The sequence below is a fragment of the Bos indicus genome, chromosome 29 (genome assembly GCF_029378745.1).
Source record: "Bos indicus isolate NIAB-ARS_2022 breed Sahiwal x Tharparkar chromosome 29, NIAB-ARS_B.indTharparkar_mat_pri_1.0, whole genome shotgun sequence".
NCBI lineage: Eukaryota > Metazoa > Chordata > Mammalia > Artiodactyla > Bovidae > Bos > Bos indicus.
Window position 1 is genome coordinate 8,420,721 of NC_091788.1, and position 576,716 is coordinate 8,997,436.

General features: G+C 41.3%; 2 protein-coding genes, 3 long non-coding RNA genes and 1 pseudogene across 6 annotated transcripts; 4 read left to right on the top strand and 2 right to left on the bottom strand.

Annotated features, from left to right (window-relative positions):
• Window positions 1–133,410: 133,410 nt before the first annotated feature.
• On the bottom strand, window positions 133,411–460,431 carry TMEM135 (transmembrane protein 135). 2 transcript variants are annotated; one of them, XM_070782657.1, is made up of 15 exons: window positions 460,082–460,430; window positions 373,490–373,617; window positions 370,798–370,890; window positions 351,719–351,752; window positions 287,924–287,989; window positions 206,679–206,725; window positions 156,228–156,269; window positions 153,405–153,551; window positions 149,425–149,494; window positions 146,057–146,224; window positions 144,007–144,070; window positions 142,973–143,049; window positions 138,716–138,814; window positions 137,857–137,924; window positions 133,411–135,812 (listed from the first exon to the last, which is right to left on the bottom strand). In XM_070782657.1, exons 1-15 carry the CDS (start codon window positions 460,220–460,222, stop codon window positions 135,680–135,682), a joined length of 1,377 nt encoding a protein of 458 aa, XP_070638758.1. In that variant the 5' UTR covers window positions 460,223–460,430; the 3' UTR covers window positions 133,411–135,679. The 2 variants fall into 2 exon arrangements, with proteins under 2 accessions (XP_070638758.1, XP_070638759.1); XM_070782658.1 differs by lacking the exon at window positions 287,924–287,989 and having other exon boundaries at window positions 460,082–460,431.
• Window positions 460,432–462,087: 1,656 nt separating this feature from the next.
• LOC109554001 (cofilin-2 pseudogene) lies at window positions 462,088–463,029 on the top strand (annotated as a pseudogene).
• A 73,081-nt stretch (window positions 463,030–536,110) lies between these two features.
• On the top strand, window positions 536,111–536,560 carry LOC139180733 (uncharacterized). Its single transcript, XR_011564990.1, has 2 exons — window positions 536,111–536,258; window positions 536,467–536,560. It is a non-coding gene; the product is annotated as an uncharacterized lncRNA (long non-coding RNA).
• A 389-nt stretch (window positions 536,561–536,949) lies between these two features.
• On the top strand, window positions 536,950–546,244 carry FZD4 (frizzled class receptor 4). The gene is made up of 2 exons (XM_019954770.2): window positions 536,950–537,568; window positions 539,730–546,244. Exons 1-2 carry the CDS (start codon window positions 537,284–537,286, stop codon window positions 541,056–541,058), a joined length of 1,614 nt encoding a protein of 537 aa, XP_019810329.1. The 5' UTR covers window positions 536,950–537,283; the 3' UTR covers window positions 541,059–546,244.
• A 1,460-nt stretch (window positions 546,245–547,704) lies between these two features.
• LOC139180712 (uncharacterized) lies at window positions 547,705–550,695 on the bottom strand. The gene is made up of 2 exons (XR_011564969.1): window positions 550,579–550,695; window positions 547,705–548,613 (listed from the first exon to the last, which is right to left on the bottom strand). It is a non-coding gene; the product is annotated as an uncharacterized lncRNA (long non-coding RNA).
• Window positions 550,665–559,691, top strand: LOC109554684 (uncharacterized). Its single transcript, XR_011564968.1, has 3 exons — window positions 550,665–550,797; window positions 552,225–552,278; window positions 552,386–559,691. It is a non-coding gene; the product is annotated as an uncharacterized lncRNA (long non-coding RNA).
• Window positions 559,692–576,716: the final 17,025 nt, after the last annotated feature.

A 576,716-nucleotide genomic window follows, 5' to 3' on the forward strand; every position in this document is an offset into this window, starting at 1 on the left:
TCCACTAGCTTTGTTCATAGTGATGCTTCCTAAGGCCCAGCTGACTTCACATTCCAGGATGTCTGGCTCTAGGTGAGTGTGAGTGATCACACCGTAGTGATTATCTGGGTCATGAAGACCATGCCATTGACATGAACCAAATGTGGAAGATTTATATGTGTTGACATGGAAAGGTCTTCAAGACAAACTGGCATTTGTGGAAAGTTTGATTAGGATATAGAATAAGAGATATAGAATAACATGTGTATCTTACTGTGTACAAGTAAAGAGAGAGAGAGAGAGACCCCAAACATTTCCTGAAAGAACACACAAAAGACAATTGATAGTAGTTAAGGATCTAGATGACAGAGACCAACATCATTCTCCACTCACTGTTGGAATTCTTGTTCTTTGTTTTGTTTTATCATAATTAAGAAGTTAAGAACAGAAGAAATAAGTTATAGAATTACAATGGGAGAAGTGGCATTAGTGGTCATTAGCACAGAAAGAAGTGCCAAGTTGCTCGAGGGTACACAGCTGGTTACAGTAGAACTTCAACCTGGACCAGGTCCTTGGAATCCTAGTTTGGATCCCTAACCAAGTTTCTCTAACAACATACATAGCAGCTGGCTTCTCAAGTGCCACAAACGGTAAAGAACCTGCCTGCCAATGCACAAGATGTAAGAGATGCCTGTTCCATCCCTGAGTCAGGAAGATCCCCTGGAGGAGGGGATGGCAACCCACTCCAGTACTCTTGCCTAGAGAATCCCCATGGACAGAGGAGCCTGGGGGGCTACAGGCCAGAGGGTCGCAAAGAGTCAGGCACAGCTGAAGTGACTTAGCACACATACGTGCATACTAGGTGATATAGAAAACCCAGCTTCTTGGGACTTCCCTGGTGGTCTAGTGGCTAAGACTCCTCACTTAGTTGGATTCCAACCTGTTTACCCAGCTCCCAGATTCTTCTTATAGATACTATCAATACTTCTATTCTACTACTTAAGGCTACGAATATGCCGACAGAACTTGATGCAAAGTTTTGTTAATTGTACTGATAGGGCTTCCCTAGCGACTCAGTGGTAAAGAATCCACCTGCAAAGCAGGAGACTTGGGGTTCAATCCCTGGGTCAGGAAGATCCCCTGGAAAAAGAAATGGCAACCCACTCCAGTATTCTTGCTGGGAAATCCCATGGACAGTGAAGTCTGGCAGACTTCAGTCCGTGGGGTCACAAAAGAGTTGGACACTAAGAGACACTTAGAGACTAATTGTAACATTTGTTACGATAACTTGTCAATTAGCTATTACCAGCTAATCAGTGGTATTATTCCTTTATATATTGACATCCCACTCAAAAATCATACATTTCCTTGCCCAAGTGTAGCATCTAGCTCTTTCACTACCATGCTCTCTTTCATCTGTAACTTCTGAGCCAGAATCTTCTTTCATAGCATTGCTTGCCAACATTCAAGCCCTGGCTCTCTGCAGAAAAATAAATCCTAAGAACACTTCAGATTCCAAATCTGATTCTGACTGTCCATAGTTACTTCTCCTCTTTTAGAAGGTATTGCAAAAATCACAAAGTAAAAAGCTTAGTGCTAGAAGCTAATTACTGTACATCTGCCACTGTCTTACTATATTCAGCAACTTACAACTCAATTCATTTATAATTGGGCTCCACATAGCTCCCGGTGATAGCTATTTTAGTATCAAGACTTAAAATTCAACTCAACAGTTATGCTCATCATTAACATTATGAAAATCCCCAGCTCCAACCATACATCCTAACAAAGAGCCAGTGGGAGCTAAGGTTTCAGCTTCTCAAACCTACATTTTTCTGTTTTCCATCTTTGGGGCTAGAATCATGCTGTATATATATCTTAGGTTTATTTCCATGAAGATATTTAAAAGATAAAAATATTTCTAAATGGTTACATTTATGTTTTGCCTAGCATATATATCTCTTATCCTAAAGAGAGAGATAAATAATGAAATTCTCATGAAAGCTGCATAATTATCTAGTTTGTCTCATTGAGATGTAATTAACATACTATATACAATACATATATGTACATACCTGTGAAATCATCACCACAGTCAAAATAAGCATATTCATTACCCACAGTGAACTCAATGCACCTTTGTAATCTTACCATTACATGGTAGAATGTAATCTACCATTCTCCATTTCAGGCAATCACTGATCTGCTTTCTGTCTCTAACATTAGATCAGATTGCATTATTTAGAATTTATATAAATGAATCACACATTGTGTACTCTATTTACACTTAGCTTAATTTTGGGGGGATTCATCCATGTTGTTATGCATATAAATAGTAGTAATAACACAAATAAAGCTTCTTTGATCAGTTAAGTATAAATCTGTGTATGGATGTATGCTTTTATTTCTCTTGAGTGGAATTAGTGAATTGTGGTAGCCCTATGCACAACGTTTTGTTATACATTTTACAACATCACCAGCCACAACTGGTGAGTAGATGTATGAGTCCCAATTACCCCACACTCTTGCCAACATTTGATATGACCAGGCTTTTTAATTTTAGCCATTCTAAATGGCATGCTGGGTTAACTCACTATAGTTTTCACTTGGCTTTCCCTAAGTACCAACAACTTTGATGAGATTTTCATGTTTATTCATCATCTGTATATCTTCTTTGGTAAAGTGTCTGCTAAAAGTTTTTACCCATTTTTTTTTTGCTGTTGTTGCCTCGTTTGTTCTATCGTTATTGAGTGTTGAATGTACTTTACATATTCTGCATAAAATTTCTTTATTAGATCTATGATTTGCAAATGTCTTTCCAATCTATGGCTAGTCTTTTCATTCTCTTGACTGTGTCTTGCAAGAAAGCAAGTCTGGTTTAATCAAAAGAGAGACAAGAGAGAAGACAAGTTATCTGCATTATAGATCCCACAGCCATAGAATAATGAAGATATATTATTTCTTAAAAACACAACTTGCCAAACTAAAATAAGGAAAAATAGAAAATATTAATAACTGTATTAATACTTTTACAGTTGTACAATACTGTACAATAACTGTACGAGTACTTTTACAGTTCAGAAAATATCCTCTTCCCAACTCATTTTATAAGGTTAATGTAATCCTGATAAAACATGTTTGAGGATATTTTTTAAAAATCCCTCATTAAACCAAAATTGAAAAAGACACATATACCCCAATGTTCATTGCCACACTATTTACAATAGCTAGAACATGGAAGCAACCTAGATGTCCATTGACAGATGAATGGATAAAGAAACTGTGATACATGTATATAATGGAATTCTACTCAGCCATAGAAGGGAACACATTTGAGTCAGTTCTAATGAAGTGGATGAACCTAGAGCCTATTGTACAGAGTGAAGTTATAAAGAGAAACAAATATTGCATATTGAAGCATATATATGAAATCTAGAAAGATGATTCTGATGAATTTATTATCAGGGCAGCAATGGAGAAGCAGACATAGAGAACAGATCTATGAACACAGGGGAAGGGGAGGAGGGAGAGGATGAGATGTAGGAGAGGGTAACAGGGAAATCTACAAAATGTTTGTAAAATAGATAGCCAATGGGAATTTGCTGTATGACTCAGGGGACTCAAACAGGGGCTCTGTGACAATCTAGAAGGATGGGATGGGGAGGGAGATGGGAGGGAAGGTTGGGAGGGAGGGGACGTGGGTGTACCTACGGCTGATTCTTGTTGATGTGTGACAGAAAGCCACAAAATTCTGTAAAGCAATTATCCTTCAATTAAAAAAGAAAGTGGCAAAAATTAAAAATCCCTCATTAATATAGGCACAAAAATATTGAACAATATAATGGCAAATGAAATCTAGCAATATACAAAAAGAATAATATATCATGACCAAGTGAGACTTACCCTCCAAGTTTGGACAGAGATTACAGAAAGATGCTAAAGAAGTCAGAAATATTTAGGAAAAATTAATTTTATTCATGAATTGGAAGAGTCAGTATTATAAAGTTGCTAAGTCTGTCCAATTTCATCTAGTCCAAATTTCAGCATTCGTAAATCAATTGAGTTAAGACACCAAATAAACAGAATAAAGGAAAAAAATATGATCACAGTAATAGGTGCAGAAAAAACACTCAACATAAATCAACACTCATTCATATTAAAAAGTATCTTTCAGCAAGGAAAAGATAGAAGAATATTTTTTCAATTTGATAAAGAATATCTACAGAAATTCTTCATTAACATCACACTTAATGATGCAATGTTACATGTCATTCTACAGTTGAGAATAGGACATGTTGATACATTTTCAGCATTTCTACTGAACATTGTCCTAGAGATTCTAGCCAGTACAATAAGTCAAGATAAAAACATAAAAGGTATGAAGATTGAAAGTGAAAGTCACTCAGTTGTGCCCAATTCTTTACGACCTCATGGACTATACAGTCCATGGAATTCTCTAGGCCAGAATACTAGAGTGGGTACCCTTTCTCTTCTCCAGAGGATATTCCCAACCCAGGGATCAAACCCAGGTATCCTACATTGCAGGCTGATTCTTTGCCAGCTGAGCCACAAGGGAAGCCCAAGAATACTGGAGTGAGTAGTCTATCCCTTCTCCAAGTATAAGTAAAACTGTCTTTATAATAGACAATATGATTCCTTACAGGGGAACGCCATAGCTACCCTACCCAAAACCTACTGCTTAGCAAAGACACAAGATACAAGTTCAATATCCAAACATCAACTGCATTTATATAGCAGGAAAAAAAAAACTGAAAAATGAAAATTAAAAAACAATACCACTTATAATAGCATTAAAAAGTATAAAATACTTTGGAATATATTTGACAAAAATGTGTGAGATCTCTATACTGTGGAGTATAAAACATTACAGACATATGCTATAGAAGACAAATAAATTTTGGAAAAATTGATTTTATTCATGAATAGGAAGATTCAATATTATGTAGTTGCCAAGTCTGCCCAAATTCATCTAGTCAAAATCTCAGCAGGCATGGCAAGACTAACATTTCTAAATGTTATCTAGAAATGCAAAGGACTTTGAATAAACAAAAGAATTTTGGAAATGAATAAGGAGGGAATAATTATACAAGCTGATTTCAAGATTTACTGAAAAGCTACAGTAATCAAGTCAGTGTGGTATATGTGAAGAGCACACAGGTAGATCAAAGAAGACAGACCAAAGATAGATTCATATATACACAATTAATTTATTTTCAAAAACACTTCCAAGGTATTTCCATAAGAAAATTACATTCTTTTTAACAAATATTACTGGAAAACCTAGAAATCAACATAATACAGATTGATCTTTGACTTTTAGCTCACATAAAAGGCAAAAATTTATTCAAGATGTATCACAGATCTAAGCATAAAAGATAAAATTATAAAACTGCTAGAGAAAGATGATGGAAAACATCTCCATATCCTTAGTGTAAGGCAAGTTACCTAAGATGTACAAAGCATCAGTCATGAAAGAAAAACTTGGTAAACTGAATTTCATCCAAATTCAAAACATCTGTTCTTCAAAATACACTGTTAAGATAATGAAAGATAAGCCACAGATTGGGGGGAAAAAAACCATAATCATATATTAAACAAAAAATGGAATTCAGAATATATAAAGAACTCCTATAATTTAATATTTTGAAAGTCAGACAAATTAAAGAGTGGGCAAAAGATTCAAGCAGGTGTTTCTCAAAGATATATGACTGTCCCAGAAAGACATGAAAAGATATTTAACATCATTAATTATCAGAAAAATAAAAAGTGAAACCACAATGAGATATCACATTACAGTCACTGAACATAACGTGAAGTCGCTCAGTCGTGTCCAACTCTTTGCGACCCCATGGACTGTAGCCTACCAGGCTCCTCTGTCCATGGGATTTTCCAGGCAATTGTACTGGAGTGGGTTGCCATTTCCTTCTCCAAGGGATCTTCCCAACCCAGAGATCGAACCCGGGTCTCCCATGTTGTAGACAGACGCTTTACCATCTGAGCCACCAGGGAAGTTAATTTTTCTAGTTACAGTCACTAGAATAATTAAAAAGATCAACAGTGCAAAATATTGGTGAGGATATGGAGCCACTGTAACTCTCCTAGGCTGCTTGCTGATGGGAATGCAAAAGAGATGCAGCCCCTTTATAAAATAATTTCATTAATCATACACTTGCTATATGACCTAGCAATTGGAGTTCTAGGTATATACTCAAAAGAAATGAAAACATGTGTTCACACAAAATAACGTTCATAGAAACTTTATTCATAATAGTCCCAAACTAGAAAAAATCCAAAACATCAATAAGTAAATGAATTTTAGAAGCATGGTAAATTCATGCAATAGACTGAGTAATAAAACAAAACCAAAATAACCCCCACGGCATCATGAATGAATCTCACAAACATTATGGTGAGTGAACAAAGCTAGACAAAAAAGAGTGGCTACATGATTTCAGTTACATGAAATTCTAGAACAGGCAAAACTTAGTAGAAATGTTAGTAGAAATCAGAACCTCATTTGAGGGGAGAAAGAGTAGAGGCTGGAGTGATTGAGTGCATAGAGGACTTTCCTAGGTGATAAAAATCTTGTTTGGGGTCGTGGCTATACCAATGTATTCATTTGTGAAAACTCATTTAACTGTGTACTTAATAAAGATCTGGCACATCACCTTATGTAAATCATATCTCAGACATATTTTTAAGGGCTTTTTAGGCAGGAGGACAGCTTTTGCAAAGACTCCCAAGGGAAAAAAAAGTACTGCAAAGTGGTTTATAAATTACTTGCTGGATGTTTAATGGCCAATTTTAATCCTCTCTACCGTGTGTGTTTTAATCCTTTCTAATCTGCCCCTTTGACTTATACACTCAATAGAGGCTCTCTGCAGGCTCACCATATACCTATATGGTGTGGGATAGCATAAATGTTTAGGAGTTGGACTCTGGAACCATGAACCGTGGATTCAAATCCCAGCAACATCTCCCCTCTAGTTAATTAGCTGTGAAAGTCTGCAAATATTTGATCTCTATATATTTCTATTTTCATTTCTCTAAATTGGAGATGATGAGAGTACTTCCCTTCTAAGTTTGAAGGGATTACATGGGTTAATACATGCAAAATATTTAGTGCCCATCATATAAAAAATATTAATTAATACTGATGACAGAGGCTCTGCCTCTTTTACTCACCATCACTTCCTGATACTTAGTAGATTCGCAGTTGATATTTACTAGTTGGCAATAAAAAGAAAAGAGGTCTGATTGTTAGATCTAGAAAACAAACAAGTGGCCAAGACTCTTCCACAGCCTCTGGGCTAGAAAAGGATCTGTTTCTAGTTCTGGCATTTTGCCTGCAGATGGAAGCTCCTCAACAACACCCCTAGTAGCACATTCACTGGAATCTTGCCTTTTGTGCAGCTACAGAAGTAGAGCTAGTTCATCCTAAGGTCCATGCAGAAAATAGAGGGACAAATAAGTTTAACCTCAGCAAATTTATCATGCTCACCCAACACTGAATAATACTTGGAAATTAAAACAAGTTCCTGTGCAAACCTCATTGGCTATGACAAAATTATTTTTATTCATTTATTCAAAATAATATAGCATAAATCACACACTCACTGTGGCCTCTACCTCTTCCGGGCTTCCCTGGTGGTTCAGACAGCAAAGAATCTGCCTGCAATGCAGGAGATCAAGGTTTGGTCCCTGGGTCAGGAAGATCCCCTGGAGAAGGGAATGGCAACCCACTCCAGTATCCTTGTCTGGAGAATCCCATGGACAGAGGAGCCTGGTGGGCTACAGTCCATGGGGTCACAAAGAGTTGGACACGATTTTGCAACTAAACTACCACCAACACTACCCCTCTTCTTAGGTAACAGGGTTAATCATAAACAGTATTTTCCAAGAAAATTCTCCATGTGTATAAGTTGCCCCATGGGCTCATCATAAGTCCTCTAACCATTGTGCCAGCCTGCTTCTCAGAGCCTGATCCCAAGGGAACCAGTCTCCTGACTCAGAAACTGTCACAGTCTAAAATTCACTAACCTATTCAAACCACCTGTCTGCAGGAATGGAAAACTCAGACTCAGAGAGGGGAAGAGTCTTGTCCAAGGCCACACAGGTTATTTTCATTCAACCAACAGAGATGTCAAGTAAACATGTGTAGTGTGACAAGTACAGTGAATCCCTTAGTTATGGATGCATTCTCTTCCAAGAGTGTGTTCATAAGGGCAGTTTGTTCATAAGTCCAACAAAGTTAGCCCAGGTACCCAACTAACACAATCGGCTAACACTAACTAGTTAACTAATTGGCTAACTAACACCATATGGTATACTACTGTAGTAGGTTTGTAATGCTTTCACACAAGTAATACATAAAAAAACAAGCAATCGCAAAAAAAGTAAAGAAAACATTTTTAATCTTACCGTACTTTGAAAAGTGCAGTAGCACAGTACAACATCTGGCTTACAGGGGCTGGCATCAAGTGAACAGGCAAGAAGAGCTACCGATTGGAGGCGGTGGGAGATGGGAGAGCTGAAGGATTGTCAGCAACAGAGATGGAGGGCAAGCTGCAATTTCGCTTGTGCCTGACGTTGATGAAACCCATATTTGCATCCTTGAAAGTTCACAATTTGAAGGTCTGTATGTGGAGGACTTAGTGTATATACCTTGTTTTGGACACACTCTGGAGCTCCAGGAAAATGAGAATTGGTCAGAGTCTAAGGTGCCAGCCTTCCTTCTTGGGTCCCTTCCTCCTTTTCACAGCGACTCAAAGGAAGAGAAGCAGAAAGGGTGTCTTTGTAAGAAGACCAGGAGGAGCTTGGAGTGGATTAAACTGAAGATAATTCAGTAAACTCCCTAAGTCGTTTCTATGATGGGTTGCCTGGGATTTACTAACCTTCATGTGTCCCTGGATGGCTAATAGGATGTTCTGTCCTCCCATGGTGGGTGAGGGGCTCAGTTAATAGAATAGAATTTTATATCTAATAAATGGAATGAAACTTGCAAAACGGATGTAATGGAAGGGGATGGGCTGAGCTGGGATGGGATAGGATGGACTGGGGGAGCAGGGCAAGGGACTCCATTACCCTGGATTGAATGAAATCAGGTAGAATCCCATCCGTGGGGAGTGAGCAGGAAGCTGTATTCATCCATCCACACTCTCACTTCTCCCTTTGCGGCAAGAACCACCAGGAGGCCGGCAGACGTCTGTGGCAAGAGATGGCTTCACGCACCATGGTGACCTGTCAGCCTGAAGTAACAGCCCATGGGGTCCACTAGTCCCAACCAGAGAGCTGGACTAAGTCTCAGACGTCTAATATGTCCAAACCAACACAGACGAGGACACCAGATACAGGGAAGGAGAAACGCGCTTTGCTGGGTCTCCATGGTGGAGCCCGTGCTACACGGGCTCGTCTAGTTGGTGGTCCAGTGGTTAAGAATCCACCATCCAAGGCAGGGGATGTGGGTTCGATCCCTGGCCTGGGAACTTAGGTCCCACATGTCCCCAACACAGTATTCTTTACTTGAAGAAAACAAACCAGCCAATTCTCCACATCCTGAAAAGAGAGAGTGTGGAAGGATGGGCTTAGGATGGAGTCTGGGACCTGGTCCAATTTCTTCTGGAACTAAGCCTGAGGAGAGCACCACTGCTTGATTCTGTGCCAGGATCTCTGTAAACCTGAAACCTAAGGCTGTGGTTCATCATTATCTCAGCGAGCACCACCCTCACTTCAAAGTCTGCAGGCTCTTTTTGCTGCTCCTTTGACGACGAGCGCAGCTCCGTGCGGGGAAATCACTTCCATCTACACAGAGGCAGAAGGGCAGCCCTCCAGGGCACAGTGATTGGAGTCAAGGCAACTTCAGACAAAAGACCACTTTGCTTCTGCTGCAGTTCCTCATGTCAGAAGATTTCCGATCCTTTGTGATTCAGAGTACTCAGAGCAAAATGTGTGGCAGCACAGGCTTTCACCACCCTCCTTTCAACCTCTGTGTTCATGGGCCAGCTCACTCATGGCCTGATCTACCTGTCTTGTTTTGGGTTCTTCTCCATAAATCTCAATAAATCCTGTGCCTACCCTGTTCTCCCTAATTTTCCTAACTGCTAAGCCCCAGATCATAATATACGAGGAATACATGTTAATGTCCTTATGTCGCTTCTTCACAGAGCAAAAGAAAGTCAATCCCTGGGGTGCCATAGCATTACATGCTGGAAAGCGCTGCAATGGGAGACGATGACTCTGTTAATGGTTTGACTTTATGTTGGTGGTTTTCTGTGGGAACGAAATAGGGCAGCAAATTGGAGGACTGGGCTTCTACTCACAACTGCACATTGACAACTTAGAGGCTGGCGAAGCCACTCTCTGTAACCTGTTAGATCCTATGCCGTCATTCAGTCATTGGACAATGCTGCTGAACGACTGCCTTCGTGTATCAGGAACTGTCCTGGCCGCAGGGGAGTGAGGTGATACGGACATCCAGCACACAGAGTGGCATGTGGGAGCTATTCCTCACGTGGCAGAGCCTTTTATGACTGTTACATTCACTATTATTGTCGACTCTGCTCATGGCCTTCCCTCTCCTTAAGGCCAAGGGTTATTCTCATCTGAGGCTGACAACAGTGACCTTTTCAACACTGAACATTATGTTAGGTGGGCTTCTCAGGTGCTGCTAATGGTAAAGAACCCTCCTGACAATGCAGGAGACATGACGAGACATTGGCTCCATCCCTGGGTCTGGAAGATCCCCTGGAGGAGGGCATGGCAACCCACTCCAGTATTCTTGCCTGGAGAATCCCAGGGACAGAGGAGTCTGGTGGGCTACAGTCCACAGGGTTGTAAAGAGTTGGACACATCTGAAGTGACTTAGCATGCACACAAGCATTATGTTTGAAAAGACCCTGATGCAGGGAAAAATTGATGGTGGGAGAAGAAGGGGACAACAGAGGATGAGATGGTTGGATGACATCATTGACTCAATGGACATGAGTTTGAGTAAACTCCAGGAGTTGGTGATGGACAGGGAGGCCTGGCGTGCTGTGGTTCATGGGGTCACAAAGAGTCGGACGTGACTGAGTGACTGAACTGAACTGAACTGAAGCATTATGTTAGGTGAGATACTTCCTTCTAGACTCAGTGAATCATGGTTTTCAGATCTTCTAGAGAGTCACGGAGAAACCGTTTATTTGGAGCATGACTACAGTTCATCAGAATCAAGCTAAGGAGGTCTTTTTTACACCTATCTAGGCCTTCTAATGCTGGGCTGGAAGAGGCACAAGCTAGAATCAAGATTGCCGGGAGAAATATCAATAACCTCAAATATGCAGATGACACCACCCTTATGGCAGAAACTGAAGAGGAACTAAAAAGCCTCTTGATGAAAGTGAAAGTGGAGAGTGAAAAAGTGGGCTTAAAGCTCAACATTCAGAAAACGAAGATCATGGCATCTGGTCCCATCACTTCATGGCAAATAGATGGGAAACTGGAAACAGTGTCAGACTTTATTTTTCTGGGCTCCAAAATCACTGCAGATGGTGATTGCAGCCATGAAATTAAAAGACGCTTACTCCTTGGAAGGAAAGTTATGACCAACCTAGATAGCATATTCAAAAGCAGAGACATTACTTTGCCAACAAAGGTTTGTCTAGTCAAGGCTATGGTTTTTCCAGTGGTCATGTATGGATGTGAGAGTTGGACTGTGAAGAAAGCTGAGCGCCAAAGAATTGATGCTTTCGAACTGTGGTGTTGGAGAAGACTCTTGAGAGTCCCTTGGACTGCAAGGAGATCCAACCAGTCCATTCTAAAGGAGATCAGTCCTGGGTGTTCATTGGAAGGACTGATGCTAAAGCTGAAACTCCAGTACTTTGGCCACGTCATGTGAAGAGTTGACTCATTGGGAAAAACTCTGATGCTGGGAGGGATTGGAGGCAGGAGGAGAAGGGGACGACAGAGGATGAGATGGCTGGATGGCATCACCGACTCGATGGACATGAGTTTGAGTGAACTCTGGGAGTTGGTAATGGACAGGGAGGCCTGGCGTGCTGCGATTCATGGGGTTGCAAAGAGTTAGACACGACTGAGTGACTGAACTGAACTGAACTGAGGCCTTTCTTCCCCAGAATTTGCTAACTCCCCTCAGGTTCGTAAGTTATCTTTTCTATTGCCTCCCTGACATTTGACTCCAGTAAACTGAGAAGCAACAACATCTTGGAAAATGGAGTCTTTCTTGTCAAAGTAAATCAGGTCAAAAAAGCACAAAAAGCAAAAGAAGCCTGAAAGTAATGGGAAAGCATGAATGCCTTTTGTCATCTTTGCCAGTTATCACCAATCCAATGTTGACCTCCCACGCATTAAGCTTTTCTTCCAGATGACACAAAGACTCCACCTAGCTATTTTCAGTCTCTTTTGGCAGCTTTCATGGAGGTTTCTAGCTCCTGCTGATGCACACTAGAGCTCAAAAGTCCTATGCACCTTGGCAAAGCTACAAAGATAACTGTGCAATGTCAACAAGTCAGGCTTCAGTTGAGGCCCGGCCTGTGGTCCCACCTGCTTTCCTGCTTAATAGAGTTGGTCCTGAGCCATGGTGGGAAGTAAAACACAGCTTCAAGTGATCTACCTTCTTCTAGCAAAGTAGACCTTGTGGGTATCTTCTCAAACTTTGGGGAAATTAAAGAAAAATGGCTACAGGTCTTTTGACAATCCCGCCATCAGAGATGGGATCTGAGTCCTCTCCCATTAAATCTGGGCAAGTTTGTGACTTCAGTTCAGTTCAGTTCAGTTCAGTCATTCAGTCATGTCCGACTCTTTGCAAGTCCATGAATCGCAGCACGCCAGGCCTCCCTGTCCATCACCAACTCCCAGAGTTCACCCAAACTCATGTCCATTGAGTCGGTGATGCCATCCAGCCATCTCATCCTCTGTCGTCCCCTTCTCCTCCTGCCCCTAATCCCTCCCAGCATCAGAGTCTTCCCAATGAGTCAACTCTTCGCACGAGGTGGCCAAAGTATTTGTGACTTACTTGTAACCAATAGAATGGGACAGACAGAGGCTTGGAGACTTCTGAGGCTCGGTCAGCAGAGGTGACACTGCCTTGTTCACTGGGATGCTCACTCTTGGATCCCTGGGGTTTCACAGAAGATGTGCAATTCCCCTGAGGCTGCCATAGTGTTAGCAAGTCCAGGCCACTTGGAGGAGCCACACATGGGTTTTCTGGTCCACAGCACCAGCTGAGGTCCAAGCTGGCAGCCGTCATCAACTGGCAGATGTGGAGGTAAAGATGCCTTCCTATTAACCCAGTCCCAGACATAAACTCACCCTAGCTATTTAGGGGTGAGACAAGGCATTCCCACAGTGCCTTGTCTGGGATTTCTGACCCACGGACTCCATGGGCGTAATATTAATAAAATGGTCATTTTCAGCTACATTTGCATTAATTTGTTAGCAGCAAAAGTAACCCCTTATTTACAAAATAAAAACAGACTAACAGATTTTGCAAACAAACCTGTGATTACCAAATGCAACAACATGGTGTGGGGGATGGGAGGCGGGGTTCATGCTAAGTCGCTTCAGTCGTGTCCAACTCTTTGTGACCCCATGGACCATAGCCCGCCAGGCTCCTCTGTCCATGGGATTCACCAGGCAAGAATACTGGAGTGGGTGGCCACGTCCTGCTCCAGGGGATCTTCCCAACCCAGGAATCAAACCTGCATCTCTTATGTCTCCTGCGTTGACGTGCAAGTTCTTTACCTCTACTGCCACCTGGGAAGCCCGAATTAAGAGCTTGGGATTAACATAAACACTGTACTTTATATAAAATAGATAGCCAACAAGGACCTACTGTATAGCACAGGGAACTCTACTCAATATTCTGTAAGAAATTGTATGGGTAAGAATCTTAAAAAGAGTGCATATATGTAAAATTGAATCTCTTTACTGTACACCTGAAACTAACACAACATTGTAAATCAATTATACTCCAATATTTTTTTCATAAAGAGCACTTAGGACAAACAGTTGTAAATAGGACTTAAAGTCAAACAGGCCTGCATATATGTGAGTTCTAGCTCTACCCCACTACACAGAGTGCATGAGTGTTACCTCGCTGGACCTGTTTCTGGTCTGTAAAATACTGACAATAAAACTCCCAATAGTGTTTTTGTGAGGAATTAATGAAAGTGTATGGAAATTGTATTATTCTTCCCATGGTGTGGTACCCATTTCCCTGGGCTACCCTTCCTTCCTCTCAGAGATGACAAGCGAACCGTTCATCAGCCATTGCTGTCAAAGGTGCTAATAAAACTAATACATTATCTTTCATCTGAAACCTAATTCATTATATAAATACAAAGCAGCTGAAGGCCATGTTTGCTCGGAAGAGAACTAAAAAGAAAAAGGGTTTTCCTTTTCCTGGCTGACGGACAGGAGGGACTTTCAATCAATCCTGAGATTTGTACCATGATTCTAATTAGAAGCCCGCTGAAAGCCAGTTTCATATGGACTCTGCAGTGCTTCTCAAAGTTCTCAAAGTTCAGTGAACACGGGAATCAACTGGGGATCTAGTTAAAATGCTGATTTCAGCTCAGTGGCTCCTGTGTGGAGCCTGAGATCCTGTCTTCCTAACGACACGCCAGGTGCTGACCTACCTACAAGGCTTTGAGAGCAACGTCCTAAATGACTATCTGAAAGGCTAGTATCGATTTTTCCATACATTACTCCACCGCCCCCCCGTTCTGCAATAATTCATTCTCAACGTCGCTCCAACTAGTGTGACTTGAGGTTGCCAAATCCAGAATGTGCCTTCTTATAAGAGCAGCTCACCTGGCCTCAGGGTTTCTACGAGTCATGGCCATCTTCACCCAGCCTTTGTGAGGGTCCTGAAAGTGAAAAGTGAAAGTGAAGTCGCTCAGTCGTGTCCGACTCTTTGCGACCCCATGGACTGTACCCTACCAGGCTCCTCAGTCCATGGAATTTTCCAGGCAAGAATACTGGAGTGGGCTGCCATTTCCTTCTCCAGAGGATCTTCCCAACCCAGGGATTGAACCCAGGTCTCCTGCATTGCAGGCAGACGCTTTACCATCTGAGACACCAGGGAAGCCCTACAATGCCCAAATGTTTTCTCTCCAATTTCTCATGCAGTCCTTACAAAAAGCTGGTGATCTGGGATGATCCCACCCTTTCTTGGTTGGGAGAGAGTGAAGGAGAGACTGTGATGCAGAACTGGAGTCAAGGTATTCTAACTTCAGGTGTAGTGGGTCTCCCCCTCGGCTACGGCACCCTAGGGGAGCAACACCACAGAGGGGCAACTGTCTAACACACCACAGCTCACTCAAGTTTACCAGGCTCTGTGTTGGCCGCTCTTGGGAAGATATATGTAAGAAAATACAACAGATTTATCTCTGCTCTCTTATGTAACTTAGTGATATGGGGCAAGAAGAGAAACATGTATTGAGCATTTACTATGCCCTGAGTGTTTTGCTATGAACTTTTCCTGCATTATACATTGTAATACTCCTAAGACATCCCAAGAGAGAGGCTATTAACCTTGCTTTGGACATGAGGAATTGGAGCCTAAAAGGAGTTAAGTGAATTTGCTCAAGCTCGTGAAGGAAGAAGTGATGGAACAGGCTGCAAGGTGGGTGCGTCTGGTTGTAAAGTCACCCTTTTAGGACCTCTTATTTCCAGGTATAATGTTTTATTGAATAAGTCCTACAATCAGTGAATTTGCGCAGATTTGATGGAATAGTTGATTTATTGACAGACTAATTGACAGAGCTGGTTGGGGGGTGTCAATATATCTTTTGACCAAGTCAGCCCACAGTTTCCTATGACTTCCATGGGTCCAAATTGCTTATCATGGATGGGGCTCAGAGCTCTGGCAAGATGATCTCACTTTTGGGGGTTGGTTCCTAAATGCAGGGAGTCTGTATATTAAAACTTTCCTCAGATTTGAGTCTTGGTATATTCCAACCAGGACTAAGATTCTCAACCCAGCAAAAGGTAGGGAGAACAACTTTAGCCCAGGATTAAATAGAAAACCAGACGGGATTCATCAAAGTTAAATACAAGATGGCAGCTTGCTGTGGGACCTTCAACAGCAAGGAGCAATGGGGTAGCTAGTGGCCTTATTTATGCCAAGTTTGCCTGTGGATCTTTCCTTGGCTCACTGTCTTCAGTTTCAAGGGAGAGATTCAAGCAAGCTTAAGATGAGAAGGGTTGGTTATAAGGAATTGGGAGGGCAATGAGGAGAAACAGAGCTGAGCCACATAGGAACCGGAAAATCAGTGAGCTGCTACCCTCTTGATCCATCCAAACTGCTGCTCTCTGGAGACATGTGGCCTCTTGTACTGCTAGAAATTGATTGCATTCTTCTTTATTCGTTTTCTCCCTGGACCATCTTCTCTGCGAGGCTCTTCCTTCATGAAATCTCCTAATACCAGTTTGCATGGACCACTGCGTTGCCATGGTGCTGACTGTTTGCAACTTGACCTTTCAGCTCCCCTGCCCATGGCCATCTGACAACCTCTGGATCTCTTGGTTTAAGTTCTGAAAACAGAATCTGATATTCATTCAGGGCCAGTTGTGCCTGAAAATCGAAGTCACTTCAAACAATCATCATTCTGTTCTTTCTGGACTCAAGAGTGGCAGAAGGGTTTGGGGAAGCACTTCCAAAAAAAAGAGAATGACATTAACAGACTCCCCAAATATATTTACTACTTTCTGAGAGGAAGGGGTTAGAAACAGCCTCGATAGAATCTAGCCTAAAACTTCCAACAAGCATAAACAGAACAGAAAAATAAGGTTCTAGCGCTCCCTCAACTGTTTCTATTTTATGATTTTTTTTTCCCTCTTGTGCAAAACCACCTTTCATGTGAAATATAGGTCTCACTCACAACTCACACACCCAAGCCTGGGTTTGAATGCCAGTTGGGTGTCCCACAAGCCCCCATTCATCAGTAAAATGATGACCTCTCCCCTGACCTTCTAGAATGGTGAGGACTTGCTCTATGTGCCGGGCACTGTGCCCAGCACTGCAGACTCTGTCTGTGCCTGAAAAGCCAGTATCATGTTAGGGGAGCCAGACCAGTTCAAACAGATGTCTATTTGACCACAGAGCTTTCAAAGTATTGTCAGATGATTCCCTATTTTCGGTGGAGCAATGGGACTCCAATATTAGGATGCACAGGAATCTCCTGGGGGCTTCTTTAAATGCAGGGTCCTAGACTCACCCCAGGTATACTGAGCAGAAGTTCTGGGGTTGAAATCCAGGAATCTGTGCTCTAAACAAGCCCCCAAGAAATCTCAGAGTGCAGGGTTTGAGAACTACTGTTCTATCTCATAGGAGTTATGGTTGAGGCTCATGGATTCATGAGTCATGGATTCAAGAGGCTCCCTGCATAAAGGAGCTAGAGATGGCACCCCTGATATGACATTGAGTTGAGTGAGTCCCAAATGTGTCTGCCAGGAAGAGAACTCTAGGCAGAGGAAATGCAAAAGCCCAGAATCATGAAAATCATGGTAATCTCTGGAGAGGGGGATGGGGGAAGCAGAGAATAGATGTTCCATCTAATTGGAACATCAAAGGGTAGTAGTATATTAGACCAGAGGCAAACTAGGAAAGCCAAGTATGCAAGGCTTAAAAGTAAAAGTTTCCAGGGGTCCTTTAAAACAGTTTCTCTGTATTTTCTTTTAATACTGTAGGGGAGGAGCAATAATTTTCCCTCTACCCTTCTAGATCCTTGGCTGAAACTCCCCTATAATTAAAGGCAGATTAACAAGAGAAGAACAAAGAGACATTTAATAACATGTATAGCTCCTGTACTCATGGGAGAACCCAGTAAAACTGATTAACTCTTGAAATGGTCCAAACCACCACCTTAAGTACCATCTCCAGCTAAAGACAAGAGACAGGTTGAACGCATTCCTTCTCCACTGATACATTTCTAGAGATTCAGTCATTCTTATTTTCTGGGTACCAAGAGGAAGACACCCTTACAAATGGAGATTTCACTTGTAAATGTTTCTTGTTACTGTTGTTTAGTCACTAAGCCCTATTTGACTTTTCTGACCCCCATGGACTGTAGCCCTCCAGGCTCCTTTGCCTATGGGATTTCCCAGGCAAGATTACCAGAGTGGGTTGCCACTTCCTTCTCCAGGGCATCTTCCCAGACCAGGGATCGAACCCACATCCCCTGCACTGGCAGGCAGGTTCTTTACCACTGAGTCACCAGGGAAGCCCTTACAAAAGGGTGGCTTCTTTACTCAGAGCTTCTCCAATAGTCAGCTATTTCTCAAAAATAATCAAAGTGATTCTTATGCCAAAGAGGTACATTTTGAGGTGGCAAATTCTATCCCCCTTCCATATCATTTCTCTGAACTTTACCTTTCCTGCCATCGCCCCGGCCAATGAAAGGCCTCCAAAATCTCAGAGGAACTGCTCAAGTAACATGATGGTTGAAACAATATGGAGACAGAGGGAGCTGGTTACAGATAATCTCGCTGACAGGAGTGAGTGAAAGTTGCTCAATCGTGTCCGACTCTGTGTGACCCTGAGGACTGTAGCCCGCCAGGCTCCTCTGTCCATGGAATTCTCCAGCAAGAACACTGGGGTGGGTTGATATTCCCTTCTCCAGGGGATCTTCCTGACCCAGGGATCTACCCCGGGTCTCCCACATTGCAGGCAGATTCTTTACCACCTGAGCCACCACTGACAGGAAGGATACGTGAAATGCGTCCTGAGATCTGGCTGCTTAAGGGAAGAGGAATCCCTTCCTCAACTTCTCTGGAAAGCCTGAATAGACTGGGACAGCTTTGGCCCAAGTCATCGTTCCTAGAGGGGCCTTGTCTCCCTGACAGACAAGAGAGGCTGTGATTCTCGGACAACTTCCTCCTCACACAGGAATACCAATAACCTTGAGACAGACTTCCCTACTGCCTGCTGCCCTCTTGGAACCAGGCAATTTTTCATTTCAAAGTCTTCTAAATATCCAGTTAGGTTAAGGGCAAAAATGCATACCCAGAAATGTTCTTGCTTTCTTTTTTTTTTTTCTTTTCATGTCAATAGGGACCATTTGCTTTTAAAATAGTCACCTAAGGTACGATTGATAGGAAATCACTGCTTGTCATTTCCGGCTCCGTAGGAAACATCATTCAGTCAAACTTAACTAAGCCTTTTATTTCTCATGTTTGCTCCCCCATGAACAAGGGCCTGTCAGCCGCTGTTCTAGAAACAGCAGAGAGCTTGAGTATCCTGTGGTATTTTTCACAGAGCAATTCCCCCAGCCTAACAGATCAAATTTCCAGGTCCCTTTGTTCTTTCTTCATAAAAATATACCCCTTCCAGAGCTGCATGTCCAACCCTATTTAGGTGCCAGTTAGAACAAAGAGTAAGGACACAATTTTTGCCTTTCCTCCTCCTCATCAACTCTAGCCACCCCCTCTGCCTGGCATCTCTGCAGGAACCCTGGGCTTTCTAAGAGAATCAAATAATCCTCTGAAGTTCCAACATTTTCTTTCTCACCCTTCCAGCATATAAGATTTTCAGGATCCTGCTTTAGGGCCAGCAGAGATTTTCATGCAGAAAGTCTGAGAATGTTCCTGACCACAAGCAAGCTTGAGCCTGCCAGGGCTCACAGGAAAGACAGGGACTTTGGCATCAGAATGTCCAAGATTTGAATTCTAACTCTCCCAGATACTAGCACGACTTTCCTTATGAAGCCTCAATTTTCTCACATACAATATGGAAATGATATTAACATCTGAAATAAATAACATAATTATAACAGACACTTTTACTTTAGAGACTGGAAGAACTTAATACTCACTTTCCAAGGGTGCCTTTCAGCAAGGGATGACCAGGAAACAAAGTTCTGGGCAGGGGAATATAAGCAGAAGTCTGAGGGCAGGTTCTGGAAATGTTTCTGTTTTCCTAATAAAAGAGGATAGATGAAGCTCTTTCCCTCTTTCTTCTACTTCCTGCCTTGAACAAAGATGTGATGTCTGGAGTTTCAGGAGCCATCTTGTGACCAAGAGAATTTCAGAGTTATTAGCCCCAACAGCATCAAGATATTGAATCAATGCTGAAGCCATCAACTTCTCATGATATGTAAAATTGTGTCTCTTCAATTTAAGCCACTACATGCTGAGTTCTGTTTCTTATCATCAAATGCATTATTGATAGGAGTAAATGATGTATTGAAAGCAGTTATAATCGTCACTGTGTTGTTTTTAACTCAGCTGTGTCTGACTCTTTGTGACCCCATGGTCTGTAACTCACCAGTCTCCTCTGTCCATGGGATTCTCCAGGCAAAAATACTGGCATGGATTGCCATTTCCTTCTCCAAATAGTCACTGGTATTTGACAAATATTATTTCCATTCTCACCCACCATATGTCTTCTTTTATTGTGTTCAATTTTAGGGTAGAATTGGGGTGTGGAATATGGATCCAGAATGGCTTTTAAGACCTTGCAATCTGTTTCTTTGGAGAAGGCAATGGCACCCCATTCCAGTACTCTTGCCTGGAAAATCCCATGGACGGAGGAGCCTGGTAGGCTGCAGTCCATGGGGTTGCGAAGAGTCAGACACGACTGAGCGACTTCACTTTGACTTTTCACTTTCATGCATTGGAGAAGGAAATGGCAACCCACTCCAGTGTTCTTGCCTGGAGAATCCCATGGACGGGGGAGCCTGGTGAGCTGCCATCTATGGGGTCGCACAGAGTCGGACACGACTGAAGCGACTTAGCAACAGCAGCAGCAGCAATCTGTTTCTTCCTTCCACAGCCGCTTGCAGGCTCCTGTAAGAATCCCAGTTAATGTCAGTCGAGCCAGCTAGTTATCCCCTACATGAGTCGTGTCTGTCCTGCCCCTAGCTTTCCACTCTCCATTCCTGCCTTCCCTCATTCTCTGCCCTGTCCCTTCCTTCAGCCTGCCTGAATCTTCCCCACCCTTCAGTTCCTAGCTGCAGCCCATCATCTCCCTGAGATACCATTTCTGATATGATCGGCCACAGCAGAAAGAATAGTCATATGATACAGACACGGTTGCCCCATTTGGCCATGGTAGTGACCTGACGGGAAATCATGGCTCTCGGAAAAGAGGGATCCAGAGCCTTTATGTCAATTACAAAAGACAGAGCTCTACCGCATGGTTGCAAAGCAGCCATCAGGGCTTGACTTTGGCTCCTGTAGTTATGAAAATAAAAGAGCTGGAGTGCCGAGGTCAACCAGCGGTTGCCCTCGAGGTAGCAAGAAGAGGCATGCGGGGAGCGCAGGAGAGAAAGACAGGAGGCACAACGCAGGCAGAAGCCCGGGGGCTCCGTGACGTCCTTGGACAAAGAAAAGGGGAGCCAAGTTGCCAAGGCTTTGGAAGACTTCGTCCCCTCCTGAGACAACCCCTCAGTACAGGAGGGGTGTGGGTTACTGGGTGGTCAACCAGATAGACGGTGAAAGGGGACAAAATAGCCCATGCGGACCCTTTGGGTAGAATTCCCAGGGTGGGTCCTCACCTGCCCACAGTGCGCATGTGCTCTAACTTGTGATGCCTGCTGGTTTACACGGGAGAAAGCGGAGACTTCGGGCTTCAGTAAAAAGGCACTGAGAGTGCAAACGGCCTGCACACAGACTGAGTTCTCTGCTGGTGAGAACCTGTGTCCCGGGGACACCACGGCCACATGCAGCCAGCCTTCTAGGTCCACAGCTCTGCCTCAAGTTGCGAAGGACAGTGGAAATAACCAGAAGGTGAGCCACTCTGATACGAGGATGTCACCAAGATGGTCTGAACTCAAAGAGACTTGATTTTAGATTCTCCCTTCACTTCCGCCTTTTTGTGGTCTGGAGACATTAAGCAAATCACTTGTTTTGTTCTTATTTATCTTTTTTATATCTTTTTAAAGAAATTTGGAATATTTATTCTACCTACCTTGCAGTTCTATGAGTAAGGAATCAAAAGAGACATGCTTATTGAAGCAACATGTGTGTTTTTCAAGTGTTTGAATATCTCCATGTACTAACCACCATGGTACATACACACATACACACGCTTACAGGCACAGTACATAATATTGGTGATACAAAAAAGAGTGAACCACAATTCTATTCTAGGAGGAAACCAAAGAATCCTGAAACGCCTCTCCTCCACCAGCAGATCTTTCAAGTCTCAGCTCACATGTCACACGTCCTCTAGGCAGCCTTCCCTCCACACATATCCCAATCAAGCCAGGTCCCTAATGACACTCTCAGAGGGTGCCCTGTCATTCCCCAGGAGCATAGGCCCAGGATTCAAGTGGCAGAGGGTTCAAAGCCTGGCTTTGGGACCTTGGCCGAGTTACTTAGCATCGCCATGTATTGGCATCCTCTTGAAAAATGGGGATAATAATACCTAATTCCTAGGGTTTTATAAGCATTAAATAAGGTGGTATATGAAAGGCACTTGGAGGAGTGCCTGACAGATAGTAAGGTCTTAAGAAATATTAAGATTTTATTATTGCTTATGAGAGTTTTACTTTAATGTCCACACCTCCCTCCAGACTGCTAGCTTCAAGGAGGCAGAGGCCCTGTGGGTTTTGTTCATGCCATATCTACTGCGCCTATCACAGGACCTCAAAACTCTAGTTTTATCCTCTGCTGCTGCTGCTAAGTCACTTCAGTCATGTCCGACTCTGTGCGACCCCATAGATGGCAGCCCATCAGGCTCCCCCATCCCTGGGATTCTCCAGGCAAGAACACTGGAGTGGGTTGCCATTTCCTTCTCCAATGTATGAAAGTGAAAAGTCAAAGTGAAGTCACTCAGTCGTGTCCAACTCTTCAAGACCCCATGGACTGCAGCCTACCAGGCTCCTCCACCCATGGGATTTTCCAGGCAAGAGTACTGGAGTGGGGTGCCATTGCCTTCTCTGGTTTTTTCCTCTAGAAAAATGCAAATATAGTAACTACTTCATGGGCATGTTATAAAGATTAAAGGCAATAATCTCTCCAATCAGCAGTAAAGCAGTTAGCATATAGCTGAACACATAGATAAGTATTTGATTGATGTTATTATTATTAATAACATAAATGGAGCAAATACAGTGTTCAGAAGTAATATAGAAAGGCTAATTAATTTTCCTTGGGAATAGGAAGGGCCTCACCCATGGTAAGGATGCTAGGGTAAGGTTCTCAGGGCTGAAAGGAGTTGGCCCAGCTAACTTGGGATCACTTGTGGATAGATACAGATACTGTACCTGGTCCTGGCCCTCCTCAGAGAGGAGGACACTTCCTGGCACAGTCCAGGGCCCTTCCCAGGCACAGAAGGGGCCAGTCAACCCCGGAATGCAGCCAGAGAAGGCTTCCAGAAGGTGAGTGGAGTGGAGACAGGAGGACAGGGAGGGGTGACCAGGCTGTCAGACCAGACAAGCTGTTCAGAAGGAGCAGCAGGCAAAGGTGTGAATGCCGGGGAAGTGCAAAGCATCTCAGGACACACAGTCTTTGAGAGCACGGGGAGGATGAGACAGAGTGGAGCTGGAGGGGGGTCAGGAGCCACATAAAGAAGGGCCTTGCTTGCCATGCTGAGGAATCTGGGTCTTGTTCAGCAAGCAATGGGAGTAGCCCCACTCCCATTGGGAAAGTGGGGCTATACTATCACAGTTACATTTTACACAGTCTTTCTAGAAGGACAGTCAGATGGCACCTGGGGGATAAGTTAAGAGGCTGTTGGAAGAGTCCAGACAGGTAATGATAATGGCGTAACTTAAGGAAATAGAAGTGACAAGAGGCCTGAGTGAATTCAAAATGTAATTGGGAAGCACAATCAACAGGACTTATGGTCTAATTTAATGAGGGGGGCAAAAAACAGCAAATGAGCCAGAATCTGATTTGGGTGGTCAGAGATCTGGGTGAGCCACGCACTTGAATTTATTGGGGTATTGTTGCCTTACCATGTTGTGTTAGTTTCTGCTGTACAGCAAAGTGAGTCAGCTACATGCATATTATGTCCCTTCCCTCCTGAACCTCCCTCCCGGCCCCCAGTGCCCCTCCCTAGGTCCCCACAGAGTGCTGAGCTCAGCTCCCTGTACTACACAGCAGCTTCCCACTAGCCATCTATTTTACACATGGTGGTGTGTACGTCAGTCCTAATCTCCCAAGTCTTCCCATTCCCCTACCCTGTATCCACATATCCATTTTCTATCTTTGTCTCTATTTGTGCCCTGGAAATAGGTTCATCTGTACCATTTTTCTGGGAGAAGGCAATGGCACCCTACTCCAGTACTCTTGCCTGGAAAATCCCATGGACGGAGGAGCCTGGTAGGCTGCAGCCCATGGGGTCTCGAAGAGTTGGACACGACTGAGCGACTTCACTTTGACATTTCACTTTCATGCGTTGGAGAAGGAAATGGCAACCCACTCCAGTGTTCTTGCCTGGAGAATCCCAGGGACAAGGGAGCCTGGTGGGCTGCCGTCTATGGGGTCGCACAGAGTCGGACACGACTGAAGCGACTTAGCAGCAGCAGCAGCAGCAGTACCATTTTTCTAGATTCCATATATAGGCTCTAATTCAAAGAACAAGAGCAGCAAGCTTCTGACAGAACAGGGTCAGCACGGTTTTGTACATACTTCACCTGTGGCTTCTGCATGGCCCATGCTGACCCCATTTCTTGATGTATGGAACACTTCATTTCCTCATGCACAGACCACCCGCGAGTCTATACAGTCATCCCAAACCTCTGTCATTGAGCTCCGACCAACTCATGAATTGATCCAGCTTTCTTATTGGTTCTCTCCAGTTTCCCAAGGATTTTGTCACAAGCTGCCTACCTTCCCAAGCTTCTCCCTGGCCCACCAACCCCTCCAACAGGGTGATTCAGCCCATCAAGCAACCAAGTCTCCAGTCAGCAGCTTCATGAGTGGAGCTGGGGATCAAAGTGAAATCTGAGTGAGAAGTCTCCATCTGAGAGTAATCAGGCGGAGTTTGTACAAGGGCAGCCCTGAGAAGAGATGAGTTCACCCCAGAGACCCTGGTGGCTCAGACGGGAGTCTGCCTGCATTGAACTCACCCAGAGTAAGGAGACCTGGACACAGATAGAAGCCTGAGGAACAGAGCAATTAAGAGAAGAGCAACGCAGAGGGGGAAGAGCTGGCAAAGGGGACTGCGGAGGGGCCAGAGTGGGAGGAAAATCATGAGAGAATGAAGGTAGGAGGGAACTGGACACACCGTGCTCAGAGGCAGCGGGGCCACAGACAAACCGGGACGGAAGTCTAAAATGGGGGTTCCGGGTGCTCGGGTTGTCTCTGTGGTCTGCTGCAAGCAGTTGAAGATGAAGTGAGGAAGTGGAAAAGATATTTTGTGAAGATGATTCAAAAAAACGTGAGAGATGGGACAAGAGCTAAAGGTAGAAAAAATATATCTTGGATTTCTTTCTGGAACATTTCTACATGTGTTGGAGCAGTATGTGGTGAAGAGCATGTATTATGGACTTTCCTAGTGGCTCAGATATAAAGCATCTGCCTATGATGCAGGAAACCTGGGTTGGACTCCTGGGTTGGGAAGATCCCCTGGAGAAGGGAATGGCAACCCACTCCAGTACTTTTGCATGGAAAATCCCATGGACGGAGGAGCCTGGTAGGCTACAGTCCACAGGATCGCAAAGAGTTGGACCTGACTCAGCGACTTCACTTTCACTTTCAGCATGTATTCAAGCTCTAGAAGCAGTCCCAGTTCCACACAAAAGCTGTGTGACCTTGAGTATATTCTTTAATGTCGCAGGATTCTGTTTTACTCATCTGTAAAGGTGGAGATAATAACAATACTAATCATTGTTGCAAGTATTAATAAATAAGTTACAAGATGGCAGTGCAAAGATAGTGTCTGACAGTTGGTAAGCAATAAATATTAGCTGTTTCTGTGGTTGATATTCCAACTTGGTGATAAGAAAGAGCATTAAAAATAGACACTGAAGGTACAGGAAAGATAAGGAATTAGTTATGGAGCATGTTGGAAATCTTTTTCGACCCCATGGACTGTAGCCTGTTATGCTCCTCTGTCCAAAGGATTTCCCAGGCAAGAATACTGGAGTGGGTTGCCATTTCCTTCTCCAGGGGATCTTCCCAACTCAGGAATTGAACCTGTATCTCCTGCATTGGCAGGAGGATTCTTTGACTCTGGGCCACCTGGGAAGATCCAGGGATATTTTATTCAGTTCAGTTCAGTTAACTCACTCAGTCATGTCCAACTCTCTGCGACCCCATGGACTGCAGCACACCAGGACTCCTGTCCTTCACCAACACCTGGAGCTTGTTCCAACTCATATCCATTGAGTCAGTGATGCTATCCAACCATCTTGTCCTCTGTTGTCCCCTTCTCCTCCTGTCTTCAATCTTTCCCAGCATCAGGGTCTTTTCTAATGAGTCAGTTCTTCGCATCAAATGGCCAAAGTATTGGACTTTCAGCTTCAGCATCAGTCCTTCCAATGTATATTTCAGGACTGATTTCCTTTAGGATGGACTGGTTGGATCTCCTTGCAGTCCAAGGGACTCTCAAGAGTCTTCTCCAACACCACAGTTCAAAAGCATCAATTCTTTAGTGTTCAGGTTTCTTTATAGTGCAACTCTCATATCCATACATGACCACTGGAAAAACCATAGCCTTGACTAGACGGAACTTTGTCAGCAAAGTAATGTCTCTGCTTTTTAATATGCTGTCTAGGTTGATCATAGCTTTTCTTCCAAGAAACAAGCATCTTTTAATTTCATGGCTTCAGTCACCATGTCCAGTGATTTTGGAGCCCAAAATATAAAGTCTGTCACTGTTTCCATTGTTTCTCCATTTATTTGCCATGAGGTGATGGGATCGGATGCCATGATCTTCGTTTTTTGGATGTTGAGTTTTGAATCGACTTTTCACTCTCCTTTTGCAGTTTCATCAAGAGGCTCTATAGTTCTTCTTCACTTCTGCCCTAAGGGTGGTGTCATCTGCATATCTGAGGTTACTGACACTTCTCCAAGCAATCTTGATTCCAGCTTTAGCTTCCTCCAGCCCAGCGTTTCTCATGATGTACTCTGCATATAAGTTAAATAAGCAGGGTGACAACATACAGCCTTGACGTACTCCTTTCCCAATTTGGAACCAGTCTGCTATTCCATGTTCGGTTCTAAATGTTGCTTCTTGACCTGCATACAGATTTCTCAGGAGGCAGGTAAGGTGGTCTGGTATTCCCATCTCTTGAAGAATTTTCCACAGTTTGTTGTGATCCACACAGTCAAAGGCTTTGGTGTAGTCAATAAAGCAGAAGCAGATGTTTTTCTGGAACTCTCTTGCTTTTTCTATGATCCAATAGATGTAGGCAATTTGATCTTTGCTTCTTCTGCCTTTTCTAAGTCCAGCTTGAACATCTAGAAGTTCACTGTTCATGTACTGTTGAAGCCTGGCTTGGAGAATTTTGAGCATTATTTGCTAGCATGTGAGATGAGTGCAATTGTGTGGTAGTTTGAACATTCTTTAGCATTACCTTTCTTTGGGATGAATCCACCAGCAATGTGGGAGACCTGAGTTTGATCCCTGGATTGGAAAGATCCCCTGGAGAAAGAAAAGGCTACCCACTCCAGTATTCTTGCCTGGAGAATTCCATGGTCTGTATAGTCTATGGGGTCACAAAGAGTGGGACACGACTGAGCAACTTTCACTTTCATTTTTCTTTGGGATTGGAATGAAAACTGACCTTTTCCAGTCTTGTGGCCTGAGTTTTCCAAATTTTCTGGCATATTGAGTGCAGCACTTTCACAGCATCATCTTTTGGGATTGGAAAAAGCTCAACTGGAATTCCATCACTTCCACTAGCTTTGTTCGTGGTGATGCTTCCTAAGGTCCACTTGACTTCGCATTCCAGGATGTCTGGCTCTAGATGAGTGATCACACCATCATGGTTATCTGAGTTATGAAGATCTTTTTTCTATGGTTCTTCTGTGTATTCTTGCCACCTCTTCTTAATATCTTCTGTTAGGTCCATACCATTTCTGTCCTTTAGTGTGCCCATCTTTGCATGAAATATTCCTTTGGTATGTCTTATTTTCTTAAAAGATATCTCTAGTCTTTCCCATTCTATTGCTTTCCTCTATTTCTTTGCACTGATCACCAAAGAAGGCTTTCTTATCTCTCCTTGCTATTCTTTGGAACTCTGTATTCAAATGGGTATATCTTTCCTTTTCTCCTTTGTCTTTTGCTTCTCTTCTTTTCTTAGCTATTTGTAAGGCCTCCTCAGACAACCATTTTGCCTTTTTGCATTTCTTTTCCTTGGGGATGGTCTTGATCACTGCCTCGTGTACAATGTCAGGAACCTCCATCCATAGTTCTTCAGACACTCTGTCAGATCTAATCCCTTGAATCTATTTGTCACTTCCACCATATAATCATAATGGATTTGATTTAGGTCATACCTGAATGGTCTAGTGGTTTTCCCTACTTTCTTCCATTTAAGTCTGAATTTTGCAATAAAAAGTTCATGATCTGAGCCACAGTCAGCTCTCAGTCTTGTTTTTGCTGACTGTATAGAGCTTCTCCATCTTTGGCTGCAAGGAATACAATCAATCTGATTTCAGTGTTGACCGTCTGGTGATGTCCATGTGTAGAGTCTTCTCTTGCATTGTTGGAGGAGGGTGTTTGTTATGACCAGTGCATTCTCTTGGCAGAACTCTATTAGCCTTTGCCCTGCTTCATTCTGTACTCCAAGGCCAAATTTGCCTGTTACTCTAGGTAGCTCTTGACTTCCTACTTTTGCATTCCAGTCCCCTATAATGAAAAGAGCATCTCTTTTGGGTGTTAGTTCTAGAAGGTCTTGTACGTCTTCATAGAACCGTTCAGCTTCAGCTTCTTCAGCATTACTGGTTGGGCATAGACTTGGTTTACTATGATATTGAATGGTTTGCCTTGGAAACAAACAAAGATCATTCTGTCATTTTTTAGATTGCACCCATTTAGGACTCTTTTGTTGACTATGAGGGTTACTCCATTTCTTCCAAGGGATTCTTGCCCACAGTAGTAGATTTAATGGTCATCTGAATTAAATTCACCCATTCCAGTCCATTTTAGTTTACTGATTCCTAAAATGTCAGTGTTCATTCTTGCCATCTCCTGTTTGACCACTTCTAATTTACCTTGATTCATAGACCTAACTTCCCAGTTCCTATGCAATATTTTATTAGGCAGCACTTAATAACCAGAAAAATTGGACTTAAGCTTTCAGAGGTGTTGCAGTCTAGGCTGAAGAGAAGAGCCAAGGAATAGCCATGATGATGTGGGTGGGAGAGAAAAATAAAAGTGAAACTCCCTAGGGTCAAGAAGGCCACACCAGAGGAAGAAACCCTCACTCAGGACAGAGACCCCAGACAGACAGAGGGGAAGAAGAGAGACTTGTCAGATGTGCAAAACCCCACAAGAAAATAATTTCCTTCTCAAGTACCATAGGAACCTCTATTTTTATTTATACACGCTTATTAGGTATCAATCTAACTGTTCATACACACTGGTCCCAAGGAACATACTTGGCAAATGTTTAAATTTAGAGCATATGATGTTGCCACAGGTGATCATTCTATCAATGTGAAATGATACATTGCATCTCTTTAAATAGTTTTCTTAAATATAGATGTCCTATTACTCAACTGATTCAACCACCTCCCCCTCAACTCCCATGTATTGCCGCATACAGTCCTGTTCCTCTTGTGTTGAGAAACATTCAACAAGTTTGTGTACAGCATCTGCTATGTGACAGGTACTGGACTTAGATTTGTGTCCATGAAATAATGTCCATCTTTGGGGACTGTAATGGAGGTGTTTATCAAGCACTGACTATATGCCAGGTCTGCTACTATGCACTTCACAAGGTTTATCTCAGTCAAACAACAACCATAAGTTCTATTTCAGGCAGGAATCGATCAGAGAAACAGAACTACTATAAATTTAGAAAGGGATTTGTTGCAGGAATTTGACCTTACACAATCATGAGAGCTGGTTGCCTTCACATCTGATGCTGGAGTATGAAGCCATCAGGGGAGGCAGTCAGGAAGAGAAGATGGATATGGACTGAGGGAGAGAAATAATGAACCAAAACCCACAAGAAGGGATTGAAAAACCATGTCAGATTTTCTTTGCTTCTGATCTCATTCTGCAGGTGCCTTGTCCTGAAACTAAACGAGACACACCCGGCCTAGGAGTCAGAGAAACTGAAGGAGGATTTAGTAAAGGGAGGAGGGCATGGCAACCGACCTCCAGGTTTCTTGCCTGGAGAATCCCCAGGCACAGAGGAGCCTGGCGGGCTACAGGCCGTGGGGTCACAAAGAGTTGGACACAACTGAGCAACTAAGCACGCACACACAGAGTCACTGCAGGCCTGGTTATTACTTCCCTCCAATTAGGTGAACCAGCAGGTAAGTGACAACACGTGTGAACTGCAAAATGCCTGCTGCTCAACACACACTTGGCAAATCTCCCCCTGGAATCTCTATGGGGGCCCGCCCTAACAGGAAATGTACAGGAAAGGATTCTGGGAAATGCAGTTCAGCCCGGCCAAGTTGTCACGGTACAAAACACGAATGCTGCTAAGTCACTTCAGTCGTGTCCGACTCCATGCGACTCCATAGACGGCAGCCCATGAGGCTCCCCTGTCCCTGGGATTCTCCAGGCAAGGACACTGGAGTGGGTTGCCATTTCCTTCTCCAATGCATGAAAGTGAAGTCGCTCAGTCGTGTCTGACTCCTAGCAACCCCATGGACTGCAGCCTACTAGGCTCCTCCATCCATGGGATTTTCCAGGCAAGAGTACTGGAGTGGGGTGCCATTGCCTTCTCTGCAAATGATACTTTTCAAATAACAGCAGTGAGTAGACACCATCATCATCCAGACTTTAACAAGGCAGAAACTGAGATTCTGTTCTCAGAAACTGATTCTCTGAGCAGACAGACTTGGACTTGCTTGATGCCAAAGCCTGTGTGTGGAACCATCACGTAGACATTCTTTGCTTCTACTTTAGGAAACTTCAGAATGGTGGGCAGACAACAAAACACCATCTCTGAAGCTCCCAGTTTGGCCCACGCATGGGCAAAGGACTTGGGACCTATGAGCTCTTAGGAGGCCTACATAAGAGGTGTAAGACCTGACAAAGAATACATATTGCCTGCAAAATACAAAAAGAAAACTTAAATTCAAACAAATATGCACTTAATTGTGTATCAACACATCTTCAGCTCAGCTGCATTTTACTACCTGAAATTTTAAATAAATTTTATATCATGCAATATGTATAGGGATTAATGTGTTTGACATAATTCAAGGCTAGAGCTCTAATGCTGAGTACGTAGGGCCTACTGATATCTTCTGGGCAGGGGAAATCTGTGGGATGGAGGCAGGGAGGATGACACTGTGAAAACCTATTTTAGAGATCACATTTGGGGCAGATACTGCTGTCCTGTCTTCATCAGCAATTTAAAACCTCAGATGTGCCAAGAAAAGAAAAAACCCGAGCTGATATTCAGTCAAGTTTTACATAAAATGAAGCAAAAACGGGCAGACTTGGTCCTGGCACGGTGCCCACCTTGCTGATGCGTCGGGAGCATTTTAAACATATCACTGCAGGTGGTTGAATGCGAACAGAAACCAGAAACACACAGATTAAATTTAGCAGCAGATTGAATTGCGCTCACCAAGATGTTCGCCTCTCTGCCTGTTCCCTTCTTCCTCTCAGCTCAGGCTGCAGGATGTCTAATCACCGAAGGCAGCCTTCTAGCGAATTCAATTAGCCAGAGAGAGCCTTGCGTGGGTTAATGGATAAGAGAAATGGAAAGAGACATAACTTCTTCACAGAAACAGCCACGAGCAGCACAGGTAGGATTCAGCCCTCTGCTCGGCAAAGCACATCCTTCTCTGGATGCCAGATACCCCAACAGGTGTGGCGGCCTCGGGTCCCAGACATGCTGGGAAGGAGGACCAGCTCACTGTGAGGCAGAACCCGTCTGGTTCCTGCCTCTGCAGGACTTCCACTCCTGAAGATTGCACAAGTGTTAGTGTCCTGATCTTTATGGATATGCAGCATTAGTTCTAAATACTCCAAACACTCGAACACAGTGGCAATGGATAAACGTTGTGGATTGAGCGTTTAGTCTGTCCTCTGCCTTCACAATGTGCTCTTGACCACTACGATAAAGTGACCTCATGTCACATGGGACTGTCACCCCACTACCACTACCACCTCCTAGGTGCTCATGGCTTTCCCAACACGAGGGCACCCCACTTGAGCTTGAATTCTTGCAGATGCTCACATTCTAAGATATGATTTTACATGCACACTTGACCTGTCACAAAGCTGGGCCTATCTTATCCATCTTGAGTGAGTGAAAGTCCCTCAGTCATGTCTGACTTTTTGCAACCCCATGGACTATATAGTCCATGGAATTTTCCAGGCCAGAATACTGGAGTGGGTAGCCTTTCCTTTCTTCAGGGGATTTTTCCAACCAAGGGATCGAACCCAGGTCTCCTGCATTGCAGGTGGATTCTTTACCAGCTCAGTCACAAGGGAAGCCCAAGAATACTGGAGTGGGTAGCCTAGCCCTTCCCCAGTGGATCTTCCTGACCCAGGAATCAAACAAGGGTCTCCTGCATTGCAGATAGATTCTTTACCAACTGAGCTATCAGGGAAGCCCTCATCCATCTTACCTTGTCTAAAATAAAAGGTGTCTCTTTCTCTTGAGGCCTCAGACAGGGAATACATGTTCATCTCAAATTTAATTTAATTCAAACACATATGGAGAAATAGTATTGGTAGTGTGGTCTTTGTTGCTGCTGTCTGAGTTTGAAATCAGTCTTATCGCTTAGGGTCTCACTTGTAAGGTCTTTAGCAGCTACTTAAAATCCCTGTGACCCTCAGTGTTCTCAAATTTAAAATGGAATAGGGTTTCACATGGGGTGTTGAGATGAACAATGAATTAATTTATGTAAAATATGTTTTTACATATATTACGTATATATTACGCCTGTAATACAGTAGGATCAGTACTAGAAAGAAGTCCGGGTTTGCAATGGTCCACAACCTTCTTTCTGCCCCCTGACTCCTGAGGAAGAGGATGGATTCCTATGAGGAGCAGCGGCTCAGTGTAGGTTTGGCATGGGTGATGCTTACCGGAATAGACATTTTTACTTCGCAACCAGCCCAAACTACCTGAGCAACTCTGATGACATGATACAGACTGTAGCCCCCTGACTCTTTCAACAGAAGTTTGATAAACACAGACGTGTAAGACCCTGTTTCAGGCATTGCTCTGTATCTGTAATCTAGCCAAAAAGATAATGTTGAACAAAAAATTGCAAATGTGATGAATATCAGCAAGTAGAGACGTTGATGCCAAGAAATTTAAAACTTCCTGAAGGACGTGAGACCAAGGTTTGAGGAGGAGTTAGTTCAAAGAAGGGACTGAGAAGACGTATAAGTATGTTCATCAAAATGAAAGAAACTTCATCCAGAATTATAAGCTGTGCTATCCTTAAAATATAGATGTAAAAGCAGACACAGAATCCCTTAAGATGCAGATTGGGGATAGAATTCTAGCTCCTCCATAAGAGTTTGAAAAACTATCTCATGAATAAAACTGACACTGGAATCCTAAAGGATACAATTATAATTTGTAGCCTCTAATATGAAATAGGAAAATAGTAGATAGTTATAAGAGTACAGCTACAAACACAGTTGAGTATAACTTGAATCATTGATATAAATATAAAACATGTAAGCATATATTTTGGATCTCTTCCTCTCTGCCCCAAGAATTTCTCTTCAGGTTGCCAATGACCACTCTCATCTCACAAATTATGAAATCAAAGACCATTACATTCACTCTTGATATAATGCATCAATAAATGAATTAAATAAAGCGGCCACCTTGGTTTTCTTCCCAGGCCTCCCAAACCTTCCTGCCCTAAACAGGCCACTGCCTTTTCAGTTCCGGTCATGTCCTGGCGGTCTCTATTGTCTCCTAAGAAAAAGCCATCTGGGGAAGGGTCCCAGCCTCCCTCGTATCTGCAAGATTAATGGGCCCATCATGGCCTGGGTCACGGGCAGCCTGGGAGGAGGCTCCTTCATGGGCCCTGAGTTACTTGAAAGGGAGTGAGGAGGAGTTTAAGTAGAAGAGTCTACAAATAAATTTGAATTTGACTAAAGAGGGAACTGAATATACAAAAGAGCAAAGACACGCTGATACTGCTAAGACAGAGTGGCCGGGGACCCAGGAGAATGACAGCCCCTTCCCCTTCTTCATAGACTGGCATTTGGGAAGGTCGAGGCCATGAGTAGGTGTCAAGGCCACATGTCAAAAGAAGTGACGAAAGCAATCAAGGCAGTAAGGGTTTTAGAACCACACAGACCAGAATTTCAAACCTATCTTTACCATTTAGTAATTGTGTGTTTTTGTACAAGTAACCTCTCTGATTTTATATCTAAAAAGAAGAGAGGGATAGTATTTAACTCATAAGACCGTGGTGAAAGTCATGAACCATTTATTCAAGACAGTGGGTCTTGAATGGAAAAGCTTAATTTGGGACTTCCTGGGGATTTAGTGGCTAATCTTCTGAGTCCCCAGTGCAGGGGTTCTTGGGTTTGATCCCTGGTCAGGGAACTATATCTCACATGCCACAACTGAGATACTGTACGGCAAAAAAAAAAAAAAAAAAAAAACTTCATTCAAGCTACTTTAAGCTTCAAAAGAAGAAAGAATGTATCATCTAACTAGGAAGTCCAAGGGAAAAAGAGGCCCAGGGACTCCGTGGACTCAAATAACATGGTCAAGACTGTTGTCTCCTGTATGTTGACCCGATTCACATCTAGTGCAGCTGGTTTTGCTCCATGCAGCAGTAAGGAGTCGAGAAGGAAATGGCAACCCACTCCAGTATTCTTGCCTGGAGAATCCCTTGGACAGAGGAACCTGGTGGGCTGCAGTCCATAGGGTCGCAGGGTTGGACACGACTGAACGACTCTCACACACACACACAGAGCAGTGAGGAGAGAGGAGGAAAAATGGCTGATAATCTACCAGGAGGGACATCCAGCCTCTCTTGCCCAGGCTCTGCATATGACTCAAGAAGAGGACTTTGATGGGTCCATCTTGGATCCACACTCACCCCTGTGATAGCCACTGACGCCAGGATAGTGGAGTATGAGAATGAGTGAAACCAAGTCTCAAACACACCCTGAAGTTGGGGGCTGCATTTCCTGGATTCCAATCAGCACGTTCCAAAAAGCACTTCAACTTCTCAGTCTTTCTGCCTTTGAAAAGTACAACTGTCATCATACAGAGGTCAGAATACCATACCTCACTGGAAAACAAAATCCCCGTTGACACTTCCAACTGCTCAGTAAGTGTGAAGACACTCATCTGTCAAGAACTCCACTGTGAAATAATCACCATCCAGTAACCCCTTTTGTCTTAGGCAATTCTTTTATGCAAAATTTATTATTTTATTCATTTACTGAGCATTTACTAGGTGTCCGACCCATACTGTGTACTTCATGTGCGTTACATTGCTTCAGTTCAGTTCAGTTCAGTTGCTAAGTCGTGTCCGACTCTTTATGACCCCATGAATCGCAGCACGCCAGGCCTCCCTGTCCATCACCAACTCCAGGAGTTCACTCAGACTCACGTCCATTGAGTCAGTGATGCCATCCAGCCGTCTCATCCTCTGTCGTCCCCTTCTCCTCCTGCCCCCAATCCCTCCCAGCATCAGAATCTTTTCCAATGAATCAACTCTTTGCATGAGGTGGCCAAAGTACTGGAGTTTTAGCTTCAGCATCATTCCCTCCAAAGAAATCCCAGGGCTGATCTCCTTCAGAATGGACTGGTTGGATCTCCTTGCAGTCCAAGGGACTGTCAAGAGTCTTCTCCAACACCGCAATTCAAAAGCATCAATTCTTCGGCGCTCAGCTTTCTTCACAGTCCAACTCTCACATCCATACACGACCACAGGAAAAACCATAGCCTTGACTAGACAGACTTTTGTTGCTTAGTCTCCATAATAACCCTATGAGACACTATTATTAACCCCATTGCATGGTAGGAAAACTGAGGCTCAGGGAGGTTAAGTAACCTGCCTAATACTTCACAGCAGCAGACGTGAATACAAGTCACATCAAAGGCCAGGGTCTTACCCACTGGGCTACCATGTGGTAGAAGTTTGAACAAAACAGAGGAACATAGGAAAACAGTGACCTGTTGTCCAGGGAAGTCTTCAAGGCCAAGGAAGAATTTACCCAGCAGAGACTATGGTAAAGGACACTGCGAGCAGAGGAGAGAAAGTGTGAAAAGACCACATGTGCAGCTTATGCTGTTGTTCAGCCTTTCACATCCAAGATCAATTAATCCCAGTAACTCAAACTGCTAGAGCAGGGAGTCTGAATTAGTGAAAGATCTGAACTATGGTCATTTATTGTTGCTATTACTGTTTAGTCACTAAAGTCATGTCAGATGCTTTTGCCACCCCATGGACTGTAGCCCGCCAGGCTCCTCCGTCCATGGGATTCTCCAGGCAAGAATACAGGAGTGGGTTGCCATGCCTTCCTCCAGGGGGTCTTCCCAATCCAGAGATCAAACCCATGTCTCTTGTATTGGCAGGCAGATTCTTTACTACAGAGCCACTTGGGAAACCCATGTTCATTTATAAACAGAACTAAATGCAGTTTTATTACATTTGGTGTGCCTACCAACACAAAGTTCTTTAAAAAAAAGAAAAGAAAAAGTTGTCAAGTGGTCTGTTTAATTTTAGTACAAACTATTTTTGGCCCTATTGACATCTGTGTATGGAACCCAGCCTTTCTTGAATTGTGTAATTAGGGATTATACACACTTTCTATCTTTAAATTCTCACAACCACCTTTGCCAGCCTAAGGATTTGAACATTATTATATCTGTTTATCTGCTCCTGAAGACCTGTATAAGTAAGATAGCACTCTTTTCCATAATACAAATGAAATTTAATATTCATTGCATGAGTTTTTAAATCAGAAGTGACAATTATAGGCTTTGAAAAAACCAAAGGAAAGGTTTAAATAATAATGGGAAGTAAAAGAGGAAGAGTGAATTTCTTCTTTCCCATAATAAAATGTTTCTACCCCATCCCTCAGCAAATACTTCCTTCATCCAGCCAATGGATCAAGTACAACATCGGCCATGCTTCAGACTTGCATTCCCCGCCCTGCCCCTTCACGCAGTCCCCGGGCTCTGTGACCTCTTCAGAGTCTGGACCTGCCCTTCCACACCCCTCCCTCTGTCTCTGCCTCAGTTCAGGACTCAGCGTCTCCGTCCTCCCAGCCGCTGGCCCCGCTGCTCTCCTTCCCATCTTCTGGAGTGAGTTCCTTGATCCTCAGTTCTGTGCAGTATCTCACATAACTGGTGAGAGTGACTAGTCCAAGCAAGCCTATGCAGAGTGCTCCACTAGAGCCGCCACACAGGCTGAAAAATGAAACACCCTCTCATGTCTTCTGCCCAGTGGGGAAGGCTGTGTGCACAAGGCGAGGCTGAGGCCAGTGCTCAAAAGGAGAAATAAGCAGACGCGACATGGAGCATCCTGGCAACATCAGCACCTTGGTTCTCATCCCTCGTCTGATTCCTTACAGTTACCACTATATCTTTGTCAACTACAGAAGCTGGTAAATTACTTTTTTGCTGAAAGACAAGCAAAAACAATGCTGATTGTGTTTACGCCTGGATATTCACCAAGGCCACAATATTTTGAGCGTGAAGTTCCACCTTTTAAGTCTGGCAAGCTCAGCCTTTGTTGGCATGCCCTCTGCCTTTCATCTCAGTCTGGTCTCAGTCCTACCACAACCAAAGTTCAGAACTGCCTCCACATGGAGCTGTGTTTTGTTGCTTTTATTGCAGCTGAAATTATTGTTGTTTTTGTTGTTGTTAAAGCACTAACTTCACCAGACTCTACTCCTCTTGCCCAGTTCAGTTCAGGTGCTCAGTCGTGTCTGACTCTTTGCAACCCCATGAATCACTGCATGCCAGGCCTCCCTGTCCATCACCAACTCCCGGAGTTCACCCAGACTCACGTTCACTGAGTCAGTGATGCCATCCAGCCATCTCATCCTCTGTCGTCCCCTTCTCCTCCTGCCCCCAATCCCTCCCAGCATCAGAGTCTTTTCCAATGAGTCAACTCTTTGCATGAGGTGGCCAAAGTACTGGAGTTTCAGTTTTAGCATCATTCCTTCCGAAGAAATCCCAGGGCTGATCTCCTTCAGAATGGACTGGTTGGATCTCCTTGCAGTCCAAGGGACTCTCAAGAGTCTTCTCCAACACCACACTTCAAAAGCATCAATTCTTCGGTACTCAGCCTTCTTCACAGTCCAACTCTCACATCCATACATGACCACTGGAAAAACCATAGCCTTGACTAGACGGACCTTTGTTGGCAAAGTAATGTCTCTGCTTTTGAATATGCTATCTACGTTGGTCATCACTTTCCTTCCAAGGAGTAAGCGTCTTTTAATTTCATGGCTGCAGTCACCATCTGCAGTGATTTTGGAGCCCAAAAAAATAAAGTTTGACACTGTTTCCACTGTTTCCCCATCTATTTACCATGAAGTGATGGGACCGGATGCCATGATCTTTGTTTTCTGAATGTTGAGCTTTAAGCCAACTTTTTTCACTCTCCACTTTGACTTTCATCAAGAGGCTTTTTAGTTCCTCTTCACTTTCTGCCATAAGTGTTGTGTCATCTGCATATCTGAGGTTATTGATACTTCTCCCGGCAATCTTGATTCCAGCTTGTATTTCTTCCAGTCCAGTGTTTCTCATGATGTACTCTGCATATAAGTTAAATAAGCAGGGTGATAATATATAGCCTTGACGTACTCCTTTTCCTATTTGGAACCAGTCTGTTTTTCCATGTCCTGTTCTAACTGTTGCTTCCTAACCTGCATACAAATTTCTCAAGAAGCAGGTCAGGTGGTCTGGTATTCCCATCTCCTTCACAATTTGCCACAGTTTATTGTGATCCATACAGTCAAAGGCTATGACATAGTCAATAAAGCAGAAATAGATGTTTTTCTGGAACTCTCTTGCTTTTTCCATGATCCAGCGGATGTTGGGAATTTGATCTCTGGTTCCTCTGCCTTTTCTAAAACTAGCTTGAACATCAGGAAGTTCACGGTTCACATATTGCTGAAGTCTGGCTTGGAGAATTTTGAGCATTACTTTACTAGCATGTGAGATTAGTGCAATTGTGTGGTAGTTTGAGCATTCTTTGGCATTGCCTTTCTTTGGGATTGGAATGAAAACTGCCTTTTCCAGTCCTGTGGCCACTTCTGAGTTTTCCAGATTTGCTGGCATATTGAGTGCAGCACTTTCACAGCATCATCTTTCAGGATCTGAAATAGCTCAACTGGAATTCCATCACCTCCACTAGCTTTGTTCGTAGTGATGCTTTCTAAGGCCCACTTGACTTCACATTCCGTGATGTCTGGCTCTAGGTCAGTGATCACACCATCATGAGTATCTGGGTTGTGAAGATCTTTTTCATACAGTTCTTCTTTGTATTCTTGCCACCTCGACCCTTGCATATCACATAACCATACTTTGATTGGTATCTACTGAGCTTAGCCTTCCAAAGACACCTTCCTGACCAAGCCCTCTCCCCTATGTCCCTTTAGCCTCTGAACACGTCTCTACTACACCAAAATAGACACGGTATTTTGTAAATCTGTTTACTTTGCTCTTCTGTTCTGTGAAAACAGGGAAGGATTATTATCTTTCTTCTCCATAACTAACATAGTGTTGGTTCATAAACTGGTCCCCCAGCCTCCCCAGAGGGCACAGAGAGATGAGAGAAAGAGACAGACACACCAGGCTGGTAGCTGCTGTGCTGTGCTCAGTCATGTCCAACTCTGCAACCCCATGGACTGTAGCCCGCCAGCCTCCTCTGTCTATGGGATTTTCCAGATGAGAATACTGGAGTGGGTTGCTATTTCCTTCTTCAAAGGATCTTCCCAACCCAGAAATTGAACCTGCGTCTCCTGCATCTCCTGCTTTGGCAGGCGGATTCTTTACCACTGAGCCACCTGGGAAGCCCCCAAGATTGGTAGGTGGCCTGTTTAATAAGCTGGGGGACTTACCTACAAGCCTTGTCTTAAGCAGCTGCGAGGTGAGTAGATCTCCCAGCAGAACCTTAGAAGTGTACAGAGGGCTTTAACAAGGTTCAGTCATGTATACCATCCAGATGGCTCTCTCAAGGCTCCATCTCTGAATGGCTCTGGCTTTGAATGGTGGGTGGAATATACATTCCAAAAAAGAGTGAGGTGGGAGGGTGGTGGGATTGGGGGTGATGGGGGGTGGTGAGGAATCTCCCATTGTCCAGGGTCATCTCTCAGTTCAACCAGCAGTCACATTTTGATGACCTCCTCCAACACACAGCAGGTAGTCAGAAAAGTTTGCTGAGTGAATAAAGGAATAAATACTCTGAGATACTTCAATTTGGGCATCTTGAAAATTATATCACTCTATCTTGCTTTAAAATCCCTAAAAGCATGAGAGGCAGGAATGTACCATCCCGTGCTCTGTCACTGGAGACTGTAGTATATACATATTCAATTCATAGGTTAGATCTTCCTATGACAAGCTGATTCTCTTGAAGAGTTTAATATTTGCTTTTAATTACATCCTGCCACGCAACTAGTACTTTGTTAAACGTAAGGGAAGAATCCCCTCTGCATATCAACAGAGGTAAGTTCAATTCAATAATTCTAATTAAGCAATTTTGTGCTCTAATAGTCAAACCATTACAGGAATCATCATTTCCATAAACTTATCAACTGGAAAACACTGTTACTTGAATACCTTCTAAGGGCTTCCTGTTTGAAACTGTTTAGTTGCTAAGTCGTGTCCGACTCTTTGCAACCCTCTGGACTATAGCCTGCCAAGCTCCTCTGTCCATGGGATTCTCCAGGCAAGAACACAGGAGTGGGTTACCATGTTCTCCAGGGATCTTCCTGACCCAGGGATTGAACCCACGTCTCCTGCCTTGGCAGGTGGATTCTTTACTGCTGAGCCACCAAGGAAGCCCTTCAGTGGTCTAACCTATGTGAAAGTTCATCACCTCATGACTGGCATGAGGTTCAAACCACTGTTCAGACCACTCCTTACAGTCCTGGCATTTGGGACTTGAACAGCTGTCTGACAGTTGCACAAAGGGGACATCTGACAGTCACATTTGATTCTCCACCAACCAGATTCCACATCCGGTGGTTCTCAGCCAGGCTGTGCCTCCAAAGTGCATGCAAACAGTTTTGCAAAATGCAAATCCCAGGTCCTGCTAAATCGGAATCTCAAGGTCTGAGCTGTCAAATGCAGACAAGTATTAATGGTTCATTTGTTCCACTGATGCTGATAAGAACCCAGTACTGAGAACTTCCAAACAACCAAAAACGGAAGCACCTCTTCTGCTCAACAGATGACCAGACAGGAGGAGGCTTCATAATGACACACCCCTAGCCCACGGTCATGGAGATGCGGACAATTAGGGAAGTTAATTGGCTCGAGAGGAGGAAACTCCCCGAACAACATGCAGCTGGTGAATCAACTCATCCAGGTGCGCTAGAAAAAAGAAGGGATGCTCTTGCCTTTCTGAATGAAAGCAGTCACCTCAGCAGGGGCATGATCAAGAAGACAACTGCATTTGGTGCACACTCCCAAAAGCTGGCTCTCATCCAAGCCCCGCAGCGTCTGCTTGGAAAAGTGGCAGATGAGTATGGCAATAAGGCCGTCTGGCCCTTGCTGACTTCTACCTGGAGAGCCTTACTATGTGCTGAGTCTCTGAATCTTCTCAACAGCCCTGTCACAGAAGCATTGCTGTTCCCATTTTACAGAAGAGGAAACTGAGGCATAGAAATTTTCTATGACATCGCTAGTATGCAGCAAGGCTGGGCTCCAAACTCTGCCCTTCAGAGTTTGGGGGGTGTGAAGTCATTACTTCAATTCTCTGAGCCTTCCTTTCTTGACCTAAGATAGTGGAGATTTTACTGTTGTGAAAAGTGAGGTGAGAGATTAGGAAGAACACGCAGCCATCAGTAAATGGCAGCTAGGACTGCTGAGTAATGCTGCTGAAGAGCTCTCTGAAATCCATACAATGAGGCAACGTGACCCGAAGAGTGAGTACAAGGCACTGGCAAAGGAGCTTGAAAGCTAGATTTAACTCTGTAAGATGACGGCCTGGTTACTTACTGACAGCACACTTTGCTGTGCTCCTCTTTGTCCTTTTTCAGCTACGCTTGGACAGTGATTGAAAATGTATCCCTGAGTGGAGAAGGCCCTCAAATTAGAGAAATCAGTTATAAGGTTGGAAAGGCAGATACTGCTGTGATGGGATGATGCACACATTAAAACACACACACACACACACACACACACACACACACACACACACACAGGGTCTCCCAGCAGAAACACAATTCCAAGCATCTGTCATACTACAGCCCAAACACCTTCCAGAATCCAAGATCAGGGCGTGCCCAGGAGAACGAAGGCACCTTCGCCCAGCATTGCTGCTGTTGGTTGGTCGCTAAGTCGTGTGCCACTCTTCTGGTCCTTTGGACTACAGCCCTTCAGGCTCGTCTGTCCAGGCAAGAATACTGGAATTTCCCAGGCAAGAATACTGGAGAGGGTTGCTGTTTCCTTCTCCAGGGGATCTTCCCGGCCCAGGGATCAAACCCGGGTCTCCTGCATTGGCAGGTGGGTTCTTTACCGCTGAACCAGCGGGGAAGCCAGGATGCCTTCTGCTTAAACATCTGGGCAGCAGCCCTGGGCCTCCCTGCTTCCCTTCTCCTCCTGTTCTCTGTTTGCCCAGCTAGTCCTTCAAGCAGGCAAATAACCCATTTGGTTTACTTCACGTTACATGATTTTCCAATCTCCCCAACTTGAGTTTTGCAATTTAACCATTTCAAGCCTGCTTCTGTGTCTAAAACAGCAAGCAGCACCTGGAGGTGAGTTAGCACTGGAAGTGCAGGGTGTGTTTGTGAACCGTGAGGAGCTGAACAAATGTTGGTCCCGCCATACCTGGGTGCCCTGTGTCTTGTGGGTCTCTGCATCGCCAACGAATGCACTGCAGCTAACGTCTAACAGGTTTAAATAAACATTCATTCAGTGAGTAAATAAGAAACAATAGGGTCTATTGAAGTAAATAAAGGCCCAGCATACAGCTCAAAGGTAATCCTTGAGAAGTGCTGAAAATTATTTTACTGAGGACTTTGCTGTATGCTAATGCCTGTGCTAAGGACATCATTTATGGAGGCCCCTCGGTCATTATGGGGAAATAGAAACAAAGAGAGGTGAAGAGATTACCCCAGGCAGAGCTGAGACTAGAACCTGGACACTCCAGCTCTGGAGCCCACGCCTTAATCACTGTGCCTTGCTGCTCTCGAGCTGAGCCCACAGAAATTTCGGATTTGGAAAAGAGCATCAACATTTACAGGATCAAACACATATTTTACTGATGGTGCATATGAGGCATAGATTAATTCCAAACTACATCTACAGCCTTCAGTGGTGAAAAGCGCTTAGGCTTTTATTGTCAGACCATAGAGAGGTGGAATTCCAGCGGTCACCTGAGAGATATGTGGCCTTGAGTTTATCACTGAGCCTCTCTGAGCAACAATGTTTCAGTGGATGTTCCCTTTGGGAGCCTAGAAAAGGGGTCCATCACTGTAAGACTGTTGTCAGACTTAGAGATGCTGAACATAAACACCCAACAAGAGCATCACAAAGTGTGCGCTAAGTCAACGGCAAATTTGTTATCTGTAACGTTTTGTTTTGTACTTCTGCATCCTGGTAGCTCAGTCAGTAAAGAATCTGCCTCCAGTGCAGGAGACCCAGGTTCGATCCCTGGGTCGGGATGATCCCCTGGAGAAGGAAATGGCAAACCACTCCAGTATCCTTGCCTGGAAAATCCCATGGACAGAGGAGCCTGGTGGGGTGCAGTCCACAGGGTCACAAAGAGTCGGGCACGGCTGAGCGACTAACGCTTTTCTTTTTTCTGCCTCTATACACACTTTCCTGTTACTTCATGTGCCTGATACAATCCTACTCATCCCTTAAGACAGCAGGTCCAGCTCAGGCCCTCTGGGAATTCTTCCCTGGCCTCTCTCCAGCTATTTTTCCTTAGAGAGGTTCTCATTCCTTCCTTGAAGCCATGAAGGTATCTGGAAATAGCAGTAAGTTTCAGCGATCAGGGCCACGGCTCTGGGGCCAGGCCAGGAGACTGTAGAACAAATTCAACACTCATTGAGCTTCTGCCCCATGCCATGCACGGCTCCAGGCACTATTAACTTCTGCGTGGTCTCTGTCCTGATGCAGTTAAATGCCAATATGGAGGAGAGAGACAAAACAACTCACCCATCAGGATTCGGGGTGATAAGGATGAAATCACAGTGCAGATCAGAAAAGTCTGAGGCAGAACTCTTGGACTACACTTTGGAAGACAAGCAAGAGTTTGCCATGAAAAGAAAGGCAGGAAAGGCAGAAGGTACAGATCCATCAAAGTGGCTCCCACAAAGTGTGGGTATGGAAAACCAAGTTGCTTTATCCTAAATGATGTGGATGTCCCCGATGGAATATAAGCATCTCAGTCATGTCTGACTCTTTGCAACCCCATGGACTGCAGCCTACCAGGCCCTCTGTCCATGGGATTCTCTGGGCAAGAATACTGGAGGGGGTTGCCATTCCCTTCGCCAGGGGCTCTTCCTGACCCAGAGATGGAACTCTGGTCTTCTGCATTGCAGGCAGACCCTTTGCCATCTGAGTGAGCCACCAGGGAAACCCAGAAAGTCAGGTCCGTCAGAGTGGCTCCACAAAATATGAGTATGGAAAACCAAGCTGCTTTATCCTAAACGATGTAGATATACCCAAAGGAATATAAGCAGAAGAGTAATATGAAATTTACTTTCTAAATAACTGCCAAATCCCTCCTTCCATCATGGATCATTCTATGTCTTCCCACATATTCGTTAAGACAACATTCCTCCCAACACCCACTTTGAGATTTCTGTTACTTTCAGCCACTCTTTCAGATGTTGATCAGGACTCAGCCTTGCCTTTCAGAGCAGAGATTAATGTAGTCCAACCCCATGTCTTCAATTACATGAAGAAATGTGATAAAGTGGTGATGAAAGCTGTGAACAATTTTTTTTTTTTTCAAGAAAGAGAAATACCCAGACACTTGGCAGAACACATTTTATCATCCTGTGTTATAATCAGAAAAAGACAGCCTGTGTCCCCGCCCTCTAGGCCTTTTCCACCACTGACTCAGTGAGTAGTTTGCAGTCAATCAGGGAGATGGTGCTTGAATTCTGGATGGCATGTCTCTGTCTGTCTTCCCCACATGAACAAGAAAGACTCTTTGCATGACAGGGCCATTTATTAAGAGCAAGATTTCAGTACTCCTCTCCGCGATAAAACAGCCAGAGTCAGCTTCGGACCTCCTCTGAGATCAAGATATCTGATGTCTTCAAAGCTCAGCACAAAGATTTGTATCAACAAAGCTATTGATCTAAGTAAGAGAAGAGGAATTCTCCCAAAAGTCCCTCCACTGGATATCATCATTTTTTAACACCTGCTTTCTTCTCTGACTCCTTGATTTGGTATTTGTCTTCCTAGTTTTCAGACATTGCTATTTCTCTAGCTAACACTGAATTCATCTGCTAGAAATTAATGGTCTTTTAATCACTATGTCTTTCTTTTTTTAAGTCTTTTAAAAAAATTTTTTTTACAACATTGCTTCTGTGGTTTACGTTCCAGTTTTTTAGCTGTGACACATGTAGGATCTTGGCTCGCTGACCAGGGATCAAACCAGCACTCCCTGCATTGGAAGATGAAGTCTTAACCCCTGGGCCACCAGTGAAGTCCCTGATCTCAACGTCTTCTCCTCACCTATCTCTTTACTATTTATAAAACCCTTTGCTCTTGCATTACCTGGTCCCCAAATGGTCTCTCAGTTATTCTATTTCTTGATTTTTTTAAACTGAATTTTACAATCCTAGTAACCTTGAAAATCTCTCCTCTCTTGAAACATTTTTTAGTTCCTGATCTTGAGCCCCTAGACTATGTCCCACCCACCTATTGGTCAGCCTAGAGTATCAGCCAACTTTCACTAGGTACTGCTGTGGTAACAAACAATCCTACTATCTCAGTGACTGATGTCAAAATTAATCCGTCAGTTGCATGTCTGCTGTAAGTTGGCTGTAGTTCTATTCCGTATGTGCACCTCTTTCTCGGAGCTAGCCTGAAGGAGAAAACCTACTTGGAAGATGCCATTTTTTGTGCATGGAGGAAAGGAGCAGTGCAGTGATATTTCTTAATGATTCTGTTCATCAGAAATGACTTCTACTCACATTTCATTGGATAAAGTAAATCACAAAGTTCAGCCTAAAATCAATGGTACACAGAAGTGTAATCTTACAGGAAAGGCAGAAAATAAGTGTAAACAATCATGCAGCCTACTATACTTGGAATGCCTTGCTGAATTCATGGCTGAGGAATCCATGATGTTTCCAGAGATAATGCTGCATTTTCTTTCTTGTATCCATTCTTAACTCAGGAGCCCACTTGGTGCTGTGTCTTGCTCTCTCCCTTCCACTGTAGAATCTGGGAGTGATGATCTAAAAATGGAATTAATGATCCCCACACCTGCAAAGTTGATCATGGCCAAAAGTACATTACTTATTTTATGAAGAGTTATTGGGTTGGAAGTGCCAGATAAGGTTTCTTAAATTTTATAAATCAAAGGGATTTTTTAATAGTCTGACAGATTTTATTTTGGGCTTCAAAATCACTGTGGAGGGTGATGACAAACCTAGACAGTGTATTGAAAAGCAGAGATTTCACATTTCTGACAAAGGTCCACATAGTCAAAGATATGACTTTTCCAGTAGTAATGTGCAGATGTAAGAGTTGTACCATAAAGAAGGCTGAGCACCGAAGAATTGGTGCTTTCCAACCATAGTGCTGGAGAAGACTCTTGAGTCCTTTGGACTGCAAGGAGATCCAACCAGTCAATCCTAAAGGCAATCAGCCCTGAATGTTCTTTGGAAGGACCGGTGCTGAAGCTGAAGCTCCAATACTTTGGCCACCTAATGTGAAGAATTGACTCATTGGAAAAGACCCTGATTCAGGGAAAGATTGAGGGCAAGAGGAGAAGAGGGCAACTGAGGATGAGATGGTTGAATCACATCACTGACTCAATGGACATGAGTTTGAGCAAGCTCCAGAAGATAGTGAAGGACAGGGAAGCTTGGCATGTTGCAGTCCATGGGGTCACGAAGAGTTGGACACGACTTAGCAACTGAACAACAATTTTGTAAACTTCAAAAAGAGAAAATCCTAAGGCTCAGAGAGATATATTTATTTGCCAGTGCTCATAAGTCTAGAGAATGATAAAGCAAAGAATATAACTCAGGTTTTTTTTAAAATCAAGGCTCTTTCTACCACCCAAAGAGGTGTAGCCTGCTACAGACAAATGGCAGCAAGGGCTTTGCCTTAATCTTTCATAATATACTGCGAGGAAGATTGGAAAGTGTGGTCCAGAAGTCAGTACATTGATCTGACCTTGTACTTTTTTGAAAGAATGTACCCAAAGAGTACTTATTAATGCATCCATATCCATCTTAAAGGATATCTCTAGGAGTATACTATAGAGATACTCTCTAGGTCTTATCCTAGCCAATATTTTTATTAATTACTGTGTCAAGAACATGGAGATCATGCTGTGATAGTCATTGGCACTGTTCATTAACTATCTCTGAGCACATGATTGAATTGCAATTTCTGACCTCTGTGTGACTGATGAGGTCATGAAACTAATTCCAGCTAATGAGAAAAAGTAATGAGTATTACTTCCAGGCTGGGGCATCTCATTTCTGGCGTGAGAGCTTCAGAGCTTTTCCTTCACCTTGTTGATCAGCAATGTTTGAGGTGCAGGTGTCTCTCTGCTTGGCTCCTGGAGTGAGATGACATGGAAGAGGGTCTCCGCCAATTCATCATGGACTGTAACATAATCAGAGAATGAGCTCTGGGCTTTTATTAGCCACTGGGGATTTAGGACTCATTTATCCTTCAATATAGCTAAACATACTCTGACTGACTTTCATATTAAGAAAATCTGTTAATATAAATTAAAGTTGGGAGAGATAGCCAATATAACAATTGGCTGATTCAGGGTGGAAAATTCAGCATTGTGATAGGTTGGGATTAAGGGCTCAATACATCTGACAAGGTAGACCTGAAGAGCTCAAATATAATTCCCGGAACTTTAAGTTTCAGAAATCAAGGTTCATAAAAGGAAAGGTTTGTAACCTATAAGCTCATTAGGAATCAATATTACACTTGGCTTCCAAAAAAACCCAAACTCATTGCTAGTCTGTATGCATAAAAAATATAGTGTCTAGAGATCAAGGAAATTAATAGTCCTGCATGCCATAGAGAACACACCAAAAGCACCAGGTTCGGTGAACAAAAATGTAGTTAATGAAGAATGACTAAATGCTGAAGGGACTTGAAATTATGTCAGAAAGGAGTTGTTAAAGGATCTGAGATGTATAACCCAGAGGAGTCTTGGGAGACATGTGATCTCTTTCTTTGACTGTCTGGAGAGCAGTGATGAGTGAGGAAGTCCTGTTTTGCGTTAAAGCCCATAGCAGGGAGTAACAGGAGAAAGCTGCAAGGAAGAGGAGGCAGGTTCAGGGAGGTCTCTCCTCGTCTTCACAGAAAGTCTGTCAACAACTCCCTTGGACCTGTAGATAAGCTCGACTTTATTGTTGAGACAAGCATCCAACTGAATTTGTCTGTATGAAAACGTCTGAAAATTGTGAGATTCTTCAGGGAAAAGAGAGTATGTTATTCATCTATATTCCAGTGTTCAGGACCCACTCTGTATTTATAGGATGGAGTTGCCTCAGAAGAAATGTTCTAACAAGCAGAATCCCACAGCGGTGGGAAGGGAACAAAGGCCCGCCCTCAAGGAAATCCATCCAGCGACGTGAGGGCTACAGGAGAAGACCCTTCAGCATTTGCTTCCACTCCACTCCCACCCTTCTGCAATTCAATTCAGTTTGCCTTGGGATCCACTCATGCTCAAAGCGCACTAGCAACTCAAGTGCTCTTAGGATGTGGATCATTTGTATTGCTTTCTTCAGAAAAGAAAGAAATGGAAAAGCATGATATTCAAAATGGTAGACCATATTAGATGTCTGGTTTCTTTGACTATACTCCAGTATCTAAATTTCAATAGATGAATTTGTAAATAAATTACTGCTATACTTTCAGAAACATGTTTGATTTTCAAAGCAGTGTGTGTGTGTGTTTAACTTAAATATAAGGTCTTACAGCATTATGTAACATGTCTGGTATAGAGACCAGAGACCAGAAATATAGTCTGAAATCTCACAGGGTCACTCTACATGAGAAAATGAAAGTGTATTCACTTAGTCAAGAAATATGTATTAAGTATCTACTGGGTACCTCACACTGTACCAGGTTCTAAGCATATAAAGATTAGATAGGTCAAGTCCCACATACAAGGAATTTAGAGTTTAGGAAGGATATAGGCAATATATGAGAAAAATGTGCCCAAAAATCTGTGCAGAAAGAGGTCAATTGTAAAGCATTTAATTGCAATAAAAATATAAGAGAAAAAGTGTAAATATTCAGCAACTGTGGACTGTTGTAATAAATTTACATCCATTCAAAATAATACCACATTTTTATAATTCATTTATTAGGTGAATAGATATAAAGTAAAAGAAATTTTTTAAGTAGAAAAACTTTATTTCTTAAAACAGAGAAGTTCAGAGCAGAATCAAAAAGCAAGCACATTACAGTAGAAAAACTATTAAAAATTCCAACATATGGAGGCTGAACAACATGCTGCTGAATAACCAACAGATCACAGAAGAAATCAAAAAAGAAATCAAAATATGCATAGAAATGAATGAAAATGAAAACACAACAACCCAAAACCTGTAGGACACTGTAAAAGCAGTGCTAAGGGGAAAGTTCATAGCAAGACAGGCATACCTCAAGAAACAAGAAAAAAGTCAAATAAATAACCTAACTCTACACCTACAGCAACTAGAAAAGGAAGAAATGAAGAACCCCAGGGTTAGTAGAAGGAAAGAAATCTTAAAAATTAGGGCAGAAATAAATGCAAAAGAAACAAAAGAGACCATAGCAAAAATCAACAAAGCCAAAAGCTGGTTCTTTGAAAGGATAAATAAAATTGACAAACCATTAGCCAGACTCATCAAGAAACAAAGGGAGAAAAATCAAATCAATAAAATTAGAAATGAAAATGGAGAGATCACAACAGACAACACAGAAATACAAAGGATCATAAGAGGCTGCTGCTGCTGCTGCTAAGTCGCTTCAGTCATTTCTGACTCTGTGAAACCCCATAGATGGCAGCCCACCAGGCTCCACTGTCCCTGGGATTCTCCAGGCAAGAACACTGAAGTGGGTTGCCATTTCCTTCTCCAATGCATGAAAGTGAAAAGTGAAAGTGAAGTTGCTCAGTCATGTCCAACTCTTTAAGACCCCATGGACTGCAGCCTACCAGGCTCCTCTGTCCATGGGATTTGCCAGGCAAGAGTACTGGAGTGGGTTCATAAGAGACTACTATCAGCAATTATATGCCAATAAAATGGACAACGTGGAAGAAATGGACAAATACCTAGAAAAGTACAACCTTCCAAAACCGAACCAGGAAGAAATAGAAAATCTTAACAGACCCATCACAAGCACGGAAATTGAAACTGTAATCAGAAATCTTCCAGCAAACAAAAGCCCAGGTCCAGAAGGCTTCACAGCTGAATTCTACCAAAAATTTAGAGAAGAGCTAACACCTATCCTACTCAAACTCTTTCAGAAAATTGCAGAGGAAGGTAAACTTCCAAACTCATTCTATGAGGCCACCGTCACCCTAATACCAAAACCTGACAAAGATGCCACAAAAAAAGAAAACTATAGGCCAATATCACTGATGAACATAGATGCAAAAATCCTTGACAAAATTCTAGCAATCAGAATCCAACAGCACATTAAAAAGATCATATACCATGACCAAGTGGGCTTTATCCCAGGGATGCAAGGATTCTTCAATATCCACAAATCAATCATTGTAATACACCACATTAACAAATTGAAAAATAAAAGCCATATGATTATCTCAATAGATGCAGAGAAAGCCTTTGACAAAATTCAACATCCATTTACGATAATAACTCTCCAGAAAGCAGGAATAGAAGGAACATACCTCAACATAATAAAAGCTATATATGACAACCCCACAGCAAACATTATCCTCGATGGTGAAAAATTGAAAGCATTTCCCCTGAAGTCAGGAACAAGACAAGGGTGCCCATTCTCACCACTACTATTCAACATAGTTTTGGAAGTTTTGGCCACAGGAATCAGGGCAGAAAAAAATAAAAGGAATCCAAATTGGAAAAGAAGAAGTAAAACTCTCACTGTTTGCAGATGACATGATCCTCTATATAGAAAACCCTAAAGACTCCACCAGAAAATTACTAGAGCTGATCAATGAATATAGTAAAGTTGCAGGATATAAAATCAACACACCGAAATCCCTTGCATTCCTATACACTAATAATGAGAAAATAGAAAGAGAAATTAAGGAAACAATTCCATTCACCATTGCAATGAAAAGAATAAAATACCTAGGAATATATTTACCTAAAGAAACTACAGACCTATATATAGAAAACTATAAAACACTGGTGAAAGAAATCAAAGAGGACACTAATAGATGGAGAAATAGCATGTTCATGGATTGGAAGAATCAATATAATGAAAATGAGTATACTACCCAAAGCAATCTATAGATTCAATGCAATCCCTATCAAGCTACCAACAGTATTTTTCACAGAGCTAGAACAAATAATTTCACAATTTGTATGGAAATACATAAAACCTCAAATAGCCAAAGCAATCTTGAGAAAGAAGAATGGAACTGGAGGAATCAACCTGCCTGACTTCAGGCTCTACTACAAAGCCACAGTCATCAAGACAGTCTGGTACTGGCACAAGACAGAAATATAGATCAGTGGAACAAAATAGAAAGTCCAGAGATAAATCCACACACCTATGAACACCTTATCTTTGACAAAGGAGTCAAGAATATACAATGGATTAAAGACAATCTCTTTAACAAGTGGTGGTGGGAAAACTGGTCAACCACTTGTAAAAGAATGAAACTAGAACACTTTCTAATACCATACACAAAAATAAACTCAAAATGGATTAAAGATCTAAACGTAAGACCAGAAACTATAAAACTCCTAGAGGAGAACATAGGCAAAACACTCTCCGACATAAATCACAGCAGGATCCTCTATGACCCACCTCCCAGAATATTGGAAATAAAAGCAAAAATAAACAAATGGGACCTAATTAAACTTAAAAGCTTCTGCACAACAAAGGAAACTATAAGCAAGGTGAAAAGACAGCCTTCAGAATGGGAGAAAATAATAGCAAATCAAGCAACTGACAAATAACTAATCTCAAAAATATACAAGCAACTTCTGCAGCTCAATTCCAGAAAAATAAATGACCCAATCAAAAAATGGGCCAAAGAACTAAATAGACATTTCTCCAAAGAAGACATGCAGATGGCTAACAAACACATGAAAATATGCTCAACATCACTCATTATCAGAGAAATGTAAATCAAAACCACAATTTCACGCCAATCAGAATGGCTGTGATCCAAAAGTCAACAAGCAATAAATGCTGGAGAGAGTTTGGAGAAAAGGAAACCCTCTTACACTGTTGGTGGGAATGCAAACTAGTACAGCCACTATGGAGAACAGTGTGGAGATTCCTTAAAAAACTGGAAACAGAACCGCCTTATGACCCAGCAATCCCACTGCTGGGCATACACACCGAGGCAACCAGAATTGAAAGAGACACGTGTACCCCAGTGTTCATCACAGCACTGTTTATAATAGCCAGGACATGGAAGCAACCTAGATGTCCATCAGCAGATGAATGGATAAGAAAGCAGTGGTACATATATACAATGGAGTATTACTCAGCCATTAAAAAGAATACATTTGAATCAGTTCTAATGAGGTGGAAGAAACTACAGCCAATTATACAGAGTGAAGTACGCCAGAAAGAAAAACTCCAATACAGTATACTAACGCATATATATGGAATTTAGAAAGATGGTAATGATAACCCTGTATGTGAGACAGCAAAAGAGACACAGATGTATAGAACAGTCTTTTGGACTCTGTAGGAGAGGGAGAGGGTGGGATGATTTGGGAGAATGGCATTGAAACATGTATAATATCATATATGAAATGAATCGCCAGGCCAAGTTCAATGCATGATACTGGTTGCTTGGGGCTGGTGCACTGGGATGACGCAGAGGGATGGTATGGGGAGGGAGGAGGGAGGGGGGTTCGGGATGGGGAACACGTGTACACCCATGGCAGATTCATGTTGATGTATGGCAAAACCAATACAATATTGTAAAGTAATTAACCTCCAATTAAAATAAATAAATTTATATTTAAAAAAAAAGGCAAGCACAGAGCTCCCCTACACGCCCCTCCTCCACATGTGCGTGGGCTCTCCCACTGTCAACACCTGGAACCAGAGTGTCACGTTTGCTACAATGCATGAACCTATGCTGACATCATATTGTCACCCAGAGTCCATAGTTTACAGTAGGATTCACTCTTCATGGTGTATATCTGCGATTGAGTGTTAGTTGTTCAGTCATATCTGACTCTTTGAGACCCCACGGACTGCAGACCACCAGGCTTCTCTGTCCATAGAGTTCTCCAGGCAAGAATACTGGGGTGGGTTGCCATTCCCTTCTCCAGGGGGTCTTCCCTACCCAGGGATCAAACCCAGGTCTCCTGCACAGCAGGCAGATTCTCCACCGTCTGAGCCACCAGGGAAGCCACACGCTAGGGGATCTTGACAAATGTATGGTGACATATACCCATCATTATAGTTTCATACAGAATAGCGAAGCAAACCAAGCTTGGATTCAGTAACAACTTTATTTCCAAACTCCTATTTGGTGTTCAGTCACTTACTATAACGGACCTTACCAAGTCATCTGTAATGAGCCACCAGATTAAAACAAATAGCAGGAACAAAGTAGGCAATAGTGTGCAGACCAGCGCAGAGCTGGCCCATCTAAAAGGTGGGTGAAAGAAAATGTCCAGTTCACAGTGGAATTAAGTAGCAGCAGACTCCTAGAATCAGAAAAATATGTTTGGATCAGCTGAATTTTAGCACCTCAAATCGAGCCAGCTGGAACTCTATTTCAAATTCAAGATTTGCCTTTTAATGGGAAATCTGCAGAGAGAGAGATCAGAGGAAATAGGTTTATTTTAGCATCATGATTTCAGATTGTAGTGAAGTGACACATAGCAGAAAATAACTCAGGCATGGCAGAATAAAATCACTCTAAGAAAAAGTCCATCTGGGTTTCTGGTGTAAAATGATGGGTTGAAGCCATGTGTTGATCCTTGTTCTCTCCCTCTGCACCCTTCTAAAATGATATTATTGGAACTCAAAAAGCATAGACTGCAAGGGCAATGATTGAGAGAGAGACAGGTGTCAACAAATTTTTGGAAATGAAAAGTAAAAGAAGGCGTTGGTGGACTTTGAGAAAGTTGAATGCCAGGTTCCACAGGAAAGAACCCAGTGAGACAGGGCCCATTCGTGCAGCAAGGCTCCAGAGAGGCTTGTGCAAGGAGGTGCCAGCTCCCACCACAGGGGAGTGTGAAGCAAGGGGGTTTGGGAAAGTCTCTTTAACAAACAGATTCCCATTGTTTGAAGCCAGAAAATTCTCTCTCTCACACACTGGCAGGAAACCAGAGGATTATTATGTGAGAAACTGACATGAAGCAGTTCCTAATTTGGGATTAGCAGGAAGAAGGCTATAGTGAAAACAAAGGAATGAATTGGGATTTTACACACTGAAATATGGGATTTCCCATTCTGCTAGTACAACCTGGCTCCTGGATTGATAGTATTCAGGTGTGTTTTTTCCAGGGAAGATCCAGGTTTCTAGGAAAAATCAAATGATCCACTGGAAAGGTCTATAAACAGGTGTTTGGGAATCTCCTAATAGAAAGTCCTGGTGAAATTGGTCTGACCAAATCAGTCCGTGGTGAAATTGACAGTGAAATTGACACAGAGCTGTCAAACTCCTCCCAGAGATAGGATTTCAAACCACCTGTAAATGATGTCTCTCGTAACAGTGAATAACCTAAGAATCCCCAGACATTCATCTAAAGTCTTTATATGAAAGACAGAGACCACAATAAACATATTTTAAAGTAACTCACCTCAGTGAAAACAGAGAAAAATGCAGAGGAAAAAGTTAGAAAACTACAACTGATATCTTTACAGAGCCAGGAAAAGAAGACTAGGATGCTATTTTGTAAGATAATGTTTGTAACAGAAACTTTATAGAAAAAAGAATCTTGCAAATTAAAAGCATAATAAGAGAAATACAAATTCAATAAAATGATTGAAAGAGAAAATAAAGGAAAGCATTGGGAAAATAGGCCAAGTGATGGGATATACGGGGGGAGAGTATTATGTAAAATCAAATGGTGACCAAGTTTGATGATCCTCTGATCAGACAAACCCACTTAAGCCACATAAGGAAAACTTAATCTAGTTTATTTCATTTATATAAGTGAAACTTAAGTTAATTCTTGTAAATACTTCTAATAATCATAATCAAAACTTGTCATCTGCCTAAAATGATGTAAGATAATCATTTTAAACCAATCCCCTGCTGTCCACACTGCAATAACCAATCATCATGAAGATCAAGAGCATCTTCATTCTGGCTTTAGAAGCCATCCTGCAATGTCATGCCACTGAGACCCCTACCAGTTCCAAGCTTGAAATCTCCCAGTTCACAGTTTGTTTTTCGACCAACAAAATTTTCATATCAAGTGAGGCTTTCTAAATTTTCTTCTGGCAAAAGATGAAGCAATTAGAGGATCAGTGTAGGAGGTCCAACATGTAGAATTTCAGGAAAAGAAGACAGGGCTAGAAGGACATTATGTAAGAAGTAATATTGAAAATTTTTCCAGAACAGAAGGATCTGAGTTTCTGAATTGAGTGTTCCCACTCATTGCTTGGAAAAGTTGATGGGAAATGAGCATAAATTTCAGAACTTAGGAGACAAGACTGTAAAACCTACACAGAAAAAAAGAAAAACAGAAGTGATGTACTAAATACTAGAAATAGGTATTTTATTACTTACAACAACACTGAAAGCTAAAACTCAATCCAACAAGGTCTTCCCAATCCTGAGGTTTCTAAGCTAGTGCCCTAACCAGACATACCACCATTAAAATGTGAGTTTGGGGGAAAAGATACATTTTCCTACACGCACGTGTGCATGATCAGTCGTGTCTGACTCTCTGTGACCCCATGAACTGTCGCCCGCCAGGCTCCTCTGTCCGTGGAATTCTCCAGGTAACGATATTGGAATGGGTTGCCATTTCCGCCCCCCCAGGGGATATTCCCAAACCAGGGATCGAACCCCCATCTCCTGCATTGGCAGGGAGGTTCCTTACCACTGAGCTACCTAGGAGGCCCTTCCTACGTACAACTTTTCAAAAAAATAATCTTTCCTTAATTCCTTTTCTGGAAACTTCTAGTTGATGATCTCCATCAAAGTGAGGAAATAAATTAAGAACATAAAAAACCAAATGTCCGGGACATAAGATCCATATAATTTATAAATCAACAAGCTAAATGTTAAGAGACTTATCCAGACTCAAGACAGGATCAAAACTAAATCTTAAAAATTTAAGAAGTTCTCTCACATTTCTTTCCCACCCCATCACATTTTCAAAGGATCTTTTCTTTTTTTTTTTTTTTTTTAAGGAAAATGAATGTGTTCTTTTCCTTGTTTAGATGGAGGAGAAAACTATTGGGGTTGGAAATAAATCTCATGTAAAGAATATTTATCCATGAGTTAGTCAGTGATGAATTTGGTGTACCAGGGAATCACTCCAGTCTGGCCAGGGGAAGATAAATATTTTCATTTGACAGGAAAAAAAAAAAAAGGATGATGATGGTGGCAGATAAAGGCCCAAGAGCCTCCAGAAGATCTTGTCATTGCCTTCCGAGACATAATATCTGCAAAGATTAATGGAAATGTTTTGCACAGTGATACTTAATCTCTGAGTTTGGGGAGTTAAATTTAAATATTCAAGCAAAATTTCTCATCAAAGATGGGATCCTGGGTCACAGATCCTGGTTCACAGAGAATGTGCAGATGGGAGAAATTCGGATAGCACAGCAAGGTATTCAGACAACCACGCCTCATCTTACCTAATCACTGATTCTGGGAAGACTTTCTCTCAGGGAGGATGGGCCAGGTTAACACCCTGAATAATATTCTCACCTTACAGGACAATGCAACAACCATGGATTGGATGGCTCCAAACTGGGGCTTTGCGTTTCGAGGGAACAATATTCTCTTCTACTGGAAGAGGGATATTGTCAGGTATCGTTACAAATTTTCTCAATCATTTTCATACAAAAGAAGCATAACTCTGCTTAGGAACCATGTGTCTATCTGAAAGCCGGGGAGACTCAAAGCTCCCACCAAGTTAGCAAGCAGACAGCCCTCTTCCTGCCTCCTGCAAAGTGCCAGCAAGCCTACATGAGAGATGCTGTGCGCCCCCTGCTTTTACAGGGGAAGCACACTGTTCACAAAGCCATGCGGGCTGGCCCAAGACCATCCTCAGCGCCCGTCTCGTCCTCACTCAGCATCAGCGGGACAGTGACTGCATCAGCCGCTTCTCTTCTCTGCATTCTCCAGGCCATAGCCCAGGCTTTCCCGTCAGCCTTTTTCAGTGGAGAGAGGGGTACCTACCTCCCGAATAGTTTTCCTCCTTTTAGGTTTTCCTCTTTCTGTTTCTGTTCGCTTGTGCCTGAGTCATTCTGCTTTTTGTTTGTTTGTTGTTTGGTTTGGGGATTTTTTAATAATTTTTTTTTTCTTTTACTGAAATATAGTTGCTGTACTGAATAATTTTTCTAAAGCAGACACAACCAAGTTGCTTTTCTGCCTGAAATCCATCTAGATCCTGAAGCCAAATTAGCCTCTATACCCCAACACTGAATTAAGTCTTGGAGACAGAGTTTTGGATGAAGTAGAAAAGATTAGATTTATTGCTTTGCCAGGCAAAGGAGGCCACAGCTGTCTAAAGCCCTCAGAATTGTGTGTCCTGACCTGGAGCGGGTAGTGAGGAGTCTCATAGTAATGCCTCAGGGAGGGCGTGGTCAGCTTGTGGACTTTCTTCTGATTGGTTGGTGGTGAGGTAAGTGGGAGTCAGCATCATCAACCTTCTGGTTCCAACCAGTCTGGGGTCTACGTGCTTATGAACAGCATACTTTTAACTTCTCCCACCTGGTGAGGGTTTCAATACCTGCAAAACAGCTCCAAGATATTGTTAGGTATATCCCTTGAGGGGGAACCAGGAAGGTTCCCCAAAAATGCCTTATTGTTTCTTAACTGTTCCTCCCTTGTCTCCACATGCATGCTCAATCGCCCAATTGTGTTCAACTGTGACGCCATGGACTGTAGCCTGCCAGACTCCTCTGTCCATGGGATATTCAAGACACGAATACTGGAGTGGGGTTGCCATTTCCTTCTCCAGGGGATCATCCTGACCCAGGGATTGAACCCACATCTCCTGCAATGGCAGGTGCTTTCTTTCCCACTAAGCCACCTGGGAAGCCCTGTCTCCACGTGGCTTCCGTAGTTACTGCTCGTGGGATCAGTAGCTGCAGCTCACTGACTTAGTTGCTACACAGCATATGGGGTCTTCCAGAACCAGGGATTCAACGGGTGTCCCTTGCATTACAAGGCAAATTCTTAACCAAATGGATCACCAGGGAAGCCCCTCAAGTAATCCTGATAAGCTTCTCTGGTTCGTTTAGTCTGCCTCTTGTGGTCTTCTCTGATATGGAGAATGCTGATCTCTTCCAGTTGTTGGGTTTTAGTTCTATGTGTGCTTAGCCACTCAGTTGTGACCAACTCTCTGCAACCCCCTGGACTGTAGCCCGCCAGGCTCCTCTGTCCATGGGATTCTCCAGGCAAGAATACTGGAGTGGGTAGGCATCCCCTTCTCCAGGGGTCTTCCCGACCCAGGGATGGAACCTGAACCCGGGTCTCCTGCTTTGTAGGTGGATTCTTGACCCTCTGAGCCACCAGGAAAGCCCTATTGTTATTTGTGTCCCTTGAGGTGGAACCAGGGTCCTGCCCCAAGGCTGTACTACTGTTTCGTGAATGTTCCTCCCTTAACTCTGCATCCCTTCCCAGATTAGCTCTTTGGAAGGTCACTGAGGCTGAACAGAAAGGCTCCCCAAGCCCAGGAACCCTTCCAGGCCCTACTTGTTTTCAGTCTCTCAAGGTCCAACTCAGGAGTCCCTCTCTGTGAGCCTTCCTGGAGCTTCCCTGTCACCACTACTGATTTTCACATCGAAATCTGTCTTGAAATGTCACAGTTTGTATGTATTTTGTTTGTGTACATGTGGGCTTATTTTCCCTCACGAGATCCTTGAAGGTAGTGAATAAGTTTTCATCTCTATCTTTCCAGCATTTAGCCTGGTGTCCATTACACAGAGGCAATACGTGTTTGTTAAATTAGCCTGGTGGAACTGCTTGGCACTGAGTTGTAAAAACATTAACGGGTTTAAACTGAAAACAGATTTGCCCCACCAGGAGTGACGCTGTCATGTTTTAATCTATTGTTTAAACAAACTCAACCTTTCAAGGTCAATTCAAGCACATAGGAAGAAATTAAAAATCATAATCCTGCTATGTGGGAGTAACCATAAATTTCACTTTGGCATTTGTTCTTCCAATATTGTATATGTATCTTTCTGAACAAATATTTATAAATTACAAAATTTCTAAATTAATATATATGTAATTTTAATTCAAAATATGACACACATACAGAAGAGTGAAAAAATACGAATGTAAAATGAAAGGACTGGAAGATGAACCACCCAACTCAATAAATTAAACACTGATGACTCAGACAGTACAGAATCTGCCTGCAATGTGGGAGACCCAGGTTCGATCCCTGAGTCTGGAAGATCCGCTGGAGAAGGGAATGGATATCTACTCCAGTATTCTTGCCTGGAGAATTCCATGGACAGAGGAGCCTGTCAGGCTACAGTCAACCAGGTCACAAAGAGTCAGACATGGCTGAACAGCTAACACTTTCACTTTCACACTTTTTGATGTACATGCCTTCAGAAATGAATCAAACCCCAACATTTGCAAAATAATATCATGATTTGCATAACAATTTCTGCCAGATCATGGCATACAACACAAAGCATCAAGGCGCAAATTATTTTAACACAAGCTTCTAGATACTGTTTTATCCCCAGCTCCTGGAACTATATTTTCCAAGGTAAAAACCATAGTAATAGAAGTTCCTCATGGACTCAAGTGTTACAAAGTTAATAACACTAACCGTTGCCAACAACTCACCTAGTTTGAAAATTCTGATCAATATTTGCCCAGTTTGTTATCTTCTCTCCTAAAACGACCATAGGACTAACTCTGGTCCCTAAAACCCTGTATCAATCTTCTAATTCCCATCTATGGAGACACTAATGAGCCTCTTCTCATACCTACACCTTCCCCCCATCCCTAACAGTAACCTGATTTTCATGGTTATTGCTTCCTTTCTTTTCTCCTCTCTATATTCACACCACCTAAGTACATAACCTTAAACACAACAGTGTCTAGATCAGTCAAGAACATTGAACTTTATATAAATGGATTTATACAGCATGCACTTGTTTTGCAGAGAACTATGTTTCTAATGCCCCCAGCCATGTTGCTCTGTGTAGTTACAGCCTGTTCTTTATCATTGCTGTCTAGTACTCCACTTTACTCTCACTGGACACTTGGGTCTCTTCCAGTTTCCTCCTACATACTATTTGTTTAAACATTATTACACACATCTCTAGTGCATGGGCCCACATCTCACTGCTGGATATATACCTAGGATAGAATTGCTGAGAACTTGGAATAGAAAAACAAGGTAACTTCCACCAATAAAGATACAGTCTTATAAAGGAGACAAATATACCCTGAATACTAAATTTTACCAACTAACATATCATGGAAGTCCAAAGATGAGCAGCAAATGTTGGCCAGAATGTAGATAAGAATTCTCATCCTTTACTGGTGGGAGTATAAATCGGCACTCCACATTGGAAATATTTTGGCGTTATCTAATGATGTTAAAGATATGTGTGCCCCCATGACCCAGTAATCTAGTCTGCCTGGAATACTGCTGGACTACATTTCCCAGCCCCCTTTGAAACTGGAGAAAGAGGGCACATAATTGAGTTCTGGTTTTAGGAGTATGAGTAGGTAGTAATATGTGCCATTTCCAGTACTGGGCATAAAAACCTGACATATGAGGTTCTCTATGCTCCTTTTCCCACACTTCTGACTATGAAAACCAACCGTGGTTGAAAAGTACATAAAAGCTTAGAAAAAGACAGTGGGATTAAGCCACGAAGCTATGTCCACCGCATTCATGAACATGTAACTAAGTGGCTCAACCCATTTGCAAATTACTTTTGATCACTAGGCTGATTATCTGTCTGACATCACTGTGTTTACTATATGCATAGCTTCAAAAAGATTGCAACTCATTCAACAAATCTCAAGTGAAAAACGGTGTATCAGGCACAGGGTTTGGTGATAAGGAAACCAAGTTGAATATGACATAGGATTACCATCAAGATGCTCAGATATTAGTGGAATGGAGGACAGAGAAATAATTGACTAAATTTAATAGAGTGGGGTGCATGACCTTGGAGAAGTAGGAGGAGCTGGGAGGAAACCCAGACTCCTGCCGTCTTGGGGCTCGGCCATCTGCATGAGGAAGACAGGGGTGGCAAGAAGGGCACACGATCCGACAAGAAGTTTTAGGGAGAGTGATGGGAGAGGAGGAATGAGTAGGGTAGAAGGAAAGACTCTCTAAACTAAATCAAGAGGAAAGGTTAAGAACTGGCCTGGAAAAAAAAGGGGAGGGGGTGGAAGGGGAGGTGGAAAGAGATGAGAAGGGCATTCTGACAAAGAGAACAGAACATAGAGACCCAGAACACGAGAGATGATGGTGCAGGATGGAATCTGCAAGTACAGTAGGAGCTCTGTTACAGACCTTCGCTTAAACGGCTAGTGGGTTTGGCTGGGGCTCTCCATTTCCTGTAACATAAAATGACTAATGCCCATGCCACCCAAATGCCTATAGCCAGCGGGCTGCTCTCAGTTTATCTGCTCGCTCTGCATCCTTCAGTTGAGTTGTGTAATAATACCAAGAATCAGTTTGTCCATATCTCCATCTGTTCATCCTGGTTGTACTTATCACTGCAATTAAATCATTTCATTAAATCCTGTTTGAAAGTACAAACTTCCTGCCTGAAAAGGAAGAGAGTTGTTGTTTCTATGGAAACTAAGTTAAAGACTTCGGGAAAATCTGAAAAAGGTGGGGGAGAAACATCCATAAAAGATACAGGAAGAAGTCATTTAAAAATACAGAAGGATGATAAGCTTCTATTGATTTTTCAAGTGTCCTTAGGATCTTTGTCTACTTTAAAGGAATCGGTGCAGGAAATTGTAGGCAATGCAGTACAGCTCTGGCTTCTGCAAGAAAGATATTAATGACATGAAACTCCAAACTTGTAGGGCAGAGGTCATCATCTGCGCTTTACAGATAAGAAAAGCGAAGCTCACGCTAGATGATCTTGACAGATCTTGTTTTAGGTAAATGAGCAGAGCGTTTAAGGTGCATTGCGCCTCCTTAATGCCCTCCTTAAAGAACTTTTAAAACTGTCTACTTATTGCAATGCTTGGCACAGAATGTGATTCATAAATAATCATTATTATTATAAAAATAGCTAATGTTTCTTGAGCGCTTATCAGGTACCAAAGTGAGTGCTAAAATCTGCACTATTTTACTTAATGTTATAATAATCCGATGAGGACAGTGTTATCATAACTTCCAGTTTATAGATTAGAAAGCTCAGGCTTGGAGAGGTTCATAACCCAAGGTGATCTGTCTGCAAACCCAGGCTCCCCAGCCTCAGGTAATACCACTCCCTTCCTGACTCCTCCTGACGTCTGCCTGTGGATGCCTCTTCCAAGTTATATTGTGATTATTCTCTGCTCTTTCTTGCGTCTCCAAAACTCACTCTGTACTGGAGTGTCCTGGTGGGTTATAATTAGGCCCTGCAGCGTGCCAACTGGGACAGAGGTGGTTCTCATCCTTCCCCCTCACCTCCAGCGTCAAAGCATTAGCCATTTGCCATGCAGCCAGGGAGCCTGAGATTTGCTCTTGCTTGAGGGAGTCAGCCTGTAGGAGTCTGCCTCAAAAAGACCCTGCTCAGAGAAGATTCAGGCCACATGCTTGGCCTCGACACCCCTGGCACCTCAGCATCTAGCTGCCGGCGTCTGGGAGCTTCGTTTATCGATTGCTCAAAGCAGACAGCAAAGCCGTGCCTTAAGACTCCTGCTCACCAAGGGAGGGCACGCTCTCCCGTCTAGACAGGACAGCCAGTGTCAGCCAGGCTGTCTCCTCGCGGAGGCGCTGCACCAGCCCCATAGGCATATCAGGGAGACGGAGAGCCCTGGAGACGCGACCTCTGTCCTGTTCACCTGGGGACCCAGACCTGTCACCAGCAGGACCGAGCTCAAGGCCAGAGGTAGGAACCTGGAAAGAAAGTCAGACTATGGGATCTGGAAGGGAACTTGATCATGATCAAGTCCAAGCCTGTTGTTCACAGAGGGGCTGGCTCTCACTTCATGTTACCTGCTTAACCTGCATCCAACATTTAGGTCTCAGACTTGATGCTGTCAGCTTCCTTCAAGAAGCCTTCCCTGACTCTGCAAGTTTAGGAACGGATCTCCTGATAGCACACCCCTAGTTCCCACACTCTCCCTAACCCTGTTTCTTATTTTTGTCTGCATGCAGACCTTTCCCTAGACTTGAAGTTAGTCCTGCTCATGGGCTGAAGCCTAGCTCCTAGGACAGGGCCAGTAAACACTTGCCAAAGAATGAGGAAGCGACCTGCTCTGTTGGCCCAGAGGAGCTGGGACGTAGGACTCAGTGTGTGAAGTTGACTCACAGCGTCCAATTTCCATCCAGCCTCAAGGTTCCTGACTACTTCCTCAGCACCACGAAAATCCTTTCAGATCTCTGTCTGCCCAGAGACTCCAAGGTGTCCTACACAGACAGGCCTTTCCTGGGATGACAGTCACTTCCCTGGGTCCCTGGGTGGGCTTTCTCTAGCTGCGGTGAATGCGGTCTACTCTCCTGTTGCAGAACACAGGCTTCTCACTGCAGTGGTTTCTCTTGTTGCAGTGCGTGGGTTCAGCAGTTGCGACTCATGGGATTTAGAGGGCTGGCTCAGGAGTTGTGGTGCATAGGGTTAGTTGTCCCGAGGCATGTGGGATCTTCCCAGACCAGGGAGGGATCACACTGTTCCCTGCATTGGCAGACACTTCTTTGCTATTGAGCCACCAGGGAAGTCCCATTCAAACTTAACAGGAAACCCCAGGTGGGTCAGGAAGCTGTTCCCACCCACCTCTCATTTTACCGGAGGAGGTCAAAGGCAGAGACACATGTTGGATTGACTGTAGGTGGATAGAAAGCAGAGACAGATTTATTCAATTAAAAAAGAAGGCATACTTTGCATGGGGAAGTGTTTTTGAACATTTTGAACTTGACATTCACCAAAGCCTTTTTTCAAGGGAAATCTCACCAACAAGGATAAATGACCTTCCATATCACTGCTTTGAAAAGGCTTTTAAGGAAATGTATGATTTCAATTAAAATGAGAAAATTTGGATGAGTTGCTAAGAAACAGGACCCTTTCTGAGTCCATAAGAGATTGTGCCAATAACTTCTGGTTATAGATGGGTTTCCTTGGAAACAATTCCTGGGAATTCTCAAGTATTAAAACTGAGCAAGAATAAAGTCTTCATAATAGATGGAGATGAGGGCAGTTAAAAAAAAAAAAAATTGCTAATTGAGCAAATGCGCCAACTATAAAGGTAAGACGTGCCTGTAAAAAAGGATACTTAAAGACAATACACTCAATCTGGTCTCTGTTCTTTATTCTGCTTTATATAGATAGATAGATAGACAAAAAAGTGATCCATGTTCCTGGAAAAATAATTCTAACAGTAAGGAAGAGAGAGCTGTTCTTTTCCCCCTTTACCTTGGGACCCATCCTCAGAATTAGTCACTAGCTTCTTAGGTGTTCCTCGAGATTTCTTTGTAGACACCTACATGGATATCTATATCTTTATTTTATACAAATGAAAATTGTATATCTCTTTCACAGACTTGTGATTTTTTTTTTTTTCTACACAAGATGTCTCAGAGACATTTTCATGCCAGGACACGGAGATCTGCTTCTGTCTCCTTGACATCTGTGCTCCAGTCTGGGCAATGCTGAAATAAAATATATTTAACCCATTCTTTAACACTGAGTTACAGTGTCTCTGTTGTTTGGTTATTGCAAACAATGTATCAATAAACAGTCCTGTGTATTAATATATCTTTGCAGACATAGGAGAAGGCAATGGCACCCCACTCCAGTACTCTTGCCTGGAAAATCCCTGGAGGGAGGAGCCTGGTGGGCTGCAGTCCATGGGGTCGCTAAGAGTTGGACACGACTGAGCGACTTCACTTTCACTTCTCACTTTCATGCATTGGAGAAGGAAATGGCAACCCACTCCGATGTTCTTGCCTGGAGAATCCCAGGGACGGGGGAGCCTGGTGGGCTCCATCTATGGGGTCGCATAGAGTCAGACATGACTGAAGTGACTTAGCAGCAGCAGCAGCAGCAGCTTTCAGGAAAATTCCTTAAAATAAAATAGCTAAGTCAAATTTCATATGCTTATTTCTAATAATGTTTTAAAAATTACCCTCCAAATCTGTTGTACTAATTTATTCTCCCATCAACAGCAGAAGGATTCTAACTTCAGGCCCCACTCCTGTCTTTAAGCAACACTGGGTATCATGGAACCTAAAGGTCTATGTCAATCTGACAGGAGAAAACATTTCACCTGTTACATTTGGCATTTCCTTTATTTTGAATGATATTACATCTTTTTATATGTTTATTGTTCACTGACATTTCCCCATATATAGATTGTCTGTTTGTGGTCTTTTGCTCACTTTTCTGTTCAATTTTGTTTTTCTTATTGATGCTTAAGCATCTTCTGGGCTTCCCTGGTGGCTCAGACTGTAAAGAATCTGCCTGCAACTTGGGAGACCTAGGTTATATCCCTGGGTCGGGAAGATCCCCTGGAGGAGAACCTGGCAACCCACTCCAGTATTCTTGCCTGGAGAATCCCCAAGGACAGAGGAGCGTGCTGAGCTTAAAGTCCATGAGGTCGCAAAGAGTCAGACATGACTGAGGGAATAAGCACAAGCATCCTTTGCTTACTGAGAAAATTAGCCCTTTATGGTTTCAAATATTTGTTTGCTTTCTTTTCTTTGAACAAAAATATCAGTTCTTCCAGCCCTCAGGGGGTTATTATAAGCCTCAGTTAACATTTAATTTCCAAATACATGGGGTTTTTAAAGTAACAAAAAATTTAAGACAATATATATGAAAGTGTTTTTACTGATGCAAGGTCCTGACTAATGTATATTGGTTTTCTTGATTTGTTCTCATTAGCAGAGCAGGAGGGTCTGTTGGGAAAGGCATTCACCGAAGAACCCAGCTCAAACTGTAGCTCTGACCCCTGCTCACCAGATTCCTGCTCACCAGATTCCTGCTCACCATCACCCCTCCCAACTTCTGGCCATCAAAAACATCTCCAGACCTTGCCAACTATCTTTCAGGAACAAAAGCGCCCCCAGCTGAAAACTAATGTTCTAACCCTACTCTCACCTTCTCCCCTCAAAGCAGGTTTAATGTTCTCAGCCTTACTGGACCTAATTCTACTCAAGCGACTCTGACATTATGTGAACATTTGCTGCCAGTCTGTCTTTCCCATCAAACTGTGGAATACCCGAGAACAAACACTATGCCTTTGATCCCTTTATCCTTTGGTCTTTGATCAGTTTCTGGAACAGGGAAAATGCTCAGTGAACATCAGATAAAGATACGAAATAGAATAGCGATGCAGAAATGAAGAGTTGTTTCCTAAACCTGGTTGTACATTACAGTCACCTGATGATATTTTTAAAATACAAATTCTTAGCTATAAACCCAGATTCCTGAGTCAGTATGTTAGGGAATAAAAACCCAGGAATATTTACTGTTAAAATTCTGGGGTGATTCTAATGCAGGTGATCTACAACAAGATCTGATCTAGAAGAAAAACGGCAGTGACCAACCTTTAATATCTCTGCAGACCACCTCACAGGGCTCACCTGCATCACTGAAAAGAGGTAGAACATTCCTCCATGGAAATCCTTCTGCCTGAAATGGTAAATAATTATTTTATAAGGTAAGTAGAGAAGTTGCCAAAGAAGAACAGAGCTGATGATATCATGCTCCCTGATTTCAAACTATACTACAAGCCTGCAGCCATCAAAGGAGCATGGTGAATATGTGCATGCTAGGTTGCTTCAGTCGTGTCTGACTCCTTGCGGCCCCATGGACTGTAGCTGCCAGGCTCCTCTGTCCATGGGATTCTCCAGGCAAGAATACTAGCGTGGGTTGCCATGCCCTCCTCCAGGGGATCTTCCCTACCCAGGAGAACCCATGGGTTCTTATATCTCCTGCATTGGCAGGCAGGTTCTTTACCACTAGCACCACCTGGGAAACCCAAGAGTATGGTACTGGCACAAAAACATACATGTAAATTAATGGAACAGAGTAGAGAGCCCAGAGGAGAACCCACACTTGTACAGGCAATCTGCAACAAAGGAGGTAAGAATATACCACGGGGAAAAGACAACTTTCTCAATAAATGACATTGGAAAAACTGGACAGCTGCATGCAAAAGAATCAAGTTGGACTATGCTCTCACACCGTGCACAAAAATAAATTCAAATTTTAAAAAGACTGAAAAGTAAGACTTTTTAGGAAAAAAACACATAGACAGTATGCTCAGTCACATTGATCTTAGTAATACTCTTTTGGATGTATCGCCTCAGGCAAGAGAATGAAACCAAAATAAAACAAATGAAATTATATTAAACTAAAAAGACTTGCTTGCAGTATCTTTGTATGGTGACATATTGTAATTAGACTTATGGTGGTGGCTATCATTTTGAAATGTACAGAAATATACAATCACTATACTGTGTAATCTGAGAAGGCGATGGCACCCCACTCCAGTACTTTTGCCTGGAAAATCCCATGGACAAAGAGTCAGACACGACTGAGCGACTTCCCTTTCACTTTTCACTTTCACACATTGGAGAAGGAAATGGCAACCCACTCCGGTGTTCTTGCCTGGAGAATCCCAGGGACGGGGGAGCCTGGTGTGCTGCCGTCTATGGGGTCGCACAGAGTTGGACACGACTGAAGCGATTTAGCAGCAGCAGCATACTGTATAATAGGAACTAACACAGTGTTGTTTTAGGTCAATTATACTTTCAATACAGATCCACTTATAGAAAAAGAGATTGGATTTGTGGTTACCAGAGGTGGGGGTGGCGAGAAAGAGAGTTGGATGAAGGTGGTCAAAATGCACAAACTTCCAGTTATAAGAAAACAAGTACTGGAGACATAACATACAACATAAAGATAATTAACACTGATGTATGTTATACATGAAAATTGTTAGGAAAGAAAGTCCTAAGAGATCTCATCACAAGAAAAAAATTTTTAACTTCTATAATGTATATCTATATGAGATGAGAGATGACTAAATTTGCAGGAATCATTCCATGATATATATGTCAAATCATAATGTACACCTTTAACGTATATGGTGCTGTATGTCAATTATGCCTGGATAAAACTGAAAGAAAAAAAAATTTTTTAAGTTCCAAAGAAGCTTCCAGAAAAGGCATGGAGAGCTTCTGCATGTAGTTAGAACAAACCCTCCAGCCAGAACAGTATGCAGAATTCACAAAAACACTCCCTTCTGAGACAGAGCATCTGGTCTACCTTGATTTCCTACTCCCATGGCCCACCGATGGCCAGCAGAGCCCTGCCCCTCGACCTCCAGAGACCACAGGCGGCTCCTTCCCTGGGAAGCACACTCATTCTCAGTAGCCTTTCCTTCCAACAGAACTGGAAGAATTTTGTGGTGGAGGAGAGAGAGTCAGTTTGCTTTTAAAGAAGTGGTTAAGAGCTAGGGGGGAACAGCTGTGTCATTTGTAAAGTATTCCCCATACAAAGCAATGCTTAAAATACATTTAAGACTGATAGAGATGAGGCTGCTGAAAAATCTCTTTGTAAGGGGTCTGCGGAGGTCAGGCCTGAAAGAATGACAGAAAGTCAGGCCAGAAAGAAAGTCATCAGGAGGCAGGGCAGTGGGGCTGGAACTAGATTAGGAAGTTGACAGGATTGAAAAGAACACTGTCATTCACCCTGCCCTGGCCAGAGGTGAGGAATTGTTAACAGGGCGGAGCCCTGTCTACAGGCTGAGCCAGCAGGACGTCCTCTGTCTCTGCCACTGTGGGGACCAGTGTCTCCAGCATCTTTAATGATGCTGTTATAGTCTGAAAGCTAGGGCTCTGTCATGGCAAATCGCTTCATGGCAAATAGATGGGGAAACAGTGGAAACAATGGCAGACTTTATTCTGGGGGGCTCCAAAATCACTGTAGATGGTGACTGCAACCATGAAATTAAAAGACACTTGCTCCTTGGAAGAAAAGTTAGGACCAAACTAGACAGCATATTAAAAAGTAGAGACATTACTTTGCTAACAAAGGTCCATCTAGTCTAGGCTATGGTTTTTCCAGTAGTCATGTATGAATGTGAGAGTTGGACTATAAAGAAAGCTGAGCATCAAAGAATTGATGCTTTTGAACTGTGGTGTTGGAGAAGACTCTTGAGAGTCCCTTGGACTGCAAGGAGATCCAACCAGTCCATCCTAAAGGACATCAGTCCTGAATATTCATTGAAAGGACTGATGCTGAAGCTGAAACTCCAATACTTTGGCCACCTGATGTGAAGAACTGACTCATTTGAAAAGACCCTGATGCTGGGAAAGATTGAAGGCGGGAGAAGGGGATGACAGAGGATGAGATGGCTGGATGGCATCACCGACTCGATGGACATGAGTTTGAATTAGCTCCAGGAGTTGGTGATGGATAGGGAAGCTGGGCATGCTGCAGTCCATGGGGTCTCAAAGAGTCAGACACAACTGAGTGACTGAACTGAACTGAGGGCTCTGTCAGAATGCTCTTTAGTCTACAATGTCTATGTTAGTTTGCCGGGGCTGCTGTAACAAAGTACCCCAGACTGGGTGGCTTTGTGAGGGGAAACACTGACAGAAACTACCCTCCCTGGCCGGGCAAGCTAGTAGCCACTTGCACGAGTTATTTTAGAACAGGGGGTCCTGGTAAGGAACTCAGAACTAACAAGTGATCACCGACTTGCAGAATCTGGGAAAGGTCAAAAGGAAAGGAGAGGCCAGTCCACATGTCTAACCAACCTCCCAGAGTCCTCGCTGGAATCCATCTTGGCTGAGATATGCACACAAAGCCAGGAAGGACCTGAGTCAGAGTGATGGGCCAGAGACAAGCTGGAAACTAATCCCATCCCCCAAACCCGAGACTGCGAGCCTCGTGGCAGAGCAGTCCTCCCGGGTTCCCTCACTCCTGCTCTCCGCCCGGTGCCCCTTCCCAGTGAAGTCTCTTGCTTTGTCAGCATGTGCGTCTCCTCAGACAGTTCATTTCTGAGTGTTGGACAAGAGCCCACTCTCCGGCCCTGGAAGGGGTCCCCCTTCCTGCAGCAGCTTCAACGGCAGAAATGCCTTTGCTCACAGTCCTGGAGGCTGGACGTCTGAGATCAGGAGTCAGCAGGGTTGGCTCCTTCTGACAGCTGTGAGGAAAGGCATGACACTGGAGTTTCTCCTTGGCTGTAGAGGGGCCACCTTCCCCCTGTGGCTCCTCACATCGTTGTCCTCTGTACGGATCTGCCTCCAAGTTTCCCCTTTTTCATCAATGAGATTGGATTACGGTTCGTCCTAATGACCTCGGGCTTCCCTGGTGGCTCAGATGGTAAAGAATCCTTCTGCAATGCGGGAGACCTGGGTTCGATCCCTGGGTTGGGAAGATCCCCTGGAGAAGGTAACCACTACCCACTCCAGTATTCTTGCCTGGAGAATCCCATGGACAGAGGAGCCTGGTGGGCTACAGTCCATGGGGTCAGAAAGAGTCGGACAAGACTGAGCAACTAAGCACACAGTTAATGACCTCATTTTAATTTGATTACTTCTGAAAAGACCAGAGGATGAGATGGTTGGATGGCATCACCGACTCAATGGACATGAGTCTGAGTAAACTCTGGAAGTTGGTGATGGACAGGGAGGCCTGGCGTGCTGCAGTCCATGGGGTCCCAAAGAGTCAGACATGAATGAGGAACTGAACTAAGGCTGAGAAAAGATCCTGTGTCCAAATAAAGTCACATTGTGAGGTATTGGGAGCTAGAATTTCAATACAAGAATTTCTGGAAGTAGGGCGTAGAGTCAACCCATAACAATTGCATCTCCCTCTATCAATCTATTGTCACTTCTCACATCGTGCATGCCCCCGCCATTCTCTTCTTCCCTGTAGGCCCCTCAACTCTTTCTGTGTGACGCCCCGAGGAACCTGGGGAATCTGTCTCATTTCACCGAAATGACTTATTGTGAAAGATTATGTGCTCTTGGAGAAAACAGAGCTGGGTTTGAATCTTGGTTCTAAGCTATAAGAACCATGTGCCTAGGACAAGTTACTCAACCTCTCTGGGCCCTAGTTTCCTCGTTTCGTGGTAAAGAGGTACCTGGTGAGCCATGTCTTGAAACCATGGCCAGTTATTTCTGCATCTGGAAGCTGACAGCCAGGAGTCACCACGGAGCAGACTTTGATCTTGAGGAAACAATAACTAAAATGGCCTATTTGAGTCTGCAAATGCAAAGCAGTTAGCATCTACTTCTCTGGGAGGAGAGTATGGGACACTTAAGGCCCAAATCAGGCTTCTGACCATGCCTCAGGGTGTGTTTTTGACAGTACCTCTTAGGTCTTAGAGACCTAAGAAAAAGAAGAGCACATTTTCATAGCTCCAAGAAGGATCCTCAGCATAAATGACTAGAAACTCCACCCCTCCTTTTTAGATACAAAGCAAGACTTCTCAAACTACCAGGAGTAAATGACCTTTCTTTTTAGATTCCAATCCGTCATATGTACATGTTTTTGGAAAACACAATCAAAATGTATTGTTAAAGTGCGAAATAAAAAAGACAAAATGCAAGCCACACTTTTTTTAGTATTAGATTCGACGGACATAAAACGAACTCTGTAAAGTTGCCATACAATGTTTCTAGATGCTTTACTGTCAACTTCTAAATGTTTATTTTTCAGCTAATAATGAAAAGTTCATTGACAAGCCGAAGCCAAACACCATACTTTGACTAATACCACTATAATGTATAAAAAGGGCTTCTTCAGCCTCCATTGTGGACAACCCAAGGCAACCATCCATAGCGGGCAGGGGGTAATTACTGTTGTAATATTAAGAATGCAATATAGAGCTTCAGATGTTCAAAATAAGTTTTTCTCATCCACAGCAAGAAAATAGACTTGACAGTCAAGCTTTGTCAGGAGAAGAATGTCTGAGTCCGTGTGTATATTCTCAGTCACTTCAGTCCTGTCCAACTCTTTGTGACCTTGTGGACCGTGGCCCGCCAGGCTCCTCTGTCCACGGGATTCTCCAGGTGAGAATATTGGAGTGGGTTGCTATGCCCTCCTCCAGGGGATCCTCCTCCAGGGCATAGAACCCACGTCTCCTGTGTCTCCTACATTGTAGGTGGATCCTTTTTTGCTGAGCCACTGGGGAAGCCCCAAGAGAAGAATAGAGTAGCTTAAAATTGTCCCTTTCCACCTTTAAAATATCAAGATACAAGCATAGAATATAAGATCAGTTTTGCTTTATGCCCCGAGTGAGGAAAATGTAGTCCACCTCTCACATAGGTATGGATATTATTATTAATATTTAATATCAGAGTGTTAATAGAAATAACACCTTTCATATGTTTGATGATGAACAACTCACAAAGGATTTTCACATCTAATGCACATTTATGTCTCACTTTCCCTAAAGTCATATTTTTATTCCCATTTTACAGATAAAGAAACTGAGACAAGAACAGAATTAAGATACGATCATCTTACCCTGATATGGAGGTAAGGTGAGGTATATTCTAAAGAGTTCCAATGGGATAAGTTCTGTGTAGATTATGCCTGGGGGCAGAGTACAGGGGTCAGTGGTAGAATGGAGATCTCCTATCTCAGAGTCATTCTCGGTCATCGTCATTTCACCATCAGCATTAGCCACCATCGACTTTATCACGTACCGGGAGAGAAATGGGAGAGCAGGAAATAAGACAATGGTCTTGCCCTCAAGAATCTTACAACCTGTGTGTGATTTTAGGCAAGTAGCTGAGTGTCAGTTTTCTCAACCACAGATTGGGATAATTGTCTACCTCCAAGTATTTCTGTATATTTAATGATAAAACACACATAAAGTGCTTAACACAGCGAAAACACACATTAAGTGTCCCTTAACAACTTGGATTTAGTCTTATATCAATTAGCCAAATATACATCTCTTTGCTACACTGAATGACGAACAAATCATCTATATCCACGCCTTCATGTCTTTGGAATGCTTACGTTTTCATGTATATTAGAAAAAAATCACTAAATTAAGAGTTCTATCACCGCACGAAAGAATAACCAAATCTCCACCCAAAAGGAGGACTCTAGAGAAACAGCAAGAACACATGCCCGGAGCATCTTGGTAGCACGTCTTTCCACCGTGCACTTTTGGTAAGTTTAAATCAAGCTCCATTTTCTGCTCCATGTTTGCAGCGACAGGTTTTGCTGGAAGCAAGAGATAGCGGATCCTTACTTGTTCCCATCATGGAGCCTGGGACAGCCTGTGGGGAATGAGGGACTGACGATGATAAGAGAATCTGTGTCTCAGGGAGAAGCCAATTGAAAAGCCAAACCAGACAGACACCTTGGCTGAGATGGAAATACACGCATGCGGCAGAAAAGCAGACATTGTGGGAAACTGGAGTCAAGGGAGGAGCCACAGGGACGTTCCCGGAGCCTGGGCTCTGTGCCAGGCACCAGGAGGCCCCTGAAGACGACTCAGCAGGCCAGCTCCGCTGGCAGCAGAGAAGGACAGGCTCCCCTGGCCAGAGCCCCTCAGCCAGGAGTCCCTGTGTGAATCCCCTCCCAGCCCCTAGCCTAAGCACCTCTCACATTGTACATGGTGCTCTTCCTTCCACTGCACCACTTTCTGCAGACTGGGGCAAGATAACAAACACCCTGTAAGTGCCTGAGCCCCTCGGGTGATTCTAACACTTTCCAGGCTTCCCACCACTGCCCTTACAAAGAATCCATTGCAACGTCTTTTTAGTGTGAACCATCAAATTGGTCCTTCGAGTGAGGACACAGACAGTAGCTCTTGGCCCTAAGAAGTCAGGGGGAAGAAGGCAGGTGCTGGGTGCGAGCAGAGATGGAGAGCACGGGCTTGATCCCACCCCTCCTTCCTTTCTTCAGACAGAGAAGGTGTGAGTCCCCTTGGACACATCTTCAAGTTTCCCCCACATATTGTTTTGTTCCTAAGTTTGCCTTAGTTTCATGGTAACATAACCCCACCCTACTGAAGTCAGTTTGCCCTGCCTTCAGGAGGGGAAGGGTGATCGAGAGGAAAGATGTCTTTCTGAGTATCAGCAAAGCTGGATTCAAAGTCAGGCTCTGGGGCTAATTGGCTGTGACTTTCAGTTGGTCTTTTTTCACTCTCTGGGCTCAAGGAGGGTTGCACGGGGGACTCTATGGTCATCTAATCTGGCCCTGCCAATTGGTGTGCATGTGAGCGTAATTGTTGTAAGAACATTTAAACAAATGTTTAAGTGTACAGCACAGCATCACTGGGCTTTCCTGGTGGCTCAGTGGTTAAAAAAAAAAAAAAAAATCTGCCTGCCAGAGCAGGAGACTCGGGGTCAATCCCTGGGTTGGGAAGATCCCCTGAAGAAGGAAATGGCAACCCGTTCCAGTATTCTTGCCTGGAGAATCCCACGGACCAAGGAGCTTGGTGGGCTACAGGGCATAGAATCGCAAAAAGTTGGACACGACTGAGCGACTAAACAACAACAGCATCATTAACTTAAGGCACAATGTTTGTGGTTTTGCCAGTCAGCCCATCTATTCCACTTTAGAGACCAGAGGTCCTGCAGGAGGAGCACTTCCTACCCACCGCTCCCGGATGGAGCCCTGCCAAAATCCCAACCAGCCCGCAGACCCTCCAGTGATGAGCTGGATCGGGAGTCTGAAGCGGGGTAGTCCTTCCACCACTAGGTGTCACTGTCCTACCTTAAACACCCCTCCTGACGCAGGGAAAGACTGAAGGCGGGAGGAGACGAGGACGACAGAGCGTGAGATGGCTGGATGGCATCACCGACTCAATGGACATGAGTTTTGGTGAGCTCTGGGAGTTGGTGATGGACAGGGAGGCCTGGCGTGCTGTGGTCCATGGGGTCGCAAAGAGTCAGACACGACTGAACGACTGAACTAACTAACCAAATTCTCAGCCTGATTTACTGGAAGCTCTCCCACAGAGTTTTGTTCTTGGCACTTGGATACAGTTTGCATATATCTTTTTGGATGGTTCCTCCCAAGGACTCAGCGCCAACTATTTACAGATGTCTACACACCTTACCTCCCTCACCGCCAGGCTTTGGATCTGACCAGTGACGTGGAGTATGACGAGGGCACAGCAACCCACTGCAGTATTCTTGCCTGGAGAAACCCATGGGCAGAGGAGCCTGGCGGGCTACAGTCCACGGAGTCTCAAAGAGTCGGACATGACTAAAGTGACTTAGCACACACACAGGCATGGAGTTAGATTCAGTTCAGTTGCTTAATCATGTCCAACTCTGCGACCCCATGGACTGCAGCACGCCAGGCCTCCTGTCCATCACCAATTCCCTGAGTTTACTCAAAATCATGTCCATTGAGTCAGTGATGCCATCCAACCATCTCATCCTCTGTCGTCCCCTTCTCCTCCTGCCCTCAATCTTTCCCAGCATCAGGGTCTTTTCAAATGAGTCAGCTCTTCCCATCAGGTGGCCAAAGTATTGGAGTTTCAGCTTCAACATCAGTCCTTCCAGTGAATATTCAGGACTGATTTCCTTTAGGATGGACTAGTTGGATCTCTTTGCTGTCCTAGGAGCTCTCAAGGCATGGAGTGTGAGGGGGCATATCTCCCTAAGCTAGTAGGCCCAGCCCCGTTATTCACTCTCATTCAATCATGAATTTAATGAGCACGTGCTGTGTGCTGGGTCCTGTGCTTGGAGCTAAAGACTCAAAGAAGAAGGGCACCTCCCCCTCCAGGGTTCCCAGTAGACATTCAGTGTCACTGTAACCTGAAGCAAGGGCTTCCCCAGTGGCTCTGTGGTAAAGAATCCGCCTGCAATGCAGGAGCTACAGGAGTCACTGGTTTGATCCCTGGGTCGGAAAGATCCCCTGGAGGAGGGCATGACAACCCACTTCAGTATTCTTGCCTGGAGAATCCCCATGGACAGAGGACTCTGGCGGGCTACAGTCCATGGGGTCACAAAGAGTCAGACACAACTGAAGTGACTTAGCACGCACGTACGCAACCTGAAGAGAAAATGCAGAATTGAAGGGCCCCATGCCAGGAGCACAGAGAAGAAAAAGCCCTCAAGCTTGCCTTGCTTAGATAGGGAAGCTTCATAAGGTTTGTCACAGCATTTAGGCTGAGACTTGAATTAGCACAGGTCTTGTGGACAGACCATGCCAGACTGATGGAACAAATCAGCAAATAGGACAGTTCCCTTAAGCTAAAGGTGCTTTCCTGGTGCCTCAGTGGTAAAAGAATCTGCCCGCCCCACTATGGAGGAGGATGGGGAAGGCAGACGGCAGGGGTGTGGGACCTGAAGGCCAGCCAAGCCCATATCATTGTCTCTAATGTGGACTGGCGGGCTTCCCTGGTGGCTCAGAGGTAAGGAATCTGCCTGCCGATGCAGGAGACATGGGTTCCATCCCTGGGTCGGGAAGAGCCCCTGGAGGAGAACATGGCACCCCACTCCAGTATTCTTACCTGGAGAATCCCATGGTCAGAGGAGCCTGGCGGGCTACAGTCCATGGGGTCACAAAAGAGTCCTACAACTTAGCGACTAAGCAACAACAACAAATTAAGCTAAAGGAAAGCTTTTCTTATAAACGCTAAACCATACTGAAATCAGTTTCAACCCAATTACCTTGCATAGGAAAAACAGCAGGGTCTTGTCCTGTTTTCATTTACATACAATCCCAGTGGTCTGAATTTTGCTTGAGGGTACGGATGTGGCTTGAGGGTATGAGTTATGCCTGTGGGTTGGATTCTGAGGAGTTCTTTTTCAGAGAGGAAACCGAGGCCACCAGCAGGAGACCCTCACACGCCTCCCGGCCCTGCTCACCACTGTGATGAGTCTGCAGCCGCTCATCCTTCCTCTCTGGTACTCTGCAGGCTAGTCAGGCTCAGAGGATTGGCTGCACTTTTTTACTTCCAGTCTCTCTAGTCTTCCTTCAGGAACATCCCCTGGGGGCAGGTGGTATAAGGAGCTAATGATATTGTATAATGAAAATCTGGAAGCACGTATCTCACCCCAAGTTGAATCAAAGAGCAGTGTTTAAAGTATTAGTTTCTAAGTTGTGTCCAACCCCATGGATTGTAGCCCACCAGGCTCTTCTGTCCATGGGATTTCCCAGACAAGGATACTGGAGTGGGTTGCTATTTCCTTCTCCAAGGAATCTTCCCAACCCAGGGATTGAACCCAGGTCTCCTGCACTGCAGGCAGATTCTTTACCATCTGAGCTACTAGGAAAGTTGAATCAAAAAGCTGAGATACATATCTGTTAATCCCATACAAACTAACATACACATCACTCTATAGGCAAGCAACAGGATTTACCATATTATAGCACTGGGAATGATATTCAGTATCTTATAATAACTTACACTGGAAAAGAATCTGAAGCTATATGCCTGAAACTAACACAATATTGCATAGCTTTTTAAATTGTATAAAAAGCAGACAGCGAGGTCCTCTCTGCTAATCTCACAATCTAGACCTCTCGGCCTTTAGCAAAAGAAGTGAAAGAGCTTGATAATTCACTCACCGAGCTGGTGTTTCAGTCCCAGGACTCCCGAGTGTTTGTTTCCCCCAGAACTCATTAGAAGCTTTGACACCTGGAATGGTTCACACTAGAGGGAACGTGCAGAGTAGAATGAGCAAGAGGGGGAAGCAGAAAGGGGCGCAGGAGTGCTCCTGGCTTGGACCGGGATGCTGAGAAGGTGGGCACTGCAGAGCCTGGTTGAGAGCTTGGGAGGGCTGTCTCTCATTGCTGCAGCACCAGCTCCAGCATAAAGCTTCACAGTTAACTAACATTTCAGCATCAAGTACCCAAGGGCAGAGACTACGTGTCTCTTATCTCTACACCATTGCTTGGCGTGGAGAAAGACTGCAACGTGTGTTTGGTGAACTAATGCCTCTGCAAGCTGGGAGGGTTGGACATCCACATTAAAAGAGTTTTATGGACAGGTGACCAACTCATCCCAAGGAAAATACTGAAAGTCCCAAATCCCAGGAAATCCATCAGTCCTGGGCAAAGACCAAGTCAGCCGGTCACCCCACACTATGGCCATAATCCACTGCTAGAATGGACCAGTAGCAGCTCAGGATATAAATTCATAATATTTAATCATTCATTTGTTCAATCAACAAATGGTTCCTGAATATATAAACAAATAACTAGATACTGAAAAGTAGTAATTTACAGACATGGTGTTGCAGAAACCAGTAATCGAGCAAGTAAGCACCACACTCGGAGAGTTGAAGAACTCAGGTTTATTACACCAGCAGCCCCAGAGCAGTTAACACTCCAATTTCTGAGCCCCAAACAAAGGGGTTACAGAGTTTTTACAAACAGACTATAGTGGCCAACACTAGCTGCTAATAGGCTGGTTTAAACTAAGGGGTTTCACGTGCCCAGGAACAGCGATCAAGACAGGGAGGGGGATGGCTGACCTTTACACGGATAGGCCTGATTAAGCAGGTTTGCAGGGGCCGGGCAGTTGCAAAGAGCAGGACAAGGATGAGTGAGATAAGCTCCAGTTCTTAGTATTCCAAGTCCCCACTTTCTGAGACTACGTGACCTACATGATCCAGACTTTGCAAGGAGCAAGCTGAGTTACACAGGCAGAACGAGCAGGAGGTTATGTAAAATTTTAACTTTTCCTCTTCAGTGTGGATACATTTTCTTGCTTTGCTCAGTTCATTAATTAGAAAGGCGGAGCTAACAAAAACCAGTCTATGCTTCAACTGGCCAACCTTAGCTGAATGAATTAAACTATCCCTCTAACTTGGCAGAAGATGATAAAGGATTTTATTGAAAGGAGTAATCATGGCTTGCGTTGGAGCCCAGGACCTAGTCCTCATCCAGGCAGTGGTGCCCTGGGAAGTTGGTTTATCCATAAAATAGTGACTAATAATAGTACTGGTGTAGAGTTTTTGTGGAGAGCAGATGAAACCAAGGCTTCGTAAATGTTAGCATCTTTAGCTTCACCAGATTTTGAGTTAATCATAATGTTGGTAAGTTTATTACAAACTCCTGACTGTGGGTAAGTTCTGCTGCCAGTTTGATTACTGGAAGTCAACCTTTCCCCAAATCCTACCTCCGAAATATTTGAGGGGAATCCCAAGGGATGTCTTATATTCTTATCTCAGAATCAGTGAGCTGGGTCACCCCAAGTAGCAGCCAGCACTGCCCCAGGCTCTGATGGTCCCACCAAGGATCTGGGCCAGCTGTGAATCTGGGTGGAGTGAACCACGGCCACTCGAAGTCAGGCGGAAGGAGCTCTGTTAGTGCTTCGTGCAGACGGCAGGGAGGGTTCCCACAGTCAGAAAGCTGGAGTCCGAAATGGTATAATTACAAGGGACCCCATGCTCTCTTCCAGGGTTTATACAAGCCAACTAAGTGGCTGCAGTAAATGCTGACGTTAGCTGCCTCCATGCCTTCGTCTTTCTGGCATTTACTGGGTTCTGTTCACTGTGTCATTTCCTCTCTTAGGGTAGTTGTTCTCAAATGGGGGGCAGTTTTACACCCCATCCCCAGGGTATGTTAGGCCATGTTTAGGGATGTTTTTGCTTGTCAAACTAGGAAAGAAGGCTGCTAATGAAACCGAGTGAGTGGAGGCAAGGAATGTTGCAAAACATGCTGTCCTGCATAGAAAAAGCCTCCTCAACAAAAGTTATCCGCCTAAAATGTCAATAGTACTGATGTTGAGAAATTCTTTGGGTGATTTTTTTGCCTCAAAAAATCCTGATATTCTCCCTTCTGACTTGGCCTCCCTGGAATCTATTCTTACTTCTCACACATATTTCCTTGTGTCTAAGCTCTAAGATGGATAGGACTTAAATCTCAGTCCCAGTCCTTGGTCTTATAAATTAGCAGATAAACACAATTATGTACTGGGGCTTTCTCCTAACTATTCGACTCATAGCATACAAGCTCTAATCCCCGCCCATGTGTGTTATTATATTGAAGTTTATTGTATCAAGTCGCTGCTGATTCTTTCACTCAACAAACGTTTGATGAGCACCTACTCTGTACTAGACATTAGATATGCAATGATTCATCAACCGGACACTGCCCCCTGCCTTCATGGAGGACACGGGATGGTTGGAGGAGGAAACGGTAGACAAGGACTTCCCTGATGGTACAGTGGTGAAGAATCCGCCTGCCAGTGCAGGGGACACGGGCTTGACCCCTGGTCCATAAGGATTCCACATGCCACGGAGCCACTGAGCCTGCGTGCCTCAACTGCTGAAAGCCGTGCACCCTGCCTCCTGCACCCCACAACAAGATAAGCCCACGCACCACATCTACAGAGGAGCCCACACTCGCTGCACCTAAAGAAAGCCTGCACAGCAACGAAGACCAAGCTCAGACAAAACTAAAATAAATTAAAAAAAAAAAAAAAAGCATAGACAAATGAATTTTTTGTTGTTATTTAGTCGCTCAGTCATGTCTGACTCTTTGTGACTTCATGGACTGTAGTCTGCCAGGCTCCTCTGTCCATGGGATTCTCCAGGCAAGAATACTGGAGTGGGTTGTCATTTCCTTCTCCAAGGGATCTTCCCAATCCAAGGATCAAACCCCCATCTCCTGCATTGGCAGGTGGATTCTTTACTGCTGAGCCACCTGAGAAGCCCAGACAAATGAATATGTGATTACAAATTTTAGCACATGCCATGAAGGAAAAGCAGAGGTTCCTATGAGGACACAGGATGGGAAGGAGAGCATTTAGGTCAGCAAGGCAGAGAACCTTTCCCTGAAGAAGCAAAGTTTGGGTCTGAGGCCTGAGGGAGGCAACGAAGTAAGACCAGTGAAGAGACAGAGGAATGGAATCAGCTCAAAGGGCTCCTGAGCGGGGAAGGGGCTGAGCTATCGGGGAGCAGAACAGACACTGCGTGGCTGGGTGCGCTGTGACCTCGTCTGTACAGTTTCAAAGGTCGTTCGGCCTGCCATGTGGGCGATGGGTTGAGGGAGACCCAAGGAACTGAGAGAGCCATCGGAAGGCGAATGCCATGGTCTGGGAGGTGGAAGGGGGCAGCCTGGCCCACAGAATGACCGTGAGGACTTATCCTGGAAGTCCATATCCCAGAGTGGGCTGTGGGTGACACGGGAAACCAACTATCCCTGCATGAACAGCTCCACAGAAATCAGCCTTCCCCCTCCTGCTCCGCACATCTGCTGGGGAGGAGCCGTGCACATCACGGGCTTGTCTCTCTTCCTACATGGCACGTGGATTTTTTGCTGTTTCTCCAGTTGGTTGAAATATTGAGTGGTTTTTATTTATTTATCTGTGGCTTTGGGGACAGAGGGATGGTAGGGGGACTAATAGATGACTTGTCACAAACAAAACCCAATTTCCTATTCCATAGCCATTCATCATCCTCTCTGCCTGTTGCCATTTCTTTCTGGAGTCAGGCTGGCCAGGATCAGCCCAGAGTCGGAGGTCTGGGATCTTCTTGAAAAACCTTCCTACCGGGTCTGAGCAAGGCCTCCTGAGAGTTAGACGTCCTTAACCTCAAGTCAGGCTCCAACGCGACAACTTGTTGGGCAACAGACAAGACCAGGGAGATCCTGGCAGGCAGGTCCAGTCCAAGAGAGTGGAAGCACCAAAGCACCCGAACTCACAAGGAAACCAACTCATCCGCCTTCACGGTCACAGGGGTGACCACTGCGTCCACAGAGGGCTCCATCCAACGTGTCGGGACCAATGCCATCCGGACCGGAAGGACTCAGCAGGCCTGGGCCTGGATTCAAGGGCTGGAGAGGTTGTGCCGAAGGCAGGGATGACCTGCTTGGGACCAGCAGAGCCTCTGGGGCAGAGTAAGTACCAGGAGCCCATTAGAGGGGAAGTCCAGGTGGGAGGTTTTAGTAAACATCTGCAGGTAGTGAGACATTTAGTAAACACCTACAGGTAGTAAATGCCTACAGGTAAGTGAGGATTGAAAGATGCTAAAAACCATAGCTCCTGCCCTCAGGGAGCTGGCACTTGGTTCAGGAAGCACAAAAGTAGGTTAATAATTCTAACACGATAAGTCCTATGATGGACGTGAACACAGGGCATTCTGAGGGATGTGAGGAGACAAAAGGAAGAAGCTGCTAACTCTGCAGGGGAATCAAGGGAGACTTTCAGGAGGAGGTGATATTTCTCTGTTCCACAGACAGCCCCCTGGAACCACCCAGGGTTTAATTAACTGCACTTAGAAAAACAAACAGAAATGCCACCAGTACACTGGTAAGGGTATACCTGGTCCTTTATTCATTTTAAAAGAACAACCAAGTGCAATTAGTTTCCCTCATGGATTTTTTCCTCTATAAAATTACCCTGAAGCTTGATTTTTTTCAAATAGAAAAATTCTTCTTAAAAGTAGATTGCTTTACTTTTGGCATTTAAATCCAAGCTCCAAGAGTGTTTATGCTGTTCAGGAAACCTGCCATTCAGGTGTGCTTGAGATTTCAGGGATCAGGAACTTTATTGGGAGGAGATAACAGATAGAATATGGACCGAGCCACAGGCGCCCAGCCCTGATCTTCTCAGGAAAACGCTTTGAGGTTCAATAAATGGGGGTGAGGGGTTGCGGGTGGGGACATACTAGAGGCCTCTACTTAATACATCTGGCCCAGGCTGCAGAAGCAGGGTAAATTTCTGAAGTCCTGATTAAAGATTTCTTATTAGACGTAAGGAAATTCTGAGATCATTTTCTCTAAAACTCATTTTCAAGTACAATTTTAAGTGTCACACTTTATCCTGTCTGTCCTAGAGAGAAACCATAATGCAAGTTGACAGTGACATAAAAGAATTAAAACTCCACTCTTCCCCCTCCCTGCTCCATCACCTTCCCTCCTCCCAGTTTTTAGAAAGGGAACCAGTAGGTCAGCTTCTAGATCTTTCCTGGGCACTCACTGTGGGAGGCCTTGAGCTCTGCAAGGTCCTAGGGATGTGGGGGAGGGGTGGTGGTGGTGGGAGTTGGGGGAGAGGAGAGACCCAGATTTTTGGGGTCTTTTGCCTGGAGAAGGAAAGGGCAGCCCCCTCCAGTGTCCTTGCCTGGGAATCCCATGGACAGAAAGCTTGAAGAGCTACAGTCCATAGGGTCCCAAAGAGTACGATACGACTTCATGACTAAACAACAACAACATTTTGACATTCACAAAGTCTCTTCACTTATATCATCTCATGCAAGTCTCTCCACAAACTCCTTGAGCTGGTGGGACCAAAGCAGATCACCATTTTATTAAAGAACTGAGAGGAGATTAAAATAAATTCATAAAATACGTGAGCTAGGAAATCAACCAAAATTGCTCTGACCCTGAGATGCAATTGTAACTAAAAGCAACATTCAGATCACGAACAAGTGTCGTTAAATCTTGAAAAAGGAAGAGATCAATTCCAAACAGAGGCAATAAATAAGTTCCTGGATTGTTCGATAATCCAATTAATGAAGAGGAAAGAATCATTTAATGCATTTAAACATTTTTGCTGGTTGACACATAGAAATGACAAGCTGACCAAAGAATACTCTCATTTCACAGAGTGTTTAGTGTACGTTCTATGTAAGAAAACTTAAACACATCTTAATATTCACTTCTCCAAGGGATTTTCCTGACCCAGGATGGAAACTGGGTCTCCTGCATTGCAGGCAGATTCTTTACAGTCTCAGCCACCATGGAAGCCCACAACTTATATATACATATGTTTTTGAACTTGATAAAAGTTCTCCCAAATTGACAATTCTTAACATTTATACAATATAGGTGGAACTGTAAAACCTCTTGATACTCTTAACAATGAAATAAAAATTTTGATTAGCATGCAGGATGAAAGAGTACTGCTGCTAAGCCACTTCAGTCGTGTCCGACTCTGTGCGACCCCATAGATGGCAGCCCACCAGGCTCCCCCATCCCTGGGATTCTCCAGGCAAGAACACTGGAGTGGGTTGCCATTTCCTTCTCCAATGCATGAAAGTGAAAAGTGAAAGGGAAGTCGCTCAGTTGTGTCCGACTCTTCGTGACCCCGTGGACTGCAGCCTACCAGGCTCCTCCGTCCATGGAATTTTCCAGGCAAGAGTACTGGAGTGGGGTGCCATTGCCTTCTCCAAGGAAAGAGTACAGTATCTTTCTATTCTCTCTACAAAGATATTCCAAAACGGTTGTTGTATGGAAAGGTAATCAGACAACAATTAGCTAAAAAGGTAAGCAAAGAGAATATTATGGAAGTATGCCAAGTAGTTAAATAGTAATAAATATTAGTTTTCTAAATTATATAATGTTTATGATATTTTTAAATTCTTTAATGTATAGTTTACAGTGATTTCTTTCCTCATTGTAAGTTTTATAACGAGTTTTGTATTCACAATTTTGTGTTCTTTTGCTTAAACAGAGCCCCCAAATTATGTAAGTTTTACCCCCAAAAAACCTGGACTTTCCCCTAATTTATGCCCATTTAGCAGGTGAGGAAACAAAACTCAGGCAAAGTCTTACCCTTACCCAGGGTCACATTATCAGAAAGTGACAGAGGGAGGCCACAAAGCCGGTGCTTCTCCTTCTTTGCGACGCTGTCTCTGCCTCAGAGAACTTGAATGCACTAGATAAACCCCCACACGTTTCCTTTGCAGAAGCAGAAATAAAAGGCAAAAACATTTAGGAAACCCAGAGGACATGATCACATTTCTTAGAGAGATTCCACGTGGCTTACAGCGCACATCCCATCTTCCTTCAGGACCTGTGTCTGGACAGAGGAGTTCAATTTACAGTCAGCTCCAACATCATGATTCCAGGCTCAGAGTAACCCCAGAATCGAGATGTGGATGCGTTCTAAGTCGCTTAGTCGTGTCTGACTCTTTGGGACCCTATGGACTGTAGCCTGCCAGGCTCCTCTGTGGGAATCTCCAGGCAAGAACACTGGAGTGGGTTGCCATGCCCTCCTCCAGGGGATCTGCCCGACCCAAGGATCGAACCTGCGTCTCCTGTGTCTCCTGCGTTGGCAGGCAGGTTCTTTACCACTAGAGCCATGTGGGACGCCCGTGTGAAGTAAAGGCAGGTCACATCAAGAGCATTCTGGGAGTTCAGGCTGACTCTCGCTGAGCCCTCCTGCTTGGCGGGCACTCACTCCTGCACATGCCTTCACGCTCAGGAACAGTCCTCAGGGTAACATGCCCATTACCCCAGGGCTATAGAGAAAAAACTCAAGCTGAAAGCCCATCTCCAGTTCTCCAGGATGCTGTGGAATTCAGAAAAATAATCACCTACTTATGCCTGAAGGTGAAACCAGAAAAGCATTAGTGGAAGGCGGAGAGATGGGTTAGTCAACATTTTCCCATTCCTTCTGGTTCCCGCTTCATGTCTGAGGCAAACGCAGCAGCAGCCATGGCGTTCAGCAGGTTCCAGGAGCCAGACAGAATTACGAGAGGTCTTTACCGAGAACCATCCGACAAGCGTTGGTATTTGAGAGAGAGTTACTGTTGTTCTTTTAGTTGTTAAGTCGTGTCTGACTCCTTGGTGATCCCATGGACTTTAACCCACCAGGCTCCTCTGTCCATGGGATTTCCCAGGCAAGAATACTGGAGTGCTTTGCCATCGCCATTTCCTTCTCCAGGGGATCTTCCCGACCCAGGGATCGAACCCAAGTCTTCTGCATTGGCAGGAGGATTTTTTAATCACTGAGTCAACAGGGAAGCCCACTTGAAAGGGAGTACTAATGATTAAATTCAAATACAGAGCAAGAGACCTCAAGTAAGATCAGAAGCAAAGGGAAAATAGACTGGAAAGAAAGAATTTTCAGAAATCATGTTGTGAAACAGTCACGGCCAACAGATTTCTATTGATATTTTTCCTGCTGTCAACATGTTAAATATCATGCTTCTGTTAAATATCATGCTTCCATAGACAATGGCTTCCCAGATGGTGCTGAAGTGAAGTGGAAGTGAAATTGAAAGTCGCTCAGTTGTGTCCAGCTCTTTGCAACCTCATGCACTATACAGTCCATGGAATTCTCCAGGCCAGAATACCGGAGCGGGTTGCCATTCCCTTCTCCAGAGGATCTTCCCAACCCAGAGATCAAACCCAGGTCTCCCACACTGCAGGAGGATTCTTTACCAGCTGAGCCACCAGGGAAGCCCAAGGAATCTGCCTGTCAAAACAAAAAACTCAAGAGACAAGGGTTCAATCCCTGGATCGGAAAGATCCCCTGGAGGAGGAAATAGCAACCCACTCCAGTATTCTTGCCTAGAGAATCCCATGGACAGAGGAACTTGGCAGGCTATAGTCCATGCGGTTGCAAAGAGTCAAACACAACTGAACATCTGAGCACAGTATGCCCCATACATAATGCAAAGGAAAAAAATGCTTTGCTTTACAATAAATATTGACCACCCATGAGTCCCTCAGACTAATCACATGGGGCATCAGTTATTCATAGGTTTTTGCTGAATAGAACCCAATGAACATACACATTGGAAGGGTCACCTTAGGACAAAGTCATGGAATCCCTTATCTCCACAGAATGCCAAGGCAAGAATCATGGAAGTTGATGCTCAGTTCATAATAAAAATCAAATGTGAGTTTATGGTTGTTTTTACTTTGTTTTGTCCAGTTCTTAGCCATGTTTCTATGGTCTTATTAATAACAAAAATCCCCCTGGACAGCCTGGTTTGAACTCAACGCAAGAGTTTGGAGAGTTGAAGTCAGAGATGGTAGTTAGAGACAACTGACTGTGACTTCCAAGTGCTTTCATTGACACGTGGCCCCTGGAACTCAGACAAGCAAGGCCCACAAGGAGGCTCTGCTTTGTAGGGGAACTGGAGAGAGGCCTGGGAGACTTTCCAAGCATGGAGGAGCTTGGATAGATCCAGGGGAGTGTGAAAAGTCCAGCCCAGCTGCAGCCCAGCCTCAAGGCAGCCTGGGGTACTTGGGAGCCAAGGTCAGGGGGAGTGAAGTGAAGTGAAAGCCACTCAGTGTATCAGGGGAGGAAGAGCTTATCCCCCTTCAGAGATAAGTAGGGCCTGGGGGGCTGTTTCCTTTACTTGATGTTTTCCAAGCTTTACAAAAGAATTCAGAGAGAACTCGCCTTCTCACCCTCAGCAGCATCGTAAGGCAAAAGGCCTGCTCCTTTGCCTGATAGCCCCAAACCCTCCAGGAGCCAAGAAAAAAGTTCCAGGTGTCCTGGAAGTATCTGAGGTTGAAAAAAAAGAGAACCTATTAGAACTGTCAACTACAAATTGGCACTCACCAAGAGCATTGCCAACGACTGAACAACAAAGGCATTTGCCATCTGCCTCTGTGGAGACTGAGGGTTTCCCTTGTGGCTCAGATGGTAAAGCGTCTGCCTGCAACACAAGAGACCCGGGTTCGGTCCCTGGGTCGGGAAGATCCCCTGGAGAAGGAAATGGCAACCACTGGTACTCTTGCCTGGAGAACCCCATGGACGGAGGAGACTGTGGGTTACAGTCCGTGGTGTCTCAAAGAGTCGGACAGGACTGAGCTTTCTTTCTCACATCCATTTCTCTACAGAGACTGCTGTCCCCTGCTGCTCTAGCTGTTGACTTTCGTCAACCCCTGAGGGAGTTCAGGGTGGAGTGAGGTGCTCTGTGCTCCAGGGAGTCTGGTGGGACGGTCTTTAGATAGTTGGATGTTTTTAGGGACAGATTTTATGATCTCTCTCCTTGCATCTCCTCATAGGTAGAGAAGTAGGAAATCCCTTCATGGTGACATCAGATCCTCACGACTAACAAAAAGCCTTTTGTAAAATGGTGTTGAACTCCCCTTCACTAAACCTTATATATTGGCCTTTCCCAGCTGCCGCTTTGGAGCAGTCTCTCAGAGCTATCCGAGGTGCTGCCTCCCGGGCTGCAGTCCTCATTTGCCCCAAATAAAACTTAACTCGCAACTCACAAGTTATGCATCTTTTTTAGTCGACAGAACTGACTCAAATGCGGATTTGCCATGTGACTTAGGAAGCTCAAACCCAGTGCTCTGTGACAGCCTAGCAGGGAGGGAGGGGGTGGGAGGCAGGAGGGAGGCTCCGGAGGGAGGGACCATGTGTACCTGTGGCCGATTCATGTGGGCGTGTGACAGAAACCAACACATGCTCCCATTAAAAATAAACAAACAGAAAGAATCCAAACTCCTGGCTACATACCTACAATAATACAGCAACTTCACCCAATGCACACTCAGATTTTATGCCTTTGCCCTTCCTGTATTCCTCAGTTTGCCTCAAGAAAGCAATACAAAGTTTCAATACTTTTTTCCCAATTCATGGTAATTGTTACTGATAGAATTTCCACAAAATATAGCCATGAGGGGCTTAGAGACATAGGTTCAATCCCTGGGTCAGGAAGGTCCCTTGGAGGAAGGTATGGCAACCCACTCCAGTATTCTTGCTTGGAAAATCCCACAGAGGTGCCTGGCGGGCTACAGTCCATGGGGTCGCAAAGAGTTGGACATGACTGAGTGACGCTGGACTGGAAAAACACAAGCTGGAATCAAGACTGCCGGGAGAAATATCAATAACCTCAGATATGCAGATGACACCACCCTTATGGCAGAGGAACTAAAAAGCATCTTGATGAGAGTGAAAGTGGAGAGTGAAAAAGTGGGCTTAAAGCTCAACATTCAGAAAACGAAGATCATGGCATCTGGTCCCATCACTTCATGGGAAATAGATGGGGAAACAGTGGAAACAGTGGCTGGCTTTATTTTTCTGGGCTCCAAAATCACTGCAGATGGTGACTGCAGCCATGAAATTAAAAGACGCTTACTCCTTGGAAGGAAAGTTATGACCAACCTAGATAGCATATTCAAAAGCAGAGACATTACTTTGCCAACAAAGGTCTGTCTAGTCAAGGCTATGGTTTTTCCTGTGGTCATGTATGGATGTGAGAGTTGGACTGTGAAGAAGGCTGAGCGCTGAAGAATTGATGCTTTTGAACTGTGGTGTTGGAGAAGACTCTTGAGAGTCCCTTGGACTGCAAGGAGATCCAACCAGTACGTTCTGAAGGAGATCAGCCCTGGGATTTCTTTGGAAGGAATGATGCTAAAGCTGAAACTCCAGTACTTTGGCCACCTCATGTGAAGAGTTGACTCATTGGAAAAGACTCTGATGCTGGGAGAGATTGGGGGCAGGAGAAGGGGACGACAGAGGATGAGATGGCTGGATGGCATCACTGACTCGATGGATGTGAGTCTGAGTGAATTCTGGGAGTTGGTGATGGACAGGGAGGCCTGGAGTGCTGTGATTCATGGGGTTGCAAAGAGTCAGACACAACTGAGCGACTGATCTGATCCGATCTGATCTGAATGACTAAGCACAGCACCGTACAGCAGAGAGGCAAAGAGAAGACAGAAGGAAGAAGCCAGGACTTCCCTGGTTGTCAGGGGCTGGAATTCCAATGCTGTCAAGTTAGGGAGCCCAGGTTCAATCCCTAGTCAGGAAACTAGATCTCATAGGTCACAACGAAGACCCAATGCAGACAAATAAAATGAAAAATAAATAAATGTTAAAAAAAAATTTTTTTTAAGGCAGAAGCCATGTAGCAGCAAGACTCACGAGTAAGTAAAAGCCCTGAGTATGCTAAAAACTCTGAGCTAATAATTGTAGGAATTATTCTACATACAAGATTTTCACAGTGTTTAAGTCTTTCTAAGGGTAGGGTCAGTTTGAAGGTTTTCATATTAATTTTTTCAATCATTTAAACTCCCGTTAACCAGAAAACAATATATCAGTATTGCTTTTTAATGCTTTTTTGAATTAATTCTCATTGGAGTATAGGACTTCCCAGGTGGCGCTGGTGGTAAAGAACCCGTCTGCCAATGCAGGAGACACAAGAGATGTGGGTTCGATCCCTGCAGTTGGAAACATCTCCTGGAGAAGGGCATGGCAGCCCACTCCAGATTCTCGCCTGGAGAGTCCCATGGACAGAGGAGCCTGGTGGGTTACAGTCCATAGGGTCGCAAAAGAGTCAGACACGAGTGAAGCAACTTAGCACACAGAGTTGCTTTACAATCTTCTATTAATTTCTACTGTTCAGCAAAGCACGTAAGCTCTACACACACAAATATCCCTCTGCTTTGGATTTCCTCCTCATTTGGGTCACCACAGAGGACTGAGGAGAGTTTCCTGAGCTACACGAGGAACTGTACGGCGTCTCATCAGTTATCTATTTCATACACAGTATCAGTAGCGCTTTTATGTCAGCTCCAATCTTCCCATTCATCCCACTTTCCTCCTTCCCTCCTTGGTGTCGGTACATTTGTTCTCTGCATCTCTGTCTCTGTTTCTGTTTTGCAAAGAAGATCATCTGTACCATTTTTCTAGATTCCACACATATGCACTAATATATGACATTTTTCTTTATCTTTCTGACTCACTTCGCTCTGTATGACAGACTTTACGGCCATTCACAAATGACCCAATTTTGTTCCTTTTAATGGCTGAATATAAAAGTCCATTGTATATATGTACCACATCTTCTTTATCTATTCCTCTGTTGATGGACACTTAGAGTTTTTCTTATATCTTGAAAAAATCCAATCAATATAGAATTATTGTTAAATTAAGTGAAGCAGCCCATGTAGAACCAAGTGTCCAGTGGTTGGTTGAGGGAAAAAAAAAAAAAAAAAAGAGGATCTAGATATAGTGGTTAAAATATTGTTATGTTTCAGGATTTTAGCCCACCTCAAATTCTCTAACTTCAGCCCTAAACAATTCAGAGAAATTTGGGGTCAACTCTACGTAAATAATATAGACAAAATGGAATTCCTGTACTTCTAGGATCCATTCAGAAAAGAGAAACTTCTCAAGTACTGCCTCTTTGGCTCCTTGCCTGGGGTCATCCCATGAAGACTCGTTAAGGCCACCCTACCTGATGCATATCCTACCCCTAAACTCAGCCCCGGATATTTCCACATCACTAACTTCGTTGCTCCTTTTCCCACACTATGCACACCTGTCCATTGCCTCCTTCAGGCTGACATGACCAGCTACTCTTTCCTCCTGGACCTTGCCTCCTCTCGAGGCCAATTTCATCTCTCCACCTAGGTCAAGCTCCTCAAGATAGCCTTTCCGATACCTAAGGCATGGATAGCCCCCAGCCAGCATCATCACATCATCCAAAAGCAAAGCTGATACACTTTCAATTGCCTGCTTCCTGTCTGTCTTTCCCTCCACCATCTACTATGCAACCTAGTTAGTGTCAAGACTTTCAAGATATCCTTCTGGGGTCTCAACCCCTTTCAGCTGACACTTTGCTCCATTTTACAATCTGTCTTTTCTAGACTTTACAAAAATCAATGAGTGCAGGATAGCAAGTACAATAGTCTCGTGTGGCCTCCCTAAGATTGATGCCATATTGTTCTTGACCTAGTTACTGCATTTCACTATTACCAGAAATCAACTGATCAGGCAATTTTGAAAGTATTTTGCATCTATTTATTTCATTTTCACTAACTAGAATGACCCCATAAAACTCAATTGGTTATTTCCAAAAGTAGGCTTAATGCTTGGCAATCTTAATACTTATATAATTTCCAAGAATGCTGGATCCACATTCTCTTTGAAGTCAATAATGCAAGCCTCTAATTTTCCACCACTGCCATTCCAATTGGGCCAAAAGATTTAGAATAATTTAGTACCCAAACAGGATATATATTCAGCATGGAAAGAACAGAGAGATTATCATTAAGTCTTTGATCAAATCACATCTTCCAAGCCTCAGGTTCATCACCAGTAATCAGAGCATTTTTAAAAAACTTTTATCTATCCCCTAAAAGTCTGAGAGTCCTTTGGATTAGGGATTATATTTCATTTTTCTCTGAATCTCCAATGCAAAACACAGTTCTGTCAAATAATAACATTAGATTAATCTTGAAAAATGAATATCCACAGATCTATGAACTTGTGACTTCCACAGAAATATCCAAAACCCCTGACTGACATCATAAACAGCTCTGTATGGCAGCAACAGTCATCCATTTATGATGAAAGAGAGCTCCAGACGCATTAGAAGTCTGTCCCAAGTTATGAGATTCAGTTTTATGCCAGGATCCCAAAGGGTAATAAAGTACAATGGAAACTGTATCAGACTCTGTTTTAATTCAAGGCAGCACTTGAATCTGTGCTGTTGGGTAAACCACGGGATGTGAGCAAACCACAGATACCAAGATCAGAGAGGCCCTGAATGTGAATCAAGTTCCATCAGTCTCCCATTTAAAAGGTTTTGGTTTTAAGAAACTTTCTTGAGCAATGTTAAGCAAAAACTGAAGTTTTTTGGATGAAAAGAAATATCAAAATGAACTCACAGCCGAGAAGTACAGACAGGTTCCAAGAAGACTTGGTACCAGGAACTGGAACACACTCTCCAGATCAGGCCCCAAGCCCACCCATCTCTGAACCCCACTCTCTTTGGGGCCATCCCTTCTTCCCTCTGAATATCTCTCTACAGAGCAATTTTTCTTTTCCACTTGTAAACAGGCTAAACATGGCTCCCCAGATTCTATTTCTTCTGCTTTTCTATTACTGTGCATTTCTTCTCTGAGTAGGATAAAGGCAGATGGATTCCTGTTTCAGGCTTTGCATCAAACAGGCATTCCCACGGCGTTGGAATCAGAGGAGCCACTGGATTTACATAACTGAGCAGAGAAGAGAATAGACATGTTTTAAGTAAACTAAAATATATTCAGAGAGAGACTAAGCCTGCATGAGCTGCAAATAAATAAGGAAGAAAATAAAACGGCATTCTTTAAAATTCACATTGGGGTAAAGAAAACACAGTTGACTCATAGGTTTTAGATTTCAAAGTCTAGGGTTGGCTGATACGCCCAAGCACACTTACTTTTTTTTCCTCAAGCCAGATTGCAACAGGAAGGGGAGAATGAGGAGCAAAGAAGTACAAACGTGAGACAACCTCCTCTCTCAAGAACTTGAAACTAGGTACTAAGGACCATGAAACGGAAGCTTAAAGCAGATTGGGATATAGTTGAGGTGCGTGTATGTGAGTGTGTTGAAACATGAGAGCTCTCCGCAAGCTGAAAGATGAGAAGGAAAAGAACTCAAAAAGGGCATCCTTGAAGCAAGATGCTGGAGAAGGGAGTGCAGCCAGGAACAGGGAAGGACAGACACTTCTTCCCAAGTGACGGAGCTCCCACCAGCTTCCCAGGGCCTCTCCCAACACGGCCACAGCACAGCCTCTTATCCAGCCCCCTTCTTACTCTGATTGTGTCACGCTTGCTCACACCTTCATGGTCTTGCACGCCTCCACTTGGAGTGCTGGCTCTCCAATTGTCTCCTATTGAACTCTGACTTCCCCTCTCAGACACAACTCACAGATCACCTTCTCTGGGAAACTTTACTGATCCCTGCACTCAAGGAAAGTAAATGTTCCTCTCTGGCAATCAAAGACATAAGATACATCGGTGTTTTCATTCCTTCTAACTTCCCACCAGAATGGAAGTACCTCGAGGACTATGCCCAGTTCACACAGATTGAACATTCGAGAAAATTTGAATGAATGAATGAGGAACGGAAAATCACTGGGTGCTTTAGGAGCTTTGCGATGGAGAAAAAATTACAGCCTCTCGCAGGGCTGAGAAGGGTGGGACCGGCTGAAGCTTGAGGAGAAAATAGAACTGTCGGGACAGTCTCTGTTGGGAATTCACTTGAAAGTCAGAGATGATGGAAGAATTTGGAAGCACAGTGAGAGCCTAGCTGAAGTTCAGATGCCAGTGGCATCGACTAATAAATAAAAATCCACACAATTGAAGTTCATGACCTTCCTTTAAAGTGAAAAACAAATCTCCCACAGTCAATAGCTTTATCTGGGAAAGAAATTCAGAGTGATCAAGTCAGATTTGTGAGACCTCAGGGACAGAGCGTCTCAGACGGCTGGAGCTTTCTAAAAGGCATAAAAATACCGACATTCTGTCAAGGTCCATGATCAAAGCCTTGCCAGACTCAACTCATGAAGAAGAAAATCCACTTAATAGTATTAAGAACATCTTTGATTTTTAATCTGGTGCCATGCAAAAATTGGAAATTTGTTCACCAAGTAGAATTAAGGACCAATTAAAATGTTTTTAAAAAATTGTATATACGCACGATTTAGCAATAGTAACTAATTTGTGTGGCTCGTAAGAAATCATCAGATATAAATCTAATAGAAACTTGAGTGCACTTGCCTCATCTCATTCTCTTTTCTGGAATTCTGCAATTCCAGAACATCATGGAATGTCAGACCTCAGAGGAACCTTGCAGAACCTCTAAGCCAATAACCTCATTTTCTCAGAGGCCAGGGAAAAAAAAAAGCGACTTTTCAGGCTTCCCATCTCATTAGTGGTGGAACTGAGCTGAAAACACAACTTTTCTCATCTTTCCATCAAGTGATCTTCCGACTGCACCAGGTCATGAAAATAAAGTTAAATTATGTTCAATTAAAGAATTATTCACCATGGTTCAAAAGTTTACTGTCCAAAAGTATTAGGTTAAATAATGTTTTCATGCCAAAAATCATAACCACTCAGATTTCCAGAAAATACTGTTGCTTTCTGAAACCCTTTGTTTCCTTGGAGCTTCAGAAAATCAGGGCTCTATAATATTGAACAAATCTTATGTGCTCTAAGAGTTCTGAAAGGAAACGATTGTTACTGATATAGACCGTAGTCGGTAGAGGGTGGGAAAGCAGGGACTTGACAAAAAGCCCGGAAGAATGGATTGAACCCAGTGAGTCAGGAGAAGGAATCGCATCCCTGACCAAGATAAAAGAAAACACCACGGTGAAGGGTTCGAGGGAACCTGGTTGCCAAATTTGATTGGAATTAATTTGTTTAGAGGTCTTCCCAGGTGGCTCAGTGGTAAAGAATCCACCTGCCAATCCAGGAGACCTGCGATCAATCCCTGGGTTGTAAAGATCCCCTGGAGAAGGAAATGGCAACCCACTCCAGTATTCTTGCCCGGAAATCACATGGACAGAAGGAGCCTCATGAACTACAGTCCATGGGCTCTCAAAAGAGTCAGACACGACTGAGTGACTAAACACAACAATTTGTTTAGAACAGTGTTTCTCAGAGCATATTCCACAGAACACTGGTTCCATCACATGCTCTATAAAAAAATAATAACGAGGGGGGAATTCTATGTTCCAACATGAGTGAGAAATGCTCTTCACCCTCTGGAAAGGCCCTGTTGCACATTAGGTTATAAAAGGTGCCGTGTCTGCCTGCCATCAAGTGTCTTTATTTTGTGTGTGTGTCCAATAATTTAAACATGAAAAAGCCATTCTGAGCTCTAGGGCCGCATGGAAAGAGACCACTCATCAACTTTCTGCTCTTTGCAGACACCTGCCATCAAGGTCTCTCATGATATTTTTACATGTGTGTGCTGTGTTCTCAGTCACTCAGTCGTGTCCGACTCTTTGCGACCACATGGGCTGTAGCCCATCAGGCTTCTCTGTCCCTGGAATTTTCTGGGCAAGAATTCTGGAGTGGGTTGCCATTTCCTTCTCCAGGGGATCACATAATGTTTGTTAATATCCTATGACCTCCTAATTCTGCTGGAGACACTTGAGAAAATATAGTTTAGCAAATTGACTCTGGAATGCTGACCCTGATTGCCAACTGGAGAGCATGTTAAATGCAGCTCCCTGGACCTGAACCTGCATTTTCATCAAGCACTCTAGGGGATTCTGACACAGGTAGTCCAAGAGTCACACACTGAAGGGAATGCTGACAGTGATGGGCAAACATGGGTGATCGTGACCTTGGGGTTGAAGATGAAGACACGGCCACGCACAGTGGAGTTAAATTGAGCTAGAGCTCAGTCATCCCAGAGAACATTTCAAAATGAAGACACGGCCACGCACAATGAAGTTAAATTGAGCTAGAGCTCAGTCATCCCAGAGAATATTTCAAAATGAAGACACGGCCACCACAATGAAGTTAAATTGAGCTAGAGCTCAGTCATCCCAGAGAATGTTTCAAAATGAAGACACGGCCACGCACAATGAAGTTAAATTGAGCTAGAGCTCCATCATCTCAGAGAATATTTCAAAATGAAGACACGGCCACCACAATGAAGTTAAATTGAGCTAGAGCTCAGTCATCCCAGAGAATGTTTCAAAATGAAGACACGGCCACGCACAATGAAGTTAAAGTGAGCTAGAGCTCAGTCATCCCGGAGAATATTTCAAAATGAAGACACGCAAACCACAATGAAGTTAAATTGAGCTAGAGCTCAGTCATCCCAGAGAATATTTCAAAATGAAGACACAGCCAGGCACAATGAAGTTAAATTGAGCTAGAGCTCCGTCATCTCAGAGAATATTTCAAAATGAAGACACGGCCACGCACAATGAATTTAAATTGAGCTAGAGCTCAGTCATCCCGGAGAATATTTCAAAATGAAGACATGGCCGCGCACAATGAAGTTAAATTGAGCTAGAGCTCAGTCATCTCAGAGAATATTTCAAAGCTTCTGTAGGGGAAAAAAATCCCATCTCCCTGAAATAATCAGTGGAATATTTCCTAAGAGGAGGGACAGTCATAGCCCTACCACCCAGGATGCCCGGTGCCCAGGGGTATCTCACTGAGCATCTCTGCCACCATCACCAGAGCCTGGTGGGGTGGGCAACACGGGCTCCTCCCTTTCCTTAATTATTTTCTGAGCAAGGAGAGGCATTCATTCAGGGCTTCAGTAAATCTTTGGAAAATAAAAGAAGAAAGAGTAATATTTAACTGAATAAACTAGCTCTCAAGGGCTTCACAGGAGAAGGAAATGGCAACCCACTTCGGTATTCTTGCCTGGGGAGTCCCGTGGACAGAGGAGCCTATTGGGCTGCTGTCCATGGGGTCAAACAGAGTCAGACATGACCAAAGTGACTTAGCATGCATGCATGCATTGGAGAAGGACCTGGCAACCAACTTCAGTATTCTTGCCTGGAGTCCGTCCCAGGGACGGAGAAGCCTGGTGGGCTGCTGTCCATGGGGTCGCACAGAGTCAGACATGACCGAAGTGACTTAGCATGCATGCATGCATTGGAGAAGGAAATGGCAACCCACTCCAGTGCTCTTGCCTGGAGAATCCCAGGGACGGGGGAGCCTGGTGGGCTGCCGTCTATGGGGTCACACAGAGTCGGACATGACTGAAGCGACTTAGCATGCATGCATGCATTAGAGAAGGACCTGGCAACCAACTTCAGTATTCTTGCCTGGCGTCCATCCCAGGGACGGAGGAGCCTAGTGGGCTGCCATCCATGGGGTCGCACAGAGTTGGACACGACTGAAGCGACTTAGCAGCAGCAGCAGCAAGGGCTTCACTCAGCTCAATATCAGGCTTTCTTCTCCGGAGTTTGTAGTCTTCACCCTGTAGAAGTTTCTAGCTTGTTTCCGTGGCACAGGGGCCTTCACTCCAGAGGTGTCCTGGGTCCAGTCAGCTGTGCACATTTCTTCCCACCCCCTGGTTCACCGAGCATCTCCATTTGGTAGCTTGAAATCGGCCATGGTGGGAGCGCTTACACCATGGAGATCAGCACGAATCAGGGAATTGTTTATTATTTTTCAGAGCACATCAATGCTTCATACGCACCATCCAGAATGCATAACAGCTCCATGGATAAAAGTGAAGGCTGGTGTGCTCACACAGATCTTGTTTTGAATCCCACAACCGTCTCCCTTACTAGTTATAAAACCCTTACTGGACTTTCCTGGTGGAGCAGTGGGTAAGAAGCCACTGCCAATGCAGGGGACATGTGTTCAGTCCCTGGGCTGGGAGGATTCCACGTGCCATGGGGCAACGAAGCTCGGACTCCACAGCTACTGAGCCTGCTCTCTGGAGCCCACAAGCTGCAACGACTGAAGCCCAAGCGCCTTAGAGCCTGTGCTCTGCAACAAGAGAAGCCACCGCAGTGAGAAGCCGGACACTATGACTAGAGAGTCGCCCCCGCTCACCACAGCCAGAGAAAGGCCATGCATATCAACAAGGACCCAGTGCAGCCGGAAATAAGTAAATATTAACAAACGAATAAATGTAGAAGATGCCCTTACTCTATCAGAGACTCCATCTACCCTTCTGTAGAAATAATCACTCCTTCCATTTATAGGGCTGAGGGTTCTAGACGAAGAAACCTAGCCTGATGCCAGACACACGGGCAATACCCACGGGTTAAGTCTAGACATCGTAAGGCCTTAAATGCAGAACCAGGAGAGGCCCTGAGGAAGACAGGAGTTCTCCATCCATCCTGTCTAATGCTTTCCAAGGTTCACGTCCTGGCTGAGAACCCTGCCTCTTCTGCGGGTGCCCGCCAGTGAGCATATCTTCAGAGAGCTCTCAGGATACCTGCAGGACCTTTCTCGATAGAGTAAGTGGACTCCCATCAGGTTGCAGGCCACCTACCCCAACGGATGCACATATATTAGTGGGTGGGGTGTGTTTTATTACAGCCCCTCCACACCCATGGTGGCTCAGTGGTAAAGAATCCACCGGCAATGCAGGAGACAAGGGAGATGCATGTTCGATTCCTGGGTCAGGAAGATCCTTTGGAAGAGGGTATGGCAACCCACTCCAGTATTCTCGCCTGGAGAGTCCCATGGACAGAGGATCCTGGTGGGTTGCCGTCCATAGAGTCTCAAAGAGTCGGCCAGGACTGAGCAACTTAGCACGCACAGAGCAGCTCCAAATGCATAATTATGCCTTGCCTAGAGCTCTTGTTACTTTCTTCTCCATTCGCAGGCCTCAAGGACAGACACTGTGTCTGGGTTCCCTTTGTATAAACTGAATGCACATTTTTTTGAATGACTGAGACAGCAATGAGTGAGAAAAAAGTGTAAAATTTTTATGAATCTTAATAGAGATTTCATTTTTCCCACCTCAGTAAGAGCAGTCTGCGTGCAACCCAGCCATCCGCAAATATCTGAGGATGCTAGGAGGCCTCCAGAGCCTCATTACCAGCATTGTTTCTCCCCTCCTGCTCCTGTAGCCAGAGAAGAAGAAAACTGCACTAAAGCGCATTCACCACGGGGCAGCTCAGAGATGCTGACCGTTTAGACTGAATCCCTGAGATCCAATTGTTTTCCTGTTACTTGCCTCTCCTAAGGGCTGAGATAATTCACGGGGAAGTTTCCACAATCCGAGATGATTAAGGTTGCACTCATCTGTCACAAGTTGGCATTTCCCCTCCCTCTGTCTCATCCTGTCCCCTTGCAACAGCCTCACTGTCTCCAAGATTCTCCAAACATTTCTCTTATGTCTGCTCTATAGGAGGAAAGAGCTTCTTTTTTTTTTTTTTTAAGGACTTTAATTGAATTAGACCAGAAATCAGTATGCAACCCATAGTCCCAAATATGTTGAGCAGGAAGAGAGATCAACGTGTCACTTATTTCATTAGCTATAATTTAATTACATGCAGAAACTCTTTGCAATGGTGTGTTCCCCACAGCCCTTGATGTTCCAAGTATAAGGACAGCTTCTGGATGAGGCTATCGAGAAGAACTGCTGCAAAAAATCAGGCTTGGAAAATTCAGGTGGCTGCAGGAAATAACTTCTGAGCTAAGAACACTTAACTCCTTAACATCCTAGTGGCTCAAATGGTAAAAGATCCGTCCATAGTGGAGGAAACCTGGGCTCAATCCCTGGGTAGGGAAGCACCCCGGTGGAGGGCATGGCAACCCACTCCAGAATTCTTGCCTGGAGAATCCCACGGACAGAGGAGCCTGGTGGGCAACAGTCCATGGAGTCGCAAACAGTGGGCCATGACTGAGCGACTAACACGTTCGCTAACATTCTTTATTCAGCTGATATCTGTCAAAGGTCTGCTTCGTCCATACTACACAGTCCTGGAATCCGGAACAGAAGGCCCTGGCCCCAGGCAGCTTATGGAGCAGTGAGGGATCAACACTGAGCCACTGCTTCCGTTCGATAATTGCAACAAGCAGTGCTAAATGTTATGAAAACGAAGTGCTATGAGAGGAGCTGGGGGAATCTGCGGTAGTTAGGGGTTACGTCCTGAAGAATGGACACTGAAGCTGAGATTTAAAAGATGAGACGTGGGCCTCACATAGCATAGAGAATATTTCAGGGTAAAGGACTATGCTATGCTATGCTAAGTCACTTCAGTCATGTCCGACTCTGTGCCACCCCAGAGACGGCAGCCCACCAGGCTCCCCCGTCCCTGAGATTCTCCAGGCAAGAACACCAGAGTGGATTGGCATTTCCTTCTCCAATGCATGAAAGTGAAAAGTGAAAGTGAAGTCTCTCAGTCGTGTCGGACTCTTTGCGACCCCATGGACTGTAGCCCACCAGGCTCCTCTGTCCATGGAATTCTCCAGGCAAGAGTCCTGGAGTGGGTTGCCATTCCCTTCTCCAAGGGATCTTCCCAACCCAGCAATCAAACCCAGGTCTCCTGCATTGCAGGAGGATTCTTTACCTTCTGCAGCAGGGAAGCCCTGGGTGGTGTGCCTTTATTCCCTTATTTGGCAGTCATAAACACCCACTGTGCCAGGCACCTTGCCTCAGAACAGCAAGGCTTGGCGTCCGCCACAAGGAACTCACAATCAGCTGGAGCAAGGGCAGTAGCATCATAAGTAAGGGGGTCCAGACACCGAGCCCAGACAGCCCAGTTAGAGAGACATCTTCAAGGGGGGTCATTTGAGCGGTGTTTTGTACTGAGTAGGAGAAAGGAAAACAAAGTGGGCGCCCTGAGCTGAGCCCTGAGCAAGCATCGTCTCTGAGTTCGGAAGAAAGGCCATGCAGGTGGAGGGAAAAAACAGCCTGGGCAAAGGCAGGAGGTGAGGGATGCGATCTCAGCCCTGAACTGAACCATTAAACATGACCAATCAGAATGGAAGCGGAGTTGCCCCAGGGTTCTTCATGCCAAGGCAGTTCAGAAATGGGATGAATCTACAGAGCAGCAGAGCTAGCGAAGTCCATAGACTAACGACTCAGTCTCTCAAATGAGAGGCAACCAGGGCATCAGAGAGGGGAGGACACACACCCAGGGTCACACAGCAATGATCTCACGGCCGGGACAGAAAGCCAGGTTTTCTCTCTGCCACCCGGGCACAGATTCTTTCTTTTGCACTATAGCAAGGGTCCCTGAGCCAGATATTCATTCTGGCCAACAAACTAGGACTTCCGCTAACATGGTGTGCTAACAGTCCTGCGCCAGCAACACCCTCCAGCCCTCTTGGTTGTATCAAGGGCTGGGAGAGGGAGGGAGGAGAAGACACAAATTGAGACTCGCCAGGACACAACCGACCAGTCAAAAGAGAACAAGGGCTTGTACACTACCCGGCATTGGGAACGACCCAAACCTCCAGCACTGGGAGCATGATTAAACAATAAGGAATCTGCTCAGCTACCCGGCATTGGGAACGACCCAAACCTCCAGCACTGGGAGCATGATTAAACAATAAGGAATCTGCTCAACTGACTGTTCCTCAGCTGTTACAGTTTTACAAATGTGACAATATTAAAATACCTAAAATATAACATGCTGCTGCATCACTTCCGTCGTGTCCGAGAGGCGACCCCATAGACGGCAGTCCCTGCGATTCTCCAGGCAAGAACACTGGAGTGGGTTGCCATTTCCTTCTCCAATGCATGAAAGTGAAAAGTGAAAGTAAGAAAGATGTAAAGTAATTCTGTTGATCAATCGCTAAGTTGAGTCTGACTCTTTGCAACCCCATGGCAGCACACCAGGCTTCCCTGTCCATCACCAACTCCTGGAGCTTGCTCAAACTCATGTCCATCAAGTCAGTGATGCCATCCAACCATCTCATCCTCTGTTGTCCCCTTCTCCTCCCACCTTCAGTCTTTCCCAGCATCAGGGTCTTTTCCAATGAGTCAGTTCTTCACATCAGGTGGCCAAAGTATTGGAGCTTCAGCTTCAGCATCAGTCCTTCCAATGAATATTCAGGACTGATCTCCTTTAGGATGGACTGGTTGGATCTCCTTGCAGTCCAAGGGACTCTCAGGAGTCTTCTCTAACACCATAGTTCAAAAGCATCAGTTCTTCAGCACTCAGCCTTCTTTATAGTCCAACTCTCACATCCATACCTGACTACTGGCAAAACCATACCTTTGACTAGACGGACCTTTATAATCATATATTAACACTATCTAAAAGACAAACAAAACAAAAAAAAAACTGAAAAAGAAAATAAACTAAAAATGTTGGCAAATGATTATTTTGGTAAAAAATGATTTTGCTAAATAAGAATGAACTAAAGGTAATTTAAAAAATTTTAATTATATAGTTTTTCCAAACTGTCTTTAATCAGCATGCTATACCTTTGCATTACTAAGGTATATATAGCATATACACATAAATATCTCTTTATCAATAAGTACATGAGTGCTCAGTTGCTGAATTGTGTCTGACTCTTTTGCAACCCCATGGACTGTAGCCCACCAGGCTCCACTGTCCATGGGATTTCCCAGACAAGAACACTGGAGTGGGTTGCCATTTCCTTCTTCAGGAGATCTTCCTGCCCGGGGGACTGAACCCACATGTCCTGCACTGGCGGGTGGATTCTTCACCACTGAGCCACCTGGGAAGCCCACCGATTGATACAGACACATGTAAATCATATTTCTCACTTTACCCTCTTCCACTGGGAACACCAGGCTAGTCATGTTTAAGGTCAGTTAATAGGCAATGGGCTTGTATGCCCAGTGCAACACAGTGGAAGATAGAAAACACTTAGAAGAGCTAAGCCTGTAGTCAAAGCCTTGGAGAAAGTTGACTCATCGAAGTGCAGGCTCTGGTGCCTGGCAGGTCCTCATTAATTATTCATTGAATGAATGAATGAATAAATATGAGTCTATGAGGCTATGTATAGAGAGTCTGTGATCTGCTCAGCGGCATTCTCACCTGGTCCACTGAGCAGAAAAGCCTGGAACTGCTTTTCCTAGAATCCCTTGCAGCTCTTGGCTCTGGGTCAGTTCTGCCAAGAAGAGGCTCTCTAGGGGCCCTGGAGGACTGAGGAGGAAAAGAAATCATGATGTCCAAGGGGTAGCTGTTTGCAGGTATGTGGGCATTCAGCAGAGGCAGATGTTTCAGGGTATCACCCTGAGAATCACACTTTTTTGGTTCCACAAGCTGTTGAATGACCAGCCACAGCCCCCAGCACCCTGGGAGTTCCTCTTCTTGGAGCAGCCACTGAAGTTAGTGGGACAGCTTCCCCAAAACTTCTGCACTTCAGGATTTCCTGAAAATGGAAATCTCTGCATTTCAGGGGCCATGGAAATCTCTAGCTCCCTGTATTAAACCTCTTTCTACTTGAAATACCGAGAGTGACTTCTGCCCAAACCATGACTGATATGGGTAATACATAACGAAAGGCAAGACTGAGTGGGTCCTGGTGTTCCACGAGTTACATGAAAGCTGGCAAAGCTGAGTCATGGGATCCAGTCTAAGCTAGAAGAATGGACCAGACATGTGAACTGCATGTGTGTGATGGATGCCTCTCCTTCCTTCTTACTTCACTCAAGCACCCCTTCAATCCTTCCTTCACTCTTTCAGTTTCTTTCTCTTAAGCTTTTGCTTTTACCATCAGGAGAGGTGAGAAAAGGCTTCCCTGCTGGCTCAGTTGGTAAAGAATCCACCTGCAATGCAAGAGACCCAGGTTTGATCCTGGGGTGGGAAAGATCTCCTGGAGAAGGAAATGGCAACCCACTCCAGTAATTCTTGCCTGGAGAATCCCATGGACAGAGGAGCCTGGGAGCTACAGTCCATGGGGTCATGAAGAGTTGGACACGACTGAGCGTCTAAGCATCTACAGAGGTGAGAAAAGCCTATTATCAGCTTTTTTCCTAACAACTGCTAATAAATATTGATTTTTCCCCCAGGAGGATCTCATTTGGGCAGTTAACAGTTTGGTTTCATGGCAGTGGTAGCCAGTCCCTGGGAATAAGCCAGACGTGGTCTTTACCAAGTTCCTGAGACACCTCAAGCCCAGGCCACTCCTTTCCCGGGACTGTTTCTGGATGAACCAGTCCCTACATCCTCGGGGGACGTGGAAGAGTAGCACAAAGCCCACTCCAGAAAGCCCTGTCCAAACTAAGGACGTTTGGCCATCTCACTCATATGAATTATCCATCCACTCTGAACACATGTCAGACACTAGGGTGGGTGATGGAAACACAATGGCAGCAGGACATGGTCCCCATCTCTGAGCAGCTCAAATGGCCTAGGACAGCAACCTGTGCTAAACCGCAGTTGTGGAGGGGCATCATTTAGAGTCAAATAGTGTTCTCAACCCAGCTGCTGCTTCAAAAACAAACTGAAGGCCCAGAGACGACAGACTGAGCACTGAGTGGCGATAATGCTCCTTCTGAGCAGGGAGCATCCTGCAGACCCTCCAGGTTCTGGAGGGTCAGGTTTGGAGAAAAGCAAATGGAGTCTGCTTTTTAAAAGGTGAAAGCTGGAAATTCTCTCTGCCTCAGTAGGAAAACAAAGCCGCCGAACGTCACTGACTGGCTGGGGACATCTGCACTTAGCCCTCAGGTGCACGGAAGTGCCGACATGGCGACAGGGGTCTCGCATGGACGGGGTGTGCCCTGCGAGCATGGCTTCCAGCTCCTCGCCCCCTTGTCTAATTTGAGACGCTGGCTCCCGGTTGTCAGTTTAGCAGAAGCCAGGTCTGCGACGCTGACGGCAGGATGGATGGTGTGTCAGGGCTCATTAAGACGATGAGCATGTAATTAATCAGGATTCTGTCTACAGTGCGAGAGCGACTGCTAACAATAGGACAATGCAACAGTCGCAACTGGGAGGCCCCCCAGGAGGGTGGTGAGCTCCTAAAGTGGAAGGACAGGGGAAAGACGGTGTGCGGAGCCCGTGTAACACCTCACCAGCTGTCCATAGGAGCTTGCTTTCATTCATTTCAATTCTCACTATAACTGGTGAAGTAGATGTTACTAACTCTCGTTTTATGAAGACCCAAGGCTCAGATAAAGGAACTTGCCTGAGTTGAAGGGTTAGTAAGAGGTGGAAGTGTAATCTGAACCCAGGTCCATCTGACTCATATCTGTTCTCATCATAGCCATGACACAAACTTCAAAAACGGTGGCATTTGCCCTAAAAGGGCCTCACTGTCTTTCGGCCAATGATACAGGTTTTCGTTAATAATTGTGATGTAGGCACTTACTGCTGTGTGCCATTACTTTGTTAAAATTCAACCACTGATTCAATTCAATTCAACACACTTTTGAGCTAGACTTGGCACTATGGATGCACAATTGAAGAGGTTATTCTGGCCCTGAAGGGTCTCACATAACAGGGGGAAGACAGGCAAGAAAACCAGTAATTACTGAACTGTGTAAATACCAAGATAACTGTATGTTAGTCTCAAGGTCTCACAGAATCACCACAAGCATCTGATCCAACAGAGACACCCAGGAAGCCTTCCTAAAGGAGGTGTCAACCCAGGTATAATAGATGAGTAGGAATTGCTTAGAAAAAGAATCAGGACTAAAGCCTAGGAAATAACACACGCACAGGAAGAGGGATGTGAACGAGCCTTGAAGGATGCAGAGAAACAACAAATGATTCTCTGGCTGGAGGGAAGGGGGGCAGACCCACACAGTGTGGCCGAGGGGACCTCATGACACCCCTTCCACTCAGACCAGCCCAGAGGATGCCACCTGGGACCCAGCTGTGCCAGCCATTGTATCCCAACTGGAGGAAACTGGTCGGTAAGAGACACATGACCGAAGGTGGACAAAGAATAGTCTCTTGGAGACCTTTCTTCCAGCAAAGCTCCTACAAGCTTGACGGGTGCCTTTTCTTGTTAATACAAAAGTGGATTTTGGACCAGCTAAGGCTCAGGGGGCCCAGGGAACAATGAATAAGGGGGATCTTATCAGAAAGCAGAGAAGGAGACCTGGCAGATGAGATAACCGAGGAACGTGGCACTTTGCTATGGTTGGGAGTCTTCAGAAGTCCTGTCCCAGAGGACTGGCCGTTGTGTCAGACCAGTGACAGAGTCACATTTCCATTCTCTCCTTTTCCAACACTGTGTAGCTGTTCTCTTGCCCTTACTTGGCTGCTGCATACTGAGCGTATCGGGAGGTGCAGATCTAGAGGATTTGGCCCTGGAGTGTTTAGACCACTGGTTAGTAAGGACATCCAAACGCGAAGGTATACACTGCCCATCATTTAGAGATCCTCGCTTTCGAGTTGGTCAGGACCTTGGGGTTGTCTCCCTCAAGAAGGGAGAGTATTTTTGGTAAAAGTCAAGAGTATTTTTGGTTGCCAAATGGTGTGCTGAGACCAGATGCAAGTTACTAGCTAAGAGATTACATCTCTCAGCTTCTCTTGTACTTATGTACATGTAGCCATTTGACTAAACTTTAGCCAATAATGTATAAAGAGAAGTTGTTGCGTATGAATTGGCTTAAAGTGAAGATAGTTGCTGGTATAGGCACTAATTTTTTTTTTAACCTTCCACTATTTCTGCTGCTTCTTACCTGGAATGCAAAGATGATGGCTGGTGCTCCAGCAGCCATGTTTGATTATGAGGCAATACCAAGCTAGAAGCCACATACTAAAATGGTGAAGCAGAAAGACAGAAGGGTCCCTTTGCCTCTAAAAGACACCATAGAACTGACACACCAGTTCTTAACATTAAGTACAATAAACTTTCATCTTGTTTAAATGGCTGCATTTTTTCTCCTGGTTTTTGATTCTAGTAACTAAATATAATTGCTAACAAATAATCTATAAGTATGCAGAAATTTCCAAGCTTATTTATCTATAGTTGAGTTCTCTCCCATTAACTCCAAAGCTGGCCTTTAGCTGAATGTGCCAGCTATCACTAAATCAACATTTTCACCATCAAATTCATTGTCACTATGTCCAATCCCATCCCCCCGAGTCCGTTCTTCGACTTGGGGTGTGTGGGAATGAGTCACTGAAGAGCTGACAAGCAATGAGCACTGGACCGCAGGAAGAAGACTGTGTACCAGGACTGCTGCCTGAGTTAAGGGAGGAAGGGCTCCGAAACACACACCAGGACCCTTCCTGGGCTAAAACACCACTGGGGAGTGATCACAGGCTCAGCTTGTTCCAGACCAAGTGTCCAAGGGTAAGTCAATATGAGCAGAGAAGATAGGAATGGCCTTGCTACTACTAAGTCGCTTCAGTCATGTCCAACTCTGTGCAACCCCATAGACCGCAGCCCACCAGGCTCCCCCGTCCCTGGGATTCTCCAGGCAAGAAGACTGGAGTGTGTTGCCATTTCCTTCTCCAATGCATGAAAGTGAAAAGTGAAAGTGAAGTTGCTCAGTCGTGTCCAACCCTCAGCGACCTCATGGACTGCAGCCTTCCAGGCTCCTCCGTCAATGGGATTTTCCAGGCAAGAGTGCTGGAGTGGGGTGCCATTGCCTTCTCCGAGTGGCCTTGCAGGAGTAGGGAAAGTATGGCCCAGGTACTACTGTTGGAAATGTCTAGTAGTATTTTATAAAGAAATGCTTCCAGAAGAAACACTGGAAATGCCTCTCAATCACATCACATGGGCTACAGCCAGGAAACGGCTGTGTTCCCGGGTTTGTTGGGCCTGGAGTAAGAGTAAGGGCAAGTGAGTAGCTTGCGTGAATGTAGGCTGTAGTCTCTGTGCTCTGGATGCATGAAGTGTGTGTGGTGTATGCATAGTGCAAACGTGTATACACAGGTGTCTTCTGTGTGTTGGGGGGAGCTAGAGTTTGGAGGGAGGTTGTGAGTAGAAGAGTGAAGGAGGCTGGCATGCCTTCACTGTAAGGTAACATCCAGGCCCGTGAGAGGTCACCATTTACCTCGTACCTGCCTGTCTTCACTCTCCTGTGGGCCCCACAAGAGCTTATGTGTGTGCGTGCTAAGTCTCTTCAGTTGTGTCCGACTCTTTGCGACCCCATGGACTGTAGCCCGTGAGGCTCCTCTGTCCATGGGATTTCCCAGGCAAGAATCCTGGAGTGGGTTGACATTTCCTTCTCCAGGGGGTCTTCCCCACCCAGGGACTGAACCCACGTCTCATAGTCTCCTGCACGGGCAGGCCGGTTCTTTACCACCAGTACCACCTGGGAAGCTTATGAGGTATGCATTAACATTGCTTTTATTTTTCAAGTGAGAAGAATGAGACACAGAGAGAATGCTGGAGTGGGGTGCCGTTGCCTTCTCCGAATGGCCTTGCAGGAGTAGGGAAAGTATGGCCCAGGTACTACTGTTGGAAATGTCTAGTAGTATTTTATAAAGAAATGCTTCCAGAGGAAACATTGGAAATGCCTCTCAATCACATCACATGGGCTACAGCCGGGAATACCCCACCCCAAAACGAATTTCCTTTGGGAAGGAGTCACCCGGAGCTTTCCATGAGATTGCTGTGTGGATGCAGGAACTCGGAGGGAAACGAGACAACGCCATGTTTTTGAGATGTTAGTGCCTATTTGTCCGTCAGAGGCTCTTGCCTTATTCATTCATTTTTATTCTTTGGTTCTTCATTTGCTCAGTCTCAAACTCGAATTCAAGTTCCCCCTACACATAAGGCCCGTTCACCTGGCCAAGCATGGGAGAGAGAAGGTCGAAGGCCTGGACGTCCAGAGGTGACACCACTTGGGCAAAACAGCAGAAGCTGGAGGTGAGTGGAGGAAGGGGGATCGAGGAGGAAAGAGAGGGCGTGATTTAATCAGGCTGTGAATGCATTTCAGGCTTTCTTCCCTTTGCATACGAGTTCTAGCTGACTGAATTTCGGAACCCTGGAGTTTGTGATCAACGTGCCTTCTTAAATCAGCGCCCACAGCCCAGCATGCCCGCAGTATCCTCTGGAGCATCCAAGGCACCAGGCCTGCCCTTCTCAGCCGCCGCTGGAGCCAGCGGGATGAGCCGGCCGGGGTCTGGCCTCAGCCCCATGGGGAGAGAGGTGGGTGACTGACAAGGGACTCTCCCTGGTCTCCAAGAGAAGCTAGCAAGGGAGCGAAGCTGGGGCTTGGGGGGAGAGCGCGAGCTCCCCTGTGAGCCCGTGTCAGGCTCTGTGCAGAGGACGCTCCTGGAGGCAGAGCCGGGCCTGTGAGCTTCTGGCCCCACACCCACCACCATTCCTCGTCCTTTCTGCTTGCCAAGGGCTTTCCCATCTGTTTCGCTAGATCCTTAGGTCTTCCCTCCAAGGGCATTCTGTTCGGAGAAAAGTGAAGCTTTAGAGAGGTTTTTAGGCCTCGGTTTCAGAGGTTTCAGAGGCCTCCGGATAAGTCAGATGGAAACAAGAAATCAGATGCAGGGATGAAATCAGCCAGGGATGCAGTCATTTCTCCTTTTTCTCCGTCTGTACCGCGTGCCTTCTGAGTCCTGAGTGCACAGCGACAAACCGGGCCTGGTCCCTGCCGGCAGGTGAGCACAGCCTAGCGGGCAGAGAGGCCCGTCCACACGGTGCAACGACACTGCTGGGGGCGCTCCAGCCAGTGACCGGGGTGCAGAAGGGGGTTCCTCCACCCTGCCCCCCGGGGCACGGGAGGTCACTCAGTGCTCGACGGGTGGGCGGGGTGAGGCCTGGCACTCAGCACCCCCAGATGCTGGCCCGGGGGTTGGGGGGTGGTTCACCCTGGCCAGTCTCCCTCCCAGCCTCCTTGACTCCAGCTTCCAGGTGAGCCCTGGCCTCCATTCCTCCAGGAACCTTGATGCATAGGCTGGAACCCCACAGGCCTCTCTGCACCACTAGGCCTTGGGGGGTTGGGTCAGGCGTTAGGTGAATACTTGCTACTCTTTTAGTCTCAGCTACTGGAAGGGGCCACTTTGATTTCAGGGAGAATTTTATCCCCTTCCATCCACATCATTCGTGAGTTTTCTTTATCATTTCCTTTTTAACAAAACATGTAGGTTACTCTTCCCAGCTCAAATCTCTTCCCAACCTCAAAGGTGTTGAGAACGGTTTTTCTGGATTCTGTTGTGGTAAATGTCAGGTGAAAACGTTGTCCTCTTGAAACCTGGCCCCAGAACTCCTCATCAGGCGGGAACTACTTTCATTTGGAGAAACTATCAATACTTTGACAAGCACCTTGGGGAAGAAGGCGAGATTGACAGGAACTCAGCCACAGAGCCACTGGGTAAAGTGGGCTCTGAGAAAAAGAGCTTTGCTTTGGTCTGGAGTTGGAGGGGGATGACAAAGAGGGAAGGAGAGAAGCAGGGAGAGAATTAAGGGTAAGTTCCCTGGTTCAGACAGTAAAGAATCCGCCTGCAGTGTGGGAGACCTGGGTTCGATCCCTGGGTTGGGAAGATCCCCTGGAGGAGGGCATGGCAACCCACTCCAGTATTCTTGCCTGGAGAATTCCATGGACAGAGGAGCCTGGCGGGCTACAGTCCATGGGGTCACAAGAGTCGGACACGACTGAGTGACTAAGCACAGCACCACTAGATCAGACTAGGGAAAGTCTCTGCACTCCCAGAGCAGGGTGTCCGGGCTCGATCCCTGGTCGGGGAACCAGATCCCACATGCTGCAACTAAGACTCAGGGCAGCTGAATAATACATAAATATAAAAAAGAGTAAAGGCAGGTTGGGCTGGAAGAAGTCAGGAGAGTTTGGCAGAAGGATACAAACTTACAGCTGTAAGGTGTGAGCATCTCATGCCAGTGCTGTTCAGTCCTTAAGTGCTACGACTGACTCTGTGACCCCATGCACTGCAGCACACCAGGTTCCTCTGTCTTCCACCATCTCCCCAAGTTTGCTCAAATTCATGCCCATGGAGTAGGTGATGTATAGCATGGTAACTAAAATTGTTAACACTGTATTGTATAACTGAAACTTGCCAGGGAAATAGAACTCAAAGAACGTAAATAGGCGAATATGTGTTAATGAATTCGATGAATACAACATTTTCACAATGTAGACATTAAATCATCATGTTTTACACTTGAAATACCTTGTAACTTTGTCAATTATACCTCCATCAAGCTGGAAAAATATTCTAATTAAAAAAATTTTTTAAAGAGTAAGCCTGGGTCTAGACAGTTGCCCTGGAACAGAGTGGTAACCAGACCCTGACCCCAGAGATCAGGTCACTTCCTGCCAGGAAATTGCAAGAAAAAGGACGCCCAAGGCCCAACCTGAAAGTGTTCGCTGCTGTTGTGTAAACCCGCCCGTCTCCTCCCCGAACTTCAGCAAAGTCTCTAACGCTCACGAATACTCTGGGATTTTTAAAAAATGAAATATAGCTGTTGCACGACATTATGTCACTTTCAGGCATATTACATCGTGATCTCGCATTTGCATACATTATGAAACGATCGTCACGATAAGTCTAGTAACCATCTGTCCCCATACAGAGTTATTGCAATCTGATTGACCATATTCCTTATGCTGTACTACGTTTCTGTGGCTTATCTGTTTTATAACTGGAAGTTTGTAGCTCTTAATACACTTCTCTTATTTCACACCTCAAAGCCCCTCCCCTCTGGAAACCACTCATTTGTTCTTGATGAGCCTGTTGTCATTTTGTTTTGTTTTTTAGATTCCACTTATAAGTGAGATCATATGTTATTTATCTTTTATGCCTGACTTATTTCACTTTTAGCTTCTTTTAGTGTCTGGTGGCTCAGACGCTAAAGAACTGTGGGAGACCAAGGTTTGATCCTTGGCTCAGGAAGATTCTCTGGAGAAGGAAATGGCACCTCCACTCCAGTTTTCTTGCCTGGAGAATCCCATGGACAGAGGAGCCTGGTGGACTACAGTCCATGGATGGCAGAGTTAGACACAGCCGAGTGCCTGTCACACTCTCTCACTCTCAATTCAAGCCCATCCATGTCCTTGCAAATGGCAAGATTTCATTCTTTTTTAAGGCTGAATAATATTCCATTATATATATATATGTCTGTGTGTGTGTGCATATATAGACATATATCACATCTTACTCATCCATTCATCTCTTGTTGTTCAGTTGCTAAGTCACTTCTGACTCTTTGTGACCCCATGGACTGCAGTAGGCCAGGCTTCTCCAGCAGGACCCTTAGGTTATCTCCACATCTAGATTATCTCAAATAATGTTGCTGTGAACATAGAGGTGCATGTGTCTTTTTAAATTTGTGTTTTTTGTTTTTTTGTGTGTGTTTTTGTTTTTTTTTTTTTGGGTAAAAACTCAGCAGTGGAATTGCTGGGTCATAGGTTTTTCTGTTGTTAATTGTTCGAGGAACTGCCATACTGTTTTCCAGAGCGGCAGTACCAATTTACAATCCCGCCGATGGTGCACACGCTGCCCTTTCTCCACATGAACCTTTCTTAAGAGCCTGGAGAGGGGGCTGATTTTCTGGTCATGGAGACAGAAGGATGCAAGGAAAGATGTGCTGCCCCCACTCTCTCATTGTTGTTTAGTCCCTCAGTTGTGTCTGACCCTTTGCGACCCCATGGACTGTAGCTAGCTAGGCTCCTCTATCCGTGGGATTTCCCAGGCAAGCGTACTGGAGTGGGGAGCCATTGCCTTCTCCAGGAGATCTTCCTGACCCAAGGATTGAACCTGCGTCTCTTGCACTACAGACAGATTCTTTACCACTGTGCCACCAGGGAAACCCCCTCACTCTCTGGGAACTTGCAAAATTCTGCAAGACCACTTTGGACTTCTGCAGAAGCATTGTAGTTTGAAGAGACCCAAGCTGACATTCAAGGAAACACTAAGAAATTAATTAAACAAGTGAATGGGGTGTAGGACCAAGAAGCTAACTTGATATAAGCCTGTGCGTGAGCTGGATCAACACTCTGCTTCTCAAGGTGCTTTTTCTCAAGCTTCTCTCACACCTCCCCTGGAAGGCAGTTTAGGTGGAGAGGCTGGTGCTCCTTTTATGGGTGCAAAAGCGCTGCCCGCTTGTCAGGCCCTTTCAGTCTGGAAATCTCCCAGGGAGACAGTAACCGTCCTACAGGGCCACCAGGAGCAAGCACCAGGCAGTTTGCTGGGCCCCGGAACCTTTTAAACCTGGGAGACGCACATCAGGAGGGGGAACAGCTATGTGCAGGCGGCAGTTTGTCGGAATTCTAAAAGCTGTTTTGCTCTGCTTGGAGTTTGCAAAGAAACAATGAGTCCAGAGCTTTTGTGATTTTCCAACATGCATTTTTAAAGCTTCCCTGGTGGCTCAGTAAAAGAATCTGCCTGCAATGTAGGAGACCCGGCTTCAACCCCTGAGTAAGGAAGATCCCCTGCATAAGGGCATTGCAACCCACTCCAGTATTCTGGAGAATCCCATGGACAGAGGAGCCTGGCAGGCTACTGTACATGGGGTCACAGAGTCAGACACGACTGAGCGACTAACACACACACAGCATGCGTTTTGGTGGACAGCTCACGGGCTCAGACACCTCCAGTGAAGAGTGGGTGCTGATGCCCCCGCTCATGGGTCCAACACGGAGCTGGTATAAAGGTTGGCCTCGTCCCGTGTCTCAGGAGCCCCAGGTTCTGCTGCCGTCTCTCCTCTCTCCAGGCTGCTCACAGCCCCCAGCACAGGGCCTGGGTGGGAGCCAGTGAGCCTGAGTCGCGTTTGTGCCCAGGGCTCACCGAGAGCCCCCTGCTTGTTTTCAGAACATTCAGGATCTTGGCTGCCTCGGGGTGGCCCGACTGGTCAAGCTGTGAGCTGACAGGGCTCCTTACTTTCATGCTGCAAGTCTCGGGGTCCTCTCTCAGATGCATCGTCTCTTATCCATGAGCTCTCTGTAGTGGGTGAGAAGGTATTTTATCCTTTGGGGGGAGGAGTAATTTCCTAGCTGTGATCCATGCACTAAATGACTCCACGGACCCCAGTTTCCTCCAGGGCTTTGCTGCCTCTACCCCTGAAACCAAGGACTTGCTGGCTGGGCTCCCTCTGTGAGACACCCCCCCACACACACAGAATCGGGGGGAGGTAGGGATTAAGCACTTTGCATCCTATGTCCTACTGGCCACCCAAAACCCTCAAAAGCATCCTCTGTTCTAGAACCTTGCATAGACGTGATTGATATCACACATGAATTCACGGATATGAGGATTATAATCACTGCCCTTTTGTGCTTGAGCATCAAACGGGCAAACCAAACCCCACAATTTGCATGAGCTTGTGCTTGCTGAGAGTAAAAACTCTGGTTTCCAAATGAGATCTCACAGTGCCCGACAGCCTCTGATGGGAGTGGTCAGTCCAGACAGCATGTGCCCAGAGCTGGGGCCCCACTGACTGCTCAGAGCAAGATCTGGGTGTGCACAGAACCCAGGCCCAGGAGGGGAGGGACCCCTGCGGGGAGACGAACTTGAGACACACGGGGCTCGCTCTCCTTGGTGACTGGCAACCGAGAGAGGGATCCCTGGACCACAAACCCAGCACAGGTGGGCCTGCTGTCCCGAGGCGCCCAGTCACCTGCACCCCAGGGGGTGCCCTGTGCAGGAGGCTCACCCCAGATCCGCCCCTAGCACACTGAGACACCTGTTTCTTGCATGTCATCTGTTACTCAGGGAAAGCTGAGTTGGTCACAAACACCAGGGCCAGGCAGATGTGTGGCCAGGCAGATGTGTGGTGTTTCTGACGGTCTGGCTGGGTGAAGGCAGGCAGGATGGTGAGGCTGCCGGGCAACACATTTCCCCAGGCCTGGGCCTCGCGGACTTCACCCCAGAACGTGCCAACTCCGTGACAGGGAGCGGACAGCTCATCGTGTCCACCGGACTGAGACACGACCTCGCCTGGAGTTCCCTGCCAGCCCTCCTGAAGGTCAGATGGGCCACTGGGAGAGAGGCCTCACCCACACGAAACGCAGGGAAGGCTTTGGATGGAGGAGCGTGGAGCTCAACTAGGGTGGAGACGTGCGGAAGCGGGACGGATGTCAAATTGTGGCTCTGAGAGCGGGGGCAGGGTGCGTGGTCAATGGATCCCTCCCGCGGCTATCAGTTGCCGGAAATCAACCCTGAATATTCTCTGGAAGGATTGATGCTGAAGTTCCAATACTTTGGCCACCTGATGTGACGAGCTGATCATTGGAAAAGACCCTGATGCTGGGAAAGATTGAAGGCGGGAGGAGAAGGGGACGACAGAGAATGAGATGGTTGGATGGCATCACCGACTCGATGGACATGAGTTTGCGCAAGCTCTGGGAGGTACTGATTGACACAGAAGCCTGGTGTGCTGCAGTTCGTGGGGTCGCAAAGAGTCGGCGAGCACTCAGCAACTGACACAGCGGAGGAGAGCCCAGCCCTTGCAAAGCACTGAAACCATCACTCATGGAGCGCGAGTGCCACCTGGTGGCCAGATATGGCTTGACCAGCGTCATCAGTGACCAGAGAAGCCAAGAACCAGACTTAGAGACAGGAATCACCAAGGTCATCGCCACAGTAACTGTAACGATGGCAACACGTTAGCAACACCCCACGTCTTTCCTGCCGTCCTGAACTCCGGCCTCGCAGGGTTTTGAGGAGATCGGCTCTTATTGGACATCCATATATTCTCTTTAAAGCAGTGACAGTGTAATCTTTCGCTATTTTTTAATTCAGTTGTCTTGTTATTAAGTTGTAAAAGTTATTTATATATTTTGGATACAATTTATTAGTCAGATATTGTGAACATTTTCCTTCTGACTTATGGCTTATCTTTACTTAGTATTTTTCGAAAAGCAAATGTTTTAAATTTTAATAAAAGTCAACTTACCATTAAAAAAAAATCCAGTAGACATTGACAGGCCTAGATGTACCAGGCACTGTTTGTATGCAAGCCCTTCCCTCCTGGAGGCTAAGTTCTGGAGCACAAGAAGGGAGGGGTAGGAAGGATGGGGAGAAGGAGGCAGACACAAGATATTGTGGAATTAGAATCTCCAGGACAAGATGGCCAGGGGGTAAGGAAGAGGGAGATGTTAGAGATTTAGCCTAGGTGACAGGCAGAAGAACAAGACCCCTAGAGGCTGGCGACAGAGGAGAAGGGGCAGAAAGGGGCAAGAAATGAGTCTGCTTTTGGATCAAAATCAACATTACATTACATTACTTTACACTGGCTTCCCAGGTGGCACCAGTAGTAAAGAATCCGCTTGCCAATGCAGGAGATGCAACAGATGCTGGTTCAATCCCTGGGTCGGGAAGATCCCCTGGAGGAGGGCATGACATCCCACTCCAGTATCCTTGCCTGGGAAATTCCATGGACAGAGGAGCCTGGCGGGCTACAGACCATGGGGTCGCAAAGAATCGGACATGACTGAGCACGCACTCACAATACATTACATTATGAAGTCCCGCCTTTCCAATGCCATGAAAAGTCAGACATGAAAAGTCTCCTGCCATTCGAGGTTAAAATTGTATTGAATGTTGATTGTCAAATACAAATCTCCATACACAGATTTTCATTAAAGGCTTGCTGAACCATCCTATGGAAAACAACAATTGCGAACACTTACAGAGTGCTTTGTGAGAAAGAAGCATTGTTCCCAGTGCTTCCTCCAGTTACCTTAAAGCCTCAAAACTCCTTGTGGGCTCGCCACTGGGCTCAGGTCACACGGTCAGCAAGTGCAGGGCCTCCAGCATCTGCAGGAAGGTCACGAGGCCCCTTGGGGAAATCTGCTTTCTCCCAGGAGGCAGCTATAGACGGTGGGCACCGTGTGGCCTGTTACCACATCCAGCCACTTTCCCGCGGCACTCAACCTGCTTGAAACTTGATTAGAAGAGGTTTCAGGCCCCCCGCCCCCACCCCCCACAGTTTGGTCACCGTTTAGAGACATATCAAAGCTCTAAATCAAAAATATCAAAAAGCTAGAAAAAGCAGACAGAAATCAGAAATAAAGAGGGAGACCTCTGGTAGCATTACAGGCAGAAAAAAGAGGGGTATGGTTACCCTTCCTCTTTGGGGATGATGAAAAAAGAAAACGTGGGCTTCAGTGGTGGTGTGAAGGCAGGAGGCTTTGGCTTCCGGAGAATCCGACTCTCACACGTGCCCATGAGCGGCACTGGTTCCACCAGGCTGTGGGACCCACACACAGCTTCTCAGCTAAAAGGCAGTCAGGCGAGCAGAGAAGCCCAGCATGGAAGGTTCTGGGCCCACCTAGGTTTGCGCCATCGTCCAGGATAAATGACTCTAAAAAGAAACCTCAGTGTAAAGTTTTACCTTAGTCATGGGGAAATGTAATTTCTTATTTTTGGCAGTTCTAACTTCCCACTATTCTTTTTCCTACTGAATAAGGAAAAAGAAAAGACTGTCATATTGAAAAAGATTAATCACAATAAAAGCATGCAAAACAATACTGAAAAAAATCTCTAATTAAGTGAAAGCTTTATGATAATAGCAGTAACAATATACCCTAAAATAGCCCCTAGAAAATTGAAAACTGCAATTGATATCAGTTACTTCACCAGTATGGGGGATAAAGATGGTCACATTGCCTGTGTCTTGTCTTTTTTTTAATTTTAAAATTATTTTAATTTTTAGTTTTTTTGAATGGATACAGATGTGGTACATAGAAACAATGGAATATTACTCAGCCCTGATAAAGAACGAAATAATGCCATTTGCAACAACATGGATGGATCCAGAGATCTTCATGCTGAGTGAAGTAACTCAGAGACAAATATCATACGATATCACTTATATGTGGAATCTAAAAAATGGTACACGTGAGCTTATTTACAAAACAGAAATAGAGTCACAGATATAAAAAACAATCTTATGGTTACCAGGGGGGAAGGTGGGGAGGAGGGATAAATTGGGAGACTAAGATTGTCTATGTTTTTCAGTTGATTTCTCTTATCATCAGGAGGTCCAGTAACTCAAATGCCTGCTATGTTCCAGAAACTCTAGTACTGGAAATATATCAGTGGATGAAACAAAGATTTCCATCCTTGTGGGCCTTACTCTCTAACAGAGGAGATAGTGAAGCAATAGATTTAATAAATAAGTAAATAATTTAGCATGGTGAAGGCTGTTAATGGCAAGGATTTTTTTTTTTTTTTCCAATAGAGGGGTCTGAGATACTAAGATGGGTTAGACCTCAGGGAGAATACCACATTTAAGCAAAGCCTTGAAGGTGACTCTGGCCTTCACAAAGCCACATCAGTTGTAGGACATCTTCCAGGACAGCAGAGGCCCAGTGCCTTACCTTTACGCCATCAGAACGGTCTTCTCCCATGGCGCTTCTTAGAACAAACTTTAACTCCAAAATGCCCTGCTGAGTACATTCACACTGAAAAGTAGTAGCAATTTCTCTCACTATACATGTTAATTCTGCTCCCAGAACATACACAACTAGGGTTATGAGCCAACGAACAGCTTCCCAAGTGTTCCCGTGGTAAAGAATCCACCTGCCAGTGCAGGAGATGAGGGTTTAATCCCTGGGTCGAGAAGATCCCCCGGAGAAGGAAATGGCAACCCACACCAGTATTCTTGCCTGGGAAATCCCACGGATTTAGGAGCCTGGAGGGCTACAGTCCATGCAGTCAAAAAAGAGCTGAAAACAATGCACGATATGACAGCTTCACAGAATACAGCTGGTGGTACATCTGTGGGTCTCAGATTACTTGGCGACGTGACCATGGCGTTTATTAGATTTATCTACGTGAGGTTCCCAGGAGGCACCTGGCACTCAGAGGAGTCTTACTGCATTTTCCCTGCTATTTTTCTGTATCTTATACAACCATTCCCTTGGGTTCAGGCATACGGCCTCAAGAAATACCAACTAGTTCTAATGAAAAGCCTACATTTAGGACCACTGAGATGACCTTAGGCCTGTAGTCCCCAGTAACTGTAAGAATTACTCTTTTAAGGTTGAGAAGAATCCCTTAGCACCCAGTACTGTCTATTGACAGTGGTTGGTTTAGATGCTAAGTCATCGTGTCCAACTCTTGCGACCCCATGGACCGTAACCTGCCAGGCTCCTCTGTCCACAGGATTCTCCAGGCAAAAATCCTGAGGTGGGTTGCTGTTTCCTTCTCCAGGGGATCTTCCCGACCCAGGGATCAAAGCCAGGTCTCCTACATTGCAGGTGGTCTCTTTACTAACTGAGCCACAAGGGAAATAGGCACACAATAAATGTTTCCGTAAATAACATATGTCCTGATTCCAGTAATGGTGGAATAAACAATTCTTTCTTCCTGTTCTTTGGTTGGCATAATCTCTATTGATCTATTTTGAAGTTCAGTGATTCTTTTGCTTATTGACGAGTTTTTCCAGTGAATTTGCAATTTCAGCTATTGTTCTTTTCAATGCCGGAATTCCCATTTGGTTCTTTTCAAAAACCCTCTTTATGATATTCTCCGTTTGATGCAACATCACCGTCATACCTTCCTTTATTCCTTTTAGGCAAGTTTTCCTTTACTATGAACATATTTGTAATGGCTATTTTGAAATAGTTTCCTCCTCACTCTGATATCTGATCACTATTACTGTTTCTGTAGCCTGTTTTTACTTTTGCTTTTCCAGCACATGGGTCGAACTGATCCTTTTATTTTTTTGCATGCCTCATTCATTTGTGTGGGAAACTGGAGATTCTAGATAACATACTGTAGCCACTCTGGGTAACAGACTTCTCTGTTTCTCCAGGGCTCTTTGTTCTTATTTGCTTAATGACTGTCTGAATTATTTTAGTGAAACCTACCTATCCTCGGCAGTATTAAACCTCTGATGCTGGCTCTCAGGGAGGTGTAACGTTGCGTATGGCCCATGACTGACTGATCTCTTCCATCTTTCTTGGACTCTAGCACTGGAGCGGGGACAATGGCAAGCTTCTCCTGGAAGGACGCTTCACCTCTAGGCGTGAAGCGTTCAGTGGAGCTGGGGAGGAGCTGTAGCCTGAGCTCCTCTTGGCTTCCCTTTCACAGCACGGAACCACCAGCTCACGAGCCGGGGAAAAGGAATCAAGGCCCCAGCATCCTTAGCTACTGCATTTAAGGTAGAACCATCCTCCACGAGTGGTGGGTGGATAAAAATAGGGAACGCCCACCTCTCAGCTGTATTTGCCTGGGACTTGGCCTCAGCAAGGGACAGCTGGGGGCAGGAGGAGAACTACTGAAGTCCTGCTACTCCTGGAAGAAAGCCTCCTGGCTAGGAGTTGGGAAGACAGGGAACCCTGTGCTCCTGGCTTTAGCAGTCTGGAGTGAAATCTCCCTCTTGTTGGGCTGGGAGGGGAGACAGGGGGAGCCTTGGTTCAAACATCATAGACTTCCTTACCGAAAGAGTCACCTTCCTTACTCAAAGCAAAATTCACCTTTCTTGTTGACATTTCATAGATGTTCTTGAAGAAATGTTTCTGCATTTGCTGTTTTTCTTTAGGACCATTTCCGAAGGCTTTGAATGGTTAAACTTTTAAAAATAATTTTCATTGTTTCCCTGGAAAGCAAGTCAGTGAAGCTGCTAATACTCTCATGTCAGTATTCAATCTCCCTACTGAGTTTCAAGAGTTCTTTATACATTATTGTAGATAAAACCTGTTATCAGATATGTAATTTGTAAATACTGTCTCCCAGTTTGTGGGTTACTTATTCATTTTCTTAAAAGTGTCTTGAAAGCCAAAGTTTCATATTTTTATGAAATCCCATTTATCAAATTTTTCTTTTATGGACTGACTGTACCTTTGGTGCCTTGTCTAAGAAGTATTCGCCTGGAGTCACAAAGATTTTCTACTTTTTTCCTACAAATTCTATAGTTTTAGATTCATATTTAGGTCTACATTGCATTTTGGCTTAAAATTTTATACAGCAGACTCTCTTGAACAACACTGGCTTGAACTGCACAGGTCCACTTATACGTGGGTTTTCCTCAGTGAACGCATACTACAGTACTACGTGCTTTGTGGCTGCAGATGCCGAATCATGAATACGGAAGGCTGATAGCAAAGTAACACAGATTTTCAACAGCACAGAGGCTCAGGACACCTAACCCTTACCTTGTCAAGGGTCAACTGCACATGGTCCAATTTTTTTTTTTTTGCAAGAAGGGTCAAAGATAATTTTTGGTTTTTGTAGAGTTTTCTGTTGTGTTTGTTCATCTTTTACATATGGCTAGTCAACTGTTCCAGCACATTTGTTGAGATTATCCTTTCTTTAGTAAATTCCCATGGCATCTTTGTCATAAATCTATTAATTGATGATGATACCACCCTTATGGCAGAAAGTGAAGAACTAAGGAACCTCTTGGTGAAAGTGAAAGAGGGGAGTGAAAAAGTTGGCTTAAAGCTCAACATTCAGAAAACTAAGATCATGGCATCTGCTCCCATCACTTCATGGCAAACAGATGGGGAAACAGTGTCAGACTTTACTTTTCTGGGCTCCAAAATCACTGCGGATGGTGATTGCTGCCATGAAATTAAAAGACGCTTGCTCCTTGGAAGGAAAGTGATGACCAACCTAGACAGCATATTAAAAAGCAGAGACATTACTTTGCCAATAAAGGTCCATTTGGTCAAGGCTATGGTTTTTCCAGTGGTCATGTATGGATGTGAGAGTTGGACTATAAAGAAAGCTGAGTGCCAAAGAATTGATGCTTATGAACTGTGGTGTTGGAAAAGACTCTTGAGAGTCCCTTGGACTGCAAGGAGATCCAGCCAATCCATCCTAAAGATCAGTCCTGGGTGTTCATTGGAAGGACTGATGCTAAAGCTGAAACTCCAATATTTTGGCCACCTGATGTGGAGAGTTGACTCATTTGAAAAGACCCTGATGCTGGGAAAGATTGAAGGCAGGAGGAGAAGGGGACAACAGAGGATGAGATGGTTGGATGGCATCACGGACTCAATGGACATAGGTTTGGGTGAACTCCGGGAGTTGGTGATGGACAGGGAGGCCTGGTGTGCTGCGGTTCATGGGGTCGCAAAGAGTCAGACACAACTGAGCGACTGGACTGAATGTGCCTAGATTGATACCTGTATTATGTTTGATTGATCTAATGGTCTACCCACATATTCATAATAGAATATCTTGCTTATGGTAGCTTTATAATGTCTTAAAATTAGATGGTATAAGCCCCCTTACTTTGTTCTTTTTCAAAGTAGTTTTGGCCTTTTCATATAGATTGCATTTTTGAATTTTGGGCTTGCAAAATTCATGTATCAATTCTAATGCTTTTTTTTTGGTTGAGATTTCACAGGATTGTCTACATCAATAATCATCTTATCTGCCAATAAAGACAGTATTATTTATTGTATTACAACTTGGATGGTTTTGTCTTTTATATCTTATAGCCATGGCTAGAAACTCCTGTACAATGTTGAACAGAAATGGTAAGAGCAGACACTCATGCCTTGTTGATATCAGAGGAAAAATGGTAAGTCATTCACAATGAAGTATGAAGTTAGCTGTGGGGTTTTAATAGATGCTGTGTATTAGAAAATTCCCTTCACTCCTAGTTTGAAGAAATTCCCTCTACTCCCAGTTTGCTGAGAAGAATGGAAAAGGGATGATTAGATACTGTCAAATGCTTTTCCTTCTTCAGTTGAGGTGATCTTTTTTTTAGTGAATTAATATGATGAATTCCTTTGATGAATTTTCCATTGTTACATCAACCCTGAATTCCTGGGATAAACCCTACTTGGTCACGATGTGTCATCCCTTTTAAATGCTATGTTCACTTTGCTAATAATTGATTTAAATTTTTTTGTCTGTATGTTCAGGAGGCATGTTGGACTTTAGTTTTCTTCTCTTCTATTTTCCCTGCCTGGTTTTGGCATCGGGAAAATAACTGACCTGATACAACTAGATGTTTCCCCTTCTCAACTTTCTAAAAGTGTTCACAGAACTGGCATTCCATCTTCTTTAGATGTTTGTTGGAACTCACCAGTGAACTCAGCTGGGCCTAGAGCTTTGATTGCGGGAAGGCTTTTAACTAAAAATTCCATTTCTTTAATAAATACAGTGCTTTCAGATTATCTAGTTCTTCTTGCATGAACTTTGTTATTTATATCTTTTGAGGAATTTGTCCATTTCATCTAGACTGTCAAATTTATTGGAATAAAGTTGTTCATAGTAGTCAGTGAATATACTTTTCATTTCTGAAATATCTATAGTGACGATCTCTCTTTATTTCTGATGTCGTTGTTTATTCACTAAGTCACGTCTGACTATTTTGCGACCCTATGGACTGTATCCCGCCAGGCTCCTTGGTCCATGGGATTTCCCAGGCAAGAATACTGGAGTGGGTTGCCATTTCCTCCTCCAGGGGATCTTCCCAACCCAGGGATCCAACCCGTGTCTCCTGCGTTGCTGAGCAGGTTCTTTATAGTTCTGTGTTATTTCTTTTCAATTATTTATTGAGAGGTTTATAAATTTTACCGATTTTTCTCAAAGAACCAACTTTTGGTTTCATTTTATCTTGTACTTAAATTTTTATTTTATTGATTTCTTGATATTATCCTTAATTTTTTTCCTGCCCCTCTTTTTTTTGTGGGGGGCAACTCTATACAGCTTGCAGGATCCCCTGACCGGGGACTAAACCTGGCCCCTTGCCTTGGAAGCTCAGAGTCTCTACTTTGGGTTTAATCTGCTCTTTTTCCTGGTTTCTAAAGGTGGTAGGTGAAATCATCGATTTGAGAATTTTCTTCTATTTTAATACAGGCAATTACCATTATAAATTGTCCTCTAGGATTGGTTGCCTAATCTGTATCTAATAAATTTTGATGTTGCTTTTATTTTCATTCAAGCCAATATCTTTCTTGTCTTATTTTTTCATTAGAAGCATGTTGTTTAGTTTCCAAATATTGGGGTATTTTCCAGATAACTGTTACTGATTTCCAATTTTCTTTTTCTTTTGCCAGAGAACATGCTGTTATGGTTTGAACCTTTATTATGACTTGCTTTCCCTCCCAGAATGTGGTCTGTACTGAAAATGCTCTGAAGGCACATGAAAGTGATGTGTATAATGCTGTTGCTGGGTGGAGTGCTCCGTCAAGATGGTTGAGAGTGTTTTTCAAGTCTTCTAAGTATTACTGATTTTCTGTCTACATGTTTTAACAATTAATGGAGGTGTTGAATATCCTCAACTATTGGGCTGGCCAAAAATTTCCTTCAGGTTTTTCCATATGATGTTAAAAATCCCAAATGAAATTTTTGGCCAGCACGATACATTTGTGGGTTGTTATTTCTCCTTTTAGTTCACAGTCTTTTCCTCACATATTTAGAAGCTGTTATGAACATTTTCAGGATTGTTAATTTCCTCTTTGTGATTATAGACAACCATCTTAATCCTTAGTCTTGGTAACATTTTCAAGCTCTGAAATCTACTGTTTACTACTAGTATGGTACACCTGCTTTCTTTAAATTATTGTTAGTATATCTTTGTTTATACTTTACTTCAAGCCTAGTGTCTTTGTAGCGAAAGCGGGTTTTGATAAAATAACATATAATTGGGTCCTGTCTTCTTTTAGTCAGTATAACAATCTTTGCCTTTTTATCAGGTGTTTACAATTTACAATCAATGTGATTATTGATATGGTTAAGCTTAAATCTATTATCTTGCTATTTGTCTTATTTTTCTTTGCTCCTTCCCCCCTCCTTTTGGATTTAACTGAATAATAACTAATGATCCCATTGTATTCTGTTGTTGGCTTGTTAGCTATAACACTCTTAGGGGATGAAAGGAATTATTTTAGGGCTTATATTATATCTTTAACTTATCACAGTTTTCCTTGAAGTAATGTTATACCACTTCAGGTATGGCATGCGAATGTTACATTAGTATATTTCCATTCTCCCCTTCCTAAACTTTGTGTAATTGTTATCTTTTATTTTGAAATGTGTTATAAACTCCACAATAAAATATTCCTGTTTTCAACAATTATCTTTTTAATAGATACAATACCAAAAAGGGGAGCTTTAGTATTTAGCTACATATTTACTGTATTTTCACACAGTACTATATCTGTTTGAAAGATTTTTAAAAACATTTCTGGTAATGCAGGTCTACTGGTGCATTTATTCAGCTTTTAGATGTTTGAAAGTCTTCTTGTTTTGCCTTTGTTGTTTGAAAAGATATTTTCACTGCATATAAAATTTTAGGTTGACAGGTTTTATTGTCTTGTTCTTTTCACATATCTTTATATAAACATCTTTATATAAAAGATGTTGCTCCATTGTCTTCTGACTCCCATAGTTTTCCATGAAAAGTTTCCTATCATTTTTATCTGAGCTCCTCTGTATGTAACATGCCCTCCCTCCACCCCGGGTGTTATTATTATTATTTTTTAATCACGGGTTTAAAACCATTTGATTAAGATGTGCCTTAGTCTTCATGTTTCTTGTCCCTGGAGTTGATTGAATATCTTAAACCCGTGGATTTATAATTTTCATCAAATTTGAAAAAATGTTGGCCCTTGTCTTCAAATGATCTGAAGAAATATGAACATATAAAATAAAACCCTTTTTCTCTTTCCCTTTCCATCCCTACATCCGTCTCTTCTCCCTTAAGGACTCCAATTGTACATACACCAGGCTGCTTGAAGTTGACTCACAGCTTATTCATTAAAGCTCTGTCCACTTTTCTCCAGTCATACTTCACTCTAAACTGAGTGTCTACGTTTTCAAGTTTTCTAATCTTTCCTTTTGCTGTCTAATCTACTGTTTATCTCACCCAGATTGTGAGGCTTTGTTTTTAAACCTGATTGTGTGTTTTTATCTTTTATATGTCCTGGTCCTTTTTACATCTTCTAGGTCCTAATTAACATGGTCAATCTTGCCTCTGCTTCTGGGCCACTACCTTCTTGACACATACAGTTACAGTCTCTTTTTGCACAAATAATAATTCTATATTTTGTGTCATTTCTGGATCTCTTTTCCTCCTTCACTTATGGTTTTATTTTCTGGCTTTTTGCATCCCTGACACGTTTTTTACTGGGTGCTAGAAGTTTTGCTTCTTACCTTGTTGCATACTGGAAATATTTGCATCCCTACGCTCTTGTTCTTTGTTCGAAGAGACAGTTACGTAGAAACTGCAGCCTCTGCAGCCTTTGGTGCAGGGTGAATTCTGCTTTCCTACTGAAGGCACACTTTTCTCACTGTTCCGCCCAGGGCCCTGTGGACTGCCAAGTTTTCTTCTGTGGCAGCAGGAATCCACACTATTAACAGCTTTGTGTGGACTTCAGTGACGACTCCCTCTGCTCCTTTCAGGCGGTCCTTTTCCAGCTGCAGTAGCTTCCTCCATGCAAGCAGCAGCACTCAGCCTAAGTCTCCAGGGGACCTCGCCAGCTCGCTGTGCTCTCTTCCTGTGTAGCTCACCTCTCCCCCGTACCCTACCCTATGAGCTTCATCCGTTTGGGCCCCTCTGGACTCCCAGGTGTGTTTCCTCAGCTCAGGGAGCCCTCTGGGCTCTGCCATGCTGCTCCCTGCCAGAGCTGCAATCTTGAATCTCTCTCCAGGCATCAGCTGGGGCCATCACAGGACTCGATTCATTTCCCTTCTCTGAGGGATCCCTGCCCTGCATTGCTTGTGCTCCAATGTATGAAAACTGTTGTTTTATACACAGTAGCAGGTCTTTCAGATTTTTTGAGAGAGACTATTTCCAGTTCCTGTTCTGAAAGTAAATGTCAAAACCATTTTTGGAGGCAAGATTTTTACTGCAATGTTAATGATTCCTTTTAAGAAAGGGGAGTGGAAGATATCACTTCTTGGGAGGTTCTGTTATGTTCTGAGAAAAACAAAACAAAACTTTCAACACTGGAAGATCTGAGCTCAAATTCTAGTATTGCCACTTTGGACAAATTACCAGTTCTTTCACTGGTAAAACAGAACTAGTAATATATATTATTAGGTTGTAACGTTTGAATGAAATATAAACCATCTATTATAATACGAGGCAACTTACACGGTTTACTTTTCTTCTTTTCCTGCTTAAGAAAATGAGTATCAGAAGAAGTTATTTGTTAGGGCCCTGCCTGCACTGGTAAGAGTGATTCCAAGCTTTTTTCCTCTCAAATATCCTCTCTCATAGGGAAAAAAAAATAATCATAATACACTATTGAAAAGCCAGACACAAAGAATAAATGTGACTTTTTACCCTGTGAAATGAGTGGGAAGGAAGAGCCTCGTGTCCAGCCCTGTCTACTTCTGGTTTGGACTTGGCAGTTTTTAAAGTGGAGAACAATCCAGAATTCCAGCTCTGTCAGGAAAAAGCAAACAAATGAAACAGATGACAAATCATGTCTCTAAGACCTAAAGCCAAGCTGGCTCTGATAGCTGCTAGAAGGGTAGCAGAAGTCAATTTCCTGGAGCATTTACAGAATCATTTGTAAGGATAACATTTCCCAGACGTTTAAAGGGAAGGCTAAGGGTAGCTTTCTAGTCTGCGGACTCCGCACTGTCAGCATATATTCAATAGGCAGCTGCTGGGACTACTACCTCCCACCCTTAACGCCTCCCCGTCGTCCTCTAGAGAGCCCTGACTTAGGCAGTGAAATGGGGATAAGCCATGTCTGTCCTTTTCGAATACACACTAGAATCTAAAGAAGCAACAGGTGAGTGTAACAGCTACTAGAAAATGGAATGTGCTTTATGGGTGGTATTAGCTTCAGAAAGACAGAGATAAAAGATCAGCAAACTTTCAAGGAGGAGGTGACTGAATATTTCAGGATACATGCACATGTGGAGCAGGGGAGGAAAAGAGAGCATTCTAAATCAAGGGAGGGAGGCATGTACTGGGCAATGGCTCTGAGGTCTGACCTATACAGGACTGGAATGTGTCAATCAGAAATGCTTTTAACTGAAAAGCAACAGAGTCCTCCACTGATAGAGCCTCCAGATCTCAAGGTCTGTTTGCTCAGAATGCCCAGAGGTATGTGGTTACTGGCACTGAGTCAGGGGCTCAAGAATGTCATCTGGGAGGCAGGTTCTTTATTTCTGCTCTGACATCTTTAACATGGTGGGTTTCCATCTTTGTACTTTTCACCTCATATTTGCAAGATGGTTGCCATAGATCCAGATCCCTTTAACTAGTGTTACGAACAAGGCAAAAAAAAAAAAAAAAAAAAAAGGAGTTAAAAAGAGCTTTCCTTTATTCAGGGGAGAAAAGATTTCCAAGACTTTTCCCCAGATCTTCCATTACATCTTACTGGCCCCAACTGGGTCACCTGATCATCCTCAGAGAAAAGGTTGGAAAAATATCTGGACAAGAAGGAGTAACGCGAAAGGCCTAGAAAAATCATGATCCATCCCTGGAGCTGGGCACATTGCTGCCTTAAACAAAGTTAAGTGTTCTCAGCAAGGAAAAAGGATTAAACAACCACTGAATGAGCAATGAACAATAACTACAATCTAGTTTTGAACTTTAATTCAAATTCTAATGAAACAAGAGTTCTAAAGGAAAGCGAAGTCCCAGATGATCAATTATGCCTCTAGTTTTGTAGATTTATCTATTTTGTCCTCTCAGGTCTCAAAGGGATCTGACTGTTATTCCTAAGAACGACAGGCTTCCCCAAACTGCAGTTTCAAATCTAGATGCTATTGAGTCTCCTCCTGCGGTTCTGTAGATTTTACCTACTCTACAAATTAAATTTCAAAAAAGGAAGCTAAAAGTTTTATTCATATAAAACCTCTCTTTATACATTTGCAACTTAATGAGGACATAACCGCTGCCTTTCTTAAGCACCACGAGACCACCCAGTCATTCATGACACAGACACTGAATACTTTGATGAAGCAAATGAACTTGTTAGTCAATAGCTAGTTGGACCGCTGGCCTCCAGTTAGTTTTATATTTATACTAATGCTGCAGACCTGGTACCTACTTTGGTAATTCTGAGAAATAACCCTTTCGTCCCCCTTCATGGACAGTGTCTCTTCACTCTTCCAAGTCTGTCAGGGCACGTACCAGTCACGCGGGCCTCTGGGACCTGCCTCTAAACACTCCCACTTTGAAGACCCCCTCTGGCTCACTTCCGAGAGGAGACGGGGGAGAAGGTGCCTCTCTCCCTCACAGCCTCCACAGCACTCCTTCAGGCGCTTAGCAGTCTCACCTTCAACTTTCCCTGAAGCGAACAGGAAAATAAGGACTTTGGTTTTTTTTTTCCCCTGGAGAACTCAAACTGAAGAAATAAAACGGCAAAGCTGTGGCAGGAAAGCCCAGGCTCAGGAAGGTAAAGGAAGAAGGCGGGGGGGCGGTGGGACTTGAAGCGTGTTGGCCGTCTCTCCTCACACGGCCCTTCTGGCGCCCCATCTCCTAACTACCAACAACAGGATTACTTCACGCTTCAAGCCTTCTTAGACCTTGGGCACCAACCCCGTTTCTCTACAGCCACAGGGTCCTCTTGTGGGGCCAATGTAACCCAGAAAGAAAATTCACTGAGGGGGTTAACTGATGACTGAAAGACATTTAATAAATATTAAGGGAGGAGGCCTCAAGGATGGCCTGGGTCAAGTGAAAGGACAGAGGGAAGTGCTCCTCCTGGGTGACTTCAGCCAGTACGGGCACACGGCTCCGCCTGTGCAGGCCTGGAGCCCCCAGCCGGCCGTGGGGAGGCTGGTGTGAGAAGGCAGCCCGCTGCCTGCAGCCCCGGCTTCTCTGACAAGATCAGAAGGCTTCAGGGGTGGAGGCGGGGTGTGGGGGTGCAGGGAGGGAATACCCACAGCGAACTAAAGGCTGAACAGGCAAGGGGCAGTGCTTACGATCTAGAGAAAAAGTACTAACGATACCTCGCCTGAGACCTCTGCTGTGGACCAGGTTGGGGGGTGTGTGTGAGAGAGACAGATGACTGGGATTCTCGGGCCTGCAAAGACAAAGGTTAAAGCCCAGTGTATTATTTCACTTAGGACACGTTTGGAGGAGGTAAGGGTGGAAAGAAAACAGATAAAGTGACAGGCAAGAGGAAATGAGTTCCTGCCTCTTCTGTGCAGCCACAGCAACAGTCGGGTGCTGTTACAAGGTTGTTTAGAGGGGACGGACTGTCCTGGATTTAAAGGTCTCACATGCAGAGGTTATGTCTCTTTCCACATCTGGGCAGTTACCCTCCATTCCCTCCTGCGAACAAATGCAGAGCTATATCAGAAGTCACCATCCCAAGAAACATTTACTCCATTTTCATGATCCTTCCGGAGCCCCCCACCTGACCAGCTGTCACCCGAGGGAGCCACGGAGCATCCATATTCAGGGAGTATGGTTGTAACGTAACACCAACCGGCAGAGAAAGGCGAGAGGCACAGGGACAAGGAGTGGGGAGTGGTAACATGAAGCCAGACATAAAATTCCAAGGCTGGAAGGAGGAAGGAGACAGCTGGGACAGGGGTGTGAAGACGGGCAGACAGACTACAGCAAGGAGCGAGAAGTCCTCTGGGTATTAATTCTTCCCTCCAATTCAATGTCACTCACTTTTCTCTCAATATAAGAGGGCACCTATTCTCACTTGGCACAGCTATAAGCTCCGGGCTGTGTGCTGCCCGGCTGCAGTCTAAGGACACATTCTGCATCTCAGGCACGCTTCTGGTCCCCCTCTGCTTCCGGAAGCCACACATCAACGTCAGGTTCACTTTTTTGTAGTTACCTCTAAAAGGCAATCCACTCCAGTACTATCGCCTAGAAAATCCCATGTACAGAGGAGCCTGGTAGGCTACAGTCCATGGGGTCGCAAAGAGTCGGACACGACTGAGTGATTTCACTTTCACTACTATAGTGTTAGCTGTGAATAGTGACTGACTCTGCCACCAGAGCCCGCAAGGCTCCTCTGTCCATGGGATTCTCCAGGCCAGAATACTGGAGTGAGTAGCCTTTCCCTTCTCCAGGGGATCTTCCCAGCCCAACGATGAAGCCCACGTCTCCTGAATTGCAGGCAGATTCTTTATAACCTGAGCCACCCCGTTCATAACTACAGAGGCTTTACAAAGTCACCTGAGGCTGTAGCTTAAAACAGAAAACACAGCCTTAACTCTTAGGTCCTAGCTGGAGGGAAGTGCACGCCGCCCCAGGGCCCACAGGCACCCCCACACTTGATCTTAGAGTCACACGAGTCCCCCACACTCTTTTCCTTGCTAATTCCATGAGAAGGGAATACAGAATCAGCTAAAGCACTAATCTGCTGTTGTTTAGTCATTAAGTCGTGTCCGACTCTGTGATCCCCACAGGAGTTTAGCCCATCAGGCTCCTCTGTCCATGGGATTTTCCAGGCAAGAATACAGGAGTGGGTTGCCATTTTCTTCTCCAGTGGATCTTCCCAACCCAGGGAATCTTCCCAACCCAGGGACTGAACCTGTGTCTCTTGCCCTGGCAGGCGGGTTCTTTACCACTGAGCTACCTGAGAAGCCCCAAAGCACAAACAGGAACAGGCTATAAAGAGGAGGCACAGGGTTGTGGCAACAGTAAGAACAGTCTCCTGGGCGTACACAGTCAGGCCAGCCTCAGCCCAGGCCCACAGAAAAGGTGATTTCTTTTTGTTTTCCTTACGTCTTTTTCTTTGTCACACATCTTCAACTATCTAAACTGTCTATCTGAAAATGACTGTGGAAGAAATAAGCAGCAACAGGTTGAGGTGCTAGGGGAGATCAAGTGTATCGTGTACCTTAGCAAAGTCACAGTTCAGAAATGAGTGTTTACTTAACCAAGTAAAAACCAGTCGCAGGGATAGGCTTCCCGGGTAGTCCGGTGGTCACCAATCCGCCCTGCAGTGCGGCACGTGCAGGTTCGACCCCTCGTCAGGGAACTGAGACCCCACGGGCGGCAGAGCGGCTAAGCTGGCGCCTCAAGGACCGGGCCTGCTCTGGAGCCTGTGTTCCACACGAGAGTCTGGACACCGCAGCAACAGATCCCGCATGACACAGCCAAGACGGCCGGATCAATAAACAGTAAACCGCAGGGAGAGTCCAAGGGTTCCCAGGGCTTGGGGACTGCTGATTCAAAGGCCACGCTCCCCGCGGGCACACCTCTCTGCCTTGCCGCGGGGCTGCCTCACCCCCACTGCGAGAAGGGCTTGCCATAGCAAGTGGATGAAACTCCTTGAGGGTAGAGGTAATTGATTCTCCTTAACGAGGCACTGTCAGAGGGCTCAGAAACTCGGGGCAGGGATAAAATGCAAGCAGAAATGATTTCATCAGTGAGCTGTTAGCTAGACAAAACCCACAGGAAGATGAATACTCAGGCAAGCTCAACATGAACACACTGTGTGACGGGTGACTGATTTGGGTTTCCTCACGAAAGACAAGTCTGTTCCAGAAGAAAGTAAGTTATAAAGTCTGAGAGCAAAGAGTAAAGAAGATAAAACTCTATTAAATGAATACTCACTAAAGAACAAATGAGAGCAAAAAGTATACTAGGCATCAACTGAGAGATAACGATGCTTATAGGTTATAGGAGAAATCATAGAATTTGTTTTTAAAAAAGACAATTGAATCACGGTTTTCTTTCAGAGATGGGTAATACAATGGACTAAACTATTGGATGAAAAATGGGTAAGAATCTGACAGATTTGAGATAATCTGTTATCCTGCAACTTGTCTTTTCTTTTTACTTGGTTGGTACTAATGCTAAGATTTTATTAATTCAGGAAATAGCTAATTAATACAGGAAACACTCATAATCCTATTAAGCACCCCAATGCTCTGTTTTTCAGTCTACATAAAGATGTAGCAAATACTAAGAGGGCATATTAAGTGTTTGATGTACTCAGGTCTAGTGGAAGGAAACTTAGCACAGATAGGACTTCTTCAGCATATAAATTGGACTAAAAAACATATTGTGGAATGGAGACATCTATTTCACTTTATTTACGATGCCAAGGTGTCAATCAGTACTTGGTTAGTCAGAGGTAGAAAGACATTCATTTTGATTGTCTTCAGGAACACAAACACAGTTTCTTTGTGTCTGCTCGAACAACTATACTTTGCAGCCTGTCCCAATAAAATAAAATTGTACTTCTCTATTCACCACTGCAAACTAGTTAACTGTTCATTTCAGCTATACATTCATTATTATACTCTGCTTCATGATGGCTATTTCATTTTATATAAAATAAAAAATGACCATAGCTTGTGTTAAAAAAGATAGATCATAGAAATGTACCTTTTGACCAGTAAAATTTTACTAAACAATCTCATCATATTTCAGTAGAATTTGTCTTTCAATTTCATAGTTTTTTTTTTTTTTTTTTTTTTTACTGTGAATGAAAACAACTTATGGATTTAAAAGTTTTCTGTTTAACTGGACAGGAAAAATACTATAAACGTAATTTCTGAATAGAGAAAATAAGATGCAAGTAGCAGTGCTTTCTTCACTGCTGTAATACTTCGTTTTTAAAGGTAAACACAGTAGCAATCATCATTTTGATTCCAGGGAATGAAAACTTAAAACTGAATTTACTAATCAATGTGGAATTCTGAAGCCAAAAGGATCCTTTAACCGTACTGCCTAACAGACAAGTCATCCTAAAGTTAATCATAATGCAAAATTTTGGCCTAATTAAAATGGCTCTTTCTGATACTATGGTACCAGAGCCTGTCTTTTTTGTTGGGTTTCAATCTGCCATAACAACCAGACTAGGATTACATGCAAACAGAAGCATACAAGGCTTGATGAAATTTAATACAGAGGATTAAGCATTTAAAGTTTGGGTTATAATTCTTGTTGCAACACAAGTTCTACTGGGTAGAATTTAGAACATAATTCTATAGAACATAATTAATTTACAACAGCCTAAGACTTTTCAGCAATAAAATTACGCTTAAAAAAATATACCATTATCCCTATATGTTACATTAATTGTAGATTTCACAACCACTTCAGCCTTGTATTAACTTAGAAAAGAATACCTTGTCCCTGAAAAACTCTAAAGAGTGATGGTATTTCAATCAAAACGGTCCTGAACTAACTCACAATCAGCAGTGACTACATTTTGTCACTTCCTTGCTCTAACAGGAGTAAAAATGATGATAATGAGTTTTTAAAAACAGGCTAGGGAATCTGCATCCAATTAGTGATGACATGTATTTCTTCACAACCACTAGATTTTCAGAATGTTTTTAGTTGTCAAACAAGTGAAACAGCTGAGGGAACAAACTGCCAAACCTGCCCAAACTACTTTTGTTCCATAGAATTTGATCCCTTCTAAATCGACAATGGCATACAAACTTAGCTATGATGAATCCAGTCCTTATAAATGAAAACAAACATAATGAACCGATAGGAGGAGGTTTAAAAATAACTTCATTTGCTTTTAAATATTCAAGTGTAACGTTGCCATAAGAGACTAAAACAGACATTTCAACTGTATCAGATTTGTCAGTTTCCACCTGATTCTAACCTACCATTAACACATAAGGTTCACTGGGCTGCCAAAGAGCCCAGCTAAGCGGATCGTGGGGACATATGAAGGTATCAGTGGAAGGAAACCACAGATGCCACAGCCTTTATCCAAACAGTATGAGACCCGTCTTTGCATCCCTGAAGCAAGAATGGCCACTTTCTCCAATTAAATTGCTCTATATGAAATAAAGCAGCATTGTCTGTGAAGAGTTACTCCTTACCCATAACATTTCACTACTAATTCGAAAGTTAAAAAAAAAAAATACAGATCAAATCCATGTACCCGTGATCCTTTTGTATCTTAAAATGCAGCTATATTCTTAGTTTCCACCAAGAATTATATTGGAATGAACTAAAACATCTTTTAAAGTCATTTTAAGTATACTCTTATTTGTTACTATATTTCTACATAGATTATTTAATATTGCTTGTAGACATAATTTAATCGATAATATATCATAATTTCAACCACTACAGTGACCCAGAATGAGATTCTGGCTATAGAGGGAGCTTAATTATTAAGCAACACTTTGCTAAAAAGCTTCTGAATTTCTGATTGGTAAGAAAATCAAACAAAAAAGAGCATCCCTCATTGAAATAACACTGAAGTTCAAGCTCGGGTCCTCTTCTTTGTGTTCAGCATAATTAACTCTTCAGGACAAAATAATGAAACATTAAGTCACATTAATAAGTTACAGTAATCTTCAAGAAAACTCGATGGGCAACTCTGGCGTTACAGTTGTGTATCTTGGGTCCAACCTAGGGGTGAAGTCCGGGAAGTTTTTAGATGCGCCGGTACCAAAAACATCAAGGACTTTGCGGTTCATGACAGCAAACCTGTAAAACAAGGACACAGGAAATGAGTACCCAATGATGTCGTAAAAGAAGATGATTCGCTTCGTTTATCTTTCATGGGATGGGAAGACAGAAGAGCTGACCCGGCAAGAGACTCAGTGGCAGATTGAAAAGTCATTTTGCTACTCTTCAAGATACACTGTCTCAAGTTTTCTTTGAAAAGATGCTAGTCCCCAAACCTGAAGCCCCAGAGATTACCACCATCATTTCAAACCCTTCCAGAGCTCTTTCCTCTAGATTGTGTCAAACAGAAAAATAGGTTCATTGTGATTTTCTTGATTAATGGATGAATACAATTATAAGAAGCTACATATATAATGAATGAGCTGACATTTACAGACAAGCGAAGGTATTAAAGGTAATTCCTCCCATAACTAAAATTTTAATGTCTCACAATCAACAGAAAATACATTCAAATGTGCAAATATTTAATGAAGAGGAAACAGCTTATAGGTTTTCAAATTTCTAATACACACAACAGAGTAAAAACATGCCCTCACTTTCTCCATCACCTAAAAGATAAGAAATTTTTAAAAGACACATATTCAGCTAATGTGCAGGATGGACCTTCTGCATCTCTCTGCCTGATTATAAGCTCTTCTTCTCTGGGGAAGATACCAGGGTGAAATTAGCTTTGAGTCATTAGCCAGTGTCATTGTTCCAAGAACCCATAAATGTGACTTTTAGCTCCTTCCCAACGCTAAGTTCCCTTCCAACATAATCAATGGGTTAAACTCACTGATGTGCAAAGAAACATAAATGACAAAGAAATAAATGATCAAATGATAACAATATAGATTAATAATGTAGATTTTAATGATTTAATAATAATAATACTACACAGTGTCATGGCTAAGAGGAAGAACTCTGCAGCCAGACTGCCTGGCTCAACCCGAGCTCCATCCTTTACTAGCTTTGTGATTCTGCAAGTGCTTAAACTCTGTGTGCATCTCGATCTCCCCACAAGTAACGCCAAGATATTAACAGTACCTAGTACCTATCTCACAGAGCTATTTAAAGCATTAAACACATATGTATGTATATGTGTGTTGTGTGTGTTAATGTGTGTATCTTAAAACCACTTCTGGGACACAGCCAGAGCTATACAACTGTTTTCTACTATTACTATTAATGACAGCAAAGTCAATGGCAGATGCTATTTACTGAGTGCCTACTAAGTGCTAAGGGCTGCCACAAACATTGATTTTCCCACAACCATAACAAGTATGCATTATTGCTTCACTGTAGAGAGAAAGAAACTTGAGGCTCACGAGGGTAAACAACTTTCCCAACCAGTGACACAGCAAAGGGTACTGGTGCTGGGGTCACACCCAGGTTTGTTCAACTCCCAAACTCACAGTCTGTGTATCAGGCTACATTGCCTCTCACTAGATTATAATCAGGAAATGCAAACACCAGCACCAATACAGAACATGATAGTAAAGGCAAAGAAAAATATGCTTACAAAAATCAGGTAAAAGAATGTGATTATTTTTCATTATTTTTCCCAAATGGACATGAGTCTATTGTTTAGACAGGATTTCTAATGAATCTGTTTAGTATTTTTAAACAAAAAGAAACATCCCATGTTATTCTTATTGAATTTTAGTTCAAATTTGTTTTACACCTAGATAGCTACCTCACCAAAGAGTACTCCCTCAAGTAGACAAAAAGATTCAAAATCTTTTTTGTGGTAATTGTTTTTTTTTTTTATGATCAGTTATGGCACCCCACTCCAGTACTCTTGCCTGGAAAATCCCATGGATGGAGGAGCCTGGTAGGCTGCAGTCCATGGGATCGGGAAGAGTCGGACATGACTGAGCGACTTCACTTTATTTTTTCACTTTCATGCACTGGAGAAGGAAATGGCAACCCACTCCAGTGTTCTTGCCTGGAAAATCCCAGGGACGGGGGAGCCTGGTGGGCTGCCATCTATGGGGTCGCACAGAGTCGGACACGACTGAAGCAACTTAGCAGCAGCAGCAGCAGCAGCATAATCAGTTACAATATCTCATAGATATCTTACCTGCCCTTGGTGAGTCTTAAAAGGAACTTCCAGTAAGATGGTCGTAAGGTCTGAACTTCCATGACAGCCTAAAATTATTCGAGACTTTTTTTAGTAAACAGCAAACACTATCCGTCTTAGGCAATAGAATACTTTTATCTCTATTTTTATCGCTCATTGTGTTAAAAAAAAAAAAAAAAATACCCCGACAGCGAAAAAAAAGTGTAAGTTGACTTTCTAGAATCTTTGTAAATATGCCTTCAAACAAAAATATTGTACATGAAATAATGATTGAGTTAACAGTCATTATTATTAGGAAGCATTTACTAGATATCCATTAGATAGCTGGCACTTCACTAATTATAATGAGTTTACCAACCTGGAAGGATTATCGTGAGAAAGTGCAAATAAAAGCTATCCTCAAAACTCTGCAGAAGTCCTAAGATCATTAACATCAATAATGGTGATTATAGAACTTGAAGAGACTGAATAATGCTTTTATTAAACTAGACTCTATCCCTGTCCTCACTGCTTGAGTAATGTTGAGGAAATGCAATTATTCTTATTTATGTCCATGGGATCTGTTTTTCCAGAAGTAAAATTAAGTGAGGGCATTCTAGCCAAGATACTGGAGTGATAATTTTCCTAAAAAACTGTACTCCATTGAAACCTAAAATGGTTGTGTTCGTAAAACATGACCTGGCCCACTAAGTTAACATGTTTAGTGATTGGATACTTGTCAGCTATCTTGCTAATAAGACAAAAAAGCATACAGTGTAAAAAATGGAAATGCTTCTAGGCCTTTCTTTTCCCCTCATTGGTTTAATACACATTAGAAACAGAAATAATTCTATTTCTCATTTCAAAAAGCTATACTTACTGCCTGGAAGCAAATCGCTGTAGAGATGGAATAGATGATAGTGTCTGCATGGGGAAAATAGGGCACCTTTCCTGCTTCAATGCCTTTGAAATACATTGTCTGCAAAACAAGCATAATGGGAGATTTATAAGGAAAACAACTTTAAATAGCATTAACAACAAAGTGGAGCAAGGCGTTCCTTATCTACAACTACTTTTTCTACCTTTCAAAATCCTAACACTCCTTCCAGAGCTCAAATTACAGGTATATCTTCCCTGACAGAGTTAAGTGTCAGCTGTTTCCTTTCCCTCAGCCCCTCACCCCAGCCCCCAGATGCCAGTAATAACACGTTTCTGTGAAATTCAACAGCACCTGATTTCTACCTCTTTCATGTCATGTATTCTTCAGTGCTTTCTGTACAGCATCCAAGTCTTCCCTTCTCTGTCAGATCTATTCATTTAGTTCAGTTCAGTCACTCAGTTGTATCTGACTCTTTGTGACCCCACAGACTGCAGCACACCAGGCTTCCCTGTTCATCACCAACCCCTGGAGTTTACCCAAACTCATGCCCATTGAGTCGGTGATGCCATCCAACCATCTCATCCTCTGTCATCCCCTTCTCCTCCTGCCCTCAATCTTTCCCAGCATCAGGATCTTTTCCAATGAGTCAGTTCTTCACGTCAAGTGGCCAAAGTATTGGAGTTTCAGTTTCAACATCTGTCCTTTCAATGAATATTCAAGACTGATTTCCTTTAGGATGGACTGGCTGATCTCCTTGCAGTCCAAGGGACTCTCAAGAGTCTTCTCCAACACCACAGTTCAAAAGCATCAATTCTTCAGTCCTCAGCTTTCTTTATAGTCCAACTGTCACATCCATACATAACTACTGGAAAAACTGCAGCCTTGACTAGACAGACCTTTGTTGGTAAAGTAATGTCTCTGCTTTTTAATAAGCTGTCTAGGTTGGTCATAACTTTCCTTCCAAGGAGCAAGTGTCTTTTAATTTCATGGCTGCAATCACCATCTGCAGTGATTTTGGAGCCTAACAAAATAAAGTCTGTCACTGTTTCCCCATCTATTTGCCATGAAGTGATGGGACCAATGCCATGATCTTAGTTTTCTGAATGTTCAGTTTTAAGCCAACTTTTTCACTCTCCTCTTTCACTTTCATCAAGAAGTTCTTTAGTGCTTCTTCGCTTTCTGCCATAAGGGTGGTGTCATCTGTATATCTGAGGTTATTGATATTTCTCCCAGCAATCCTGATTCCAGCTTGTGCTTCTTCCAGCCCAGTGTTTCTCATGATGTACTCTGCATATAAGTTAAATAAGCAGGGTGACAATATACAGCCTTGATGTACTCCTTTCCCAATTTGGAACCAGTCTGCTGTTCCATGTTCAGTTCTAACTGTTGCTTCACTGACCTGCATATAGGTTTTTCAAGAGGCAGGTCAGGGGGTCTGGTATTCCCATCTCTTTCAGAATTTTCCACAGTTTGTGGTGATCCACACAGTCAAAGGCTTTGGCATAGTCAATAAAGCAGAAGTAGATGTTTTTCTGGAACTCTCTTGCTTTTTTCATAATCCAGTGGATGTTAGGAACTTGATCTCTGGTTCCTCTGCGTTTTCTAAAACCAGCTTGAACATCTGGAAGTTCACGTACTTCAAGTTCAAGTACTGTTGAAGCCTGGCTTGGATAACTTTGAGCATTACTTTACTAGCGTGTGAGATGAGTGCAATTGTGCGGTAGTTTGAGCATTCTTTGGCATTGCCTTTCTTTGGGATTGGAATGAAAACTGACCTTTTTCAGTCCTGTGGCCACTGCTGAGTCTTCCAAATTTGCTGGAAAATTGAGGGCAGCACTTTCACAGCATCATCTTTCAGGATTTGAAATAGCTCAACTGGAATTCCATCACCTCCACTAGCTTTGTTCGTGGTGATGTTTCCTAAGGCCCACTTGACTTCACATTCCAGGATGTCTGGCTCTAGGTGAGTGACCACACCATCATGATTATTTGGGTCATGAAGATCTTTTTTGTATAGTTCTTCTGTGTATTCTTGCCACCTTTTCTTAATGTCTTCTGTTTCTGTTAGGTCCATACCATTTCTGTCCTTTATTGTGCCCATCTTTGTCTAGAAAGATCTCTAGTCTTTCCCATTCTATTTTTTCCTCTATTTCTTTGCACTGATCACTGAGGAAGGCTTTCTTATCTCTCCTTGCTATTCTTTGGAACTCTGCATTCAAATGGGCATATCTTTCCTTTTCTCCTTTGCTTTTCACTTCCCTTCTTTCCACAGCTACTTGTAATGCCTCCTCAGACAGCCATTTTGCTTTTTTGCATTTCTTTTTCTTGGGGATGGTCTTGATCCCTGTCTCCTGTATAATGTCCGAAACCTCCACCCAAAGTTCATCAGGCGCTCTGTCTATCAGATCTAATCCCTTGAATCTGTCACTTCCACCATATAATCATAAGGGATTTGATTTAGGTCATACCTGAATGGTCTAGTGGTTTCCCTACTTTCTTCAATTTAAGTCTGAATTTGGCAATAAGGAGTTCATGATCTGAGCCACAGTCAGCTCCCGGTCTTGTTTTTGCTGACTGTATAGAGCTTCTCCATCTTTGGCTGCAAAGAATATAATCAATCTGATTTCGGTAATGACCATCTGGTGATGTCCATGTGTAGAGTCTTCTCTTGTGTTGTTGGAAGAGGGTGTTTGCTATGACCAGTGCGTTCTCTTGGCAAAACTCTATTAGCCTTTGCCCTGCTTCATTCTGTACTCCAAGGCCAAATTTGCCTGTTACTCCAGGGATTTCCTGACTTCTTACTTTTCCTTCATTTATGCATTCATTAAACATGTACTGGTGTAAACCTGGTTAGTGCATAACAAATACTAATGCACTCTAACAAGATATCTATACAGATTAGGTTGCAGACCATCACATGTGTATGTATGTATATTTATGTCTATCATGTATATATGTATGTGTACATATTAATATATAATATATGTTGTCTCCCCAGAGGAAAGAGCAACTACTCTGTCTAGGACAAAGGACCAAAGAGAATTTCAGAAATGACTACATTGAGTACTGCTTCTCAAACATAAGAACCACTTCTTAAAAAACAAATTTCTAGTTGTCATGGCCTGATGCTTTTATAATAAAAATGAATTATTGGAAAAAAAATTTAAACACAAAGTTGAACTAAATTTTTACTGTTATATTCAAAAAACAAATTACTCTATTGAGGTGCTATTAAAGTTTCCAAATGCTTCCTCTCAATTTCTATCCTTTCTTTGTCATGAACTGGTAATGTGCAGTTCATGGACCAATGTTAGCCTGCTGACCACACTTATAAAAGTGCGATCTTCCAAGAGGTCTCGGATCAACAACTAAGTAAGAGAGGAAAAGCAGGGCTAACGGACAGGGTGAACATGCAGGGTATTTATGAGGGATTCTCAGCACATCTATATGGCCAGAAATGGGATAATTCATGGAGATGGGTTTTCTGGATTGTGGGAATGCTAAAGTGAAACTAATAAGAAAAGGGGAAAGATGACCAAGACAGAATGGTGTTTCAACAGGTTGGAGGGGGGTTTAAGAAGATATGAGTGGTCCATGAAATAAAGAACATAAAATAATTTTTTCAAAGAAGTTACCTATGCAGGTGATTTTTACTTAATATTCATTATACAGTAATACAGCATTTTAACATAAAACTAACTCCAATTAAAACAAAGGGACTGCAAAAGATATGTGTGAGGTAATATTGAAAGTGTAAGTTCTAATTGGATAACGATAATATTGAAGAATTAGCAGACTTCTAAAATGGGTGATATGCATTTTGTTTATACCCTGATGGTACTGTTGATTTGTTTGTTTTTAAAGAGTCTTTATCCTTTAGTTTTATTTTTCAAGGACTCTTTCTCCTGAGTTGTTTATGAATGGAGTGACTTGACGTCTGGGATTTGTTTTAAAATAATTTGGTACCTGGGGATTTGGAGCAGTATAGATGAAAGGAGACTGGCCCAATGCTGTGAAGTGTTGAAGCTATATGACGGGCACATGAGGATTATCACGTTATTCTTCCTATGCTTGTGTATATTTGAAAATGACACAGAGAAAAAAAGAAGAAATAGGAAAACTGGCTTTGTAAAGATTCATAAAGATTCACTTTCATAAGGTTAGAATTTGCTTTTGAAACTGGGATATATATTGTTGCTGAAGTAGCTAAAAGGCTCTATATCATTTGGCTGTATATACATAAAAATGTTTGCTTACCTCTACCAATTTGGAAGCTAAATACATGGAAATTGTTGTGCTTTTATAAAACATCATTGATACTCCTGCCAAAAATCCTGAAACAATAATAAATAAGGCAAAATCGATCAGAACTCAAAAGTACTTCTTTGTTATTACGTCACTCAGAAACGTTAATTCACTTAAATAGGAAATAATGGATTTAGCACTGACTTTTGCTATAACAAAATCGAGGACAGTAGTACAAGCAATGATATGAAAATGGGGTGAATTCTTCTTTATCATATTTTTTTAAACTTAAAAATTGACCTTCAGAATTAGGAACCACAGTTCTGATACCATAAGAAACCTCACATTTTAAATTAAACTTTTAAAAACAGCAGTGGTCTTACCAAATATAACAATTTTTAAAGGCTACTAGTATCATTCTCATTTTAAGCAGAAATATTCTTTCATTTATTGTCCTAAGAGCTCAAACCATACTTAGTGCTGTCACCACACTTCTCTCCATTGCTTTCATTCTATAAATGGAAAAGCAAGGTGGCGGGAGGTCTGGAATACTAATAGCAGGGACATTACTAAAAATATCTGAAAAATCATCTAGTCAGCTTAAGTAATAAAATATACTGAGCTTACCAAAAATGTTTAGTTTTTATGTTTATAACATTACTTGAGTTCCTTAAAAAATTATTTAAAAACATGTCAGCTGCCAATGGTAAAATAAAAATGCTTGTAAGAAATCAATAGTCACTTATTAATATTTTATGTTCTTTTGTGACACATTCCCTAGAATTTCTGGCCTGTCGCAGGACAGAAACCCAAGTCATTATGTTGCCAACTCAAAACATCATATGGCAAGAGAGCCTTGGTATGTTCAACTTCACAAGTACAAAATATTAATGCTAGTGCCTTGATGGGAATTCTATTAGAAAAAGGAAGATACAAGGAAATCAGATGAATTTGAAAACCATTTCTGCTTCACTCCTATCATAGATTGATGTGATAATATATGTATATCATATATATTTTATAATATATATATTATACTTTTTTACCAGCTATAATGGCATGCAGTTCATCATCCAGATTTCTGACCCAGCGCAGGAAGCAACTAGTACCCTGTATCAAGAAGAAAATACAATTCCTTCAGTTGTTTCAGTTCTAAGAGAAAAACTGCATGTAACATCTGTAATGGGTGAGTCATCAGCTGGCCTTGGAGGCAAATTGGTGATCTTATTTAAATTAAATAAGGTATAAGATACCACAAAAAAAATTAGATTAAAAAAAGAAATGAAGAGCTCTGGAAATGGTAAAATGAAGGTCAACTCATTAACTTATTAATAGAAGACATGTTTTTCTTATCTTGTGCTGTGCTCAGTCGTTTCAGTCACGTCTGACTCTTTGAGACCCCATGGACTGTAGCCCTCCAGGCTACAGTGATTCTCCAGGCAAGAATACTGGAGTGGGTTGCTGTGCCCTCTTCCAGGAGATCTTCCCTACCCAGGGATCAAACTTGCATCTCTTCTGTCTCCTAGGTTGGCAGGTGGGTTTTTTGCCACTAGTGCCACATGAGAAGGCCTTTTTGACCTAGAATTGCTATAAAAATGAATCAACTCTCTAAAGCAGTGGTCAGAAAACTATGACCCACTAGCCAAATCTAGCCTGCCATCTATTTCTGTATGGCTCATAAGCTAAGAATGTTTTTGCATATCTCAAGGGATAAAAGTAAATAAAAAATATTTTGTGACGCATGAAAATTATATGAAATTCTAATACAGTGTGATTAAGTTTTATTGGAATACAGCCATGCTCATTCATTTATATATTGTCTATGACTGCTTTTGGAGAAGGCAATGGCACCCCACTCCAGTGTTCTTGCCTGGAAAATCCCACAGATGGAGGAGCCTGGAGGGCTGCAGTCCATGGGGTTGCTGAGGGTCAGACACGACTGAACAACTTCACTTTCACTTCTCACTTTCATGCATTGGAGAAAGAAGTGGTAACCCACTCCAGTGTTCTTGCCTGGAGAATCCCAGGGACGGGGGAGCCTGGTGGGCTGCTATCTATGGGGTCACACAGAGTCGGACATGACTGAAGCAACTTAGCAGCAGCATATTTACCTTTTACAGGTAATTACATAAAATGATACATAACCATCTTATACAAAATAATTCCAGAATTCAGTTTTTCACAGCAGTTTCTTTTAAACAACTGTGTCTATACTTGTGTGTGTGCACGCATATGCAGACAGCTCAACCTTAGTTAACACACTTTACCATTTTAATTTAGAATATAAATTTTAGATGTTTAATAAAATATGTCAGTAATATAATTTACATATCAGTGATTCCCAATAAACAAAAGGCCATTACTTCAAATTGCAGAGTACTTACTATGTCACAGATGATCCATGTATATATGTTTAGGTGTGTGCTTATTATATATGTGTGGGTACATTTACAGGAACATGTAGAAAGAGGTGGAAGAACATTAACTTTGTTTATTTGAGAGAGTGTAGTAGAACAAGTGATTGGGAGGGAGATGGAAAATAACTCATTATTTATATAAGTTACGCCTGAAAATTCTTACTGGTTTTATCAAGGGTTGATATCAGCTAGAAGGGTCTGAAGATGTTTAAATTAATACTTAGGTAGTAAATGTTATTAAGAAAAACACGCAGGCCAGGTGTATTAATATCACTTTTGACGTTAGAAATATTAGGAAGTTCATAATTTCTCAGTGATTACATTATTGAAAAAAAAGGAGTTTTTGAAAAGTCTTTAATATCATGAATAAATATAATATATCCAAACTTTCAAGCTTTAAAAGACAAAATGTCCCCAACTTCTATTCCCAATGTATTATGTCTATCTGGTGATATTTATGAATACTACAGAAAGAAGTGTTAAGAAAAGTGACAGATGAGTTAAGGCTGTTATCTCATTTTAACAATCAGTTCAGTTCAGTTGCTCAGTCGTGTCCGATTCTTTGCGACCCCAGGGACTGCAGCACCCCAGGCCTCCCTGTCCATCACCAACTCCCGGAGCTTACTCGAACTCGTGTCCATTGCGTTGGTGATGCTATGCTATTTGTTAAAAGCCTTACCTTGTATATGCTAACAAAAGAGCCCAGAAAAGCTCCGAGCTGGAAGTTTTCTTTATTGTAGAAGAGAGAAAGTAGCCGGGATGGCTGTGTAAACAGATGCCTAAATGCAGAGGGAATTCGGAGGCAGCACTGGATCAAGTATCCCACGCTAAACATTCTGATGAAACCCTGGAGAAAATTGGGAGCAAAGTCTGATTTATAACCAAATTCTTAAGTCTGATAGGTATAAACTTCACTGTCACAGAATCAAAATAGCACTAAAAATTTTAAGCTTATCTAGTAGCCATTTTCAAAACTAAGTCCTAAAACCTCAAACAGTTTTAAAAGAATTACCTTAAAAATAATCACGAGAGCTTGCAGTGGATATACTTTCTACGATTTACCAAGACTTAAAAAGTTTCCCAAGCACTGGCTAAGACTGTCTACGTACCAGACTTCTACTTCTTGACATTCTGTTGACAATAACTGGGATTTAAAATCCCTAAACCACAAATGAGTTTTAGAAACAAAAGCACTGAAATTCCAAAAAAAAAAAAATCCAAAAAAGCACAAAAAACGGTTAACAAAACGAAATGCTTTTGGAAATTTTAACAGAAATTTAAATGATCAAGTTTAAAGAATTTTCCAGGAAAATAATGAAATCTAGCCAGGTTTTAATTTCTGTGCTCAATGTGCCAGACTAAAGCATTTCCAGGGAATGGTACCTTTAAGGTAAACTAAACAAAATTTGAAAAAGCAAATTTGCTATAAATCCACATTTCCTGTCACCATTTCCCCATATTACCTACAACTATTTATAGTGTAAAAGGGAAGGGAGAGGATGATAATGTTGGTCAATTTCATTTCAGTACTTAGGAAAATGAAGTTTGAGGTCACTTAATACTGAGAGACTGAAAAATTTCAGTCATCTTGAAACAAAATGTTATTTTTAAAAGTATTTTAAACATGATTTGACCAATACACTATAATATGGATCTCCTATAACACTTCTCTTTCACCCCCACTGGAATGGAAAAACGTTGACATTCTTAGTGTTTGCTGCTAAGTTCCAAAGACCAGGTTTGTATTTTTTGGATAGCAGCCTTCTTTTAGAAAAATTCTGAATTACTATGAATAAACAGTCATCAATTTATCTGAAGCTACCTAATACCTGGTTAAAACATGAAAATTAAATTGTCCAATCAATTAGTACGAATTATCACACATTTGTTTAACTGAAACTGCTCAGTCCTTGGTTAATTCATGAAGTGATCACACTTATATCTTGTCATTGGTAATCTTGTAATATTAACCTGAGGGTTCAAAGATCACACTTATGTTCAATCATTTCATGCTATTTTCAAGAGATCGATTATCCCTCCATCTATTCACCCTTTCATGTATTCAGGAAAGGTTCAGTGAATGCCTCTTGTGTGCCAAAGATTACATTCGATGCTGGGGACACAGCAGCGAAGGGGACACAAAAGTCCTGCCTTCATGGAGCTTCCATGCCCATCAGAAGAAGAGAAAATATGTAAACAAACATAATTACAGAATACAAAAGGTGTTGTGAAGGAAATAATCAGGCCACTGGGTGAGATATTAAAAGAACAACCTACATTAGATTACTGGTAAGGGAAGACTACTAAGGACTGGACGTTTCAACACACACAAAAGAGAAGGAACTAGCAGGAGAAAGACATTTCAGATAGCTTGGACAAAAACGCACAGAGCCAAAAAAGAGACTGACAGGCATCAACCAAGAGTTAGTGTGAATGGAGTACAGTGACCTTGGGGGAATGTAATTCATGTGAGTATTTACTCAGGGGTCTGATTTAACAGGAGGGGCAACTGAGCCCATGGAATAATGAGGTGCACTGTCAGAATATTTAACTATACTTGTGGGATAAATTCCTCACCCACAAATCTCCAAACAATTTTACATTCACGGACATAATATTAATTACAATGTACATACATATTAGAAAGTTTATAGTACTGGTACACATTTGAAAGAATGACTACTTTTTATCATAAGTCAGTAATTCTCACTAACTTTCTCATATAATTAAAAAAAAAAATCATCTCTCCTCTCCCCAAAATTTCACATACCTCTAATTTAGTCAGAATACTTTTCTTAGTCTCCTTCCTGAAATCTGCCCCCTAGAGTAGAATTCCCCCGAGCTGGAGGGAATAATAACCCTCTCATGGAGCTGGCAGACTCTGAGGCTGCCGGCAACATTCCTTTCCTTTCTTTTTTCTTTTTATTTTTTGCCACTTTAAAAATGGGGCAGGAAATCAGATTTGGAAGGAGTGGAGCAGAAATTACTGCCCGATGGAAAAAATACTCTACCACTTTTACCCCTGCTTCCATCTTTGAGGATTTTAAAGGTAAGTGTTGGCTTGGCTGAGTGCCACCATCAACACCAAGCCACAGGCACTCACATTCACAGGCACCAATGCGATACAGTCCCTCCCGAGGGGGACCATCAGGAGGCTGTCTTTTGAGGTGCTGTACAGCTCTGCTCCTCTCATCATCCATAAGGCGGGGATTAGATGTTGTGACAAAGAACATAAATTTTGTACAGCGTCAGGATTGTGAGAGCACCGTCCAGAACTAAAGAACTTGCAGCAGATGGTACCACCTGTGCCAGACTAACCGCAGGGACAACACTTCCTTCCCAGAGTCGGTGGGGATCGGGGGGAGTGGGCTGTGGTCGGCAGGGGATGGGGGCCGGGGGTGGGGGTGGGGAGCCCTGCTCTGGTACACTCATATATTAGGGAGCGGGGAATTTATGCCAGTGGGCATAACTAACTTCTTAATGTAGAACAACTGTGGACATGCTCCAGTTACCTTCATGCCTTAAAAAATGTAACAGCTTCACAAGTCCAAAAGCAAACGCCACTGTCCCAGACTGGGTAGCCTATGTGCGTGGCTGCTGAGCCCCTAGCACACAGCACGGCCCAGGGCTTTGTTCTCAGATGTATTCTAATGAGGATACACTGCAAAGCATTTACTAGTTTTAATGACTTGATTTCTCGGTCGTTTTTGTTGTTGCTGCTTCACCTTCTTTTGGGTTGGCCAAAAGGTTCGTTCGAGTTTTCCTACAAGACGGTACAGAAAATCTGAACAAGCTTTTTGGCCAACCGAATATTTTGTTTTACATTAAATAAGCAAACCAATTTCAAAATTATTTAACAAAAGATCTGGTAAGTGAATCCTAAAAGCTAAATCATCACCTATTTTTCAGAAGTATCTTACTCGGCAAGTCAAATGCAAAGAATTATAGCAATTACTGTCAATTTTTCCATTTACTTTGAAATTATGTTTTAATAAATAAGTTCTTTCCATACACATTCCCTGTGGTTATTAGATTTTATATACTTACTTTAATGCAATAAGAGATGCAATTATCCTCATAGTGTTTGCAACATCTATGCCTTGGTCCATGCTTACATCTGAAAACAAACCAAAGGAATAAAAAAAGTTAAATTGTGTGTGTGTACATGTGTGTATGTCTGTGTGTGGATCTGCTTAAAACTCTCTAACCAAAAAAGGAAAAAACATTATCAACTCATTTCCAAATGTGTACATCTTTTGATTTCCTGGGGCATACAGAAGCAAAGATAACAGATTTTTTTTTCCTTTGCTGCTCACCATTTGACACACTGTAAAATACGCGACTGCAGTCAAAATGCTTAAATGTGCAACAGAAAGCCATGTTGGTAAATATTTGTGACTAGATATGAAAAATACGTGTATGTTATCTCTATACTCTGCCAAATCTTTTGGAAGTTTTCGATTGCTCATTGTAGCGTATAACGGTCATAAACCATCCATGAAGTCAGGACTTGAGCAAAAATCATAATGAGAATGCGCTCAGGTTACAGGAATTTATACTTAATTATATTTGAGAGAAAACATCTGTGAAAGAAACATGATACAGTATTAGAACTTAAAATTCCGTTTTTAAAATAAATATAGAAATAGATCATGTGGGAATTCAAAGTAAGTTATTTGCTATTTAATTGTAAACCAATTAGTCCTCTGGTGTTTAATAAACATTTCTGCTGGGAAGACTACTGTTCAAGACACTTATTTTAGTTACTTGGTATGTCGATTTCAGGATATTTATTCACTTGAGGCATAAAGAATAAGTAGAATACCTAATGTGGCCTTAACTTTCCCTCTCTCTCTCTTTAAACGAGTTCATGTCCCAAAATAAGCAGTCTTTATAACTCTTTCAGACCACAGTTAACTAATTATCTTCATGGTTGGAACACATTAACTCTTTCTTGTTTATAACGACAACTTGTAGAGTGATATTCTGGCTCTCTAATTCCATTTGCAAACCGACTACCAAGACCTTCTCCGAAATCCAACGCTGCTCTGCAGCTGGAGCGCACAGGCAGCCTCTCCGAGTCAAGAGCAATAGCAGCAGTCCGTTCCTTTTGTCATTAGAATGATATGACGTATCTGGTCTCGCCAAGCTGCTGAGTGATTAAAGCGAGGGGCCTGAAAAGGGGTGAATCAGAGAAGGGCTGCCTTATGTAAACCATCATTCTCCAAACTTCTAAGTTTGTGGACACGTCTAAGTGTCCTCTTCAAAGGCATCTCTCAGCATGGCCACCAGCACTACAGAGAGACTGTTCAACTCTCTTTGTTAGTGAACTAACATTCCGATAGCAACCACACTCCCATCCATTCTTTCCTAGCCTTCCATTGAAACGGCTTCCCACGTGCTGCACCACCCATCTCCTATATGATCTGCTCTGCCTCTATCTCGCACCTGCATTCACACCAGCAGACTCGCTGAGGCTGCCCTGACAAGTTCTGCCATGACTGGATCAGCTCTGATAGCCAAGGCTTCGTCCACCCACATCACACATTCTCTGCATTCCCCTGTGACTCTTGTTGATGTGCTTCCCATTAACAGGGTTCCCTATCACAATTAAGTTCACTGCCACAATTATTCAAGCCGTCTACTATCCCTTTCTTTGTTATTACCTTCTGCTGTGTATGCTAAAATGGAGACAAAGTCTTTATGTTCAATAAAAATTCTGAGTACCCCACTGTGTGCTCCTGCATGTGAAGAAAGTCTTATGTTATTCCATTTAATGCACGCAATACTCCTTAATAGAGGTTATTAGCCCCCAGCTAACTGATGAGGACTTTGGAGTACAGAGTGATTAAATCACTTGTTTAAAGTCCCAAGGCCAAGAGGGGCAAAATGAGTCAAACACAGGTCTTCAGATTTCTTAAAGGGCATCTGCGTCCTGTAACTGATCCCCTAACTTTCTATATTGCCTCCTCATTCTACACTGTCTAAAATGTCACTACAAGATTATTTTAATTGGCTGAAATTCCAATTTTAAACCATTAAATGTATTTTCTAAAATACCTTAAATATTTGAAATGTAACTGAACATATATTTGTATGAAATATACATTTCTTTGTATAATGTACAAATACTTATTTTATTTCCAAAGCTCTAAAAAGTTCCACTCTTGCAACATATCTTTTACCTAAGGTTTGTTCCTCATTATTCCTACATCTACCTGCATCTTTCAGAACTTTTCCTTTTCCTTTCCACACTTGGCACATTCGATTCAGTTCAGTCACTCAGTTGTGTCAGACTCTTTGTGACCCCAAGGGCTGCAGCATACCAGGCTTCGCTGTCCATCACCAACTCCCAGAGTTTACTCAAACTCATGTCCATTGAGTCAGTAATGCCATCCAACCACCTCATCCTCTGTCGTCCCCTTCTCCTCATGCCCTCAATCTTTCCCAGCATCAGGGTCTTTGGCAGATGAGTTAGTTCTTCACATCAGCTGGCCAAAGTATTGGAATTTCAGGTTCAGCATCAGTCCTTCCAATGAATATTCAGGACTGATCTCCTTTAGAATGGACTGGTTGGATCTCCTTGCAGTCCAAGGGACTTTCAAGAGTCTTCTGCAACTCCACAGTTCAAAAGCATCAATTCTTCAGTCCTCAGCTTTCTTTATAGTCCAACTCTCACATCCACACATGACTACTGGAAAAACCATAGCCTTGACTAGACGGACCTTTGTTGGCAAAGTATTGTCTCTGCTTTTTAATAAGCTGTCTAGGTTGGTCACAGCTTTTCTTCCAAGGAGCAAGTGTCTTTTAATTTCGTGGCTGCAGTCACCATCTGCAGTGATTTTGGAGCTCAGAAAAATAAAGTCTATCATTGTTTCCACTGTATCCCCATCTATTTGCCATGAAGAGACTGGACCGGATGCCATGATCTTAGTTTTCTGAATGTTGAGTTTTAAACCAACTGTTTCACTCTCCTCTTTCACTTTCATCAGTTCTTCTTTGCTTTCTGCCATAAGGGTGGTGTCATCTGCATATATGAGGTTATTGATATTTCTCAGAGCAATCCTGATTCCATCTTGTGTTTCATCCAGCCCAGCATTTCACATGATGTACTCTGCACATAAGTTAAATAAGCAGGGTGACAATATATAGCCTTGACGTACTCCTTTCCTGATCTGGAACCAGTCTGTTGTTCCATGTTCAGTTCTAACTGTTCCTTCTTGACCTGCATACAGATTTCTCAGGAGACGGGTCAGGTGGTCTGGTATTCCCATCTCTTGAAGAATTTTCCACAGTTTGTTGTGATCCACACAGTAAGACTTTGGCATAGTCAATAAAGCAAAAGTAGATGTTTTTCCAGAACTCTCTTGCTTTTTGATGATCCAGCGGATGTTGGCAATTTGATCTCTGGTTCCTCTGCCTTTTCTAAATAAAGATTGAACATCTGGAAGTTCACGGTTCATGTACTGTTGTAGCCTGGTTTGGAGAATTTTGAGCATTATTTTGCTATGGTGTAAGATGAGTGCAATTGTGCGGTAGTTTGAACATTCTTTGACATTGCCTTTCTTTGGGATTAGAATGAAAACTGACTTTTTCCAGTCCTGTGGCCACTGCTGAGTTTTCCAAATTTGTTGGCATACTGAGTGTAGCACTTTCACAGCATCATTTTGTAGGATTTGGAATAGCTCAACTGGAATTCCATCACCTCCACTAGCTTTGTTCATAGCAAATATTAATCTGTTTCCTAAAGTTCCCTATTCTAGCCTCCTGCAACTCTGCTTAGTTTGAAATAGGAAAGGATTTCAATTGCATGTAAATGTATTTTAAAGGCATATAATGGTCTATAGTCCTGCCAGAAATAATAAATACACTCTCTTGCCATCCTGTGCCTTTTTATAAGACTCTATGCACAGTTTCTGGTATAAAAAAAATCCATTACTTGAAAACAAAAAGAAAACTTTGGCATGGCAAAAATATCATATAAAACAGTGACAAAATGTGCTAAAATATCAAGATAAAGAACTCACACTGAATCCACAAGCTTCCTGACTAGAGCAATTATATTCATTCCTCTTGGTTTTTCCTCATGTTTCTCAGTCTTTTGTTCCACTTTTGCATAGGCTGCCTCTGGTGAATAAGAATGTGTGGGAATTTCTTCCTTCCCAACAATGAACCTAAAGAAAAGAACACAATGAAAGGCATTTTTTCACCTTAAAAAAAAGTCAATGAGAAAATAAACTGATTTTGTTTATATACAAATACACTGTGAACAGAACCTTATCATTTGAAATAATATTTTCTGCAACTTATATAAAATCTAAACATCCTTTAAAAAAATAGACTTTTGAAATCTGAATACTCAGAAACTGTTAACAGCTATTTAACAAATGCGGCATCTAAAAATCCAATTAACCAAGTGAATACAGCATGGCACTTGGATGAACCACCTTTTAACTTAGGTCACAGCCTGTTTTAAGGCATTATGCACCTTAACGTTTTTTCAAACAGAAAAGCAGATGAACTATTAACTTGGATCTACTAATTAATGACAAAAATTTTTTTTTCTCTAAAATGTATTGACAGCTAAAACTGAATGCATTTCTCATCTTTCACTCTAAGTTTATATCTAATGTCACTGTGAGTCACAAAACAGCTACAATACAGTGGATGGTCATCTATACACACACGAGAAACAAAGGGAAGTAACGAGAAACAGAAAGTGTTAAGGTTCTGTGTCTTCCCCACATTATTTCATTAGAAAATCTTAAATTTGATGTTATTCTAATCTACTTATTTCTCTTGGGAAAATCTAATATCTAGGAGAAGACATCATGTCTCATGAGAACTGGACTATTTTTCCAAAGACAGTACAAAGAAAACACTACCAACCATTAGATATCACTCATAGTATCCTTTATTGGAGTTTTCATCTCTGCTCTTTGTACCATCACCAAAAGAGTTGCTGCTCTTACAAAGAATAACTAAGCTTTCCTTAGTCAACTGTGGCTGCTGAACTTTCAGAAAACATCACAAAATACAGTTAAACAGGAGATCGGTAACACCACACTAAAATTCTGGAACATGTGGGTTATGACAAATTTAAATATTCTTAGGTTTGAGAAAATGGTTCCTATCAACAAGAGAAACCCATCTCCTTAAGACAAACTTAAAACATCTAGTTTATCAAAGGAGCATGCAATGAGACTGTTTGCCACTAGGGGGCAGCTGTGCCTCCTTTGGTAACTGCTTGGTAAAGTGTGAATGGAGAGTTTAGGATCTGTACTGCTGCTCTTTAAGAAGACAAAACTGTGCTAAAACAGATACAATGTAATCTCTCATACCTTTCATAACACTGTCGCTATTTTGGCCAGGACTGACCATTCAAAGTAGAGCTCACTTGCTTGGAGAAGTTGCCCCTGCTGCAAGCCTCCTTTCTCTGTGCTCTCACAGCTCAGGGAACCCCTTCTTTACTATTACATCCAGTGCCTGGCATAGTGCTGGGCATGTAATACTTAGTTAATACACAGTGAATGAATATAGTATGCAATCTGAGCATTTATGACTATATGACAGACACAGTACTGAGTACTCTACGAATATATCATTTAACCCTCACAGCAACACTATGAAGTAGGTACCATAATTTCCATGACTTAGTTAACATGAAAAAGGCATCCTGTTACAGCCAGAAATAACTGCGATTATTTGAACTTGCAATAATTTGACTCTAATGCCTGGATTCTTAGTCTTCAGGCTTTGTACGCTAACTATGCTTTAAACTATGAGGAATCAGGCTTAGTCTACTTTCAGAAGTCTATTTTCAGATTTCTGCATTGGCTTTTCTCTCATGGTTCTGTCCTTGACTCTTTCTATTCCCATAACTTCCACTATTATCTGACAGAACTAGCAAGAGCTAATAAGAATATGTTCCTATAATATAGAGAAAATGTTAAGTGCAAATAGTCCAAGTCAGTCCTTCATTATAAGCAGATTTGAAGAAAACACATACAAATATCAGGCACATTGTGAGTTATTGCAAGAATTCCAGAGTCTAAGGAAAGATTCAGGGATAAGGTAAAGTTTTCTCTAGGAAAACCAACTTTTGATTTTGTTACCAACTTTCAGTTTAACAAAGAATTCTATATAGCCAGTGCAACAACAATAAAAAGATATTTTCTAATAAGTTTCATGATCTTTAATGAAACATATGACACAAAGAAATTACTGCTGTGTGTTATGATTTAGTTATTGTTACCAAAGAATTTCCACAACCAAAATATTCCATTCAATATTATAATTTCCTAATGTATGTGAAAATGCTTGATGAACTATAAAATTCAGTGCTAACCAACATCTTTACAGTATCCACTATGTGTCAATTACTGTGATAAGAGATGAACTACCAGGTAAAAAGAAGAGGCCAGTGACTCTAGTGAAGCTTATAATCCAAAATGTGTTTGATAACACATGAGTCCTGCCCTAACGAAGCCCATAATCTGGTGCCACACAATTAAGGACTTAGTTTTCCAGTAATTGTTCACGTGTAGCTTTGTCTTTCCAAGCTCTTTGAACAGAGAGTTCTTGTAATCTTCTTTAACACCCTATAGTATAAGGCACACAATAGGCCCCCCAAATAGTGATTGACTGACTGATTTATTTTTAGGAGGAAAATTAATAAATTACTCTGTTAGTGAAATGACCACAAAGCCACTTTTGTAACTTTTAAAATTACCTTCAACTTAAAAGTAGAGTCATAAATAAATAATTATGTACAATGACATTACATTTAAAAAAAAAAAAGCTAACATAAATTCTCTAACCATAAAAATAATATAAAAGATGCAACTTACCTAAGTGCAGAGAATGTAAATCCTTTCAAACCATCTTTGCACCTAAAACAATAAAAATTTACAATAATAAAATGGTAACTTATTTTGAAATATAAAGCAGCAGTATTAAATAGCTATTAAAATTTTTCCTGAAAATGATTTTCTGTTAAGATGAAGTTCTTTTAGGACAGTGATCTGAGCAGTACAAATGGTCAAACAAACAACGAACAGTAAAGCAAGCCACCGAACACAAAATGATTAAAATGATAACGCCTCCCCACGTCATACTAACACAATTCAAAGCTCAATTCTCAAATTTGTAGGCTGAAGGGAGATTTAAATGCAATCTTCTATGGGATCCATGTGGACTTAAAAGGAAGGCTGCGAGTGGAGTATTTTTCATTCTACCCAATCCTGGGGGAGCAATTTGTTGTGAAGAAAAAGGCCACATACACCCACTGGGTGTGTTTTATATACAGGTCAACCAGGGTCCTGACTCCTCTTTACTTATTAATGCAGTGAATGCAGAGCAACGTACAGTTGGCAGGTACAAAAAGGTTTCACGTTTAGTTCAACAGTTTTAACTTCTGAGTAAGCCCAGTCGGAACAGATAACGCAGCATGAGGAACGCGGGTGGAGGAGAAGAGCACAGAGAGAAGACTGCAAATATCAGAGCGTTTACCACTGCTGGGCACTGTCTGAAGCCCTTTACATGTGCTGTCTCACTCAATTATATCACAATTCTATAAACAGGTGTATCTCTATGTCACAGCTGCGCAGAGGCCCCCCACATGCGGCAATCTCCCAAAGGTCACAAAATAAATAGTAGTCAGAATTCATCTGACTTAAAAGTCACGGTTTTCTCTTACACCTCTTCCTAAAACAATGTATTCCTTTTAATTGGGGAAGACCTAAGCTACATGGCAATTAAAGGTGGGGCGGGGGTGGGTGCGGGAAGGGAAGATTCTCTCATTGGCAAAAAATATTTAAACAAGGTTTTAAAATAGGGGCCTTACTATATACTGGTCTTAATGGTCTGCTCCACTGTAGGTGTCATCAAGTTACCAGAGAATCTTTGTGTTTCTGGTATTAAAATTCCTTGGAGAAACTACAGATTGGTCATATAATGATACTCTAACATAATAGAGTATCATTACTCTATTAGACACTGGGTATTTGCAGAGGAAAAGCACAGCCTTAAATCTAACTGGGCAATTCTATCTGTATGCCTTTTATATGAAAGGTCACAAAGGAAATGAACAAAAATATAAGAAATCTGTCTCGAAAGCTTTAAATATACATTTTTATTGGAGGACATTATAGAATCTCAGGGAAAAAACTTAATCCATGTGCACTGAGATGTTTTAAAGAATTAAGAATTCAATTAAGCACTATAATCCACTTTGCGGTCATGTTAACAGTAAGAATGTGACCAGAGAATTTAGCTAACATACTACATAAGCATCTACCCTGTTCAGAATGAGGGTAAAGGCAAAATAATTCATATGTTAAGCTAAAAACGTGCAGGGGAAAATTACAGCATTAAAATTCTTCCAGTTATCTGTTTTCATCTGAAGAAAGTGTTTCTCAGTAATTTAAAACCCATAATTGAGTAATTTCTAGATAGATGGGGTGGTGAGGGGGTAGGCTGGGAGTCTATTGACTGGAAAACAGAGAGCAACAGATTGATTAAAAGATTATGTACAACTGGGAACAAATTTTGGTGTTGGTATGTTATTGTTAAAGGATAGCCATTTGTCTTTGCGCAATGCTAAATAAAGGATTCTGACAACGTGGTCTAGTCAGGATTGCATTATTTGTGACCTTAAACAATAAATCTAACTGCAGACCAAACATCAAAAAGTAGCTTTCAAATATAAAAGGGCATCCACAAATGAATTTGCAATTTCATTATGATGGAAGTTTGGTTCTTTCAGCAGAACCCTGTGGGAAGCACTTCATATTGATAAAGTCTTAGCATGGATTCAAAAGGGGCTATTCTTCTTTCCATTCATGTGTATAAGGTCTCTTAATGTAATTGAGGGTCAGATGTCTATGTCAAAAGGACAAAAAAGTAATTATTCCCAGAAAAAGAATGTTTAAAACAGCAATACTGGCCTGCATTCTGACATAAAAAGTATCATCTGAGCCCTAACCTAACTATGAAACACTACAGAAATCTGTGTTAAATGTAAAAAGTATGATATAAACATAAAGATTTATACAAAAGAGATCCCATTAAAAGGCACCTCACTATGAGATGGATCTGGTTATTATAATGTAAATCAAATCACATTCTTCATTCAGATATTAAGGCTGGTTGATTTATTCCGCAAATGCTATTATGCAGTGCCTTCTATGTGCAAGCTCTGCTTTAGGTTTTAAGGATGTAACAGTGGACAATACAGGGTCTCTGCTTTCCTACCACTGACATTTTAGATGGGGGAAGAGAGAGGATTTAAAAAACTAAGTATGTCATGTGGTGATAACTACTATGGCAAAAAGCAAAGCAGGAAAAGGGGAGAAACAGTATCAGCCTGGGCCTTTTGTATTTGTTTTTAACCTTGTGGTCAGGAAGCAGGCTTCCCTGGTGGCTTAGAAGGTAAAGAATCCACCTGCAAGGCAGGAGACCTGGGTTCGATCCGTAGAAGATACCCTGGAAGAGGGAATGGCTGCCCACTCCAGTATTCTTACCGGAGAACTGTGGCCAGGAAGGGCCTCTCTGAGGAGGTGGAGTTTGGTAATTTGATCAGAAACCTTACTGAATTGAGGGAAGGGCATTTCAGTTTGAAGGACGAGGACTCTACATGGTGTGTAAGGAGAACAGCCAGGGGTTAAGCTGGAGCGAAGCAGCAGTTGGAGACGAGGTCCCGGTATCAGTGGTAGGAAATGAGGGGGCGAGTGGTCTGCAGTTCCTGCAGGGACGGCAGGTGTGGTGAGGACTCGGGCAGGTTCTCCGCAGAGGAGTGAAAAGAGCTGTCTTAAATTCTAAGATAATAGACTGGCTGCTGGTTGGAAAACAGACTACAGGAGGGCAAAGGTAGAAAAAATCACAGGGCCTAATTAGGAGGAGAACGGTGCCTGCGGCTGGACCAGGCTGCAGTGGCGGACGTGGACAGGAATGTGTCTGAATGCATTTCAAGACAGAGTGGGCAGAATTTCTAGATGGTTTAAATGAATGTGGGGTATGATAGAGAATTTACAAATTATTAAAATATTTTTGGTTTGAGCGAATGGAAGGATAAAATATCCATTAGAGAAACAGGTTTTGAAGAGAAAAATCAAAGTTCTGTTTCAGATGCATTAAGCTTGAGATGCATGTGAGCTGTAAATGGGAATGCTAGGGAAGCAAGCAGCTGGGTATGCAGATTTGAGTTCAAGGGAGAGGTCTCATCTAGGAATTAAGTGTCAATACAGAAAATAAGAAAATGAGCATTTTTTTATTCCTCCATAACTTGTATGCAGAAAAGCTCTTTCAGAAAAGAAAAACAAAAATTCATTTCGCTAATAAAACCACTCTCTAATAATACAAAGTCATTCTAAATTTTTTCATTTTTTGAGTGGGCATAAAAAGAATGCATTTAACTCACGTATACACAAATTCTCCTATTAACGTTTGTGCAAATGGCATAAATAACTGAACCTACAGTTACTAAATCTCTACAATTGCAAGGTTCTGTGCTACCTATAATATAAAACAAAGCCAGGAGACGAAGAGGGGAAAAGAATTTGCAGCATTATATCAAACAACTTAGCTGATAAACAACTAATCATAGAGGGTCAGGTTGGAATTGCATACTATATATAAGAAAGAATTAAGAAGTCTGATGTTATTGTTATTAGAATACTACTTTTGGTCAAATATTAATAGGAGGGAATCCAAAAAGACAATTTTTTTCGATTAGAGATGCAAGTGTTGGTAAAAAAAAAAAACAGCTCTGCCCAGAAAGATTCTTTATTTCATTCTTAACTTCCATGAAATTACTTCAATGAGATACTGGAAATGTCTCATGATACCTGGGATACATTTTTTTGAGATACGAAATATACTTCATTACAACATTGTACCAGCAGGGGTCACTAGTAAACCATTTTGGGAAGAATTTCTAGCTCGGATGTGATTTCACAAACATTTTCTTGCACATTTTCCTTTAAAAACAAATTCATAGGCATGCAAAATATTACTTCTGAAAAAATTTTAGTTAAACTGCATTAAGTTCCCCCAAGTAAATATCACTAACATGAGACTTTTAGTGATAGGCGATACTCATGTTCCTATTATTCCACACAGTCATAAAATCTCTAAGAACACCCTAACATTTGGCACCAACATAGAATGTAAATGTGCTGTTTTATTATGTGCTTTCTAGTAACCTGAAAACACTGAGAACTATTTTGACTCCTACAATTTTTTGTCTAGTCAGCTTTCATTTATTTGGTTACATATAATAGACATAAAAGATACACTTATATAAATCTCCTCTTAAATATTTCTAAAGCAGTGCATGATGCAATGGAACAGAAACTAGTCATAATTTACCTGTCAACCTAAATCATTGAGGGCTCCATCTCGCCACCTTCGGAAAGAGGGCTGGAAGTAAATGACTGCCATAATGGCTCCTTAAATGATTTCCAATTCGGAAGTTTTATCACTTATTACCATCTTATTTACTGCTACTATTATTATTTAAAATAATAATGATGGAAAATAAATGAATTATTCCAAATCATTTATAAATAGTGATTTTGCCGTCAAGAATTAAAAAGAAATAAAACATACGTACAAATCCCTGAATTTATTTTGAGATTACTGGCTGCTACTAATATTATTACATTTGCTTATTGCTTATAAAATTTACACACGGAACTTACTCCTGAAAAGGTTGAAAGATACCTTCTCTTTTTTTAACTGTAAGATTACAAGACAAACTACCACCATAAATATATATATGCTATACAAAGACCTGTAAGAAACACTGTTAAATAAAAGAAGTAATTCTATAATCTCAATGATAGAAGGTTACATTTTTGATATATTAAGCATCAGTGCTAAAATATTATCAATGATAAAACATAAAATGCTGTTTTTGTATACATATAGAATGTTATAGAAAGTGATCAAAAGCATCAGATCAGATCAGATCAGTCGCTCAGTCATGTCCGACTCTTTGCAACCCCATGAATCGCAGCACGCCAGGCCTCCCCTGTCCATCACCAACTCCTGGAGTTCACTGAGACTCACGTCTATCGAGTCAAAAGCATACACCCCAAACAGTTACTAGCAGGCTACCTACTGCAGTGCGTGTTTAGTCGCTCAGTTGTGTCCAACGCTTTGTGACCCCATGGACTGTAGCCTGCCAGGCTCTGCTGTCCATGGGACTTTTTTCCATGCAAGAATACTGGAGTGGGTTGCCATTTCCTTCTCCAGGGCATGGGATAAAAGACATGAAGAAAGAATATAACTCTTTACTCTCTATATTCATATATCATTTAAATTTTCTATAAGTATACATTTATATATTATTTGTATAGTTTGTTTAATTAAAAACATCAGTATCTGAACATTCAGGAACAGATTAAACACTGTAAAAGTTATTCGTCTCTATTTCACCAACACCTTGGCAGAGAAAGTGAAAGTCAGTCAACTTCACTAATTAATACTGCTATAAAAGTTTTGCTAGAAGGCAAAAAATTAATAACTAAAACAAATGATGCAGGTAGAATTTTCTGAAATGATCCCAAAGAACATGGATAACTAGGGGACTACAATGACAAAAAAGAAACACTGAGTAAGTATCATGTCAGAGTTCTTTTGTCCTTTTTTTACTCATTGAACTGGTTAGAAGGAAACTCACATATTGGTTAAACATTATAGCATCTCTTTTTATTCACTCAACAGTTACCAGGCATCTAACATACAAAAGACACTGTGCTGCAGATCATTTGAGTAATGCCAAGGTAAATTATATACTATCTCATATCATTAAAAAAGGCATCTGCAAAGTTATATGTATCTTTGTCAAATAAATGAAAATAATCTTAACTAAAAGTTCTGACACAATTTCTTGTATCAACAGTGCTAAGAGCTTGATTACTTTATTTCTACTTTATGAGTTCAGCTTCAAATTTTTTTTGTCCTGCATTTTCTCTCCTTAAATTGTTTGATTTGAGAAAAGCAGCAGGGCTCTTCTTTCACATATGATGGGATTATGTCCCAATATGCCCATCCTAAGCTGAAAGTGAAAGAGGAGAGTGAAAAAATATTCAGCATTCAGAAAACTATGATCATGGCATCTGGTCCCATCACTTCGTGGCAAATAGATGGGAAAACAATGGAAACAGTGACAGACTATTTTGGGGGCCTCCAAAATCACTGCAGATGGTGACTGCAGCCATGAAATTAAAAGACACTTGCTCCTTGGAAGAAAAGCTATGACCAACCTAGACAGCATATTAAAAAAGCAGAGACATTACTTTGCCAACAAAGGTCCGCCTAGTCAAGGCTATGGTTTTTCCAGTGGTCATGTATGGTGTGAGGGTTGGACTGTAAAGAAAGCTAAGCACAGAAGAATTGATGCTTTTGAACTGTGGTGCTGGAGAAGACTCTTAAGAGTCCCGTGGACTGCAAGGAGATCCAACCAGTCCATCCTAAAGGAGATCAGTCCTGGGTGTTCATTGGAAGGACTGATGCGAAGAACTGACTCATTGGAAAAGACCGTGATGCTGGGAAAGATTGAAAGCAGGAGGAGGAGATGACAGAGGACGGGATGGTTGGATGGCATCACCGACTCGATGGACATGAGTTTGAGTAAACTCCGGGAGTTGGTCATGGACAGGGAGGTGATGGACAGGACTGTCCGCTGCACTCCATGGGGGCGCAAAGAGTCGGACATGACTGAGCGACTGAACTGAACTGAAACTATAATTTAGGAACTGAAACTGGATCAACAACTATAGATTTTGATTGATATCTGTTTATCATAAGAATAACAGAAAAATTGAGATGGGATTAATTTAAAGATTTTATTTTAGCTTTGTTTTTAAAAAATCTTCAGTGTTCTAATTACATATGTACACTCCAACAGGTTAAATCAATCATTTCAATTTACTACTCGGAACCTTGGATGTGCAATTAAAATACACTACTTTGCTTAAATATACACAACAGGTTTTTTCCTCTTAGGTCTACTATTATTTCAAGAATAAAACAGACTCAGAGAGTTTGGTTTCAGCCAGCATATGGCACTTAATATGAGAAAACAAAATAACAGATATTACAGTCCTAGTTTAAGAAAGCTCATACACAAAAATCTTAAGTTGGAACAGCAACAGATGAAGAAATTTGTGGAAGATTATTTTGTTTGTTCGTGAACACATCATAGACCTTCCAAACAATTTTTAACTGTTTTCTTTAAAAGTGATTCTCCCCACTGCATTAAAAATATTATTTTTGATTTGGGCAAATGTTTTACAGTACATTTATTTCACATAGAATGGAACACTGGTGCTTAGCTTTGTTCTCAATAACCTCAGGAAAGCTGGTGAAGCAAGGCAGCAGTTATGGGTAATCAAGTGTGATTGTAAGTCCCCAGATGATTATTGTGTACTTTTTTCTAGTATGTCTTGAATATAAATTGGAAACATTTGGATTCAAAATTACAGTAACAACTCCAACAGAATCATATTTCTCCTTCAACTTGGAGAGGCTGGAACTGTTTTTGCTTTAAAATCTAAACTAAGGAAGGTCATGCTCCAAGCCCTCTTCAATTGCTAAGAAACCAAGAATCACCTTCAGACTGTTTCTAAAAGAAATGTTAATTAGGATGAATCTCCCTCTCAAAACGAACTAGTAATAACAATACTTGTTGCTGTTCATTTCAATCCTGTCCCACTCTGTGCGACCCCATGGACTGCAGCACACCAGGTTTCCCTGTCCTTCAGTATCTCCTGGAGTTTGCTCAAACTCATGTCCCTTGGACTGCAAGGAGATCAAACCAGTCTATCCTAAAGGAAATCAACCCTGAATATTCATCGGAAGGACTGATGCTGAAGTTGAAGCTCCAATACTCTGGCCACCTGATGGGAAGAGCTGACTCACTGAAAAAGACCCTGATGCTGGGAAAGATTGAAGGCAGGAGGAGAAGGGGACAACAGAGGATGAGATGCTTGGATGGCATCACCGACTCGATGGACATGAGTTTGAGCAAGCTCCGGGAGATGGTGAAGGACAGGGATGTCTGGCGTGCTGCAGTCCATGGGGTGACAAAAAATCAGACACGACTAAACAACAACAATACATCCACTGAGTACTGAGTCAGCAAGTCAAACTTTAAAATACATGCAAAAGAAGCAGATTTTACTTCCATTGACCTAAATTGTTTGCAGTTCCTAAGGAAATGGCACATGTTTATACTCGCCAAATTAACAATAGGCAAAAACCAAATTTAGTAGCAAAATTGTGTTTTACATAAATCCAAGAAAAACTTACCAAGTTTCTTAAAATCACAGCATTGTTATGGAAAAAAATTATTTACATTAAACAAAAATTCTAACCACAATACTGAACCAAACTATTTTTTAAAGACCTTAAGACTGCCAAGTATTTTCATTTTTTTCCCCCTCCTATAATGGTTGGGAAAAAGATTAAAACAAAGGTTTTCAATGATACAGGATCTCTGAATCAACATTAATTTACTTTCAAATGTACATTAGTATCTATGTCATTAAAATAATACAGCAACTGGATTGCATACTAAACAAAATGAGCAGCTATTTAGGCTATACTTTTTCATGAAGTTATGCTTATTTAATATCAAAGTTCACATCTAAGATGAAATATGCGTGTTTGAATAATGGAACAAAAATACTATTTTGGAAGCTTTTGGAAAACTACAGTTTTGTGATTAACTGAGGACTACAGAGTACCTAACTCTAAAAGAAAAGCCTTCATTTAAAAACTCCAGCTTACTTCATTCATCTCAAAGATGATGGACATGTGTTATGTATGACAAAAATTGGGCAAGTTAAAATACTGGAATCTTGCTAGACTATAAATGGTACTAGAAAAATGAAATACTAGAACTAAAGTAACCTAAGAGAGTTAAACTGTAAGATTAAGAAACCAAGGCCTGGGGAGATTAAATGATCTGCCCCCAGACAGATTCTGGTCTAAGACAGCATCACATACAAGGAAATCTGTTTATATCCCAATAACTCACTCTCTGGGCCTACTGGGGAGAAGAAATACCACAGGGAAGATGAGGGACCCTGGGCTGTAGGAGACAAATCACAAATCACCTGAATGGAAGGAGAGAGCAATATTCCTCCAACTAAAATCATGCAAAGACTTTATAAGGGACAGAAGAGCATGGATAGCAAGGAACCAAAATCCTCCCAGTGAAACGTGATTGGCCTGACTTTGTTCAGGACTCTTTACTGCCTTCTCTTATCTACCTCCTTCTTCACAAGAGTGATTTTTTACATAACTCTCTCCAAAACTTTGAGGACAATCGCAATCAGTATTAAATCTGCCACTGTTAGCAACTTGAATTCCAAAAGCACCTCAATTTCATACATGAGTACAAAAAACAGGCCTGGAACGAAGTTGTGTTTTCTATCATACACCAAATAAGAAATGGGACTTCTGAAAGACATTCCTGAGATTACTTCTCCTTTACCTGCCTCTCAGTAGCAAACTGTATTACAGTTACTCTCAGATACATGTCACACTCTCTCACCTCTCTCATCTTGGTTACCCTGGTCCTTCCACATGCAATCCATTCCTCAACCACCCTCCTTGTTTAAGAGGACTGCTACCAAGTCCAACAGGAATGACAGTTTTCCCCACAATTGTATATGACTCTTTCTCAAACTTCCTTTGCTTTTTGTGTATTTTTGGCAGGTTTCATTTGGCTCTCGCTAACGTGACAGCTAGTCACTCTTAAGGGAAATCCCGAATACTCATTGGAAGGACGGGTGATGAAGCTCCAGTATTTTTGTCATCTGATGTGAACAGACGACTCACTGGAAAAGTCCCTCATGCTGGGAAAGACTGAGGGCAGAAGGAGAAGACGGCGTCAGAGGATGAGATGGCTGGATGGCATCACTGATGCAATGGACATGAACTTGGGCAAACTGTGGGAGATGCTGAGGGACAGGGAGGTCTGGCGTGCTACAGTCCATGGGATCACAAAGAGTCGAACAGAACTGGGCGACTGAACAACAACAACATGATACTAATTTCCAAAGTTATCTATTCCATTTTACAAAATTTATGTTTCCATATGGCATTTTGTGTGTCCATATCTCAGAAATCAAAAGCAATTTATAGAGTTTACATCTTCAATAACGACACTGGGAAATATTTTGCATCTTGTTATTACAGCATTTGGGCTTCCTAGGTGGGTTAGTGGTAAAGAATCTGCCTGCCAATGGAGGAGCCTCAGGAGACACATGTTCAAGCCCTGGCTTGGGAAGATCCCCTGGAGAAGGGAATGGCAACCGACTCCAGTGTTCTTGCCTGGAGAATCCCACGGACAGAGGAGACTGGCAGGCTATGGTCAGTGGGGTCACAAAGAGTCGGACACCACTTAGCGACTAAACAACAACAAAACGGCAACATTTACTGTGCAATTAAGGTATCTAGAAATATAAATTAATAGACCACATAATCAGGAAAGGTTAGGTCAGTGATTCTCAAAGTGTGGACCACCTGGAACAGCATCAGCATAAGATCGTAACAACTTGTTAGAAACTGAAATGCTGGTTCCCAGCACAGGTCTCATGAATTCAGAAACTCTTAAGAGCAGGGTCCAACAACCTGTACACTCTGTATTTTAACAAAACCTCCACGTGATTCTAGCGCATGCTCAAGCTTGAGAACCGTCAGGTCAGGTTATGTTGCAATAGCAGAATTTCAACAGTTTGAACAACAAAAGGTTATTTCTTGCTCATGCTAATTATCAAACAAGAGTTGGCTAAGTCTCAACTACATGTCATCTTTATTTTGGACCTTAGGGCGATGGAGAAACATCTATTCAGATCTGCTGAATTGTCAAAGCAGAGGAAAAAAGAATATAGGACACTGTGTTCTGACTCAAAGCTTCTGCTCAAAAGTAAACATAAATCATTTCCACTCGTATTTTATTAGCCAAAGCAAATCTAAGGCCAGGCATGATGTTAACAGGTCAGTGAATATAATGCTTCCCCAGGGAGAGACAGCAAAGGGTTTTAAACAATAACACAGCCTACCATAACACACCAGGCATATTACTGTTGAAGATCAATTGTATTTGTTTACCATATTTAACGAAATTCAAGGCACAGTCCCCCTTTCCTCCCAAATCCTAGCATCACTTAGTTTTTTACATAATAACTTCAATATTTCACTTTACGTATGATAATGCTTAAAATCTGTTGCTGATTTCAGAAACAGGCTTGTCTACAACATATTAATTAGTATTTTACGTATATGCATAAACTATGTGTATATGCATTCTGAGCTCCTTTTTGTTCTAATTACTAAAGCATTCAGGAATTTCACATCGTTCAGTTATATATCCCAAGTGCCTACATCAGTGCATAGCATATCAGCCACTCAATAATTTATGTTGAAAGAAAGAAATCTGTATCTGTCTAGTATCTGAAAACACTACTTTCGAGTAATCATATTTCTAATTGGGTATCATGTTTCTTGGATTCATTTTTGAACAGCAATTCTAAGCTTTTAATAAATATTTAGTATCTAAAAATGTGTTTAAAATCAGCTACCCCATTACATATTAACAACTCCCAGTGTTCAGCCTTAATATAAAATTTTATTAGTTTTTTCACCGATAATTTGGCACAAATTGACACTTAGACATAAATGTGCATAAACAGGGGTCTAAAAAGGAGTCTCTAATCTTTTCTGAATGAGGAGCTATCTTTTAACACCCAAATGAAATATAACAGTGACTGGAATATAAGGCTATCAAGTCCAAAAGGCGGGAATGGGAATGCTGCTATAGACATGTTTATACTGAACTAGAAATTACAACTGAAAAAATGAGGTTTCCAAGGGGGTGCTAGTGGTAAAGAGTCTGCCTGCCACTACAGGAGATGCAAGAGATGTAGGTTCAATCCCTGGGCCGGGAAGATCCCCTGGAGCAGGAAATGGCAATCTGCTCCAGTATTCTTGCTTGGGAAATTCCATGGACAGAGAAGCCTGGCGGGCTACAGTCCGTGGGATGGCAAAGAGTCGGACATGACCGAGCAACAGAGCACACAAAAGAGGTGAGATGATAAAGTTCATAGGTCGGGGCATTATCCACACTCATTCACACAGTTAAATATTTCACCAATATTTACTCTGAGTCGACTATGTACCAGATAGGCTGTCAAGTGCTGGGGACAGCCAGGGTCCGTGTTCTCCAGGAGCTCACAACCCAGAGGGGCATACACATAAGTGACAAGGGCTACTGCATTGCAGGAAGCGCTTTAACATGAAGCACCCAGTGCCCAGGGAGCACAAAGGAGGGCTGCCTAAGCCCGGCTTGGCCGTGGCAGGCCACCCAGAAGAGACATTTAAGATGGCACGTGCAGGCAGAAGAGGAGGAAGAGAGCAGAGAGGGACAACCCACGTGAGACGCAGACAAGGTGTTCTGGGACTGAAGAGGCTTAACGTGAGTGGCAAATGGAGACAGCAAGCAGTACAGAAGGACTTGGCACAGGCCAAACGTGTCAGAAACGAGTCTGAGGGATTTCCCTGGTGGTCCAGAGGTTAAGACTCCAAGCTCCCAATGCAGGGCGCTTGGACCGATCCCTGGTCAGGAAACCAGATCCCACACGCTGCAACTGAGAACTCGCATGTCTCAGCTAAAGACTCCACACGCCACAACGAAGACTGAGGACCCCATGTGCCACAACCAAGACCGAGCTGCTGCAGGCAAATCAATTAATTCTAAAAATGACTTTGACAGGGACTCTGTATCAACCTAGAGGGGTGGGATGGCGAGGCAGATGGGCGGAAGGTTCAAAAGGGAGGGGACAAATGTATACCTATGGCTGATTTCATGTCGAGGTTTGACAGAAAACAACAAAATTCTGTAAAGCAATTATCCTTCAATAAAAAATAATTTAAAAAAATGAGTTTGAACTTTACCTCTAAGGCAAAAGGCCCCATGTCCCAGAAAAGTGAAAGTGACTCAGTTGTGTCTGATTCTTTGTGACCCCATGGACTATACAGTCCATGGAATTCTCCAGACCACAATACTGGAGTGGGTAGCCTTTCCCTTCTCCAGGGGATCTTCCCGACCCAGAAATCAAACCCAGGTCTCCTGCATTGCAGATGGATTCTTTACCAACTGAGCTATCACAGAAGACATGACCAGATCTGTGTTTAACAAAGATATTCCAAGTGTAGCTTTCATGACTTACTATTGAATCCCATCTCGTTGTTTATTTTTAAACTGCAATCTCACTTAATAGCATTTGTTTGAACTTTTTAAATATCAACTTAGAAACTGAATTCTGTTGAAAGCAACTGATACTAAAGCCATCTAAAAAGTTATACTGCTCTTTAGGATAATAAATTAAATTACATATCAACTTTAAGACATTTTAATACATTCTGACAGATTAACAAATTGGTTTTAAAATGACTCTTTTCAAAACTAAATGAGGCCCAAAAGTATCAAACTTTAAGATACTATAAAATTCAAGTAATTAATACCAGTTAAAAGCCAAAAAAACAAAAAACAAAAACCCCTCTATTTCTTGCTTTGCAATCAGGAATTCATCTAGACTATCTCTGCCAAAGAAAGTAACCTCATTTGCAGCATCCATAATGTAGCTCTAGATATTGCTCTGTGTACATACAATTAATAAAGTCACAGAATTTATTTACTACTGGGAACAGAGAAGGATGCTGAAAACCAAGACTGCCAATAAGGCACATCGGATTGAAGAGTTATACAGCTTTGTGTAATTAACACCCCATCCAGTTCTCTCGTTACTGTTACTGCTTTTCTTGTTACTGCACTCTTGTTACTGCTTTTCTCCCCAGTCCATTCCTAACACCAAACATTCAGACACTCCTAAGTTTTCCTGCCATGGGCTGCAGTTTATTCAAACTTCTCTTGCAGGTTACAGGAAAAACCTGTTGTTTTCGAAGTGCTCTCGGTTTTTATGAACAGGTTCCTTCACAAAGGTCCCTTCTATGAAGATGACATGAGAAATCTTAAGTTTGATGACCCTTATCAGCCTTGTAGTTCCAATTCTGTGGATCTTTTTTTGGTAGAGTTGGGCACAGGGAAGGAAGATTAGGGTACTGGTTACAGGAATAACCTGATATTTTTGAAAACTGTAGAAAAAGATGTTCAATTTTTCCTTCAAGCTTTATAAGTAAAATTCTACCAAGGTAGAAAATGAGAATAAAAAGGTTTTATCAAACTTTTGGAAAAACCAAGTTTTTTGAATATACACACAAAATGTGACAACAGATTTATATGCAAACAGTCACACTTATCTTAAAAACAAAACAAAACCCTTTCTAACCAGCCTAAACTAGGAACAGGGAGGAATTAAAGGTCATCCAAAACTATTGGGAAGGCCCATATTCTTTCAAAGGCTTCCACTATAAAATACAGTTCAGTAAACAAAAACAAAGCCATCTGGAAAGTATTTCTTAGATATCGATCCTGTGACATTGATAATTTTGAAATGCAGGAGAAAGAAAACACAGCTACTCCTACTTGGCCAATGTTCCATTTGCTTTATCAGAGCCAACAACGTTAATGACTTAGAACAGTCTTAGGGTTATCATGAATTTCGGTCTTAAGGTTATCACGAATTCCAACAGAAAAGATCAGTCATCCACAAATAGGTCAGTAGATAAATATGGCCTGATATACTGAGAGGTTAATTCCTTTCCTTCTAGTGAGTATTCTCCCATTTTAGACTCCATAATTGATTAGGCCAAAGACAGTCTGAGAATCTCATTTTTAATTCTGGCTCTTCCACTAAATAGTTATAAGATCTTAAAATGAAACTTAATGTTTCTCATCCTTTCTCTAAATATAAAACAAAAAGATAGAATTGAATGATCCTGAGGATTCCTTAAAACTTAAAAATTCTGATACAGTCTATTATCTGCAAATTTTTATGATTTGCTCCAACTTGCAACCTGCTTCTGGGTTCTCAAATTTAAATATAATTCAACCAATACTAAACTGATATGAAATGGTTTAAACATTCAGTTTGAGGGGCTACTGAAGATATCTCTTTATAGATTTTAAGTAGGAAGAATATTATAAAATTAACATTCTACCCAAAGTAAAGTACCTTCTAATATACATGGACAAACTAAATACTCAAATGTTCAAAATTATATTTTTACCTTCAGATAGCTTATCTATTTCTATGTGCGTGCCCAGTCACTCAATTGTGTCCGACTCTTTGCAACCCTATGGACAGCAGCCCACCGGGCTCTTCTTTTCCATGAGCTTTTCAGGCAAGAATACTGGAGTGGGTTCCTATTTCCTCCTCCAGGGGATCTTCCCACCCAGGAACTCAATCTGTGTCTCCTGTGAATCCTACATTGCAGGCAGATTCTTTACCAATGTGCCCCCAAGGAAGCCCACCTATTTCTATATTAGTCTAATGATTTCTATATGTGAAAATTACCTGAGATCTGTTGAACTAAGTACAGCAATTAACTGAGTTCTGTTGAAATAAGAATAGAGCATATTGCTTATAGTACCATCTGTGGGCTTCCCAAGTAGTGTCAGTGGTAAAGAACCTGCCTGCCAATGTAGGAGACATAAGAGATGCAGGTTCAATTCCCGGATTCGGAAGGACCCCCGGAGGAGGGCATGGCAACCCACTCCAGTATTCCTGCCCGGAGAAGCCCATGGACAGAGAAGCCTGGCAGGCTACAGTCCATAGGGCTGCAAAGGGCTGGACACAACTGAAGTGACTTTGTATGCACGCACCATCTATATTTGTTATAAGCTGACTTTCTGCAATATGCTCTTGCTTTACCAGTTTTGAAAGGTGGAACATACTCACGCAATACTTAATAGGAAAATATCTTTAGACTATTTAATATATCTATGTTCTAATGTCTAACAAGAAACCATCGTAAAACAATTAATGAGCCTACATTAGAAATGCTTAAAAATATATTAAAGATACTACCAAGATCACACACACACGTATTTAGGATTATAGATGCTATTTCTCAAAGATGAACAAAACTGATGTACAGGCACATCTAAGTAGCTCTAATTAAATATTAATTCTTTGCTTAAATACCATCCTAGCTAGTGTCCATTGGGTCAATTTCCCTGATGGCTCAGAAGGTGAAGGATTTGTCTGCAATGGAGAAGACTCAGGTTTGATCCCTGGGTTGGGAAGATCCCCTGGAGAAGGGCATGGCAACCCACTCTAGTATTCCTGCCTGGAGAATTCCATGGACAGAGGAGCCTGGTGGGCTATAGTCCATCGGGTCACAAAGAGTCGGACACGGCTGAGTGACTAACATTTTTATTTTTCATTAGTGAACATCCCTTGTAATTTTATATGTTCCCTTGCATATGTAAACTGAAATGCTGCTAAGTCAAAAGCAACAATATTATTTAAAATACAGAAAATAATCTTCTTTTCAGTGCCACATAATTAGGGTCCCTGTGGAGGCTGGCAGTAGGCAAAGTGGGAGGAAAACTAAAATCCAAACTGCTCACTGGGACTGGATGAAAAATGTATTTTGTCTTCCAACAAGTTTATATGTATGAGCTACATTTTAGGTTTTCAGTATTCTGCCAGACAAACTTCTAATACACAGAGTGATTTTTTGGCAACAATGCATCAAAACACTACATTTTGAGTCGGTCCAGTGCCCTTTCCTAAAACATATGGTCACTTAACAGCCAAGTCGCTGAGAGGTAGGCTTTGACCTCGTGGAGCCTGTAGCGGTTGCTAGCACTTAAATACAGGAATCTACTTTTGACTTCAAGCCATGCCTTGTTCTGCATCTCATTTTTTTTTTCCAGAAAATAGGAAGGGGATTCAAACTCCAGAGGCAAAATTCCAAGAGGTTAAAGAGGAGGGAGAGTCTAGTGAAAACACAAAAGACAATCGCACAGCAGGACAGAAGAAAATAATAGTCTTGTATTCAGTTTGAAATAAAATTACCCAATGTAATAGTAACACTTTACAGACTTTTTTTAGTAGAAAAATTGTCGGGGCCTGAACATGGAGACAAGGGCTTCTCAAATATCCATTCATTTAAATAAAACAAAAAATGAAGGAGAGGTTAAAGATGATTTGCTCTAGAAATACAACAGATGCTTCTTAGAATTCCTTAAGGGGGAAAAAAAAGATTTCTTCAGAAAGCAGTGCACTTACAAGCCATATTTTATGAATGCCTTGCCCAGCCTTCTGTAGTACGAGGACAGGGAGCTGAAAATGTATTTATTTCTCTAGAGTTTATTCACTCCTGCTACTAATTCTACACTTGAGGCAGGTCAGAGTATCTATCACAAGACAAGACATTTGGACCTTTCTGAAAAAGCAAGTCAAAAAGGTACAAGGTGGGAAGGTACTGGTGGGACCAGAGACATGTATGGAGCAGAGCATTCGGGAGCTACTATAAGTGAAGCAGTGGAGACAGGGAGGAAAGCCCTGAGGGAAATGGGCAGAGATTGTTTAGAGCTAAATCCCGCCTTATTTGATTGTTCATTTCAAATAAAGCTGGATTTAGCCCTGAAGGTTGCAGCACAAATTCACAATTAGCATTTTCACTTTGCCTACCAGGACAGGGAGTCGTTGGCAGAATAGTGGGAGCTGCGCCCTGAGGGAATGTGGGAAAGAAAATCAGACACTGAGAAGGGTTTCATTTTTAGTGTTCAGCAGCTTTCAGACTGGCAAGTTTTGCTGACATTTCTAGCTTGGGAGGGGAAGGCTTCCTGAATTACTGCCACACCCATTCCACCCACTCTAAAGACTGGTCTGGAGATCTATATTCCCCAAAACAGTACAAAATACATCTCATAAGTCTCATATCTGGTATCCTTGTTTAAAAATACTCAAGTTTCATTTACTTTTGCTAGGACACTTGAGACCAACTCTATCTACACCATTAGCATAGAAATCAAACGCCCAAAGTAAACAATAGTTACCAATGTCTGGGGGGAAACATAGATAAACAATAAGAAGGGATCTGAATAAACTAAAAGGATGTTAGCTAATATACCCGGTCCTCTCTTTCCTCCTCTGTAAGACAGGAGGGGGAATAACTTAAATAACATAAATGCATCGATCAAGAGCAACGCCTGGAACAAGACAGGTATTCAGTACAGGTGAAGCTCCTTTGTCCTTTTCCCTAGGGTTTTGTTTTAACAATTTACGGTTTTCTCCGTTTTTCCTCCCTGGTGTTCGGAACTTTTTCTGAATCTATAATCTCAGCTTTTAAAAATCGATGTGCAGATTCCAAAGGGTGATACCCATTTTATGAACAATATTATATATTTGTTCTATTTTTCTTTATAACCACAGTCTTTTAGAAGGACTAAAGACTGGTAGAACCACAAATATCAATGAACGAGGGAATGAAAAGATCTAAAATGATAATAAAAATAAACAGCAAGGAATAAAGGATCCTAGGAAAGGACAGTACCTGTCAAGTCAGTTACGGTCAAGAAGATTAAAAAGACCTCTGACTAACAACGTGAGTAGGTAATAACATCTATATGGTGTTTCATTTGATCCTCACAACATTCATTTTACAGATAAAAAGACAGGTTTAGAAAGTAATCTTGTCCAAGATTGTTCAGCTAATAAATTATTAGAGAAGGAACCAGAATGAAAATTGAAGACTTCTAAATCTAAGACTGTAAAGTCAACATAATCACAAAAGTAACTGCAGCTTACTTATAAGTGACTTTCTAAAGATTAAAATCAATAGAGTGGTAATAACGATACGTGGTACAACTTTCTTTTCTTCACTGATACTAGAATCATGAAAACCTGATAGAAATCCATAGTAAGTTAATGTCACCATACTGTAGTTCTAGGGAGATCCAGGGAGTTTATATTGATCAACTGAACCCAACAAGACTGAAATTAGTAACATATATTTTAGTCCTGGTGTATAATTTTGAAGGGAGCTTTTCTTCTAAGGATTATAGTTAAGAAGGAAGCAATCATAAGTGATATTTTTAAAATAAACTGATAGGTCATCTGATACAAGAAAAGTACTTTATAGCTGAGAATCCACTTAGAAGAAACCACATTGAGACTTTTACAGATGTTTCTTCAGGTGCATAGAATTTGAAGCTGATAAAAACTGAAGTTCTTGTTAAAAAAAGAAAATCAACATAAATCTGTAGTCTAAAAATAATGACAGCTAATACTTTTCCAGAAAATGTTATTTTTTAGAACTTCTTTTAAGTTTATGGGATTGTGAAGAAGGCTATGAAACAATTTTAATAATAAACAGAAGAGTTTGACAAGTCATATAAATCAAAACTAGATGTGAAAGTGTTTACATGTTGGTGAATAAAATAAAAAAGCAAAAATTAATGGAAAGATTTAGGATATGACCGTAAATCATAATTTACCACAAATCATATGGTAAGTGTGAATAGGCATCTATCTCCTCACATTAAGGGGTTGTAACTTCTGAATTAGAAGTTCTAAAGGAAAAGTTCTGTTATAAGCTGAGTTCTACTGATTCGGCTAATTGAAAAGTCTGAGTAATTTTTAAAACAATATAATTCTTCCTTAAAACTAGCCATTTTTTAACACCAATTTTGGAATTAATAATCTTATCAATATAAACATTTACGCATAAACAGTTATTTTCAACATACAAATCTAAGTAAATTTCTTAGAAACTTAGAAAAACAGAGAATTTAAACTGCTTAAGACTCAGATAGGCATCTTAACCAGAATTGTCTTTTCAGTCTAGATGCTATCTGAAATCTAGACGTCCAAGAGAAAAACCTCAAACAGCTGGAATCCAGCTTAGATACACAAAATAAATCACTGGTGACTGCAATCCACTCTGAACAGCTCTCATTGGGTTTCCACAAGCAACAAAACAAACAAAACAGAGAAGGCTGACACGAGTAAACTGGGTTTACTAATTGTGCAGCAGGAGAGAAAACACAAAAGCAACAAAAGGCAGATCGGAACTCTGTGAGATCCATGACCATCTATTCAATATATTTGACCCTTAAGGTCATAATTTTGTTCCTGAGATACTTGTGAAATAAAGATATAGAAAGTTTTCTCATTCTAGTTCAAAGTCTTAAATCATTCATTGAAAATTTAAGTCATTTAAAATGTGTCAGTTGAAAGAGTATGTATAATGAACAAGTCAGGTAAATATTCATATTCAGACCTTTAAAACAGAGTAGATTCTTTAAAAGAGTAGATTCTTAATCTCCCCTAAAAGTAAACAAGACTTTACTTGGCTACCCTGTATTCCAGAGCACACTGTCTTACAGGAAAGTAGAGTATTGATCATGACCCTAAGTTTCGTGTATTATTTTTGACATGTACACCATACATAAAATTCTCTACATTCATGAAAAGTTTTTATGTGTCACCGAAAACAATCATGAAATCCATGCTGTGAATGAAACACGCAGTACACTTAGAAACTGTGAGCAGTTTACTGTCATCTTCAGTGGGAAGAAACTGCCTTTCCAATGAAACGTGCTTTCTCCCAAAATGCTTTTTTTATATAATAAAACTCCCACAACCATGTGAAATAAAATATAGCACGTCTTCCATACTTTAAAAGGGGATGGACAAGAACACTTATCTCCTGTAAGAAAGGGAGAGTTAGCAAGGAGTTTCTTCCTCATCATTTAGGACTTTCTCAGTTCAATAATCATCTTTTCTTAGGTGCCTAAATAAATTAAACAAACAGGTGAGAGTTTTTTCATCCACCCCTCCCCATAAAGGAACTGGAAATTCAATTTAAAAATACTACTTTTCATTAAACTGTTAATAATACAACATATATCTTAGGTGAATGCATAATCAGACTTCACTTATCACTTCATGGAAGAGTTTCCCTGTAGTTTGGATACGGACCGTTTTTACAGTAATTATTTAATGTGTTATAATATTGTTTCTCTTTTAGGGTTTGGATTTTGGCCACAAGGCGTGCGGGATCTTTGCTTTATGACTAGGTATCGAAGCCGCACCCCTGTACTGGAAGACAAACTCTTACCCACTGGGCTGTCAGGGCAGTCCCTCCCTGTGCGTGCCAGTCACTCAGTCGTGTCCGACCCTCTGTGACCCCGTGGACTGTAGCCCATTCCCCAGGCTCCTCTGTCCATGGGGTTCTCCAGGCAATAACACTGGAGTGGGCTGCCATTCCCTTCTCCAGGGGATCTTCCTTACCCAGGGATTGAAGTCGGGTCTCCCGCATTGGCGGCAGATCCTTTACCGTCTGGGCCTGAAAACTACAGCAATTATGACTTCTGCCCTCTCCAATTTGCTTTCTTGCATTACCCTCATCACATGCCATGAGTGCCCTCAAATCCCATTCTACTGCTCCTCAACCTGTGTCTTCACCTGTGTCAGTTTTTTAAACTCTCAGTTCAAAATGTACTTAACAAATCAGTATATATAAAAAGAAATCAGTCTGAAGAGATGTGGATCCAAGGATGGTGACTGCTAGATACATACATAATACCATTCTCCCTAGAGTTATCCCTTAGGAGCAGAAACCCATTATGCAGTAAGGCATTTATCCAGAATAAAAGACCACAATTCCCAGTTTGTATGGCCACGTGACTAAACTCTGAGCAATGAAAGGAGAGCAGAAGTGTTGTGTGGGGCTTTGTCTAAAGAAAGCTGGTTTCAATGGGAGGAGTCTCTTTTTCTATTTCTGGTCATTTACTTTCCTGCTGGTCTGTAAGACAGATGCAAAGGCTGGGGTTCTCACAGCCATCTTAGTACAGGAAGAATAAAGTTTAGAGACCTCCCTGGTGGCCGAGTGATCAAGATTCAGTGCTCCCAAGCATTGAACCCAAGTTCAGTGAACCCAAGACAGGGCCTAGGTTCAACGGCGAGTTAGGGAACTAGATCCCACATGCCACAACTAAAGGAGAAAAAAAAAAAAAAGATCACGCATGCCAGCAGCCAAATAAGTATTTTTTCAAAAAAAGAAAAACGGATGAAGTTTATTCAGAAGGGTGGTGAAAGAGTGAGCAAGGACACAGTGACGGGAGTTACTGTATCAGCCCTGTACCGCCCACCTGGAGTCCTCTTTATGTAAGAAATAAATTTATCTCATGTTTAAGCCACTGTATTTTGAGTTTTTCAATCCTAAGTGCCAAAGCCAATTCTAAGTAATCCATGCAACTGAGAAAATAAGAAACGCAAGAAAGAAAAAGTTTTATTTTTATGGGGGATATTCTTCCTAAGACCACGCTAAACCAGTTTAGCATAATGGTTAGGAGCATCTGGGTCCAGGTCTAACTCTGCCACTTATACCAGCGACTTAATTAACCTTTGCTATACCTCAGCTTTGGGCTTCCCAGGTGGCTCAATGGTAAAGAATCTGCCTGCCAATGCAGGAGATGCCAGTTTGATCTCTGGGTAGGGAAGATCCCCTGAAGAAGGTCCAACATTGTAATATGGGCTCAGCTACATATATCTGTTTAATAAGAGGTAATTTACTCCACTAGGAAAGTTTGGAAACATTTCCAAGAGAGGATAATGACATCATTTGGTAAGAAAACATTTTATTTTGATTTACCACTTTATAGGTTAAATGAATCATTAAAGAGAAAGCCGTATTAGTAACTTTTCATACTACTTTAGTAGTTTATTAATGTGATCATATGATCATTAACTCAAAGCATATAAAACTTTGATGTATTTTCTTTAAGCAGCATCAGACACTTAGGGAAACTTAACTTCAATGTGTTCACTGATCAATCTACCACATTAACAAACAGAATTCTGTAGTCCTTAGACAGTAGATGTTTCGTTTGACTTATAAATTTTGCACTGTTTTCACTCATAGTACTGACTGTTTCTCTTACCCATCGTGGTACACACCTGACCTCATCCTATTGATACTGAGATTATTAAAGTCTATCCCTAACAGGTATACTCCATTCCAAACACCAACACACATACAAAAAGGATGTGGACATAATATTATGTTTCAATCAACTTGTATTATTGTTCAACCAATAAACCACCTTTACCGAGTACATATTGCCTATTTCACCTTGCCTATAATCTTAACCCCATCTGGAAAACGTGTTTTGTGTTTTTTTTGTTGTTGCCTCTTTGCATTCAGTAAAACTGCTGCTGCTAAGTCGCTTCAGTCGTGTCCAACTCTGTGCGACCCCATAGACGGCAGCCCACCAGGCTCCGCCGTCCCCAGGATTCTCCAGGCAAGAACACTGGAGTGGGTTGCCATTTCCTTCTCCAATGCATGAAAGTGAAAAGTGAAAGTGAAGCCGCTCAGTCCTGTCCGACTCTGAGTGACCCCATGGACTGCAGCCCATCAGGCTCCTCTGTCCATGGGATTTTCCAGGCAGAAATACTGGAGTGGGGTGCCATTGCCTTTAAGGCACACATGTCCTGTGCTGTCTCTGTGAGAGCTGCTTGTTCACTTACAATTTTCTTCCCTATTCACTATTCCCAGCTTTATTCCATTATCCTCAATTCATTAGTATACATCTTGATCATTTAAGACTCATGCCTTTCAGTCATACCACCCCCTGTGCCTCCTCATCACTGCTGTATTTACCAACCTCTCTGTCATTCTCCTTTATTTATCAGAGGCCTTAGACCTTAACTTCAAGTCTTTCTCTCAACTCCAAATCCTTCCATTATTCAGGATGACTTCAACATTCACATGTATGATCCATGTGAATGAATCTGCCCTTTTCAATCCAGTAAGTAACTCCAACTCACTTCCGCAATCTACTTCCAAAGTCACTACAATAATCTTGCCATCCTAACTGCTCAGGAATAATTTACTCAAGCAGTGTATCTTATTTCCACGTCTCCTTTACTCTGAATTCTCTTGATGAGTCACTCCCACCATGAAGGGGTTTTTGGTCTGCTAAGAGACTTCCAATTCATTAGTTTCGTATTTCTTCCCATTTATCAGAGCTTTCTTTCATCATGATCCTCCTTATCCAGCTTAAATTCTATGACGTTAGGAAGCACTCTACTACCCTAAGTTCCTTTTCCATCACTCCTTGCATCAACTCCGTTGGCAAAACTGCAACAACACATGCAACTAACTACTTTCTCCACAACTACAACGAAGCAAGCATGCAATGCTAGGGAAAGGTACAAAATACGGTCAGCATGCCCAAACGTATCCTGAACACAGCCCAGCAATCCTACCCTCTTATTCTAATCTACACAAAACAAATATTGCAAATCCTCTGAGTTCTATCCAAGCCTTTGGCTCCCTCTCCTTAGTTTCATCCAAGATCGTACCTTCTACTTTACTGAGAAGCATAATAGCTAACAGACATGATTTCCCAATAGGAAGCTGAGGAGCTTCAAGTCTGCCCACTTCTGCTCTGCACCATTTTCTTCTTCTTTCCTCCTATTATATATGAACATGGTGTAAGCTGTTTACAGTGAGGATATAGAGAGAGACCAGAAGAGAGCCTAAAACCAATCTTTGAAGAATTCCAAACTCTGATGGCTGAGTAAAAGAAAATGAAGCTTCAAATCAAACCACAAATTTTGTACTTAAAACAAAACAGCTACATTGTGTGTGTGTGTGTGTGTGTGTGTGTGTGTGTGTGTATTCACACATTTCAACTATATTTTGTGTGCATATATACATTCACAAATATACACATACATATATTTATACAAGAAGTTGGTTTTGAAGGCAAATATAACTCTAGGCTTTTCCAACAATATTAAACGCTAGTCCTTTGATAGATGAAACTTAGCAATGTTATTGTTACCAAGGTCAAAAGAAATCTTCTCCCCTGTGGAAATGAAATAATCTACTTAACAGAATTTTACTAGCCCAGGGTGAGGGAGAAACATGAAATTATTACCCTTTGCAGACATAAAACTTTCTCCTTGGAACAAAGATAGCTCTCGCTCATCAAGAACATATGTAGATTTAAGATCTTTTACTATAAACAGTAGGCTTCAGGCTTGGGTGGTCTGTGTTATGTCCAATAATATATGAATTGGCCTATTCTCAAAATAAATATTTCCTTTTTCTTTACTCTGAGTCATGTTAAAGATTTGATCTTTGTGTTCAAAAGCAGAAAGCTTCTCATACAAAACTTTCAGCTAAAAGTCAATATATTCAATAGACAGTTCAGGACACTACCCCTAATTAAAAATGAATATAAAAAGATCTTAAACAATTTTCTCTGTATCAAAAGAACACTCTAAGTAAACTGGGAAGATGCTTAATGAAAATAAAATCCTCTTTATGCATACAATGATACTTTTTGTATAGCGTTTTATAAAGAGCTATGACCCAGGTAATGAAATGAACATATAATACCCCATGCTCCTACTTCTCTCTGAAAAAAGTATATACATATATCACTTTCTTACACCTGAAACTAACACAACAGTGTAAATCTGTGTGAGTGTTAGTCACTCAGTTGTGTCTGACTCTTCGTGACCCCATGGACTGTAGCCCACCAGGCTCTTCTTTCCATGGGATTCTCCAGGCAAGAATACTGGAGTGGGTAGCCATTCCCTTCTCCAAGGGATCTTCCTGACCCAGGGATCAAACCTGGGTCTCCTGCATTACAAGCAGATTCTTTACCATCTGAGATTCTTCCCTGAGCCATCAGGGAAGCCCTTGTAAATCAATTATATACCAATTTTTAAAATGAAGTTAACAAAGGGGGATAGAAAGTCAATATTTTTTGCATCTTTCAGACTGCAGTCATACAGCTAAGTATTTAATGTGTTATCCTACATACATGATCTCATATCTTTATATCATCAGTAGGTATTATCCTGCCCATCTTATGGGTAAGAAAACCAAAAGGATTAAAGAAGTCGCTGAAGATTAAGCAGCCATCAGCAAATGGTGTTTGTTGTTGTTCCGTCGCTAAGTCCTGTCTGACTCTTTGTAATCACATGGACTGCACTACATTTTCCCAACTGTGGGCAAACTGTTCCCATCAATTGATCTGCTTTCTCTTCCAATGCCCCTGGCATACAAAGGAGATGCTCAGACAACCATAAGCCACAGTAGTAATTTAAGTGGCTACAATTACTTGCAGCTACAAATTACTTGGCTACAATTAGCCAAGAGAAACTCCATTTATCTTCCGTTTCTAACCTTCTTTTACCTTTCTCTCAGGGCCTGTGGTGCTCATGGTGTTAAACAGCTACTCCAGCCATTATCAAGTCTGAGGTGCTCTATACTAAATGAAACCCAGAAGTTTTACTGCCAAACAATGCCCCTTCTCCTCCCCAGTGTCACTCCATATGCACATACATTAAGAATTTAACTACTACCCAGCAATACCACTACTTGGCATATACTATAAGGGAATCATAATTGAAAAAGACACATGGACTCCAATGTTCATTGGAGCACTATTTCCAATAGCTAGGACATGGAAGCAACCTAGATGTCCACTGGCAAATAAATGAATAAGGAAGTTGTGCTACATATATGCAAGGGAATATTACTCGGCCATAAAAAGGAATGCATTTGAGTCAGTTCTAATGAGGTGGATGAACCTAGAGCCTATTATACAGAGCAAAATAAGCCAGAAAGTAAAAGACAAATGTATACTAACACATATATGTGGAATCTAGAGAGAGAGTACCAGTGACCCTACGTGTACAGCAGCAAAGGGGACACAGACATAAAGGAAAGACTTTTGGACACAGTGGGAGGAGAAGGTGGCATGATTGGAGAGAACAGCACTGAAACATGTACATACCATACGTAAAACAGACAGCAGCAATTTAACATGTGCCACAGGGAATGCAAAGCTGGCGCTCTGTGACAACCTGGAGGGGTGGGGTGGGGAGGAAGGGCGGAGCGGGGCTTAGGAGGGGGGGACACATGTATGCCTATGGCTGATTTGTGCTGATACATGGCAGAGGCCATCACAGTACTGTAATTAGCCTCCAATGAAATAAATAAATGAAAAAGATAAGAATTTAACCATTAGATCCCAACATGCCTTTTAAGCATCACATTCTCACAAAATATATTCCATTTTCAAAGGCCATGGTGTTCAAGATTAATTTTGAGGTAAAAAACTAAGATAAGCAATTTGTGTTTTCTAAAGGTCAAATCTTCATTTACAATAGGTAAAAGACTTTGTTTAATTCACATAAAAAATTGCAAACAACTTTTGAGTAGTCCTGATCATTGAGAGTATGGTTCCGTAACAGTAAGGAACAGATCTCAGCGGTGTAACACAATAAAAATTTATTTATGCCTCACACTGCAAGATCAGCAAGAGGACTATGCTCACTGTAGTCCTCAGGGAACCGGGCTGGGATGCTCCACCCTAACACATTTCCTCAATCAGTGAGACAGAAAGAGAGGCTGTGGCAACTGACACACGGCCTCAAAGCTTCTGCCCAGAACTGACATACGCCACACTCGTTCTTATTCCTTTGACCAAAGCTAGTTAAAGGTAGCTTCAAGAGTCAGAGAGGTATACCCCTAGCATGGGACCCAAGGTGGGTGTGGAATGGGGGTGGGCGGTAGCAATCTGAAAATAAATGGCACACAGCACAATGACTATCAAAATCTAACAGGTAATTTTTCACAGCTGAGACAGAATATCTTCCTTAACTGGAACAATTTCCACAAAGGACTGAGTATTTACTATGAGTCAGACACACACAGGGGTCTTACAAGCATTGTCTCCAATCCCCAACACCATCAGCAGAAGAGACATTATTGATATTGAATGAAGTAGCAGGCTCCAAGAGACTAAATCAATTGCTCAAAGTTACACAACTAGTTAAGTGGTGAAAGTGTAACGTGAACCCAGATTAGCCTAATTCTAAAGCTTGCCTCATTACTCTATAAAATTGATAACCTTATGTTCCTGGTGGAGTTTAAGGTTACACTTCTAATTCAAACTAAAACGGCAGCATGGATGATCAGAAATTACCAATACAGATATAACTAGTGGAAAAGAGATACCAATCCCAAAACGTCATTTCCAAGACATTACTGAGGGGCGGGTGGGGGGCTGGTGCACAGGGAAGAAGTCCCTGGAATACAACTGCATTAACTCATACAAATTAATATGTCTAAGAAAAATCAAAGAAGAAGGAGCCTCCTTTATCTGATATAAGTGAAAAGCAGTAATTCATATTCCCTTTAAAAGAGCTCAATTAACTGGTGAATTCTGTCATCTACATCTTGACAGTTTTGAACACAGTTTATATCCTCTTTATCAAAGAAACGAGAAGAACCAAAGACTATACACTCCAAAAACTGAAAAATTTTCATGGTTTTGGCCTGCAAGGGCAGGTTTTTTTTTTTTTTTTTAAGTATTAAGATTAACTTTAAAAAATTTTTAAAAGAAGGAACAAAAGGTAAACTGTACAACAGGTATGCACGATATCAAATTAAATTTGAGATGAATGACAGTTAATTGTTAGATAATCTTTTCCAATGAAATGAAAGAAGAAAGGTGTTATCACATGGTGGCAACCCAAGCCAGTCTGTCTTCACAAGACCATCTAGCCTGTTTGGTGTTTGAAAATACAGTATTTGATGTAACAGCACTTCAAGTCTGTCACAAACAACACAAAAACTCAACATAAACATCCGAAATCCTCAAACAAAAGCTCTGTTCCCAATGCTCTGCTGTCAACGAAAGGTACTAAGCCTCGAGTGTCAGCCCGAATCAAGCCTGAACAGAACCTATGGACTGCCAATAGGCTATTCGGTTCCTTTCCTACATCTGGAGTATTACAAAGGCCCAACAAGGAGGCAGACATGATTAACACCAGCTCCTCTAAACACAACTCAGGATGCCTCACTTAAAAAGCCTGCGGTAATACAACTGTCAAATACTTTTTTTTTCAACTGAACGTTGCTTATCATATTCTCCCCAAATCTTTCACGTTACAGAAGGCTGATGCTTCGTGGTTTTTTTTTTTTTATTTCTGTACACTACTATAATTTACCTGCAGAATATATTTTCTGCATGAGAAAATCTGGATAAATATCCCATATTTTATATATATTTAAAATAGTATTAAATTGTTTTTAAATATCATTAGAGAGGCAGAAAAACAGACTCTTGTGTGTGAGTGCATTTTGCCTTCGAAGAGTTGTGACAAATACAGGAAAACATTTTAAAGCATAAATACCTGGAGGACATCTTTGTCCTCTATTTGGATGTGAAGTTTAGCTCCATATTTGATAGGGTTGCCTAATTTTTTAAGCCTCAGTTTCCTCATTGGTAAGTCAGGGCTACAGATAAGACCTCCTCAAGCTCTTCTGAGGAAAACGATGCACATGATGCGTTTAACCCTGTGCCTGGGACACAGCAAGGTCTCAGTAAATATTAGCTGCTTCAGCTGCTACTACCTTGGTTATCCAGATCAAATTTTCATCAAATGTCTTTTTCCTTTTTTGTTCAATTGCCTATTCTCTCATTTGGTACCAAACACATATAACCTTTTATTTTTTGCTGGTATGTGTCTATAAGGAACACAAATTACCACATGCTTCCCACATATGCTATAGAACTGTCCCACAGAAATTCTTGTGCTCTGACTAATGAATGATAGTCATAAGATTGAAGTTGCAACAGTTACAATAACGAGTTAACATTTATTCTCCAATTATTATCTATCAAGTCATTCAATAATCAAAGCCTTATTATCAATCCTATCTTAACACAGAAAAGAACTGAGGCAAAGGGAAGATATATAATTTGTCTAGGTTCACACAGTAAGTGATGTCAAATCTAAAGAAACAGACTGCAATTCCTTCATTCCTAATCCCCTAAATGAGCCAGACATTTACAAAGGTCTTATAAGCTATCTGAAAGAGTTTAGAACTTTACTCTGAAGGCAAGACACTCATTGAATGGCTTTGAAGTGGAAGCATGGGACTGGAATGCTCTCTGGTTATAGCTGGGAGACGAACTGGACAAGAGAGAGTGTATTCATGTGCAGACATGCTGCGGCACCAGGGCGACAAAGGCCTGGATGATGAAGCAGAGCACCAGCAGTGCACACAGAGGGAGCAGGGATTCAAGATATACTGAGGAGGTGAAATAGATAATTCTCTGTGATTAAATATTCGTGTGATCCAAAAGGTGAAATTTGAGATGATGGCCAAATTTCTACCTGGGGCCAAATGCATTAGTGACATTTCCATTCCCAAAAACAAACACTTGAAGAAAAATACAGTTAGATGGAGCAGGGGTTTAGAAAAGGGTTGAGGCAAAGACATAAATTCAACTTTGGAAACATTTATTTTGAGGGGCAGTGAACAACCAGGGAAGCAGTTTACTATATGGACCTGAAACTCAAGAGAAATCTGAGCTACAGAGCCAGATTAGGGGGGTTATCAGTATAGAAATGGTCATCAAAGCCATAGAAATATGTACTATTACCCACAGAGTATATAAAAAGTAAGAAAAGCTGAGGTCCTGGAAAAGAACAGTGAATATATAAATGCCTCAGGGAATACACAGTTTCAAAAGAGAAGAGTGAAAAGGAGATGAAGGAGTGACTGAAGAGTAGGCAAAGTATAAAGAGAAGATGATTTCAGGGAAACCAAGGACAAAGGTGCTTTAAGAGACAAGAAGTGGACAGCAACGTCGTAAGGTGGTGACAGCTCTTACGGGATAAGAACACCAAGGTTTGGTTACAGGTGTCTTTGATGATCACAGTGAGATCTATTTCAGAGGCAAAATGCCATGGAAATGAGATTACAGTGGCACTTGATAAGACCAAACAGCAAATGCAGACAACCGATCTGAGAAATCTGGCTGGAAAGAAGAACAAAGTAGTAAGGTACTAAAGGAAAGGGTTCTTTCCCCTGCTCCTTCACATTCTTCCCTCCCTTACTTTCTTTCTAACATGTAAACACAGTTCTAAGCGTTCCAACTTCTGAGATTTTGCTGATGCTATCAACTATATTTGCATTACTGTCATCACCAACCTTTTGATCTCTTGTCTTTAAATTCTACTACTCTTTCAAGTTTTATTAATCTTCCAAGATGCTACTCATTAGGGAAACATTCGCTACATTTCCTAGTTAAAACTAATCAGTAGGCTTTGGTAATTATAAGAATCTGCTATAGTCTGGATGTTTTTATCCCCAACCCCCTGCCAACCAAATTCATATGTTAGAATCCTAACCTCCTAGGTGACGGCATTAGGAGGTGGGGCCTTTGGGAAGTGATTAGGTTGTAAGGGCAGAGCCCTCATGAATGGGATTAGTGTACTTAGGAAAGGGGCCCCAGGGAGAGAAAACTCAGCAAGAGGGCACCATCTATGCACCAGGAAGCAAGCCCTCACCAGATACCCGGTCTGCTGGTGCCGTGGTCTCGAACTTTTCAGCCTTCAGAACTCTTTGGGAAATAAATTTCTGTTGTTTACAAGTTACCTGATTTGTGAATTCTGTTAAAGTAGCTTGAACAGATTAACCCATTTACACATAAATTGCTTTAATATGGCACATGGAGTGTCCCAACATAGTGGCATGAACAAAGTGCAACGCACAGGAAGGGCACCGTGATCAGTTTCAACAGGGAAGTGGAGCCAATGTTTCCCTAATGAGCAGCGTCTTGGAAGATTAACAAAGCTTGAAAGATTAACAGAGTTTATAGCACTGCACATAGTAAATGCTGCTGCTGCTGCTAAGTCGCTTCAGTCGTGTACAACTCTGTGCGACCCCATAGATGGCAGCCCACCAGGCTCCCCCATCCCTGGGATTCTCCAGGAAAGAACACCAGAGTGGGTTGCCATTTCCTTCTCCAATGCATGAAAGTGAAAAGTGAAAGTGAAGTCGCTCAGTTGTGTCCGACTCTTGGCGACCCCATGGACTGCAGCCCACCAGGCTCCTCCGTCCGTGGGATTTTCCAGGCAAGAGTACTAGAGTGGGGTGCCATTGCGTTCTCCAGCACATAGTAAATACTCAATAATAAATATTTTCTGAATGAAAAAAAAAAATTAACCACTAACTATGCTATCACTATAGCAGATAGAAAAATGAAAGAGAAAGAGGAACATGGCAGAACTGAGAACTCGGTGCCAATCCAAACTCCCAATGCATGGCCTGTGGTGATGAGGTGAGCTGCGTGATGAAAAAGGGATTTGCCTCTCACCCCTCACTTCCTGGTGAGGCACCACAGTGTAGAACGGAGCATCCCAAAAGGTGTGCCCGCCACACACGACTGAACAGTGCGACTAGGTCCTAATCCCCTCCCAACTTGGGCCTCACATCGCGGGGATGCCAGGGCAACCTTCAAGGTGCCCCGGGCGTCAGGCTGCATTGTCTCCAGCTGTAAGCGGCCTCAGTCATTTACCCCCACAATGCTGGAAAGACACACACTACCATTTTATATGTATGGCATGATGTCACAAAGATTGGGAAGTATTGGTCAAGTCAGCTTGACCAAGAAATGAAGAGAACAGGCTCTGAGGTTACAGAGATCCCAACTCAAACCTAAGCTCTGTTTGCTTCCAGGTGTACAGTCCCTGGCAAGTCACTTAACCTCTCAAAGTCTGTTTCCTCATGTGTAAAGTGGAGGAATTATCAGTAGCTACCCTAGTAGGAGAGAATTAACCCAATTCTGTTTACAAAGCACTTAGTGCAGTGCCTAGTACATAGGAAGCACTCAGGGAATATTAGCCAGCTATTCCTATCTCTTTTTTCATCAGAGTCTCACTATTCACAGATTTCTCCAACTGCAATAAAGGGACAGACTGGCTCTGAAACAATGAGAGACACAGGCTAGTATGGTGGGGTTTATTTGTTTATATTTTTGGCCAATGCACTCAGCTTCAGCTCAGTTCAGTTCAGTCGCTCAGTCGTGTCCGACTCTTTGTGACCCCATGAACTGCAGCATGCCAGGCCTCCCTGTCCATCACCAACTCCCGGATTTACCCAAACCCATGTCCATTGAGTCAGTGATGCCATCCAGCCATCTCATCCTCTGTCGTCCCTTTCTCCTCCTGTCCTCAATCTTTCCCAGCATTAGGATCTTTTCCAGTGAGTCAGCTCTTTGCATGAGATGCCCAAAGTATTGGAGTTTCAGCTTCAACATCAGTCCTTCCAATGAACACCCAGGACTGATCTCCTTTAGGATGGACTGGTTGGATCTCCTTGCAGTCCAAGGGACTCTCAAGAGTCTTCTCCAACACCACACTTCAAAAGCATCAATTCTTCAGCGCTCAGCTTTCTTCACAGTCTAACTCTCACATCCATACATGACTACTGGAAAAACCATAGCCTTGACTAGATGGACCTTTGTTGACAAAGTAATGTCTCTGCTTTTCAATATGCTGTGTAGGTTGGTCATAACCTTCCTTCCAAGGAGTAAGCATCTTTTAATTTCATGGCTGCAATCACCATCTGCAGTGATTTTGGAGCCCAGAAAAATAAAGTCAGCCACTGTTTCCACCGTTTCCCCATCTATCTTGCCATGAAGTGATGGGACCGGATGCCATGATCTTAGTTTTCTGAATGTTGAGCTTTAAGCCAACTTTTTCACTCTCCTCTTTCACTTTCATGTATAGGACCTTAGTTCCCTGACAAGGGATGGAACCCAGGCCCCTGGCTGTGAACCTGCCAAGTTCTAATCACTAGATTGCCAGAGAATTCTCCAGTATGGTGGATTTTTTTTAAATCACAGGAGCTTGTATGCAATTCCCATGTAAAATTCTTAATATGTGACTCCTTCAAAACTGATAACATTTAGATATATATCTCTTCTTCAGAGTCATCAAAATCATCTCTCTCACTACTGTGTTATTAGCTCTTCCCGTAAAAATTGAAAACTTTTCCCAATTATGCTATATACCCAGAAATCTGACTTCCTGCACTGTATTTCCTACAGAAAAGTATTACAAATGTGTGAGAATATAGACAGGGTCAACTTAGCATACATTAGCATGTAAAAATTACTTTATGCTCCAAATAGAACTGAGCACTGAAAGCAAGTATGATGTGCCTAAAATGCGACCTGTTTCGTCCCTCTCACTTTGTAGATGATCCCTTACAGAGAAGACCCAACTGACAGGTGAAAAAAAATGGGAAGAAGACACTGGAAAGGAGAGATATGCTGAATCTAAACCAAAGGTTCAACAGCCAAGAACAGGGAATGTAGTTAGATTTGTAGGGTTAGAAATGGGGCAAGAGGTCAAGATCCAGGGCGGATCTGGACATTTTTAACCAGTAAAAACAGTTAAGTCCAAAGGAATTACGATTTGGAAAGAATTTTCAGACAAAACAGAACTTATACAAGGTACATGTAATCTGCCTGATATCTATTTAATTCATGTATGGAACAAGAAGAGATAATATTGGACTGCTGGAATGACATTAAGCAGAGCAGAATTAAAACTTGTATTCAGTAAGCTAAAAAAGAGACTTGTGCGGAGATAATGTTTTAGACACACAATAAAATTCTAGTCAATCTCTTTTATGACAACAGCTGTTCAAAACATTCCAATTTCTGCTTCATGTCAGAGTTTCGTATTTCAATTGTAGCTTACTATTGCTGCGGCAAATTTGATTTGAAAAATAAGAATGTAAAACCTACATTCTGTAAAGGGTTTCAGACTCATGAATTTCTAAGTGCTTCACAGCTTTAAAAAAAAAAAATAACCCCCTTTTAAAAATCTCTTTGGAAATCTAGTCTATTTTTTCCCCAACAAAATGAACTTCAATACTATAGAAACAAAATATTACCCTCAAAGGTAATAAACAGATTAAAATTTAAGATGTTTCTGATTTCCTACATGAAATAAATATATCTTAAGTTTAGAAGATTGAATTTAAATGACAGTTGAGTATATTCAGTGAGTTTAAGCCTGGAAATACACCACAGTGTTTAAATAATTGAAAAAAAAATCCTTTTTCTGTACAAACTGCTCTTTAAATAAAGTGTCAATACATATTTGTTTATGTTTCTTAAAGGCAGCAGTGATCGATTCACGATAAAAGATCAGAGATGATTATAAATATGTACTAACATAGAACATTTTCCTCTTAAGAAATTATTAACAGTGTAAAAGGAAGTACTAACATAAATTTAACTCCATTGTAAAATACTAGTCATACACACATTTATCACACTAAAAACGACATACTGAATATTTAATGTTAACATAGTGCAACACTAGTTATTTCCTTGACATTTTGTATCACAACAAAAAAAGCAAAAAACAAACAAAACCAAAAAGAAAAGAAACAGGATGAGAAGTGGGGAGGGAGGGGAGAAGAGAAGGCAAAAGAGAGAGGCTGAAACACAGAGACAGAAAGCACAGCCATCTGACTACAAAGTAGCTTTTATCCTCCTTTCTGGCTTTAAATCTAGTCACAGGAAAGGAATTTCAAAGATTTCTAATAGCAGCAATCAGAAATATTTATAATTTAAAATAGAAAGATGAATAGCCCCATGAGATGGAATTTCTCAACTAGTTAAAACTATTTCATACACAAACCCCAAAATATGCAATAATGACATTTCGACGGAGTTCCTATCTTCCTTAATTTCTAGGTCTTTCTGTTTAATTTCCCCCTCAAAAAGGCTTTCCATAACAGTGTAGTATTTAAGGGTACAATGGGGGAAAAAAAAAAACCCTGAATCTTTGTATTTAACAGTAGAAAAATAACTGACTCTCTGCCACGTTTCTTACATAAATTTCAAAATATTCAGCTGTTTTGAAATAATTTATGGTATTTAAAGTAAACTATGCAAAATTTTACCTCTGCCTCTTTTCCAAACGACTAAAACAAATCACAAAAGTCCTCATTTTCTCACCAGGAAAGTGATGATGGTGTGGCGCATAACCTCTAATTTGCCACTTACTCTAAAGTTCATGATCCTCTGAAATATTAAGTATTGGTATTACTCACTTGAGAGAAAAATACTTTTATGAAATTTTGCAACATATAAAATTAACTGAAAAGAACACTGAATCAGCATATATTCCATGAATTCTTGAACCTCAGTTACTTTGGGACTAGAATCAATAAGCATCAAGATACATGTAAAAGATATAAACTGGCTTCTATTGCAAAAGTATGACTCTGAAGTTTGGCTCTGCTAGGATAAATAAAAAGCCAAAGAAAAACAAATTTTTTAAATAGAAACCAAATCTTGAGGACTTCAACCCACTGAGAAATTCTCAAAGAATGGAAAAGAGGTCAGTGACGATAATAGTGCAGAGACAGAAGACGCTAGTAAGTATTTTTTAAGTGTGCTCTTTACATTGAAAATTCTCTTATGCAATCGCCACTTAAAAGATGACCTTTAATAAAGTAAACTTATCTTAGATTCTCTCTTTTCTCTGTAAAACATTGTAACGTTCACATTGACTGCTGGAAGATAAAAGACCACCACTAAATATGACCACGTATGTCAGCGCACACTAGCTGAGTTACACACATGCCAGAAACCAGCTCTGTTTATCCCCAAATGTGTTTATGTCATTTGTATTTGTTAATGTAATTACGTAACTGACCTACATATTACATAAACCGAAAAGGAAAAAAGTTCTTTTTCCATGGAAACTGAGTTTACTGTTTGGAAAGCTAATACCTTATAAGTATGATTTATACAACAAAAACAACTCAGAACTCCAGCTGGGGAACTCAAACAAAATGCCTTGGTAAATGAGCAGATAATTTGTGGGTGCAAGGTTGAAATGAGGTACTTAACGTACACGTGTATGGGTATCTTGGAGATGCTGTTAGTAGAAACAAATCTCACGGTGCTGCCATGAGGACAGCTTACCCTGAATAGCTTCTGTCCCCTCAGCCTGGACATCATTATGAATACATGCACAGCCGAATTGCCCTAACTGACCCACAGGCCTACAGTGAGACACAGGATTGACCCAGCCAACTTGCTTGTTCCATGGCACTACAATTTTACGGCTGCTGTTTACATATTAGATGACTGACACAACACTGTGCCAGGAAAAACTATTAATAGCATACAGAGCTCCTACAAATCAGCACAAAAAACTAAAAAATAAAGAATGGGAAGAGGGATGCAATCAAAACGACAAACCAATGAAGACACATTCCAGCTCACTAGTCATCAGGGAAATATACAGCAAGGCAGAAATGAGGCATTACCTTTTAGATTATTTGATTGACAAGGTAAACATTATCGACAGGAACTAAAACTGGGAATCAACAAGTACTCTTGGAGGGTAAGTAGATCCGTAGAGCCTTGTAGGGCTTACCAGGTGGTACTAGGGGTAAAGAATCTGCCTAGTAATACAGCAGACAGAAGAGATAAAGGTTCAATCCCTGGGTCAGGAAGATCCCCTGGAGGACAGCATGGCAACCCACTCCAGCATTCTTGCCTGGAGAATCCCATAGACAGAGGAGCCTGGCGGGCTACAGTCCATAAGGTTGCAAAGAGCAGGACACAACTGAAGTGACTTAGCATGCAGGCAGGCACATAGTGCCTTTTATGACGGACTATCTGGCAAGATTTGTCAAAATTAAATACATACAGCATATCTGACCCAGAGAATACATTTGTAGGTAGCTGCCCAACCTACAGAAACACTAGAACATGCATACAAAGATATTTTTAACAGAATGTTCACAGTTGCACAGTTTGTGACTGGTTGAAAAACTACAATCAGTATAAACTAATAGGACTTAAAATACTATATAAAGGTTTATAAAATTTTTTGCAGCAATTAAAAACAATGAGGTACATCCATAGACAGTGATATACAGAGAGAACCTTAAGATATACTATTAAATAGAAAAATACTGAAGGAAATACGTAATATGTGATCCTATTTTTTAAAAATAAATAGAGCCATAGATTTGTATTAAAAAAATTCTAGCAGGATATATGCCAAAATGTTAAGATGGTTTCAAATGAAATAAGAAGCAGGAAGAGGTAGTTGGATAAAGGGGGAAGAACTTTCATTTTTTACTATACACTTTGATGCTATCTGAAGTTTTTGAAAGAACTTAGTAGTGTATTACTTGCACAATTAACACATTCTTTAAAAACAGAGGAGACGTGTTAAGTTTTAGATCAGAAAAGTCTCTCATCAACTCACCTAATGAATAACAGACTCATCATTTTTACCCTACGTAGATAATTTGCAGTTAAAATTGGGATGAAAAAGTAAACTACATATTAAAGTGCTAGAAGAAGTTGATGCTGAGAAGAAAGTTAAGACAGAGAAAAGGAAACCTCATAATCTTTAGGCACCTAAAGTGATTCTATGAAGAACTGTTTTCTATTTCAACTGAGGAAAGGACTTCAGGGTAAGCCTATTCCCTTTTATTAGAGACTGTGGGATATTTGGGGGAAACGTTCTGACCCTACATGCTATGAACCACTAAAACTGGTGTATAAGAGAAGAAGAGAGGGACTTCTCTGGTGGTGTAGTGGATAAGAATCAGCCTGTCAATGCAGGGAACAGGGGTCTGATTCCAGGCCAGGAAGATTCCACATGCTCCGAAGCAATTCAGCCCGCGCACCACAGCCACTGAGCCTGAGCGCCTAGAGCTTGTGCTCAGCAACAAGAGAAGTCCCCGCAAAGAGAAGCTGCAACTGAGAGTGGCCCCTGCTCGCTGCAACTACAGAAAGCCCACACGCGCCAACAAAGACTCAGAGCAACCAGAAACATTTTTTAAATAATTTTTTTTTTAAAGGAGAGGCAGAGGGATTAAATACTCAGATTCTTTTTCAGTTACAGATTTTAAGGGAGATTTTTATCGTTTATTTCTTGATGTGACTTAACAGCGTTGCGACTCAGAATGTGACCCCAGTGCTAGCAGCCCTGGCATCACCTGGGAGCTAAGAAATGCAGGCGCTAACACCCCAGCTCAGATCTGCTGAATCATAATCTGCATTTTTAATAAGATTCCCCAAATGATCTGTATGCACAGTGAAGTTTGAGAACTCCTTTATAGCTGTTGGGGCTTCCCTGATAGCTCAGTTGGTAAAGAATCCACCCCCAGTGAAGGAGACCTGGGTTCAATCCCTGGGTTGGGACAATCCCCTGGAGAAGGGAAAGGCGACCCACTCCAGTATTCTGGCCTGGAGAATTCCATGGACTGTATAGTCCATGGAGTCGCAAAGAGTCGGACACAACTGAGCGGCTTTCACTTTCACTTACAGCCCTTACAGTTGTGACTTGTGACAGTTTACATTTACATTTGTAACAGTTCATGTCCCTTGAACTTTAACAAGTACGTGCTTCAGAATCAGTAAAAGAAATATTTGATAACAAAACCTTTCTTTCCCATCCTTATAGGTACTATTTCTGCTTTTCCAAATAATAATAAAAAAGCAACAAATTTTTGAGGCCTATATTCTTTCAAGGTGAAAGCCACATTAGTCCAGGTCCCTCTCATTCACACAATTCTTCTAATAATAAAATGTAATAGAAGGCTATAAGAGAGGTAAGCTAAAATCCCAAAGGCAGAGATAATAACTTCAATTAAGTGATCAAAAACTTGAATGATGTTTAAATTGTTGCTGCTGCTGCTAAGTCACTTCAGTCGTGTCCGACTCTGTGCAACCACATAGACAGCAGCCCACCAGGCTTCCCCATCCCTGGGACTCTCCAGGCAAGAACACTGGAGTGGGTTGCCATTTCCTTCTCCAATGCAGGAAAGTGAAAAGTGAAAGTGAAGTCGCTCAGTCGTTTCTGACTCTTCGCGACCCCATGGACTGCAGCCTACCAGGCTCCTCCGTCCATGGGATTTTCCAGGCAAGAGTACTGGAGTGGGGTGCCATTGCCTTCTCCGCTTAAATTGTTAGGTCCCAGGTAATTTCCATAGGATTGGCCAACTGTAATGAATCTCCCTACATGATTCACACCAGTAGAAACGTGATTCATACCAGGAGATAACTGCTGGTGATTTTACATGATGAGGTGAGTCTCATCTTTCTTAAGAATCCCGGAAAATATCTTATAATGACCCCCTGCAAGGAAGGCTCATCTAAAATATAAGAATTTGGAATGATCCAATCCAAAAGGCATTTTTTAACACTCAAGGAAGAAACAGAAGTCAAGATAGCAATTATGATTCTGATACTAGAGCTTGATGTTTTTGTGATAGAAGAAATCAGACAAGATAAGCTCAATTGCTCTCCATCATGTAACTCTGAATATCATTCTTCCTCTGAACATGCCTAAGGAGCTCAAAAACCATAAGAATTACATACTCCATTTCAGTGAACAAATCACTTCAGAAAGCATTTCAGGGCAGCTGGAATTCACAGGTCCTGGACGATAACAAGCAACTTACCCTCTAAGGCCTGAGGACCCAAGGCTATGTTCTTTTACTCTGCATTTTAGGACGACAGGAACACGACAAACCAGCCAGCGCTCAGTCACCAGCAAGGCCCCACCAGGACAAAGGGGCTCTGTGATTGACAAGAGGATACAAAACAGGGGGAGACCCACTTTTTCCTTCCTCTAGGGAAGACTCTGGCTGAAATTTTAGAACTTAAAAGCTTCTCCCATTTCCACTAGCTCACCTTGCAAGTAAACACCTTCCTGGTTCAGTGACTCAGTCACACATTGAAACAGAATCTGTGCTGAAAATTGATAATGGTAGAAAAATATTGTTTTACTGTGAATTTCAGCTCATGACAGCTGTGATGTCCCAGTAAGCTGTCACTGAACTAGCGTAGCATGAAAAGCAGTCTCCATACATGGATGTGTTATTTGAAGCTGTAAGGATACAGACTGGAATAAATCCAAATATTCCCAGTTTTCACTATCTGTGATTTTGTTTTAAGAAACATCTACAATAGATCATGAAAGAGGAAAAATACGATATGATATTATACAAATATTTCAATTTACTTCTACGCCCTGCTACTCATTTCAATAATTTTCTATGTCAAGAGCAGTGATTTTGAAACACCACCCCCAAAATAAACAGAAAATACAGCAAAATTCTTCTTTAAAATATCATCAATATCAATATGTAATCAAATATAATCTATGAAATATATACCCAAAATATAATCAGGTTGGGATGTGATAATTTATATTTTCAGACTGTAAATATAATTTCCATTCAAACTAAAATGGAATGTATTAGCAGTGGACTTCATAGATATTTAAAGTGCATTCTGGTGATCACTTTAAATATTCTGGTGATGTATGACGTTTTATTTTGATAAGCAGTAATGCATCAGACTTACACTTGAGAATATATTCACTAAAAGCCGAAACATTTCAGGCAAATAAATTTATTTCCATTCTCCAATTTTGTTTTCCTCCAATCAATAAGCATGTTTGTTATTATACCTCTGCATATATTTCTGAAATCAGTCTTCATTGGCAATCTTATAAGACTTTTTAAAAACTGTACTCTTCCAGTGTTCAGTTTTGTTCAGTCGCTCAGTCGTGTCCAACTCTTTGTGACCCCATGAATCACAGCACACCAGGCCTCCCTGTCCATCACCAACTCCCAGAGTTCACTCAAACTCACGTCCACCGAGTCGGTGATGCCATCCAGCCATTTCATCCTCTGTCGTCCCCTTCTCCTCCTGCCCCCAATTCCTCCCAGGATCAGGGTCTTTTCCAATGAGTCAACTCTTCGCATGAGGTGGCCAAAATATTGGATTTCAGCTTCAGCATCAGTCCCTCCAATGAACACCCAGGACTGATCCCCAGATGTTACTACCAAGTAAAAGTGCTTTGGACAGCAAGGAGATCAAACCAGTCAATCCTAAAGGAAACCCTGAATACTCATTGGAAGGACTGGCACTGAAGCTGAAGCTCCAATATTTTGGTCACCTGATGCAAACAGCCGACTCATTAGAAAAGACACTATCTGGGAAGGATTGAGGGCAGAAGGAGAAGATGGCATCAATAGATGAGATGGCTGGATGGCATCACCGATGCAGTGGAGATAAACCTGGGCAAACTCTGGGAGATGGTGAGGGACAGGGAGGCCTGGCATGCCATAGTTCATGGGGTTGCAAAGAGTTGGACACAACTGAGCGACTGAATAACAACCAAGTAGAAAAACACCCAAACTCATAAGTACCAAAGGCAAATTTCAGCCTTATTAGGACAGTGTTGTAATAATGATCTCATACATGTCTGCGGCTTCCACTGTAGCTTCCTCATTGCTACCTGTCTAATTCTAAAGGGTCTCAGAACTAAGAATATGCATATTTTAAACTGCAGTTCTGACAATTCTGGAAAGAGAGGTGGCAAGCTTTGCGGTGCACGGGTCCGTCATCCTCCATGGGAGCACTCCTCCCTAAGGTACACCTTAGAACAAGACAAGTCTCCTGATGCTCTCTCTCAGTACATGCCTATGTGCCCACAAAAGCAGTAACATCCCTGAGAGGTGACACCCGGAGGAAAGCAATGCTTTTCACACGAGAAACACCATGCCACTGTGCAACAAAGATCTATTTCCAAGTCAGATTTTTTCAAATAATAGCTTAATTGATAAAATTAGCATACAACTCACTATTCAAAGGGTATCATTCAATGAGTTATTAATATATGCACAGAATTGTGTCACCATTATCATAATTACTTTTAGAATATTTTCAGCACCATAAAAAGGAAATACCAATTAGTAGTCATTCCCCATAAGTCCCCTAGCCACAGGCAACACAAATCTACTTTCTATCTCTCTGGATTTGCCTATTCTGGACATTTCCTATTGATGGAATTATACAATATATAATCTTTATAGTTCAGAATTAAATAATAAATATAGCTAACATTTACTGAGAGTTTACAGTGTGGCAGTCATTTAATACTCCCAGTAAGCCCATGAGGTAAGCATTGTTATTATCACCACTTTAAGATGAAAAACCTGAGGCCCAGAGAGGCTGAGCAACTGATCCATGATTACAAAGAACTTAGATGGACTGGGGGTCTGAACTGACACCGTCTGGCTCCAGAGTTCATGCGTTTAACCAACACTGCTATCCTAGAGTACCCCTGCATTAGCTCAAGGAAAACTCCAGTAGAAAATACTGGAAACAAAGAGCCAGGCATGAAGACAACAGTGAATTGCAGCACTCCTTATAACTGGTAAAACAAGCAGGTAAAACTTAATCGCTTCCAATCTGAGTGCTTGTATCAGCAAAGTCCAGTCTAAGAACTTTCTATGATCAGTAAGAAATGTCATTTGTACTCATGAAAATAAAGTTGCAACAAGTTTTTGAAAGGCAACTGACCACTTCTGACCTGATTGTGTCCCATTAAGTCCTTACTGTAGTACCTACATTTTCAGTTCACACCATTTCTCCATTTGCTATTACCGCTTGCCTTCTAACAAAGTCAATAAACATTTATGTATGTTAAAATTTTTTGAGCAGTTTCTTTATCTAGGCATGGGTATCTCAGAGGCTAACAGGCAAAAAGTGAAAATAGACTTGCCACAACTTTCATCCACAGATGGAGCCCATTCACTGAAGAGGGAGAATAATTTTCTCCTCCCAAAAATAAAGTCAGATAACAGTCATAAGCTTTGCATTCTCAGAGGAAGTGATTCACAACGTTTATGAACCCATGTTTTCTATTTGCTTTGAAGAAAGCAACATTCTCCATACTGTCTCTGTTCATAAGACAGGTTTTGTATTTTTTGCTAAGCTGACTAGTTTTATTTCCCAATTAGTTAGTACCTTGTTTCACCTGAATGTATCTTTTGAGGAACACTGGTTTCACAAGTCCATGTCGACTCACTAACTAATTTATCTTTCAGGAATGACAATGAATTCAGGAAGCCATAAAAAGCACTAGATTTTTCTATTTCCTATTATTTCTATCTATCAGTCCTCTTTCACTTAAACTGTGTGAAGCCTTCAAACAGAGCTTCAGTTTCCTCCTGGTTGGTTGTTTATCATGATATCTCTCAGATAAGTCGGATTCACAATCTAGCCATGTATGTAGACATTTTGGACTGGATCCTATACCACTTCTCTTTTTTTCCCATTCCCCAATGTGCCAATCTCTCTTGCTTGGCAATCTTCTTTTATCCTCGTAAGCTTTCTCATAATCTAGTTTCTCTTGATGGGCTTCGCAGGTGCTTATGGTAAAGAATCCGCCTGCCAATGCAGGAGATATAAGAGGCGTGGGTTTGATCCCTGGGTCGGGAAGATCCCTTGGAGGAGGGCATGGCAAACCACTCCAGTATTCTTTCCTGGAGAATCCCATGGACAGAGGAGCCTGGTGGGGTTACTGTCCATGGGATCGCAAAACGTCAGACATGACTGAAGCGACTGAGCATGTACACACCATCTCTCTTACCTCAATAGATAAATAAAGAAGGAAAACAAAAGAAAAACCCTTAATCCTATAACAATTTCCCCCAGCTTTCTCCTCTCAAACTCATTCTGCTTCGACACCTCACATTTTTTACGTTTTTTTTTTTGGTTGTGCAGTGCAGCTTGTGGAATCTTAAGTTCTCTAACGAGGGATTGACCTCAGGGCCTCAGAAGTTAGAGCTTGGAGTCCTAACCACTGGACTGCCATTTTCTTTTCTTTATTTGAAAAATGTTTCCCAACTGTATTGAGAAATAATTGACAGATATCACTGTATTTAAAAGTATATAACATGGCACATTTATTTCTCAATCTATTATTTCAACTCAACTACAGAAATTTCTCAACAGGTCACCACTGAAATTTCTCAACCAGGTTGCTAGAGGAAAACGAACACATCTTTAACCTTTACCTTACTGGATATATCTACAGCATTAACAGTAAATATAGTTTCATTCCTAAAATTCTCTATTTTAATTAACTATCTTCCCTAAGTTTAAAAACAACAAACACTTCTCAACTCTATTTTTACTAAAATAACAATTACTGTGCTAGGTGCTCACATGTATTAGTCCAGCAGTCTTTCACACTGTAGCAGTTATCCATTATTGGGGCAAAACAGCTTTTAAAATAAATGAAATAAACTAGAATGGAAACTATACAAATGTTTACATGTAGTAAGGTTATATATTATTCAGGCAAATTTATGTGTGTGTATGCACAGTCCCAATTTAAAATACAGTTCTTGTTTGAGTGACATCCAAAAAAGTTGGAAAGACATTGTTTTTTATGTAATGGCCACAATCCTACCTATGAGGTCCATATAACAATTTACACTTTTTAATAATGAAAAGGTGAGGTATACAGAAATTGTATAATTTGTCCAAAGTCAAACTGCTCGTATGACAATCAAGAATAGCCTCTGTTTATCTCATGAACTCCAAATAAATGATATCTGTATTTCTCTATGTGAACGTCTTAAAAGCAACTCAATCTCAGTGTTTACAAAAGTTGTATGTAATTTCCACACATTTTCTAAAATGCTCACTTTTCAGTGTTTTGCTCTTCCTCCTGTTTTAGATAAATTTACTCTTCATCAGGTCATGACCATAACCTTCAATGATGCCCTCACCATTTCTCTGCTGAATAACTGCCTTGGTGTCTTCCCATTATCTGGTACTATGCCCCCTCAAAACCCTAATTCACTCTCACTCAGCATCAATGATGCCCTCACCATTTCTCTGCTGAATAACTGCCTTGGTGTCTTCCCATTATCTGGTACTATGCCCCCTCAAAACCCTAATTCACTCTCACTCAGCATTGCTGGAACTGATCTCCTTGAAATAAAAATCTAATTATTTAAGACAAGTTCCCCGAAACCTGAAAGAAACTCTTAAACTCCAAATGCCATATATAATTTTCTAGATTGGATTTTTGTGTCATTTTAAATAATAATTTAAAAATACAGAAACTTACTGATATTTAAAGGGTTTTTCAAAAATCAGTAAATGGCCGAAAGACCCAAATCAAAAGTTTTTACTAGTTGTTATTTCAAAGATATTAAGTTTATGTAAACAGATTCAAGGACAATCAGAAACATCTTTCACTCAAGAACTGTAGGTTGTCCAATCAATAAATAGTGTCGCTTTCTAAAAAAAAAAAAATCTACATCCATATGTTGAGACTAATGAAATATTACAGTTTATTAATGTTGGCCTTCACAGAGTAGGCCTCCACAAATTCATGGAATAGCAGTCATCAAAACTGTTCCTAAATATGTATAAAACACAACCACAATAAACTTTAATTTGCACTGGTTTTTAACTAAAAATCCAATGTTTATAGCAGATTAACATATGTCTGCTGTGAATCAGTCATATATAGTCTGTAGATTATCTGCTATGACAACAAGTCTGAGCTGTTCAATCTACATGTTTAAACAAATTGTTGGATTTGTTGCTGCCTTTGCATAGGTGGAAAGAATTTCTGACTAGGTACTCACTAAGATGGGATCAAAGTTGTCATAATACGCTTTATGATACAATTTTAAATTAAAGAAAAATGAAATTGGATTACTTCATTTTAAAAAAATATTAATGTTTTTAATACACAGATCACTATTGTTGACAATAAAACAGGTAAAATAACGTTTAAAAGTTGTGAGCAGGATTAAGCATAGTAGTTTTGTTGCACTGTCCGTCTTATTGTTGATTTTCTCCTTTGTTTCTCAAAACAAGAAAGAGCGAGTGGTTCAAAAGAAACTCTTTATTTTCTCCACACTGACTGTTGGGAAGATCATAAGCAAGCCTGAATCAATAATTATGATAAACCCTTTTACTTGAAAAAAAAAATACATTTCTTTAACCACAAATACACTCTTGGAAGTAAAGAAATACCTTAAAGAGATGCATTTGACAAAACAGTCTTTGACAAAACAGTCTATCAAGTTTTCAAGTACGACTTCTTTTTTTTTTTTTTCGAGTACGACTTGTGCTTGGTCTGAATTGATAGTGACAGACATGCTCTCAGGCAAAGTTATGACAATAACATACAAAATAATATAATGCTTAAACAAAAAAGGCACAGTCGTTATGAATAATGCCCACTGGAACCGTATAGCGAGGCTTTTTCTTTCAAAACACTCTTTAAAATATTGTACGCTGATTCATATCAACTGACAGCTGGATGGCCAACTGGCTAAGAACTGGAACAAGACTAGAACTTTCTGTTCACATAGTACCTTCCCTCCACCCACACCTGTGAAATGCTCCCAGAATTTCATTCGAATGTAAGCTTTATTTCTGGGGTACCAATTAAAAATCAAGACCACCATGTATGATGGGGTTTTTAAAGTGTCTTTAATACTAACTTCTCATTTTGGTATTAAATTCTTATTTAAATGCTTCCTTCTCTGCAATCACCCTCTGTGTTTTTTCATCCTTCTAACTTTATTGAGGCTTTCAATGGCTAAATCAAAGATCTTTCTTGGTAAAGGTCACATTGTGCTTGAAAATATATGGGTTATTTTCAAATACCTTTTGATATTGATTTCTAACATAATTTCACAGTGACAAGAGAACAGACTCTGTATGACTTCAATACCTTTAGACCATGAAATTTTTATACCTTGTTTTATGTCCCTGGATATGTTCCAGTGTCTCCTAGTTTATAGTCTATGGGAACTTGAATAGAATTTGTAGCCTACTGTTGTGTGAAAGCTGTATAAATCTTAATTATGTTTAATTGATTCAGTGTTTTTCAGGCTTACTATATCCTTCGACCTTTCTGTATATTCATTCTATTAATTTTTGAGAGTTTGATATTGAAACTCCAACTAAAAATCTTAATTTATCTACTTAAAAAAATAACTGTAATATATAGTGGAAATGTATGTAACTCTTCTGTATTTTCCAAGTTTCCTGTAAATATGATATCATACTTTTATAATTAAAAAAAGATAAAAAGAGATCATCATGTATGGGATAACGTGAAAAGACCTATACCTATAAAATAACTAAGAGCTACGCAAAAGTGATATTTTCACTACGTATTTTAATAACCATGGTTTCAATACTATGAACACTCTGTTGTTTTTTAAGTAAATTCACTTTGTAACTATCACATCCTATGTCACTTTAAGAAAACACTTATGGAACTACTTCCTAAGTTCTTTCTTTAAAAAAACATAAAATTGGCAAATTTTCTCTGTATTGAAATGGGGTCTCATTTCCCTTTTTCCCATTTATGGGTTAGGATAAAAACACAAGTTGACTCATTTCTAACACAAAATGTTTCCCTTATCCTCTTCTTAGTAAAGGTTACCATAAATGGAATCATAGGGACAATATTATTTGATATTTACTGATCTAATTTTATGCAATTAGAATTAAAGTAATTGTTAATAAATGGAATAAATAAGTCCTAAGATATCTGTATTTATAATAAAGCTGAATTTCAAAAACAAAATATTCTAATACAATTGGACTTGCTAACTACTAACTTGTTTGTACATTCCAAACACATGCTAGAGTTCAGACAAACATATAATACTGTTTTCTTTGGTTGCAGTACATTATAAATGGTTTTATTTTACCATTTACCAAATTTCTTTTGTTGAGTTATTCAAACTAACTTCTGCCAAGAACACTAGGAATTTGGTGATAGTGCTCCTTTTTGGAGAAAAACAACCCCTTTCCTCAGAAAATGGAAAATGTTTATCTTGGCACTAAAACCTTGTATTGAGCCTTCTGGAAAGTATTTTAAATTGTTGTTTTTAACCTAGACTTTGTGACTGAAACAGGAAAAGGTTCCGTAGCTCTGCACCAAAATACATATTTATAGGCTTGATTTTCCTTCTACACCAAAAATACTAGTTTGATGGCAGCAGTTTTCAAAGTACAATATCCTAGGACCCTGACTAACATTGGGCCCTATCAGTATATTCAACGCAATTTTTTTTAACCTCAAAGACTTCTGATGACTAAGAAATGTTAAATGTTGATCAAACATGCTGTCTTAAAGTGCCATATTGGGAAGGACTGTTTCACTTAACAACCTGGGTTTGGTAGGAATTCTCACAAACAAAAAAAACTTTACTTGATATTGTACTTTCCTCCTATGCATGCCAAGAAAAGATACGTTTCTAAGTTTTTATCTTTTTTTTTAACATCTCTCCCACTAGGTATCTTCAGATTAGACAGAGGATAAAGATAAACTACATGAACTTGTAACACTGTCCTAATAATGCATCTAAATACAATTAAGGTTTTAGAAACTGATAAAATGAAAGTCATTGTTCTCAACTCCCATACCACACCCCGAAATTACCAAAATATAAGAAAGCGACTATAGGAGTTGTAAAGTATATATGAAAGTATGTTAAAAATAGTCAGTCATATGATTTCACAAATGCCCCCAGGTAGCTGCAATGATTTCTCAGCCACTAATAACCGACATAAAATACCATGCACTCCATTATGAATAAGTCCTCCCCACCTTAAAAACTTCATCCATTCTTTTTCCTTCTAATAGCCTGTCCGTCCTTTACATGAAAAATTAAAGCAACATCATCATTTTATATTTGCATATAACATTTTTATAATGTCAAAGGAAGTTAAAATTATATCACCATGCTTATCAAATATTTATTAGAATGTTCTAATAGGAAATTAGTTGTTTAAACATTCTGCTATGGTTGAACTGTCTTATTTAGGTTAAACAAAAAAGATATCTATCAAATACATCTCACTAAAATCCATAACTGTCTTTGTCAATCATTGTAAATTTTAATTTTAAAAGACTTGTACTTCCTGCTGTGATTGAATTCTGCCTAGATCATGAAAAATTAAGAAAGAAGTCTATTCAAATGAGTGTAATAAGAGTGAAACAAACAGGAATTACTGGTATTACTTCAAATGAAAGAGTGGAATCTTCCTAATCAAAAATTTTACTTCCATACTGTTTATGCAACAATGACAGACACCATATTTATTGGCATTACAATTTTGAGCCATTCTAACACTCCCCCACATTCCTGAGAGTCTCAGTGTCAATGAAAAATACAACTTTGACATCACAAACTAACTTAATGTTTTACAGACGGTGATTTGTGTGATAGGTTACCTTTGCAAAAGACTGAGATCAAGCCTTACCATCACTTTTCTCTCATTTAAATTTTAAATGTTGATTGTTTTATAAAGAGAGTGCTGAGTATTTAAAATGAGGGCCAAAAAAGCAAAATTCACTTATCAAGATCTGAGGACTATTAATTTATATATTCAGCTTTCCAAGATGAACTTATAAGCATAATCTGAAAAAAATCACATCTTCCTTCCCTCTCTTTCTCTCTTCACTAAGAAGCAGTGACTTATCTCTGACCACTCCAGAAAACAAAACAAATCAAACAAAAATTCATGTCATTTGTGGGGAATAATAATTTAGAAAACATATTAGTTATACAGATGATTTTAAACTTGCCAAGGAAGAATATTTTTTCTATTAAAGTAAATAGATAGAACATACCTGAAAAAGAACATGTACATGGCAGCTGTGATGCAGAACAAAAGGACCTATAAAAAGGAGATAATACATTACTTGCAGGAGAACACTGACATCATTTGTGTGTCTTATCAAAGCAAAATACCCACTATTAAACCTTATACCTGAAACAATGGAAAGGTGTACAAAACCAGTCATATACATATCACATTCCCTACCTTTCAAAAAGTTATATCAAGGCATAAATGAGTCTGTATATTTACACATATACAAATAAATAAAACTGCATACATTATACAATATATATGTGTGTGTGTATACACATATTTAGATATATAACAATATACATACATGTGTGCATGTATATAGATTCAGTAGAGGGTAACAGGGTTCAAAAAAGAATAGCCAATTGTTAAAATTATATCTAAGAATTCCTGAAGAAGCAAGTAACCCAAGAACAAAGACAATGGCTTTTATATCGTGAAGTCAGCAGAAAAATTATAAAGCTATTTTAACTTTAATCATAAAGCTATTATTAACTATTATATCAAGATAACCAGATTTTAAAATATAAAACACAGCCCAGTTGACAACCAATTATAATCAATAAGAAAGCCCCCTAAAAATATAATCCTCCTGTATGGGATATAGACTCCCTACTAAAAAAAAAAAAATTCCTCTAAAATCAAGCAACAGAACACACAATGAATCTGGATTAAAGAAGCTCCCTTAAAACACATCTCACTAAGCACAATACACTAAGACGTATATGAAAAGAATACCAACCCAAGTCCTGACCAAAAGCTTAGTTATGCCAAGAAAGTGGATCTCCATAAAATTGTTTTAAATCAATAAAACAGATGTTATAAAATATGTTCCAATGTCAATAACAGCGTAAATTAAACACAAAAATTAGTGTTCTCACATCACAGACAAATGACAAGTGAATAATCATCAACTATTGTTAAAAACTGATCACAAGGAACCACAAAAACACTTTTACAAAATAGTGTTCAGCTATTCCCAACACAAATTGCAGTTGACCTAAGGAAAGTGTAAAAAATTTTGCTATTACAAATCAAGCTTGATAAATTTGCCACCTTGGCTTAAGATACGCATTATAAACACAAACTGAATGACTTAGAGATATAAGCCTACCAAGCCAAAAGAGGATGGGCATCATATTTCAAAGTTATAGTAATCAAAATGGTATGGTATTGGCATAAAAAAAGAAGAGAGAATGATACAGAATAAAAGGGCCCAGAAATAAACCCATGCATACATGGTCAATTGATTTATGATAAAGAAGCCAAGAATACACAATGGGGATACAACAGTCTCTTCAATAAGTGGTATTGCAAAATAGGATAGACACATGCAAAAGAATGAAGCTGGACCACTATCTAAAATCACACACAAAATTAACTGAAAATAGATTACAGATTTGAATGTAAGGCCTGAAACATAAAACTCCCAGAAGAAAACATAGTTGGCAAGCTCCTAGACATAGGTCATGGTGATTTTTAAAAATCTGACACCAAAAGCAATAAAAGCAAAAATAAAGTGAGACAGTAAACTAAAAAGTTCTGAAAAACAAAGGTTCAGTTCAGTTCAGTCGCTCAGTTGTGTCCGACTCTTTGCAACCCTGTGAACTGCAGCACGCCAGGCCTCCCTGTCCATCACCAACTCCCAGAGTTCACCCAAACTCATGTCCATCAAGTCGGTGATGCCATCCATCCATCTCATCCTCTGTCGTCCCCTTCTCCTCCTGCCCCCAATCCCTCCCAGCATCAGAGCCTTTTCCAATGAGTCAACTCTTCACATGAGGTGGCCAAAGTACTGAGCTTCAGCTTTAGCATCATTCCTTCCAGAGAACACCCAGGGCTAATCTCCTTCAGAATGGACTGGTTGGATCTCCTTGCAGTCCAAGGGACTCTCAGGAGTCTTCTCCAACACCACAGTTCAAAAGCATCAATTCTTCGGTGCTCAGCCTTCTTCACAGTCCAACTCTCACATCCATACATGACCACAGGAAAAACCACAGCCTTGACTAGACGGACCTTTGTGGGCAAAGTAATGTCTCTGCTTTTCAATATGCTATCTAGGTTGATCATAACCTTCCTTCCAAGGAGTAAGCATCTTTTAATTTCATGGCTGCAGTCACCATCTGCAGTGACTTTGGAGCCCAAAAAAATAAAATCTGCCACTGTTTCCACTGTTTCCCCATCTATTTCCCATGAAGTGATGGGACCAGATGCCCTGATCTTTGTTTTCTGAATGTTGAGCTTTAAGCCAACTTTTTCACTCTCCACTTTCACTTTCATCAAGAGGCTTTTTAGTTCCTCTTCACTTTCTGCCATAAGGGTGGTATCATCTGCATATCTGAGGTTATTGATAATTACAAATGACATAATTGATAAAGGACTAAAGTCCAAAATATAAAAAGAACTCCTACAACTCAATATCAAAAGAACAAATAATCCAATTTTTAAATAGTCAGAAGATTAAATTTTTCCAAAGAAGACAAATAAATGGCCTACAAGTATATGAAAATATGCTCAACATTAGGCAAATACAAATCAAAACCATAATACAATATCATCTAACACTTGTTAGAATGGCTATCATCAAAAAGACTAGAAATAACAAGTGTTGATGAGGAAATTAAGAAAAGGGAATCCCTGTGTACTGTTGGCAGGAAAGCAAATTGGTGCAATCACTATGGAAAACAGCATGGAGGCACTTCAAAAAAGTAAAAATAAAACTGCCATATGGTCCAGCAATTCCACATCCGAATATTTACCCAAAGAAAATGAAAACACTAACTGGAAAAGACATACGTGAAGCACTATTTACAACAGCCAAGATATGGAAACAACTGTCCATCAATAAATGAATGGATGAGTAAACCGTGGTATACACAGACACACACGCACACACACAGGTGGGGGGATACTATTCAGCCATAAAAAAGAATGAAATCTTGCCAATTGCAACAATTGGAAGGACCACGAGGGCACCGTGCGTTAAGTGAAATAAGTAGGTCAGAGAAAGACAAATTCATATGATCTCTTTCATGTGCAATGTGAAGGAGGAGGAAGAAGGGAGAAAGAAGAAAGAAGAAGGAAGAAAGGGAGTGAGAAATTTGAGCTCACAGCTACCGAGAACAGATAGGTTACAGGATGCAGGAGAGTGGTGGGAGAAATGGGGCAGCTGCATTTTTTTTTTTTTAGTTTAAATTAATTTTTTAAAAGGATGTGTGTGTTAATCACTTAGTCATGTCTGACTCTTTGTGACCCCATGTACTTCAGCCCTCCAGACCCCTCTGTCCATGGGATACTCCAGGCAAGAATACTGGAGTGGATTGCTATCTCCTTCTCCAGGGGATCCTCCTGACCCAGGGATCAAACCCAGGTCCCCTGCACTGCAGGCAGATTCTTTACCATCTGAGCCAAAGGGAAGTCCATCCTTTTAAAAGGATGGGTGTCAATTACTACAGAACACTTTTATTAATTTCTTGTAAAGTAATATATGAAATCTTTCATTATATATACTTCCCTGGTGGCTCAAATGGTAAAGCATCTGTCTACAATGAGGGAGACCTGGGTTCAAGCCCTGGGTTGGGAAGATCCCTGGAGAAGGAAATGGCAATCCACTCCAGTACTATTGCCTGGAAAATCCCATGGACAGAGGACCCTGGTAGGCTACAGTGTATGGGGTCGCAAACAGTCGGACACGACTGAGTGACTTCACTTTCACTTTCATTATAAAGTATATCAAATCTAATAAACATGCACACACTCTTCTCTCCTATCTTCTTCTTTTCCTCTCCCAATCTCTCTTGTCTTTAAAAATACCTTATCCATGATGCATAAGGTTCATGTCACTGTTTTTGAAAATCTGACAAAGCATAAAGAATAATTTTCAGTTACTGCTTAATCAATTATAAATTCCAAGTGAGTTTGTTTACTGGCAATAATTTCCTAGCCAATGATCCAGATCAAGAAACTCAATTTTTATTTCCCTTTCCTTGAATCCCCTTGGGGCAATGCCAATCTTCCCAAATGCTCAGTATTTCATTCTTTCCCTGCACAAGTCATTATCCCCCTCACAAACTTCATTCACAAACCACGCTGGAAGTCCTTCCTAAGTTCTCTATCTTCTCCAAAGAAAATTTCCAAAAGTCTCCCTCAAAATGTTTATATGCTCCATCCTCATATGCTTAGACCTATCTGTGCTCACATGAAACTAACAATTATCTTCATGAATAATACATTTGAAACTGGGAAAGAATATAATGTTTAAGAACTCAAGCTCTGGAATAAGGCAAATAAAGGTTTGAATCTAGTTCTGTGTGACTTTTGACGCTTTCTAATGAGGTGGAAGAACTTAGAGCCTATTACACAGAGTGAAGTAAGTCAGAAAGAGGAAGAGAAAGATCATATATTAATGTATATATATGGAATCTAGATGGCAAGAATACACAGAAGAACTGTACAAAAAAGATCTTCATGGCCCAGATAATCACGATGGTGTGATCACTGACCTAGAGCCAGACATCTTGGAATGTGAAGTCAAGTGGGCCTTAGAAAGCATCACTACGAACAAAGCTAGTGGAGGTGATGGAATTCCAGTTGAGCTATTCCAAATCCTGAAAGATGATGCTGTGAAAGTGCTGCACTCAATATGCCAGCAAATTTGGAAAACTCAGCAGTGGCCACAGGACTGGAAAAGGTCAGTTTTCATTCCAATCCCAGAGAAAGGCAATGCCAAAGAATGCTCAAACTACTGCACAATTGCACTCATCTCACACACTAGTAAAGTAATGCTCAAAATTCTCCAAGCCAGGCTTCAGCAATATGTGAACCGTGAACTTCCTGATGTTCAAGCTGGTTTTAGAAAAGGCAGAGGAACCAGAGGTCAAATTGCCAATATCCGCTGGATCATGGAAAAAGCAAGAGAGTTCCAGAAAAACATCTATTTCTGCTTGATTGACTATGCCAAAGCCTTTGACTGTGTGGATCACAATAAACTGGGGAAAATTCTGAAAGAGATGGGAATACCAAAACACCTGATCCGCCTCTTGAGAAATTTGTATGCAGGTCAGGAAGCAACAGTTAGAACTGGACATGGAACAACAGACTGGTTCCAAATAGGAAAAGGAGTTCGTCAAGGCTGTATATTGTCACCCTGCTTATTTAACTTCTATGCAGAGTACATCATGAGAAACGCTGGACTGGAAGAAAACAAGCTGGAATCAAGATTGCCGGGAGAAATATCACTAACCTTAGATATGCAGATGACACCACCCTTATGGCAGAAAGTGAAGAGGAACTAAAAAGCCTCTTGATGAAAGTGAAAGTGGAGAGTGAAAAAGTTGGCTTAAAGCTCAACATTCAGAAAACGAAGATCATGGCATCCAGTCCCATCACTTCATGGGAAATAGATGGGGAAACAGTGGCTGACCTTATTTTTCTAGGCTCCAAAATCACTGCAGATGGTGACTGCAGCCATGAAATTAAAAGACGCTTACTCCTTGGAAGGAAAGTTATGACCAACCTAGACAGCATATTCAAAAGCAGAGACATTACTTTGCCAACAAAGGTTCGTCTAGTCAAGGCTATGGTTTTCCCTGTGGTCATGCATGGATTTGAGAGTTGGACTGTGAAGAAGGGAGCGGTGAAGAATTGATGCTTTTGAACTGTGGTGTTGGAGAAGACTCTTGAGGGTTCCTTGAACTGCAAGGAGATCCAACCAGTCCATTCTGAAGGAGATCAGTCCTGGGATTTCTTTGGAAGGAATGATACTAAAGCTGAAACTCCAGTACTTCGGCCACCTCATGTGAAGAGTTGACTCATTGGAAAAGACTCTGATGCTGGGAGGGATTGGGGGCAGGAGAAGAAGGGGTCAACAGAGGATGAGATGGCTGGATGGCATCACGGATTCGATGGACGTGAGTCTGGGTGAGCTCCGAGAGTTGGTGATGGACAGGGAGGCCTGGCGTGCTGTGATTCATGGGATCGCAAAGAGTAGGACATGACTGAGCGACTGATCTGATCTGATGGAATCTAGAAAGATAGTACTGATGTCCTACTTGCAAGGTAGCAAAGGAGATGCAGACATGATGTGTTTTTTTATGATTTCCCCTAAAATCTTAGATCCCTTATTTGTAAAGTGAGTATATCACCTCACTTTGAATTGTTGGGAAGATTAAATGAGACAATACTTGCAGTGTCAGGGATTTAGCAGATTATTTTTATTTTGTTCTGTAATTCATGAAAGTGATGTAGATATAGAAACCTCATCCAGAGACAGAGAAACCTGGAAAGGATTTTAAAACCTTTGTTTAAAAGCAAGTAGACTGACTTTATGAAATCTTCTCAAATCACCAATATTTGAAGTTCACTTTTTTTTTTAATAGTTTTAAGACATGAAAATCTGTGCAAGCAGTAGGAAACATGTAAGGGATATTATTAAAGTACAAGTGATCAACTCATTCGAGAAATATTCACACATACCATGCGCCAGGCACTATTGTAGAACTTAAAACAGTATACAAAATGGACAAAGGCCTTGCCCTTGTGGGACTTATCTCCTGGTAAGGCTTAGAGAAGATATCAAATTAGTATGTCAGACAGTAATGAATTTTGAAGTAAAACAAAGTACAATAAGGAGATAAAGGGGTGGTTTTACACAAAGTGGTCAAGGAAGCAAAGACGTGTTAGTAGAGACTCTGAGGAGATGAGGAATAAACAAGGGGACTCTATCAAGACAACCAATGGAAAATATTTTTGAATTGTATTGGGAAAGATGGTCAGTATTATGTTAAAGATGTTAAAGAAAGGACTTCACTTTTAGCAACATACACTTTTCAAAGTTTTTTTTTTAATTAATTGTGCTAAATCTGTTAAACACTAACTTCAACAGACTGCTTTTCCAAATAAATGCAAATTGTAGTTGAATGAAGAATATAGTCTCTGTTTCGAATTATACCTGTGGCGGATTCATTTTGATATTTGGCAAAACTAATATAATTATGTAAAGTTTAAAAATAAAATAAAATTAAAAAAAATAATAATAATAATAAAAGATTTTAGAGGTAAATGGTACTTCAGGTAATGTATTTTTTTCATAGTAGGAAACACAGATCCTTAAAAACCCAGTGATACATCCATATCTACCCTGTTGGTTATATCTTGCATTTCCTCTATTAAACAAATATTGGTCAAGTGTTACTGTTTCCATTCTATACAGGAGATATTTCAAAATGATTCTAACCCTCAAACATCTTATAGAATACTGCTTCATAGTTTGTTTAATTCTGCAGCTACTTTTCACATGTGTGGCTATTTAAAAAATTTTTATAGATATATTAAGGTATAACTGACATTTAATGTGTACAAATTTGTAATTTCTGACAAAAGTACACAGCTGTAAAATCAGAATTAAGATAATGAATATATCCATCACACCCAAAATGTTTTTAATAGCATTCCTTCATTGTCTCTGCAGTAAGACTCTGTATGATGTCACCTTTCTCACTCCCAACACTGGCAGTTTGTATCTTCTTGTCTTTATTAGTCTACGAATTTATTAACTGTATTGACTTTTATCAAAAAAAGCTTTTGCAAGCTTTTGCTTTCAATTTTCTTTTTCCATTTTCTATCTTGTTTACTTAAATTTAATTTTTATTAATTCCTTTTTGTTTGGTTTGATTTTGTTTTCTTAGTTTCTTAAAGTTAGAAATTTAGGCCATTGGTTTAAGTTTTTGTTTGTTCTTTTCCTATATAGATGTACAATGATATAAATTTCCTCCTAATATCTGATGTACAACTATCCTAATTTTAATATGCTAGAGTCCATTTTTGTTCCATTCAAAATACTTTCTAATGTTTGCTTTTGCTCCCTTTTATGATCCATGGCTTAATTCAGTTCAGCTCAGCTCAGTTGCTCAGTCATGTCCAACTCTTTGCAACCCCATGGACTGCAGCACACCAGGCCTCCCTGTCCATCACCAATTCCTGGAGTTTACTCAAACTCATGTCCATGACTTCATTATAAGTATGTTGTTTGATTTCCAAATACTTGGGGATTTTCAGCTATCTTTTTGTTGTCACTGACTTATTTATTCTATTAGGATCAGAAAATACTTCATTGGACTTGATTATTCCTAGATTTATCAAAACTTATTTGATATCCCAGAATATGTTTTATATGTTTGGTAAATAACCTGTGTGCCTTTTAAAAGAATGTGAATTCAACTGTTGCCGGGCGAGAGTCAACCTGCTTAACAGTGTTGTTCCAGTCTTATAAATCTTTATTGATTTATCTGTCTACTTGTTCAACAATTATTGAGACAAAGTATCAAAATATCCTGCTGTAATTATGCAGGTGTCTCCATAATCTCTCCTCACAGTTCTATCAGTTTTTCCTCGGACTATTCTGAAGCTCATGGCATCCAGTCCCATCATTTCATGGGAAATAGATGGGGAAACAGTGGAAACAGTGTCAGACTTTATTTTTCTGGGCTCCAAAATCACTGCAGATGGTGACTGCAGCCATGAAATTAAAAGACGCTTACTCCTTGGAAGGAAAGTTATGACCAACCTAGATAGCATATTCAAAAGCAGAGACATTACTTTGCCAACAAAGGTCCGTCTAGTCAAGGCTATGGTTTTTCCTGTGGTCATGTATGGATGTGAGAGTTGGACTGTGAAGAAGGCTGAGCGCTGAAGAATTGATGCTTTTGAACTGTGGTGTTGGAGAAGACTCTTGAGGGTTCCTTGGACTGCAAGGAGATCCAACCAGTCCATTCTAAAGGAGATCAGCCCTGGGTGTTCTTTGGAAGGAATGATGCTAAAGCTGAAACTCCAGTACTTTGGCCACTTCATGCGAAGAGTTGACTCATTGGAAAAGACTCTGATGCTGGGAGGGATTGGGGGCAGGAGGAGAAGGGGACGACAGAGGATGAGATGGCTGGATGGCATCACTGACTCGATGGACGTGAGTCTGAGTGAACTCCGGGAGTTGGTGATGGACAGGGAGGCCTGGCGTGCTGCGATTCATGGGGTCGCAAAGAGTCAGACACGACTGAGCAACTGATCTGATCTGATCTGATTCTGAAGCTCTGCTCTCAGGGACAAGACATTTAGAATTATGCCTACTTTACCATGATGAAATTACCTTATCTCTGGCATTCTTTGCTTTGAAATCTATTTCATCTGACAGTAATTCCAGCTTTCTTTTGGTTACTGTTAGTTTTCCACTTTTTTAATTGATTTGGTCTTGATATTCAATGCCTAGAGGCATCATATTGCTGTTTCTTGCTTTTTTATCCTGTCTGAAACCTCCACCTGTTCATTTGGCATATTTAGATTATTTACATTTAAGACGATTATTGGTAAGTTCAGAACTAAATCTGTCCTCTTGCTATTTTTTCTAGAGTTTCTTTTTCATAATTTTATTTATTTATTTTCAGCCGTGCCAGGTCCTGGTGACTGCGGGTGCCGTTCTCCATGCGGCACACAGGGGCCACTCTCCAGCTGCCGTGTGCCGGCCTCTCTTGTGCAGCACAGGCTCTAGGCGCCCAGGCTTCAGTAGCTGCAGCTCGTGGGCCCACAGCTGCGGCTTCCAGGCTCTAGAGCACAGGCTCAGTTGCTCTGCAGGAGGTGGGATCCTCCCAGACCAGGGATTGAACCTGGGTCTCATGTCTTGGCAGTAAGATTCTTTACCAGTGAGCTAGCAGAAAAGCCCTCAATAGTTCCTTATTTGTTTCTTTTTTCTTCCTCTGCTTTTTTTGAATCAATTCAGTTTTTTTAAAAGACTCCATCTTCCCTCCACTGTTGGCTTGTTTGTTTGTTTAAAGGATTTATAGTAAACATCTTTAAATTGATACAGTCTCCATTCAAGTGATATTATAGCACTTAACATATAAAGTGGAATCCCTCAATAATATACTTCTGTTTCTCCCTGTCCCTAACACGTGTGCTATTACTGTCATCCATTATAGTTCTATATGTTTTATAGAAAATATATTTGAAATATTTTTCTTAAAAATGTATGTCTAAAAAAGTTTTGACCCTTGTTTTTAAAGTTATTTTTTCTGGGTATCAATTTCTAAGTTGATGGATCATTTTATTTCAGTAGTTGGCTCAATGAGTACTGCTTCAGTGTCTTCTTAGAATTTGATTATGAGGTGTCTTAGAGTAGTCTTTTTCATGCTTCTTTTACTAGGGCTTCATTACATTTCTTCGATCTGTGGATTTATAGTTTACATCAACTCTGAAAATTTTTAACCATAATTACATGAAATATATTTTCTCCCTCTCCCTTTCCTCTTTGGGAACTCCAATTCTTATACAGTAGGTCACCTAAAGTTGTTCCACAACTCAGTAATTTTCTCTTTATTTTGTAAAAAAAAAAACAAAAAACCTTTATTCTCCATGATTCATTATGGATCATTTCTATTCTTATGTCTTCAAGTTCATTAATATTTTCTTCTGTAATTTATAATATATTATTAAGGTCACACAGTAAATTTTACACATGTAATTATTATATCATAATTAGAAATGTGATTTGATTTTTCCCCCATTTTCCATGTCTCTAACTCCTGTGAAACTACAGAATTCACTTATAACAATGCTTTCTAATGTCATTGCCCGCCAACTAACAGCTTTTGTCAGTTTTCACTCAGTATTAATTGATTGATTATGTCCTCATTACAGGTCAACTTTTTTGTTTCTTACTGCATGCCTGGTAATGATTGGATAGCACACATTCTGAATTTTACCTTGGTGGCTGTTGGATATTTTTGTATGTCCATAAATCTTCTTGGGCTTTGTTCTTGGTCACAGTTATTTGGAAACAGTCAAATCCTTTAGTGACTTGCTTTTAAGATATTTTAGGAGGGCGTGGGGTAGTGCTCAACTTAGGACTAATTATTCCCCATGGCTGAGATAAGACCCTTATGTGTACTCTACCCAGTGCCACATGAATCTTGAGATTTTCCAGGCTGGCTGATAGGAACGGACACTATTTCTACTGCTATTTGAATGCCAAGCACTCAATTAAGCACTTCTAATCTTTTCAGGTCATTCTTTGACCTGGGTATCTTCCTCATGTACATGCCCTAATCAGTAACGAGCTGAATATCTTCCTCTCTCATCTTCAGTGGACTCCATCCAGCAGTGGATCCCATAACGGACAAGCAGTTACAGACATAGCCATAATTGCAAAAAGTTCTGTTAGACCTGCCTGGCTAATAAATGACATTTCCACTGTGCATCGTGGTAATGCTTCACTTAACATATTCTAACTTTGCCTGTAAAGTATGCATCTGCACACATCTATTTTTATACCTTACATTGTTATGTCTAAATTGACACACAAAATAATATCACAGTTTACTCATTTGTGGAAACAATACAATATTAATTATCACACAGATTGTAAGCATTGACTGAGATAACATACATAAAGCCTAATAGAATGACCAGTACATCAAAGATGCTCAAAGAATGGTAACTACTGACAAGAAATAATTTCTCTATAATTCCCTTCCATTTCACAATAATTGTACAATATATGTAAACAGGATAAGTGCTTTTGAAATTGCTATTATCACTTTGATTTATTTAATTCAAAAAAATAATTAAGGGCCTAATACAACATGCTGCTGCTGCTGCTAAGTTGCTTCAGTCATGTCCGACTCTGTGTAACCCCTGAGACGGCAGCCCACCAGGCTCCTCTGTCCCCAGGATTCTCCAGGCAAGAATACTGGAGTGGGTTGCCATTTCTTTCTCCAATGCATGAAAGTGAAAAGTGAAAGTGAAGCGCTCAGTCGTGTCCAACTCTTAGCGACCCCAGGGACTGGAGCCTATCAGGCTCCTCCGTCCATGGGATTTTCCAGGCAAGAGTATTGGAGTGGGGTGCCATTGCCTTCACAACATGAATGAACCTCAGAAAAACTATTTAAGTGAAGGAAGCCAGTTACAAAAGACCACATGTTGTATGACACCATTTATCTGAAATTTCATAATAGACAAATGTCCATACAGCAAGTAGAGTGAGGGCTGACAGGGAGTTTGCCCATGGTATACTGTTTCTTCAAGGGTCGATGAAAATATTCCAAAATTAGACCATATGGAGACGTACACAGCTCTGTAAACATACTAAAAACCCATGGAATTGACACTTTCATAGCATGTAATATATCTCAAAAACACTTAAAACTTTAAAAAAATTGATACATGTACTTGAAAGAAACAAAAACTCAAACTGAATGAAAAAAATACAATGAACAGAAAGTTCCCTTATATTCTAGAGCTCTGGTATTCTGTCTGTATAGAATTGTGTAGGTGTGTCTGTGTATGTGTGTGTACATTTGTGCAAAGATACATGCCAAATAAAGACACTCTTTTATACTTCTTAATTTTACACACATATACACAGAGGAATGCTAAGGTTTATTTAAACAGTCTGTGAATAAATAAGAGTGGAGGCAATATGTACTGAATACCAAGGTAAACATTGTAAACTTGCATGCATATCTCTGGAGGTAAATCCTTAGAACTGAATTCACTGTATCAAAGACAGGTGCATTTTTAATTCTGATATACTCTCATATCAATGGTATATCAAAGTAGCCATACCCTGACATGAACAATTTCCCTAGAGCCACAAAACTGCGTTTCATCCTCACAATGTGATGGATGAAAGAAACAATATATTATAGTTGCATTCTTCTTATGAATGAAATTGAGCCTCATGGGTTTATACATCTTTTTGTTTTTTGATCAGTTGATTTAACTACTTTTTCATACCCTTTGCCTATTTTTCGACTGTGGATCTTTTAGAAACTATTTTTTGAAACTGAATATACCTATGTGAAAGCATAGAATTAATTTCATTATTTTCTATTTGCACCAAGAATAGAGGTGGTTAAATAAAATAAAACACTGTGTATTGGAAATTTCATTATGTACTAAACCAATAGAATATTTAAGTCAAGTGCACAAATAACATGAAAGTAAAGTTCATTCAACTGAAAAATAGTTTTCTCTCGAATAACTTTTCAGGAAGTGATAGATTTACAATACATGGCTTCCTGTTAGAGAGCTTACAAAACTTGCAGGGAAAAACTGTACTATGGCTGTCTTCACTATGTCATGTAGGATTATACGAAAACTATCCCTCTCGATGCTCTAACAAAGAAACAATACCATGATATGTGAATACTTTATAAACCTAAAAATAACCAGAAATACACAAAATGTGACTATGACCTGGTAAAGAAGGCTGGTTTTACCATTTAAGCCTCAAAATGGTTAAAACACATATCCTGAAGTCATTTAAAGTCTACTAGCGACCTAAACAGATGGTGCATTTAACTACTTCCTCCCACAGAAATCTTCTGCTTTTCTTTAATATCCTCAATTAAATGTTCCTTAGCCCTGCTCATTGACTTTGCCCACTCCTGCCTGAATGTGTCCAAAGATGCTCCTTGTTGCCTGGCCTTCACTATTCGCATCAAGCCTGTTTCCTCCCCGTATTCACTGAGCCCCTTTCCTTCCATTACACAAACAAATACTGATGAAACTTCATCTCTGCTTTCTGGAAAAGAGCAATAAATTTCTCCTTGTCTCATGTGTACTTCATTCATATTTTAGCCATGCATCCACCCTCCCTCCCATTCAAGAAAAAAAAAATGATCTGCTATTTATGCGTTACTAACATTTCGTGCCTGAGCAAATCAAAAGGAGAAAGATACAGAGACGGTCTGAGAAGCTCTAGACTATCAGGAGACCTCATGATCGTCGAGAGAAACAGGACAGACAAGGAGCCACTAGTGGTCACCTTTGCCTCTATATTTACTACGGTGCTTGCTGTACTGCCAGGGCATTAGGGCAACAGAACCACACAGTATTGATTCTTGTTGTCGAAGTCAGTCTAGTGGAAATGTCAGCACATGAACAAATCAGCCCAGTACAACATGCTAAGACAGGATATTTACATTTTACCCTACAGGAGGTGCTCACCAAAACATTTAATTATATTATTATTTTAATTATTCAATATATATTTAGACAAAGCCTTTTTGGTTGTCTGTATACCTTCACGTCTCCAACACGTAAAGGTTTTAAGTTACTCAAAACACAAAGTGCCCAAAAGCAATTGTTATTCTGTGTAATTCCATTCAAGGACAGACTCTTGATATTCCATATAAGGCTTCTGATAATAAATTTAATTTCTATGTATAGTAGCCATCTTTCAAAACACTAAATACTACTCCCATTCATATACTTTGTTAAAGTGGAACTTAAGACTCTATAAGCATTTTCAATTTTCCTAAAAGCACAGACCATTACATAGTCTCTTGGGGAAGCCATTCTTATAAGATCAATGAGTTTTATCACACTTTGCAATGTACATATTTTGCTTTGAACACACAACAGATCATTATCATGGTATTAATATGCTTTTTAAAATGCATTGTCTTAAGTAGTGGGATTGTTAAATAGCTATGTATTACTTTATAATTTTTAAAAGTCCTTATATAATTTGAATCACATAATATATAGTACATCTTTATAATCTGTCCCTTTGTTTTGGAGTAGCAGTTTTGCTTGCTGATTTCTTTCTTTCTTTTTTTTTTTTTTTTTTTAAGTTTCCTTTCCTTGACAGAACAAATACAGGAAAAGTACAAAACACCTTGGGGCCTTTAGGGCCACAAATACCAGACTACTAGTAAGAAAGAAGTCTGGGGTCTCCAGATTAAGAGTATAAACTTCATCAAATCACTTCCATTCTTTAAGCCTTAATTTTTCATCTTTAAGAAACAGGGCACTCAAAGCCGGTGCACTGGGACAACCCTGAAGGACGGGATGGAAGGGAGGTGGGAGGGGGTTCAGGATGGGGGACACATGTACACCCAGGCTGATTCACGTCAATGCATGGCAAAAGTAATTAGCCTTCAATTAAAATAAATTAATTTTTTTTTAAAAGAGACATTAGATTAATCTCTTGGATCACAACTCCAAAATTCTATGATTCCACGAGTCAACTTTTTTCAGTGCACAACAAAATTATTTCAAAGCAAACTGTCACCAATATATGATGAGCCAAACCTCTGAATATATGCATATACTGAGCAAAAAAGACCATTTTCTCTGACTGAACTGAGGGTGGGAAATCACACTAGGTATGCCAGCTCTGCCCAGGCTCCTCCTTGCACTGCTCACCTTTCTTGATTTATACCTTCAAGGTCAGCAAACACAGTCTGGCAACATGTTAACCTTGACATTTTCCAGTTGTGGAAACAGTGATGTTAGATAGAGGCAAGGAAGTACGGACTGTATGATGTGCTGTCCTTTTATGGTAAATAGGTAAGCTGTATTTTGTCTTTCGTAAAAGTGAAACAATTTACAGAATCTAACTATAGAACCAACTATAGAATATTTCCATATGAAGTAACTAATACAACCTGAACATTATAATCCTTATTACAACACAATTCTAATTTGGCTGGCAAATTAAAAAAAAAAAAAGCTTTAAATTACAACTTACTATTTAAAGGATTACAGATAAAGGTTTAGACATTAAAAAAAAAAGACTTTAAAAGAAAATTGAATGGTCAAGTGAAAACCACCATGTGAATTCACTCTGTAAACAAAATACTTATTGAAAGCATATTCTCTAAATTGGTACTACAAAAATCAATTCAACATCATCATCAAACACCCACAGCACTTTGTTTATATCCCTATTATTATCATATAAAGGAAATGCAGTTACTGAGAGCAAAGGTTTTCTAATGACATATTTAAAAGCTTAAAAACTATCAAGATATTCAGCTGCTTCTTTTCTTTCCCATACCCATTTCTCTATTTTACTGTCAATTAGTTGGTTTTTAAAAGTCATTAAAACGGCAAATCAAAGCAAACAAGAAAGGAAATGTGAAAAGGAAGCATAAGAGCCAAAAAGAAACCATAAGAATGTTTACAGTTAAAGGTAAGTTATAAAAATAAATAAAAAAGAATCAGAGAACAGAGAGAGAGGAAAGTGGAAGAGTAAATCAGACAAGGAACTGCTGACTAGCAACGCCAGGCACCATGCATTTTTTAAAATATTACCTCTAATCTTAATGATAGCTCTTCAAGGTAGGTGCTTGGTTTTCTGTTGTTGTTTTTGGAGGGTAGGAATTGCAGGATGATTGCTTTACAACACTGCATTGGTTTCTGCCTTACAACATGAGTCAGCCATTAAGTCTCATACGTCCCCCTCTTCCTGAACCTCCCTCCTCATCCCCCCACTCCACCTCACCCCTCTAGGTTGTCAGAGCACCAGAGCACCAGGCTGAGCTCCAAAGTAGGTTTTTAATCATTCCCATTTTAGAGATGAGGCAACTGGACTTGGAAAGTACGCTATTCACTTAAAATCACAAAATATTTAAGTGGCTGAACTAAGACTCAGAGCTAGGACTGTCTGATTTCAGATTCAAGGCTTTTTATTATATCCGTCTGCCTCTAGAAAAACTTTATTAATGGTAATCAGGTAGCTACTCTGCTTCCAAGGTAGGGATAATCCTTATAATGCTTCCTATATGTAATATATATACACATACTTTTTAATAAGTATCTGTCCTTTAAGAAGGGCGTGGTGGTGAGGGGAAACCTTTCAGAGTTCAGCATAATAAAAATAATAGTGTAAAACTAACATCAATTACTGATGTTACTGAATGCTCCCTATATGTCACATGCTGTGACATGACATGCTGTGCTTGACATACATCACTTTATATAATCCTCAAAATAGCCTTGTAATGTAGGGGTTATTATCCCCACTTCAGATAAGAGCCTTAGAGACACAGACAACACTGGGATTAAGCCAGATTTGGCAACCAGGTGTGATTGCATGGTCATGGATTTCTCTCAAAAACTTTAAAAAGTCCCATTAGAGAATTACAGCTTTTATAAATTTCATTCAGCTTAATTATAATAAAACACTCAGCTAATATAGTCTTTGAAGCGCAAATCAAAACTACAATGAGGTATCACCTCACATAAATCATTTAAAAGTCTACAAATAACAAATGCCAGAGAAGGTGTGGAGGAAAAGGAATTCCTATGGTGTTGAGTGTTGGTGGAAATGTAAACGGGTGCAGCGACCATGGAGAATAAGCATGGGGGTTCCTTAAAGGACTGAAAACAGAGATGCCATATGATCTGGCAATCCCACTCCTGGGAATATATATCCAGAGAACACTATGATTTGAAAAATTACATGTACCCCAATGTTCACTGCAGCACTATTTACAAAAGCCAGGACATGGAAGAAAACTAAACGTCCATCAACAGAGGAATGGGTAAACATGTGGTTGACACACGCGTGCACACACATACACACACACACACACAGGAACATTACTCAGCCACTGCTGCTGCTACTAAGTCGCTTCAGTTGTGTCTGACTCTGTGCGACCCCATGGACTGCAGCCCACCAGGCTCCTCCATCCATGGGATTTTCCAGGCAAGAATACTGGAGTGGTGTGCCATTGCCTTCTCCGACTCAGCCATTAAAAAGAATGAAATAATGCCACTTGTAGCAACATGGATGGACCTAGAGACTGCCATACTGAGTGAAGTCAATAAGTAAGTTAAACAGAGAAGGAGAAATATCACGTGACACCCCTTATATGTGGAATCTAAAAAGAAATCATACAAATGAATTTACAAAACAGAAAGAGACTCACAGACTTAGAGAAGGAACTTGTGGTTGCAGCTGGGGGAAGGACGGAGGGCAGGGATAGTTAGGGACTTTGGGATGAACATATTCATACTGCTATATTTAAAATGGATAATCAACAAGGATCTACAGAAAAACTCTGCTGAATGTTACATGGCAGCCTGGATGGGTGGGAGTTGGGGCAGAATGGATACATGTATATGTATGGCAGACTCCCTTACCTGCTCACCAGAAACTATCACAACATGGTTAATCACCTATACCCCAATACAAAATAAAAAGCTCTTTTAAAGAAGATGTGGTGTGTATATACATGGCTGAGTACTACTCAGCCATAAAAAGGAAATAACACCATTTGCAGCAGCATGGATGGACCCAGAGATTAACATACTACATGAAGTCAGAAAGAGAAAGACAAATATATGATATCACTATATGTGGAATCTAAATATGATACAAATAAACCTACTTACAAAACAGAAACACATTCACATACACAGAAAACAAATTTAGGGCTATTACTGGAGAAAGGAGGTGGACTAGGGATAAATTAGGAGTTTAGGATTAGCAGATACAAACTACTATATTTAAATTACTAAAGCTAATCAATGAGTATAGTAAAGTTTCAGGATATAAAATCAACACGCAGAAATCCCTTGCATTCCTATACACTAACAATGAGAAAATAGAAAGAGAAATTAAGGAAACAATTCCATTCACCATAGCAACGAAAAGAATAAAATATTTAGGAATATATCTACCTAAAGAAACTAAAGACCTATATATAGAAAACTATAAAACACTGGTGAAAGAAATCAAAGAGGACCCTAATAGATGGAGAAATATACCATGGTCATGGATCAGAATAATCAATATAGTGAAAATGAGTATACTACCCAAAGCAATCTATAGATTCAATGCAATCCCTATCAAGCTACCAACAGTATTCTTCACAGAGCTAGAACAAATAATTTCACAATTTGTTTTGAAATACAAAAAACCACGAATAGCCAAAGCAATCTTGAGAAAGAAGAATGGAACTAGAGGAATCAACCTGCCTGACTTCAGATTCTACTACAAAGCCACAGTCATCAAGACAGTATGGTACTGGCACAAAGACAGAAATATAAATCAATGGAACAAAATAGAAAGCCCAGAGATAAACCCACACACCTATGAACACCTTATCTTTGACAAAGGAGGCAAGAATATACAATGGATTAAAGACAATCTCTTTAACAAGTGGTGCTGGGAAAACTGGTCAACCACTTGTAAAAGAATGAAATTAGAACACTTTCTAACACCATACACAAAAATAAACTCAAAATGGATTAAAGATCTCAACGTAAGACCAGAAACTATAAAACTCTTAGAGGAGAACATAGGCAAAACACTCTCCGACATACATCACAGCAGGATCCTCTATGACCCACCTCCCAGAATATTGGGAATAAAAGCAAAAATAAACAAATGGGACCTAATTAAAATTAAAAGCTTCTGCACAACAAAAGAAACTATAAGCAAGGTGAAAAGACAGTCTTCAGAATGGGAGAAAATAATAGCAAATGAAGCAACTGACAAACAACTAATCTCAAAAATATACAAGCAACTCCTGCAGCTCAATTCCAGAAAAATAAATTACCCAATCAAAAAATGGGCCAAAGAACTAAATAGACATTTCTCCAAAGAAGACATGCAGATGACTAACAAACACATGAAAAGATGCTCAACATCACTCATTATCAGAGAAATGAAAATCAAAACCACTATGTGGTACCATTTCACGCCAGTCAGAATGGCTGCAATCCAAAAGTCTACAAGCAATAAATGCTGGAGAGGGTGTGGAGAAAAGGGAACCCTCTTACACTGTTGGTGGGAATGCAAACTAGTACAGCTACTATGGAGAACAGTGTGGAGATTCCTTAAAAAACTGGAAATAGAACTGCCTTATGATCCAGCAATCCCACTGCTGGGCATACACACCGAGGAAACCAGAATTGAAAGAGACACGTGTACCCCACTGTTCATCGCAGCACTGTTTATAATAGCCAGGACATGGAAGCAACCTAGATGTCCATCAGCAGATGAATGGATAAGAAAGCTGTGGTACATATACACAACATTACTCAGCCATTAAAAATAATACATTTGAATCAGTTCTAATGAGGTGGCTGAAACTGGAGCCTATTATACAGAGTGAAGTAAGCCAGAAAGAAAAACACCAATACAGTATACTAATGCATATATATGGAATTTAGAAAGATGGTAACGATAACCCTGTATGCGAGACAGCAAAAAAGACACAGATGTATAGAACAGTCTTTTGGACTCTGTGGGAGAGGGAGAGGGTGGGATGATTTGGGAGAATGGCAATGAAACATGTATAATACCATATAAGAAACAAATCACCAGTCCAGGTTCAATGCAGGATACAGGATGCTTGGGGCTGATGCACTGGGATGACCCAGAGGGATGGTATGGGGAGGGAGGTGGAGGGGGGTTCAGGATTGGGAACACGTGTACACCCATGGCAGATTCATGTTGATGTATGGCAAAACCAATACAATATTGTAAAGTAATTAGCCTCCAATTAAAATAAATAAATAAAGGGAATGGGAACTCCCTGGCAAAAATAAATAAATAAATAAATAAAATAAAACTGAAAAACAACAAAGTCTTACTGCATGGGACAGGGAATTACATTCAATATACTGTAATAAATCATAGTGGGAAAAAAATATATATATAACATCAGTTCAGTTCAGTTGCTCAGTTGTGTCCAACTCTTTGTGACCCCATAGACTGCAGCATGCCAGGCCTCCCTGTCCATTACCAACTCCCAGAGTTTATTCAAACTCATGTCCATCGAGTCAGTGATCCATCCAACCATCTTATCCTCTGTGGTAAGATCCACTTTCTCCTCCTGCCTTCAATCTTTCCCAGTATCAGGGTCTTTTCCAAGGAGTCAGCTCTTCACATCAGGTGGCCGAAGTATTGGAGTTTCAGCTTCAACATCAGTCCTTCCAATGAATATTCAGGACTAATAACATATGTATATGTGTAACTGAATTACTTCCCTCATAGCTCAATCAGTAAAGAATCTGCAGGAAGGCAGGAGACCTGGGTTCGATTCCTGGGTTGGGAAGATCCCCAACCCATTCCAGAATTCTTGCCTGGAGAATCCTACGGCAGAGGAGCCTGGCAGGCTACAGTCCGTGGGATTGCAAGGGTCAGAGATGACTTGGCGGCTAACCCACCACCACCATACCATAAACTAACACAACAGCTATAAATCAGTAAACAATTTAAAAATTACAAAAAGATATAATCACTGTTATAGAGTGCACTACTTACATAACAAATCAGATTTAAGAAAAGCAAAAGTGACCAAAAAATTTCCATAATCCTCAAAACTTGTACAAAATATTCATTCTAGTTAAAAAAATACATTTTTCATATTTTGAAACTAAGTAACCTAATATCACAATCAAAGAAACACAGTTTTTATATTTTGAAACTAAGTAACCTAAATATCACAATCAAAAACTTAAAACCTTACATATTGACACATTAGGTGAGAAGGGAAAAAAGTTACATGAGCCAGTTTTCTAATATGTTTACCTGACCATGTAAGTGACCATTCTTCATTCTAATGCTGCCAAACATCTTACTTTTTCAATTCAGAAAACAATACAAAAAAATCTCACATGTCATTCAGCACACAGAGGATGGAGAAAGGTTTTATACGGACTCAGAACAAAGTTAAAGCTGAAAAAATATTGTGCCTTTAAGCAGGGGAAAGTAGCCGATCACCTAAGTGAAACCTCATTATTATAAGTAGACAATTTGTAGGAAGTTAGTTACTTTCATAGAAAGGGTGGTATTCCCATTAACCTCAAATAAGAACCAGGCTTAGGGTGACATTATGTTTTTCCCTGAGAGACATAACAAAAATAAATAGGGGCTCCCAGATTACTTCACAGAGGTCACAGCAGGGCCACCTACAAACAGCACAAGGCGGTGCAGCAACTCAGGATTCTGTCATTTGATGAAAGTAAGAAAGACCATTAGAGTAAGGGCTGTTGTAATCCAGCTAAGGTGGCCAGAACGACAGCACTCACTCTCTGCTTCCCCAAACCACATTGTGCTGTGGGGAAAAGGCCAACAACTGCCCTCCAGCTGAATCCTACATGTCTGTGGTGTCCACCAAGAACCAACTCAACCCCAATACACAACTTGCAACAAAACGGTCATCAGCAATACACAGAAGGATGTATATGATCTCTTCACTGTTGTTTTAAACACAGCATGTGTACTGACGCGTATTCACTCATGTATTGATGTGACGGTATGTGCCTTAGTTTTCCCAAGTGGTATGCCCTGTGCCCACACTCAAGTCATCTGCCGGTGATTTGAGCACATGCTCACTCTGGAATTCGTTTGAGAAAATCCTTCCCTGATTAGGCATGGCTTTGCTCCTATCTGCCTTGGTTCTCACTATTTCTATCCAGCTGCAGATTCCTCTCTGCATACTCAGTTCTCACCAACTACCATTTCTTCACGCACGAAATGTCCAGAACCAAACTTTCTTTCTAATGAGCATTTAAAAAGTCTTCAAGCACAATGAAAGTGGGCATTAAAAGAAAAGAAGTGGGGAGAGTGCATGAATTTTGACTCAGATGAACTGTGGAAGACTTTATAGTCATCTCCTCCAAAATTATTTCACACACAAGATTTTTCCTTTTATGCCTCCCCAGCTTATTACATCAAGGAAACAGAATAGATCAAGGCCTCTCTCTGGGTAACCTTACGAAAACTTCGGTGCTTTTTTTCCTCCCCGGTCAGCATGAAAGATACAGTATCCAGTTTATCACTAACAGACATAGTGATATTGAGACACATAATTTTTCAAAATATCACAAAAATATTTTAGCAGTCTATAGATAAGAGATGGATAAAAGAATTTAAAAAATCACTGCTGATATTTTTTAAAATCCAAAGTCAACTTTGTTGCATATCAAATGGGTCTAGGGCAGTGAGAAGAAATTTAAGTGCTTACCAAGTTTTGTTCCAACAGTAAAAATGAATTAAGAATCAAGAGATAAAAATGTAGTGCAACTGTAAAATCAAATTTATATCTAGTATTAGCTATTAGTTATGGATTCCAAAATGATTAAAGAGAAGCAATTTATAGACCAGAGGTTGCATCTATCATGGAAAACTATCTTCTGCTTTGTATTCTATCTAAATGTGGTCAAGAGTTTGCAAGAAATTTGTGTACAGACAGTTTGAAGGATGCATGTGGACCATATGACCTTAGATTCGAGCAGGCAATCTGTGTTTATCTAAAAGTCAAAACCATAATTTTAGGCACCAATATCTAGGGATGTCTGTAAAAACTCTTCATCCCTTAAAAGCACATTACATTGCTGATGGCAAAATTCTGTTTGGAGGGATGGGTGGATGGATGGATGGATGGGGGGAGAGAGAGAAACAGGCTGGTTGACAAGCACAACTCCCCTTCTGAATCCTCTAACCAAAGGATAATGTTTCGTGATTTTCTAAATAAACTCAATGTACCTGCAAATCTGAATAGAGTTTGTACTTGGAGAAACCTCCACCTTGTTTTCTTTCTCTCCATCTTATTTGCCTTTTCATGATGCTGCACCTAAGAGAACTAGGAAGTTCCAGAATGAAGGATGTGATCCTCACATGGTATTTTACTTCCTCAAGTATGTTCACAACCTGATAGTCATCTGCTTCTATAGAAATTTTCATGAAAGGAAATATAAGTTTTGTTTTTTCTTCACCTTTTTTTTTTCCTCCAGAAAATGCCATTAAAAGGCATGGGAAGAAATGAACAAAGGTTTTCTTAAACTTTCTCACAATAGTATTCTCAGTGTTCCCACAGCCTTTGTTAGTGGCCACTAGCGCAGCTGCAGAGTCTCAGCTTACTTCTCCAGTATTAAACTTTATGAATGCATCATATAGGTTCTTTTTTATTTAAAAATACCAATAACATAAATGTATACTTACTCTAGCTTATATTCCAAAGCAATACCTTAAAAATGCAGGTTATTAGACAGACAAACATATGGGACATCGATTTCATGGTACGGTATAAAAGAAGCATTCATTTTATTCATTTGTTTAAATCATAGACTTAAGTTTGTCTTTCATCTATCAGATTTTTTTCAAGTGGATATTTTTTTAGAAGTATCTTACAGTTTAGAAAGTTAGAGACTTCTCGAAACAAAATTCTATCAATCACAGCATATACAAAAACCTCCCTGGCATATTTCTAAAACACCATGTCTAAATAGCATTGTTGTCTCTGCCCATAAAGTTAGAGTGAGATGAACAAGCAGTATATCAACTTAATATCATACTGGCAAGACGGTTAGGGATGAAACAGAGTAGTATCCTCAAAAATAAGTCCTCACAACTCCCAAAGCACTTTGAAACTGATACGACTTGGCCTTCTCAGTCTTCAAAATTTAATTAGTAACAATAAACCACACTAATTGGGGGTGGAAGCTAAAAGCTCTGAAGAGCATTCCAACACGTAATTTTCTTAGTGTATTAAATACAGGGCATGGCAAAAATGAAGCATGTGTGTATGTTAGCCAAATTTTTCACATGGAAATTCTGTCTATAACAACAAACAGTCTGATTAATATTTTAATAGGAAAGGCCCCTAAGGAAAGCAGGTGGTTCCTGGTACACAGAGTCGCAGTGTCTGAATAGCTAAGCACACATTCCTTCATCTTAATCAAGCTAGCAGCAAGGCATAGACTGGCATTTGGGGAAGTGAGGTTTCATTTTTATAAAGGAACGAGGGTAAAATGACCAGTTTTTACTGAAAACTAAACAGTAAAATATTACTGTGCTTCAAAATTTTCATCAGAACTAGACCTTTACATGCAATGAGATTCACCTGAAGAAAAAGTAAATTTTGCAGTGAAATATATACTCAGTACTTCATAACATAGTATGAATGACTAGAAGAAAACTTTCCCCTTTTATCTATAATAGCAGAGTGACGTGAATTTCTTTTAACTTTTTATTTTGTATTGGGGTAAAGCTGATTATGTGAGAGTTGGACTGTGAAGAAAGCTGAGCACTGAAGAATTGATACTTTTGAACTGTGGTGTTGGAGAAGACTCTTGAGAGCCCCTTGAACTGCAAGGAGATCCAACCAGTCCATTCTGAAGGAGATCAGCCCTGGGATTTCTTTGGAAGGAATGATGCTAAAGCTGAAACTCCAGTACTTTGGCCACCTCATGTGAAGAGTTGACTCATTGGAAAAGACTCTGATGCTGGGAGGGATTGGGGGCAGGAGGAGAAGGGGACGACAAAGGATGAGATGGCTGGATGGCATCACTGACTCGATGGATGCGAGTCTGAGTGAACTCTGGGAGTTGGTGATGGACAGGGAGGCCTGGCGTGCTGCGATTCATGGGGTTGCAAAGAGTGGGACACGACTGAACGACTGAACTGAACTGAACTGAACTCAACGCTGATTATAAAGAATCTGCCTGCAATGCAGGAGACCTGAGTTCAATCCCAGGGGTCGGGAAGATCCCCTGGAGAAGGAAATGGCAACCCACTTCAGTATTCTTGCCTGGAGAATTCCATGGATGGAAACATCTGACAGGCTATAGCCCATGGGGTCGCAAAGAGTCAGACATGACTGAGTGACTCACACACATAGCCAATTAATAAACAGTGTTGTGATCATTTCAGGAGAACAGCAAAGGGACTCAGCCACACACATATATCTATTCTCCCCAATACTCCCCTCCCATCCAGGCTGCCATACAGCATTGAGCAGAATTCCATGTGCTATACAGTGAGTCCTTGTTGGTTATCCATTTTAAATGTAGCAGTGTATACATGTCCATTGCAAACTCCACCAAACTAAAATTCAGAGCATTTTTTTCAACTGATTTTCAATACAAAACTATTTCCTGATTATGTCATTTCTGAATACACAAGTGATTAAACCTTACAGTTGGTTAATGAAAGTTAAGCGATCTATCTTAATTAACTGTAACCATTCTTAGTATCCAGTACTCAAACTGCTGCCATTAATATTTTAATATACCTGAGCTGTAGCTCTAACGAGCCTCATGTCAATGCATGTATATATTTCTAATGTCTTGTTTGAATTCCTATTTAAGTAATTTTGAATAGATATTGGACAAGAATCCTACTGTCATGCTTTAATAAAGTATTCACATGTGATCAATGTGAACAACAACTTGCAAATAGCCCTGTGGGTAGACAACTGAGCATCTTGGAAGGTTCCAGTAAAATCACCATGAGTCATTGGAGGAGGAAAAAAGATTCAGGCATGATCATCAAGTAAGGAAAGACCATCAGTATCAGTGGGTGTACACATTTTTCAGATTACCGAGGTAACAGAGAGAAGACGTTGAGGAAACAGGCCCAAGTGAGCTAAGTCTGATGAGATAAAGAATTACTAGAGACGACAGGCCCAGAAAGGTGTACAGAAGCAGAACTTACAGAACCTGGGAGGAACTGCCAGTGTGATGGACATGGCAAGACACTGTTGAAAATAACTATATTAGACTTCACACATTTGCCTATATAGCCAGTATTAGCTGACGTAATCACTTCAGGCCAAGACAAGTCTGAAAGATCAAAGGGACCACCATTTAAGTCAGCCGAACCACAGTTTTTCACCCTGGGTACCACTGACAGTGGAGGTGGATAACTCTCTGTTGCTGGAGGTGGGGCTGAGGGCGGCTGTCCTGTGCGCTGCGGATGTTCACCAGCATCTGTGGCCTTTCTCACTAGATCCACAATGGCAATCCCACACGACAGAGAGGACAGCCAAAGAGGTCCTCAAATACGGCCAACTACCCTGCCCTCAGCTGAAACCACTGACCAACAGGAAACCTAAAGATGCTTCATTTGGACCACGCATGCAATCCTAAGCACTTATAAAGCCCTGAAAGTGAAAGTCGCTCAGTCATGTCTGACTCTTTGTGGCCCCATGGACTGTAACCTGCCAGGCTCCTCTGTCCTTGGAATTCTGCAGGTCAGAATACTGGAGTGGATAGCCTGAGAACTTTCTAATCTAAGCCCTTCTCTGTGACAAAAATCCCTTTCTTTAATGACTATAAAAGATCATTGTACAGTGTTTGATTAAGAAACTTCAAGAATGAGAAACTCTCAACTTTACCAGGCCACCAAATCCATTTTTCAAACAGCTCTAGTTGAATATTCTTCTTTACTATTGCAATGAAATCTGCCTTTCTCTCAATTATTCTCATAATTCCTAGTTACATAGAAAATGAATTCTTCCTCTACAAAGTCAGTCCTTCCAATATAAGATGATAATCTCTGTACCTTGATTCCTTTGTAGGTAAGAACTAAAAGGGACACATAAATAATCTCAATTGATATTTTAGGTACTCAGTGGACAAAGAGTCACCCAAGTTGTCTCACAAAGGTAGAAACTCCTAGCTCCAGACAGGTCCAGACCTGAATCACATATGCACTTGTAACAGCATTTATCAACTCATCTGTTTTTTTCAATTAAATTTTCATATCTTCAAAATTACACCTATAACTGAAGGAATAACTTTTTATTTTTCTAATTATTTCCTTTTCATTTAAATAGGCAGTCAATGTCTGATAAATATTGTTCTTAATTTAAAAAAAAGAAAAACTCTACTTCCTCACTAGTGGACTAACTAATATGCCTCTGAAAGACTTTTCATTTTGCTGTTTTACTATATTGACTGCCTTCTTAGATATGCTAACCCTTAATTTTATATAATTTTAACTTTTGTGTAATTGATGCTCTGAATTTGGAGTTGCTAAATTATACAATATGTTTTCAAAGTATTTGACAAAACAAAGCATACAGTCTCCATTTTAGAAAATATATTCTAGAAATGGCTTAAGGCAAAAATATTTTTATAAGACCTTAAGTTATTAGTGTCTTAACTGCGTAATTAACCTCATATATCCCAAAGTCAGCTAGCCAACAAGTCTAATTACCTAAAATGGTGGTTTTGTTTTTTAAGCCAAGAAACTCTTTGTCCAAACAAAATCAAACCTGCCAAAACTATAGGTAAAATAAATGAATGTAGAAATGCTCTGCTGAGGTAGTGCTCTGTCTCCCTACTACACTACCCAGTAGTTCCTAGGAAGCTGTGCCAACTGGAAATATGTGAAGAATGTGTTAGAAAACAATATCCTGTCACACGGCAAAGAGGGACAAAAAGCTCAGAGACCGAAGTGAGATGCGACAACTACCGCGCCCTTGATTTGAGGACCATCTCAGGTCCCCTCTCAAAGCAAGTCTGTTTCTCAGTCTACATATCATTCTGTTAATAGCAACATAAGCTAAGTAGTTTTCAAAAATACAATAGCAAATTCAGCATAGGAGGCAAAGGAAAAAAAGAGGGGATGCTAGAGGGAGGTATAAAAAAATAATTAAATAATAATTGAAAGCAAAAAAAAAAAATTGTATGAATGAGACATTTACAAAGTTGGTTGCAAAGATTTCTCCCACCCTTGCACACAAATCCCCAGGCTATCGACTCTGCAGTTCTGCTCAAGAGAGTCAGATAAGAGATGGAGACTAGTCCCCCCTCTATTCCTGGCTTAGTCCTATGACTTGCTCTGACCAAGGGAATGTGGCAAAAATGATACTGTATAACTCTACTCTCACTTCTTAGAACCTTGAGACCATTACTTAAAGAAGATCATTACTTAAAGAACTTCTTTAACTAATGTCTTCTTCTCTCAACTTGAGATGAGAGACCAGGAAGACAGAGAAGCAAACAACTAGCTCATCTAAGGCCATGAAGCCCCAGTCGAGGCAGCAGAAGACTGTAGTTGTATAACTGATCCCAACAGACACTAGCAGAAAAACTGTCTGGTTAAGCCCAGACTAAGTTGCCACTGCATAGATTCATAAGCAAATAAAACCGCTGCTGTTTTAAAGCTACAACATTTTGTAGTTGTTCATAACATGGCAAGAGAAAACAATGTGTTGTTCATTGCCAAGATATGTCCGATTCTGTGCAACCCCATGGAATGCAGCACGCCAGGCTTCCCTGTTCTTCACTATCTCCTGGAATTTGCTCAAACTCATGTCCATTGAGTTGGTGATGCCATCCAACAATCTTATCCTCTGTCACCTCTTCTCTTCCTGCCCTCAATTTTTCCCAACATCTGGGTCTTTTCTAATGAGCCAGCTCTTCACATCAGGTGGCCAAAGTATTGGAGCTTCAGTTTCAGCATCAGCCCTTCCAATGAATATTTAGGATTGACTTCCTTTAGGATTGACTGGTTTGATCTCCTTGCTCTCCAAGGGACTCTCAAGAGTTTTCTCCAACACCAGTTCGAAAGCATCAATTCTTCGGCACTCAGCCTTCTTTATGGTCCAACTCTCACATCCGTACATGACTACTGGAAAAACCATAGCTTTGACTAGACGGACCTTTGTCAGAGAAGTGATGTCGCTGCTTTATAAAATGCTGTCTAGGTTTGTCATAGCCTTTCTTCCAAAGAGTAAGCGTCTTTTAATTTCATGGCAACAGTCACGTCCACAGTGATTTTGGAGTCCAAGAAAATAAAATCTGTTAATGCTTCCATTTTTTCTCCATCTATTTGCCATGAAGTGATGGGATCAGATGCCATGATCTTAGTTTTCTGAATGTTGAGCTTTAAGCCAACTTTTTCACTCTCCTCTTTCACTTTCATCAAGAGGCTCTTTAGTTCTTCTTCACTTTCTGCCATAAGGGTGGTGTCATCTGCATATCTGAGGGTATTGATAGTTCTCCCAGCAATCTCAATTCCAGCTTGTGCTTCATCCAGCCCAGCGTTTCTAATGATGTATTCCGCATATAAGTTAAATAAGCAGGGTGACAACATACAGCCTGAACATCCTTCTTTCTCAATTTTGAACCAGTCCATTGTTCCACATTCCATTCTATCTGTTGCTTCTTGGCCTACATAAGGTTTCTCAGGAAGAAGGTAAGGTGGTCTGCTATTCCCATCTCATTAAGAATTTTCCACAGTTTGTTGTGATCCACATAGTCAACACTTTAGTGTAGTCAGTGAAGGAGAAGTAGATGTTTCTCTGGAATTCTCTTGCTTTTTCGATGATCCAATGGATGTTGGCAATTTGATCTCTGGTTCCTCTGCCTTTTCTAAATCCAGCTGTACATCTGGAAGTTTTCAGTTTATGTACTGCTGAAGCCTAGCTAGAAGGATTTTGAGCATGAATCACAGTCTTGTGTAACTCTAGGAAAACTATAAGCCATGTCGTGCAGGACCATCCAAGTGGACGGGTCATGGTGGAGAGTTCTGACAAAATGTGGCCCACTGGAGAAGGGAATGGTAAACGACTCCAGTATTCTTGCCTGGAGAATCCCATGAAGAGTAGGAAATGGCAAAAAGATATGACACTAGAAGATTAACCCCCAAGGTTGGTAGGTGTCAAATATGCTACTGGGGAAGAACAGAGAAATAGCTCCAGAAAGAATGAGGAGGCTGGGCCAAATAGAAAACAATCAGTAAACAAAATCAAAATTAAAGTCAACAGGAGACCATTTAGTATAGACTAAAGAGCCCTACAGCATTTGATAGGTCCTAAATATATAAATGGGCTTCCCGGGTGGTGCTAGTGGTAAAGAACCTGCCTGCCAATCCAAGAATCAGGGTTCAATCCCTGGGTTGGGAATATCCCCTGAAGAGGGGCATGGCAACCCTGAAGAATCCCATGAACAGAGGAGCCTGGCAAGCTCCAGTCCATTGGGTCACACAGAGTCAGACAGGACTGAAGCAAATTAGCAAATTGCATAACATGTATGGAAATGTATAAATGATATTATAAAAGCTTTATAGTAATAATCAAGATTGCATGGAGAAATATCACTAACCTCAGATTTGCTATGCAGATGACACCACTCTTCTGGCAGAAAGGGAAGAGGAATTAAAGAGCCTCTTGATGATGGTGAAAGAGGACAGTGAAAAAGCTGGCTCAAAACTCAAATTAAAAACATTTGCTCCTTGGAAGAAAAGCAATGACAAACCTAGACAGTGCAGAGACATTATTTTGCCTTGAAACATCTGTATAGTCAAAGCTATGGTTTTTCCAGTAGTCATGCATGGATGTGAGAGCTGGACAATAAAAAATGCTAAGCACCGAAGAATTGATGCCTTTGAACTGTGGTGTTGGAGAAGACTCTTGAGAGTCCCTTGGACTGCAAGGAGATCCAACCAGTCCATCCTAAAAGGAGATCAGTCCTGGGTGTTCACTGGAAGGACGGATGTTGAAGCTGAAACTCCAGTACTTTGGCCCATCTGATTCGAAGAGCTGACTCATTGGAAAAGACCCTGATGGTGAAAAAGATTGAAGGCAAGAGGAGAAGGGGATGACAGAGGATAAGATGGTTGGATGGCATCACCGACTCAATGGACATGAGTTTGAGTAAACTCCTAGAGATGGTGTTGGACAGAGAAGCCTGGTGTGGTACAGTCAATGGGGTCGCAGAGTCATACATGACTGAGCGACTGAACAACATTAGTTTGTATTAATAATGAATTATTTAAGTTGTTTAATACATTCTAATTACAAAAGGGACACATGTGACACATTTTAAAAACAACTGAAATTAAAATAATTTAAAGTATTTTAATGTATCTAAAACTTGGATGAAACTCAAGGTTTTTGCATTATTAAGTAACAATGGATTCTATTGGTCTTAGACATACAATAGAAATTATAATAGGTAATAGAATACACAATGGAGTATTACTCAGCCATTAAAAAGAATACATTTGAATCAGTTCTGAGGTGGATCAAACTGGAGCCTATTATACAGAGTGAAGTAAGCCAGAAAGAAAAACACCAATACAGTATACTAACGCATATATATGGAATTTAGAAAGATGGTAACAATAACCCTATATACGAGACAGCAAAAGAGACACTGATGTATAGAACAGTCTTTTGGACTCTGTGGGAGAGGGAGAGGGTGGGATGATTTGGGAGAATGGCACTGAAATACATATAATATCATATATGGAACGAGTCGCCAGTCCAGGTTCGATGCATGATACTGGATGCTTGGGGCTGGTGCACTGGGACGACCCTGAGGGATGGTATGGGGAGGGAGGGGGGAGGAGGGTTCAGGATGGGGAACGCGGGTATACCTGTGGCAGATTCATTTCAATGTTTGGCAAAACCAATACAATATTGTAAAGTTTAAAAATAAAATAAAATTAAAAAAAAAAAGAAATTATAATAGGTAATAGAATAAAACTCTTTAGCACCTATATTTCCATATATGTATTCAAACAGTATTGACTAGAAAGTCAGTTATGGATATATAAAACCTAAAACATACTTTTTAATGACCTAATAAAGATGCATATTTTGGCTACAGTCACATTTTTATCCAATACTTTATTCAAAATGTTGGCTGAAAAATATCTTATAATTAATCAGCTGTTGTAACAGCAGAAACTCTGCAGAAGTGAACCACAGCTCCACTCTTCCCTTCCCACAACATTCCAACAGTGATGTAATTTATAGGGAAATGTTTTAAATACTCAAAATAAGATCATTTAATTAAGCAAACACCATAATTACTAGCATATATATTTTTTGCCTCATAACCTGGTGCTATAGCCAAAAAAAAACATATAAAATTATTTAAGAGTCTGATCTACATAGGGAGTGTGTTTTCCTTAAAGAAAACTCTGCTTCACTTGATAATCTATAGCATAGCTTACAAAGATGTGACTTCCCAATACAGGTCTTCGATGAATAAGACCTTAGCATACCCACCACCAATTGTACTCTAAGCACAAAAAACTTGAGAAAAGGTAGGTTTTCACTGGCAAGGTCCCTAAAGAAGATCGCCTGGCAGCCTTAAAATCCCTAGCAGGACTGCATTACTTTGAGGATTCATCAGAATCTAGGACAGAGGCTCTCCACCATTTAGTGTTCTCAAGCACTTTGGAGTTAAGACTCAGAACAACACTAAAGTCCACACAGGTTATAATTCCTACACCAGTAATGTCTCACAGTTCCTGCGAAAGGATTCATTCTTAGTCTCATTTTTGGTACTTAAAACTCTTATTTTCCTAGATTCCATCACTATGGAATGTTAAGGGAAGGAAAAGACTGAAGTCATAGTTCACTTATACAGACTTTCGGCTGCAACTGAACAGCTGTAAGAATTTTTTCAATCGCTATTTAGAAAGGACAATAGATGTGTTATCAGCCAAAATATACATCTTTATTACGTCATTGAAGACTGTTCTACAAAAAAAAAAAAAAATACAGAGAAAGAACAAAGGAGGAGGGAGGAGAAACTTTTGGAGGTGATAGATATATTTCTGGCACTGACTAAGGTGATGCTATCACAGGTGTATATTTATCTTCAACAAATTGTATACCTTAAATATGTTATGCTAGCTGTATGTCAGTAACACCTCAATAAAGTGACTTTTTAAAAATGAAGTGTGTTCTATATTTTATATGTACACAATTGACCTTTCATTCAATACTGAATATTCATTCTACTCACTCATCCTACAAAAACTTATTGAACATGTGTAATAACTACCATGCTGGGGTGCAGTACAGAACAACAGACACAGTATCTACAAGTTTGGAAGCTTGAAACTGGCTCTTCTGCAGTCTGTTGAGTATAACTGAATACTCCTCTGAGTACCTTCATTGAGTCTCAAGGCAAAGTTCAAATGGTCCAGAAATCTTTCTTCGGTGCTGGCTTCTCACCACACCTTTAGGTATCCCACATCGTATCACTTTGCATGGTTCATTCAGTTCAGTGTGCTGCCATGTGCTGCCATAAAAGAATTGTATTGTTGCAGCAACAAGAGTTTGTATTTATTAAAATTTAGTAGCACACCTTCCATGGGAGCGGCTTCCCTGGTGGCTAAGTGGTAAAGAATCTGCCTGCAATACAGGAGACGCAGGTTCAATCTCTTAAGTTGGAAAGATTCCCTGGATAAGGTAATGGCAACCCACTCCAGTATTCTTGCCTGGAAAATCCCAAGGACAGAGGAGCCTGGCAGGCTATGGTCCACAGGGTCACAAAAAAGTCGGACATGACTTAGCAAATAAACAACAACAACTTCCACAGGAAACTATCAGAGAAGTGCTAGTTTGGCTCTTGGCAGGCAGAGAAATCTGACCTCTTGGCATGAAAAGAGATCCATTTACAAATACTACTGACATCAATAAAGCTATCAAGAGACTTCTCTGGTGGTACGGTAGATAAGAATCTGCCTGCCAATGAAGGAAACATGAGTTCAATCCCTGATCTGGGAAGATCCCACGTGCTGCAGAGCAACTAAGTCCCTGAGCCACAACTACTGAGCCTGCGCAGGTGCCTAGAGCCTGTGCTCCACAAGGGAAGCCACGGCAGTGAAAGCCCACGAAGCACAGCGAGAAGCAGCCCCCACTTGCTGCAGTCAGAAAAAGCCTGTGCACGGCGACAGACACAAAAATAAAACAAATAAATAATAAAGCTACCAGAGACAGCTCTAGCCAAAATGTCACTTACAAAATTTAAACTGCCAAAGGGGCTATTCACTCTGAGGCTTTTATCACTGAATGCTCTCCCTGAATGTAAGCTCCATAAGAAACCAGATTACAATCAGATGATATATCGGTGAATATAGGATCATTATAAGATGAATTAAAGTTTGAATATATACTGATGTCAAGCTCAAACAAACAAAAACACTATTTTTATGATATCAGTAGATATAGGAAGTTCATATTTTTGGACCATGGTATCTCTCTACTGTACTCGCCCTGCTGACCTTAAATTTACCACTTCTTTTTTGAATGACTAACACCCTCTGTATTTACAATGTTTTCCTTTGGAATGATTGGTATATTCAATTGTATCTCAGTCAAATTTTATTCTTACCTAGGAACAATTCTTAACCTTAAGCATAATTACATATCTCTGATTTAATCCATTTTATGACTCTTAGAACTGGGGCAAGAGGTATTCATAACTACCAACATTTACTGTCAAGAAAGAAATGCAGAAGATTTCACTTGGGTAATATAAAGAAATTAAACAAGGAAGTCTTTAGACTGAGATGGCTCTAATGCCTTGGCAGCCTATATAAGCAAAGTCAGGATAAAATTTCTGTAAATGTCTCAAGGCTCAGAAATCTAAACCTAAGAACAATCAATCACAAGTCAACTAGGCTTTCCCAAAAAAAAGGCAATATTAAGCTACAGACAATCAAATAATTTCCTTGCTCTGCTTTCACATCTGCTCTTTGAAAATCTTCCTTCCTTCCCTCCCTCCGTCCTTCCCTCCTTCCTTCCACAGAGGAAAGTTTGGCATTGCTCAATGAGAACTGATGTTTGCTCATGTAAAGCCTTGTAAAATTTAATATGCCTCATTTTATCTTTTAACAGTTCAAACCAAAAGAAGCCTAAAATTTTATTCAAAGCTAATGGCTTTTATGCAGCTTAATTATACTACCAGAAACAAAATGAAAGAGGGAACAAAAAAAGCAAGGGAAAAGACCTCGCAGATTATCTGCATAATTGAGTCAAAAAAAAGAAAAAACCAAGAGTCCAGAAGTGGGTAATGACTATGAAGCTGGAAAGAAAAGGATAATTCTGAAACATATCTGAATGACTGAGAAGAACCTAGAGAAGGCTACATAGAGGAGAAAAGAAAAAGAGACTAGGTTTGACAGAAAACAACAAAATTCTGTAAAACAATTATCCTTCAATTTAAAAATAAATAAATTTTTTAAAAAGAAAGAAAAAGAGACTAAAAACAAAAATACTTTACTTGAAGAAAGAGTATAACAAAGTGCACTTAAGACATTCACTCTGTCATCCTACCAACATATGATTAACGGGGAAATTCTGCAGGTCTTTCGTATTTTTGCATATTTTATAAGAGAAGCTCTCATCTTTTGTTCTAGACTATCTTTCAAGTATTATTTGTATACAGTGACTTTAGGAAGATACAGTGCCAGTGCTTCATGCCTTTTGCTGGAGCAAAAAGGCATGATTACAAAAAAGATTTTGGTTCCTCAGTCTCAGAGTTCTTCTCTATCATGCAATATACTATTCTACAGGTGTTATTTGGCCCTCTTTACTTCACCCTCTTCCCTGGTGGCTCAGACAGTAAAGCGTCTGCCTACAATGTGGGCAACCTGGGTTCGATCCCTGGGTCGGGAAGATCCCCTGGAGAAGGAAATGGCACCCCACTCCAGTATTCTTGCCTGGAAAATCCCATGGACAGAGGAGCCTGGTACGCTACAGTCTGTGGGGTCGCAAAGAGTCAGACTTCACTTCACTTTTCACTTCACCCTAGGAGAATTGAGACTCAAGGAACTATCACATAACAGTGATGACATTCTGTTTACTGCTGTTGCTACGGGATGCGGAGGGATGTGGGAGGGGGGTTCAGGATGGGGAGCACATGTACACCCATGGCGGATTCACGTCAATGTATGGCAAAAGCCACTACAATACTGTAAAGTAATTAGCCTCCAATTAAAATAAATTAATTAATGTTTTTAAAAAAGAAAAAAAAAGAGTCTTTTGCCTCTGACCAGAAACCTGTCTTCTGCTATCATTTATGATGCTATGGATAGCTTCATAAACAAGTTGGTCTACAAACAGATACTCAGACACTTTTTAATTCTTGACAGTATCCCATTTATCAGGAGTATGATCCTGCGGCAATTAATTAATTTCAAGCCACAGGTTACTATAAAGTAAAAATAACAATAGCATCTACTTTACCAGTTATCACGTTATATACATCACAAGTTACGATGTTATATGAGAAAATCCATATAAATAAATTTGCATAATGCTTGACAACAAATATCAATCATTATTATACACATGCTATATGTTATAAACACACATCTGTATAATATTAGTATATTTTATATACATACATGTATGGGTTTGCCACTTGCTCAACGGTTATACAGATTAAAAAAAAAAATGCAAACTACTAAAATGGAAATGATAGAAATAACCATTACAGAATTTTCTTTAAAATAAACACTAAAAACGTGTGTGCATGCATGTGTAGATATGTTTTAAAATCTACTATGGCAAAAAAAATAAATAAATAAAATAAAATCTACTATGGCTAAGAAACGGAGAAGGCAATGGCACCCCACTCCAGTACTCTTGCCTGGAAAATCCCATGGGCAGAGGAGCCTGGTAGGCTGCAGTCCATGGGGTCGCTAAGAGTCAGACACGACTGAGCAACTTCACTTTCACTTTTCACTTTCACTCATTGGAGAAGGAAATGGCAACCCACTCCAGTGTTCTTACCTGGAGAATCCCAGGGACGGGGGAGCCTGGTGGGCTGCTGTCTATGGGGTCGCACAGAGTCAGACACGACTGAAGCGATTTAGCAGCAGCAGCAGCAGCAGGATGGCTAAGAAAATATAATCATGACAAATTCTACAACAGTAGTACATATATGCTGTTGTTGTTGCTTCATTGCTGACTCTTTCGCAACCCCATGTACAACAGCCCACCAGGCTCCTCTATCGAATTTCCCAGGCAAGAACACTGGAGTGGGTTGCCATTTCCTTCTCCAGGGGATCTTTCCGACCCAGGGATTTGAATCTCCTGCCTTAGCAGGTGGGTTCTTTATCACTGAGCCACAAGGGAAGCCCAAGGCCCACAGGGCACAATGCATTTGTAAATATCTCTTCAGTGGTCATTAAAATAAAGTTCCTGGATGACTTAATATAAATTCAGTATTAATATATATTAGTAAACAAAGCTAAATTTTTCCAGTATAATATATGTAATTTTTTCTCAAGTATTAGTTTCCTGACAACATGAAAGAGAAAGGGCACATTAAACATGAACCTAAATCACTTCTTACATTTCTCAAAGAGCCTTCATAACATACAGCTGACATTAGCTGTCATCATAAAACTAACTCACCCAAGTAGCAGACGTCTTAACAATGATCTTAATTACCATGTTATATTCATTGGCTGCATTAGCAAAGATATATAATTCACCAAATTACAAAAGGATGAAAGCCAAAGAACGCTTTGTAATGAATGAAATCTTAAAGCTGGTGAAATTTCAGCTACACCAAATAAGAGAAGTTAAAACCTCAGCAAAATGGCAATATACACACTACAGATTTGTTACATTTTCTTTTCCAAAAGTAGCTTATCTTCCATACAAAAAATGTCAATGAATATGAAAAATTTAAAAAGACAGCATTTTTAATAAAAATTTATGTATCACTTAAAATGACAACATGTAAGATCTTATATATATTATATAGTCCTTCTCCAAGACAGGAAGATGCAGCAGCAGGAACAAGGTCTTCCAGGATTCACTTCTCAGATGTGAATTATTTCTTTGAAGTAAGGAATTTCTCTGTACCTTAGCTTTCTCATGTGCAAATAGGAATAATTGTATATTACTTAGCAAGAATAAAAATGAAAAATATTTAAATAATAGAATTAACACATGCAGGCTTCTTTCATTCCTAAAAGCTAAGAGAATACAGTGGAATAGTATTCAGCACTAAAAAGAAATGAGCCATCAAGCCACACACAGTAAGTCAGTGTGGAACCTTAAACGCATATTACTAAGTGAAACAAGCCAATCAGAAACAGCTACACACTGCAAGAGTCCAATCAAACGACATTCTAGAAAAGGCAAACAGGTTGTTAAAAGATCAACGGTTGCCAAAGATCTGTGGGGAGGAAGGATAGACAGGTAAGAACACAGGAGATTTTTAGGACAGTGAAACTGCTTTGTATAATACTATAATGATAGACACATGTCATTATAGATTTGTCAAAAGCTATAGAAGGAACACCACCAACTGCAAACCCTAAAGTAAACTACAGACTTTGGTTGATATTGATGTGTGAATGTAGGTTCTTCAACTGTAATGAGGAAGACCTGGGGGGGCAGGGGGGGCAGGGAGGTGGACCTCTCTACACCCTCTGCTCAACTTTGCTGTGAACCTAAAATTACCCGAAAAACCATTTAAAGTCTATTAATGTCAAAAACAAACAAATTATATAATAATTAATGCACTGTAGAGATGAATCACTATGCAACTCTGGAAACTTTGAATTCTAAGATTAACAAAAACCTGACAAGATAATTCAAATATCTAGTTAGGTTTCTTTCCAAATATTAAGATTTTGGATACATGTAGACAAAGCCTACGGAGAAGGCAATGGCACCCTACTCCAGTACACTTGCCTGGAAAATCCCATGAATGGAGGAGCCTGGTAGGCTGCAGTCCATGGGGTCGCTAGGAGTCGGACACGACTGAGCAATTTCACTTTCTCTTTTCACTTTTATGCATTGGAGAAGGAAATGGCAACCCATTCCAGTGTTCTTGCCTGGAGAATCCCAGGGACAGGGAAGCCTCGTGTGCTGCCATCTCTGGGGTCACACAGAGTCGGACACGACTGAAGTGACTTAGCATAGCATAGCATAGACAAAGCCTAAAGCCTTGTGAATGCCCATATATGTTATAAATGTTTAGATGGATTTGCTATCTCCTATTAAAAACAAAAACTATTTCATAATCTAAAAACATCATTTCACTCCTGTAAGATAATTATTAAGTCAATAATTACTAAAATTACACATTTTCATGAAGGATTTTAAACAACTATTACCAGGGGGCATGAGTGGTAAAGAACTCGCCTGCCAATGCAGGAGACCTAAGAAAGGACGCATTGATCCCTGGGTCAGGAAGATCCCATGGAGAAGGAAATGGCAACCCACTCCAGAACTATTGCCTGCAGAATCCATGGACAGAGGAGCCTGGAGGGCCACAGTCCATGGGGTCGCAAAGAGACACAACTGAAGTGACTCAGCATGTAGAGCGCAATGAGACTTAGAGAAGGAAGCAAATTATAGTATGGATTAAAGTGAAATTCCATTTAAATAAACAAACCCAAGAAAAAGATGTAAAAACTGATAATGGAAATTCTTTTTCCTGGCTTCACAAAGCCAAGTTCTGTTTTCCCCTCTTCTCATTGACTCAGGCCTGCTCTCTCAAATGCCTCAACTAGAAATCTGTAAGAAATCTCACGCCCACAAGTTCAGTGATGTCCTACGAGCTCGGTGACTATTAAACTACCACGACTGTGTGCTCAACTGAGCAAATTACAGTCCGTCCAAGTTCACAGTCAGTAGTTCCAAAGCGAATGCTTGTACATGAAACAAGAGTCCAGAGTAGAGGTCACAGCTTTCTATGTTTACAGCTTCTCCACACAATTAATCTTGCAGCTGCACTTGATTAGTTTTGACATGAATGCACTGTCTCAGAAAGGTCAATACAAGGAGGTTTCTATCCTCTTGACACTCCCTCTAACCTCCACTATTCACAAACATTAAACCACTTGTAACAGCACATTGCACAAGAACTTCCCAGTGTCTAGACTCTGAGAAAGCTCTCTGTAGGGAGTGTTGCATGCTTTAGACGGCAAAAGGTATCTGAACATGTCCTCTTCTTTATGAATAGCTTTTTGAAAAAACAAGAGTTCATTATCAAGCAACAGCCCAAATTTCCAATGACAATGTCATGCCATTTCAGCAAAAACAGAGCTGAAAAGGGTTAAGGATAATGATTGCAAACCTCAGACCTGAGGTTAAATTCCTCTCCCCCAAAATATAAATTATAATTTGGGTAACAAAGGAAAAGTGATACACGAATATGAAGTCACTCAAGTACTGAATTATGATTTAATTTCCCCAAAGTTGGTTCCTATAATATTTCACAATTTTTTCCAAATATAGTAAAGAAGAAAACATATACTTCAAGCCATATGTGTGTGTGTATATATATATGTATATATAAAAAGTATCATACTACAGAATAAGAGTTAAAATGAGGGGAAATGTTTTAAAAAATTATATACAGTATATGTGTATATACATACACACAGAGGCAATTATAGAGGGAAAACATACATCCTACAAGTATATTCTTCTCATAAAATTAAGAGATTTTAATTATATCTCTGTAAAGAGGTATAATTGCACACTGGGAGGCAGGACATATCTAATTGTAGAAAAAAGCTCATTTCTATGATTAAGGATTGATAGTTTGAAAATACTTCTATGTTAAAAAAAAAGCTAATAAAAAATTATAACTTCATTTTTACAAAGTAAATAAAAACAATTTCATGCCCAAGTCACCATGTTTGTTGCCAAATATGGCATAACTTTATGTGACCTTATAAATTTATACTGTCTTTGCTTATGACCCTTAGGTCAGTATCTATAAAAATTGCCATATGCTTCCATTCCATTGGTGTTGGCTTTTAGTGGAAACTTAATCAACTGGAAAGGAACACTACCACAGACTTGACAGATTACAGAAACTAATAATTAGCATTCTTGAACTTTCTAACTCTACTAGTAACTTATAATTGACTTTTGGGATGTGGGGTTGTAGGTAAAAATAATTACTATTATAAAATAATTCATTTAGAAAATACATATAGGTACTACTCAAAATCTAGCCAACAAAATGCTTTGGAAATGCAAAAATAATTATTACAAATCTCAAGAAAAACATTTACTCATTACTTGAAAACTTCTTGGACAATTTTAGTTCGCAATCATTAAGCATCCAATTTAAGCTAACAAGAGACATACTGACCCAAAGTAACACAGAAAACAAGTTTTAACTCAGGTTGAATTCTAGTGCCTTTCATGATTATTTTAATTCTATAGCTACAATAGCATCAGGCAAAACATTTATAAAAGCTAAAACTAGAAATTATAACTCACGGTGCCATCCTAAGAGTTCATTATTTTTCTTCTAACCTGTATTTGAAATAAGACACTCCTAATTTACTTAAAATGACCAAGAAGCTTAACTTATCAAAACCTTTCTTCCAACATATTATGTCTCCACTTAAATCTTCTATATTTCCTATCTTCGAGTACTATAAATCTATTTATAAACATGGCTGAACAGATTGAGTACACGTAACTGAAGATGAAATTTCTGAAAAAAAAAAAACACATCGTCACTATCTCCCCAAAAAGGAAGTTAAAAATCTTCATTGGAATTTTCTTCCCTAATTATGAATCCAAGGAAAACTGGAACAACAACTAATGAAAGACAAAAGTTGAGAAAGTAAAATATTCTCAAAGATGTCACTCGGTTGTTAAATAATCAGCACAACTTAAATTGAAAGCAAATCTAATGCTTATCTAGGATTTCTTATTTCCCTTCCCAATAACTTGTCTTTAACTGAAGAGCTTTCCTGTTTTCTCAGTATTGGCTATTCATTTGATTGACAGTCTTATGACTGATCCCTAGAGAGAACTGTGTTTAAAAATGAGCAATAGCAAAAATTTTACACTGATGGTAACTTCCTTGAAACAGCTGTATCTACCCAGGGTCTTTGAAATGAAAACGCTTGGACTTGGCAATAAAAAGCAGGATCTCCAGAAGTATATTTTTAAATCTACAGAAATTACTAATAATGATTTAACTTTGTATGTTCTAGGGCAATTTAAAACCTTTCCAAATTGTGATCTGAACCTTTAAATAGTGTCATCTAAAAGTCTGTTTTTAATATGAGTTGGGGAAATATCAATACTACTATATGTTAGGTCCAATACAAACTTTTGCGAACAAACCTTGGAATCTAAAAATCTTAAAAATATTTTTAAGGTAAATATTTTTTGGGTAAAAGTAGTGGTAAGAAGATGAGGAACTGTGGTCCATATGTAAAATAGCAGAGGGACCTGTGTTCTGAGTATAGATCTAAGCCATTCTTCGCTATAAACCAAAACAAACATTCACTTCATTCATTTTCTGAATGAAACACATCTTTCCCTATCGCCAGGACACAACTGTGGTCACTCTGTACTCCACAGAATATGGGTAGAAGAAAACTCAGTAACAGTAGAGAATGTTGGGATTTCCAGTGGTTAAGTCTTCGCCTTCCAATGCAGGGGCTGCAAGTTCAATCCTTGGCTGGGGCACTAAGATCCCACAGCCTTGGGGCCAAGAAAACAAAACAAAACACAGAAGCAATACTGTGACAGATTGAATAAAGACTTTAAAAATGGTCCACGTCAAAAATCCTTAAAAAAAAAAAAAAAGTAGAGAATGTTTTTCCCACTGCCAGTCACCCGTAACTCTAGAGACTCTAGGATAGCGTTAAGGCTGTTTCTGGGGAAATGTAGGCTTGAAATTCATAAATTCTGATTTTAACTAAATAAATGTTAATGACACATGAAATGTCTGAGCAAGGTTTTCAAATCAGAGCATAAAAATCTTTTTTGAAAGCTAAGATGCTCCCTTCTCTTTACCCATGGCATTTTGTATGGACTCCCCTTACAGTACCAAATATATTTAAATTATGGACCTCTTGTAGGCAAGAAAATCCCCACAGCCTAGCAAAGTAAAAAGAGACATTCAAATTATTATTGAATGAATTTATAAAACTAGCTACTCAGTCAAATGTTCTTGATTTTTAAGTATCTTTTAAAAATTCTTTCCATTAGTTTTACTTGTCCCTACCACCTAGTAAAGTACCTGAACAAGGTAGGTATTCAGTCATCCTTTATTAATTCATTAAAGAACAGAAAGAAAGGAAGAGAATGTGAGAGAGGGAAAGAAGAAAGACTAGGAGAAATACAGATAGGAAGGAAGGAAAGGAGGGAAGGAGGAATGGATGGAGCAAAGAAGGAAAAGAAGGAATAAAGGAAGGGAAGGAGTAAAAGGAAGGACCAACTAACCAAACTCAGGAGACAGGTGTTTTAAACTAGGAAAATAATCTGCTTTTTTTGTTTTTGTTTTGTTCTGTTCTGTTTTTCTTTAGAACACTATAATGCATTTCAAGTTTCCAAGGTTCCTGCTCTAGTATGCCTCCTCTCTCCTAAATAAATTTAGATTGAAAAGAGATATTAAAAAGAAGTATCATAATAAAAATATATAAGACAAAAATGCATTCTGAGATGGAATTTATGCTTCAACAGTTTTCCAAATACTATAAATAAAATGTCAACTTTCTTCTCTGATAACATACAAATTTTAAAATTACTTTATAGCTTTTTCATTCTATCAATTATAAGCATTATATTTATATGACACTCTTGATGAAAATGATTTGTAAGAAATGCTTCAAATAACTAAATATGAACATAAAATTTAAGCTTAGATTCAGGCCAACCTAAGTGACAGCTTTTGGCCAAGCCACACATAAAACCACACTGGCTACAAAAAAGCCATGAAAATAATGAAAAACTAATAATTTGAACAGAACCATGATAAAGAAATACCATGATAAAGAAATCCTTCTCATCAATTGCACAAATTCAACAAATTTCACTTGCTAATTCAGAAAGAGATCTGTTTTTAAGTCAAATTACAGGTACCATCTTCTTAATTGATTCTGACACGGGAATAAAGTGTTTATTCTTTTACATGACAACACAAAGGAATTTAGTGTACTTTTCCTTTTATACTATTTACTCAGTATAAAAGTCAGGTATGTTTTATCATTTAAGTTTAATTGGAATTTCTTGCATTAAATTAAAAGGATACATAACCATGCAACTATTGTACTTTCCTTTTTATATCAGGAACTTCTAAAAAGAGGAAAATAATCTAGCTTTCTTTGTCTGAAGATAAAAAGAGCTGAAAAGTACTTCTTTTCTTTTTCGGGGGGTACCATAAATCAGGCTCATTCTTTAACCTCAGAGAAATATAATCATGCTCCATCAATATCCCTTCAATGTTCCAAATTTGTAATTTATAAACATCAATACTTAATATTAGATAATATGTATCCCAAATATGTATCTATTCATAAAGTAATTTTAATCCCTTTTGGGGAGTAATTTTTAAAAATTTCTTAGTGTTTTTTAAAGCCCACTAAAAGTATACACTGTATTATCCCACTTTAAGGATTATGCACTAAAGTCTAAAAGTTCAGATTTCACTGAAAATTTCAGTTAATCGGCTCTGTCTTATCAGAAAGTCAGGAAATACTGAATAAGTGGTCAGACTGTGCACAATTATATGTGGAATCTACTTCCTGACAACTCTGAAAAGATCTTCCTAAAAAGATCTTTCTGAAAAGATTCTCAATTTCAGGTTTCCCTCATCAAACTCTGTGAAAATAATGGCCTCAACTGTGCACAAAAGAAAGAGAAAACACTCTAATAGTCAGGCATCTAAATCTGACATAGTCAAATTACAACTTTTTGGACAGAAAGACTACCATATTCTAAAATAATCAAACATATAGTGGATTTTAGTGACTTTATCATTCTTACTTTCTAAGCATTTGTGCCTAGCTAAGTGAACTATAGTGAAAAACTGTCTATTAAATGATAGCTAATTTGGAGAAGGCAATGGCACCCCACTCCAGTACTCTTGCCTGGAAAATCCCATGGATGGAGGAGCCTGATGGGCTGCAGTCCATGGGGTTGCCAGGAGTCAGACACGACTGAGCAAATTCACTTTCACTTTTCACTTTCATGCACTGGAGAAGGAAATGGCAAGCCACTCCAGTGTTCTTGCCTGGAGAATCCCAGGGATGGGGGAGCCTCGTGGGCTGCCGTCTATGGGGTCGCACAGAGTCGGACACGACTGAAGCGACTTAGCAGCAGCAGCAGCAATGTAACTTTAATAACTTTCATTTTAAAGTATACCAAAAGTTATAATTTATATAAATAGATATGTTATATATCTAAACCTGAATCATCCTGTTGTACACCAGAAATCAATACAACACTGTAAACCAACTAGGCTTACCTTTTTTAAAAAAGAGTAGAACTATAAAATGTAAAGTGAAGTGAAGTCGCTCAGTAGTGTACGATTCTTTGCGACCCCGTGGACTATAGCCTACCAGGCTCCTCTGTCCATGGGATTTTCCAGGCAAGAGTACTGGAGTGGGTTGCCATTGCCTTCTCCACAGGATCTTCCTGACCCAGAGATCGAACCCAGGTCTCCCGCATTGTAAGCAAGACGCTTTACCATCTGAGCCACAAGTGAAGTAAATGTAAAGGAAACTAAAATAGAAAATACATAGTTCCAAACAAGACTGGATATACTATCATAGAAAAACTTTATAAAGTCTTTGCCTATTAAAAGATTTGAGAGACTCTTTTTTTTTTAATTTGCAGAATGATATTCAGTTAGCTGAACTATAAATACTGCAGACTTTCGGACAGCAGATAGTGTTTTGTAAGTTCAACCATAGCTGCTAGCTGTCTTATGAAAGTATTTTGTTGATTTTAAGAATATGTGCAAGAAACAGTAGCTTTCCCAACATGTCACTCACTACATCTTTTTTTTTTTTTTTTTAACTTGAGCAGAGAAAACCTTGCCTCTTGTGTGAAGCAAAAAATAAACTTCCTTTTTCACTAAATCCAATGGAAGTAAAAATCATTAAATGGCTTAAAATTTGCAGTTCTTTTCAATTAGTAGGGTTGATTCAAAACAGACATTTTATAAAGATTTTAAAGAATAAGCATGAATATAATTTAAACATTACATTAAGCTTTCCTGCTGCTGCTGCTAAGTCGCTTCAGGCGTGTCCGACTCTGTGCGACACTATGGACAGCAGCCCACCAGGCTCCTCTGTCCATGGGATTCTCTAGGCAAGCTTCCCCACCAGTAAGTAAGAAGAACCAAAATAACAAGACCATGCCTAACCACAAAAACATTTTATTTTCCACAGCAGTGCTTCAAACATGCAAACTGAACAGAAATGTATTGAGTATCTACTGTATGCTAACATGATCCTATGTCCAATAAAAATTCAAAACAAGTATAATATATAATTTTCCTTATTAGTGAACACTTAAGACATGAGTGTGAACCAACTCAAAAAAATAATAGAAAACTGAGTTCTTGGGAGTTCCCTGGCAATCCAGTTGTTAAGACTCTGCACTTCCATCGCAGGGGGTGCGGGTTCAGTCCCTGGCTGGGCAACTAAGTTCCTGCGTACTTGTGCGGTGTAGCCAAAAATAATGATAAGAATAATAAACTGGGCTCTTAATTCTTTTTCTGATTGTATGATGAAGATAAAATTCACTTTTAATGTCATAACCACAAAACTAAAAGCTTAACAATTTATTCCTGGGTACTAAGTGGCAACAAAGGTCCGTCTCGTCAAGGCTATGGTTTTTCCTGTGGTCATGTATGGATGTGAGAGTTGGACTGTGAAGAAGGCTGAGTGCCGAAGAACTGATGCTTTTGAACTGTGGTGTTGGAGAAGACTCTTGAGAGTCCCCTGGACTGCAAGGAGATCCAACCAGTCCATCCCAAATGAGATCAGTCCTGAGTGTTCATTGGAGGGACTGATGTTGAAGCTGAAATTCCAATACTTTGGCCACCTGATGTGAAGAGCTGACTCATTGGAAAAGACCCTGATGCTGAGAGGGATTGGGGGCAGGAGGAGAAGGGGACAACAGAGGATGAGACGGCTGGATGGCATCACCAACTCGATGGATATGAGTTTGAGTGAACTCCGGGAGTTGGTGATGGACAGGGAGGCCTGGCGTGCTGCGATTCATGGGGTCGCAGAGAGTCAGACACGACTGAGCAACTGAACTGAACTGAAGTGGCAATTAATAGTTACTTCCACACCCTTTCCAAAATAAGGCTCATTTCCAATTCTAACTAAAACAATTTTGGTATCTAGAATTCCATTAACATTTAGCTCTATGGGAAAGTAAAATGAAAATAACCTGAAAAAAAATAGATAAATTACAAGGCAAACAGTTAAAAATTAACAGAGACTAAGTTATTTAATAATCTACATTTTTATCTCAGAAAAACTATAGGCAAAGTGATTTTATAAATTTCTCTCAAAACTTTTCAGATACCTTCCAAATGGTTCTCAAATCAAATTTCACTACTACTGCCCTAGTTTAGAATCACCTGTATATGAGCTCAACAGCAGATACCACGTTATCTTCACGGTTACATATCATCCAATCCTAACTTAAAATGGATTATAATATTAATATTTGGTGCCTTTTCCATTTCTTTTTATGAGTAAACAAAGCATGAAAACCGGACATCCAAAATATTTGTTATAAACAATATCACATAGCGTATTCACACCTAAAATCACATTCTCACCACTATTCAAAATTGATTTTATAAAGAAATAAATTGGAAAAGACAGTTTAAATGAGAATAGATCATAAAACAAATTCAAATCACTGAATCAAATAACCTGGAATATCTCTGTCATTTATAAGTAATATGATGACTAATGTCTTTACATATCACATACACTACAAAAAAATGTGTTTTTTTGAAAACTCTTATATTCACTCATATTTACCTAATTAGTAATGCCTTCAGGACAAGTTAAAAAACAAATACTTGTAAGAAAGGTATACTTCTCTTTAAAGAAATGATATATTGCTGATGGTTGCCTATATATAAAATATGTAAGTATGTAAGTTACAAAAACAAAAGATATGGTCTTCTGAGCATAAATTTGCGTTCAAAACCTATCTTAAAACATACTGGAATTGGTACCAGAGATGGTTTTAATTAAGATAGAAAGTCTGCATAGATCAAATATTACAAAAAGAATAGGAAGAATAGTTACACAGCACCCAAGAAAAAGCTCCAGGCCCAGATGGCTTCTCAGAATTCTAGTTAACTTTTAAAAATTGTAAACACCCAATGATACTTGAAGCTACTCCAAAAACACAAGGAAAATTTCCAAGTCATTTCTGTAAACTGAGTATAACACTGATTGCAAAACCTAAAAACAACTTCAAAAACAAATTACAGCACATCTCATTTATCATCACTGCTGCAAACAAATCATAAATACACTCTCAGAGCAATTTAAAAAATCATGTTCACTGTAGTGGTTTTAAAATACTTTGCACAAAGTCTGTATACTCCTCCCTTCCAAAGGTAGAGCCCAATTCCCCTCCGAAGTGTTAGCTGTACTCAGTGACTCACTTCTAACATGTAGAATGAGCCAGCAGTGATTCTACGTGGCTTACAAAATTAGGACATAAAAGTGGCTTCTTCCTTGCTTTCTCTCAGAACATTCAAGGGACAGGATATTCCTTTTTGTAAACCTTTGAAACTCCAAAAGATTTCTAAGTATTGGGATGTGATTGTCTAAGAGTCAGTTTACAGTTTTCCAATTACTATAATATCATTAAGAAAGATACTGCCACCACTTCTCTTTTAATCAGATGTTTTTTCTATTTTTCCATGGCAAATCTATAGTAATTGTCAAAGACAGTAGTGAAAGATAAATTGGAATTAGGCAGTGACAGTACTTCTCAAAGATGGTGATTGTTTATCAGGAGTTGGAAGAACTTTGAAATCTAGAGAGTATCTGTAAACAAGTAAGGAAAAGAATTTGAAGGGTCAATCAATTTTGGCCCTATCCAACAAGGATACAAAATAAAGTAAAAGAGATTTTGGTAATAACAGCTCTCTTAGGAATCAGTAGATTCCAAAGTATTAAAGCAGCAGTTCCTTGTTCCGCATGATTGAATTAAAAAGAAAATCTGGATCTGCTGCTCCATCTTTGGCCATTCAACATGACTTTTTTAAATCCTATTTTAATAGCAGTTTCAGAATTCACACTTACCAGTCCTATAAATATTTTTGTCAATAAACTTTATCAGAGGGATGCTGCCCACCAAGATACTCTTCCTACCATCTCCATCACTAACCAAACTCTTTTAACACGTAACAATGATTACTATGTGGTTGAGAACACCTGGAATTCCTCAAACGGAAGCCTGAGAAAGGTCATGAGTACAGCTGATGTATGATAGGTAATAATCCCATGCATGGGGTTGGTTAAGCCTTTAAAAAGCAGAATACCATCTAATAAGACTTGTAAAAAAAATAACATATTTGTACTTTATGCAATCATTGAAGGAATATATTACACTAGAAGAATGTAAACTTTTATGTAATTCAAAGAATGACAAAGATAGTTTCTGAGTTCTGAAAACTTATGAAGCTAATGAAATAATATACTGAAAAATTTGAAAGCAGTACAAAAAAAATCAAGGAAAAAATGACTAGCATGGAACAGAACACTTAGAGGAGAAAAGTTAAAACACAAGCAAGAAGGCATATAAAATACATGGCGTGTATAATTTTAAATATAGAGCTTGGATTTGCATCTGAATTTATTTTAAGTAGTAGTCGCTTCTATAGCAAGTTTATATTCACAATATAGTCTTTGTAGGATGCTCAGAAGGATCAGTTTGAATTCCATTGGCAAACTACAGGAAGCATCAGAAAATTAGATCAGAGGAAAATATTGCAAAAATGGGGGAATAGCAGAAGATTGCAGTTAATCAAGACTCAAAAATAGCCATAAATATATTTCATAAAAGTAATTATTTGCCTTCCGAGGCAGGCGAGAGCTGACTGTGTTTGGCAAAAAAAATACTATTAAGTAAGACTTCATTTCTTTGAATATGAAAATTTGAAACTTTTTCAATAAAGACATTCCCTTCATGAATTTACAGGATAAATCAGTGTTCAATGTCAAATAGTGGATTTTAAGTCAACCAAAATCAATAAATTCTTACCATGGAGTATCAAGATTCTGTGGAGCAAAACAGAAACAAAACATACCACCTTGCCCTGGGAGCTTCCCTAGTGGCTCAGCTGGTAAAGAATCCGCCTGCGATGCGAGAAAGCTAGGTTCAAACCCTGGGTTGGGAAGATTCCCTGGAGAAGGGAAAGGCTACCCACTCCAGTATTCTGGCCTGGAGAATTCCATACACTGTATAGTCCATGGGGTCGCAAAGAGTCTGATACAACTGAGTGACTTCTGCTTTCACTTTCACCTTGCCCTGGAGAGCTTACTATCCCCTAGTTTAAAAAAATTAAGTAAGACTAGAAACTTTAAAAAGAAAAGATAAAAAGAACTATTAAGTTTCATTAACATAATAGTTTTGGAAATGTGCTACCACATTATGTCATTTTTCATCATTCATCTTCGAAAGCCTTGAGTTTAGTATAAATTACAGAAATATAAATGTTAACAAACGTGATCTGATACTTCAGCATGAACATAACAAACTTGATTCACATTTGAGCAGTAAAAATAAATACTCAAGTTACAAAGAGAAGTTGTCAAGGATGCCAAATAACTACAGTTGTTACCCTTTCTCATTTCTTCAGCGAAATCTCTGACTATTGCCTGTATTCTTCATAGGCATGTGTGCTACTCTTTGTGACCCCATGGACTGTACCCCACCAAGCTCCCTCCGTCCATAGGATTCTCCAGGCAAGAATACTTGAGCAGGTTGCCAATGCCTCCTCCAGTGGATCTTTCCCACCCAGAGATGGAACCCACGTCTCCTGTGGCTGCTGTATTGGCAGGAAGGTTCTTTACCACTGAGGTCTGCATTCTACAAACTGTCAATAAAAGTCACATCGGAGGAATAATTCAAGAAGCCTAAGAAGCAGAATTTAAAAAGAAGGGTGAAAATAATGAGTTTTTAAAATTTTTTTAATTTTTTTAAAGGCCAACGGTTAAGTGCCAGTGTTGGCAAAGGTGTCAGACAAAGAACATTCTCGTAATGTGTGCTGGGGTACAGACTAGTCCTAACCCTTGACCCAGCAATTCTTCCTCCAGAAATCTATCAAACTTAAGAATAAACAGAAGTGCCTAAAAGTAGTATGAGTTCATGGTTGCTTGTTTTACCATTAGAGAAATAAAGTATTGAAAACAAGCCAAATGTTCAACTATAAAAGGAGTACATAAATGGTGATGAATCTGCACTACACAATAATTACACAATTGTTATTAATACAAAGAATAAGTTTGGCATATGTACCAACTGGAAGGATAGTCATGATCTATTTAGATGTGAAAAAGGTTATATTCAGAATGTATATGATCCTACTTAATTGTTCAAATACATAGGTAATGTACACAGCCTTTTCCCATGTTCATACAGATGTATGCTTATACATGTAGATGAATACAGAACAGTTAAGAAGGCTGCAACATCAGACAGTTAACAGTGGTTAATCCAGAGGGTGATAATAAAAAATGAAAATAGATTACATCTTTCCCTTTACACATTTATATACAGCTTAAAAATATCATATAAGTATACTACTTTTATAATTTTTTAAAAACCCAATGGAAACATTAATAAGTGATTTAAAAATATAGACTCCTAAGACTGTAACTCATTTTTTCAAATTTTATTTCAAATAGATTTAATTCAATTAACCCAGAAAAATTACATGATTTACATTTTTTTCATTAAAAAAAAAATCTCCTCAGTAGGAGAATGGGTTGGGGCATGAATAAAAAGATGACTGCAAACTGCATTGGCTCCCTTTCTACAAAATTCTAAAGAAACAGGGATCCTAACACTATGTGGATCACACTAAACTGTGGAAAATTCTTCAAGAGATGGGAATACCAGACCACCTGACTGAGAAATCTGTATGCAGGTCAGGAAGCAACAGTTAGAACTGGACATGGAACAACAGACTGGTTCCAAATAGGAAAAGGAGTACGTCAAGGCTGTATATTGTCACCCTGCTCATTTAACTTATACGCAGAGTACATCATGAGAAATGCTGGGATGGAGGAAGCACAAGCTGGAATTAAGATTGCCAGGAGAAATATCAATAACCTCAGATATGCAGATGACACCACCCTTATGGCAGAAAGTGAAGAAGAACTAAAAAGCCTCTTGATGAAAGTGAAAGTGGAGAGTGAAAAAGTTGGCTTAAAGCTCAATATTCAGAAAACTAATATCATGGCATCCAGTTCCATCACTTCATGGCTAATAGATGGGTCAACAGTGAAAACAGTGGCAGACTTTATTTTGGGGGGCTCCAAAATCACTGCAGATGGTGATTGCAGCCATGAAATTAACAGACACTTACTCCTTGGAAGGAAAGTTACGACCAACCTAGACAGCATATTCAATAGCAGAGATATTACTTTGCCAACAAAGGTTCATCTAGTTAAGGCTATGGTTTTTCCAGTCATCATGTATGGATGTGAGAGTTGAACTATAAAGAAAGCTGAGCACAGAAGAACTGATGCTTTTGAACTGTGGTGTTGTAGAACACTCTTCAGAGTCCTTTGGACTGCAAGGAGATCCAACCAGTCCATTCTAAAGGAGATCAGTCCTGAGTGTTCACTGGGAAGGACAGATGTTGAAGCTGAAACTCCAATATTTGGCCACCTGATGCAAAGAGCTGACTTATTTGAAAAGACCCTGATGCTGGGAAGATTGAAGGCTGGAGGAGAAGGGGATGACAGAAGATGAGATGGTTGGATGGTATCACTGATGCAATGGACATGAGTTTGAGCAGGCTTCAGGAATTGGTGATGGACAGAGAGGCCTGGCATGCTGCAGTCCATGGGGTCGCAAAGAGTCAGACATGACTGAGCGAAGGAACTGAACTGAACACCATGTACTTATCTGCTAAATTTCATCATCACAACAAAGAGGAGTCTGTGGTGATAGTCTCCTTCATTGTTCAACTCTGAACTTGTAGCTGGGAATTCTGAATAAATAACCTTCTTTAGCAAAATATCCTTTAACATAAATACAAAGTGCTCTTTCTAAACAGGTCAGATATAGATATTAACTGACTCTCAAAGTTCAACACAGCCTAAGAAGGTTTAACTTTGAAAGACTAGCAATCAACAGCCTCTAGCCAGGCATATGTAATATTCAATATTTTGTGCTAGATGAATGAATGGGAAAGGAATCTGACTTTATTTTACTACAAACAATAAGCACTTGTTGAAACAGCACGGTGACTAGGCATGTCCTTTAGTTTTACAGTTTGGATGAAAAATGCTCCAATCTTTGAAATCTAAATTTGTAAAATACCTCTCCAAAATTGTCCAAAGTCAAAGTACAACATATATAAAGCAAATCAAATGCTATTACATGCACACGCACAAGTGCACACAGAAACACACATATACACAGCATGTTTCAGGTCATCTTACTGTAGTCATGACAACCGACCATGTTCTGATTGGGCTCAAAGGCTCCATGGTGGTTAGGGTCAAAATCCAAAAAAATCCACAAAGCCCATGGGAGGGTTACACATTGAGTTCAACAGGATCTCTTAGATTTGGCAGTTCCAACCCCAAGGCAGTACTTTATGACAGATAGTAACTACTTCGCCATTTCATGTTTTCATTCCACGTGAACACATTAATCAGAGTCTGGCCACAGGTTCTCCACTGGGTCAATGTGAGGACACATGCTTTGCCTGCCTGGCCTCTCTAATGCAGTGTCTTTACCTCAGAGACTTTCTGTAAAGTACTTCTACGTAACCTCTGACATATAAATTCAAGCTAACTCTCTGTGGGAAATAAATTGTAAGAGTTTTATTCATGAATTCTTAGTTGGTTTGACTTATCTCCCTTGAGACACAAACCAACATTTTAAACATTTAAAACCTCAAAGTCAGAAAAAGTCTGAGAACCCAACAGGATAAAATATTCTCAATTAATTATATAAGCAGTTGGTTAAACTACCATATGGCTAAAAGACTCATTTAATTATAAACCATGAAAACAAAGTATTCATAATATTTGGTGGGCAAAAAAGTTTGTTCAGGTTTTTCTATAAGGATTTATGGAAAAATCCAAATGAATCTTTTGGCCAACCCAATACTAACCATACAATAATAACCGTAATTTCTAATACATCATCCTTAAACATTGGGCTTTTATCCTTGTTTCCCTCTCTTGTTTAATAAAATAATTTTCTTTTCACTCCTACACCAGTTTTAAACCTAAAAGTGATATATCAGTGAGTGAAAAATACTGAACTATAAATCAAATGACTCAAATTACTGTGAAACCAAATTATTGGTTTCACAATGTTTCACAAAGAAAACAAAACCTTAATGTCATAAATCTTTGCTTTCCTACCTACAAAATGGAAGTAATTATTTATAAATATATGTATAAAGCTAAATGAGCATTATAAGGCTAATCATTCACACTGTTATCAGAAAAATCCTTTCATAATGTAATAAATGGCACTCTAAACTTTTATTTAGCAAAGAGGATATCTGCCTACTGAATTTTCATAAAGAGAGGTAAACTAATGTGTATTATACTTTTCTCCTGGGTATTTTAAAATCTTATAAATTAAGGTTCCCTCATGAGAGTGTATAACACTTTTTATTGCTCAATATACCACATATCAATAACCTCAGATATGCAGATGACACCATTCTTATGGCAGAAAGTGAAGAAGAACTAAAAAGCCTCTTAATCAAAGTGAAAGAGAAGAGTAAAAAAGTTGGCTTAAAGCTCAACATTCAGAAAACTAAGACCATGGCATCTGGTCCCAACACTTCATAGCAAATAGATGGGTCAACAGTGGAAACAGTGGCAGACTTTACTTTTTGGGGCTCCAAAATCACTGCAGATGGTGACTGCAGCCATGAAATTAAAAGACGCTTACTCCTTGGAAGGAAAGTTATGACCAACCTAGATAGCATATTCAAAAGCAGAGACATTACTTTGTCAACAAAGGTCCGTCTAGTCAAGGCTATGGTTTTTTCAGTGGTCATGTATGGATGTGAGAGTTGGACTATAAAGAAAGCCGAGTGCCGAAGAGTTGATGGTTTTGAACTGTGGTGTTGGAGAAGACTCTTGAGAGTCTTCTTGGACTGCAAGGAGATCCAACCAGTCTATCCTAAAAGGAGATCAGTCCTGTGTGTTCATTGGAAGCACTGATGTTGAAGCTGAAACTCCAATACTTTGGCCACTTGATGTAAAGAACTGACTCATTTGAAAAGATCATGATGCTGGGAAAGATTGAGGGCAGGAGGAGAAGGGGACGACAGAGGATGAGATGGTTGGATGGCATCACCGACTCAATGGACATGGGTTTGGGTAGACTCTGGGAGTTGGTGATGGACAGGGAGGCCTGGCATGCTGCGGTTAATGGGGTCGCAAAGAGTCGGACATGACTGGGCGACTGAACTGAACTGATACCACATATACCACATTCCAGCCACTGGGCCAAAAGCAACAGCATTCAACATAGGAAACAATACATACAGAATAAAGATAAGTTCATTATAGGGAAAGCCCCTAATACAACACAAGAATATTTAAGGGAAAAAAAGAATCTAATGCTAAAAATACTTAAACTTATTACTTTTTGTATACATAAAATTTTTCATGTGTATGGTTTCTGAAATATACTTTTAAAAAATTGTAATTTTATTGTAGTTGGTTTCCAATGCTATGTTAGTCTCAGGTGTACATCAAATATATATACACATATATTAATTTTTTCCAGATTCTGTTCTCATATAGGTTATCACAGAATGCTGAGTAGAGTTCCCTGTGCTATACAGTAGGTACTTGTTGGTTATCTATCTTATATATGTGTGCTAAGTCACTTCAGTAGTGTCTGACTCTGTGCAACCCCATGGACCCTAACCCTCCAGGCTCTTCTGTCCATGGGATTCTCCAGGCAAGAATACTGGAGTGAGTTGCCATGCCCTTCTGCAGGGGATCTTCCAAATCCAGGTATTGAACCCGGATCTCCTATATCTCCTGCACTGGCAGGTGGGCTCTTTACCACCAGAGCTACCTGGGAAACCCATCTTATATATGGTACTGTGTAAATGTTCATGCCAAACTCCTGATTTATCCCTTTTCCCCCATGTTTCCTCTTTGGTAACTGTAAGTTTGCTTTTGATATCTGCAAAGTCTGTTTCTGTTTGGTAAATATGCTCATTTGTATCAGTTTTTTTTTTTTTTTTAGATTACACATGTAAATGATGTCATATGATATTTGTCTTTTTCTAATTTCACTTAGTATGACATGACTGACTGACATAGCATACACACACACATGATAACCTCTAGGTCCATATGGTGGTGACGGTGGTTTAGTCGCTAAGTCATGTCCAACTCTTTGTGACCCCATGGACGGTAGCCGCCAGGCTACCCTGTCCATGAGAGTCTCCAAACAAGAATACTGGAGTGGGTTGCCATTTCCTTCTCCAGGGAATCTTACCAACCAAGGGATCAAATCTGGGCCTCCTGCATTGCAGGCAGATACTTTACCAACTGAGATCTATACTGCTGTAAATGGCATTATTTCATTCTTTATCACTGAGTAATACTCCATTGTATATATATCCATTGTATATATATATATATACAATATACAATATACTGCAATATTCCATTGTGTGTGTGTGTGTATATATATATATATATATGTATGTATGTATGTATATACCTTCTTTATCCATTCCTCTGTCGATGGACATTTAGGTTGCTTCCATGTCTTGGCTACTGTGACTAGTGCTGCAATGAACATCAGGGTGCATGTATCATTTTCAGATTATCAGTTTTCTTTGGATACAGGCCCAAGAGTGGGACTCTTGGAGCATATGGTAGCCCTATTTTTAGATTTTTTAAGGAACCTCCATACTGATCTCCAAAGTGGTTATAGCAATTTATTAATGTATTCTCACCAAAACTGTGGAGGGATTCTCTTTTAACATCTTCTCCAGCATTTATGTTTCTAGACTTTTCATGATGGTCATTCTGACCCATGTCAGATGATACCTATTGTAGTTTTGATCTGCATTTCTCTGACCGTGACGTTGAGCATCTTTTCATGTAATTTTTAGCCATCTGTCTGTTGAAACATACTTTTAGTTTTCAGTTCAGTTCAGTTGCTCAGATGTGTCCAACTCTTTGGGACCCCATGGACTGCAGCATACCAGGCTTCTCTGTCCATCACCAATTCCTGAAGTCTGCTCAAACTCATGTCCATTGCATCGGTGATGCCATTCAACCATCTCATCCTCTGTCATCCCCTTCTCCTCCCACCTTCGGTCTCTCCCAGCATCAGGGTCCTTTCAAATGTGTCAGCTCTTCGCATCAGGTGGCCAAAGTACTGGAGTTTCAGCTTCAGCATCAGTCCTTCCACAGAACATTCGGGACTAATTTCCTTTAGGATGGACTGGTTGGATCTCCTTGCAGTCCAAAGGACTCTCAAGAATCTTCTCCAACACCACAGTTCAAAAGCATCAGTTCTTTGGTGCTCAAGCTTTTTTTATAGTCCTTCACATCCACACTTGACTACTGGAAAAACCATAGCTTTGACTAGACAGACCTTTGTTGGCAAAACAATGTCTCTGCTTTTTAATATGCTGTCTATGTTGGTCATAGCTTTTCTTCCAAGGAGCAAGCATCTTTTAATTTCATGGCTACAGTCACTGTCTGCAGTGATTCTGGAGCCCAAGAAAAGTAAGTTTGTTGTTTCCCCATCTACTTGCCATGAAGTGATGGGACTGGATGCCATGATCTTAGTTTTCTGAATGTTGAGTTTTAAGCCAACTTTTTCACTCTCCTTTTTCACTTTCATCAAGAGGCTCTTTAGTTCTTCTTCACTTTCTGCCATAAGGGTGGTATCATATGCATATCTAAGATTATTGATATTTCTCCCGGCAATCTTGATTCTAGCTTGTGTTTCATCCAGTCCAGCATTTCACATGATGTATTCTGCATATAAGTTAAATAAGCAGGGTGACAATATACTGCCTTGACATATTCCTTTCCCAATTTAGAATCAGTCTGTTGTTCCATGTCCAGTTCTAACTGTTGCTTCTTGACCTGCATACATGTTTCTCAGAAGGCAGGTCAGGTGGTCTGGTATTCCCATTTCTTGAAGAATTTTCCAGTTTGTTGTGATCCACACAGTCAAAGGCTTTGGCATAGTCAATAAAACAGAACTAGATGTTTTTCTGGAACTCTCTTGCTTTTTCAACGATCCAACGGATGTTGGCAATTTGATCTCTGGTTCCTCTGTCTTTTCTAACTTCAGCCTGAACATCTGGAATTTCATGGTTCACGTACTGTTGAAGCCTGGCTTGGAGAATTTTGAGCATTATTTTGCTAGCATGTGAGATGAGTGCAACGTGAGATGGGCACAATAAAGGACAGAAACAGTATGGACTTTTAGCATTAGAAACCCCTTTATTTGCTATGGGAACTAAACAGTAATTCTCTAAAAATCAGTCTGTATCACTGCCGTTTTTAAAGACTTAAAGTAATCAGATACTTCTACATAATTATGTCTAAAAGTCATTCTGTCAGGCAAAACTACAGATTAATTACTCACTATGCATTTTCAAAGAGCAGCAGTTAAAGGCATAGTCTATTACTACTGAAGATTAAAAACGTTGTGGAATTAAAAAATAATTAACCCAATTATGTAGGTAATTCCTGGAGAAGGAAATGGCAACCCACTCCAGGATTCTTGACTGGAAAATCCCATGGACAGAGAAGCCTGCCAAGCTACAGTCCATGGGGTCGCCAAGAGTTGGACACGACTTAGCAACTAAACCACACCACCATGGAGGTAATAACAAATATCAACTTTATCTGAAATTAAATTGCTTTTTAGAACATATATTCATGTAACCACTTTTTTCTGGCTTTATACTAATGGCTCAAGAAACTGGCATCTTTTGTTCTCAGTACTCCTAGGGCAAAAACATTAATAGCTGTCAGTCATTATCAGTCTCAGGAAAGAGCACATGCATCCGAGTTTATACTGCGTCCTGCACACCCAGCCTAGCGCTGAGCACACAGAGGGAGAAATGGAATAAGAAGCACTGGTTTTATATGCCAGGTACTTGGATCTTTAATCCCACATCTCTCTTTTCAGCAAGACACTTAACTCCTCGGCACCTCAGATACTTCTTCCACCAAGTGGGAAGATGAATAAAACCTTCTCTGTCTGCACCGAGTGTGCCTACGAGGACCAAAAGCGGTGGCAAAGTGCCGTATCCCATGCTATGAAGAGACTTGTTGACGGCAGCAGTCAGTGCTAGCACACTTACTACACTGATGCTTAATAAATGATTTCTGATTTGGGTGATATAAAGCAGCTGGCATCCCCTCCCAGGCAAGCAGGGGGCCAGGTTAACCATGGAACGGAGGGATCAAAGGCTGAGTCCTGGATGAAAGCAGCCAAGGAAGAAGAGACTGTTCAAAACACCACTGTTCTGGAGTGAAGGGTCTGCAAAGAATGACAGTCAGAAGTCAACTGGATCTAGGAAGCAGAATCCAAGGACAGTCACACCCTAGGTATTAAAGATTTATGGAGACTCAAATTCCTGCCCAACGAAAACATTTCTCGTCACTTACAATTCACAGAACCCTGATTGTGGTGGTACCCTTTAAAGCATTATAATAGGTACATGTGATTATTACAGATTATATTGAACAGCCTTCCACCTAATACTACAAGTTCAACAGGAAATAAGAAACTAAAACCTAAACAATCATACCTAATAAGAGGGGACTCTCAGTTTTAGTTTTTTCCTCTTAATTTATTGTCAGTTTGTTGTTAGTAACTCACTGAACATAAAATGGAATTATGCACCAAGTGTCATCTAAAGGAATACAAAAGAAAATCAGACACAAAAACCGTCCTTAAGGAACTTAAACACTAGCCAGAAAGGTAAGGCAAACTAACAAATGAGTTTTCAGGAAATACTCTTAGAGAGTATAAATACTGTGCTGTTACACTGCTGAAAAAGAAAATGACTTCCAGCTGGGGAAAGAAACATACTTTACAGAGGAGGTAGCAACTGAGATGGGTCTTACTTGAGGAATGAGTAGGATTTGAGTATGAAAAGTGGAAAAAACAGGAAAGGGCATAGAGTTCTTTTCAACAAATATTTACTTGCTACTGGATCTTTCATCATCTTTTGACGTGGCAGAGCTAGCTATAACTATCTGCTTTTTAGCGTTCTGTGAGGTAAGCAGACATCTTGATTCCTTTCTCGTTTGGCGGTGGTGGTGAGAGAAGGGACTGTCGTATTCTGCAAAGTCTGGGAGTTTCCCTCCCCATGGAGTTGCACAGCCCAGTAGCAGCAGAAAAGGGAAACACCTTCATACACTTTCACCGTAATTCTTTGGTCTTAAAATGGTAAATTTGCCTTATTTAAAATGTGAATTTACTACGGGGCCTTAGTAATAAGCCATGTTTAAGGAAACTATAGAAAAGACTATCCCTAGTATATAACGTGATTTTCTTCTCAAGGGTTTTTTTTCTACTTAGCATTTAGGTGAAAATATAACACAATGGTTTTTAAAAAATACTAAATAGGACTGCTAAAACAGTGTTGACAAAATCCATGCAAAATAAAGCTAAGAACAGCTCTTAAGGCAGCAGAATCAGTATTTTTTAAATGCAAGATAAACAATGCTGTAAGATAGCTGTCAGAACTAAAAGATCTAGAACTAAAATGTGATTAACTGGAAATTCTTATTTGCATTGATAGTCCTCCACTTAATCCACCTGGCTTTCTACTTCATCAAGTGCAACCCAACATCACAAGTCTGAGCGATGAACAAGAAACCGTAACTTAAACACAGATACAGAAAATGCTTTTGTTTATTTTCCTCCACCTAATTTGAATACAGAATTTTTAAAAGAGACATAGAATGCAGGTCACAAAATACACATTGTATACACCTACTCTTAAAAGGAAATACAAAACATACATATATATTTCACTTTAATATATAAATTTACCAAGTCTGCATAGGCAGAATAAAGATTTCACTTTAAAGTTTTTATTTTTGACAAATGCTTTTCAATTGCTTTTTTTTCCGGCCACACCACATGGGCTGCAGGATCTTAGGATCAAACCCTTGGCTCTTTTAGTGGAAGTTCAGAGTCTTAGCTGACTTTGAACTTTGATAAAGGACTTCTCAACTTCTTTCTTGGAATTTATTAAAGATAGTAAGATTTATTACTCCTATTTCAAACCCTCCATGTTATCAATCTTCTCTTTAACATAAAAATTGGAAACTTAGTTCAAAAGGAACTAAATACTTCAACATCATACAGACGTGAATATGGATGAATCTGGGGGACTTAGTTTCTAGTACCACAGGGGAGGAGCTTGCAAGTTGCCCCTCCAACAGAATAATTAAAAAGTTGAACAAAAGAGACGCAGATGTAAAGAACAGACTTTCGGACTCTGTGGGAGAAGGCAAGGGTGGGATGCTATGAGAGAACAGCATTGAAACACGTATATTACCATACGTAAAACAGATGACCAGTGCAAGTTCGATGCATGAAGCAGGGCACTCAAAGCCGGTGCTCTGGGACAACCTGGAAGGATAGGATGAGGAGGGAGGTGGGAGGGGGGTTCAGGATGGGGGCCACATGTACACCCATGGCTGATTCATGTCAATGTATGGCAAAAACTACCACAATATTGTAAAGTAATTAGCCTCCAATTAAACAAATTAATTAAAAATAAAAAAATTTTTTAAATTGAACAAAAAAACCAACAACTCTTGGAAACAGAGCAAACCACTCCCCGAAAGCTGGAGAAACAGACTAGCAAATACAGAGAATCACATATTACCTCTATAGAGACTCAGAGTAGAAACCATGGGAACCAGTGTGGAGTAGGAAAACCTATACTGTAACCAAATGAACCGCAAAAGGCTCAGTGTACACAAATTGGAGAGTTAAAAACTCTAGGGGTACCAGTCATAAGGGGAACTTCACACTTCTGTGAGTCTTATCTCCAGGAGCTTAAGTAGGTTCTCACAGCAAATAGAGAAAAAAAATCTCCTCCCGCTTCAAATCATGGGGAGGGGAAAAGGAACCACTTTAAAATAAGCCAGAGCACTCTGTTCTTAATAAAACCAGCCTTCAGGGAAAACTATATTAACCAGAGTCTACCCTGATGGGTGCTTCCCAGGTGGTTCAGTGGTAAAGAATCCACCTGCCAAGCAGGAGATGCAGGTTTGACCCTTGGATTGAGAAGATAGCCTGGAGAAGGAAATGGCAACCCACTCTAGTATTCTTGCCTGGGAAATCCTATGGACAGGAGTCTCGTGTGCTATAATCCATTGAGTCATAAAGAGTTGAACACAGTGATTAAACAACAACAAAACCTCATGGGTATCACGAGAGCCTAGAATAACCCAACTCCAGTCTACACGAGCCGTCCTGCCCTACCTAAGGGGGAAGTTACCAAAAAAATGAAAAACACCTGCAAAGCTTACAGTCCAGAGCACAGGCTTACTGAAGGACTATAGATTGCTTCATCCCCTACCCCCCCACCCCCCACATCTCAACATCACATTACTAAAGTCATATTTACAATGGTTCCTTTTACCTAGTACATCATGTCCAACTATCAAGAAAAAATTACAAAACATACTAAAACATAAAAATCACAGAATGAAGAGACAAAGCAAGCACCAGAACCAAACACAGCAAAGATGCTGGAATTATCAAACCAGGAATTTAAAACAACTACGATTAATATGCTAAGGTGTCTGTCTAATGGACAAAGGAGTCTACATGCAAAAACAGATGGAAATGTGAGCAGAGAGATGGAAATCCTAAGAAAGAACCAAAAAGAAATGCTAGAGATTTAAAACCCAAACAAACCTAGGTTGTAACAGGAATGAAGAATGCTTTTTTGATAGACTTATTATATAGTAGATATGATATGGCTGAGGAAAGAGTTTCTGAACTTGAGGACGTATCAGGAGAAACCTCCAAAAGCTGAAAAGGAAATAGAAGAATTAAAACAAAACAAAAACAGAACAGAATATCCAAGGGCCGTGGGCAACTACAGAAGGCATAATATCTACATAATGGGGATACCAGAAGGAGAAGGAAAAAAGGAACAGAGCAAAAATTTGCAACAATGACTGAGAACTTCCCCAAATTAATATCAGAAACCAAATAATAGATTCAGCAAGCTCAGAGAAAACTAGGCAGGATAAAGGCCCCCAGTTCAGTTCAGTTCAGTCTCTCAGTCGTGTCCAACTCTTTGCAACCCCATGAATCACAGCACGCCAGGCCTCCCTGTCCATCACCAACTCCCGGAGTTCACTCAGACTCACGTCCATCGAGTCAGTGATGCCATCCAGCCATCTCATCCTCTGTCGCCCCCTTCTCCTCCTGCCCCCAATCTCTCCCAGCATCAGAGTCTTTTCCAATGAGTCAACTCTTCGCATGAGGTGGCCAAAGTACTGGAGTTTCAGCTTCAGCATCATTCCCTCCAAAGAAATCCCAGAGCTGATCTCCTTCAGAATGGACTGGATGGATCTCCTTGCAGTCCAAGGGACTCTCAAGAGTCTTCTCCAACACCACAGTTCAAAAGCATCAATTCTTCGACGCTCAGTTTTCTTCACAGTCCAACTCTCACATCCATACATGACCACTGGAAAAACCATAGCCTTGACTAGACGAACCTTTGTTGGCAAAGTAATGTCTCTGCTTTTCAGTATACACCCCCCAAAAAAAATACACCTAGGTATATTATTTTCAAACTAGAGAAAATCAAAGATCAGGGGGGAAATTCTGAAAGAAGCCCAAGGAGAAAAATAATTAGTAGAACTAGCCTCCTTAATTATGCTCCTTAATCTTAAACAGTAACAGTACTATCTTCCAAAACACATTTTTTATTGTTTTAACCACTACTTTTTTATTTTTTAATTTGCATACAATGAAATTTACAGTTTGCAGAGTTGTGTCCCTGCCACCCAGTATCACAATACAGAATAGTTTTGACCTTCTGTAATCAGCCCCTCTTCCACCTTTAATCTCAAGCAACCACTGATCTGTTCTCCCATCCCCTAGAGTTTTGGCTTTCGCAGAATACCATATAAACGGAATCATACACTGATGATGAGGGGTTTCCTGAGATTTATGAATATGTAGATGTTTGTCTTCACCAAATTTGGAAGTTGTCAGCCATTTCCTCAAATATTTTTTCTTCACAAATCTCTTTGCCTTCTCTAGTATATATAAGACACAAATGTGAGACCTCTGCTATTGTCCTTTAGGTTTTTAAGCTCTGTTTATTTTCTTTAATCTTTCCTTATTATTTAGATTGTACAACTGAACTATCAAGTTTCTTCAACATTTCCTTCCTCTATCTTCTCCATTCTGCTATTGAAATCATCTAATGAATTCTTAGTTATTTCAACATTTAATATTATTATTTGAGCTATTTTAATTTTCTGTCCCCAAATTTCAACTTGGTTCTTTTTATAGTTTCTTTTTCTCATCTGGGAACTTCAGACTTTCCATTCATTTCAAAAGTGCTTACACACTTTTTTACACTGGGTTACACAGTGTTTTACACAGAGTTTACACAGCATTAGAATGACTGCTCTGAGAACTTTTATTGTGTTTCCAACAGCAAAGTAATTGCATAATTGGTACCTGTTGACTGCTGTTTTCCCCCACAATTGACTATGATTTCCCTAGTTTTTGGTATATCAAGCACTTCTGGACTGTATCCTAGAGACTTAATTTTGACACTCTTAGTCATGTTAAAGACTCGTGGTTCTCTGCAGAACTGATCCGTCGTTTTTGTCATTGTGGTGGGCAATAAACGCTATTAGGTTCCAACCACAAGTCCCAACCCACCGTTTGTGGGCTGTGGTTTCAATATTATTTTCAGTTTTCCAAGTCGTATTTAGTCTCTCCCCATATGTGCCACCAAAGGGCAGTGGTCTATGCTATAGTTCAGTTCTCAAAACCTTAACGCTTCCTCAAATAAGTTCCACAAATGCTTAGCTCAGGAGTGAATTTCAGACTATATACGGATTTAGATCATCTTTTTCTCTGTCTTCTGCCTTTCCATGGTTTACTCACAGTCTGTCTCTCACATCCCTTTTCTCAATCCTCTGCCTACATTAAATTTTCTGATTCCCCATTCAGTAGCATATTTGTTGCAATGACATCTGCCTCAGGGATAAAGTGGTAAGGAAAACAAAGGTAGCAAAAAAGTAACACGTATTCTCTCCACACTCTTCGGACCACAGGAGACCCTTTGCCCAGCTTCTGATTAAAGAGAAAGATGATCTTTCAGGGTTTTAAATGGCCGCACAGTGCCACGGCCACTGCTACCACCCCTGGAGGACAGCCTCACGATCGGGGCCCACCTTCTGTCCCATCAGAAGGACAAAACAAAAAGAAAGGCTGATTTTATGCAGAATTTTCTGTATGTAAGAGTCCTATTTTCCAGGTCTCTGACCATACACAGAGGAAGATGGGGTTTCTCTTAGAGCTTTTTCTGGCTGGATCCATTGTGGGGATCGAGAATAGGGGGTTCCCTAGAGTTCAAGCCAGGAGACAGAGGATGGTGGGTGAGAGCGAAAAGGAAACTCACTGCTGATCAGTCACCAGTCCCAGTTTTGACTTCCTTCCCTACACCTCCTGCGATTATTTACTCTTCAGAGGTCTCATGGTAGCTCTATGTGTTCTGTTCAGAGTTTTTAGTTGTAATCAGTGGGAGAGACAAGAATGTGTTTCCTCCTCCATCTCAGGAGAACTGGAACCACAAAATTTCCAGAAATAAATCCCTAACATTCACAGTCAATTGATCTGTGACAAAGGTGTCAAAGCAAATCAACAGGCAAAGAACAGCTATTTCAGCAAATGCTGCTGGAACAACTGGATATCCATACGCAATATAAATAGATAAAACTTCGCCTCACACTGTATACAAAAGCCAACTCAAAATGGATCACAGATCTAAACGTAAAGCCAAAAATTATAAAACTTTTAGAAGAAAACATAGGAGTCTCTCAGTTAACTTACAAAAGCTTTCTTTTGTAAGTTATGTATTTTTTAAGTGATGATACCAAAAAACCCAACAAAGTAAACCTAATCAAAATTCAGACCTTTTGAAGAGCACACTTAAACAATAGAAAGACAGACAACAGACTAGGGGAAAAAAAATTTTTTTTCAAGTCATATATTTAATACATTTGTATCTAGAATTTTTTTTTTAAATCACCTCCTACAGAGGATATGGAGAGAAGGGAATCCTCTTACACTATATTGGTGGGAATGTAAATTGGTACAGCCATTATGGAGAAGAGTACGGAGGTTCCTTTAAAAAACTAAAAGTAGAGCTACCATATGACCCCCTCAATCCCACTCCTGGGCATATATCCAGAGAAAAACATGATCCCAAAGAATCCATGTAACCCAAGGTTCACTGCAGTCCTGTTTACAATAGCCAAGACAAGGAAGCAACCTAAATGTCCATCAACAGAGGAATGAATAAAGAAGATGTGGTAAATATATACAATGGAATACTACTCAGCTATTAAAAAAGTGAAATAATACCATTTGCAGCAACATGAATGGAACTAGAGTGTTAGATGAGTCAGATAGAAAAGGAGAGAAATATCATGACATCCCTCATATGTGGATTCTAAAAAAGAAATTATATAAGTGAACTTACTTACAAAACAGAAAGAGACTTACAGACTTAGGAAATGAACTTATGGCTGCTGAGGAGAAGGGATAGTTAGGGACTTTGAGAAGGTCATGTACCTACTTCTATATTTAAGATGGATAACCAACAAGGACCTGTTGTATAGCTCATGGAACTCTGCTCAATGTCATGTGCCAGGCTGGATGGGAGAGGGGTTTGGGGAAGAATGGTTATAGGTATACGTATGACTGAGTCCCTTTGCTGTTCACCTGAAACTACCACAACATTGTTAACCAGCTATACCTCAATACAAAATAAAAAAAGTTTAAAGTTTGCAAAAAAAAAAAAAAATTAGCTCCTACAACTTGAGAAACAAAACACACAAAACTTGGCAAAAGATTTTAAAAGACATTTTATCAAAGATATACCAGTGACTAAGAAGGACATGGAGAGATTCCCAACAGTCACTGCTGTTGTTTGGTTGCTAGGTTGTGTCCTACTCTTTTACAACCCCATGGACTGTAGCCCACCAAGCCCCTCTGTCCATGAGATCCCAGGTACGAATACTGCAGTGAGTTGCCATTTTCTTCTTCAGGAGATCCTCCCAACCCAGCGACTGAACCCACATCTCCTGCATTGGCAAGTGGGTTCTTTACCACTGAGCTACCAGGGAAGGCCCATTAGTCATTAGGTAAAGGCAAATTACAGCCACAATGAGATACAGCAACATATTTCTAGAATGGCTATAATCAAAAAGACTGGTAATACCAAATGCTGGCAAAGATGTTGACAAATTGGACCTCCAGTCCATTGCCACTTGGAATGTAAAATAATATAGCCACTTTTTCTTTAAAAGTTCCTCCTATTATAATAGGAGGGAAGGGGGCAGGGCACAACTTTTTAAAGAGTGACATAGCCCAAGGACACAACACAAACCTATTAAAATCAAATGGGTCCAAGATGGCAGACAAGTCAACTTCCACTAGACCTTGATTCTCAATAAGAAAGCTAAATGACACTCTCAGAGGCACCACGACAGTTCTGAGGCACTGTCAAAAGACCAAGGAGTGGGCAGTGGCCCGATTCCTGGAAATCTCCACCCCTTTCCCAAAATAGTTGGAATAATCCTCCCAATCATTAGCATATGAGATTACCCAGCCCATAAAAACTAACCATGTCACATTTTCATGGCTACACTCTCCCTCTGCTATGGCCCACACTCTGTCTGTGGAGGGTGCTTTTCTCTGAATCTGAATAAACCCATTTCTTACCTATCACTTTGTCTCTCACTGAATTCTTTCTGCAACGAGATATCAAGATCCTGAGCTTCTTTCTTTAGGTCCTGAAACCAGGTACCATGGGTTTTGGCTTCGTTTGAGCCATAGCACATGGGTCAACTCCCTATCCAAGGTAAACGGTTTTAATATGACTGAGCAATTTCACTCAGTATCAAACCAAGAGACATTAAAACATATGTCAACACACAAGTCTTCTATGCAAATGCTCACAGAAATATTATTCATAATAGCCAAAAACTAGAAACTGTCCAGATGTTCATTAGCTGGTTAGTAGATGAACAAAATATTATCCACACAATGGAATACTACTCAGTCACGAAAAGGAAAAACTACTATGGATGAATCTCAAAAACGTGCTAAGTGAAAGAAGTCAGACACGAAAGAGTGTATATTGTGTGCGTGCATGCGTGCATGCATGCTAAGTCACTCCAGTCGTGTCTGACTCTTTGCGAAACTTGGACCATGGATAGCCCACAAGGCTGCTCTGTCCATGGGATTCTCCAGGCAAGACTCTGAAGTGGGTTGACCTGCCCTCCTCCAGGAAATCTTCCTGACCCAGGGATCGAACCTGCATCTCTTATGTCTTCTGCATTGGCAGGCAGGTTCTTTACCGCTAGTGATACCTGCTGCTACTGCTGCTGCTGCTAAGTCGCTTCAGTCGTGTCCGACTCTTAGCGACCCCATGGACTGCAGCCTACCAGGCTCCTCTGTCCATGGGATTTTCCAGGCAAGAGCACTGGAGTGGGGTGCCATTGCCTTCTCCGTAGTGATACCTAGGAAGCCCCATATATTGTATGATTCCATATATATGAAACTTTCAGAAAAAGGAAATCTATGGATTTGAGCTTTAATAAAGAATATATCTGTGCTTTGCTCCCTGTTCCTGGTACACAGCTTTAAACATCCTTGGAATTTCCTGAGTGGTATAAGTATCTGTTATGCTAATGAAGTGATTCATAGCTTTAGGATCTGGGCTGATCACCAGAAAGACCAACCACACCATTTAACACAAATCTCAAGTTCTGCCACATCCTTACTGTCTTTACATTGCAAACTCATCTATTGAGGATAAAGCCAAGAGTCAAACAAAGAAAGAAAAATAGATGTACAAACAAAATGGTAAAAATTATAATTGGACAGACATTTTTATAAAAAATTAAATTTTTTGGAAATTCAAAATGTTTAAGTTACTTGCTGCTAAACTCACCCCAACACTACACACAAAATTCATTTGGTATATGAAGTACAAAGAAACATTTTCTGTATATCTAAAGACTTGATTTTCAAAAGAGAGCCTACATTTGCTAATACTCTCAACCACATACAGCTATATAATCAAAGTAGGCAAGTTTAGGGGGAGGTAGTTTAGGGGGAGCAAGTTCAGGGGGAGGTAGTTGGAACTGGCCTTACCCATGTGGAAATAATTGCTTTCCTGGCCTACAGCTCTTCCTATTAGGATCAAAACAGACTGATGTTATCTTAAGAACCCTTCCAATTTTTGAAAAATAAAACCTAAGTGTTCCATAGTTAGCCAGATATTGTCCAGATATTGTTTGTTTTGTTTAAGGAGAAAATTATGGCACATTTATTTTTGTACTTAAATCAAAAGCAGAGTTACTATTATGAAGAAAATAAGGGCATTCTGAACGATAATTATCTCAGTATAGAAAGGCATATACAGAGTTGGTATAGACAAGGCCACCAAGCTTAAACACTGTGATCTGATATTATTAAAACCTCACCTTGGCCCATGGCCTTCTTTGTATCAGAATTTTCCAAATAAACTGTTGGTTCACCAAGAATATGAAATAATGTGACAGCATACAAATGGTGAGCCATTTAAATTCAATATAGTGACAAGGATAAACTATTAGAGCAAGAATCAAATACAAATTCTGAAGCTCAGTGTTTTACAATGCCATTCTGGCATGGATTCTAAATTTTCTAAGCACCTGCCAAAATATAACATGTTGTTTTGATTCATGGAATTGGAAAAGTGGGGGGAAAAAAATGAAGTCAGACACGTCTTTTGCCCCTGGCAGTTCAGTATCTATACCATCTAGACTGATGGCTATTAAGAAACACAACTTTGTAAAAGCAAACAATATAGCCAACCCCAGACCTCCTTGAAGTCTCTTTTAATGTTTTGCCACCTTGAAATCATGACTAATGACTCCAGTTATCTCCAACTTTCTGTCCTGTAATCAAAACTCATTTCTTCCCACCTCATCAAGAGACAGAAATGGGCCTTCTTTATATATACCTTGTTTATTATAAACACTCCCTAGGCCTTAACCTTGCTCTCTATATCCTTTTCTACATTTGTTTTCTCCTTATCAGGGTGTTATCCATTTTTCCCATATGCTTTTTTTAAGCTATACCCTACTTGCTTCTTGAAAGGAAAAAACAGCATAGTAACTTTTCTAGGCTAAACTCTAGTAGATTACAGTCACCTGTCAGCATCCACAGGGGACTGGCTCCAGAACTGCCACCGATGCCAAAATCCACAGATGCTCGGGTTCCTTACATAGAACAGCTTAGTACAGTCAGCCCTACACATACGCGGATGTGGAAACCACGAACACCGAGGTCCATCTGCATTTGCATGGTTTACCACTACGCGCAGAATGAGGAAATCCCTGCCAAAGGAAAAACAATAAACTTGAAAATATTATTTGGGGACACTCTAAAGTGGTCAGAATTTTTTTTTTCACCCTTAGTGATATGGGGATATGACAGGAAGCTAGTCAAGTTAACAAAGAGCATATTTCAATGGCAACAGATGTGTAAACTTATTTTCATATTTTCTTCCCATTAAAATACAGTACATAAATCAAAGGTGTTATAGAAGAGATAGTCCAATTTTCCTTGACAGGATTCTTCACTGCTGAGCCACCAGGGAAGCTCGCAGCTATTGGCATAGCTATGGATCCAAAATATCTGTCTCCCATTACCAACGGTTAGAGATGCCCATATACTCATGTTAATGTAGAAAATATATCATCCTACTTAACTCAATAAATAGCTATAATTTAATACAGGCTAATTCCTAATAGGCTTACTTTGTATTATTACACTAGCTGCTTTATAAATCTATTTTTCACAGAGTAAGACATGAGTGGGTGCTTTTAATCCTATTTAACAAAGACAACGGGACATTGCATGGCAAGGTCCTAAGTGACAGGTTTATGGACACAGTCATGGGGCTGTAAAGTTTCCTGAGAGCTTAAACCATATTAGTCTTATTTATAGTTAAAATCCAGCACTTTGCATAGCGCCTGGCACTCAATTAATACTTAGGGAATAAAGGGAGGGGAAGTAACACTAGATCTGGTACCAGTGCCACGTGTTACATCTACCTTTAAGATGCGCTCAGTAAGTACTGTCACCGATTAAATTTTATAAGCCACTAGGTACCGGCACTCTACTAGCTTCAGAAACTTCACTATTGGAAATACTAATACACTGCTTATTAAAGACACATATTTCCTGTGTTTCAGTTGCTGCGATCATGTCCAACTCTCTGTGACCCTATGGACTGTAGCCCACCAGGCTCCTTTGTCCATGGGATTTTCTAGGCAGGAATACTGGAGTGGGTTGCTATTTCCTTCTCCAGAGGATCTTCCTGACCCAGGAATCGAACAAACGTCTCCCGCTTAGCAGACGGATTCTTTACTGCAGAGCTACCAGGGAAGCGCATATATTTCCAGAGGTGATATTAAAAGAGAAATAGTTTAAAAATATATTTTATTAAGCAAAAAAACAGATGTAATTTTTAAAATATAAATAAAAGTTTACTTCTAGGTTTCCTTTTATAAAGAATTTGCATTCATATTAAGAAAATACTTGATTTAAGTATTATATTAAATTGTATAATTTTAACATAATTCAAGTGTTGGACATGTATCTAATATCTTAATGATCAATTAACTTTGTGACTAAGAGTGAATATAAATATGTATATTTTATAGACTCTTCAAGTACTCCTTAAGGCATGAAAAAATTTTGTTTAAAAATGTATCATTGTATTTACAAACTTTATGATTTTAGAATAATATAGCCCTAATATTTATATAGATATAAATCCACAAAGGTATTTATGATTATATTTATCTTAAACTGAGGGCTGCACTGCAGCAATTATACTAAAACTAAATATTCTATATGACTTTTTAAAAAATCACATAGAAAGGCAAAAAAAGGTTTCCATTCTAATAAAACATGCAAAATACCTAATACTACACAGTAACATAAGACAAAAGTAAATACTGTGTCAAGTCCCATATCCACCTTTCCAAAACAACAACAAACCATGCTACAGTGTTCTATTTATGTACAAAAAAATTTAAATACCCCTCAAATTTCTTTCCTAGTTCTTTAACTGTTTAGTCTAACTCAAATTTTACATTCCCTGAATTCACAGAAGCCGTAAGATGGATAAATACTTCTCTAAGACAGTAGTTAATATTAGTAGCTAAGCTTTAAAAATCAGTGTTTTAATAAATATAGGTACTAGAGCTCTAGGTTAGATCTAACTGACAAAGTCTTTGGGGATGAAGCCCATGGACCTACAGTTTCACAGAGTTCCCTGGGCAATTCTCATACATACTCAAGGCTGAGAGCCACAAAAAAGAAAGGTTATACAAAGGTGTCTGGAAGCAGAAAATGTTAAAGCTAAATAGGACCATAAGGATCATCTAATCAACTCATTTTCCAAAGTTGTGAATTTGAAGTTGTGAGAAAGTAACTAAATTGTCCAAGATCGCATAGCTAGTAATGCCAGGAGGAGAAACAGGCCTAGGGGCGAGCAGACTAGTCTTCTTCTGCCGCACAAGGCTGCCTTCTCCACTTGGGAGGAAGAAAAAGTACTAACTCTTGACTATACCACAAGCTTAATCAGTATCATCATAAGCATTCAAATAGCAAATTCTCAGGGAAATGTGACTTTTGTAAAACACTCCTTCTTAAACCTCAAATATTTCCTTTGGAAAGAATGGTGATAAAAAGATCTAAAATGAAAAGTTGTTTTAATCTATAAATGAGCTGAATAATTATAAACTGCCTGGAAAAGGCACTCAACAAATGTTTCTCTCCGTCAACAGCATGATCTCCTCCCTTCCTTTTTGATTCTACACCAAGATTATCTCTCCCTAACTCTCAACTATGTCCCTTTTTATATTGTTTCTCCTAACTGGCAACGCCTTTTGACCTCTTCTTCTTCAGCGATGCTAATAAATTTCTTCAGCACTCAATTTAAGATGTGCCTTCTAACGAATCTTCTGAACTAACTTACCCTACTCAAATTACTTGTTTCTTCCCTTATTATTTAAACTGATCATGCTTTTAAACCATATACTTGGTTATACCTCCTTTTGAAGCTCTGCAATTATAATTACTTCCCCCATTGCTTTGTACTTTTCAATCTTCTTCCATAATTAGAACTAAGTATCAATGGGTTAGAATACAAGCTCCCCAAAGACAAGGATATTGGTCTGTTTTGCTTACTGATGGAATGCAAGCACCTAAAACAATGCTACCAGTCCATCTTAAAGGAGATCAGCCCTGGGTGTTCATTGGAAGGACTGATGTTGAAGCTGAAACTCCAATACCTTGGCCACCTGATGCGAAGAGCTGACTCATCTGAAAAGACCCTGATGCTAGGAAAGATTGAGGGCGGGAGGAGAAGGGGACGACAGAGGATGAGATGGTTGGATGGCATCACCGACTCAATGGACATCGGTTTGGGTGGACTCTGGGAGTTGGTGAAGGACAGGGAGGCCTGGCGTGCTGTGGTTCATGGGGTCACAGAGTCAGACACGACTGAGCAACTGAATTGAACTGAAGACAATGCCAGGAATATTAGAAGCTGCTGAAAAAATACTTTCGAGGATTATTTCTCCTTCCATTTATCAGTCTTTCTAACACAAAGACACAGATATGAAACACTAAACTTTTTGGAAAAATGAAGACAGATATGTTTGTACTTTAGAAATTTGCAAATTTTTTTAAAGTTAATAGAGCTGTAACAGATGAAATCAATCCGCTGACTATAGGAAGTCATTAACTTCTTCATTACATAATACTCTGTGATTCAGTGGATACACAATGGCAGCTAACACAGAGAAGATAAAGGCTTTACGTCTTTAAACTCCTAGAGTTTGAAATCCTACCTTTCTATGGTGAAGAACTGCTTAACTTTTCTCTCTTTTAAAACTATGAATTAAGAATAAAGTGAAAGTCGCTCAGTTGTGTCCAAATCTTTGAGACCCCATGGACTGTACAGTCCATGGAATTCTCCAGGCCACAGTACTGGAGTGGGTAGCCTTTCCCTTCTGGAGGAGATCTTCCCAACCCAGGGATAGAATCCAGGTCTCCCGTATAACAGGCGGATTCTTGACCAGCTGAGCCACCAGGGAAGCCCAAGAATACTGGAGTGGGTAGGCTAACCCTTCTCCAGGGGATCTTCCTGACCCAGGATTGAACCAGGGTCTTTAGAACTAACACCCAAAAAAAGATGTCCTTTTCAATATAGGGGACTGGAATGCAAAAGTAGGAAGTCAAGAAACACCTGGAGTAACAGGCAAATTTGGCCTTGGAATACAGAATGAAGCAGGGCAAAGACTAATAGAGTTTTGGCAAGAAAATGCACTGGTCATAACAAACACCCTCTTCCAACAACACAAGAGAAGACTCTACATATGGACATCACCATATGGTCAACACCGAAATCAGATTCATTATACTCTTTGCAGCCAAAGATGGAGAAGTTCTATACAGTCAGCAAAAACAAGACCGGGAGCTGACTGTGGTTCAGACCATGAACTCCTTATTGCCAAATTCAGACTTAAATTGAAGAAAGTAGGGAAAACCACTAGACCATTCAGGTATGACCTAAATCAAATCCCTTATGATTATACAGTGGAAGTGAGAAATAGGTTTAAGGGCCTAGATCTGATAGACAGAGTGCCTGCTGAACAATGGAATGAGGTCCGTAACATTGTACAGGAGACAGGGATCAAGACCATCCCCATGGAAAAGAAATGCAAAAAAGCAAAATGGCTGTCTGGGGAGGACTTACAAATAGCTGTGAAAAGAAGAGAAGCGAAAAGCAAAGGAGAAAAGGAAACATACAAACATCTGAATGCAGAGTTCCAAAGAATAGCAAGAAGAGATAAGAAAGCCTTCTTCAGCGATCAATGCAAAGACATAGAGGAAAACAACAGAATGGGAAAGACTACAGACCTCTTCAAGAAAATCAGAGATACCAAGGGAACATTTCATGCAAAGATGGGCTCAATAAAGGACAGAAATGGTATGGACCTAACAGAAGCAGAAGATATTAAGAAGAGATGGCAAGAATACACAGAAGAACTGTACAAAAAAGATCTGCACGACCCAGATAATCATGATGGTGTGAGCACTCACCTAGAGCCAGACATCCTGGAATGTGAAGTCAAGTGGGCCTTAGAAAGCATCACTACGAACAAAGCTAGTGGAGGTGATGGAATTCCAGTTGAGCTATTCCAAATCCTGAAAGATGATGCTGTGAAAGTGCTGCACTCAATATGCCAGCAAATTGGAAAACTCAGCAGTGGCCACAGGACTGGAAAAGGTCAGTTTTCATTCCAATCCCAAAGAAAGGCAATGCCAAAGAATGCTCAAACTACCACACAATTGCACTCATCTCACACGCTAGTAAAGTAATGCTCAAAATTCTCCAAGCCAGGCTTCAGCAATATGTGAACTGTGAACTTCCTGATGTTCAAGCTACTTTTAGAAAAGGCAGAGGAACCAGAGATCAAATTGCCAACATCTGCTGGATCATAGAAAAAGCAAGAGAGTTCCAGAAAAACATCTATTTCTGCTTGATTGACTATGCCAAAGCCTTTGACTGTGTGGATCACAATAAACTGTGGAAAATTCTGAAAGAGATGGGAATACCAGACCACCTGACCTGCCTCTTGAGAAATCTGTATGCAGGTCAGGAAGCAACAGTTAGAACTGGACATGGAACAACAGACTGGTTCCAAATAGGAAAAGGAGTTCGTCAAGGCTGTATATTGTCACCCTGTTTATTTAACTTATATGCAGAGTACATCATGAGAAACGCTGGACTGGAAGAAACACAAGCTGGAATCAAGATTGCCGGGAGAAATATCAATAACCTCAGATATACAGATGATACCACCCTTATGGCAGGAAGTGAAGACGAACTAAAAAGCCTCTTGATGAAAGTGAAAGTGGAGAGTGAAAAAGTTGGCTTAAAGCTCAACATTCAGAAAAAGAAGATCATGGCATCCGGTCCCATCACTTCATGGGAAATAGATGGGGAAACAGTGAAAACAGTGTCAGACTTTATTTTTCTGGGCTCCAAAATCACTGCAGATGGTGACTGCAGCCATGAAATTAAAAGGCGCTTACTCCTTGGAAGGAAAGTTATGACCAACCTAGACAGCATATTCAAAAGCAGAGACATTACTGTGCCAACAAAGGCCCGTCTAGTCAAGGCTATGGTTTTTCCTGCGGTCATGTATGGATGTGAGAGTTGGACTGTGAAGAAGGCTGAGCACCGAAGAATTGATGCTTTTGAACTGTGGTGCTGAAGAAGACCCTTGCGAGTCCCTTGGACTGCAAGGAGATCCAACCAGTCCATTCTGAAGGAGATTAGCCCTGGGATTTCTTTGGAAGGAATGATGCTGAAGCTGAAACTCCAGTACTTTGGCCACCTCATGCGAAGAGTTGACTCACTGGAAAAGACCCTGATGCTGGGAGGGATTGGGGGCAGGAGGAGAAGGGGACGACAGAGGATGAGATGGCTGGATGGCATCACTGACTTGACGGACATGAGTCTGAGTGAACTCTGGGAGTTGGTGATGGACAGGGAGGCCTGGCGTGCTGCGATTCATGGGGTCGCAAAGAGTCGGACACAATTGAGCGACTGATCTGATCTGATCTGATCTCCTGAATGGCAGGCGGATGCTTTACCAGTTGAAATACCAGGTAAGCTCCTGAATAAAGAACAACCTAATGAAAAAACACTAATTTCTGAATTATTCAGGTTCAAGTTATATAACAGTATATAACTCTTGAAATATATAAATTTAAGAGAGCAATTTTATCTTTTTTTGTTTTAAACAACTTGTTTCATCCTATACATAAGGCTGAAAATACGATTATCCCTTTCTTGAAAAAGTTTTAAAACTAAAATTTTTGAGTCAAGTACATTTAAAAACTATTTTTGATTGTGATAATTTTACAAGTTAGCCTTCCAAATAAACACAGTACAAAATTCTACTCCCCCAAATTACCTGCTTTATAGCATTTTTATGCAATTTAATCAAAATACAAAAATCCGGCTAGCCCATACACAGGACTGTACAAAGAACACATCAATATGGTTAGGCATTCAGTGACAAAACAGAATTGTGAAGGGTCACTATTTTTTTCTCTTCATTTTAAGCCATATATTTCACTACACATATGAAAAGGTAAGAGTGATAATCAAATATATGGCTAATTACATAATCTCAGAGGTCTTAGCTATTGAGCTAGAGCTATTTTTCAATTGTCAAACTATAGGACAATTGAATAAATAGAAAACTCTAAGTAAGTAAATACACTGAGGGAGATTATATTATATAGTGGAATGAATGGGTTTTGGAAACACACTGGGGTTCACATCTCAGGACTCCCATCTCCCAGTTGTTTGATCATAGGCAAAATGTTTAACTTCCCTGAGACTTGGTTTATCTATAAAATGGGCATATTTCTCCCTTGCAGAGTTGTGATGAAGATTTAAAAGGATAATATGTCATTCATTTACTTAAATTCTCTAATGATTCATTATAACTTAGAGAAAAAATTACAAACCCCTTCAAAAATTACCTTCTTACTTTCAAAGAAAGGAATCATGTTTTCTGGTCTCAACATTTCTTAAAATATGCAAGTAGAAATGTTCAATAGGCAGACAAAACATAGGCTTCAAGTCAGAATTCAGGGAAGGGCAGGGCTTCTCTGGTGGATCAGTGGTAAAGAATCCACCTGCAATGTAGGAGATGTGGGTGCAATCCCTGGGTCAGCAAGATCTCCTGGAAAAGGAAATGGCAACCTATGCCAGTTTTCTTGCCTGGGAAATCCCACAGAAAGAGGAGCCCTGGTGAACTACAGTCCATAGGGTCACAGAAAGTTGGATACAACTTAGCAACTAAACCACCACCACCAAAGGGAAGGGTACACAAGAGATAAGCAAAGCTCAGTGTCATCAAGCATTCAAATCACAAATTTATTTAAAGATTACTATCTTTGTAATTTTGATACACCAGTCTTTATTCCTCCTACCTGATATCATTGTCATGAAGTTACTTATTAATCCCTACTCAACAAATATTTTCACAGTAATGAGCTAAAACAATTTTCCAACTACCCTAGAACAAGTAAGCTCCTTACTAACCTCCTCCCTTAGCATGCCATAAGTTTTCTAATAATATATACATGGTAAATGGTACCCCACTCCAGTACTCTTGCCTGGAAAATCCCATGGATGGAGGAGCCTGGTGGGCTGCAGTCCATGGAGTCACGAAGAGTCGGACACGACTGAGCGACTTCATTTTGACTTTTCACTTTTATGCATTGGAGAAAGAAATGGCAACCCACTCCAGTGTTCTTGCCTGGAGAATCCCAGGGACGGGGGAGCCTGGTGGGCTGCTGTCTATGGGGTCACACAGAGTCGGACACAACTGAAGTGACTTAGCAGCAGCAGCTTCTGCTTTAAGTAGACCAAAAACTTTTAGTTTATCTCCTACCTCCAAAGTAATTCTCTATTATTGACCAGACACTAAAATTTAGCACAGTCCCAGATGGCGCAAGTGATAAAGAACTTGCCTGCCAATGCAGGAGACATAAGAGACATTGGTTCTATCCCTGGCGGGAAGATCCCCTGGAGGAGGGCATGGCAATCCACTCCAGTATTCTTGCCTGGAGAATGCCCATGGACAGAGGAGCCTGGCAGGCTACAGTCCATAGGGTTGTAAAAAGTCAGACGCAACTCAAGTGACTAGGTTTGCATGCAAGTGGAATCTGGACTCGGACTCTAGTTACTTCCAGACTCAACCTTAACTAAACACTTCTACTCTTTTTCAGGTTTTTTCCCATGTATTGATGCCACTGTTTCCCCCACCAGAGAGTAAGCTCCCCTAGAGGCAAGAACCACATTACATCATCTATTCTCGTAGCACTTAGCCTACCATGTCCAAAAATATCTATGCCACTTGCATATACACATATTCAATAATTTCTTTGTTTTCCTTTGTCTTAATTGTTTACTTCCCAAAGTTAAATATTTAAAACTAATTTGTAGCCTATCCCAGCTACCATTTACTGAATACTCACTATGCATCACTCTGTATTTTTTTAATCTACAGAATATTATCATATTTTATCAATTCTAAAATATCATAGACTTAATTTTAGAGGTGTTAAGATGTGAAAAATAGTAAATGGTGACTATGAGGTGTCACTGATTAGAAGACATATTCCATTTTCAGAGATCTTAAAATGCAAGAAAAAATGTCCAAGAGAGGGCTTAAAAATTTTGTCCTAATTATTACCTGTTAACCAGGTATTACTCTTACAATCTTCAGTTACAATCTTCAGTAACTGGGGGAGGAATGAATCAGAAGCAAGCTGATTTAACTACTTCCTCTCCATAAAGTAAAATATATACATGTGTAATATGTGTTGATATGCTCAGAAGAATACTTATAAAACTCTCTTACATATATTTACTTTCCCAAACTTTTTATAAAGATAAAGTTCAAAAGATCACTGATAACTCCCATTAAAAGAATCATAGTAATTACTAAAACCTAAAATTTATACTGACAAATTTTAGGCAGATAAATATGCCCAACTTTATTAATGCAATATGTTTTTCTCTCAAAATGGCAACACAGACTTTAGTTTGTTGAGAATACAAAGAGATGAATTAAGTATTTTTCATAGACAAAGTATGTATTACAAATCAATACCAAAGTAATTTGCCAATATACATACAATTAAACATTTAAAGGCATATAGTTTCCAAATGACTGTACATTTTCACCTAACACACTGATATATCTACTGACTGATAAATTTTATATCACACAATAATAGTTCCAGTTAACTCCTTAGATATTTACTCACTTCCACTATTAAATGTTTAAGGTGTCAAATTACATATATTACATTAAATTACATAGAACTTAATTCCAGAATAAAAAGAAAGCACCATATTTTATCCATAAGTATTTGCTAGTAGAATACAAAAGGGAACATGGCAATGTGACATTATATTCAACCTCAACCTAAAGATATCTTAGTAAGGAAGTGAATAAAGAAAAAGCAGACAGAGTGGTAATGGAACCAGTAATAATTTGGTAATGACAATTTATTTCAGGTACTAGATTTTTTTAAGAATTGGTAGGAGCATTTAGAAAAATCTAAACTTAGACTCTTGGTTGAGCCTCAACTACAAGAAAGGACAGACTAAACTCCATTTCTCTCCCCCCCTGTACCCTCCTTCTGCGATAAATACTAACATTTCAAATTATTTTATGTTAAGAAAGAAGTATCACGATTGTAGAATATAAAACAGAAAGAAAGAAGTATGGGGCTATTTTCAATAAATATATACGCATTTGAAGAAGTTATTATTAAATGTCATTTTCTTTTAAGAGTAAAAACAATTGGTAACCAAAGATTAAAAGGTTCAGCAATTTATATTCAACTCAAGACTAGGTTCTAATATGACTTAACTGAAATCGATTTGTAGGTCAGATTCACTCAGTATTATGTACTTCAGATATTTTCAATTTGTTATATTAATTTAAAAAACACTATGAATTAAGAACTAATAAGTATATAAAAATTCTCATCTTACTTCTCCATTTCTTAATGTTGTGATGACTCCTCTTGCTACACCCATTCTAAATAGTGTTTCTGTGGCCTGTGAATTTAAAAGAAAAAAAAAGCAAAGATATATCATCTTTAATCTGTGTTCAGCTGTACATTTCAACACCAAAATGCAAAACACTCAATATTACATTTTTCAGGAACTTCTAAAGAAGCATGAATAAGGTATAATAAGCTTTATGCTGCTGCTAAGTCACTTCAGTCGTGTCCGACTCTGTGCGACCCCATAGATGGCACCCCACTAGGCTCCCCCGTCCCTGGGATTCTCCAGGCAAGAACGCTGGAGTGGGTTGCCATTTCCTTCTCCAATGCATGAAAGTGAAAAGTGAAAGTTAAGTCGCTCAGTTGTGTCCGACTCCTAGCGACCCCATGGACTGCAGCCCACCAAGCCCCTCCATCCATGGGATTTTCCAGGCAAGAGTACTGGAGTGGAGTGCCATTGCCTTCTCCAAATAAAAAAATCATTTTGAGAATATTTTAATGTTATAAAAAGCTCAAACTGCAATGTTTCAAAGGTTATTTTGATCTGCTATTATCATTTCACATCTATAGTTTCAAATTAAAACACTTAAATAACTATAAAACTTAGTTTGGTTAACAAAGATTAAATAAAAACTTAGAACTTGAATTCAATTCAGAAATTACCATTTATTCTGATTGGTATACAAACACCAGTCCAAATCACTAGATTAGTACTGAAATACTGACAGAAAACTAAGTAATTCTGTGATGTCGTGTATTAAATAGCATCTGAAAAGACAATGCTTTCTATACACTAACAATGAACACTCCTAAAAGGAAACTAAGAATTTGTTTATAACAGTATCAAAAAAATTTTTAAAGACATAGGAATAAATTTAACCAAAGAAGCAGAAGACTTATTCACTGAAAACTAAAAAACACTGCCCAGAGAGCTAAAAATATAAATAAATGGAAAGACAACCTGTGTTCATCAATTAAAAGACATAATATTGTTAAGATATCAATACTATACAAAATGACCTATAGAGTCAATGTTATTCCTATCAAAATTCCAATGATTTCTTTACATAAATACAAAAATCCATCCTAAAATTCACATGCAACCCCAAAGACCCCAACAGCCAAAATAATTTTGAAAAAGAGGAGCAAAGCTGGAGGACTCACACCTTCCGATTTCAAAACTTACTTTAAAGCTACAGTAATCATACAGATATGTATAGGCCAATGAAATAGAAGCGAGAAACTGAAAACAAACTTTATAAACAGTCTAATGATGTTCAAGAAAAGTACTGAGACCATTCAATGGAGAAAGGACAGTCTTTTTAGCAAATGGTACTGGGAGAACTGGACAAACACTACTAAATTTGTGAATTCAGCACAACATGAACATAATTTCAATCCATAACTCAGAGAGAATTAAAATAGGCCACTAATAGGGAGGAAGAAGGGTTATCCATACACACAAACAAAAAACAAGCGATAAATGAATGACTTTGCTATGAGAGATTTTTACAAACGCATACACAACTAGATGTTGAAAGATTTACAGACATTTTTATTAAAAGAAAAAATTTACCAATAGTACATTGTAATTTTTTTCCATTCTTAATCATATGTACACTAAATTACATCTTCCATCTTCCTGTTTCTTTTGAAAACCTTATTTAATCTAGTGATGTGATTAACAGGCCTCATCCAGGTCAGGTTAGTTACTGTATATATTTGAGAAGCAAAAGGAGAAAGGCAGAGGCAGCAAGCACTTGGGATAAAATACACAACTTCTCCCCTAAACCACATCAAACTTCTTTACTCTTTTGTGACTCACAAACCTGAGGCAGTTTGAAGATTTAATTATCCTTTTGCACTTTCTCCAATAGAGAAAGAACACTAAATTCAATCTTTTGTTTCCAACTAAATTGATTTATTTCCTGAGCTCTTCCCACCAACATTGTTAAGAACGTCTCATTCTGATAGCTCTCTGTCAATTCAGCTCAACTTCCTTTGATTCTATAGGAAAGCACTGGAGTGGACAACATTCTTTTGACCTCTACTAAAGAGACTGCGTTTAATTTACTTGTACCCAAACAATGACTAACAAGTGTCCGAAACAATGAGATACAGGGCTAATTCTCAGCACCTGTAAATTTACCACTAACAAATTCTTCATTGAAATTTCCCTCTCTTCGAGTTTTGATTAATACTAAAATTAATTAAAATGATTAATACTAAAAACATTCATTAAACATTTGTCAGTGGCAGAGAGAAAAAACATCTATAGGCTCTCCGTTAAAAATAGGTTTGCAAAAGAGACTGCTTTTAGGAAACGTGTTGGATAAAGCAACACAGGGACATGAAATCTAGACGGAAGAAATGCAAAGTTGAAGAATGGATCCTTGTGTTTGGGTATGTGGGTATACGTGTGTATGTGTGTGTGTGCATGTGTGTGCACGTGCACAAGCCAAAGAAAGATCCAGAAGGATCTTTTCTAATATTCTGTCATGCACATATACCATTTGCTAACAGTAAAAGGAAAAAGGGAAAAGTAAAAGTAACAATTTTTATACACTAGAAGATAAACTAGATTTAAAACAGAATTTTGGAACAGTGTAAAATATTATAGGACAAGCAATACTACACTGAATGGCTCCCAATGTGAAAATAATCAAAATTCAACAAAGACTCATGTTCTTATAGTCCAATGCATTTTAATTCATTTTATCAACACAAAGTAAGTCATCTTAACAAGAAATATATACTTAATAGGCTTCGCTTTGAAAATCATCATATTATAGAAAGACTTCAATGGTTAAATTAATGTGCAGTTTATACATATAAATACAAAAGCTGTATTTAGCATATATTTATTTCCTATATTTACTTCCTATTAGTCAAGCAACTAGAATTCTAGTTATCTTATTCCCAGTATTTACTATCTTGGTAAGCTGCAGACAGGTTGCCAAGATAGTAAATAAGACCTCTATAAAAAGGTGACAGCCAATATCAGCCTGTTTTCCTGTGTTGGTTAGTGGTTATGTTAATGTATGTGAAAAGCTCAGTAAAGAGCTACATAAAGGTAAAATAGTGAATCCAGGGTCTACTTTAGGACTTCGTGAAATGAAAAGATGTTTGATAAAACACTCATTTTTATGTATTTCCAGGGCCTTAAAAAAAAAAACATAACATAAAGATTAAGAAAGCAGGTTTTAGAAACAGGCTGTTCAGTTCAAAATCTAGCTTTGCTATTTGTAAGATGTGTGATACAAACAAGCAATTTATTTCTTTGAGTGCAACTTCATGATTAACAAAATCAGGATAACAACAGTATGGAACTCAAGGAAAATTATAAGTGTTCAATAGGTGATTTTATTACTATTAATATCCTAAAGGAAATACAAAATTCCAATTCTGCCTTAAAAAGTGGTCATAATTTACAGTTAAAAATACAACTAAAAACTACATCAGATGGGAATTAAAAATGTACTGTATAAAACAGTAAACCACAATTAGCACATTATGCCATATGGCTATTTATTTATACTAACATTCTTGACAAGACAACAGGAAATAAAGAAAACTTACATTATTTCAAAAAGATTAATTTAGCAAAAGAAATAATATGCAATAGTCATTCCCCAGCTGTTTATCCTGGCTACAGAAGAAAAAGAGATTTAAATACTGAAGCTTTTAAGCACCAGCTGCTTTCCTTCTTTATGATGATAAAAATATAAAGTGAAAAATAGGAAAACTGAGCATTAGTTATCTCAGTTCAGTTCAGTTCAGAAGCTCAGTCATGTCCAACTCTTTGCGACCCCATGGACCACAGCACCCCAGGCCTCCCTGTCTACCACCAACTCCCAGAGTCCACCCAAACTCATGTCCATTGAGTTGATGATGCCATCCAACCTCTCATCCTTTGTCGTCCCATTCTCCCCCTGCCTTCAATCTTTCCCAGCATCAGGGTCTTTTCCAATAAGTCAGTTCTTTGCATCAGGCAGCCAAAGTACTGGAGTTTCAGCTTGAGCATCAGTCCTTCCATTGAATATCCAGGACTGATTTCCTTTAGGATTGACTGGCTGGATCTCCTTGCAGTCCGATGGACTCTCAAGAGTCTTATCCAACACCACAGTTCAAAAGCATCAATTCTTCAGTGCTCAGCTTTCTCTATAGCTCAACTCTCACATCCATACATGACTACTGGAAAAACCAGAACTTTGACTAGATGGACCTTTATTGGCAAAGTAATGTCTCTGCTTTTTAATATGCTGTCTAGGCTGGTCATAACTATCCTTTCAAGGACCAAGAATCTTCTAATTTCATGGCTGCAATCACCATCTACAGTGATTTTGGAGCCCCCAAAAATAAAGTCAGCCACTAGTTCCACTGGTTGACCCATCTATTTGCCATGAAGTGATGGGACCGGGTGCCATGATCTTAGTTTTCTGAATGTTGAGCTTTAAGCCAACTTTTTCACTCTCCTCTTTCACTTTCATCAAGAAGCTCTTTAGTTCTTCTTCACTTTCTGCCGTAAGGGCAGTGTCATCTGCATATCTGAGGTTATTGATATTTCTCCTGGCAATCCTGATTCCAGCTTGTGCTTCATCCAGTCTGGCATTTCACATGATATACTCTGCATGAAAGTTCAATAAGCAGGGTGACAATACATAGCCTTGATGTACTCCTTTCCCGATTTGGAACCAGTCTGTTGTTCCATGTCCAGTTCTAACTGTTGCTTCCTGACCTGCATACAGATTCCTCAATAAGCTACAACGGAAGCCCAAGAATACTGGAGTGGGTAGTCTATCCCTTCTCCAGTGAATCTTCCCTATCAGGCATTGAACGGGGGTCTCCTGCATTGCAGGCAGATTCTTTACCAACTGAGCTATGAGGGAAGCCCTATTAGCTATCTGCTCCTAACTAAAGAATCACAGCATGACAAAAATCTAGTCATATACCTTCAAAATACACAAAGGCATTAGCTTAGCAACCAAGACCTTTATGAAGTCCCCAAACCTTTCTCATACTCTTCCCTCCAGGCAGCTGCCTACAGCCCACCGCTTTCTGGCTCACAAATTACAGTTCATAACCTCAGGGCCCTTGCACTGCAGCAGCTACAGTCCAGGGAGCAAAAGCTCTGACAGGAACTCTGTCTGTCTAGCCAGGAAATAGGGAAGAGGGGCTCGAGTCAAGCAGAGAATGTGTAGGGAATTAATTTCTAGCTTGGTGGGGCAGGGGCAGGGGTGGACAGGAGGTATCTTCTTTTTTCCTCTTGACTCTGCCCCCAAGGACAGGTCCCAATTATACGATGAAGCAGCACCAGTGCAGGTAGTTAAAGCTACAAAATCAACTCTGTTTTTCTAGGCAAGGCTTATGGAAAGGGGACACTTGTAGTCCAAAGAAGAGAGGAAGAATCCTCACTATTTTTTTTTTCCACTCTTTTTTTCTATTCATTTTCTCCCAACAGCAGACCCTGGTCAGTGAGTGCAGCTGAGACAGCAGAGCAGACAGCTAGAGCTCTGAGAGCAATCTGTCTTTCTGGCCAGAGGACCATGAAGAGGAGACCCAGTGAAGCAGAAACTAAAGAGGTAATCCCAGAAAGAAGAGCTACAAAAGGGAATCCCTTAATCAAATCTGTGTTTGAAGTAGCAAAAATACAGAGCTCACTCCCCATCAGCTGATGCATGGAACAGACCTAAGTAGCAAAGCAAAGGCTTTGAGGGGAAAACTACAATTAAAACTACCACCCAATTCTTCGCACAGCCCATGAGGGGCACAGAGCCAGGACAGCCACAAAGCAGCACAAGAACTAATATTGGAACTAACTAACAAAGCAACTAACATTGGAACTCCTGCCCACTGGAGATGAGACAGAACTTGCAGTCTAAATCTAACAGGTGACTGCTAACTACCAAAGTAAAAAATAATGATTAACAAATAAATAAAAATAAAAATGGCATTGAAACAGGTATATTATCATATGTGAAACGAAGCGTCAGTCCAGGTTCGATGTATGATACAGAGTGCTCGGGGCTGGGGCACTGGGATGATCCAGAGGGATGGGATGGGGAGGGGGACTCAGGATGGGGAACACATGTACACGCATGGCGGATTCATGTAAATGTATGGCAAAACCAATACAATATTGTAAAGTAATTAGCCTCCAATTAAAAAATAAATTTATATTAAAAAATAAAATAAAAATAAATGTTTAAAAAATTATCACTCTCTAGAGCATTTTAACACAACCCAGAATCTCACAGCATTATATTCAAAATACCCAGAAGCAATCCAAAATTACTCAACCTGCAAAATACAAAAATCTTGACCCCTTCTCAAAAACAATCAGATGCTGAAATTACCAGAAAGGACTAGGAAAGAAGCTATAATAACCGTGTTTCATGAGGTAAGGTTAAACACACTTGAAATGGATGGAAAGAGAAGTTCTCAGCAGAGAAACGGAAATTGAAAATAAATGGAATTATTGGAACTGAAAAATAAAATATCTGAAATAAATTTAGTAGATGGGAACTCAAGAGCAGAATGAAGATGAAAGAGGAAAGAATCAGTGAACTTGATGATAAACAGATAAAAATAATCCATTCTACAGAACAAAAAGAAAAGATTGAAAACAAAAACTGAGCAGAGCCCACACACTTCCAGGAGAATAACCAAAGATGTACTATTTCTGGTATCAAGACCTCAGTTCAGTTCAGTTCAGTCACTCAGTCGTGTCCAACTCTTTGCAACCCCATGGACTACAGCAGGCCAAGTTTTGCTGTCCATCACCAACTCCAGGAGTTTACTCAAACTTACGTCCATTGAGTTGGTGACGTCATCCAACTGCCTCATCCTCTGTTGTACCCTTCTCCTCTCTCCTTCAATCTTTCCCAGCATCAGGGTATTTTCGAATGAGTCAGTTCTTCGCATAACATGGCAAAGTACTGGAGTTTCAGCTTTGGCATCCATCAGTGCTTCCAATGAATATTCAAGACTGATTTCCTTTAGGATGGACTGCTTGGATCTCCTTGCAGTCCAATAGACTCTCAAGAGTCTTCTCCAACACCACAGTTCAAAAGCATCAATTCTTCAGTGCTCAGCTTTCTCTATAGCTCAACTCTCACATCCATACATGACTCCTGGTACAACCATACCTTTGACTACATGGACCTTTGTCGGCAAAGTAATGTCTCTGCTTTTTAATACGCTCTCTAGGTTGGTCATAGCTTTTCTTCCAAGGAACAAGGTCATTTAATTTCATAGCTGCAGTCACCATTTGCAGTGATTTTGGAGCCCAAAAAATAAACTCTCTCACTATTTCCATTGTTTCCCCATCTATTTGCCATGAAGTGATGGGACCAGATGCCATGATCCTAGTTTTCTGAATGTTGAGTTTTAAGCCCACTTTTTCACTCTCCTCTTTCACTTTCATCAAGAGGTTCTTCAGTTCTTCTTTACTTTCTACCATAAGGGTGGTGTCATCTGCATATCTGAGGTTATTGATATTTCTCCTGGCAATCTTGATTCCAGCTTGTGCTTCCTCCAGCCCAGCATTTCTCATGATTGTACTCTGCATGTAAGTTCAATAAGCAGGGTGACAATATACAGCCTTGACATACTCCTTTCCCAATTTGGAACCAGTCTGTTATTCCATGTCCAGTTCTAACTGTTGCTTCTTGACCTGCATACAGATTTCTCAGGGGGCAGGTCAGGTGGTCTGGTATTCCCATCTCTTTCAGAATTTTCCACACTTTGTGGTGATCCACACAGTCAAAGGCTTTAGCATAGTCAATAAAGCAGAAATAGATGTTTTTCTGGAACTCTTGCTTTTTTGATGATCCAACAGATGTTGGCGATTTGATCTCTGGTTCCTCTGCCTTTTCTAAATCCAGCTTGATCATTTGGAAGTTCACAGTTCATGTATTGTTGAAGCCTGGCTTGGAGAATTTTGAGCATTACCTTGCTAGCGTGTGTTCAGTTGTGCGGTACTTTGAACATTGTTTGGCATTGACTTTTTTGGGGATTATAATGAAAACTGACCTTTTCTAGTCCTGTGGTCACTGCTGAGTTTTCCAAATTTGCTGGCATACTGAGTGCAGTACTTTCACAGCATCATCTTTTAGGATTTGAAATAGCTCAACTGGAATTCCATCACCTCCACTAGCTTTGTTCGTAGTGATGCTTCCTAAGGCCCACTTGACTTCGCTCTAGGTGATGTCTGGCTCTAGGTCAGTGATCACACCATCATGGTTATCTGGGTCATGAAGATCTTTTTTGTACAGTTCTGTGTATTCTCACCACCTCTTCTTAATATCTTCTGTTTCTGTTAGGTACATACCATTTCTGTCCTTTGTTCTTCCCATCTTTGCATGAAATGTTCCCTTGGTATCTTTAATTTTCTTGAAGAGATCTCTAGTTTTTCCCATTCTATTGTTTTCCTCTATTTCTTTGCACTGATCACTGAGGAAGGCTTTCTTATCTCTCCTTGTTATTCTTAGGAACTCTGCATTGAAATAGGTATATCTTTCTTTTTCTCCTTTGCTTTTAGCTTCTCTTCTATTCAGAGCTGTTTGTAAGGTCCCCTCAGACAACCATTTTGCCTCTTTGCATTTCTTTTTCTTGGGGATGGTCTTGATCACTGCCTCCTGCACAATGTCACAAACCTCCCCCATAGTTCTTCAGGCACTCTGTCAGATCTAATCCCTTGAATCTATTCGTCACTTCCACTGTATAATCGTAAGGGATTTGATTTAGGTCATACCTGAATGGTCTAGTGGTTTTCCCTACTTTCTTCAATTTAAGTCTGAGTTTTGCAATAAAGGATTTCATGATCTGAGCCACAGTCAGCTCAGGTCCTGTTTTTGCTGACTGTATAGAGCTTCTCCATCTTTGGCTGCAGAGACTATAATCAGTCTGCTTTGGTATTGACCATCTGGTGATATCCATGTATAGTCTTCTCTTGAAGTGAACATCGACATTTTAGGAATCAGCGAATTAAAATGGACTGGAATGGGTGAATTTAACTCAGATGACCATTATATCTACTACTCTAGGCAAGAATCCCTTAGAAGAAATGGAGTAGTCTTCATAGTCAACAAAAGAGTCCGAAATGCAGTACTTGGATGCGATCTCAAAAACGACAGAATGATCTCTGTTCGTTTCTATGGCAAACCATTCAATATCACAGTAATCCAAGCCTATGCCCCGACCAGTAATGCTAAAGAAGCTGAAGTTGAACGGTTCTATGAAGACCAGAAGACCTTTTAGAACTAACACCCAAAAAAGATGTCCTTTTCATTATAGGGGACTGGAATGCAAAAGTAGGAAGTCAAGAGATAACTGAGTAACAGGCAAATTTGGCCTTGGAGTACAAAATGAAGCATGGCAAAAGCTAACACAGTTTTGCCAAGAGAATACACTGGTCATAGCAAATACCCTCTTCCAAAAACACAAGAGATGACTCTACACATGGACATCAGAGACCTAGAAAGAGGAAAAACAGATTGATTAAAAAAAGATAGCTAATAACTTCCAAAACTTGATAAGAGACAAACATTTACAGATTTAAAAAGCCCAATGAATCTCAAGTAAGATATGCACAAAGAAATCCATACCTGGACATATCATAAACAAAAATAATGAAATCCAAATAGAAAGAAAGGATCTTGAAAGTAGACCAAAAAAATACATATTATATAGTGGAATAATTAAAATGATTATGGTTTTGCCATCAGAAATCATAAAAGAAGAAAAAATATTTTTAAAGGTTTTGAACTATAAGCCCAGAATCCTATATCCAGCAAAAATATGGTTTTGGAATGGAGCCAAAATAAAGACATTCTCATGCAAAAGAGACTAAGAATCTGTCACCAACAGAACTGCTTTAAAGGAAATACTGAAGAAATTTCTACAGGCTGAAGAGAAATAATCCTAGAAAGAAACCCACACTGTATACTCAATTGATTTTCTACAAAAGTATCAAGGTACACAGGAACAGAGTAGTCTTTTATACCAACAAAGCTTTAACAACTGAATTTCTAAACTGAAATATATAAACATTGACCCACACCTCACTCCATGCACAAAAATGAACTTAAAAATGGAACACAGATTTAAATGCTGGCATTCAAAGCATAAAACTTCTACAAAAAAAAAAAAAACACTAGAAAGAAACACTTTATAATTTGATTTGGGCAAAGATATGATACAAGGAGGGGAGGAGAGTAAAACATTAAAGAAGAAATTCATTATGGCAGATACTGTCCAAAGATGGCCACACTAATTTATATCCTATCTCAGATGTACTTCTTTAAATGTGACACTGACTCTCCTCCATAAGTCAAAAACATTAAAGAAGAAATTCATTATGGTAGATACAGTCCAAAGATGGCCACACTAATTTATATCCTATCTCAGATGTACTTCTTTAAATGTGACACTGACTCTCCTCCACATGTTACATATTCCCTGCCCTTGGGCCTGGGACCTTTGAAACTACCTACGTAACTGTAATTTATACATAATGAGGCAGAAATGATGCTGATTTTCAGGGCTAAATCATAATTGGGCAAAATAGTTTTTCCCTGGTGTTCTCACTTTGCACAAGAGCCTTTGGAGCCCTGAGCTACAATGTAAGAAATCCAACTACCTTGAAAAGATAGTATTTACATAGTTTTTAGATAGTTCTTCACCATGCTAGAAGACCTATGTAAAAATAGAGGGAGATGCTTCAGCTATTCCAACACACAGCTATCTTTTTAAATTAATGAATCTATTTTAATTGGATGATAATTACAATATTGTGAAGGCTTCTGCCATACATCAACATGAAACAGCCACAAGAACACGTGTCCCCCCATCCTGTACGCCTCTCTCACCTCCCTCTCCACCCTATCCCTCTGGATTGTCCCAGAGTACTGGCTCTGAGTGCCCTGCTTCATGCATCGATTCTGCACTGGTCATCTATTTTGCATATGGTAATATACATGTTTCAGTGCTATTCTCTCAAATCATCCCACCCTCGTCTTCTCTCACTGAGTCCAAAAGTCTATTCTTTACATCTGTGTCTCCTTTATTGCCCTGTATATAGGACCATCATTACTGTCTTTCTAAATTCCATACATATGAGTTAATATACAGTATTTGTCTTTCTCTTTCTGACTTACTTCACTCTGTATAATAGGCTCCAGTTTCATCCACCTCATTAGTGAAGTGAAAGTCGCTCAGTTGTGTCTGACTCTTTGCAACCCCATGGGCTATAGTCCATGGAATTCTCAGGCCAGAATACTGAAGTAGGTAGCCTTTCCCTTCTCCAGGGGATCCTCCCAATCCAGGGGTCAAACCCAGGTCTCCCACATTGCAGACAGACTCTTTACCAGCTGAGCCACAAGGGAAGCCCAAGAATACTGGAGCGGGTAGCCTATCCCTTCTCCAGCAGATCTTCCCAACCCAGGAATCGAACCAGGGTCTCCTACATTGCAGGCAGATTCTTTACCAACTGAGCTATCAGAGAAGCCCTCCACCTCATTAGGACTGACTCAAATGCGTTCCCTTATAGTGGAATAATATTCCATTGTGTATATGTACCACAACTTCATTATCCATTCATCTGCCAATGGACATTAGGTTGCTTCCATGTCCTAGCTATTTTAAATAATGTTGCAATGAACATTGGGGTACATGTATCTCTTTCAATTCTGGTTTCCTCAGTGTGTATGCCCAGCAGTGGGATTGCTGGGTCATATGGCAGTTCTATTCCCAGTTTTTTAAAGAATCTCCACATTGTTCTTCATAGTGGCAGTATCAGTTTAAATTCCTACCAACAGTGTAAGAGGGTTCCCTTTTCTCCACACTCTCTCCAGCATGTATTGTTGTAGACTTTTTGATGATGGCCATTCTGACCGGCGCAACACACAGCTATTCAACTACTCCTAGCCAAGGTACATTCGTGTAAGTGAATCATCAGATGATTCCAGCCTTCAGCTTTCACGCTGGACCGGCCAACATCAAGTAAAACAGTCACGGGCTATTCTGTTTAAGCTCTTCCCAAACTGCTGCTGCTGCTAAGTCGCTTCAGTCATGTCCGACTCTGTGCGACCCCATAGATGGCAGCCCATCAGGCTCCCCTGTCCCTGGGATTCTCCAGGCAAGAACACTGGAGTGGGTTGCCATTTCCTTCTCCAAACTGCAGATTCATATAAAGTAAACACCATTATGTTTAGTGACTACATTTTCAGTGATCTGTTACACAGCATCAGATAACTATACATTGATAAAAATGTGCCTTATAAAAATTAAAGGGCTTGTGCTCATTCAAAGACTCAATTGAGAAAATGAAAAAGCAAGCCACAGATTCACAGAAACTATGTCTAAAAACACATCTGACAAGTACTTGCATTTAGAATATATAAATAATTCCTACAACTAAAAAATAAGACATATAAAAAAAATTAAAATGAACAAAATATTTCAACACGCATTTCATCCAAAGGAAAAACATATGTAGACACAGCCTATAGTATATTCATATATATGTATGCATGCATAAGCTAGCTAAGCTAAGTCACTTCAGTCATGTCCGACTCTGTGCGACCCCATAGACGGCAGCCCACCAGGCTCCCCCGTCCCTGGGATTCTCCAGGCAAGAACTCTGGAGTGCGTTGCCATTTCTTTCTCCAATGCACAAAAGTGAAATGTGAAAGTGAAGTCGCTCAGTCGTGTGCGACTCTTAGCGACCCCATGGACTGCAGCCTACCAGGCTCCTCCGTCCATGCAATTTTCCAAGCAAGAATACTGGAGTGGGGTGCCATTGCCTTCTCCAGTATGCATGCATATATGCGTGTAAATACTGTGTATGCACATATACACTCATAAACACACAACACACACATATTTGAATGGACAAAAAGTCAACAAAAAGATGTTCAATGTCATTAACCTTTCAGTTCAGCTTAGTCCCTCACTCTTTGCGACCCCATGAATCGCAGCACTCCAGGCCTCCCTGTCCATCACCAACTCCCGGAATTCACTCAAACTCACATCCATTGAGTCGGTGACGCCATCCAGCAATCTCATCCTCTGTTGTCCCCTTCTCCTCCTGCCCCCAATCCCTCCCAGCATCAGAGTCTTTTCCAATGAGTCAACTCTTCACATGAGGTGGCCAAAGTACTGGAGTTTCAGCTTTAGCATCATTCCTTCCAAAGAAATCCCAGGGCTGATCTCCTTCAGAATGGACTGGTTGGATCTCCTTGCAGTCCAAGGGACTCTCAAGAGTCTTCTCCAACACCACAGTTCAAAAGCGTCAATTCTTCGGCACTCAGCTTTCTTCACAGTCCAACTCTCACATCCATACATGGCTACTGGAAAAACCATAGCCTTGACTAGATGGACCTTTGTTAGCAAAGTAATGTCTCTGCTTTTGAATGTGCTATCTAGGTTGGTCATAACTGTCCTTCCAAGGAGTAAGTGTCTTTTAATTTCATGGCTGTAGTCACCATCTGCAGTGATTTTGGAGCCCAAAAAAATAAAGTCTGACAGTGTTTCCACTGTTTCCCCATCTATTTCCCATGAAGTGATGGGACCAGATGCCATGATCTTCGTTTTCTGAATGTTGAGCTTTAAGTCAACCTTTTCACTCTCCTCTTTCCCTAACATCAAGAGGCTTTTTAGTTCCTCTTCACTTTCTGCTATAAGGGTGGTGTCATCTGCATATCTGAGGTTATTGATATTTCTCCCGGCAATCTTGATTCCAGCTTGTGCTTCTTCCAGCCCAGTGTTTCTCATGATGTACTCTGCATACAAGTTAAATAAGCAGGGTGACAATATACAGCCTTGACATACTCCTTTTCCTATTTGGAACCAGTCTGTTGTTCCATGTCCAGTTCTAATTGTTGCTTCCTGACCTGCATTATAGGTTTCTCAAGAGGCCAGTCAGGCGGTCTGGTATTCCCATCTCTTTCAGAATTTTCCCCAGTTTATTGTGATCCACACAGTCAAAGGCTTTGGCATAGTCAATAAAGCAGAAATAGATGTTTTTCTGGAACTCTCTTGCTTTTTCCATGATCCAGTGGATGTTGGCAATTTGATCTCTGGTTCCTCTGCCTTTTCTAAAACCAGCTTGAACATCCGGAAGTTCATGGTTCTTGTATTGCTGAAGCCTGGCTTGGAGAATTTTGAGCATTACTTTACTAGCGTGTGAGATGAGTGCAATTGTGCGGTAGTTTGAGCATTCTTTGGCATTGCCTTTCTTTGGGGTTGGAATGAAAACAGACCTTTTCCAGTCTTGTGGCCACTGCTGAGTTTTCCAAATTTGCTGGCATGTTGAGTGCAGAACTTTCACAGCATCATCTTTCAGGATTTGAAATAGCTCAACTGGAATTCCATCACCTCCACTAGCTTTGTTCGTAGTGATGCTTTCTAAGGCCCACTTGACTTCACTCTAGGTGATGTCTGGCTCTAGGTGAGTGATCACACCACCGGGATTATCTGGGTCATAAAGATCTTTTTTGTACAGTTCTTCTGTGTATTCTTGCCACCTCTTCTTAATATCTTCTGCTTCTGTTAGGTCCATACCATTTCTGTCCTTTATCGATCCCATCTTTGCATGAAATGTTCCCTTGGTATCTCTAATTTTCTTGAAGAGATCTCTAGTCTTTCCCATTCTGTGGTTTTCCTCTATTTCTTTGCATTGATCGCTGAAGAAGGCTTTCTTATCTCTTCTTGCTATTCTTTGGAACTCTGCATTCAGATGTTTGTATGTTTCCTTTTCTCCTTTGCTTTTCGCTTCTCTTCTTTTCACAGCTATTTGTAAGGCCTCCTCCGACAGCCATTTTGCTTTTTTGCATTACTTTTCCATGGGAATGGTCTTGATCCCTGTCTCCTGTACAGTGTCACGAACCTCCATCCATAGTTCATCAGGCACTCTATCTATCAGATCTAGTTCCTTAAATCTATTTGTCACTTCCACTGTATAATCATAAGGGATTTGATTTAGGTCATACCTGAATGGTCTAGTGGTTTTCCCTACTTTCTTCAATTTAAGTCTGAATTTGGCAATAAGGAGTTCATGATCTAAGCCACAGTCAGCTCCTGGTCTTGTTTTTGCTGACTATATAGAGCTTCTCCATCTTTGGCTGCAAAGAATATAATCAATCTGATTTTGGTGTTGACCATCTGGTGATGTCCATGTGTAGAGTCTTCTCTTGTGTTTTTGGAAGAGAGTGTTTGCTATGACCAGTGTGTTCTCTTGCCAAAACTCTATTAGCCTTTGTCCTGCTTCATTCCGTATTCCAAGGCCAAATTTGCCTGTTACTCAGTTATCTCTTGACTTCCTACTTTTGCATTCCAGTCCCCTATATTGAAAAGGACATCTTTTTTGGGTGTTAGTTCCAAAAGGTCTTGTAGGTCTTCATAGAACCATTCAACTTCAGCTTCTTCAGCATTACTGGTTGGGGCATAGACTTGGATTACTGTGATATTGAATGGTTTGCCTTGGAAACGAACAGAGATCATTCTGTCGTTTTTGAGACCGCATCCAAGTACTGCATTTAGGACTCTTTTGTTGACCATGATGGCTACTCCATTTCTTCTGAGGGATTCCTGCCCGCAGTAGTAGATATAATGGTCATCTGAGTTAAATTCACCCATTCCAGTCCATTTTAGTTCACTGATTCCTAGAATGTTGATGTTCACTCTTGCCATCTCCTGTTTGACCACTTCAAATTTGCCTCGATTCATGGACCTAACATTCCAGGTTCCTATGCAACATTGCTCTTTACAGCATCGGACCTTGCTTCTATCACCAGTCACATCCACAACTGGGTATTGTTTTTGCTTTGGCTCTATCCCTTCATTCTTTCTGGAGTTATCGCTCCACTGATCTCCAGTTGCATATAGGGCACCTACCGACCTGGGGAGTTCCTCTTTCAGTATCCTATCATTTTGCCTTTTCATACTGCCTTTTGCCTTTTCATTAACCTTAGGGAAATGCAAATTAAAACCACAGTGAGATAATACTATACATGCACACGAATAGGTAAAAATACTAAAAAGAATGACAAGACCAAGTGACAGTTGGAATATGGAGCTACTAGAACTCTCATATGTTGCTGGTGGGAACACAAAATGGTACAGTCACTTTGGAAAACAGTTGGGCAGTTTCCTATGGAGTTACATGAGACACAGCAATTCTATCCCTAGGTATCTACCAGAGAGAAATGAAAACATATGTCCATTTGTATGAACTGTAGAAAAGCCAAAATTATAGTGACAGAGAGCAGATTAGCGATTGCTTGGAACCTGAGAAACATGGAGGGCGGGAACTGACGGCCAAGGAAGAAGAGGGACTTTGTTAGGGAAAAGACTGTTTGATTATGGCTGTAGTCACATAACTATAAACATCTGTCAAAACTCATCAAACCGTACACTTAAAACAGGTGATATTCATTAAATACAAAGCTGTTTTTAAAAAATGCACACCTGTCCCCCTCCTCAAAGCAGTTCCCAACTAACTGGTAACTTAATCACCACCAACCACTAGAAGAAAACCTGGGTACTACTCTAATGACAAATTTTATAGGAAAAATATATACATGCTTTAGATGCAGATTTCATCTTAAACCCATATAAATTGGGGGCACAGATAGAAGCTGACCAAAGCAGAAGAAAATCAGCAGTAATACTAAAGCCAACAAGAAACACAACAGATGAATAATCTAGGAAATATACAATCTGTATGTCACACTCATGGGAAGACTTAGGGACCCACTCAAAGTAAATTGTATGAAAACTCTGCATTCCATACAAAATTCTACATTATCACCATTTAGGAACCACTGCCCTACCATACATGTAACTTGATAGTTAAGGAAAATAAGTACTATATATAAAAACTAAGCAACTGACAAACAAAAATCACCAACTTTACCATCACTTGCAGGGGAGTGTTCTTGGACCTGTGTTTCCATCCACTTATTTGTCCAAGGAGAAACCTGAGTTACCCCTGAATCTTTCTTTTCTCTCAACAATTAATTTGCTATAAGTAATACTTATTACAGTATTTTATGTATAATGCTTATTAGAATATAAAACTTATTAATTACTTATTCACCTAAAATTCTCACTAGATTGTAGGTTATATTTCACTCATCACTGCACCAGTAGCACCTAACATCTGGGGGGACACTTAATAACTGCTGAATGAATGCAAGAATTAAGAGATAATGAGTCAGTAATCATTTGGACTATGACAAGTAACAACTTATTTATTGATAGTTTGGGGGTATATGTTTTACCAAGGTGTGAACAAATATATCCCAAACTGTATTATAACAATTTCAAATGCTAAAAGTATAACTCATTAGCCTTTCATGTCAATGAAATCAACTTGATCTTTTTAGACATCACAAATGACATAACAGGTTTTAATTCAATACACAGGAAACATTCATTACATATAGGAGACAACCGACCTTAGCAGTGGTTTTATGGTTATAAAGAATGTTACTTCTGTTTATAGATGAGGGTTGGTTTAAGTTATCCGGAAGTTTAAACAATAAGCAGATGGTTTGTTTCCAAATTGATAGCAGTCATCTGGCTCTAAAGAAGAGCGTACTTTTGTAAATACATATTCTTTCGTGTTCTATCCAATATGACATGATAAAACAATGTACTAAGTTATGTTCTGCTTTACCTCTCTGAACATAATAAAATTTAAGAAAAGTATGGATTTCTCCACCACATTATCTTCTTAAACTGAGAGTCAAAACAAACTAAAAAAATGGTAACACCAAACAAATGCTGAGATGTAGAGGGAGATTTCAATTGTTTCGAAACAAAGTAAGAGAGTTGAGTCACTCAGGGTTTTCTCAACATTAAATGGTGATAATATCAAATATAATAACTGAGAGTGTTTAACTTCAAATAAAAGTGAGGAATAAAGAATTACATCTAAATTTGACCTTTTGTTTTATTAGCATATAAAATATTTTAAAGTAGGCAAGACTAGTATATGTAATAATCATTAGATGATTATACAACATCCCTTCCTCTTCAGTTCCTTCCTCTATTCTAAAAAGATGCTGATTTTGTTTAGGTAATCTATCTTCTTTCACAAGGCTATTGGCTTAACTAAATCAGGAATGTCAATCTCATTCCTCTTGCCAGTGATTTTTTTAGATACATGCATATGATACCAGAGATAAGGCAATTTCATGAAAATAAAGAGGTCAGTTCATCAAGAGAACATAATAAATTTAAATATTTATGAATCTAAAAACAAATATTCAAAACATATGAGTCAAAAATTGATGTAACTATATGGACAAATAAGAAAAACCCACACTAGAGTCAGAGACTTCAATGCCCTCTACAATAACTGATGGAAAAGTATACAGAAAATCAGTAAAAATATGAGCCTGGAAGAATACTATTAATCAACGTAGCCTCACTGATGGTAGTAGATACCACACTAAACAAAAGCAGAATAAACATTCTTTTCATATCCATACAAAACATTCCCCAGGGTAGACTACAGTCTGGAAAAAAGAGAGAAGTCGCAAGTTACCATTATTAGGAATGAGATTAATATCACCACTAGTTCTTCAGAAGTTAAAAGGGTAACCAGAGAATACAGGAACAATTTTATGCCAATTAATTTGACAACTTAAATGAAATAGACAAATTGCTTAAATAGCACAAACTATCAAACCTCACAAAAGAAATTGAAATAGTAGTTACAGATCGTCCCACAAAGGAAATTCCCAGTCTATATGTCTTCACTGGTAAATGCTTACAAACATTTAAGGAAGCAATAATTCCAGTTCTACACAAACTTCCAGGAATTTGAAAAGAAGGGAATGCTTCTTAACTCACTATAAGAGGACAGTGTTACCCCAAGAGCAAAACCAGAGAAAGATATTACCAGAAAATTACAGACCAGTATCCCCCATGAACATTCCTAACAAAATTTCAGCAGACTGAATCCAACAATATATAAAAAGAATAGCACATCAGAGGGGTTTATTCCAGGATGCAAGGCTAATTTAACATTTAAATATAAAGCAATGTAATTTACTATACTAAACTAAAAAAGAAAACTACAAGATCATTTCTATAGATATGGAAAAAACATCTGACATAAACATCTATTCCTGATAATAAAAGCCAGGAATAGGAATGGACTATCTCAAATGGAAAATGGGTATCTACAAAAAATCTACAGCTAATATATTAAAGGATGAAAAGACTGAATACAATGCCCTTAAGATCGGGAACAAGGCAAGATGTCAACCTGATTTCTATTCAGTATTATAGTGGAACTGCTAGCCATTGCAATAATGCAAGGAAAAGAAATAAAACACATCCAGATTACAAAGGAAGAAGTAAAATTTTCTTTGTTTTTACAAATGACAGTCTAATAGCTATAGTACAAATAAACAGATTGTAGCCTCCTGGAAACTATGGGTTCTAATTAATAATAATGTATTAATATAGGTTCATCGAGTGTAACAAATGTGCCAGACTAATGTAAGATGTTAATAACAGGAGAAGAGAGAAGGGGAGAGTGTGGAAACTCAATTTTTCTATAAACCTAAAACTGGTCTTAAAATTAAGGCTAGTTTTAAAAAGTATATACACACAAACTAAAAAAGAAAAAAAAAAACTAAACAAAACGAAAGGTTATATACCAAGGTAAAAAATAAAAGAAAAAACTCTTTAACAAACTAAATTAGAAATAGATAGCACCTTTTTTATAAGCAAATTAAATAAAAATCAACGTATGAGTGAAGTTAGATGATAGTGTGAATTTAAACTCATTTAAAACATCTAACAGCTACTCATTCCATATTAGAATATTAAGAGTCATTAACAATGACTGTCATAGCCAGATATGCAGAACCAATCTCTATAGACCATGAAAAGGATAGTAAGGAAAGAAAGAGCAAAAACAGAAGGAAGAACTACAAATATGGAAGGCCATTCTTTTTCCATGATATCAGTATTTCAGTCATGTGATTTCCAAAATATCAACAGAACATTACTTTAAAGAGTTATATTCTAACTTCCAATCTGTTTATCCAGGTCTTCCCAGAAAAATTAGAAAAATAAACTGCATGTCCTTACCACCATCACTATCATCATTACCATGGAATTTATTGACAAGCATAAATATAAAAGGTCAATGAACCAAAAAGGATAGAGTGGAAGGATTTAAGTAGACTGAGTTCTTGATAACTCACTGAATTATCACTGAATTCTGAAACTGCTACTCTGGAGACTCTGTGTAATTTATTTTAAAAAAATAAAACGTACATTAAGTCACTGTAGTTGTTGTTCAGTCACTAAGCTGTGTCTGATTCTGTGACCCTATGAACTGCAGCATACCAAGCTTCCCTGTCCTTCATTATATCCTGGAGTTTGCTCAAACTCATGTCCAATTGGGTCAATGATGCTATCTAATCATCTCATGCACTGCCGCCCCCTTCTCTTCTTGCCTTCAGTCTTTCTGAGCATCAGGGTCTTGTCCAATGTTGGGTATTCAGCTAACTACATCCAAATAAATCTATAATCCTAGTGAAGAACTTGCCTCAGGAGTTGTTGAAATCTTTATCTCAGAGTGGAACGCTAGACTTACATATCATTCCTTAAATTCTGCATTCTAGATGTCTGGGAAATTATAAAATAGTTTCCTAAATATTTATATCTCTTAATTTGGGGTTTATTTTTATCAAAGTAAAAATGTAAAGTTTTATATTACTTGTGATAAAAAGAATAAGGAACATCTATAACAAAAAGTAAACTGTTCAGGTAATATAAACCTTGCTGTTCTGTTCATTTATAGCTGTACCACTAATAAGTTTTTTATTTTTTGCTATTTTTATTAATTTTTATTAAAGTATAGTTGCTTTACAATGTTGTGTTAGTTTCTATTGTACAGGAAAGTGAATCAGCTGTGTGTATACATATGTCCCCTTCTTTTGGGTTGCTTTCCCATTTAGGTCACCACAGAGCACGAGTAGAGTTCCTTGAACTTTACAATAAATTCTCACTTGTGCACTGTATCAACAGTGTATATATACCATTTCCAACCTCCCAATCCATCCCACTCCCCACATTTCCCCTTGGTGTCCATAGATTTGTTCTCTGCATATGTGTATCTATGTCTTTTGTAAATAAGATCATCTGATATTGATGATATATGTTTTTTTAGATTCCATATATATGCATTAATATACAATATTTATTTTTATTTTTCTGACTTACTTCACTCTGTATGATGGTCTCTAGGTCCATCCACATCTCTACAAATGACCCAGTTTTGTTCCTTTTAATGGCTGAGTATTACTCCATTGTGTATATGTACTACAGCTTCTTTAATCACTCTCCTGCTGATGGACACTTAAGTTGCTTCCATGTCCTGGCTATTATGAGTAGTGCTCCAGTGAAGACTGGGGCACATGTGTCTTTTTGAATTATGGTTTCTCTGGGTTTATGCCCCATAGCAGGACTGCTGGGTCATAAAGTAATTCTATTTTTAGTTTTTTAAGGAACCTCTATACTGTTCTCTATAGCAGCTGTATCAATTTACAGTCCCCCCAAGAGTGCAAGCAGGCTTCCTTTTCCCCCATACCCTCTCCGGCATTTATCATTTGTAGATTTTCTGATAATAGACATTCTGACTAGTGTAAGGTGATGCCTTATTTATATTAAGCTGCATGAGCTATTTATATATTTTGAAGATTAATCCTTTATCAGTTGCTTTGTTTGCAAATATTTTCTCCCATTCTGAGGGTTGTCTTTTTGTCTTGTTTATGGCTTCCTTTGCTGTGCAAAAACTTTTAAGTTTAATTAGGTCCCATTTGCTCATTTTCCTTACTCTAGGAGGTGGATCCAAAAAAAAAAAAAATCCTGCTGCAATTTATGTCAAAGAGTATTCTTCCTATGTTTTCCTCTAAGAGTTTTAGAGTATCTGGCCTTCCATTCAGTTCTTTAATCCATTTTGAGTTTATTTTTGTATATGGTGTTAGGGAGTATTCTAATTTCATTCTTTTACCTGTAGCTGTCCAGTTTTCCCATTACCACTTACTGAAGAAACTCCTTTCTCTATGGTACATCTTATCTCCTTTGTCATAGATTAGGTGACCAAAAGTGCATGGATTTTTCTCCGGGCTTTCAATCCTGTTCCACTGATCTATATTTCAGCTTTTGTGTCAGTACCATACTATATTGATTAGTGTAGCTTTGTAGTATAGTCTGAAGCCAGGAAGCCTGGTTCCTTCAGCTCCATTTTTCTTTCTCAAGATTGCTTTTGCTATTCAGGGCCTTTTGTTTTTCCATGCTTATGTGTTTTTTAAGGAAAGTAGAGGTTAAATTATAAAATCAGAAAGTGTGAAGATATGAAAACCCAAACAGCAATGAAGATACAATACTCAATGTATTGTGTCTTCACACAGCCAAATACTCAATGTAAAGCCATAACTATAAGAAGAATAAACCTAAAGCTACTTAATTTCCAAATAGGAAACTACATGGGTATATGGAAGAAGTAATTCACTGAAGCTTCTTGGAACCAACCTGAAGCTCCCATGCTGTACAGTATTCCAGTATACGAATTTGTTATAGTTATAAAACTATAAATTTGCCCATCTGTTTAACTACAGGTGGATCCCTGAGTTGAATTGTGTTTTTATAATTATGAACACACTACTCAAAATATTCTTGTTGGTTTCTCCTGTTACAGATAAGAAAAAAAATCCCCTAATATATACTTAAATAAAAGACTGATGAGTTGTAACATGTATATTCAAATTTACTGCATGCATGCTCAGTCACTTCAGTTGTATCTGACTCTCTGCGACCCTATGGACTGTAGCCTGCCAGGCTTCTCTGTCCAATCGTTTTCTAAACTGAGTGTACAAATTCGCACTTCTACTAGCAACAGATAACAGTTATTATTTCTAGTAATATTTTCCTCCAGGTTAACAAAACAAAGTTCATCAAGCATCCTGTAAGTATCTAACAAAACTTCAGAATGAAGTTATTCATTTTTTCATGTACTGACTACCTACATAATGATACTATACATGTGGTAGGAACTCAGTAATCAAAAGCATTTCATAAAGACCCCCTTACTACAAGTAACAGAAATCTACCAAAAGAAAAAAAGAAAAAGAATATTAAGCTTAAACAGCTGGAGCAGAGATCTAGTGACACAGGAGTAGAAGGTTCATAGGAAGTACACGTATAGTCATATGCACACACATAATCATATCTCTAACACGCATGCACACATGCACAATTAATACTGGGGGGAAAGTGCTACCAAAGTGTAGAGGGACTATAGTTTTGTTTCCAGCTCTAATGTTCTTAACAGGAAATTATAAAACGTTAGAAGTCAAGAGTTTTACAAAACTCATCAACTATATCTACAGCAATTTCTCTATTAACCATGTAATCAACTCAGAGAATAACTGGAACTAGAGACAATAAAGCCAACATGAGACTCTAGAACCAGCATGATCAGAGAGTCAGAGAACTTACTTATTTGCCTATTTTGATTTAAGAGATGTTGAAAGTCCCTCTCATGTCCAAAACAGATCTTCATTTCCTCTCATAGTGCCTGAAACCACATCTGCACTACTGAATTTTGTTGAACATTCAGCACTTTTCATTCATTAACAAATATTTGCATTGTGCTGCAAATATCTCTGGACTTCGGAAAGTTAGGAATAATTAGCTGACAAGGATAGGACCTAAAGAAAAACAGAAACAGGAACAGAGATGCTGAAAAAGAAGGTGGGAGACCAAACAAAAATATCTGAATACTTTCACTATTTTACTGATATCTGGGCCCAAAATTACTGCTGTCGTTGACTGGAAATTTCATCTATTGGAGACCAATGTCCTAAATTTGCATAAACTTTTGTTTGTATATGTTTATTTATTGTTATAACTTTTTAGTTTGTTCTACCAAATTATTCTCAATTCTAACTGCATTAGAGTACAAGCATACAGGCTCAATTTTACATATAACTTAAAATGAGAGAAAGAACTAGGGATAAAATCTTTCTCCAGGGGATCTTCACAACTCAGGGAACGAACCTGGGTCTCCAGCATTGCGGGCAGATTCCTTACCATCTAAGCCACCAGGGAAGCCCAATAAAAACAGAGAAGCTAATAAAAAGAAAAACAGACATTTCAGACACTAAAATGCTATGCAACAAAGCCTGGAGGACATGAGTCTTGATTAGTCCCCAGAAAAGCTTGCTTATGGAGACTGTGTGGCTGGCACCTATGGCGCAAGTAACTTGGAATGAATGGAACCCTTAGTATTTTGTAGTAATTCAACTAAAACATTTAAGAATCTGGCACTTCAACTGGTTAGTTCACACTAATTGAGCACAATGCTAAACATTATCCTTAAACACCAAACAAATACTTAACAACCTATAAACAGTAACTCAATATTGAATTCTTTCTCTTATTTAAGTCAATAGGATCCAGATTACCTCGTTTCGGTTTTAACAAAGTAAACAGTTGAGAAAAATCTAAAATTTCTAAATCAATGCTACTCTCTACAAGGCTCTGGCTGTTAATAAATATCTCATAAATGAACTTAGGTTTTTTAATCTATGTGTTTTTAAAAAGAATGTAGTAGATCCCAATTCTTAATCATTCCCCCTAAGTCCACAATTTCTCCCCATTTCCTGTACTAATTTGCTTCTGTTGCGGACTTTTATTTCTATCATAAATTACCCTAATAAGAATTCAGAATCCAAACATAAATTTTATAAACACATACAGTGTATATGCCTACTTAATAATCAAAACCAGCCTTCTTTAAGTGTTAATGTTTCCTTTCTAGTACTTCCAAATATGCATATACTTCATAGGGTCAATCTTTATTAGCAATTTTTAACACTAAAAATGGAAAACATGCCTTTTTTTAAAGTTTATATATATTTTTTTTAATTTTTATTTTTGGCTGTGCTGGGTCTTTGTTGCTGCACATGCTTTTCTCTAGTTGGGGTGAGCAGGCCCTACTCTCTAGTTGAGATACAGGAGCTTCTCACTGCAGCGGCTTCTCTGCTTGTGGAACATGGGCTCTAGAGCACAGGCTAAGTAGTTTTGCCACATGGGCTTAGCTGCTCTACGGTATGTGGGATCTTCCTAGACCAAGGGTCGAACCCATGCCTCCTGCATTGGCAGGCAGATTCTTTACCACTGAGCCAGCAGGGAAGCCCAAATATGTCTTTTTAAAAACATCAGATTCATAATAGTACAATCAATAAGTCCCTTTCTCCCTTAAGTGTTTATATACACAAACAGTGTCCTATATGAACAAAAAAATAGTACTGCTAAATTTATGTTAAGCAAGGACTAAATTTCTTTCAAAAAAAAAAAAAGGGCAGAAAATACAGTATGATAAATCTTTGCTAGAAAGTTAAATAATGTAATTGCTTTATGATTATGTAAAACCATTTTTAATACAAGGATGAGTAATTATCAACTGTTGGATAAAATACTTTAAAATATCTGATGAAAGTGAAACAAAATTAAGGAAAAATTTCTATACTACTATATATGTAAAAATATCTACTTACATACATAGCCACAATAGTCTAAACTTCTAAAGAGACAGAAAAACTAAGTTTCAAAAACCTACTAATAAAGATATGTATTATAATTATCTTTCAAAATAATTAATAAAGTTTATATTGACCCTGTGAATTAAAATTCTCTGTATGTGCGTGGGTGCTCAGTCACTCAGTTGTGTCTCTTTGCGACCCCGTGGACTCTAGTTCGCCAGGCTCCTCTGTTCACGTAACTTTCCAGGCAATACTGGAGTAGGTTGCTACTTTCTACTCCAGGGGATCTTCCCAACTCAGGGATAGAACCCACAACTCCTACATCTCCTGCTTTGGCAGAAGGATTCTTTACCACTGAGCCACCTAAATAATTTGCAGATATTATGGTCTAATTTTGAATAATTTCTAACTCTAATAAAAAATTGACTAATAAATAAAATGGTTACCTTTCATTTGGAACAGAGATTTTAATCTGTTTTGTGTCATGACCCTTAAGTTGTTTAACTTAACATTCCCCTGGGTGTTTCCAAGATTATGGATAATTAACATCAGGCTAGCACTAATTTGACCCTTGTTTCCCATGGAGAAAAGTGTATCAGGATGTAATTCAGGGAAAGTTATGTTACTAAATAGACACTTATTTTCACCAGTATAAGCAAAATTTTATTGGCACATGCCTCATACAAGATCTTAGTACAATACTGTTTCTTCATACAGTTGCTGAAAGCAACTGATACAACAGATGGGGAAGGAGGCAATGAGAGAGTAGTTATATTCCATACACTGACAACAAATTTCACTTCGGTAAAAGAATAAAACAAATTAGTATAAATTTTTGCAGTTAACCAAAATTTATCTATCTACATGACATTTTAATTTTCTAGAGCTCTTACAACAGCTTGAGAACTGCCCCTAAGGCTTCCAATACTGCTGCTCATCTTCCCTACAATTATTTATTCCCAAATGAGCTATGAGTAACTGTTTGAAAAGGCAAATCATATTCTATTGATTTGTATTATAAATTTGTATTTACATTTGGAATACAGTGTAATAAAAAGAAGAGACATCATTTAATAAAGATTTGTATAATCAAAGCTATGGTTTTCCCAATAATCATGTACGAATGTGAGAGCTGGACCATAAAGCAGGCTGAGAGCTGAAGAACTGATGCTTTCACATTGCGGTGCTGGAGAAGGAAATCAACCCTGAAATTCATTGAAAGGACTGATGCTGAAGCTGAAGTTCCAATACTCTGGGCCCCCTGACACAAAGAGCCAACTTATTGGAAAAGACCCTGATAAGAAGGCAAAAGGAGAAGGGACAGAGGATGAGATGGTTAGGTAGCATCACCAACTCAATGGACATGAATTTGAGCAAACTCCAGGAGACAGTGGAGAACAGAGGAGCCTGGTGTGCTATAGTCCATGGGGTCGTAAACAGTCAGAGAGAACCGAATGCCTGAACAACAAATACCGTTTGACTCTTTGAAAAGGCAAATCATATTCTATTGCTCTTTTGTTTAAAAGTCTCCAGTGGTTTTCATAACACATACACACTGCTGCTGCTGCTGCTGCTGCTGCTAAGTCGCTTCAGTCGTGTCCGACTCTGTGCAACCCCATAGACGGCAGCCCACCAGGCTCCCCCGTCCCTGGGATTTTGCAGGCAAGAACACTGGAGTGGGTTGCCATTTCCTTCTCCAATGCATGAAAGTGAAAAGTGAAAGGGAAGTCTCTCAGTCGTGTCTGACTCTAGCGACCCCATGGACTGCAGCCTACCAGGCTGCTCCATCCATGGGATTTTCCAGGCAAGAGTACTGGAGTGGGGTGCCATTGCCTTCTCCGACATACACACTACTATATATAAAATAAGTAAACGACAAGAACCTACTATATACACAGGGAATTATACTCAATATCTTGCATTGATAATAACCTAAAATAGAAAAGAATCTGAAAAAGCATATATATATATATACACACACACACACACACACACTTGAATATATACATATATATACAGTTGAAACTAACACAACATTGTAAATTAACTATATCAATTGAAAATGCATAAAAATGAATTTTTAAAAAAGAATTTTCAAAAATTCTCCAATGCTTTTCTATAAAATGCAAAATAAACTCTAAACTCCTTACCATGGCAACAAAATCCTAAATGTAAACTGTCTTTTGCTTATTTCATTTTATATCAACCTCATTTTATACCATTCTGTCCACCCACAACAGTCTTCTTGGCTACAAATCAAATGCACCAAGCTTACTCCCATCTAAGGATCTAATTTATTTACTGTTCACACTGCCTGAAAACACTTTCATAAGATCATCTCGAGCTCTGGCTCATTGGAATACAGCTGGGACTAAAATAACATCTCTGCTCTAGAACAGCACACCAATAATAATGCCAGAGAAATGAAAGAGAATGGGGGGAAAATGGGGTGGGGGGAACATTACTGCTACAGAATCTCAAACTAAGTGCCATAGGACAACAGAAGAGAAGGTAACCTACTCCAGAGGAAAGATTTCTAAATTCAGATTTGTCACTGTCTTAGATACATGACCAGGAAATAACAATGACACACACTAACTATTAAACGGAGAGGATTCCATTTTGATGCTCTTAAAGTGCCACACTCCATATGTCAGCAAATCTGGGAAACTAAGCAGTGGCCACAAGACTGGAAAAGGTCAGTTTTCATTCCAATCCCAAAGAAGAGCAATACCAAACAATGTTCAAACTACCATACAATTGTCCCCATTTCGCAAGCTAGCAAGATTATGCTCAAAATCCTTTAAGCTAGGCTACAGCAGCACATGAACCAAGAACTTCCTGATATACAAGCGGGTTTTGAAGAGACAGAGGAACCAGAAATCAAACTGCCGACATTCACTGGATCATGGAGAAAGCAAAGGCATTCCAGAAAAACATCTACTTCTGCTTCATTTATTATGCTAAAGCCTTTGGGTGGATCACAACAAACTGTGGAAAGTTCTTAAAGAGATGGGAGTACCTGTCTCCTGAGAAACCTGTGCACAGGACAAGAAGCAACAGGTAGAACTGGACATGGTTCCAAATGGGGAAAGGAGTACCACAAGGCTGTATGCTGTCACCCTGCTTATTTAACTTAGATGCAGAGTTTATCATGTGAAATGCCAGGCTGGATGACTCACAAGCTCCAATCAAAACTGCAGGGAGAAATACTACCCATCTCAGACATGCAGATGGTACCACTCTAACAGCCGAAAGAAAATAATAACTAAAGAACCTTTTGATGAGGGTGAAAGAGGAGAGTGAAAAAGCTGGCTTGAAACTCAGTTTTCAAAAAAGCAAGCTATGGCATCAGGTCCCAACACTTCATGGCAAACAGAAGAGGAAAAAATGGAAACAGTGACATATTTTATTTTCTTGAGTTCCAAAATCACTGGGGACAGTGAGTCAAGCCATGAAATTAAAAGATGCTTGCTCCTTAAACAGTGTATTAAAAAGCAGAGACATCACTTTGTCAACAAAGATCCACATAATCAAAGCTATGGTTTTTCCAATAATCAAGTATGAATGTGAGAGTTGGACGATAAAGAAGGCTGAGAGCTGAAGAACTGATGCTTTCGAATCATGGTGCTAGAGAAGACTCTTGAGACTCCCTTAGTCTCCAGAGAGATCAAACCCATCTTTCCTAAAGGAAACTGACCTTTAAATTCACTGGAAGGACTGATGCTGAAGCTGAAGCTCCAATACTTTGGCCCCTGACACAAAGAGCTGAATTATTGGAAAAGACCCTGATGCTGGGAAAGACTGAAGGTAAAAGGAGAAGGGGATGGCAGAGGATAAGATGGTCACTGACTCAATGGACATGAATTCGAGCAAACTCCAGGAGACAGTGGAGGACAGAGGAGCCTGGTGTGCTATCGTTTATGGAGTTGTAAAGAGTCAGACACGGCTGAGTGACTGAACAACCACAAATTCCACTTGACTGCACCACACAGAAGCCCCATTAATGTGCATGAATAATAGATGTCATTGACAAAATTTAGGATGTTATTTAATTCGTAAAAATACTTCAGAGGTTACATTTGGCCTATGCCCCCTCCTTCATTGTCCTCCAAGGCCCTGCTATGGTCATTTGATCTGGGATCAGATACACTACACCTGAAGCAGGTCAATCATATTAGGGTAAAGGCAAAGGGGAAGAAGACGAGGTAGAGATTCAGATCCGAGTCACTTTAATGATAGCATCACATTTTTTTTAAAGGTGCTACTGCTGAGTTCCCCACAGCAGCCCTGGTTCCGGTCTTTCCTGAGACTTGATTGTTTAGTATATCCTTCAATTCTGTGAGCCTTCTCAAAGTCCTTGCCTTAATCCCTGTTTTTATCTTAAGCTAACCAAATTGGTTTCTTTTATTAAAAAAACCCAAGCAACTGTGAAACACTTTGAATATACAATCATCCTAGTGAAAAGCTAAAACAGAGATTAAGGTTTATGTCTCTATTCCAAGCAGTGTGAAGTTACTACATACCTAAAAACTGTACTGACATAATAGGAAGAGCAAAACATTGGTATCACTCACTTTCAGATGCAGATTCAACTTCTAGATTCACTATCTGCTACCTATCTGATGTGAGTTTGAACACGTAATTTAACATTCTCCGGCTCCTAATCTACTGGTGACAACCCTCAGAGGGTTGTTGGAAGATCAAACAAGATAAAAGATGTCAAAACAATCAGCAAAATGTCTGCAAGATAGTAGGGGCTCAATAAATGTTAATCCTCACCTTGTTTCCCAATAAGGAAAAGATGTTTAATCAAAAATAAGTGAAAAGCCAACTCTGGCTAGAGCGAAAGTGAAAGTCACTCAGTCGTGTCCACTTCTTTGCGACACCATGGACTATCCAGTCCATGGAATTCTCCAGGCCAGAATACTGGAGTGGGTAGCCTTTCCCTTCTCCAGGGGATCTTCCCAACCCAGAGAAGGAACCCAGGTCTCCCACATTGCAGGCGGATTCTTTAACAGCTGAGCCACAAGGGAAGAGGGTTAACAAATAAAGCCATGAGTTAAATACACCCCCTCATCTGTTTTGTTTTGTATGGCCCACAAACCAAGACTGGTTTTCAAATTTTTAAATAGAGTTGTGCATTGAATATCGTGTGCCGCCTCCTCCCCTAAAATTTATATATATATATATATATATATATATATATATATATCATAACCTGTGGTATCTATGTGAATATGATCTTACCTTGAGAAAGGGTCTTTGCACATGCAGTCAACGTGAAGTCATACTGGATTAAGGTAAGCCCTAAATCACAATGACTGGTATCTATTGGCCTAAGAAGCCACGTGCTGACGGAGGCAGAGATTGGGGAAATGTGGCAAAAAAACAAGGAATGTCAAGAATTATCAGGAGCCACTTGAAACTGGAAGAGGTAAAGACAGATTCTTCCCTAGACACTTCAGGGAGCGTGGCTCTGCCAACATCTTAATTTCAGGTTTCTGGTCTCCAGAAGTGTGTGAGAACATATTTCTGTTGTCTTCAGCCACCCAGTTTGTGGTAAACTGTTATGGCAGCCCTAGAAAACTAAAATACAAAGTTTGATCATGCTATCTGTTTTGTATGGCCCACAAAACAGTTAATTCTTGTAATGTTATTTAAATTCCTATACTCAGTATATAATGACCTAATACAAATAGGTTTTGTTTTTAATCAAAACAACAGCATTTCCCAACATGTGAAACTATAAAATTCAAATTTCACTGTCCATAAATAAAGTTTTACTGCTCACAGCCACATTAATTTGTTTATATCTTTTCTATGGCTGCTTCTGTCCTACAAATGCAATGTTGAACAGTTACCATAGAGACCACATGGCCCTCAAAACTGGAAATAGTTACTATCTGGCTCCATATAGAAAGTTTGACTATCCCCAGTCTTAAGCATTAATGCTGAAGACATGAATAGGAGCTGGACAGGTTAAAAACCGGAAGGAACAAACACACACAAGACCTAGGAATTTTTATCATGGGAAAAAGGTTTAAAGTTTTAAAATAAATCAAGATTTAAGGGAAAAAAGAGTAAATAACAGAGGTGCTAGTCAAGAATAGTCTGATTCCTATCTTGTGAAGTAAGTTAGATGACAGCAATCATTATTATGGAGAAGCTGGCTACAGTGTAAGGATGTGGAACAAGACTACTAATTTGCTTTATGATGTATCATTTAAGATAGGCAGAAGACATCTACTTGAAGCCTCCTGAATACAGTATAAAGTGGCAGAGAAAAAATGGTTTAAAAAATCAGACAGAAAGACACATCCCAGTCTTCTCTTCCCAGTCTAAATGTCAATTCTGAGCAACTGAAATTGTTTATTGACTAAACATTATAAAAATCTCCCAATTGGCCACATTATAAATCTATCCCTACTATAATCCATCCTTAAGAGTACTTTCAGAATGATTGTCCTAAAATACAAAGTTTGATCATGCTATCTGTTTTGTATGGCCCACAAAACAGTCATGTCCGACTCTTTGCGACCCTATGGACGGTAGCCTACCAGGCTTCTCCATCTATGGGATTTTCCAGGCAACAGTACTGGAGTGGGTTTCCTTTTCCTTCTCCAGGGGATCCTCCCAACCCAGGGATCGAACCCAGGTCTCCAGCATTGCTGGCAGGCACTTTACCCTCTGAGCCACCAGGAAGACCAAACATTATAAAAATCTCCCAATTGGCCACATTATAAATCCATCCCTACTATAATCCATCCTTAACAGTACTTTCAGAATGATTGTCCTAAAATACAAAGTTTGATCATGCTATCTGTTTTATATAGCCCAGAAAACAGTTAATTTTTTTAATGTTATTTAATCCTATACTCAGTATATAACGCCCTTCACAGTAAGACCCAAATCCCCATCCAGTCCCATTTCATACCACTCCTTAATAATCCAGAAGCTTCTCCTATATTTAACTTTGTTATACACATCTATAACATTCTTGGTTTCCCTGTCTGTAAACCCACTATGATTTTAATTACTTGTTTATTCCTTCACACTACACTGAATTTTATGACAGAGCATGTCTATCAGGTTCACTATGATAGCTATGATATACAGAGCACTCAACACTGTACATAGATGCATAGTCAGTATGAGTTGAATAAAGAATGAATAAACTGACAAGGATGACTGACTCTGTGAGGGCTCAGGACTCCAACTTTTTTGCATATATTGTTACTGCTCTCCTGAGAATTACCTTTGCCTTGTTTACTTATCTGGGAAATTCTTTACTCATCTTTCACACGCAGCCTCCTCAGGAAACCCTTTCCTTACATTTTCCTGCCAACTGTTCTTTCCTCCACATTGCTAAAATACTATGTACCATATGATACTGTAATATATCTACTTGCTGGTGTTTATGCTTCAATAAACCTTGAGTTTCTCAAGGACAAGAACCCTGTTTAATTCAGTATTGCTTTCTCTGACACTTAATTCAATGTATGGAGCATGTGAAGAATAAAAATGTATTTGCTGAGTACACAAACTAAAATTATTTCACAAATATAACAAAGCTCTAAATCACAGAACAGTGTACATTTTAGTATTCTCATTGTAAGTTAAATTGTTTTAATAATTTATTAAATAGTGTTTTAAACAATTGTGACTACATATTCTAGTTTAAATAAAATACATAAATGAATGAAATTTCATCTTCTGTTGTAAATTATTATAGCAATAATGCTGTTGTTCAGTCGCCAAGTCGTGTCCGACTCTTTGCAACCCCATGGATTGCAGCACGCCAGGCTTCTCTGTCCTTCACCATCTCCTGGAGTTTGTCCAAGTTTATGTCCATTGCATCGGTGATGCCCTCCAACCATCTCATCCTCTGTCGCCCTCTTTTCTTTCTACCTTCAATCTTTCCCAGCATCAGGGACTTTTCTAATGAATCAGCTGTTCACATCAGGTGACCAAAGTACTGGCGCTTCAGCTTCAGCATCAGTCCTTCCAGTGAACATTCAGGGTTGATTTCTTTTCAGATTGATTGGTTTGACCCTGCTGTCCAAGGGACTCTCAAGAGTCCTCTCCTGCACCACAGTTTGAAAACATCAATTCTTTGGCACTCTGCCTTCTTTATTGTCTAGCTCTCATATCCTTACATGACCATAGCCTTGACTATATGGACCTTTGTTGGCAAAGTGATGTCTTTGCTTCTTAACACTGTCTAGGTTTATCATAGTTCTGCTGCGAAGAGCAATTGTCTTCTAATTTCATGGTTGCAGTCACCAGTCACAGTGATCTCAGAGCACATGACGAGGAAATCTGTCACTGCTTTGCACCTTTTCCCCTTCTGTCTGCCATGAAGTGATGGGACCTGGTGCCATCTTCTTAGTTTTTTAATACTGAGTTTTAAGGTGGCTTTTTCACTCTCCTCCCTCACCCTCATAATGATGTTCTTTAGTTCCTCTTCATTTTCTGCCATTAGAAACTCAAAATATTTAGAATAAAATCTAAAATTCTTTTTTTCACCAATATTTCAATTTACAGATATTAACAAAAATTAAGTCATTAAGCATTTTCAAATAATCCTTTCTCTACACATTTATATATGTACATACATATATGCTGTGTGTGAACACATGATATAAATGTTATAGATATTAATCATAAATTACATCAATCCTATTAAGATAGTTCAACTGAAATACATCCAAAATAAATATCATAATTTAATTGCAATTTCTAATATCTGGATTCAATTAAGTTCAGGAAAGTTTCAAGAAGGCCACCCAGTAATAAACACAAAATAAATTGTGTCTGCTGTCTTGTTAGTGATAATTTTTTATTGCTACCTCAGTTTCAGATGTCAGAGTAATGACTTCCATATTCTGATTAAAATGCAAATTGAAACCATATGTTAGCAAAGCATACGCTTTCAATGTCACTGTTTTCTGAACTTAAGCACAATAAAAGTATTACCCAATGAATTCTATTGATTCTAGATGTAGAAAATACAGACTTTACATTGCACACTATGTCAACACATGAAGTTATGGCACATCAATTAACAGTTATGGTCATACACACACACACACACACATATACATATATATGTATGTATATGTAATTGATGAAGGGTAAAAATTATAAAACAATATGAACCTTAAAACAGAATGAATCTTAATTGATTTGATTTTCTTCAAAAGTGAAAATCAAAAACGATTTTATAAACCTCTTTGTAATCTTCAGATTTACTAAAGTAACCACAATTACTTTAATCTACATTTTCAGAAAAAAGAAAAGGAAACAATAGACTGATATGTTTGTTTAATTTTGCTAATGAATTAAATAAATCAAATTCTACATAAGTCAATTTAACATTTAATGAATTTCTAAGACTATGCTATGAGTTTCCCAAACATCTTCTGAGATTGATTCAAAACTAACTAGCCCAGTAATTTAAATATTACAAGCTTTGCTCTTCTTCATTTTCATTTGCGACATTAAAACTGCTGTGTGCATAAGACTTTATTTTGTGTTGAAAGGAAAACTTTGAAGTGATAAAAAAAAACTTTTCTTATAAACGGAACTCCAAAAAAGGCTGAATCATGAATATTCTATTCAAGAGTGAATATTTCTGGGACTTCCCTGGAAGTTCAGTGGTTAGGACTCAAACACTTTCCCTACTGCAGCCTGGGCTGAATCCTTGGTCACGGAACTAAGATCCCACAAGGCACATAGCCACAAAAAGACTGACTATTTCTCTGTTTTTCTTTTCTTTTTGTTTCATAAGAGTGAGTATTTCTAAATTTAACATATTTCTTCCCTATATCAGCTAGATGTAAAAAATTAAAAGTCAATGCCAGCTAAGTTTACACAATTTATAGACATCAAAGGCAGTAAACTCAATGTAACTATAGTTCTGCTGTGTAAGAAAAAAGTGAAGGTGACCATAACAGTGTTCACCTAAAAGAGAGACTGGGATGAGGTAGGGTAGGGGTCAACCACAGCTCTCAAGACGAATAAAATCACTTGACTATAACTTAAAAAACTGTTCAATTTGAAATACGAATGACGTCTTCCTGTATTGCAGCCTATACTTCAGTTGCAGACTAAGGAATAATCGATGTCTCTGATCAGTCTAAAACGTGACTCTGGTGTCTCACAACAGTTCACCTTTTCCTTGCTTTCTTACACATTAGCAGAGAACCCCTGTATCTTATTTACCTGACAATTTCAGGACAAATTACTTTACGTTTTTTTCTTTTTATAATATCCATGCTATGCTATGCTAAGTCACTTCAGTCATGTCCGACTCTGTGTAACCCCATAGACAGCAGCCCACCAGGCTCCCCTGTCCCTGGGATTCTCCAGGCAACAACACTGGAGTGGGTTGCTGTTTCCTTCTCCAATACATGAAAGTGAAAAGTGAAAGTGAAGTCGCTCAGTCGTGTTCGACTCTCAGCGACCCCATGGACTGCAGCCTAACAGGCTCCTCCGTCCATGGGATTTTCCAGGCAAGAGTACTGGAGTGGGGTGCCATTGCCTTCTCCGATTATAATATCCATAGCAAAGAGAAAAAACAAGGGAGTAAAAATATTTTACACTTGCAAGTTCCTCAGATATAACAAATATTCTCACTTGTTATATCTTCCTCAGCAAGAGAGACAATTAAAAATGTCTATAATATGTTGACACTTCTAAAATGTTTTGCGCTCCCTGGAGGAAAAACAGCACAATCTACCATATAGTATTATCAATGACTATATTTCCATTTCTAATTCAAACCTACTAAAACCACATAAAAATAGACATCAACTCTTCTTTATCTAATCAATACTCTATATACCTTGAAGGAAAAAGAGGAGTGAAATGAATTATTTTTAGATACCTAAATAGTTGAATTCTGTATCAGAATGTTACAAGACCAGATAAAAGTACAAAGATTTTGTTCTAAAATTAAGGAAATCTGTGCCTCCATAGAATACAAGTTTTCAAAAAATACACCTTTCCTGGAAGCACAGATAACATTTTCCCATGCTTAGAAGACTTCACAAACATGATCAAACTCAATCACAGAAATAACAAAGACAATAATAAAAGCAAATATTATTGAGACCTTCCTACTCACTAGTAAGTCTTATATGTACTATCATATTTAATTTTCACAATATTGCTCTGTGAAGTCGGAGCTATTATGATGCCAATTATGCCAGCTGAGAAAATAAAGGCAGAAGTAAAACGGTTTGACCAAGATCATAATACAAGCAGTAAGTACACAGCCATGGCTGGGAAGTCTCTCTTAGTAACAAAATACAGTACTGAATTAATACTGAAAAGATCTCAGGATTCCCAGACTAACAACCAGGGTTCACAGAGTCAAAAGATATGAACACTAACTGGTGTGAACACTGATCCCAGGATGTAAGTCTCCAGACTCCACACCACTATTCCTTGTCCACGGCCCTGTTTTCGTCTCTCTCTTGGCCTGCACCAGGTTGCTGCCAGAGTTTCAGGGCTAGAAAGTCAACTTATCACTAACAAATACAATAAACCAGATCCTGTCACAAGTGCCGATTTTACAGAATAGAATTAAATCTTTTAAATATCTCTATTGGCATCTGGTCCCATCACTTCATGGGAAATAGATGGGGAAACAGTGGCAGACTTTACTTTTCTGGGCTCCAAAATCACTGCAGATGATGACTACAGCCATGAAATTAAAAGACGCTTACTCCTTGGAAGGAAAGTTATGACCAACCTAGATAGCATATTCAAAAGCAGAGACATTACTTTGCCAACAAAGGTTCGTCTAGTCAAGGCTATGGTTTTTCCTGTGGTCATGTATGGATGTGAGAGTTGGACTGTGAAGAAGGCTGAGCACCGAAGAATTGATGGTTTTGAACTGTGGTGTTGGAGAAGACTCTTGAGAGTCCCTTGGACTGCAAGGAGATCCAACCAGTCCATTCTGAAGGAGATCAGTCCTGGGATTTCTTTGGAAGGAATGATGCTAAAGCTGAAACTCCAGTACTTTGGCCACTTCATGCGAAGAGTTGACTCATTGGAAAAGAATCTGATGCTGGGAGGGATTGGGGGCAAGAGGAGAAGGGGAGGACAGAGGATGAGATGGCTGGATGGCATCACTGACTTGATGGACGTGAGTCTGAGTGAACTCCGGGAGTTGGTGATGGACAGGGAGGCCTGGCGTGCTGCGATTCATGGGGTCGCAAAGAGTCGGACACGACTGAGCGACTGATCTGATCTGATCTGATTAAATGTCTATTTATAATAAACATCTAACAACAACAAAATAATTGCAAAGGTGAAATAATAAATGCCAGATCTGAAAAATTTAGGTCTGTGTAGCCCAAGTACATTTTTAAGTAAATGCCTTTTTATTTTCCTTTCATTTTTCCTTTCTCTTTTATTTTTCTATTTTTCTTTAAATAAATACTTCACAAGTACAAGGTCAAGTTTTAGTATGAATAGTCCTTACCTGCAACTGTTTCAGCAAAATGAAAATAATAGAGTCCATTATTTTTCATCAAATGATATTTACAAGTTAGGCCAGGACATTTCATCCTCTACTTTGCTAATTGCTATTAGAGGTGTAAAGGGCATAACTTAAAAGCATATTCCAAATGAGCTATTTTTCTCCTACACATTAAACCCAGCTGTATCTCTTCAATTTCTTCATTGTACTGCTCACTTTACTGAACGAACCAATTACAGCATATCTTATGTCAGAATGCAAAAAATTCAAGAACTCATACATTGTAGGATACATCTAAATGTAATTTCTCAAACAATGTATTATTTCTGATAAGCAATACAACTAATTGTTAGTTTAATATCATGCTATGTTTATGAAAGTTGCTAAAAAATATCACTAAATGGTACAAGATTAACTTGTAAAAAAAGAATCATAGACCCCTTTTTATCACATGCCAGTCATATAATTTAACAAATGATACAAAATCTACATCGTTTCCTCCAAAAAAATTTTTAACATATAATGCATTATTTTTAATTAAGGTATTTAAGCCCTTAATTAGTATACTTTTACTTTTTACCTTTGTATTTTCTTTAAGGGTGACAAACATTTTAATGTTTTTGTATAGATGATTAAAAGGTGATATTTAGCTTTGTAACTAAATTTGTATCTCACAATAAGAATGAACATGATAAATGCCACACTACAAAAGTCATAGCTCTTTGCTTCTGTTTTAAAAACTACCAAATATTGATTAGATTACATTAGATCATATTTTTTAATATCAAAATACAAAAAAAATACTTAAATATCATAAAAACCCAGTAGAATACTGACAGATGACCAAGGAGCTACAAAATTTAGTAAAGCACTAAAAGAAGCTTTTTCAGAACTTAAATTGTTGGCTAACTGAATATAAATAAGTAATTTATTTTTCCTTTGACTTTAAAATACAACACACTGGAATAACTTAACTCCTAGAAATACAATTAATGCTTACCTTCCTGACCAAAGTGACATAAAATGATTTAACACAGAAGTGTATTGAGTTAATATCCCATGCTACTGTCTAAAGCTGTCACAGCAGTGCTAAATTTTTTTAAATACTGCCATTACATTCCAGACTTCCAGATTTAACCTTAATTAAAAGACCATAAATGAAAACAATCATGCTCTGTACTGCAACTGTTGCCACATTTAAGGATTATTTTTAATATTCATTAAAAAAGTCTAGATTCTAAAAAGTCATCAACCAACACCTTTCAGGTAGGATACAGTAACCTAGAAAAAGCACTAATAAACCCAGTTAAAACCTGAGGTTTCAATATTACCTTATTATATATCATCAATATGAGATTAAAAGTCACATAACCTTCCACGCTGTTCTCATAATCTATAAATGGTATAATAAAATCTATCATGCCTATTTTTAACTAGGTAGCTTTGGTATGTTAAATGCAAAAAGGTATGTGAAAAGCATTTATAAAGGTATTAGATAAACATGATACTATGGAGGTATTATTCATCAAATACAAAGCATTCTGGTTATTCCTGCAAGAAATTATAAAGACAGACATAGAAGACAAAATTCCAGACAATGAAAAGTTTGTTTTAGTGAAAAAAATAAAAAGAAATCAAAAACTGTAAACTCATATATTAAATATTTGAAAGGCAAAAAAAAGTTAAACTTCATTCATCAGATCAGATCAGATCAGTCGCTCAGTCGTGTCCGACTCTTTGCGACCCCATGAATCGCAGCACGCCAGGCCTCCCTGTCCATCACCAACTCCCGGAGTTCACTCAGACTCACGTCCATCAAGTCAGTGATGCCATCCAGCCATCTCATCCTCTGTAGTCCCCTTCTCCTCCTGCCCCCAATCCCTCCCAGCATCAGAGTCTTTTCCAATGAGTCAACTCTTTGCATCAGGTGGCCAAAGTACTGGAGTTTCAGCTTTAGCATCAGTCCTTCCAAAGAAATCCCAGGGCTGATCTCCTTCAGAATGGACTGGTTGGATCTCCTTGCAGTCCAAGGGACTCTCAGGAGTCTTCTCCAACACCACACTTCAAAAGCATCAATTCTTCGGTGCTCAGCCTTCTTCACAGTCCAACTCTCACATCCATACATGACCACAGGAAAAACCATAGCCTTGACTAGACGAACCTTTATTGGCAAACTTCATTCATAACTTCCCTTTAAATTCATGCTCTACACACACACACACACACACACGCCCTCAAAAAATAATTCTTGGCTTATCTAAGGAAAGCAGAGAGAAGGACAAAAATAAATTAAGCATTTCTTCTGTCTTCTTCCTTGCTAGGTAGGAGGGTCACTTCCCAATGCAGATCTACATATACTCTGTAGCCATGTTAAGGACAGCTGTGTTTCCAGACTTTATTAATAATGACTTGCACCGTCTGGATTTAGTAAAAGAAGACAGAACTGGAAAAGTGAATAGCTAGGTTCAAGTAAACAAGGTGACTATGGCAGGTTGGGTCCCAGAACCTATCTTCAAATCAGCTTTCACACAAAGCATTCTGGGAAACTAATCTCATATTATGAAAATGACTATACTGCTACTGCTGCTGCTTAGTCACTTCAGTGGTGTCCGAGTCTGTGTGACCCCATAGAAGGCAGCCCACCAGGCTCCCCCATCCCTGGGATTCTCCAGGCAAGAACACTGGAGTGGGTTGCCATTTCCTTCTCCAATGCATGAAAGTGAAAAGTGAACGTGAAGTTGCTCAGTCTTGTCCGACTCTCAGTGATCCCATGGACTGCAGCCTACCAGGCTCCTCCGTCCATGGGGTTTTCCAGGCAAGAGTACTGGAGTGGGGTGCGATTGCCTTCTCCAATGAAAATGACTATGTAATGTTAATAACCCAAATATTATTTCCTCTTTGGAACAATGTCTATAATTTTAAAATGTTTCTATGATTGATGTGGTGATGTCACACTCTCCCAGGCCAGACCTAAGCCATAATGGTAATTACTTACCGATTTTATCATAATATATATAGATATAGATACACTAACATCTTACACTCTCTGTGCAAACATATATTTCTATGAATTATGTATTTTTTTCTCATTTATTAGAGTAATTATCACAGTAAAGAAATGTTAGCTTTAAGGGCTTCTTATTCCTCTTGGATGACATTAATTAATCTTCATAATAATCACAAAAAAAATGTATTAATTATTCCATTTGACAGAGGAGGAAACTGAGAAAAAACTAGAAGGTGGTAAACCAGGATTCAAACTGATGAGTGCCAGCGGCGCTCAGTCCTGAGAATCGATACTATCTCTGTATCTTGCCAATAACAATCACTCCCGGGGTATGAAATCACTCCTGCTGACCGAAAACCACTGATCTAGTTTTATGAGAACTTTTTGTCAAAAGTTTATTCTGACTCTGTTAAGATGACTTTTCTAAGTATGTTGGTAAGTCCATTACATTAATTGACTTCTGAATGTTAAGCTAAATTTGAATTCCTAGGCTAAACCTCACTTGAACATGGTATTATTGGACTGATCTGCTAAACTTTTGTTAAGAATACTGTGTCTAAATTCAAGAGAATTCTGAGTCCGTCGTTTCAGTTTTCTTATAGTGTCTTTGTCTTGCTTTGGTATCAAAATTATGCTGGCCTCAGAGAATGGATCCTGAAGTGACTGCTTCTCTTCAACCTTCTGATGCAGTTTTAGTGGAATGAGTAGAACTGGTATCATGTCTTCTTTAAATATTTATTGAGGGGAGGAGCTAAAATGGCAGAGGAGTAGGACGCAGAGAACACTTTCTCCCCCACAAATTCATCAAAAGAACATATAAACGCAGAGTAAATTCCACAAAACTTCTGAATGCCGGCAGAGGACATCAGGCACCCAGAAAAGCAACCCATATCTTCGAAAGGAGGTAGGAAAAAATATATAAGACAAAAAAAGAGACAAAAGAGGGAGGGACGGAGTGCCCTCCCGGAAAGGGAGTCTTAAAAAGAGAGAAGTTTCCAAACACCAGGAAACCTTCTCGCTGCCGAATCTGTGCCGAGCACAGAGGGCAACATAACAAGGATGAAAAATAAATAAACAATTAAAACCTGCAGATTAGGAGCCCTACTGTAACTCTCCCAGCGGAGAAGCAGCGCAGATGCCTGCATCCGCCATTAGCAAGCAGGGGCTGGGCAGGGAGGAACGGCGCAGGCTGCACCCCTTAGAATAAGGATCTGGCCTGAATACCCCCAGCACTATCTGAGTGAAATAATTTGGGCTAGCAAATCAGACTGTGGGATATCTACCACGCAAAAAGCCAGCCCTAACCTAAGACACCACCAGGCCCGCGCACGGAACAACAGACTGTACAGAGATAGCTGGCTGCAGACCGTCCCCCTCTGCTGACAGGCAGCCAGAGCCAGAAAGGGGAAATCGCAGCTCCAGAGAGACATTATCTATAAAACTATAAGCAGGCTTCTTTGCTAACTAAAACTTCTTGGGGGTCTGGACGGTCAACATCCGCCTGAGAAGGTGCGCCAGTTGTACACCTAGATAACGGAGCGGAGGGGAGGCGATAAGTCGCAGCAATCACGCTTACCAAACACCTCATCACCTGAGCTGCTCGGACCTGGGAAGGGCACAAAACGCTGGCCCAACCGAGTCTGCGCCTCTGAGGACTATCCGAGTGCCTGAACCTGAGCGGCTTGGACCTGGGAGGTGCAGGAAGCCCAGGGCCGGCCACAGATGGTTCCTGGAGCAACCTACAGCCTGAGCAGTATGGGCAGGGAGGCTACACTCACTGTGTGTGGGGGCAGGCCCAGTGTGGCTGAGGCACTGCAAGCACACGCCAGTGTTATTTGTTTGCAGCGTCCCTCCCTCCCCACAGCGCGACTGAACAAGTGAGCCTAAAAAAAAAAAAAAAAAGTGTCCACCACCGTCCCCTTTGTGTCAGGGCGGAAACCAGACACTAAAGAGACCAGCAAACAGAAGAAGCTGTAACAGAGGGAACCGCCTTGGAAGCTACAGGCAATAGATTAAAACCCTGTGGTTACAACTGAATACATAGGAAGGGGCCTATAGATCTTGAGAAATATAAGTCGGACCAAGGAACGAGCCGAAAATGAACTGAACCCACAACACCCAAAACAAAACCAGAGAAAGTCCTAGATATATTTTTACTACTTTTATGATCATTCTTTTTTTTTTTTTAATTTTTAAAAAAATTTTAAGTCCTCTATTATTCCTTTAATTTTCACTTTTATAACCTAATATTACTTTGCAAAAAAAAAAAAGACCCTTTTTTTTTTAAAGCAAACTTCATATATATATTTTTTATAATTTTTGTGACCTTGCTTTTTTTTCTTCTTTTCTTTAACATTGTATTTTTGAAATTCCAAACTCTACTCTAGATTTTTAATTTTAGCTTTTCGGTATTTGTTATCAATTTTATACCTATATATATATATTTTTTTTTTTTATAATTTTTGTGACTTTTTTTTCTCTCTCTCTTTCTTTCTCTTTTTCTTTTATATAACATTGTATATCTGAAATTCCAAACTCTACTGTAGATTTTTAATTTATGCTTTTTGGTATTTGTCATCAATTTTGTACCTATATTTTCTTTATAATTTTTGCAACTTGGTTTGTTTTCATTTGCTTTTTCTCTTTCTTTTTCTTCTTCTTTTTTTTTTTTAACATTGTATTTTTGAAATTCCAGACTCTAGATTTTTAACTTTTCCTTTTTGGTATTTGTTATCAATTTTGTACCTATATTTTCTTTATAATTTTTGCGACTTTTTTTTTCTCTCTTTCTTTTCCTTCTTCTTTTTTTAACATTGTATTTTTGAAATTCCAAACTCTACTCTAGATTTTTAATTTTTGCTTTTATGTATTTGTTACCAATTTTGTACCTTTAAGAACCCAATCTTCAGTACCCATTTTTCACTAGGGAGCGAGATTACTGGCTTAACTGCTCTCTCCCTCTTTGGACTCTCCTTTTTCTCCACCAGGTCACCTGTGTCTCCTCCCTAACCCCTCTCTATTATATGCAACTCTGTGAATTTCTGTGTGTTCCAGACAGTGAAGAACACTTAGGGAACTGATTACTGGCTGGATCTGTCTCCCTCCTTTTCATTCCCCCTTTTATCCTCCTGGCCACCTCTGTCTCCTTCCTCCTTCTTCTCTTCTCTGTATAATTCGGTGAACATCCTGAATGGTCCAACTGTGGAGTGCACATAAGGAAGTGATTACTGGCTAGCCCACTCTCTCCTCTATTGATTCCACCTCATCTCATTCGGGTCAGCTCTAACTCCCTCCTCCCTCTTCTCTTCTCCATATAACACTGTGAACCTCTCTGGGTGGCCCTCACAGTGGAGAAACTTTTCATCTTTAACGTAGATGTTTTATAAATGGTGCTGTTCAGAAGGAGAAGTTTTGAAACTACTGTGAAAATAAGACCAATAACTGGAAGCGGGAGGCTTAAGTCCAAACCCTAACTCCAGGGAACTCCTGACTCCAGGTAACATAAATTCACAGAAGCTCATCAAACGCCTCCATACCTACACTGAAACCAAGCACCACACAAGGGCCAACAAGTTCCAGGGCAAGACATACCAAGAAAATTCTCCAGCAACACAGGAATACAGCCCTGCGCTCCAAGATACAGGCTGCCCAAAGTCACCCCAAAACCATAGACATCTCATAACTCATTACTGGACATTTCATTGCACTCCAGAGAGAAGAAATACAGCTCCATCCACCAGAACACCGACACAAGCTTCCCTAACAAAGAAACCTTGACAAGCCACCTGTACAAACCCACACACAGCGAGGAAACGCCATAATAAAGAGAAATCCACAAACTGCCAGAATACAGAAAGGACACCCCAAACTCAGCAATTTAAACAAGATGAAGAAACAGAGGAATACCCAGCAGGTAAAGGAACAGGATAAATGCCCACCAAACCAAACAAAAGAGGAAGAGATAGGGAATCTACCTGACAAAGAATTCCGAATAATGATAGTGAAATTGATCCAAAATCTTGAAATCAAAATGGAATCACAGATTAATAGCCTGGAGACAATGATTGAGAAGATGCAAGAAAGGTTTAACAAGGACCTAGAAGAAATAAAAAAGAGTCAATATATAATGAATAATGCAATAAATGAGATCAAAAACACTCTGGAGGCAACAAATAGTAGAATAACAGAGGCAGAAGATAGGATTAGTGAATTAGAAGATAGAATGGTAGAAATAAATGAATCAAAGAGGAAAAAAGAAAAACGAATTAAAAGAAATGAGGACAATCTCAGAGACCTCCAGGACAATATTAAACACTACAACATTCGAATCATAGGGGTCCCAGAAAAAGAAGACAAAAAGAAAGACCATGAGAAAATACTTGAGGAGATAACAGTTGAAAACTTCCCTAAAATGGGGAAGGAAATAATCACTCAAGTCCAAGAAACCCAGAGAGTCCCAAACAGGATAAATCCAAGGCAAAACACCCCAAGACACATATTAATCAAATTAACAAAGATCAAACACAAATATTAAAAGCAGCAAGGGAAAAACAACAAATAACACACAAGGGAATTCCCATAAGGATAACAGCTGATCTTTCAATAGAAACTCTCCAAGCCAGGAGGGAATGGCAAGATATACTTAAAGCGATGAAAGAAAATAACCTACAGCCCAGATTATTGTACCCAGCAAGGATCTCATTCAAATATGAAGGAGAAATCAAAAGTTTTACAGACAAGCAAAAGCTCAGAGAATTCAGCACCACCAAACCAGCTCTCCAACAAATACTAAAGGATATTCTCTAGACAGGAAACACAAAAACGGTGTATAAATTTGAACCCCAAACAATAAAGTAAATAGTAACGGGATTATACTTACCAATAATTACCTTAAACGTAAATGGGTTGAATGCCCCAACCAAAAGACAAAACCTGGCTCAATGGATACAAAAACAAGACCCCTACATATGCTGTCTACAAGAGACCCACCTCAAAACAGGGGACACATACAGACTGAAAGTGAAGGGCTGGAAAAAGATTTTCCATGCAAATAGGGACCAAAAGAAAGCAGGAATAGCAATACTCATATCAGACAAAATAGACTTTAAAACAAAGGCTGTGAAAAGAGACAAAGACGGTCACTACATAATGATCAAAGGATCAATCCAAGAAGAAGATATAACAATTATAAATATATATATGCACCCAACATGGGAGCACCGCAATATGTAAGACAAATGCTAACAAGTATGAAAGGAGAAATTAAAAATAACACAATAATAGTGGGAGACTTTAATACCCCACTCACACCTATAGATAGATCAACTAAACAGAAAATTAACAAGGAAACACAAACTTTAAACGATACAATAGACCAGTTAGACCTAATTGATATCTATAGGACATTTCACCACAAAACAATGAATTTCACCTTTTTCTCAAGTGCACATGGAACCTTCTCCAGGATAGATCACATCCTGGGCCAAAAATCTAGCCTTGGTAAATTCAAAAAAATTGAAATCATTCCAAGCATCTTTTCTGATCACAATGCTGTAAGATTAGATCCCAATAATAGGAGAAAAACTATTAAAAATTCCAATATATGGAGGCTGAAAAACACATTGCTGAATAACCAAGAAATCACAGAAGAAATCAAAAAAGAAATCAAAATTTGCATAGAAACGAATGAAAATGAAAACACAACAACCCAAAACCTGTGGGACACTTTAAAAGCAGTCCTAAGGGGAAAGTTCATAGCAATACAGGCATACTCAAGAAACAAGAAAAAGTCAAATAAATAACCTAACTCTACACCTAAAGCAACTAGAAAAGGAAGAAATGAAGAACCCCAGGGTGAGTAGAAGGAAAGAAATCTTAAAAATTAGGGCAGAAATAAATGCAAAAGAAACAAAAGAGACCATAGCAAAAATCAACAAAGCCAAAAGCTGGTTCTTTGAAAGGATAAATAAAATTGACAAACCATTAGCCAGACTCATCAAGAAACAAAGGGAGAAAAATCAAATCAATAAAATTAGAAATGAAAATGGAGAGATCACAACAGACAACACAGAAAGACAAAGGATCATAAGAGACTACTATCAACAATTATATGCCAATAAAATGGACAACGTGGAAGAAATGGACAAATTCTTAGAAAAGTACAACTTTCCAAAACTGAACCAGGAAGAAATAGAAAATCTTAAAAGACCCATCACAAGCACGGAAATTGAAACTGTAATCAAAAATCTTCCAGCAAACAAAAGCCCAGGACCAGACGGCTTCACAGCTGAATTCTACCAAAAATTTAGAGAAGAGCTAACACCTATCCTACTCAAACTCTTCCAGAAAATTGCAGAGGAAGGTAAACTTCCAAACTCATTCTATGAGGCCACCATCACCCTAATACCAAAACCTGACAAAGATGCCACAAAAAAAGAAAACTACAGGCCAATATCACTGATGAACATAGATGCAAAAATCCTTAACAAACTTCTAGCAATCAGAATCCAACAAACACATTAAAAAGATCATACACCATGACCAAGTGGGCTTTATCCCAAGGATGCAAGGATTCTTCAATATCCACAAATCAAACAATGTAATACACCACATTAAAAAATTGAAAAATAAAAACCATATGATTATCTCAATAGATGCAGAGAAAGCCTTTGACAAAATTCAACATCCATTTATGATGAAAACTCTCCAGAAAGCAGGAATAGAAGGAACATACCTCAACATAATAAAAGCTATATATGACAAACCCAGAGCAAACATTATCCTCAATGGTGAAAAATTGAAAGCATTTCCTCTAAAGTCAGGAACAAGACAAGGGTGCCCACTTTCACCACTACTATTCAACATAGTTTTGGAAGTTTTGGCCACAGCAATCAGAGCAGAAAAAGAAATAAAAGGAATCCAAATTGGAAAAGAAGAAGTAAAACTCTCACTATTTGCAGATGACATGATCCTCTACATAGAAAACCCTAAAGACTCCACCAGAAAATTACTAGAACTAATCAATGATTATAATAAAGTTGCAGGATATAAAATCAACACACAGAAATCCCTTGCATTCCTATACACTAATAATGAGAAAACAGAAAGAGAAATTAAGGAAACAATTCCATTCACCATTGCAACAAAAAGAATAAAATACTTAGGAATATATCTACCTAAAGAAACTAAAGACCTATATATAGAAAACTATAAAACACTGGTGAAAGAAATCAAAGAGGACCCTAATAGATGGAGAAATATACCATGTTCATGGATTGGAAGAATCAATATAGTGAAAATGAGTATACTACCCAAAGCAATTTATAGATTCAGTGCAATCCCTATCAAGCTACCAACGGTATTCTTCACAGAGCTAGAACAAATAATTTCACAATTTGTATGGAAATATAAAAAACCTCGAATAGCCAAAGCTATCTTGAGAAAGAAGAATGGAACTAGAGGAATCAACCTGCCTGACTTCAGGCTCTACTACAAAGCCACAGTCATCAAGACAGTATGGTACTGGCACAAAGACAGAAATATAGATCAATGGAACAAAATAGAAAGCCCAGAGATAAATCCACGCACATATGGACACCTTATCTTTGACAAAGGAGGCAAGAATATACAATGGATTAAAGACAATCTCTTTAACAAGTGGTGCTGGGAAAACTGGTCAACCACTTGTAAAAGAATGAAACTAGAACACTTTCTAACACCATACACAAAAATAAACTCAAAATGGATTAAAGATCTAAATGGAAGACCAGAAACTATAAAACTCTTAGAGGAGAACATAGGCAAAACACTCAGACATACATCACAGCAGGATCCTCTATGACCCACCTCCCAGAATATTGGAAATAAAAGCAAAAATAAACAAATGGGACCTAATTAAAATTAAAATCTTCTGCACAACAAAGGAAACTATAAGCAAGGTGAAAAGACAGCCTTCAGAATGGGAGAAAATTATAGCAAATGAAGCAACTGACAAACAACTAATCTCAAAAATATACAAGCAACTCCTACAGCTCAATTCCAGAAAAATAAACGACCCAATCAAAAAATGGGCCAAAGAACTAAATACACATTTCTCCAAAGAAGACATGCAGATGGCTAACAAACACAGGAAAAGATGCTCAACATCACTAATTATCAGAGAAATGCAAATCAAAACCACTATGAGGTACCATTTCACGCCAGTCAGAATGGCTGTGATCCAAAAGTCTACAAGTAATAAATGCTGGAGAGGATGTGGAGAAAAGGGAATCCTCTTACACTGTTGGTGGGAATGCAAACTAGTACAGCCACTATGGAGAACAGTGTGGAGATTCCTTAAAAAACTGGAAATAGAACTGCCTTATGATCCAGCAATCCCACTGCTGGGCATACACACTGAGGAAACCAGAATTGAAAGAGACACGTGTACCCCAATGTTCATCGCAGCACTGTTTATAATAGCCAGGACATGGAAGCAACCTAGATGTCCATCAGCAGATGAATGGATAAGAAAGCTGAGGTACATATACACAATGGAGTATTACTCAGCCATTAAAAAGAATACATTTGAATCCGTTCTAATGAGGTGGATGAAACTGGAGCCTATTATACAGAGTGAAGTAAGCCAGAAAGAAAAACACCAATACAGTATACTAACGCATATATATGGAATTTAGAAAGATGGTAACAATAACCCTGTATACGAGACAGCAAAAGAGACACTGATGTATAGAACAGTCTTTTGGACTCTGTGGGAGAGGGAGAGGGTGAGATGATTTGGGAGAATGGCATTGAAATACGTATAATATCATATATGAAACGAGTCGCCAGTCCAGGTTCGATGCACGATACTGGATGCTTGGGGCTGGTGCACTGGGACAACCCAGAGAGATGGTATGGGGAGGGAGGAGGGAGGAGGGTTCAGGATGGGGAACACATGTATGCCTGTGGCAGATTCATTTCGATATATGGCAGAACCAATACAATATTGTAAAGTCTAAAAATAAAATAAAATTTAAAAAATAAAAAAATAAATATTTATTGAAACTCACCAGGGAAGTTACCCAGGCATGGAATTTTCTTTGGGAAAAGGTTTTAAATTACAAATCCAATTTCTTCAATAAATAAAGGGCTGATCAGTTTATATCTTTTTTTTTTTAATATAAATTTATTTAACTGGAGGCTAATTACTTTACAATATTGTATTGGTTTTGCCATACATCAACATGAATCTGCCACGGGTGTATACATGTTCCCCATCCTGATCCCCGCTCCCACCTCCCTCCCCATACTATCCCTCTGGGTCGTCCCAGTGCACCAGTCCCGAGCATCCTGTATCCTGCATAGAACCTGTTCTTTTTGAGTGAGTTTTGGTGGTTTATATCTTTTGAGATACAAAGGAGAAAGAGGCAGCAGAGAATGAAATAGTCGGATAGCATCACTGATTCACTGGACATGAATCTGAGCAAACTCCAGGAGAGAGTGAAGGACAGAGGAGCCTGTCATGCTAGAGTCCACAGAATCCCAAAGAGCTGGACACAATTTAACAACTGGACAACAGCAACAGTCCTTAAAGAAATATAACCTTTTCACCTAAGTTGACAAATATATGGACATAAACGTATTCAATTACCAAGTTACTATACTTTAATTGGTTGGCTCAAAAGTTCGTTTGGCTTTTTCCATAAGATTCTATGGAAAAACCCAAACAAACGTTTCAGCCAACTCAGTAACAGCTATATAATCTATAACAGAATAACCTCTCTCATTCCTGATGCTGGTAATTTGTATCTTTTCTCTTTTTTTCCTCATCAATCTGGCTTAAAGGTTTGTTAATTTTATTCATTTTCTCACAGAACTAGCTAGAGTTGTGTTGACTGCTTGGTTTTGATTTTTTTTTTTCATTTATTTCCACTCCAATATTTACTATTTCTTTACTTATGCTTACTTTGGGTTTAACTGCTCTTCTTTTCCTAGCTTCCTAAGGTTGAAACTGAAATCACTGACTTAAGACCTTTTTTTTTTTTTTTCTAAACAGGCATTTCGTGTTACAAATGTCCCTCTAAGTAGGCAGTCAATATCTTACCAATTTTGATATGTTTGTTTTTTTCATTTAATTCAAAACACTTTCTACTTTACTTTTGCTATCTTGTGATATATTCAAATATTGGGGGATTTTCTAGATATCTTTTGGTTACTGGTTCTAATTTAATTTCATTGACATCAAACAATAAATTGTATGACTTGAATCATTTGAGATTCGTTTTGTAGCACAGAATATGGTAAATTTTGATGATACTTGAAAATAATTTTCACTCCATAGTGCTGTATAGAATGATCTATAAACATCGACAATGTCAGGTTAGTTAATAGGGTTACTCAAGGCTTCTGTATCCTTCATGATTTTCATTTTGCATTCTATATCAAGGATGTTATTTATTTCTCATTGCGGTTCTGTCAGTTTTTGCTTTATTTATTTTGAAGCTCTCTTATTAAATGCATAAACATTTAGGAATATTACATCCTCTTAATTCTTTATCCTTTTAGTGTTATGAAATTACTCTCTTTCTCTCTACTAATATGCTCTGCTTTGAAATCTACCATGCACGAGCACGTGCTAAGTCCCTTCAGTGTCCAATTCTTTGCAAGTCCATGGACTGCAGCCCTCCAGGTTCCTCTGTCCATGGGATTCTCCATGCGTGAATACTGGAGTGGGTTGCCATGCCCTTCTCCAGAGGATCCTCCTGACCCAGGGATCAAACTCGAGTCTCTTTCGTCTCCTGCACTGGCAAGCAGGTTCTTTACCACTAGCACCATTGTTATTACAGCCACTCTAGCTTACTTCTAATTAGAGTGAGCATAATATATCTCTTATCAAAACTTTTACTTTTAACCCATTTTAAATTTATTTTTCCCTTTACTTTTAAAGTGACTTCTTGTAGGTTACATATAGTTGAGTTGATCTGAGGTTTATAATATACATACCTTCAAGTGATTTATACAATGTCCCATATGGTATAAAAATCTGTTATTACATTTCTATTTCTTCCCTCCTGAACTCTGTATCAATGTTGTTAAACATTACTTCTATGTATAACCCTCACAAACTACACTGCTATTATTTTTGCAATCAATTACACTTTTAAAGGGGGATATATAAGAAAAGTATCTTTTATATCTACCAAGGTGTTGACAGTTACCATTTTCAGTGCTCTTCATTTCTCTGTGTAGATCTATATTTCCAACTAGTATTATTTTCCTGAAAACTTCCTGACAAACTTTAACATTTCCTCTAGTACAGGTCTGCTGGTGGTGAATTATTCCCGCTTTTCTATGTCTGAAAAAGTCTTTACTTTGTATGTCCCACCTTCAAGGAAAACTGAAGCACATATTACCTTCACAAGGCAAACAGTGTATATAAATAGGTGTATAAAGACTAATTATGATGAAATCTCACTCCTAAAGAAAAATGGCACCCTTTTTTCCTTTGGCCTAATTGATCCTATAGTAGTTCTTCAGGACACTTGGAGCAGAATACCTACTAGATTCAATGTCAACCTCCAACCCCAAAATCTCTACGATGAATTATCAAATTATTCAAATAGAAACACAGAACGAAGAAACACAAGACAAAATTATCTCCTAAAGAACCAATAAATCTATGTTCAAATGAACTACTAGAATAATGATACTTTTTCACATTTCAAGCTACTCTGTCATTTTACCAGAAAGTACTGAATCTAAAAATACACCTTCTTAGCTTTTATCCTGGAGAAGGCAATGGCAACCCACTCCAGTACTCCTGCCTGGAAAATCCCATGGGTGGAGTAGCCTGGTGGGCTGCAGTCCATGGGATCGCTAAGAGTCAGACACGACTGAGCGACTTCACTTTGACTTTTCACTTTCATGCATTGGAGAAGGAAATGGCAACCCGCTCCAGTGTTCTTGCCTGGAGAATCCCAAGGACGGGGGAGCCTGGTGGGCTGCCATCTATGGGGTCGCACAGAGTCGGACACGACTGAAGTGACTTAGCAGCAGCAGCAGCAGCAGCTTTTATCCATGCACATCCAGAGAAATTCACAAAACAGTCATGTACAAAGATGATTATCACCACATTGATCGTGACACTGAGGAGTTGGAAGTAATTTGGATGTCCATCACTAGAATGAACAAGTAAAATGCACTAGATGAACCAGATGGTGTTAATGGTGCACAATCCTGTGAATGTACTAAAAATCACTCCAAAGGGATAACTTTTATGGTATATGATTTATATCTCAATAAAGCCATTATAAGGCACATACAGGGGATCAAGGGATGAACATTCTGGCACACTAGGTGGCAGTCAGAGCAATACATGGGAAGAACATAAAGGAACACACATAGGTCTCAAAAACACGGTGTCAATAGATCTTCAAATGCAGGAATGCTATGTCACTTCAGTCGTGTCTGACTCTGCAACCCTATGGACCAGAGTCCACCAGACTCCTCTGTCCATGGGGTTCTCCAGGAAAGAATACTGCAGTGGGTTACCATGCCCTCCTCTAAAGCATCTAAAACAGCATTAAATTGCTCAATAAAAGAAAATAAGAGGGAGTCTCTAATAATTCCCCTTTTCATGCTCACAAGTCCTCCTCTGTCTGCCTTTGCGATGCCTTAAGTGGCCCATGACAATTTTTAAGAATCTATTCACCTTCGATAGCAAAGTATTTCATCTTCTACCAAATGAAGATAAGAGCACAGTTCAGTTCAGTTCAGTTCAGTTGCTCAGTCGTGTCCAACTCTTTGCGACCCCATAAATCGCAGCACGCCAGGCCTCCCTGTCCATCACCAACTCCCGGAGTTCACTCAGACTCATGTCCATCAAGTCAGTGATGCCATCCAGCCATCTCATCCTCTGTCGTCCCATTCTCCTCCTGCCCCCAATCCCTCCCAGCATCAGAGTCTTTCCCAATGAGTCAACTCTTCGCATGAGGTGGCTAAAGTACTGGAGTTTCAGCATTAAGAGCACAAGATGGCCCAAATGTTATACTGGGCACCAAAAGCACATTCCTCAATGTCATTTAAAGAATCAGAGTAAGAATACAGAGAAAAATAGCATCCCTAATTCTGGTACTCATAAGAAACCATCCAACAAAGGAATCTACTAGCTCAGGAGATCAGTTGATAACAGATCTACTTACTCTTTTGTTTACCTTCCCTTGAGAAAACAAGCTCATTTGGTTGGCTTAAACAACTTGGGTCTCAAAGTTAATGGAAAGAAAGAAGAAGAATAGGTATTATTAATATGTTCACCAACTTAGAAGATAGGGGTCATTCTCTCTCATCTTTGCCATTTTCTAGAATATTTGCTCCCAATCTCCATCCATTCAGTAACTATTCATTAAGCACATATTATATTCTAAACACTGGATACTAGGGATGTCAGTGAACAAGCAATAATTCTTGCTGTTAAGCAGCTTATATACAGTGTGGGGAAAATGAAGCAAACAAATAAGAAAATTTCTAAATTTTAAAATTTAATTTACTTATAAGAGCCATGAGAAAGAAAAGAGTACAAGTTAGAGAGGTGAGGGGAAGCTGCTTTAACTATAACAGTAAAGACTCTCTTAGGATGTAACAAGGCTGCTGCTGCTGCTGCTAAGTTGCTTCAGTCGTGTCCAACTCTGTCCGACCCCATAGACGGCAGCCCACCAGGCTCCCCTGTCCCTGGGATTCTCCAGGCAAGAACACTGGAGTGGGTTGCCATTTCCTTCTCCAATGCATAAAAGTGAAAAGTGAAAGTGAAGTTGCTCAGTCGTGTCTGACTCCTAGCAAGCCCATGGACTGCCGCTTAACGGGCTCCTCCGTCCATGGGATTTTCCAGGCAAGAGTACTGGAGCAGGTTGCCATTGCCTTCTCCAAACAATAGGTTAAGAAGCATATAAGAAGAAGGTTTCTAGCCAAGAATATTTTAGGGAAATAGATTTCCAAGACTCCACCCCTGTCCCCCAAAAGTGCTACAGCTATAAAGGACTGCTGCTGCTAAGTCGATTCAGTCGTGTCCGACTCTGTGCGATCCCATAGATGGCAGCCCACCAGGCTCCACCATCCCTGGGATTCTCCAGGCAAGAACACTGGAGCGGGTTGCCATTTCCTTCTCCAAGGCACGAAAGTGAAAAGTCAAAGTGAAGTCACTCAGTCATGTCCAACTCTTCTCGACGCCATGGACAGCAGCCTACCAGGCTCCTCCGCCCATGGGATTTTCCAGGCAGGAGTACTGGAGTAGGGTGCCATTGCCTTCTCCAATAAAGGACTAACAAGCATCAAATACTCTATAGACAAAAGCAATCCAGTGTAAAGAATAAGAAGAGCAGATCAGGTCAGAGAGATACCAGCTTTGTGAGGTGTTTGTATTGTACACGGCTGCAGTGAGAAGTGAGAAGGGAAGGTTTTTCTGAATTTTAAACAGATCAAGAAGCTCTAATTTGGACCAAGAGTATAAGATGAAGAAAAGAGTTAAAATGCCTGTTTCTGGCCTGAGCAACTAGATGGATGGTTGATGTCTTTTGATGCAAAAGGAAGGCTTAGGGGAGCAATTTGAAAGAGTATTTATAATTGCTTTTTGAATTTAATACTTTCAGTTTACTTTTTTTTCAAGTTCATCTATCAAATTTCTCCAACTAGTTTACAATCCACTTTGTATTTCTTTTGTATCCTCACGTGCCTAGCATAGCTGATACATAATAAATACCTGCTGAATCTAATTAAATTGAAGTAGCCTTACAAGAAAACATATGAGTCAACATTTTCAAACCGTATGTTTGAAAAATCAAATACAGATGTTTTAATCAAAGACACTGCATGTTTAAAATTAAAAAACAAGTGCTAGAGACAAGCCTGTAGATATATGTTTACCAGTTTAAAATGTATGCATTGTTGAATGCTTGATGGCATAAAGGAAATTGCAGAAAGAAGGTTTCAAAAGACTTACATAGAAAGATTGGTAAATGTCATAAATTATATTTAAACTAAACAGAAATGAACCACACTTGACATCACACCCTAAATAATTGTTAGCAGCAAATTATAAGTTTTGAAAAACTGGAATCCTCAGTCATCGTCACAACCAACTAAATAAAAGGAACTCATGTAAATGCTAACTTTTATGTGTTTTCTTTTAAATCAAACTGTGGCAAAGTTGAATCCTAGCAGCTGGTGTTCTTGTGGGTAATTGGTTCTGGCATATTACCTTCACAAAAACACTTCCATCATCTTATAGACATATCTTGGGCAAAAGCCAGAGAATATATTTAATTCTTTTTTGTGTATCTCCTCTACATTTTGCCCTTTAACAACTAATTCTCTATCAACTCTAAAAATCTGGGGGAAAAAACTATACAATTTTTTAAATTTTACATTTTTCTTTCCAAAATTTGCTAACATAGAACTTAAAGACTTTCACCTGGGCATTAATTAAACTGTATTAAACTGTAAGACTTCATAATTTTTAAAACTGCTAGTTAAAGTATAATTTATGACATTTATAGCTAAGGCTACAATCACATAGGTTTAATAACTGAGAATTATCCAGGCTTACTTACGGATATTATGAATAATAAGAATAGCCCAAGTGAATGAATCAGTTCAGTTCAGTCGCTCAGTCGTGTCCGACTCTTTGCGACCCCATGAATCGCAGCACACCAGGCCTCCCTGTCCATCACCAACTCCCGGAGTTCACCCAGACTCACGTCCATCAAGTCAGTGATGCCATCTAGCCATCTCATCCTCAGTCGTCCCCTTCTCCTCCTGCCCCCAATCCCTCCCAGCATCAGATTCTTTTCCAATGAGTCAACTCTTCGCATCAGGTGGCCAAAGTACTGGAGTTTCAGCTTTAGCATCATTCCTTCCAAAGAAATCCCAGGGCTGATCTCCTTCAGAATGGACTGGTTGGATCTCCTTGCAGTCCAAGGGACTCTCAAGAGTCTTCTCCAACACCACAGTTCAAAAACATCAATTCTTCGGCACTCAGCCTTCTTCACAGTCCAACTCTCACATCCATACATGACCACTGGAAAAACCATAGCCTTGACTAGACGGACCTTTGTTGGCAAAGTAATGTCTCTGCTTTTGAATATGCTATCTAGGTTGGTCATAACTTTCCTTCCAAGGAGTAAGTGTCTTTTAATTTCATGGCTACAATCACCATCTGTAGTGATCTTGGAGCCCAGAAAAATCAAGTCTGCCACTGTTTCCCCATCTATTTCCCATGAAGTGATGGGACCAGATGCCATGATCTTCGTTTTCTGAATGCTGAGCTTTAAGCCAACTTTTTCACTCTCCACTTTCACTTTCATCAAGAGGCTTTTGAGTTCCTCTTCACTTTCTGCCATAAGGGTGGTGTCATCTGCATATCTGAGTGAATGAATATCTTCTCATAAAAGCAAAAGCATCAATAGAGATGTCCCTTATTTAGAATATATAGTTCTTCACCCACTCCCTACGACACCTAACATAACGCAGTTCACAAAAACAACTAGCAAGATTTATGTTTACAACTACACAGTTTAAACACTGTACTGTTTTCTGCTTTGAGACAACTATCAATGTTAAAAAACAGAGATGAGGTTTTATATCTCTCTCTCCCCTAGTAAAGTATAAGGTCCTCAGAATCAGGAACTATACCTTGTTTATTTGGGTAACCCCAATTTTACCAATTATGTCTAACAGAGTAGAAACTCAACAAATGTTTCTTATTCTTTTTTTTTCCCCTAAATTTTGGCCTCAACTTAGCAATCCTTGGAAAGGCAAGAACTTTGTCTTATGATCACCAGAGACACGTCTCAAAGATAAAGCTACCTCCAATTTCTTGCCTTTCTTCGATATTCAGGTCCCATGCAATTCATAAAACCTTCTTGGAGACTTTCCTGGGGGTCCAGTGGCTAGGACTCCAGGCTCCCCATACAGGGTGCTCGGGTTCAATCCCTAGTTGGGGAACTAGATCTCACGTGCAGCAACAAAGACCTACTGCAGCCAAATAAATAACATGAAATGTCGCTGTTCAGTTGCTCAGTCACGTCCGACTCTTTACGACCCCATGGACTGCAGCATGCCAAGCCTCCCTGTCCTTCACCATCTCCTGGAGCTTGCTCAAATGCATGTCCATTGAGTCGGTGATGCCATCCAACCATCTTGTCCTCTGTCATTCCCTTCTCCTCCTGCCTTCAATCTTTCTAGTATGAGTGTCTTTTCTAATGAGTTGGCTCTTCACATCAGGTGGTCAAAGTATTGGAGCTTCAGTTTCAGCATCAGTCCTTCCAATGAATACTCAGGGTTGATTTCCTTTACAATTGACTGGTTGGATCTCCTTGCAGTCCAAGGGACTCTCAAGAGTCTTCTCCAACACCACAGTTCAAAAGCATCAATTCTTTGGCACTCAGCTTTCTATATGCTCCAACTCTCACATCCACACATGATACTGGAAAAATTATAGCTTTGACTAGATGGACCTTTGTAAGCAAAGTAATGTCTCTGCTTTTTAATATGCTGTCTAGGTTGGTCATAGCTTTTCTTCCAAGGAACAAATGTCTTTTAATTTTGTGGCTGCAGTCACCATCTGCAGTGATTTTGGAGCCCAAGAAAATAAAGTCTGTCACTGTTTCCATTGTTTCCCCATCTATTTGCCATGAAGTGATAGGACTGGATGTCATGATCTTAGTTTTTTTGAATGTTGAGTTTTAAGCCAGCTTTTTTCACTCTCTTCTTTCACCTTCAAGAGGTTAGTTATTATTCACTTTTTGCCATAAGGATGGTGTTGTCTGCATATTTGAGGTTATTGATATTTCTCTCAGCAATCTTGATTCCAGCTTGTGCTTCATCCTGCCTGGCATTTCACGTGGTATACTCTGCATATAAGTTAATTAAGCAGGGTGCAATATATAGCCTTGACATACTCCTTTCCCAATTTGGAACCAGTCTGTTGTTCCATGTCTGGTCCTAATTCCTTCTTGACCTGTTTACAGGTTTGTCAGAAGACAGGTAAGGTGGTCTGGTATTCCCATCTCCAAGAATTTTCCACAATATGTTGTGATCTACACAGTCAAAGGCTTTAGTATAGTCAATGAAGAAGAAGTAGATCTTTTTCTGGGATTCTCTTGCTTTTTCTATGATCCAACTGATATTGATAATTTGACCTCTGGCTCTTCTGCCTTTTCTAAATCCAGCTTGAATATCTGGGAGTTCTCAGTTCACATACTACTAAAGTCTAAGTTGGAGAATTTTGAGCATTACTTTGTTAGCATGTGAAATGAGTGCAATTGTGTGTTAGTGTGAATATTCTTTGGCATAGCCCTTCTTTGGGATTGGAATGAAAACTGACCTTTTCCAGTCCTGTAGCCACTGCTGAGTTTTCCAAATTTGCTAGCATATTGAGTACAGCATTTTCACAGCATCATCTTTTAGAGTTTGAAATAGCTCAGCTGGAATTCCATCACCTCCACTAGCTTTGTTCATAGTGATGCTTCATAAGGCCCACTTGACTTCACACTCCAAGATGTCTGGCTCTAGGTGAGTTATCACATCATCATGGCTATCTGTGGTTACCAAGACCCAGGGAATGGAGCAGGGACCTCCACAAGAGATTCAGCCAGACCTGCCTTTGAATGTATGAGTGTCTCCTGCAGAGGACAGGTCAGCAGTGACCTGCTACAGAGACAGGAGCTCTGGCTGCCTCAGACGTGGGAGGCGAGGTGTGGCATACGTCCTCTTGGCGAAGGTCACTATTAGCTCCACTATAGAGCTGCCAGGCAGACTACCCACAGACTATAAATGTTAAAAAACAATAATAAAACTTTCTCATTTCCCCAGCACAAAGCTAACTCCCTTTCCTAAAGTTCTTAAAACTGTACTGTCTAACCACGTATTTGACTATGAATAAACTATCATTTTAATTATTTTTTTACAGTAAATGTTTTATTTTGTATTGGGGTCTAGCAATTAACAAACAATGTTGTGATAGTTTCAGGTGAACAGGGAAGGGATTCAGCCACAAATATACATGTATCCATTCTCCCCCAAACTCCTCTCCCATCCAGGCTGCCACATAGCATTGGGCAGAGTTCCATGTGTTATACAGCAGGCCCTTGTTGTTTATCCATTTTAAATAGAGCAATACATTAACATTTTAAATCCAGATCTAGATAAACCTTATTGCCTCAACTAAACTACTTTGAAGAACAAAATAATGACTTATGTATTTTTTGGTATTTGTTTAGTCACTATATCGTGTCTGCCTCTTTTGCAATCCCATGGACTATAGTCCTCCAGGCTCTTCTGTTCATGGAATGTCCTAGGCAAGAATACTGGAATGGGTTGCCATTTCCTTCTCCAAAGGATCTTCCTGACCCAGGGATCAAACCTGTATCTCCTGCATTGGCAGGCAGATTCTTTACCACTGAACTACCAGGGAAGACCATAATGACTTACACTTGTGTCCAAATACACAGGACAGTGCTTTGCCCAATAAATGTTCATTGATAAAAATAAAGACAAAGATGATAAAGATAATATGAAGCCAGTTTTCCATATTTTTCTCAGATATTCATTCAGAGGCATGGCAATGCCTTTGAAATTTTCTGACCAAAATAATTAAGGAGTGGATAACTGTCGCAGCCAAAACTAACAATTATTACTAACCAAATTATAACTAACATTATTACTAACCAAATAGTAATTTACTGTCACCCAACATTTTAGTGGGTATATGTGTATATGTACAAAACCAACTGAATGTAATGAGAATATAACCAAAAATTAGGTGAAAAGGTATGATTACGCTCTCCAAAGAATGATTACTTAATACTATGAGCTACCAAAACTATATGCCATAGTAACAAAAGATGTCACAAAACAATATGCCCCCAATTTTTTATTGGGTATATAATGTATAATGTGAATATGCATCTATGTGTATTTATGTAGGGACATTGGAGGAAAGGGAAGGGGATAAAATAATAAACACTAAAATGTTAGCAATTACTACATGGTAAAACTACAGATAACTTTTACTTTCTTCTTCATGTTTTTCTCTACTTTCTAATTCAGAAACACATACCTAAATACAATAAATAACTTTCTTAAAAGCTCCCAACATTTAGAAATTTTGCCATTGGTGTTAAAATCAGCCAACAATCTCAACTCAGTCTAGTGGGCAATATAATAGAGTTCTAGAATTTAGTTATTTCTTAAGGATAAATTCAGGCTCTGAAAATATTTCTTACCTATTCCACACTAATCACCCTCTTACTTAAATAATAGTTACACAGCAATAGTATAAATAAAAGGCTCTATTTAGAGGAAGGGGAGATTAAAGAAGATGAAAATAACTAAGACTATCATTAGTATCCCAAATATTTCATGTACAAATTTCTTTGAACACAGTCAAAAATCCATGTGTGAGGCTTTGATCTCATTAAATGTTTAAATTACAGAACTTGGATGACAAAAGATAAAAGACGGATCTATATTCTGCATTTTTTGAAAAGCTTTTCTAATACTGAAATTTATTAATCTGGAAATAAAATGTACAAATCTATTTAACAGACAAATGTTACTCCCCACACACACAAAGTTTCACATTTAGAAAGAACTAGAGGTTCAAAGGTTTATTCTAGATTGCAAATGCTATCAAAACAACACAGTACAGCCACTCTGGAAAACAGTTTATCAGTTCCTTTAAAAACTAACCATTTAGGTACCATACAACCTGGCAACTGTATTTCAGGGCATTTATCCCAGAGAAATAAAAACTCCTGTTCACACAAAAAGTTGCATGTGAATATTTCTAGCATCTTTATTTGTAATAGCCAAAAACTGGAAGCAAGCCAGATGTTCTTCAATAGGTGAACAGTTAAATAAACTAGTACATCCATACTATGGTATACTTACTCGGCAATAAAAAGGAACGAACTACTGATATGCCCAACAACTTGAATCAATCTCCAGAGAATTATGGAGTGAAAACAGCTAATGACAAAAAATATGTACTATATAATTCTATTTATAAAACATTCTTGAAATGACTATAAAAACTAAAGAATTATAGAGGTAAAGAATAAATTAGTGGTTGCCAGAAGTTGGGCAATAGGAGGGAAAGGTCAGAGGTAAGTACTGGGTTGACCAAAAAGTTTGTTAAGGTTTTTCTGTAACATTTTAGGAAAAACTCAAACTTTTTAGCCAACCCAATAAATGTAGCTACAAAACGGCAACATGAAGAAAATGTTCTCTATCTTGACTATAATAAATATCAATGTAAATATCCTACTTTTGATCTACTATAGTTTTGTAAGATACTACTATTAAGGGAAACTGTGTAGAGAGTACATGAGATCTATTATTTCTTACAACTGCGTAGGAATCGATGATTATTTCAAAATAAAAAGCTTTATCTTAAAAAACCAGAGTAGTTTTAGGGCATCTTCCAACATTGATTATATCAATCAAAGTCAAATATCTTATCTCTAGGAATTTCCAGTTAAACCAGGCAACACATAAAGTTTGTGGAAATTTACTTAGAATTTAAGAAAAGTGTATAAATACATATAGTATTTGGGTATTCAAGTATGACCATGTGGTCATATAAAAAAGCTTGTGCACAACTAAAAGGAAAACAAATGGATTAAAACTCAAATCCATTCTGGGGATGCAGTTGTAATATTTTTAAGTTTTTTACAAAATAAGAAAGGAAAGCAGCACCTAGAATAGTTTAGTGCTACTATTATGGTTTCCATAGCACCCTATAATTCATTTTTCAATTCTTTTCAAACATTATTATTTCTACTGTGACTTTTCCACTAGAGAGCAAACTCCATAAATACAAGGACTGTCTTCATCTTGCCTTCTAGCACATAGCACAGTAACTTACACAGAGCAAAAATCAAATATTTTAAAACTGAAATAAGTTGCTAAATACAACCCTGAACTACAGTCTCCTCTGTTACAGAACTCAAAAATTTATCCTTAGGTAAACAAATAATTATTTATCTTTCCTTAGTTGAATTTTTCACTGTTGCCTATAATTTCTGTGAAACAAGTTTAAAAGCTTTTAACACACATATGTTTTTAAAATATGAGCTTGACAATGAAAATCATATACCCTGAGTATATATCTACAGCAAAGAGTATTAAGACAACATTAATTTCAATTCTGAAAACTTAAGAAATTTTTTAGAAGCCTAGACTATCACATTATTAAATATATTCAGTATATTCAAAAATAGAATCAATGCTATTTTGAAATCCAGGAAAACTATACATCATAAACACTTATCCTTAAATCATTTTTTCCATAAGAAGTTAGCAATAGAAGCAGAATATGAAATGAAATTAAAGATACATAGAGAGAGGATACAGATATAGATATGCACACTACCAAAGATGAAGACCTAAGTGTAAAAGAAAAAAGAATCATGAAGAACACAGGGCAGTGAATCTATTTCCTCCTGAAATAAGTACAAGTCAGTCATATAATGTAACAGGAATAAATCAGAGAGCATCAAAGCTATTTTAAACATTTAAGTCTATCCTTTAAAACAAAGACAGACAACATTATCAAAATCAAGTACGTTTCCTTTTTTTAAGGGAATTTTATTCAAAGAACAAAAGAAGGTTTAAAAAAATGCATGGAAAAACCTCAAATGCAAAAAAAAAAAAAAAAGATTTACTTACCAAGTTGGCCATATAAATTGTGAGCAGCCCTCTCCTGCAAATAATTTTAAGAAGACAGAGAGTGAGACTAAGCACAAATTTGACTTAATAATCACTTCATCATTTTTTTTAGATATCTACCAACTCATTTCTCAGGAGTGGTGGGAAAGGGGTAGATTATGCAGAACTAAGTTTTTAGTACTGTAACAGTTAATTGTATAAATCAATTCTACAAGTCATTCTGTTTGGCAGTCATTAAATATTCTGTTTAGTGCTCATTAATTAGAATTCTTTAAAATTACTATTGCCTGGGACTTCCCCTGGTAGTCTACTGGTAGAATGCACCTTCCAATACAGGCAATGTGGGTTCGATCCCTGGTCAGGGAACTAATATCCCACATGCTGCAGGGCAACTAAGCCCACGGACCATAACTACTGAGCCCATACGCCACAACTGCTAAGACCACACACCATAGCTCGAGAGCCCACACGCTGCAACAAAAGAGAAGCCTGCACGCTGCAACTAGAGAAGGCCCACATGCCACAACAAAAACCCAGCACAGCCAAAATCTTCTAAAGAATTAAAAAAATAAAGTCAAAGCTCTAACATTTCTTAAAAAAAAAAAATTACTATTGACTAGTAATTGCTAATTAGACTTATTGTAAAGATCATATATCTAACAAAATTAATACAGTGTTCAATACATGTCAATTACATCTCAATTTTTAAAATTACTGACACTTTATTATTTATTAATAGGAAGAGAGGTACAATTTGCTATTAGTCTATCTTTATGTTAGAGAATTCTAAGCTTAATGAAGAATCCTAGCAAATTCATCTTGCCAAGAAGTCAAGGCCATAACAATTCTAACTAAATGCAAATTGATTTTAAAAAATCAGATCTTCTATCATTTTACACATAATGCAACTGTTTATTAGACATTGTTACAAATCATACTAAATCACCTTGTTTTAATTTCATTGCTAAGTGAAAAGTCAGGTACTAAGTGAACTCTTTAACACCAAAGGACAAACAAAAGCTCTGTGAACACCTGCTTTACAGAAAAACTATATATTTACTAAATGCATATTCACTCTTACTTAATGAGAATTCACCTAGAAACTCAAAGATAAGGACAATGTTATGCCCTTATAATTTTAACTTATACTGCACATGAGACCATAAATGACGCACATCCCTCTAATAAAGAGGTCTTTAATATTTAAAGCGTTAAAGGGCAGGGCTCAAATAAACTCTGAAAATCATAGAAATATATCTGAGTTTCAAGAATGAACATTTTTAGTACTCAAAGAAACAATTACTTTGTAACATAAAAAGTAAGAATATCAAATCACTTTCATTTAAATATCATGCTAGATCTTGATATTAACATCATCAATCAATCTTCTTGATGTCAGATTCAGTCATACAAAACCTTGATTGTTCATCACTTAAAATGGCTTAACAGGATTTTCAATTTACTAAAGCCGTATGGAGGCAGTATGATGTAACTGAATAATGCTGAAGTGAAGTTAAGAAATCAAGGTTCCAGTTAACTTTCGCTGGTACTCTGCTGCTGCTGCTGCTAAGTCGCTTCAGTCGTGTCTGACTCTGTGCGACCCCATAGACAGCAGCCCACCAGGCTCCGCCGTCCCTGGGATTCTCCAGGTAAGAACACTGGAGTGGATTGCCATTTCCTTTTCCAATGCATGAAGTAAAAATTGAAAGGAAAGTCGCTCAGTTGTGTCCGACTCTTAGCAATCCCATGGACTGCAGCCTACCAGTCTCCTCCGTCCGTGGGATTTTCCAGGCAAGAGTACTGGAGTGGGGTGCCATTGCCTTCTCCGTGGTACTCTAGTTTTGTCATTAAAATGAGGAAATTAGTTATCTAACATATTTTTAATATAAAAACTATTTAAAGAAAAAAACTTACATTTATCACTAATATATAAAACACAACATTGGGTCCATCCTGGTTGAAAGGGAGAGGCGCCCTAGGCATACTGGGCCATGCCCCCAGCAATGTCCCTCTTCAGCAGGTCCTAATATACCTTAGCAGAACAACAGAATTCCACTGCTCCTCTAAAAATGAATTTCAAAATCAGTGGTACGATGATCTGTAAGGTCCCTTTTAAGTCTTCTTTTCTATGATTTATACATACCAATTGAAATTGTTCTTACTAATCCTTACCAATCTTTAGTTCCTATCAAATTCTAAATCAAAGATGTTTCAATAGTACTTACTTTAAATAAATCATATCAAGAAAAATCAGGGTAACATCATCATCTAAGAGTCACACATACATGGAAAAGCTAAATGCTTCTCAAGGATTTATCTGTTCTTTTCAATTCCTGGTTACGTATGAACAAAAAAATAGTATTCTTCATTACAAAACCAAAGTAAAAATATTTCTGTAATTTCAGTGGTAGTGCCCAAAAATACATTTCACTATGAAGAGAAATTAAAAGACACTTGCTCCTTGGAAGAAAAGCTATGACAAACCTAGACAATGTATTAAAAAGCAGAGACATTACTTTGCCAACAAAGGTCCATCTAGTGAAAGCTATGGTTTTTCCAGCAGTCATGTATGGATGTGAAGTTGGACCATATAGAAGGCTAAGCGCCAAAGAACTGATGCTTTTGAGCTGTGGTGGAGAAAACTCTTGACAGTCCCTTGGACTGCAAGGAGATCCAACCAGTTAACCCTAAAGGAAATCAGTCCTGAATGTTCATTGGAAGGACTGATGCTAAAGCTGAAACTCCAGTACTTTGGCCACCTGATGTGAAGAGCTGATTCATTAGAAAAGACCCTCATGCTGGGAAGGATTGAAGGCAGGAGGAGAAGGGGATGACAGAGGATGAGATGGTTGGATGGCATCACCGATGAGATGGACATGAGTTTGAGCAAGCTCCGGGAGATGGTGAAGGACCGGGAAGCCTGACGTGCTGCAGTCCACGGGGTCGCAAAGAGTCAGACACGACTGAGTGACTGAACAACACCAACAGTGCAGTGAACTAATACATGATGCTATCTTCAAAAGCATTTGTTCCACTAACTTCATTCTGTCTCTGATAATAACAGTAACCCAACTCTAGAATCATCACTAGCTTCCATCTGTAACTGTTTATCTTTACTGAGCAAAGATGATCTTGTTTAACCATTACATTTTCACAGACCTGCAATAGTACCTGGCATCTAACAGACACTAAACAAATGGTAGAATTACTAAGCAAAGTGTCACTAGGAATCCAGTCTTACAAGAAGGAATACATTATAGACATACACTGTAGAAATAATCACAAAAGATAGCCTAGACAGAGGGACGACTGACTAAAGACACTAATTTATTAGCAAGCAAAAGCATGATCCACTTGTATAAAATTTAATAATTTACACAGTATAATTAATATTTTGAAATCAGATTTTATCCTCTCAGTAGTTATACAGAGTATAAAGCAGACACTATCGTCCTCACTCTATTAAAAACCAAGAATCAGAGAAGTGGTTTATTTAAAAATATGAAGGTGGCAAAAAGCAATTTCTTCTGACTCAAGTTTCATATTCTTTCCAAGGTACTGCTTCTACAGTAGAAAATCTTTACTAAGTTATCTTTCAATTCTAAAATTCACTGATTTGTTTAATATGGTATCCTAGCAGGCTTTTGTACATCGAGGATAAACAAAGCCTTGACACAGTCTGCTGCTGCTGCTGCTGCTGCTAAGTCGCTTTAGTTGTGTCCGACTCTGTGCGACCCCACAGACGGCAGCCCACCAGGCTCCCCCGTCCCTGGGATTCTCCAGGCAAGAACACTGGAGTGGGTTGCCATTTCCTTCACCAATGCATGAAAGTGACAAGTGAAAGTGAAGTCGCTCAGTCATGTCCAACCATCAGTAAAAAGCCAAGGATGTATTGCTATTAGAGTACTTGAAACTATCATGGTCTCAAGCTTCAATGTGTTGTTATTCAGTTCCTCAGTCTTGTCCGACACTTTGCAACCCATAAACTGTAGCCAACCAGGCTCCTCTGTCCATGAGATAGATTTCCCAGGCGACGATACTGTATCGTTTGCCATTTCCTTCTCCAGGGGATCTTCCTGATCCAGGGATCCAACCTACATCTCCTGCACTGGCAGGCAGATTCTTTACCCACTGAGCCACCTGGGAAGCCCCAAGTTTCAATTTACCATTTCCAAATAATGAGGACGATCACCTCCTCCTCAGCTTTATCTGAATTCCAACCCAAAACTAACAGCCTCAAGAATGAGAAGACGGTATTTTATTTGGCAGGTTAGAATATCAGAACAGTAATTTATTTTATCACTTCTCCAGAGATGGTCACTTCGTCCAATATTACAGGAAACGGGTAAGTTGATTAAATACCATTTTATTATTTAACACTTGACTGTATCTAGCCTAAGTCTGACGACAAACAAGTACTCCCTTCCTAGTGAGTAAATTCTCTCTGGAAACCAAGTTACACATTAAAACACTGCTACAACATTGATGGGGAAGGGGGGAGATGTCAATTAGAAAAAAAGTGGGCCTAGAGGAAGGGCTGGGGCCAAGGAGGACAATAACTTTTTAAACTTCACAGGAGGCTCTGATACACAAATACTTCCATTCTTCTAATCTCATCACTAGATTAGAAGACTGGTGAAACTCAGTGAATAAGCAACCTAAAGTTAGTCAAGTATTTCTTTCAACCACAGATAAGCTCTTTTTTTGGATGGGGAAAGGAGGTGAATCTTTTAAACTTCCATTAAAAATGTAAGTGGTGTGTACATCAAGGGGTACTATCTAAAAAAGTATTAAGAACCACTGTTGTAAGAACTGTGCAATCAGAGTATCACTATTCCTTATGGGGAAATATTAAAACAATTACATTTTCTTAACATCTCAGTAGAATAAAAGGTATCCTCACATTCTACTGAAATTTCAAGGATTATCTTCTAATGACATTATTTTGTCTAATTAGATGGACAATAATGCTTTTTATTTTCTGAAAACTTTAGTGTAAATATTCGTTAAGTTAACTTTCTCAAACTTCTGAATGACACTGTATGTAACACATTTCATAACTCAGGTCACTAGGGAATACAGTAGGTATTAGGTATTAGTAGTGTAACTTCTAAATATTTATATATACATATAAAATATGTCTGTGTTCAGTGGATAAGGAGAAATTAGAGATTAAAGAAAAACAAAGTGAATGTTCCTAAACACTGTTTACCAAGATATTTTATTTAATCATTTCAGAAAGTCTTTCAAAATAAAATAGAATTTCATTTGTCAAAATATTTCAGAACAGTATAAAATACTTCTTTAAGGTACAGGAATGGGTAAGACAAACTTCTAGACTAGAGAAAGACTCCATAATTATATTCTATGGTATACAGTGGATAACAGAGAGGTAAACTTTTCAAAAGACTGGAAGGTAATCTCATTTTCTTCCTGTGAATATGACACTGAAACTTGGAAGATACCAATAATTTATAGGCCTGTTTATAGGTATTCTTTTACCCACATAATACATAGTTGATTCCTTTTGGTCACATCTGCTTAGGAGTTTCATAATGACAACAATGTAATTTAACAACTTAAACCATGAATATGCTTAGAATAAATACCCAATTTTTGATACTTTAATCCATGTCCTTGTTTGAGCACCCTGCAGTTTTAACTTATCTAAACTAATACTAAATATCAAAGCAAATCCACAACAACTCTACAAAACAAAATCCATCAGAACAACTTCTTTCTGAACCACAAACAAAGCACTTCCTAGAAAAAGAAAGAGAAGACTAGTTCTTAACAGCCCACCTAGGGATAAACTAGATGTTACCAAAGCTTCCTGCTGAGTTACTAAGATCACAGTTCTTTGTGGCACAAATTTTTTAAGCAACCCTGGAAACAACTTCAAAGCTTTTGCAGAATCCCATAGTTATGCGATTAAGATTTAAGTAAGCTGCCCTCTTACAAGGTGTTAGGAACTAGCTGGCAAAGCATGTTTAATTCTGTAGGTGGAAGGAGACAGAAAGATGGACAGATGGATGGATGGGTGGATGGATGAATAAAAGGATGCATGAGTTGGAGACAGAGAGAAAAAAGTTGTGAGGAAATAAATTTAAACCAATATAGATGAAAACATATTCATGAATATAGATAGATTTTCACTAATATATCTATACCTATATAAAACACACACACATATGTATCCATCATACATATGTGTGTGTATATAACCATGTTGTATGCTTGTACCTCATTAAATGCTTCTTTTAAAAAAGATGATTATACAATTGAGTATAAAGCGTATAACTTTAGTAAAGATTTCATTATTGAATAGAGCTTCAGAGATTTAAAAATTTAAATTATCATGATTTGCTAACTTGGAAAAAAACTGTTAATCCTCCACATTCTTTTTCTTCTATCCTTTCTAATATATTACTGATATTTACTTTTAAAAGGAAGAACTAATAACTGATCAATTAATTTAAAAATTGGTTCAAAACTAATTCCTTAAATGTTGCTATTTCTCAACCTCTAACCTCAGGCTTCCTATTCTGAGCTTTGAGACTCTAATCTCCAATAGCTTCAATAATCACCTACGGGAGGAAACCTCAAATTTTATTTATATAACTACCATGCTTTTCCTGAGTCTAGACTCACACTTCAAGCTGCCTACTGGCCACCTCCAACAACATATCATTGACTTTCTTTGGGAACTAAAGGCATAATTATAAATTCCTCTTCCTTAAATGCTACAATATTAATATGTTTCATTTGGGGATAGATGTAATAATTTTGAAATACACCTATCTTCAACCTTTGTAAATTACTTATATAAAACATAGAAAAGCAAATCTTTTAGCTTTATTTCTTTATAAGTTGTTTTATAGTGTATCTTAGTTTTAAAAAACCCTGGTAGATTACTTTCTACCAGATTCTACTCAGTAATCTGAGTAGGTTACTCAGGTATCTTGACCTTTAATGAGATCTTAAGAAAAATTTGTTGCTAAATAAAAAATGTTTTCAAAGCAAGTAAGACCACTTGTTAACTTTTGCACAATTTCAGATAAACAGAGACAAGACTTCCTTAAAGTAAGATACACTATACAACAACTTACAAAGAAACAAAGCTAAAAGATTTGCTTTTCTGTTCTATTGTTAAAGCCAAAAAAGTTTTTTAAACTTGCATTTTAAAGTCACTAGCTTCTGACCAATACTATAAAATTTAATTTTAAAAATTTTAATTAGACCCCAAACCATTTGTGCTTGATGTACATATATACACACAACGCTTAAAAAAAAAAAAAAAAAGAACTTAGAGCTATTTCCAGGTTTTTTAATTGCATCATCAAATAAAGAACAGAACTAAATCAACACGTGTCACAAAAAGTTCAACTACTAAACAATCACATCATGATAAGGATCATTTTTTCTTCAGAAACCATGGGATAATACTCATAAAGAAGTTAAAATTTGAGAGAGAGAGAGAGAAGCCGCTCAGTCATGTCTGACTCTTTGCGACCCCATGGACTGTAGGCTACCAGGCTCCTCCATCCAGGTGATTTTTCAGGCAAGAGTACTGGAGTGGGCTGCCATTTCCTTCTCCAGGGGATCTTCCCGATCCAGGGATTGAACCCAGGTCTCCCGCATCACAAGCAGATGCTTTATCATCTGAGCCACCAGAGAAGCCTCAAATTCTAATCAGGTCTCAAACAGAGTAAATCCACTCCAATTAATATTTAGAACAAGTCATAATCTAGGACAAATTTTCTATGAATCCCTAGTGTCTTATGAATAAAATACTAGTGCAATAGCTCACTTAAATAAATAAAAACAGAAAGCTTAAAAAACAGTTTACTATCAAATGTAAAAGGAGAATAGGAAATAAACTACTTCCAGGAAACCTCTTCATGCCTTAAGGAGTTATAGCTTTTAATATTAATAACACAATTTTATTTTGGTACTATCACGGTATTTAAATAAATGTTACTCTTCAAAAAAGAGTTTGACTTTTTGGAAAAATTTTAAAAGAAATAAATACATAAAAATGAAATTCTTACAAAAAAATTCTTCTTCCAGTTTCCAGTTTACATGTAAGGAACTTGGAAGTGATCAGTTCAGTTCAGTTCAGTTCAGTCGCTCAGTCGTGTCCGACTATTTGCGACCCCATGAATCGCAGCATGCCAGGCCTCCCTGTCCATCACCAACTCCTGGAGTTCACCCAGACTCACGTCCATTGACTCAGTGATGCCATCCAGCCATCTCATCCTCTGTCGTCCCCTTCTCCTCCTGCCCCAAATCGCTCCCAGCATCAGTCTTTTCCAATGAGTCAACTCTTCCCATGAGGTGGCCAAAGTACTGGAGTTTCAGCTTTTAGCATCATTCCTTCCAAAGAAATCCCAGGACTGATCTCCTTCAGAATGGACGACCTCCTTGCAGTCCAAGGGACTCTCAAGAGTCTTCTCCAACACCACAGTTCAAAAGCATCAATTCTTCGGCGCCCAGCCTTCTTCACAGTCCAACTCTCACATCCATACATGACCACAGGAAAAACCATAGCCTTGACTAGACGGACCTTTGTTGGCAAAGTAACGTCTCTGCTTTTGAATATGCTATCTAGGTTGGTCATAACTTTCCTTCCAAGGAGTAAGCGTCTTTTAATTTCATGGCTGCAGTCACCATCTGCAGTGATTTTGGAGCCCAAAAAAATAAAGTCTGACACTGTTTCCATCACTTGGTCCTAAAACCAAGTAAAAAGCTGAACAAACTGAAAAGTCAACTTCCACAAGAGAAGTAAGGTCACATTACAAACTGCTGCCCCCTAAACTGCAGAAACTGCAAGCAGATACAGAGACTAAGACCATAACAGAGCACAAACTCACAAGCTGAAACCTCTGAGGGAGTGAGTCAGGAGAGGACAATCTGCACTGTCACTGATACACAGCAGGGGGTTCAGTGTGGGAGTTAGGATAAACAGAGGGAGGCACAGTCTGGGAGTTAAAAATTCCACAGGTATTGGTCTTAAGAGGGGCCCACACTTTTGAGTCTTACCTCCAGGAGCTTGACTATCACATCTTATAGAAAAACCTGAATGAATGTTTTTGCCAATCCAATACATAAAACTTTCAATTAAAACCACAAAAGGCAGAATAAGACCGGAAGATAAAAATCAGAACAAAGAACAAAGGCAACAAAGAAAAAACAGTAACAAATATGTTGGAAATCAATCCAACTATATCATAATCACTTCACTAGCTATGTGCGTGCTCGGTCATGTCTGACTCTGCAACCCCACTGACTACAGCCTGCCTGTCTCCTCTGTCCATGGAATCTTCCAGGCAAGAACTCTGGAGTGGGTTGCCATTTCATACTCCAGGGGATATTCCTGACCTAGGGATCCAACCCACATCTCTTGGGTCTCCTGCATTGGCAGGTGGATTCTTTATCACTGCACCAATTACTCTGAATGACAGTTAAAAGACAGATTGTCAAAGCTGATCTAAAACATAACCCAATTATATGCCAAATACAAGAAACCTTTAAATATATATATACATAGAGATTAAAGTAAATAAGCATGAAGAAATGCCCCATAACATACATATATCATCAAGGAAATGCAAATTAAAACAACAATGAGATACTACCACACACATATTAGGAAGGTCAAAATTCAGATAAAACTAAGTGCTGGTGAAGACATGGAACAACAGGAATAGTAAGGATACAAAATGGCCCAGACCGTTTGGAAGACAGTAGGCAGTTTCATACAAAATTAAACAAACTCTTAGTATAAGATCCAGCAATCACAACCCTTAGCAATCATCCAAAGGAGTTGAAAATTTTTGTCTACATAAAAACCTGCACCTGACGGTTTATAGAAGCTTTATCCATGATTACCAAAACTTGGAAGCCATCAAGATGTCTGTCAGTAGGTCAATGGATAAATAAACTGGTACATCCAGACCATGTAATATTATTCAGCTCCAAAAAGAAATGACCCATCAAGCCATGAAAAGACATGGAGGAAACTTAACCGCATATCACTAAGTAAAAGATGTTAATGTGAAAAGCCAACATACTGTATGATTCCAACTACACAACATTCTAGAAAAGATAAAACTATGGACACAGTTAAAAAAAATAGTGGTTACTAGGGGTTGAGGGGAGAGAAGGATTAATAAGCAAACACAGAGAATTTTTAAGACAGTGAAATTCCTCTGCAAGATACTATAATGGTCTATATGTGTCCATATACATTTGTCCAAACCCATGAATGTACAAAACCAAGAACCCTAATGTAAATTATAGATTTGGACTGATAATGACATGTCTATCTTGGTACATCAATTGTAACAAACGTACCACTCTGTTGGGTGATATTGATAATTAGGAAGGCTATAGGGGATAGGCTACCCACTCCAGTATTCTTGGGCTTCCCTGGTGATTCAGACAATAAAGAATCCACCTGCAGTGTGAGAGACTTCGGTTCAAACCATGGGTTAGGAAGATCCCCTGGAGGAGGGCATGACAACCCACTCCAGTATTCTTGCTTGGAGAATCCCCACGGACAGAAGAGCCCGGTAGGCTACAGTCCATGGGGTCATAAAGAATCGGCCATGACTGAGCAACTAAGCACAGCACATTATATCCATGTGTAGGGATCAGGATATATGAAAAATCATTATACTTCCCCTTTAATTTTGCTTTGAACCTAAAACTCCTACCCCTAAAATATAGTCATTTTTAAAAGGGAGTGGAGGACAATCTTTTTAAAATAACACAGTGTCACCATCTACCCCCAAAAAAAAAAAAATTCAAATAATGGAAAAGAATGCAGGAAAAGGAACAGAGAAAGAAAAAAAAGAAGAAAAATAGTAATGAAACAGTGGATCTAATTTAGTCACATCATAATAAACATACCAAATGTTAATGGACTAATTAATCTAATTAAAAGACAAAAATTAGTAAAAATAGATTTAAAACACCAAGACCCAGGGAATTCCTTGGCAGTTGAGTGATAAGGATTTGGCTTTCACTGCAACGGGCCTGGGTTCAATACCAAGTCAGGGAAATGACAATCCCCCAAGTCACGTGGCTTGGCCAAAAAGTAACTTCTTAATTTTTAAATATAAAATTTTTAAAAAATAAAAATCTAAGACCCAATTACATGCTATGTTGGGGGCCGGCGTGAGGCACTCCGCCCATGGCAAAGGTCATGAGGAAGGAGGCTCGACATACGCAAAGGCGGGATCGAGCCTCAGGAGTCCCCCTGGAAATTCTCGAGCATCTACCCCCATAACCAGAGCCTGCCTACTTTACTACTTTGTGCTCTCCCCTATACCTCTGACTTTACAGGGGGCTGTCCCCCACCACCTCTTTCGGAGAAGGAGTTAACTTAGAGCTCCAGTTAATAATAATTCCTGGGCGTGATAGGAGTGTTTCAACCTACAAACTCCTCTGAAGGTTCTCTAGCCTGCCTGACAGGCTTGTCCGGCCACATGTGATTGCTCACAGCCTCCCAACCGTGAGAGGCGCGAGATGCTTTAAACCTTCTAAAAACAGGTTCCTTAGAAAAGTTAGAAAACTATTAGTATAAGTATAATGGGCTGATTAGAAATTGTATTGGTGAAGGGTTTTTCATTTGTTGAGCCAATGTTTGTTGCTAAGACTCCACATCCCCTGCCCTTACACACATTAATGAATATATAGAAGAAATAAGTATTAACCTTTGATATAAATCACATTAGACCTTAGGCTAAGTAAATTCTTTCCTTAACTAAAACCCACTACACCCTCACCCTATAGGAATGTAACTTTATTTGGGTGGCATCTGTTTTAAGAATAATCACCCCTGGAGAAGTAAGTGTCCTGGTTGACTGACCACTGTCACAAGGAGAGGGTCATAAATTGTCAGCAGGCCCCCTGGCCAGAAGATGATGTAACACCCCTAAGACCTCTGTACACATTTGTATGAAGCACCTGATTTTGACAAAAGTCAGGACTGCTGACCCCACGTGATTTTTGCATAACATCTCAGTGTATAAAAGTAGACTCTGGAAAATAAAGAATTGGGATTAGTTTCTCGAAAGACTGGTCTCCCCATGTCTCTCTCTCTCTCTCACTCTGGCTGAGTCTCCATCTGGAGCGCGGAACCCACCATGCTTACTAATTATATCTGGGCTTCTAAGATCTGACTGGGGAGGCCTCAGTGTCTCCTGTCCTTCGGGAGAACGGAAGGATGCCTGTGGCCTACGTAAGTGGTGCAAACTTCTTGTCTTGAAGTTTTATTGGTCTCCCGCGTAAACCAAGCTACTCAGCCTCTTTTCTCCACTGAATTTTCCTACTGAGCTATCCTTATTCTATTACTCTTTATATCTTTAATTAATATCTAATTGAAGCTATTGTATCCTGATCCTCGCAGATGCCGTCCCCGCTTCAAATACCCTGGATCAGCCGGGGCTGGACCCCGGCAATGCTATCCACAAAAATCACATTTCAAATATAAAACTAAGGGATTTGAAATTAACTGGAAAGAAATTCAATACAATGCAAGCACTACAACACGGCTGGAGTGGTTATAGCAATACCAAATAAAACACAATTCAGAGCAAAGGGAATTATCTAAGCTATAGAGAAACATCTTATATTGATAACAAGTTCAATTTATCATTGAAGAAATGACAACCATAAATGTGTATACACCAAACTGAAAGCATTAAAGTAAGAACCAGACAAATTCAGAACCACAGAAGGGTGATTTTAATACCTTTCTCTCAGTAAATAATAAAACTAGACAAAAAATTTAGTAACAATATAGGTTGGTAGTTTTCAACAAAGGGGGGATTTATCCCATAGGGATAATTGTACTCATCTCACATGCTAGTAACCTAATGCTCAAAATTCTCCAAGCCAGGCTTCAACAGTACGTGAATCATGAACTTCCAGATGTTCAAGCCGGATTTAGAAAATGCAGAGGAGCCAGATATCAAATTGCCAACATCGGTTGGATCAGCAAAAAACAAAAGAGTTCCAGAAAAATATCCACTTCTGCTTTATTGACTATGCCAAAGCCTTTGACTGTGTGGATCACAATCAACTGGAAAAGTCTTAAAGAAAGGAATACCAGACTACCTGACTTGCCTCTTGAGAAATCTGTATGCAAGTCAGGAAGCAACAGTTAGAACTGGACATGAAACAACAGACTGGTTCCAAATCGGGAAAGGAGTACCTCAAGGCTGTATATTGTAACCTTGCTTATTTAACTTATATACAGAGTACATCATGAGAAACACTGGGCTGGAGGAAGCACAAGCTGGAATCAAGATTGCCGGGAGAAATATCAATAACCTCAGATATGCAGATGACACCATCCTCATGGCAGAAAGTGAAGAGGAACTGAAGAGCCTCTTGATGAAAGTGAAAGAGAAGAGTGAAAAAGTTGGCTTAAAACTCAAATATTCAGAAAACTAAGATCATGGCATCCAGTCCCATCACTTCATGGCAAATAGATGGGGAAACAATGGAAACAGTGACAGACTTTATTTTCTTGGGCTTCAAAATCACTGCAGATGGTGACTGCAACCAAGAAATTAAAAGACACTTGCTCCTTGGAAGAAAAGTTATGACCAACCTAGACAGCATATTAAAAAGCAGAGACATCACTTTGCCAACAAAGGTCCGTCTAGTCAAAGGTATGGTTTTTCCAGTAGTCATGTATGGATGTGAGAGTTGGACTATAAAGAAAGCTGAGCAGTGAAGAACTGATGCTTTTGAACTGTGGTGTTGGAGAAGACTTGAGAGTCCCTTGGACTGCAAGGAGATCCAACCAGTCCATCCTGAAGGAGATCAGTCCTGAATATTCATTGGAGGGAGAGGGAGTGATGCTGAAGCTGAAACTCCAATACTTTGGCCACCTGATGTGAAGAACTGACTCATTTGAAAAGACCCTGATGCTGGGAAAGATTGAAGGCGGGAGGAAAAGGGGACGACAGAGGATGAGATGGCTAGATGGCATCACCGACTCAATGGACATGAGTTTGAATAAGCTACAGGAGTTGGTGATGGGCAGGGAGGCCTGGCGTGCTGCAGTCTGTGGGGTTGCAAAGAGTCGGACACGACTGAGTGACTGAACTGAACTGATCCCATGGGGACATGTTTCCTATGGAAACATTATTTGTTGTCCCAATTTGGTAGGGAGGGGAAGGGAGTGCCAATGGTATGTATGAATACAATACACAGAACAGTCCTCTCCCAAACAAAGAATTATCTGGCCCAAAACAAGTCAATAGTGCCAGGATTGAAAACCCATCCTAGATATGATAAACTATATCAATTTGACCTCGTTGATATTCTTAAAATGCTAGAAACAGGCTAAAATAAAGCACAAAAACCCACATGATCATATCAATGGATCCAGGAAAGACATTTGACAAAATGCTATACCCATTCATGATCAAGGCTCTCACAAAACTAGGAATACATCTGAACTTCCTAAACTTGATAAAGAGTATCTTAAAAAAAACACCCTACAGGTAACATCATACGTAAAGGTGAAAGACTGAATTCCTTCCCCTAAGATCAGGAACAAGGGAAGGATGTACCAACACAATAAAAGGAAATAAAAGATATATAGACTGGAAAGCAAAGAATAAAATTGTCCCTATTTGCAACAATATTATTTTCAATGTAAAAAATCTCAAGGAATATACAGAAAAACTTATTAGAACTAACAAGTAAATTCTACAAGAACCCAAGAATCAAGATCACATTCAAAAACTCAATACATTTCCATGTATAGCAACATGTGAAAAACGATACTAAAAATACAGTATGCCCCTACCTCACATCACAGACAAAAATTAACTTAAAATGGATCAAAGACTGAAATATGAAAATTAAAACTATAAAACTCTTAAAAGAAAACATAGAGACAATCTTTGTGACCTTAGATTTGATAATGGGCTTCTTAAATATGACACAAAAATACAAGAATAGAATAAAATATATAAATTGGACTTCCTCAAAATCTAAAACATATGTTCTTCAAATGACATGATCAAGAATATAAAAAACAAGGCACTGAATGGGAGAAAGTATTTACAAGTCCTATATCTCATAATGGCTTTTATTTAGAATAACTAAAGAATGATTACAAATTAATAATAAAAAGATAAATAACCCAATAAAAAGCAGTTAAAGGATCTAAACAGGCATTTTTCCAAAGAAGATCTACAAACAGCTAGTAGGTACATGAAAAGTTGCTCAATACCAATAGTCATCTGGGAAATGCAAACCTAAACCACACCTTAAATACTACTTCACTCTCTACGGAGAAGGCAATGGCACCCCACTCCAGTACTCTTGCCTGGAAAATCCCATGGACAGAGGAGCCTGGTAGGCTGCAGTCCATGGGTCGCAAAGAGTCAGACACAACTGAGCGACTTCACTTCCACTTTTCACTTTCATGCATTGGAGAAGGAAATGGCAACCCACTCCAGTGTTCTTGCCTGGAGAATCCCAGGGACAGAGGAGCCTGGTGGGCTGCCGTCTATGGGGTCGCACAGGGTCGAATACAACTGAAGCAATTTAGCAGCAGCAGCAGCAGCAGCAGGGAAACCATAATCAGAAAGCATATAATTACAAGTGTTAGTCACAACGTGAAGTAATTAGACTCGTTACTCTGCTGGAGAGGAGGAACAATGGTATAATAAACACTTTGGCAGTTCCTCAAATGACGAAGCGTAGTTACCATGAACTGAAGTGAAGTCGCTCAGTCGTATCTGACTCTTTGCAACCCCATGGACTGTAGCCTACAAGGCTCTTCTGTCCATGGGATTTTCCAGGCAAGAATACTGGAGTGGGTTGCCATTTCCTTCTCCACGGGATCTTCCCAACCCAGGGATCGAACCCAGTCTCCCACATTGCAGGCAGACGCTTTACCGTCTGAGCCACCAGGGAAGCCCAGTTACCATGAGCCAGCAATAACAAAGAGGCCTCTCCATTTTAAGCTCTCCACTAAATAATTCTTATATCAAAGGAGAAAAACAAACTAAAATTACAGAATTTCTAGAAAATTATGATTATGTAAATACAACATATCAGAATCTATATATAATCAAAGAGGAAAATTCATAGCCTTAAATACTTATATCAATAGAACTTAAAGAATGAAAATAAATAAAGCCCCAAACAAAAAAGATATTTATTATAAAAGGAAAGAAAATTAGCAAAAAAAAAAAGGAAGGAAAAAAAATGACAGCAAGAAATGAATTAGAAAACCAAAAAACAGAACTAATAAATGATTCATTGAAAAGCAAAATCAACAAAATTAGTAGCTAGCAATAATACAAAATAAATGAGTTGAGAAATAACAATTGAAAACAGAAAATTCAATCAAATCATATCGGACTATTTTGCATGAGCTTCATGCAAATAAATATAAAAATCTTTATAAATGGATAATTTTGGGGAAATGGAAAATTTTTAAGAGATGGATAACTTTCTGTTAGAGACAGAATTGAGTGAGTTTAAGCAGACCAGTTTCCACAGAGGAAACAACTTCTTAAGAACTACCATGCCCAAAAGAGTCACCATGGCCAGGAGGGCTCACAGAGGATCAGACTAAATCCTCAAAGGCCAGAAAATTCACTGCTACTTAAATTACACCAGAGTAAGGGGAAAAACAACAAAATTTATAAAACATTTTATTAAGTAAATGTGACAGTGACACTAAAATGGATAAAGAATACACAAACATATAACACACACAAGTAGCCATCTCACAATAATGATGTCTTAGTGATGTCATGATCAACTGAGCTTTATTCCAGCAAAGCAGAGATTATGGAATATCCGGAAATCCATTCATCTAATTCATCATCAATAACAATTCATTGGAAAGATCTGCTGATTACCACTTTAATCACATATTCAAACTTAGAACTACTCAGAAGTTTGGGCCTCCGGATGGCGTCAGTATCATCTATGAAGTAAACTCTTACGAAGAATATTTAATTCGAATCTAATCAAAGATTTCGACTGAACTTCAAGTTCACAGGAAATACCATTTAAACAATTCTGTGAGGAAAAATTTCTGACAAAATCAGAAATGATTTTACAAACAACAAGATAACTGGCTTGGTCATATCAATAAGTCACTGCCATGGAGAATAAAAGTGGGATGGATGATTAACCAAGATCAAGAGAAAATAAAGAAACAGAACACTGTCCATCAACTTTGACGAGATTTCGGTTCAAAAAAGCCAGCTATGAAGTATTTTAGGACAGTATGGACAAGACAGCAGCTGGGAATGACTGCTAATTTTCTTATGTGTGATAATAGTGCTAGAATTATGTAGGAAAGTATTCTTATTTTAGAATATTTTGAAATCATATTTCCAAAAACCAATATTTGTATTTATAAACTGATCAAGAAGTTACAATCACCAGAAAAATACTCTCATTACTTATAGGGGAGAAAATAATAAAAGTACTTAACACAACACAGTTACCATGTGTCAGACACTCTTCTAAGCACTTTTCACATAACTAACTCATTTAATTCTCCGAACAACTATATGAGTACTTAATCACTATCTCCATTTTTCAGGTAAGAAATAAGCCATAGAAGTCACCCAATAAGTGGCAGAGCTAGTCTCCCGAGTCAGATAATATAGGTCCAGTATCCACACTTATTTAGTGACTACTCTGTACTCTCCTCTTGGGTGGGGTAACCTATATTCCTGAGCAATGTTTTTGTTTAGTCTCTTAGTCGTGTCTGACTCTTTTGTGTCCCCATGGATTGTAGCCCACCAGGCTCCTCTGTCCATGGGATTTCCTAGGCAAGGTTACTGGAGTAGGTTGCCATTTTCTCCTCCAGGGCATCTTCCCAACCCAGGGATCAAACCCATGTCACAGCATCTCATGCATTGCAGGAGAATTCTTTACCACTGAGCCACCAGGGAAGCTCATGTTCCTAGCAATACTGACTTGATTTTGCTGGGATTATAAAACCCTTTGATTTTAGTAATTTTACTAATCCAAAAGCATGATCAAACAGAGAATCACAAAAAGTTAGGTATTATTACATTTACAAAAATGCATTAAAATGGCCTCAGGTAGTTTAGGGCTTCCCTGCTGGCTCAGTGGTAAAATAATCCACCTGCCAACACAGGAAACTTGGGTTCAATCTCTGGGTCAAGAAGATCCCCTGGAGAATGAAATGGCAACCCACTCCAGTATCCTTGCCTGGGAAATCCCATGGACAGAGGAGCCTGGTGGGTTACAGTTCAGAGGGTCGCAGAGAGTCAGACACGATTTAGTGACTTAAAAATAACAAGTAGTTTAGGTAAATATTTAGTTATATAACAAGATCTATCTATATTCTTACTAGAGGATCGATGATTATAACAAATATCTTCATCAGCTGAAAGATGACCCCGTCTTGATTAACACATGACACTATCTTGATTATCTGGGATAAAGGTGGAATCAAAGCAGGTCTCAGCAGTAAAAATAAATATTCTTGAGATGGCAAAAATTATTTTATGCCAAATGTCTAACTTCAACAGTTTATTTGACTGAAAAACTTACATAACATTTGTAGTATTTTGCAGAAACCGTATTATTCCACATGGAACATTTTCAAATTGATAACAAAAATCTTAAAAATAATAACTGACTTAATAGAGGTAATGAGTCTAAAGCAAATTGCAAATCTAGATGAATAAAGAAAATTATTGTTTATGTTCTTAGGTGTGATAATGGTATTGTGGTTACAGAAAAGATCTTTAGCTGGAATTTATGCATGTCATGCTTTAGTTTGGCACATTAGAGGACGCTCTAGATTTATAGTAAACAAAGACTATGGGTATTTTACTGTATAATGTCAATCTTCTTTTTCATAGGCTTAAAAACATTAATAAGTATAAAATCAAATTTTCCATCAAATATTTGCAAGATTGAGAAATATATGTGGAAATAATTCTCCTCCCTGGACCACAACAAACACTAAGCAAAAAACAAAAGCAAAACTCTAATTTGGGTGAGAATGGTTCTACTAAACACGTAGATATGCAAATTTTTACCTGCTTTTTCTCTCAACTAGAATGGCCACATAAGATGCTGGCAAAGCGGCACCAAAGCCGGGACTCCATAAGTAGAATTTTCCAAGTATCTTCCTGAAATTGAAATTTGGAAGGATTAAACAAAATTTCTTGTTGGTCACTGCAGTTATTACACACAGGAGTTCCCCTTCCCAGTTCACCCTCTGTCTAGGTGTCCCACAGCAAATCAAATTCAACAGGACCAGAGCCAAGCTCATTCTTCTTCTCCCCAGGCTCCATGAACTTGCTCTTCCTTGTCTTTTCCTAGGTTAATGACATCAACAACTACTTATTCACCTACGTGTGGCATTTGGAGACATCCTTGGCTTCTCTGTCTTCCATACATGAAATCATCCACTTAAGTATTTCCATATACAATTTATCTCTCAAATTCCTCTCCAACCTACTGCCTTTGCCTCAGTCAAGTCCCTCACCACCTCTTCTTCAGGCTACTACAACAGCAAACTAATAGGTATCTCTCCTTGCAGTCATTTAATCTGTTATATTCATTCAGACATTCCCTGGACCCAATACTGTTCACTCTGCAAAACCCTCTAGGTTCTCAGTTTCCTCATCTATCAAATGGGAATAAATATATTACCTATCTCATACATAATTGCTAAGATGGCCACATGGGATCCTTCCCAGCACCATGCATGGCACAAAGGAAACACTGAGAAAACATTAGCTATTGTTACCAGTATTACTATTATTATCACTACTACATTTTTTTCAGCTTTTATTGGTGTATAATTGATTTACCATAGCGTGTTAGTTTCATGTGTATAGCAAAGTGATTCAGTTAAATATATATTTTTTTCAGATTCTTTTTCCTTATAGGTTATTATTAACACAAAATATTGAGTAGAGTTCCCTTGCTATCACAGTAGGTCCCTTGTTGGTTACCTATCTTATATACAGTAGTGTGTATATGCTAATCCCAGAGTCCTAATTTACTCCTCACCTTTCCCCTTTCATAAATTTGTTAGTTCTATGTCTGTGGGTCTCTTTCTGTTTTGTGTATAAGTTCATTATATCTTTTTTTTTTTACTACTTCTATTTTTTAACACATGATAAATATTCAACAAATGTCTCTCTTTTGCTTCTACAACCCTGGATAAGTTTTTCTTACATCACTTACTAAAATATTTTATATCTTTTAGTTATATATGTATACAAAGCTTTTCTTTTACTAGAATACATCATTTGAAAGAAAGAATCTGCAAAGTGTCTCACTATGGTGTTTCACTACAAATAGCCATTAACTTCTTGGGTTTTCAAAGAGAAAATAAAAAGAAGTCTGGAGATACTAGGAAATTCTTTTTTCCTTTCAAAGACGATATATTCCTAAGAAGGGGAGAAACAAAAAAATAATAAGAAAGTATCTGAACAATGGTGCTCAACTGCTAAATGATGTATTATAGGAAAAAATATTTGCTATATACATACAGATAAGGATCAAGAATCACAGATAAAATTATCTTTTCAACTGAAGCTTAGCTTTAAAAAATTAGAAAATTTACAAATAACATAGGTATTTCTGCAATGGGCATCAGAAACTTTCTGCCTGAGAAAAGTGGAGGTGGTTCTCCCTCTAATAAAATCGACAAATGGCTTAATAAATTATTGAATGTAAGAATTAAAGGAAAATAACTCAGTGACTCAGGTATAGAAAGAACATAGATGTTATCTTATAATTAGTATTTAATGTTTTCACAACTTAACCAAAGGGTTCACATAACATAAATATGCTTCAAGAACAATTTATTATTATTATTAAATCTAATTATCGTACAACTCTATTTTTAGAGTTTTAACAAGTATTAGAAACTTTCCAGAGACTACATGATAAAGAGTTTCTTGCACAGATTATTCAGGTCAATTTAAAGGCATGATTTATTTACTCAATAGTATAAATTATATCAATTATTTTCTGCACAATTTAAAAGTTTATAAATGTTATTGTTCTTAAGGAAAAAGAATCTATGAAAGACACCTGGAAATTATATTTCTACCTGCAGAATTACTTTGGCAATACTAAGTGGGTAACATAATATTAATAGAATGTGAAGTATTTCAATTTGACAAATTAAATAACTAGTTTGCGTTGTTTGAAAGATAAAAAGTAAATATCTACTAAATATGTTAGGTACATCACAATACCAAAAACTGAATTCTAACTGCATATATATAGCATGAAGCATGTGAAACAGATAATGCACTGAATCAAGACCAAAAGTTTCATCAGTAGGATATGCCAGGAGTTTCACAGATAAACACAAGCATTTTACGGTCCTTTTGAAGTCCGTTCACTACATATGGACCTAAGCTATATCATGGACAGTTGCTTTGAATTTCAAATCTATAAAACTGAAAAGTTAAGAAATCCTCATTAACAACGCAGTAAATACAGTGGGCCCCAGAAAATACATGATGCATTAAAGCACTTTTGTTCCATAATCACAGCAGTGATTTGAAGTTTACATCACATGTTAGGCCAAACGGTCACAACTCCTGGTTTTACAAGCTTTCTTTGAGATAAATAAATGCCATGTCCCAGAGAGAAAAAAATAAACAAGGAGTGACCTGCACAACATTTATGTAAACATCTGTTTGTTTCTATTTCAATAAAGGAAATTTGTATTAATCTCCAGTGGTTATTATGAGTACCAACCTTAAAATGCAAAAGAAAGCCATAAACAAGGCCCCATTAGCAGTCAGAAATGAAGCAGACTGTAGGATCTCAGGGAGCAGTTTGTGTAAATAATAGTCTAATTTTCGTTTCCGGAGAATTGCTGCAATCTGAAAAGAAAAAGGGTCTTTTGTTTAATCCAACCAACTTTTCCCACTTAAGTTAGCTCTTATGTGGAAGATACTGAAATAATAGTATATATTTACAAATTAAAGTAAAAACCCAGGTATTTTATAGCTCTTTCTATGAAAATTCAATTTTCAGGACAGAAAGAAGACACTTTAGTTTATTGAAGGTATAATAGGTAAAGGGCCACAATGTGGATCAATCACATGATAAGTAACCTGCAAATTTGAGATAAATATTTATAGTGCCTTATGCTCAAATTTCTCCAAGCCAGGCTTCAGCAATACGTGAACCGTGAACTTCCTGATGTTCAAGCTGGTTTTAGAAAAGGCAGAGGAACCAGAGATCAAATTGCCAACATCCGCTGGATCATGGAAAAAGCAAGAGAGTTCCAGAAAAACATCTATTTCTGCTTTATTGACTATGCCAAAACCTTTGACTGTGTGGATCACAATAAACTGTGGAAAATTCTGAAAGAGATGGGAATACCAGACCACCTGACCTGCCTCTTGAGAAATCTGTATGCAGGTCAGGAAGCAACAGTTAGAACTGGACATGGAACAACAGACTGGTTCCAAATGGGAAAAGGAGTTCGTCAAGGCTGTATATTGTCACCCTGTTTATTTAACTTATATGCAGAGTACATCATGAGAAACGCTGGGCTGGAAGAAACACAAGCTGGAATCAAGATTGCCGGGAGAAATATCAATCACCTCAGATATGCAGATGACACCGCCCTTATGGCAGAAAGTGAAGAGGAACTAAAGAGCCTCTTGATGAAAGTGAAAGTGGAGAGTGAAAAAGTTGGCTTAACGCTCAACATTCAGAAAACGAAGATCATGGCATCCGGTCCCATCACTTCATGGGAAATAGATGGGGAAACAGTGGAAACGGTGCCAGACTTTATTCTTCTGGGCTCTAAAATCACTACAGATAGTGACTGCAGCCATGAAAAGACGCTTACTCCTTGGGAGGAAAGTTATGACCAACCTAGATAGCATATTCAAAACCAGAGACATTACTTTGCCAACAAAGGTCCATCTAGTCAAGGCTATGGTTTTTCCTGTGGCCATGTATGGATGTGAGAGTTGGACTGTGAAGAAGGCTGAGTACCAAAGAATTGATGCTTTTGAACTGTGGTGTTGGAGAAGACTCTTGAGAGTCCCTTGGACTGCAAGGAGATCCAACCAGTCCATTCTACAGGAGATCAGCCCTGGGATTTCTTTGGAAGGAATGATGCTGAAGCTGAAACTCCAGTACTTTGGCCACCTCATGCGAAGAGTTGACTCATTAGAAAAGACTCTGATGCTGGGAGGGATTGGGGGCAGGAGGAGAAGGGGACGACAGAGGATGAGATGGCTGGATGGCATCACTGACTCAATGGACATGAGTCTGAGTGAACTCCGGGAGTTGGTGATGGACAGGGAGGCCTGGCGTGCTGTGATTCATGGGGTTGCAAAGAGTCGGACACGACTGAGTGACTGAACTGAACTGAAAAAGTTTTAAACTGAAAAATAAGATATATTTTTAAATAGACAAAAAAGTGAAGTTCAATTCAAATAGAAATTGAATGCTAAACAAAACTGCATTACAGATATTATCAACCTGAATATTAGAGAATTTCAGTGACAAAAACTAGAAACTGATAAAAACCATTCATTCAGTTTCATTGAAAAGGGAATATGAGCTAGATCAGAGGCATTCTCACAGGTACCATGAAGAAATGCTGTTCTATCAAGGTGAAACAATATGATCAAAGGAACAAAAGATGACAGAATTAGGGAATGAGGGAGGGAATTTAAGAAAGGGCAAGACAGACTTGAGAAAAGGAAGACCAGAGAAGCCTGCATTCACTCCTCACCATTCTGGGCAGAACACTTACCCTGTGCTAAGGGAAATCTAACGGCCTCTTCTCAATTCTTTTCTTATTCTACCCCTTAGAAGCTTCTGATAATCTACTTCACTCAATTATACAAACTGCTATTAAGAAGTAAGCCATACACAGGAAACACAATGGTGAGTCAGATCTAATTCTTGCCTGCAAGGAACATAAAAACTTGATAGAGAAACAGACATATAAACAATTAATGACAATATGGCAGTGTGTTAAATGCTAGACTAGAAGAAGAAGAAACTGCTACAGAACTACTATTAGAACACGACAAAACGGAGATGGGAATGGGCAGACAATAATATCTGGAAGATGGATCTTGGCAAATAGGTAAAATGTTGACAGAAGAGAAGTTTCTATGGCCTCTGTGACTGCAGTCTTCTCATTCTCCCATTATATCTCTAAATGCTATTCCTTTGTTAGCATTTCTTCCTCAGATAGCTACTCCTTCTGTATATGTTCCCTCCCACAGCATCATCTATCATATCAAAGTAGAAATTCCAATATAACCCTAACATTTCCACTAAATTCTTAATTCATACTTCAAATGTCTATTGGACATGTCAATAAAGATGTACCAGAGACATCCAAAAAAAATCAGCCTGTCCAAAGCAGAACTTCTTGTGTTTCCTCAAAATGCTTTTACTTTTGAGTTTCCAACCTCAGGTAATAGTGTCACATTCACCTAATTACATAATTAAGGAACAAAATGTTGGTGTTATTTTCAATTACTCCCTAGATCCTCAACCATCTCCTCAGTTCTAATGGTCTTCTACTATCTTCAGGGGTTAGAAAGTAGTCTCTTTCATTTTAGACTTTTGGCACCCGGTCCCATCACTTCATGGGAAATAGATGAGGAAACAATGGAAACAGTAGCTGACTTTATCTTTTGGGGCTCCAAAATCACTGTAGATGGTAAGTGCTGCCATGAAACTAAAAGACGCTTACTCCTTGGAAGGAAAGTTATGACCAATCTAGATAGCATATTCAAAAGCAGAAACATTACTTGGCCAACAAAGGTCTGTTTAGTCAAGGCTATGGTTTTTCCAGTAGTCATATATGGATGTGAGAGTTGGACTATAAAGAAAGCTGAGCACCGAAGATTTGATGCTTTTGAACTGTGGTGTTGGAGAAGACTCTTGAGAGTCCATTGGACTGCAAGGAGCTCCAACCAGTCCATCCTAAAGGAGATCAGTCTTGGGTGTTCATTGGAAGGACTGATGTTGAAGCTGAAACTCCAACACTTTGGCCAGCTGATGCGCAGAACTGACTCATTCGAAAAGACCCTGATGTTGGGAAAAATTGAGGGCAGGAGGAGAAGGGGACGACAGAGGATGAGATGGTTGGATAGCATCACCGACTCAATGGGCATCAGTTTGGGTAAACTCCAGGAGTTGGCGATGGACAGGGAGGCCACTTGCTGCGGTTCGTGGGGTTGCAAAGAGCTGGACACAACTGAGCGACTGAACTGAACTGATGGGCAGAATATGGTATGCTGTTTCATACTCAAGTAGTTACAGAAAAAATTTCTTCTGTTCCTGGAAACACACATAACATCTCTTATAACACAAGTGTCCCTATAACCCGATTGTCTAGTAAACATAACTCCCAAGCAATTTACATACACATACACACACACACACACACACCTCCTAGAACTAATAAAGGAGTTGAGCAAGGGCATACGATACAAGCTAAACATACAAAACTTACTGGTATTTCTATACAAGACTAATGAATACATATGTGGACCCCCAAACTAAAAATACAACAGCATTTATAACTCCTTAGAAACTGAAACACTTAGGGGAAAATCCATAACACCTGTGTAGGACTTATATGCTGAAAGTTACCCAATGCTGATGTTAGAAATCAAGAACATATAAATAAATATTCATAGACAGAAAGACTCAATATCGAAAAACATCAGTTCTGCCCCAAAGTGATATATAGGTTTAACACAATTCCTATTACAACCTCAGAAAAAGTTTTGGAGAGGTTGAGAAGATTATTCTGAAACCTACATAGAAAAGCAAAGGAACTATAAAAGCTAAAATAGTGTTGAAAAAGAGAATGAAGTGAGAGGAATGAGTCTATGCAATTTCAAGACATATCATACAGCTACAGCAATGGTTTTGCGATACTGGCAGAGGGACTGACAAATAGATTAATGAAACAGAATAGAGAACCTAGATACAGACACACATAAATATATCCAGCTGATTTTTGACAAGGTACATATGCAATTCCACAGAAGAAAAATAGCTTTTTTAGCAAAGGGTACTGGAGTAAAAAGAGCTCCATAGGCAAAAGAAAAAAAAATTAACTTCAAAGTCTCATAGTTTATACAAAAATTCAAACTATCAGAGACATAAATGTAAAATATAAAACTACAAAACTTTTGAGAGGAAAAAAATCAGAGAAAATCTTAGAGATCTAAGTCTAGGCAAAAGCACAATCCATAAAAGGAAAAACTATAAATTACACCTCAAAATTAAAACTTTTTCTCTGTGAAAGACCTGTTAGAAGATAAAAAGCCAAGGTACAGAATGGGAGAAGATACTTGTAAACTACAGACCTAGTGAAGGACTAGTATGTAGAATATAAAAGAAAATCTCAAAATTCAACAGTAAAAAAATAAATGACCCAATTAGAAAATACAAATGATATGAACAGATATTCACCAAAGAGAATATGCAACATCAGTCATTAAGGAAAAGCAAATTAAAACCACAACAAGCTATCACTAAAGAACTGCCAGAATAATTAAGTTTAAAAATACTGAAAACACCAAATGCTGGCAAGAATGCGGAGAAATTGGATCTCTTGTGCATTGTCAGAAGGAATGTGAAATAGCAGAAGCATTCTAAACAACAGTTTGACAGTTTCTTTAGAAACTAAGCAAGCAACTATCATATGACTCAGCAACTGCAGTCTCGGATGTTTACCCTAGAAAAATGAAAATGTTCACCCCAAATTACAGCAGCTTTGTTCATAACAGTCAATAAATGGAAACAACCCGTATGTCCTTTAAGAGGTAAATGGTTTAAAAACTGAGTTGTATCCACACTATGGGTTACCATTCAGCAATAAAAAGAAATAAGTTGGTGATACATGACACAATATTGATGAATTTCCAGAGAACTGTGCTAAGTGAAAAAAGCCAATCACCAAAGCCTACATATATATAATTTCATTTATATAACATACATGAAATGACAAATTTATAGAAATGAAGAATAAATCAGTGATGACCAGGAGTTAAGAAGAGGTGGCTAAGGGGGAGGAAGTAGGTAATGCTATAAAAGGGCACCATGAGGGATCCTTGTGGTAATAGAAATGTCCTGTATATGACTATACTACTATGCTACGTTTGGTCTCCAAGTCAGTCTGACTCTTTCTGACCCCGTGAATGGTAGCCCTCCAGTCTCCTCTGTCCATGGGATTATCCCAGCAAGAATACTGGAGTGGGCTGCATTTCCTCCTCCAGGGGATCTTCCCAATCCAGGGATCAAATCTGTGTCTCCTGCACTGCAGGTAGCTTCTTTACCACTGAGCCACCAGACACTATATCAAGGCAGTTATTTAGGTTCTGTTATTTTACTATCATTTTGCAGGATGCTACCACTGGGAGAAACCAGAAAAAAGTGTACAGAGAATCTATTATTTCTTCCAACTACTTGAAAAGAAAGTTAGTTGCTCAGTTGTGTCCGACTCTTTGCAACCCCATGAACTGTAGCCCACCAGGCTCCCCCTGTACAGTCCATGGAATTTTCCAGGCCAGAATACTAGAATGGGTAGCCTTTCCCTTCTCCAGGGAATCTTCCCAACCCAGGGGTCAATCCAAGGTCTCCCACATTGCAGGTGGATTCTTTATCTGCTGAGACACAAGGAAAGCCCTCCAACAACTTAAGAATCTACCACGATCTCAAAATTAAAAGTTCAATGAAAAAGCACTCATCCACATGGCCAACGGGCATATGAAATATGCTCAGCATCACCAGTCATCAGAAAACTGTACAGTGAAATACCACTACACACACACGCACCAGAATGTCTACAACAAGGAGAAACGGCAATGCAAAGCACTGTCAGGAATGAAGTAGCTGGAACTTCACACACTGCTGACGGGAATGTAAAACTGCATACTTACTTCAGAAAACTATCATTATCTAATGAAACTAAATGTACTCTTACCCTATGATCTGGCAATTTCACCCCTAGGAATATAACCAAGAGAAATAACTGCTTATTTCCACCAAAAGTTATATTCATAACATTAAAAAAAAAAAATACCACAAAACACCTAAATGTCCATCAGCAGTAAGGTAGATAAACTGTACATATTTGCAACACTGGTAGATCAAACTAACAGTACATTGTGAGAAAAAGGAATAATCTGACACAATACCAGGGGAAATAATCTAAGACCTTATCAACACTGTGCTTTAACTCAGAGCTTTCAACCAGGATTTTCATGTGGCCAAAATACTGATCCGCACATCAGTCTGGGTAGCCAGGCCAGGACTCAGGTAACAGAGCAACGTGATAACCGTCTCAGTTTTCCCTAGTATGCCACACAATTGTTATCATTTACTAGATAGGGAAACAAGGGAAACAGTGAGAGACTTTATTTTGAGGGGCTCCAAAATCACTGCAGATGGTGACTGCAGCCAAGCAATTGGAGAACGCTTGCTCCTTGGAAGAAAAGTTATGACCAACCTAGATAGCACATTAAAAAAGCAGAGACATTACTTTGCCAATAAAGGTCTGTCTAGACAAACCTATCATTTTTCTAGTAGTCATGTATGGATGTGAGAGTTGGACTATAAATCTAAAGAAAGCTGAGCACCGAAGAATTGATGTTTTTGAACTGTGGTGTTGGAAAAGACTCTTGAGAGTCCCTTGGACTGCAAGGAGATCCAACCAGTCCATCCTAAAGGAGGTCAGTCCTGAATATTCATTGGAGGGAGTGATGCTGAAGCTAAACCTCCAATACTTCGGCCACCTGATGTGAAGAACTGACTCACTAGAAAAGACCCTGATGCCGGGAAAGATTGAAGGCAGGAAGAGAAGGGGACAACAGAGGATGAGATGGTTGGATGGCATCACTGACTCAATGAACATGAGGTTGAGTAAACTCTGGGAATTGGTGATGGACAGGGAAGCCTAGTGCGCTGCAGTCTATGGGGTCACAAAGAGTCAGACACAACTGAGCAACTGAACTGAACTGTGTATGCTACAGTATGAAAAAGTTTAGAAGCACTGATCTAAACAAATAACATAACAGTAATTGTACTAGCCATGTAGGAATTATAAGGGTACATGCACATGTGTATAAAATTATCAGACACCATCAGATACCTTTACAAACATCACATTTTATAGCAAAATAATGCTGCAGTGTTCATATACTTAGATAAAGTAATTCCACAGTAGTAAATTCCTTATCGGGACTTCCCTGGTGGCTCAGACGGTAAAGCGTCTGCCTACAATGTGGGAGACCGGGGTTCAGTGCCTGAATCAAGAAGGTCTCCTGGAGAAGGAAATGGCAACCCACTCCAGTATTCTTGCCTGGAAAATCCTACGGACGGTGGAACCTGGTAGGCTACAGTCCATGGGGTCGCAAACAGTCGGACATGACTGAGCAACTTCACTTCTTTCACTTTCAAATTCCTTACCAATTTTCCAAATATGCATACAAACACTCAGCTCAACAAAGTACATAATAACACTATGATTAAAATGTATACTTCTATTTGTTTATTTATATTGATATAAATTTTGAAGACTAATGACCAGGAAAAAAAACAATCAAAATATATACAGCAATAAGACAGACTACAAAACAATATTTTCTAATGAACATATGAACCAAATACCAGAACATTATGCATTGGGTTATCTTTGAAAGGCTATTAACAGATTATTTTCATCTTTTTGTTTTGGGTACTTTCTAGACATTCTGCAACCAACATGCTACATTTAAAAAACTGGTAGGAAGGGAACAAGTATGAGAAAGAGGGGATTATAGGAAAAGATCTGAATAGAGAATAGAAATATTCAGCATGACAGAGTATAAAATAATTAGGAGATACAATTTTTACTCTAGTTTTACAACTAACAATTTCTATGAAGGCTACTTATTTCAACGCTCTTTAGACTTCATCTTCCTCATTAATTAAATAAAGAGGCTGACTTACATGAAACAAGAGTGACATCAGTAAGATGGCAGAATAGCAGTTTCTAGCACTCATCTCCTTGCAGAATCATCAATTTGAACAAATATCCCCATGCAAAATTACCTTCATAAGAGCTAAAGATTCCAGGTGAGAAATTAAAGCACCCAGGTGATATATAGAAATAAGAAAAGATGCATTGAAGAGGGTATCAAAGACAGTATCATATTACTCACATCACCCCACCTCCAACCCCAGGCAACACAGCATGCAGAGAGCCACCCACCAAGGAGGAAGAAGAGTGAAGTGTGCACCCAACATCGCCACAAACCCCAGCTCCACACCTGCCAAGTAACATCAGGCACCAGGCCAGGCCACACAGATCAAGGACTCAGCTGTGCCTCCATCGACTCAGACTCTAGGCCCATGCCGATGCCAGGTCAAACCCCAAGAAACCAGGCTCCAGGTTTACCCCAGGAACACAGGTTTCAGGCCCCAATCTGAAGTCTCAAATACCAGGCGTGCTGAGGGAGACTCAAGTATAAGGTACATAGCAGTGAACTCAGGTTTCAAGCCCACCCCCAGACACCAGAGTAGCCTGCCGAAGACTCCAGCAGCAAACCCACTCACAGACTCCACCAAATGGCTTTCACTGCAGAAGCCAGAGACTGGAAGAGGTGCTTACATCTTCAATTGCACACATACCAAAACAAGGCTACGGTAACAATGAATGTTCAGGAAAATAAGACGTCAAAAGAGGAACAAAATAAAGCACCAGTTACTAACCCTAAAGAAATGGAGATCAATGAACTGCCAGCCAAGGAATTCAGAATAGTTGTCTTAAAGAACTGCAGTGAGCTCTAAAGGAACACAGATAGACAATTAAAACCAAAATCGGGAAAGCAATACATAACAAAAATGAGAAGTTAAATAAGAGACAGAGAGAAGGAAGGGAGGGAGGGAAGTAGGAAAGAAGGAAGGGAGGAATTCTGGAATTAAAAAACAGTGACTAGATTTGACCAAGCCACAGGAAAAGAAAACCAGTGAGCTCAAGATAGATCATTTGAAATTACACAGGCAAAAGAACAAAAAGAAAAACAATTGACAGAGAAGGAAGATAGCCTGGGAATTATGGGATGCCATCAAAAGAAATTATGTATACATTGAGGAATCCCAGAATAAGAAAGAGAAAGGGTCAGAAAGCATAGAAATAGTAGGGGAAAAAAAGAAATATTGACTGGAAACTTCCTCAATCAGAAGAGGGAAAAGGACATCCAGACTGATGAAGTCCAAAGAATCCCAAATACATTAAATACAAAGGAATCTATTTGTTATTTTTCTATTCCACTAATTTTGAGATGATGAATGTTTACTCAGTTCAGTTCAGTTCAGTCGCTCAGTCATGTTCAACTCTGCGACCCCATGAACCACAGCACGCCAGGCCTCCCTGTCCATCATCAACTGCCAGAGTTTGCTCAAACTCATGTGCATCGAGTCAGTGATGCGATCCAGCCATCTCATCCTCTGTCGTCCCCTTCTCCTCCTACCCTCGATCTTTCCCAGCATCAGGGTCTTTTCAAATGAGTCAGCTCTTCACATCAGGTGGCCAAAGTATTGGAGTTTCAGCTTCACTAATCACAGCATAATAACCATTTCATGATGCATGTAAGTCAAATCATTACACTGTGTACCTTAAACTTACACAGTGCTGTAAGTTGAGTATTTCCCAACAAAAACGAAAGAAAAAAGAGAGAAATCTTCACCTAGATACATTAAAATCAAATTCTCAAAAATCAAAGACAAAAAGAGAATTTTGAAAGAAGAGAAAAGAAAACTCATCACATACAAAGGAACCTCAAAAATATCCATGATTTCTCAGCAGAAAGAAAATATATATTCAAAGTGGTAAAAGGAAAAAAAAAAAACTGCCAAATAAGAATACTTTATCTGCAAATCTGTCCTTCAAAGTGGAAAAAGAGATAAGGACTTTCCAAAAAAATCAAAAGCTAAGTGAGTTAGTCACCACTCAGTTCAGTTCAGTTCAGTCGCTCAGTCGTGTCCAACTCTTTGCGACCCCATGAATCGCAGCACGCCAGGCCTCACTGTCCATCACCACTAGCCCTGCCTTATTAGGAATGCTAAAGGGAGTTCTTTGTGCTGAAATGAAAAGATACTGGAAATATAAAACTCACTGGTAAAAGTAAAGTGTAGTGAAGTGAAGTCGCTCAGTCGTGTCTGACTCTTTGCAACCCCATGGACTGTAGCCTACCGGCCTTCTCCATCCATGGGATTTTCCGAGCAAGAGTACCGGTGTGGGTTGCCATTTCCTTCTCCAGGGGATCTTCCCGACCCAGGGATCGAACCTGGGTTTCCCGCATTGTAGGCAGACGCTGTACTGTCTAAGCCACAAGGGAAGCCCTTGGTAAAACTAAATATATAGTCAAATATCATGGTATATCCTGTCATGGTGCTGTGTAAATCAAGTGACTCAGAATAAAAGTTGAAATATAAAGTATTAAAAATAACTATAGCTATAAAAAAATCTATTACTGGATAAACAATATAAAAAGATTGTGACATCAAAATTGTGAAGTGGGGAGTAACCAGGTAAATTTTTTATATAAGACTGAAGTTATCATCAGCGTATAATAACTATTATAAATATGTTGTTTTGTTTATCAGTATGTTTTATATAAACTTCACAGTAACCACAGAGCAAAAATCTATAATTGATACAGAAAAGAGAAGATGAAAGGAATCAAAGAATACCACCACAAAGCAGGCATCAAATCACAAGGAGAGGAAGGAAGAAAGGTACAAGTGAACTACAAAACGGTGGAAAAACAATGAAGAAAAGAGCAACAGTAAGTCTTTACACGTAAATTAACTATGCCTCCTAAAAGACACACAAGGACTGAATGAATTAAAAAAAAAAAACCAAGACACAATATACACTGCCTTCCAGAGACTCACGTTAGCGCCAAGGACACACAAAGGCCAAAAGTGAAGGAATGGAGAAAAAGATATTGATGCAAATGATAACCAAAATAGAGAAGGGGTGGCTATATTTATAGTAGACAAAATAGACTTTAAGTCAAAAATCATAAAAGAGACAGAGAAGGACACTGTATAATAAAAAGGTGTCACCTCATCAATAGGATATAAAAATTGCAAGTATATATGGGTCCAAATCAGAGCACCTACATATATAAAGGAAACATTAACAGAATTGAAGGGAGAAAAAAATAGCAACATAATAATAATAGGGGACTTCAATACTCCACTTTCAACAATGGACAGATCATCTAAAGAGTAAATCAATAAAGAATATTTGGCCTTGAACAACACTATCAATTAACTGGAACCAACAGACATATTAGAGAATATCCCAACCAACAAAACAAAACACACAATCTCTTCAAGTCATTCTCAATAACACATCATGTCTTATGGCTCAAAACAGGTCTTAAAAATTTTAAGAAGACTGACTAGAACCCAGTAACAGGAGCAAAACTGGAAAATTCATAAATATGTGGAAATGCAGAAATTAAACAGTACACTCATGAAAAAACAATAATTCAAAGAAAATAAAAAGAGAAATCAAAAACTATCTTGAGAAAAATGAAAAAGGAAACAATATATCAAAATTTGGGGGATACAGCAAAAGCAGTTCTAAGAAGGGAGTCTACAGCAATAAATGCCTTTTAGGGGAAAAAAAAATCTCAAATAAACAACCTAAGTTCATACCGCAAGAAACTAGAAGCACAACTAACTAAATCAAATGTTAGCAGAAGGAAGAAAATAATAAAAGTCAGAGCATAAATAAATGAAACAGAGACCAGAAAATAACACAAAAGATCAATGAAACAAAGAGTTGTTTTGAAAAGATAAAATTGAAAAAACTTTACCTAGCCTAACTTTTTAAACAAGATATTAATAAATAAAATTAAAAATGAAAGAAAGGACATTACAACTGACATCAGAGAAATACAAAGGATCATAGAAACTACTACTACAAAGAGACTGCTGCTGCTGCTAAATCGCTTCAGTCGTGTCCAACCCTGTGCGACCCCACAGACGGCAGCCTACCAGGCTCCCCCGTCCCTAGGACTCTCCAGGCAAGAACACTGGAGTGGGTTGCCATTTCCTTCTCCAATGCATGAAAGTGAAAAGTGAAAGTGAAGTCGCTCAGTCGTGTCCGACTCTAGCGACCCCATGGACTGCAGCCTACCAGGCTCCTCTGTCCGTGGGAGTTTCCAGGCAAGAGTACTGAAGTGGGGTGCCATTGCCTTCTCCGACAAAGAGACTACTATGAATAATTAAACAGCAAGAAACTGGATAACCCAAAAGAAATGAAACATACAACCTACCAATACTGAATCACGAAGAAACAGGAAATCTGAACAGACCAATAACTAATAAGGAGATTGAATCAATAATCAAAAACCTCACAATCCCAAAATGTAATGGCTTCATCAATTAATTCTACCACACACTAAAGGAAGCAAATCCGGCTCAAACTTTTCCAAAAACTTGAAAAGAACATAAAACTTTGAAACTCATTTTATGAGGCCAGCATTACCATCATACCAAAGCCTGATAAGGACACTAAAGGAAAGAAAACTACAGGTCAACATCCTTGATGAAGACAGATTAAAATTCTCAACAAAATACTAGCAATCCAAATTCAACAGCACATATATCATGCTCAAGAATGACTTACCTCTAGGGTGTAAGAATGGTTCAACATATACAAATCAATAGGTGATACATTAACAAAATGAAGGCTAAAAATCATGATCATCTCAGTAAATGGAGATAAAGTATTCGACAAAACTCAATATCCTTTCAAGATATAAACATCAATAAACATCATCATGATAAAAGGTAATAAATGATAAGACCACAGCTAACATCAAACTCAAAAGTGAATAAATGAAAGCTTTTCCCCTAAGACCAGAAACAACGCAAAGATGCCCACTCTCACTACTGTTATTAAACTTTATTACAGGAAGTCTTAACCAGAGTAGCAAGTCAAGAAAAAGAAATAAAAGCTATCCGTATCAGAAAAGCAGAAGTAAAACTGTCTCTGTGTGCAGAAACCTTGAATTTTCTACCAAAAAAAGAGAAAAAAAATCAAAACTAATAAATGAATTCAGTAAAGCTCTGGGATACAAAATCAACATACAAAAATCAGTTTCATTTCTAAACACTTACACCAAACAATCTGAAAAAGATACTAAGAAAACAATCTCATTTACAATTACATCATCAACAAAATACTCTGGAATAAAGTAAACCAAGGAGGTGAAAGATATATACACTGAAAACTTTAAAAGAGTAATGAAAGAAACTGAAGAAGATGCAAATAAATGGAAGTGAAGTGAAAGTCACTTAGTCATGTCCGACTCCTTGCAACCTTTTGGACTGTAGCCCGCCAGGCTTCTCTGTCCATGGGATTCCCCATGCAAGAATACTGGAGTGGGTTACAATCCCTTCTCCAGGGGATCTCTCAACCCAGGGATCGAACCTAAGTCTCCTGCATTGCAGGCAGATTCTTTACCATCTGAGCCACCAGTCTAAATAAATGGAAAGACAGTCCATATTCATGGATTGGAAGACTTAATATTGTTAAAATGTTCACACTACTCAATGCCATCTATAGATTCAATGCAATCCGTATCAAAATCCCAAAGGCATTTTTCATAGAAATGGGAAAAAAAATCCTAAAATTCATATGGAATCACATACATAAAAATCTGAATAGCCAAAGCAATCTTGAGAAAGAACAAGGCTGGACACAATGCACTTAAACTGGACTTCAAAATACACTACAAAGCCACTATAATAAAAATAGCAGAGTACTGGCATAAAAACAGACATGCAGACCAAAGAAACAGAATAGAGCCCAGAAATAAAATCTTGCACTTATGGTCAAAGGATTTTCATCAAAAGTTCCAAGAACACACAACAGGGAAAGGACAGTCTCTTCAATAAACGGTCTTGTTTATCCACATGTTGAAGAAGGAAACTGAACTCTTACCGTATTCAATATACACAAAACAATTCAGAATCATTAAATCCTTCAATGTAAGACCTGAAACTAAACTACTTGAAGAAAACAGAGATAAAAAGCTTCTTGGCATTTGTTTGAACAATACTTTTTTGGATATAATTATAAAAGCACAGCAACAAATGTATAGACAGACAGGTGAAATTACATCAAACTAAAAATCTCCTCCATAGAAACTAAAAAGTTATTAACAGAGTGAAGAAACAACCTACAAAATGGAAGAAAATATTTGCAAACCATTTGCAAAATTTCATAAGAGATTAATGTCCCAAACATAGAAGAAACTCAAACAATTCAATAGCAAGAAAACAATAACCATTTTAAAAATGAGTAAAGGGCCTGAGCACACATTTCTCAAAAGAAGACACACAAATGGCCAACAGGAGCATGAAAAGATGTACAACATGACTAATTACATCATGGAAATGCAAATCAAAACAATGAGCTATCACCATACAGCTGTTATAATAGCTATTATCAAAAAGACAAAAAGTCATGTGTTAATGAGGGTGTGGAGAAAAGGGAATCCTTGGGTGTACATACACACACACACACACACACACAATGGATTATCCAGCCTTAAAAAAGAAGGAAATCCTGTCATTTGGGACAACTTGGATAAACCTGGGGGAAATTATGCCAAGTAAAATAAACCAGGCACAGAAGGACAAATTCTACATTATCTCAGTTATATGCGGAAACTAAAAACCCACAGAAGCAGAGTAGATGATGGTTGCTAGTGGCTGAGGGGGCAGGGGACACAAAGAGATGTTGATCAAAGGATACAAAGTTACAGTTATGTAGGATGAATAAACCTAATAAAAGATCAAGCATAATGACTATTGTTAATAACACTGTACTGAATACTGAAAATATGCTAAGAAGGTAGATTTCAGGTACCACTGAAACATTCAGTTTGTTGTGACAGTCACTTCATTGCAGTAATCTGAAACTGCCCCTGCAGTATCTCTGAAGTATGCATGTGTATCAAAACACCATGTTGAAAAGTAAAAATAAAAAGTCAACACTAAAAATATGACAGATTCTTTTTTCCCACTTTTAAATTATATCTTTTTTTCTTTTTTTAATAAATCATACTTAAGGAACTTGGAGAAGGAAATGGCAACCCACTCCAGTATTCTTGCCTAAAGAATCCCCTGGAGAGAAGAGCCTGGAAGGCTACAGTCCATGGGGTCACAAGAGTCAGACACGACTTAGTGACTAAAGGAAGTAACTGGGTGTCTGTATAGAACAAAAAAGTTACCTTTTTTGTTAACTTCTCCTTCACACTGTACACAAAACTTAGTTTGAGATGGACACAGATTTACATATGCAAAGTATAAACAATAAAGCATATGGAAGAAAACATAGGTGAATATGAACATTCCAGGCTTAAGTCCAAAGACTGAGACAGCATTAAGCACAGCTCCCATGAAAGGAAAGTACGGAGATTGACTTGACTATCCCAAAGGCTACAGCCTGAAGACTGATGCAAAATTAAAATGACAGGCCCCCAATTTAGGAGTTTCCTTTTACAAAAATATCGCAATTAGACACCTATCAGGCCTATACACATTTCATCTTATTCCTTTATTCTCCCTTATCTGTTTCCCCCTGTGATTAATGCTGCACATTGACATACAAATGGTTAACTGGTATTAGGATTGCATGGCTATGGAACAGAACACAGTTAACTGGCCCTCACAAGGGACTGACCCATGATCTTAGCCTTACTGTACCAAACTTTAATTTAGTAGTCTTTGTTAGCCCGAGAGCTTGATCATTAACTCTCTCAGATGACTATTTCTAGAGTCTAATAAATCAAGTTTTGTGAAAAAGAATGCAGTAGGAGTTGATTTTATGTTTTATTTGTTGCTGTTGATGTTCAGTCGCTGTCATATTCAATTCTTTGTAACCCCATGGATTGCACCATGCTAGGCTTCCCTATCCTTCACTATCTCTCAGAGGTGGCTCATGTCCATTGAGTCAGTGACGCTATCTAACCATCTTATCCTTTGCTGCTGTCTTCTCCTGCCCTCAATCTTTCCCAGCATCAGGGTCTTTTCCAGTGAGTTGGCTCTTCGTATCAGGTGGCCAAAGTACTGGAGCTTCAGCATCAGTCCTTCCAATGAATATGCAATAAGTTGATTTCCTTAAAGATGGACTGGTTTGATTTCCTTGCTGTCTAAGGAACTCTCAAGAGCCTTCTCTAGTACCACAGTTTGAAAGCATCAATTCGTCAGCACTCAGACTTCTTTATGGTCCAACTCTCACATCTGCATATGGCTACTAGAAAAACGACAGCTTTGATCAGAAGGACATTTGTCAGCAAAATGATGTCTTTGCTTTTTAATATGCTGTCTGCATTTGTCATAGCTTTCCTTCCAAGGAACAAATCTTTTATTTAATCACCAGAAAATAATGATTTCTTTAAAGCAGAGTCTCTCAACTTCGACACTAACTACATTTTGGGTCAGATAATCCGCTGCTTCGGAGGGTTATCCAGCATATTATAGGACGTTTAGCAGCATCCCTAGCTTCTACTCTATAAATGCCAGTAGCACAGCCTGAGCTGTGACAACCAAAAATGTCTCCATGTAGTGCCAAGTGTCTCCTAGAAGGCAAAATTACCTCTCATTGAAAACAATATTTTAAAGAAAACAGCATAATATAAGGATTCAGGCACAGTTTTTTTTTTAACTTTTTATTTTATATTCGAGTATAGCTGATTAACAGTGTTGTGATGGTTTCAGGTGGACAGCAAAGGGACTCAGCCACACATACACATGTATCCATTCTCCTCTGAACTCCCCTCTCGTCCAGGCTGCTGTACTATTCAGGAGGTCCTTGTTGCTTATCCATTTTAAACACAGCCGTGTGTACATGTCGATCCCAAACTCCCTAACTATCCCTTCCCCCCATTCTTCCCACACTGGCAACCATAAGTTTGTTCTCTAGTTTGTGAGTCTTTTTCCTCTTCATAAATAAGTTCATTTGCATTATTTCTTTTTAGACTCCAAATATAAGGGATGTCGTATGCTATTTCTCCCTGTCTGACTGATTTCACTCAGCACGACAATCCCTAGGTCCATCCGTGTTGCTGCAAGTGGTGTTATTTCACTCTTTTGATGACTGAGGAATACTCTATTGTATACATGTACCACATCCTGTTTATCCCTCTGTCAATGGACATCTAGGTTGCTTCCATGTCTGACTATTGTAAACACAGCTGCAATGTACACTGGGGCACATGTATTCTTTCAGACCCTGTTTGTCTCCAGTATGTAGCAGGGTCATATGGTAGCTCTATTTTCAGTTTTTTAAGGAACCTCCATGCTGTTCTTCACAGTGGCTACACCAATTTACATTCCCACCAATAGTGCAGGAGGGTTCCCTTCAGGACCGAGGCATTTTTGACAAAGGGTCAAATATGTCAGACATCCTACACATAGTACACATAACAGGACTGTCTGAAAAAGTTAAAACTAGTCCTGAGTGTCCGATAAGACTTCTAAATATCCCATCAGTCATATAGGGGAAATACTTGATTACTGTGACCTGGTCTAAAACCTAATTTAATCTTACAAATGAACACGAACTATTTGTGTAAGATTTTAATATTTACTAAAAATTTTAAGAATAAATCTAGTATGTTAAAAAAAAAAGGGAGGGGAGAAAACGGCATAATGAATTTACATTTTTAAAATATTAACAGAATATCTACTTTAGTTAACAAACACTTGTAACACTTTCTACATCCCAGGCACTGTTCTAAACACTGTACAAATGTTAACTCAGTGCTTATTAACAATCTATGAGATGGAATGATCAGTATTCCACTTTAGACATAAGAAAACGTGGGCACAAAGAGATTATGTTGCGCAAAGTCACACAGTGAAGAAGCAGGAGGGCAGGGACTACACACAGGTAAGTGGCTCCAGAGTCACTGAGGACTCAGTGCTCTTAAGCACCACACCCGATGCTGAAGTCTGGCATTCTAAATAAGGGGAAGAATGACACATAGTGAGTGCTACCAAAAAAAAGCAAAAACCCAACAACAGCAGCGATTTGTGACTCACCAGTCCCTACAGGGTTGAGGCTGCCCATTCTGAAAGAAGAAATACTAAAATATAGTGAAAACACAACATATATATATATACATATATATACATATCCTAATAAAATAGTCATGCTGCTGCTGCTGCTGCTAAGTCGCTTCAGTCATGTCCGACTCTGTGTGACCCCATAGACAGCCCACCAGGCTCCCCCGTCCCTGGGATTCTCCAGGCAAGAACACTGGAGTGGGTTGCCATTTCCTTCTCCAATGCATGAAAGTGAAAAGTGAAAGTGAAGTTGCTCAGTCGTGTCCGACTGTTAGCGACACCATGGACTGCAGCCTGCCAGGCTCCTCCATCCATGGGATTTTCCAGGCAAGAGTACTGGAGTGGGTGCCATCGCCTTCTCCATATGCCAGTTCTATAACTAACTAAGGTAGCATGATGACTCCAGGACTAAAAATTACATTCCCAGTATACAAGAGCTAAAAACGAAAGATGAATGAAACGAAAATGAAACACTATGTTCACAAGACTAAGTCAAGGAAAATGGAAAAACCAGCCATGCGCCTATTTACTCTGCTTTCCTTCTTCCAAGATCTCAGTACATTTTAAATAAATAAAGTAATAAATATAAGTATTCAGCTGGTGGCTCAGACAGCAAAGCGTCTGTCTACAATTCGGGAGACCTGGGTTCGATCCCTAGGTTGGGAAAATCCCCTGGAGAAGGAAATGGCAATCTACTCCAGTACTATTGCCTGGAAAATCCCATGGACAGAGGAGCCTGGTAGGCTACAGTCCATGGGGTCACAAAGAGTCGGACACGACTGAGCAACTTCACTTTCTTTCAGAAGGCACTTTAAAAAGTATGTTTCCTTCACTCTACACAATGACTCCCTGCTCTAACCCCAGTTCATTTTTGTGCTGTGCAGGTCTTTTCTGGGCTTCCATGGTGGCTCAGACGGTAAAGAATCTGCCTGCGATGCAGGAGACTCAGGTTCGATCCCTGGGTTGGGAAGATCCCCTGGAGAAGGGAATGGCTACCCACTCCAGTATTCTTTCCTAGAAAATTCCAAGGACAGAGGAACCTGGCGGAGATGGTTAGATAGCATTACTGACTCAAAGGACATGAATTTGAGCAAACTCCAGGAGATAGTGAAGGACAGGGAAGCCTGGCGTTCTGCAGCCCATGGGATTGCAAAGAGTCACACATGACTTAGTGACTGAACAGCAACAACATGGTCTGTTCTATGAAGTGTTCTGAAGACATTTCTCTCTCTAGCAATTCAAGATGTTTGGAGAAAATGAACGGCAATTACAGTAATTATAGAAAAAGCTGAGTGGTCCTCATGAGACTCAAAACTAAACTACATTCGTATAGGAAAACCTGATTCAAAATAAAAACAGAACTTCAATGAATAGAACCGAAGTAGAACATTCATCTCAAGTCAGAAGACTTCCCCTATTTTTTCTCCAACAAATTTCAAAACTCTTCTAGAAGAATAAGATCTCATTTACAAAAATACTTAGCGTAATAAGGGAAGTTGAATTACTCTGTTGTCACTTAGAACTTTATGCGCATGTGCTGGTTAAATCTGCGTCAACTTGACTAGGCTGCAGGCTTGCCACATATTCTGGGTGTGACCACGAAGGTGTTTCTAAAAGAACTGAAGGTCTGGACAGGATAAAATAGCTGAGTAAGAGGGACCGCCTCTTCCCTATATGCCCTCAGGCTGGGCCATCAATCTTTCCCCACCTCACACCCAGAGATGGCCTTAAACTGGAGCTGACATTACTGGCTTTCCTGGTTATCAGGCATTAGGCAGAGGAACCAGAGACCAAATTGCCAACATCCGCTGAATCATGGAAAAAGCAAGAGAGTTTCAGAAAAACATCTATTTCTGCTTTATTGACTATGCCAAAGCCTTTGACTGTGTGGATCACAATAAACTGTGGAAAATTCTGAAAGAGATGGGAATACCAGACCACCTGACCTGCCTCTTGAGAAATCTGTATGCAGGTCAGGAAGCAACAGTTAGAACTGGACATGGAACAACAGACTGGTTCCAAATAGGAAAAGGAGTACATCAAGGCTGTATACTGTCACCCTGCTTATTTAACTTATATGAGAGTACATCATGAGAAATGCTGGGCTGGAAGAAGCACAAGCTGGAATCAAGATTCCCAGGAGAAATGTCAATAACCTCAGATATGCAGATGACACCACCCTTATGGCAGAAAGTGAAGAGGAACTCAAAAGCCTCTTGATAAAGGTGAAAGAGGAGAGTGAAAAAGTTGGCTTAAAACTCAACATCCAGAAAATGAAGATCAAGGCATCCGGTCCCATCACTTCATGGGAAATAGATGGGGAAACAGTGGAAACAGTGTCAGACTTTATTTTGGGGGCTCCAAACTCACTACAGATGGTGACTGCAGCCATGAAATTAAAAGACACTTGCTCCTTGGAAGAAAAGTTATGACCAACCTAGATAGCATATTGAAAAGCAGAGATATCACTTTGCCAACAAAGGTACATCTAGTCAAGGCTATGGTTTTTCCTGTGGTCATGTATGGATGTGAGAGTTGGACTGTGAAGAAAGCTGAGTGCCAAAGAATTAATGCTTTTGAACTGTGGTGTTGGAGAAGACTCTTGAGAGTCCCTTGGACTGCAAGGAGATCCAGCCAGTCCTTTCTGAAGGAGATCAGCCCTGGCATTTCTTTGGAAGGAATGATGCTAAAGCTGAAACTCCAGTACTTTGGCCACCTCATGCGAAGAGTTGACTCATTGGAAAAAACTCTGATGCTGGGAGGGATTGGGGGCAAGAGGAGAAGGGGACGACAGAGGATGAGATGGCTGGATGGCATCACTGACTCAATGGATGTGAGTCTGAGTGAACTCCGGGCGTTGGTGATGGACAGGGAGGCCTGGCGTGCTGCGATTCATGGGGTCGCAAAGAGTCGGACACGACTGAGCGACTGAACTGAACTGCGACTGAACAGCTTGCCAACTGTGGATCTTGGAATTCCTCAGCCTCCGTAATGGTTGGGCCAATGCCTTATAATAAGTTACTCAGTTTGTCTGTCTGTCTATACATATATATATACTGCGTGTGTGTGCGTGCACACCACACACCTCTCATACATAACACAAACACTTTCACATACTCACACATACCTCCCCTTCAGGTTCTGTGTCTCTGGAGAACTCTAACAAATACACTGAACTTATACTGCTTCCAACACTTTTATTTTTAAGGTTAAAACTATTTTGAAGCTACAAAGGCCAAATTTAAATTCTAAAACAAAAAGACAAGGAACCTAGAATCACAGACCAATATTTACATGTCTTTTTGCAGTTTCAAAGCTTTCACACATATACTATCCCATATGATTACCAAAGCATGTCGTGAGTAGTTAAGACAGAGTTATCACCTATTTATATAAGGAAACTGGGAGTCAAACTATAAGTTGCAGAGCAAAACAAAAACTCAGATCCAGTGCACTGCACCATGCTGCCTCATCACATACAGATAATCAGCTTATTAAAAACTGGAAGTTCCTGTTCGTCTCTCATGGTCAGCCAACGTGTGATCAGGCCACCCAAGATGGTCATTCTTTTGCTTTTGGTATATCCCCTAATGGCTCAGTGCCCACTTCACCTACACCCTACTCACATGCCTATACACTTGTACCACTAGTCACACAGCTAGTCTAAATATTAGAACTAGAATACCTCCACAATGATAGCTTATCAAAGGGACAGTGAGCGGGATGCCCTCTGCTAACTTCCCTGGTAACCTATGTGCCAATCAGACGCCTCTCCCCTATAACTGGTAACATCCCCGCCCCTTGGAGTGGGGGCTGCTGGCATGTCCTGCCCACCATCCGTAGCATGCGGTGGGCTGTCGCTCCAGGACCTTGCTTCAGACATATAAGATCCCCCCATCCATACCTCTGGGCTCTCCCCTTGGTCCTGAAGCTGGGCAGCTACAGGGACTGCCTGCCTGCAGGGTGCAGCCCAACAGTGAACAAGGATGCTTATGAAAAACCACAGTGTCACCAGCACCCAAGCAGCACTGTCTCCTCCAGGGACCATTCCCCCCACCCCGCCCCGCAAAAGAAGAAGAGATCAAGATGGCAAAGAAGGACATTGGAGCTCACTTTCCACCACGAACACATCAAAAGCACAGCAACATGTAGAACTCTCACTGAAAACAAACAAGACTGGCAGAAAGACTCTCCTACACAAAGACTGTAAAAATCCACACAGAGTCAGCAAAGAAGGGAGGAGAAGTGATCAAGTCAGTACCTGTAATCCGAGGATGGGACACAGAAGATGAGAGAGATATCCTGGGCTGGGAGACCCTCCCTGGGGCATGAAGGATTCAAACCACATATTTGATACCCTGGCCCTGGGGTCCAACACCAGGAAGACAAGTGCCCTTACGTGGTTTGAAAACCAGTATTACTTACAAGACAGCTCAAAAAAATTGAGACTCCACTCATGAAGAACACGTGCACATACGTGCCTACTCCTGGGAACAAGGCAGAGGAAGCAAATGGAGACTTCCCAGGGCTCTGGTCAGTTTCTCAAGAGGGCCCCACTTTGTCAGGCCACACCCATGGCCTGCTCCAACATCTCTTGCTCTAGTGCTGCTTCCCCTCTGGGATGAAGCTGCCCCTTCCAGGAGGGGGGAGAATTCACACTGAGAGGAAATGGAACCAGCTCAGACCCAACCATCAGGGTTTCTGCTCCAGCACCTTAGGACCCAACCACATCCCAAACAGGGCAATAACGACCACTGAGTAGAGGAAAAGGTCTGGCTCACACTTGGCCCTGGACCTGACCCATCAATCTCCAGCCCCGTCTCCCACCAAGGCGACAGCTGCCAGCACGCCCAGGGTGAAGACATGACCTGTGCTCACTGCAGATCAAGCTCTCCAACCAAAGCCTGGCACATGCAGACCGCATACGGATGCTCCCACATAAGGACACGCAATAATGCCATTTGCAGCAACACGAATGGACCTAGAGATTATCATATTAAGTGAAGAAAGTCAGGCAGAGAAAGACATATATGATATCATTTCTATGTTGAATCTAAAAAAAAAAAAGATGCAAATAAACTTATTTACAAAACAGAAACAGACCCACAGACTTTGAAAAGAAACTAACGGTTACCAAAGTTGAAAGACTGGGGGGAGAGATAAATCCACATATATACACTACTATGTATAACATAGATAATCAACAAAGACATACTACACAGGACAGAGAAGTCACTATTCCATAATAACCTACATAGGAAAAGAATCTGAGAAAGAATAGATACAAGTATATGTATAACTGAAGTACTTTACTAAACACCTGACACTGAAACAGTACTGTAAGTCAACTATACTCCAATATAAAATAAAAGTTAAAAAATTTTTAATTTTTTTTAAAAATTGCATTGAAAAGAACAAAATATCTAGGAATAAACTTAACCATGAAGGTCAAAGACCTATACTCTGTAAACTATAAAACACTGACAAAGGAATGATACAGAATTGGAAAGCAATCCCATGTTCAAGAATTGGAAGAATTAATATTATTAAAATGACCACACTACTCAAAGCAATCTACAGATTTAATGTAATCCCTATCAAAATATCCATGACATTTTCCACAGAACTAGAACAAATAATCCTAAAATATACAGAACCACAAAGGTCCTGAATAGCCAAAGCAATTCTGAGAAAGAACAAAGCTGCAGGGAATCATCTCCCTAACTTCAAACTGTGCACTGCAAAGCTACCATAATCAAAACAGTATGGTACTGGCACAAAACAGACACACAGCTCAACGGAACACGACAGAGAGCCCAAAAGTAAACCCACACTTCCAAGGACAATTCATCTACGACAAAAGCAGCAAGAATACGCAATGGGGAAAGGACAGTCTCTTCAGTAAACAAATGAAATTAGGATCTTTTCTCACATCACACACAAAAGTAAGCTCAAAGTGGATTAAACACCTACATGTGAGACAAGAAACCTTGAAACTCTTAGGAGAAAACATAGGCAGAACATTCTGACATAAACTGCAGCCATTTTGGGGGGGGGGGGGCACGGGTATATGTCTACTAAGGCAAAAGAAACAAAGGCAAATATAAAATACGACATAATTAAATTTAAAAGCTTTTGCACAGGAAAGGAAACCACTGACAAAACAAAAAGACAATCCACTGTGTGGGAGAAAATAGCTGCAAATAATATGACCAATAAGAGGTTACTATCCAAAAGACATCATCTTTCTCCTGAAAGATGATGCTGTGAAAGTGCTGCACTCAATATGCCAGCAAATTTGGAAAACTCAGCAGTGGCCACAGGACTGGAAAAGGTCAGTTTTCATTCCAATCCCAAAGAAAGGCAAGGCCAAAGAATGCTCAAACTACCCCACAGCTGCACTCATCTCACACGCTAGTAAAGTAATGCTCAAAATTCTCCAAGCCAGGCTTCAGCAATACGTGAACCGTGAACTTCCTGATGTTCAAGCTGGTTTTAGAAAAGGCAGAGGAACCAGAGATCAAATTGCCAACATCCGCTGAATCATGGAAAAAGCAGGAGAGTTTCAGAAAAACATCTATTTCTGCTTTATTGACTATGCCAAAGCCTTTGACTGTGTGGATCACAATAAACTGTGGAAAATTCTGAAAGAGATGGCAATACCAGACCACCTGACCTGCCTCTTGAGAAATCTGTATGCAGGTCAGGAAGCAACAGTTAGAACTGGACATGGAACAACAGACTGGTTCCAAATAGGAAAAGGAGTACATCAAGGCTGTATATTGTCACCCTGCTTATTTAACTTATATGAGAGTACATCATGAGAAATGCTGGGCTGGAAGAAGCACAAGCTGGAATCAAGATTGCCAGGAGAAATGTCAATAACCTCAGATATGCAGATGACACCACCCTTATGGCAGAAAGTGAAGAGGAACTCAAAAGCCTCTTGATAAAGGTGAAAGAGGAGAGTGAAAAAGTTGGCTTAAAACTCAACATCCAGAAAATGAAGATCAAGGCATCCGGTCCCATCACTTCATGGGAAATAGATGGGGAAACAGTGGAAACAGTGTCAGACTTTATTTTGGGGGCTCCAAACTCACTACAGATGGTGACTGCAGCCATGAAATTAAAAGACACTTGCTCCTTGGAAGAAAAGTTATGACCAACCTAGATAGCATATTGAAAAGCAGAGACATCACTTTGCCAACAAAGGTACATCTAGTCAAGGCTATGGTTTTTCCTGTGGTCATGTATGGATGTGAGAGTTGGACTGTGAAGAAAGCTGAGTGCCAAAGAATTAATGCTTTTGAACTGTGGTGTTGGAGAAGACTCTTGAGAGTCCCTTGGACTGCAAGGAGATCCAGCCAGTCCTTTCTGAAGGAGATCAGCCCTGGCATTTCTTTGGAAGGAATGATGCTAAAGCTGAAACTCCAGTACTTTGGCCACCTCATGCGAAGAGTTGACTCATTGGAAAAAACTCTGATGCTGGGAGGGATTGGGGGCAAGAGGAGAAGGGGACGACAGAGGACGAGATGGCTGGATGGCATCACTGACTCAATGGATGTGAGTCTGAGTGAACTCCGGGCGTTGGTGATGGACAGGGAGGCCTGGCGTGCTGCGATTCATGGGGTCGCAAAGAGTCGGACACGACTGAGCGACTGAACTGAACTGCGACTGAACAGCTTGCCAACTGTGGATCTTGGAATTCCTCAGCCTCCGTAATGGTTGGGCCAATGCCTTATAATAAGTTACTCAGTTTGTCTGTCTGTCTATACATATATATATATACTGCGTGTGTGTGCGTGCACACCACACACCTCTCATACATAACACAAACACTTTCACATACTCACACATACCTCCCCTTCAGGTTCTGTGTCTCTGGAGAACTCTAACAAATACACTGAACTTATACTGCTTCCAACACTTTTATTTTTAAGGTTAAAACTATTTTGAAGCTACAAAGGCCAAATTTAAATTCTAAAACAAAAAGACAAGGAACCTAGAATCACAGACCAATATTTACATGTCTTTTTGCAGTTTCAAAGCTTTCACACATATACTATCCCATATGATTACCAAAGCATGTCGTGAGTAGTTAAGACAGAGTTATCACCTATTTATATAAGGAAACTGGGAGTCAAACTATAAGTTGCAGAGCAAAACAAAAACTCAGATCCAGTGCACTGCACCATGCTGCCTCATCACATACAGATAATCAGCTTATTAAAAACTGGAAGTTCCTGTTCGTCTCTCATGGTCAGCCAACGTGTGATCAGGCCACCCAAGATGGTCATTCTTTTGCTTTTGGTATATCCCCTAATGGCTCAGTGCCCACTTCACCTACACCCTACTCACATGCCTATACACTTGTACCACTAGTCACACAGCTAGTCTAAATATTAGAACTAGAATACCTCCACAATGATAGCTTATCAAAGGGACAGTGAGCAGGATGCCCTCTGCTAACTTCCCTGGTAACCTATGTGCCAATCAGACGCCTCTCCCCTATAACTGGTAACATCCCCGCCCCTTGGAGTGGGGGCTGCTGGCATGTCCTGCCCACCATCCGTAGCATGCGGTGGGCTGTCGCTCCAGGACCTTGCTTCAGACATATAAGATCCCCCCATCCATACCTCTGGGCTCTCCCCTTGGTCCTGAAGCTGGGCAGCTACAGGGACTGCCTGCCTGCAGGGTGCAGCCCAACAGTGAACAAGGATGCTTATGAAAAACCACAGTGTCACCAGCACCCAAGCAGCACTGTCTCCTCCAGGGACCATTCCCCCCACCCCGCCCCGCAAAAGAAGAAGAGATCAAGATGGCAAAGAAGGACATTGGAGCTCACTTTCCACCACGAACACATCAAAAGCACAGCAACATGTAGAACTCTCACTGAAAACAAACAAGACTGGCAGAAAGACTCTCCTACACAAAGACTGTAAAAATCCACACAGAGTCAGCAAAGAAGGGAGGAGAAGTGATCAAGTCAGTACCTGTAATCCGAGGATGGGACACAGAAGATGAGAGAGATATCCTGGGCTGGGAGACCCTCCCTGGGGCATGAAGGATTCAAACCACATATTTGATACCCTGGCCCTGGGGTCCAACACCAGGAAGACAAGTGCCCTTACGTGGTTTGAAAACCAGTATTACTTACAAGACAGCTCAAAAAAATTGAGACTCCACTCATGAAGAACACGTGCACATACGTGCCTACTCCTGGGAACAAGGCAGAGGAAGCAAATGGAGACTTCCCAGGGCTCTGGTCAGTTTCTCAAGAGGGCCCCACTTTGTCAGGCCACACCCATGGCCTGCTCCAACATCTCTTGCTCTAGTGCTGCTTCCCCTCTGGGATGAAGCTGCCCCTTCCAGGAGGGGGGAGAATTCACACTGAGAGGAAATGGAACCAGCTCAGACCCAACCATCAGGGTTTCTGCTCCAGCACCTTAGGACCCAACCACATCCCAAACAGGGCAATAACGACCACTGAGTAGAGGAAAAGGTCTGGCTCACACTTGGCCCTGGACCTGACCCATCAATCTCCAGCCCCGTCTCCCACCAAGGCGACAGCTGCCAGCACGCCCAGGGTGAAGACATGACCTGTGCTCACTGCAGATCAAGCTCTCCAACCAAAGCCTGGCACATGCAGACCGCATACGGATGCTCCCACATAAGGACACGCAATAATGCCATTTGCAGCAACACGAATGGACCTAGAGATTATCATATTAAGTGAAGAAAGTCAGGCAGAGAAAGACATATATGATATCATTTCTATGTTGAATCTAAAAAAAAAAAAGATGCAAATAAACTTATTTACAAAACAGAAACAGACCCACAGACTTTGAAAAGAAACTAACGGTTACCAAAGTTGAAAGACTGGGGGGAGAGATAAATCCACATATATACACTACTATGTATAACATAGATAATCAACAAAGACATACTACACAGGACAGAGAAGTCACTATTCCATAATAACCTACATAGGAAAAGAATCTGAGAAAGAATAGATACAAGTATATGTATAACTGAAGTACTTTACTAAACACCTGACACTGAAACAGTACTGTAAGTCAACTATACTCCAATATAAAATAAAAGTTAAAAAATTTTTAATTTTTTTTAAAAATTGCATTGAAAAGAACAAAATATCTAGGAATAAACTTAACCATGAAGGTCAAAGACCTATACTCTGTAAACTATAAAACACTGACAAAGGAATGATACAGAATTGGAAAGCAATCCCATGTTCAAGAATTGGAAGAATTAATATTATTAAAATGACCACACTACTCAAAGCAATCTACAGATTTAATGTAATCCCTATCAAAATATCCATGACATTTTCCACAGAACTAGAACAAATAATCCTAAAATATACAGAACCACAAAGGTCCTGAATAGCCAAAGCAATTCTGAGAAAGAACAAAGCTGCAGGGAATCATCTCCTTAACTTCAAACTGTGCACTGCAAAGCTACCATAATCAAAACAGTATGGTACTGGCACAAAACAGACACACAGCTCAATGGAACACGACAGAGAGCCCAAAAGTAAACCCACACTTCCAAGGACAATTCATCTACGACAAAAGCAGCAAGAATACGCAATGGGGAAAGGACAGTCTCTTCAGTAAACAAATGAAATTAGGATCTTTTCTCACATCACACACAAAAGTAAGCTCAAAGTGGATTAAACACCTACATGTGAGACAAGAAACCTTGAAACTCTTAGGAGAAAACATAGGCAGAACATTCTGACATAAACTGCAGCCATTTTGGGGGGGGGGGGGGGGCACGGGTATATGTCTACTAAGGCAAAAGAAACAAAGGCAAATATAAAATACGACATAATTAAATTTAAAAGCTTTTGCACAGGAAAGGAAACCACTGACAAAACAAAAAGACAATCCACTGTGTGGGAGAAAATAGCTGCAAATAATATGACCAATAAGAGGTTACTATCCAAAAGACATCATCTTTCTCCTGAAAGATGATGCTGTGAAAGTGCTGCACTCAATATGCCAGCAAATTTGGAAAACTCAGCAGTGGCCACAGGACTGGAAAAGGTCAGTTTTCATTCCAATCCCAAAGAAAGGCAAGGCCAAAGAATGCTCAAACTACCCCACAGCTGCACTCATCTCACACGCTAGTAAAGTAATGCTCAAAATTCTCCAAGCCAGGCTTCAGCAATACGTGAACCGTGAACTTCCTGATGTTCAAGCTGGTTTTAGAAAAGGCAGAGGAACCAGAGATCAAATTGCCAACATCCGCTGAATCATGGAAAAAGCAGGAGAGTTTCAGAAAAACATCTATTTCTGCTTTATTGACTATGCCAAAGCCTTTGACTGTGTGGATCACAATAAACTGTGGAAAATTCTGAAAGAGATGGCAATACCAGACCACCTGACCTGTCTCTTGAGAAATCTGTATGCAGGTCAGGAAGCAACAGTTAGAACTGGACATGGAACAACAGACTGGTTCCAAATAGGAAAAGGAGTACATCAAGGCTGTATATTGTCACCCTGCTTATTTAACTTATATGAGAGTACATCATGAGAAATGCTGGGCTGGAAGAAGCACAAGCTGGAATCAAGATTGCCAGGAGAAATGTCAATAACCTCAGATATGCAGATGACACCACCCTTATGGCAGAAAGTGAAGAGGAACTCAAAAGCCTCTTGATAAAGGTGAAAGAGGAGAGTGAAAAAGTTGGCTTAAAACTCAACATCCAGAAAATGAAGATCAAGGCATCCGGTCCCATCACTTCATGGGAAATAGATGGGGAAACAGTGGAAACAGTGTCAGACTTTATTTTGGGGGCTCCAAACTCACTACAGATGGTGACTGCAGCCATGAAATTAAAAGACACTTGCTCCTTGGAAGAAAAGTTATGACCAACCTAGATAGCATATTGAAAAGCAGAGACATCACTTTGCCAACAAAGGTACATCTAGTCAAGGCTATGGTTTTTCCTGTGGTCATGTATGGATGTGAGAGTTGGACTGTGAAGAAAGCTGAGTGCCAAAGAATTAATGCTTTTGAACTGTGGTGTTGGAGAAGACTCTTGAGAGTCCCTTGGACTGCAAGGAGATCCAGCCAGTCCTTTCTGAAGGAGATCAGCCCTGGGATTTCTTTGGAAGGAATGATGCTAAAGCTGAAACTCCAGTACTTTGGCCACCTCATGCGAAGAGTTGACTCATTGGAAAAAACTCTGATGCTGGGAGGGATTGGGGGCAAGAGGAGAAGGGGACGACAGAGGACGAGATGGCTGGATGGCATCACTGACTCAATGGATGTGAGTCTGAGTGAACTCCGGGCGTTGGTGATGGACAGGGAGGCCTGGCGTGCTGCGATTCATGGGGTCGCAAAGAGTCGGACACGACTGAGCGACTGAACTGAACTGCGACTGAACAGCTTGCCAACTGTGGATCTTGGAATTCCTCAGCCTCCGTAATGGTTGGGCCAATGCCTTATAATAAGTTACTCAGTTTGTCTGTCTGTCTATACATATATATATACTGCGTGTGTGTGCGTGCACACCACACACCTCTCATACATAACACAAACACTTTCACATACTCACACATACCTCCCCTTCAGGTTCTGTGTCTCTGGAGAACTCTAACAAATACACTGAACTTATACTGCTTCCAACACTTTTATTTTTAAGGTTAAAACTATTTTGAAGCTACAAAGGCCAAATTTAAATTCTAAAACAAAAAGACAAGGAACCTAGAATCACAGACCAATATTTACATGTCTTTTTGCAGTTTCAAAGCTTTCACACATATACTATCCCATATGATTACCAAAGCATGTCGTGAGTAGTTAAGACAGAGTTATCACCTATTTATATAAGGAAACTGGGAGTCAAACTATAAGTTGCAGAGCAAAACAAAAACTCAGATCCAGTGCACTGCACCATGCTGCCTCATCACATACAGATAATCAGCTTATTAAAAACTGGAAGTTCCTGTTCGTCTCTCATGGTCAGCCAACGTGTGATCAGGCCACCCAAGATGGTCATTCTTTTGCTTTTGGTATATCCCCTAATGGCTCAGTGCCCACTTCACCTACACCCTACTCACATGCCTATACACTTGTACCACTAGTCACACAGCTAGTCTAAATATTAGAACTAGAATACCTCCACAATGATAGCTTATCAAAGGGACAGTGAGCGGGATGCCCTCTGCTAACTTCCCTGGTAACCTATGTGCCAATCAGACGCCTCTCCCCTATAACTGGTAACATCCCCGCCCCTTGGAGTGGGGGCTGCTGGCATGTCCTGCCCACCATCCGTAGCATGCGGTGGGCTGTCGCTCCAGGACCTTGCTTCAGACATATAAGATCCCCCCATCCATACCTCTGGGCTCTCCCCTTGGTCCTGAAGCTGGGCAGCTACAGGGACTGCCTGCCTGCAGGGTGCAGCCCAACAGTGAACAAGGATGCTTATGAAAAACCACAGTGTCACCAGCACCCAAGCAGCACTGTCTCCTCCAGTGACCATTCCCCCCACCCCCCCCCGCAAAAGAAGAAGAGATCAAGATGGCAAAGAAGGACATTGGAGCTCACTTTCCACCACGAACACATCAAAAGCACAGCAACATGTAGAACTCTCACTGAAAACAAACAAGACTGGCAGAAAGACTCTCCTACACAAAGACTGTAAAAATCCACACAGAGTCAGCAAAGAAGGGAGGAGAAGTGATCAAGTCAGTACCTGTAATCCGAGGATGGGACACAGAAGATGAGAGAGATATCCTGGGCTGGGAGACCCTCCCTGGGGCATGAAGGATTCAAACCACATATTTGATACCCTGGCCCTGGGGTCCAACACCAGGAAGACAAGTGCCCTTACGTGGTTTGAAAACCAGTATTACTTACAAGACAGCTCAAAAAAATTGAGACTCCACTCATGAAGAACACGTGCACATACGTGCCTACTCCTGGGAACAAGGCAGAGGAAGCAAATGGAGACTTCCCAGGGCTCTGGTCAGTTTCTCAAGAGGGCCCCACTTTGTCAGGCCACACCCATGGCCTGCTCCAACATCTCTTGCTCTAGTGCTGCTTCCCCTCTGGGATGAAGCTGCCCCTTCCAGGAGGGGGGAGAATTCACACTGAGAGGAAATGGAACCAGCTCAGACCCAACCATCAGGGTTTCTGCTCCAGCACCTTAGGACCCAACCACATCCCAAACAGGGCAATAACGACCACTGAGTAGAGGAAAAGGTCTGGCTCACACTTGGCCCTGGACCTGACCCATCAATCTCCAGCCCCGTCTCCCACCAAGGCGACAGCTGCCAGCACGCCCAGGGTGAAGACATGACCTGTGCTCACTGCAGATCAAGCTCTCCAACCAAAGCCTGGCACATGCAGACCGCATACGGATGCTCCCACATAAGGACACGCAATAATGCCATTTGCAGCAACACGAATGGACCTAGAGATTATCATATTAAGTGAAGAAAGTCAGGCAGAGAAAGACATATATGATATCATTTCTATGTTGAATCTAAAAAAAAAAAAGATGCAAATAAACTTATTTACAAAACAGAAACAGACCCACAGACTTTGAAAAGAAACTAACGGTTACCAAAGTTGAAAGACTGGGGGGAGAGATAAATCCACATATATACACTACTATGTATAACATAGATAATCAACAAAGACATACTACACAGGACAGAGAAGTCACTATTCCATAATAACCTACATAGGAAAAGAATCTGAGAAAGAATAGATACAAGTATATGTATAACTGAAGTACTTTACTAAACACCTGACACTGAAACAGTACTGTAAGTCAACTATACTCCAATATAAAATAAAAGTTAAAAAATTTTTAATTTTTTTTAAAAATTGCATTGAAAAGAACAAAATATCTAGGAATAAACTTAACCATGAAGGTCAAAGACCTATACTCTGTAAACTATAAAACACTGACAAAGGAATGATACAGAATTGGAAAGCAATCCCATGTTCAAGAATTGGAAGAATTAATATTATTAAAATGACCACACTACTCAAAGCAATCTACAGATTTAATGTAATCCCTATCAAAATATCCATGACATTTTCCACAGAACTAGAACAAATAATCCTAAAATATACAGAACCACAAAGGTCCTGAATAGCCAAAGCAATTCTGAGAAAGAACAAAGCTGCAGGGAATCATCTCCCTAACTTCAAACTGTGCACTGCAAAGCTACCATAATCAAAACAGTATGGTACTGGCACAAAACAGACACACAGCTCAACGGAACACGACAGAGAGCCCAAAAGTAAACCCACACTTCCAAGGACAATTCATCTACGACAAAAGCAGCAAGAATACGCAATGGGGAAAGGACAGTCTCTTCAGTAAACAAATGAAATTAGGATCTTTTCTCACATCACACACAAAAGTAAGCTCAAAGTGGATTAAACACCTACATGTGAGACAAGAAACCTTGAAACTCTTAGGAGAAAACATAGGCAGAACATTCTGACATAAACTGCAGCCATTTTGGGGGGGGGGGGGGGCACGGGTATATGTCTACTAAGGCAAAAGAAACAAAGGCAAATATAAAATAGGACATAATTAAATTTAAAAGCTTTTGCACAGGAAAGGAAACCACTGACAAAACAAAAAGACAATCCACTGTGTGGGAGAAAATAGCTGCAAATAATATGACCAATAAGAGGTTACTATCCAAAAGACATCATCTTTCTCCTGAAAGATGATGCTGTGAAAGTGCTGCACTCAATATGCCAGCAAATTTGGAAAACTCAGCAGTGGCCACAGGACTGGAAAAGGTCAGTTTTCATTCCAATCCCAAAGAAAGGCAAGGCCAAAGAATGCTCAAACTACCCCACAGCTGCACTCATCTCACACGCTAGTAAAGTAATGCTCAAAATTCTCCAAGCCAGGCTTCAGCAATACGTGAACCGTGAACTTCCTGATGTTCAAGCTGGTTTTAGAAAAGGCAGAGGAACCAGAGATCAAATTGCCAACATCCGCTGAATCATGGAAAAAGCAGGAGAGTTTCAGAAAAACATCTATTTCTGCTTTATTGACTATGCCAAAGCCTTTGACTGTGTGGATCACAATAAACTGTGGAAAATTCTGAAAGAGATGGCAATACCAGACCACCTGACCTGCCTCTTGAGAAATCTGTATGCAGGTCAGGAAGCAACAGTTAGAACTGGACATGGAACAACAGACTGGTTCCAAATAGGAAAAGGAGTACATCAAGGCTGTATATTGTCACCCTGCTTATTTAACTTATATGAGAGTACATCATGAGAAATGCTGGGCTGGAAGAAGCACAAGCTGGAATCAAGATTGCCAGGAGAAATGTCAATAACCTCAGATATGCAGATGACACCACCCTTATGGCAGAAAGTGAAGAGGAACTCAAAAGCCTCTTGATAAAGGTGAAAGAGGAGAGTGAAAAAGTTGGCTTAAAACTCAACATCCAGAAAACGAAGATCAAGGCATCCGGTCCCATCACTTCATGGGAAATAGATGGGGAAACAGTGGAAACAGTGTCAGACTTTATTTTGGGGGCTCCAAACTCACTACAGATGGTGACTGCAGCCATGAAATTAAAAGACACTTGCTCCTTGGAAGAAAAGTTATGACCAACCTAGATAGCATATTGAAAAGCAGAGACATCACTTTGCCAACAAAGGTACATCTAGTCAAGGCTATGGTTTTTCCTGTGGTCATGTATGGATGTGAGAGTTGGACTGTGAAGAAAGCTGAGTGCCAAAGAATTAATGCTTTTGAACTGTGGTGTTGGAGAAGACTCTTGAGAGTCCCTTGGACTGCAAGGAGATCCAGCCAGTCCTTTCTGAAGGAGATCAGCCCTGGCATTTCTTTGGAAGGAATGATGCTAAAGCTGAAACTCCAGTACTTTGGCCACCTCATGCGAAGAGTTGACTCATTGGAAAAAACTCTGATGCTGGGAGGGATTGGGGGCAAGAGGAGAAGGGGACGACAGAGGACGAGATGGCTGGATGGCATCACTGACTCAATGGATGTGAGTCTGAGTGAACTCCGGGCGTTGGTGATGGACAGGGAGGCCTGGCGTGCTGCGATTCATGGGGTCGCAAAGAGTCGGACACGACTGAGCGACTGAACTGAACTGCGACTGAACAGCTTGCCAACTGTGGATCTTGGAATTCCTCAGCCTCCGTAATGGTTGGGCCAATGCCTTATAATAAGTTACTCAGTTTGTCTGTCTGTCTATACATATATATATACTGCGTGTGTGTGCGTGCACACCACACACCTCTCATACATAACACAAACACTTTCACATACTCACACATACCTCCCCTTCAGGTTCTGTGTCTCTGGAGAACTCTAACAAATACACTGAACTTATACTGCTTCCAACACTTTTATTTTTAAGGTTAAAACTATTTTGAAGCTACAAAGGCCAAATTTAAATTCTAAAACAAAAAGACAAGGAACCTAGAATCACAGACCAATATTTACATGTCTTTTTGCAGTTTCAAAGCTTTCACACATATACTATCCCATATGATTACCAAAGCATGTCGTGAGTAGTTAAGACAGAGTTATCACCTATTTATATAAGGAAACTGGGAGTCAAACTATAAGTTGCAGAGCAAAACAAAAACTCAGATCCAGTGCACTGCACCATGCTGCCTCATCACATACAGATAATCAGCTTATTAAAAACTGGAAGTTCCTGTTCGTCTCTCATGGTCAGCCAACGTGTGATCAGGCCACCCAAGATGGTCATTCTTTTGCTTTTGGTATATCCCCTAATGGCTCAGTGCCCACTTCACCTACACCCTACTCACATGCCTATACACTTGTACCACTAGTCACACAGCTAGTCTAAATATTAGAACTAGAATACCTCCACAATGATAGCTTATCAAAGGGACAGTGAGCGGGATGCCCTCTGCTAACTTCCCTGGTAACCTATGTGCCAATCAGACGCCTCTCCCCTATAACTGGTAACATCCCCGCCCCTTGGAGTGGGGGCTGCTGGCATGTCCTGCCCACCATCCGTAGCATGCGGTGGGCTGTCGCTCCAGGACCTTGCTTCAGACATATAAGATCCCCCCATCCATACCTCTGGGCTCTCCCCTTGGTCCTGAAGCTGGGCAGCTACAGGGACTGCCTGCCTGCAGGGTGCAGCCCAACAGTGAACAAGGATGCTTATGAAAAACCACAGTGTCACCAGCACCCAAGCAGCACTGTCTCCTCCAGTGACCATTCCCCCCACCCCCCCCCCGCAAAAGAAGAAGAGATCAAGATGGCAAAGAAGGACATTGGAGCTCACTTTCCACCACGAACACATCAAAAACACAGCAACATGTAGAACTCTCACTGAAAACAAACAAGACTGGCAGAAAGACTCTCCTACACAAAGACTGTAAAAATCCACACAGAGTCAGCAAAGAAGGGAGGAGAAGTGATCAAGTCAGTACCTGTAATCCGAGGATGGGACACAGAAGATGAGAGAGATATCCTGGGCTGGGAGACCCTCCCTGGGGCATGAAGGATTCAAACCACATATTTGATACCCTGGCCCTGGGGTCCAACACCAGGAAGACAAGTGCCCTTACGTGGTTTGAAAACCAGTATTACTTACAAGACAGCTCAAAAAAATTGAGACTCCACTCATGAAGAACACGTGCACATACGTGCCTACTCCTGGGAACAAGGCAGAGGAAGCAAATGGAGACTTCCCAGGGCTCTGGTCAGTTTCTCAAGAGGGCCCCACTTTGTCAGGCCACACCCATGGCCTGCTCCAACATCTCTTGCTCTAGTGCTGCTTCCCCTCTGGGATGAAGCTGCCCCTTCCAGGAGGGGGGAGAATTCACACTGAGAGGAAATGGAACCAGCTCAGACCCAACCATCAGGGTTTCTGCTCCAGCACCTTAGGACCCAACCACATCCCAAACAGGGCAATAACGACCACTGAGTAGAGGAAAAGGTCTGGCTCACACTTGGCCCTGGACCTGACCCATCAATCTCCAGCCCCGTCTCCCACCAAGGCGACAGCTGCCAGCACGCCCAGGGTGAAGACATGACCTGTGCTCACTGCAGATCAAGCTCTCCAACCAAAGCCTGGCACATGCAGACCGCATACGGATGCTCCCACATAAGGACACGCAATAATGCCATTTGCAGCAACACGAATGGACCTAGAGATTATCATATTAAGTGAAGAAAGTCAGGCAGAGAAAGACATATATGATATCATTTCTATGTTGAATCTAAAAAAAAAAAAGATGCAAATAAACTTATTTACAAAACAGAAACAGACCCACAGACTTTGAAAAGAAACTAACGGTTACCAAAGTTGAAAGACTGGGGGGAGAGATAAATCCACATATATACACTACTATGTATGACATAGATAATCAACAAAGACATACTACACAGGACAGAGAAGTCACTATTCCATAATAACCTACATAGGAAAAGAATCTGAGAAAGAATAGATACAAGTATATGTATAACTGAAGTACTTTACTAAACACCTGACACTGAAACCGTACTGTAAGTCAACTATACTCCAATATAAAATAAAAGTTAAAAATTTTTAATTTTTTTTAAAAATTGCATTGAAAAGAACAAACTATCTAGGAATAAACTTAACCATGAAGGTCAAAGACCTATACTCTGTAAACTATAAAACACTGACAAAGGAATGATACAGAATTGGAAAGCAATCCCATGTTCAAGAATTGGAAGAATTAATATTATTAAAATGACCACACTACTCAAAGCAATCTACAGATTTAATGTAATCCCTATCAAAATATCCATGACATTTTCCACAGAACTAGAACAAATAATCCTAAAATATACAGAACCACAAAGGTCCTGAATAGCCAAAGCAATTCTGAGAAAGAACAAAGCTGCAGGGAATCATCTCCCTAACTTCAAACTGTGCACTGCAAAGCTACCATAATCAAAACAGTATGGTACTGGCACAAAACAGACACACAGCTCAACGGAACACGACAGAGAGCCCAAAAGTAAACCCACACTTCCAAGGACAATTCATCTACGACAAAAGCAGCAAGAATACGCAATGGGGAAAGGACAGTCTCTTCAGTAAACAAATGAAATTAGGATCTTTTCTCACATCACACACAAAAGTAAGCTCAAAGTGGATTAAACACCTACATGTGAGACAAGAAACCTTGAAACTCTTAGGAGAAAACATAGGCAGAACATTCTGACATAAACTGCAGCCATTTTGGGGGGGGGGGGGGGCGCGGGTATATGTCTACTAAGGCAAAAGAAACAAAGGCAAATATAAAATAGGACATAATTAAATTTAAAAGCTTTTGCACAGGAAAGGAAACCACTGACAAAACAAAAAGACAATCCACTGTGTGGGAGAAAATAGCTGCAAATAATATGACCAATAAGAGGTTACTATCCAAAAGACATCATCTTTCTCCTGAAAGATGATGCTGTGAAAGTGCTGCACTCAATATGCCAGCAAATTTGGAAAACTCAGCAGTGGCCACAGGACTGGAAAAGGTCAGTTTTCATTCCAATCCCAAAGAAAGGCAAGGCCAAAGAATGCTCAAACTACCCCACAGCTGCACTCATCTCACACGCTAGTAAAGTAATGCTCAAAATTCTCCAAGCCAGGCTTCAGCAATACGTGAACCGTGAACTTCCTGATGTTCAAGCTGGTTTTAGAAAAGGCAGAGGAACCAGAGATCAAATTGCCAACATCCGCTGAATCATGGAAAAAGCAGGAGAGTTTCAGAAAAACATCTATTTCTGCTTTATTGACTATGCCAAAGCCTTTGACTGTGTGGATCACAATAAACTGTGGAAAATTCTGAAAGAGATGGCAATACCAGACCACCTGACCTGCCTCTTGAGAAATCTGTATGCAGGTCAGGAAGCAACAGTTAGAACTGGACATGGAACAACAGACTGGTTCCAAATAGGAAAAGGAGTACATCAAGGCTGTATATTGTCACCCTGCTTATTTAACTTATATGAGAGTACATCATGAGAAATGCTGGGCTGGAAGAAGCACAAGCTGGAATCAAGATTGCCAGGAGAAATGTCAATAACCTCAGATATGCAGATGACACCACCCTTATGGCAGAAAGTGAAGAGGAACTCAAAAGCCTCTTGATAAAGGTGAAAGAGGAGAGTGAAAAAGTTGGCTTAAAACTCAACATCCAGAAAACGAAGATCAAGGCATCCGGTCCCATCACTTCATGGGAAATAGATGGGGAAACAGTGGAAACAGTGTCAGACTTTATTTTGGGGGCTCCAAACTCACTACAGATGGTGACTGCAGCCATGAAATTAAAAGACACTTGCTCCTTGGAAGAAAAGTTATGACCAACCTAGATAGCATATTGAAAAGCAGAGACATCACTTTGCCAACAAAGGTACATCTAGTCAAGGCTATGGTTTTTCCTGTGGTCATGTATGGATGTGAGAGTTGGACTGTGAAGAAAGCTGAGTGCCAAAGAATTAATGCTTTTGAACTGTGGTGTTGGAGAAGACTCTTGAGAGTCCCTTGGACTGCAAGGAGATCCAGCCAGTCCTTTCTGAAGGAGATCAGCCCTGGGATTTCTTTGGAAGGAATGATGCTAAAGCTGAAACTCCAGTACTTTGGCCACCTCATGCGAAGAGTTGACTCATTGGAAAAAACTCTGATGCTGGGAGGGATTGGGGGCAAGAGGAGAAGGGGACGACAGAGGATGAGATGGCTGGATGGCATCACTGACTCAATGGATGTGAGTCTGAGTGAACTCCGGGCGTTGGTGATGGACAGGGAGGCCTGGCGTGCTGCGATTCATGGGGTCGCAAAGAGTCGGACACGACTGAGCGACTGAACTGAACTGCGACTGAACAGCTTGCCAACTGTGGATCTTGGAATTCCTCAGCCTCCGTAATGGTTGGGCCAATGCCTTATAATAAGTTACTCAGTTTGTCTGTCTGTCTATACATATATATATACTGCGTGTGTGTGCGTGCACACCACACACCTCTCATACATAACACAAACACTTTCACATACTCACACATACCTCCCCTTCAGGTTCTGTGTCTCTGGAGAACTCTAACAAATACACTGAACTTATACTGCTTCCAACACTTTTATTTTTAAGGTTAAAACTATTTTGAAGCTACAAAGCCCAAATTTAAATTCTAAAACAAAAAGACAAGGAACCTAGAATCACAGACCAATATTTACATGTCTTTTTGCAGTTTCAAAGCTTTCACACATATACTATCCCATATGATTACCAAAGCATGTCGTGAGTAGTTAAGACAGAGTTATCACCTATTTATATAAGGAAACTGGGAGTCAAACTATAAGTTGCAGAGCAAAACAAAAACTCAGATCCAGTGCACTGCACCATGCTGCCTCATCACATACAGATAATCAGCTTATTAAAAACTGGAAGTTCCTGTTCGTCTCTCATGGTCAGCCAACGTGTGATCAGGCCACCCAAGATGGTCATTCTTTTGCTTTTGGTATATCCCCTAATGGCTCAGTGCCCACTTCACCTACACCCTACTCACATGCCTATACACTTGTACCACTAGTCACACAGCTAGTCTAAATATTAGAACTAGAATACCTCCACAATGATAGCTTATCAAAGGGACAGTGAGCGGGATGCCCTCTGCTAACTTCCCTGGTAACCTATGTGCCAATCAGACGCCTCTCCCCTATAACTGGTAACATCCCCGCCCCTTGGAGTGGGGGCTGCTGGCATGTCCTGCCCACCATCCGTAGCATGCGGTGGGCTGTCGCTCCAGGACCTTGCTTCAGACATATAAGATCCCCCCATCCATACCTCTGGGCTCTCCCCTTGGTCCTGAAGCTGGGCAGCTACAGGGACTGCCTGCCTGCAGGGTGCAGCCCAACAGTGAACAAGGATGCTTATGAAAAACCACAGTGTCACCAGCACCCAAGCAGCACTGTCTCCTCCAGTGACCATTCCCCCCACCCCCCCCCCGCAAAAGAAGAAGAGATCAAGATGGCAAAGAAGGACATTGGAGCTCACTTTCCACCACGAACACATCAAAAACACAGCAACATGTAGAACTCTCACTGAAAACAAACAAGACTGGCAGAAAGACTCTCCTACACAAAGACTGTAAAAATCCACACAGAGTCAGCAAAGAAGGGAGGAGAAGTGATCAAGTCAGTACCTGTAATCCGAGGATGGGACACAGAAGATGAGAGAGATATCCTGGGCTGGGAGACCCTCCCTGGGGCATGAAGGATTCAAACCACATATTTGATACCCTGGCCCTGGGGTCCAACACCAGGAAGACAAGTGCCCTTACGTGGTTTGAAAACCAGTATTACTTACAAGACAGCTCAAAAAAATTGAGACTCCACTCATGAAGAACACGTGCACATACGTGCCTACTCCTGGGAACAAGGCAGAGGAAGCAAATGGAGACTTCCCAGGGCTCTGGTCAGTTTCTCAAGAGGGCCCCACTTTGTCAGGCCACACCCATGGCCTGCTCCAACATCTCTTGCTCTAGTGCTGCTTCCCCTCTGGGATGAAGCTGCCCCTTCCAGGAGGGGGGAGAATTCACACTGAGAGGAAATGGAACCAGCTCAGACCCAACCATCAGGGTTTCTGCTCCAGCACCTTAGGACCCAACCACATCCCAAACAGGGCAATAACGACCACTGAGTAGAGGAAAAGGTCTGGCTCACACTTGGCCCTGGACCTGACCCATCAATCTCCAGCCCCGTCTCCCACCAAGGCGACAGCTGCCAGCACGCCCAGGGTGAAGACATGACCTGTGCTCACTGCAGATCAAGCTCTCCAACCAAAGCCTGGCACATGCAGACCGCATACGGATGCTCCCACATAAGGACACGCAATAATGCCATCTGCAGCAACACGAATGGACCTAGAGATTATCATATTAAGTGAAGAAAGTCAGGCAGAGAAAGACATATATGATATCATTTCTATGTTGAATCTAAAAAAAAAAAGATGCAAATAAACTTATTTACAAAACAGAAACAGACCCACAGACTTTGAAAAGAAACTAACGGTTACCAAAGTTGAAAGACTGGGGGGAGAGATAAATCCACATATATACACTACTATGTATAACATAGATAATCAACAAAGACATACTACACAGGACAGAGAAGTCACTATTCCATAATAACCTACATAGGAAAAGAATCTGAGAAAGAATAGATACAAGTATATGTATAACTGAAGTACTTTACTAAACACCTGACACTGAAACAGTACTGTAAGTCAACTATACTCCAATATAAAATAAAAGTTAAAAAATTTTTAATTTTTTTTAAAAATTGCATTGAAAAGAACAAAATATCTAGGAATAAACTTAACCATGAAGGTCAAAGACCTATACTCTGTAAACTATAAAACACTGACAAAGGAATGATACAGAATTGGAAAGCAATCCCATGTTCAAGAATTGGAAGAATTAATATTATTAAAATGACCACACTACTCAAAGCAATCTACAGATTTAATGTAATCCCTATCAAAATATCCATGACATTTTCCACAGAACTAGAACAAATAATCCTAAAATATACAGAACCACAAAGGTCCTGAATAGCCAAAGCAATTCTGAGAAAGAACAAAGCTGGAGGGAATCATCTCCCTAACTTCAAACTGTGCACCGCAAAGCTACCATAATCAAAACAGTATGGTACTGGCACAAAACAGACACACAGCTCAACGGAACACGACAGAGAGCCCAAAAGTAAACCCACACGTCCAAGGACAATTCATCTACGACAAAAGCAGCAAGAATACGCAATGGGGAAAGGACAGTCTCTTCAGTAAACAAATGAAATTAGGATCTTTTCTCACATCACACACAAAAGTAAGCTCAAAGTGGATTAAACACCTACATGTGAGACAAGAAACCTTGAAACTCTTAGGAGAAAACATAGGCAGAACATTCTGACATAAACTGCAGCCATTTTGGGGGGGGGGGGGGCGCGGGTATATGTCTACTAAGGCAAAAGAAACAAAGGCAAATATAAAATAGGACATAATTAAATTTAAAAGCTTTTGCACAGGAAAGGAAACCACTGACAAAACAAAAAGACAATCCACTGTGTGGGAGAAAATAGCTGCAAATAATATGACCAATAAGAGGTTACTATCCAAAAGACATCATCTTTCTCCTGAAAGATGATGCTGTGAAAGTGCTGCACTCAATATGCCAGCAAATTTGGAAAACTCAGCAGTGGCCACAGGACTGGAAAAGGTCAGTTTTCATTCCAATCCCAAAGAAAGGCAAGGCCAAAGAATGCTCAAACTACCCCACAGCTGCACTCATCTCACACGCTAGTAAAGTAATGCTCAAAATTCTCCAAGCCAGGCTTCAGCAATACGTGAACCGTGAACTTCCTGATGTTCAAGCTGGTTTTAGAAAAGGCAGAGGAACCAGAGATCAAATTGCCAACATCCGCTGAATCATGGAAAAAGCAGGAGAGTTTCAGAAAAACATCTATTTCTGCTTTATTGACTATGCCAAAGCCTTTGACTGTGTGGATCACAATAAACTGTGGAAAATTCTGAAAGAGATGGGAATACCAGACCACCTGACCTGCCTCTTGAGAAATCTGTATGCAGGTCAGGAAGCAACAGTTAGAACTGGACATGGAACAACAGACTGGTTCCAAATAGGAAAAGGAGTACATCAAGGCTGTATATTGTCACCCTGCTTATTTAACTTATATGAGAGTACATCATGAGAAATGCTGGGCTGGAAGAAGCACAAGCTGGAATCAAGATTGCCAGGAGAAATGTCAATAACCTCAGATATGCAGATGACACCACCCTTATGGCAGAAAGTGAAGAGGAACTCAAAAGCCTCTTGATAAAGGTGAAAGAGGAGAGTGAAAAAGTTGGCTTAAAACTCAACATCCAGAAAACGAAGATCAAGGCATCCGGTCCCATCACTTCATGGGAAATAGATGGGGAAACAGTGGAAACAGTGTCAGACTTTATTTTGGGGGCTCCAAACTCACTACAGATGGTGACTGCAGCCATGAAATTAAAAGACACTTGCTCCTTGGAAGAAAAGTTATGACCAACCTAGATAGCATATTGAAAAGCAGAGACATCACTTTGCCAACAAAGGTACATCTAGTCAAGGCTATGGTTTTTCCTGTGGTCATGTATGGATGTGAGAGTTGGACTGTGAAGAAAGCTGAGTGCCAAAGAATTAATGCTTTTGAACTGTGGTGTTGGAGAAGACTCTTGAGAGTCCCTTGGACTGCAAGGAGATCCAGCCAGTCCTTTCTGAAGGAGATCAGCCCTGGGATTTCTTTGGAAGGAATGATGCTAAAGCTGAAACTCCAGTACTTTGGCCACCTCATGCGAAGAGTTGACTCATTGGAAAAAACTCTGATGCTGGGAGGGATTGGGGGCAAGAGGAGAAGGGGACGACAGAGGATGAGATGGCTGGATGGCATCACTGACTCAATGGATGTGAGTCTGAGTGAACTCCGGGCGTTGGTGATGGACAGGGAGGCCTGGCGTGCTGCGATTCATGGGGTCGCAAAGAGTCGGACACGACTGAGCGACTGAACTGAACTGCGACTGAACAGCTTGCCAACTGTGGATCTTGGAATTCCTCAGCCTCCGTAATGGTTGGGCCAATGCCTTATAATAAGTTACTCAGTTTGTCTGTCTGTCTATACATATATATATACTGCGTGTGTGTGCGTGCACACCACACACCTCTCATACATAACACAAACACTTTCACATACTCACACATACCTCCCCTTCAGGTTCTGTGTCTCTGGAGAACTCTAACAAATACACTGAACTTATACTGCTTCCAACACTTTTATTTTTAAGGTTAAAACTATTTTGAAGCTACAAAGGCCAAATTTAAATTCTAAAACAAAAAGACAAGGAACCTAGAATCACAGACCAATATTTACATGTCTTTTTGCAGTTTCAAAGCTTTCACACATATACTATCCCATATGATTACCAAAGCATGTCGTGAGTAGTTAAGACAGAGTTATCACCTATTTATATAAGGAAACTGGGAGTCAAACTATAAGTTGCAGAGCAAAACAAAAACTCAGATCCAGTGCACTGCACCATGCTGCCTCATCACATACAGATAATCAGCTTATTAAAAACTGGAAGTTCCTGTTCGTCTCTCATGGTCAGCCAACGTGTGATCAGGCCACCCAAGATGGTCATTCTTTTGCTTTTGGTATATCCCCTAATGGCTCAGTGCCCACTTCACCTACACCCTACTCACATGCCTATACACTTGTACCACTAGTCACACAGCTAGTCTAAATATTAGAACTAGAATACCTCCACAATGATAGCTTATCAAAGGGACAGTGAGCGGGATGCCCTCTGCTAACTTCCCTGGTAACCTATGTGCCAATCAGACGCCTCTCCCCTATAACTGGTAACATCCCCGCCCCTTGGAGTGGGGGCTGCTGGCATGTCCTGCCCACCATCCGTAGCATGCGGTGGGCTGTCGCTCCAGGACCTTGCTTCAGACATATAAGATCCCCCCATCCATACCTCTGGGCTCTCCCCTTGGTCCTGAAGCTGGGCAGCTACAGGGACTGCCTGCCTGCAGGGTGCAGCCCAACAGTGAACAAGGATGCTTATGAAAAACCACAGTGTCACCAGCACCCAAGCAGCACTGTCTCCTCCAGTGACCATTCCCCCCACCCCCCCCCGCAAAAGAAGAAGAGATCAAGATGGCAAAGAAGGACATTGGAGCTCACTTTCCACCACGAACACATCAAAAACACAGCAACATGTAGAACTCTCACTGAAAACAAACAAGACTGGCAGAAAGACTCTCCTACACAAAGACTGTAAAAATCCACACAGAGTCAGCAAAGAAGGGAGGAGAAGTGATCAAGTCAGTACCTGTAATCCGAGGATGGGACACAGAAGATGAGAGAGATATCCTGGGCTGGGAGACCCTCCCTGGGGCATGAAGGATTCAAACCACATATTTGATACCCTGGCCCTGGGGTCCAACACCAGGAAGACAAGTGCCCTTACGTGGTTTGAAAACCAGTATTACTTACAAGACAGCTCAAAAAAATTGAGACTCCACTCATGAAGAACACGTGCACATACGTGCCTACTCCTGGGAACAAGGCAGAGGAAGCAAATGGAGACTTCCCAGGGCTCTGGTCAGTTTCTCAAGAGGGCCCCACTTTGTCAGGCCACACCCATGGCCTGCTCCAACATCTCTTGCTCTAGTGCTGCTTCCCCTCTGGGATGAAGCTGCCCCTTCCAGGAGGGGGGAGAATTCACACTGAGAGGAAATGGAACCAGCTCAGACCCAACCATCAGGGTTTCTGCTCCAGCACCTTAGGACCCAACCACATCCCAAACAGGGCAATAACGACCACTGAGTAGAGGAAAAGGTCTGGCTCACACTTGGCCCTGGACCTGACCCATCAATCTCCAGCCCCGTCTCCCACCAAGGCGACAGCTGCCAGCACGCCCAGGGTGAAGACATGACCTGTGCTCACTGCAGATCAAGCTCTCCAACCAAAGCCTGGCACATGCAGACCGCATACGGATGCTCCCACATAAGGACACGCAATAATGCCATCTGCAGCAACACGAATGGACCTAGAGATTATCATATTAAGTGAAGAAAGTCAGGCAGAGAAAGACATATATGATATCATTTCTATGTTGAATCTAAAAAAAAAAAAGATGCAAATAAACTTATTTACAAAACAGAAACAGACCCACAGACTTTGAAAAGAAACTAACGGTTACCAAAGTTGAAAGACTGGGGGGAGAGATAAATCCACATATATACACTACTATGTATAACATAGATAATCAACAAAGACATACTACACAGGACAGAGAAGTCACTATTCCATAATAACCTACATAGGAAAAGAATCTGAGAAAGAATAGATACAAGTATATGTATAACTGAAGTACTTTACTAAACACCTGACACTGAAACAGTACTGTAAGTCAACTATACTCCAATATAAAATAAAAGTTAAAAAATTTTTAATTTTTTTTAAAAATTGCATTGAAAAGAACAAAATATCTAGGAATAAACTTAACCATGAAGGTCAAAGACCTATACTCTGTAAACTATAAAACACTGACAAAGGAATGATACAGAATTGGAAAGCAATCCCATGTTCAAGAATTGGAAGAATTAATATTATTAAAATGACCACACTACTCAAAGCAATCTACAGATTTAATGTAATCCCTATCAAAATATCCATGACATTTTCCACAGAACTAGAACAAATAATCCTAAAATATACAGAACCACAAAGGTCCTGAATAGCCAAAGCAATTCTGAGAAAGAACAAAGCTGGAGGGAATCATCTCCCTAACTTCAAACTGTGCACCGCAAAGCTACCATAATCAAAACAGTATGGTACTGGCACAAAACAGACACACAGCTCAACGGAACACGACAGAGAGCCCAAAAGTAAACCCACACGTCCAAGGACAATTCATCTACGACAAAAGCAGCAAGAATACGCAATGGGGAAAGGACAGTCTCTTCAGTAAACAAATGAAATTAGGATCTTTTCTCACATCACACACAAAAGTAAGCTCAAAGTGGATTAAACACCTACATGTGAGACAAGAAACCTTGAAACTCTTAGGAGAAAACATAGGCAGAACATTCTGACATAAACTGCAGCCATTTTGGGGGGGGGGGGGGCGCGGGTATATGTCTACTAAGGCAAAAGAAACAAAGGCAAATATAAAATAGGACATAATTAAATTTAAAAGCTTTTGCACAGGAAAGGAAACCACTGACAAAACAAAAAGACAATCCACTGTGTGGGAGAAAATAGCTGCAAATAATATGACCAATAAGAGGTTACTATCCAAAAGACATCATCTTTCTCCTGAAAGATGATGCTGTGAAAGTGCTGCACTCAATATGCCAGCAAATTTGGAAAACTCAGCAGTGGCCACAGGACTGGAAAAGGTCAGTTTTCATTCCAATCCCAAAGAAAGGCAAGGCCAAAGAATGCTCAAACTACCCCACAGCTGCACTCATCTCACACGCTAGTAAAGTAATGCTCAAAATTCTCCAAGCCAGGCTTCAGCAATACGTGAACCGTGAACTTCCTGATGTTCAAGCTGGTTTTAGAAAAGGCAGAGGAACCAGAGATCAAATTGCCAACATCCGCTGAATCATGGAAAAAGCAGGAGAGTTTCAGAAAAACATCTATTTCTGCTTTATTGACTATGCCAAAGCCTTTGACTGTGTGGATCACAATAAACTGTGGAAAATTCTGAAAGAGATGGGAATACCAGACCACCTGACCTGCCTCTTGAGAAATCTGTATGCAGGTCAGGAAGCAACAGTTAGAACTGGACATGGAACAACAGACTGGTTCCAAATAGGAAAAGGAGTACATCAAGGCTGTATATTGTCACCCTGCTTATTTAACTTATATGAGAGTACATCATGAGAAATGCTGGGCTGGAAGAAGCACAAGCTGGAATCAAGATTGCCAGGAGAAATGTCAATAACCTCAGATATGCAGATGACACCACCCTTATGGCAGAAAGTGAAGAGGAACTCAAAAGCCTCTTGATAAAGGTGAAAGAGGAGAGTGAAAAAGTTGGCTTAAAACTCAACATCCAGAAAACGAAGATCAAGGCATCCGGTCCCATCACTTCATGGGAAATAGATGGGGAAACAGTGGAAACAGTGTCAGACTTTATTTTGGGGGCTCCAAACTCACTACAGATGGTGACTGCAGCCATGAAATTAAAAGACACTTGCTCCTTGGAAGAAAAGTTATGACCAACCTAGATAGCATATTGAAAAGCAGAGACATCACTTTGCCAACAAAGGTACATCTAGTCAAGGCTATGGTTTTTCCTGTGGTCATGTATGGATGTGAGAGTTGGACTGTGAAGAAAGCTGAGTGCCAAAGAATTAATGCTTTTGAACTGTGGTGTTGGAGAAGACTCTTGAGAGTCCCTTGGACTGCAAGGAGATCCAGCCAGTCCTTTCTGAAGGAGATCAGCCCTGGATTTCTTTGGAAGGAATGATGCTAAAGCTGAAACTCCAGTACTTTGGCCACCTCATGCGAAGAGTTGACTCATTGGAAAAAACTCTGATGCTGGGAGGGATTGGGGGCAAGAGGAGAAGGGGACGACAGAGGATGAGATGGCTGGATGGCATCACTGACTCAATGGATGTGAGTCTGAGTGAACTCCGGGCGTTGGTGATGGACAGGGAGGCCTGGCGTGCTGCGATTCATGGGGTCGCAAAGAGTCGGACACGACTGAGCGACTGAACTGAACTGCGACTGAACAGCTTGCCAACTGTGGATCTTGGAATTCCTCAGCCTCCGTAATGGTTGGGCCAATGCCTTATAATAAGTTACTCAGTTTGTCTGTCTGTCTATACATATATATATACTGCGTGTGTGTGCGTGCACACCACACACCTCTCATACATAACACAAACACTTTCACATACTCACACATACCTCCCCTTCAGGTTCTGTGTCTCTGGAGAACTCTAACAAATACACTGAACTTATACTGCTTCCAACACTTTTATTTTTAAGGTTAAAACTATTTTGAAGCTACAAAGGCCAAATTTAAATTCTAAAACAAAAAGACAAGGAACCTAGAATCACAGACCAATATTTACATGTCTTTTTGCAGTTTCAAAGCTTTCACACATATACTATCCCATATGATTACCAAAGCATGTCGTGAGTAGTTAAGACAGAGTTATCACCTATTTATATAAGGAAACTGGGAGTCAAACTATAAGTTGCAGAGCAAAACAAAAACTCAGATCCAGTGCACTGCACCATGCTGCCTCATCACATACAGATAATCAGCTTATTAAAAACTGGAAGTTCCTGTTCGTCTCTCATGGTCAGCCAACGTGTGATCAGGCCACCCAAGATGGTCATTCTTTTGCTTTTGGTATATCCCCTAATGGCTCAGTGCCCACTTCACCTACACCCTACTCACATGCCTATACACTTGTACCACTAGTCACACAGCTAGTCTAAATATTAGAACTAGAATACCTCCACAATGATAGCTTATCAAAGGGACAGTGAGCGGGATGCCCTCTGCTAACTTCCCTGGTAACCTATGTGCCAATCAGACGCCTCTCCCCTATAACTGGTAACATCCCCGCCCCTTGGAGTGGGGGCTGCTGGCATGTCCTGCCCACCATCCGTAGCATGCGGTGGGCTGTCGCTCCAGGACCTTGCTTCAGACATATAAGATCCCCCCATCCATACCTCTGGGCTCTCCCCTTGGTCCTGAAGCTGGGCAGCTACAGGGACTGCCTGCCTGCAGGGTGCAGCCCAACAGTGAACAAGGATGCTTATGAAAAACCACAGTGTCACCAGCACCCAAGCAGCACTGTCTCCTCCAGTGACCATTCCCCCCACCCCCCCCACAAAAGAAGAAGAGATCAAGATGGCAAAGAAGGACATTGGAGCTCACTTTCCACCACGAACACATCAAAAACACAGCAACATGTAGAACTCTCACTGAAAACAAACAAGACTGGCAGAAAGACTCTCCTACACAAAGACTGTAAAAATCCACACAGAGTCAGCAAAGAAGGGAGGAGAAGTGATCAAGTCAGTACCTGTAATCCGAGGATGGGACACAGAAGATGAGAGAGATATCCTGGGCTGGGAGACCCTCCCTGGGGCATGAAGGATTCAAACCACATATTTGATACCCTGGCCCTGGGGTCCAACACCAGGAAGACAAGTGCCCTTACGTGGTTTGAAAACCAGTATTACTTACAAGACAGCTCAAAAAAATTGAGACTCCACTCATGAAGAACACGTGCACATACGTGCCTACTCCTGGGAACAAGGCAGAGGAAGCAAATGGAGACTTCCCAGGGCTCTGGTCAGTTTCTCAAGAGGGCCCCACTTTGTCAGGCCACACCCATGGCCTGCTCCAACATCTCTTGCTCTAGTGCTGCTTCCCCTCTGGGATGAAGCTGCCCCTTCCAGGAGGGGGGAGAATTCACACTGAGAGGAAATGGAACCAGCTCAGACCCAACCATCAGGGTTTCTGCTCCAGCACCTTAGGACCCAACCACATCCCAAACAGGGCAATAACGACCACTGAGTAGAGGAAAAGGTCTGGCTCACACTTGGCCCTGGACCTGACCCATCAATCTCCAGCCCCGTCTCCCACCAAGGCGACAGCTGCCAGCACGCCCAGGGTGAAGACATGACCTGTGCTCACTGCAGATCAAGCTCTCCAACCAAAGCCTGGCACATGCAGACCGCATACGGATGCTCCCACATAAGGACACGCAATAATGCCATCTGCAGCAACACGAATGGACCTAGAGATTATCATATTAAGTGAAGAAAGTCAGGCAGAGAAAGACATATATGATATCATTTCTATGTTGAATCTAAAAAAAAAAAAGATGCAAATAAACTTATTTACAAAACAGAAACAGACCCACAGACTTTGAAAAGAAACTAACGGTTACCAAAGTTGAAAGACTGGGGGGAGAGATAAATCCACATATATACACTACTATGTATAACATAGATAATCAACAAAGACATACTACACAGGACAGAGAAGTCACTATTCCATAATAACCTACATAGGAAAAGAATCTGAGAAAGAATAGATACAAGTATATGTATAACTGAAGTACTTTACTAAACACCTGACACTGAAACAGTACTGTAAGTCAACTATACTCCAATATAAAATAAAAGTTAAAAAATTTTTAATTTTTTTTAAAAATTGCATTGAAAAGAACAAAATATCTAGGAATAAACTTAACCATGAAGGTCAAAGACCTATACTCTGTAAACTATAAAACACTGACAAAGGAATGATACAGAATTGGAAAGCAATCCCATGTTCAAGAATTGGAAGAATTAATATTATTAAAATGACCACACTACTCAAAGCAATCTACAGATTTAATGTAATCCCTATCAAAATATCCATGACATTTTCCACAGAACTAGAACAAATAATCCTAAAATATACAGAACCACAAAGGTCCTGAATAGCCAAAGCAATTCTGAGAAAGAACAAAGCTGGAGGGAATCATCTCCCTAACTTCAAACTGTGCACCGCAAAGCTACCATAATCAAAACAGTATGGTACTGGCACAAAACAGACACACAGCTCAACGGAACACGACAGAGAGCCCAAAAGTAAACCCACACGTCCAAGGACAATTCATCTACGACAAAAGCAGCAAGAATACGCAATGGGGAAAGGACAGTCTCTTCAGTAAACAAATGAAATTAGGATCTTTTCTCACATCACACACAAAAGTAAGCTCAAAGTGGATTAAACACCTACATGTGAGACAAGAAACCTTGAAACTCTTAGGAGAAAACATAGGCAGAACATTCTGACATAAACTGCAGCCATTTTGGGGGGGGGGGGGGCGCGGGTATATGTCTACTAAGGCAAAAGAAACAAAGGCAAATATAAAATAGGACATAATTAAATTTAAAAGCTTTTGCACAGGAAAGGAAACCACTGACAAAACAAAAAGACAATCCACTGTGTGGGAGAAAATAGCTGCAAATAATATGACCAATAAGAGGTTACTATCCAAAAGACATCATCTTTCTCCTGAAAGATGATGCTGTGAAAGTGCTGCACTCAATATGCCAGCAAATTTGGAAAACTCAGCAGTGGCCACAGGACTGGAAAAGGTCAGTTTTCATTCCAATCCCAAAGAAAGGCAAGGCCAAAGAATGCTCAAACTACCCCACAGCTGCACTCATCTCACACGCTAGTAAAGTAATGCTCAAAATTCTCCAAGCCAGGCTTCAGCAATACGTGAACCGTGAACTTCCTGATGTTCAAGCTGGTTTTAGAAAAGGCAGAGGAACCAGAGATCAAATTGCCAACATCCGCTGAATCATGGAAAAAGCAGGAGAGTTTCAGAAAAACATCTATTTCTGCTTTATTGACTATGCCAAAGCCTTTGACTGTGTGGATCACAATAAACTGTGGAAAATTCTGAAAGAGATGGGAATACCAGACCACCTGACCTGCCTCTTGAGAAATCTGTATGCAGGTCAGGAAGCAACAGTTAGAACTGGACATGGAACAACAGACTGGTTCCAAATAGGAAAAGGAGTACATCAAGGCTGTATATTGTCACCCTGCTTATTTAACTTATATGAGAGTACATCATGAGAAATGCTGGGCTGGAAGAAGCACAAGCTGGAATCAAGATTGCCAGGAGAAATGTCAATAACCTCAGATATGCAGATGACACCACCCTTATGGCAGAAAGTGAAGAGGAACTCAAAAGCCTCTTGATAAAGGTGAAAGAGGAGAGTGAAAAAGTTGGCTTAAAACTCAACATCCAGAAAACGAAGATCAAGGCATCCGGTCCCATCACTTCATGGGAAATAGATGGGGAAACAGTGGAAACAGTGTCAGACTTTATTTTGGGGGCTCCAAACTCACTACAGATGGTGACTGCAGCCATGAAATTAAAAGACACTTGCTCCTTGGAAGAAAAGTTATGACCAACCTAGATAGCATATTGAAAAGCAGAGACATCACTTTGCCAACAAAGGTACATCTAGTCAAGGCTATGGTTTTTCCTGTGGTCATGTATGGATGTGAGAGTTGGACTGTGAAGAAAGCTGAGTGCCAAAGAATTAATGCTTTTGAACTGTGGTGTTGGAGAAGACTCTTGAGAGTCCCTTGGACTGCAAGGAGATCCAGCCAGTCCTTTCTGAAGGAGATCAGCCCTGGGATTTCTTTGGAAGGAATGATGCTAAAGCTGAAACTCCAGTACTTTGGCCACCTCATGCGAAGAGTTGACTCATTGGAAAAAACTCTGATGCTGGGAGGGATTGGGGGCAAGAGGAGAAGGGGACGACAGAGGATGAGATGGCTGGATGGCATCACTGACTCAATGGATGTGAGTCTGAGTGAACTCCGGGCGTTGGTGATGGACAGGGAGGCCTGGCGTGCTGCGATTCATGGGGTCGCAAAGAGTCGGACACGACTGAGCGACTGAACTGAACTGCGACTGAACAGCTTGCCAACTGTGGATCTTGGAATTCCTCAGCCTCCGTAATGGTTGGGCCAATGCCTTATAATAAGTTACTCAGTTTGTCTGTCTGTCTATACATATATATATACTGCGTGTGTGTGCGTGCACACCACACACCTCTCATACATAACACAAACACTTTCACATACTCACACATACCTCCCCTTCAGGTTCTGTGTCTCTGGAGAACTCTAACAAATACACTGAACTTATACTGCTTCCAACACTTTTATTTTTAAGGTTAAAACTATTTTGAAGCTACAAAGGCCAAATTTAAATTCTAAAACAAAAAGACAAGGAACCTAGAATCACAGACCAATATTTACATGTCTTTTTGCAGTTTCAAAGCTTTCACACATATACTATCCCATATGATTACCAAAGCATGTCGTGAGTAGTTAAGACAGAGTTATCACCTATTTATATAAGGAAACTGGGAGTCAAACTATAAGTTGCAGAGCAAAACAAAAACTCAGATCCAGTGCACTGCACCATGCTGCCTCATCACATACAGATAATCAGCTTATTAAAAACTGGAAGTTCCTGTTCGTCTCTCATGGTCAGCCAACGTGTGATCAGGCCACCCAAGATGGTCATTCTTTTGCTTTTGGTATATCCCCTAATGGCTCAGTGCCCACTTCACCTACACCCTACTCACATGCCTATACACTTGTACCACTAGTCACACAGCTAGTCTAAATATTAGAACTAGAATACCTCCACAATGATAGCTTATCAAAGGGACAGTGAGCGGGATGCCCTCTGCTAACTTCCCTGGTAACCTATGTGCCAATCAGACGCCTCTCCCCTATAACTGGTAACATCCCCGCCCCTTGGAGTGGGGGCTGCTGGCATGTCCTGCCCACCATCCGTAGCATGCGGTGGGCTGTCGCTCCAGGACCTTGCTTCAGACATATAAGATCCCCCCATCCATACCTCTGGGCTCTCCCCTTGGTCCTGAAGCTGGGCAGCTACAGGGACTGCCTGCCTGCAGGGTGCAGCCCAACAGTGAACAAGGATGCTTATGAAAAACCACAGTGTCACCAGCACCCAAGCAGCACTGTCTCCTCCAGTGACCATTCCCCCCACCCCCCCCCGCAAAAGAAGAAGAGATCAAGATGGCAAAGAAGGACATTGGAGCTCACTTTCCACCACGAACACATCAAAAACACAGCAACATGTAGAACTCTCACTGAAAACAAACAAGACTGGCAGAAAGACTCTCCTACACAAAGACTGTAAAAATCCACACAGAGTCAGCAAAGAAGGGAGGAGAAGTGATCAAGTCAGTACCTGTAATCCGAGGATGGGACACAGAAGATGAGAGAGATATCCTGGGCTGGGAGACCCTCCCTGGGGCATGAAGGATTCAAACCACATATTTGATACCCTGGCCCTGGGGTCCAACACCAGGAAGACAAGTGCCCTTACGTGGTTTGAAAACCAGTATTACTTACAAGACAGCTCAAAAAAATTGAGACTCCACTCATGAAGAACACGTGCACATACGTGCCTACTCCTGGGAACAAGGCAGAGGAAGCAAATGGAGACTTCCCAGGGCTCTGGTCAGTTTCTCAAGAGGGCCCCACTTTGTCAGGCCACACCCATGGCCTGCTCCAACATCTCTTGCTCTAGTGCTGCTTCCCCTCTGGGATGAAGCTGCCCCTTCCAGGAGGGGGGAGAATTCACACTGAGAGGAAATGGAACCAGCTCAGACCCAACCATCAGGGTTTCTGCTCCAGCACCTTAGGACCCAACCACATCCCAAACAGGGCAATAACGACCACTGAGTAGAGGAAAAGGTCTGGCTCACACTTGGCCCTGGACCTGACCCATCAATCTCCAGCCCCGTCTCCCACCAAGGCGACAGCTGCCAGCACGCCCAGGGTGAAGACATGACCTGTGCTCACTGCAGATCAAGCTCTCCAACCAAAGCCTGGCACATGCAGACCGCATACGGATGCTCCCACATAAGGACACGCAATAATGCCATTTGCAGCAACACGAATGGACCTAGAGATTATCATATTAAGTGAAGAAAGTCAGGCAGAGAAAGACATATATGATATCATTTCTATGTTGAATCTAAAAAAAAAAAGATGCAAATAAACTTATTTACAAAACAGAAACAGACCCACAGACTTTGAAAAGAAACTAACGGTTACCAAAGTTGAAAGACTGGGGGGAGAGATAAATCCACATATATACACTACTATGTATAACATAGATAATCAACAAAGACATACTACACAGGACAGAGAAGTCACTATTCCATAATAACCTACATAGGAAAAGAATCTGAGAAAGAATAGATACAAGTATATGTATAACTGAAGTACTTTACTAAACACCTGACACTGAAACAGTACTGTAAGTCAACTATACTCCAATATAAAATAAAAGTTAAAAATTTTTTAATTTTTTTTAAAAATTGCATTGAAAAGAACAAAATATCTAGGAATAAACTTAACCATGAAGGTCAAAGACCTATACTCTGTAAACTATAAAACACTGACAAAGGAATGATACAGAATTGGAAAGCAATCCCATGTTCAAGAATTGGAAGAATTAATATTATTAAAATGACCACACTACTCAAAGCAATCTACAGATTTAATGTAATCCCTATCAAAATATCCATGACATTTTCCACAGAACTAGAACAAATAATCCTAAAATATACAGAACCACAAAGGTCCTGAATAGCCAAAGCAATTCTGAGAAAGAACAAAGCTGGAGGGAATCATCTCCCTAACTTCAAACTGTGCACCGCAAAGCTACCATAATCAAAACAGTATGGTACTGGCACAAAACAGACACACAGCTCAACGGAACACGACAGAGAGCCCAAAAGTAAACCCACACTTCCAAGGACAATTCATCTACGACAAAAGCAGCAAGAATACGCAATGGGGAAAGGACAGTCTCTTCAGTAAACAAATGAAATTAGGATCTTTTCTCACATCACACACAAAAGTAAGCTCAAAGTGGATTAAACACCTACATGTGAGACAAGAAACCTTGAAACTCTTAGGAGAAAACATAGGCAGAACATTCTGACATAAACTGCAGCCATTTTGGGGGGGGGGGGGCGCGGGTATATGTCTACTAAGGCAAAAGAAACAAAGGCAAATATAAAATAGGACATAATTAAATTTAAAAGCTTTTGCACAGGAAAGGAAACCACTGACAAAACAAAAAGACAATCCACTGTGTGGGAGAAAATAGCTGCAAATAATATGACCAATAAGAGGTTACTATCCAAAAGACATCATCTTTCTCCTGAAAGATGATGCTGTGAAAGTGCTGCACTCAATATGCCAGCAAATTTGGAAAACTCAGCAGTGGCCACAGGACTGGAAAAGGTCAGTTTTCATTCCAATCCCAAAGAAAGGCAAGGCCAAAGAATGCTCAAACTACCCCACAGCTGCACTCATCTCACACGCTAGTAAAGTAATGCTCAAAATTCTCCAAGCCAGGCTTCAGCAATACGTGAACCGTGAACTTCCTGATGTTCAAGCTGGTTTTAGAAAAGGCAGAGGAACCAGAGATCAAATTGCCAACATCCGCTGAATCATGGAAAAAGCAGGAGAGTTTCAGAAAAACATCTATTTCTGCTTTATTGACTATGCCAAAGCCTTTGACTGTGTGGATCACAATAAACTGTGGAAAATTCTGAAAGAGATGGCAATACCAGACCACCTGACCTGCCTCTTGAGAAATCTGTATGCAGGTCAGGAAGCAACAGTTAGAACTGGACATGGAACAACAGACTGGTTCCAAATAGGAAAAGGAGTACATCAAGGCTGTATATTGTCACCCTGCTTATTTAACTTATATGGGAGTACATCATGAGAAATGCTGGGCTGGAAGAAGCACAAGCTGGAATCAAGATTGCCAGGAGAAATGTCAATAACCTCAGATATGCAGATGACACCACCCTTATGGCAGAAAGTGAAGAGGAACTCAAAAGCCTCTTGATAAAGGTGAAAGAGGAGAGTGAAAAAGTTGGCTTAAAACTCAACATCCAGAAAACGAAGATCAAGGCATCCGGTCCCATCACTTCATGGGAAATAGATGGGGAAACAGTGGAAACAGTGTCAGACTTTATTTTGGGGGCTCCAAACTCACTACAGATGGTGACTGCAGCCATGAAATTAAAAGACACTTGCTCCTTGGAAGAAAAGTTATGACCAACCTAGATAGCATATTGAAAAGCAGAGACATCACTTTGCCAACAAAGGTACATCTAGTCAAGGCTATGGTTTTTCCTGTGGTCATGTATGGATGTGAGAGTTGGACTGTGAAGAAAGCTGAGTGCCAAAGAATTAATGCTTTTGAACTGTGGTGTTGGAGAAGACTCTTGAGAGTCCCTTGGACTGCAAGGAGATCCAGCCAGTCCTTTCTGAAGGAGATCAGCCCTGGGATTTCTTTGGAAGGAATGATGCTAAAGCTGAAACTCCAGTACTTTGGCCACCTCATGCGAAGAGTTGACTCATTGGAAAAAACTCTGATGCTGGGAGGGATTGGGGGCAAGAGGAGAAGGGGACGACAGAGGACGAGATGGCTGGATGGCATCACTGACTCAATGGATGTGAGTCTGAGTGAACTCCGGGCGTTGGTGATGGACAGGGAGGCCTGGCGTGCTGCGATTCATGGGGTCGCAAAGAGTCGGACACGACTGAGCGACTGAACTGAACTGCGACTGAACAGCTTGCCAACTGTGGATCTTGGAATTCCTCAGCCTCCGTAATGGTTGGGCCAATGCCTTATAATAAGTTACTCAGTTTGTCTGTCTGTCTATACATATATATATACTGCGTGTGTGTGCGTGCACACCACACACCTCTCATACATAACACAAACACTTTCACATACTCACACATACCTCCCCTTCAGGTTCTGTGTCTCTGGAGAACTCTAACAAATACACTGAACTTATACTGCTTCCAACACTTTTATTTTTAAGGTTAAAACTATTTTGAAGCTACAAAGGCCAAATTTAAATTCTAAAACAAAAAGACAAGGAACCTAGAATCACAGACCAATATTTACATGTCTTTTTGCAGTTTCAAAGCTTTCACACATATACTATCCCATATGATTACCAAAGCATGTCGTGAGTAGTTAAGACAGAGTTATCACCTATTTATATAAGGAAACTGGGAGTCAAACTATAAGTTGCAGAGCAAAACAAAAACTCAGATCCAGTGCACTGCACCATGCTGCCTCATCACATACAGATAATCAGCTTATTAAAAACTGGAAGTTCCTGTTCGTCTCTCATGGTCAGCCAACGTGTGATCAGGCCACCCAAGATGGTCATTCTTTTGCTTTTGGTATATCCCCTAATGGCTCAGTGCCCACTTCACCTACACCCTACTCACATGCCTATACACTTGTACCACTAGTCACACAGCTAGTCTAAATATTAGAACTAGAATACCTCCACAATGATAGCTTATCAAAGGGACAGTGAGCGGGATGCCCTCTGCTAACTTCCCTGGTAACCTATGTGCCAATCAGACGCCTCTCCCCTATAACTGGTAACATCCCCGCCCCTTGGAGTGGGGGCTGCTGGCATGTCCTGCCCACCATCCGTAGCATGCGGTGGGCTGTCGCTCCAGGACCTTGCTTCAGACATATAAGATCCCCCCATCCATACCTCTGGGCTCTCCCCTTGGTCCTGAAGCTGGGCAGCTACAGGGACTGCCTGCCTGCAGGGTGCAGCCCAACAGTGAACAAGGATGCTTATGAAAAACCACAGTGTCACCAGCACCCAAGCAGCACTGTCTCCTCCAGGGACCATTCCCCCCACCCCCCCCGCAAAAGAAGAAGAGATCAAGATGGCAAAGAAGGACATTGGAGCTCACTTTCCACCACGAACACATCAAAAACACAGCAACATGTAGAACTCTCACTGAAAACAAACAAGACTGGCAGAAAGACTCTCCTACACAAAGACTGTAAAAATCCACACAGAGTCAGCAAAGAAGGGAGGAGAAGTGATCAAGTCAGTACCTGTAATCCGAGGATGGGACACAGAAGATGAGAGAGATATCCTGGGCTGGGAGACCCTCCCTGGGGCATGAAGGATTCAAACCACATATTTGATACCCTGGCCCTGGGGTCCAACACCAGGAAGACAAGTGCCCTTACGTGGTTTGAAAACCAGTATTACTTACAAGACAGCTCAAAAAAATTGAGACTCCACTCATGAAGAACACGTGCACATACGTGCCTACTCCTGGGAACAAGGCAGAGGAAGCAAATGGAGACTTCCCAGGGCTCTGGTCAGTTTCTCAAGAGGGCCCCACTTTGTCAGGCCACACCCATGGCCTGCTCCAACATCTCTTGCTCTAGTGCTGCTTCCCCTCTGGGATGAAGCTGCCCCTTCCAGGAGGGGGGAGAATTCACACTGAGAGGAAATGGAACCAGCTCAGACCCAACCATCAGGGTTTCTGCTCCAGCACCTTAGGACCCAACCACATCCCAAACAGGGCAATAACGACCACTGAGTAGAGGAAAAGGTCTGGCTCACACTTGGCCCTGGACCTGACCCATCAATCTCCAGCCCCGTCTCCCACCAAGGCGACAGCTGCCAGCACGCCCAGGGTGAAGACATGACCTGTGCTCACTGCAGATCAAGCTCTCCAACCAAAGCCTGGCACATGCAGACCGCATACGGATGCTCCCACATAAGGACACGCAATAATGCCATTTGCAGCAACACGAATGGACCTAGAGATTATCATATTAAGTGAAGAAAGTCAGGCAGAGAAAGACATATATGATATCATTTCTATGTTGAATCTAAAAAAAAAAAAGATGCAAATAAACTTATTTACAAAACAGAAACAGACCCACAGACTTTGAAAAGAAACTAACGGTTACCAAAGTTGAAAGACTGGGGGGAGAGATAAATCCACATATATACACTACTATGTATAACATAGATAATCAACAAAGACATACTACACAGGACAGAGAAGTCACTATTCCATAATAACCTACATAGGAAAAGAATCTGAGAAAGAATAGATACAAGTATATGTATAACTGAAGTACTTTACTAAACACCTGACACTGAAACAGTACTGTAAGTCAACTATACTCCAATATAAAATAAAAGTTAAAAAATTTTTAATTTTTTTTAAAAATTGCATTGAAAAGAACAAAATATCTAGGAATAAACTTAACCATGAAGGTCAAAGACCTATACTCTGTAAACTATAAAACACTGACAAAGGAATGATACAGAATTGGAAAGCAATCCCATGTTCAAGAATTGGAAGAATTAATATTATTAAAATGACCACACTACTCAAAGCAATCTACAGATTTAATGTAATCCCTATCAAAATATCCATGACATTTTCCACAGAACTAGAACAAATAATCCTAAAATATACAGAACCACAAAGGTCCTGAATAGCCAAAGCAATTCTGAGAAAGAACAAAGCTGGAGGGAATCATCTCCCTAACTTCAAACTGTGCACTGCAAAGCTACCATAATCAAAACAGTATGGTACTGGCACAAAACAGACACACAGCTCAACGGAACACGACAGAGAGCCCAAAAGTAAACCCACACTTCCAAGGACAATTCATCTACGACAAAAGCAGCAAGAATACGCAATGGGGAAAGGACAGTCTCTTCAGTAAACAAATGAAATTAGGATCTTTTCTCACATCACACACAAAAGTAAGCTCAAAGTGGATTAAACACCTACATGTGAGACAAGAAACCTTGAAACTCTTAGGAGAAAACATAGGCAGAACATTCTGACATAAACTGCAGCCATTTTGGGGGGGGGGGGGGCGCGGGTATATGTCTACTAAGGCAAAAGAAACAAAGGCAAATATAAAATAGGACATAATTAAATTTAAAAGCTTTTGCACAGGAAAGGAAACCACTGACAAAACAAAAAGACAATCCACTGTGTGGGAGAAAATAGCTGCAAATAATATGACCAATAAGAGGTTACTATCCAAAAGACATCATCTTTCTCCTGAAAGATGATGCTGTGAAAGTGCTGCACTCAATATGCCAGCAAATTTGGAAAACTCAGCAGTGGCCACAGGACTGGAAAAGGTCAGTTTTCATTCCAATCCCAAAGAAAGGCAAGGCCAAAGAATGCTCAAACTACCCCACAGCTGCACTCATCTCACACGCTAGTAAAGTAATGCTCAAAATTCTCCAAGCCAGGCTTCAGCAATACGTGAACCGTGAACTTCCTGATGTTCAAGCTGGTTTTAGAAAAGGCAGAGGAACCAGAGATCAAATTGCCAACATCCGCTGAATCATGGAAAAAGCAGGAGAGTTTCAGAAAAACATCTATTTCTGCTTTATTGACTATGCCAAAGCCTTTGACTGTGTGGATCACAATAAACTGTGGAAAATTCTGAAAGAGATGGCAATACCAGACCACCTGATCTGCCTCTTGAGACATCTGTATGCAGGTCAGGAAGCAACAGTTAGAACTGGACATGGAACAACAGACTGGATCCAAATAGGAAAAGGAGTACGTCAAGGCTGTATATTATCACCCTGTTTATTTAACTTATACGCAGAGTACATCATGAGAAATGCTGGACTGGAAGAAACACAAGCTGGAATCAAGATTGCTGGGAGAAATATCAATAACCTCAGATATGCAGATGACACCACCCTTATGGCAGAAAGTGAAGAGGAACTCAAAAGCCTCTTGATGAAAGTGAAAGTGGAGAGTGAAAAAGTTGGCTTAAAGCTCAACATTCAGAAAACGAAGATCATGGCATCCGGTCCCATCACTTCATGGGAAATAGATGGGGAAACAGTGGAAACAGTGTCAGACTTTATTTTTCTGGGCTCCAAAATCACTACAGATAGTGATTGCAGCCATGAAATTAAAAGACGCTTACTCCTTGGAAGGAAAGTTATGACCAACCTAGATAGCATATTGAAAAACACAGACATTACTTTGCCAACAAAGGTTCGTCTAGTCAAGGCTATGGTTTTTCCAGTGGTCATGTATGGATGTGAGAGTTGGACTGTGAAGAAAGCTGAGTGCCAAAGAATTAATGCTTTTGAACTGTGGTGTTGGAGAAGACTCTTGAGAGTCCCTTGGACTGCAAGGAGATCCAGCCAGTCCTTTCTGAAGGAGATCAGCCCTGGGATTTCTTTGGAAGGAATGATGCTAAAGCTGAAACTCCAGTACTTTGGCCACCTCATGCGAAGAGTTGACTCATTGGAAAAAACTCTGATGCTGGGAGGGATTGGGGGCAAGAGGAGAAGGGGACGACAGAGGATGAGATGGCTGGATGGCATCACTGACTCAATGGATGTGAGTCTGAGTGAACTCCGGGCGTTGGTGATGGACAGGGAGGCCTGGCGTGCTGCGATTCATGGGGTCGCAAAGAGTCGGACACGACTGAGCGACTGAACTGAACTGCGACTGAACAGCTTGCCAACTGTGGATCTTGGAATTCCTCAGCCTCCGTAATGGTTGGGCCAATGCCTTATAATAAGTTACTCAGTTTGTCTGTCTGTCTATACATATATATATACTGCGTGTGTGTGCGTGCACACCACACACCTCTCATACATAACACAAACACTTTCACATACTCACACATACCTCCCCTTCAGGTTCTGTGTCTCTGGAGAACTCTAACAAATACACTGAACTTATACTGCTTCCAACACTTTTATTTTTAAGGTTAAAACTATTTTGAAGCTACAAAGGCCAAATTTAAATTCTAAAACAAAAAGACAAGGAACCTAGAATCACAGACCAATATTTACATGTCTTTTTGCAGTTTCAAAGCTTTCACACATATACTATCTCATATGATTACCAAAGCATGTCGTGAGTAGTTAAGACAGAGTTATCACCTATTTATATAAGGAAACTGGGAGTCAAACTATAAGTTGCAGAGCAAAACAAAAACTCAGATCCAGTGCACTGCACCATGCTGCCTCATCACATACAGATAATCAGCTTATTAAAAACTGGAAGTTCCTGTTCGTCTCTCATGGTCAGCCAACGTGTGATCAGGCCACCCAAGATGGTCATTCTTTTGCTTTTGGTATATCCCCTAATGGCTCAGTGCCCACTTCACCTACACCCTACTCACATGCCTATACACTTGTACCACTAGTCACACAGCTAGTCTAAATATTAGAACTAGAATACCTCCACAATGATAGCTTATCAAAGGGACAGTGAGCGGGATGCCCTCTGCTAACTTCCCTGGTAACCTATGTGCCAATCAGACGCCTCTCCCCTATAACTGGTAACATCCCCGCCCCTTGGAGTGGGGGCTGCTGGCATGTCCTGCCCACCATCCGTAGCATGCGGTGGGCTGTCGCTCCAGGACCTTGCTTCAGACATATAAGATCCCCCCATCCATACCTCTGGGCTCTCCCCTTGGTCCTGAAGCTGGGCAGCTACAGGGACTGCCTGCCTGCAGGGTGCAGCCCAACAGTGAACAAGGATGCTTATGAAAAACCACAGTGTCACCAGCACCCAAGCAGCACTGTCTCCTCCAGGGACCATTCCCCCCACCCCCCCGCAAAAGAAGAAGAGATCAAGATGGCAAAGAAGGACATTGGAGCTCACTTTCCACCACGAACACATCAAAAACACAGCAACATGTAGAACTCTCACTGAAAACAAACAAGACTGGCAGAAAGACTCTCCTACACAAAGACTGTAAAAATCCACACAGAGTCAGCAAAGAAGGGAGGAGAAGTGATCAAGTCAGTACCTGTAATCCGAGGATGGGACACAGAAGATGAGAGAGATATCCTGGGCTGGGAGACCCTCCCTGGGGCATGAAGGATTCAAACCACATATTTGATACCCTGGCCCTGGGGTCCAACACCAGGAAGACAAGTGCCCTTACGTGGTTTGAAAACCAGTATTACTTACAAGACAGCTCAAAAAAATTGAGACTCCACTCATGAAGAACACGTGCACATACGTGCCTACTCCTGGGAACAAGGCAGAGGAAGCAAATGGAGACTTCCCAGGGCTCTGGTCAGTTTCTCAAGAGGGCCCCACTTTGTCAGGCCACACCCATGGCCTGCTCCAACATCTCTTGCTCTAGTGCTGCTTCCCCTCTGGGATGAAGCTGCCCCTTCCAGGAGGGGGGAGAATTCACACTGAGAGGAAATGGAACCAGCTCAGACCCAACCATCAGGGTTTCTGCTCCAGCACCTTAGGACCCAACCACATCCCAAACAGGGCAATAACGACCACTGAGTAGAGGAAAAGGTCTGGCTCACACTTGGCCCTGGACCTGACCCATCAATCTCCAGCCCCGTCTCCCACCAAGGCGACAGCTGCCAGCACGCCCAGGGTGAAGACATGACCTGTGCTCACTGCAGATCAAGCTCTCCAACCAAAGCCTGGCACATGCAGACCGCATACGGATGCTCCCACATAAGGACACGCAATAATGCCATTTGCAGCAACACGAATGGACCTAGAGATTATCATATTAAGTGAAGAAAGTCAGGCAGAGAAAGACATATATGATATCATTTCTATGTTGAATCTAAAAAAAAAAAAGATGCAAATAAACTTATTTACAAAACAGAAACAGACCCACAGACTTTGAAAAGAAACTAACGGTTACCAAAGTTGAAAGACTGGGGGGAGAGATAAATCCACATATATACACTACTATGTATAACATAGATAATCAACAAAGACATACTACACAGGACAGAGAAGTCACTATTCCATAATAACCTACATAGGAAAAGAATCTGAGAAAGAATAGATACAAGTATATGTATAACTGAAGTACTTTACTAAACACCTGACACTGAAACAGTACTGTAAGTCAACTATACTCCAATATAAAATAAAAGTTAAAAAATTTTTAATTTTTTTTAAAAATTGCATTGAAAAGAACAAAATATCTAGGAATAAACTTAACCATGAAGGTCAAAGACCTATACTCTGTAAACTATAAAACACTGACAAAGGAATGATACAGAATTGGAAAGCAATCCCATGTTCAAGAATTGGAAGAATTAATATTATTAAAATGACCACACTACTCAAAGCAATCTACAGATTTAATGTAATCCCTATCAAAATATCCATGACATTTTCCACAGAACTAGAACAAATAATCCTAAAATATACAGAACCACAAAGGTCCTGAATAGCCAAAGCAATTCTGAGAAAGAACAAAGCTGGAGGGAATCATCTCCCTAACTTCAAACTGTGCACTGCAAAGCTACCATAATCAAAACAGTATGGTACTGGCACAAAACAGACACACAGCTCAACGGAACACGACAGAGAGCCCAAAAGTAAACCCACACTTCCAAGGACAATTCATCTACGACAAAAGCAGCAAGAATACGCAATGGGGAAAGGACAGTCTCTTCAGTAAACAAATGAAATTAGGATCTTTTCTCACATCACACACAAAAGTAAGCTCAAAGTGGATTAAACACCTACATGTGAGACAAGAAACCTTGAAACTCTTAGGAGAAAACATAGGCAGAACATTCTGACATAAACTGCAGCCATTTGGGGGGGGGGGGGGGCGCGGGTATATGTCTACTAAGGCAAAAGAAACAAAGGCAAATATAAAATAGGACATAATTAAATTTAAAAGCTTTTGCACAGGAAAGGAAACCACTGACAAAACAAAAAGACAATCCACTGTGTGGGAGAAAATAGCTGCAAATAATATGACCAATAAGAGGTTACTATCCAAAAGACATCATCTTTCTCCTGAAAGATGATGCTGTGAAAGTGCTGCACTCAATATGCCAGCAAATTTGGAAAACTCAGCAGTGGCCACAGGACTGGAAAAGGTCAGTTTTCATTCCAATCCCAAAGAAAGGCAAGGCCAAAGAATGCTCAAACTACCCCACAGCTGCACTCATCTCACACGCTAGTAAAGTAATGCTCAAAATTCTCCAAGCCAGGCTTCAGCAATACGTGAACCGTGAACTTCCTGATGTTCAAGCTGGTTTTAGAAAAGGCAGAGGAACCAGAGATCAAATTGCCAACATCCGCTGAATCATGGAAAAAGCAGGAGAGTTTCAGAAAAACATCTATTTCTGCTTTATTGACTATGCCAAAGCCTTTGACTGTGTGGATCACAATAAACTGTGGAAAATTCTGAAAGAGATGGCAATACCAGACCACCTGACCTGCCTCTTGAGAAATCTGTATGCAGGTCAGGAAGCAACAGTTAGAACTGGACATGGAACAACAGACTGGTTCCAAATAGGAAAAGGAGTACATCAAGGCTGTATATTGTCACCCTGCTTATTTAACTTATATGGGAGTACATCATGAGAAATGCTGGGCTGGAAGAAGCACAAGCTGGAATCAAGATTGCCAGGAGAAATGTCAATAACCTCAGATATGCAGATGACACCACCCTTATGGCAGAAAGTGAAGAGGAACTCAAAAGCCTCTTGATAAAGGTGAAAGAGGAGAGTGAAAAAGTTGGCTTAAAACTCAACATCCAGAAAACGAAGATCAAGGCATCCGGTCCCATCACTTCATGGGAAATAGATGGGGAAACAGTGGAAACAGTGTCAGACTTTATTTTGGGGGCTCCAAACTCACTACAGATGGTGACTGCAGCCATGAAATTAAAAGACACTTGCTCCTTGGAAGAAAAGTTATGACCAACCTAGATAGCATATTGAAAAGCAGAGACATCACTTTGCCAACAAAGGTACATCTAGTCAAGGCTATGGTTTTTCCTGTGGTCATGTATGGATGTGAGAGTTGGACTGTGAAGAAAGCTGAGTGCCAAAGAATTAATGCTTTTGAACTGTGGTGTTGGAGAAGACTCTTGAGAGTCCCTTGGACTGCAAGGAGATCCAGCCAGTCCTTTCTGAAGGAGATCAGCCCTGGCATTTCTTTGGAAGGAATGATGCTAAAGCTGAAACTCCAGTACTTTGGCCACCTCATGCGAAGAGTTGACTCATTGGAAAAAACTCTGATGCTGGGAGGGATTGGGGGCAAGAGGAGAAGGGGACGACAGAGGATGAGATGGCTGGATGGCATCACTGACTCAATGGATGTGAGTCTGAGTGAACTCCGGGCGTTGGTGATGGACAGGGAGGCCTGGCGTGCTGCGATTCATGGGGTCGCAAAGAGTCGGACACGACTGAGCGACTGAACTGAACTGCGACTGAACAGCTTGCCAACTGTGGATCTTGGAATTCCTCAGCCTCCGTAATGGTTGGGCCAATGCCTTATAATAAGTTACTCAGTTTGTCTGTCTGTCTATACATATATATATACTGCGTGTGTGTGCGTGCACACCACACACCTCTCATACATAACACAAACACTTTCACATACTCACACATACCTCCCCTTCAGGTTCTGTGTCTCTGGAGAACTCTAACAAATACACTGAACTTATACTGCTTCCAACACTTTTATTTTTAAGGTTAAAACTATTTTGAAGCTACAAAGGCCAAATTTAAATTCTAAAACAAAAAGACAAGGAACCTAGAATCACAGACCAATATTTACATGTCTTTTTGCAGTTTCAAAGCTTTCACACATATACTATCTCATATGATTACCAAAGCATGTCGTGAGTAGTTAAGACAGAGTTATCACCTATTTATATAAGGAAACTGGGAGTCAAACTATAAGTTGCAGAGCAAAACAAAAACTCAGATCCAGTGCACTGCACCATGCTGCCTCATCACATACAGATAATCAGCTTATTAAAAACTGGAAGTTCCTGTTCGTCTCTCATGGTCAGCCAACGTGTGATCAGGCCACCCAAGATGGTCATTCTTTTGCTTTTGGTATATCCCCTAATGGCTCAGTGCCCACTTCACCTACACCCTACTCACATGCCTATACACTTGTACCACTAGTCACACAGCTAGTCTAAATATTAGAACTAGAATACCTCCACAATGATAGCTTATCAAAGGGACAGTGAGCGGGATGCCCTCTGCTAACTTCCCTGGTAACCTATGTGCCAATCAGACGCCTCTCCCCTATAACTGGTAACATCCCCGCCCCTTGGAGTGGGGGCTGCTGGCATGTCCTGCCCACCATCCGTAGCATGCGGTGGGCTGTCGCTCCAGGACCTTGCTTCAGACATATAAGATCCCCCCATCCATACCTCTGGGCTCTCCCCTTGGTCCTGAAGCTGGGCAGCTACAGGGACTGCCTGCCTGCAGGGTGCAGCCCAACAGTGAACAAGGATGCTTATGAAAAACCACAGTGTCACCAGCACCCAAGCAGCACTGTCTCCTCCAGGGACCATTCCCCCCACCCCCCCGCAAAAGAAGAAGAGATCAAGATGGCAAAGAAGGACATTGGAGCTCACTTTCCACCACGAACACATCAAAAACACAGCAACATGTAGAACTCTCACTGAAAACAAACAAGACTGGCAGAAAGACTCTCCTACACAAAGACTGTAAAAATCCACACAGAGTCAGCAAAGAAGGGAGGAGAAGTGATCAAGTCAGTACCTGTAATCCGAGGATGGGACACAGAAGATGAGAGAGATATCCTGGGCTGGGAGACCCTCCCTGGGGCATGAAGGATTCAAACCACATATTTGATACCCTGGCCCTGGGGTCCAACACCAGGAAGACAAGTGCCCTTACGTGGTTTGAAAACCAGTATTACTTACAAGACAGCTCAAAAAAATTGAGACTCCACTCATGAAGAACACGTGCACATACGTGCCTACTCCTGGGAACAAGGCAGAGGAAGCAAATGGAGACTTCCCAGGGCTCTGGTCAGTTTCTCAAGAGGGCCCCACTTTGTCAGGCCACACCCATGGCCTGCTCCAACATCTCTTGCTCTAGTGCTGCTTCCCCTCTGGGATGAAGCTGCCCCTTCCAGGAGGGGGGAGAATTCACACTGAGAGGAAATGGAACCAGCTCAGACCCAACCATCAGGGTTTCTGCTCCAGCACCTTAGGACCCAACCACATCCCAAACAGGGCAATAACGACCACTGAGTAGAGGAAAAGGTCTGGCTCACACTTGGCCCTGGACCTGACCCATCAATCTCCAGCCCCGTCTCCCACCAAGGCGACAGCTGCCAGCACGCCCAGGGTGAAGACATGACCTGTGCTCACTGCAGATCAAGCTCTCCAACCAAAGCCTGGCACATGCAGACCGCATACGGATGCTCCCACATAAGGACACGCAATAATGCCATTTGCAGCAACACGAATGGACCTAGAGATTATCATATTAAGTGAAGAAAGTCAGGCAGAGAAAGACATATATGATATCATTTCTATGTTGAATCTAAAAAAAAAAAAGATGCAAATAAACTTATTTACAAAACAGAAACAGACCCACAGACTTTGAAAAGAAACTAACGGTTACCAAAGTTGAAAGACTGGGGGGAGAGATAAATCCACATATATACACTACTATGTATAACATAGATAATCAACAAAGACATACTACACAGGACAGAGAAGTCACTATTCCATAATAACCTACATAGGAAAAGAATCTGAGAAAGAATAGATACAAGTATATGTATAACTGAAGTACTTTACTAAACACCTGACACTGAAACAGTACTGTAAGTCAACTATACTCCAATATAAAATAAAAGTTAAAAAATTTTTAATTTTTTTTAAAAATTGCATTGAAAAGAACAAAATATCTAGGAATAAACTTAACCATGAAGGTCAAAGACCTATACTCTGTAAACTATAAAACACTGACAAAGGAATGATACAGAATTGGAAAGCAATCCCATGTTCAAGAATTGGAAGAATTAATATTATTAAAATGACCACACTACTCAAAGCAATCTACAGATTTAATGTAATCCCTATCAAAATATCCATGACATTTTCCACAGAACTAGAACAAATAATCCTAAAATATACAGAACCACAAAGGTCCTGAATAGCCAAAGCAATTCTGAGAAAGAACAAAGCTGGAGGGAATCATCTCCCTAACTTCAAACTGTGCACTGCAAAGCTACCATAATCAAAACAGTATGGTACTGGCACAAAACAGACACACAGCTCAACGGAACACGACAGAGAGCCCAAAAGTAAACCCACACTTCCAAGGACAATTCATCTACGACAAAAGCAGCAAGAATACGCAATGGGGAAAGGACAGTCTCTTCAGTAAACAAATGAAATTAGGATCTTTTCTCACATCACACACAAAAGTAAGCTCAAAGTGGATTAAACACCTACATGTGAGACAAGAAACCTTGAAACTCTTAGGAGAAAACATAGGCAGAACATTCTGACATAAACTGCAGCCATTTTGGGGGGGGGGGGGGGCGCGGGTATATGTCTACTAAGGCAAAAGAAACAAAGGCAAATATAAAATAGGACATAATTAAATTTAAAAGCTTTTGCACAGGAAAGGAAACCACTGACAAAACAAAAAGACAATCCACTGTGTGGGAGAAAATAGCTGCAAATAATATGACCAATAAGAGGTTACTATCCAAAAGACATCATCTTTCTCCTGAAAGATGATGCTGTGAAAGTGCTGCACTCAATATGCCAGCAAATTTGGAAAACTCAGCAGTGGCCACAGGACTGGAAAAGGTCAGTTTTCATTCCAATCCCAAAGAAAGGCAAGGCCAAAGAAGGCTCAAACTACCCCACAGCTGCACTCATCTCACACGCTAGTAAAGTAATGCTCAAAATTCTCCAAGCCAGGCTTCAGCAATACGTGAACCGTGAACTTCCTGATGTTCAAGCTGGTTTTAGAAAAGGCAGAGGAACCAGAGATCAAATTGCCAACATCTGCTGGATCATGGAAAAAGCAAGAGAGTTCCAGAAAAACATCTATTTCTGCTTTATTGACTATGCCAAAGCCTTTGACTGTGTGGATCACAATAAACTGTGGAAAATTCTGAAAGAGATTGGAATCCCAGACCACCTGATCTGCCTCTTGAGACATCTGTATGCAGGTCAGGAAGCAACAGTTAGAACTGGACATGGAACAACAGACTGGATCCAAATAGGAAAAGGAGTACGTCAAGGCTGTATATTATCACCCTGTTTATTTAACTTTTACGCAGAGTACATCATGAGAAATGCTGGACTGGAAGAAACACAAGCTGGAATCAAGATTGCTGGGAGAAATATCAATAACCTCAGATATGCAGATGACACCACCCTTATGGCAGAAAGTGAAGAGGAACTCAAAAGCCTCTTGATGAAAGTGAAAGTGGAGAGTGAAAAAGTTGGCTTAAAGCTCAACATTCAGAAAACGAAGATCATGGCATCCGGTCCCATCACTTCATGGGAAATAGATGGGGAAACAGTGGAAACAGTGTCAGACTTTATTTTTCTGGGCTCCAAAATCACTACAGATAGTGATTGCAGCCATGAAATTAAAAGACACTTACTCCTTGGAAGGAAAGTTATGACCAACCTAGATAGCATATTTAAAAGCAGAGACATTACTTTGCCAACAAAGGTTCGTCTAGTCAAGGCTATGGTTTTTCCTGTGGTCATGTATGGATGTGAGAGTTGGACTGTGAAGAAGGCTGAGCGCCGAAGAATTGATGCTTTTGAACTGTGGTGTTGGAGAAGACTCTTGAGAGTCCCTTGGATTGCAAGGAGATCCAACCAGTCCTTTCTGAAGGAGATCAGCGCTGGGATTTCTTTGGAAGGAATGATGCTGAAGCTGAAACTCCAGTACTTTGGCCACTTCATGCGAAGAGTTGACTCATTGGAAAAGACTCTGATGCTGGGAGGGATCGGGGGCAGGAGAAGAAGGGGACGACAGAGGATGAGATGGCTGGATGGCATCACTCACTCGATGGACATGAGTCTGAGTGAACTCTGGGAGTTGGTGATGGACAGGGAGGCCTGGCGTGCTGCGATTCATGGGGTCGCAAAGAGTCGGACATGACTGAGCGACTGATCTGATCTGATCTAATCTGATCCAAAAGACACAAACAGCTCATACAACTCAATATCAAAAGGACAAAAATTCCAATCAAAAAATGGACGGAAGGGACTTCCCTGGCAGTGCATTGGTTAAGACTCTGTGCCTCCACTGCAGGGAGCATGGGTTTGACCCCTGATCAGGGAACTAAGATCCTGCAAGCTGTGCAGCGCAACCAAAAAATAAAAATTGTTTTAAATATCAAAAAAAAGTGGGCCAAAGATTTACATAGACATTTTTCTGAAGAAGATATACAGATGGCCAACAGGCACATGAAAACATTCTTAACACTGCTAATCCATCGGAGAAATGCAAATCAAAACCATGAGCGTATCAGTTCACACCTGTCAGAGTGGCTTATCACCAAAAAGACAAAAACAACAAATGGTGGCGAGGATGTAGAGAAAAGGAAACCCTCACATACTGTTGGTGGGCATGTAAATTGGTACAGCCGCTGTGGAAGACAGTATAAAGGTCCCTCAAAAAACTAAAAATGGAACTACCATACGACCCAGCAATTTCACTCCTAAGTATACACCTGAAGAAAACAAAAACACTAATTCAGAAAGAGATAGGCACCACAATGTCCACAGCAACACTATTTACAATAGCCAAGATATAGAAGCCACCTGAGTGTCCATCAACACATGAACAGATAAAAGAGATGAATGGATGAAGAATATAGTCATTAAAAAAAAATGAAAATATGCCATTTGCAACAACATGGATGGTCTGGAAGGTATTGAGATTTGTGAAATAAGTCACAAAGAGAAAGACAAACCACTTATGTGGAATCTAGAAAACAAAAGTATGAGTATAACAGAAACAGACCCACAGATACAGAGAACCAAATAGTGATTACCGCTGAGGTGAAGGAAGAGGGTAGAGGCAAGAAGGAAAGGGGTAGGAGATTACTACACATAAAATATATTACATAGCACAGGGAATACAACCGATATTTTAGAGTAACTTTAAATGGAGTATAATCTATAAAAAGTTTGAATCACTATGTTGTATACCTGAAATAAATATGATATTGTAAACAAACTATACTTTATTAAATATAAAATTTTAAAATAATAATAAAATAAAAACAGAACAAAACAAAACTTTGTTACTAATATATGCCAGAGAATACAAGTAAATCTTCAAAAGTTTCCTTAGCTACTTACTATTAAACCTCCCTGTAATGAAAATCATACTATCAGGCTTCAGTGATGACCATTAAGCTTATAATCGTCTACTCTCAGTAAAAGGGCCACTTTCACATTTATAAGGAAGTTGACACAGGCTTTAAAGATAAATCTGAAAATATATAACATTGAGACAAAATATGATCAAAAACAAAACTCAGATTGAGCCCTATGTATATTATAGCCATGTTCCAAACTGAGTAAGTAATATTAATATTTTTGGTAATATAGGGATAGTCTTGAAAACACACACCTGTTACTTCAATTTATTGCTATAATTCTCCAAGGAATACTATAGTCTTAAATCAAAACAATTCTTATAACCTGCCATCTTCTGCATACTTAAATACAAATGTGGGCTCTAATATGAAAATACCTTAATGAAGAAAAATTCAAATAATACACTTCTTATTGAAGAACTAAGTTCAGATGAAAAATAGAAGGTATGTACATACATTCCAGTCTCTCCGATAAGAATACTGGATATACTGAACTGAATCCTTAAAACAGAACCATAGCAAACTAAGAGTTCAAGCCAGAGAAGTAGGGACAATTTGAGCAAGAGAAAAAATCACAGACATCAGAAGCCCATGTGGGTAAAAAATATCAAACTGCCTCATCATTTGTTGTTACATGAATTTCCTTTAACAGAAAATAAAGCTAGTCTCAAAAGGGTTAAACTGTACTTGTAGTCACACATTTGCTAAAATTCACCCACATTGAAGTCTGATAATTAACGAATACAGAATCGCTGACTATTTTTTGATGGGGAAGACCCTGACCATCAATCTAAACCAGAAAAGAAATTTAACCATAAATTTAACTACAGGGGGGAAAAAAGAGAGAGAGAGAGAGCACAGAAAAAAGAAAGCTTTAAAAAGACCTTCCCAGATCTTTATAGACAATTTTGTCTAAAACAACCTCGAAAGTGAAAGTGTTAGTCATTCAGTCATGTCCAACTCTTTGTGACCCCATGGACTGTAGCCCACCAGGCTCCTCTGTCCATAGGATTTCCCAGCAAGAATCCTGGAGTGGGTAGCCATTCCCTTCTCCAGGGGATCTTCCCGACCCAGGGATCAAACCTGGATCTCCTGCATTGCAGGCAGATTCTTTACCAACTGAGCTTCAAGGGAAGCCCAAAACAAACTTTATTTACCTTTAAATCAGTGAAGGAAAATAGAGGTTAAAACAGTTTTTCTAACATTTGTAACTGAAAATTTCTGACTATTTTAATTTAAAATATAAGTTTTATTAGAAGGGGATTCAACCCCAGAGAATCTGTTAATCCAGGTATTTGTATCGTCTGAGTTGCTTTATTATTGCCTTTGACCTAAAGTCAAAAGGAAAGAAATCAAATTCTTGCCCAGGATATCGGATTTAAGAAATCATTACATTATCTCTCTTTCTGTAAAGTAACTACTTCTTATTTCTCTGAATTTCCACATGCTAGAATTTGGGTTATGTGCCATAAATGTTAAGCCTGATACATATTCACTTAACAGATATTCATATATTCACTTTGTTACTTCATTGGGAAAGCCTTCCGAAACCCACCACACCAGGATAGGGTCTCATGTAACACTCTCCAGTAACATCCTGTACTTCTCAATAGCACTTAATACAGTTGAAATCAATTTTTGCATGTTTCTTTCAAGTTTATCTTCCCCTTAACCTAAATGTCCACATACATTTTGTTACCCCACTCCTGTATTTCTGATACATTGTAGGCAATCTGTAATAGTTGAAGAATAAAATAAGGATAGGGAAGAGAGAGAAAACAGAGTCAGGTAAATGCAGTTACACTCCGTGAGCTCCATGTGGAGCTACAAATGCACGCACTCTGAAATTCAATCTGAATTCTGTTTAAATCCCTGTCTCCTGGGCTAGAGGGTTTCTGAGATACAGATCTGACAAAGATGGGACTATGTCTACTTTATTCAACATTTAGAAATCAAAAACGATCAGAATAACAAGCTTTCTTCTGTCACTGCCAATAGACACGGAATCCTTCAAGGCAACTCCCAAACTGGACTAACCACAAAGCAAACTCCAAAGATCCAGACGCAAGAAGCCAAAGCAAGTTAGCATATGTAATGAGTCCAAAGACTAGACAAAATAGATGGTGATAAGTTAAAAACGCTATAAATTCAGCATTCATATAAAAGCAACCTGCTCAAACCTGATGACACTTGATCCAGCATTCTTCCCTCTTTTCACACTTTTTTCCACACATAAATCCATTTCATTGAATATTTTTCAATGCAGCTGAAAGCAAAATTACTTAAAATCCTCATGCATTCACAGAAATTGATTCTCTGCAAGTATAATTATGAGAGAGCTTCATATACAATTTGTAATATCAATTTACAATACCAATTTGATTCACTAATAAATCAGGCTCATTAACAAATACTTATTAACTACAGTCTTATTTTCCCAAGATAAAACAGATTTGTTAGGAGAAACACACTGACAGAACCCAAATCAGAATCGAGTCAAAATGTTTGGCCAAAGAAATCCCAGAAAAGAACCCCATCACCATAAAACCCGAGACTGCGAGCCTCGTGGCATGGCAGTCCCCCTGGGTTCCCTCACCCTCCTGCTCTCCACCCAGGCACCCCTTCCCAATAAACTCTCTTGCTTTGTCAGCATGTGTGACTCCTCAGATAATTCATTTCCAAGTGTTAGACAAGAGCCCACTCTCAGGCCCTGGAAGAGGTCCCCCTTCCTATAACAGATGCATGCACCCAAAAAAATCTTAAATCACAACAACATCTTTTTTTTTTTTTTTTTTGCCACACTGTGCAGCTTGTGGGATCTTAGTTCCCAGACCAGGGGTTGAACCCAGGCCCCTTGAGGTGGAAGCTCCAACATGTAACCAATGGACCACCAAGGAAATTCCCACTCCTGATTTGAAGAGAATTCTCTAGTGACAAGGCAAGCGGAAATAATGCTGACACTGAAAAATATTTACTAAGGATTGAATGGCTTAAAAAAAAATTTAATGAAATAAATATCCATTTTAATAAGAATCTACTGACTCAGAAACAGGAACAGGAATGGATCATAACTATTTAGATCCTATATTCCAATGTTTATATTAATTTAATTTTTATCCCTGATCTATGATAACTAAAGAGACAAGTAACAGTAAAGAACATTTGGCCAACTATATACTCAGATTGCTACAGAAAAGGGTGAGTTACAGAAGTGTTCAGTACAATAGTCTTCAACTTTCAACTAGAAGTAATATGCTGGAAGTGTATTTTGAACTCAACAGAGGTCAGCCAAAGAATAATAAAATGTCACACAGAAAACCAAACTCAACATACTCACAATCTCTTATTAATGAATAGGAAAACTCATCATCTAATTGCTCATTTGAAAGACAAAGACCAAATGACTGTTACACCTCAAAAGGGACAATAACAAATCTTGTTAAAAAATCATCATTTTCTTATGGACTGCTGCTGCTGCTGCTAAGTCACTTCAGCCATGTCTGACTCTGTGTGACCCCATAGATGGCAGCCCACCAGGCTCCCCCGTCCCTGGGATTCTCCAGGCAAGAACACTGGAGTGGGTTGCCATTTCCTTCTCCAATGCATGAAAGTGAAAAGTGAGTGAAGTCGCTAAGTCTTGTCCAACTCTTAGCAACCCCATGGACTGCAGCCTACCAGGCTCCTCCATCCATGGGATTTTCCAGGCAAGAGTACTGGAGTGGGGTGCCATTGCCTTCTCCCACTTATGTACTAGAAGGATACAATGAGCCCTTCACCTTCACCTCTAAAGTAGGCCTCAGGAAGAAAATCAAAGGGGGATTCATCCAACATATTTACAAATTCCATGGTCTCCAAATGTCAAATAATCCAAATATTCCCAGCAGTCTGTATTGCTTAATGACTTTAAATTCTCTCCCTTTTTTAAGTAAAAAAAAAAAAATCAAAAGCTTCAAAAAGTCTCATTTCTGGTCTCATTTTCTCAAGAAAATCTGCTAAAACAGTACCTTTAAAAACTCAGTGCATACTACATGCCAGAAACACTTTACATATTACGCCTCATTTAATCTTCACCAGGGCCTCCCGAGTTAAAATTTACCATTTCTCCCACAGTACAGACACAAAAACTGAGTAGAGTAGACAGGTCATTTGTCTGAGATTACCCAGGTAGTAAGAAGTGAGCAAGAATTCTAACACAGGCAATTTGATTCCAGAATCCAGAATTCCCCCTCCTAAGCCATACTGAAATATAGAAATCTGAACAGCATCTTGTAAGTGGAGGTAAGCTTGGGAAGTTATATAGAATTACTGGTTTTTTCCCATAAAATAAAACCATATGAGAACATTAAAAAAAAAAAAAAAAAAACCCTCTGGCCATATTACTTAAATTTTACAGTTCAGTTCAGTCACTCAGGAATGTGCAACTCTTTGCAACCCCATGGCCTACAGCACACCAGGCCTCCCTGTCCATCACCAACTCCCTGGAGTTCACTCAAACTCATGTCCATTGAGTCAGTGATGCCATCCAACCATCTCATCCTCTGTTGTCCCCTTCTCCTCCCACCTTCAGTCTTTCCCAGTATCAGGGTCTTTTCCAGTGAGTCAGTTCTTCACATCAGGTGGCCAAAGTAGTGGAGTTTCAGCTTCAACATCAGTCCTTCCAAATGAATATTCAGGACTGATTTCTGTTAGGATGGACTGGTTGGATCTCCTTGCAGTCCAAGGGACTCTCAAGAGTCTTCTCAACACCACAGTTCAAAAGCATCAATTCTTCGGTGCTCAGCTTTCTTTGTAGTCCAACTCTCACATCTATACATGACTATTGGAAAAACCATACCTTTGACTAGATGGACCTTTGTTGGCAAAGTAACGTCTCTGCTTTTTAACATGCTGTCTAGGTTGGTCCTAACTTTTCTTTCAAGGATCAAGTGTCTTTTAATTTCATGGCTGCAGTCACCATCTGCAGTGATTTTGAAGACCAAAAAAAATAAAGTCAGCCACTGTTTCCACTGTTTCCCCATCTATTTCCCATGAAGTGATGGGACCAATGCCATGATCTTAGTGTTCTGAATGCTGAGCTTTAAGCCAACTTTTTCACTCTTCTTTTTCACTTTCATCAAGAGGTTCTTTAGCTCTTCGCTTTCTGCCATAAGGGTGATGTCATCTACATATCTGAGGTTATTGATATTTCTCCTGGCAACCTTGATTCCAACTTGTGCTACATCCAGTCAAGCATTTCTCATGATGTACTCTACATATAAGATAAATAAACAGGGTGACATTATACAGCCTTGACGAACTCCTTTCCCAATTTGGAACCAGTCTGCTGTTCCATGTCCAGTTCTAATTGTTGCTTCCTGACCTGCATACAGATTTCTAAAGAGGCAGGTCAGGTGGTCTGGTGTTCCCATATCTTGAAGAATTTTCCCCAGTTTGTTGTGATCCATACAGTCAAAGGTTTTGGCATAGTCGATAAAGCAGAAATAGATGTTTTTCTGGAATCCTCTTGCTTTTTCTATGATCCAACGGATGTTGGCAATTTGATCTCTGCTTCCTCTGCCTCTTCCAAATCCAGCTTGAACATCTGGAAGTTCACGGTTCACAAACTGTTCAAGCCTGGCTTGGAGAATTTTGAGCATTACTTTGCTAGCGTATGAGATGAGTGCAATTGTGGGGTAGTTTGAGCATTCTTTGGCATTGCCTTTCAAGTCTTTCACAATTAACTAAAAACTGTCTATAAGTTGTTTTTTTTTTCTTTTTTTATTCCTAGAAGTCCAACTCTTGCTTAAGTATTTATTCAGTCTAAAGGTAATGAACTGACCCTTTATAATCTAACAAGTCTGTTAAGATTCAACAGAAGTAAAGATTAAGTAACCACTTTCATACTCTGAAGAAGGGTATAAACATTTGAAGGTCAATAAAGAAGCACATTTTTAAATCACTCTTTGCCAAAACTGAGAAAGGATCTTCTCTGAAATCAGTTAATGATAAATGCCAGTACCCTAATCTGGAAGTCCTGGGGAAAGACACCAGGAAAAACATAAGAAAACTGTTAGAATCACCTGAGGTAAGTTAACAAGTTTTCCTTTTAGGAAAGGCACCTAAGAATTGGAACAGCACAGAGTCCATCCTCCTAAATGAGTAACTGTGTATTTTAACTTTGCCACAAAGTACCAAGGACACTATGCTTTCATTAATTTTAGTGGTTTAATAACTGTTTCATGTGTATAGCACTGGGTACCACTTATTGTGAATGTGTGACAATAACTGAGTAAGAAATAAAGCTTTCTGAAATACATTTTTGGTACATAGATAAATTGTTAGCATATATTATAACATTTGTACTGCTGCTGGTGCTAAGTCACTTGTCCGACCCTGTGCGACCCCATAGACGGCAGCTCACCAGGCTCCCCCATCCCTGGGATTCTCCAGGCAAGAACACTGGAGTGGGTTGCCATTTTCTTCTCCAATGCATGAAAGTGAAAAGTGAAAGGGAAGTCGCTCAGTCGTGTCCAGCTCTTAGTGACCCCATGGACTGCAGCCCACCAGGCTTCTCCGTCCATGGGATTGTTCAGGCAACAGCACTGGAGTGGGGTGCCATGCTGTAGGCTCTTAAAGAAAAAATTCTATCAAGTGGATTGATAATGAGGATTGATGCTTTTTACAAATCAAGAAAACATGAAGATTCAATGTGAAAAAGCACAGATCACTATATTTAAAGTAATGCTTAAAATTCTCCAAGCCAGGCTTCAGCAATATGTGAACCGTGAACTTCCTGATGTTCAAGCTGGTTTTAGAAAAGGCAGAGTAACTAGAGATCAAATTGCCAACATCCACTGGATCATGGAAAAAGCAAGAGAGTTCCAGAAAAACATCTATTTCTGCTTTATTGACAATGCCAAAGCCTTTGACTGTGTGGATCACAATAAACTGTGGAAAATTCTGAAAGAGATGGGAATCCCAGACCACCTGACCTGCCTCTTGAGAAATCTGTATGCAGGTCAGGAAGCAACAGTTAGAACTGGACATGGAACAACAGACTGGATCCAAATAGGAAAAGGAGTATGTCAAGGCTGTATATTGTCACCGTTTATTTAACTTATATGCAGAGTACATCATGAGAAACGCTGGACTGGAAGAAACACAAGTTGGAATCAAGATTGCCAGGAGTAATATCAATAACCTCAGATATGCAGATGACACCATCCTTATGGCAGAAAGTGAAAAGGAACTCAAAAGCCTCTTGATGAAGGTGAAAGTGGAGAGTGGAAAAGTTGGCTTAAAGCTCAACATTCAGAAAACAAAGATCAAGGCATCCGGTCCCATCACTTCATGGGAGATAGATGAGGAAACAGTGGAAACAGTGTCAGACTTTATTTTTCTGGGCTCCAAAATCACTGCACATGGTGACTGCAGCCATGAAATTAAAAGACGCTTACTCCTTAGAAGGAAAGTTATGACCAACCTAGATAGTATATTGAAAAGCAGTGGCATTACTTTGCCAACAAAGGTCCGTCTAGCCAAGGCTATGGTTTTTCCTGTGGTCATGTATGGATGTGAGAGTTGGACTGTGAAGAAGGCTGAGCGCCAAAGAATTGATGCTTTTGAACTGTGGTGTTGGAGAAGACTCTTGAGAATCCCCTGGACTGCAAGGAGATCCAACAAGTCCGTCATAAAGGAGATCAGCCCTGGGATTTCTTTGGAAGGAATGATGCTAAAGCTGAAACTCCAGTACTCTGGCCACCTCATGCGAAGAGTTGACTCATTGGAAAAGACTCTGATGCTGGGAGGGATTGGGGGCAAGAGGAGAAGGGGACGACAGAGGATGAGATGGCTGGATGGCATCACTGACTCGATGGACATGAGTCTGAGTGAACTCTGGGAGTTGGTGATGGACAGGGAGGCCTGGCGTGCTGCGATTCATGGGGTCGCAAAGAGTTGGACACGACTGAGCAACTGATCTGATCTGAAGCATTAGAAAGTGAAGGTGATACTAAGACATGATGCTAGATGCCACAATGAGAAAGAAACATGAGAGCAGATGTACAGACCACGAGGAAACCTGAAAGGGACAAAAGGAATCGGTTTAGCACAACACACGTAATATCTCAAATGAAAAGCAGATTTCTATAAGCTCTAAAAGACACTTCTGATTAAAATTTTCCCCCAACCCGGCTTCCCTTAAACTTCTCTTCTATCAGTGATAATGGCGACACCATCAGTCAGACTTGAAATCCTGGAAGCATAAACAAGCCTTCACACTGCCCCAACCTTCTCAATCTCTAAGTCCTGTTCATTCATCCTATGAAATGCCTCTCCTGTGAAATGCCTCTAAAACTGCCCTTCCATTCTCTCTGCCACTACCTTAAGCCTGCCAAATACTATTTCTTCACTCCTGAATTATTCATGAGTTCATCCATTCATACTTGCACTCATTCAGACACTTACTGAAGCACCTACTGAAGTACCATGCTAGTTCTGAATACAAACCACCATTCTAATCAGAGGTGGAGACAAAGATCATAACAAATGCAGCAACCCTTGATTAGGGACCTCCTATGTGATGACTGCTATTCCTACATACTATTTTCCCATTTAAATCTTCACAACAGCCTGAAAAAGATGGGTATAATTACACCCAAAGAGACTAAGGCTCAAAGAGGTGAGATAATTTTCCTGAGGTCACACTGCTAACAAGTTACAAAGTGGGATTCCCTGAGAACAGATTTTCTATCACTTAAATGAATCCACTGCATCAACTCCTCAACAGCCTTTCCAATCCAGTGTACCCATTTCAACCAGATTCATCCTCTGAAAACACCATTCTGTACTTGTAACCCCTTTATTCAAAAAAAAAAAAAAAACCTCATGACATCCTCAGCCTGACCTTCAGTCTTTGAGTCAAAACAAAAAAACAAAAGCCTGTCTCTTCCCCCTACTAACTCTTCATCTTGGAAACTGCTTAAAGTCTCTTTCAGTTTTCCTACCTACAAAATGGGCATAAGAGAGAGTTGTGTAAGCATTAAATAAGATATGTAAAGGTCTAAGCACATGAAAGTGAAAGTGAAAGTGAAAGTTGCTTAGTTGTGCCCAACTCTTTGCGACCCCAAGGACTGTACAGTCCATGGAATTTTCCAGGCCAGAATACTGGAGTGGGTAGTCTTTCCCTTCTCCAGGGGATCTTCCCAACCCAGGGATGGAACCCAGGTCTTCCACATTGCAGGCGGATTCTTTACCAACTGAGCCACCAGGGAAGCCCAAGAATACTGGAGTGGGTAGCTGATCCCTTCTCCTGCGGATCTTCCTGACCTAGCAATTGACCCGGAGTCTCCTGCATTATAGGCAGATTCTTTACCAAATGAGATATCAGGGAAGCTAGCTACATGAGTGTTCAGTAAATAAGAGTTGTCATTACTCATCCTATGTGCAAAACTTCTGCTTCAGTCAATCAATACACCTACTACTTCTTTTACAAAACCATTTGGATTTCTGCCTCAATGCACACTTTTCTCCCTCTGCTCCATTAAGTATTCTATAAATATCTACTACATGAATCAATGTCTGTGATCCTTCTCTTCAAGGCCTAAGTCAAACGTTACTTCTTCCAAGGAGCCCTCGCTACCTGCATCTAACTTAAGTGTCACCGAGGGCATGGGGAACAAAAAAAATGCCTAATTATTCAAGACCTATTATGAACTAGAAAATGTGATAGTCTTCAGTGTATTACTTCACTTAATTCTCACAGAAGGAGTCAAAACAACTTGCACAAAGTCAAACAGTGAGTGAGTCAGTTGAGATTCAAAATCAGAAGCGGCTGATAGCCTTTACAAGCCCGTTGCTTCCCCCGCACTGCCTTGTGGCACCTGGATTACACATTTAAACAACTGCCCAACATGGACAAAGAACAAAATGCTGCTATATGGTCTAAGAGCCCCAGCCACCTATATAAATACAACAAACAAAATTGTAATGAAATAACACTTATCCATACCACCTGTGGTGCCCTCTCTCTCTTTTTTTTTTTCCTATTCTTTTCTATTTCACTTAAAATAACATACTGGTCAGTTCCCACTAATTTTACTTCACAACCACTCATGAATAGCAACCCAAACTTTGAGTTACCCAGCTATATTCCAAACACAGATACAAGATCAAATAAGATCAAGAATTTGTTTTCAAGAAGTATTTAACCTAGCTGGAGAGAGAGTAATAAAACACAAACTTCTCTTGACACTTTTGCCCCTACCCCACCTGCTGGCATAGAAGAACCTATGTTTCTGTTGCTCCCTTGAACTAGTCATCATGGAACATAACCAATAAATTATCTAGGCTGTAAATATGAAAAATATCAGGCATTCAACAAATCATTGTTGAATGAATGAGGCACAATAAAAGCGCTATGGATTTTCAGGGAGAGAAAGTACATACCCTAGACTCTCCCCATGTAACTTCATAATCCTATAAGGGAATGAAAAATCTCTGAATATACCAAAAGCTCAATCATGTTTGTAGATACCCTTTTTTTAAATAAATGAGCTATAGACTAGCGACTATTCAAGTAGAAAAGCAGAAAAACATGTATCTTTGCCAAAGAAAATCAAGGAAGATATTAATCGCTCTAATGATAAGTCTATTATCAGCCTCTGCTCCAGATCCTTACTATTCAAAGTGTGACTCTTGGTCCAGAAGCATTAATATCATCTGGGAGTTTGTCAGAAATGTAGAATTTCAGGCTCCACCAAGATCTACTGAATCAGAACCCCCATTTTAACATGCTCACCCCAGCAGACTCCTAACACGCGTTAAAGTTTTAAAAGCACCAGTGAATATGATACAAATGAAACTGGCTTCTGCAAGCTCAGAGAAAGTTACCATCTTCTCCTCGGTTATCTCTGTAATAAATAATCAGACTTCTGAAGAAGTTCTACAGCTATGGCCATGACACACCTTCAGGAATATGAGGGTATAAATCTAAATCATTACTCAATGAGAAGAACTGACCATCCACTGACTACTGACTAGAACTTTTAGGAAACATACAAAAAATATACCTCTGCCTTCCTAGGACACAGACTCTATTTGGCAATAAAGTAAGACAATAAACGTAAATAACCAAAGTGATCTTGGTTAATTAAAGATTAAAGAAATTAAAGATTAAAGAAATCTTTAATACAAAGGATGAGATTACGGGGGGGGGGGGTGGAGAGAGATGCTGGTTAGAACATTCAAGAACAAACTAACAACTCTCAGTGATACATACACATATTTTCAAATAGTCTCTATTTAAAGCTCCAAATTTAGATTGCCCTACCTGTAAAGCTGTGGAATAAAGGACCTACAAGTGGCATACAGTCAGATCTCCTAGACACTTTCACTGACTCATAGGCTGGAACCACCTTACAACACCAAGCAAAATCTCAACCTGGAGACCACTTTGTGAACTTGCAAAAACACTTTGCAAAAACCTTCAAGCCACAATCCTGTCATTCCCAAATTGACACAAGATCTAAGGTCATGGGGACCTGATGTCAAATATGCCCTAAAAAAAAAAAAAAAAAACCTGGGGGGTGGGGGTGGGGTGAGGGGAACGCCAAAACAGAGGGAATTAGATGAGGAATGATTGCAGGCCATTTCTCATCCCCTAGCTGACCTAGGAAGACCTCTCCATCACAAGGCAGGAGAGAGGAAAAGCAACGCAGGTGTGTGCATTCACAGTTTGAAGTGGCCCCCAAACTTAATCCTGAAGTTGAGAAGACATCCTCTCCTCCAACAGCAGACGTTCAGATGACAGCTCAACCTCTAACTCCCTTCCCCCTTCTTCCGTCCCAGCTGGATTTAGGGTATCAGCGCCTCGCGATCTCCCCCCTCCCCAAGCCCACCCACTCCTGCCCCCCCCCAAACACCCCTGATCGCTCCCAAGGAGAGGCTGACAAGACTGCGAGTGCCCCGAGCCCGCCTCCCAGGAGCCCACCGCGCACACCGCCCTCGGCCTGGGGGAGGGCTGACGGCGCTCACCAAGTACAGGGGTGCATAGATCTTCAGGGACTCCTCCAGGGCGCCCCTGGTGATGTGCAGGAAAGAGAGCCAGCAGGACGGCTGCCAAGTGTGGCCGATTTCGTAGCAGTTGTGAGGGATGGACTTGCTGAGCGCCGCCATGACGAGGAGCCGCGCGCGTGGGCCGGGAGGGACTGAGCCGGCGCTCGCAAGGGAGGAAGCGGGGAGGGCAGCGCGCGCCCAGCCGCGGCGGACCAGCCGGGGCCAGCCCGGGGGGAGGCGCGGAAAAGAGGGAAAAGGTAACGCGAGCGGGGTTACTCTGGGCCAAAGTCCTCGGATGTTGGGCGCTCAGCGTATGGCAGCTCGAGGGGGCGGGGCGCGCAGCCGGGGAGGCGGGGAGAGGCGGAGCGTGCGCGCCCCCGCCGGCGCCCCCCGGCCAAGAGCGCCCCAGAGTGGCGCGCGCAGCCAACGGGGGTAGAGAGAGCGCCGCTCGGCGACGCGCCGGCCGCCCGCCTCCTCACGGCCCGCGCCGCGCGCGCCCTGACAGATTCGCCCCAGTGGGCGCGTTGGGTCACTGTGTACTCCAGCCTCGGTCCTCTCAAAGCCCAGCCAAGCAGAATCGAGAGCAGTGGAAGAAATGGATGAAATGTCTTTGTTGGGAGCTGGTGGAGGAAGACGGTTGTCAGAGGCGAACCCAGACAACCATCCTCCTCAGAACGGCCAGCTCCCCTTCCCTGGAGCGCCAGGTAGTAAATAGCTGAGGCTGTCTGCTGGTTGGGACCCAGCAGCGCCCTCGATGACTCGGCTTTCTAAGCTCTGCGGTGCCTGAGAAGGCTCAACAAATTTGCTAGTTGTGCACTTTCCCTTCTTGTAAGGGAAAGGCTAGTAGGTCTTTGTCTCCAAACTCTGGGCCACTGAGCCAGCCATTGTATCTACAGCACCGTCACAGGTACGCATCCGCCAAGTATGTAACCCAGCAAGGACTCACTTGCCCCAGGCGCAGAAAGCCAGGCCAGAGCAAACACAGCAGGTGTTTGCAGCAAAGGAAGGGTTTATTGCAGGGTACAGGGAGATTGTGAAGGACAGAGAAGCCTAGCGTGCTGTAGCCCTTGGGGTCACAAAGAGTCAGAGACGACTGAACAACCACCACCACCAAGCAAGGGCGTGAGAGAGACTGACTTCTTGACAAGCCTCAGATCCGCTCCCACTTTGTCTGTGAGTTAGGGGTTTCTTAAAAAGGGAAAACAGAGACTAGGATGAATCATCTTGTGACTTTTTTTTATCGTAGTTTTGGAAATCAGGATGTCTTGGATTCTCAGGTCAGGTGGCCCATGGCTTGGGGGTCTGTGAGCTCATCTTGTTGTGGAGAAACAGGCTGAGTTTGTACATTAATGATGTTATCTGTAATAGCTAGCTGTTTTAGTATATTAGCAATGGCATCAGCAACAGCAATTTTAGTCATCTGACTAGTTGATTACTGTTCACTTAGCACAGGATTGAGGTTGTAGGAGGGTGAGAAAGGAAATTAAGTTTTAGATAGCGAGATTAATCATAAACTGGGGAAGGGAACTCGATTTTAGGGGGACTATGCTTCAAATCGTACACCTAGTCGAGGCAGCCATGGTCTTAGAACTGATGCCTGGCTAGAGGGCTGCCAACAGTTGGCATGACAAGGAACCTGTGTGGCCCATGAGACTTATAAACTCTGTAAGAGTCAGTTTCCTCACACATAACTTTCCATGTTCCCTGGATTTTCAAATTCTAAGTGTCTTAAAGCAGGAGCTTGTCATTAGACTGTTAAATACTATTACTTTTATATACAGCCCTTTAGACAAATCCCATTCGAATCTAGTCTTCATTTATTCATTCTGTAATATTTACTGAGCACATACTATTTTCAGGCAGGCTTCCCAGGTGGCTCCGTGGCAGAGAATCTGCCAGCAGGAAACGCGGATTTAATCCCTGGGTCAAGAAGATCCCCTGGAGTAGGAAATGGTAACCTGCTCCAGTATACTTGTCTAGAAAATTCCAAAGACAAAGGAGCTAGCAAGCTGCACTCCATGGGGTCACAAAGAGTGAGACACGGCTGAGCACACACACACATTATTTTCAGACACTATTCTAAGCTCGGTAGATTCGGCTGTGAACAAGAAAGATTTCCACCTACCTCTCCATCTCCTCCCAGTGCCATAGAGCTGGGGCCAGAGCTGGCATTGCAGCCCCAGGCACTATGACTTCTGGAGTTACAGTGAATGATGAAGTCACCAAAGGTTTTAATGATAAGAAAATAAATATTCTACACAAAAGAAGATGAAAGAAAGTTCTGTTTAAATGATGAGGAAAGACAAATAATTATAATAGAGGAAGCAAAACTGATCTTAACAAATGACACCAGTGATACCACGGAGGACCCCTACACATTTTGTTATGAAGTTGCTACCTCTGAAGGATTACCAGTTTGCTATGTATGATGCCATATAAACAACAAAAAAGTCTAAGAATACCTAGTATTGATCTATTGATGCCATATACACAACAAAAAAGACTGGGCTTCTAAGAGTGCACCTTTTAAAAACAAGATGATTTATGCTAGCTCTAAAGAGGCCATTAAAAAGAAATCTACATATATTAAATGTGAAGTGAAGTGAAGTGAAGTCGCTCAATCATGTCCAGCTCTTTGCGACCCCATGGACTGTAACCCACCAGGCTCCTCCATCCATGGGATTCTCCAGGCAAGAACACTGGAGTGGGTTGCCATTTCCTTCTCCAGGGGATCTTCCTGACTCAGGGATCGAACCCAGGTCTCCTGCATTGTAAGCAGAGGCTTTAACCTCTGAGCCACCAGGGAAGCCCATATTAAATATGAGTGACATGTAAATGGAAGGGATGAAATTGAGGAGCATTTGTCACTTGGAGAGAAATTGGGAAACATTATAGTTGTCTCACCTGAAGGAAAACTCATAAAATGACAGTCGAATACCATCTTGAGTGTTAAGCAGCTTCCATTTCTACAGCTCAGTCAGTTGGAATAGTGTTAGATTTTGTTTTTCTTTTTCCTCTTCCCCAATGGAGAAATTGAAGTTGGTGATGGACAGGGAAGCCTGGCGTGCTGCAGTCCATGGGGTTGCAAAAAGTCGGACATGACTGAACAACTAAACTGAACTGAACTTCCCCAGTGGGCCCTTTCAAAACAATAAATGAAGGAAATATCATTCATTTAAGCAACATATCAAAGATTGCCATTAGACTGTTTAATACCATTACTTTTATGCACAACTCAAGAAATGCCTTCCCATATATTTTAAACAAAACAACTAGTTACCTGAAAACTAAGTTATAAGAAAGCCAAACAAGATAAGATAGCTATGCTAATAATATATTGATAGTATAAACTGAGATAATAAAAGTACTCAGATTGAAAGTCCAGAGTTACAGTGGTAGAAAAGATAAACGTTGGTCTCTCTCTCAGACCAACATAGACAGTCTTAGTCTAAGATGGTGGCTCTATATCCACAGACCAACATAGACAGTCTTAGTCTAAGATGGTGGCTCTATATCCATCAGGGATCCCAAACTCCTTCTGACAGATTGTTCTGCAAACTGTTACCTGTGATTTCCATCCTAACTTGTAAGTTGGCCACTTCACCTTGAGCCATGACATCCACATGCTAGAGAGGAAGACCAGCCAAAGAGGAACAGAGGACATAACTTCCTCTTAAGTAAACTTCACAGTAGATCTATGCAAACCACTTCTCCTTACAAACATTGCGCAAAGTTTGTCTCATGGCCACACTTAGTTTCAAGAGAGACTGGGAAATATAACCTTTTTTATTGGTTGGACAAATGCCCAGCTAACATTTGGGGTTTCATTACTGAGCAAAATGAAAAGCACAGATACTGGGGGCAACCAGAAGTGTTGGCTGTAGTTCCACGCCTCTGGCTGCCCAAATATCTGGGAACATCCTTTTCCTCAGATAACAATAACCTCTCCTTCTCAAGGGGTACAACCTAAATTCCTATGCATTTACCCCATCTTATTCAACATCCGGGATCTTCTGTAGGAACAAATACACTCTCACATTCAAGTTATCTCCCTCTTTAACATAGCCAGTACACAATGATAGGATAGGAACAGGATAATCACAGTTTTGTTTTGTTTTGTTTAAATCTCTAGTTCAAAATATGAGAGGCTTATGGATTACCTTGGTGGTGCAGTGAATAAGAATCCACGTGCCAATGCAAGGGGCCCTGGGTTTGATCCCTGGTTCAGGAAGATTCCACATGCTGTAGAACAGTTAAGCCTGTGCCCCACGACTACTGAGCCTGTGTGCCGCCACTACTGAAGCCCACGCACCTAAAGCCCGTGCTCCCCAGCAAGAGAAGCCACTGCAATGAGAAGCCCACGCTTGGCAACCAAGAGTAGCCTCCGCACACCGCAACCAGAGAAAGGCTGCACAAAACAATGAAAACACAGTGCAACCGAAAAGAAACAAACAAATTAATTTTAAAAAAATTTAAGAGTATAAGAAAGACAGCATAAACTTGTCCGTGGAAATTAAAGGACTGATCACACAGACTTATCCTACTTAATTTCAATAATCCATCCCTGAAAATCTGATGGTCCTCAAGCAAAGGCTGAATGGGAAACCTATTATCAAATGGGAAAAAATAAAATACGTTATGCGTCAACCCTGAAATTCCTAACACATATTTAAAATAAAGTGAAATGCCAATTATGAGCAACAAAGTGTTGAGTTAGGATGTATAATACTTAAAGCATAGCATTTTCATCACCAAACAAGGAATACAGTCACTAATTATCAGTTGCTTCTGAATGTAATAGAACCTGTAGTTTGCATGCATAATGATAAGCATTATGTTTACAATGTGGCACAGCAAATACCGACCAAGAAATAAGGACATATTTAAAATTACAATTAAAAGCTTGCAATTTCTCTTAATGAACTGTTAAATGGAGACTTGAAGCTTAAAAGATATTTGAAAAGAGAAGAACACAGTTATTGTCACAGATGCCAAGAATGACAGTGCTAATGAGGGCTTCCCTGGTGGCTCAGATGGTAAAGAATCTGCCTGCAGTGCAGGAGACCCAGGTTCAGTCCCTGGTCGGGAAGATCTCCTGGAGGAGGGAATGGCAATCCACTCCAGTATTCTTGCCTGGAGAACCCCATGAACAGAGGGCCACAGTTCATGGGTCACAGAGAGTCGGACACAACTGAGCGGCTAACACTTTCATACTTTCACAGGGAGTTGGATGGTGAATGGGAAATTTCAGTCAAACTCTCAGATCAAAGAAATGCAAAGGGTATTCTAATAAATCTAAGGGAGAATGATCTCTGCTTTAGGATTAGAAAAAATACAAAAAGGAGTAGTTTACATTTGTAATCTTTTGTATGGATTACAGTACCTGACTACTGGAAAAACCATAGCTTTGACTATACCGACCTTTGTAAGCAAAATAATGTCTTTGTTTTTGCATATGCTATCTAGGTTTGTCATAGCTTTTCTTCCAAGGAGCAAGCATCTTTTAATTTCTTGACTGCAGTCACCATCTGCAGTTATTTTGGAGCCCAAGAAAAGAAAGTCTGTCACTGTTTCCATTGTTTCCCCATCTATTTGCCATGAAGTGATAGGACTGGATGCCGTGATCTTAGTTTTTTGAATGTCGAGTTTTAAACCAGCTTTTTCACTCTCCTCTTTCACTCTGATCAAGAGGCTCTTTAGTACCTCTTTGGTTTCTGCCATAAGGGTGGTGTCATCTGCATATCTGAGGTTATTGATATTTCTCCTAGCAATCTTGATTCCAGCTTGTGCTTCATTCTGCCCAGCATTTTGCATAGTGTACTCTGCATATAAGTTAAATAAGCAGGGTGACTGACAAGATACAGCCTTGAAGTACTCCTTTCCAATAATTTGGAACCAGTCTGTTGTTCCATGTCCAGTTCTAACTGTTGCTTCTTGACCTGCATACGGGTTTCTCAGGAGGCAGGTCAGGTGGTCTGGTATTCCCATCTCTTGAAGAATTTTCCACAGTTTGTTGTGATCCATTCAGTCAAAGGCTTTAGTGTAGTCAATGAAGCAGAGTAGATTTTTTTTTTTTAATCCTCTTGCTTTTTCTATGATCCAACGGATGTTGGCAATTTGATCTCTGGTTCCTGTGCCTTTTCTAAATCTAGCTTATACATTCAGAAGTTCACAGTTCACGTACTATTGAAGCCTAGCTTGTAGGATTTTGAGCGTTACTTTGCTAACATGTGAAATGAGAGCAATTGTGCAGTAGTTTGAACATTCTTTGGTATTGCTCTTCTTTGGGATTGGAATGAAAACTGACCTTTTCCAGTCCTGTAGCCACTGCTGAGTTTTCCAAATTTGCTGGCATATTGAGTGTAGCACTTTCACAGCATCATCAAGTTCAACACCTATCTTGAAACAGCTCAGTGGGAATTCCATTACCTCCACTAGCTTTGTTTGTAGTGATGCTTTCTAAGGCCCACTTGACTTCACACTACAGGATGCCTGGCTCTAGGTGATTGATCACACCATCATGGTTATTGGATCATTAAGATCTTTTTGTATAGTTCTTCTGTGTATTCTTACAACCTCTTCTTAATTTCTTCTGCTTCTGTTAGGTCCATACCATTTCTGTCCTTTATTGAGCCCATCTTTGCATGAAATATTCCCTTGGTGTCTCTAATTTTCTTGAGGACATCTCTAGTCCTTCCCATTGTTGTTGACCATAACGAGATTCAAACAATTGTTTGTTCTGGGATTTAGCTACATCCTGTGTCCTTCCTTAATGTGTGTGGTTAGTCACTCAGTCATGTTTGACCCTTTGTGACCCCATAGACTGCAGCCTTCCAGGCTCCTCTGTCCATGGGGATTCCCCAGGCAAGAATAATGGAGTGGGTTTTCATACCCTCCTCCAAGGAATCTTCCCAATCCAGGGATCAAACCCAGGTCTCCCGCTTTGCAGGTGGATTCTTTACCAACTGAGCCACCAGGGAAGCCCAAGAATACTGGAGTGAGTAGCCTATCCCTTCTCCAGAGGATCTTCCTGGCCCAGGATTTGAACCAGGGGTCTCCCACATTGCAGGCAGATTCTTTACCAGCTTGAGCTACCTGGGAAGCCCTGTCCTTCCTTAATAAGGTGCCTCTTTTTCTAAATTTTCACAAGTACTTTAAAAACCTATGCATGAACCAGCATTTTGCTTCTGTTTGTGAAAATTCTACTGCTTTTCTTTAAACACTGTTTTTTTTTTTTAATTTAAATTTATTTATTTTACTTAGAGGTTAATTCTTTATAATATTGTATTGGTTTTGCCATACATCAACATGAATCTGCCACGGGTGTATGCGTGTTCCCCATCCTGAACCCCTCTCCCACCACCCTTCCTGTACCATCCCTCTGGATCATCCCAGTGCACTAGCCCCAAGCATCCTGTATCCTGCATCGAACCTGGACTGGCAATTCGTTTCTTATGTGATATTATACATGTTTCAATGCCATTCTCCCAAATCATCCCACCCTCCCTCTCCCACAGAGTCCAAAAGACTGTTCTATACATCTGTGTCTCTTTTGCTGTCTCATATACAGGGTTATCATTACCATCTTTCTAAATTCCATATATATGCGTTAGTATACTGTATTGGTGTTTTTCTTTCTGGCTTACTTCACTCTGTATAATAGGCTCCAGTTTCATCCACCTCATTAGAACTGATTCAAATGTATTCTTTTTAATGGCTGAGTAATACTCCATTGTGTATATGTACCACTGCTTTCTTATCCATTCATCTGCTGATGGACATCTAGGTTGCTTCCATGTCCTGGCTATTATAAACAGCACTGCGATGAACATTGGGGTACACATGTCTCTTTCAATTCTGGTTTCCTCAGTGTTTATGCCCAGCAGTGGAATTGCTGGGTCATAAGACAGTTCTATTTCCAGTTTTTTAAGGAATCTCCACACTGTTCTCCATAGTGGCTGTACTAGTTTGCATTCCCACCAACAGTGTAAGAGGGTTCCTTTTTCTCCTCACCCTCTCCAGCATTTATTGCTTGTAGACTTTGGATCGCAGCCATTCTGTCTGGCATGAAATGACACCTCATTGTGGTTTTGATTTGCATTTCTCTGATAATGAGTGATGTTGAGCATCTATGTATTTGTTAGCCATCTGCATGTCTTCTTTGGAGAAATGTCTATTTAGTTCTTTGGCCCACTTTTTGATTGGGTCATTTATTTTTCTGGAATTGAGCTGCAGGAGTTGCTTGTATATTTTTGAGATTAGTTGTTTGTCAGTTGCTTCAACGTTTTTTGAAACTCTGGTACTTAAAAACCTACAAGTGCTTTGAAGGGTAAGGACACTGCTCTTTTACTTACGTTTTATACCACTGTATTGCTTAATGTTTTCCCACTTAGTGTACATTATACTTGCATTCCAACACTTCCTTTTCTTGATACGTTTATTTTAGGTTTATTTTAGGTCATGAGTGCTAATGGTTCTAAATCTTTAATGTCCAAAAAAGGCTTTATTTTCACTCTCCCTCAAAACCACTGATAATCTGGTTATGAATGGAGTTGTAGATTCACAATAAATTTTCCCTCAGTGTTTAAAAAAAAATTTGCATTGTTTGCTTGTATAGAATTTGCTAATCAGATACCCAGGGTTATTTGAACCCCCTTCCTTTGTAGTTCATCTTTCTACTCTGGTAGTTTTAGCATTTTCTCTTTATGACTGATATTTTACCATCAGTTTCAGTCGTGTTTCTTTATTTCATTTTTTTGCATTATTCTGCTAGAATTTCATGAACTTTCTTAATCTGAAGTGTCATGTCTTTTTGTTTCAGGTCTAGAAATTAAAGAATCACATATCCTCTGTTCCAAGGAAATCTCCTGAAAGTTCTATCAAGCCAGAGTTTTTTTAACTTGAGGTCTTTGGATAGAATTCAGGGGAGTCCATGTAATTAGATGAAAAACCTATTATGTTTTAATTTTCACTAGCCTCTAACTGAAATAAATTATTTTATTTTGAATAAAATAAAAAATAAATAAATAAAAAATAGAAATAAATTGTTCTATTTGCATATAGGCAACAAAATACATTAATGCACCAAAATGCAGTATCTGTGACATTGTCACCAACAGAAATCACAGATGTTATCATATTATGTTACAACTGAGGCAGATATCTCAAAAACAATAATAAGCTGCCTATCATGCAGAGTACATCATGAGAAATGCTGGACTGGGAGAAATACAAGTTAGAATCAAGATTGCTGGGAGAAATATCAATAACCTCAGATATGCAGATGACACCACCCTTATGGCAGAAAGTGAAGAGGAACTAAAGAGCCTCTTGATGAAAGTGAAAGTGGAGAGTGAAAAAGTTGGCTTAAAGCTCAACATTCAGAAAACGAAGATCATGGCATCCGGTCCCACCACTTCATGGGAAATAGATGGGGAAACAGTGGAAACAGTGTCAGACTTTATTTTTCTGGGCTCCAAAATCACTACAGATTGTGACTGCAGCCATGAAATTAAAAGACGCTTACTCCTTGGAAGAAAAGTTATGACCAACCTAGATAGCATATTCAAAAGCAGAGACATTACTTTGCCAACAAAAGTCCATCTAGTCAAAAGTCCATCTAGTCAAGGCTATGGTTTTTCCTGTGGTCATGTATGGATGTGAGAGTTGGACTGTGAAGAAGGCTGAGTGCCGAAGAATTGATGCTTTTGAACTGTGGTGTTGGAGAAGACTCTTGAGAGTCCCTTGGACTGCAAGGAGATCCAATCAGTCCATTCTGAAGGAGATCAGTCCTGGGATTTCTTTGGAAGGAATGATGCTGAAGCTGAAACTCCAGTACTTTGGCCACCTCATGCGAAGAGTTGACTCATTGGAAAAGACTCTGATGCTGGGAGGGATTGGGAGCAGGAGGAGAAGGGGACGACAGAGGATGAGATGGCTGGATGGCATCACCGACTCGATGGACGTGAGTCTGAGTGAACTCCTGGAGTTGGTGATGGACAGGGAGGCCTGGTGTGCTGCGATTCATGGGGTTGCAAAGAGTCGGACATGACTGAGCGACTGATCTGATCTGATCATGTCTTATTGGGCTTCCCTTGTGGCTCAGCTGGTAAAGAATCCACCTGCAATGCGAGAGACCTGGGTTCGATTTCTGGGTTGGAAAGATCCCCTGGAGAAGAGAAAGGCTCCCCACTCCAGTATTCTGGCCTGGAGAATCTGATGGACCATATAGTCCATGGGGGTCACAAAGAGTGGGACGTGACAGAGCTACTTTCCCACGTTCACATCATGTCTTATTATTGGATTTGCTAACATGTTAACACATCATGAAGTACTAATATTTTGATAACTGCATTTCAATATAGTTGATTTCTTATGTAATTTTGTATACTTTATTTTATGCATTTGAAGGCATTAATCTGGTCTGTACGTTTGTGTTCCCCTAAAATTCATATGTTGAAATTCTAATGCCCAGTGTGATAGGAGGTAGGGGGTAGGGAGGTGCTTAGGTCGTGAGGATGGAGCCTTCATAAATGGAATTTGTTGTGGTTGTTGCTTAGTTGCTCTGTTGTGTCTGAGTCTTTGTGACCCCATGGACTAGAGCCCACCAGGCCCCTCTGTCCTTGGGATTTCCCAGGCGAGAATACTGGAGTGGGTTGCTATTTCCTTTTCCAGGGGATCTTTCCAACTCAGGGATTGGACCCCCGTCTCCTGCATTGGCAGGCAGATTCTTTACCAGGAAGCCACCATAAATGGGATTAGTGCCCTTGTAATAGAAGCCCCAGGGAGCTCTCTCTCACCCCTTCCATCCTGTGAGGGATAGCAAGAGTACTGGCTGTGGACCAGGAAAATAGCCCTCAACAAGATGCGACCATGCCAACACCTCAATCTTAGGCTGCTGAGCCTCCAGATTGTGAGAAATAAATTTCTGTTGTTATAAGCTCTCCAGTCTGTGGTATTTGTTATAGCAGCCAGACAGGACTTAAGACAGAAGGGCTTCCACAGTCTTCACTAAACTGCTAAAGAGAGATCCAAGGCACAAAACATTTTCAAAACACCTGCATTTGACTGATGATAAAACCTCTGTAACCTCAAGGCCTCTTATCTTTCCTGTCAGTTTCAATTATTTTCTATCTCTTCATCACTTTGATTAGATCAGAGAGAACCGGAAGGCCCCCCCATCGGGGCAGCATGTGACAAAGAACAAGAGCTTTTGGATGGCGGAAGCCTCAGCCTACCGCTCTGGTTTCCACTTGATCATGGCTTCTGCTTCAAAGAAACTTCCTTCTGTTTCTGAGTATTCACTAACCTGTTTTTTTTTAATCAGCCTTTCAATTTTGGTGAGGGAGGGAGAAATGACAGGTATGCATTCCATCTGCATCTTAAAGTTGGGAATGAGCTCAGACGCTTAGTCATGTCCAACTCTTTGCGACTCCATGGACTGTATAGCCTGCCAGGTTCCTCTGTCCATGGAATTCCCAGGCAAGAATACCGGAGTTGGTTGCCATTTCTTCCTCCAGGGGATCTTCTCCACCCAGGGATCGAACCCCAGTCTCTTGTATCTCCTGCATTAGAGGGCCGATTCTTTACCACTAGCGCCTCCTGGGAAGCCCTAAATTTGGGAAGCATGTATTAATTTTGCATTTAGAAAATAAGAGAAAAGACACGGTGCTACATTCTTTTCCCTTCTAGTGAGCTTTTTTTTTTACAGTATATAATATTATAATATGGGAAATAGATGGGGAAACAGTGGAAACAGTGTCAGACTTTATTTTTTGGGGATTCAAAATCACTGCAGATGGTGACCGCAGTCATGAAATTAAAAGACGCTTACTCCTTGGAAGAAAAGTTATGACCAACCTAGACAGCATATTCAAAAGCAGAGACATTACTTTGCCAACAAAGGTACATCTAGTCAAGGCTATGGTTTTTCCTGTTGTCATGTGTGGATGTGAGAGTTGGACTGTGAAGAAGGCTGAGCGCCGAAGAATTGATGCTTTTGAACTGTGGTGTTGGAGAAGACTCTTGAGAATCCCTTGGACTGCAAGGAGATCCAACCAGTCCATTCTGAAGGAGATCAGCCCTGGGATTTCTTTGGAAGGAATGATGCTAAAGCTGAAACTCCAGTAGTTTGGCCACCTCATGCGAAGAGTTGACTCATTGGAAAAGACTCTGATGCTGGGAGGGATTGGGGGCAAGAGGAAAAGGGGACGCCAGAGGATGAGATGGTTGGATGGTGTCACCGACCCGATGGACGTGAGTCTGAGTGAACTCTGGGAGTTGGTGATGGACAGGGAGGCCTGGTGTGCTGCGATTCATGGGGTCGCAAAGAGTCGGACACGACTGAATGACTGAACTGAACTGAACTGAATATTGTAATAATAAGTGATATTTTACAAATGAGAAGACTTAGATCAGTACAGGATAATCATTGATTCAAAGTCAGGTAACTCAATAACAGGACTGGGTCTAAAACTCAGGTCACAGCTTCTTCTCTAGAGTCTACTCTTTTGAGCGATCTTGGGAGAGTTCTCTTTCCTTTCCAGGAGCTGATGGTGCTGATATTATAAACCACAGTCTAGAAAAATAATTGTGTTATTTATTTGTTATTGTACATGTGCTTCTCTCTGACAAGGATATTTTTAGTCAATCGGGTCAACTAATATTTTTGAACACTTGATGTCTGCCAGGTGCTGAGCTGGGTGCCAGGCATACAACAATGAATGAGATTAATCCCAACCACAAGGAATTTACTGACAGTGTCCATAAGAAGGCTAGGCATCAAATGGGCATTGAATTCCTCTCCCCTTCTTTGGTGACCTTCTTTTCATGAAAGATCAGATTCAAGTGCATCTTCTCTTTGAAGCTTTCTGGGCAGAGTTAGTTATTTTCTGTGCTTCTGTTATGCATGACTCACCACTGTGTTATCAACTGAGAACAGACTTTTATTTTAATACTTTAGTTAGCAGTGTTTCCTGCCACTCCTCTCACCCGCGCTTCCCAACTGGGTGGTAAAGAACTCAAGGGCAGGCTTTTTCATTCATCTGTTTTTTTTTTGTTTTAACTTTTGACCACACCCTTCAGCATATGGGACCATAGATCCCTGACTAGGGATCAAACCCACACCCCCTACGTTGGAAGGCAGAGTCTTAACCACGGAGCCACCAGGAAAGTCCCCCTACTCATCTTGATAGCAGCTTCAGGACCTAGCACAGTGCCTGGCACATAGGCAATAAGTATTTGAATAAATGCAACTGATCCTGAGAGAAAAGAATGGAAAGTTCCATTTCTGTACACTGTATATCCACTTGTGGTTTTGTAATTTAAAATGGCTTTCCCTATTTTAATGATTTTAACTTTATGACTGGCAAAAATCCATTTCTCTTATTTGAACTAGTGGCCGGTACAAATGGAAAGAGACGTAAGCGTTTGCCAGCTGTTATTAATTATACTTAAAGCCTATTCAAAAATATTGAGAAAATCCATCTTTTGCTCCAGTTTATCTGAGTTGACAATCTCCACAACCTAAACCCACTAAAATCCACACCTCCAAATTCATTTAATTCTGCTTGACCTATGACTACAGAAATTGAGTCCCTAAAGAGTCTCAATTTCACAATTTGGCTAACTCTAATTCTTTAACCTTTATAAAATTCTTTTTGAATGACTGTTGACAAGCCAGGTATCTAAGTTGCAAGAAAAAGAAATCAAAATTAGTTCCATATTTATGTGGGGAGGAAAAGGGCTGTGGTCCCTGGAAGGAGGAAACAGTTTCCCTTCTTAGAGCTTCACTACCTTAGAGTTAGATGCTTGGGAAAATCCATAATCTCCAGGGGTAAACAGCCACGTGATCTTTGTAACCAGAGTCCTAACATAGAATGGGCAGAGATTTTTTGAAGGCCAGGATGGGGAGAGTGGCTTGAATGTTGTAATTTCAGATCTTCAAGGAGTTTTTTCAAGGGTAGTTTTGGTTTGGGGGGAATGATCTAAATGGACAAGGTTAAATTATACTGATGGGCTTCCGAGGTGGCTCACAGGTAAACAATCTGCCTGCAGTGCAAGAGACGGTGGGTTCAATCCCTGGGTGGGGAAGATCCCGTGAAGGCAGGCATGCAAGCCACTTCAGCATTCTTGTCTGGAGAATCCCAAGGACTGAGGAGCCTGGAGAGCTACAGTCCACGGGGTCGCAAACAGTCGGACACAACTGAAGTGCCTTAGCAAGATATTCTGTACTAAACCGGACCAATTTCTAAAATGGAAATTTGACAGCTCCAACTCCAGAAACCTAAACTTTTCTGCAGCATGGTATCAAAAGTTGCCTTGATTATGGGTGGAGATATATCTCTGCAGTTGAAGATGACTTTGGAGAAATATTTCCTTTAAGGTGTGGGTGTAAACTCCCTTAGCCTGTATGGGATTGTTTATTTTCATAGAGATGGCTTGTGCTTCCTGTTTAAGGAGTTTCTCACAGGAGACCAAGGAGTGAGGAGTTTGGGATGACAGGGAAGCTACAGTTCTGGGTTTTTACTCCATGTGAAGAAAAATGCCAGGAAAGAAACGGGGACTGGTGGAAGCTTAGTACAAAAGAGGGGCCTGTGATTATCTCACATGTGGTAATACTCAAACACAGACCCGGTGAATGTCGCCCTATAGGATCTTTTGCTCTGCTGAGATGATCTCTCAGAGGCTGCAGGAGCGGACCTGACCCCGAGAGCAGGGACGGCTGGAGTTTCCTCAGAGGAAGCGGACAGGAAACGGGGGTAGGAGGGGCAGCCCTGAGGCTGGAGGGTCTGCAGGGAGAAATGCGGTCTTCTCTGAGGCCTCTGCAGATGGGGGCCTGACTTTCGGTAGAGCGGACTCGCCAGAGGTCACTCCCACAGGGAGAAGACAAGCAGCCTGTGCCAGAGAGCCCAAGCCTGGGAACTAGGCAAGAAGGCACCTCCATGGCCCCCGACAGCCTGAGCTCCGGCTCTCTGCCTCCTAGCACGTTCAGAACTCACGGCCATTTTTAAATTCATGTTTTATCCTTCCTTTCTCTCTCTCTTTTTTTTTGATATGGATCATTTTTTTTTAAGTCTTGATTGAATTTGTTTCAGTATTGCTTCTGTTTTATGTTTTGGCTTCTTGGCCAAGACGCAAGTAGGGTCTTAACTCCCTGACCAGGGATTCAACCTGTGCCCCCTGCACTGGCAAGCAGAGTGTTGACCACTGGACTGCCGAGGAAGTCCCTAGCATACCTTTCTCTTATCCTGAATCTTTTAATCAAATTTTGTTAAACGTTGTAGCCTAGTCCTTGTCATGTGATGGGAAATGAAAGGAAGAATCTGTGTCCATCCTTGGGAACATTTGGTAAAGGGAAGAAGAGACTTCCCTTGAGGCCAGCATAACTGGTGGCTTCAATCGTGGGTTTGCAGGAGGTGAGAGGCGGCAGTCAGGGAGCTGTGATGAACAGTCTGGAAACACACCACTGCCCGGGGTTTGTGGAATATGGATTTGTGGAGCACATGAACCACTGGGAAGCGCAAAGACCTAGGTGAATGATGAGACTGCCTGTCATCAGACACGAAGAACGTCTGAGCTACAGTAATTTGCACATTACAAGGTAAACCTGACCTCATTTTTAATCATAGTCTGGTGAGGTCTCAGAGGCTAGGTATATGCATCTGGCATGCACTATAAAATAAACTCTGTATCTTAGTAACCTATTTAACATAAGGTTTGCAGAATATAAAAGTGAGCCTTAAAGGAATTCGCATCCAAATCTGTTGAAATCATAATCATCATGAGGTGTTTATCCATTTATTAGTAATCATGTACTGGATTCCACCACATGCCAAACAGCGTGGTAGAAATCAATGTGGATCCGATGAAATGTAGCTGGTATAAACTGCTTCTTCACGCTCAAGGTAGAACTAGGATTACATATTCAATTCTCCTAATTAAAGAGAAAAATGGCTTGACCCCCCTCCTGTGAGTTTAGTGTGGAATCTGGTGTCACTTCCTTAGGGCCATTTTCCCTTCTTCTAGATCAGGGGTCCCCAACCCCTGGGCCTCAGACCAGCACTGGTACAAGGCCTGTTAGAAACTGGGCCATACAGCAGGAAGTAAGCAGCTGGCAAATGACTGTAGCTTCATCTGCTGCTCCCCATCATTAGCATTACTGCCTGAACCATTTGCCTTTCCCCCACTACCCCCCCTGCAAGGAAAAATTGTCTTTCATGAAATGGATCTCAAGTTTGGGGACCACTGTTCTAGATCTTCTGGGAACCCTAGAGGGTGTACACTGTTCAATTAGGAAGTTCCTCTTCAGGTTAAGAAGAGCCATGGTATCTAAGCATCCAAGCTAGCCCATGATGCCTCAAAGAATTGCTGAAAGTTGGTCCCCCATTGTAGGCCAGGCACTGTCAGAGGCTGGTCCCATTCACTGCACAGGCCAGCATGTTACCTCCATGGAAGGTGACTTCGTAAGAGACTCTATTCCCTTAGTCAACAGAGAACAGCCCTCGCTAGATCTCCCAGGCGGTGGTATTTAGTGCTCAGTCCTTTTAATCACGCATAACCATCCTCCTTCCAGCCCCAACAGCAATTACATCATCGTAGTACTCAGACCAATTCAGGAGTCAGCCCTTCACAGACTGCAAAACCACGACAATTCTAGTACTGGGATCCCACCACAGGCCAGCGAACTTTCCTTTTCAACCATAAAAAATATGAAGTGCTATTTTCATTCCTCTCCCAAACAACAGACCCTTTCTTGTCCTCAGCTAAAGTGTCTGTGTAGGTTACTCCAGGACCATCACTTTCCCGGCCACAATTTTCTATTGACGCCTGGACAACAAAAGCCCTTCCTTGGCAGTAGAATTTAGCTTGTTCTGGCCACCTCCTCTTCCTTGATGAGCAGACATTGTTCACCATTTTGATACTAAACTGACACACCTGCATGCCTTGGAGAAAAGGTTCCATGACCGCAATGATGAATTTTAATGTTTCCCAAACATCTCTGATCCTAAGAGCTACTTATATTTTTTAAGGGTGTTTTAACAACTACCTAGTCATTTAATTTTTAATTTTTTTGGCCACACCATGCAGCATGTGGGATCTTAATTGCATGATCAGGAACTGAACCTGTGCCCCCAGGAGTGGAAGTATAGAGTCTTAACCACTGGACCTCCAGGGAAGTCCCCTAGGAACTACTTAATATAAATGAAAATACCCCAGGCTTTACTTTTGTAAATTCTGATCCAGTGGGCTTCCAGTTGGACCTAAAAATCTATATGTTTTCCAAGCCCTCTTATATGACAAAGAAGCCCATGTGAGAAAGGAATACCCGAGTTAATAAGGACCCACTCATATAGTATAGACCAATAGCTTCCAATGCAGAACAATGGAATCATCTGGGAAGCTTGTGCTCCACAAGAGATCCCTGGACTCACCTGGAAAATTTTTTTCACTTTTTAGTTGGAAAAATCTCAAACTTGACTTCCCAGGTAACTCAGTGGTAAAAAATCTACCTACCAAAGTAGCAGTTGCAGGTTCAATCCCTGGGTCAGGAAGATCCCCTGGAGAAGCAAATGGTAACCCACTGAAGTACTCTTGCTTGAAAAACCCCATGGATAGACGAGCCTGGTGGGCTACAGTCCATGGGGCCGGAAGAGATGGACATGACTTAGGGAAACAATAGCAACAATCTCAAACTTACAGAAAAGTTGCAAAAAGATCACAAATAACTTCACTTTGCTGAACCATACAAGTGTTGGTTGTTGATGTGGTGCCCTAGCATTCTTAGGAGAAGGCAATGGCACCCCACCCGAGCACTCTTGCCTGGAAAATCCCATGGACGGAGGAGCCTGGTAGGCTGCAGTCCATGGAGTCCCTGAGGGTCGGACACGACTGAGCGACTTTACTTTCACTTTTCACTTTCATGCATTGGAGAAGGAAATGGCAACCCACTCCAGTGTTCTTGCCTGGAGAATCCTAGGGACAGAGGAGCCTGGTGGGCTGCCGTCTATGGGGTCACACAGAGTCGGACACGACTGAAGTGACTTAGCAGCAGCACTCTTCAATTGGAGAAGGCGATGGCATCCCACTCCAGTACTTTTGCCTGGAAAATCCCATGGACGGAGGAGCCTGGTGGACTGCAGTCCATGGGGTCACTAAGGGTTGGACACGACTGAGCGACTTCCCTTTCACTTCTCACTTTCATGCATTGGAGAAGGAAATGGCAACCCACTCCAGTGTTCTTGCCTGGAGAATCCCAGGGACAGGGGAGCCTGGTGGGCTGCCGTCTATGGGGTCGCACAGAGTCAAATATGACTGAAGCGACTTAGCAGCAGCAGCAGCAGCAGCACTGTTCAATACCTTTTTCTTTTAAAATTGTTTTCTTTTCTTTTCGGATACTTTATTCTTTCCTACAAACAAGGACATTCTACTATATAGCCAAAGAAAACCCATCAGAACAAGGAAATATAATATCATTATGTGATATATAAATGTCATCTCTACTGCTCAGACCCCATTCAGGTTTTGCCATTTGATCATAAAACATCATTTAAAGTAAAAGAGAATGGAATAATGTACTGTATTTATGCCATGTCTCTTCAGTCTCCTTATTTTGCAAACAGTTTCTCAGATGCTCCTTGATTTTTATGACCTTGACATTTTAAAATCACAGTCCTTTTATTTTGTAGAATGACCCTCAGTTTGCTTGGCTGACGTTTTCTCGTGATTAGACTCGGGTTATGTGCCTGAGAAGGGAATATCATAGAAGTGATGTCACATTCTCATCGCATCTGATCAGGTGGTGTCTGACTTTGCCATGCCCTGTTGCCGGTATGGGTACTTTAATGACGTGTTTAAGATGGTGTCGGCCAAACTGTCCGCTATGAAGTCATTCTTTCTGTCTCTGTAATTAATAAGTTTTTAATGAGAGAGACCCTCAAGATTATGTAAATATCTGGTTCCTTATCAAAATTTCCAATTCAGTCAGTTCAGTTCAGTCTCTCAGTCATGTCCGACTCTTTGCGACCCCATGAATCGCAGCATACCAGGTCTTCCTGTCCATCACCAACTCCCGGAGTTCACTCAGACTCACGTCCATCGAGTCAGTGATGCCATCCAGCCATCTCATCCTCTGCCGTCCCCTTCTCCTCCTGCCCCCAATCCCTCCCAGCATCAGAGTCTTTTCCAATGAGTCAACTCTTCGCATGAGGTAGCCAAAGTACTGGAGTTTCAGTTTTAGCATCAGTCCTTCCAAAGAAATCCCAGGGCTGATCTCCTTCAGAAAGGACTGGCTGGATCTCCTTGCAGTCCAAGGGACTCTCAAGAGTCTTCTCCAACACCACAGTTCAAAAGCATCAATTCTTCGGCGCTCAGCTTTCTTCACAGTCCAACTCTCACATCCATACATGACCACTGGAAAAACCATAGCCTTGACTAGACGAACCTTTGTTGGCAAAGTAATGTCTCTGCTTTTGAATATGCTATCTAGGTTGGTCATAACTTTTCTTCCAAAGAGTAAGCGTCTTTTAATTTCATGGCTGCAATCCCATCTGCAGTGATTTTGGAGCCCCCAAAAATAAAGTCTGACACTGTTTCCACTCTTTCCCCATCTATTTCCCATGAAGTGATGGGACCGGATGCCATGATCTTCATTTTCTGAATGTTGAACTTTAAGCCAACTTTTTCACTCTCCTCTTTCACTTTCATCAAGAGGCTCTTTAGTTCCTCTTCACTTTCTGCCATAAGGGTGGTGTCATCTGCATATCTGAGGTTATTGATATTTCTCCCAGAAATCTTGATTCCAGCTTGTACTTCTTCCAGTCCAGTGTTTCTCATGATGTACTCTGCATATAAGTTAAATAAGCAGGGTGACAATACACAGCCTTGACGTACTCCTTTTCCTATTTGGAACCAGTCTGTTGTTCCATGTCCAGTTCTAACTGTTGCTTCCTGACCTGCATATAGGTTTCTCAAGAGCCAGGTCAGGTGGTCTGGGATTCCCATCTCTTTCAGAATTTTCCACAGTTTATTGTGATCCACACAGTCAAAGGCTTTGGCATAGTCAATAAAGCAGATTATTTATGTATTAATTTATGTCAGTATGTACTCATGGATTCTGATTTTATTCAATGAGCTGTATATAACCCACTACTATCCTTACTTATTTTGATGCTCCCATTGTCCCAGGTATGTCCAGTGAGAACTCCTTCAAGCTGGCTCAGGTGCTCTTCAGTCATTATTCTTTGACTTGTTTTTTTGGCACAATATGTCCAGGGTCGCTTTTTACTTTCACCACGCCAGCACTGAAATCAGCCAATCCTGCAAAGAACTTTTAGAAATGGAGATGCTAAATCAAGATGCTCCTTGCTCCTGAGGTGTTGCTGTTTTCCAGCCCTTCAGGTAAACAGGGCTAAGGAACAGATATCTAGATAAACACACCCACTCCTGTATATTATACATGCACACCATTTAAACCTGTATTTATTTCTGTGTCTGTTTCTGTATTGAAAACTATGGGAGTTTCCAACTCTCATCCAACACCAGAAGATTCATTCTAGTTTTCTCCTGTTCCATATTTGTAACTCTGTGACAGAAAGAGACTTCCCAGTGATAAATACACTTATTTACTAATTTTTTTTCTCCTAGACCCTAATACCCATGTGGATACTCTCCCCACCCCTCTGGGCACAGACGCTCCATCCAAGCAGGAAAATGCTGCACTGAGGGCCTCTCACCTTGCTTGGACTCCTCCCAGGGACACCCTTTTGTTAGGCTCTGACACTCCCTGGCCACCTCTGCGTGATCCCCTGTTAAATGCCCTCCTCACTCTGCTGAGGCTCCAGCATCCAGCCTGGGCTTTGTCATCCCACACTGGGTCTCTTTCCCCTTACCACCACGTGGATGCCTACTTTGTTCAGAGCCAGTCAATGGCTTTGGACGGAACCATTCAGGAAGCAAAGTAATGGGAAGAGGAGGAGGGGGAGGAAGAAGAAGAAGAACCATCTGGGAGACTGGACTTGAGGATCGCTCTCGGGGGGCATTAGTGCCTGGGTTTATAAATGCACTCCCAAGAGATTCTGCTAATAGCCATATTTTGTAGAGATGTGGATGGACCTAGATAGAGCCTGTCATACAAAGTGAAGTAAATCAGAAAGAGAAAAACCAGTATCATATATTAGCGCATATATGTGGACTCTAGAAAAGTGGTACAGATGAGCCTAGTTCCAGGGCAGGAATAGAAATGCAGACGTAGAGTACGGACTGTGGACACAGGGGAGAAGGCGGGGGTGAGACAAACTAGGAGATGCGGATTGATATATACACTACCATGTGCAAGATAGATAGCTGGTGCCAACTTGCTATAAGGTGCAGGAAGCTCAGCTCGGGCTCTGTGATGACCTAGATGGCTGGGAAGGGGGTGAGGTGGCAGGGAGGTCCAAGAAGGAGGGGATATACTTATTCACATAGCTGACTGACTTTGTTTTACAGCAGAAAGTATCACAAAACTGTAAAGCAATTATACTCCAATAAAAATCAGTTTTAAAAAATAACCATGTTTGGGGTCCACCAGATTTAAAAGTCTTATATTAGGGTGGGCTGAGGAAACAAATCAATTGAACACTAAGTACTGTTCATTATTTTAAGCTCCGAGACAGATACATAGAGTCAGGAAGATCCCCTAGAGAAGGGAATGGCAACCCACTCCAGCACTCTTGCCTGGAGAATTCCATGGGTAGAGAAGCCTGGTGAGCTACGGTCCATAGGGTTGCAAAGTGTTGGGCACAACTGAACGACTGACACTTTCACTTTTCATCCCTGCTCTCTGAAACTGAAAGTGTTGGTTGCTCAGTAGTATCCAACTCTTTCACACCCCATGGACTATAGCCTGCCAGGCTCCTCTGTCCATGGAATTCTCTAAACAAGAATACTGGAGTGGGTTGCCATTCTCTTCTCCGGGGGATTTTCCAGACCCAGGGATGGAACCCAGGTCTCCTGCATTGCAGGCAGATTCTTTACTGTCTGAGCCACCAGGGAAGCCCATCTCTGCTCTGAGGAGCTATCAATTCAGAAGAGGAGACTTGTTAAAAATAGAACTAGAATACATGGAATAGCTTATGGAAACAGAGGTATGCGTAAATGCTATGGGAGCGAAGTGGAAATGACTAATTCATTCCAGGGAGTTAGGGCAAGTTAATAGTTGAGCTGAGTTTTAAAGGAGGAGAATAGGAGTTTACCAGGGGAAGAAGGGAATTGTAGCAGAAGGAACTACTTATTTAAGGTAGGTACAGATGTGAAAGCTAGGATCTTTGTTAAGTATGAGAACCTCCTATGAACACTATCATTTGGGTTGGAAGGTGAGTTAGCAGTTCAGATCAGTCAATGTGGTGTTCCATATTGGCCCACTGAAGCCAATTTGGTCAGTCTTTTGAGGGCAATGTCAAGTACACAGGGGCATAACACTATTCAGCCAATTTGTTTGCTAGAAAAATCAATACATGCTAATATTTAACATTTTGACTATTCTAGAAAATACCCAATGTAGAAAGTTAAAATCCCTATCCCCTTTTCCATCTCCCACAAATAACCACAGCAATAATTTATTATATTTTCCTTGTGATTTTTCCTATGCATATACGACCAATTATATGTGGGTGTATTTGCATTTTTCCCCCAAACTGAACTTTTGGTATGACTTTACACTTGCTATTTTTAACTTAACATTTCTTGGAAAGTTTTACATACTACTACATCAAATTCTATTTAGTTCTTTTGAAAATTTTCTACTTTAAATCATTTATTCTTTATGTTTATTCACACGTTAAATAAATAAATTAGTAATATTAAAAAAGTGATGTATGTTAATCAATAGTCTGCTACTACTCCTATCTAATTACATGGCCTTTCCCAGAGCTTAAAATATGCATACATGCTCAGTCATGTCCAATTCTTTTTGATTCCATGAACTGTAGCCCGCTAGGCTCCTCTGTTCATGAGATTCTCCAGACACGAATACTGGAGTGGGTAGCCATTTGCTCCTCCAGGGGATTTTCCCGATCCAGAGATTTAACCCACATCTCTGCATCTCCTGCATTTGCAGGTGGGGATTCTCTGCCACTGGTGCCATCTGGGAAGCCAGAGCTAAGCATTGTCATATGTTAGCCTGTGTCCTCCTACTTTTTCTTTATTTATCTACACATAAACACACATACACACACTGGATTTTCTTTTTCTTAAATGGGATCATAGACAATGTTGAGTTTCAGGTATTATCAAATTTCAAAGCTTGAAAGAACATATAAGACAGATTGCAACCCATCCATCATTCTAGGACTTTTCTTCTCAAGACCCTCCAGTCTCACTTGGAGCCACTGCAAACACATCATAGGCTCTGGGAACTGAACCACATCAAAGCAAGTGGTGCACCAATGAGGCCTCCCTGGGACAGCGGACCCTCGGCACTCCTCTCACAGCTTTAACACTGCATGAGCACGCTGAGGAGAAACAGATGGAAGGAAGAGGAAAGAAAGGGAAAGATGGACGTGTCCCTCGGGCCTTCAGGTTTAGCTGGAGTTCTCACTGGAGCACTAGACTTATTACCTCTTGTAGCCAGACGAAGAAGTCTGAAGCATGTAAGATCTTGGAAAATGTGCAGTTGAGCAAGGTCTACTCATCAGTGATTGGAAGAGAAATATGCAATAAGAGCCAACTGGGATTTAACCAACTCAAAGGCATTTTGAAAGTTTACTTCAGTGAGTTAGAATTGGAGCCTTTTGCCCCAAATTTCTCTACAAATATTCTATAGGCAATTTTTTAAGCCCCAGAGCCCTTAACTAATGTTATTTAAGGCAGTTTTATGTGTCTAATTGTACAGATTGTTTGCTAACTTTTGAACAAGAAATTATCTCCGAATACCCTTGTGTCTACTGATATTTCAAGGTAAGAGAATGCTCTGGAATGCTTCCCATTTTCCGAATGTAATATTTTCCAAAATAAATGTTGGAGTAACTGCATAGCTGATACCATGTGAACAGTTTAATTCACACAATAATATTTCTGGAGTTTATGGAAGCTTGGCCTTTTTCCAGGGAGCTTGGGAGTCCAAAAGTCAGCTGTTTCTTCTCAGTGGGAGAAAAGATGGAGGATGTGAATCGGAATTGGTAAATTGGAGAGGAGGTCACAAACTGAATGAAGTTAAGTACAAAAAAGTGCATTGCAATCTTCAGTGGGAGAAAAGCCAGTTGCACAGAAAGAAAGGACTGGTTACCATTAACAGCTTCAAAATGAGGGCTTTCGAGGAGAACTGAACGGGAAGTTAACAACCGCCCCCTTCTCTCTCTCTTCTAGAGGACGGGGATCTTGTAATGAGATCCAGATGCAACTGTGGGATATCAGGGATCCCCAGGCTTATCTGTTCAGAAGATTCCCCGAACCTTCAGAGCTTATAGCTCCCATGCCTCCTCTTCCGAGGAGTCTGCCCTGATGGCCAGATTGCATCAGCTGACATCATGCTATCAAGATGATCTGTTTCATTGTCCTTTTTCCCTTCATCTGGAAAATTCTTGAGACCAGGATGTAAAAAGCTTGCAATAATTATGTGCTTATGTTTGACTGAATGAGCCTCGCTGGCTGGAAATAAGCCCTCCCTTCTCTAAGCTTTCTTGGCGCATTGCACTTACCTCACTCCTGCAGTTTTTTTCACATTCTTCCTTATACTGTAATTTCTGTATATTTTAACTCCATTATTAGACTCAGAATTCTTCTGTAAGAGAGAGGAGATAATGCATGTAAAGTACTGGTGCCATATCAGCCAAATGAATGACAGGTATTATTATTTGCGTAATGAGTCAAGGCTATGGTTTTTCCAGTGGTCATGTGTGGATGTGAGAGTTGGACTATAAAGAAAGCTGAGCACTGAAGAATTGATGCTTTTGAACTGTGGTGTTCGAGAAGACTCTTGAGAGTCCCTTGGACTGCAAGGAGATCCAACCAGTCCATCCTAAAGGAGATCAGTCCTGGGTGTTCAGTGGAAGGACTGATGTTGAAGCTGAAACTCCAATACTTTGGCCACCTGATGTGAAGAGCTGACTCATTTGAAAAGACCCTGATGCTGGGAAAGATTGAGGGCAGGAGGAGAAGGGGACGACAGAGGATGAGATGGTTGGGTGGTGTCACCAACTCGATGGACATGGGTTTGGGTGAACTTCGGGAGTTGGTGATGGACAGGGAGGCCTGGCGTGCTGCAGTTCATGGGATTGCAAAGAGTTGGACACAACTGAGTAACTGAACTGAACTGAACTGAATAGGAAACCTAGCTGTTGTTTAGTCGCTCAGTCGTGTCTGACTCTGCGACCCCATGGCCTATAGCCCACCAGGCTCCTCTGTCCATGGGATTTCTCAGGCAAGAATACTGGAGTGGGTTGCCATGCCCTCCTCCAGAGGATCTTCCCAACCCAGGGATCGAACCTGTGTCTCCTGCATTGGCAGGCAGATTCTACCACTGAGCCACCTGGGAAGCCCCTAAAGGGATGGGGCCAGCAAAGCTTTCTGAGGACGCCATCAGGAAGCTATGACAGAATACTTGGACTTGTGTATCCAGTGAACTGAGGAGCTGAATCTTGAAGGCAAATCTTGGTGCACCATGTAGCCAGGGCAGTATCTTGAACAGCAACAGCAGTACGTCCACCATAGACAGGCCCAGTAGATGATGAAGGGGCAGTGGGGACCCAGTATGGCAGACTCGGAACAAAGAAACTTTTGAATTGATTGACACACCAGTTCTCTTTCAACCTGGCTTTTGGTAGCAGGTTATAACCCTTTAGACAGAGGAAATGTTTTGAATTCATTTTTTAAAATTCTTTTAAAAAATATTCATTTATTTAGCTATGTTGAATAATAGTATTCATTTGTTTAATTATGTCTTCGTGTGGCATGTGGGCTTGTTCATCGCAGAGCAATGACTCTTCAGCTACAGCACATGTGCTTAGTGACTCCGTGGCATGTGAGACAGTTCCCCGACCAGGGATCGAACCCTCATCCCCTGCATTGCAAGACAGATTCTTCACCCCTGGACCATCAGGGAAGTCCCTCGAATTCTTAAATAACTTCAGGCAAACGAGCTATTGGACTTTCTGCTAATGGAGATATATGGGGAGAGCAGTGAACCGAAAAAAATTAGGTGTGAGTATATTTGGATTCCAGGATGGTAAATGTGGTCAGAATGGTTTTATCTTCTTTCTTATCATCATTGGCTCAGAGCATCTGGCACATGATGGGTGATCTATGAGACCAAGGGATCTCAGGGAGTCCACTTTCTTAATACCATTGAGCATTCAAGTTTTTTCAGGGAGAACCCAGAGTCCCAGTGTGAAACAGATTCCAGGCCAACTCAAGAATGGACCCGGGTCCCCACAAGGATGCTATAACCAAAATACTTTTCTGGGCTGCCTCTCCACAGATAGGAAACAGAGAGGTAGGCCTCAAACCCTCCTTCCCTGCTGTTCTGTATATCACCTACCGCTTTTCCTAGAAAGTCCATGAAGTTGAGGCCGATGCCTTAATTCCCTTCAGGCTCACCGTCCTGTACAACATGTGCTCAGCTTGTGTTAATGACTGACTAGCTAGCTGGCTGGCTGCAAAAGTTTGACATTGAAAGAACCAGAGTAGTTATCAATTGGTTCCAGACATGAGATCAGAGTGACAATTCAAGGAAACCATTTCTTTCTGGTTTTATTTGTGTCTGTGTGATTTTTCATTATTAAAAATTAAATCTATCATTTCAAAAGAAGCATTCCATTTATAATCTTATGACTGGATAAACAACAGTACACTTTGGCCCTGCCTTATCTCTCATCTCCACTGTATTGGGCAAGACCTTGGGCTTTGGGTCAATCAGCACCAATTCAATCACATTTGAATCTTTTTTTTAATATTAAACTTTTTATTTTGTATTGAGGTATAGCTGATTAACAATGTTATGATAGCTTCGGGTGGACAGCAAAGGGACTCAGCCATACATATATGTGTATCCAATTTGAATCACATTTTTACAACCTATTAGTTGAGTGATCTTCAGCAACTCATTTAATTTCCATAGTGTGTTGCTGGTGTATAAAGGGGGATTATAATTGCACATGGTTTGTAAAATGAAATGAGAAGTTATATGTCAGGCACTGTGCCTGACACAGAATAAGCAGTCGATAAATACTAGTTATCACTATTATTTATTATTTCCTTCATCACCAAACTCTCTGCTCCCTTTTACTCCTTATTTCATGTTCACACTTGGACCCACAGAACGCCAGTAGACACATCACACACACTCAGACGTCCTTTTAGAAGATCTTCAATGACCTTCTTATTGCCAAGGGCAGTAAATACTTCCCATCGTCCCTCCTGTTTTCTCTGGGGTATCTGACGTCATCAAACTCTATTCTCTTTTTGGAACTCTCTCCTCTCCTGGTTTCCGTGACAATCCGTACTCCTGATTCTTCTGATGAATCTCAGCATCTCCCTTCTCAACGTTCCTGCCCATCTTCTCCCTTCACTGGTCTGTCCTTTTATATATCTATTCCCAGATTGCGTCCTTCACCTGTTTTCTTTTCACCTCATACACTCCTCTTTTGACTGCATTCACTTATAACCCTATTGTCCTTAATATTTATACGTCTATCTTAATCTCTGTGTGCATGCTAAGTAGCTTCAGCTGTGTCTGACTCTTTGTGCCCCTATAGACTGTAACCCACCAGGACTCCTTTGTCCATGGGATTCTCAAGGCAAGATTACTGGAGTGGGTTGCCAGGCCCTCCTCCAGGATCCTAATCTCTAGACATGTATTTCTGACTTTTTAACTGATATCTGGATTTCCCTTAGGAACCTCAAACCTAACATACATGCATAGTAAAATGTGTCCTCTCCCATCCTATAGCAGCTCCTTATCTTTTGACCCTTTTCCTATTTAGTGGTGTTACTATTCCTCCAATCACTCAGGCAAACTGGCTTTATTTATAACTTCTCCCCCTCTCTCATCTGTGCTCCCACCTCAATGTTCAATCATTCTGTTCATCCCACTGCTTAACAGTTCTCAGTTCTATCCCTTCTTCTCTATCCTCACTGCCACAACCTTGACTTAGGCCATCAGTAGCTCTTGCCCAAATCTGCAGTAGCATTCTACATAGCTGCCATTTTGCATTTCTAAAACACAAATATAATCACATCACTCATCTACTAAAGGCTTTTACAGACTGCACCCTCAAAACTAAACAGACCAAAGTGTTTGTTGCCCTCCGTCCCCCAATTTCATATGTTAAAATCTTAACCCCCAAAGATGATAGTTGTCAGTAGGTGAGACCTTTGGGAGATGCTTAACTCATGAGGGTAAGGCCCTTATGAATGAGACTAGTGCCTTAGATAAGAGATTCCAGAGGGACCTCTAGCTCCTTCCATTGTCTGAGGACACAGCAAGAAGGTACTGTCCGTGAACCATGAAGTGGGCACTCACAAGAGCAAGACCATGCTGGCAACTTGACCTTCCAGCTTCCCAAGCTGTGAGAAATAAAGTTCTGTTGTTTATAAACTAAAAACAACCAACCAACCAAAAACTGGACAGACCAGAGTGGAGCTGCTGGAAAGGAAAAAAAAAAAAAGTAATTTACATTTAAAAAGAAATTAGAGCTGATTCAAGGTCTCCATGGTGACTTTATAACCATATGGTTCTTACTTGCATTCTGATATGCTTTCTTAAATAGAAAAGAAAGAAATGGAGTGAGACCCAGCACACTGGGAAGTCACATAAGCCTAGAACAGTCCATGGGAACTGTTCATGTGAACACTGTTCACCACGCGTGCTGTGGAACAAAGGTTGAGAACTACTGACCTGTGTCTTGATGACTGCCAAATTCTAAGACCTCTTACTTTGCTTTGCTAGTATATATATTCTCTGAGTTCGGTATTCAGGGATCATAGATGCCTGCCAGTGACTCAGGATAAATAAAATGCGCAGGAGGCTAAAAACAGACACCAGGATTATTTCTGAATAATTTTCAGTGAGTACTAAAACGGTCAAATAGATTGGAATTTCAATATGACATTGAAGGATGCCTCTTGTTATTAAGTTACTTTGGAAGTCTATAGTTATAATATTACTTTGTAGGCCTGGCTAAGATATTCTATCTTTCTCACAAATAAGGGTTGGTCTTGCTGATGAGACTGGAAATTGATAACTTCCTGTGTCTATCACCACAGTAGGAACCACCTTGTCGTTAGACCTGGAAATGATTCACATAGCTTCTCCAGCAGTAAGTTTCTCCCCTTGGGGCAATGCTGTGATGGGAAACATTCATGCGTGCTTCTCAGCCTCTTTTTCTGTGCTTTGCAATTGAACAGTCTCTGGGAGAGTTGTACCTTTTTTCTTTCAGTCAAGTTGCACTCAAATCCTCTAGGTTTGAGAATTTTCCTGTTTCTAGGTGATTTTTCGTATCTGCTCTGGTCCAGAGATGATTCATTGTCTTTAGGGTTTCAGTGTCATGTGGGCAGTTTATTCCAAAGGTTTCCAATCTCTTGAACTTCCTCTAGACCTCAAGTACTGACAACAGCTAGTACTGATCAGCAGAATGGAGGAATTAATCCTTTCAGAAACTCAGAGGTGACATATGAGTTGATTCTTAAAGGATGGGTGTAGATTTTCCAGGCAAAGTAACTGGCAATTACAAAGGCAGAGACTTACAAAAAGCATGCTATTGGGAATGCTCAGACATTTAGTATGGTTGTTTTGATAGAGGATGGGAACTGGTAAGGGAAGAAACAGGCTGAACAGGTCAGGGTCAGGTTAATGGAAAGCCTCATGTTGCCATGGTGGGTCATGGATATTCAACATGGACCCCAGTGAAAAGTCTGCTTCCCATCCCAGCCCCAATTTAAGAAAAAGCACTGCCTTTCTCTTCTGCCTAGTGAGAAGGTGGATATGTTCAGATAGGGTCTGGGGGAGGAAGGAGAGAGTATGGTTCATCTTCTGCGGTAGAAGCAATCTTACCACAGAATGAGGACCTGACATATGGCCCAGCACACAGTAGGCACTCAGAAAACACTAGTTGAGTGAAGAATTGGATGGATGGATGGATGGGTGGCTGGCTGGCTGGCTGGCTGCATGGGTGAGTGGGTGGGTGGCAGATGCCTTTGTAACACAGATAAGTAGTTTCCAAAACCCTAGAGTTGTTAGTGGGTCCAATGACTAAACGTATCCAAGAAGCTGTGATTGGAGCAAAACAAGTCGCAAATCAAGAGCGCAGGTAAAGGTGGCCAAAGCGTGGAGCCCCACATCAGCCGAGTGCTGCCGCCACGGTCTCCCCTTGGCCCTGGCCCACAGTGCTTGATAATGCTGCCCCGGCGCATCTCATGGAGCCCACGTTCACACTGCTCTACGCTGGCCACACCACTTAATTTTGTCTTAATGTCACCTCTGGGTTCCAGGCTTGCTCCTCTCCTAAAAAAGGTTTAAATCCTTTCCCCCATTTCCCACTCATAATCTTCTATTACAAAAATCAACCTTAGAAGACAACCAAAATCCAAGAAAAAAATTGTCACACAATTACCATTTAATCAAATTAATGTTTTATTTAACATTTGTCCTTGTTACCATCTTTCCTAAGTGTCTACTCAGGTATTACATATTTACAGTAATACTACTATGGACTTTTCATATGTGACATATTTAAATATTTCATATTTAACCTGACATTATGCCATGCATATTGTTCCATTTTGTTTTCTTACCTTTTCTTGTGTCCATTTCCTCCCACTCCCAATATAAAAAGGCTGATATATTCTACTACTAAGGTACTAAGGATTCGCTCAGTCATGTCCAACTCTTTGCAACCCCGTGGACTGTAGCCCACCAGGCTCCTCCATCCATGGGATTCTCCAGGCAAAAGTACTCTAACTCCACTCAATTCTCATGAAATCACATATAAATATAGATATTCTCTGATCATTGTTTTGTAAAAATGGATCACACTATATACAGTTCTCGGCTCTTTGCTTTGCTTTTCTAAATGATACAGCGTGGATATACCTCTAGGTTAACAGATCTAGATCAAATTCATTCCTAAATATACCTGCCAAAGATGACCAATTCACAGTTAATTCTGTCTCCACTTATTGACGGACATTCAGACATTTTCCAGTTCCTAGCAATGACATTGCAATACATATTCTCATATGTGAATTCTTTAGTATGTTTATTTCTTCTGTAGAACGTGTTCCTAGACTGTTAGGTCCAAGACATGTGTAATTTAATCTTTGGGGGAGAGGGGAAGTCCACGTATCATGCAGGATCTTAGTTTGAACTTGTGTTCCCTACAGTGGAAGCACGGAGCTTTAGCCACTGGACTGCCAGGGAAGTCTCCTGTGTAATTTAAATTTTAATAGATGTTGAGAGATGACTTTCCCAAAGGTCACAGTCCCCTGTTCTCACAAGCTTATTTGCACTTGTCTGTGCAAATGTTCTGAGAAGTAGTGAAGCATGATAGTTAATGACAGAAGCTCTGGAGCAGGACTAGCTGGCATGACACCTAGCTCTTCCATTACAACCTGTGTGACCTTGAGCAATTTAAGTAATCATGTGGTACCCCAGTTTCATAGCTGTAAAATAGGGATAATAACAGACCCTGCCTATTATTGATATGTGTAAAGTGCTCTGGCACATGATAAATATTCAGTAAGGGTCAGCTACAATTATATTTATGATGAATTGGAATATTAATATGATCAACTCAAAATATTTCCCCTAGTGTTTTTGTTTTTTGTCATAAGGATATGGCACAGAAAACTCTCCCTTCCTTTCAATGGGAAACATCCTCAGCATTTATTAATACCAGCAGATCAAGATTTTTCAGCAGTCTATAGCTATGACACATCATTTAACAGCATTTCTCAAAGTGTTCTCAAAGTGTATCTTTCTCTCTGTATCTTTCTTGGTTAAATGAACCCAGCCAGCTTGAGAGGGCAGTGTTCCTAAACTCTGCACAATAGCAATAGCTCAAGGCCTTTTGGGCACAGAATTGCTGCCACGTTTTCACAGAAATACCCAGCAAAACATCCTATTCCTCTACCTGATTTTTACTTGAGAGGATGTCAGTCTCTCTGTGTGAAAGGAATGAAGCCCCAGAGAAAAACACTAGTTTTTTTGCAGAGGACAGAAAAATGAACATTTCATTTTACTGAAGCACTCACAGGGCAATCCACTCTGACTCTTTCAAGCTGTTCTGTTGGCATGCACAGTGAACATTCCAAGCACGTGTTGACATTAAATTCCAGTTTAAGATGAAATCAAACAAATGGAAAGATCAAATATTTGGAGATTTTGTTGTAGGTTACTTCTGTGATTAAGAGACAAAACAGCGAGCTTATAGACAGGAAGCTTTTCTGATGCAGTTTTCAAGGACTGTTGAAGAATCAGCCCACATTCAATTCTACTGAACCCATCAGGCATTTACTAAATACTTACTACACACAAGGCACCATCGTAGGCACTGGTAGGATGGATGCAGCACAAATTGAAATATGGCAGGATCAGGGCACTCTGTGGGAAGAAGATACCATGCAGGTGGTGCTAAGCTACACATTAGCTCTTCCTTGGCATTAAGTGAGAGAAAGCCTGTTCAAACTAACTTAAACCAGCAAAATTAGTTCACGTAATGAAAAGTAAGGCTTCCCTGGTGGTTCAGCAGTAAAGAACCAGCCTACCAATGAAGGAGACTCAAGTTTGATCCCTGGGTCGGGAAGATCCCCTGAAGGAGGGCATGGCAACCCACTTCGGTATTCTTGCCTGGAGAATCCCATGGACAGAGGAGCCTGGTGGGCGGGCTACAGACCATGAGGTCACAAAGAGTCAGACACGTCTTAGTGACTAAACAAGAGCAAAAATGAGAAGTACAAAAGTGATGGTCTCAAAGGGGGCTTGATTCAAGGGCTCGCTGGGACCCCAGTCCTCTCAGCCTCTTCTAGGTCTGCTCGCCCAACTATAGGTTTACTCTTAGATTCTATGTGAAGAGATGACTTCCCACAGCTCCAGATCTGTCTTCCAAGATTCAAATATCACAGAAAATAGGGCTTCTTTTGCACCACAATATAAGTCTTGGATGCGATTTTCAGTGGCTTGAATTTGTTTGCAAGCTTAACCCTAATCTTATCATAATGGCCAAAGGGATGCCAAGTTGAAACTGGTCAAGACTCAGACTTCCCCAGACCTAGAGACAAGGATCAAGGCAGCACTTGGGAAGCAAATAGATAGGGACTGAGAGAATGGGTGGTTCCTCAGAGGAAAAACAAGCAGACTTCTATGACCAGAAAGGAGAGAAATGATTCAAAAACAAATATAACAGAAGGATAAGTATAGAATGATGAGTGCAAGCGTGCTAAGTCTCTTCAGTCATGTCCAACTCTTTGTGATCCTGTGGACGGTAGCCCGCCAGGCTCCTCTGTCCATGGAATTCTCCAGGCAAGAACACTAGAGTGGGTTGCCATTCCTTGCTCCAGGGGATCTTCCCAACCCAGGGATCAAACCCACATTTCTTGTGTCTCCTGCACTGGCAGGTTCTTTACCAGTAGAGCCTCCTGGGAAGCTCTAGAACGATGAGAGGATGGGGTAAAGACACACTCTGGCTTTAAGGATCTAAGAAAGAAGCATGAAAGCGGAGCCAAGAGATGGAACAGAGTTCAAACGCCTTCTTATTGTGAGAATCTGTTAAGATGGGGATTTCCCTAGGACACACAACTATTGTGAAATGTTGGCAGGGTTCTCCAGTGCCCAAGGATTCTTTCTGATCCTGATGTCAGGTGAGTGTGAGATCCAGATCTGCCCTTTGCATGACTTTGAGTCTCCTTTGTAATGTAGAGATAATAACAGCCTCTACCTCCTATGACTTCACATAGATCAAATAGGATGATGTTTATTACTGCACGCACATGTTTGGACTAGATCCCTAAGTCCTGAGAGACTGTATGTCTTTATGTCATCATCTTTCATTTCCTTTTCAATCCATTGAAACTGAATTGAACTGAGTTGAATTTCACTTTCCTCCTCATCACATGAATTAAACTTCTGTTACTAATGATGCTAAAGCTGAAACTCCAGTACTTTGGCCATCTGATGTGAAGAGCTGACTCATTGGAAAAGACTCTGATGCTGGGAGGGATTGGGGGCAGGAGGAGAAGGGGACGACAGAGGATGAGATGGCTGGATGGCATCACTGACTCGATGGATGTGAGTCTGAGTGAACTCCGGGAGTTGGTGATGGACAGGGAGGCCTGGCGTGCTGTGATTCACAGGGTCTCAAAGAGTTGGACACAACTGAGCAACTGAACTGAACTGAACTGAACTAAGGCTGTTAAATGAACTTCTAACGACTAAAGACAAGTCTCAGTATTTATCTTACTTCTGAATAGAACTAACATTCTTGATCACTACTCTCTCCTTTTTGGACTTCTTTAATCCTTTTCTTCCATTATTTTTCTTTATGTTTTGTCTTCCCATTGATACCCTTCTTCCTTTCTATATTCTCTGGATCCCCTTCCTTTGTCCACCTCTAAGATTTGGGGTTTTCTGAAAGTCTTTGTCCTTGTATTTGATTATGATCATGACTGTTCATTGTCCTTTAAAAAAATTTTCTCTTTCTAAATTAAAAAAAAAATTATTTATTTTTGGCTGTGCTGGATCTTTGCTGCGGCATGCGGACCTTCACTGGTTGCGGCGTGCGGGCTTCTCATTGTGGCGGCTTCTCTCACTGTGGGAGCGTGGGTTCTAGGGCACGCAGGCTTCAGGTCTTGCAGCTCGCGGGCTCTTGAGCATTCGCGCTTCAGTAGTTGTGGTGTTCTGGCTTAGTTGTCTTGCAGCATGTGGAATCTTCCCAGACTAGGGATTGAACCCATGTCCCCTGCAATTGGCAGGAGGATTCTTAAACCACCTGGACCACCAGGGAAGTCTTGTTCATTGTCTTCTGAAGGACCTTTCTATGTTGGGGGAAATTCCTGTATTTATATGGCAATAATGGCGACCCACTCCTGTGTTCTTGCTTGGAGAATCCCAGGGATGGGGGAGCCTGGTGGGCTGCCGTCTCTGGGGTCGCACAGAGTTGGACACAACTGAAGAGGCTTAGCAGCATAAATTGTATAGTGAATATTCCAGTGTAGTAGTTGGTATCCTTTTGGAGAAGGAAATGGCAACCTCCTCCAGTGTTCTTGCCTGGAGAATCCCATGAACTGAGGAGCCTGGCAGGCTACAGTCCGTAGGGTCACAAAGAGTCGGACACAACTGAAGCGACTTGGCACGCACACACATAGTCGGTATCCTTTGCAACAAGAGTGCAAGCACACAATTTTGGTACCATCAGTCAGTTAAAAGCACGTGAGAGTTAACTGTTAACAGAAACCCATAGCCTTTACTTGTCATCCTCCAGGCTCCCCATCTCCTCAAGCTCTAAGCAACAACTAATCTACTTTCTGTCTCTACAGATTTGCCTGTTCTGGACATTTCATATGAATGGAATCATAAACTATTAATATGTGATCTTTGGGGACTGGCTTCTTTCATTTAGCATAATGCTTTCAAGGTTCATCCCTGCTGTAACATATACCATACTTCCTTCCTCTTTACGATCAAATACTATTCTATTGTGTGGATACATCATGTTCTGGTTATTTATTCATCAGTTGATACACATTTGTGTTGTGGCAGCTTCTACTGGGATGAATTCTGCTCTATTTGAGAGGTGAGAAATCTGCATCTCAGGGAAGTACCCTGACGAAGGTTAGGCAGCTAGAATGTGGCATTACCAAGATGCACACTCACCCTGGTGCACTGATGCCTTAATTCCTGTCTTAACCAGTGCACAGTTGTCATTTACCATCCTATGCAGCCTTGTGAGCTTACTGAAAAGATGGGGAAGGACCAATAAAACTCCCTTTGTAAATCTTTCAAGAGTATGACTGAAATTTCGAAAATCAAGTAGGTGAAATTATCCAAAAAATATTTGAGAAATAAGAATTTTTCTTTTTCTTTGTTTTTTTGGCCAAACGGCAAAAAGGATCTTAGTTCTCTGACCAGGGATTGAACCCGTGCTGCCTGCAGTGGAAATGTGGAGTCCTAACTACTGGACCACCAAGGGATTCCCCCAATTTTTAAAATAGCAAATTACAACTTTATTTCATTAGATTTTAAATCAACGTAAGTCTACAATGATTAAATATTAATATCCACCAGTTACCTAGCACTTGCTATAAGCTTCTAAGAACAGTTCTGATTTAATTATCATAGCAACTGTTGGCAGTACATATGTATTAGTGTCTACATTTTGCAGATGAAAAAATCAAGATGCTGGGAATTTCAGTAACTTGCCCCACATTATAGAGTTGGTGGGTTGTAGAGGTGGTGTTTGAATTCAAGCAGTCTGACTTTGGATTTGGGCTTCTTAATCACTACCCTCATAAGCCAAACAAATATAACAAGCTAACATAATCAAAGCAAACAAAGAAAAGAATGATTATCAAATGTGTAGGAGGTAAACTATTTAAAAGTAACAGAAGAGGGATTTTCCTTGGTGCTCCAGTGGTTAAAGCCTTGACTTCCAGTGAAGGGGGTGTGGGTTCCATCCCTGATCGGGGAGCTAAGATCCTGCATGCTTTGTGGCCAAAAAAACCGAAACATGAAACAGAAGCAATATTGTAACAAGTTCTTTGCTGCTACTGCTGCTGCTAATTTTCTGTACCCCAGACAAGCCAAAATCCAATGGAAAACAACATATAGAGAGAACGTATTCCCAGTGTATATGGAAGATAAGAATTAAGCCATGTGAAATTTAACAAGAAAAATAGTATAAGGCCGAATAGAGAGAGAGAGAAAAAAGACATAAATAGATTATGTCTAAAAAAGAAATACTTGATAAACATGTTTAACTTCATTAATAATAAATAAAGGAAATGCAACTTAAACTCATGATGAAATTTTTTTCCTACCAAACAAGAAGAATATACAATATTGAAGAAGACCATCTAGTTTTGCCTAGGGTGTAATAAACCGGCATTCTCAAACATTGCCGATGGAAGCATAAATTAGTAGTGCCTTTCTGTCAATTATCTTGCAAGGAAAGACAAGAATCTTAAATACTCATATTATTTGGTTCCTCTCTTGGGATTCCAGCCTAAGGAAGTAAGTATAAATTTAGAAAAGGCTATATGTTCAATGACATTCATAACAATTCAAATGAAAAATACTGGAAACCACCTAAATACCTAACAGTGAAGAAATAAAATATTTAATAAATACACGAGGCAGCCATTAAAACCATATTTACCCAATTATGTAAAAAGTTGGGAGATTTCCTTATACTTTTAAATGCAAAAAAAAAAAAAAAACCAGCCAGAATACAAATGTATATTGATAACAAAATGTATAGGATGACAACTATTAAGGAACTCACTTACTAAAAAACTAAAGAAAAACATGTCAAATGTACTAAATTGTTGAGGAGTATTTTGCTTTGCACTTTTTGGTATTTGCCAAATTTTCAGTGAGTGCTGATTACTTTTACAATGGTAGCGGGAAAAAAAAAACTTTTGCTTTTTAAAAAGTGGTGAATGGCTTGTGTTATATATGTGTTAAGCTGATGGAACACAATTACTCCCGTCTCTCCCTGGCACAGCTATCTGACCCATGGGAGTGGTGTGCATATATCTCTTTGAAGAGCCAGCTCTGGAGATAAGGCTCCATTGACCCGTGGGCCTGCTGACTTGCTAGCAATGCCAGATAAGGAATTTTAAACACCGAAGGAAACTTCAGAGCCACTGGCTGGTTCCCATCAGGGGAGCCCCATCAGTGTGCTTTTTGTTTCCTCTGGTCCGTGGCCCTGAGAATCAGCAAGATTACACTGTAGCTTTTGCACTCTGTCCAGGGCGCCAGGCTCTAGCACTTACAGGGCTAGGGTGCAGTCACTTTGGCTGCAGAGGAAGGCCTGGCTGGAGAGACAGAGGAAAACGACACCCCATGGTGAAGGACGAGGATAAGATCTCCAAACAAAGGAGCTCCTTCTGGTTAACAGTTCCCAAAGTCTGAGGAACAAATAGAAACCTCGAGGGAAGAGTCAATCCAGTGTAACTAGGAATTCCCAGGCCCGACCCTTGGAATTCTTACCCCTGCTCTCATTCTTTCACAGATCAGTCACTAATTGAGCGCATGGGATAAGCTGCATGCGGCTCCACAGAAGTTTTACTTGCAGACCCAAAGGAGATAATCTGGCAGACAGGCAATTAGGCCAAACGGTATAGGATGCTTTGGCTGTGCTCTAAGGGGCATCTTTAAATGCTGAAGCAAGCTTTGTTGACTCTAAAGTAGAATCTTAGAAGGGTTGGTAGCCTGATGAAGGGGAAGGGAATGGAGAGGAAGGATCTCCCGGGCTAAGGAAATGGCTAAGACCGGCAGGCAAGAGAGATAGAGAGCATCTGAGGAAGCTGAAGACGTCTGGGCTGGAAGATGGGAAGAGGCGAAGAGATCTCTTCCTGTTTCCCTTAGACCGAGTTACAGAGAAAGGTGAGAAGAAAAACAAGAAAGATTTATTTGCAAAAGCCTTCCTCTTCTTCGGTTCAAACCTTTGCCCTTTGTATCCATCCCAGAGTACGCTGATAACAGCTGATCGGGTTAATAAGAGCTGATAACAGCTAAGGGTTAACAGCTGTCTTAACCCTTGTGCCGTTGTTTCAAGGTTGCAGAGAAGGGACAGAGGTAGGCAGAGGCTGAGGTCTGAGATCCATATCGAGGCTGCTGCCATCACACAGAGGTGAGACCAGGCAGCCCGGCCAAAGGTGATCCGTGTTGCCTTTTAACACTGCAACTGCAATCATTTTCTGTCCCAAGGGGCCAGTGGTGGGGTGGAGATGTCGTTCAGTCATTCTGCATATGCTGAGTGCATCGTGGATACTCACTGATGCAATCCACAGACCCACTGAGGAGGTAATGCACGCAAACATGAATGGTTTATATTTGTACTTGTTCTGAGACAAGACTAGGTTAGAGGGGCACAACCAACTTTTATCAAGTCCTTATTATGCATGAGGGACTGTGTGTGTGACGTGCTGGGGAGAAAAGATGAAAAGCAAAACGAAAAAACACCTCTCCTCAGGGTCTACTAGCCCATGAAGACATGTAGTGGAAAGAAAACAAGATGGAAAATGAGCAGTGGGATGCAATTTAAAAGTAAATGTTTTATAGGACTTCCCTGGTGGCCCAGGGTTGAGAGTCCACCTTCCAATGCTGGGGATGTGGGTTTGATCCCTGGTCGGGGAACTAAGATCCCATGTGCCCTGGGGCAACTAAGCCTGAGTGCTGCAACTAGAGAAGAAGACCCACATGCCACAGCGCAGAGCCTGCATGCTGCAACAAAGACCCGGAGCAGCCAGAAAAAAAAAAAGAAGACAAAAAGTTTTTTTAAAAAGTAAATGTTTCATTACCTTCTGAACTTATTAAGATAGATCCATTGGCTCTCTGTCCTTTTTTGTACAACTCATGAATTGAATAGTGGATATCTCACAGCTCCTTCACAGATGAGAAAACACACAAAAATAGGGTAGGGCCAAAAGGATATGAAGCCAGGGAGCCCTGAGTTTGACCTTGAGGCTGCAGTCTCAACCTGTGTCCTTGTCAGTTGACTAACACTTTCGGAGCCTTGGTCTCCACGTCGAAAACAAATGGCAATACTGTGGCAGGTCATACTGGTGGCCTCCCCAGGGACAGGGTCCGTCCTTTGGGCTGTCAGAAGCTCTCCCAGTTTTGTTCGGGGGAGGACAGCACCTAAACTATGTGATGGTTCAGGAGCGGTCTAATGCAAAGGTCGGCCAACTTTTCTGTAGAAGGCGCGATCGCAAATTTTAGACTTTGCGAACCACTGAGTCTTTGTCACAGTTCTGCCACTGAAGCGTGAAAACAGTTATAGACAATACATAAATGAACAAGTGGGGATATGTGGCAACAGACTTTATTTACAAAAATAGGCAGTGGTCCAGGTTTGGTAGTTGTCTCCCCATCCCTAGTCTAAGGCCAGGAGAAGGCAATGGCACCCCACTCCAGTACTCTTGCCTGGAAAATCCCATGGATGGAGGAGCCTGGAAGGCTGCAGTCCATGGGATCGCTGAGAGTCGGACACGACCGAGCGACTTCACTTTCACTTGTCACTTTCACGCATTGGAGAAGGAAATGGCAACCCACTCCAGTGTTCTTGCCTGGAGAATCCCAGGGATGGGGGAGCCTGGTGGGCTGCCGTCTATGGGGTCACACAGAGTCGGACACGACTGAAGTGACTTAGCAGTAGCAGCAGCAGTCTGAGGCCACCCTGGCAATCCTATTTCCTACTTTGTCCACTTCTTTTAAACTAAAGGTATCCATCTGATCTAGTTTTGGCCAATGATATCTAACCAGAAGTCTAAGCAGGGGGTGGGGGGTTGGGGTTGGGAAAAGTTGTGTTCCTGATAAAATCGGGACTCATACAGGAGGCCCTAGGCTTCCTTCTCGATTGTACCTTGAATGCAGATGTGATATCTGGTGTTGATGCAGCCATCTTGCAATCATGAGATGACAAGCATAAGATTAAATGCCAACTTTCTAAGGAGAGTGACGCAGAAAAAGAGACTAGTTCCTAGATGTCAATTGCTTAGATGCTGAATTGATGCCAGCACCAGCTACTGGACTTCGAAATCCCTAAGCTGTTAAACCGCTCAGGTTAGATTTTCTGCATTTTGCATCTAAATCTCTCCTTAAGTAATTTTAATATATCACAGGTTTATTGGGAATATGAGATTAATATGAAAATCACATAATAGATGCTCAATAAACAATGCTTCTCTTCATATTTCATTTCACATAAAATTGTTACTATTATCTTTGTGATCAGCATTGTTAACATTGTGCACAAGCTCCTTTCAAGAATGTATCATTTAGAATGGAATATTTTTCAACACCATCTTTATTTCACTCTTATTTTAAATTTCCAGGGCCTCAGAAAGACAAGAAAAGGGAAAATCTGAAAAGAATATCTAGTTTACTAGGAGCCTGATCTGAAAAGATCCCAGGGAATTGTCAAACAATTTGGAGCAAGGAACTCTCCCTGGTAAGTATTAATACAAGTGTCCTTCTGCGTTCCCTTCCTCTGCTGCTTGCCAAGGTTCCTCACACCTGCTTGTCCCTGACTTCAGGTGCGAAGATAAGAAGCTCAGAGGGTGCACTGCACAATGAGACCCTCAGTAGATGCTGTTCCATCCCTCAGTAGATGTTGTTCCTTTCCTCTCTTCTCCTTGCCATACACTCTCACAGTCTTCACTTATTAAAGGATCAGACCCAGTGTACAAAGGAGCCCCAAGAAGAATGTGCTCTAAGACTGAAAGAGGAGAAGATTGAGAATGATTAGTCCAGGACTGGGAGTCATAAGGAACAAGGGTTGAGAAATGTTCAGAATCAGCCAGTTCAGAAACAAGTTTCTAGGAAGCAAGTTTCTGGGAATCTCTCTCTCTTAAAATAGTGTAGTGTGTGTGTATATGTATGTGTATATGTGTGTGTGTGTGTGTGTGTGTGTGCATGTGCTTAAGGTATCCATACAGAGACAGATAGGACCCTATACATGGTTTTGGGGTTTTTAAAAAATATGTATTTATTTGGCTGCACTGGGTGTTAGTTGCTACACTCTTCGTTCTTTGTTGAAGTAGGTGAAATCTTTAGTTGCAGCATCAAACTCTTAGTAGCATGTGGGATCTACTTCCCTGACCAGGGACCGAACCTGGGCCCTTTGCATTGGAAGCATTGATTTTTAGCCACTAGACCACCAGGGAAGTTCTTCCAATAAATGTTTCTGAAAGTGTGGGTCAATGGGTGGGTGGATGGGTAGATGAATTATTGGCCATAGGGATGGATATTGTGAGCAGTAAGCAGCAGGAGTCTGGCTCTCTCTTGTTTGGAGTGCTTCATGAGAACTTTTCAAATTCCCTGTGGCAACTGCTCAGTTCTATGATAAGATGAAATCAGCCACAGACTGTATGTAAAGGACCTCAGAAGAATGTTTCCCAATAAAACCTAACTTACCGCATCAGATGGTGGTTCAGATTTGACCCGCAGTCATAGCTTGCTCATTCCTGCCCTGTTCCATGTCCACACCTGGGGATGCCCCCTAGAAACACAGCAGCTGTTTTGCTACCAGCCTGAGCATGGAGATGGACAGGTACAGATAAAAAGTCCTTGTTCTTTAATAGGAGCCTCTGCTCCTAATACTATAACCCATCCTCATTCTGTGCTTCTTCTGAAATAGGCGATTTTTGTTTTCATTATATACATTCGAGTGGGCTTTTCTCTTGCAAGCTGCACACTTTCCTAAAGGGAAAAGCTCTCCCTTGTCTATTTCCTCCACTAGCTTACAGTGGATTGGAGAAGGAAATGGCAACCCACTCCAGTGTTCTTGCCTGGAGAATCCCAGGGACGGGGGAGCCTGGTGGCTGCATTCTATGGGGTCATACAGAGTCGGACACGACTGAAGTGACTTAGCATAGCTTACAGTGGATAGTGAACGTGCTGAAGCCTGGTAGTAGTAGCAGAAAGAAGGGGGGGAAAATGCCTCCTTATTGAAGAGCAAGAATTCACTTTGCCTTACTTGAAATTTACAATTCTTTAAGAATTACTATGCTGCTAAATACCTTGACCTATCACTGATCTGTGAGACCTTTGTTTAGAGAGATTTAAAGCCTCTTGATGAAAGTGAAAGAGGAGAGTGAAAAAGTTGGCTTAAAGCTCAACATTCAGAAAACAAAGTTCATGGCATCCGGTCCCATCACTTCATGGGAAATAGATGGGGAAACAGTGGAAGCAGTGTCAGACTTTATTTTTTGGGGCTCCAAACTCACTGCAGATGGTGACTGCAGCCATGAAATTAAAAGACGCTTACTCCTTGGAAGGAAAGTTATGACCAACCTAGCTAGCATATTCAAAAGCAGAGACACTACTTTGCCAACAAAGGTTCATCTAGTCAAGGCTATGGTTTTTCCAGTGGTCATGTATGGATGTGAGAGTTGGACTGTGAAGAAAGCTGAGCACTGAAGAATTGATACTTTTGAACTGTGGTGTTGGAGAAGACTCTTGAGAGTCTCTTGGACTGCAAGGAGATCCAACCAGTCCATTCTGAAGGAGATCAGCCCTGGGATTTCTTTGGAAGGACTGATGCTAAAGCTGAAACTCCAGTACTTTAGCCACCTCATGAGAAGAGTTGACTCACTGGAAAAGACTCTGATGCTGGGAGGGATTGGGGGCAGGAGGAAAAGGGGACGACAGAAGATGAGATGGCTGGATGGCATCACTGACTCGATGGGTGTGAGTTTGAGTGAACTCCGGGAGTTGGTGATGGACAGGGAGGCCTGGCATGCTGCAATTCATGGGGTCTCAAAGAGTCGGACATGACTGAGCAACTGAACTGAATTGAACTGAAAGATGACTGGACATTACTTTGCTGACCGTATAGTCAAAAGCTACGGTTTTTCCAGTAGTCATGTATGAATATGAGAGCTAGACCATAAATAAATCTGAGCGCTGAAGAATTGGTGCTTTCAAACTGTGATGTTGAAGAAGACTCTTGAGAGTCCCATAGACTGCAAGGAGATCAAACCAGTCAATCCTAAAGGAAATAAGTCCTGAATATTCACTGGAAGAACTGATGCTAAAGCTGATGCTCCAATACTTTGGCCACCTGATATGAAGAGTCGACTCATTAGAAAAGACTCTAAGGCTGGGAAAGATTGAAGGCAGGAGGAGAAGAGGGTGACAGAGGACGAGATGGTTGGATGGCATCACCGACTCAATGGACATGAATTTGAGCAAGCTCTGGGAGATGGTAAAGGACAGAGAGGCCTGGCGTGCTGCAGTCCATGGGGTCACAAAGAGTTGGACATAACTGAGTGACTGAGCAAGAACACCAACAAAAGATGACCGGAATATAGCTCCTGCTCTTGTTTAGTGGACTGACTTCACTGAGCCACTCATTTTTTCTGTCCTGTATTTATCTCTTCTTGTTTCGTATGTGTAAATTTTATTTCTATCAATTTAGAGAGAAGTTCTTTTATAGCAGGAAGTTTTTTATAAATGCCACAATATTGGGCACTTAGGAGGTATACAGTATGTGTGTATGTGTGTGCTTAGTCACTCAGCTGTGTTCGACTCTTTGCGACCCTTTGGACTGTAGCCCACCAGGCCGCTCTCTCCATGGGATTTCTCAGGCATGAATACTGGAGTGGGTTGCCATTTTTGTCCTCCAGGGGATCTTTCACCTCCCAGGGACTGAACCCGAATTTCCTGTGTCTCCTGCATTGCAGGCAGATTTTTTTTACCCACCGAGCCATCAGGGGGAAGCCTGGTATACAGTACATGCATTATTAACTCAATTTTTAAGAGTCTTTTCATGAACATATTACAGAATAAGAACAGTTTGGCATTATTTTAAATGGCCCTAGTCTGATTTAAGCTCCCTATTGCAAAAATAATAAATTACCCTGGACTATCTGGAAAATGTTTTTTTGTTTGTTTTGTGTTGACTTATAGTTGATTGATTTACAGTTTGTGTTAGTTTCTGGTGTACAGCAAAGTGATTCAGTTCCACATACATACATGTATATTCTTTATCAAGTTCTTTTCATTACAGTTTATTATAAGATATTGAACATAGTTCCCTGAGCTATACAATGGGACCTTACTATTATCGATTTGACATACAGTAGTTTGTATCAAAACACATGATAATGTCTAAGTCAAATCATGTTGTTGCAAATGGTATTATTTGATTTTTTTATGGCTGAGTAATGGAAATGTCTTAATTTTTTTAACTTTCATCACTTTGGTTTTTTTTTGTGGAACTGATTTTTTTTTTTCTTTTACATCAAGTATCTTCAGTGGAAGAAGGGACATTGCACACAAATATCATAAAAGCACTGCATATTACTTTCATTGGAAACTAATTTTCTGGATTAGATATGACTGGAAAGGATAGAAGCGATGCAGGATTATAAGACATAACATTATACCATACACAGCTGCAGACTGATGCAAACACCGTTCGGAACAAGAGAGAGAGGAGGGGGAGGTGCTTTTCAGAGGGGCTTCAGGCCGCTTCCTTCCAGGGCGGAAGGAAAGGGCCGCACGCAGCATGGTCAGTGACTCAGTGCCCACAGTGAGTTCTGGTGGTCAGCCTTATCTTGATGCCCCATCTGGACGGCTCCTTTTGGGGAGAGCTCCAAATGAATACAGAGAAGCTATTTCTTCCCCTTCTTTTTCAGTTTTTAATGCTGCCTTTTAAATTAATAAAGTCACAGATTTTTTTTTCATAATATGTAGTGAATAACCCAATTGCATTCAAAGAAATGCTCACCCCTAGGCTGCTTTTGGGCTTCCCTGGTAGCTCAGTTGGTAAAGAATCCACCTGCAATGCAGGAGACCCCGATTCAATTGCTGGATTGGGAAGATCCTCTGGAGAAGGGATAGGCTACCCACTCCAGTATTCTTGGGCTTCCCTTGTGGCTCAGCTGGTAAAGAATCTGCCTGCAGTGCAGGAGACCTGGTTTGATCCCTGGGCTGGGAAGATCCCCTGGAGAAGGAAAAGGCTACCCACTCCAGTATTCTGGCCTGGAGAATCCCATGGACTGTAGAAAAGAGTTGGACCCGACTTAGCGACTTTCACTTTCAGGCTGCTTTGGGGACTTTCCCAATGGCTCAGCTGTATGGAATCCACCCGCACTGCAGGAGATGCAGGTTTGACCCTTGGGCCAGGAAGATCCCCTGGAGAAGAAAATAGCAATCTACTCCAGTTTTCTTGCTTGAGAAATCCCATAGACAGAGGAGCTTGGCAGGCTACAGTCCATGGAATCACAAAGAGTCAGTCATGACTGAGCACACACACATGCAGGCTGCTTTCCGTGTGTTGTTCAGTTGGTTAAAAGATGAAATCTTACAGTTCCTTTCAAAGGGAAACAGAATCTTTCCTTTTAAATCTGACACCCGACCCTCAGCGTCCCCATGGACTGCAGCGTACCAGGCTCCTCCATCCATGGGATTTTCCAGGCAAGAGTACTGGAGTGGGGTGCCATTGCCTTCTCCATTAATCTAACTTACAGTATCATTACTGAGCAAGAACCTCCTATGACAGGTGACTGAAGAGGCAAGAAAAGCAATTTCCGAATCACAGAGCAGCTCCTGAGAGCTGAAATTTGGTAACAGGAAAAGTTGGTTGTTGCTGTTGTTGTTCAGTCCCTAAGTCGTGTCAGACTCTTTGCGACCCCATGGAAAATGGGAAGTGGTAAAAGGAAATGTTTTTTTAATTCACTTAATTTTGAACAATTGACTCATTCTTTCTCGCAGGGAAATATTTCCCCTATAGAGAAACTTGCAGCAAGGGAGTCCACGTGTCCAGTACATGGTCGTTGCAGTCAGTATCCCAGTATGCACAGGTTTACCAATCTTTTTCTCATATTAACAAGACATTTATTGTTATGTGTGAATATCAGAGGTTGGCCTGTAGCTTTGTGGCAGTTTTCAAATACAGTTGGGTAAAATACATAACAATACATAAAATACACAACAATAAAAGTAGGTAAGGAGATGAAAATAGATTATTATGGCAAGGAAGGAAAAAAAGAGAAAAGATCAGTCTAGTTTAGACTTGCCTTAATTACAGCCTATATGCACTGAAATGTGGTAATTTGATCCAGGTTGATTAATGGGATAATCCTCTTTTTGTACTAGTAAATAGCCCCAAATTATCTTTTGTATGAATTATGTTACAAGAAATGTGTAATTCTATCAGAAAAATTGGTTTAAAAAAAGAGAGAGATTTTTGAAGATAGTATTTGTAAAAAAAAAAAAAAAAGAACATCATGGGGATTTTTTTTTTGAGGTTCATACAAACCCTAAGCACTTTTTAAAAAATTACAGATTTATTTTCTTGACTGTATAAATAATATGTGTACGGTGTAAAAAGTAAAAAGAAGAAACTAAAAATTATGCGTAAGGTCAAAACCAAAGATAACCACTGTAAAATTTCTACAACAGTTCATTCTCTCTCTGTGTCTTTCTAGATGTGTGTGTGTGTGTGTGTGTGTGCGCGCGCGCGCGCGTGCACTCTGGCTCACAGAAAAAGATCTATTTTAAGATCAGTAGTTCAAACCATGCTGTATATCACCAACATTTTCCCAGATCATTAAGAATTTTTCCTTAAACTTTGTAGATGCTCTTTTATTTTGGTTATTTTTCAGTATACTATATTCTCCCCCTCAATTTTAGTTTAAAAGATAAGACATGGCATTTAAAGAGATTTTTGAAATAAAAATTATTTATAATCCTGTTATCCTAGTGTATTTACTTTCCTCCTCTTTCCTTATAAAGCAGGAATTATTTTATTTCCTAGTACATAATCACTACCTCTCAGGTTGACCATGGAACTGTTTCTTCAGAGAAGAGTAGCCTCTGATCACTGAACCTAGAGAAAGTCTGTGCAGCCAAAAATAAATAAATTAAAAAAAAATTTTTTCAAAGAGAGGATATCTTATGGTGAAAAGTGAAAGTCACTTAGTCGTGTCCGACTCTTTGTCAAGACCCCTTGGACTGTAGCCCACCAGACTCCTCTGTTCATGGAATTTCCAGGCAAAAATACTGGAGTGGGTAGCCATTCCATTTTCCAGGGGAATGTCCTGACCCAGGGATCAAACTTGGGTCTCCTGTGTTGCGGGTAGATCTTTACCATCTGAGCCACCAGGGAAGCTGGTAGTGTTTTTCAAAGTTTGTACCAGCAGCGACATCACTTAAGAAGTTGTCAGAAATGCACATTCCCAAACTCCACCCAATCTACTGAATGAGAAGCTAGGGATGGGGGAAGGTGGAAGGCAGCAATCTGTGTGTTTTCCTTTTTTTTATTACAAGCCATGCAGGCAATTCTAATGCTCACTAAAGTTTGACAAACACATCCTATGGGATCAACAATCTGCAAAACATCCTTTGGGAAACAATTTGCAAAATTGCCTTTTCTGACGAGTTTCTCTGTTTCCTGGAAGGAAGAGGCAAATTGCTGGCTGACTCTGTTCCCTGTAGGATAAAACAGGGATATTAGCTGCCTCCCAAGGATAGAGATTAAATATAATAATTAGCAAAAGTGTTTTGTAAACTATGAAGTGGTGAAGTGATATGCAGACATTATTCTTATGGTGACATCGAGTGTAAGCGGAAAGATTTATATTACTGAGCTCTGGGGAAAGCCAAATGGAATGTGGACACAGATGGCTCTCAGTTCTCACATATTCAACTTTTATACAACCCAATTTTCACACATGACACATGCCACCCCTAAAATGCCTTTCCCACACCAAATCTGGAATTTCCTACACTTGCAGTTTAATGAGCAATTTGAGGTATCCCATGGCAGCGCCACCTGCCAACCCACAAGGCTGCTTTGGCAGGCTCACATCTTTTCTATTTCGCAGTTTTTGTGCCTATTTTATTGTATCTAGCTAAATTATTATTTACAAAGAAAACAAGAGAGAAACAGTAAGAGACACAGTCGCCAGCCATGTCTAGTTCCTATTAAATTTCTTTGGCAGCCTCAGGCTGTGATTCTACATATTTTTGTTTTATGCACATGATAACTTCTCAAATGCTCCTAGCTACACAAATTCGTATTTTTCCAAGTCTTTCTCTGCTCACTGAGTTAGCTTTGCTGCCTCTGGTCAGTTTGGTCTTTTTGCTTCTTCTTAGCCCTGATGCTGGCGATCCGCACTTACCTGGTCATTCCTAGCTGTCTGCTCATATTCTTATGGTTACCTGCTGTGGGCTGCCTCTGCAGCAACTCAGATTCATTTTCCCCAGCAGGCTTCGTCCCTAAAAGGGAGAGTGGCTGTGGTCTTCCTATAGGCGCACAGGGCTCTGACGAACAGACTCCACTTTAAGGACCTTTTGTAGGGCAGATGGGCAGGCTAAAACCCCTCATCCTCTTTACCACCACCTCCTCCCTCATTGCCAGAGAAGAAGGGCTTTACTTTGGCACTGGAAGATGTCAATGAAATTTTCACCTAAGCAAAGATGTTTATTCCTTCTGAGTCCATTTTGTAATTTTAAATTTATCTCTCTCAGCCCTCTACAGCCACATATCCTATTCTTCCCCAGTAGGAAGTTCCCACCATTTGCAGGGCTGTTCTACTGGGACTTTAACTCAGGGTCTAAGGCTGCTGCTGCTGGTTGGCTATTCAGTGGTGGTGGTGGTGATGGGGTGGGGGCGGTCAGGGACATGACTGGCTTTGCTGCTCTGGATGCAGGTCTGTAACTAACTATCCAGGTAATTATTCAAATTAGCTTGTGATTAATTATCCAGGTAATTAATTATTTCAAGGCCCCTTACTGCCCTTAACTTATAGGCACCCTTACTCTGAGCTGGGAGTTCCTATCAATCTTATCTTTCTTTCTGAGCTAATCTATTTTTTATAGATTTCTTTATAAAAGTAGTTCTCCAAGTCTAATACCTGAACCATCAGCATCAGTAGAACTTGTCAGAAATGCAAATTGTTTATGCACAATACTGCTGATGAGAAATAGGTTGTTTCTAAATTTTTGACTGTTATGAATACAGCTGCTGTGAAATTCCTGTACAGGTGTTTCTGTGGATATCTTTTCATTTCTATTGGTTGAATGCCTAGAAGTAGAATTGTAAGACAAAACCAATCTGATGAGATCCTCAAACTCTTCCTAACCATGATCTACCAACAGTACAGTGTTATGGATTTATTCTTTTTATGGTTGCCAGATAAACATAATAAATCCAAAATATTACTTTTGGGATGCATTTATACTAAAAAATTATTCATTGTTTATCTGAAATATTTTAGTGGGTATTCTTTTTTGTTGTTTTTGGGGTTTTTTCTTTGCTAAATATGCCAACCCTAACTATTTTTATTATCATTTATGTTATTTTAAGGGGTTCTGAGGGTGGGAGAAACAAGATTAATTTGTATAATCATTCCACCATCTTAATCCAAGATAAAAATTTGATGGAAACTAAATAGCCTGATAATCCACTTATCAGTTGCCTCATTTCTCTGCAAAATACCCTGCCCAAGCCAGTGGAAAATTATCATCAGAAAGTCTTCCTTCCTAATGGAGGGAGAAAATTTCTTCTGAAGATATATTTCAGAAAAACATTAAATATATAGCATCACATATATTTAATAACATGAACTATGATAGCACTAATTATTATCAATGAACTAAAGTTATCTTGATGTGTAACTTCTAGCTGTGTGTCTTTAAGCAAATTACTTCTTTGTGCTTTGATTTTCCTCCTCTATGAAGTGGACCTAACAAGGGCATGTAGTAGGAATATTAGGAGGGGTAAATAAGACACACTGTAAAGTATTTAGCTTAGTATCTGATATGTGGAAATCATCAATAAAAGCTATATTTCAAAGTCAAAAAAAAAAAAAAAAGAAAGTCTTCCTTCCTAACCCTAATCCAATATCTTATGTCCACAAAATATCATTTCAAATAGTTTCAGAGCAGAATTTGAGGTAAGAAATTACTTTAGGTAAGAAGTTTAATTATCTGTATTTAATGTTTGATTTGCATTTTGACCATTTTAAACAATCACATACATATGTTGTTGAAGACTCTGGTTTCTATTTTTAGGCCAAGATTAAACCATTGATAAAATATTCTGGGGACTTTATAATTTTTTTGTTTCTTGGGGTTAAAATTCCTCACATATAAGGCCATTGCTTGATTTCTAAACATTAAATTTTTCATATAAGTTTCCAGAAACTCCTTAAACACAAAAATTGACCCTGCTTCTACAAAGACATAATGGGCAGAAGAACATTTTGGGCATAACCATGAGCCTCTTCCGGAGAAGGCAATGAAACCCCGCTCCAGTACTCTTGCCTGGAAAATCCCATGGACGGAGGAGCCTGGCAAGCTGCAGTCCAGGGGGTCGCTAAGAGTCGGACACGACTGAGCGACTTCACTTTCACTTTTCACTTTCATGCATTGGAGAAGGAAATGGCAACCCACTCCAGTGTTCTTGCCTGGAGAATCCCAGGGATGGGGGAGCCTGGTGGGCTGCCATCTATGGGGTCGCATAGAGTCGGACACGACTGAAGTGACTTAGCAGTAGCAGCAACGAGCCTCTTCAGCTAGAAAAATAAATATCTAAGTGTTTTATTTGTTTTTGGCAAGCTTAACCAACTTTGTTACCTAATGGGAAGTTTTTACTAGATTAAGTGTCCTGGTGTAGTTAGTTCTATCTTAGCAGTTATGGATGTTATGAGACCATTATACATTCTGCCTATGAATATTTTGGACTTGCATTTCCTTGTCCTGTAATTTTTAAACTGTGGCTCCTTCCTCCCCACTGTTTTGGTACACTCTCTTGTGGTGAGTTGGTGGCAGGACACCACCCTGGCTTTGAGGTTTCTGGCAGAACATCATTCTTGTGGTGCTGTGGTTGCTACTAAGTTATTGCTGAGGAATCATGTCTGAGGCCTCTCCCCAGTTTGGGTTTTGCCTGTGCATTAAACACTGTTAGTGGTTTTAGTCCCTTCACTGTTCCTATTTGAATCGAATGGAAACTCCTGTAAAACAGGATTTCCGGAGATGGTAGGGAAAGACCCAGGTCCAATGAGGCCCAGGTGGCTCTGCACAGATTGGATTCATTTCTGTTTTATTCAGCCATTCTCTAGAGAGGCAAAATAAATTCTGCCTCTAAATATTTTTTTCATATCTGGTAGAAACATTAATGATAACAATAATAATAATTAATATTTCCCATATTCCAGCTTAAGTCCCAATCTATGAATTTTACATGTGCTTCTTGCTTGATTAAAGTCATAATCATAACCAGTATAATTTAGCAAGCCCCATCTATAAGCTGAGTGCTTTATATACGTTCTTCAGTATTCACGGCAGCTTCTTGAGAGCGGTATTAGAGACTAGGAAATTGACAAGAAGCATGTCTGACATGGGACACGGAGGGGAAAGGAGGGCGGGACGAGCTGGGAGAGTAACACTGATATACACACACCACCATGTGTAAGACAGACAGCTGTTGGGAAGCCGCTGTCCCGCACAGAGAGTGTTCCGTGTTCCGTGATGACCCAGAGGGGTGGATGGGGCAGGGCTTGGGAGGGAGGCTCAAGAGGCAGGGGATACATATATACATACAGCTGATTCACGTTTTTGTACAGCAGAAACTAACATAACACTGTAAAGCAATTTACTTCAATTGAAAAAAAAAAAAAGCAGGTCCAAGATTGCGTGTGTGCGCGCGTGTGCGTGCATGTGCATGCGTGTGTGTGTATGTGTGTGTGCTCAGTTGTGTTTGACTCTTGCAACCACATGGGCTGTAGCCTGCCAGGCTCCTCTGTCCATGGGATTCTTCAGGCAAGAATACTGGAGTGAGTTGCCATTCTCTCCTCCAGGGGGTCTTCCCCACCCAGGGATGGAACCGGCGTCTCTTGCGTCTCCTGCATAGATAGGCTGGCAGATTCTTTACTGCTGCACCATCCGGGAAGCCCATGTCCAAGATTAGACAGGTGGTGAATCACAGAATTGAGATTTAAATCCAGACCCTCAACCCTTCTTCATGTAATGCAGTTGAATCCATTTCATTCTTTAAAAAAGGATATGGTCACTTATCTTATTTACCTTTGACAAGAACTCCTGCAGGGGAAAAAAACACTCTTGTCTCCATGATGTTAAAGGTAAGGAAAATGAGATATAAGAAGTTGAATAACTTGCCCCACTTCACACAGTAATGGTATACTTAGTCCACAGTCCCCACTTTCTGGCCATTTAAGGCAATACCTTTTCCACGATCCACCCACACTATGACTGGGCGAGGTTACATTAGAAGAATATACATTTAAATCCTTCCACTCAAAGCAAACCTTAAGAGGGCCATCACCCTTGAATTCTTAGTTCCCACATAGGCATTGTTTGTACCTAGGCTAATTGTGGTGAGAAAAGAGGCTGTTGTTAAATATTTAAGAACCCAGAGAACCTTAGTTTGTGCCAATGAACATTGATTTTTTTAAAGATAGAGGCCTCTGAGGTTTTTACACTCCAAACCACACTTTCTAATAAAAATGATCTTCTACAACTAGTTCCAGAGTAAGTGCCAGGCTTGGATCCCAGGGCACGAGTTCTACGGGAGGGTGTTGCCTACCATCCACCGGAAATTTGGCAAGTTGTTTAGACAGCCTGTCTCCATCAAGCTGCCTTTGATGGCCAAGCCAGAGGAGCTTCTCTGAACCAGCTGACCTTCCCTCCTCACCTCTGCAGGGCTCTCTCTTCATTACCGGAACCCCCCAGGTCAGAGCTCCCCACCCAAACGCTGCTCCTTGCCAAGAAGATACACTGACTCAAATAATGATAAATATGCTGATCATTTTTCTGGGTGAATCAATGCTGTGTCACCTCAGGTCTCTACAAAATGCCCTCCAACTGCTTGACAGCCCTATCCACTTACAGAGTTCTTAAAACCTAGATGCAGGTTGAGCCCAGATTCTAATTTCAAATCTCCGTTGGCTCGCACTTGGGGTATGTCCTGTCTTCCATCTCCAGCTGGCCCACTCTCATGCCCTTTCCTCTGGAATGAAGACTTCCCCACATTCATCTCCACATTCCTCACACTTAGGCGCGTGGAATTTATAGCTTGCTAACTCAGCCTTGCCTCAAAGAGCAGGCAAAGGGGAATTGGGCTCAGGGTTTCCCTGCTAGGAAGGAAACAGTCAAAGCTCCGGTTTATTAACTTTTTCTCCAATTTTTCCTCCTTCCCTTTTCTTCCATATCTTAAAAAAATTATTTTATTGAAGTATAGTTGATTCATTTTATTTTTTAAAAAAGACTTTTAATTTTGTATTCCACCTTCCGTTTTTGAAAAACTTGCCTTCTAGAGGTCTCTGCTTAACTTTTTTTAGCACTCAGCACTTGATCAGAGCCTGTTGCTGCTGCTGCTGTTGCTAAGTCGCTTCAGTTGTGTCCAACTCTGTGCTACACCATAGACGGCAGCCCACCAGGCTCCTCCGTCCCTCGGATTCTCCAGGCAAGAACACTGGAGTGGGTTGCCGTTTCCTTCTCCAATCAGAGCCTGTTAAGGTTCAGCAAAAAAAAAAAAAGAAAAAGAAAGAAATTTTTTCAATCAAATTCATTCCTTACTTCAAGCTACTCTCCAGCAGTCCAGTGGGACATATTTTTGAAAGATGCATTAACTCTTTTACACCACCAGAGTATGTTCCCTGGTGGCTCAGACAGTAAAAAATCTGCCTGCAATGTAGGAGACGATCCTTGAGTTAGGAAGATCCCCTGGAGAAGGGAATGACAAGCCACTCCAGGGTTTTTGCCTGGACAATTCCATGGACAGAGGAGCCTGGCAGGCTACGTCCATGGGGTTGCAAAGAGTCAGACACGACTGAGTGACTAACACTTTCACTTCCAGGATATCATTTGTGAAATCACTGCCTATCAAATGACCTGTGAACTTTTGTAAACTTCTGTCCATTGCACTAAATTGTAGTGTGGCTGCACCTGAGAGTTCTCAGGATGAACCTGAGAACTTTTTAGAGCTCCTAAAAGTGACATACACAGAGAGAAGACCTCATCAAGTCAGTGGCCCCTCAGCCACTTCCTGTTTTACAGAAAGCAGACACCGGGCCTCACTTTCTCATTCATTTAACAAACACTCTTTGTGTCCCTGCTCAGAGCTAAGTATGAGTTGGGTGTGGAGGGTATACGGGATAAACACAAAATAACAAAAATCTCTGCTTCTAAGTGACCCAAAGCCTGAAAAGGGATTCAAGCCTCAAGTCGCATTTCTATTTCTGGTGGCTTGACCCATCCTGAGCAGCTCCTGGAAACGTATTGCCCCTCTCTTCTCACTTAATCCCTCACCCCTGTGACAGTGAGGTGGAAATAGAGACAGACCAGGTGCAAATTCCCCTTCCTTCCTAGAGTTCGTCATATCTTGACCTCTAGCCATCTCAGTTACCTTGTTCATAAAATAGTAGGTAATATTTAATGTCCACTTTGCAGGGTTGTTGAAATGATTGAGAATAATATAAGTAAAGTGCCTGGCACTTAGTGATTGCTTGATAACCAATGGTGGCTATTTTAATAGGAAATGGGAGGTGATACAGTAGCTCCAATAAGTACCTGTAGCTGTTGCTATGGTAGCTCTTAGTCTTCAGGCCAAAACTCAAAGGGCTGATATATCAAGAGGGCTAATGGACATGGGGGATTATTTTCCCTGGCACCTTTCTCATCCTGTATCATGCAAACCTCATTTGTGCAAACCTTTCTGTTCTGTCCTAAGAAGCTCCGGGGTGTGTCTGCTCCTCAGGCTGGCCAAGTTCTACCTGCTGAAGCTTCCTGTGCAGCCAGGGGTCACAAGCAGTTGGCAAAATCAAGCCAGCCAGCTGCTGGGAAGTGATACTTCTGAAGGAAATCCTTGATTGGTCCTGCAACGGGGTTGCAAACTGCATCCTGGATTAACCTGGGCTATTGCCCAGTGCCTCAGCTGCTCATCCCCTCTCCACCAGGCAGCTGGGTGGGAACTCCAGGACGGCCACTCCCCAGCACCCAGGATGGCCAGAGGGAACAGCAGGGATTCCTCATCGATGTGTGCTCTCGTTCTCAGAAAAGGGATTAAGCGTGCCCTGATTCTTCCATCAGACTTTCCAGGGGAGTGAAGTGGGAGAGAAAATGGACCTGAGAAGTCTGTTCCCTCAATGCCCCCCAAATTCCTGCAAGCTGCTCCATTCAACCTTCAAACACTGGATCTGGGCCAGCAAGACTGGCATCAAACGTATCTGTGCTCTTGGTAAAATGAGGTAAAAATATTGCCAAGCTCAATGGGTTTATAAGAACTAACCAGGCTTCCTAGGTGGCACAGTGGTAAAGAATCAGCCCACTAATGCAGCAGGTGCGAGAGACGCAGGTTCGATTCCTGGTTTGGAAAGATCCCCTGGAGTAGGAAATGGCAACATGCTCCAGTATTCTTGTCTGGAAAACTCCATGGATGGAGGAGCCTGGGGCCACAGTCCATGGGATTGCAAAGAGCTGGACATGACCAAATGCACGCACACATGCATAAATGAGAAATCACACGTGAAAGCACCTTACCCAATGGCCTGGCACATGGTAAGTACATGATACACGCTAGTTCTCCATTTTCCTTAATAATTTTGTAAGCTGGTATTGCATAGTATGAAGAAAACAAACCCTTAAGTCTCTGTCAGAACCCTCTCATTGTAGGTGACCAAAACCTGACTCAAACTAGATTAGGGAAAAAAGGAATCCGTCGGTTCATGGAACTAACAGGCATCACTAGAGGGGAGGCTCAAATGAAGTCTTCAGGGCTCTGTTCTCTTCCTTCATCCTTAGCTGGCTCTGCTTGGCTCTGATTTTCTGTGCTGTGGTTCTCATACTCTCACAGGATTCCTCCACGTGGAAAGGAAGACAGCCAGGGGAATCGGGATTCAAAAGGATGAGCCACACAGTTCCTCCCGGTGTTTATGTATTAAATCTCATGACAGGACTTTGATCTCTGTGGGTCACATGCTCATCTCTTAGACCAGGAGTCAACAAGCTATGACCCATGGGCCAAATCCAGCCTGTCTCCTGCTTTTGGACAGTAGGTGAGTTAAGTAGTTTCATCATTTTTAAATGGTTGGGGGGAAAAAGGAAGATAATATTTTGTAACACATCTGAAAATTGTATCAACTCAAATTTCAGTGTCCATGAATTTCAATTTTATTGAACACACCACACCCATACATTTATGGACTGTGTTCTCTGCTGTCAAAGTACATTTGAGTAGTGGTGACAGGGATCTTATATCTTACAGAGCCTAAAATATTTCTATCGGTTCTTTACAGAAAAATCGTGCTGACCATGCCCTGGGTCCATCATGGCCAACACAAAGATAAGACACTCTGATTGGCCAGACCTAAGTCACGTGCCCACCCCGGTAGCTTGGAGACGGAGTATGGCGGCTGCTCTAGCGAAACAATGGCGTGCAGGATGGTTTGCCCAGGAAAGAATGGTGCTGGGGGAAAGAAATGATAGGTGTCCATAACAGAATCAGATCAATATAAGTTTGGAAATCTTTTCCTTAACTCCTTAGAACTTTATTTTTGTTGTTGCTGTTCTCTGGAGTGAAGCAGATAAGCTTTGCCCTTTGGGAGGGTAGTGATGTTGGCTAACACTCATTGAGCGTTTACTCTGGGCTTATACTAGCTACTTATGTTGTCTCACTGAGGAAACCAACGCTTGGAGAAGTTATATAGATTGCCCAGAGTTATATGATGAAGCAGATACAGGGCCTAGATGAGAACCCAGGCCTGTCTAATTAGAGGGCGCAGGCAGACCACTATACCACGAGACTGCCCTGCTTCTCACTCAAGAAGAGATAAGACATTAAATAGGCTGAGCAGAGAGCCTGATATATTGTGAGTACTCAATTAAGGTTAATTTTTTTTCTCCCTTTTTCCTGTCTTCTCCCATTCACATTATGGAGATATAAATGTGCAGGGGGTGGGGGGACTTCTCTGGTGGTCCAGTGGCTAAGACTTTGCGCTCCCCATGCAAGGGGCCCCAGATTTCATCCCTGGTCAGGGGACTAGATCCCACATGCCTCAACTAAGAGTTTGCATGCCACAACCAAGATCAAAGATCCTGCGTGCCGCAGCTAAGACTTGGTCCAGCCAAATAAATGAAAAGAAAATATTTTAAAAAATAAGTAAATAAGCAAGGAATCCACATGTACCATTCAGGAGTCCTGTTGCCTCAAGTCTTTAAGTTAACAAAAAAATTCCCCAAACAAAAAACCTCCCCTCAAAACTCCCTTTAACCAGTCTTGCTGTCAAAAAGGTAGAGTAAAAATAGTCAAAGTTCAGAGAAGGGCAGTGAAAATCATTTGCGGCATGCATGGCAGAAGAGCATGGCATGAGAAGAGGAATTCCAAATGTTGGGATCGTTTGATTTGAAAAGGAAGGCTCCCAGAGACGCAGGGTTTACAGTACAATAAGCTGACGACAGGTATAGGAAAGGCTAATCAGGATCTGGTATTTACTTTCCCCCCCCAAATACAAGAACCAGACTGTTTCACGCATTGTGTAAAAGCCGTGTCACCTTCCACTTTGGAACACTATCAAAGTGAGCTTTACCCTCCCTTCCTACGGACGGTGGTGCCAAACCACACCTCCAGCTCCGATCAGTACACAAGACACTGCACTTTACACGTACTGTTCAGAATCTGGAGGTTTCAAGCTGGAAGGTGTGTTGGGGCCATGCAGTCTGGCCTCTTATGTTAGAGATAAAGCTGAAGCCCAGTTAGATAACATGGTTTGTTCAAATTTGCATGGTGAGCTCACAGCACACCTAGATTTAACTTGGCCTTGGGGTCAGAGAAACTGGACTGAGAAACTGGCTAAGGACCTGGCTAAGGTCATTCAAATGACCTTTCTGAGACTCAGTATCCCCATTTTAAACAATTTCCAACATAGTTAAAGAATCAAATAATAAAAGTGGCCTAATTCTCCGTTCAGTGTATTGTGTACTGGGGCTTAATTCTCAGTTCAGTGTTTTTTCTTGAAGTCATTCTGCTCCTTGGATCGCCCTACATAGGAAAAAAAGGTAATTGCTGGATTGTTCAGAAAAAAAAAAAAAAAAAATTGGAAGATGCAGCATCCACTCCCTCTCTTTACTTCCCCTCACCAACAATAAAGGACAAACTTCAAAAGAAACAAACTTGAAAATGGTGAACACTGGACCCAGAGACCTTTCCTGGAGTGGAACCCCGTGGTCAAATACTAGCCAGAGCAATCCTTGAACAACTTGGTTGCCATCCAAGTCTGTTTTCAGTCGGGAATAAAGTTCATGTTTTGGAGGCAGTATCCTTGACTTTTTTATCCTGTTATTCACATATTTCCTAATAATCTTCAGCATTTACACACTCAAGAGACCTTGAAGGAAAAGGATGCAGGACTCCAGTCTTTTTTCCTTCCTTTTGCTAATGAATAGATGTTTTCTTTCTGAATTTACTGGCCCTATCACCCTATTTTTTTTTTTTTTTTCACATTCAAGTAACCTTTCAAGACAGAGGTCAAATAGCAAATGGAAAACTGTAAGTTACCAAATTTGGAGGTGGATTTAATGCTATGAGTGTCTTTTCCACATGAGAAGTCTGAGTAGAGGGGAATTGACATTTTAGCCAATATATACGTAATGCATAAATTAGTTGGAATAAATGTGGGTGTTTCTGGTGCCACCTGTTGGTCACATGGGAAGACTGAATTGTATGCGGTATTGTTGGGCATGAAATGGAATTCGCCATAGCTGTCACAGTTATGTGTTCCAGCAGCCTGGCTGAACGTTGAAATAGGCTGACTGATGCTTGAACACCATCTTTAGTGCAACTCCTTGGCTGTGCAGGACTATTTTACTCTTGGTTTTTGCCTTGGTTTCTTCACCAATTAAATGTGTAGCGAGGAATATATAACGAGGCAAAATCTCTGGGAACGTTGAGATTAATGAACCAGTCCTCGGATTCGAATGATTTTTGTGTCTTGTGACTCAGAACTGGTTTTGGTGCCCTGCCCAGGCCCTTTTCCCCAGCCCGCGCACCCAGGCTCTTTCCCCGAGCTGCTGCGAGAGTTGGCCGGTGTAATTCACAGCTACTCCCTTCTCTGGACAAATGCCCGTGGCTTAGAGGGAGCCCCCTGGAGCAAATGGTAGCCACTTCAACAAGGTAGCTATGTGCACAGGCACACAGACACATGGCCTCCATGGCCCCCAAACTGGCCATCATGGGGGTACACAGGGCCCACCCTCCTAACTTTAAGGCGAAATGACCCCCGTGGTGCAGGCTGTGCTCCGGAGGTCTCCACGGGATCAAGCAGAAGCTTGACTCCAACTGAAGCCAAATTCTTGTTCAGCCCTTTTCCCCCATCAGGACTGCTTCTCTCCTCCTTGAACACAATAAATCACTTGAAACCAATCCATTTCAGGCTCTGCTTCTAAGGAACCTGACCTAAAGCAAGAACTATCCCATGGAAAAATGTACGTTTGTAACGATAAAAATCCACGAGAGCGAAATAGCCCTTTGGGTCTGTGCTTGTGGTTTTTCCACCATGCTCGGGAAGTGACACTAAACAGCAGGCTTTCTCCATAGGCGGTGAAGCCCCAGCGGAAGGACAGCCGTGCTGATACTGCACCATGGGGCCGAAGACCTGGGTGATGATATGAAATATATCCTCGCAATGGCACCATGCCTGCATTTTCTGAGAAATGCCTTTAGTTTCAAAATAGTATGTCCATGCTGGCCTTAGACCTAGTGCTCCCAGGAGCAATGAAAAATGGCCCAGAATTGGAAGACGTGAGGCTTTACACATTTCTAGATCTGCTGAAGGAGCCAGGCCTTTTTGGTTTGTGCCAAAGGAGAACCTTGGGGGAAAGGAAAAAACTCTGCCAGAGGACAATTTTGGGAATCTCATAAGAATTGTTGGTTGATTTAATTGGGTTTTGGTTGCAGAAATTCCAGCTGCTTCTCCAGAAGTGGCAGTGCCAAGTAAGAAGTGGGAGTTCTGGGGCTAGTCAGGCCTGGGTTTGACTTCTCCAATTTATTAACTCAATTTCCTCATCTACAGAATAGGGGCCACAATACTGATCTCCTCAAATTATGGGAAGGTTAGATATAGTGTCAGTTAGCACCTGGTAGGGCTTCCCTCATAGCTCAGTTGGTAAAGAATCTGCCTGCAGTGCGAGAGACCCTGGTTCAATTCCTGGGTTGAGAAGATGGATACTGGTCAGCAAATAAAGGGCAGCTACTTTTTTTCTACTCAAGTTGTAGCATCTGGGGACTCACTTGGTGGTCCAGTGGCTAAGACTCTGTGCTCCCAATGCAGGGGGCCCAGGTTTGATCCCTGGTCAGGGGACTAAATCCTACATGCCACAGCTAAGAGTTCATATGCCTCAACTGAAGATCCTGCATGCTGCAACTAAGACCCAGCACAGCTGGATAAAGGAATACAAATTAAAAAAAAAAAAAAGCTGTGGTATCTACTGATCAGTCTAGCCTCTGTCACCAATAAAGGCAATATTTTTAGCTGATTTATTTATTTACTCAACTTGTTTTGAACGTAGTTGGAAATAAGGATGCTGTTTATTTAGGGCCTTATTAGGGACCCCTCCCCCACAAAAAGCTATTTTACGTTTTAAGAATTAACCCTCAGGTGGCTAAGATCATCACTTGGAGAAAGCCAAGGGTAGGGCTTTCCTTGGTGACTCAGTCAGTAAAGAATCCACCTGCAATGCAGGAGACCTAGGTTCAATCCACAGGTTGGGAAGATCCCCTGGAGAAGGAAATGGCAACCCATGCCAACATTCTTCCCTGGGAAATCCCATGGATAGAGGGGCCTGGCAGGTTATAGTCCATGGAGTTGCAAGAGTCAGACATGACTTAGCAACTAATCACCACCAGGATCTCATATAATGAAAGGCCATCCTGTACAGTTGAGAAGATTGTATACCATGTTCAAAGGCAGCCCACTGTGGACAGGTGGGGCTAAACCTAGCCTTTTCTTCTCTCACCAAGCCAGAACCCATCAAGGAGTATCCACCTAGAGGGGATAATTTACTAATTCTCACAAGAAATGGGCTGGAAGCTGACCTGACATTGTTCATATCCTTTGTTGAAGGTCAAGGTCCCGCTCATGGGTGGAAGGGACCATAAGCACCTCCTGAAGAGAATCCCAGAGCATCGTACTCTCCAGACCTACGTCTCCCACCTGTACGCCCTGCACACACAGATAAAGCCTAACAATGACAGTTTATTTTTTACTTTTTTATTTAATTGGAGAATAATTGATTTACAATATTGTGTTGGTTTCTGCCATACATCAATACGAATCAGCCATAGGCAAGAATATGTCCCTTCCCTCTGGACCCTCCGTCCCATCTCCCACCCCATCCCAGCCCTCTAGGTTGTCAGGGAGCACAGGGTTGAGCTCCCTACACAAATTCCCACCAGCGATCTATTTTACTTACGGTAATGTATATGTTTCCATGCTACTCTCTCAATCTGTCCTGCCTTTTGCTTGCCCCACGGGGTCCAGAAGTCCATTCTCTATGTCTTCAGTTCCACTGCTGCCCTGCAAGTAGGTTCATCAGCACCATCTTTCCAGATTCCAGATATTTGCGTTAATATAGGATTTTTGCTTTTCTGACTAACTTCACTCTGTATAATAGACCCTATTTTACAGAGACTATTAAACAATGACCTTTTAGGCCACGGTAATTAGCTGGCAGGACCATCTCAAAACAGGGTGCCGAGTCCAGATGTCTCTCTATTAGTAATACTCAAGGTAAGGTCTGAAAAATTACTAAATACATCACTTGGGGTACTTGACAGAAGATAATATTTCTTGAGCCATACACCTGACCTTCTAGATTCAAGACTTGCTAGAGATTGAATGAGGGAACAGCTGTTGTAATAATATTCATCATTTCCTCACAAGTTTGCTGACCATAAAGAAGGCTTTCTGGTCAAGGGTTCCCTTCACTGACAAAGTCTACATAGGAGTCATGGTGAAGAGTTGAACGTTCCTTGGAAAGGCGCTTTGTCCTGGAAGAAGCCCGGAGATGCTGACAGCCATAGGCCTCCTGTCCCTTGATGACTCCTTTCCACTCCATACCCCACCCCTCAGCATGTACACGAAATTACGGACTCCTCTTACAGGGATCCTCTTTCTCTCCGCCTTCCTCATTTATGGTCTACGATGTATAGAAAACCCATCCTCCGGCAAGCAGAAGCAACTTGGTGATGGTTATCTGTCCTTAAAATTCTTGTTTATCTTTTAGGATCACATTTAGCATTTTATAATGCTCATCCTGAAGCCCTGGGTCACCCAAGCCCTTCTAAGCAACGTTAATTCTAAGCCTTTGGTGGAAATCCTGACAGTCAGGGAATGTTCATGTGATAGGTTATAAAGTTAATGGTGCCTTCAATATAACATAGGCCTTAGATAATAGCAGCTAACATTAAACACCTTAAAGTCATTGGAAAAGACCCTGATGCTGGGAGGGATGGGGGGCAGGAGGAGAAGGGGACGACAGAGGATGAGATGGCTGGATGGCATCACTGACTCGATGGACGTGAGTCTGAGTGAACTCCAGGAGCTGGTGATGGACAGGGAGGCCTGGTGTGCTGCGATTCATGGGGTCGCAAAGAGTCGGACACAACTGAGCGACTGAACCGAACTGAACATAAAGTCTGACAATCAAAGAACCACATTAAACCATCCTATAACCAACAACTAGGGCTTCCCCGGTGGCTCAGCAGTAAAGAATCTGCCTGCAGTGCAGGAGACACGGGTTTGATCCCTGGGTCCGGAAGCTCCCCTGGAGAAGGGCATGGAAACCCAGTCTAGTATTCTTTCCTGGAGAATTCCAAGGACAGAGGAGCCTGGTCTGCTACAGTCCATGGGGTCACAAAGAGTCAGATACAGCTTAAGCAGCTGAGTACACATGCACACATGACCAACAACTATACCATGAGGCACACATCTAGAGTTGTGTTAATTCACTTTGCCCAATTCCTAGGCAACTACTTCCAAGTGCACATCACTGTCACTGAAGAACAAATCCACGAAAAGATATAATCTAAGAAAGATTCAATACCTGTGCTAGGAGTTACAGCTAGAGACAAAATAAACCTGATGTCAGTTTCCAAGACATTTACAATCTATGGGCTTCCCTGGTGATCCAGTAGTTAGGACTTGGCGCTTTCACTGCCGTGGCCCTGGGTCCAATCCCAGTTCAGGAAGTAAGATCCCAGAAGCTGCACACTGAGGCCAATAGTAATAATAATAATAAACCCACAATTTAGTAGAATAATGCCTAGGGAGGCATTCTGTGCCAAAAAGACTATACCGTTTAAGGGATTATCAGTATTAAGAAGAGTCTTGCTCTGTAATTCAGATTCTGAGAGGAGAACCAATATTTACTAACCACCATTATATTTTCACAACAGTCCTACTACTTTGACTGCTGGATCGCTTATAGAGTCTCCAGGTACCAGAGATAAGAAAGAAACTCAATTAAAAGTGGCTTCCGCAAGAAGAAAAATGTCTTCTGTCACTTAACCATCAATTCAAAAATAAGGACTACAGCCTTATGAGTTGATAAGGAGCTGATGAATTCAGTAGCTCAATCGTATCTGTAAGGACCCAGGTTCTTTTCATCTTTTTGCTCTCTCATTCTATTAGGGCTCTTCAGAAAAACAGAACCAATAGGACAGATACACACATATCAAGGTGGGTATGGAAGCTGACTCTCCCAAGACCTGCAGGGTGAGTTGACAAGCTAGAGACCAGAAGAGCTCATGGTGCACTTACAGTCTGAAGTCTAGCCGGCTCAAGGCCCAGGAAGAGCCATAGTTCAGTTCTAGCCTGAAAGCAGGAGAAAACTGATGTCCCAGATCAAAGGCAGTAAGGAAGGATTTTCTCGTCTCAGCGGAGGGTCAGCCTTTTCATTCTATTTAGACCTATTTTCTTCTGTTTAGACTGGATGAGGTCCATCTGTGTTAGGGAGAGCAATCTGCTTTACTCAGTCTATTAATTGGAATGTTAAAAACATTCAAAAATATCCTCACAGAAACATCTAGAATAATGTTTAAGCAAATGTCTGAACACCCTGTAGTCCAGTCAAATTGACCCATAAAATTAGCCACACATTCATCTTCAGCATTTGGCCTCTCTGGGGTAGCAAAACGGCAGCAAGAGTTCCAGTCATCATATCCTCAAACAACATCCAAGAACTGGAGTAAGAAGAGGCAGATCGGGGCCTTCCTGGTGCTCCAGTGGTTAAGAACTCACCTTCCAACGCAGGGGACGTGGGTTCAGTCCCTGCGGCAGGAACTAAGATCCCACATGCCGAGGGGCAGCTAAACCCATGAGCCGCAACTACTGAGTGCGTGTGCCTGAAGGTAAGATCCCACGTGCTGTAGCTAAGACCTGATGCAGCCAAATAAATACATAAAAGAAGAAGAGGCAGATCTTGCTATAATGGACTCAGGGATCAAACCCAGACAACCCGCATGAAAGGCAGATTCTTTACTGTTTGAGCCATTAGTGAATCCCCTTCTAAAAGTCAGGAAAATCATCCCCTGTGATGAGCCCTCCATGCCCCTCATTTGTACTTCCATCTCATTGGCTAGAGTTACGTCACATGCCCATTCCTAAGCCAGTCTCTTGCAAGGCAAGAGATTTGCTGCCATGCCCTAGAGCCAGGAAAGAGCTCATCTTCCTCTGAAGCACTTCACAGTCTAACACATTGTTGTTAGAAAGTAAAAAAGTTTGGATTGGGCCAGTAGGGGTAGGCCGCATGATGCAAGAACTGACACATTGGAAAAGACCCTGATGCTGGAAAAGATTGAAGGCAGGAGGAAAAGGGGATGACAGAGGATGAGATGGCTGGATGGCATCACCATCCATGGAGATGAGTTTGAGTAAACTCCAGGAGTTGGTGATGGACAGGGAGGCCTGGTGTGCTGTGATTCACGGGGTCGCAAAGAGTCAGACACGACTGAGCGACTGAAATGAACTGAGTAGGGGTAGGGGGAGGCTACTGGCAAAACAACCAACAGGGTCTGCCATTGTTTTTATTATCCCATTTTAAAGACATGGATACTGAGACTCAGAAAGATCAAACTGATCAGCATCACATACTAGTAACCATAAAGTTAAAATTTCCAATCCGATTACTCTGGATCTAATTTGCTTGCTCTATTTGTAGGTCTCTCCGTGGACAGACCTAATTCTGCCCCATACTGTAACCTTGAGAAAGTGCCTTAGTCCCTCCAAATCTTTGTGTCACTGCTAAACAGACACAATAGTTGTTGTTCAGTCACTAAGTTGTGTCTGACTCTTTGTGACCCCTGTCAGGCTCTTCTGTCCATGGGATTGTCCAAGCAAGAATACTGAAGTGGGCGGCCATTTCCTCCTTCAGGGGATCTTCCCAATGCAGGGATCAAACCAGGATCTCCTGCACTGCAGGCAGATTCTTTACTGCTGAGTCTCTAGTGAAGCCCACCTCATGCTGCTGCTGCTAAGTCACTTCAGTCGTGTCCGACTCTGTGCGACCCCATAGACGGCATGAGGATACTATAATTCAGACTTGGTTAGCAGGGATGTCTCAGCTCACCCTTCAAGGGAGGCTTAGTCACAGAAGCAGAAATAAGGAAATCATTCAACACAGCTTTTCTGAAACACAGTAAGTGGACGAGGGAGAAGGGGAGATGAGTCAACTGAAGTGGACAAGCCACTGGCCGTTCTGAAGGGCATGCAGGTGGGGCGAGTCTAGTCATCCCTGGCACAGGAGTGACCACGTGTAGCAGTGCTACTGATAACAAGTAGAAAGAGCCTGGTTTATAGAGCATTCTATGACCGAGATCCTTACATAAGCAGCCTGAAGCCTTGGGTCTGAGTAATGGGTCTGCTGCTGTTCACCTATAACCTGGTTTCCATAGCAATCCTAGTTTCTCCAGTAAGAAGGGAGAAGGAAGATGGTGCAATGTGGTGGGAAGAGTCCTGGAGTCAGAGTAAAGGAGATCTATTTTTAGCCCCATCTTGGATAAGCCATCTGCACCCACTGGGTCTCAGATTATTTGTTGGGTTCTGCAACAGACGATCTGGAAGGTTCCTCCCAGGTCTCTGGTGACCTAACAGATGCTGTCCACTGTTTCTTTCCATGAGTCTGAAAAGTGTTTTCTTAAAAGATGTCTCTTCTTGTTTTAGAATAGAAATGGTATAGCTTCTCGAAGGCAGAAGAGATAATGAAGAAAAACTGAGACAAGAAGGTCTAAAATTCAGCCACATTCTTGAAACTGAAAACTTGAGAGCTATTGTAGGAAAGTCGGATAAACATACAGGCATCTATAAATTCCCAGGATGTGATAAACAAGGGATCCTTAATGTCTGTCCTATTTGGTGGAGCAATTGCAGTTAACTTATCGGTGCCCGCAGGAAGGACTCAAGAAATGGTTGATTAACTTTACTGTAACGACTAGGCAAAGAGCTTATCATAAGCTCCTTACATAGCTGATTATCAAAGGTTACTTGCAGTTCTAAAATCTGGACACATTTTGCACCCAAAGGACACTAATGGAGGCAATGAAACCTCTAAAGTAGTATGCATGAGGATCAGGTGAATCTGTGTTGGAATAATATCAATTCTGCTATTTACTGAGGGCATCACTGACTCGATGGACGTGAGTTTGAGCAAACTCCAGGAGACAGTGAAGGACAGGGAAGCCTGGTGTGCTGCCATCCATGGCATTGCAAAGAGTCAGACACGACTTGGTGACTGAACAATTTTCTATGGGGCTCCAGGCCAGCTTTTAATCTCCCAGGTGCTCTCCTCATTTACAAAGTGGAGAGAATTATAGTAGGTACCATACAGGTCTGTTCATTTAACAAATATTTTCTGAGTACTTTCTAGGCATCAGGGGTATAGTAACGAATAAGACATTTAAGACCCTGTCCTCATGGAAATTCTTTCTAGGTAGGAGAGAGACAACATTATTAAATAAGCCAGTAGGGACTTCCTTGGCGGTCCAGTGGCTAAGACTCCTCACTCCCAATGCTGAAGGGCCGGGGTTTGATCCCTGGTCAAGGTAAGTGACTGAAGGGAGGGGTGAGACAGCTCAGGGTGGCTTCACAGAGGAAATGTTTGTCAGGAGGGAGCAGCGATGCGAGGCTGGGGGAGAGCGGCCTTCCAGGCCTAGGGAACTATGGAGCCTCCGCGGCAGCAACCAGCTGGCTGGGCTTTAGGAGCAGAAGGAAGGTGGACGTCCAAGAGAGCCTGGAGCATGCAGAGAGTGTGAACTAAGTGGAGGGGAGCCGGCACTGTGCAGACCTGATCCACTTTATTCCAACAGCAGTGGGGAACCACCCACAGGCTATCAGCAGGAGCGAAGAGCCAGTGGCGGAAGCTGTAATGATGCCCCTGTTTCTGGGTGGAGAAGAGATTGCCAATGAGCAGGCCTGTTAGGAGAAACAGTCGTGAGTGAGCACTGACAAGGGTCAGCCAGTTGGAGGTGGTGGAGATGGAGAGAGGTAATCCAGGTTTAGGATATACTCTGGAGAGCCTGTGGATTAAATGAGGTCATCTATGTAAAACAACTTGCACAGAGCCGGACGGAAGGGGCTCCATCAGGTGCTTGGGTAGAGAACAGAATCTGGGACAGCAGGCCAGTCACAACTACCTAAGTCACAGAGGACTTTGGCAAATACTGAGGTCACAGAGCAGATGAGCAAGCTGGTTCGACCACTCTTTTTTTTTTTTTAATTAGATTTTTAAAAATTAATTAATTTGCTTTTGACTTCGCTGGCTCTTTGCTGCTGCAAGGGGGGTTGCTCTAGTTGCAGCGAGCGAGGGCTGCTATCTAGTTGCGGCGTGTGGGCTTCTCGCCGTGGTGCTTTCTCTTGCTGCACAGCACAAGCTCTAAGGCATTGCTTCAGTAGCTGTGGCATGTGGGCTTAGCAGCTTTGCATGCAGCACGTGGGATCTTAGTTCCCAGAGCAGGGATCAAACCCATGTCCCTGCATTGGCAGGCAGATTCTTAACCACTGGACCACCAGGGAAGTCCCTCAACCACTCATTTTTTATGTGCCACTTGGGCAAGTCACACTGAGGACCTCAGTTTCCCCATTCAGAATGAGGAGTGGACCAGGTGATCCCTAAGGCAGCTGCCAGAGCTAACATCTTATGAGTCATTTTTATGGGATGTATCAGTCAGGGTTTGATTGAAGAAGCAGAGTCACTCTGAGTGAGGCAGAATCAAGAATTTATAATAAGCATCAGACCTTACAAAATGTGGAAGCCATTGGAGTACTCTGCAAAGGTATTGGATTGAAGGGACTGCGATCTACAAGGAAAGCTGAGCACAAAGTTTCGGAAGTCGAGGGCACATTGGAACTACAGGGACAAACTGGATCCTGTGTCTGTCTCGCTGCTGCTGCTGCTAAGTCGCTTCAGTCGTGTCCGACTCTGTGCGACCCCAGAGACGGCAGCCCACCAGGCTCCCCCGTCCGTGGGATTCTCCAGGCAAGAACACTGGAGTGAGTTGCCATTGCCTTCTCCGTGTCTGTCTCTAGCCACCTATAATCTTGAAGGTGCAGGTGACCTGCAGAAGCCCCAGCTCTCGGCCACAGAATTACTCACACCTGGCTCAGGACCCAGAGAAGCTGAAGGAGACAGGGCAGGTCTAGATGCCGCTCCAGCCAGCAAGTGAGCCAGCCGTCAGGGACAACGCACGTGAACTGCCACGGTGCCTGGTACCCAACACTGGCTTTCCGAGTATAAAGTGCGGCTTCACTTCCACCTTGCCAGTCTCAGGACAGTTTCTCTTGTGGCTAACCCCAATCTGGAATCATGCAGGGAAGGGAATTCAGGGAAATGTAGTTCTACTGTAGCTAAACGGACACAGTACCAGAGTCACTGTCTGTCAGCGTGGCAGTCATACACCTTCTTTACACCATGTGTGTGTGCTTAGTTGCTCAGTCGTGTCCAGCTCTTTGTGACCCCATGGACTGCAGCCCGCCAGGCTCCTCGTCCATGGGGATTCTCCAGGCAGGAATACTGCCTGGAGTGGGTAGCCCTGCTCTTCCTCAGGGAATCTTCCCAACCCAGGAATTGAACAGGGGTTTCCTGCATTGCAGGCAGATTCTTTGACAGCTGAGCTAAATAATTCTAAAGACTGGTAAGATCATCCTTTGGGTGATAGTCATTCTTTCTCTAACAGTCACACTCTCCTTTGATATTTTGTCCCTTTACTTCTGCTTTGATTATATGATACTGAGTAACAAACCAACCTAAACCCATAGGTATTGTGACTGTGTCCTTTCAAAATTCATATGTTGGTTTTTGCCATATAAATTAATTAAAAATAAATAAATAAAGGAAAAAAATTCATATGTTGAAACACCAGTCCCCAATATGTTTGTATTGGAAATGGGGATTTGGGGAGGTGATTAGGTCACGAGGGTGGGGTCTCAGGAATGGGATTAATGCCCTTATAAAAAAGACCCTGGAGAGTTCCCTTGTTCCTTCTGCTAAGTGTGCGTGCATGCTCAGTTGCTCAGTCATGTCTGACTTTTTGCTACCCCTTGGGCTCCAGCCCACCAAGCTACTCTGTCCATGGAATTCTCCAGGCAAGAATACTGGAGTGGATTGCCATTTCCTACTCTAGGGGATCTTCCCAACCCAGGGATCGAACCCATGTCTCCTGCATCTCCTGCAACGGCAGGTGGATTCTACTCCACTGAGCCACCTGGGAAGTCCCTGCTATGTGAGAACACAGCAAAAAGGCAGACATCTATGAACCAGGAGGTGGGCCCCTTCCCACTGAATCTACTGGTTCCTTGATCTTGGACTTCTCAGCATCCAGAGCTGGGAGAAACAAATTTCTAAGACACCCAGTCTGTGGTATTTTGATACAGCAGCTCAAATGGACTAAGATAGGCATAAAACAATAGCCAACATGGGTTTTGTGTGTCAGGAATTTAGAAAGGGCACAGCAAGGATGGTTCGTCTATGCACCATAAGGTCTGGGCTGGGATGATTCAAACAGCTGGAAGTAGGAGAAGCTGGGGCCAGAGACCCCATTTCCAAGAGGGCATCTTCATTCACATTTCTGGCACATGGCCTGGGATGACTGAAGGACAGATCTGTCTGGGACTGTCTGCTCGAAAGCCCACAGGTGGCCTCTCCTGTATAGTGGTATCAAGGTAACTGGACATTACAAGGCTGCTCAGAGCTCTAAAATGAATTTCCCAGTAAATCAGGTAGAAACTGCATGGTTTCACAACTCAGCTCTGCAAGTCACCTAGTGCCACATCACGTTCTACTGGTTGAAGGATTCCAGATTCAAGGAAAAGGAACATACATTCTGCCCTTTAACAGGAACAATGTCAAAGAAACTAAGGCTGTGGTTTAAAACCACCATCTGTAACTCTGTCTAATCCAGGTCATGCTTATCCACAGCACATGGCTGGCTCGCCCTTTGGTAATATTTTAGCACCATTTTCATCCCTGTTCATTCCTCACCTGTATCAACTGACAAGTGATGCCTATGAGAATGTTATTACAGGTGACTTCTATTCCATGCTTCCCAAGGTTTCTTGGAAACTTACACATGCCTCACAGTTAAACTCACGTTCCAACTTTTCTACAAATGTATCATTCTCAGGTGATCCCCTAAGTTATAACTCCTTGGCTTGCGACCCCTGCTTACTGCCTGTCCTGAAGCATGTGTGATTCCTAACGACTGACAATAATGAGATGTGTAGTCAACTAGCCAACGAACAGTGATAAGAAAATGTCTTGAGCTAATTTATGAAGTAGAGAAATAGGCTTCTGAATCAAATAACAATTTGGGCCAATACACTTTTCTACCTTTAAGGATTTAGGAATCGGCACAATAAAATAGAAAAGATAAACGATTGGTAAAACAACCAAGTTCAGAAGAGAGCTGAAAGCTGACTTGCAGGAGTGGCTTATACAATAGACTTGACCATCAATCTGGGACCAGCTAGGCTATATTTTGGAGAAGGAAATGGCAACCCACTCCAGTGTTCTTGCCTGGAGAATCCCAGGGACGGGGGAGCCTGGTGGGCTGCCGTCTATGGGGTCACACAGAGTTGGACACGACTAAAGCGACTTAGCAGCAGCAGGCTGTATTTTGGTGGTCATCTATATCCAGCACATAATGAAGGTTCTTTTTCTGAATAACTAGAGCACTTATAGCGTGAACATTCATTCATTTATCTAAGTATCTTGAGTGCTTTCTCTGGGTCAGGTGGTATTTTTCCTTTGCTGTCCAACAGCACAGTGGTGAAAAGGGCACAGCCTCAGAGGGTTTTAAGGAGAAGGAAAAGAACAAAACAAAACAAAAAAACTAAACTGTAATACAGTAAGGGAGCTCAAGAAAAAGCACTTAACTATAAACAATTTTGTTTCACTCTCAGTCTCGTGTCTTAATCTCCTCCTCCGTTACTGTATGCTCTTTGAAGGCAGGGGCCCCCTTTTAACTGCATTCCACTCAGTATCCAGCTCAGTGACATGTCCATAAATGTTTGCATTATGTGTTGCCTCCTGCAAAGGTTCTTGATTGCCCATCTGTACATTAAACCATCACCACCACCCACCAACAGTGTCCTCTATAACACCTTATGCTTGGAAGGAGGAATAACCAGGCTTTGACTCCGTGACACCCTAGAGTTCTGTGGTGACTTGATTCTCATATATATTTATATGTAAGAATCTGCTGCAATGCAGGAGACCTGGGTTTGATCCCTGGGTCGGGAAGATCCCCTGAAGAAGGAAATGGCAACCCATTCCAGTATTCTGGCCTGGAGAATCCCATGGACAGAGGAGCCTGGTGGGCTCCTCTGGAGCACTGGACACAACTGAGTGATTAACACTTTCACTTTACTTAACCCCTTGGGGCCTCTGATTTCTCAACTTTGAGCTAGATGAATCTTTCCTTCTGGTTTACTCAGTCTGCATGTTCTTGGGTGCAAGGGAAGATGCAGCATTCAGACTATACACGGAGGGATGGGGCAAGGCTTGCCCCCCTGCTCTGTGGTCCCACAGTAAATTCCCAATCCTTATGAGGTTTTAGTCACAGTGAATTTCTCCCTCAAAAACCAAACAGGATAATAATGAACCACTTTCTTACATTTTCTATCAAGACAGCTCTTTGTGAGTTTTAAATGTTCTGTCCAGATTCAAAGAAGCTGGTTTCTTCATGAGTGGTTGGAATAAGACTTTTCTTGGAAGCCACTGAATATGGATTAGTTGGATTGTTTCGCAGGAAATAAAAAGCAGGCTCTAGGGTGACTACTTCAGCACTTAATTGGGTTAGCAAAGAACTGCAAATGAGAGGTTTCCCTTAGGAGGGAAAGGATGTTTATGGGCCACCTCCCCCACCCCCTAGGTGGTGGATTTTAACCTAAACGTTAGTCTGCAAATGCAGCCTTTAATTTAGGAACCATTACAAGAATCTATTAGAGCAGAAAATGTCAGGTTGAAAAATTAACACATCACAGGAGTTAATTAGAACCCAGCCTCTCATTAGATGCAAATAGAGAGCCCTCCGACTGCCCAACAGCCTGCTGAAGTCATGTTTGTTGCTGCTCCAAAGTAGCTGCATCTTTGTTACTCAGGGAGTGGATGGAGGAAGCTGCCCAGGCACTCGGGCCAGAGCCACTAGGGACCCGTGGCCCATCCTTTAGGTTAGCAGGTCTATTCTCAAGACACTATCTTTGACTCTGCTCTTCCGCCTCCCAGGTGGCTCAGTGGTACAGAATCCGCCTACCAATGGAGAAGACGCAGGTTCAATCCCTGATCCAGTAAGAGTCCCTGGAGGAGGAAATGGCAACCCACTCCAATTTTCTTGCTTGAAAAATCCCACGAACAGTGGAGCCTGGTGGGCCATCGTCCATGAGGTCATAAAGAGTTGGCTACGACAGAGTGACTGAGAGACTGAGCAAGCACCTCTCTTGAACAGTACATGTCACAGGGTGGATAGCCTTCTGCCTGGAACTCCCTTGGGGAAGCGTTTTCTGCAACAAAGACAAACATGCCATGCCTGTCACCAGGCGCAGATTGGCGACTGTGTAAACCACTCGGTGAGAGGGAGGCTCCAGGCCATTCAGACTTAGCTCTAAGTCGTGGGCTTTGTTTTCTTTCCACATTCAGACTGAAATGTGATTCCCCGGGCTTTCTTTTTTGGAAAATACCTGCGATGAGTTCCATGCTGGGAAAGAAAAGCTGTTGACAGGAAAAGCTTCTGACGGGCAAGCGGCTTTTTCAAGGGCTCTCAAAGGAGACAGTCGCATCAAGCAGGCCGAGGCAGAGATGGCAGGACTCTAGGAATGAGAGGTTCAGATCACAAAAGGGTTATCTGTAACCATGGATTAGGCAGAGTTTCAGGCAGCTTCCTCTGTGAACGCGGCGCCACGCACACAGACTTTCCGGCCGGCAGATACACATCTCCTCTGTCACTTACTGTGTGTTCTTGGGCAAACGGCTTACCCTCTCAGAACATCAGTTTGCTGAGGCCGTTGCGTGAACTAAATGCATGCAAAGTGTGTAACACCATATCTGGCGCAGGGTAAAGGTTCTACATGAATTATCTGTTATTGATTTGATAGTAGTATTCCTTCAGCCGACACAACGAGCTGCCTCTGTGTGCTAGGCTCTGTGCAGGGACAGCTCCTGCTTCTTGACCTCATAGAACCCACTGCTTAATAAACCGTGTATGCAAATCTTTGCTGCTAAGTCACTTCAGTCGTGTCCGACTCTGTGCGACCCCATAGACGGCAGCCCACCAGGCTCCCCCATCCCTGGGATTCTCCAGGCAAGAACACTGGAGTGGGTTGCCATTTCCTTCTCCAATGCATGAAAGTGAAAAGTGAAAGTGAAGTCGCTCAGTTGTGTCCGACTCTTAGCAACCCCATGGACTGCAGCCTACCAGGCTCCTCCGTCCATGGGATTGTCCAGGCAATAGCACTGGAGTGGGTTGCCACTGCCTTCTAGCAAACCCCTCTGCCCTCCTTGCAAGTGCCCAAGAAGTGCCAACTGCACACAGCTCTGCTTTGCCGAGTAGCTCAGAATTCTACCTTTTGAGCAGCCCTTTAAATTCAGCTATTTCTACCTTCAATTTAGCCACAGTTCTCTCTGTGGGCACTTACACATGGAGTTACTGTAATCTGTTTATTGTCTCCTCCTCTGAGTTCCTACAAGGTGAGAACCATCTATACATTTGATTCACTCATCATTTATTCATCTCTGTAGGCCAATGGTCTCATGCATTACTCTGCAAAGATAAAGAGAAGATTCAACCCTACTGCTGAGTACATAGATTCCCAGCTGGGAACTTTTCTGGGGAAATAACCCTGCTCCCCCCCACTCCCACTTTTTTCATTTTTCAAAGGCCTCCCTTCAGCCTCTGTTTTCTCCCCTTCATTTTCTAACAATCACTTTGGTTCTGACCTCAGTTTCTTCATTTCTTTGAGGAACAAACAGAGTCTCCTTCCCTGGTAGGTTATGATGATGGCTGGAGACCATGCAGCTTCTATGTGCCTAACACAATTCTAGGCACAGAGCCAAATAGCAAAAAAAAAAAAAAAGTTGATTCCATTCTTGCCCTTACCCAGGACCGGTTGGTAGTATATACAAGGCATAACATGATTACCACATGAGTGGTACTGAGGTCCTTTCAACTTGCATCCAGCCTCTGCCATATGCTAGACTTACCTGAAATGGGAGGACATAAACACACATTAGAAGCTTGGTCCCTGTCACCAAGTTCTTGGAGAACTGTGGTAAGTGTTGGACAAAAAGATCTCAGGAAGAGAGCAGAAAGCTCTTAACCCAGATCCTTAGACCCGGGCTGCAGGAGATTTCCACGACATCAACAATAACCAAGTTATTTGGCACTTACGACGTGCCAGTCAGTGTGCACAATTTACACACATTATCTCATTTAAGTCAGAACAACTGCGTGGGGTAGATACGAACTTCCTTATCTTACAGGTGACCCATCTGAGGCTCTGCGAGGCACACTGGCAGTCCTGCAAGGAGTAAATTGTTTAGGAATCCACCTGCTGAGGCTTTAGTGGAGACTGTGGGCTAACACCAAGCTCGGCCGAAGGAACGGAGGGTGGGGAGAGGGCTGGGAATGAGAGGGTAAAGCTGGATCAAAACACGGCTGGCATGATCCCCAGGACCCCCGGAGAAGCAGAGAAAGTTGGAAAGAGATGCAGGAGGCAGGTGGGGGGGTGGGGTGGGTGGATGCCCGGAAGGCTGGAGGAGGGCAGCCTTCCCGGTCCCCTCCCCACCCCGCCAGCACCTCCTGCACAGGTCAAGCTTCTCCCCTCCCGCCCTCTCGCCCTCCCAACCTTATTTAGAAACCGTGTCCCCGAGACAGGAAGGGCGGCGGGCCGAGAAGCACGGAGCGTCCCGGTCTCATTTCCTCTCGAATCCCCCTGTGGAATTTCATTTCGTACGGTGAGGAAATCGGAGCGCGAGGCCGTCGGCGGCTCCGGGGCGCCCCGCCTTCCCCGACTCTCGGCTGCAGGTCGGGCCGAGGCGGGGGGCGGGAGCGGGGCCGGGCTGCACGCCGGGCGGGTTGGGGGGCGCACGGAGCCGCGCGCCCGCGCCGTGCCAGGCGCAGGGCCCCGTGTTCGAAAAGCCTTATCGCCCTTATCTTTCCCAGTCTCTTTACGGGCGAGGACCCTGACACCGAGAGGCCGAGCAGTTTGCTCCGGGTCACACAGCCGGCAGTTTAAAAACCACGATTTCGTAAATAACCCGAATCCCGTGTTCTTTGTGTACGTTTCGCTGCCCGATGGGGAAGCGGCCAGGGGCCGAGGGGACAGCTGGAGGACAGCAAAAGGAGCCGGCAGGGTCTGGGGCCGCGCCTCCCCCCCCCCCCCCCCGCCCCCACCCCCGCCCGGGGGAGAAGGGGCGCGCGGGCTCGGCTGGGAGAGCCGCGGCGGCCTCCGCGCCCGGCCCCAGAGCGCCGCGCACCGGGTGGGAGGGAGGCGAGCGCCAGGGAGCGGGGCGGGGAGCCCGGGGCGGCGGGGCGGGGCGCAGGGCGGGGCACGGGCTGGCGGCACGCGGCCACTGGAGAGGCGCGCCGTCCGTCGCGCGCCGGGCCCGCCCCCGCGAACCTCCAGTGCCGCCTCGGGCTCGGGCGGCGGAGTGGCGCGGTGGCGCGGAGTGCTCGCGGGCTCGGCGGAGGCGCTGAGCGGACGTGGCCGGCGCCGTACCGGGGCTCGCCGCCCGTAGCCCTGACCCCCGCAGGCCGTCCTTCGGCCCCGGCTCGCGGCGTCTAGTGCCCCCACGCAGTCGCGCGCAGCTGCGGGAGAACCGGCCGCTACTCCTCCGCCCCGTCGTAGTCGCCCTTGGCGCCTTATCGCCCTCTCCCCGGAGCCGGGAGCAGCGCGGGCGGCCGGCGGCCCCGTGCAAACTGGGGGTGTCTGCTGGAGCAGCCCCCCGCGCCGCCGCCGCCGCCGCCCCCGGCTCTGGCCATGGCCTGGCGGGGCGCAGGGCCGCGCGTCCTGGGGGGCCCCGGGGGCGTCGGGCTCAGTCCACGGCTGTTGCTGCTGCTGCTACTGCTCGTGGAGCCGGTGCGGGGCTTCGGGGACGAGGAGGAGAGGCGCTGCGACCCCATCCGCATCTCCATGTGCCAGAACTTGGGCTACAACGTGACCAAGATGCCCAACCTGGTGGGGCACGAGCTGCAGACGGACGCCGAGCTGCAGCTGACCACATTCACGCCGCTCATCCAGTACGGCTGCTCCAGCCAGCTGCAGGTGGGCGCCCCCTCCCTGGGCGGGACCCCTGGGGCAGGGGGACGCCTCCGAGCCCCGGATTCACTCCCCGGGGCCCTTGCCAGGTCGAGCCCCCTGTGCCCTTCCTAGGTCTCAAGGAATGATATCTATCCGGGAAAAGTGATTTCCATCCCCACCCCCACTTTGCTGTCCCTCCTCAGGGACTGGAGGCCAAAACGTTGTGTAAGTCATCTGGCCTGCGAAAGAACCCGCTCTGCACCCCGCCCTTCCGTCTTTCTCCTCTGCCCACCCGTGTCTGGCCAAGCCCCTAACCCCAGCGGAGCTGAGAGTTATCTTTGCCAAGGATTCTGGCCGCCGCTGCTCGGTGGGCGAGTCCTCCGCACGGCAGCCAGTTGCAGCTAAGACTTGGAAGGGAGTGATAAGGCGACAGGGAATTTCTGCTCCCTCGCCGACCTCCTTTCTCCCCCGTATTTTTTGGGTGTGTTATTAAATGCAACACCCCTGGCCCATTTTCTGCAGAATGGCCCCTCGCGGTGTCTTGCATGATTGTAGAGGTCATGTGCGAAGGAATGGTTGCGCTGTCTTGAGTTCCTTCTTATTCTCAGGGTTAAGGGCAGGTTTAGGACATGGAGGGGGAGAAGGCATCACTTGGGGAAGAGGCGATAGTAGGCTCAAGCTCCAGAAGGTAGCTTGTATATTGGAAGTTTTTTTTTTTCTTTTTTCCCAGTCATTAAAAATATTAAAGCTTATGTAGTCCTATAGAAAATGTTCTTCCTAACATAATAAGTGCAGAAAGAATTTGTATATACGAGTGATTATAATCTTACCACAACGACAAGTTCACTGAAAAAAAAAAGAACTGGAAGGAAACTTTTAAAAATGTTAACACTGGTTGTGTTTCTGTTGGAAAGGCTATGAGTGATTTTTAGAAATTTAGAAAAGAGAGAACTGGAGGGGTGGGGGAGGAGTGGAGAGGAATAGAGGATAGTTCTATAGTTATCCAGGCTGAAAGCTTTGGAAATCTGTGGTTCTGATTGTAACTTCTAAGAGATAAACAGGCAGGCAATTGACTTACTAGGTGGATGTTTTTACATAGGTCATTTGAAAAGTTGGATGGCGGTTTCAGAAGGATGGTTGGGATTAGACCTGTTGCTGGTGAAATGTCCCTGTGGAAGTGTCAGCATTTTAGAACTAGGTTATGAAAGCTTAGGACAATGATTCTCGAGCTCTCAGTTTGGAAACAACACAATCCTGACACCAGTGGCAATTTTGTTGGCAAAACAGCTTTTCAGGGATATATATTTTTAATTACACGTATCCTGGGGAGGCAGCCAAGCTGTTTTGAAGGACAGGACGAGATCCCTTTACATGCTGGAAAATAGTTACTTGTAACTCTAGACTTCATAGACAACATCTGTAAGGAGCCAAGCAGACTGTTTATCAATGCTGGAGGAATTGAGGACAGCAACTGGACTCTCCCCTGCTGGTATTGCAGTTTCAGGGACTGAACATTTGTATTTTCCTATTGTGCTTCATTATTATTCATTGAGGAAACCTGGCCAAACAAAGCCCCTGATACCCAGAGATTTCAACTTGCTTCCCATCCTTGGGTTTAACAGCGTCAATGAGGACATTTTCTGTTTCAATATGAGACTGGTTAAAAAATAATTTGGGGGAATAAAATAGAGGAAGGAGAGACTATTAACATGATAAAAGCCGGATCTCCTTTTTTTTGAATATTTAGTTTTATGGTAATAAAGAAATGGGGATAAAAATAAAGCACCCCATCATCCAGAGAACTGAGTCAGACTGATTAGTCTGTTCAGCTCTTTCATATAGTAGCTGAAAGGGGAGGGAGGCTCAAAGTCAGCTCTTTAAGGTTTATTTCCCTAAGTGTTGTGCAAAAGGGGATTATGTAATGCTTTGAGTCCCTTTTATCTATTTATTTATCTATGTTCTCCTGGAAAGGGTTTACTAGACCCAGAAGTAGAAAAAGGTGTAAGTGATGGATTATTAGGCAAGCTCATTTGAGGTCAGAGTCAACAGTCAGATACCCCTATAGACTGATTTAAAAGTAGATATGGACTCTGCCCAGAAGCAAGTCAGATTTGTGCAAGCCTTCGGTCAGACTTCCATGTCAACTGTCACTGTTTTCTTTGTTCGTTTCTTGACTTTTTTCCAGTTCTTCCTTTGTTCCGTGTATGTGCCCATGTGCACAGAGAAGGTCAACATCCCCATCGGGCCCTGCGGCGGGATGTGCCTTTCTGTCAAGAGACGCTGCGAGCCTGTGCTGAAGGAGTTTGGCTTTGCCTGGCCGGAGAGCCTAAACTGCAGCAAATTCCCGCCCCAGAACGACCACAACCACATGTGCATGGAAGGGCCAGGTGATGAGGAAGTGCCCTTGCCTCACAAAACCCCCATCCAGCCTGGGGAAGAGTGCCACTCCGTGGGAACCAACTCGGATCAGTACATCTGGGTGAAAAGGAGCCTGAACTGTGTTCTCAAGTGTGGCTACGACGCTGGCTTGTACAGCCGCTCGGCCAAGGAGTTCACCGACGTCTGGATGGCCGTGTGGGCCAGCCTGTGCTTCATCTCCACCGCCTTCACTGTGCTCACCTTCCTGATTGATTCTTCCAGGTTTTCCTACCCAGAGCGCCCCATCATCTTTCTCAGTATGTGCTATAATATTTATAGCATTGCTTATATTGTCAGGCTGACTGTAGGCCGGGAAAGGATATCCTGCGATTTTGAAGAGGCAGCAGAACCTGTTCTCATTCAAGAAGGCCTTAAGAACACAGGATGTGCAATCATTTTCTTGCTGATGTACTTTTTTGGAATGGCCAGTTCCATCTGGTGGGTTATTCTGACGCTCACTTGGTTTTTGGCAGCGGGACTCAAATGGGGTCATGAAGCCATCGAAATGCACAGCTCTTATTTCCACATCGCAGCCTGGGCCATCCCCGCGGTGAAAACCATTGTCATCTTGATTATGAGACTGGTGGACGCGGATGAGCTGACTGGCCTGTGCTACGTGGGGAACCAGAACCTGGATGCACTCACGGGCTTTGTGGTGGCCCCGCTGTTCACCTACCTGGTGATTGGGACTTTGTTCATTGCTGCGGGGTTGGTGGCCTTGTTCAAAATTCGGTCGAATCTTCAAAAGGATGGGACGAAGACAGACAAGTTGGAAAGGCTGATGGTGAAGATCGGGGTCTTCTCGGTCCTGTACACAGTGCCTGCAACCTGCGTGATTGCCTGTTATTTCTATGAAATCTCCAACTGGGCGCTTTTCCGGTATTCCGCAGATGACTCCAACATGGCAGTGGAAATGTTGAAAATCTTTATGTCTTTGCTGGTGGGCATCACTTCAGGCATGTGGATTTGGTCTGCCAAAACTCTGCACACGTGGCAGAAGTGTTCCAACAGATTGGTGAATTCTGGGAAGGTAAAGAGAGAGAAAAGAGGGAATGGCTGGGTGAAGCCTGGGAGAGGTAATGAGACTGTGGTATAAGGCTAGCCAGCCTCCATGCTTTCCAGGGGGAATGCCAGCATTGGGGTGCAAGTGCTACTAAAAAGCTTATGCAGTGAATCTCAGTTTGAACAAACTAGCAACACTTCAGTAACCCCCCCCAATAATCCACCACCGCTCTCCCCCCGCTGCCCATCTCCCCCCAGCATCATAAAACTAGTGATTTTGCTGCAGACTTTGGAATGATCCAAAATGGAAAAGCCAGTAAGAGGCTTTCAAAGCTGTGAAAAATCAAAACATTGATCACTTGAGCAGGTCGCAGCTTGGAGCGTGGAGGTCCTCCCGAGATTCCAGGAAGTCCAGGGGATGCTCCTTTTCCCTGCAGGGTGGGATTTGAGCTGTGAGTAGGCAACTTACAGGGAGAAAGATTAACTTTTTTTTAACCCTTTACAAGTTTTAAATACTAACTGGGTCTTTCAGACAGCAGAGCGATCTATAAACACTGGAAGCACTGGGTTCAGAGAAGTGTTACAAGAGTTTTATAGTTTGGCTGATCTAACATAAACATTTTCTGTGGTACACTGTCTGCTGTTTAGAACTTTGTGGATTGCTCTCCCAAGAGGTGGTGTCAGAATCTTTCAGTGCCTTTGTCATAAAACAGAATTGTTTGAACAAACAAAAGTACTGTACAAACACACATGAGGTATCCCGTGAATTTTTCTTCTCTCTCTCCCTCTTAAATTTCAACAGCTCCCTACTAGACCGCTGCTGTTTTTTCCATTTTACATTAATGACTCAAAATAGGTATTTTTATAGGAATGTTTGCACTGCAGCAGGTCTAATGAGGGGGGAAAGGAAGGGCGATTCACTTTCTTGACAATCACTTAATTCAGAGGAAAATGAGATCTACCAAGTCGACTTACCTTACCCACCCCAGAGACCGATTGCATTGAGCACCAGGGACTTAATATATTTTACTTTGTGTGATTGTATCTATGCAGACGCCAGTCTGGAAGAGCTAAAATGTTACGTTTCTTGGCAACTTTGCATTCACACAGATTAACTGTATAATTTGTGTGTGTCAATTACAATTAAAAGCACATTCTTGGACCATGACTTAATAGTTACTCAACTGAGTTTAAAACTATGGTCAGCTTGCATTCTCAGAATGATGGTGCCTTTTTTTTTCTCTTTAGCATAAGAATGTTATCAGAGTCTGGTCTACTTGGCGCAATGGAGACTTTTTCAATTTTGTAGAGGGAGCTAAGGACAACTAATCCAACTACTTTGGTGCATAATTGTTTCCTAGTAATTGGCAAGGGCTCCGTATAAGATTTCATTGGAGGCAGTGTGGCCTGGAGTATTTATATGGTGCTTAATGAATCTCCAGAATACCAGCCAGGAGCTTGATTGGTTTGTAGGGAATAAAGTGTAGACCATATGAAATGAACTGCAAACTCTTACAGCACAGGTCTTAATTGCATTTTGCAGGGGTATCCAGAGCTTTTAAAATGTATGCTTTATATTCCTTGCAAGAGGGTACCCCCTAGCAGCCTCTCAAAAGTTACAGTTCTTTTAAAGTTATAACTGGCCTTTCTCCTCAACCCCCTGAGGTCTTCTAATCACCAGATCTTTGGGACAGATTGATGTAACAGGTTGCTGTCCTTGAAGTTCATCTCGGTCTTTGCTTTAGCAACTTTGGGATGATTATTTATTTATCCCTGCCCCTCCCCCCCCCCCTTAAAACAGGTAGGAAAGCTCTTTTATCCCATTTCTTTGTGGAGAAATGTTTCTAGGGACTCAAAATTGCAAATAGGAGTTCAGATTCTGGAAATAAGCATGTCTTTGTTTGTTTGAGCTTCGTGCCCCTAGTTTGACATTTTCCTTTCTTCTCTCTCTGGTCTGGTGTGGTTCTCGAGCTGAGATGAAGATGTGCGTAAGGACTGTTGCCTGTTTTGGAAGGCAAAGTCTTGGGGTTTCGTGCACAGATGCTAAGTGGGCACTGGTGGCCCCCACTGTGTGTTCTGGGCCTGAGTACCTTGGCTGGACTCTGGGTCAGGGCTCCAGGAGCATGAGAAATGCTCCCCAGAAGGGCCAGTTGAACTCCATCTACGACTGCATCGCCCCTGAAACGTAGAATGTGAACTCCCTTTGCTGCTCGCAGATGGTTCCCATAGCTGGCCGGGGTCCTGGAGCATGCACCCAGGGCAAAGCCTGCCCTTACTCACGCTCCTCTCCAGTGTCTTGGGAGTTGCTCGGAGACTCTGGCCCAGGAAAGGGAAAAAGGACCGTGCAGGGGTTTGCAATGCAGTTCTCTTTGTAATGTTTCAGTGACTGGGTGACCGAGACAAGCATCCTAGCAGAGGGCCAGTTGTGGAGAGGGTGCTCCGTGTTTATGAATGATGAAATAGTGACAGTAAGGGTACTTGGGTGAACCTGGATGCCCAAGTTCTGGAGCTTTCTAGGTCTTAGAATGTCTCTTCCGTCAGTCTCTTGCCTTCTCAGGGGAAGTATATTTGATTGGAGCTGGCCATTGGCACACACTGACAATGTCACAGGCTTTTAGGTTGCTCCTTTCACATTCTAGACTTTGGAGGGTGTTTACGGTTTTAGGAAAGGAGCTTTGTGGCTGAAGAGTTAGTTATCAGTTACCTTGAAGTGAGTTATTGTCACCTCTTAAATTGATATTGGTTTGAAAAAAAAGTTAATTATCAGCACATTTATTGAATGCCAGCTGTGTGTCACACCCTGTGTTAGGCACCTTAAGGGACGTCAGGGAGGATCAACTCTGTTCCTCTAACCAATCCAACCTGGTTCTGCTGAACTTTGCCGTTGGTTTCAGAAGGAGCAGGGGCTGCTGAATTGCCACCTGTTTCACTGTCTCCATCCCATAAACCTCTTCCTGGGTCTTTCCAACTTTAACCCATCACTCAGCCCTTCCCGGGGTTCCTTGCAAATTGATGTGCAGGGGTTTTGCCAGAAAGCATCAATTCTGTTACAGGACAGTCTCTATGGAAACCTCCCCAGATGATCATGAACCTTGGCTCCATCTAATGTGGCTTCCGGGGCAGGTTGTTCAGGGCTCGGGGTTTTCTAGTGACTTGCGTGTGCACACTAGGTCGCTTCTGTCGTGTCTGACTCTTTGCGATTCTATGGGCTATAGCCCACTAGGCTCCTCTGTCCAGAAAGATTGTCCAGGCAAGAATACCGGAGTGGGTTGCCATGCCCTCATCCAGGAGATCTTCCCGACCCAGGGTTCAAACCCGAATCTCCTGCATTGGAGGCAGATTCTTTACCACTTAGCCACCTGGGAAACCAATCTAGTGACTCACACAGGTGAATTTGAGGACAGCAGCTTGCTAGGGAAAAGGTTAGGGTTCTTCCTCTTTCTCAGAAATCCAGGAGAAGTAGGTATATAATTGTAACTTCCTACAAAATCCCTTGGCCTCGAAAAGGCCCAAGGGCACCTCTGTCAGCTTCCTCTCTGGCAGGCTCCTTTCTCCTCCTCCGTAAGGGTTGCACCTCAGGGCAGAGGAACCTGGGCAGAGTGAAGCTGACCAGAACCTCCTGATGCAGTGCCTTGGTTGAGTCATATCCTTTTTCCTCTGTGGAGACCCGTTTCCTGATCCCTGAGACTGCTTCTGAACTGGCAGCTTGCTCAGGGACCTCAGCCAGGAGAAAGAGGGACACTCATTTATTTCCCCGAGATGCTCTCTGACTTTGCTTTCCCCTGGGCCTCTGTCTCCTGCGTCCCCCAAACCTGGACCCCAGGAAGCTTCTGTGTCTGGGTTCTGACACCACCAGCACCCCAGCTCTGTCCTCTCTGCCCTGCCCCACTCAGCCTCCTGACCACTGAATTCAGTGGGGGAACCCAGCTGAGACCTGAGGGTGTAAGGAGGGACCCCACAGCCTCAGCCCTGGAAGGCAGACTTAACTGGAGATTTCACCCAGGTGTGCACATGCCGGCTTCTGGCGAGGGGGCCACCGCCGCAGCCAGAAGAGGGCTGTAGAGTGCCCCCTGGAAGGAGCCCCAGAATCGATCTACGTCCTGAACTGCATTCCGTGATGGGGGAAGTTGGAGAGCATTGCTGTCCCAGCCAATTATGTCACGTCTTTGGACCCTCGACGATTCTTTTTGCCTCTTTACTGTACTTGGGCTCAGAGTCCCTGTCTGGGTTTGTATTACATCTAGATAGGGACCTAGGTTCTCATCTTTCTCCAGGGCCTAGGTCGTAGATCTTGGAAACTCCTTGCAGAGCATTTTGCTCCTACCAAGGATCAGATCCCAGAGGCTTAAATAATGGATTTTGCTGCGCTGTGGCCTCGGCAGAGCTGTCTGCTGCCACCTCTTGTCCTTGTGTGTGCGGTGATGCCCACTGGGCATTACCCGGAGGGAAGTGAACCCCGGAGCCCCCTTGCCTGCCCCAACAAGCCTCTACTCCGCGGTAAACCCACCTGCTGTTTCTGTTTCTGATTTACCTTATTTCCCTTCTTCTTTGCACCAGCAAATCCCCAGTATTCACCCAGGCAACTTGTCGAGGGCCTGCTTGGGGACCCATGAGCCATGTCCTCCAAGCTTACGGAGCTCCCTGATTGCCCACAGTATTCAGTATACGACCACTGTCATCCCAGCAGGCTTCCTTGGAGGCTGCAAGCGCCCCTGCCCCCCGGAACCTGGGTCCATCTGCCCTCCCACCATCCTGCCGAGGGCTCGGGCCAGCCTGGCTGGGGCCTTTGGGAAGGCAACGCTGATGTCTCTCCCAGTGGGGCATCTAGGTGGCCCTAAATTTCTTCCTACCTCACAGGGATGTCGTGAGACTTCAGATGAGAGGAGGACAAAGGTTCCTTGAGCTCTCGGTGGGAAAGGTGGAGTGAGTATCAGGTGTGATCTAGACAGAGATGAAATTCCGCCTGCTGGTGTGGCGGACAAGCTCTTGCTGTGTGGCCTTTCTCGGTCCCCCAAGCCACCCGCAGCCGCAGCCCCAGCCCCCTTGAGGCCAACCTGAGGGACTTTCAGATGTTCGACATTAGAGGTACCAGCAAACCCCTACGACGCGCCCTGAATGAATTGCTGAGCGTCAGAAGAAATGGACCCTGCTATCGAGGATGTACAAACGTATGTCTGCATTAATGTCTGTACTGTAAATTTCTAATTTATCACTGTACAAAAAAAAATAAACTTTGCTATTTAATTTTTGTATTAAAGGAAAATAAAGTTTTGTTTATTAGCTGGTGTGTAATTTGGCCTCTTCCTGCAGGTGTCTGAAAGCCCCTGGGAAGCACGCTTACCCAGAAGGGAGAAATAAAGAGCTGGGTTTGCAGGGCAGAGGCACAGCCTTGTCTTCTTTTTGCTGATGCAATTTTCCCCCGTGGGATTTCTGCTGGGTCAGCCAACCCTCTGAGGTCCAGGGTCAACAGAATCCATCACTGCTGTGGTCATTGGTAACTCTCAAGTGGTCACATGATGCTTCAGATGTGACTCAAGTTCTCAAGCTGTCACTCCACACCCCATTTTGGCATTTTCAATACACGTGACCATTTTTACACACCTTCTCAGTCCCTTTGGCTTAATGTTGCAGCCTGAAAAAAGTTTTCTTATTGCTAGAGTTCAGGCCACTCAAAAAGGGGAAAGGGAGCTTTTTTTTAACTCCAAATTTTTTGGGAAAAAAACAAAACCTTTTTTTTTTTTTTTTCTGGTTACACAATGGTTCTGTGTTGTGTAATTGACATGGGAGTATGTCACATCAGTCAGCCAGGAAAATGACTTCTTCAGCTAATTTTATAAGTTGGGTGGTCTGTGTCCCCATAGCCAGAAAAGTCATCAGACAAAGCAAATTCAAGGCCTTTGTCAGGACATTGCCATGGGAGCAAGCAATATTATGGACCACACAGGCACACAGGGGAGGGGAGTCATTGCCCTCGATTGGAGATGCTGTCGAGGTCCCAGAGGAGAACGTTGGTCCTTTCGGTTTACCTTTGAATTTCTTTCCACCCTTCGGTTTTACCTGAACACCACCCTGCTTTGCTGCGCATAGAAAACCCAGGGAGCAAGAATCTGCAATGCTCGTCTCCTTCACTGCAGATTGCTCTTGTACTTTTAAGTCCAACCGTACCTGAAGGGAGGCATGTAATTTAAATTCTCTTCCCTGGAAGACAGGCTGTGTGTCTCGTTTCATTACCTACTCATTATGTAGTTACGATGTTAGGGAAAAGTCAACACAATGTGGGGTGAATTCACAATAATCCCTTGCACTGGTACCAACCCTTTCTGGATAGAAAATGCTTTTATTTACATGATTTCATTTTACACTCATGTCACCTTGGAGGAAAGCAAGGTGGGTGGGCACTACCTCGCTAGAGATGAGAACGGAAACTTAGGACGAGGGACTTGCTGAGGGGGACCTCTGTAGGTGGGTAGCCTGTTGGCCAGCCAGGCTCTCTCCTGCTTAGCCCAGGGTCTTGTTTTCATTCTACTGGGTTGGCCAAAAAATTCTTCTGGGATTTCCCTATAGTGTGATGGGAACCCCGAACGAACTTTTTGGCCAACCTAATACAGTGAGTTGCAAGTTGAACCGTGTTTGCCCCAAAGATACACTGAAGACCTAACACTCTTTACCTATGAATGTGAATTTCCTTGGAAATAGGGTCTTTGCAGTTGTAACCAAAATCAGCTCATACTAGATGCATGCCTGCTTGTTAAGTCACTTTATTCATGGGCGACTCTTTGCAACCCCAGGGACTGCAGCCCGCCAGGCTCCTCTGTCCATGGAGTTTTCCAGGCAAGAATACTGGAGTGGGTTGCGATTTCCTCCTCCGGGGATCTTCCCAACCCAGGGATCGAACCCAGGTCTCCTGCTTCACAGGTGGGTTCTTAAGCACTGAGCCACCTGGGAAGCCCCGTTCCTCTGATGTCTTTACTGTAGATAGTTCACCGAGAACTGATAAATATTTTGGCAGGCAACTCAATAACGAGACCTGGCCATGAGCTTCTGTTGTTTAAGGATTATGTAGGTGATCACTCTTGTAAGTTTATCTGTAAGCTGGACACCTCTAGAATAAACCCCAGGATCCCGGACACTCAACCGACCTGAACCGGTCTTAGCCGCTCTCCCCATCCACCCGCCCCTGATGGGAGCTCCGTATGCAGGGCCAGGACCTTGGCTGGAATGTGGCCCAAGGGTTTTTAGCATTTCTGTCCTGAGAACTGATTTTTTCTCTTTCCCATTTTAGCTTTCACATGCAATCATAATTTTAAAGTTGACCAGACTCTTGACTAAAGAGGTCAGCCTTGGCCTCCTGTCTTCAGAGTTGCTGCAAACAGAAATAAACCACACTCTGAGAAGGGCGTTGCCCTCTGCTCGGTTTTCCTTCATGCAGCTGGGATGTAGGACTGGGAACATCTTGGCAAACTTTTTGAAAAGACTGGACCTGCAAAGATTTAGTCCAAAAAGTTTTCAAAACGGGACCTTGGTCCCACCCGAAATTCCAAGAGTCGGGAATTCTCCTTCTGAGCTTTTCCTTCTGTCTCATCCTTAAGGAGAAGAGAACCCAAGAAATCATCTGCTCTCAGGCAAAGGCTTCCAATTTCTCAAACTCCCTGGGAGAAAGAATAAAAAGTAAGGTTTATTACATTTCACATCAACTGGCTGATTTTCATCAGCTTCCCACATGGCTTCCCTTAAGCCCCCGATGTGGTTTTCACCCAAGAGCCTGATGAATCTCACGGATAACCCTCGTTATCAATGCCTATTTCTTTAAGAGATGAAATGATTGGTTATCTACCTTTTCCAGGATGCCGAAGGACTGCATCATTTCACTCGAGAGGAATTAAGTGTAGAGTGCAAAGCAGTGAGACAGGGTTGATAAGTCACAGAGGAAAACCCGTCCTAGTTCCGTCGCTTTCCATACACTGCCTTGCCTTTCGGTGGGTGTTTCCCTTCGTCTGCAAGGACTCTTCCCTCCTTCAACTAGGCTGTGTCTAGTCTTCCTTCGACACTGAGATCCTAGGTCACCTCTCCTGGGAAGACGTCCCTGACCTTCCAACTTGCCACTTCCTGCCTCCTTTGGCTTCTTCTTTTTAATATTCATTCATTTGGCTGCTCTGGGGTTTAGCTCCAGCACACAGGATCTTACGTTGCTGCACACAGAACTCAGTTGTGTCATGTGGGATCTAGTTCCCCAACCAGGAGTCGAACCTAGGCCCACCCGCATTGGGAAGGCGGAGTCTTAGCCGCTGGACCACCAGGGAAGTCCCACTTCTGTTGCTTCTTACCACCGGTAAGTTTAAGCCTCTGCGCTTTCAACTCTGGGAGCCTTGATTGTACTGTTTGTTATAGTCTGTTGATGTATCCATCTCTCCACCAGAATGAACAGCCCGATGATGACTCTGAGCACCCAAAGGTGCCCACCCGCGTGTCCTCAGGGCCTAGCAAGGGTTTCGGAAATATCTGCGGAGAGACTAAGGAAGGTAGGGTAGAAGAAGACGGTGTTTTATCTTGTTAGGTGGGGGCTTTGGTGACAGATGTGGCCAGCGTGGGAAAGAAAACCAAAGGTAACAAGAGGCATCACATAGGCGGAAGTTTCTGGAAAGAAGCTTGGGGGTAGTGGCAGAAAACCCTGCAGTCTTGGTTGTGACACTGGTCACCTACCCGCTGTGCTGCTTATTGTTGTCTTTCTTCCCTCTTCCCTGCCCCCCCCCCCCCCCGCACCCCCACCCCCAACAAATATTTGCTGAGTGCCTACTGTATGCAGAATCCTGGGGTTGGCTGGGGAAGGAGAGAGGGAGTGATTGTCGAAAACCGCAAAGACAAGGTCCAACTCCGAGTCCAAGAGTACAGATGACGAAACAGAGAAAGAATCCATCTGTTATTAACAAGCTTAAAATTCCAAACCTGGAAAAACAAATCCTCTGTTGCTTAGTAAATATTTGTGGAGTAGCTGAACGAGGGTCCAGCCCCAAGATAACTAAGGCACAACCTTTTCCTTCCAGAAGTTCACGGCAACAAACCACATGCCCTCCGTACCTGGTAAAGGCTCCGGACCCACTAAGGGATCAGAGCTACTGTTCCTACTGTGTTCATTGTGTAATTTCTTCCTAATCTGAGTCCTGGGGCTTTGTTTGTTTAGTGTGGGTGCTGCAGCTTCTGAGGACTGAGTGCAACGGGAAAGCATTTTCTAAGCCATTGTCATCCCATTTGATCCCCTGAAGGACACCTCGGCCTCAACAGGTAAGTGCTTAGGGAGGGGGCAGGAAGCAGGCAGAGTCCAGGCACCCTGAATTCTCTAAAACTTGGTCTGCTCATCAAAACCACCCCCTGTTCAAACTGTAAAAAAACAGGGGACTTTCCTGGCAGTCCAGTGGTGAAGACTTCACCTTCCAGTTCACCATGCACAGGTTCGATTCCCGGTCAGGGAGCTACAATCCCACGTGCCTCAGGACCCCAAACGCCCCAAAATATAAAGCAGAAGCACAATTTAAGTGAATTCCATGAAGACTTTAAAAATGGTCCACATCAAAAAATCTTCCCCCCAAAATTGTAAAAAAATAAAAATAAAAACTCACAAGGTGGCATCAGAGGCATTTAGCCATCCGACCAGCTGCCTCCTCTGAACGTCTCCGCTGGCGCACGTGATTTATGATACCTGCACCCAGAAGGTGGTGTGTGTAGCTGTGTCTGCCTTGTGCCCTGTGGGATCCCTCTCTTGCTTCTCTCACGCCGTAGTTCTACGAATCCAGAGAGTCTGCTCTACAGAAATGAAGACAAGCACGCAGTCAACCGAGGTGCGGGCAGTGAGTGGTTCTGGAGCCCGAGATCCTGCGAGCGGGAGGGAGGGTGGACTCCGGCCGAGTTAGGAAAGGCCTCGGAGGCTGCGCCGTCTCCTCGCCGGGCACAGGGAGGTGGCGGGGGTCTGGGCGGGAGAGGGTGTCTCACGGAGCTCTCCCTGGCTGCCTCGGGGGGCCTCAGCTGGAGACAAGGCCAGGATGGGTGTGGGGGAGACGGGGCAGACAGACCAGTTTGAGAGACCGTGAAGGCCTCAACGAAGGGGGTAGCAGAGACTTGGAAAGGAGGGGGCGATTTTCAGAGAAACGGGCGACAGACTGCGTCCTCCTCGGCACAATTCAATGAGCCCAATCTGTGCTTTCTAAACGGCCTGTGCTCCAGAGGCCCAGAGCTCTCCGTTTGCTCCGGACACCTGATACGGCACACTCCCTACGTTGCAAGTCCCAGATAAATAATGACCGAAGGAATCACACCGGGGCTGCGGCCCGTGGCACCCCGGGGAGCTGGGGTTTCCCCGAGGAGACGACTCCCTCAGAGTCTGCAGGTCAGCGTGACACCATCCGTCGGGGGCTGGAAAGGCCAGGGGCCCTGGGGGGTGGGCACCGTGTTGAGCTGTTTATGTCGTCTTCAGCCGCCGCACTACCTCATTTGGACTCGGAGTTTGCTATCGAGACTATAGCTGCTCCAGATTGCATAGGAAAGACTTCACTTAGTATAAACACCAACTTAATCCCACTCACATTTTCCATCTAGATCTTGTTTCTTGACAGTTTTCTCTGCGGGCTACTGTGGTCAGTAAAAAAGAAGTCTGGACTGCCAGCCAGATCCACAGCAAAAGGTGTCATCAGCACACACCTTTCCCCTAGTCCTCTTCCTTTTAAATCAGAAATTCTGTATAACATTTTCCATCAGTGAAAGAGAGAACCACCACTTCCTAGCTTTCTCTCTCTCTCTCTTTTTTTTTTTTTGGGTCCCTTTTTTTTTTCCAAACAACAGACCTTCCTTTTGGATTTACATCAGCATTTAGCTAACTTCCTGAACACTTCACCCACTTCCTGAACTTATTCTGAGGAAGGAAAAACATCCTCCTTCAGAAATAAATGCAAATAATCACGGAGATTATTTTTATTAAATAAATAGTGTAAATGCAATGGAATTTCCTGTACAATGTACGTTTACTGTGGATATTTCAACAAGAATCTGTTTGTTGTGATCTCGTAGGAACCGTTTTATTTGCAGATAGTCTGAGGGATTATAACCGTTATGTAGCTACTCAAGAGATAAATTCTGAACATTTGCAATTTTTTTTTTTTCTGTTTGCTGTTGTTAAAAAGTTTTTGTTTTTTTTTAACTGAAAAATCTGAACACTAGGGGGAATGGTTTTCTTTAGGTCAGCAATTCTGAACCTTCGTTTCTTTTAAAACAGGGTTTTCATGACCCCTAGTGGTAAATAGGGGGAAGGACCGCTTTAAAGCTGAAGGTGAGTGGCACACACTGTCTCAGTGATCAGGGTTTTTTAGTTATGCATTTGGGAGAAAATGGGCTTCCCTGGTGGTTCAGACGGTAAAGAATCTGCTTGCAATGCAGGAGACCCTGGTTCCATCCCTGAGTTGGGAAGATTCCCCTGGACTCCAATATTCTTGCCTGGAGAATCCCATGGACAGAGCTCATGGGGTCCCAAAGAGTCGAACACTGAACGACAAATACTTTGGGAGAAAACACACCTGTTCCAAGCACTTCTTAATGCCCATACTGCCTAAGAACCCTGTGAAGTGATGATATGGAAATGGCAATCCTTAAATATTTCTGGTGATGTTCTGTTCTTTTGATTAATATTTCTTCAGAGCCAGCCCACTGCCTAGCCAGCCCACACCTAAACTGGTTCAGTTTAAGAATGAATGAAAAAATCTGAGACTTTGGAGAGAGAAGCACATCGATATATCAAGTCAGGATCAGGGTCTCTTCAATTTTTTTTTTTTAAATGAAGGCAGTCTCTCTGTATTGGTAAGAAGTTCGATTTGGTCATCTGGTTGTGGAGAAGAATGGTATTTTTCTGTTGAGTAAATCTCATGGACGCCTTAGAGATATGTTTTAGGCTGACTGTCCTGGTCTTTTTTGTTTTCATTTCTGGCTACACCACATGGCATGTGGGATCTTAGTTCCCCAACCAGGGATTGAACCCCAGGCCCCTTGCCTTGGAAGGGCAGTGTCTTAACCACTAGACCACCAGGGAAGTCCCCTTGCCCCTGTCTTTTACGAAGGGTTTACAGGGCCTTTCTTAATGTTCTCCAGTGTGTTGGGCAGCAGCTAATTTTTAGAGGAAGCGGTGATAAGAATCTGAGAAAGGCTTTTCGCCCCCGCGTTCCTTGCACCACCGTCCAGCAGAAGGCTGCCTGGGACAGATGGGTATCTAGCCTCCTCATGCCTTCCCCAGGAAGAGGCTCCCTCATCCATTACCCAGGCTGACATTCTTCCGCAGGTCCATCCAAGGCCTGCAGAGTCGGGCCCCTTCCCCTTTCCTCCAGCTCCACGTCCCGCCTCTTTCTCAGACTCCACGTGTGTTCTAACCAATTCCAACTCCCTTGTGTCTCACTCCTCTCTGCTTTGCACATGCAGGTCCCCTCAGCCAGGAGACCCTGTCCCTCCAAGGCTCTGGACTCACTGCTCAAGACCCCGTGTAAGCGTTCTCTCTCCCGGGAGCCTTGAATGATCCCTCCTGGCCGACCTTGTGCCCCTGTGTGTCACCTCTCAAACACCTATAATTGCATGTTATCTCACATTCCATTGTTTGCACACATGTCTCTCCTAGACATCTGTGATAGTCTCAAGGACAAGGACTGTCCTGGCGCCTAACTCCCTGGCTTGTCCAGGTGCCCTGCCAATGTTCACTGATGTCCTGACATCAGTGTCTGTAGGCTTAGACTGTTCTGCTGGGCTGCATGTTTTGATAGGAGAGGCCGGGGAGCGTGCAGCTAGTTCAAAAGTAGAGTTGACAGTCAAGAGAGCAGGTCTTTGAAAGTGTACAGAACCACTTATTATCTCAAATGGCCTCAAACTTCATCCCCTGAGGAATATGATGGTTTCACATAAATGATCTCTAAGTTTTTATCTGGGTGCATCACAGTTTCTATAACTGGAGGAGCTGTGATCTAAGCGTTTGTAAAACTCTGAGGTCAATGCAGGAAGTCTGTAACTGCATGAAAAATATATAATGTACACATGTGTCTTTGGGGAGCGAAATGGTCCAATCTTTCATAGGTGGGTGTATGATCACAAAAGATTGAATACCACTGATGAAGAATTGTTGCAAAAAGGATGCTCGTAATCTTTTATTGGCTCAGTAGGAGTTGACACCTTCTTGAGTGCTTCACAAGGGAAGCTTATAAACCAGCGATTCTGCAGCTTTTTTTCCACTGTCCTTCGTTAGGGCACCTACAGGTCTGGTCTACAGTTTAAAAAGAGAGGTTAAGGGCTTTTGCCTGTGTTCCATTGGTGTTGAATTAGTGTCATCCTCCTTAGGTTCTAAAGGTATCGTGAAGGTATGATCAGAACCCTCGTTAACCCAAGATTATGCAGCATTCCCCACATCAAGAATTTTTCCTGCTCCAGGAAAGCTATCCCAGAGTGCTCACCAATCCTGCCCAGGTGGTCCAGGCTGAACCTTTTGTTCAGGTAACCTACATGTGAAGCATGACTATAAAATGTTCTGCCTCTGTGGGCTGGGCTTGCAAACTGCCAGGATGCTTTTGCTCCTGGATGGGAGATGCCACCTATTAAAGTGAATTGCGGTCGGGAGAGGCAGGCTTCATGTGTGTGTGAGCTGAGCAGTCATTCAGAGTCTCAGGCTTTAATGCTCTTGCTGTCTTGAGTGAAGTGAAAGTGAAAGTCGCTCAATTGCTTCCGACTCTTTGGGACTCCATGGACTGTCGGCTACCAGGCTCCTCAGCAGACAGTCCATGGAGTTTTTCAGGCAAGAGTACTGGAGTGGGTTGCCATTTGAAGTTCTTAATAATTTTTGAATAAGAGCTTCTGTATTTTTACTTTGTACCTGGTCCTGCAAATTGTGCTGCAAGACCCGAGTGGCTGCATATACCTGAAGCAGCACCGTGCGGTGGAAAGGGCACGAGCTTTGGAGTCAGCAGTTGGGAGTTCAGGTCCCCATTCTGTAATTTCTCAGCTGTGTGAGTGTGACTAGGTTGCTTAACGTCTCTGGCCTTCAGTGTTCTTATATCTAAAACGGTGATCATGGTGACCATAATATCTAACTTCTGTAATTGTCAGGGCTGTTAAACAGTATGTGTAATGGCAATGGCTGATAATGATGACAATGATTTGAAATTAACAAGTTAAGAAAGAACAAAATACATGAATATGAAAAGGAGACCAAAACAAACCAAAAAATCCATACACACAGACTTTTAGAGGTGGGAGGAATCCTAAAGACGAGCTCTTAGGTCCAGCTGTTTTGACCTTTGTCCTTCCACAGTCCTTTGAATTAGACCACGTGAAAATATTATATTATCATTATTTTCCTTTATTATAAATCTTTTTCTGCATTCAACTTTGAGACCTCCCCCTGCCTCTCCAGACTTGGGACTGTGTCTATCCTTGAAAACAAATAAACAAACAAACAAAACTCTTCACAACGCCTGTCATAAAGTAGATGTTTAATAAATAATTGTTGAAAGAATAAACTAGCTCATTATTTGATTTTCTTGTTGCAAAGCTGAAGCCCAGAGAAACTGAGTGAGTTACCCAGGCTCACAAAGCCTATCCTTGGCAAAGCCAGAACTGGAGTCCCTTCTGTTTGTTTTGAAAGGAGTGCTTAGGGCCCTGTGGGGACCCATGTAGACACCATCTTTATTGCTTGCTGAGTTGCAATGATCAGATTACCTGGGAAATGTCTGAGTCTTTTGTGTAAGTGTATATTTACTTATTTGGAGTAAAAAATCAGGGGAAGGCCAGCCACTGGGGCTGGAACGAATATCCTTGGGACTGTCCCAGAGAACTTCTAGAGAAAGCAATCCATCAGACCCCTTTACTGAGCTCACAAGCCTGGCTCCCCTCTCTCCTTCCCCAGATCCTCCCATTCATGAGATTATCCTCTGTGATGCTGATGTCCTAGCTGTGATTGATCACCCACTGCTATCTCGGGGACCTGAGAGTGACCTTCTGGGTGCATTTGTAAGGGGAAAAAAAAATAAAAACCTTGAATGCATCCTCCGGTTGGCCTGAGATAAGGGGGGCTCAGAGTCATCTTTCATTAGAAAGATGGAAAAGCAATCATTGGAAAAACAATCCAAACAATAAAAAAAAAAAATCCATAAGAAAATATTCTCCTTCCAAGGACTTAAAAGATACTTCTCATTTCAGCCACCCCACTGACATGATACCACCTCTAGGCAAGAAAAACAAATGTGTTTGTGAGAGGAGGAGAGGAAGGGAAGAAAGGAGAGATGGAAAAGTTAACAGAGGAAGGGAGGAGGGGCGGGATGCAGGGAAAAGATGAAGAAACAAAGACAGAGAGGCTGAACGTATTTGAAAAGAGATGTGGGACTCATATTTACCTGAAGAATCCCAGAAAGCTAAATCAGACTATCAGGATGAATCAGTCTTGTTAAACTCACTTGGTTCAGCGTTAATTCTCAGGCTGGGAAGGAAGCATTGGAATACAGTGAAAAGATCTGGGTTTGAGTTTCGGCTCGAATGACAGTTTGTTGTGCGGACCGGGACTTGAATTTTTCAAGTCCTAGACCTCAGTTTTCTAACTCAGAAGTAGGGGGGAAATAGAGGAAATGAGACATACAAAAGTCATTTGAAAAAACAGAGTGTGACTCAAGCAAACACGGCCTCGAATTTATACGCGAGCTGGATCCATTCCACTTAAAACAGGCTTTGACACACCCCCAGCTCTGCTCTTCAGAAGCTGGAGGAACTTTTGTACTTCGTGTTTCTTAAATAAATAAGTACAAGATCCGATGGTCTTGTCACATCATTATGCTCAGGTGAGCTCATTCCGAGTCGTGGGTACAATTCTGAAATCATAATAAAAAGATAAAACAGACGCATGGCTTCCTACCAGCTTTCAACACACTTATTACCCTGGAGTGGGCAGACCTGGCTGGCAATGAGTCCTGATGCCAGTCCTGCCGCTCCAGTGCTGGGTATGAGTGAGTGTGACCATCTGCAAATTTCTCAGTGTCATCCAACCTCCCTGTTCCCACTTCTGATGGGAAAACACCCCCCTCCCTGTGTTGTCAGCACAAAAGCAAGTGCTGAGCGCAGCTCTTGACGTCTGCTGGAGCCTCTGCCTCTGTTGACCGACCCTGCACCCTCAGTTCCAGCACAGAGCAGATGAGAAATACATAAGATTTTTCCTCCTCCTTTTCTCTTTTTCACTGCTCTTACCCCCTCCCCACTCCCACTTACTCAGGTGTATTTCCCTGGGCCCCAAAGTAAAAGCTTTGGATCTGCGTATCTGAGATACTGCTTGACAGCATCTCTGTGAAGCCTTCAAACAGGAAGTGCAGTCACTGCACTAAACCCCCTACATACTAGCCTACAAGTTGTGAGCTTTCAAAGATGTGGATGTGAAAACCGGATGGAATTGGAGGCCCAGAGAAAGGATGAAGAGAGAAAAGAGGAAGAAGAAACTGAGGAACCGAAGGGATTCACGACACAGGAAACGGCAAGGGGATTTTCTCTACTTGTGGAGGCATGGTTAGTTTTTGAGGCTGCTGCTACTGCTGCTAAGTCACTCCAGTCGTATCCAACTCTGTGCGACCCCATAGACGGCAGCCCACGAGGCTCCCCCGTCCCTGGGATTCTCCAGGCAAGAACACTGGAGTGGGTTGCCAGTAGTTTTTGAGGCACCAGACCTGAAAGTCGAAAGAAGCATGAAAGTTGCAGCAGCCGTTCAGAACGCAATCCAGGGCTACCGTGGCATCCCTGACAAGACAGACGAGCTACCACCCAGAAATCACTGGATCATTTTTTCAAGAGGCTAGGTGGAATTGAGTCTGGCGTGGACCAGAGCTTGTGCCATCAACGTCAGCTGCAAGCGGAATTGCAGCCTGCCCTCCGTCTCTGTTGCTGACGACCCTTCGGCTCTTCCATTGCCCACCTCCGCTCCCTCCTCCATCACTAACTCTCCTCGCCTGTGCACCCAATGCCCGCCCCTGTATGCCAGCTGTTGTGCTGTGCTACTGTACTTTTCAAGGTCCTGTACTGTAAGGTTAAAAATGTTTTCTTTATTTTTTGTTTTGTAATGTATTATTTGTGTGAAAAGCGTTATAAACCTGTTACAGTACAGTACTATACAACCGTGTTAGCTGGCTCCCTAGGCTGACTCTGTTGGACTTAGGGACAAATTGGATTTACGAACGCGTTCTCAGAATGGAACTCATTTGTGTGTAGGGGACTTACTGTATTTTATGGTTGTATATCTGTCTTGGGTGTCAGCAAATAAAACAGATTCCAGATAACTTATTTGCAGAGCAGTTAATTGGCGGGATATTAGGGGATGGAGAGAACTAGAAATGGGTAGAGATCAGAGGAGGTTCTTGTGCTGTGAAGAACGCAGTGGGGGAGGGGAAAACGTCCAAGTGTGAGTTTTCTCTTGGTTGATAATTTGTTGTGTGAACACGGACGTGTCATTTCACATCCTGGGCCTCCGGTCTCCCACCCAGGAGTGGAGAGTCAGTGGGCTAGGCCACAGCTGTGGTGTCCGGCAGCAGTGTGGTCAGCAGGCTAGTTCCACTGCTTTCAAACCAACGGCTTCCAGCTCTTTCCGTGGATAACCACCAGCCACATCTGCATTCCTGAACTGATTCTCGGAGGCTGCCAGTTCAAGGGAAGACCACCAGAGCGGCTGAGCCCAAGTCAGTTGCCCACCCTCAGATTTTGCTAGGGCCAGTGTGTGAGTGTGTGTGTGTCTGTATGTGTGTGTCTGTGTGAGTGTGTGTGTATGTGTGTGTGAGAGAGTGTGTGAATGTGTGTGAGTGAGTGTGTGTGAGAGTGTATGTGTGAGTGTGTGTTGTGTGTGTGTGTGTGAGTGTGTGTGTGAGAGTAAGTGTGCGTGTGTGTGTGTGAGAGAGAAAGAGAGAGAGAGAGGTCCTGACTACTTTTGATGTGGAAGATGGGTTCAACCTCCCACCAAGAAAAACCACACCAAGATCAATCCTTAGGAAGAGAGAGGGGTTGGTTGAGAGACACTAGACAATTAAACTGGGACGCCTGTCCAGTTGCAGCTCAGAAGAGGACGTGCAGGCATCTTCCAGAGGCCATGGACTCTGAGGTCCCGCCTTGTGTGGGATAAAGGGCCCAAGTACCGTGCTGAGGGCCCACTGCTGTGGATAGAGAGGGCCCTGCAGTGTCTGCTCCTTCAAAGTGGTTTTGAAGAAAAATCAACATTAAATGAAAACAAATAATTAGGAATTTATTGTCATTGAAAAACACATATAAACAAGTTCCACTTTCCACTTCCACTTTGAAAGTGGCTCAGTCATGTCCAACTCTTTGTGACCCCATGGACTATACAGTCCATGGAATTCTCCAGGCCAGAATACTGGAGTGGGTAGCCTTTCCCTTGTCCAAGGGATCTTCCCAACCCAGGGATCAAACCCAGGTCTCCCACATTGCAGGTGGATTCTTTACCAGCTGAGCCACAAGGGAAGCCCAAGAACACTGGAGTGGGTAGCCTATCCCTTCTCTAGCAGATCTTCCCGACCCAGGAATCGAACCGGGGTCTCCTGCATTGCAGGCGGATTCTTTACCAACTGAGCTATGAGGGAAGCCCAATAAACAAGTTGAATTCAATTAAATTAAATACACTTTGCCTCTGAGTGTAGACAGGTTTGGAGAAATACCTGTGCAGACATCAGTCACAAGCCATCTGAAGAGCTGGTCCCTTACCATTTAATAAACAAGTTGAATTCAATTAAATGGTAAGGGATCAGCTCTTCAGATGGCTTGTGACTGATTTCCGCACAGCTGTTTCTCCAGACCTGTCTACACTCAGAGGCAGGGGCTTCAAGCAGCCCATGTGTGTGTCTCACCTCCTCTCAGCTCTCAGCACGCCCCTGAATGCTGGGTGGCCGTGCCACTGATCATATTGTCTCTGCTTCAGGAACTGACTGCTTCCTTCTTTCATATCTTTAAAACCCTAATCATTCAAAAAACTAAATTAAAGACTCAAGCCCAACAGCTGAATGCATTTTTTCGTTTGGGAAAGCCCAGTTTTCAGTAGAAGATTACCCTGGGCAAAGACACCTGCCCTGCCGCCCCACCCCCCACCCCAATCTTTCTTTTCAGAATAAGTATTCTGATGAATCTCAGAAGTCATTGGACCTATTTCCTGCTAAAAGGTGACAAACCAACAAGAAAATAATCATTAATCACCCTCAACTCTTCATTGCAAATAAACAGGACTACTTTGGACAATTTAGATGGTCTGCTGCTGCTGCTGCTGCTACGTCGCTTCAGTCATGTCCGACTCTGTGCGACCCCAGAGACAGCAGCCCACCAGGCTCCCCCGTCCATGGGATTCTCCAGACAAGAACACTGGAGTGGGTTGCCATTTCCTTCTCCATAGATGGTCCACAATCACCTCCAAAATTTGGTACGGATTATGTTAGACTAAATCCTCACTTTTGCACAGGGCGTCACAGTTTATACAGAGCTTTCTGGCTTGCATGGGCTTCCCAGGTGGCTCAGTGGTAAGGAGTCTACCTGCCAACGCAGGAGACCCAGGTTTGATCCCTGGTCAGGAAGATCCCCTGGAGGAGGAAATGGCAATCCGATACAGTGTTCTTGCCTGGGAAATCCCATGGACAGAGGAGCCTGGGTGGGATCCTCCATGGAATCACACAGAGTCGGACACAACTGAGCAACTGACTGAGCGCACACACACACACACACATGCATAGTTCTCGTGGAGCCTGCAGTTTGCCCTCTTAAATGCATTATTTTATTTGAGCCCCTACTAGGCCACTGGGCAAGCATCACTTTTCTTCCGATTACTGTAAATACGTCCTCAACTTGTTCAATGTCCACTCTTTCTTTAAATTGAGGCATACTTCACATCTGATAAAAAGCACAAGTCTCAGTTGTTCACTTTGGCAAGTTTTGACAGTTTCACACACTGTGTAACTGCCAGGTACAAACAGACACAAAACATTTCCATCACCCCAGAACATTTCCTCACTTTTCTTTCCAATTTCCCTCTCCCCCCAGCAACTACTTTCTGATTTCTATCACTACAATTTTTGTTTTTTGGTATGTGAGTTTCATTTCATATCAATGGAATCACACAGTATATGCATGAATTATCCATGCTGTGTATATCAGGAGAGTCTACGTTTGTATTGCCAATAGTATTCATTGTATAAATACATCACAATTTGCTTTTGAAATCATCTTTTGATAGAAATTTGTGGAGTTTGGGGGGGCATACTTTTTGCTTTTATAAATATGGCTGCTATAAAAATTCTTGTACAAATACTTTTGTGAACATGTGTTTTCATTTAACTTGGATAAATACCTAAGAATGAAATCGCTGGGTCATAGGGTAGATGTATGTTTAACTTTATAAAAAAAGCACCAAATAGTTCTCCAAAGTGGTTTGTCAGATATATGGCTTGTCAACATCCACTTGGCTTCCTCCAGTCATTTCTCCTTGTAGACTCCAGAGCAATCTATTCAAAACATAACCTTGATCCCATCACTTTCCTGCTGAAACCCTTTCAATGGGTTTCCACTACCCTTCAGATGGAGTCCAAATTTTTAAACACGGCGTGCATAGCCTGGCCCAGCGCTTGCCTCAGCTACTGCTTCCTGTCTCCCTGCCCCCTTGTATCTGCATTCCAGTCTCCTTCCCTGTGGAGCTTTTTCCCTCCTCTTTTCCTGGATGACCCCTGTTCATCCACTGGACTTTCTGCCCATTTATCCTTCAAGTTTCAACTTACGGCTTACTTCCTCAGGGGCTTCCTCTGTGGACGAGGTCAGGTCACACGTTACCTGCTCCTGTGATGCCCGGGTCTTCTCCTTCTTAACATTCATTGTGCCGTTGTTATTTTTAAATTGCATATATTTATTTCAGTTTTTGAATAGGTTATACACTCATACAGTTCAAAGATTCTCAAAAGATGTTCAGTGAAAAGTTTTGGGCGCACTCCTGTTCCATTTTGCCTGGCTTCCCACCTACCTAAAAAAAAAAAAAACACAGAAAAACTCCCTTCAATCCCTTTCCAGAGGGACTTCCCTGGTTAAGAATTCACCTTCATTGCAGGGGATGCGGGTCTGATTTCTGGTCAGTGAACTAAGATCCCACGTGTCTCGGGGCAAACTAAGGCCACGTGTCACAGCTAGCAAAGCCTGCGTGTCACAGTGAAGAGCCTGCACAGCAACAGAAGCTTCCTTTCCAGAAAATGCCTATGTGAGATTTTTACACACATATGCACTATACTGATTATTAGTATTACTCTTTGTAATATCACTGCATCAATTTATTATATTACTATATTAGTATATATACTAATATAAAGAATATATACTAATTATATAATATATATATTATATGTATATATAATATAAATATATACTAATATAATAAATTGATGCAATAATATTACAAAGAGTAATACTAATAATTAGTATAGTGCATATGTGTATGAAAGTGAAAGTCGCTCAGTTGTGTCCAACTCTTTGCAACTCCGTGAACTATACAGTCCATGGACTTCTCTAGGCCAGAGTGGGTAGCCATTCCCTTCTCCAGGGGATCTTTATGTGTAAAATCTCATAAAGGCATTTTCTGGAGAGGAATTTTTTTTGGCTGTATTATATATATATATATATGGACACTAATATAATTAATATATATACTAATATAGTAAATTGATATAATAATATTAGAAACAGTAATACTAAAAATTAGTATAGTGCATGTGTGTGTAAAATCTCATATAGGCGTTTTCTGGAGGGGAATTTTTTTTTTGACTGCATTATATATATATAAACCAATATAATTAGTATATATACTAATATAATAAGTAAATATACTAATATAATGAATTGATACAGTAATATTAGAGTAATGCTAATAATTAGTGTAGTGTAAATGGGTGTAAAATCTCATACAGGCCTCTTCTAGAAAGGAATTTCTTTGGGTTGTGCAGGCTCCTCATTGAACAACTACACTATCGTTAGTCTCACAGTAGTGCACTCTACACACCATCCTGCACTTTCCTTTTTTCACTTAGCAATATGTCTTGGTAATTTTCCTTTTTAGAACTTAGAAATTTTGCTCATTCTTTGTCACTTCTCCCTGGCGTTCCATCTAGGGCTGGTCTGTCCCTTAAGCCTGACGCTCTGTCTAGGACTGATCCAGGCCCATCCGGATGGCCATTTCAGTTATTCTTCATCTTTTGCTAATCAATGTTGTAGTGATAACAATCATATACACATGTTACTTTCTTGTGAATGTTAGAACACCCAAAGGATAATTTCATAGGAACAAATTGCTGGTACAAAAAGTCCGAGTTTGTATAATATTTGAACAGATTTTGGCAAATTGCCTTCCATGGGGTTGTATCACTTTATGCACCCACCCGCAGCGAATCAGAAAGCCTGTTTGCCCTTGACCTCGCTGTATTTGTTGCAGAGCGTTTGGCAATCTGGCAATGTGAGAACAAAAAAATATCATCTTGGCATAGTTTGTTTTAGTTTGCATTTCTTACTTGAGAAACTAAGCATCTGGTAGGATTTGTTATATTTTTAATTACATAGCACTGCTGCTGCTGCTAAGTCGCTTCAGTCGTGTCCGACTCTGTGCGACCCCACAGACGGCAGCCCACCAGGCTCCCCCGTCCCTGGGATTCTCCAGGCAAGAACACTGGAGTGGGTTACCATTTCCTTCTCCATTACATAGCACAGTGCCTGGCAATATATCCAATACATCTATCAATACAATAACAAACATATGTGTTGTCTATTAATATATATGATGTATGCCAAGTGCGTATATTTTATTTATTAATATATATTAAGCATATGTACTGTATACAAGTATATATAATTGTTGAAGGGATTAAAAACTGAATGATGATCAAAGAGCTTAAGGTCAAATGATTTAGGACACACAACTCGTAAGTGAGGATTTTCTGGCACCGAGTACAGTGTGATTCCTTTTTTTAAAAATATTTTTAAAAATTAATTTACTTATTTTAATTAGAGGCTAATTACTTTACAATATTGTAGTGGTTTTTGCCAAACATTGACATGAATCAGCCATGGGTGTACATGTGTTCCCCATCCTGAACCCCGCTCCCACCTTCCTCCCCATCCCATCCCTCAGGGTCATCCCAGTGCACCAGCCCTGAGCACCCTGTCTCATGCATTGAACCTTTACCGGTGATCTGCTTCATATATGGTAACATACATGTTTCAGTGCTATTCTCTCAAGTCATCCCACTTTCGCCTTCTGCCACAGAGTCCAAAAGTCTGTTCTTTATATCTGTGTCTCTTTTGCTGTCTCACATAAAGGATCGTCGTTACCATCTTTCTAAATTCCATATATATGCGTTAATATACGTACAGTATGATTTCTATCAGCGTGTGCAGCCCCACATTTTTAGGGTGGTCCACAGGGAGAACGGAGAAGGCACTGGCACCCCAGTCCAGGACTCTTGCCTGGAAAATCCCATGGACAGAGGGGCCTGGAGGGCTGCAGTCCATGGGGTCGCTGGGAGTCGGACACGACTGAGTGACTTCACTTTATTTTTTTCACTTTCATGCATTGGAGAAGGAAATGGCAACCCACTCCAGTGTTCTTGCCTGGAGAATCCCAGGGACGGGGGAGCCTCGTGGGCTGCCGTCTATGGGGTCACACAGAGTCGGACACGACTGAAGCGACTTAGCAGCAGCAGCAGCAACAGGGAGAAAGGAAAAGGAGAGGCTATGAAAGGGCAGAAGGTAAAAATCTTGGCTCTGCTCCGCTCGGTGTTACTGTTGAAATCATTTATAAGATGCCAAGTATACTGTTTGATAGGACATACAACCCACTCAGTATTCTTGCCTGGAAAATCGCACGGACAGAGGAGCCTGGTGGGCTACGATCCACAGGGCCGCAGAGACTCAGACACGACTGGACCGGAGCTGGATGAGGAGGACCCTGCTGAATGCCAACTGGAGAGCACCCAGCTCAGGGCCGGCTTCCCGGCCCCCATCACTCCGTTCAGTGACGAGCATGGGGGTGAAGGTCAGGTCTCCTAGGAGCACCTTCCTGCCGGCGGGAAGGAGACGACAACAGAAACCTCGAGGCTTCTGCTGGTCCTCAGTTGTCTGCTTCCAGTGACTCCCCTCCCTGTTGGTACCTTGTGACTCCAGGTCCCTGGGAGAGATGGTTGGGCCCAGGGTGGATTGGCCCAAGTGAGGTCCTTCAGAATCTCCAAAGAATTTGGGCATAGGACCCAGTGTGTGTGTGTGGTGGGGTGGGGGGTGGGGAGTGCTGTGCTCAGTCACTCAGTTGCGTCTCTTTGTGACCCGTGGACTGTTGCCTCCAGGCTCCTGTGAGGTTACAGCCTAGGAAGAGAAATGCGTCAGCCTTTTCTGATGAACTTGGCTCAGCCTGGCAGTGCTGAGCCCTATAACGGGATGGACTTTGTAAGCAGTCCTGAGTGGTTAGAGGTCACTCCACGCAGATGGAGAAAGGGAAGCGGGGGGCTTTCTGAAGGCCTCTAAAGAAGAAAGAGTGGCTGATTGGTGAATTCCTGGTACTTTTCTCAAATTCATCAAAGACTGAGTGTAACCTGAAAGGGGGTTCTTTTGCTTGGACTCAAGGAGGGTCACCCCAACATGGAGGTGCAGGGCCGGAGATGGTGCTCCTTGGAGAGGGAGTGCCCTTTCTGAGCTCTAACTTCCCAGCTTCCGCTTCTCATCTCTTCTGAAACCCAGTCACACTTCTTGGTCTCAAGTTTTCTCTGATACATGACATTTAAAATGATGTGTCCACCTTTATTTAAATTTTCCCATGTGGGACCTGTTCTGGTGCCCAACATCCTTTATGCTCTAAGTCACACAATTTTTGTGAGTTTTAAATAAAGAAATGAGATTACCAACAAGGACCTACTGTGTAGCACAGGGAAACTCTGCTCAATATTCTGTAATAACCTGAATGGGAAAAGAAGTGGTGCCTCAGATGGTAAAGAGTCTGTTTACAAAGTGGAGGACCTGGGTCTGATCCCCAGGTCGGGGAGATCCCCTGTGGGGAGTATGGCAACCCACTCCACTATTCTTGCCTGGAGAGTCCCATGGTACAGAGGAGCCTGGTGGGCTACAGTCCATGGGGTTGAAAAGAGGTGGACATGACCGAGCAACTGACACACACGTGTATAATTGAAAAATTTTGCTACATACCTGAAACTAACACAACGCTGTTAATCAACCATGCTCCAATACAAGATAAAAATTAAAACAAAATTAAGATATCAGAAAAATTAAATTATGTAAACTTACAATTAAATGAAAGGTAACAAAAAATTATCTGTAGAATTTAATTCAAATAAAAATTCCGATAGGATTTTTTGAAGGTACATAGAAACTCATTCTGAAAAAAGTGAAAGGAAGGAAGGAAGAAAGAAGGAAAGGAATATAGGGCACCTAATGAGATGGACTCTCTCTCTCTCTCTCTCTCTCTCTCTCTCTCTCTATATATATATATATATATATGTGTGTGTGTGTGTGTGTTTTTTCCCCAATGGAAGAAGGGATGGGGATGAGCCTGTCAGTCAACTCATTTCCAGTTTGAACAGAACACAGAACAAACCCATTTCTACTTGAAGGTCAGACAGCTTCCCAAACTAGTCTATTTGCTCTGAAAGCATTGCTGAAGATATGTCTGTCACAGGCTGGGGAGACTGGGAGACATACTTGGGTAGCAATTCAGGCTCCAACTCCTACAAAAGTCACTACTTCCGTGAGTCTGAGTTTTCTCAACCATAAAGAAAAATTTATGTGGCTGCTATAAGAACTAAATGTACCCTTATGCAGAGTCAGAGCTCAGTGAACGGTAGGTGAGTATTACTGTAATATCTTCCCAAGAAGAGTCAGGAGAACCTCCATTCTGATGGGAAGAGCTACTTGCCTGATGATGCTTCCCTTTTAACCCAGGGTCCAGAATCAAGCTTACGACGTTGCCGTGGCAACCTTGTTACTCATTAGGGTTATGATCTTGCAAACCCCTTTTCGTAAGTCTACTTCTGAAGCCTATCAGACAATGAGAAGAACTTATCAGCCTGACCAGACCAGGGGATGTATACATATGTGCACACACACACACACAAGCTTCGAACAGCTATTTTTCAGGGCAAGTCCCACTTGGGTCATCTCCTGTCAAGAGAAAAATGTAAATCACTTTTTAGTTCAGCATCCAGCGGCCCCGCAAACCAGTCCAAGAAAAATTCAACCTTGGTCTACATAACAGAAACCGGGCAGCCAGCCAGCAAACTTTTGTTTTGTGTTTTTAAGACAAATTAAGAGAAATGCAACGTGCTCTTCGTCAAATGATGTCTGTGGTGATGAAGAGCGGCCCCACAGGGCTAGGGTTTAATCCTGGCAAAGGATATGGGTAATTTGCTGGGTTGGGCTAAGGGAGGACCTTCGAGGGGTAAACTCCCCTGGGTGACTTAAAGGCTGCAGAAATTGCAAAGGAAGGAATCACCAAGAACCTCAGTACCCAAGAGGTTGGTTCTAAACAAGTCCCAGATCCGAAGCTGCTAAGGGTGGAGTAGGAGTGGGAAGCTGAGGGTAGAGGGAGGCTGGAAGGTGAGGTGGGGTCAGTTCACAAGAGGATGTGAGTTTGAACCTTCCCCCTCGAGGCTGTGGGAGCCCTTGGAACCAATTTAAGCAATGATATTGTCTTTCCCACTCTTCAGCGAATCCCTGATGGAACTGGGAGTCAGGAGCTTTCTCATGCTCATGTGATTATTATAACAACACTTGGAGGTAGACTTCATTACTTTTCTTTTCCAGTGGAGTAAACGGAGACTCAGAAAGTAACTAAACTGCCCAGGATTACCCGGCTAACTGGAGCCAATACTTGAAGTCCAAGAGCCTCCAGGCCCAGTCATTGAATTTTCCAGTTTGGCCCCAAAGCAAGGACAATATCTAAATTATGCATCTTTGTTTTCCCTACCCCTCCCTGCCTGGTCCCAGCTCTCCAAAATTCAGTTGACTTTGGGAGGTTGAAAAGTCAAACATGACCTCGCCTTTCCCCCGCTCTCCAGCAGGCCCTGGGAATGGCTGTAGGAGCTGGCAAAACAAGGGCACTGTGAGGCCAGAGGCCCTTTGCTTCCCTCCTGAGCACATTCCCTTTCCCTGTCCCTTCTCACAGGGAGAGGAATTTTGCCCGTGGGAGCGGTCTCAGGTGCCTCCTTAACGCATTCCTGCATCTAAATCAGATGCTGGTCAATGTTTCACCCCCTGCCTCCCTCCCAGCCAGATCTTCTGAAGCTGGTGAACAATTAACCTCCAGAGGCTCTCGGACCTCTCTCACGAAAAGCCTTCCCACACTTTGCTGTGCTCCTGCACGCTCAGTCGTTCCGTGGCATCTGACTCTTTGCAACCCCATGAACTGGGACCCACCAGGCTCCTCTGTTCATGGGATATTTTAGGCAAGGATACTGGAGTGGGTCGCCATTTCCTCCTCAGGGGATCTTCCCGACCCAGGGATCGAACCCACATCTCCAGCATTGCAGGCGGTGTCTTTAGTTGCTGAGCCATCTGGGAACTACTGGGTGTCGAGGATCTACCAAACCCCGCCAGTCTCCGAGGAGCCTCTTGTATCCATTTTTATACTGATTCTGATGATATACAGTTCTTCCAAACAAGGAAATACATCTTAGGGGACCACTGAGCCAAAGCACCCACACTCAACGCTTGGATTACATTTTCTGTTGAAAATTCTTACAAAGAACCAGAGAAGAGGGGTGGACATTCTAACTTCACTCTGCCACCTAGCAGTAAGCTCACCTTAGCCAATGGTCTTAACCCATGCAGGTTTTCTCTTCGTTTGTTGAATGAGGAGAATCATTCTTTCCTCTTCCATTTAGTATACAGGTTAAACATCCATGGAAAACTGTTCGGCCTGTGTGTATGTTAGTTGCTCAGTCGTGTCTGAATCTTTGTGACCCCATGGTCTGTCCATGGAATTCTCCAGGCAAGAACACCGGAGTAGGTAGCCTATTCCATCTCCAGGGGATCTTCCCGACCCAGGAGGGATTGAACCTGAGCCTCTGCATGGCAGGCAAATTCTTTACCATCTGAGCTACCAGGGAAGCCTATAGTAGAAATTTAATAAGTATTCATACCTAAGAAACTGTAGCTTAAAGCTTGTAAAAGCATAGACTTCTGGAACTGAAAAGCCCCTGACAGAGCTGTGCATCATTTATAAATGAAGGACCCCAGAGAGAGAATTCGGGGCTGTATCTATCAATCTCTCAGCCAGTTGGTGCTCTGTAATCTAGTTCAGCTTTGTCTAGAAATACAATATATAAGCCATACATGTAATTTTAAAAGCTTTTTTAGTAATCACATTTAAAAAGTAGAAGGAAACAGGTGACATTAACATTTTTTACTTAATCCAGTATAGACAATATCCCTTTCGTGGATCACAGCCTTGTTGTGGTGAAGGAGCTTGAGTAACTCAATGAAGCTATGAGCCATGCCGTGGAGGGCCACCCAAGATGGATGGGTCATAGTGGAGAGTTCTGATGAAACGTGGTCCACTGCATAAGGGAGAAGAGGGCAGCAGAGGATGAGGTGGTTAGACAGCATCACTGACTGAATGGACATGGACTTGAGCAAACTCCAGGAGACAGTGAAGGATAGGGAAGCCTGGCGGGCTGCGGTTCATGGGGTTGCAAACAGTCGGACATGACTTAGCAACTGAACGACAAACACAATATACTTTTTACGTAATCAACAAAAAAAAGTATAAGCAAATGATTTATACTTGTTGTACCAAATCTTCACAATCTGGTGCGTATTTTACACTTAGAGCACAGTTGACACAGACTAGTCACACTTCAAATGCCTAACAGTCACGTGTGGCTCGCGGCTACCATAGGGACAGCACAGATTTAGTCCAATGTGAGTCAGTAAACATTTTGTGCACCTTCTACGTTCCAGGCACTCTCTGGATGCAGGGATATGAAGGTGACGAAACCCAGCAGAGGATGAAGCAGACAGCCTTGGAAACCAGAAATCATAACCCAAGGTTGGGAGTCCCTCCCTATCTAGGCTGCTGGATTATGCATTTGTATGTTTGGTTGAGCAAGTCAAGAAGAAAATTCCCCAGGGACAATATCTGGATCGCGAGGGCATTTTCCTCTACTCCAGTACTGGGGATAGCAAAGTATTTGTTCCAAACTGCTGTTATGTTCTAGGCATTGTGTTCTGCATTCAACAGGTATTGTCTGATTTATTACTCAGCATGACTGTATAGGGACTTTATTGTGTCCATTTTATAGAAGACAAAGTAAAGGCTCAGAGAACCTGAATAATTCATGCACAAGTCATATCAGAGGCGGAGCTGTGACTCTGTCACAGAAAGCAGGCATGATTAACTTGGTCAGTGTCACTTATGGAGATGTGAGCAAGGTGAATGAACATTCCTTGGACATGATGGTTTTTGCCTTTTTAAAAACATTCCTGGTGGAGCAGTAGATAAAAATCTGCTGGCCAATGCAAGGAACATGGGTTCGATCCCTGGTCCTGTAAGATTCTACATGCCGCAGGACAACTAAGCCCACATGCCACGACTACTGAGCTTGCACCCTAGAGCCCGGGGACCAACCGCTGAGTCCACACCACAGCTCCTGAAGCCTGCGTGCTCTAGGGCCCGAGAGCCACAGTCTCGTGCCCTGTGCTGCAGCTACTGAAATCTGCGCGCCTAGAGACCACGCTCTGCAACTAGAGGACCCATCACAACGAGAAGCCTGTGCACTCAACTAGCGAGCAGTTCCCACTCTCCACAGCCAGAGCAAGGCTGCACGCAGCAGCAAAGACCCCGAGCAGCCAAAAATAAATAAATAAAAATAAACAAACAAATATGGCAGTGCATGCACACAAAACAAAAATAAATAAAGAAACATTCCTAAAGTTTCCCGAATAAAGTGACTAGAGGTTGATTTTAATACCTTCTCATCCCTGGTGACCAAAGTTCCCACTGCCTGAGGCTCTCGCTGCAAAGGAAGAGAGGAAGACAGCATTCCAACAACTCAGTTCCCTGGCTGTTGGGAGCTGCTCTGTGCCTCAGAGGCCTCAGGTTTTGTTTTTTTTTCTTTTTATTGTTGTTTTTTAAATTTTATTGGGTTATAGTTGATTTACAGTGTGGGGTTGGTTTCAAGTGTACAGCAAAGTGATTCAGTTATGCATAAACTTCCGCTCAGTCTTTTTCGGATTCTTTTCTCATGTAGGTTATCACAGAATACTGAGTGTATTTCCCTGTGCTGTGCAGCAGGTCCTTGTCGGTTACCTATTTTGTATATAGTAGTGCCTGTGTCTTCATCCCAAGTTCCTGATTTATCCCTCCCCTCTACCACGTTTCCCCTTGGGTCATCATAAATTTGTTTTCAATATCTTTAAATCTGTTTCTGTTCTGTAAATAAGTTCATTTGTATCATTAAAAAAAATTAGATTCCACATATGAATGAAATCCGATGGCATTTGTCTTTCTCTGACAATTCACTTAGTGTGATAATCCTTAGGTCCATCCACGTTGCTGCAAATGGCATTATTTTGTTCTTTTTATGGCTAAGTAATATTCCATTGTATATACATACAGCTTTATCCATTCCTCTGTCGATGAACACTTAGGCTGCTTTCATGTCTAAGTTATTGTAGATAGTGCTAAACGGACCCTGAGATGCACGTATCTTTTCTAATTATGATTTTCTCTGGCTATATGCTGAGGAGTGGGATTACTGGATCATATGGTAGCTCTATGTTTCGTTTTTAAAGGAATCTGCATGCTGTTGCCCATAGTGGCTGTACCAATTTACATTCCCACCAACAACGTAAGAGGGTCCTTTTCTCCACACCCTGTTCAGCATTTATCGTTTATAGATTTTTTGATGATGGCGATCTGACCTGTATGAGGTGATACTTCACTGCAGTTTTGATTTGCATTTCTCTGATAGCTAGTGATGATGAGCATGTTTTCATGTGATTTGGGGCCATCTATGTGTCTTCTTTTGAGAAATGTCTATGTAGACCTTCTGTTCATTTTTTTGCTTGGGTTGTTTATTGTTTTGACATATAGCTGCATGAGCTATTTGTATATTTTGGAAATTAATCCCTTGTTGGTCGCTTCATTTGCAATTATTTTTTCCCGTTCTGTGAGCTGTCTTTTCATTTTGTTTATGGTTTCCTTTGCTGTGAAGAAGCTTTCAAGGTCAATTAGGTCAGAGACCTCAACTTGAAACCATCTCAACCTCAAGTTCACCTCAAGGAGGGTTTACCTTGTTTCTCTAAATTGAGCGTGTTTCCCAAAGCTTCCCTGAGGTGGTGAGGGGCCCAGCCTGGAGGAGTTTTCATTTTCCATAGCCTGGACCATTCTGCTTTCAGCTCCTGCTGATTTGGGAATTGTCTGAGCTGATAAAAAGCACCCAGAGCGTGAACATCCACCAAACTAGAACACAAGCTTCTGTAGCTCCAGTAGTTCCTGGAAGAATAGCCACGGCCATAAAGGTCACAGATTAAGAAGCCTTTGAACCTGGAATAATCAAGGAGAATGAAGGTGTGATTTTGTGGGGAAATATCCCTAGAGGAATGTAGACAGTGTGTGTGTGTTGTGGGGGAAAGGGTGATACTTTGCATCAAAAAACAATTCAAAATTGGATCACATCCTGAAACACAGAGCATAGGATACCCTGTGAAAGTCACCTGCATGGACTTGAACTGGTTTGACTAAAGAACTAAAAAAAAAAAATCAATACCACATTTATTCTGTCTTTTGAAATAGCTTTGTTTACTTATATTTCATTAACTCAACAAATACTTTTTGAGTACCCTCTAGGTGCTGGATCTGCATATATGGTGCAGAGGGATGGGAGGGGAGGTAGACATAAGGAAGAAAAATGCCAGGGGAGGCTGCTTGACCTTCAGGTAGCATTTAAGCTGGGACCCTGCTTATTGGGCTATCCTGGTGACTCAGTGGTAAAAGAATCCACCTGCAAAGCAGGAGACCACCTGCAATGTGAGAGACACTGGTTCAATCCCTGGGTCGGGAAGATCTCCTGGAGAAGGAAATGGCAACCCATTCCAATATTCTTGCATGGGAAACCCCATGGACAGAGGAGCCTGGTGAGCTGTGGTCCATGGGGTTGCAAAGAATCGGACGTAACTTACCAACTAAACCACCACCATCCCCACCTGCTAGTTGAGAAGTCTGGATTTCAGAACTCAGATTTGGGTTTACAAATCTAGGAGCTGATACATGACACTTAAAACCAGAAGAATAAATGAGAAGCCCTTGACCGAAAAAAAGAGGATAGGAAATCCAGGTCTAGTTACTAAGAAATATTGACATTTCAAGTTGGGTGGAATAGGAGGAGCTGACAAAGGAGCTCAGGAAGAAGCAGACCTTAGAGGCCAGCTAGGAGTGGGGAGTCTCATGGAAGCTGAGAGAGCGAGAGCTTCAGGAAGGGAAGGGCGCCTCATGTGGCACCTGCAGCTGGGAGCCAAACGAGAGGATGACAATCGAAGCAATAGAAAGGGTCCCTGGGATGTGGTATCATGGTGTCCTTGGTTAGCCATTGAGGGGTGGGGCTAAGTCAGGGTGGGGTGGGGCTGACTAGGAAATGCAGGGGTGAGGCCAGGGCATGAAATGCCCTTTCTCTTTTGGAAAGTCTGGCCAAAATAGGAAGCCAAGGAATTGAGTGATATGTAGAAGGGGAAGTGGTTGGATCCAGGACGTTTTGGTTTTGATATTCAGATAGAACCTGTCCGCTTTCACCGTGTTTCCTCTTCTGGAGTTCCTCTTCTGGCAAATTCCTTCCCATTCTGTGAGATCCAGATTGAAGTGTTCTGTTTTCTGTCTGACATTTATTCTGGGGCCGGTTAGATGTCTGTTTTAGGGCCCTGGGCCGTTCCGTGTACACTTTGCCTTAAGGCCTGTATCTTACCGTGTGTTGTGGAGGGCCTTCCTGTCTCTCTTAAACTTGGACAAAAGCAGGGACTGTGCCTTCTCATTTGTATCATTAGTGCGGGTAGTTGCTCAGAACTTGACTCCAGGATGAGGCTAATTAAATGGCTGATGTATAAGTAAAAGAATGACTAAACTGTCAATTTGAAGGCAGTTTTGAGTGGCAATTTTATTTCATGAATGGGAAAACAGAAGCACAGAGCAATTTGGAGTTGTGTTATTTCAGGAATTAGGCTTCCCTGGTGGCTCAGAAGAACTGATGCTTTTGAACTGTGTTGTTGGAGAAGACTCTTGAGAGTCCCTTGGACTGCAAGGAGATCCAACCAGTCCATTCTGAAGGAGATCAGCCCTGGGATTTCTTTGGAAGGAATGATGCTAAAGCTGAAACTCCAGTACTTTGGCCACCTCATGCGAAGAGTTGACTCATTGGAAAAGACTCTGATGCTGGGAGGGATTGGGGGCAGGAGGAGAAGGGGATGACAGAGAATGAGATGGCTGGATGGCATCACTGACTCGATGGACGTGAGTCTGGGTGAACTCCGGGAGTAGTTAGTGATGGATAGGAAGGCCTGGCGTGCTGCGATTCATGGGGTCGCAAAGAGTCGGACACAGCTGAGTGACTGAACTGAACTGAACTGAACTGGTGGCTCAGACGGTAAAGAGTCTTCCTGCAGTGCGGACTAGATTCCTGGGCTGGGATTATCCCCTGGAGAAGGGGACAGCAATCCACTCCAGTATTCTTGCCTGGGAAATCCCATGGACAGAGGAGCTGGGTGGGCTACAGTCCATGAGGCCGCTTAGGAGGAGCCCTGAAAACCACTGAATCTCACCTCCTGCCAGGTTAGCTCTCTAGAGCTGCACTGTCAGCCCCATAAGGTACCTGGGGGTGAAACCCTTGCATTTGCATCGTCTCAAGCTTCACCCCAGAGGCACACACACCTTCGTCTGTGAGTGGGTGGGCTGGGGAGGGGCCTTGGCTTTCTGCTGATGAGCGTCCTGGGCTGTGGGCTGGGAAAATGGAACCCAAGCCAAGGGGTACCACAAGATGTCACTGTTGATCCTCAGTTAAACAAAAACGGATCCGGGGGCAGGGACTTTAGAAACACTTCGAAAACACTTTGCAGATGAAGAAACTGAGGCGCGGAGAGATAACACGATTTAACTACAATCATGTGACATGTTAGTGACATGTTAGTTACATGTTAGTTACACATGCAGAGCACTTAGGAGAATTCAAGTCCCTTAAGGTTTGGACCACCATGACCGCCTGCCTCCACAATCCTCCAGCGACACTCGGAGAGGAGGACTGACCTGTTTCCACAATCATTCCCTCAAGACAAAAGCTCTAATTTGGAAATAGAATAGAGAAAAAAATGGAGGAAAGAAAAGAGCGGCAGAAACAAACCCTGAGCCTTCGCCTTCCTGTGTGCCTCCCGCAAAGCGTCCAGCTTGGATGCCGCAGCCACAGAGAGAGTGTGGCCCCCAGGGCCTCCGTCTGCCCGGGGTTTGAATGGCTGAATAGAGAAGACTCAGGGAATGGATTTCATCCTTTTTATGGCTTCAATTTGAAAGGAGTCTGGTTCCCAAGGAAAACAAGAAGCCAAGTTGCTTCAGCAAAGAATCGGCTGAAACCTAAGTAGGAACCAGATAAAAACATTCGGCAGCTACAAGAAGGAAGGTAGGTTTCTGGGCTCTCTGTGTGGGGAATGAGGCGCTGTGGTGCAGAAGAGCTTTTGTGAGCAGCAACCTGTAGACCGGCTTTATCCCGGTGTCTGAAAGGAGCCAGTAGCCTGGACGACACGTCTTGGGGGAGGGCTCTGTCCCCCCACCAGAGGTCTCGGGAGCTGTCCCTGCTCCTTGTGCCTGGGTCTCCTCCCACCAGCCCTTTCTTCTGCCCTTGTGGCTTCCACTGGGTGTCACATTTTATTGCCTCCCAGTTGACTTTTCTTTTCCTTTCTTTCTTTCTTTCTTTTCACTTCAGACAGTAATATTAATATAAAAGAAAAGAAAGAAAGTGAAGTCTCTCAGTCATGTCTGACCCTTTGTGGCCCCATGGACTGTAGCCCACCTGGCTCCTCTGTCCACGGGATTCTCCAGGCAAGAATACTGGAGTGGGTTGCCATTTCTTCTCCAGGGGATCTTCCTGACCCAGGGATCGAACTTGGGCCTCCTGTATTGCAGGCAGACGCTTTACCATCTGAGCCACCAGGGAAGCCCAATATTATATTAATATGAGTTCATTACAAAAATTCAGATACCAAGTAGCAGAAAGAAGAGAATAAAAGGATCTGTTATTCCTCCGTTCAGAAATTGTCACCGTGAGACTTCCCTGGTGGTCCAGTGGTTAAGGCTCCGCACTCCCAATGCAGCCATGGTCAGGGAACTGGATCCCAGATGCTGCAACCAGGAGCTCGTATGCTGCAACTAGAGATCCCACGTTCTGCGGCAACTGAGACCCTGTGCAGCCAAATAAACTTAAAAAAAAAAAAAGGAAAGAAATCATCGCTGTTGACCTATTGCCCCATAAGTCAGGCAGTTGGCCAGTGGAGTCCCTGAGGTGTGTCCATGGCACTGTGTTTAGAGCTGGGAAACAAACACACCCATCTGGGCTCTGCCAGGGCTTCCATTATAGTTCTGGAGACAGGTAATCAACTTTAAAAAGAAGTAAAATGCATAGTGTCAGACTGGTAAGTGCTCTGAGGACAAAGAAACAAAAGA

Coding starts and splice junctions, on each gene's coding strand:
- TMEM135 (XM_070782657.1), bottom strand. CDS start 460,222: ATGGCGGCGCTCAGCAAGTCCATCCCTCACAACTGCTACGAAATCGGC. Junction 370,891..373,489: donor GCTTTCTTTTGCATTTTAAG/GTTGGTACTCAT, acceptor TTTCAATTTCAG/GAAGATACTTGGAAAATTCT. Junction 143,050..144,006: donor ACTGCATGCCATTATAGCTG/GTAAAAAAGTAT, acceptor TTATTGTTTCAG/GATTTTTGGCAGGAGTATCA.
- FZD4 (XM_019954770.2), top strand. CDS start 537,284: ATGGCCTGGCGGGGCGCAGGGCCGCGCGTCCTGGGGGGCCCCGGGGGC. Junction 537,569..539,729: donor GCTGCTCCAGCCAGCTGCAG/GTGGGCGCCCCC, acceptor ACTTTTTTCCAG/TTCTTCCTTTGTTCCGTGTA.